The sequence below is a fragment of the Aegilops tauschii genome, chromosome 7, assembly GCF_002575655.3.
Source record: "Aegilops tauschii subsp. strangulata cultivar AL8/78 chromosome 7, Aet v6.0, whole genome shotgun sequence".
In the NCBI taxonomy this organism is placed as follows: Eukaryota; Viridiplantae; Streptophyta; class Magnoliopsida; order Poales; family Poaceae; genus Aegilops; species Aegilops tauschii.
The window spans coordinates 520191433-520768148 of NC_053041.3; the positions used below are offsets into that span (position 1 = coordinate 520191433).

Here is a 576716-nt window from a genome sequence, read left to right on the forward strand (position 1 = left end):
TACACGCACATCTTTCCTCCGTGCCGAGACATGGCACACCCTACTGCGCGGTTTCGGGATCCTCCCGGGTGGTGCACGCATATATTCTTCCTGACGTGGGACGCCCTAATGCGCGTTTTCGCCAAAGCAAGTAATTGAGTCGTCAAATCACGAAAGACCACCTTTCCCGCCGAGTACATCAATGAAGCACGGTGGCTAGCTAGCTGGGCTAGTTCGACCGATTAGCTAGGCCGCCGCCACATTTGTTTTTTCACCCCTTTTTATCTACTTGCTGGCAGGTAAATTTAAATATCCACCGCGGCGTTGCTCTGGTGTTTGGGTGCGGCAGGATTATTAATTTTTTGATTGACGGGAGCAGGCGCAGCAGGATTTTTAATTTTTTTATTGACGGGAGCAGGCGCGGCAGCAATTAGTCACGATGACTCCGCCTGTAAAACCCACTGCTCCCTGATGTGAGAAGTCGTCGACTGGTGCTTTACCATGGTGAGAACCAAAAGATTCCCCGCTCCTCGGCTGGCTCCCTCCGCCTTCCCGTAGATTGCATTGCTTTTCAGCCGTTTTGCCCCCTGCATCACCAACGCCGTGCGCCTCCAGAAGCAGAGGGACTTCGGTGGTGTTTAGGCGCCCTTTGCATGGGCATGTCCATGTCTCGGCGCAACATGACCGTTGGATCAAACTCAGACGATGCAGATCAGTCACTGTAGCACAAAGCGTGTGGGTGTGTTTGGTTGCATTCTCATCTCAATATAGTTTTTTCCTCTTCGTATATTTGTGTTAACCTACTAGTGTGGACTCATGCACCCTTCATGCACTCTGCCAAATACCCAAAAGTGGGTCAAGAAGGGAACTTTTGCTCCCATCCCGTGCACCCTTCATACACCCTGCCTAACACTATTCGTGCTTCATATGGTTCATGTTTCGTGGAGTACTGTAGCACCGTACTCTCCGTGCGTTGTAGACCTAGTTATGTTAACATTGATCTCACCATTCATTCTCGACCGGACAGTCGAAAAAGTGGTACTATGTTACTACATTACTGTTCATATAGTTGGCATGCGCACAACATCATTTGTTATTGTCATATCTTACTCCACTAGCAACAAGATTATGTAGTACTGATGTATGAACCACTGCACATGCCTAGTAGTAGGAGCACAGTGTATGTTCAAGTGGCTGCCGTGTTTCGCACTCCTCCGTCGTAAGAGTGGAAACGCTTGCTATAATCATTTTTTTTCTTCAGAAAAATAGTGGACATGATCTACCGTGTGGATCCTCCTCCAGCCATGCACTAAATTACTCACTTTCACCGACGTGTGGGACAACCAGCATCGGGGTCCACCAGCCATGCACTAAATTACTCCATAGTAGAGTGACGGTAGACTACCCCGATCGAAGCGCCGCAGTAATGCCCAATGAGCCGTCAAATCACAAAACCCCCTCCTTTCCAGCAGTAAGTTGGACGGACAAAGCAACCATCATTTCACTCTTCTCTCTCAGCTTCCTCTCTACCCAACTCGCTTCTCCCTCATCTTGTTCCTCATTTCTTCAAGAAAACCCCGACCTGCTTCTGCCATTGTTCTTCTCTCCCAAAGAAGGAAAGGTGAGTGCATCAATGGTGTTGATTCTGGCCAAGGCCCGGTCTTGCAACCCCGAGACTAATCCTATAACTCCCTCTCTGTTCTTCTTTTGGGTTTGTGATTATGGTTTATTTTCTTTTATTTCTATTTGACAGTTTCTTGATGGACGCTGGAGCACCGGCCGAAGTGATGTCTATGGCTCTGGCCAAAACCGTCGAGGCTCATGGTATGAAGAAGCGCAAGCACCCCGCCGAGACTACCACAGACAAGCTCAAAGCCATCACCCTGTCCAAGCCCCCCTCTCCGGGATCCCTCATTAAGCAAGTCCAGGTAATATCTCTTCTTGATGATCTTTTTCTCGATCTTGATCGTGTTTTTTCATCTAACACGCAGTACTAGTACTAGTAGTACAACTTTCTGGGTGATCTTGCATGTGATTTTTGTGTGCCAAATGATGGTTCTAAATTCCTCTTTTGACCAAAACATGTGAGAGGTTGACACTGATTTCTTATAGATTACTTTCAACTACTCCCTCTATCCCAAATTTCATGTCTTAGATTTGTCTAGATACGGATGTATCTAATACTAAAATGTGACTTGATACATCCGTATCTAGACAAATCTAAGACAAGAATTTTGGGACGGAGGGAGTACTTTATGAACATCAATGCTACCTTTGAAGAGGGTATATTTGCCTCGGTAAGTTGTGTTATGGATATTGCAAGTAATCCCTCCGCTCTCATGCCTTTGAAGACATGTTCTAGTATCTTTGTTCACTCATTTATGTGCGTATATGTAGTCATATGGAGTATAATATCGAAAATCATCTTATATTTCTGAACAGAGGTAGTAATAAAATATGGTTTCTGTTTGAATTAGAACCAGGTCCGCGGTGGAGATGAAGTTCTCAAAGTCATGTCATGTGAACTGGAAGACCTAAGGATGAGTTCTACTACTAAACTATCCAGCTGCTGTGTCCTTGGCGCCGCGTGTCCTGAACTAGTGTTTTCCTATAGCATTGTTGTCAGGCGTGTTCTCGAGGCTGTACTTGACCACAACAATTTCCTGGTTGTGCCTTCGATTACGAAGGGTGTGGTTCTTGTAAAGCTTCCCAACAAATCTGATGCGGCATGTCTTCATCGTCATGTTTATGAGTGGAAAGACCACTTTGTTAGGTTCTCCAAGGTTGACGAGATGGTGATGGTGCATGTAGACATCTCTCACGAAGTCCATGGCCTAGTCAGTTATGCGGGGTTCATCCCGTAGGTCAGTGGCAAGAAATAGTCTGCAGAGTTTAATTAGTGCAACTTTGCTTGTCTGTAGTAAGTACTATTGTTCAGTACTTGATTTGTGTTTGTGAACCATGTATTGTTTATTAGTACTACCGCTTTTGGTGTGTGGTCAGTCCTGAGAATGGTCTATGTTAATGTATGTCCACTCAATTCAGTCTGTATATTTTGAAGTATCCAGATCATCTTTTTTCTGAGGACAGTTTATCAATTATGGTTACACTCCAATATCTGTATGCATTGTAGGGTTTATCGCACCCACCAGGATTTCCAGTCCCATGGATGTTCGGTCCATATGATTTGTCACGACCTTTGGACTGTCCTGCTTGTGGGAGTAGGCGGGGCCCCTGCATGCCACCCGTAGTTGGACGATCAATCTTCTGTTTAGTACTTCAACATAGTGATTTCCTGGTAAGGATTCACTCGTGTCACATCAAGTAAATCTTATTGATTTACTGTCTAAATCTTATTGATTTAATGTCATGTTTTCTTTCTTTTCCTGCAATTTTACGATGCAGGTTTTGCCATGTGACATTCATACAGAATAAACCGTTTGGTTTGCTCTATGATGGCTATTTTTGCAGGTTTCACTTCCTATGTCGTGTAAGTAACGAAGGCACTGTCCATCACTTATAATCCTTGAAAAAATTGGATCAGTCTGTTGTCTGAGTACAAGCTGAATCCCTATGATGAACTATAGTTTGGTTTAACAAAAACGCCACAATTAGTCCTTCTCGCGTTTAAAAGAAATGAAGAAAAAAACTGGATCATGGTCACGGAGCCTAATCAAGTTAGAAAGCTGATCATAGCAGACCAGACACGATCGCCGCTGTCTCGCACATCCGTACCACCTTCAGCAACGGATCGAGCACCGGCAGTTGCTCTAGCACTAACAGCGGCAGCAGCTCAGTCTGATCCAACTGAGGATTGGACACCGACCGCGTCAGCGGATCAGGCTGATCTACCGGAGGATCGGGCATCGACACCGGCACCTGCTCCGACACCGGCACCAGCTCTACAAGGAGCACCATCTCCGGCAGCAGCAGCGGCTTCGGCACCTGCACCAACACTTGTACTTGCATCTGCTCTGGCCCGTGCAGCGGCAACCGAACGAGCAGTTGCACCGACAATAGACTGGGTTGCAGTTCGCACTTCATATACCAAAGTCCTTACAAAAGCCGACATGTCCACCTTCTTGGTAAGCATTGGCCGCCCAAGTGCTTCGTTCTTTTTTCTTTCCATGTTGTTTCGCATGATTCACTGTGTTGATCTAACTGTTTGTCTATGTCTTCTTGTTTGCAAACAGAGAATTCCTAGAGCAACGAGGGAGTCGTTCAACAACCCGGGCGACAGCGGCCAAGTTTCTCTTACCATGCGCAGCCTTGGTGTGAATGAACCTGCTCAATATACCGTAAGTACAAAGGATGGTCGCATGATGATTGATGCTAAAGGATGGTCAAGGTTCAAATCTAAATCATATCTTGTGGTAGGGGATGATCTCAAAATTGAAATTTCTCGGCAAGGAGAACTGGTCCAAATCAACTTTGAAATTCTCCAGTAGCAGCACGCAACTGCCAAACTGATCTATCCTCCGAGAGATTTTTGATGTAATAATCTGGCATGGTGAAACAAGTGTCCTGTGTGTATAAGCGACAGTATTATTTATCACATGGTATATCGTTGATAGAATTGCAACTCTCATTGCTAGTTAGGAACTGTCGTTCGATTTCATTCCAACAGCTGTCGTGCTTTATTCAATTTTGTGTATTCGCCTTGCGACAACATCTAAAACTAGTGCCGTACCGATCGCTTGCAATATGAAAAGCGCTGAGGTAGAACACATGGGCCCCCAAACATGCAGGGTGGGCCTGCGGCCCAAAGTCCAGAACCGTGAGCCTGTCTGAGTATTATATTCTCAGCTAAACCCCCATAATGCCCGTGCGTTGCACGTAACATCAAGATGCATTTGTATGAGTATTTTATCTTGTGAGAGAAAAGGATGAACGAGGGAAGGCCTTATTTGCAAATGTGGAGAGGTGTGTAGGTACCTTTTTGCACAATTGCCATAGTTTCCTTCCTATCCGTCAGATATAAATCAGACAGCCTATATTGCAGGATGGCAGGCACACCATCATCACCAACTCGTCTATACTGTGTTAAAAACAACTCTGTTTTTTACAATTATATATGTCATATATATTCCCCTTGATTTTTCTCATGTATAAAGTTGTGATATAAAATATTTGTATATTTCTTTACAGAGGGAGTATCTCTCTGTCAAAAATATATTTATGTGTAACTAGTTACTCCAGTCTTTCTACTTCCTTTCGCTGAAATGTGGGGCATCCGGCAACGGGGTCCATGTGCCATATGCACAAATTAGAGTGCTCAACTGCATGGTAGACACACCCCGATCGTAGCGCCGCAGTAATGCCCAATGAGCCGTCAAATCACAAACCCCCCCCCCCTTTCTAGCTTTAGCAGTAAGCCGTACGGACGAAGCGGCAATATTTCACTGGGCCTGAATCCCCTTCTCCCTCGTCTGCTTGTTCGGAGAAAACCCCCTCTCGGCGATTGCATAGGGTTTTCTCATGGAGAACTAGGTACGAATGCTTCATCCATCCCCGATAAATCCAAGTCCCTTGGTCGCGGGTAATCCTAGGATGGCAGCCGCCGCCGTTGATGCATTTTCTTCCTAATGAATCTAATGTGTTTCATTTGCAGTGCACAAAGTGCGAGGACTCTACAGGTTTCTGCGCCCTCTGCGAGACGCCACACTTGTTCCTTCTCATCCTAACACAGGATTTTAAAACGCGCACAGTATGTTCCTAGAATCCTCTTTTCAATCTGGGAGGGTGGGGGTTTTTTGAACATGCTGTCGACTAATTTGGAAATTTGGATTGCTATATTTGGATAAAAGGTACTACCAGTACGATGGTCAACACTGACATGAAGGAGGAAGTTATTTCTAGATTTGGATAGGGAATACATTGTGTTCTCATATTATTTTTCCTGCCGTGCATTATTTGCTCTGCCAAAACACATGTACTCAAGATGCTCGGCCTTGCCATAACTGAATACACCAGTTTAATGGTCACAGTGAAGACAAGCCATGGATATAAGTTCCGAGTTGGGTTCATGAACCAAGAAGATCGCTGCTTTTTTATGGCCGAACTTGGATAAACTTTCTCAAGTGTTACGGACTGATAGTTGGCGCATGAATGTTGATGGAAATAGCAGAACCTGGTCTCATCTTCACTGCGATCTTCCACCCCGATGTCGTTCCAATTGTTCATCCATGTTAGTTTTGTATCTGGTTCTTGCTTGTTGCCTCGATTACTTCTTAATCCACCTATTCTGTCTAACTAATCACAATTTAACTTTAGAAGTAGCAACGAATCTCTCACGAAGATGCTACTTCTAACTAATATTTTCTTATAATTGCTGGCACGTGTAGGTTTTTTCAGAGTTAAGCATGTTGCTCGTTTGTTATTCTGTAACAACTCGGCTGTTACTGATGGCACTGAAGTTGACTGGGACGGCATCCACAAGTTCCTACACTTTATTGATCATCTTGAGGTCATTTGTAACACCCCAGATGTAACTTTCCATATTTGTAACTCCAACTCTTGCCATTTTCGGCTATGTGTTATGATATTCCCTTCGTGGTCGGGTTTTGTCTTTTGTTTTGCATTTTTTTCATGTCATGCATTTCATATCATGTCATCATGTGCATCTCATTTGCATACGTGTTGCAATCCGACACTCCCACATGCACCGGCGCACCCCTCTTGTCTCTTTTCGTGAGCGGGTGTTAAACATTCTCGGAATGGACCGAGTCTTGCCAAGTGGCCTTGGTACACCACCGGTAGACCACCTGTCAAGTTTCGTTCCATTTGGAGGTCGTTTGATGCTCCAACGGTTAACCGGGTAACCACAAAGGCCTTTGGTGTGTTGCAACCAAACACCCCTCCAAACAGCCCAATAACCCATCTAAGCCCCCTCCAAGCTCTCGGTCGTTCGATCACGATCGTGTGGGCGAAAACCGCACTCCATTTGGAGTCTCCTAGCTCCCTCTACCTATAAATAGGTGATCCCTCCGGATTTTTCGCGCAGACGAAACCCTAGCCCGCTCCCTCTCCGCCGCCGGACGCGTCCGGTCCGCGCCGAACGAAGTCGCCGCCGCCTCCGCACCACTCACGCGCCGCCACCTGCACCGCCGCCACCCACCACCGCAAGGCTCGCCGAGCCCATCGCCGGCCCCGCGGGCCTGTACGCCGCCGCCCGCGCCCGAGCGCGCCTCCCGCGGGCCTCCCGTGCCCCGCCGCCCGAGCCAGAGCCCCGACGACCCCGCCGCCTGTTCCCCGCCGCCTCGCCCGGTGCGCCGCCGCGGACCCCGGCCCGCATCGTCGTCGGCCACCGCCGTCCTCGCCGCCCGCGCCTCCACGTCGCGCCGCCCTCGCCGCCGGATCTCCCCCGCGCCGGATCTGGTTTACCCCGACCCCGGTGACCTCCCCAAGCTCCTCTCCGGCCGCCACGCGCTCCAACTCCGGCGAGCCGCTCCTGCATCGGTTCGCGTGCCCACGAAACCCTAGATCGAGGTTGACTCTTTCCCCCCTCTGTTTTCTGCTAAGTCCCGAGTGTATCACTTTATGTGGCTCTGTTCATCATGGCATATCTCACAGCATACTGCTCTGTTTTGCATGCATAATATATCGAAATGTTCATCACGAGATGCCCTTAATTTTTTTCCATTGTGCCATGCTAGTTTGAGTTCATCTTGATGCCCAAATCTCTGGTGCAAGAGTGATATATGATGTTTACTGCTGTTACTGAACAGAACTTGATGTTTTGTTATTTTTGTTGCATTTGCTGTGTGCATCTTATGGGCATGAGCTCCACAGGTGTTTTGATCTATGCCATGCCATCTTTACGGAGGTGTATGCCATGTATTTTTGTGATCTATGTGGTGACTAGCACAAGCATGCAAACTAGGCTTCGTGATGTTTCTGTTTTCAGGGACTTTGGATTTTGCCAAGTCTTTTACCTGCTGTTATTTTGATGCCATGTATCCTTGTGTCTACAGCGAGATCCATGCTTCTTTTGAGTATGTTCATTAAGGATGTTTTGAACATATGGTTATGCTCTATGCATCCATACCTCTGTTTGCAATTATGGAGTGCCCTAGAATGTCTCAATCTTGCTCTACTTTTTCTATAAAATGTTCCTGGCAGATTGTTAACATGATATTCAATTTTGCCAAGGTTGTTGTAGTTGATCCATACATGCTATGAACTTGCTCTTGCCATGGTTAGCTTTATAAACATGCCATCTTGCTGTAGGTATGCTTTTTTTGTCATGCATTGCTTTGTGATGAGTGAATCGAGCTCACAAAGATGCCTTCATAATTCTGTTAAGGCCATGCTCTGTTTTCTGCTAAGTCTGGAACCTGTTAACGAAACTTGCTATGTTTACATGGGTACCATCATATCTTCTGGTTCTTTTTGGCTCATGGTCAGTAAGGGATTTTTGTTCTATGCATTTAGTAGATTCATGCCATGCCTTGTTTTGCTATGATAAGTTTCTGTAGCATGTTGATTGCTTGCTCTGAACATTGCTACCTGATGTTGTTTCAGCCATGTTCAGTATTTTCACTAAGTCTGTGAAGCTGTTATCTTTTGCACTTTTGACATGCTTGTTTGAGCCTGTTATTGTGTGAAGATGACCGAGCTCAAGTGGGAGTTCGACGAGGAACGTGGTCGTTACTATGTTTCGTTTCCTGATGATCAGTAGTGGAGCCCAGTTGGGACGATCGGGGATCTAGCATTTGGGGTTATCTTATTTTCATTTGGATTTGATCGTAGTCGGTCTATGTGTGGATTTTGGATGATGTATGAATTAATTTATGTATTGTGTGAAGTGGCGATTGTAAGCCAACTCTCGTTATCCCATTCTTGTTCATTACATGGGATTGTGTGAAGATGACCCTTCTTGCAACAATACCTACAATGCGGTTATGCCTCTAAGTCGTGCCTCGACACGTGGGAGATATAGCCGCATCGTGGGCATTACAAGTTGGTAATCAGAGCCATCCCCGACTTAGGAGCCCCCTGCTTGATCGAATCGCTGGCGTTGTTGAGTCTAGAACAAAAATGTTTTGAGTCTTAGGATTATATATATCGGAGAGTAGGATTCTTTTTACTCCTCAGTCCCTTCGTCGCTCTGGTGAGGCCTCCTGACGTAGAAGTTTTGACTCTTCTCTCCTCAAATTTCACTAAAATTGTTTTTAGGATCACGCAGGTATCTTGGAATCGTTCCGATGGTTTTGTGACGAGAACATTGTTCTTGGTGCCTCCTGACATTTAGGGGTTGTGGCAGTGCCCCGGGGAGTTGAGCTTCGAGGTGTTGTCGTCACAATTTTATCGTTGCAGTTCTGGAATACCTGAGTTTTGCCGACATCGAAAATCTCTTTTATGCAGTTGTTGGTGAGATCACCTCGACGCCACCCAGTACTGGGGCGGGAGTTCGGGAGTATTGCCATAACTCGTATAACGGATGCTATTCGAAGGTTGAGGTACACGATTTCCGAAGGTTTCTTGGTTATGTGTTGATGGATGGATACAGCTGGATCTAGGGATTGCTAGTTTGGGTGATATATTTTGTGTCCCCTGTATCCCCAACACCAGATTGCATAACCAGAAAGTTTCGGGAGTTTATAGGTGGGATTCAAGTAGCTCTTAGCATTTCTTCCCGCAGATATTTGGTTTGTGATTGGGTAATCCTTACCACTTATTTGTTCCAGTCGTACCTTGTTATTTTATTTATCAATCCTTTATCAAGTGGTTTCTCACCTTATGGAAGTGTGATGATTTACTATGGAATTCATTCGTTCATCCTCGTTCGAATGTTTATTGTGAAGACTATATGTTGCAATTTCTATCTGTTGATTCAACTTGTCTATTTGTCTATCAAAATGCTAACGGATGTCACCCTCTTCAGGATGGCTCCGCCAACGCGTCAGAATCCGGAACGCAATGAGGGGAGTCAGGCGAACCCTCCGCCACCACCTCCGCCTCCGGAGGCATGGCAAGCTATCATGGCAGCCACCAACGCCAATGCTCAGATGATTTTGCAACTCTTGCAAGAGCGCACCCAAGGGCAAGGCAACCAAGGAAATCAAGGCCAAGGCAACAATCAGCCTCACTTCGCTACCCTCAACCAGTTCCTCGCAAATCAGCCGAAGTCTTTTAGCTACTGTGCGGAGGCCACAGACGCCGATGATTGGCTCGTGGACATCAATAAGCATTTTGAATGTAGCAATGTCAGGCCTGAGGACTTTGTCAAGTTCGCTTCTTTTCAACTCAAGGATCAAGCTGCCGAGTGGTATCAACAATACAAAGATTCCAGAGGAAGTCGTGTGATTACCTGGGATGATTTCCGCCGAGACTTCAAAGCTCACCACATTCCACAAAGTGTTGTTGAGAGCAAGCGTGAGGAGTTCCGCAATCTCAAGCAAGGCAGCATGTCCGTGTATCAATACAATACCCAGTTTCAGAAACTCGCTCGCTTCGCTAAGCAAGACGTTCCTGATGAAAAGAGTATGATCTATCAATTCAGAGGTGGCCTTAGAGAAGATCTGCAATTACCTCTCGTGCTTTTTGAGCTGACCAAGTATGATGATTTCTACAATATGGCACTGAAGCAAGAGGCTGCTCAGCTCAAGTGTGAGGCTTCTAAGAAGAGAGTCAGGGACGCAGTTCAGTCTTCTTCTTCCTCACTAGTGGCTGCTAAGCAACAGAAGTTCTGGTTGCCTCCTCCTCCTCCGTTTCGTCAGCCTTTCTAGCAGAAGAACAAAGGTGGCCATGGATCTTCCCACCCACCCGACCCTGGCTATCACAACAAGTCTCAGAATCAAGCTCCAAAGTCGAATGCTCCTTATCATCGTCCACTCTCAGAGGTGACTTGCAACAAGTGTCAGCAGAAAGGTCACTATGCTAACAAGTGCTTCAACCAAAGGCGCCTTCCGCCTCCTCCTCCCGTGAGATCTTCCAGCAATGCAGTGGTCAAGCATAATCCCAAGTCTGCAAAGGTGAACATGATGAATGCAGCTCAAGCGGAGGAATCTACTGATGTGATAATGGGTAATCTCTCAGTTAATGATATTCCTGCAAAAGTTCTATTTGATTCTGGTGCATCGCTTTGTTTCATGTCAAGATCGTTCTTTGCAAAGAATGATTTTACTTGGTCTTACCTGGATAAACCATTGGGTGTTGTTTCTCCGGGGAAGTCAATGAGAGCCAACTCGATAGTTCCTGATGTCTCTATCAAGATGGGCGACTATAAATTTTTGTCTTCTCCAATTGTTCTTGGTGACTCGGATATTGATCTAATTCTCGGGGTGGACTGGCTTTCTAAGCACAAGGCTCAACTTGATTGTGCTGCCAGGGAAATTCAATTGACGCATTCTTCTGAGGATGTGATCATCTATGCCGCTCGTGATGAGACCATTTGGTTATTTTCTCTCAATGAGAAGGGCGAGCTAGATGCAATCTCTAAGATTCCAGTCGTTTGTGAGTACCAAGATGTCTTTCCAGAAGAGCTTCCGGGTATGCCTCCTCACCGGCCAGTCGAATTCGTTATCGATCTTGAGCCTGGCACGGAACCCGTTTGCAAGCGTCCATACAAGCTTGGACCCAAGGAGCTGAAAGAATTGAAGAAACAGCTGGATGAACAAGAGCGTCTGGGTTTGATCAGACCGAGTTCATCTCAGTGGGGTTGTGGCGTTCTTTTTGTCCAGAAGAAGGATGGCATGGACCGACTTTGTGTCGACTACCGTCCATTGAACAAGAAGACAATTAAGAACAAGTATCCACTTCCCAAAATCAATGAGCTATTCGAGCAACTTAAAGGTGCTAAAGTATTCTCCCAGCTTGACCTTCGTATGGGTTATCATCAGATTCGCATTCGTGAAGAAGATATTCCCAAGACAGCATTCAGAACAAGCTTTGGTTCTTACGAATATACTGTCATGTCTTTCGTCCTTGTCAATGCTCCTCCAACATTCTCTCGGATGATGAACTTCATCTTCAACCCCTATACCAATGAATTTGTCCTGGTGTATCTCGATGATATCTTGGTCTTCTCCAAGAATAAGAAGGATCATGCCAAACATTTGCGATTGGTGCTCGACAAGCTCAGAAAGTATCAATTCTATGCGAAGTTTTCCAAATGTGAGTTTTGGCTTGATGAAGTTCTTTACCTTGGTCATATCATCTTCGCCAAGGGCATCGCTGTTAATCCCGAGAAGGTGTCTGCAATTGTGAATTGGGAACCTCTCAGAATGTCAAGCAGCTCCGCAGTTTCCTTGGTCTTGCAAGCTATTGCCGAAGATTCGTTGAGAATTTCTCTAAGATTGCAAAGGCTCTTTCCAACCTCCTCCAGAAGCATGTGAAGTATGTCTGGACTCCTGAGTGTGACGTTGCTTTCAACACTCTCAAAGAGAAACTGGTCACGGCTCCTGTCTTAACTCCTCCTGACGAATCCAAGCCATTCGAAGTTTTCTGTGATGCTTCTCTTCAAGGTCTCGGTGCTGTGTTAATGCAAGAGAAGAAAGTTGTGGCCTATACCTCTCGTCAGTTGAAGCCCAACGAAAAGAACTACCCCACTCACGATCTTGAGTTGGCGGCAGTTGTCCATGCATTAATAACATGGAGACATCTCTTGTTGGGAAGAAAAGTGGACATATTCACCGATCACAAGAGTCTCAAGTACATCTTCACTCAACCAAACCTCAACCTCAGGCAAACTCGATGGGTCAAAATGATTCAAGAGTACAATCTGAGTATTGAATATACTCCGGGCAAGGCCAATGTCATTGCAGATGCTTTGAGTAGGAAGGCTTATTGCAATAGTTTAATCCTCAAGCCATTTCAACCGGATCTTTGCGAAGCTTTCCGCAAACTCAATCTCCAAGTTGTTCCTCAAGGCTTTCTTGCCAACCTCCTAGTCTCTCCTACTTTGGAAGATCAAATTCGTGAGGCACAACTCCTGGATACCATGGTGAAGAAGGTGAAACGTGGTATCGACAAGGGTATTTCCATATACAAGTGCTATCGCATTGATGACCGAGACACTTTATTCTTCGAGGACCGGATTGTGGCTCCTAAAGGTGATCTAAGGAAAGTCATTATGAACGAGGCGCACAATTCTCTTCTTTCCATTCATCCTGGAAGTACGAAGATGTACCATGACCTCAAGCAGTCGTATTGGTGGACTCGAATGAAGCGAGAAATCGCTTAATTCGTGAATGAATGTGATGTTTGTCGAAGGGTGAAAGCAGAACACCAACGACCAGCTGGTCTCCTCCAACCTCTTGCTGTTCCAGAATGGAAGTTTGATCATATCGAAATGGACTTCGTGACTGGATTTCCTAAGTCCAAGCGCGGAAATGATGCTATCTTCGTTGTCATCGACAAGCTTACTAAAGTGGCTCATTTCCTTCCAATCAAAGAATCGATCACAACAGCTCAGTTGGCAGAGCTATACACCTCCTGGATTGTCTCCTTGCACGGCATTCCACAATTGATTTCTTCAGATCATGGAAGCATCTTCACTTCTAAGTTCTGGGACTCTTTTCAGAAGGCCATGGGCACCAACATTCGCTTCAGCACAGCTTTCCATCCTCAAACTAGTGGCCAAGTCGAGCGAGTCAATCAAATCCTTGAAGATATGCTCAGGGCTTGTGTCATTTCCTTTGGCATGAAGTGGGAAGATTGTCTTCCATATGCCGAGTTCTCCTACAACAACAGCTTCCAAGCGAGTTCGGGCAAGGCCCCATTCGAAATTCTCTATGGCAGAAAGTGTTGTACTCCTCTCAATTGGTCAAAGACTCGTGAACGCCAACTTCTTGGCAATGACTTAATCACAGAGGCTGAAGAAATGTGTAAAGTCATCAGTGAAAATCTCAAAGCCACGCAATCGCGCCAGAAGAGTTACTATGATAGCAAGCACTGTGACTTGGCTTTCGAGATCGGAGACCATGTCTACCTCCACGTCTCTCCAATGAAAGGCACTCGTCGCTTCGGTATCAAAGGGAAGCTTGCCCCTAGATACGTGGGTCCTTTCAAGATCATTGGCAAAAGAGGCGACCTCGCCTATCAACTTGAGCTTCCCTCCAACTTCGGGAACGTGCACGATGTGTTCCATGTGTCACAGCTTCGCAAGTGCTTCAAGACTCCTGAGCACACCATCAACTTCGAATAGATTGATCTCCAAGAAGATCTGTCTTATCATGAGCACCCCGTTGCTATTCTTGAAGAAACTGAGCGCAAGACTCGCAACAAGTCAATCAAATTCCTGAAAGTGAAGTGGTCGCACCATTCCGACCGAGAAACCACCTGGGAGCGCGAGGAACACCTCCGTTCCGAATATCCGGAGTTCTTTCAGTCCTAGATCTCGGGACGAGATCCTCTCGTAGTGGTGGAGTGTTGTAACACCCCGGATGTAACTTTCCATATTTGTAACTCCAACTCTTGCCATTTTCGGCTATGTGTTATGATATTCCCTTCGTGGTCGGGTTTTGTCTTTCGTTTTGCATTTTGTTCATGTCATGCATTTTATATCATGTCATCATGTGCATCTCATTTGCATACGTGTTCGTCTCATGCATCCGAGCATTTTCCCCGTTGTCCGTTTTGCAATCCGACACTCCCACATGCACCGGCGCACCCCTCTTGTCTCTTTTCGTGAGCGGGTGTTAAACGTTCTCAGAATGGACCGAGTCTTGCCAACTAGCCTTGGTACACCACCGGTAGACCACCTCTCAAGTTTTGTTCCATTTGGAGGTCGTTTGATGCTCCAACTGTTAACCGGGTAACCGCAAAGGCCTTTGGTGTGTTGCAGCCAAACACCCCTCCAAACAGCCCAATAACCCATCTAAGCCCCCTCCATGCTCTCGGTCGTTCGATCACGATCATGTGGGCGAAAACCGCACTCCATTTGGAGTCTCCTAGCTCCCTCTACCTATAAATAGGAGATCCCTCCGGATTTTTCGCGCAAACGAACCCCTAGCCCGCTCCCACTCCGCCGCCGGACGCGTCTGCTCCATGACGGACGAAGCCGCCGCCGCCTCTGCACCACTCATGCGCCGCCACCTGTCACCACCGCCACCCACCACCGCGCGGCCCGCCGACCCATCGCCGGCCCCGCGGGCCCGTACGTCGCCGCCCGCGCCCGAGCGCGCCTCCCGCGGGCCTCCCGCGCCCCGCCGCCCGCGCCAGAGCCCCGACGACCCCGCCGCCTTTTCACCGCCGCCTCGCCCGGTGCGCCGCCGCGGACCCCGGCCCGCATCGTCGCCGGCCACCGCCGTCCTCGCCTCCCACGCCTCCACGCCGCGCCGCCCTTGCCGCCGGATCTCCCCCTCGCCGGATCTGGTTTCCCCCGACCCCGGCGACCTCCCCAAGCTCATCTCCGGCTGCCGCGCGCTCCAACTCCGGCGAGCTGCCGCTGCATCGGTTCGCATGCCCACGAAACCCTAGATCGAGGTTGACTCTTTCCCCCCTCTGTTTTCTGCCAAGTCCCGAGTGTATCACTTTATGTTGCTCTGTTCATCATGGCATATCTCACTGCATACTACTCCGTTTTGCATGCATGATATATCGTAATGTTCATCACGAGATGCTCTTAATTTTGTTCCATTGTGCCATGCTAGTTTGAGTTCATCTTAATGCACAAATCTCTGGTGCAAGAGCGATATATGATGTTTACTACTGTTACTTAACAGAACTTGATGTTTTGTTATTTTTGTTGCATTTGATGTGTGCATCTTATGGGCATGAGCTCCACAGGTGTTTTGATCTATGCCATGCCATCTTTACAGAGGTGTATGCCATGTATTTTCGTGATCTATGTGGTGACTAGCACAATCATGCAAACTAGGCTTCGTGATGTTTCTGTTTTCAGGGACTCTGGATTTTGCTAAGTCCTTTACTTGCTGTTATTTTGATGCCATGCATCCTTGTGTCTACAGCGAGATCCATGCTTCTTTTGAGTATGTTCAGTAAGGATGTTCTGAACATATGGTTATGCTCTATCCATCCATTCCTCTGTTTGCAATTATGGAGTGCCCTAGCATGTCTCAATATTGCTCTACATTTGCTAGAAAATGTTCCTGGCAGATTGTTAACCTGATACTCAATTTTGCCAAGGTTGTTGTAGTTGATCCATACATGCTATGAACTTGCTCTTGCCATGGTTAGTTTCATAAACATGTCATTTTGCTGTAGGTATGCTTGTTTTGTCATGCATTCCTTTGTGATGAGTGAATCGAGCTCACAAAGATGCCTTCATAATTCTGTTAATGTCATGCTCTGTTTTCTGCCAAGTCTGAAACCTGTTAATGAAACTTGCTATGTTTACATGGGTGCCATCATATCTTCTGATCCTTTTTGGCTCATGGTCAGTAAGGGACTTTTGTTCTATGCATTTAGTAGATCCATTCCATGCCTTGTTTTGCTATGATAAGTTCCTGTAGCATGTTGATTGCTTGCTCTGAACATTGCTACCTGATGCTGTTTCAGCCATGTTCAGTATTTTCACTAAGTCTGTGAAGCTGTTATCTTTTGCACTTTTGCCATGCTTGTTTGAGCCTGTTATTGTGTGAAGATGACCGAGCTCAAGTGGGAGTTCGACGAGGAACGTGGTCGTTACTATGTTTCGTTTCCTGATGATCAGTAGTGGAGCCCAGTTGGGACGATCGGGGATCTAGCATTTGGGGTTATCTTATTTTCATTTGGATTTGACCGTAGTCGGTCTATGTGTGGATTTTGGATGATGTATGAATTAATTTATGTATTGTGTGAAGTGGCGATTGTAAGCCAACTCTCGTTATCCCATTCTTGTTCATTACATGGGATTGTGTGAAGATGACCCTTCTTGCGACAATACCTACAATGCGGTTATGCCTCTAAATCGTGCCTCGACACGTGGGAGATATAGCCGCATCGTGGGCGTTACATCCTTGTCGGGTGTTTCAATGGTGGAAGGCCACGTGAGATATGTGTGCCACTGCTGCACTCGTTGAACAGGTCCAACTGTGTCGAGAAACTTATGGTACGAGCTTTTTCTGTTATATATGTTGTTCATAAACTATTGCTTATACACAGTTTTACAGCTGTGATCTTCTTGAAACAGAAACTGCCCAGTTCTATTGTTCCTATACAGATGCCTGACCGTGGTCGGGTCAGACTTGCGCTTGGTCACAACATGATGTTTATGTCAACCTACTCCATTCCGCTTGGAGGTGAAAAGATACTTATTCATGGGTGGTCTCAAATAATGAAGCCCCGTCCATCTTAGATAATAGGACAGAAGATTATGTTCCTACTTTTCCATGGCTCTAAAGCGAATATCCTGTTTATTGACCACATTGCAAGATGAAGCCGCTTTCAGAAGGTTGTGGATGCGCGGGGTGGCGCCTGGGCCTTGTCCTGGGGCTTGGCGGCCTCACCCTTGGTTAACTGTAGGCAAGGTAGCACTGTTCGAGGCGTGCTTTTTGTACGGTTGAACCTTTATAAGTACTCATACTGCTTTCAGCTATGGTTGTTAAGTGCCCCTGCTGGTTTCAGTTAAGGTTGTTAAGTACTCCTGCTGCTTTTACAGTCTGTCGTGTTTCTTCAGTCTTGTCTTCCTCCAGTTGCCAAAACCAAACCAGTGCCGGCGGGGCCGCCTGCTTCCGCCTCCCATGGCTGCCTGCGCCTCAGCGCACGCATCGCCGCCCCACCGTCTCCTAAATCGTTAACGCCGTCGTCCTCCGCATGCTTTGGTGCACTCGCCGCGGCGCCGCCCTCTCGCGTTGTCAATATGGTCAACAAACAATAGGAATCGGCAGAAGTACGTGGACAGGATTACAGTAGGGGCCCACCATGTCAGCGTATGGAAAAATAAATGCTTCCTCCTAGTGTTTTCCTGACATCTGGGACCCACGATATTGTGAGCGTATATAGTCAATAGACAAGAGAACGGCACAAGATCTGCTGACACCTGGGACGTAGCTGCTCGAGCAGTATTTTTTTTGTTATTGTTGAGACGGAGCAGGGTTTGAACTGGGTTGTGGCCTGTCTAGCCCAGGCTTATATTTTATGTTCACCATGTGACCAGCCCAGCTATTTTTTCTTTGTGAAAATGAGCCCAGTTTATTTTTTCTGAAGAATACCCAATCCAGGCCTACTTATTTTTCTACACCCTGATGGGCTGCAACTCTTTCAAGACGCCTGCAAATCTTGAAAGTAATATGAAATGGGTTGTAAATATAAAAACAGATGACAAATTGGCAATTACTTTATAATTTCTGAATTTTTTCACATTTTCAAATTCCTATTTCACTGGGCATAAACCTAATTTAAATATATCTTCAAAGTACTTTAAATCTGGCTCGACATTTCGGTATTAAAAATAGCATGGAACCCACAGAAATATGTGAAATTGGACCTGGCTAACCAAAAAAACGGACTGCAATAAATTGCATAAGAAGTCGCAATGAGCTATATATAAATTATTAAAAAAAAGAGGGAATGGTCTGACTTGTGGGCCTATTAAGTTGACGCGTATGCAAGATTTTTTTAGTTATCATATACGTCAACAAACGATTCTAGCAGACGTAACCGTTGGATGTCAATCCAACGGCCGTCGTGTTATTTTAATCTCTGATCTTCTTGCTCCAGCCGCCAAATCCAACGCTGGCGGGACCGCCTGCTCCCGCCTCCCGTGGCTGGCTGTGCTGTCGCGCAGGCCTCACCGCCCCCTACTGCTCCCATCGATGGCCAAGGCATCCCTCTACTCACCCACACCCCATGTTATTCTGCGGCGACGGCAGCCTCACACCACAGTCGAACCAGTGAACCCTCGTACTCCTCTCCGCGTGGGCATGCACTGCCGCGTGTTCCCCGGCTCCGTGTCGTCCCCTTCCTAGGCCTCGCCGTCGTCCACTGCCCTGGTGCTCTCGGCGCGGCGTGGTCAACGTGGTCAAGGAACGACTTCCATCGGAAGAGTACTGTATGTGGAGAGGCTGACAGCTGGGTCCACGGCGGCCGCAAGGAAGTGCCTCCTTATTACGCGCAAAATAATTATTCCTCCACCTGACAGCAGGGACCCATCGGACGGGCCATCGTATTTCGTCAAAAAACGTTTCCTCCCTGACTGTTGGGACCTACCAGCTACATCTTCGCACGCAAGGAAGTGCGTCCGGGCAAAAAACCGATTCGCCCCCCTGACTGTTGGGACCCACCAGCTACATCTTCGCACGCAAGGAAGTGCCTGACAGTCGGGACCCACCTGGTCGAAGCGTATGTAGCGTTGTCATTCTGGTCGCGAACGTGTATGTACATACTGGTCGATGTAGAGGCGCGCACGTGTCGTAGTAGAGGCGCGCACGTAGCATGTACACGTATGTACAGCGGCTAGTGTGCAAGAAAGAAAATACGGCCACGTACGTGCATACGGGTGGGGTCTCGAACGCCTACTCGCGCATACGTACGGCCAGGGCTCGTGTACATGGCTGGGTCGGAACGGAGAAACTGCATCGTCATCGTGTTCATGGGGAGGCAACGGAATGCGTCGTGTTCATCGGGAGGCAACGGAAAGCGTGGGGCCAACCGGCTTGGACGGAACAGCCGATGGAAACGAGGCCTGGCGTACCGCAGAACGGAGGAAACGGCCTTGTGTTCGACCGGCCACGTTTGAAACGGGATCCTGTTCATCGGGAGGGGTTTGGCGTACCGCAAAATGGAGGAAACGGACTTGTGTTGGACCTCCTACGGTCGAAACGGGGTTCTGTTGATCGGGAGGGGTGTGGCGTACTGCAAAATGGAGGAAACGGACTTGTGTTGGATCGCTATGGTCGCAATGGGGGTCCAATTCATCGGGAGGGGTGTGGCGTACCGCAAAACGGGACTCCACGGGATACTATTCATCTCCACCGTCGACCCCCTCCAGCCTCCACGGGCTACTGTTCATCCACCGTCGACCTCCTCCAGCCTCCACCTGCGACTGTTCATCCACGGGCTCCTGTTCATCCAGCCTCCACCGCGCGCTACTCCACCGGCTACTGTTCAACCAGCCCTCTCCACGGGCTCCTGTTCAACCACCCCTCCACGGGCTACTGTTCATCCAACCCTCCACCGTCTCCTGTTCATCCAGCCCTCCATGGGGTGGTCCTGTTCATCCAGCCCTCCACGGGGTCCTGTTCATCCAACCCCAACCGGCTCGATCGATCGGGGTCCTGTTCATCCAGAGGCAACACCACGGGGTCCTGTTCATCCACCCCCACCGGGAACTGTTCACCCAAACCCACCCCCCCCCCCAGCAACGCTCACTGTTCATTTAGAGGCAGCATCGATCGGCTTCAGTTAGCAGCAGTAGCGAAGGAATCGCTCGATCGGGTTCAGTTAACAGCCATCGATCGATCGCTCGGGTTCAGTAACGCGTATCCTGCAGTGCAATCGCTCGGGTTCAGTAGGCGAACGCCTCGCTCGGGTTCAGTTAGAGCCCAACACGTCGCACACACGTGCATACGTGTACGAGAGAAACGCGCATCTCTCGGCCCCGACCACCCACCGTAACCCGGAACACCCCGATATTTTCCTCGCCTTCGCTTCTACCACAGTTTTTTCCTTCATGGACGGCCCAAAGAATGTCATGCAGCTGCGTCTCCGGCCCGCCCAGGACAAAAAGCCCATTTTCTGTCATGATTTTTTGTCATAGAAGTAGGAGCCCACCACATCTATGATGATACCGGGTTTTGTCACAATTATCGTCATAGAAGTGTCATAAGTATGATAGAAAAAACTTTTGTTTGGCCCAAAATTTCATGGATGTGTCTTTTTTTTTGTACTGCGTCCCCGCGCCAGTCAGCAGGGTCACGGCGAAGAAGATAGGGGAGATCAAACCGCTCCTGAACCCTTGGGTTCCTTGTAATGATGTTATTAGTTGAGTTGTGAATGGTCTTGAACGAACCTGCCATGCTAGCCAAGGTGATGACGTCGCACCGATCAATGAGTTCCTCCACCGCGTCATCATTCAGATCGGGGCAAGAATAACGGGGTCGTTTCTGGCTTGTTCCCTCCATGGAGAAGACGATCAAACAATGTCGGAAGGAAGGGTGAAGGCAAATGGAGGAGGGAGGAAGAGCTAGCGTGCGACAGCAGTTCCAAATCGAGAGGGAAAGGCGAAGAGTCGGTGGGAGGTTGCCAAGGTACACGAAGAGGCGCCTGGGGAGCGAACGGTTGCCACAGAGGTCACACACTAACGACAAGGGCCGAGTGAACCGCATGCAATCCCATTGCACAACACACACGTCTTGTTAAGTTGAACCGTTTCTATACTCTTGTGTCAACGCAAACAGTTCATCCGAGTGAACCGCATGCCGTATATCCCACACACCTTGATCTGGCTGACCGTTTCTTTTGTGTTGCCTAATCACAAACAGTTCATCCGAGTGAAACGTATGTTGTATATCGCACACACCTTCATCTGGCTGCCCGTTTCTTTTGTGTTGCCTAACCACAAACAGTTCATCCGAGTGAACCGTATGTTGTGTATCGCACACGCCTTCATCTGGCTGCCTGTTTCTTTTGTTCCTCCTCATTGCAAATAGTTAATTGAACTGAACTGTATGCCCTTCATCGCACACGCAACTAAAACCTGAACCGTGTTTGATGCATCCATCATCGCAAATGTTTTATACATTTCTGACGGTTTTCATACAACACCGTTTGCGATTATGGCATCGCACACAGGTTCTCGAAGGTCTCTGATTGTAGTGTCGCGTTAGCAGCATCCTGCAGTAGTGATTTCTTGTTTCTAGGTGAAGCAAACATTCGGTGTATGTAGTGTTGTATCATTGGTTGATAGAATCTTAGAGAATACAAATCCTAACTTTAGCTCATCATTGGGTTCAACACTCTTATTAAAATCCTAACTTTAACTCCATCTTGGTGCTTTCACTGTGGCCTACTTGTGGGGCATTCACACTCATAAGATTGAGAACTAAGTCAGTAACGACCAGATTGACCAGGATAATCTGCCCCCCTTGCTTCTTGACGTCTACCACTACATACTAAAGGCTCTTGTTGATCAAGATGTGGACTCCATTTCAGTTTGTAGCCGTCCCCGTGTACCACATCTTGAAGTTGATATCCTCTGCCTCCTTCGTCTTTTGTCCCTTCCATTTGGTTTCTTGGACGATAGGATATCAACACCGCTTCATCCACTAACTCTTGTAACTTATCGGTCAGAGACCCTACGTTCAAGCTATATCTGGGGGTCCTACTAGGCTCAGGTAGTTTCCTTACCATTCATACTCCTCGAGTCAAATGCAAAGACTGTAGCTCATTTTTTACTACACTCGGTGGCCTGGCCCTTGCCCTTTAAACAACAAACCCGGGTTTTGATATGGCGTTACTAAGAGGCTTACACCCCAATGATGTTCTTCTGGATTTCACTCCATAAGAGTGGCTAAGTTTTGAGGTGGCTTGCTAGTCGTCTCACAACCCTCCTCTTTTACCCGGGCTTGGGACCGGCTACATGTAGACAAAACAGGCTTCGGATCGACTACGTTTAGACAACACGGACTTTGGACCATTGGGCTTCTATAGAATTGAAAATTCAGACTGTACATCTTTTACCCTTTTGATTTAGATATCAATTTTTCATAACATGCTAATGTGGCAGACATGATGACATTTTCTCCCTAGATATTTCTGCATTTGCTATTTGTATTAAGAGCAACGTTAAATTTAGGATGAGACATGAAAGATACACTTCCCAGATTGTTTACTAGAATTAAATTGCAACAAAAATCATTTGTAAGTCTTTGAGACAATTTAAGCCATGTTTGTAAATTTAGTATACGTTATGAATTTAAGAAGTTTTAATAAATTGGTAGTAGTAGGGGCTGTGTATGATTTTTTCCATGAGATGAATAGTGTATGATGGGCATATAGCGAAGGTGCACTAACAAAATCACACCTCATGTTATAATAGGTTTAGCACTGATTGGAGAATGATCTAATCTTGTGTTAGGCGAGCATCTACGGAGGCTTGGTCAATGGCTCTAATTGCACAAGACTCCTCGAGGTCAACTCCAAACTTCTTTTCGTCGACAATGGTATGGGTTGTCTGTGACTCATCGGAAGGGATATTATGCTTGCTAAGTGAATCTTGGAGGTCTTCTTCGAAAAAGAGAATATATTAATATCGCGGAGATAGCAATTACACCCGGCCTCTGCAACAACGCGATATCGTAAAGAGATTACGGATGCACACAGCAAAAAACAATGAGAAGAAGGGAAAAAATATCCCGCAACAATGATCAATTCCTCGTAGCTGCAGCACGAACCACCGCCTAGACAACACCCGAAGTCATAATTCTCCAAAAGCGACGCCTCCAAGAAGGAAACAGTGCAGAAGCACCATCATCGCCTGATCCTAGATCTTAGGATTTCACCCTGGAGAAGATCCGCGCTCTCAAAACAATGCCTTCAACAAGGTCACTGCCAGGCACAACCAATTAAGGCCAGACTTTGGGTTTGCACCCCGAAAAGTTAAGACCATGTACTCCGCTTGTGCTGCCACCCCCACTTGCCGATGTCGCTGCCACGAGTCATGAATCACCAATCAAAGTCCTCATCGCCGCGAAGACTTGATCCGCTATTATAAGACCTTAGACCTCAGCCACCATGACGTTCTCTGTCATTGTCTTCGCCATGGAAATCAAAATACCGACGTGTCTATACTGTCAACAGACAACAAAGTTTCGCGTCACACCCTCCTGAAGCCATTCAGGCTGAAATAGGGGCGCACACGACTGAATCCCACCCGATCCAGAAATCAATAAGCGTCAAGCACCCAATGAAGATCTCCAGCAGAGCATTCCGGAACTCGTTAATGGCCAGATCCATGAGGGTCGGCAACCGGCAGAACACCATCTTAGAGCAAAAAGAACCAAAGGACCACGTCACCCGCCGGCTCCCAACAGCAGGCCGGAGATCTCAGCGGGCACCACCGCCACCACCCGCACCACACGGAGATGAGTAGCTGAGCCGCACCAAGCCCCCCGAACCAGACATTGTGCCGCCCTCATGGCCACAGCGGCTGTCGTGGTCGCCGGAAAAATCCAAGGCCGCCGCCCCGGCACCCATCTCCGCCATAAGAACCATGTCGTCCAGGGCCGCCATGGAGCTCCAGCCGGAGATCCCGCAACGCGAGAGGGATGGGGCCCCCATCGCCATCAGTCGCACGCTGAGGATGAGGACTCGCCGTCAGCCTCGCGGCCTTAGACCGGAGGCGTCCTTCGGTGGCGGCCAGGAAGGAGGATCGGAGGAGGAAGGCGGTGGCGGCGCGCTCATGGGATCCGCTCGAGTCGCCCCTCCTGGGAGCGACGCAGGGGCGATCCCCTTTTTTAGCTGGGGCGATCCCCTTTTTTAGCCGGGACGTTCCTCCTCGCGTTTGGATGCGCTGCTGCCAATCTTGGAGGTCTAGTGCCCTCCTTTTGTCTTGATTCAAATGACGGTCGAATGTTGGTACATGTATATGGAGCACTATTTATAGGCTTGGAGTGATTTGCCATCTATGCATGGAGGATACCCTTAAGGCGATAGATAGGAAGGATGGTTGAAGTATGTTTTTGTCCACAACTCCATGGTGGGCTAAGAAAGAGTGGGTGATGCATGATCATGGTGGAATCCCAACTAACTCTCCACCTAATGTGCCTCTTTCTCTTGGGCATGGTTCCTTTGGCCTTCACTTTAGGTTTTCTCTTCTTTGACTTGTTGACCAAGGCTAGTTATTTGGACTTTAGTTGACTTGACTTTGACAAATTACTATGTGGTCACCATGTAGAAGTATGTGAAACCCCTTGATAGGAATTATCCCCATACCAATCGCTATACCAAATCATAGTTTTCATGAGATCGAGTGTTATTGTTGGCAATCGCTATATAAGGTCATATTTGTGTCTACAAATTTTGTGCTATAGTTGTTTCATCTGCAAAACAAATGAAATGTTTGCTTCAAAGATTTTTAACCTCGACATAGATGTGGACACACACTAATGGGGAGGTAAGAACATAGAAAAAATGACTCCAATGTAACTCCAAAATATCGTAATGCTGATTTGTGGCGGCTTTTGGTCTTTCTGTTGTTTGGCTATATATAATATGGTATATCACTGTTCAAGTAAGTACATGATCCTGACTCAACAAAAACTAAGTGTATTATCCACTTTTCTCCATTAGTTTGTGGTTTTTGGTGAATTGGTTTTGGTACCATATATACAACTGCATCCACCGTCCTGTTCTACCAAAAGGTAAACCTATGGAGAAAAGTGGGCAATACATTAACAACTCAACAACCAAGGCACACTATCACAATTCTTGGAAATTTTGTGGAAGATTTGGGATGCACAAAATGCCAAAGTTATATGATCGATAGATCTACCAATTAATGTAATCGTCTCAAACATTGTTAGGGTTATGACTATTTGGTATGTCCAGTTCAATGATTCGAATCAAAAGGTAGCCGCCAGACTTTGGCGTGACTACTTCCTGGCTCGACAACGCCCCCTTTTAACCGGCACTTTTCTTTTTTTGAATCTCAAATTCCTGTGGGGACCCTCTTCATCTTTCTGACCGTTAAGAAGAAGTCATTACAATACTGATGCGGATCCCCTAGTATACCGGATTCGCTCACGGAGTCCTCCAAGGCAAGCTAGCTAAATATAATTAATAGTTTTCTTAGAAAAAAATCTATACATAATTAATGGCAGGTCCCTTTCCTTGAGGAATATAGTGTTGGATTTGTACAACACTGCAGCTGGTGCAGCAGCAATATGTTGTGCAATAGCCTTTGCCTACATTACGCCTTCACTAGAGTTCAAGTACTATCAAGCATGCAGTGCTACCTTTGGTGCTTTTCTGTTCTCAAAGATATCACTACGGCTGTTCGGAAAGACGCCGGTTACTAGGTGAACGTCACCTAGTAACCACTTTCGACCTTAAATATTTATCACTTTTTTTTTAGAAATAGAGGCGTACCCCCGGCCTCTGCATCATAATGATGCATGCAGCCATCTTATTAAAAGTTCGCAGAGTAACATAAAGTCGTCAAAGTATTACAGCTCGCAAGTGGAGCGCAAAATAAAAATAAATCAAAGTTCATGCTGACAATCACAACCGGACTGGCAATAAGAAGGATAAGCTCCCTAGACTCCTGTCCTGTTATACGACCGCCATCCGAACCGGTTGAATATAGCCCGCGCTACCATCTCCCACTGGTTGCACCCAGTAACCAAAAACTCCCTGGATTCCATAGGAGTGAGTAAGGACCACGTACGGATCCAAGCGGTAGCTCTGAAGATGACATGTAAGAAAGTTAAATTGGGTTGTCTGTTAAATATCAAATCATTCCTGCAATTCCATATAGCCCACAAGAGCGCACATATTCCAATCCGAATACGAGCCGCCGTAGTATGTTCGACCCCAGTTAACCACATTCCAAACAACGATGCAATGTCAACTGGAGGGATAATGTAGAAGGCTATATGAATCGTTCTCCAAAGCAATTTGGCTAGTGGGCATTCAAGAAATAAATGTTGTATTGTTTCATCATGATCACAAAAGCAACATCGTGGACTACCTACCCATCGCCTCTTGATCAAGTTGTCCTTTCTAAGAATTACTTGTTTGTGGACAAACCACATAAAGATTTTAATGCGCAAAGGAACCTTAATCTTCCAAATATGCAACGATCTCGAGACTGGGCCAGAATTAATCAAATCCATATAGAAAGATTTTACCGTAAAAATCCCTTCTTAGCTAGTTTCCATTGCGTGGAGTCCGGTTGGTCGGAGAGTTGAACATCTATCAATCTCTGAACCAGGTGCATCCATGCATTCCATCGCTCACCAACTAGTGCTCGTCTGAATTGATTATTTAAGGGGATCGTATGTAAAGCTGTGCCTACGTAATCCTCCTTACGTTGCACATAGAATAATATAAAAGAAAAATCCATTCCATGAATATTCTGCATTTTAACTTTCTGGTTAGTATCTGTAATTTGCTTTCTTATTTTTATTAATGAAGACATCACCGTGTGAGGCCTGGTGTCATGTGTGAGGTGCAAAATTGAGGAAATTTTTGCACGCGCACAACAAAAAGTCCTTTGATAGATGGTGAGCCATAACCCCATGGGCCATAGCTGGGAATGGCTTTCCCCATCTCTCATAGGCGTCTTGATCATCATAATTCAGAACCGTTGTCTCTTTAAGCACAGCTCCTTGATGCCATCGCTGCAGCGAACAACCACACCACATATTATGGCACTCCTGCATTGCATATGTTACATGATTACAGATACGATCGATCACATGCATGTACGGATATCTACAGTGAAATAAATCGATCATTTTCATTCTAGTTTAGTGGAGATGAAGCAAGCAACCCAAGTGCCACACATACACAGCGCTAATTTGTGATCAGGCAATGACCGCTAAATCAAAATGTGCATATCTTATAATTATCTTACAACTATACAAGGAGAGTTCGGAAAATAGCGTATACTCCCTCCGTTCCTAAATATAAGTCTTTCTAGAGATTCAAAAGGAACAGAGGGAGTACATGGCTAAGATGAGGTCATTCGGTTATACACGTCAAAGGAAAGCTCCCCTCGGCATTGGCATTCCAAGATGCACACAACCAAAACCACAACCACGGATGAGATTATTGTATGACAGTGCATTGTTCCCACTTTTTCATATGATGACTACAAGATTTCATGTAGATCAAACCAAATAAATAATCGACTTTGGTTCTTTTTCGATCCCCATGCATCAATGCAAGGCGCGTACACATCAGTACTTTGGAGGTACACCGGCACATTTAATCATTTTCGGCCTTGCTATCAAGCAAGCTAGGCAATGCAGTGAATTGACAGGGAGATCCGAAGCATACGGGAACGGGGAGAGATGGACACAGAGAGATATAGAGTGCGGTACAGAGGGCGTGATATGCTTTGAAGTTGGCATTGGAAAACTACAGGCAAGTGGTCCTCCCAGTCCCATACAAAAAGAATCTTATGACCAACTTCACTGTTGCAGTGGCCCATGAACAATTGGACACCCGTACTGTTCCATCTGTTTCCACTAATTAATCTGTAACCCATCTCTAGTGTCCACACACTTTGCACGCACATACCACAAACTAGCGACATTATCCACATTGTTTCTAGATCGGTTGATGCCTTCTTCCCCTCCAAGACAATTCAATGCTTCTTAAAGGCCTTTCGCTGTCATTTTCTCTGTGGTATTGGATCTGTGGTTTCAGTAATTTGAGCTTCGGTGAAGTACTGTGTACTAACTACTAACTCACAGGCTTCAGTTAGTTAGTCGTTCGGCCTGCAAATTGGCAGGGAATGAATCAATCACAATCACCATCTTATTCTGAACAGCTGCGTGCCAAGATCAATGTATGTCCGTGCTGTGGTGGTGTCCTCGGTCACATGCGTGTCGCCAGAAGTGGATCATCCATCGATCTCCCATGGCCATGGATATACATGGTCAATAATTGAAATCCAGGACAATGCCATCGTCGGCACTGTCGCTGAGGCTGTTCCTCCAATATTGTACGTATTTTCTCCGCATGTCTCTCATGATCCCAGAAACGGCTTGCCTATCGAGTTACCTTTTCCAACCGGACCTATCGAGTTACCTATACCTCTAGCTAGCCTCTTCCCCACCTATCTTTCTCCGGTCGCCGTCACGCAGGGTTAGCTCCATCACTCATTCTCTTGGACCAACGCGGCGAAGACCGCCATGGATACGTCCAGGGAGGTCACTGTGAGCGCACAGGGAGGGAGGCTGCCGCCGCGCGAGCGCGTGTCGTCGGCTCGTCGCGGAGCGCATGCTGCACGCAGAGCAATTACTCGATGGATGGAGGACGGGAGGCGCGACAGAATGATGCGCTCCGGCCGCCTGCCCCGGATCTCGCCAGGCCGGCACTGTGCGTACGTTGCCCGGCCGGCCTCGGTGGCTCGCAGGACATTGTTCTCTGAACCCATCGCTGCTGCATGCATGCGCTGCGGGGTGCGGGGTCGCCGGCTGGGCTGCGCGCGCCACGACTGTGGGTGAACAGGGCGCGTGGTTGATTGAGTGCGTCGTCCCAGCTGGGTCGACGGCATGAACGCCGCGAGAGGGGGTGTCTAGCCAGCGTGCGAGCTGCCAAGCGATCGGGCCATCGGGCCATGGCCCTCTGATCGCCATGATGGACGGGGAATAGTGCGGATTAATTCCTCGAGAGCAAGCATGCATGCATGCTTCTGCATGTGCTTGCAGTACGTGGCATTTACGTGCATGGATCCCATCGATGCATGCATCCTGCTGCATGCCACTCACAGACTCACAGCTAGTCGATCACTGCAAAGCTGCCAAGTTCGGTTGATGTCTGGGATCGGCTCATATATCACGTGTGCCATTTCAGATAGTTGTCGCCTTGTTTTTGACGTAACGTAACGATGTACTGATGTATACAGTAACACAATGAAATTAGTCGCTGCACGTACGGTTGCTGTGAATTAGATCGAAGCAGACAGACAGACATGCTGGGGACTCAAATCACAAAGATGCTCATCTGATAAACCTAATCACGTCAAATTTCTATACGATCTTACTCTCCAACCCTCCCCCCCGGTAAAGAAATATAAGAGAGTTTAGATCACTAAGTAGTAATCTAAACACTCTTCTATTTGTTTACAGAGGGAGTAATTGTGTGGCCAAGCTCATCTTGGGTACGTGCCTTGATAGATGGAAGGTGTCAGGCCAGGTGTGCGGGTAACATGCAAATATTTGTCGTCTCGTCCGGTCGATCTAATCTACCGTTATTCCGGCGACGGAGGTAGAAGAGGAAAGGAGGCAACGATCAGTACCGGCAGGTGTGGAGCGTGGAAGAATTTTGCATGAAATGTATAATGTAGCTTTGCTAGCTGTGCCTCGGCCGGTGAGAGTTGTGTTGTCTCTGTCCGGCAATCTGAATCTGAGTTTTTTTTAGTGATATCTGAATCAGAATGGTTTATTTTTAGGGTGTGGCTAGGTCTCAGTCGACTGAGACTTAACCAAGTCTCAGTCAAGTGATATACTATAAAAAAGAAAAAAGAAAAAACTGAAAAGAGAATATTTGTATGAATCTACATGCAAAATCAAAGGACTATAACATCGACTGAGACATAACGAAGTCTCAGTCGACTGAGACTTAGCAAAACTGTTATTTTTAATATTACATTACATCACTGAAGAAGGCCCAAGAACTCAGGAAAGTGAGGAAATGCCATAGAGAAGCACAGCCACACGCAGTTACCCGCATGGGCTATGTATCTCGCCCACTGCAGGCGATCAGTAGATGGGCCAAACTGGTTATAGAACCTTCTCGCATTTTTCCCTTTTATCCATTTTTCTATGTTTCTTCAGCGGTTTTATTGGTAATTTTCTTCTTCCTTTTCCCTTTTATTTTTATTTTGTAACACATGTCAACTTTTTCAATACACATTATACATTTTCTTCTACACGTGGAACCTTTTTGATACGTGCTGAACGTTTTTCAAATACATGATGTACATTTAAAAAATACATGTTTTGAACTTTTTTTATTATGTGTTAAAAAATCAAATACACATTGATTTTTCTCCAATGGCACAAAAAATTTAATGACGCAGATGTATTTTCAACATTGTATAAACATTTTATTTATATCACGCACATATTTTCGAAACATTTGGGAACTTTTTTAAATGCCATAAACATTTATTTAAAGCTAGGAAACATTTTCATATTGATGCAAACTTTTTTTACATTGTATAGACTTTTTTTGAAAATGACACGAACATTTTTTTAACGTGGGAACATTTTCTAAATATCACAAGCATTTGTTTTGAATGATATGAACCCTTTTTTAAAAGATTCACAAACTTTTCTAAAAAAAGCGTGAACGTTTTCTAAATGTGTGATTAACATTTCTAAAAATATAAGTAAATTAATATTTTTTAACATGCATGACAAACCCAGGCTATACTATTGGCGATCGCACTATACACTCACGTGAGGTGAGGCTGATACCTGCATAGACTTGACCCATAGTTAACGGTCCTTTTTTCTTGAATTTTTATTTTCGTACTGTTCTTTAAAACCATGTTTTCATTATAATAAATAAATATATTTCATAAATTTGAAAAATTGAAGACATTTTATTGAAAAAGTGAATATGTTTTCAAATTTAATAACATTTTCGAAATTTCATGATTTTCAGTACTTCTTAGAAAAACGATTTTCTGAAAGTTTCAAACATTTTTGAAATTTGGTTTCTAAAAAATAGGATTTAAAAAATCCAAACAGTTCATGTAATTATGTGAAAAACTAAAAGGTAGAAAAAATCAAAATTTTCAAAACGTTATTGAGGTTTTTTTCAAAATTATGAACAATTTTGGATATTATTAAAAATCGGAAATTTAACGTTTTTGAAAAAATTTAAAAGATTTGTCAATATCTAAACATTTAAAAATCAAAAGAGAAAAGTTAGAATAAAAACAGTAAAAATGAACAACACAAAAATAATAGAAATACTAGGTCTAGAACCTTTTAGAAAGTTCCAAAAACCGAAAAACTAAAGTTAAATAGTAAATGGGCATGCCATACTTTTTTTGCACAACTCTTTTGGTTTTTATTTGTTAGAATGGGCACACCCATTGGTTGGCTTTCGTCGCTAGCCCTGTGTGAACTGGCGATGCGTCAAATAGGAAACGCCATAATCCCTTTCGTACACATATTCAAATACTGTCGACCCATCAAGTAAATTGGTCTAGCACAAGGTCAAAGTCGGCAAGCTTTGCGCAGGGCCTTTACACGAGGATGGGTGTGTGTGGCCTTTACACGAGGATGGGTGTGTGTGTCTATGTCTCGCTTCTAGTGAGATAGAGAAGAGCGCATTGCCTCAAGGCAACCTAAAATGGGCCGAGCCAACAAAATGTAGCATAATTTTTTAAGGTTTGGTTGTCATATGCAGTAGTTTCTATTGTTGTTGTCTATGTACATCTTAAATTAATTATATTTATAAAAAAACATGTGTGTATTTGTTAAAAAACATATTTACATCTCATTTTTGAGAAAAAAATAAGAATAACAAATGAAAAGGAAATGGAAATGAAAGTGCGATAACAAACAATAAATGAAAATATAAATGAAAAACGAAAACAAGTTCAACTAAAAGGAGGAAAAAATTAAATACAACTTAAAATGAAACTAGAAAACAAGAAACGGTAAAAACCCCAAAAATGTAGAAAATAGGAGAGAGAGAGAGAGAGAGAGAGAGAGAGAGAGAGAGAGAGAGAGAGAGAGGTGTAGCACCATGGAGCAGGCACTACTGTTGGGGCGCGGCTATACCTCACTTGACGCGAGTTGGAGGCTGGCCTCGCCTGAGGGAGCACCATACTAGCCCGGCCCAGCTCACAAGAGGCCATAGCCTCGTTTCTCTGGGGTTTTTTACGTTTTCCTTTTCTTTTTTGCTTTATTTATTTATTTTACTCTTTTTATACTTCTAAAATATTCTAAATATATATAATATAAAAAAGCACTCTACATAAAACATTTGGGAAATGTTGATCAAGCATTTGAAAATTGTTAAGAGTGTATAGATGAAAAGATATGCATCGTTTCCATGGGCATGAACACAAAGTTCAAGGTCGACTCCCACTTCTACAGTGCATAACCTTTCATTCACTTCTCGCTTTTGAAGAAGTTGTAGTGTTGAAATTTTATCTGACATAACACTAGTAGAGTGTGAACCATAGGAGTTCCCGGATTCACATAGATTAGGGAAGGCATTGGTTCCACCCATCAGGGCATCTTAGGAACATATACCACAAAAATCAGGAGTAAATAACACAAGCTCGATAGTAGATCATGGTTGACAAAAAGTAGAGGATACAATTTACCAAAGGTATTATGTATCAGGGGAAGAACTCAAGGCTTGAGAATAAGCAGCAATAGTCAGATAATAATCCACCAAAAAGGATCTGGCGGACCGCAAAGATTCTGATGTGAGTATCGATGTTCAACCAGAAGAAGAAAGAATGTGAAGGCATCAAATTACTGAATTATCTGAATAATTTGAGGCTTAAATACAATGGAATTATGATTTCCAAAGCGAGGGATCAGAAGAAGATGCTCTGACCAAAAGATATGTAAGTTGGATAGAATTAGAACGACAATCAATAAAGTTTGATTTGCCAAACACCAGCTCATGTCCGGAGTGACGTCGGGGCCGAAGGGAAGAGTTCTAATTGTGACTGATGATTGCGAGCATTCACAAACAAGTCGAATCAAATGCACAAATGACAATGACAAAGGATGCTAATGAATATTGCTAGACATATGGAGTAACCATAATGTAGGCAGGCAAGACTTTCCAGAGCAATAGGTTGTAGAGGATTCTCGGGAGATCGGATAGTATTTCAAAGTATCTTATGAATCATATGATGAACTAGTAATGAACAATTCCTCGAAAGGGTGAAGAATTATTCGTAGGGGTATTCATGCGCTAAGGAACTGTAAGGACGAGGCACACATGATTCTCGCAATAATAGAGAGAATTTTGGGGTATCATGTAATAACAAGATCAACGGGTAATGATTGTATAAATGGCAAGTGTACATAGTTATCCATAGGGGTTGACGGTGGAAGGGAATTGCAAGAGCGATGGTAAAATGTTATCGGGAGAACATCGGAGAATAGCTTCAAAGTCTTCTGGTGAAGCAGGCGATCATCTGGAATGAAAGGGCTCTCCGGGAGGAAATTACGAGAACCTAATGTTAGAGTTAGTAAAATCATTTAACACGAATAGAGGAGAGATCAGAGTCCCAGAGTAAAGGCGAGGAATAGAAGATCCTAATACCACCCAATTGGGATGTGGGCCCGTAAGCCACACAACAATGTTAGTAGAAGTTTTCCGAAGACTAGACTCAACTTCGGCCAATGAGTTGGAAAGGGGGGGGGGGTTCCTACAGGCAGTCGGCTCTGATACCAACTTGTGATGCCCCCGCTTGAATCATACACTAATCATACATGCAAATGTGTACGATCAAGATCAGAGACTCACGGGAAGATATCACAACACAACTCTAGACACATATTAAAGTCATACAATCTTTATATTATAAGCCAGGGGCCCCGAGGGCTCGAATACACCAACTCGAAAACAAACGAGTCAGTGGAAGCAACAATATCTTAGTACAGACCTAAGTTAAACAAGTTTGCCTTAAGAAGGCTAGCACAAAAGCAACACGATCGAAAAGGTAAGCCCTCCTACCTCGGAGCCTCCTAACTAATCCTAGTTGTCGGCGGCCTACATATAGTAGTAGGCACCCTCGGCGTAGTAGTAGTCGTCGGCGGTGGCATCTGGCTCCTGGGGTCCCTCATCTGATCGCAACAATCGGGTATGGGGAAAAAGAGGCAGCAAAGCAACCCTAAGTACTCATCCAAAGTACCAGCAAGGCTTACATTAAATCTAAACTAAATATGCATCAGTATCAAAGGAATGGGTTGTATCTGTGGACTAAACTGCAGAATGCCAGAAGAGAAGGGGAAAGCCTAGCTTATTGAAGACTAGCATCTGATATGTCTCCAACGTATCTATAATTTTTTATTGTTCCATCCTGTTATATTATCATTCTTGGATGTTTTAGAATCATTTTATAGCAACTTTATATCATTTTTTGGGACTAACCTATTGACATAGTGCCTAGTGCTAATTGCTGTTTTGCTTGTTTTTTACTTCGTAGAAAATCAATACCAAACGGAGTCCAAATGCAGCGAAACATTTTGGAGATTTTTTTGGACCATAAGACATCTAGTGGGCCAAAGAAGTACCCGAGGGGGGCTCCGAGGGGAGCACAACCCACCAGGGCCTGCCCAGGAGCCCAGGCGCGCCCAGGTGGGTTGTGCCCACCTCGGTGGCCTCCCGCACCACCTCTTCGCCCTATAAATTCCCAAAATATTCCAAAAACCCTAGGGGAGTCGACAGATCAGAAGTTCCGCCACCGCAAGCCACTGTAGCCACGAAAAAACAATCCAGACCCCGTTCCGGCACCCTGCCGGAGGGGGAAATCATCACCGGTGGCCATCTTCATCATCCCGACGGCCACCATGATGAGCAGGGAGTAGTCCACCCTCAGGGCTGAGGGTTGTACAGGTAGCTATGTGTTTAATCTCTCTCTCTCGTGTTCTTGATGGCACGATCTTGATGTATTGGGGGCTTTGTTAATATAGTTGGATCATATGGTGTTTTCCCCTCTCTATCTTGTTGTGATGAATTGAGTTTTCCCTTTGAGATTTCGTTCTTATCGGATTGAATACTTTTATGGATTTGATTGCACTTGATATATGTCTTGCATATGAATACCCGTGGTGACAATGGGGTATTATATAGATTCACTTGAGATATGTTTTGGCACTCAACTCGCGGGTTCCCGAGGTGACATTGGGGTAATCTATGCATAGGGGTTGATGCACATTCTCGTCTTTGTTTCTCCTATAGAAATATTGGGGCACTCTTTGATGTTCTTTGTGTTGGATTGAGTATTTTGAATCTGAAATTGTTTGATGTGTATCGTATAATTAACTGATGGATACTTGTGGTGGCATTGGAGTATCTAGGTGACATTAGAGTTGGTTGATGCGTATCATATGGTCTTATTTTAGTACGAACTCTTGTATAGATCGAACGGAAAGAATAACTTTGCGTTATTTTAGTACAAACTCTTGAATAGATCGAACAGAAAGAAAACTTTAAGGTGGTTTGTACTCTACAAACAATTTCTTCTTATGTTCTTCGTTAGATAAGAACTTTGGAGTGATTCACCACATGTTGAGGGATGGCTATATGATCCAATTAGATTAGCATTGTTGGGAGATTGCACTAGCAAAAGTACGGACCCTAGGCCTCATTTTCAAGCATTGCAATACCGTTTGTGCTCACTTTTGTTACTTGCTACCTTGCTGTTTTTTTATTGTTCCTATTACAAAAATCAATATCTACTATCATTACTACACTTGTATCACCATCTCTTCGCCGAACTAGTGCACCTATACAATTTACCATTGTATTTGGTGTGTTGGGGACACAAGAGACTCTTTGTGATTTGGTTGCAGGATTGTTTGAGAGAGGCCATCTTCATCCTACACCTCCCACAGATTGATAAACCTTAGGTCATCCACTTGAGGGAAAATTGCTACTATCCTAAAAAACTCTGCGCTTGGAGGCCGAACATGAGTCTACAAGAATAAAGTTGCGTAGTAGACATCAAGCTCTTTTCAGACGCCGTTGCCGGGGAGGTGAGTGCTTGAAGGTATATCTTTAGATCTTGCAATTGAATCTTTTAGTTTCTTGTTTTATCACTAGTTTGGTTTATCCAAGAAAACTAATAAAATGGAATTGAGGTGGCCTCATATTATTCATCTTTATAATGTCTTTTGTGAAAATGATGGAAAGGAAAATTGTGCTCAATTGATAGAAGAAGAATTCTATAAAATGTTTGACAAAAAATCTTTGAATGATGAGCATGATTGCAATGTTGTTAGTATGAATTCTATGAATATCCATGATGCTAATGATATGCAAAGCCATAAGCTTGGGGATGCTATGTTTGATGAAGATGATATTTTTAGTCCCCCAAGTTTTGGTGAGAAAATTTATTATGATGAAAGAATGCCTCCTATTTATGATGATTATATTGATGAAAGTGGGTTTGGAAGAGTGTCAACTCTAGATACTAATGATCCCACTATTTTGGAGGGTGTTGAATCTTATTGTAATAATTATGAAAGTGGATTTGGAGAGGTCATGACTTTATTTAGTAATAAATCCACTATTTCGGAAGAGGTTTCAATTGATTATGAAAACAAAGTTCCTATCTATGATGATTATGGTGATGCCATGTATGCTATATTGAATAATGATAAACATGAAACTTGTCATCATGATTTTAATTTTCTATCCCATGATAGTTATTTTGTTGAGTTTGCTCCTACTACTATTCATGAGAATAAATTTGCTTATGTGGAGAGTAATAAAATTTGTATGCTTATGAATCATGAAAAGAATGCTTTATGTGATAGCTATATTGTTGAATTACTTCATGATGCTACTGAAAATTATTATGTGAGAGGATCATATGTTTTTACATATTGCAATAATATCAAGTTTCCTCTCTATGTTTTGAAAATCTTGAAGTTTTGCTTGTTTTGCCTTCCTATACTAGTTGATTCTTGTTCCCATAAATTGTTTGCTCACAAAATCCCTATACAAAGGAAGTGGGTTAGACTTAAATGTTCTTGCCATGTGATTCATGATGCTCTTGCTATGTTTCATTTCTTTAATTTTATGTGAGCATCACTGAAATCATCATGCCTAGCTAAAAAAACATTAAAGAAAAGCGCTTGTTGGGAGACAACCCAACACTTTTACCTACTATTTTTGTGTGTTCGCATGATAAAGCTATTTTATTACTAATGTTTTATAGCTTTTATTTCAATAAAGTGCCAAGTAAAGCCTTTGGGATAGTGTGGATGATAGTTGACTTGATTCTGTGCAAATACAGAAACTTTTGCTTCTAGTAACGGAATTGTTTAAATTCACTGGAACGTGATAAAATTCTGAATTTTTTACAGATGATTGATATACAAATTTTCTACGTTATCCAAATTTTTCAGAATTTTCGGAGTAGTAGAAGTATGGCAGTTGTCTAGATCATTACACACTATTCTGTTTTTGACAGATTCTATTTTCAATGCATAGTTTGCTTGTTTTCTAGTTTCTATGGCTTATATTGCTCAATATAAATTGTGGAAATGATATGGTAAAGTAGGCATTGTGTGATAACAATTATGAATCTTGTCTTTGACAGTACCAAAAGTGAATGGTTTGCTCTTTGTCATACTAACCTATCTCACGAAGTTCCATTAAGTTTTGTGTGATTGAAGCTTTCAAGTTTTGGGTGAGATTTCGATATGAGGAGAATAAGGAGTGACAAGACACTAAGCTTGGGGATGCCCAAGGCACCCCCAAGTTAATATTAAAGGAAGATCCAAGCAACTAAGCTTGGGGATGCCCCGGAAGGCATCCCCTCTTTCGTCTTCAACATTATCAGTAACCTCACTTGGGACTATATTTTCATTCGTCACATGATATGAGTTTTGCTTGGAGCGTCATTTTATTTTGCTAGGATTTGCTTGCTGTTATTTATAATAATGTTTTGCATCTTTTATTTCAATAAAAGTGTCAAGGACAGCTTTCCACATGCTTATTTTGCAAGTATATGAGTTGCTGTTTTGAAACAGAAAGTTTATCGCTGTTGCAAAAATTCCCAAGAAAAGTCAGAAAGTGATAAAATGTTGATTTTTTTAAAAAATAAGCTATGATAAATTTTCTACAGTGTGGTCAATTTACAGAAATTTTGGAGTTACAGAAGTATGAATATTCTTGCATTCTTTACAGACTTTTCTGTTTAGACAGATTGCTGTTATGTTTGCATATGTTTGCTTGTTTAATGATTCTACTTGAGGATAGGAGTATTAAATATGCAGAGACATTTAGTATGCAATGTTAAATCATAATTTTAGTGATTTGCTACAGTAGAGAATGATAAGGCTTTTGCATTGATTTATACTAACTTATCTTGCAAGTTCTTGTTGAGTTTTGTGTGGATGAAGTTTTTAAGATTTAGGGAAACCATGATATAAAAGGAATTAAGGAGACACAAAATCTCAAGCTCGGGGATTCCCAAGGCATCCCAAGTTAATATTCCAAGAATTCTCAAGCATCTAAGCTTGGGGATGCCGCGGTAGGCATCCCACCTTTCTTCTTCAACAATTATCGGTTAGTATCGGTTGAGCCTAAGTTTTTGCTTCTTCACATGGGTTGTGCTATTCTTGGAATGTCATTTTATTTTGTTTTGCTTTCATTTTTAATAAAATACTTATATCTGAAATTTTTAAATAAGAGAGAGTCCTCAATTAGCTGCCCATTTACTTAACTACTCGCTTGATCTTCACTTATATCTTCTTTGAGTAGTTTGTCATTTTCTCTAGTGCTTCACTTATATCTTTTTGAGCACCGTGTGATTTAAATTTTTTGAAGAAATTTTCTCATGCTTCACTTATATTATTTTGGGAGAAGAAAATTGTATGCTCATGTTCTTCATTTAAATTTGCTTTAGCTTGTCAAAAGCAATTGCAACTTATGAAATTAGTCCCAAAGTGATAGATATTCAAGAGGGATATAATAAAACTTTCATGAAGATCATTGGAAAAAATAAACTTGATTCTTTGTAATAGTTTTGCGGTATGGAGATAATAATATGTGAGTCATGTTGGTGAGTAATTATGCTTTAGTAAGAATATTGGTGTTAAGGTTTGTGATTCCCTATGCAAGCACGAAAGTCAATAGTTATGCAATGAAATTATATCCTACTTGTGGTGCATTATTCGCTGTTAGTTATGCTTAATCCTCGCTTATGTGATTTTTCGTTTCTTGGTTGGTTGCTTCTCAATCTTTTTGCTAGCCCCCACTTGTACTAAGTAGAAATACTACTTGTGCATCCTAAATCATTAAACCCAGTTTTGCCATATGAGTCCACCATACCTACCTATATGCGGTAGTTCCATGCAGTTCTAAGCAAATTTGTATGTGCCATCTCTAATTTTTAATATGAATTTCCTTTTTGTGTGCTTGTACCGCTCATGAAGCGGCACGGGGTGGCCAATATTTTCCATGCTAGATGTGTTATTCTCAAGATGAGTGTTTATTCACTTGTAATTGCATGAGAGTATGGCGTTAATAGGGATGCCCAGTCCCGAAATGAAAAAGAAATTTACTTTATGTCGTCAAATAATAAATTCCTTGGAAAGTGTTGGTATGGACGGTACCCGTGGATACGACTAGCCGTGGAGTGTGAAAGAATGGTGAAAAAAGGAATTAACTTTATTTTCTATTTGGGAACCGCCTATGATATATCTAGCATCAAAAGTGTTGGGAATGACTCGGTCGTTTTTGTTGACGGGAAAAGTATGCCTCTCAAAAAAAATTATCTCTCAATTTAAGCTTTGAGCTCTGGCACCTCTACAAATCCCTACTTCCCTCTGCGAAGGGCCTATCTATTTACTTTATGCAAGTTTTTATTTCAGTCTCCATCTTCTCTTATAAAGCACCAACTAAGGGGCACTATGATCGTACTTGAGCATTGGATGTAGCTAATATGCGAGTGTGTTTCATGAATGGATCAATGATTGAGCATGATGGGCTAGGGATAACTTTCTTTAGTGTTGATATTTTGAAAGACATGGTTGCTTGTTGGTATGCTTGAGTATTGGAGTCTTCATGTCAAAACTAGACTATTGCTTTGAACCATATAAAAGTCCAAATGTCCATGCTACAAAACAAAAGAATATGTGATGAACATGTTAGGCAGCATTCCACATCAAAAATTCTGTTTTTATCATTTACCTACTCCAGGAAGAGTAGGGATTAAGCTTGGGGATGCTGATACGTCTCCAACGTATCTATAATTTATTATTATTCCATGCTGTTATATTATCATTCTTGGATGTTTTACAATCATTTTATAGCAACTTTATATCTTTTTTGGGACTAACCTATTGACATAGTTCCCAGTGCCAGTTGCTGTTTTTTGCTTGTTTTTTACTTCGCAGAAAATCAATACCGAATGGAGTCCAAATGCAATGAAACTTTTTGGAGATTTTTTTGTACCAGAAGACATCCAGTGGGCCAAAGAAGTAACAGAGTGGGCTCCGAGGGGAGCACAACCCACCAGGGCACGCATAGGAGCCCAGGCGCGCCCAGGTGGGTTGTGCCCACCTCGGTGGCCTCCCGCACCGCCTCTTCGCCCTATAAATTCCCAAATATTCCAAAAACCCTAGGGGAGTCGATAGATCAGAAGTTCCGCCGCCGCAAGCCTCTGTAGCCACGAAAAACCAATCTAGACCCCGTTCCGGCAACCTGCCGGAGAGGGAAATCATCACCGGTGGCCAACTTCATCATCCCGGCGGCCACCCTGATGAGAAGGGAGTAGTCCACCCTCGAGGCTGAGGGTTGTACCAGTAGCTATGTGTTTAATCTCTCTCTCTCTCTCGTGTTCTTGATATGGCACGATCTTGATGTATCGCTGGCTTTGTTAATATAGTTGGATCATATGGTGTTTTCCCCTCTCTACCTTGTTGTGATGAATTGAGTTTTTGCCTTTGAGATTTCGTTCTTATCAGATTGAATACTTTTATGGATTTGAGAACACTTGATGTACGTCTTGCTATGAATACCCATGGTGTCAATGGGGTATCATTTGATTCACTTGATATGTGTTTTGGCACTCAACTCGCGGATTCCCGAGGTGACATTGGGGTAATCTATGCATAGGGGTTGATGCACGTTCTCGTCTTTGTTTCTCTGGTAGAAAACTAGGGGCACTCTTTGAGGTTCTTTGTGTTGGACTGAGTATTATGAATCTGAAAATGTTTGATGTGTATCGTATAATTAACTCATGGATACTTGTGGTGACATTGGAATATCTAGGTGACATTAGAGTTGGTTGATGCATATCATATGGTGTTATTTTAGTACGAACTCTTGGATAGATCGAACATAAAAATTAACTTTGCGTTATTTTAGTACAAACTCTTGAATAGATCGAACGGAAAGAATAACTTTAAGGTGGTTTCGTACCCTACAAACAATTTCTTCTTATGTTCTCCGCTAGATAAGAACTTTGGAGTGATTCTTCATCACACGTTGAGGGATGGTTATATGATCCAGTTAGATTAGCATTGTTGAGAGATTGCACTAGCAAAAGTACGGACCTTAGGCCTCATTTTCAAGCATTGCAATACCGTTTGTGCTCACTTTTGTTACTTGCTACCTTGTTGTTTTTTAATTGTTCCTATCACAAAAAATCAATATCTACTATCATTACTACACTTGTATCACCATCTATTCGCCGAACTAGTGGACGTATACAATTTACCATTGTATTTGGTGTGTTGGGGACACAAGAGACTCTTTGTTATTTGGTTGCGAGATTGTTTGAGAGAGACCATCTTCATCCTACACCTCCCATAGATTGATAAACCTTAGGTCATCCACTTGAGGGAAAATTGCTACTGTCTTACAAAACTCTGCGCTTGGAGGCCCAACACGAGTCTACAAGAATAAAGTTGCATAGTAGACATCAACATCTTCAAGCATCTTGCAGCATTTAGAAGAGTACAAAATAGCATTTATAATTATCAAGAAGGTTGTAGCATTAACACCCAGAGATCCTTTATCGACTGCTTGCGAGAAAGCAATCCTGGAGCCATCATATCCAATCCACATCTCAGTATTCAGTTCTAGTTGTAAAGGTAGGGATACAACTCCAAGTCATCCTGTTACCATGGACACGACTATTCGAATAGATAAACTTCCCTGCCGGGGTGCACCACATTACCCAACATGCTCGATCACTCTGGCCGGACACACACTACTAGGAAAAGGCCTGTTAGTGGCGCACCTGTTTTGGCCATTAACGGCGCACTACAGGTGCGCCACTATCATCACGCCATTAGTAACTAATACTAATGGCGCACCCCTGGTGCGCCATTAGTATACCAGACAGTAGTGGCGCACCAGGCAGTGCGCCATTAGTATGTCCCTTGGTGCGCCATTAGTATGCCTCCCAGGGGGCCATTTTTACCTTGTGCTCTAGGTTACTAATGGCGCACTAACAGATAATGCGCCACTAGTATTTTTTACAGCAGTGCGCCACTAATGTGCTGTATGGTGCGCCACTAGTATGAATATTAGGAATTATTTTTTTCTTTTCTGATATTTGCACAGGTTACAAAATATATTACTGCACAGAATATAGATAGCAAAACATATAAACAGCAGATTCATCGAATACAATAGAAGATTAGTCTCCGAATACAATTCATCATATTAGCTAGTCTCCGAATTCAAAATACCGAACAAAGTTAGAACATTACAAGTCTCGAGACCGCGAGTAGCGAGTTTGTCTTCACATTACAAGTCGATATCGATCATCTAAACTACCATCACATAGAAGACAGCTACGGTCATCACGATGAGCATCATCGCGATGAAACTGGTCTTCATCCGGTTCCTCCTCTGCTCCCTCCTCTCTCCCGCTAGATAGCGCGCGTATCTTGTTGGGGATCGTAGCAGAATTTTAAAATTTTCTACGCATCACCAAGATACATCTATGGAGATTACTAGCAACAAGACGGAAGGAGTGCATCTACATACCCTTGTAGATCGCGAGCGGAAGCGTTCAAGTGAACGGGGTTGATGGAGTTGTACTCGTCGTGATCCAAATCACCGATGACCGAGCGCCGAACGGACGGCACCTCCGCGTTCAACACACGTACGGAGCGGCGACGTCTCCTCCTTCTTGATCCAGCAAGGGGGAAGGAGAGGTTGATGGAGATCCAGCAGCACGACGGCGTGGTGGTGGAAGTAGCGGGATCCCGGCAGGGCTTCGCCAAGCGCAAGCGGGAGGGAGAGGTGTTGCAGGGGGAGAGGGAGGCGCCAGGAGCTGTAGTACTGCTGCCCTCCCTCCCCCCCACTATTTAAAGGGGCCCTGGGGGGCACCGGCCCCCCTGGAGATCCCATCTGAGGGGGGCGGCGGCCAAGGGGGTGGCTTGCCCCCCAAGGCAAGTGGGGCGCCCCCCACCCGCAGGGTTTCCAACCCTAGGCGCAGGGGGAGGCCCAAGGGAGGGCGCCCCAGCCCACTAGGGGCTGGTTCCCTTCCCACTTTAGCCCATGGGGCCCTCCGGGATAGGTGGCCCCACCCGGTGGACCCCCGGGACCCTTCCGGTGGTCCCGGTACAATACCGGTAATCCCCGACACTTTCCCAGTGGCCGAAACTGGACTTCCTATATATAATTCTTCACCTCCGGACCATTCCGGAACTCCTCGTGACATCCGGGATCTCATCCGGGACTCCGAACAACTTTCGGGTTTCCGCATACTAATATCTCTACAACCCTAGCGTCACCGAACCTTAAGTGTGTAGACCCTACGGGTTCGGGAGACATGCAGACATGACCGAGGCGCCTCTCCGGTCAATAACCAACAGCGGGATCTGGATACCCATGTTGGCTCCCACATGTTCCACGATGATCTCATCGGATGAACCACGATGTCGAGGATTCAATCAATCCCGTATACAATTCCCTTTGTCAATCGGTATGTTACTTGCCCGAAATTCGATCGTCGGTATCCCAATACCTTGTTCAATCTCGTTACCGGCAAGTCTCTTTACTCGTACCATAATGCATGATCCCGTGGCTAACTCCTTAGTCACATTGAGCTCATTATGATGATGCATTACCGAGTGGGCCCAGAGATACCTCTCCGTCACACGGAGTGACAAATCCCAGTCTCGATCCGTGTCAACCCAACAGACACTTTGAGAGATACCTATAGTGTACCTTTATAGTCACCCAGTTATGTTGTGACGTTTGGTACACCCAAAGCACTCCTACGGTATCTGGGAGTTACACGATCTCATGGTCTAAGGAAAAGATACTTGACATTGGAAAAGCTCTAGCAAACGAACTACACGATCTTTGTGCTATGCTTAGGATTGGGTCTTGTCCATCACATCATTCTCCTAATGATGTGATCCCGTTATCAATGAGATCCAATGTCCATAGTCAGGAAACCATGACTATCTGTTGATCAACGAGCTAGTCAACTAGAGGCTTACTAGGGACACGTTGTGGTCTATGTATTCACACATGTATTGCGATTTCCGGATAACACAATTATAGCATGAACAATAGACAATTATCATGAACAAGGAAATATAATAATAACCATTTTATTATTGCCTCTAGGGCATATTTCCAACAGTCTCCCACTTGCACTAGAGTCAATAATCTAGTTACATTGTGATGAATCGAACACCCATAGAGTTCTGGTGTTGATCATGTTTTTCTCTAGGGAGAGGTTTAGTCAACGGATCTGCTACATTCTGGTCCGTATGTACTTTACAAATATCTATGTCTCCATTTTGAACACTTTCACGAATGGAGTTGAAGCGACGCTTGATATGCCTGGTCTTCCTGTGAAACCTGGGCTCCTTCGCAAGGGCAATAGCTCCAGTGTTGTCACAGAAGAGAGTCATCGGGCCCGACGCATTGGGAATCACCCCTAGGTCGGTAATGAACTCCTTCATCCAGATTGCTTCTTGCGCTGCCTCTGAGGCTGCCATGTACTCTGCTTCACATGTAGATCCCGCCACGACGCTTTGCTTGCAACTGCACCAGCTTACTGCCCCTCCATTCAAAATATACACGTATCCGGTTTGTGACTTCGAGTCATCCAGATCTGTGTCGAAGCTAGCGTCGACGTAACCCTTTACGACGAGCTCTTCGTCACCTCCATAAACGAGAAACATATCCTTAGTCCTTTTCAGGTACTTCAGGATATTCTTGACCGCTGTCCAGTGTTCCATGCCGGGATTACTTTGGTACCTACCTACCAAACTTACGGCAAGGTTTACATCAGGTCTGGTACACAGCATGGCATACATAATAGACCCTATGGCCGAGGCATAGGGGATGACACTCATCTTTTCTCTATCTTCTGCCGTGGTCGGGCATTGAGCCGTGCTCAATTGCACACCTTGCAATACAGGCAAGAACCCCTTCTTGGACTGATCCATATTGAACTTCTTCAATATCTTGTCAAGGTATGTACTCTGTGAAAGACCAATGAGGCGTCTTGATCTATCTCTATAGATCTTGATGCCTAATATATAAGCAGCTTCTCCAAGGTCCTTCATTGAAAAACACTTATTCAAATAGGCCTTTATACTTTCCAAGAATTCTATATCATTTCCCATCAATAGTATGTCATCCACATATAATATGAGAAATGCTACAGAGCTCCCACTCACTTTCTTGTAAACACAGGCTTCTCCATAAGTCTGTGTAAACCCAAACGCTTTGATCATCTCATCAAAACGAATGTTCCAACTCCGAGATGCTTGCAGCAGCCCATAGATGGAGCACTGGAGCTTGCATACCTTGTTAGCATTCTTAGGATCGACAAAACCTTCCGGCTGCATCATATACAATTCTTCCTTAAGGAAGCCGTTAAGGAATGCCGTTTTGACGTCCATCTGCCATATCTCATAATCATAGTATGCGGCAATTGCTAACATGATTCGGACGGACTTCAGCTTCGCTACGGGTGAGAAAGTCTCATCGTAGTCAACCCCTTGAACTTGCCGATAACCCTTAGCGACAAGTCGAGCCTTATGGATGGTCACATTACCATCCGCGTCTGTCTTCTTCTTAAAGATCCATTTGTTTTCTATGGCTCACCGATCATCGGGCAAGTCAGTCAAAGTCCATACTTCGTTTTCATACATGGATCCTATCTCGGATTTCATGGCTTCAAGCCATTTGTCGGAATCCGGGCCCGCCATCGCTTCTTCATAGTTCGAAGGTTCACCGTTGTCTAACAACATGATTTCCAGGACAGGGTTGCCGTACCACTCTGGTGCGGAACGTGTCCTTGTGGACCTACGAAGTTCAGCAGTAACTTGATCCGAAGCTTCATGATCATCATCATTAACTTCCTCCCCAGTCGGTGTAGGCACCACAGGAACATCTTCCCGCGCTGTGCTACTTTCCGGTTCGGAAGGGGTGACTATCACCTCATCAAGTTCCACTTTCCTCCCACTTATTTCTTTCGAGAGAAACTCTTTCTCTAGAAAGGACCCGTTCTTGGCAACGAAGATCTTGCCTTCGGATCTGAGGTAGAAGGTATACCCAATAGTTTCCTTAGGGTATCCTATGAAGACGCATTTTTCCGATTTGGGTTCGAGCTTTTCAGGTTGAAGTTTCTTGACATAAGCATCGCATCCCCAAACTTTTAGAAACGACAGCTTAGGTTTCTTCCCAAACCATAATTCATACGGTGTCATCTCAACGGATTTTGACGGAGCCCTATTTAAAGTGAATGCGGCAGTCTCTAAAGCATAGCCCCAAAATGAGAGCGGTAGATCGGTAAGAGACATCATAGATCGCACCATATCCAGTAGAGTGCGATTACGACGTTCGGACACACCATTTCGCTGAGGTGTTCCAGGCGGCGTGAGTTGTGAAACTATTCCACATTTCCTTAAGTGTGTGCCAAATTCGTGACTTAAATATTCTCCTCCACGATCTGATCATAGGAACTTTATTTTCCTGTCACGTTGATTCTCAACCTCACTCTGAAATTCCTTGAACTTTTCAAAGGTCTCAGACTTGTGTTTCATTAGGTACACATACCCATATCTACTCAAGTCATCAGTGAGAGTGAGAACATAACGATAGCCTCCGCGAGCCTCAACACTCATTGGACCGCACACATCGGTATGTATGATTTCCAATAAGTTGGTTGCTCGCTCCATTGTTCCGGAGAACGGAGTCTTGGTCATCTTGCCCATGAGGCATGGTTCGCATGTGTCAAATGATTCATAATCGAGAGACTCTAAAAGTCCATCTGCATGGAGCTTCTTCATGCGCTTGACACCAATGTGACCAAGGCGGCAATGCCATAAGTATGTGGGACTATCGTTATCAACTTTACATCTTTTGGTATTCACACTATGAATATGTGTAACATCACGTTCGAGATTCATTAAGAATAAACCATTGACCAGCGGGGCATGACCATAAAACATATCTCTCATATAAATAGAACAACCATTATTCTCGGATTTAAATGAGTAGCCATCTCGCATTAAACGAGATCCAGATACAATGTTCATGCTCAAAGCTGGCACTAAATAACAATTATTGAGGTTTAAAACTAATCCCGTAGGTAAATGTAGAGGCAGCGTGCCGACGGCGATCACATCGACCTTGGAACCATTCCCGACGCGCATCGTCATCTCGTCCTTCGCCAGTCTCCGCTTATTCCGCAGCTCCTGCTTTGAGTTACAAATATGAGCAACCGCACCGGTATCAAATACCCAGGAGCTACTACGAGTGCTAGTAAGGTACACATCAATTACATGTATATCACATATACCTTTGGTGTTGCCGGCCTTCTTGTCCGCTAAGTATTTGGGGCAGTTCTGCTTCCAGTGACCACTTCCCTTGCAATAAAAGCACTCAGTCTTAGGCTTGGGTCCATTCTTTGACTTCTTCCCGGCAACTCGCTTACCGGGCGCGGCAACTCCCTTGCCGTCCTTCTTGAAGTTCTTTTTACCCTTGCCTTTCTTGAACTTAGTGGTTTTATTCACCATCAACACTTGATGTTCCTTTTTGATTTCCACCTCCGCTGATTTCAGCATTGAATATACCTCGGGAATGGTCTTTTCCATCCCCTGCATATTGAAGTTCATCACAAAGCTCTTGTAGCTCGGTGGGAGCGACTGAAGGATTCTGTCAATGACCGCGTCATCCGGGAGATTAACTCCCAGCTGAGACAAGCGGTTGTGTAACCCAGACATTCTGAGTATGTGCTCACTGACAGAACTATTTTCCTCCATTTTACAACTGAAGAACTTGTCGGAGACTTCATATCTCTCGACCCGGGCATGAGCTTGGAAAACCATTTTCAGCTCTTCGAACATCTCATATGCTCCATGTTTCTCAAAACGCTTTTGGAGCCCCGGTTCTAAGCTGTAAAGCATGCCGCACTGAACGAGGGAGTAATCATCAGCACGTGATTGCAAGCGTTCATAACGTCTTGGTTCTCTGGGATGGGTGCTTCACCTAGCGGTGCTTCTAGGACATAATCTTTCTTGGCAGCTATGAGGATGATCCTCAGGTTCCGGACCCAGTCCATATAGTTGCTGCCATCATCTTTCAGCTTGGTTTTCTCTAGGAACGCGTTGAAGTTGAGGACAACGTGGGCCATTTGATCTACAAGACATATTGTAAAGATTTTAGACTAAGTTCATGATAATTAAGTTCAAATTATTCAATGAACTCCCACTCAGATAAACATCCCTCTAGTCATCTAAGTGAAACATGATCCGAGTTAACTAGGCCGTGTCCGATCATCACGTGAGACGGACTAGTCAAGATCGGTGAACATATCCATGTTGATCGTATCTTCTATACGACTCATGCTCGACCTTTCGGTCTTCCGTGTTCCAAGGCCATGTCTGTACATGCTAGGCTCGTCAAGTCAACCTAAGTGTATTGTGTGTGTTCCGAGGCCATGTCTGTACATGCTAGGCTCGTCAACACCCGTTGTATGCGAACGTTAGAATCTATCACACCCGATCATCATGTGGTGCTTCGAAACAACGAACCTTCGCAACGGTGCACAGTTAGGGGGAACACTTTCTTGAAATTATTATAAGGGATCATCTTACTTACTACCGTCGTTCTAAGCAAATAAGATGCAAAACATGATAAACATCACATGCAATCAAATAGTGACATGATATGGCCAATATCATTTTGCTCCTTTGATCTCCATCTTCGGGGCGCCATGATCATCTTCGTCACCGGCATGACACCATGATCTCCATCATCGTGTCTTCATGAAGTTGTCACGCCAACGATTACTTCTACTTCTATGGCTAACGCGTTTAGCAATAAAGTAAAGTAATTTACATGGCGTTATTCAATGACACGCAGGTCATACCAAATAATAAAGACAACTCTTATGGCTCCTGTCGGTTGTCATACTCATCGACATGCAAGTCGTGATTCCTATTACAAGAATATGATCAATCTCATACATCACATATATCATTCATCACATCTTCTGGCCATATCACATCACAAGGCACATGCTGCAAAAACAAGTTAGACGTCCTCTAATTGTTGTTGCAAGTTTTTACGTGGCTTCTATAGGTTTCTAGCAAGAACGTTTCTTACCTACGTAAAACCACAACGTGATATGCCAATTTCTATTTACCCTTCATAAGGACCCTTTTCATCGAATCTGTTCCTACTAAAGTGGGAGAGACAGACACCCGCTAGCCACCTTATGCAACTAGTGCATGTCAGTCGGTGGAACCTGTCTCACGTAAGCGTGCGTGTAAGGTCGGTCCGGGCTGCTTCATCCCACAATACCGCCGAAACAAGATAAGACTAGTAGTGGCAAGAAAAATTGACAACATCTACGCCCACAACTGCTTTGTGTTCTACTCGTGCATAGTAACTACGCATAGGCCTGGCTCATGATGCCACCGTTGGGGATCGTAGCAGAATTTTAAAATTTTCTACGCATCACCAAGATACATCTATGGAGTTTACTAGCAACGAGAGGGAAGGAGTGCATCTACATACCCTTGTTGATCGCGAGAGGAAGCGTTCAAGTGAACGGGGTTGATGGAGTCGTACTCGTCGTGATCCAAATCACCGATGACCGAGCGCCGAACGGACGGCACCTCCGCGTTCAACACACGTACGGAGCAGCGACGTCTCCTCCTTCTTGATCCAGCAAGGGGGAAGGAGAGGTTGATGGAGATCCAGCAGCACGACGGCGTGGTGGTGGAAGTAGCGGGATCTCGGCAGGGCTTCGCCAAGCGCAAGCGGGAGGGAGAGGTGTTGCAGGGGGAGAGGGAGGCGCCAGGAGCTGTAGTACTGCTGCCCTCCCTCCCCCCCACTATTTATAGGGGCCCTGGGGGCGCCGCCCCCCCTGGACATCCCATCTGAGGGGGGGCGGCGGCCAAGGGGGTGGATTGCCCCCCAAGGCAAGTGGGGCGCCCCCCACCCCCTGGGTTTCCAAACCTAGGCGCAGGGGGAGGCCCAAGGGGGGGCGCCCCAGCCCACTAGGGGCTGGTTCCCTTCCCACTTCAGCCCATGGGGACCTCCGGGATAGGTGGCCCCACCCGGTGGACCACCGGGACCCTTCCGGTGGTCCCGGTACAATACCGGTAACCCCCGAAACTTTCCCGGTGGCCGAAACTGGACTTCCTATATATAATTCTTCACCTCCGGACCATTCCGGAACTCCTTGTGACGTCCGGGATCTCATCTAGGACTCCGAACAACTTTTGGGTTTCCGCATACTAATATCTCTACAACCCTAGCGTCACCGAACATTAAGTGTGTAGACCCTACGGGTTCGGGAGACATGCAGACATGACCGAGACGCCTCTCCGGTCAATAACCAACAGCGGGATCTGGATACCCATGTTGGCTCCCACATGTTCCACGATGATCTCATCGGATGAACCACGATGTCGAGTATTCAATCAATCCTGTATACAATTCCCTTTGTCAATCGGTATGTTACTTGCCCGAGATTCGATCGTCGGTATCCCAATACCTTGTTCAATCTCGTTACCGGCAAGTCTTTAGTCGTACCATAATGCATGATCCCGTGGCTAACTCCTTAGTCACACTAAGCTCATTATGATGATGCATTACCGAGTGGGCCCAGAGATACCTCTCCGTCACACGGAGTGACAAATCCCAGTCTCGATCCGTGTCAACCCAACAGACACTTTCAGAGATACCTGTAGTGTACCTTTATAGTCACCCAGTTACGTTGTGACGTTTGGTACACCCAAAGCACTCCTACGGTATCCGGGAGTTACACGATCTCATGGTCTAAGGAAAAGATACTTGACATTGGAAAAGCTCTAGCAAACGAACTACACAATCTTTGTGCTATGCTTAGGATTGGGTTTTGTCCATCACATCATTCTCCTAATGATGTGATCCCGTTATCAATGAGATCCAATGTCCATAGTCAGGAAACCATGACTATCTGTTGATCAACGAGCTAGTCAACTAGAGGCTTACTAGGGACACGTTGTGGTCTATGTATTCACACATGTATTACGATTTCCGGATAACACAATTATAGCATGAACAATAGACAATTATCATGAACAAGGAAATATAATAATAACCATTTTATTATTGCCTCTAGGGCATATTTCCAACATATCTAGCTTCTGCCTCCGCCCTAGTGGTGTACCCTTTGTAACTGTTACCGCTGAAACGGTGAACCTGTCTCCGACACTCCTCCCAGTCGTCGTAGACTCCGGGAACCTTACCCTTGTACACGACATATGACGGCATCTCTATGCACTATCCAAACAAAACGTTAGTAGCAATTCACGGACAATACATAAGCAATATATAAGTATGCAACAAAAGGATCGGAAGAGAAAAGCAAGACATTAATAGCACGATTCATGGTCCTACTAATAAATAGCATCGATTACATATAAGTTGAGCGACTGTCCAAACCAAAGAGACATACAAGTTCATTAAAGTTTAATTACAACATGAGCTAATTGATATTTCAGAACTACATAGCATCACTACTTTCGACTCGACTCAGGGACCGGAGCATGGATGAAGCCGCCGCCTGTCGTGATGGTCATGAAATCGCGGGCGTTGTCAGCCTGCATTTGTAGCGTTGTTTCTATCTCACTATTGGACGGTTGATATCTGAGGTAGAACTGCCCCGAGGTACGAAGGACATCTTGATGGATGATTTCCGCAAACTCCGACTGGATGCGAAAGATTTCTTGTCTGATGTCCGCGTCCTGGATTGCCGACAAGCGTGCGGCCCAATCTTTGAGATTATTTGGTAGCAGAAGGTGATTATGGTCTCGTACGATCGCCCGCATGTGATGGAGGGCGTAGTAGGCATCCTTCTGACCGCCAGGCGGCTGCTTGACGCAGGGGAACGTCGTATTGTGGGTGAACACGTGCTTGCCGTACCTTTGAACTGGCCTGCTGAAGGTGCTTCCTGATCTGGCGTAGCCGGGGAGAACATCATCAAGAACTTTCTTGATATTTGTGTAGTCTTTCTTCGACTGACGGTCCGAGTCGAAATACGTGGCCATGGAATATTTCGGGCTTAAGAGGATGAGTGTGCAATGTGTGTCACTGCACAAAACACGAAATGTTAGAAAAAAAAGAACGATCGAAATCTAAGAAATCATATGTTACGGGGCGGTGAGGGGATGACTTACTCGGGAAAGTAAGGCACGAGGAAGTTATCCTTATCTGGGTTTGCCAGAATGACGCCTTTGAGGTATGAACTCACGACTTGCCGGTCCCCAGCGCTGCCCAAGATCTTGGCACGCATGTAGAAGGGGTCGACTATCACAATGTCCGGGGTCTTGTCTCTAATGATCCGCATCTCCATACTCAGCGAAAATAGCCGAACGAAGGTGTAGTGCAGCGGATGAAGGTTAAACATAGCGAAGATGTCATCAAACCGCAGGACGATCGTACCCCCGATGGTGTTATCCACAAAGCCCTTGCCCTTTGGCACCTTGGCCACGAAAACCGGGTATGCCACATAATTCTCGGAGAGACGCCGCTTCTCCAAAGAAAGAACACTGTCATGCGGACTCCACCTAGCACCGGTTGCGGCATTGAGCAGATTAGTCAGTAGCATCGGCCTACCCGCCACATGCACCATCCTCGAGATATCCTTAGGTGAAGGTGGACCGTCCTGAGCACGGATCGTACACGATGCCGGCTGGCTCGCACCCTTGATAGTCTTTCTTTTCTGTCCCTTCTTCTGCTGTAATGGGATCGAGTTCTGCTCAGAGACCGCCTTCTTGAGTGTGTTGGGGCAGATAATATTTCGCACCTCGGCTATCTGAGGCTCGGTGAAGGAGGCAGCTGGAGGCGTCTCCTGAGAACTGAATGCCAGACGACGCCTGTTGCAATTGGGTTTCTCCGCGGTACCAACTAGATCGTCTTTTACAGGGTTGGGTTCTTGAGAAGGATGCCCCAAGAATTCGTCACCGTACCCATGTTCGTTGAAGTACTTATCGACGTTGGTAAATGTACCGTCGTCGTCGTCGTCATCCGGATCCTGTTCCATATGCATGTCCGGATCCTGTGCCATATGCATGTCCGGCATGTCCGGTAGCGTTGCGGGGGTCTTGCCATGGCTTGGCGCCGGCACGACTGGCGGTGTTGTCTGTGGGGTGGTGTCCCTCACCCCCAAATGAATCTGGCTCTTCCGCCAAAGCATGGGCCAGCTTATGCAGGCGCTGAGGGTCATCACATCATCTTTGTCAGCCCCATGGGGTGGCATCGGATTACCGTGGAACACGCGGCTGCCCGGTTGAACGATTCTGCCCTTGGCAACATCGACCAACTCGTCGTTCACGAAGTAGAGGAGACTGCACGGAACGTCGGCGGCGCCCTGCGAAAACATGTAGGGCGTCAGGGATGCCCAGTCAAAGGCAAGGAGATGAAGTCATCGGCCGAGAGGCTTAATTAGTTACCGTGATGGCGTCGAGCTCGGCTAATGTCGAGCACCGCCAACGGCGGGCGTGCAATTGACGGAGGGGCCGCTTGCTGCCGAGGTGCCGGCCGGCGTATTCTTCCCACACCCGGGTGCATTAAGCTGCAATGTCGGTGCCGCCGCGGGAGACACCAATGCCACCTCCACCGGAGACACCAATGGCGCCGCCGCGGGAGACACCAATGCCGCCTCCGCTGGAGACACCAATGGCGCCGCCGACGCGTTGCGCGACTTGCTGCCTGTGAAGCTGGGAATCAGGGGTGACCCCTGTTGGCCGCCGGCCACCCACGCCTGCAGCCTAGAAACCAAGGTAGGTATAATGGCGGTGATCGTCGCTCCCAGTTGGTCTCGCACTTGCTCTTCGACCATCTCCGGAATCCGCGCCACTTGTGCCTTGAGTTGTTCAGCCTCGCGCTGCTGGCTTTCCGAGCTGGTCTTTCTCTCCTTTCGCCCAGCGGTATAGTATTCCGACCATTTCGTGGACAAGCCTTTGCCGGCCACACGACCAGCTGACGACGGCTTACTGAGCTCATCCTTGTTTTTCATTATGTTCAACGCCCTATTTAAAGGGGTGTCGAAAGGGGAGCTCTGAGACGACCCCGCGCTACTGCTTTCAGTGTCCTGCGGAAGGAACGTGAACCATTTAGAAATTTGGCTTCATTAACTAGAATGCAACCATATATGGAGCTAATTACGCGGGGGGTGTATTCCTTACCAGAACACGCTCAAGCGACTTGGTCTTCGGATCCGTGGTAAGCTCCATGGTTACCGGGTCAATCTTGTACCGGGCCCTGACATAGTTCTTGGTCTGCTTGTCACGGTATTTCTCCAAGCGGGGCGGTAGGCCTTGCTCGGCACGCTCCGCGTCCTCCTTGTCCCATATATGTTCCGCCACTCTGTAACCGTCGGGACCGAGTTTGTGGACCCCTAAGTTCAAGTCCCGCATATCTTCCCCCCACTGACTTGATTCCTCGGATGCGTTGCTCTCGCACTTGATCTTGAACTCCCGGTAGTCATCTTCGCTGATCGAAGGATTTTTCTCCTTGATCTTCTCATAACTATCACCTTTTTCAATCATACTCTTCACCGCGCCTCTCCAAGTAGCCAGGGCCTTGTTCATCTTCGTGAGGGCAGCACTGTTCACTTTATTCCCTGAGAGGCGTGTGTTTGCGAAGTCACCGGGGAACTTGTATCGTTCGTGCAGCTTCGTGAAGAGGAGGTTGCGCAAATTCCCTTGGTCACGATGCCTTAGGTTCTCGGTGTTGATCGAGACGGTGCTCCGGAGAATGCACCCGAGCTGTCCCGCGTACCCCTTGACTATTTCTTTGGGCGCCGTTGGATGCCCCTCGGAGGACACTTCAGTAAATTCCTCCTTGACGGTGCCGAGCACGTTCGGGCGCCAGTCCTTCCGTTGCCTCTTCGGTTGGCTGCCATCTGTGCGTGCGCCGCCATCATCAGTGGTGGCATCCTCGGCGGCACCATCAGTGGTGGCATCCCCGACGCCACTAGGGGTTGTGTAGTCGGGATCGGTGTCTTCCGCGGCGTCCTCATAGCGGTGAGGTTCTTCCTCCATCTCCTGGGACAGCTCCCAGAATGCCTTGCGTGAACCGCCGGCCTCATCGTTGCGCGCCATGTTTCGCTCTAAATAGGAAGAAAAATTGGTCAAAAGTTGGTTATTGTCAAGGAACTAGATCATGGTCTCATCATTTTGGGTTTATCGATGCTGAGGCACCCTAAATGCTAAGTTAAGTTTTCATCATTTTGGGTTTATCGATGCGGAGGCACCCTAGGTTGACTGATATATATGGGTACTCTAAATGGCAAATCGCATCGCTAGCACCGCCTACTCGAGTCCTAGGAAAAGAGCGTTGGTGCTTCCGATCATGCTACCCCCTCACAGCCAGAGAAACAGAGAGGTAGTTGATCCTACTTAATTAAGTACTAAGATACCCCGGCCCATGCATTAGTCGCAAGTACCCCATATGTCCTATTTTTAGCAAAGTCATGCTAAAATTCACGGAAAATTTCAGCATGACCTTTGCTGAAAATAGGACATATGGAGTACCCGAATTTGCCGGAACGGAAGTTAATTGACATTCCGGCAAACTCAAGGGCCTCTCGGGGTACCTGCAAAATCATCACGACACGATGGTCGAAGACAAAACCCAGCAAACTAGCACCACAATGTGCCTCTACTTTCATATGGATGAAAAGGCCACAGATCATATGGTCCTCTGCTTTCATATGGACAAAAATCAGCTCAACTTATGTGAGCTTCCATTCCAGATCTAATAGGTCACCCAGCAAAAAATCATCAATAGTTTAGCAAGTCTGTACCCTCAAGAATGAACATATAGCAATATCTGTTGTCCCCCCATAACATACAGAAATCAAAATCAGCTCAACTTAGATGAAAATTGCCTTTGGTGCATGGAATAGAACATAACGTAAGGACCCTAATTCGTATACAGTATTAGTGTGATGTATTCCAATGCAGGACAACAAATTATGCTATTATATGTTGACTGTGAGCAAACTACCTATTGAAGCAAAGGCAAATATCTCTGAAGTTTGAACTAAAGCACGGTTTCCTTGCTAATGATCCACAATCCCACACTACTGAATGGGTTTTTGCAGAACCAAAACAGACATCACAGGAGAGAAGTCCCAGTGGACAAGTCAAAATGGCATAAAAACATGACTGCATACATTAGGGCAGATGTGATTTTGGTACAACTACACTACTGCAGGCTGCATACATTCAGTCATTCTAAAATTTATTTTAGTCTACTCCTAAAATTCAGCACTAGCAGATCTTCAACACTCCAATTTCTTTTAGTTTTGACAGTTTATTTCCAGCTTCAAAATGAAAAATACACATCTTCAATACTGCAATTTTACAAACTGAAATTATGACAGTACATCACACTAAATAATGACAGTACAGTACATCACACTAGACATCCAGTTTTGTCATAAATAAGAACTCTGTCTAGACATGAATAAGAACTCTGTCTAGCATGGCCACTGACCTGTGGATGGCATCTAGACAACACACACACACACATACAGTTTACTGAATTAGAACCCACAAAGACACCTGGGCACTTTCTTTGTCAACTGAATTTTGACGGTAGTAAAAATGAAAATTTCAGACTTTACCCAATGCCACAATATAATCCATGATTCAGTACTGCACAACAATGAGTAAATCTTATTGAACTTTGAGACAGTACTAATTTCAGAGTTCAGAGTTCATGGGTGAATTTTGAGATAGTACAAATCTTACTAAAATGTTGGATTTGGGTCGCCTATGTGTCCTGGATGTACAATCATCTTTTTTTAAACTTAACAAGGTTCATGATTCAGAAATTCCAATGGTTCAGAACTTAAATGATTCAGAACATGATTTAAATTCCAATGGTTCAGAACTTAAATCCAGTAACAAGGGAGAGCAAAAACCTTTTCCTGCTGCTGGAGGAGAACGGAGAAGGCCGGTTGTTTGGTTGTAGAACGTGACCAAATCTCCAGGCCCGTGCTGCTGCAACTGCAACCGCAACTTCAATTTTTTAGCTTTACTCAAATTTTTAGTCAAACATTACAGTTTGGATCCTCGCCTTTGCTGGGTGGCGAAGGCGAGGATGGTTGCTCCTGCCGACGGTGGAAAGTAGAGAGCTTCTGCTGGCTCGAGGGAGGTGCGCCGGAGAGCGAGGTGGACAAGGTTGGCGGCGAGGTGGGGCCGGCGGCGGCGCTGGAACCCTAGCGCTGGCCCTGCTCGAGTTCGAGCCGAGCGAAGGAGGGTTGTTCGCCTGTTCGGTCGGAGCACCTCGTCGGAGCGGGCGCGGGGGTCGTCGGAGCGGGCACGAGGGTCATCGGAGCGGGTGTGGAGCGGGCGCGGGGGTCGTCGGAGCGGGTGTGGCGAGGGAGGGAAGGGGGGTCTGGCGAGGGAGAGGGAAGGGGGATCGGGCGAAGGGGTATCTAGTTAGAGAGGGGGGAAGGTTAGTAATGGCGCACCATCTAGGGGTGCGCCATAAAAACACTGATAGCAATGGCGCACCATCCTCTGGTGCGCCATTAGTAACTTTTTTTTCTGATAGCAATGGCGCACCCTCCTCTGGTGCGCCATTAGTAACTTTTTTTCTGATAGCAATGGCGCACCCTCCTCCGGTGCGCCATTAGTAATTTTTTTCATTATTTTTTGTTGCATCTAATAATTTGTTTTTTCATCAAATTTGTTATTTTCATGAGGACTAGACCAGAAGATATCATCAAATATCATCAAATTTGTTTTTTTTAAATATCATCAAATTTGTTTTTTTATTTTAATTGAAAATATCATCAAATTTTTTATTTGAAAATATCATCAAATTTGTTATTTAAAAATATCATCAATATTTTTTTTGGAATTTTAGTTGCATTCATTTGTGAATTGGTAAAACATTCATGAATATGAAAAAATATCATCAAATTTGAAAAAATATTCATGAATTCAAAAAGTGCCCATGAAATTTAAAAATATTCATGAGTTCAAAAAATATTAACAAATTCAATATTCATGAGGACTAGAACAGAAGAAATATCATTTCAAAATGTCGAAATACAATCGAGAAATGAAGACTACGATTTAAATACAATCGATCTTACCTAGCTATCTTTTCACAATCTTCTTGCCCTTCTTTTTCGCAAATGGAGTTCTTCTGTTGAACGGACGTCCTTTAGGTAGGGTGGTCCTGCTTCTTCTTGTGGTGTATAGCACTTCATCATCATCGTCATGTTCCATCTTCGGGTCGCCGTACTTGTCGAAGTCTTGCTCATTGGCGACTCCATCCATTCCAATGATCTTCCTTTTGCCTCTCCTCACGACAACACGACTGGGCTTTGACGGGTCGGTAATGAAGAAGCATTGGTCCACTTGGGAAGGCAGTACCCATGGCTCATATTTTTTGCGGTGACATTTGTGCCCGCGGTCTTGGATTTGGCTTCGGGTATAACCATGGTGGTGAAATACCGGTCTTCTTTTATGACGCTCTTGGCCCATCAGACACGGAACATCGGGACCTTCTCTCCAGTGTAGCTCAGCTCCCAGATCTCCTCGATCCTTCCGTAGTATCTATCCTTGTCGTTACCGGTGTAGGATTCCATCGTTACCCCGGAGTTCTGATAACCATCGCTCTTCATGTCCTTGTCCTCGGTGTAGAATGTGTAGCCGTTGATATCGTACGCCTCATAGGTCATCAGGTTGTGCTCGGCGCCCTGTGACAAGGCGAATATGAGTTTTTCTTCCGCGGAAGAATCCTCATGTAAGGGGTACGACAGAAGCTTCTCCTTGAACCAACGCGTGAAACATGAGTTGTGCTCTTTGATTATATCTCCGTCCGTCCTTTGTTGGCCTCGGTCATTGTACGTCTTCTCAATAAAGGTTTTGTGCTCTACCACCCAAGGATCGACCACGTCTATGTGTTGTAGCGCGACTAGGTTTGCTCTTTCAAAGTCGGCGAGTCGACCCTCGAAGTCGACATGCATTTCGCGGCGACCCCATCCAGTGAGCCTGCCGAGGTGCCTGTTGACGGGAAGACCAATGGGGTTCTCGATGCCTAGATAATTCGTGCAGTAGGAGATGCACTCTTCGGTCAAAAAGCCCCTGGCTATGCTTCCCTCTGGACGTGACATGTTGTGAACGTATCCTTTGATGACACCATTCATCCTTTCGAACGGCATCATGCTGTGCAGGAACGTCGGCCCGAGTTGGATGATATCCTCCATGATATGGACCAGCAGATGCACCATAACATCGAAGAATGCGGGCGGGAAGTACATCTCAAGCTCGCATAGTATCACCACGATCTCTTCCTGTAGCCTTCTGAGTTGCCTCACGCCAACCGACTTCCGAGAGATGACGTCGAAAAAAGTTGCATAGGCCAAATAGCGTTTCACGGACGTGCGCGTCCATGATCCCACGGATTGCAACTGGAAGTATCTGCGTCATCAGCACGTGACAGTCGTGAGACTTCATCCTGCTGAACTTCTGCTTCACTGAGTCTAGGTATCTGCTTATCTTCCCCGCGTAACCGTAAGGAAGTTTTACTCCTACGAGGCAGGTGAAAAACTGCTCGATCTCCTCCTGACTTAGAGTGAAGCACGCGGGAGGGTAGTCATTTCCGGTCTTCTTGGCCTTTTTGCCTTTGCGACGACTTTCCGTGTCCTACTTCGCCTCATCATCATTAGCGTGAAGCTCCTCCCTGATGCCCATTGATTTCAAGTCTGCCCTTGCTTTCGGCCCATCTTTGGTCCTCTCTGGCATGTTGAGCAGGGTACCAAGCAGACTCTCGCACACGTTCTTCGTGATATGCATGACATCAAGGCTGTGAGGCACACGGTGGATCTTCCAGTACGGCAAGTCCCAGAAAACAGACCTCGTTTTCCATACCTTCAGCAGCGGCTCTGGCGCCTTTCGCTTCTTTCCCGGCTCTGGCGCCTTTTGCTTCTTTCCCGGCAGTGGGCAATCTTTCCAATTTTTCAACAGCTCGTCTATTTCCTCGCCGCTCCTCGTACGCGGGCGTCTTCGGGGTTCGGTTTCACCATCGAATAGATCCTTGCGTTTTCTCCATGGGTCATCGTCGCGAAGCCACCTTCGATGTCCCATGAACACAGTTTTCGAAGACCCGGGATCTCTATCCAGCTGGCGGTACGTTGTGTCATCCATGCACCTGACGCATCCAGAAAATCCGTGGACAACCTGCCCCGCAAGATATCCGTAACCGAGATAGTCGTGCACCGTCGTGAGCAGTGCGGCTCTCATAGGGAAATATTCTTTCTCTGCGGCGTCCCACGTATTGGCTGGTGTTTTCCACAGCGTGTCTAGCTCCTCTTTCAGCGGCCCCAGATACAGATTGATGTTGTTCCCTGGTTGTTTCAGCCCTTCAATTAGCATACTCATGTGAATGTACTTCCTCTTCATGCACAACCAGGGGGGAAGGTTGTACATCCACACAAACACAGGCCAGGTGCTATGTGTGCTTCTCTGGCTGCCAAACGGATTGAGTCCATCGCTGCTCGCACCCAGCACGATGTTCATTGGATCGTCCCCAAATTCTGGGTGTTCGAAGTTCAACGCTTGCCACTGGCTCGCATCCTTAGGGTGACTCAGCGTCTTGTCTTTTTTATTTATCTCCGGATCATTTCCGTGATCTTCTCGCTTCTTCTCCTCCCTATCCGCGTGCCAACGCAGAAGCTTTGCTAGCTTAGGGTCCGCAAAATACCGCTGCAGACGAGGAGTGATCGGAAAGTACCACACCACTTTTGGATTAGCTTTCTTCCTCTTCTTGTATCGTGTGACGCCGCACACCGGACATATGGTAGACTCCGCGTGCTCGTCCCGATAAATGATGCAATTGTTCATGCACACATGGTATTTCACGTGCGGTAAATCCAGAGGACACACGATTTTCTTCGCCTCCTCGAAACTGGTCGGGCACTTGTTCCCCTTGGGAAGACGTTCGTGCCAGAATGACATGTTCTCATCGAAGCATGCGTCGGTCATTTTGTGTTTTACCTTCATCTCCAGAGCCATGAGCGTTACTTGTAGGCGGGTATCCTCGGGCCTGCATCCTTCATACAATGGAGTAACCGCGTCTATCTCCAGTTGATCCAGCTTGGCTTTCTCTCGGGCGGGAGCTCTTGCGTTATCCGTCTGCTTGAGAAGCAGCTCTTGAATATGAGGGTCCTGCACCCAGCCCATCGATGGTTCATCGTCGTCTGCTCCGGCATCTTCATCTTCATGATCATGCCCTTCGTCTTGATCTTCCTCATCATCATGTCCGGCATCTTCTACATGATGACTGTGTACAGCATCACCGTCGTGATCATGTCCTGGAGATTCTTCGTCTTCTCGCCCGCCCTCGCCGCGGTGGTTGTCTTGCTGCCCTTCCTCATTTCTTGCCCGGCCCCCTTGGACGACTTCATAGTCATCTTCATCACCTTGCCACCGATAGCCATCCATGAAACCACGCAAGAGCAGGTGGTCCCGCACCTGCCCGGAATCCGGGTCCGCAATAAGGCTCTTCTGCTTGCATCTTCGACATGGACATCTTATCTCCATCTCGTTCTTTTGAAGCATCTCGGCCTTCGCGGAGCTCAAAAACCTATTCACGACGCCTTCGGTCATCGTGCGGACCATGGTCGCCTGCGGGGTAGAGCAAAACGATATTTTAGAACCAAGAAAAAATTTGGCATGACTTTGCCTAAAAATAGGACAAAAAAGAATGCATAGTGCCAAATTCTCGCCGAAACGGAAATGAATCAACATTCCGGCAAAATATTGGCAACTATCGCATTTCAAATACCGGTACCTGCAAACACAAACATATATGCAACACCACAAACATATGCAACACCACAAACATACGTAGATCTAGCTAGGCCATAAAAAGTGCATGTGCACGTTGTTGGGGGGAGAAAAAAGTAGATCTACAACATAAAGAAAGCTTTCCCCTTACTTACCTATCAAAAAAAGGTAATTTAACCACTTAATTTGGGTGAATCTATGGTGCAAATGAGGTGAGGAGGAGGAGGCAGCCGAGACAAGCTTGGAGGAGGAGGTGGAGAGAATGAAGTGGGGAAAGTGAGTGTGGTAGGTGGCTGTCCAAAATATCTAGCTGGTCTCAGGTTACTAATGGCGCACCACCTAAACATGCGCCATTAGTAACCCTGGTTACTAATGGCGCACCAGTTAGGGGTGCGCCATTACTAGTTTTGCAAAAAACAATTGTCAGTAGTGGCGCACCGTGGCTGTGGTGCGCCATTACTAGTTTGAACTAGTAATGGCGCACTTCACCCAGGTGCGCCATTACTACTTTTGAAAAAAAAGTAAAAAAAATTGTCAGTAGTGGCGCACAGAGCGTGTGGTGCGCCATTACTAGTTAAAACTAGTAATGGCGCACTGTGCCCTGGTGTGCCATTAATAGTTTTGGGAAAATAAAAAAATTAAAATTTGCTAGTAATGGCGCACCGTGTGTCTGGTGCGCCATTAGTAATGAGGACACTAATGGTGCACCTGTATCTGGTGCGCCACTGCTATATAGCAGTGGCGCACCACATACATGGTGCGCCATTAATGTCCATATCAGCTATAGCCCTTTTCCTAGTAGTGACATTTTCCTGGGTCATGCCCGGCCTCGGAAGATCAACATGTCATAGCCCTACCTAGTCTCAACAGAGAGGCCAACATGCGGGTCTACATCCTAAGCGCGCAGGGGTCTTGGGACCATCGCCCTTTGCACTCCTGCATGTTGCGAGGGCGGCCGGTGTCAGTCCTGGCAACCTCCTTATACAAGGTAGGTTCTTACGGGGGCCACTCGGGCGCGCGGCTCAGTCGCTAACGTCTAGAGAGCTTCAGCTGATACATACGACGCCGAGTGCCCATATATGTTCCCGTGTGGTGGTTAGTGTGTATCGGCTAGTGGACAACTCAGATCAAATACCCAATCCGTTAGTGTCTTGGGAGCGCGCGGTAACGAGCAAAGACTCACGATCATGTGACCCCATCGCCCCGTCTCGTGGACTTACGGCAAGGGCCCGGAATGCCCGGCCATGCCACGTAGAAATCTTGCGGGTACCCTCCAGGTCAACTCGGCTACACATCAACTCGCTGGTACCTCTCAGGGTCGACCCGACTTCAACATGTTTCTGTGGTAAAGTCAAAGTAACCGTGTGTCCAAAACATCAAGGGGGAAACCCGAGGAATCGCCCTCGATGGATTCCAACTCGATGTAACTGTCAAGGTCGACTTGGAGGAATCACCCTCGATGGTCCACACTTGAGGGGTTGCACGACAGAGTCGTTATCGGGAGTGGTGAAGGAGGAATCGCCCTCCAAGACCATGACCTATTAGCTACACTACAGAGTTATAACATCAGAAGTGCTATACGAGGTATCACCCTCAGCACTCAATAGTAGCTCTGTAGAGTCGTACAACTAAGGGGGGTGTGATGTGACGTGTCGGGCCCTGGACGTCGATCACGTTGATCGAGTCATCAAACATAAAGCGGGGGAAACATGGACAAGGCGAGGGGCCACTGATGGAACACTAACCAACCTATACTAAATAGTTTAGGATAAGCAGGTAAGGTACAAGAGCAGGTTACAACAGCAGGCTATGCATCAGAATAGGAGCAATCAAGTACAGTAGCAAAATCTAATGCAAGCATCAGAGAGAATGGAATGGGAAATATCAGAATGATCAAGGGGGTTTTTCTTGCCTGCAAGCTCTGCTGAAAAGGAAGAAGGGTCATCGGTGACGTAGTCGATCCCAGGGGCATCGGCAGCAGTCATAGGGTCTATCGGAGAGGAAAGAGGAAGGAGAAACAAATAAATAACGGGCAAACAAATGTATGCAAAGCATTACACGGCAATACGCGGTGCTAGAGGTGACCTAACGCAATGCTACACGTTGCAGACGGAGCGGACAAATATCCGGGAATATTTTCTGGGCTCCCGGCATTTACCGGTCCGACGATCCGGAGGGGAAGGTTCCATGTTTGCGGTGCTGGAGGCATGTAATAGGTAAGTGGGTGGCGCAATCGGATTCATCATTTTTTCTGATTGATTTTCATATATAAATTATTTTTATCTAAGTTACGGTTTATTTTATATGATTTTACGAAGTTTAAACAATATTCTAGAATTTTTGGAATTAAATTAAATTCGAAATTAAAATAGAATACTTATGTCACCTAGTACTACTTTAGCCAGAGTCTATTACATGTGGGGCCAGAGGGGTGCTGACTCAGCAATCAACAATCAAAGTGTTGATTGTTGACTAGTCAAAACTGGGCAATGGGGCCCAGGTGTCATAGTGACATAATTTTATCAGAGTTTTCCTAGTTTAAATAATTAGGGGGGTCCACCAGTATGGTCACAGGGGAAATGACTTAGTCTAATTACACTAGGCCTAATGGCCTTGGGCCCACGGGTCAATGGGGGTTAGTGGGGAGGGTTAGGGCCTTGATCTAACAGGGCCGGCCTCTCTGGCGGAGAGCCAGCCAGCGAGTGAATAGCAAAAAACTACCACATTATGGGTCATCGTTCCGAAAAACTACCGCTTTTATAATATTTTCAAAAAGCTACCACAAAATTGTTCTGCTGTTCCAAGAAACTACCATGTCGCACTGATGACTACTTTGGTTAATTTTAAATGTTATTATGGCAGCTTGGGTCCACTCATCAGGTTGACCATTAGTTTGACCATTGACAGGTTATGACAGGTGGGGCCTAAGTATTTTTTTAGCAAACTGGTCCCAGAAACAAAATATAAAAGCAATCGAGTCCCTGATTTTTTTTAAAAGCAATCCCGTCCTCCGGGGGAGCTCGTCGCCGGAGCCGGCCAACACCACGTCGGTGAGCTTGTCAGGGCCGTCGAGCTCTGGCCGTGGCCGGCGGGAAGCAGCAGCCGCGGCGGGCTGGAACCACCCGAGCTCCCTGGCTGCTCCCTGCCCGTGCTCGAGCTCGCGGCCAGCGGTGGGGCGGCTGCTCGTGGCCAGCGGCGGGGCGGACCTAAGAAGGCGGCGGAGCGTCCATGGCGTGGTGGTGGTCGGCCCTGGCGGCGGAGGCCGTGGCTGCGCCGGCCGTGGTGGTGGCCGGCCCGAAGGCGCTCCCCATGGCGTGGTGGTGGCCGGACCAGGCGGCGGCGGCGGCCGTGGCTTCGCCGGCAGTGGCGCTCGGGATTTTGAGAGATAAGGGAGAGAGAGGGGGGAGAAGAGAGATAAGGGAGAGAGAGCACTTACATGTGGGACCCAGCTGTAAGTTAACGGTCAAACAAACAGTCAACAAACGGTCTGTTTAGTAGCGGGCCCGACCTGTCACAAACGGGATTAATTCTAAGTCAGATGGTCATTTGGGTTTTTTGGAACAGCAGAACAATTTTGTGGTAGCTTTTTAAAAAGATTAAAAAGGTAGTTTTTTGGAACGATGACCCGTAATGTGGTAGTTTTTTGCTATTCACTCCCAGCCAGCCGGGCACGCCCGCATGCATGCGCTCAGCGCGCAGAGGCTACGGCCAGGCAGCACGGGCGGCCGACGAGGAGGGGATATTGGGCGCGGCGGCGGCACTAGCGGCGGCAGAGGTGGCGGCTAGCGGCGGACGGAGCAGCGGGCTGGACGAGTGGTCGGGCGGAGCGGAGCGACCGAGTGAAGGCGGCGACGGGCAGCGGCACAGGCGGGCGTTGGGGGAAGCGTCGGCGAGCGACGGGGAGGTGCGGCGAGGCAGGGAGCGGGCTGGGTGGTAGGCAGCGGGGCAGCGAGGACGGCGCGTACAAGGGCGAGCGCGGAGGCACGGGCAACCAGTGGCGAGGGGGAGCATGCGCGGGGCGCGGGGGACGACTGGCGCGATGCGGGTGCAAGGGCGCGGGCGTGGTTAGGGGCATGCAGAGCGCGGGCCACGGGCAAGGGGCACGCGAGGGCGCGGCCGTAGCGCGAGGGGTGGGCACGGCAGCAGGTAGTCGAGCTCGTGGGGCTGCGGCAGACGGGCGCGGAAGGGCGTCTAGCGCGGCGGTTCGTGAGCAGAGGAAGAGCGGGGTCACGGGGACGGGGGAAGAGAGGTTTGCGGAGCTCATCGGGGAAGCCGGAGAAGAGGTCGGGGAAGCCAGAGGTTGCGGGGATGGGGCACATCGACGACAGTATTCGTGGTCGGAGCAGGATAAGACAACGACGATGGCGAGCTGCAGGGACGGTCCGGCTCATCCCAGTGCTCGGAGAGGACGACGACAAGTGCGGAGATCCTCTAGGACGTCCCTTGGCAGTGCGGGAGGGCTCCTGGGCACACTGTCGACGGCGGCGAGCTCGAGGAGGAAGAAATGGAGGGGGGAAGAGGGGAATGCGGTGCACGCTAGGGTTTCGTCAAGTGGGCTCGGGACATCTTATCCACGTCGTGGCACAGCCGGATGGTCGGCGTGTGGCCAGGCGCGGCCATGGTGCCGACGGATGCCTACCACGACCCCTGTGTGCTGTAGTAGGAGGTGGATGAAGGTGGGGGGTGGGCTGGCAAGGTGTAGTGGGCCAAAGCCCAGTGGGACAGGAGGTGGGCTGTTTCCCTTTTCTTTTCTCTTATTTTTGTTTTCATTTTATTTCAACTTCTTTTTTCTACTTAGTTTCTAAATCATTTTAGTTTTATTAAACACAAAACTTGCTCCAAAATTAGTATAGTAATTTAGGCTACTGGCACAAAAGTTTGGGGGCAAATGAAATATTTTTGGAGATTTCTACAATTTTGAAAAGGCATTTTAATAAATATTTGGCCCCCGTTTTAATTATTTTAGGTCACTTAAATACTTTATAAAAAGTTGATCTCACCATGACAATTACTCTTTGATTATCTGTAGTACAATGTTTTTATTTTGGTGTTTGAATAAATATTCTTTTTACTTTATTTTAAATTTGAGTTTGACTTGAATTTTGATCAAGTGAAAAATGGATTAGTTAAAAGGTGATGACATGGCACCATTAGAGGGAGATTACTGTAGCTTCACACTGGGGGTGTTACAGGAACGATCATGATGTGTAGGGGGACAATGAGCCAGCGACGGTGTATCGAGAAGAAGAGTGTGGCCGGCGGATTTCGCATGTTCGTGCAAGGACCTTTGCGGCTCCGCTAGGTTCTATGCCTGCAGGTTCAGCTGCGGGTTGTCACGATGAGATGACGCAGCGTGCGACGATGGAGGGAGGAGGATGGGGATGTTTAGGCTGGAGGATGGACACTATTACGGAGGGCGGGTTACATGTCGCATACTTGTCCGACTGATCTAGAGGGTGGGTGATGGTGATGTGCGTGGGGCGAGGGCCAAAAGGAGGAGTGGTGGTAGCGAAGATAAGGCAGCAGGGCGGGTAGCATGGGGCATCGACCCTCTAGCCTTGGGAGGGCAATGTTCCACTGGAGTTTTTCTTACGAAAGTAGGACTGGAGGATGTAGGACGTGGGTGCGAAACCTTTCATCCGCTTGCTGCATGGTCCGCCTCTTAGGGCTTAGATGTTTTAACAGGGCCTGGTCGTGTACGTTAAACGGGGTGTACCTAAGGAAGAAAATGTTTGCTATTTTATAAGTATTCTCTTTTATCAGTACTCCCTCCGTCATAGTGTCAAAAACGCTCTTATATTATGGGAAGTACTAGAGATAATTCAGCATCCCCATGTTGTCCCCTTGGCGACTAGGGTGGCTCCGCTGCCACCGTCGCTCCAGGCCCCCCACCTCGCCTCCCTTCCCTCGCCGCCGTCGGCCGGTGCCACACGGCAAATCCCTGATCAATGGTTGGCGGCGGCGGGATATTCTGCATGCCCTCCCCTACTCCTGCTTAGCCCCGCCCCTAGGAGGACCTCACCTCGCCGCACTCGACATGAGTTGCCTGCCGGTCGGGTTGCGGGACTCCTCACAGTGGGATGTTAGGTGCCTCGGCTTGCGCCCTAGGTGTTGTTGCCGACGGAAGTATGTGTCTCCGCTGCAGGCTCGGTCCATCGCTGGTGTGCACCCTCCTGGTGGCACTTCCGTTTGTGGTATGGCTAGATCCGGTGCCTCGGCGTGGATCTTGGTCCGCAACAGTTCGAATGCGCTCGGGCGCGAATCCACCCTCCGTCGTAAATCCGCCCATCCATGCTATGACCCACCGGGCCAACGTGATTGGGCAGGACTTTATTCGGTGACGTGCTGATGGTGTGCGTTGTCATCGGTGTTGGTACCACTCTGGACTGCGGAGGTGACTTTGAAGGAAATATGCCCTAGAGGCAATAATAAAGTATTATTTATTTCCTTATATCATGATAAATGTTTATTATTCATGCTAGAATTGTATTAACCGGAAACATAATACATGTGTGAATACATAGACAAACATAGTGTCACTAGTATGCCTCTACTTGACTAGCTCGTTAATCAAAGATGGTTATGTTTCCTAGCCATAGACATGAGTTGTCATTTGATTAACGGGATCACCTCATTAGGAGAATGACGTGATTGACTTGACCCATTCCGTTAGCTTAGCACCCGATCGTTTAGTATGTTGCTATTGCTTTCTTCATGACTTATACATGTTCCTATGACTATGAGATTATGCAACTCCCGTTTACCGGAGGAACACTTTGTGTGCTACCAAACGTCACAACGTAAATGGGTGATTATAAAGGTGCTCTACAGGTGTCTCCAAAGGTACTTGTTGGGTTGGCGTATTTCGAGATTAGGATTTGTCACTCCGATTGTCGGAGAGGTATCTCTGGGCCCACTCAGTAATGCACATCACTATAAGCCTTGCAAGCATTGTGACTAATGAGTTAGTTGCGGGATGATGTATTACGGAACGAGTAAAGAGACTTGCCGGTAACGAGATTGAACTAGGTATCGAGATACCGACGATCGAATCTCGGGCAAGTAACATACCGATGACAAAGGGAACAACGTATGTTGTTATGCGGTCAGACCGATAAAGATCTTCATAGAATATGTAGGAACCAATATGAGCATCCAGGTTCCGCTATTGGTTATTGACCGGAGAGGTGTCTCGGTCATGTCTACATAGTTCTCGAACCCGTAGGGTCCGCACGCTTAAAGTTACGATGACAGTTATATTATGAGTTTATATGTTTTGATGTACCGAAGGTTGTTCGGGGTCCCGGATGTGATCACGGACATGACGAGGAGTCTCGAAATGGTCGAGACATAAAGATTGATATATTGGACGACTATATTCGGACACCGGAAGTGTTCCGGAGAAGTTTCGGATTAAACCGGAGTGCCGGAGGGTTACCGGAACCCCCCGGGGAAGTATTGGGCCTTAGTGGGCCTAGAGGGGAGAGAGAGGGCAGCAACCAGGAGGTGGCGCGCCCCCTCCCAGGAGGAATCCTAGTTGGACTAGGAGAGGGGGGCGCAGCCCCCTTTCCCTCTCCCTCTCCCTCTCTTTCCTTCCCCCCTCTTTTCCTAGTTGGACTAGGAAAGGGGAGTCCTACTCCTACTAGGAGGAGGCTCCTCCCTCTCCTTGGCGCGCCGAGGGCAGCCGGCCTCCCCCTTGCTCCTTTATATATGGGGGCAGGGGGGCACCTCTAAACACACTTGATATACGATATTTTAGCCGTGTGTGGTGCCCCCCTCCACCATATTACACCTCGATAATACCATTGCGGAGCTTAGGCGAAGCCCTGCGTCGGTGGAACATCATCATCGTCACCACGCCGTCGTGCTGACGAAACTCTCCCTCAACACTCGGCTGGATCGGAGTTCGAGGGACGTCATCGAGCTGAACGTGTGCTGAACTCGGAGGTGCCGTGCGTTCGGTACTTGATCGGTCGGATCGTGAAGACGTACGACTACATCAACCGCGTTGTGATAACACTTCCGCTGTCGGTCTACGAGGGTACGTGGACAACACTCTCCCCTCTCGTTGCTATGCATCACCATGATCTTGCGTGTGCGTAGGAATTTTTTTGTAATTACTACGTTCCCCAACAGACTTCACCGCGGATTGTAGTGACCATTGAAAAGTCTTCATGAGGATTTTCCCTCTTCAGTGGTTGCCTTCGGTGGTGAGATGCAATCTATGGATGACGACTTGACGCAGGGGAATGGTTGTGCAGCGGCCGTGGTCACACATCGCATGTAGTTGTTCGGATCGAGGAAAAGTGGTGGAGACAACGCATGAGTGACTTCAATGATGGTGCTATTCGAGCACCCGGCCTCAGGCTCTGGGGTGAAAACCTAGGCATGACCTGAGTTGGTTATACGTGGCAATGACAATGTTGTTGCATCGTTACCTTGTTGAAGACATTTTTCGGATATGCTTAAAATGGTTCTTCAGGGTAAAAACCAAAAATCTGGCCATTGGTGGTTCGATCCAGTGACGACGACGCTTGAGAGTCGCTTTCTTCCTAAAGGCTTTGTTGTTGAAGAATCACGTCGTCTGTGTGATGTGATGAGAAAGTTGATGCGGATAAGGTCATTGTTGTAGTTGTCGTTTGATCCCTTCAGGTATTTTTTTTTTCTCGCATGGGAATAGCTTTGGTCTTATATGATTTTGCTATCTGCCAACTTATTTTTTTGTGTGGACGTTAGTGTTGGCTTTGTGCGTTCTAACAGCTTCTTGTGTTTTTTTAGCATCAGTCCAGACACAAGCGCTCATATGCACGCGCATACACTCATCCCTATGAACGCACACACGCACACCCTACCCCTATGAGCACCTCCGAAAGACTGAGCCGGCATATCATCTTGAGATTTACGAAGTTACCGTAGGCGCCTCGTCGTCGATTGAAACGTCTTCTCCCACTGAAAACGCATCGCCGGAAATCCTAAAATAAATCTAGGAATAATGCAAGCACCAGGATTTGAACCCTGGTGGGTTGGGGATACCACTGTCCACCTAACCATCTCAACCACAGGTTGGTTCGTAGCTTCTTGTGTTTGTATAGCATCAATCCATCTTTTGTTGAACGTCCTTGGATCTCTGTGTTACGGTTCGTACAAACTGCAAACCATTGTAGTTTTTTGTTTTGTTTGTGTCCTGTAATGGCTAAACGGGCTGCGTGCATGTTTTCCTCTTCTCTTCTGGGGCCACTTCTCTCTGGGCTTTCTAATACTCTTATCCCTTTTTGTTTTTCACGTATTTGAGTCGGATATATGAGCTTATTTTCGGGTTTTTCTATTTGACGCATTCTACGTCAAAGCGACGGGGCGCCGCACACGCGCGATCAAAGCGATGGACATGGATGGGCCAGCCCGTTTAGAAGCGAGGCGTGCGTTCCACCTACCTTCTGGAAGGTTCAAGGTGGGTTTCCCGGTTTTGGGTACCTTCTAGAAGGTTCCTGAACTGGTTTTCTTGTCTCTTTTTCGATTTCTTTTTCCTTTTTTCCCTCCTTTTTTTCTTTTTTCGTTTTTCGTTTTTCATTTCTCTTTTCTTTTTCTGTTTCTCCCTTTCTTTTCTTTGCTTTTTATTTTCCTTCTCAATTTTATTTTTATTTTTCAACAAATTTACCGTAATTTTAAAAAATGGTCGCATATAAAGTATTTGTTCACAAATTCTTAGATTTTTTGGAATTTCAAAATTTTTTACCATTTTCAAAATTTTGTTCACCAATTTTATAAATATTCATGTTTTCAAAGTTTGATCATAAATTGAAAAAAATATTTGGAAAGTTCAGAAAATGTTCCCAATTTCTCAAAAAATTCATGAATTTGAAAACTGTTCATGTTTGGAAAATTTGTTATGAAATTCAAAAACAAATCCCGGGATTTAAACAATGTCTGTAATTTTATTTTTTGTTCACAAAAGTTAAAAATGTTTTGGTATTTCAAATAATATTCTAGCTTTTCAAATTTGTTCACAAATTCAAAAACCGTTCTTGTTTTCAAATTTTGTTCGCAAATTTTAAAAATGTTCAGGGAATTGCGAAAAATGTTCGAGTTTTGAAATATTTGTTCATTAATTTGAGAAATGTTCTCATTTTCAGTTTTTGTTTCTAGTTTTTCATAAAATGTTTGCGCTGTTTAGAAAATTGTTCGTAATTTTGAAAAAAAATCTCGTTTGCAATTTCATTCCTTTTTTACAAGAAAATGGCTGAGAATCGCAAATAATATTCATGTTTTAATGAAATGTTAGTTATTTGAAAATTATGTTCACAATTTAAAAATGTTCTCATTTCACAAAATAATTACTTTTTGAAAACAATCATGTTCGAAATTTCAAAAACAAAGATAATGGTTGCATCTCATAGTTCATATACATCGCGCTGCAATTTTAGAGACAAATTCCCAGGAAGTATAGTGGCTAGCGACCTGTTTCCCTAGTAGGAGGTGCTTGTTTCGATCCCTCAGTGGGACTTTAGCTTTAATTTTTGGGCAATTTTAGCAAACGTTAAGTTTATCGCTGTCCTTTGCTTCTTTTAGTGTTCCAATGCACAGACCCCGCAAAAAAAAGTGTTCCGATGCACATGAAGCACGATAGCTAGTACGGATGGCACAGCGCGAACACTGTAACTCCACATATAAGATTTGTTTGAAGTCAAACTTTTAATGTTTGACCAACTTTATAGAAAAATATATTAACATTCATAATACGAAATTAATATCACAAAAATATGCGTTATGAATTGAATTTTCAAATTGTATAACTTTAGTATTGTAGATGTTAATGATCAAACTTTACAAAATTTGACCTCGGTCAAATCTTATATGCAGAGTAAAAAGGACCAAAGGGAGTACTACAATCCAAACAAAATCAAGGTATTCAACACCATTTTTTGCGCTGTTGCCAGGGAAATTTTACGGTACCGTTGGTAAGGTCACTTGAGTTCCTATTTTTAATTATTTTTTGTAAGTCACGGGTTCGAAACCCAGCGCTCGCGAGTTCATTTTTCACGCTTTTTAATCTCGTGAAAGCCAAATGAGCCGGCCCAGGTGTGCCACCCCTGTGCGAAACATCGACTCTTCGATGCAACGAGCGTCCCATAGGAGCTCTCCTTATTTTCCCAGGAAATCTTTGGACAGGGCATTACTAGCGGCAGCTCTTCTTTTCCTTCACATATCTCTTTTATTCTCATTTGCATTACTCTATTTTTGGAACTTTTTTTCATTTATTCTTTGTATGTCTTTGATTTTCCTTCGCTTTTGTATCTTTCTTATTTATTGTGCATGTACCATTTATCTTTTAGTTTGACTTCTTATTATATTATATTTTCAGTTTCTCCAACGCACTATTTGGGATGAATTTTGATCTTATAACACACACACACACACACACACACACACACACACACACACACACACACACACACACACACACACACGCACACGCATTTTTTAAATAATAAAATACTGGCTAATTTTTTGCTATGCAATGAATATTTCTTTTTGTAAATACAAGATTACCATTTTTTAGGTATACAACGAACATTTTCTAAATTACCCGCCGATCTTTTTTTGGAAATATATGATAAACATTTCATAAATACACGATAGATGTTGAACATTGTTACACAATGAACATATTTAAATATATGACGAATATTGTTTGAAGTATCAGAACATATTTTAGATACACAATGAACATTGTTAGAAAATACACGCTAAACTTCTTTTGTTATGTGATGATATTTTTAACAGGGAATGAATATCTTTTTAAACACATGGTGAAAAATTATAAATACACGAGATTAAATATTTTTAATGCATGATTTACATTTTGTAATACATGACGGATATTATTTAAAAACACGATGAATATTTTTTAAATACATGATGGATATTTTTCAAAAAGATGTTGAACATTTTGCAATAAATGTGAATATTGTTTAAATACCCAATTACCTTTTTTGTATGCACGATATTAAAAATAAGCGATGAACCTTTTAAAAGACACAACAACAAAAAAAAGAAATAGAAGAAAAAAATAGAACAAAAATGGAAAATATGATAGATGAAAAAATGTAAAATAGAAAAAGTATAGGCCCCCAAGACATACCCAAACCATCAGATTACTATTACGAGTATGTAAAACCATGTAAAAAACGGGCGGGCAAAACAGAAGGCATAAAACAACTACCCCTGCCCTTCGTACTAGCTGGCTGGCCCAGACTGGGTGCTCTGTAGGCAGGGGCGTAGTCAGGCCCAGGGCTGCCCAGGCCATGGCCCGGGGCATGGAGGATAAACACTACGTGTACTGTAGCTATAGTAGAGCACTATAGCTACAATACGTACTGTACTACCAAGGCTAGCTCGGGGCATATCCATATTCTGGCTACGATACTGTCTGTAGGCGAGGGAGACATATATCTCGTAATAGACGAGATATAGACTCTGCGTAGCATATGAGCTTCATTTCCCAAGAAACTTTTGGGCAGGGTGTTACTTGAGACCCTGAGTAGTACATGAGCTTCATTTCCCAAGATAGATAGTTACCATCGATTGGTACTTTTATCTTACAAAGATACAATACACATTGTGGATAGACTTTTCTTTTGGAATAGCTTAGTGATAGTATTCATTTGACCTGAGGTGAGGTTGGAACAAGAGTTTCATAAAAAGCCACCCTAAAACTGACCCACGACACGGTGCACAGTCATTTCACGCGGGGAAGGCAACAGAGTCCATTTTGAACAAAAATTAACATGGCTTTGTTAAGAACAAAACCACCCAAGACTGTTCGGCTTGGTGTTTCGGATATATTCATCAATGCCATAAACCTAAAAAGAAATTCATTACATTCAAGATTGATTAATGCCATAAAATGGAAGATAGTGATATACTTTTCATGTTATTGTTGGGAACGTAGCATGCAATTTCAAAAAAATTCTTACGATCACGCAAGATCTATCTGTTGGAAATATGCCCTAGAGGCAATAATGAAATGGTTATTATTGTATTTCCTTGTTCATGATAATTGTCTATTGTTCATGCTATAATTGTATTAACTGGAAACCGTAATACATGTGTGAATACATAGACCACAACATGTCCCTAGTAAGCCTCTAGTTGACTAGCTCGTTGATCAATAGATGGTTATGGTTTCCTGACCATGGACATTGGATGTGATTGATAACTGGATCACATCATTAGGAGAATAATGTGATGGACTAGACCCAATCCTAAGCATAGCACAAGATCGTGTAGTTCGTTTGCTAAGAGCTTTTCTAATGTCAAGTATCGTTTCCTTAGACCATGAGATTGTGCAACTCCCGGATACTGTAGGAATGCTTTGGGTGTACCAAACGTCACAACGTAACTGGGTGGCTATAAAGGTGCATTACAGGTATCTCCGAAAGTGTCTGTTGGGTTGGCACGAATCGAGACTGGGATTTGTCACTCCGTATGACGGAGAGGTATCTCTGGGCCCCACTCGGTAATGCATCATCATAATGAGCTCAATGTGACTAAGGAGTTAGCCACGGGATCATGCGTTACGGAACGAGTAAAGAGACTTGCCGGTAACGAGATTGAACGAGGTATTGGGATACCAATGATCGAATCTCGGGCAAGTAACATACCGATGGACAAAGGGAATTGTATACGGGATTGATTGAATCCACGACATCGTGGTTCATCCGATGAGATCATCGTGGAACATGTGGGAGCCAATATGGGTATCCAGATCCCGCTATTGGTTATTGGCCGGAGAGGTGTCTCGGTCATGTCTGCATGGTACCCGAACCTGTAGGGTCTACACACTTAAGGTTCGGTGACACTAGAGTTGTTATGGGAAATAGTATGTGCTTACCGAAGGTTGTTCGGAGTCCCGGATGAGATCCCGGACGTCACGAGGAGTTCCGGAATGGTCCGGAGACGAAGATTTATATATGGGAAGTCCTTATTCGGTCGCCGGAAGTGTTCGGGGGTATATCGGTATTGTACCGGGACCACCGAAAGGGTTCCGGGGGTCCACCTGCCCTGGAGGGCCCTATGGGCCGAATATAGAGGGGAACCAGCCCCTACGTGGGCTGGGCACCAAACCCCCCTAGGGACCATGCGCCTAGGGTTGGGGGGAAACCCTAAAGGGGCGCCCCCTTGGCTTTGGGGGCAAGCCTCCCCCCCTTGGCCGCCGCCCCCCCTCTAGATCCATCTGGAGGGGCCGGCCCCCCTCTCCCTTGCCCCTATATATAGTGAGGAGGTGGGAGGGCAGCCGTACCCCTGGCCTGGCGCAGCCCTCTCCTCCTCCAACTCCTCCTCCTCCTCCGTAGTGCTTAGCGAAGCTCTGCCGGAGAACCACGAGCTCCATTGCCACCATGCCGTCGTGCTCCTGGAGTTCTCCCTCAACTTCTCCTCTCCCCTTGCTGGATCAAGAAGGAGGAGACGTCCCCGGGCTGTACATGTGTTGAACGCGGAGGCGCCATCCGTTCGGCGCTAGATCGGATCTTCCGCGATTTGAATCGCCGCGAGTACGACTCCATCAACGGCATTCTTGTAACGCTTCCGCTTAGCGATCTTCAAGGGTATGAAGATGCACTCCCTCTCTCTCGTTGCTAGCATCTCCTAGATTGATCTTGGTGACACGTAGGAAAATTTTGAATTATTGCTACGTTCCCCAACAGTGGCATCATGAGCTAGGTCTATGCGTAGATTCTATGCACGAGTAGAACACAAAGTAGTTGTGGGTGATGATTTGTTCAATTTGCTTACCGTTACTAGTCTTATCTTGATTCGGCGGCATTGTGGGATGAAGCGGCCCGGACCGACCTTACACGTACTCTTACGTGAGACAGGTTCCACCGACTGACATGCACTTGATGTATAAGGTGGCTAGCGGGTGTCTGTCTCTCCCACTTTAGTCGGATCGGATTCGATGAAGAGGGTCCTTATGAAGGGTAAATAGCAATTGGCATATCACCGTTGTGGCTTTTGCGTAGGTAAGAAACGTTCTTGCTAGAAACCCATAGCAGCCACGTAAAACATGCAACAAAAATTAGAGGACGTCTAACTTGTTTTGCAGGGTATGCTATGTGATGTGATATGGCCAAAAGGATGTGATGAATTATATATATGTGATGTATGAGATTGATCATGTTCTTGTAATAGGAATCACGACTTGCATGTCGATGAGTATGACAACCGGCAGGAGCCATAGGAGTTGTCCTAATTTATTGTATGACCAGCGTGTCATTGAAAAACGCCATGTAATTACTTTACTTTATTGCTAACCGTTAGCCATAGTAGTAGAAGTAATAGTTGGCGAGACAACTTCATGAAGACACGATGATGGAGATCATGATGATGGAGATCATGGTGTCATGCCGGTGACGAAGGTGATCATGCCGCACCTCGAAGATGGAGATCAAAAGGTGCAAGATGATATTGGCCATATCATGTCACTTTATGATTTGCATGTGATGTTTGTCATGTTTACATCTTATTTGCTTAGAACGACGGTAGCATAAATAAGATGATCCCTCACTAAAATTTCAAGAGATGTGTTCCCACTAACTGTGAACCGTTGCGAAGGTTCGTTGTTTCGAAGCACCACGTGATGATCGGGTGTGATAGATTCTAACGTTAGCATACAACGGGTGTAGGCCAGATTTACACATGCGAAACACTTAGGTTGAATTGACGAGCCTAGCATGTACAGACATGGCCTCGGAACACAAGAGACCGAAAGGTCGAACATGAGTCGTATAGTAGATACGATCAATAGGGAGATGTTCACCGTTGATGACTAGTCCGTCTCACGTGATGATCGGACACGGTCTAGTCGATTCGGATCATGTATCACTTAGATGACTAGAGGGATGTCTATCTAAGTGGGAGTTCATTAAATAATCAGATGAACTTAATTATCATGAACATAGTCAAAAGGTCTTTGCAAATTATGTCATAGCTTACGCTTTGGTTCTACTGTTTAAGATATGTTCCTAGAGAAAATTTAGTTGAAAGTTGATAGTAGAAATTATGCAGACTGGGTCCGTAAACTGAGGATTATCCTCATTGCTGCACAGAAGGCTTATGTCCTTAATGCACCGCTCGGTGTGCTGAACCTCGAGCGTCGTCTGTAGATGTTGCGAAACATCTGACATACACGTTTTGATGACTACGTGATAGTTCAGTGCATAATGCTAACGGTTTAGAATTGAGGCGCCAAAGATGTTTTTGAAACGTCGCAGAACATATGAGATGTTCCAAAGACTGAAATTGGGATTTCAGACTAGTGCCCACGTCAAGAGGTATGAGACCTCTGACAAGTTTCTTAAGCCTGCAAACTAAGGGAGAAAAGCTCAATCGTTGAGCATGTGCTCAGATTGTCTAAGTACTACAATCGCTTGAATCGAGTGGGAGTTTATCTTCCAGATGAGATAGTGATGTTTCTCCATAGTCACTGCCACCAAGCTATTAGAGCTTCGTGATGAACTATAACATATCAGGGATAGACATGATGATCCTTGAGCAACTCGCGATGTTTGACACCACGAAAGTAGAAATCAAGTAGGAGCATCAATTGTTGATGGTTAGTAAAACTACTAGTTTCAAGAAGGGCAAGGGAAAGAAGGGATACTTCATGAAACGGCAAATCAGTTGCTGCTCTAGTGAAGAAACCCAAGGTTGAACCCAAACCCGAGACTAAGTGCTTCTGTAATGAGGGGAATGGTCACTGAAGCAGAACTACCCTAGATACTTGGTAGATGAGAAGGCAGGCAAGGTCGACAGAAGTCTATTGGATATACATTATATTAATGTGTACTTTACTAGTACTCCTAGTAGCACTAGGGTATTAGATACCGGTTCGGTTGCTAAGTGTTGGTAACTCAAAATAAAAGGCTACGGAATAAACGGAGACTAGCTAAAGGTGAGATGACGATATGTGTTGGAAGTGTTTCCAAGGTTGATGTAATCAAACATCGTACGCTCCCTCTACCATCGGGATTGGTATTAAACCTAAATAATTGTTATTTGGTGTTTGCGTTGAGCATAGACATGATTGGATTATGTTTATCGCAATACGGTTATTCATTTAAGGAGAATAATGGTTACTCTGTTTATTTGAATAATACCTTCAATGGTCTTGCAATTAAAATGAATGGTTTATTGAATCTCGATCGTAGTGATACACATGTTCATGCCAAAAGATATAAAATAGTAATGATAGTACCACATACTTGTGGCACTGCCATTTGAGTCATATTGGTATAAAACGCATGAAGAAGCTCCATGTTGATGGATCTTTGGACTCACTTGTTTTTGAAAAGATTGAGACATGCGAACCATGTCTATTGGTATATATGCATGAAGAAACTCCATACACTACAAAAAAATACACTTCCGTGATGATACGTGTTTGTCACAGTAGGTCGCGTTTTTTGTCATGCATGTACATCCATGACAAATTTATGACAGAATCAAGATAGTCATACCTGTGCTGTCGTAGAAGTGTTCCATGACATTACCAAAATTATCATCACGGAAGTGTCCACTTCCATGACGATAAATCGCGCGTCACAGAAGTGCTTTCGTCAAGGGTGACCGACACGTGGCATCCACCATAACGGAACGCCGTTAAGCTATCGGGTCGGGTTTTGGATCCGATAACCCGTTAACAACCCCGACCAATGGGGATTTTCCACGTGTAAAATCATCATTGGCTGGAGGAAACACGTGTCGGCTCATCGTTGGGACAGACGTCATCCACTCATTGGACAGAAGGCGCCTATGATACGTCGACACGTGGCACGGCCCAACAGAGGCCCATTCCTGTGAAAAGGCCGGCCTGTTTGACTTGGTCAAAAGGTGGCGGGCCGGCCCATGGAAAGCCTGTTAACGGCTTGTTCGCATATAGCCCATTTACAGCCCGCTAACCCAAGGCCCGTTACGCCCTATCCGAATTAGGCCCAGTAGCGTCATCTGGGCCATCCAATATGATTCCAGCCCATTTTCACTTCTGGCCCATGTATGGCCCATGACGTCTTTCGGCCCATAAGAGGCCCTATGTAACTCTTGGCTTATTAACGGCCCATGGTGAAACCGGCCCGTAATGAACAATGTATCACTTTACACCCATTAACGGCCCGTGGTGAAACTGGCCCGTAATGAACAGTGTATCACTTTATACCCATTAACGGCCCATTATTCAGTTGGGCCATTTCCAGCCCATGTTATCTTTCGGCCTTCTCAGAGCCCATTTATTCTTGGGCTCATATCCAGCATTCGTTTACTTACGGCCCGTTACTGTAATTTTCTGCTTGTGGGCCAAATTCAGCCCGTGGTTACAGTCGGCCCGTTTGTGGTCCGTTAATACATTGGGTCGTTTTCATAGCATCATCAAATATGGCCTATTAACGATGGCCCGTTATGGTCGGCCCATGAACGGACGATTCCAACTCTAGCCCGTTTACGGCCATAATGTGGTCTGTTTGGCCCATGTTTGGCCAATCGATCATACGGCCCGTATAAGGCCCATTGATGATACGGCCCGCAAAAGGCCCATTGTTTCTACGGCCCGTAGAAGGCCCATTGTTTCTACGGCCCGTAGAAGGCCCACTATTTCTACGGCCAGTAGGAGGCCCAGTGTCACTACAGTAAATATTAGCCCATGGTTATTGTGGCCTAGTTTTAAAAAATAGGTTATTGCAGCCACTAGCTAACCGCGGAAAAAGAACTGCAATGACTACAAGCAAACAAATAAACAAGACAACACGGAAATAAATAAGCAAGCAACTAACGCTAGGCTATCACGGCTATTACACATATAACATCCACTGGGCATCAAAGTTCGCCACCAGTGCAAATATAGGGAACAAAGCAGCATATCATATACACTGGTTGTCAAAGTTGGCGACCAGCGCAAATAAACGCCGCAGCAAAACAAATCCAGAACTGAAACCACTTCAGAAGATCTCAAGAAACAATATCCTGGGTACCCATAATGCTGGCAAGATGCTTAGCAAGCTTATTAACTTTCTCTTGTTTGGCACTGAAATCCTCCAGCGCTTGTTGTTGCACCAGAAAATATGCATCTGAATTCTGCAGGGACTTCCTCAGTCCTTCAGCTTCCTGTCGCAGCACATCTGATCGATGTCTTTCGACTTGAAGTTGAGACTCAAGAAGACAAACTGATTCAGGCAGCGAGTTCGAAGAGCTTGTGCCAGCAGTAGTGGCCAGTAACTCGAACACTACATCAAGACAGGACTTTTGGGTTCCCTCAATGTCGTCAAGATAGTTTTTATCAGCTTTCTTGGAGACCAACAGGGATGTCTCACTATCTTGAACCTTATCTGCATTACTTCCTTTACCATTGGATAACGCGGTACTGTTCTCCAATATTTTGTCCGCATTCTAAAAGAGAAACAAGCAGACACATCACATGTTTACCATGTTGTATATGAAACTCATTTTGGTAAATGAGTTCAGTAGTAAAGTGGACACGATAACAACATGAAACAAACATATATCTATGTACCATGGTCACTTTATGGTCTATATCATTCTAGTTTTTGTTGTCAAATCAAGATAGAGACACAGTTCAAATAATATTTGTTCAAGACAAAGCAGAATAGACAGAATATAAGTGTGGGTAACTATAGAGCAATAACAACACTTGTAATGTGCATGACATGAGAACATAACTGTTTATTCAATTGAAACTGAAATCAACATAGAGCAGGTTACAACAGCAAACCAGTTAAAGAAACAGGTTTAAAACATACCTGTTGCGCCATTGGAGTTTCAGTTTCATCCTTCAAATTTGAAAATAGTTGGTATGAGTAAATACAGTAATGCAAGAGCAAAGGAGTACGAACCATAGCTACAGAACCTGACCTGAGAACAAATGTTCTTCTCCTTTAAGAGTTGAGTTGGGATTCGGAGTGGTGGTCCTCGTGCTTTGGGCACTGCAGTTCCCTTACTAACTGCTCGTGTTTGGGTGCTCTGTGGTGGAGACGGTGCTCTGTCAACTGGAACTGGGTTACTATCTGCCGGGGTTGGGGTTAGAAGGGGTGTAGCTGGTTCTCTGTCCAACTGGGTAGGGGTACAATCTGCGAGAGTCTGGGTTATGTGTGGTGGATATGACTATATGATGACTGTAAACACTAAACATGATGAGATGATATAACTATATGATGTCTTTATTAAATGGGTTGCCATGACATAATTCAGATAGATGATGTGTATGTACTATGTAAACATGATGGCATGATATAATTCAAATATATGATTTATATAGTAAGCAAGTAAGCAGATGGCAATCCATATATGATGTAAAAACTAAGCAATGCAAGACAACATGCATGACATGGGTAATATAACCCTGCCAAGTTTGAGCATAGACCTCAGGGGGGAAATAGGACTGGTCATCAGTCTCTGAATCCTCCTCTGAGGAGCTCTCTATAACCAGCAAGATGTCAGCTTCAGCAGGTAGCATTGTCTGCTCTGAATACCTTGTTTTCACTCCAGATACTTCCATCACCGCTTCAAATGGCTGATGCACAGGAAGAGTAGTTGAATATACAAACGTTGTCGACAAATGGAACACGTAATACAAAAAATGATAGCATGATATAATTCACATACATGATGATTGGCTAAACAGCATGGCATTGCATAATTCACATATATAATGCCTTTGCAACAAGATAGCATTGTATAATTCACATATATAATGTCTTGCAACAAGATGGCAATGCATAATTCACATATATGGTAATTAGACACTGAACACGTGGCATTCACACAAAGCATGTCTAAACTAATCAAATGACATAGCAATGCGAGACACCATACGCACGATATGAGCAACATAACCCTGCCAAGTTAGAGCATACACCTGGGGGGGATAGGACTGGTCATCTGTCTCTAAATCCTCCTCTGAGGAGCTATCCGTAACCAGCGAGATATGCGCTTCGTCAGATAGCATAGTCTGCTCTGAAGACCTTGTTTTCACTCCAGAATTTTCCATCACCGTGTCAAATGGCCGATGCACACGAGGAGCAGTTGAATGTACTAACATTGTTGACAAATGTAATATGTAATGCAAAAAAGGATGGCCTGATATAATTTACATATAAGATGACTGGCTAAGCAGGATGGCATTGCAAACTTCACATATATGATGCCTGGCTAAACAAGATGGCGTTGCATAATTCACATAAACGATGAATAAACTAAACAGATGGCATTCGCATAAAGGACGTCTAAACGAAGCAGATGACATATTTGATGTATAAAGTAAGCAATGCAAGACACCATATGCATGATATAACCAACATCAGCATGCCAAGTTAGAGCAAAGACCTCAGGGGTAAATAGGAGTTGTCTTCTCCTTCTGAATCCCCCTCAGAACAGATATCTTCCTCTCGATTACAATCCGAAATGCGTGGAGGGGGGGCTGCCTTTGCGCCTACGATGGAGCGACGTCTGCATGAAATTTTATTGCCACGCAAGGCTCGTCTCTTTTGCTCTACATGTTCAGTTCCATTGTTTACAATAACTGTCATGTAGAGGAATAAAACATAGTGACATTATGTAAGGAGTGCATGCAGAAATCCAGAGTGATGGTAGCAACCTGTGGATAGACCCAAAACCAATAATAGCAGGCAGATAATGGCTTCAGTTAAAAAATACAGACAATGGCTTCTTTACTGTTTGTTTCCCACCCAACATGAAACTCATAGTAGACACCAGAGATTAACCAGATAGTAGATAGATACTATTGATAGCGGCCCCGATATGTACCCCACAACCATTTAAAAACTCAAGTTTGACCATTAGTTTGGAGCTGACTCAGAGTCTAATCGGTGAACAGGACGATAAAGTAGCATGTAATATTAAGCGATGCATAACGTAAGCAGACACGAAAGAGTGCGACCTCTCTTGCGGACCCGTGTAGTCCTCGAGGTCATCTGCTTGGTTGATGATGGTCATGCAGTTTTCATGGCTGCCAGCGGCGGGGACGAAGATCTGAGGCGGCGAAAGACAGTCTGGAGGCCGGATCCCTGCTGTGCTGGACCCTTCTGTCATTGGAGCAGCTGAGCTGGGGTGGACGACGACGCAGCAGGAGCGGGACAAACCACGCAAGGTTTTCTTTGACAACTATCTGTAAGAGAAGTAATTCTGTAAGGGCTCGTTTGAATTGGAGGATTCCAACAATGCAGGGATAGGAAATAGACAGAAATAGGATAGGAATGCACGTGCAAAACAGAGAATTTAAAAACACAGGATTTTTGCCAATCTAGGTGTTTGATTCACAACAATTGGAAGATCACAGGATGCCAAGAAGCATGGTGAGATTAAGTCAAATCACAAGAGAATGTACGGTTATAATGCTATTATGCTACTATCTCTTAGTCTTGTGCTTCATGAATAGGAATTTGAAAAGGAGGACAAGTGAAAATTAAAATTCCTACGTTTTTTCTTTCAAGGAGACTCTAAAGGAACAAATCCGTGTGCTCAGTGGACAATATATATAACATGTAGAGTAAAAAAGAGATGCAACAAGTGTACAACCTCTTTGGCGAAGCCATGTCGATCTCAGCGTGATTGGGTTGGCCGGTGAGGTTGCTCCGGCTGACTTTGCTGTCGGAGGAGGGGAAGAAGATCTTAGGCGTCTGGAGATGGAGCCTGAGGTACTGCTCCGCTGTGATGGAGGGTTTCGTCGTTGGAGCAGCTCCGGTGAGTTTTACGACGCCGAGGCTGAAGCAGGACAAGAGAGACAACGAACAATGTTAACCTGAGTGGAATTCTAATAGCATCTCCAATACATGACGTAAAATACAACCACAAAGTGCTAGATGTAAAATACATCAGCCGCTCATCTCTGAACTTAACTGTCGAAACTGAACTTAACTGTCGAAACTGAACTTAACTGTCGAAAGTGAATTTTGCTGTCGAAACTGAACGCACTAGCAAGGTGAGGCTACACGTCGGTCGACTGACTTTTTCATCTCTGGTCAGTCGATTTTGCAGCCGTTGGATACGAAATCAAGGGCCTGCGGTTCATCTTCAACATCCACCCCCCTGAGCCGCCAGCCACCACCGGCCAAACAGCAGCCCCCCGCCGCCCGCGGCCGGCGGTGCGCCGCCCCGCCCGCCCCGAAAACACTCCCCACCGCCGGTCCACCGCCGCCCCGGCCATCCCTCTAGGCCCCCCCGTGCCGAGCTTTTCCTCCGGCGATCCCCACGCCACCGCCGCGCCAAAGCCCCGCCACCGCCGGCGACCACCACCCCCATCCTGAACCCTAAGATAGATAGTGGGGTACCTCTCCGGCGAGCCCCCTTCCCCGCTGCGGCTGGTTCTTCCTTCACCCCGGCGAGCCCCCCCACCCCCTGAAAATCGACTGACCCAAAAGTCGATTCAGTCGACTGAAGTGTAGCTAAATCGGAGCAGCATCGCAAGCAAGAGCAAGAGCGAGAGCAGCAGCGCGAGCAAGAACAAGAGCAAGAGCAGACCAGGCAGGGGACCGAGAGCAAGAGCAGAGCAGCAGCGCGAGCAAGAGCTAAAGCAGCAGCAGCTCCTACTGATGTGGACGTCGCCGCCGAGGGAGCGACGCCGTGGAGGAGGTGGCCGGCGACGCCGCCGTGGATGGAGCCACGCCGTGTCGGCTCGAGACCGAGCGCCGGCAGCACCGTGAGATCGAATCAAGAAGAAAATGCGGCGATTAGTGTACAACCTCTTTGGTGGCGCCGATTAGGCCGCAGCTTCATCCGAGGAAACGGTCATGATGATGCTCTACCGGTGGTGCAGGTGAAGACGGCGGTGTGGGAATGGAGGTGGCGCGAAAGACGAGGGGAACGTCGGGGCAGCTCCTTGGAGGTGGAGGACGGGATGGCTGAGCCGGCGGGACGATGAGATCGACGACGGATCCTCATCCGGTACGGTGGATGAGGGACGTCGAGGTGTTGCTGTGGACGACGTCTTCGGGGAAAAGGCTCCGGCTGGGTGGCGGACGGAGCAGGGTGTGGGGTTTCGTCGCGGGTTTTCGCAGCCTCGGTGTACGAATGGGTGGGCGGATGGGATGGCAGTGGGGAACCATGGCTTAGAGACGCGCTTGTCCGAAATGTGGGGTAAGTTACGAAAGTACCCCCACCGATTTGAGGCGGTTCTTTCGGTTCAGGGGTACCACGGGCATTTCGCGTGTCGGGATTTCACATGAGGTGGGAGTTTTCGCGCGCGTTCTAATTTCGGAATAGCAAGGCGCGGGTTGAGATGGAGGGAGTTGTCGGAGCACAACGAGACAAAGATATATCTTAAATATTTCGGGCTAAAAGGCGCGGGTTGAAATTTCCAGACAAGCCTAATGTGTACTGTACCAAATCAATGCGCACTAGAAAGATAAGGGACAGAAAAAAAAATGAAAGAAACAAACGTATTCAATAAGCAAAAGGAGAGAGAGGGATTCGAACAACCACTCGTGATTATACTATAATCATAGTATGAGCAGTTTTTTGGAATTGTCAATATACTCGAAAAGTATAAATAGATCCAAAGCAAAGAGTTTTTCCAACTTTTCTGTTATGTTTTCATCTAGGATTAAATGTCATTCAAAACTTTGAATTAATTATGTTCAATTAAAATATTTCGCTACGTCTATAATGCATGCAACCTACTACTCAAATGAATGTTTTAGTGCATTCCAAACGTATATACTACCGTTTCAATATGAACTAAATTTGAATTTGTTTCTCTATTTGAATAAGATCTACAGTAATGATTGTTGTGAAGTCAAAGCATTTGAATTCGTTTATCTATTTTAATAAGATCTACAATCATCATTATTGTCAAGTTAAACCATCGTTTGTGTATTATCTTCACAGCACACCACATGATTAGTCTCGAGTTACATATGAACTATGTGTACTATATGAACTCGAACTAGATTTTTTGAATCCACTTTATTTTGATTTCAAATCACATTACGTTTCTAGCTCTAGCTAGATCTTCGTAATCTAAACCATGTCTCATATGTATAATGTGTTTATCACATTATGTATGGTGCCCCGCCCCCTACGCCTACAAGTATTTAGATGTGAGTTGCAAACACCACACATTACCACAAATTCAAATAAAATGTGAGAATGTTCGATATATAGTATTGTTTAGATTGTTCGATATTTAGTTGTAAGCTGCAAACGCCACACATTATCATAAATTCAAATAAAATGTGAGATTGTTTGATGTATAGTATGGTTTAGATTGTTCGGCATTTAGCTGTGAGTTGCAAACGCCATGCATTATCACATTATGGTATAACATGTGCACAACACGTGTATCACCGCTATATTCATGCATGCAATGTTTAAAACACTATGATCTCCTATTCAAATATATGAATCCGCTTTCATATCAAATTATGATCTTTGTTAGTCTCTTACACCCACACAATCCTCTAACCTTTGTAGCTACCACTAACTTTCTCTCGTGCATGCACACGCCCTCCTCGCCCTCCCCCTCCCTCGGCATTCTATCCACCGGGCACATTGATTTTTCTCTTTAGGTCGTTCTCCCAGAGTCTCCACAACTCCTTTCCGACACACACCGATCGATAAACCTCTCCAGCGATGCCTGCCTACAACATACACACACACCTTCAATCTCCTCCTTTATGTGTCCTTGCCTCGTGTCTCTCATGCGGTCAGACACACGTGTAAACTCTCGCCCCTCTTTTCATCGATCTCACAACCGCACACTCCTCCCCCTATCTAGCTAGTAGTTGGGCCTCTCGCACCACCTCCTAGCTCCATTCTCTCTGTCTATCCGTCTCGCTGGGCCTTATTTGCCTCTAACAAATGGACGTACACCGACCGATCTCTCGCTATACATATAGCTAGCTAGGTCCTTATAACTCGTTTTTACCCACACGTCAATCGATCTACCTCATTAGTTGTGTCTCTCCCTTCCTTCGACAAACAACAATTGATCTACCGATCTAGTTAGGTTTGCTTACCAAACACATGGTTCCCCTTCATCATCCATGGATGCGTCCCGACAGATCTATCACGCACAGGCACACACAGAAACACATCCCCACTCTTATTGATAACATTGCAGTTCCACCCTCAGTTTGTCTAGTAGGCCTCTCCCACCATCTTCGAGAAGCAACTCCATCACCCATCCAGCACTCTACCCCTCTCCCTCCCTCTCCCTCCCTCTCTCTCTCCTCTCTCTCTCTGTCCCATCATATTTCCCGTCCTTCAGTTATGTATGGATGTCGAGCGATCTCCCTCAAGACATAGCTGGGTCTCTCCTTCTCAGCACATATACGAGTCGTTCTACCTCTATAGTTAGGCCTCCGCCTACCCCTCCCCCCACCCCCTCCCTCCCACACACACACCGATACATCGAGCGCTCTAGTCATGTCTCCCTGCCACACACAAACTTGACATGTGCCCTCTAACGCTCCGGTAGGCCAGTCGCCCTATATCTTTGACTTGCACACACACACACAATTTTGATGGCTCTCTTCATCGATCTCGCACCCACCCACTTGATCCTCTCTTCGACTCTATCGATAGCTATGACCCCTCCCTCTCTTCTCGTGGATTGCCCGACCCTCTATGTATGATATGGATAGGCCTCCATTTCACACACATTGCATGCAAAATTTTGTTTGAGATGTCATCGACACATATTCCCACAAATAATTCACGAAATCAACCCCCACCCCACCCCCACCCCAAAACAAAAAACACTCACGAATGCGGTTTGTATCTCTCACACACACCCACGTAGGTGGGGGACGTGCACGAAGAGAAGAGGTGCATGCACGGCGCACGTACGCCCGTCTCTTTCCCAACCACACCCGCGCGGGTACACGGTGGAGCTCATTTCTGTACGAAAAAGGCAGCCCACGTGGTAATTTGGCACGTGTACTGGTTGTCCACTTGGTGGAGGGAGGATCGTCTACCACGGGTGAACAAACAAATTGCGACTTGACGTGTTATGTTAAAAAAAAGAGGCAAACCATGTGGGGCCTACCTTAGAGGCAAGGCTCTATACACTGGAGTACTTTTGATGTGTCCCGTCAACTCGCAGAACAAGGAGAAGCTTGCTTAGTACGCCGTCTCCCCCGCCCACGGGCGCGGTGGCTCGCAGGATGAGGTGAAGCTTGCTCCGCCTTACGCCCGCTCCCTCGCCCATGCGCGTGGTGGCTCGCAGGACGAGGAGAAAAATTTACTACTCCCTCCGTTTACTCCTCGTCCCTACTACCTTGGTTATAGAGATTATATCATATTGTTTGGAATATATATGTCCTTTAGTAGATTTCAATATGAACTACTAGTACATACTCCAAACACTGATGTATATAGATGTATTTTAGAGTGTAGATTCACTCATTTTGCTCCGTATGTAGCACTCTCCCTCGCCCCTCGACCCTCGCCCACGTGGTGGACGTGCAGCAATTCATTCGGTCTCATATAGCCAGAACGATATATACTGCACTACCATTATTGCTCGACTTCCCAAAGAGGCGAAGAGCCAATCGCAAGGTTAATATTTTGGAGATGCCAAGCGCAAGGTTATAGGAGAACGAGTAGTAGGTGCCGCATCATTTATAAATAAAGTTTTTTTTCTTTAATGGCACGTACGCAATATGATAGGTTCATATGGAGAGAAAAGGAAACCGCTCCACTATATACATAGTCAGGACGGGCCAGCCTACACGGTTGCTTGCTGGGGTTGCTCTCTTCACACTCTCTCGCACAAAACGACTGTGGCCACATCTCTAACATCCCAGCGGATCACGTCCGCTTGGGGAAGGGGTGGATGCTTAGTGTAGATGCGGTGGCCGTCGCCGACGGCGAAAACCCACTGTCGGCACGTCCCAATCAGGGGTCCCCACCGTTCTCTCTCACAAAGCCGGTGAGGTTGCCTTCGTCCCTTGCTCACTGCCGCGACGTGGGCAGTTTCCGCCTCCCGCCGCCCTCCTCAAGGTTGAGCTACGTCCCTCAGGTACAACTCCCTTTACAGCCGGCTTGCACCACTGCTCCAGCTGCCCACATCACTCCCTGTGGATATTTATCTACTTCTTTGCCCCGCACATCCTCTACTGGCTTCTACGTACTGTATTTGTGATGAGTTTATGTCTCATCAACTAGTCCCAGTAATCTTATTCTAATCACGCTTCTTCAATTTCTTTGCCACGGGGATGCTCATCTCGATTTTGGTGAAACTGCACAAAATGATCCGATGGTCAAAAGGTTGCAAACTTCATTTATTAGGAAGCTCAAACGTTGCCAGCAAATTGAAGCCTGATCAGGGTTCATGGTTCAAGGGCTAGGGACTGCATGGATCTTTTTTTCTTTAGCTGCCTCTGTTCCAAAATAAGTGTCAACTTTAGTAGTAGTACAACTTTGTACTAAAGTTTGCACAAAGTTGAGACACTTATTTTGGAACGGAGGGAGTACATATTTGCTATGATCTGTCAATCATTGAGATGCAATAGCATGCATGTTAGTCTCCTTTGTATTTGATGAAATGTTGCAACGGGCAACCTTGGACGCAAGATACATGTAACAGAAGCTGGAAGCTTCATAGCATTGTACAAATTTATCTCGCTGATAAATTACAGTACGTACTATACTAGTACTTCCTCCATTCCTAAATATAAGTCTTTGTAGAGATTTCACCATGAACCACATGCGGATGTATATAGATGCATTTTAAGTGTAGATTCATTCATTTTGTTCCGTATGTAGTGGAATCTCTACAAAGACTTATCTACTAGTAATAGCTAGCCCCCACTACTAGGAATTCTCTATCCTCTCCTTGAGCCACATCATCAAAATTGATGTAGCCGTTAGATGAAGTAAATCAGTCCATAATAGCCGTCTGATCTAGACGTTGAGAGGCTCCGCACTAAGCCACATGCAAGAATGCAGAAATACCGTGGCACATGCATGTGAGTGGGTTTTAAATCACATCAACATGTCTGCATGCAAGCATGCACCGGTAGCATGCATGTAAGTGAGCTTTTAAGTCCCATTAACATGTCAAAAAGAAAAATATAATCCCATTATGCAGTAGGAGTTGGCTGATCTTTTTTCCTTACGTGGGATGATCTAAATGATGATGGGAGTTTATTTAGTTTGGCTACGACATTTGTCATGCGGTTATAGAGTTTTTTTAGTTCTATGAAATCGATAATTTTGCGCTAAGAGATATACCGCTGTTCCGCGGCAACGCGCGGGGACTCATCTAGTAATATTTAGGAACGGAGGGAGTACTATGTAAAGAGTTAGGTGTCGCACGGTGATAGTGTGAGGTGGGCCATGTAATCACTGAGCCTGTGTGTTTTCACTACTCTTGCACGCCTCCGCTGTAAGAATGGAGAAAATTGTAATCTGGTAGTAGTACCTCCTTTCGCCGAAAGCGTGGGACATCCAGCAGTCCTACCACCTCAGTAATAAAGACCAATGAGCCATCAAATCACATAGACCCAGCAGTAAGTTGGACGGACGAAGCAATCATCACTCTTGCGCTAGTGAGAGGTCGCGTCCGCTCTGCCCGGGCATGAATGCGGCACGGATTCTTTGGAGCGGCGCTGACCGTTTCGGGCGGGAAGCGCGCGCGGGCGATGGAGGGGCTTTGGGTTGGCCAGGCTGGTCAGGAGCGGGCGTGGCAGCTATCCACATGTCCCTACTGGACACGCCCGGAAACGAGAGGATGCACCGACTCTCGCGGCTAAAATTGTACTACACTACACAACATCTCTCTGTAGGAGTAGGTCGATCTGTCGCTCTCTCTAACACACACATGTTGTTAAACACACACACACACACACACACACACGCACACGCACGCACCTTGGTCCCGTTGCACCTTCTAACGTGACTTATTACACCTAGACGGAGGGAGTAGTAAGTATACGAGATACGGTGGCACACTAACTTAAGTTGAATACAACTGCCCAAAATTTGTGTGCATGTTATAATAAGGATTCACTTAAAATGGTACGTGAGCGAACAGAGGGATCAATTGGACAGTGTTCCCGAGCAGTAGCGAGATGTGTGAGGTAAGATACACCGCTGGCGCTTTTAATTTTTCTTATTAATTTGTTTGTTTCACCCTCTGACTGGTGGGACCCAACGTACTACATGGAGAGAGGTAAGGTGACTAAGGCTGCATTATTTCTGCACCACTGTGGATAGTCTTACCACCAAAGCCACATGACACGATTATGATTGAAATCCCAATGACTCCCACACACACAAAAACACGGCATGCTTGTCACACGAATGCAGGAATGTATAAAAGGTTATTTCCCTCTCGTTGAACATAACGGGAGGGTTGTGTAGCTGGTTAGCCTGTTCGCTCATCAAACTTGTGGTCTCGGGTGGATTCTTTGACTGGTCAAAATGTTTTCTAGGGTTTGCACGCTTCACACTCTCTCTCCAGTATATATATACACGCTGGAGCCTCAACGCTTGTAGTTGCTCTCTTCACACTCTCTCGCCCTCACCCGCTGGAGCCTCAGCGCTTGTAGTTGCTCTCTTCACACTCTCTCGCCCTCTCCAGATCTAAACAAGACTTCGTTGGCCTCTCTCTCCCCTCACTGCTGCTCAAAGATCCGGCAGGATCCGTCCACCGTGAAGGGAAGGAGGCTTAACACTGTCGCCGTCGGCGAGGGACTACCGGCGCAGCTGTTCACTTTCCACCCAGCGGTGGCGCGGGAGGGCTCCGACCCCTTCTTCTTCGCCGCCGTCCCGTCGCCCACCGAACCACGCCCCAAGAACCTAAAGGTATAATTTACTTACTCCACATGCATTGCTCTAGCTGCATGTATACCATGAATCTAGGACGTGGTTCAAAGAGGAAAGGAGTGGGGGAAAGTAGTGGGAAAAGTTGTATATAGCATGAATCTAGGACGTGGTTCAAAGAAGAAATGAAGGGGGAAAGTTGTATAGCATGAATCTAGGACGTGGTTCAAAGAGGAAAGGAATGGGGGAAAGTAGCGGGGAAAGTTGTATCGCATAAATCTAGGACGTGGTTCAAAGAGGAAAGGAAGGGGCGAAAGTACTAGTTCAAAAAGGAAAGGAAGGGACAAGGCTGTAGAGTTTGAGCAGGACTAGATTTGCTGCACTCACATAGGGAAAGGTGTCTAAAGATAACAAAACTGGGACCAACACAAATATGCTCCTTGGTTGTTTGTTCTTTGTTGCAACAGACCGTGCATGACCACAGTACATCGGTAGATGCACATGGTGCTGGTGCGTCCACTGTCTCGTGCAACTCATTAGCTGTTGTTAATCTAAGGCCCTGTTTGGTTAAAAACTCCCTAGTCCCTACCTGCTTGGTTCCAGGGACTAAACATGGACTAGAGGTTATTAAATGACATGCTAAAAGACCATGTTACCCCTAGTAATGAACTAATAGAGACAAGGTGCGATGCATGGCAGGGGCAACTGTTGGAAAAAGTCCCAAAAAGACTCCCTCGGGGTCTTCTTTCTTTAGTCCCAAATGCCCACTTTTAGTCCCTAAAAGTCCCTCCTGTTTGGTTTAGATGGGACTGACACGGAGTTTTTTTAGTCCCTACACATAAATGTCCCTGTAAACAAAGACCCTCTAATAATGCCGCTGGAAAATTGATGCAATGCCACAGTTAAAAGCAAATTACATGTTTAACGAATTTTATTGTTAATATAATATCTATGTTAATATTAATCAATGCCACCGTTTGAGAAATGCTACTGTCTTGCTTTCTTTCCCATTTAGATAAGGTAGATGCTTCTTTTTGTTGGCTTCTGTGTCATCCACCGTTATTGACCACTAATTGTTTCCTTTGCACCTCTGTGTAAAAAGGGTTATCTACTTCACCTCGTTGCCATTGTGACCTTTTGTTGCACTGCACAAAACACTTTTGTTTTAAGAGTGTTTTGTGCAGTTCAACCAAAATGTCACACCGACAACGTTGCTTGATTGCTTGATCTTAGTGGAACTGCACAAGAGGAGATCTTACTTCCTATCCGTTAAGGCGAATTTGGTTCAGATCTTCTTCTTGTGAGTTGTTTGAATTCCGCATCATGAGAGGTCAGTACTAGCCTTCTTTCACATGATTCTGCAGTGTGCTTTCATATGTTGTGCTACTTGTACGATAATGTTGCTTGATTTTAGTGAACTGCACAAATGGAGACAAGACTTCCAATCTGTATGTGCACCGTAATATCCCATTGAGGTAAGATAAGGATATTTCACAACTGCTGGCCTGTATTTTGCCACTTTCATCAGAAAATTAAGTTTAGTACTATACTTGTGCTCCCTAATTGACATGCCAAATCTTACATTGAAGGCGAAGCTTGTCTGTTATTGAACCAAGTGATGAAGCGGAAGAACAAGCGGAATAAAAACAAAAATCAACTCCCGGTGCTATAATGAAGCACTGGAACTGTGATGACACAAGTAATGATATAGTTTTGCATCTTAATTTATTGCTATGGCTGGAACGAGCAATTGTTTTGCCACTGATTTGATGCCACTCTTAATGTAATATGTAATTATCTCTACTTATGCAAATAGGGATCTTCTTTGAAGATACCATATATTTTAGTGGAACTGCATAAGAAGATGTTGGAAACATTAAATTAATCGAGGAGTATATAGTAAGCATGGCCACCACCATAGATAGCAACAGATGGTTCTGGAAAAGTGCTTCATCTGTATGCTCTACACAATAAGCCTCCTGACAAAGGTTGGTACTCGCCCACTGATTTCATCCATATGATTGAGCTTTGTCATCTCTATTGGTGTTGTGCTACTGTTTAGATACTGTCATGAAAAAGTGGTATTGTCCTTGAGAAGTGCTTCATCTGTGCTGTTTTAAATATTTCCTTTCCTTTTTCTCAAGCAAACAGGGATGCTAGCATTTAGTAGTCCTCTTGTCTTTGCACAACAGGATCATCTTCCTCTGAAGAAGAATATGGAGTACGTGAAGTGACTAGTTCCGATTATGCCAGGATGAAGAAGCCCTGTCTATCTTCTCATCAGAAGGAGCAGTTGAAGGATGGTTACATTACTCCCCACAAGACCAAACTAACTTCAGCTCAGAAGGACTGACAAATCTCCCTTTTTTTGCTATGATGCGCGAGTACAATGTTGTTCTAGGATTCTTTCTGGTGAGTTCCATTTTTCTAAAAACATGGACCATGTATGTGCCTGTTGAAACTGTCATTCATAGTACAGTTTGCTTTATACTAATCACTTTTTTGTATTTGTGCAAACAGGGGTGCTCAGCTTGATTTCAATGGGAACTGCACAAAATGTTCATGAATACATCGAATCATTCATTTCCACCACAAGAAAGGAGGTGCCGATAAGTTCAAGGCGTTGCAACATATAAGGGCGAAATCATACAAGCTACGCGCGAATTTGGTTGATTTTGGTGGAACTGCACAAAAAGAACAGCTGGTTTATTTAGCACGAGGTGCCATGTCAATGTCCGAACTGATGGCAAACCCTGCCCATTCCACAATCATAGGCATTTGATATTTTGGAATGGGACAACCTTGTCAAATTTTGCTCATTGATTTTAGCAAGACATGCGTTTGATATTTTCGAATGGGACTCCCTTTGCTGTCAGCAGCGTCGATCAATTTTTTCTTTATTCTTTAGTTGTGAAGTAAATATTGCCTCTGACATGTGAGTAGCTGAGATGCATAATCATCGATTGTTTTGAATGTTCCCTATGAATTGCGAATTGCCAAGCCTGTGTGTTTGATTGCAATGTACAGAAACACTAAAAAGCTGCTCAAACTCTTTGTACTCCTTCTGTTCCTTTTTACTTCGCACATTGTGAAAGTGCATACTTTTTTGTATAAGATTGGTCAAAGTAGAGATACTTTGACTGTAGACAAAACTTGTATGCAGACTAGAAAGGACCGGAGGGAGTACATGTGAAACTGCTGCAAACGAGGTGATCACCCTGGGAATAATGCTAGTACGTATTGTTTTGCATGTTCATCCAATGCCAGTGATACAGGAATTCGAACTAATCGAAATAAATTCATTCATACACGGTCGGATTTCATATAAACATGCCAGATTTCATTACATTTCATACATTCTTCAACTAAAAAGGGGTGCGCTGGAGGTATAATTAATTAACCGAAGCTACCCACCTGTGTCCCGCTAAGCCGAACAGAAGCTTCAGTGACTTAACTGCAGGTGCAATTGCGTAACTGACATGTGGCCTGTTGGGCCCACGTGTCAGTCAGCCAACTGCACCAGCAGTTAAGTAGAAGCAGCGTTCTTCTCCAGCGCAGCTCTCCGACTCCACATCGCCGCCAAGAAGCTAACCGGCCGTCAATGGTCAACCCGCCTAGCTTGGCTTCAACCGGAGAGTAGCAGCGGTGGCCTTACTTGGACCCGAGCGGCGGCGACCTACCGTGTTCTACTCTTCCTCGTTTTCTGTGTGGCGCGGCCTCGTTGGCAGCGGGGCGGGGCCTCGGCGGAGCCGGCGATGTCCTCTGTCTTGTTGCCGGCGGGCGGCGCCTCAGCGGAGCGGTCGAAATCCTCCACCACGTTGCCGGCAGGGTGGGTCCTCGGCTGAGCCGGCGATGTCCTCTGCCTCGTAGTTGGCGGGGCGGGGCCTCAGCGGAGCCGGCGGTGTCCTCTGCCTCGTTGTTGGCGCCGCGGGGCCTTGGCGGAGCAGGGCCTCATCGATGCCAGCGGAGCGGGGACTTGTCGGAGCCGGCATTGTCCTCTGCCTTGTCCTCGGTCTCGCCAAATAGCGCCTCGCTCGCTTCATCGCCCTCTTTGCTAGCCTCTTTGTAGGCGGCCGCAGCCTCCGCCACCCACATGCGGTACCACCAGCGCTCGAAGCGGCCCTTGCGGGCGGAGCGGTACGAGTCGAGCAGCGCCTCCTGCTTCGCCCGCTCCGCGGCGATCTGCTCCTCCGCCTGCAGGTGCTCCTAGAGGAGATGGTGGTTGTAGGCGGCGTCAGCTTGCGCCTCCCGGAACTGCTCCTCACGCATCTGCCTCACCCTGTCCATATATTGGGCACGGGCCTCGCCGATGGTCATGGTGCAATGCACCGACGAGGATGGCGTGGAGGAGGGGGTTGGCGCCGGATCGTCGACTACCATGTTCTCCATTGGGACGTCGTCGTCCTCCGGCTGCCTGTCGGCAGCCGGTCGGCAGCAATGGCTGCCATCTCCTTGTGGCCCGTCGTCCGCCCGTCCCGAAAAGCGCTGGAGCGCGAGGAAGCCATGGTGGGCAGTAGTGGTGTGGACAGGAGAAAGGGAACGGATGCAGATGACTGCGGCTATGGCCGGCGCAGCAGTTTATATAGCAATGGTGGGTGGGCGAAGGGACGGACGTGTGGCGCCGGAGTAGCCGCCTTGGCAACCGCGTATCATTAATGTGGGCGGCAGATGGACAGACGGACGGTACTTGTGTCGTTTGAAGGCGGAGCAATCGCCTGCACCGGGAAGCAGGGTGGGTGGCACTGACTGTTTCGCGCGGAAAGTGTGCGCGGGCGAGGAGATGACTTTACTTGGAGAGGATGACAATGGGGACCCACCAGGTCCATAGCCTCACGTACGCAAGTGCCTCCTTATTATATATATATAACTATAATTTATTTTGCTTCCTCCTGCTTTCCTGACATCACGGTCCCACACCATTGTCAACCTATGTAGTAGTCAATAAACGAGAGAATTGCACAAGAAGCGGCCGTCAGCTGGGACCAAGCAGCTCGAGCAGTATTTGTTTTTTTGAGGTGTGAGCACTGCAGAGTTTTTCAATGTTTAGCCCAGATATTAATTTTTCTCCTCTGAACAACAACGAAAACATCGCTGCAGGTATTAACTGCGCGGGCCGTGGCCCATCTAGCCCAGGCCAGATATCCAGCCTAGATATAAATTTTTGTCAACCTGAAAATGGCTAGCCCAGCTATACTTTTTTTAGGAATACCCAGGCAAGGTCAAGTTGTTATTCTCCGCCCCGCTGGGCTGCAAATCTTTCCTAGGAGGGTTGCATTAGGCTTAACAAGAAAATGGGCTTTAAGAAATAATAAATGGGATGTAATTATAAAAACTGGGGAGTAACTATAAAAAATGCACCAAACACGTGATTACTTTATAAAATATTAATTTTGGATATTGAAATTTTTAATTTCATTAATTGTTGCGAGCGCAATGTTTTGTTGGATTTTTACGTAATATAAATTTATATTGAAATTGTATTTAATCTGACTAGAAATTTCGGGATAAAAATATTTCGGATCCCATCAAAATGTGGGAAATTTTATTGAATTCTGTTTTGAACGGTTGGTTGAAATGGGTTGTACTTTTAATAAACTGTAAATGGGCTGTAGTAAATTCCACTAGAATTCAAAAATGGGCTACACATTCTTACAAATCTCAAATGGGGTATAAGTTCTCTGCCACACACTTCTGGCCTTACTAAGTTGACGCGTCCCCTAAAAAAACAGAGTTGACGCGTATGCAAGGCTTTGTCAACTTATAGTCAACACACGGTTCTAGCAGCAGTGGCCGTTGGATGTCCATCCAATGGATGCCGTGCTTCTTCTTCAATCTCGGATATTCTAGCTTCACCCGCCCAAAAAATGATTCCTCCCCCTGACATCTGGGGTGCACCGTTTTGGAAGCTGACCTGTGGGCCTACTAAGTTGACATACCAAGGGCTTTGTCAACTTAGTCAATATAAACGATTCTAGCTGCAGTGACCGTACAATGTCCATCCAAAGGTCGTCGTGCTTCTTCAACCTCTGGTCTTCTTGCTCCAGCCGCCCAAAGCAGCGCCGGTCGTGCCGCCTGCTCCTGCCTCCCGTGGCCGGCTGTGCTGCCGCGGAGGCCTCACCGCCCCCTACTACTCCCACCGCTGGCCAGGCCATCCCTCCACTCACCCACACCCCCTGTTATTCTGCGGCGACGGTAGCGCAGCCGAACCAGTGAACCCTCGTACTCCTCTCCGCGTGTGCATCCACTTCCGCATCTTCCCCGGCTCCGCGTCGTCGCCTTCCTAGGCCTCGCCGTCGTCCACCGCCCTGGTGCTCTCGGTGCGGCGTGGTCAACATGGTCAAGGAACGACTTCCATCGGACGTGGACTGTACGTGGAGAGGCTAACAGCTGGGTCCACGGCAGCCGCAAGGAAGTGCCTCCTTATTACGCGGAAAATAATGATTCCTCCACCTGACAACGGGGACCCACCGGACGGGCCACCAGTATTTTGCGAAAAAATCGTTTCCCCCTGACTGCTGGGACCCACCGGACGGCCACCGTATTTGGCGAAAAAACGTTCCCCCCGCTGTCAGCTCGGACCCACCGGAAGTGCCTCCTTATTACGCACAAAAAAATGAATACTCCCACGGCTAGCTGGACCCACCTTGGTGGGAGGCTAACTTGTGGGCCTACTAAGTTGACGGGGACGAAGGGCTTTGTCAACTTAGGCAATATGAACGATTCTAGCTCCAGTGACCGTACGATGTCCATCCAACGACCGTAGTGCTTCTTCAACCTCTGGTCTTCTTGCTCCAGCCGCCCAAAGCAGCGCCGGTCGTGCCACATGCTCCTGCCTCCCGTGGCCGGCTGTGCTGCCGCGGAGGCCTCATCGCCCCCTACTATTCCCACCGCTGGCCAGGCCCTGCGACGACGACAGCCTCACACCGCAGCCGAACCAGTGAACCCTCGTACTCCTCTCCGCGCGGGCTTCCACTGCCGCGTCTTCCCCAGCTCCGCGTCGTCCCCTTCCTAGGCCTCGCCATCGTCCACCGCCGTGGTGCTCTCCGCGTGGTGTGGTCAATGTGGTCAAGGATCGACTTCCATCAGAAGAGTACTGTACGTGGAGAGGCTGACAGCTGGGTCCACGGCCACAGCCCAGTTTTTTTGTGATTTGCCAAGTAAGTCGCTTTGTCAGGCCTGTTGGGCTGCAAATCTTTCAAGACGAGGAGAGCTTTCATTCGGCTGGCCGAGAAAATGGCCCATCAGTAATGAGAAATGGGCTGTACATTTTTAAAACACATCAAACCGGCAATTAGTTTCAAATATCCTTTTTTTCATTTCATGATTTTAAATTACATTAATTTTTATGTGTGGAGAATTTGTTCGATTTTATATTGATATACATTTATTTTTAAAATCAGTTTGAATGTGAGTCGAAATTTCGGGATTAAAAACAGTTCGGACCGCACCGAAATATGCAAAATTTCGTATAATTTTTTAACCGTGGCCACAATATGGGCTGTAATGCTAACAAAAAGAATATGGGCTCCAAAAAAAACCTCAAGAATTAGCAAATGGGCTGTAAATTATTAGAAATAATGGCAGATGGGCTGTATGCTGTTTTCCACAGATTTGAGGCTTTCCTAAAAAAGGTTGACGCACAAGCACTGACTGTTGGATGTCCATCCAACGGCCGTCGTGCTTTTTCAATCTCTGCTCTTCCTGCTCCAGCCGCACAAACAAGCGCCGGCGGGACTGCCTGCTCCGTCCTCCCTGCGGTCGGCTGTGCTGCCGCGCAGGCCTCACCGCTCCACCGTACTCCCATCGCTGTCCTAGCCATCCATCTACTCACCCACACCTGCTGTTATTCTCCGGCGACTGCAGACGAACCAGTAAACCCTCGTACAGTCGTACTCCCCTCCGCGTGGGAAACAACTGCCGAGTCTTCCCTGCCTCCGTGTCGTCCCCTTCCTAGGCCTCACTGTCGTCCACCGCCGTGGTGCTCTCGGCGCGGCGTGGTCAATGTGGTCAACGACCGACTTCCATCGGAAGAGTACTGTGCGTGGAGACGCTGACAGCTGGGTCCACGGCCGCAGCAAGGAAGTGCCTCCTTATTACGCGCAAGATAATTATTCCTCCACCTGACAGCGGGGACCCACCGGACGGGCCACCGTATTTCGCGAAAAAAACGTTTCCCCCCTGACTGATGGGACCCACCAGCTACACCTTCGCACGCAAGGACGTGCGTCCGGGCAAAACAAAAAACAAAACGATTCGCCCCCCTGACTGTTGGGACCCACCAGCTACATCTTCGCACGCAAGGAAGTGCCTGACAGTCGGGACCCACCTGGTCGAAGCGTACGTAGCGTTGTCATTCTGGTCGTGAACGTGTACGTACATATATACTGGTGGATGTAGAGGCGCGCACGTGTCGTAGTAGAGGCGCGTACGTGTCGTAGTAGAGGCGCGCACGTAGCATGTACACGTACGTACAGCGGCCAGGGTGCAAGAAAGAAAATACAGCCACGTATGTGTACATACGGGCGGGGTCTCGAACGCCTACTCGCGCATACGTACGGCCAAGGCTCGTGTACATGGCTGGGTCGGAACGGAGAAACAACGTCGTCGTCGTGTTCATGGGGAGGCAACGGAATGCGTCGTGTTCATGGGGAGGCAACGGAATGCGTCGTGTTCATCGGGAGGCAACGGAACGCGTGGGAGCCAACTGGCTGGGTCAGAACGGAATGCGTGGTCGTGTTCATCGGGAGGGCTTGGACGGAACATGCGATGGAAACGAGGCCTGGCGTACAGCACAACGGAGGAAACGGACCTCCTACGTTCGGAACGGGGTCCTGTTGATCGGGAGGGGTCTGGCGTACCGCAAAACGGAGGAAACGGACCTCCTACGGTCGAAACGGGGGTCCTGTTGATCGGGAAGGGTGTGGCGTACCGCAAAACGGACGAAACGGACCTCCTACGGTCGAAACGGGGGTCCTGTTGATCGGGAGGGGTGTGGCGTACCGCAAAATGGACGAAACGGACCTCCTACGGTCAAAACGGGGGTCCTGTTCATCGGGAGGGGTGTGGCGTACCGCAAAACGGGACTCCACGGGATACTGTTCATCTCCACCGTCGACCTCCTCCAGCCTCGACGGGCTACCGTCGACCTCCTCCAGCCTCCACAGGCTCCGGTTCATCCAGCCTCCACCGCGCGCTACTCCACGGCTACTGTTCAACCACCCCTCCACGGGCACCCCGCCACCGTCTACTATTCATCGTGCCCTCCACACCACGGGGTCCTGTTCAACCACCCCTCCACGGGCACCCCTCCACCGTCTACTGTTCATCCAGCCCTCCACACCACGGGACCACCCCTCCACGGGCACCCCTCCATCGTCTAATGTTCATCCAGCCCTCCACCACACCACGGGGTCCTGTTCATCCAGAGGCAACGCCAGCGCTCACTGTTCATCCCCCCCCCCCCCCCCGCAAAGCTCACTGTTCATCCCAGAGGCAGCATCGATCGGCTTCAGTTAGCAGCAGTAGCGAACGAATCGCTCGATCGGGTTCAGTTAACAGCCATCGATCGATCGCTCGGGTTCAGTAACGCGTAGCCTGCAGTGCAATCGCTCGGGTTCAGTTAGAGCCCAACGCCTCGCTCGGGTTCAGTTAGAGCCAACGCCTCGCACACGCGCGTACGTGTACGAGAGAAACGTGCATCGCTCGGCCCCTGACCTCCCACCGTAACCGGGAACTCCCCGAAATTTCCTTCGCCCTCACTTCTACCACGGTTTTTTCCGTCATGGACGGCCCAAAGAATGTCATGCAGCTGCGTCTCCGGCCCGCCCAGGACGAAAAGCCCATTTTCTGTCATGATTTTTTGTCATAGAAGTAGGAGCCCACCACATCTATGATGATACCGGGTTTTGTCACAATTATCGTCATAGAAGTGTCATATGTATGACAGAAAAAATTCGTTCGGCCCAAAATGTCACGGATGTGTCTTTTTTTGTAGTGATACAGATGGATCGTTTGGACTCACTTGATTTTGAATCACTTGAGAAATGCAAATCATACCACATGGGCAAGATGACTGAAAGGCCTTGTTTTCAGTAAGATGGAACAAGAAAGCAACTTGTTGGAAGTAATACATTTTGATGTGTGCAGTCCAATGAGTGCTGAGGCACGCAGTGGATATCGTTATGTTCTTACTTCACAGATAATTTGAGTAGATGGTGAGTATATTTACTTGATGAAACACAAGTCTGAATTATTGAAAGGTTCCAGTAATTTCAGAGTGAAGTTGAAGATCGTCATGACAAGTGGATCAAATGTCTATGATATGATCATAGAGATGAATATCTGAGTTACGAGTTTGGCACACAATTAAGACATTGTGGAAATTGTTTCAGAACTAATACCGCCTGGGACACCATAGTGTGATGGTGTGTCCGAACATCATAACTGCACCCTATTGGATATGGTGCATACCATGATGTCTCTTATCGAATTACCACTATCGTTTATGGGTTAGGCATTAGAGACAACCGCATTCACTTTAAATAGGGCACCACGCAATTCCGTTGAGACGACACCGTATGAACTATGGTTTAGAGAAACCTAAGGTGTCATTTCTTGAAAGTTTGGGGCTGCGACGCTTATGTGGAAAAGTTTCAGGCTGGTAGGCTCGAACCCAAAGCGGATAAATGCATCTTCATAGGATACCCAAAACTGTTGGGTATACCTCCTATTTCAGATCTGGAAGCAAAAGTGATTGTTTCTAGAAACGGGTCCTTTCTCGAGGAAAAGTTTCTCTCGAAAGAATTGAGTGGGAGGATGGTGGAGACTTGATGAGGTTATTGAACCGTCACTTCAACTAGTGTGTAGCAGGGCACAAGAAGTTGTTCATGTGGCACCTACACCAATTGAAGTGGAAGCTTATGATAGTGATCATGAAACTTCGGATCAAGTCACTACCAAACCTCATAGGACGACAAGAATGCGTACTACTTCAGAGTGGTACGTAATCCTGTCTTGGAAGTCATGTTGCTAGACAACAATGAACCTACGAGCTATGGAGAAGCGATGGTGGGCCCAGATTCCAACGAATGGCTCGAGGCCATAAAATCCGAGAGAGGATCCATGTATAAAAACAAAGTATAGACTTTGGAAGAACTACTTGATGGTCGTAAGGCTGTTGGGTGCAGATGGATTTTAAAAGGAAGACAGACAATGATGGTAAGTGTCACCATTAAGAAAGCTCGACTTGTCATTAAGAAGTTTTCCGACAAGTTCAAGGAGTTGACTACGATGAGACTTTCTCACTCGTAGCGATGCTAAGAGTCTGTTGGAATTATATTAGCAGTTACTGCATTATTTATGAAATCTTACATATGGGATGTCAAAACATTGTTTCCTCGACGATTTTCTTGAGGAAAGGTTGTATGTGATACAACCAGAAGGTTTTGTCAATCCTGAAAGATGCTAACAAGTATGCAAAGCTCCAGCAATCCTTCTAAGGACTGGAGTAAGCATCTCGGAGTTGGAATGTACGCTTTGATGAGATGATCAAAGATTTTGGGTTTATACAAAGTTTATGAGAAACTTGTATTTCCAAAGAAGTGAGTGGGAGCACTATAGAATTTTTTATGAGTATATGTTGTTAACATATTGTTGATCAGAAATGATGTAGAATTTCTGGAAAGCATACAGGGTTATTTGAAAAGTGTTTTTCAATGGAAAACCTGGATTAAGCTACTTGAACATTGAGCATCAAGATCTATATGGATAGATCAAAAATGCTTAATAATACTTTCAAATGAATACATACCGTGACAAGATTTTGAAGGAGTTCAAAATAGGTCAGCAAAGAAGGAGTTCTTGGCTGTGTTACAAGGTGTGAGTATTGAGTAAGACTCAAGACCTGACCTCGGCAGAAGAGAGAGAAAGGACGAAGGTCGTCCCCTATGCTTTAGACGTAGGCTCTACAGTATGCTATGCTGTGTACCGCACCTGAAGTGTGCCTTGCCATGAGTTAGTCAAGGGGTACAATAGTGATCCAGGAATGGATCACATGACAGCGGTCGGACTTATCCTTAGTATCTAGTGGACTAAGGAATTTTCTCGATTATGGAGGTGGAAAAGGAGTTCGTCGTAAAGGGTTACGTCGATGCAAACTTTGACACTAATCCGGATGACTCTGAGTAGTAAACCGGATTCGTATAGTAGAGCAATTATTTGGAATAGCTCCAAGTAGCGCGTGGTAGCTGCATCTACAAGATGACATAGAGATTTGTAAAGCACACACGGATCTGAATGTTGCAGACCCGTTGACTAAAACCTCTCTCGTAAGCATAACATGATCAAACCCTAGAACTCATTGAGTGTTAATCACATGGTGATGTGAACTAGATTATTGACTCTAGTAAACTCTTGGGTGTTAGTCACATGGCGATGTGAACTTTGAGTGTTGATCACATGGTGATGTGAACTAGATTATTGACTCTAGTGCAAGTGGGAGACTGTTGGAAATATGCCCTAGAGGCAATAACAAAATGGTTATTATTGTATTTCCTTGTTCATGATAATTTTCTGTTGTTCATGCTATAATTGTATTAACTGGAAACCGTAATACATGTGTGAATACATAGACCACAACATGTCCCTAGTAAGCCTCTAGTTGACTAGCTCGTTGATCAATACATGGTTATGGTTTCCTGACCATGGACATTGGATGTCATTGATAACGGGATCACATCATTTGGAGAATGATGTGATGGACTAGACCCAATCCTAAGCATAGCACAAGATCGTGTAGTTCGTTTGCTAAGAGCTTTTTTAATGTCAAGTATCATTTCCTTAGACCATGATATTGTGCAACTCTCAGATACTGTAGGAATGCTTTGGGTGTACCAAACGTCACAACGTAACTGGGTGGCTATAAAGGTGCATTACAGGTATCTCCGAAAGTGTCTATTGGGTTGGCATGAATTGAGACTGGGATTTGTCACTCCGTATGACGGAGAGGTATCTCTGGGCCCACTCGGTAATGCATCATCATAATGAGCTCAATGTGACTAAGGAGTTAGCCACGGGATCATGCATTACGGAACGAGTAAAGTGACTTGCCGGTAACGAGATTGAACAAGGTATTGGGATACCGACGATCGAATCTCGGGCAAGTAACATACCGATGGACAAAGGGAATTGTATACGGGATTGATTGAATCCCCGACATCGTGGTTCATCCGATGAGATCATCGTGGAACATGTGGGAGCCAATATGGGTATCCAGATCCCGCTATTGGTTATTGGCCGGAGAGGTGTCTCGGTCATGTCTGCATGGTTCCCGAACCCGTAGGGTCTACACACTTAAGGTTCGGTGACACTAGAGTTGTTATGGGAAATAGTGTGTGCTTATCAAAGGTTGTTCGGAGTCCCGGATGAGATCCCGGACGTCACGAGGAGTTCCCGAATGGTCCAAAGACGAAGATTTTGTTGGAAATATGCCCTAGAGGCAATAATAAATGGTTATTATTATATTTCTCTGTTCATGATAATTGTCTATTGTTCATGCTATAATTGTGTTATCCGGAAATCGTAATACATGTGTGAATACATAGACCACAACGTGTCCCTAGTAAGCCTCTAGTTGACTAGCTTGTTGATCAACAGATAGTCATGGTTTCCTGACTATGGACATTGGATGTCATTGATAACGGGATCACATCATTAGGAGAATGATGTGATGGACAAGACCCAATCCTAAGCATAGCGTAAAGATCGTGTAGTTCGTTTGCTAGAGCTTTTCCAATGTCAAGTATCTTTTCCTTAGACCATGAGATCGTGCAACTCCCGGATGCCGTAGGAGTGCTTTGGGTGTGCCAAACGTCACAACGTAACTGGGTGACTATAAAGGTGCACTACGGGTATCTCCGAAAGTGTCTGTTGGGTTGGCACGGATCGAGACTGGGATTTGTCACTCCGTGTGACGGAGAGGTATCTCTGGGCCCACTCGGTAATGCATCATCATAATGAGCTCAATGTGACTAAGGAGTTAATCACGGGATCATGGATTGCGGTACGAGTAAAGAGACTTGCCGGTAACGAGATTGAACAAGGTATTGGGATACCGACGATCGAATCTCGGGCAAGTAACATACCGATTGACAAAGGAAATTGTATACGGGATTGATTGAATCCTCGACATCGTGGTTCATCCGATGAGATCATCGTGGAACATGTGGGAGCCAACATGGGTATCCATATCCCGCTGTTGGTTATTGACCGGAGAGGCTTCTCGGTCATGTCTGCATGTCTCCTGAACCCGTAGGGTCTACACACTTAAGGTTCGGTGACGCTAGGGTTGTAGAGATATGAGTATGCGGAAACCCGAAAGTTGTTCGGAGTCCCGGATGAGATCCCGGACGTCACGAGGAGTTCCGGAATGGTCCGGAGGTGAAGAATTATATATGGGAAGTCCAGTTTCGGCCACCGGGAAAGTTTTGGGGGTTATCGGTATTGTACCGGGACCACCGGAAGGGTCCCGGGGGTCCACCGGGTGGGGCCACCTATCCCGGAGGGCCCCATGGGCTGAAGTGGGAAGGGAACCAGCCCTTAGTGGGCTGGGGCGCCCCCCCTTGGGCCTCCCCCTGCGCCTAGGGTTGGAAACCCTCGGGGTGGGGGGCGCCCCACTTGGCTTGGGTGGGAAGCCACCCCCCTTCCCCCTTGGCCGCCGCCCCCCCCATGTAGATGGGTTCTAGGCCGGCGCCCCCCTCCTAGGGGGCCTATATATAGTGGGGGGGAGGGAGGGCAGCAACACCACAGCCCCTGGCGCCTCCCTCTCCCCCTGCAACACCTCTCCCTCTCGCAGAAGCTTGGCGAAGCCCTGCCGAGATCCCACTACATCCACCACCATGCCGTCGTGCTGCTGGATCTCCATCAACCTCTCCTTCCCCCTTGCTGGTTCAAGAAGAAGGAGACGTCGCTGCTCCGTACGTGTGTTGAACGCGGAGGTGCCGTCCGTTCGGCACTCGGTCATCGGTGATTTGGATCACGGCGAGTACGACTCCATCAACCCCGTTCATTGGAACGCTTCCGCTCGCGATCTACAAGGGTATGTAGATGCACTCCTTTCCCCTCGTTGCTAGTATACTCCATAGATGGATCTTGGTGATGCGTAGGAAATTTTAAAATTCTGCTACGATCCCCAACAGTGGCATCATGAGCCAGGCCTATGCGTAGTTACTATGCACGAGTAGAACACAAAGCAGTTGTGGGCGTAGATGTTGTCAATTTTTCTTGCCACTACTAGTCTTATCTTGTTTCGGCGGTATTGTGGGATGAAGCGGCCCGGACCGACCTTACACGTACGCTTACGTGAGACAGGTTCCACCGACTGACATGCACTAGTTGCATAAGGTGGCTAGCGGGTGTCTGTCTCTCCCACTTTAGTAGGAACGGATTCGATGAAAAGGGTCCTTATGAAGGGTAAATAGAAATTGGCATATCACATTGTGGTTTTACGTAGGTAAGAAACGTTCTTGCTAGAAACCTATAGAAGCCACGTAAAAACTTGCAACAACAATTAGAGGACGTCTAACTTGTTTTTGCAGCATGTGCCTTGTGATGTGATATGGCCAGAAGATGTGATGAATGATATATGTGATGTATGAGATTGATCATATTCTTGTAATAGGAATCATGACTTGCATGTCGATGAGTATGACAGCCGGCAGGAGCCATAGGAGTTGTCTTTATTTTTTGCATGACCTGCGTGTCATTGAATAACGCCATGTAAATTACTTTACTTTATTGCTAAACGCGTTAGCCATAGAAGTAGAAGTAATCGTTGGCGTGACAACTTCATGAAGACACGATGATGGAGATCATGGTGTCATGCCGGTGACGAAGATGATCATGGCGCCCCGAAGATGGAGATCAAAGGAGCAAAATGATATTGGCCATATCATGTCACTATTTGATTGCATGTGATGTTTATCATGTTTTGCATCTTATTTGCTTAGAACGACGGTAGTAAGTAAGATGATCCCTTATAATAATTTCAAGAAAGTGTTCCCCCTAACTGTGCACCGTTGCGAAGGTTCGTTGTTTCGAAGCACCACGTGATGATCGGGTGTGATAGATTCTAATGTTCGCATACGACGGGTGTTGACGAGCCTAGCATGTACAGACATGGCCTCGGAACACACGCAATACACTTAGGTTGACTTGACGAGCCTAGCATGTACAGACATGGCCTCAGAACACGGAGGACCGAAAGGTCGAGCATGAGTCGTATAGAAGATACGATCAACATGGAGATGTTCACCGATCTTGACTAGTCCGTCTCACGTGATGATTGGACACGGCCTAGTTAACTCGGATCATGTTTCACCTAGATGACTAGAGGGATGTCTATCTGAGTGGGAGTTCATTGAGTAATTTGATTAGATGAACTTAATTATCATGAACTTAGTCTAAAATCTTTACAATATGTCTTGTAGATCAAATGGCCCACGTTGTCCTCAACTTCAACACGTTCCTAGAGAAAACCAAGCTGAAAGATGATGGCAGCAACTATACGGACTGGGTCCGGAACCTGAGGATCATCCTCATAGCTGCCAAGAAAGATTATGTCCTAGAAGCACCGCTAGGTGAAGCACCAATCCCAGAGAACCAAGACGTTATGAACGCTTGGCAATCACGTGCTGATGATTACTCCCTCGTTCAGTGCGGCATGCTTTACAGCTTAGAACCGGGGTCTCCAAAAGCGTTTTGAGAAACATGGAGCATATGAGATGTTCGAAGAGCTGAAAATGGTTTTCCAAGCTCATGCCTGGGTCGAGAGATATGAAGTCTCCGACAAGTTCTTCAGCTGTAAAATGGAGGAAAATAGTTCTGTTAGTGAGCACATACTCAGAATGTCTGGGTTACACAACCGCTTGTCTCAGCTGGGAGTTAATCTCCCGGATGACGCGGTCATTGACAGAATCCTTCAGTCGCTTCCATCGAGCTACAAGAGCTTTGTGATGAACTTCAATATGCAGGGGATGGAAAAGACCATTCCTGAGGTATATTCAATGCTGAAATCAGCGGAGATGGAGATCAGAAAGGAACATCAAGTGTTGATGGTGAATAAAACCACTAAGTTCAAGAAGGGCAAGGGTAAGGAGAACTTCAAGAAGGACGGCAAGGGAGTTGCCGCGCCCGGTAAGCCAGTTGCCGGGAAGAAGTCAAGGAATGGACCCAAGCCTGAGACTGAGTGCTTTTATTGCAAGGGAAGTGGTCACTGGAAGCGGAACTGCCCCAAATACTTAGCGGACAAGAAGACCGGCAACACCAAAGGTATATGTGATATACATGTAATTGATGTGTACCTTACCAGTACTCGTAGTAGCTCCTGGGTATTTGATACCGGTGCGGTTGCTCATATTTGTAACTCAAAACAGGAACTGCGGAATAAGCGGAGACTGGCAAAGGACGAGGTGACGATGCGCGCCGGGAATGGTTCCAAGGTCGATGTGATCGCCATTGGCACGCTGCCTCTACATTTACCTACGGGATTAGTTTTAAACCTCAATAATTGTTATTTAGTGCCAGCTTTGAGCATGAACATTGTATCTGGATCTCGTTTAATTCGAGATGGCTACTCATTTAAATCCGAGAATAATGGTTGTTCTATTTATATGAGAGATATGTTTTATGGTCATGCCCCGCTGGTCAATGGTTTATTCTTGATGAATCTCGAACGTGATGTTACACATATTCATAGTGTGAATACCAAAAGATGTAAAGTTGATAACGATAGTCCCACATACTTGTGGCACTGCCGCCTTGGTCACATTGGTGTCAAACGCATGAAGAAGCTCCATGCAGATGGACTTTTGGAGTCTCTTGATTACGAATCATTTGACACATGCGAACCATGCCTCATGGGTAAGATGACCAAGTCTCCGTTCTCCGGAACAATGGAGCGAGCAACCAACTTATTGGAAATCATACATACCGATGTGTGCGGTCCAATGAGTGTTGAGGCTCGCGGAGGATATCGTTATGTTCTCACTCTCACTGATGACTTAAGTAGATATGGGTATGTCTACCTAATGAAACACAAGTCTGAAACCTTTGAAAAGTTCAAGGAATTTCAGAGTGAGGTTGAGAATCAACGTGACAGGAAAATAAAATTCTTACGATCAGATCGTGGTGGAGAATATTTAAGTCACGAATTTGGTACGCACTTAAGGAAATGTGGAATCGTTTCACAACTCACGCCGCCTGGAACGCCTCAGCGAAACGGTGTGTCCGAACGTCGTAATCGCACTCTATTGGATATGGTGCGATCTATGATGTCTCTTACCGATCTACCGCTCTCATTTTGGGGCTATGCTTTAGAGACTGCCGCATTCACTTTAAATAGGGCTCCGTCGAAATCCGTTGAGACGACACCGTATGAATTATGGTTTGGGAAGAAACCTAAGCTGTCGTTTCTAAAAGTTTGGGGATGCGATGCTTATGTCAAGAAACTTCAACCTGAAAAGCTCGAACCCAAGTCGGAAAAATGCGTCTTCATAGGATACCCTAAGGAAACCATTGGGTATACCTTCTACCTCAGATCCGAAGGCAAGATCTTTGTTGCCAAGAACGGGTCCTTTCTGGAGAAAGAGTTTCTCTCGAAAGAATTAAGTGGGAGGAAAGTGGAACTTGATGAGGTGATAGTCACCCCTTCCAAACCGGAAAGTAGCGCAGCGCGGGAAGATGTTCCTATGGTGCCTACACCGACTGGGGAGGAAGTTAATGATGATGATCATGAACCTACAGATCAAGTTACTACTGAACTTCGTAGGTCCACAAGGACACGTTCCGCACCAGAGTGGTACGGCAACCCTGTCCTGGAAATCATGTTGTTAGACAACGGTGAACCTTCGAACTATGAAGAAGCGATGGCGGGCCCGGATTCCAACAAATGGCTTGAAGCCATGCAATCCGAGATAGGATCCATGTATGAAAACGAAGTATGGACTTTGACTGACTTGCCCGATGATCGGTGAGCCATAGAAAACAAATGGATCTTTAAGAAGAAGACAGACGCGGATGGTAATGTGACCATCCATAAGGCTCGACTTGTCGCTAAGGGTTATCGGCAAGTTCAAGGGGTTGACTACGATGAGACTTTCTCACCCGTAGCGAAGCTGAAGTCCGTCCGAATCATGTTAGCAATTGCCGCATACTATGATTATGAGATATGGCAGATGGACGTCAAAACGGCATTCCTTAACGGCTTCCTTAAGGAAGAATTGTATATGATGCAGCCGGAAGGTTTTGTCGATCCTAAGAATGCTAACAAGGTATGCAAGCTCCAGTGCTCCATCTATGGGCTGGTGCAAGCATCTCGGAGTTGGAACATTCGTTTTGATGAGATGATCAAAGCGTTTGGGTTTACACAGACTTATGGAGAAGCCTGTGTTTACAAGAAAGTGAGTGGGAGCTCTGTAGCATTTCTCATATTATATGTGGATGACATACTATTGATGGGAAATGATATAGAATTCTTGGAAAGTATAAAGGCCTATTTGAATAAGTGTTTTTCAATGAAGGACCTTGGAGAAGCTGCTTATATATTAGGCATCAAGATCTATAGAGATAGATCAAGACGCCTCATTGGTCTTTCACAGAGTACATACCTTGACAAGATATTGAAGAAGTTCAATATGGATCAGTCCAAGAAGGGGTTCTTGCCTATATTGCAAGGTGTGCAATTGAGCACGGCTCAATGCCCGACCACGGCAGAAGATAGAGAAAAGATGAGTGTCATCCCCTATGCCTCGGCCATAGGGTCTATAATGTATGCCATGCTGTGTACCAGACCCGATGTAAACCTTGCCGTAAGTTTGGTAGGTAGGTACCAAAGTAATCCCGGCATGGAACACTGGACAGCGGTCAAGAATATCCTGAAGTACCTGAAAAGGACTAAGGATATATTTCTCGTTTATGGAGGTGACGAAGAGCTCGTCGTAAAGGGTTACGTCGATGCTAGCTTCGACACAGATCTGGATGACTCCAAGTCACAAACCGGATACGTGTATATTTTGAATGGAGGGGTAGTAAGCTGGTGCAGTTGCAAGCAAAGCGTCGTGGCGGGATCTACATGTGAAGCGGAGTACATGGCGGCCTCAGAGGTAGCACAAGAAGCAGTCTGGATAAAGGAGTTCATTACCGACCTAGGGGTGATTCCCAATGCGTCGGGCCCGATGACTCTCTTCTGTGACAACACTGGAGCTATTGCCCTTGCGAAGGAGCCCAGGTTTCACAGGAAGACCAGGCATATCAAGCGTCGCTTCAACTCCATTCGTGAAAGTGTTCAAAATGGAGACATAGATATTTGTAAAGTACATACGAACCTGAATGTAGCAGATCCGTTGACTAAACCTCTCCCTAGAGCAAAACATGATCAACACCAGAACGCAATGGGTGTTCAATTCATCACAATGTAACTAGATTATTGACTCTAGTGCAAGTGGGAGACTGTTGGAAATATGCCCTAGAGGCAATAATAAATGGTTATTATTATATTTCTTTGTTCATGATAATTGTCTATTGTTCATGCTATAATTGTGTTATCCGGAAATCGTAATACATGTGTGAATACATAGACCACATCGTGTCCCTAGTAAGCCTCTAGTTGACTAGCTCGTTGATCAATAGATAGTCATGGTTTCCTGACTATGGACATTGGATGTCATTGATAACGGGATCACATCATTAGGAGAATGATGTGATGGACAAGACCCAATCCTAAGCATAGCGTAAAGATCGTGTAGTTCGTTTGCTAGAGCTTTTCCAATGTCAAGTATCTTTTCCTTAGACCATGAGATCGTGCAACTCCTGGATTCCGTAGGAGTGCTTTGGGTGTGCCAAACGTCACAACGTAACTGGGTGACTATAAAGGTGCACTACGGGTATCTCCGAAAGTGTCTGTTGGGTTGGCACGGATCGAGACTGGGATTTGTCACTCCGTGTGACGGAGAGGTATCTCTGGGCCCACTCGGTAATGCATCATCATAATGAGCTCAATGTGACTAAGGAGTTAATCACGGGATCATGGATTGCGGTATGATTAAAGAGACTTGCCGGTAACGAGATTGAACAAGGTATTGGGATACCGACGATCGAATCTCGAGCAAGTAACATACCGATTGACAAAGGAAATTGTATACAGGATTGATTGAATCCTCGACATCGTGGTTCATCTGATGAGATCATCGTGGAACATGTGGGAGCCAACATGGGTATCCAGATCCCGCTGTTGGTTATTGACCGGAGAGGCTTCTCGGTCATGTCTGCATGTCTCCCGAACTCGTAGGGTCTACACACTTAAGGTTCGGTGATGCTAGGGTTGTAGAGATATGAGTATGCAGAAACCCGAAAGTTGTTCAGAGGCCCGGATGAGATCCCGGACGTCACGAGGAGTTCCGGAATGGTCCGGAGGTGAAGAATTATATATGGGAAGTCCAGTTTCGGCCACCGGGAAAGTTTCGGGGGTTATCGGTATTGTACCCGGACCACCGGAAGGGTCCCGGGGGTCCACCGGGTGGGGCCACCTATCCCGGAGGGCCCCATGGGCTGAAGTGGGAAGGGAACCAGCCCTTAGTGGGCTGGGGCGCCCCCCCTTGGGCCTCCCCCTGCGCCTAGGGTTGGAAACCCTAGGGGTGGGGGGCGCCCCACTTGGCTTGGGGGGGAAGCCACCCCCCTTCCCCCTTGGCCGCCGCCCCCCCCATGTAGATGGGTTCTAGGCCGGCGCCCCCCCCCTCCTAGGGGGCCTATATATAGTGGGGGGGAGGGAGGGCAGCAACACCACAGCCCCTGGCACCTCCCTCTCCCCCTGCAACACCTCTCCCTCTCGAAGAAGCTTGGCGAAGCCCTGCCGAGATCCCGCTACATCCACCACCACGCCGTCGTGCTGCTGGATCTCCATCAACCTCTCCTTCCCCCTTGCTAGATCAAGAAGGAGGAGATGTCGCTGCTCCGTACGTGTGTTGAACGCGGAGGTGTCGTCCGTTCGGCACTCGGTCATCGGTGATTTGGATCACGGCGAGTACGACTCCATCAACCCCGTTCATTGGAACGCTTCCGCTCGCGATCTACAAGGGTATGTAGATGCACTCCTTTACCCTCATTGCTAGTATACTCCATAGATGGATCTTGGTGATGCGTAGGAAATTTTAAAATTCTGCTACGATCCCCAACCGATTTATATATGGGAAGTCCTTATTCGGTCGCCGGAAGTGTTCGGGGGTATATCGGTATTGTACCGGGACCACCGAAAGGGTTCCGGGGTCCACCGGGAGGGTCCACCTGCCCCGGAGGGCCCTATGGGCCGAATATAGAGGGAACCAGCCCCTAGGTGGGCTGGGCGCCAAACCCCCCTAGGGCCCATGCGCCTAGGGTTGGGGGGAAACCCTAAAGGGGCGCCCCCTTGGCTTTGGGGGCAAGCCTCCCCCCTTGGCCGCCCCCCCTCTAGATCCATCTGGAGAGGGCCGGCCCCCCTCTCCCTTGCCCCTATATATAGTGAGGGGGTGGGAGGGCAGCCGTACCCCAGGCCTGGCGCAGCCCTCTCCTCCTCCAACTCCTCCTCCTCCTCCGTAGTGCTTAGCGAAGCTCTACCGGAGAACCTCGAGCTCCATTGCCACCATGCCGTCGTGCTGCTGGAGTTCTCCCTCAACTTCTCCTCTTCCCTTGCTGGATCAAGAAGGAGGAGACATCCCTGGGCTGTATGTGTGTTGAACGCGGAGGCGCCGTCCGTTAGGCACTAGATCAGATCTTCCGCGATTTGAATCGCCGCGAGTACGACTCCATCAACCGCGTTCTTGTAACGCTTCCGCTTAGCGATCTTCAAGGGTATGAAGATGCACTGTCTCTCTCTCGGTGCTAGCATCTCCTAGATTGATCTTGGTGACACGTAGGAAAATTTTGAATTATTGCTACGTTCCCCAACACTATCTAGGAGATGCATAGCAACGAGAGGTGAGAGTGTGTCCACGTACCCTCGTAGACCGAAAGCGGAAACGTTAGTTTAATGCGGTTGATGTAGTCGAACGTCTTCACGATCCAACCGATCAAGCGCCGAACGTACGGCACCTCCGAGTTCTGCACACGTTCAGCTCGATGACGTCCCTCGAACTCCTGATCCAGCAGAGGGCCCAGGGAGAGTTTCGTCAGCATGACGACGTGGTGACGGTGATGGTGATGTGATCCGCGCAGGGCTTTGCCTAAGCACTGCGTGAATATGACCGGAGGAGTAAACCGTGGAGAGAGACGCCGCACACGGCTTGGAACAATTGGTGTGTCTCCAAGGCGTGCCCTGCCCACGTATATAAAGGAGGGAGAGGAGGAGGCCGGCCACCAGGGGCGCGCCAAGAGAGGGGAGTCCTACTAGGACTCCAGTCCTAGTAGGATTCGCCCCCCTTTTTTCCTTCTTCCGGAAGGGGAAAGGGGGAAAGGAGAGGGAGAAGGAGAAGGAAAGGGGGGCGCCGCCCCCTTACCTAATCCAATTCGGCCTCCTCCCTTGTGGGGGGCGTGCCAACCCCTTTGTGGGCTGGTTAGCCTCCCTCCTATGGCCCATATCTTTCGCCAGGGGGTTCCGGTAACCCCTCCGGTACTCCGGTATGTACCCGATACACTCCGGAACCCTTCCGGTATCCGAATACTACCTTCCAATATATCAATCTTTACCTCTCGACCATTTCGAGACTCCTATTCATGTCTGTGATCTCATTCGGGACTCCAAACAACCTTCGGTCACGAAAACACATAACTCATATAATACAAATCGTCATCGAACGTTAAGCGTGCGAACCCTACGGGTTCGAGAACTATGTAGACATGACCGAGACACCTCTCCGGTCAATAACCAACAGCGGAACCTGGATGCTCATATTGGTTACCACATATTCTACGAAGATCTTTATCGGTCGAACTGTTATGAGAACATACGTTATTCCCTTTGTCATCGTTATGATACTTGCCCGAGATTCGATCGTCGGTATCCTCATACCTAGTTCAACCTCGTTACCGGCAAGTCTCTTCACTCGTTTCGTAATGCATCATTCCGTAACTAACTCATTATTCACATTGTTTGCAAGGCTTATTAGGATGTGCATTACCGAGAGGGCCGAGGGATACCTCTCCGATACTCGAAGTGACAAATCCTAATCTCGATCTATGCCAACCCAACAATACACCTTCGGAGATACCTGTAGAGCATCTTTATAATCACCCTTTTACGTTGTGACGTTTGATAGCACACAAGGTATTCCTCCGGTATTCGGGAGTTGCATAATCTCATAGTCAAAGGAATATGTATAAGTCATGAAGAAAGCAGTAGCAATAAAACTTAATGATCATTATGCTAAGCTAACGGATGGATCTTTTCCATCACATCATTCTCCTAATGATGTGATCCCGTTCATCAAATGACAACACATGTCTATGGTCAGAAAACTTAACCATCTTTGATTAACGAGCTAGTCTAGTAGAGGCATACTAGGGACACTTTGTTTTGTCTATGTATTCACACATGTATCAAGTTTCCAGTTAATACAATTCTAGCATGAATAATAGATATTTATCATGACATAAGGAAATATAAATAACAACTTTACTATTGCCTATAGGGCATATTTCCTTCAGTCTCCCACTTGCACTAGAGTCAATAATCTAGTTCACATCGTCATGTGATTTAACACCAATAGTTCATATCTTTATGTGATTAGTTCACATTGCCATGTGGCTAACACCAAAAGGGTTTACTAGAGTCAATAATCTAGTTCACATCGCTATGTGATTAACACCCAAAGAGTACTAAGGTGTGATCATGTTTTGCTTGTGAGAGAAGTTTAGTCAACGGGTCTGTCACATTCAGAGCCGTATGCATTTATCAAATTTTCTATGTCTGCAATGCTCTGCATGGAGCTACTCTAGCTAATTTCTCCCACTTTCAATATGTATCCAGATTGTGACTCAGAGACATCCGGATCGGTGTAAAAGCTTGCATCGACGTAACTCTTTATGACGAACTCTTTATCTCCTCCATAACCGAGAAATATTTCCTTAGTCCTCTTAGGTAACTAAGGATAACTTTGACCGATGTCCAGTGATCCACTCCTGGATCACTATCGTACCCCCTTGCCAAACTCATGGCAAGGTACACAATAGGTCTGGTACACAACATAGAATACTTTATAGAACCTATGGCTGAGGCATAGGGAATGCCTTTCATTCTCTTTTTCTATTTTCTGTCGTGGTCGGGTTTTGACTCTTGCTCATCTTTACACCTTGCAATACGGCAATAACTCCTTCTTTGACTGTTCCATTTTTGAACTACTTCAAAATCTTGTCAAGGTATGTAATTGAAAAATCTTATCAAACGTCTTGATCTATCTCTATAGATCTTGATGCCCAATATGTAAGCAGCTTCACTGAGGTCTTTCTTTGAAAAAACTTCTTTCAAGTACTCCTTTATGCATTCCAGAAAATTCTACATCATTTCCGATCAACAATCTGTCATTCACATATACTTATCAGAAAGGTTGTAGTGCTCCCACTCACTTTCTTGCAAATACAGGCTTCACCGCAAGTCTGTATAAAACTATATGCTTTGATCAACTCATCAAAGCGTATATTCCAACTCCGAGATGCTTGCACCAGTCCATAGATGGATCGCTGGAGCTTGCACATTTTGTTAGCACCATTAGGATTGACAAAACCTTCTGGTTGCATCATATACAACTCTTCTTTAATAAATCCATTAAGGAATGCAGTTTTGTTATCCATTTGCCAGATTTCATAATCATAAAATGCGGCAATTGCTAACATGATTCGGACAGACTTAAGCAGCACTACGAGTGAGAAAATCTCATCATAGTCAACACCTTGAACTTGTCGAAAACCTTTCGCGACAAGTCAAGCTTTGTAGATAGTAACACTACCATCAGTGTCCATCTTCCTTTTGAAGATCCATTTATTCACAATGGTTTGCCGATCATCGGGCAAGTCCACCAAAGTCCACACTTTGTTCTCATACATGGATCCCATCTCAGATTTCATGGCCTCAAGCCATTTTGCGGAATCTGGGCTCATCATCGCTTCCTCATAATTCGTATGTTTGTCATGGTCTAGTAACATGACTTCCAGAATAGGATTACCGTACCACTCTGGTGCGGAACGTGCTCTGGTTGACCTACGAGGTTCGGTAGTAACTTGATCTGAAGTTTCATGATCATCATCATTAGCTTCCTCACTAATTGGTGTAGGCATCACTGGAGCTGATTTCTGTGATGAACTACTTTCTAATTCAAGAGAAGGTATAATTACCTCATCAAGTTCTACTTTCCTCCCACTCACTTCTTTAGAGAGAAACTCCTTGTCTAGAAAGGATCCATTCTTAGCAACAAAGATCTTGGCTTCGGATCTATGATAGAAGGTGTACCCAACAGTCTCTTTTGGGTATCCTATGAAGACACACTTCTCCGATTTGGGTTCGAGCTTATCAGGCTGAAGCTTTTTCACATAAGCATCGCGACCCCAAACTTTAAGAAACGACAACTTAGGTTTCTTGCCAAACCACAGTTCATATGGTGTCGTCTCAACGGATTTAGATGGTGCCCTATTTAAAGTGAATGCAGTTGTCTCTAATGCATAACCCCAAAACGATAGTGGTAAATCGGTAAGAGACATCATAGATCGCACCATATCTAATAAAGTACAGTTACGACGTTCGGACACACCATTACGCTATGGTGTTCCAGGTGGCGTGAGTTGTGAAACTATTCCACATTGTTTTAAATAAAGGCCAAACTCGTAACTCAAATATTCGCCTCCGCGATCAGATTGTAGAAACTTTATTTTCTTGTTACGATGATTCTCCACTTCACTTTGAAATTATTTGAACTTTTCAAATGTTTCAGACTTGTGTTTCATTGAGTAGATATACCCATATCTGCTCAAATCATCTGTGAAGGTCAGAAAATAACGATACCCGCCGCGAGCCTCAACACTCATCGGACCGCATAAATCCATATGTATTATTTCCAATAAGTCAGTAGCTCGCTCCATTGTTCCGGAGAACGGAGTCTTAGTCATCTTGCCCATGAGCCATGGTTCGCAAGCATCAAATGATTCATAATCAAGTGATTCCAAAAGTCCATCTGCATGGAGTTTCTTCATGCGCTTTACACCAATATGACCTAAACAGCAGTGCCACAAATATGTTGCAGTATCATTATCAACTTTGCATCTTTTGGCATCAATATTATGAATATGTGTATCACCACAATCGATATTGAATAAACCATTTACCTTGGGTGTATGACCACAGAAGGTTTTATTCATGTAAAGAGAACAACAATTATTCTCTGACTTAAATGAATAACCGTATTGCAATAAACATGATCTAATCATATTCATGCTTAACGCAAACACAAAATAACATTTATTTTAGGTTCAACACTAATCCCGAAGGTAGAGGGAGTGTGCGATGGTGATTGTATCAACCTTGGAATCACTTCCAACACACATCGTCACCTCACCCTTAACTAGTCTCTGTTCATTCTGCAACTCCTATTTCGAGTTACTAATCATACCAACTGAACCGGTATCAAATACCCAGGGGCTACTACGAACACTAGTAAGGTACATATCAATAATCTATATATCAAATATACATTTGTTCACTTTGCCATCCTTCTTATCCGCCAAGTATTTGGGGTAATTCCGCTTCCAGTGACCATTTCCTTTGCAGTAGAAGCACTTAGTTTCAGGCTTAGGTCTAGCTTTGGGCTTCTTCATGGGAGTGGCAACTTGCTTGCCATTCTTCTTGAAGTTCCCTCTCTTTCCCTTGCCCTTTTTCTTGAAACTAGTGGTCTTATTAACCACCAACAATTTATGCTCATTCTTGATTTCTACCTTCGTTGATTTCAGCATCATGAAGAGCTCAGGAATCGTTTTCGTCATCCCTTGCATATTATAGTTCATCACGAAGTTCCAGTAACTTGGTGATAGTGACTAGAGAACTCTGTCAATCACTATCTTATCTGGAAGATTAACTCCCACTTGATTCAAGCGATTTGTAGTACTCAGTCATTCTAAGCACATGCTCACTGGCTGAGCTATTCTCCTCCATCTTGTAGGCAAAGTACTTGTCAAAAGGTCTTCTACCTCTTGACACGGGCATGAGTCTGAAATACCAATTTCAACTCTTGGAACATCTCATATGCTCTGTGGCGTTCAAAACGTCTTTGAAGCCCCGATTCTAAGCTGTAAAGCATGGTGCACTAAACTATCAAGTAGTCATCATATCGAGCTTGCCAAACGTTCATAACATTTGCATCTGCTCCTGCAATCGGTCTGTCACCTAGTGGTGCATTAATGACATAATTCTTTTGTGCAGCAATGAGGATAATCCTCAGATCACGGACCCGGTCCGCATCATTGCTACTAACATCTTTCAACTTATTTTTCTCTAGGAACATATCAAAAATAAACGGAGAGCTGCACCGCGAGATATTTATCTACAACATAATTTACAAATACTATCAGGACTAAGTTCATGATAAATTAAAGTTCAATTAATCATATTACTTAAGAACTCCCACTTAGATAGACATCCCTCGAGTCATCTAAATGATCATGTGATCCAAATCAACTAAACCATGTCCGATCATCACGTGAGATGGAGTAGTCTTCAATGGTGAACATCTCTATGTTGATCATATCTACTATATGATTCACGCTCGACCTTTCGGTCTCCAGTGTTCCGAGGCCATGTCTGTACATCCTAGGCTCGTCAAGTTTAACCCGAATATTCCCCACGTGCAAAACTGTCTTGCACCCGTTGTATGTGAACGTAGAGCTTATCACACCCGATCATCACGTGGTGTCACAGCACGAAGAACTGTCGCAACGGTGCATACTCAGGGAGAACACTTATACCTTGAAATTTTAGTAAGGGATCATCTTACAATGCTATCGCCGTACTAAGCAAAATAAGATGCATAAAAGATAAACATCACATGCAATCAAAATATGTGACATGATATGGCCATCATCATCTTGTGCCTTTGATCTCCATCTCCAAAGCACCGTCATGATCTCCATCGTCACCGGCTTGACACCTTGATCTCCATCGTAGCGTCGGGGTTGTCTCGCCAACTATTGCTTCTACAACTATCGCTAACGCATAGTGATAAAGTAAAGCAATTACATGGCGTGTGCATCTCATACAATAAAGCGACAACCATAAGGCTCCTGCCAGTTGCCGATAACTTTTACAAAACATGATCATCTCATACAACAATGTATATCACATCATGTCTTGACCATATCACATCACAACATGCCCTGCAAAAACAAGTTAGACGTCCTCTACTTTGTTGTTGCAAGTTTTACGTGGCTGCTACGGGCTTCTAGCAAGAACCGTTCTTACCTATGCATCAAAACCACAACAATTTTTCGTCAAGTGTGATGTTTTAACCTTCAACAAGGACCAGCCGTAGTCAAATTTGACTCAACTAAAGTTGGAGAAATAGACACCCGCCAACCACCTGTGTGCAAAAGCACGTCGGTAGAACCGGTCTAATGAACGTGGTCATGTAATGTTGGTCTGGGCCGCTTCATCCAACAATACCGCCGAATCAAAATAAGACGTTGGTGGTAAGCAGTATGACTATTATCGCCCACAACTCTTTGTGTTCTACTCGTGCATATCATCTACGCATAGACCTGGCTCGGATGCCACTGTTGGGAATGTAGCATGCAATTTCAAAAAAATTCATACGATCACGCAAGATCTATCTAGGAGATGCATAGCAACGAGAGGGGGAGAGTGTGTCCACGTACCCTCGTAGAACGAAAGCGGAAGCATTAGTTTAACGTGGTTGATGTAGTCGAACGCCTTCACGATCCAACCGATCAAGCGTTGAACGTACGGCACCTCCGAGTTCTGCACACGTTCAGCTCGATGACGTCCCTCGAACTCTTGATCCAGCAGAGGGCCGAGGGAGAGTTTGGTCAGCACGATGGCATGGTGACGGTGATGGTGATGTGATCCGCGCAGGGCTTCGCCTAAGCACTATGTGAATATGACCGAAGGAGTAAACCATGAAGAGAGACGCCACACATGGCTTGAAACAATTGGTGTGTCTCCAAGGGGTGCCCAGCCCACGTATATAAAGGTGGGAGAGGAGGGGGCCGGCCACCAGGGGTGCGCCAAGAGAGGGGAATCCTACTAGGACTCCAGTCCTAGTAGGATTCGCCCCCCTTTTTTCCTTCTTCCGGAAGGGGAAAGGGGGAAAGGAGAGGGAGTAGGAGAAGGAAAGGGGGGCGCCGCCCCCTTCCCTAATCCAATTCGACCTCCTCCCTTGTGGGGGGGTGCCAGCCCCTTGTGGGCTGGTTAGCCTCCCTCCTATGGCCCATATGGCCCATATCTTTCCCCAGGGGGTTCCGGTAACCCCTCTGGTACTCCGGTATGTACCCGATACACTCCGAAACCCTTCCGGTGTCCGAATACTATCTTCCAAAATATCAATCTTTACCTCTCGACCATTTCGGTCACCAAAACACATAACTCATATAATACAAATCGTCATCGAACGTTAAGCGTGCGGACCCTATGGGTTCGAGAACTATGCAGACATGACCGAGACACCTCTCCGGTGAATAACCAATAGCAGAACCTAGATGCTCATATTGGTTCCCAGATATTCTACGAAGATCTTTATCGGTCGAACCGTTATGGCAACATACGCTATTCCCTTTGTCATCAGTATGTTACTTGCCCGAGATTCGATCGTCGGTATCCTCATACCTGTTCAATCTCGTTACCGGCAAGTCTCTTTACTCGTTTCATAATCCATCATCCCGTAACTAACTCATTAGTCACATTGCTTGCAAGTCTTATTATGATGTGCATTACCGAGAGGGCCCAGAGATACTTCTCCGATACTCGGAGTGACAAATCCTAATCTCGATCTATGCCAACCCCACAAAACACCTTCAGAGATACCTGTAGAGCATCTTTATAATCACCCTTTTACATTGTGACGTTTGATAGCACACAAGGTATTCCTCCGGTATTCGGGAGTTGCATAATCTCATAGTCAAAGGAATATGTATAAGTCATGAAGAAAGCAGTAGCAATAAAACTTAATGATCATTATGCTAAGCTAACGGATGGGTCTTGTCCATCACATCATTCTCCTAATGATGTGATCATGTTCATCAAATGACAACACATGTCTATGGTCAGGAAACTTAACCATCTTTGATTAATGAGCTAGTCTAGTAGAGGCATACTAGGGACACTTTGTTTTGTCTATGTATTCACACATGTATCAAGTTTCCGGTTAATACAATTGTAGCATGAATAATAGATATTTATCATGACATAAGGAAATATAAATAACAACTTTATTATTTCCTCTAGGGCATATTTCCTTCAGTTATCACATAGGATTTGGTGAAAATAGATTAGATGGATCAAGATGGTTTTATCCATTGCTTCCACATCATTTGTTAATAATGGCATTGTTATACAAAGGTGATCCTAAAAGGGGTTTTATACAAGGTGACACCCTTTACACATTACTATTTGACAAGGCTACTGAATTACTCCAACTAGTAATCAATGATGCACGGAATAACTAGCTCCCTATTGGGAAATCCTTTGGATTGAGTTATCGTGTAATCCAATATGTCAATTACACTTCAATTGTCCTGCCTGCTAACCCCCAACAATTTATGAATTTAAAAAGCATACTATAAAAACTCAGTGATTCCACTTGGCCATAGGTTAACTATATAAATAATTTCGAGTACCCATTAACATTACCAATGATAGATCTAACGAGCATGCCAATATTTTGAATTAGAAGGAAAGTATGGCTTTCACATATCTTGGATTACCAAGGCTAGAGAGAGGTACCAACTTGTAAGGTTAGCATTTGTAAACTCTATTAGTACTTCGGCCCAAGGATCAGGATCTGCTTAATCATTTATCTTATTGTGGCAAACTTTGGTAATATTTATATGGTTTTCTTTTGTATGATCTCTATGTTTGCTTGTAATCCATCTCTCTTGTGTGAGTAATTTCCCTAGGCGTGGGAGACATAGGAGATTGGTGAAATTCATTTGTGCCTAATCCTATTGATGATATATTTTGTGGGACTACTATTGTGATAGATTACTAGGTTGGTTATCCACGGCGAGTGTAATGCTTGCTGTCCAATTTAAGGGCTCAAACAACAAGACCTAAATACCTACACGGGTAAGAACTTATTATCCAGTGAATCTGTGACCTCCAGAAGATAGGTGTTAGTGTCAATGAGGAGAGAAGATAATACAAGGAGAAAGGGAGGCCACGATGCTTAAAGTATTTGTCCATTCTAGTGACCTTAATTGTTGAGTTGATGATAACGGAACCCAACAGGAGGAGTCGCTATTCAAGAGTGACTTGCCTACAAAACATACACTGCAAAGGGTAATATCACATAAATAGACTTGCCTACAAAACATACAATGCAAAGGGTAATATCACATAAATAGATAAATTCACATTATGACTGCACCCAGCACTTGTTATTCACCATGAACTGAATCTCAAAGTGCTTAACCTCTCCATTGCTGAAAAATGCCATTTATTCTCCGTTCTTTAATTTTACATTGTTTACTTACAATCTTAATTTTAGCTCATTTATTTTACTCCGCGGTTACTCTTCCACCATTATAACCATAATTCTTGCAGATACCAAACTAGACAATTCACACGAGACTTGTGGCACTTCATGTGTGACTGAAATGCTCGTATAACACTCTCGTGTGATCTTTGTTAGAAATGATATTAAACTAGGATTATACTTCTAGGGAGTGCTTCAACCAGCCATGTGCACTTGCATGACATAGTTGCCTCAAGGGAATCAAATTTGTGGTTATATCTCAAGGAGAAGCACTTGAGCCTTTGCGTTGTTGGTTGAGCCTTGGTGGTTCTCCCACCTCCCCAGTGGTAATTATCTCCCCTACAAGGGAGTAACCATTGAGATGCATCTTTCTCTCCACTGTCTTCAGTTAACCCCAACCCTAGCTCGCTTACTTGTGTTCTTTCCTTTGGTCTACTGAACTTGCAAGCATCATATAGGTTGTCATCTCACCGTAGCATATTTAGGCACACACTTTATATTTCGCAAGGCCTAAATTTGCTAATAAGTGAAGAAAATTTTGTACTTGTACATATTCACCCCCTCTAGGTCCATATAGATCCTTTCAGGTGCATAATGACTATGACGCTAATCGACAATGTGAATGGTACATATAATTTAAGGTCATTTTACTAAACAAGATTTTACTCTGTCTTCCAAAAAAGGGATAGCGCATACATTAGTCAATGACAGAAGAAAACAATGGTAATATGGTCAAGAACGTGCACATATTTCGTCATTTTAAAGGCCTGACATTTTTGTCAATACTTCAACAACAAAAAATTAGTTCGCTGCATGTATTCTTCCAATTAAATTGAATAATTATGATCATGGTAACTCTATTTAAACAAAATAGGATGAGTCTTCTTCTCAAAGAAAAAACACAATCAATCTTCATAATTGTATATCTAAACAGATCGATGTTGATATCTCATAGTAACTACTTTTGACATTCATTTGTATCTAGATAATATCATCTATCCTATTTAAATTCAAGTGTAGATGTTTCAAATTTAGTCATGAAAGTACATGTTTCTGCCCAGTCAATAGGTAAATATTTATCCCAAGACATAGCATAGTCATAAGATATTTACCATTATTATAATGAAAAAAATGAAAACAAGTAGAACAGATTAAAGGTTTTACTCGTATTAACGCAATAGAGCTTATTTGGTCATCACTCAATGCAATATGACCTTTGATAAATATAATATTGTCATATTTGTGGTCGTTAATATAGATAGGAAATTAGTTGAATATGATATCCCCTAGGTAAGTACATAATAGTGATAGCAACGCAGGGCGACGTTTGGGCAGGGCAGATGACGTCGCTTCTTCGTCGGGTTGGTCTTCGGGCTTCGATCCTTCTCGAGTTCGTCCATCAGGACAGAATCGGCAGAGCTCCGGCGTAGATTCCTGCTGTCTCCTTGGGCGGTGAGGTTAGAGTTTCTCGTCTTATGTGTGCAGCGGCGAGTCCATGAGGGTGTATGTGTGAGACAACTCCCGGGTGCACAAATTTGATGTGCTCTAGATAAAAAAGTTAGACAATTATTTCTTTTTTTTTTGCGGATATTAGACAATTATTTCACCCCACATAATGTCCACCCCTTATGAACATGACTATATATGTGTGTGAAGTGTACATGGTTATTTAATTTTTTTTGAAAAACATGTAATGCCTGCTCTAGTGATGAAACTGAAATAAAACAAGTTAAGATAACAAAGTGCTTTGATCGTGGGCCATTCTGCTAGTCGGATGAAAAACTAAATATATTCACCCCCATGACATATTGTCCCTTTGAATAGATTTTAAATATATGATGAGCATTTTTCGAATGCACGTGAACATTCATAAACTACGTGATGGACCTTTTATAAAACACGACAGAAAAATAGAAAAAATAGATAAAAAAGAACAGAAAAAATGAAATAAGAAAAAGAAATGGAAAAGAATTAAAGCTATAGAAACGTAAAAAAAAAACCAAAAAGTATACTTAAGCAGTTTGTTGTTGTTCCCGAGTAAAACCATGGAGAAAAACAACGGGGGAAAGCAAAAGGCGGGAAAAAACAGCCCCTAGCCTCGTCATAACTAAGCCATATGGCTGTGTAGCCGAGGGAGCCATATATATGTCGCATTAGGAGAGATGTAGACTGTGTGTTTTACATGAGCTTCTTTTCCTAAGAAACCTTTGAGCAGGGTGTTACTCGAGGCAGCTCTCTTTTACTTTCTCCTTCACCTTTCTTTGTTTTTCTTATTATCATTTACTCTTTTTTGAAGCATCTTCATTTATGATTTTATGTCTTTGATTTCCTTTGTTTCTCTTTGTTGTTTTTTCCTATATTTTTTATTATCTGTACTTGTCCCATTTATGCTTTAGTTTTGTTTTTTCTTCTCCTTTTTATTTTCATTTCTCATGCCTATAACACCCTTATCTGGAATGAAATGTTGGGGAGGTGTTGGAGATGCTCTTATATCCCATGTACGAGATGGAGCTTTTTTTGAGAGAGAATACGCGATGGAGTTGGGGCTGAATTGTTAGACACAAGCAGCATGGAATCGAAGTAGTAAAGATGGTCCAGAAATAACCAGTGGACATCAACCCGTTTTAACCGCCAACGACAACCTGAAAATAGCAAATGAGCATGACTGGACAGAGATTTGGACAGGGATTTACGATAGCTGTCGTTTATTTCAGCCATTTCTGTCGGTGTTTCCTAATACTCTTATCCCCTTTTTGTTTTTCATGTATTTGAGCTTATTTTCCCAGGAAATGTTTGGACAAGGCGTTACGGCAGCTGCGTTTATTTTCCTTAACCTTGTTTTTCCCATTTCCAATTACTCCATTTTTCATTTAATCTTTGTATGTCTTTGAATTTTCTTCATTTTTATGTCTTTTATTATAAGTTGTGCTTGTAACATTTATCTTTTAGTTTTATTTCTTATTTTTCTACTTGTTTTCAATTTCCCATACACACTATTTGGGATGAATATTTATCTTATAACACACAAAAATTTCAAAAAAATAATAAATTCTGTATAATCTTTTTGCTATGTGATGAATAATTTTTAATACTCAATGAATATTTTTAAATTACATGACGATTTTTTTAATAACACAAGATAAATGTTTTTAATAACAGATGAACTTTTTGAAATATATTATAAACTTTTATGAAGACAAGATTAACATTTTTGAGATACATGATGAATAATTTATAAATTACCCGATGAGCTTTTTTGAAAATATACGATAAACTTTTCATAAGTGCATGATGAACTATTTATATAGATGTTGAACATTCTGAAATATACAAGGAACATATTTTAAATATATGAGTATTGTTTGAAGTACCGGCTCATTTTTAAAATACACAGTGAAGACAGTTAAGAAATTCACGCTAAACTTGTTTTGTTATGTGATGAATATTTTTAATATAGAATAAATATTTTTCAAATGCACGATGAACATTTAGGAATACAGAAGATAAAATATTTTTGATGCACGATTTACATTTTGTAGTACATGATGGATATTATTTAAATACATGTTGGATATTATTTAATTCATGATGAATAGTTTTCAAATAATGTTTAACATTTAGGAATACCTGTGAATATTGATTAAATACACGATTACCTTTTTTGTAGATGAACCTTTTTAAAAACACAACAACAAAAATATTTTCCTTTTTCTCTCTTTGTTGTTTTGTATCTTTTTTTTATTTATGATTGTCCCATTTATGTTTTAGTTTAGTTTTTTCTTCTCCTTTTTATTTTCATTTTCCAATTCCTACAACACCTTATTTGGGATGAAATATTGGGGAGGTGTTGTATCCCATGTACGAGATGGAGCTTTTTTTGAGAGAGAATACGAGATGGAGCTGGGCTTGAATTTTCACACACAAGCAACATGGAATCGAAGTAGTAAAGGTGATCCCAAAATAACCAGTGGACAGCAACCCGGTATAGCCGGCAACCACAACCTGAGAATAGCAAATGAGCATGCATGCCATGAGCATAGCGAATAATTAAACCGCACACTTGGCCCCCCCTGGACCGATGTGTACTTAAGGTTGGGCTCTCAAGCTCCTGGCCTGAAAGGATCAAGGATCGAGGAGGATTTCATAGCCAAAATGGCATTGAGGAACGTTGCGATGAGAGCCTTGTTGCTCCTGGCGGTGGTGAGCGTGGCATATGCCGCCAAAGGCAAGGAGAAGAAGAAGGAGAGCGCAGATGGTCCGGCGGCGTCCGGTCCGGGCGGGGAGTACGACATCACCAAGCTCGGCGCCAAGCCCGACGGCACAACGGACTGCACCGAGGTACGTACGTGCTGAAGGAGAGAGAATATAAGAATGATGATGGATCGATGGATCATGTGGTGGATTGCATTGCAATTGCATGCAGGCGGTGGAGGAGGCATGGGCTTCGGCATGCGGTAGCACCGGGAACCCGACCATCATCATCCCCAAGGGTGATTTCCTGACTGGAGCTCTGAATTTCACGGGGCCGTGCAAGGGCGACGGACTCACCATCAAGCTGGAAGGCAACCTGCTTGCTTCCAATGACCTGGCCAAGTTCAAGTCTAACTGGATCGAGATCATGCGCGTGAAGAAGCTCTCCATCACCGGCAAAGGCAACATCGACGGTCAGGGCAAGGCCGTCTGGACCAAAAACAGCTGCCAAAAGAACTACAACTGCAAGATATTGCCAAACGTACGTACGCGTGCATAACATTATACAGTAATAATTAATTGTAGATATGAGTATTCGTGCGCGCATTCTGCTTAGTATCAATGCAAGGAAATGCTATTCGTATGTACGTAAATGTGCATGCACATGTACCATGCAGTCGTTGGTGCTGGACTTCTGCGACGACGCGCTCATCGAAGGCATCTCCATCATCAATTCCAAGTTCTTCCACATGAACATCTTCCAATGCAAGGGCGTGACCGTCAAGGACGTGAAGGTGAGCGCGCCCGGGGACAGCCCCAACACCGACGGCATCCACATGGGCGACTCGTCCAATGTCAGCATCATCGACACCACCATCGGCGTTGGCGACGACTGCATCTCCATCGGCCCCGGCTCCACACAAGTCAACATCAGCGGCGTGACCTGCGGCCCAGGCCATGGCATCAGCATTGGCAGCCTCGGGAGGTACAAGGACGAGAAGGACGTGACCGACATCACCGTCAAGAACTGTGTGCTCAAGGGCTCCACGAACGGCCTTCGCATCAAGTCGTACGAGGACGCCAAGTCGCCCCTCGTAGCATCCAAGATCCACTACGAGAACATCGAGATGGACGACTCGGGCTACCCCATCATCATCGACCAGAAGTACTGCCCCAATAAACTTTGCACCTCCAAGGGCGAGGCCGACAGGGTCACCGTCAAGGACGTTACCTTCAAAAACATCACCGGCACCTCCTCGACCCCTGAGGCCGTCAGCCTGCTCTGCTCCGACAAGAAGCCCTGCGAAGGCGTCACAATGTCCGACGTCAAGATCGAGTACTCCGGCAAGAACAACAAGACCATGGCTGTCTGCACCCACGTCAAGGTCACCGCCACAGGAGTCGACAAGGCCAACACATGCGCCGCCTGACCTGTGAAGCGATAACAAGACCGCAAGAGTCACTCTCCTTCCATCTTGCGCGATATGATTTCTTTTCTCAGTACGTAGATTTTCGAATCCACGCCAGGAGATCGTCCTTTAGCTTTCTTCCTAGGTTGACCGCTTACCTTTATACCCCCTCCGTTCCAAAATAGATGACCCAACTTTATACACAAAGTTGGGTCATCTATTTTGGAACAGAGGGAGTATTTAGCTAACACAAATATATGTACGTGCCGGCTCAGAGCCACTTGATCCATAAACTTTTGACGATTTTGACTTTTATTTGTCTTTCGATTTTTGTGCCGCTAAAACTGGTCTATACCAACAAAGTTTTTTTTAATGATCTTGAGATTTATTGAGTATCTGGTTTTCACGTGTTGCAACTATTTAGCCTTTAGTTGCAGAGTCGCTACTCAAAAGTGTTCTACTCAAATTCAACAGTATGGCCTTATTGGCCTTCTCATTTTTTTGCGAAAAAAACTTCCGATCTATTTATCAACTGTCAAGGTAGTACAAAAAACATAAGAAGTAAAAGTTATATTCAGATCCGTAGACCACCTAGCGACGACTACAAGCACTGGAGCGAGCCGAAGGCACACCGCCGTCATCGCTCTTCTATCACTGGAGCTAGGCAAACCTTATCTATAATCTATAATACCTAAATAGTTCATCCCTACTATTTTATTTCTCTTGACATGCAACCTATCCACCTCATCAAACCTGCCACATCAGCATTCTTTCAGTGACTTACATATGGGACCAGCCACTACAGCACCCCTGCCACATAAGCTTCAATTTATTGCTAAGGACCCACCACAACCTGGCCTCTCTCTCCCTGGCTGAGCGCTACAGAGCCGCGGCGTGCGACCTCCCCATGCCATCTAGCTAAATTTTTTTAAATAATACATTTTTTTATTAAATTACAGAAATATTACGCTGAAAAAATATTTTTCAAAAATAATACACCGTCGGCCCGCTGCAAGCCGACTGAGCCTAGTCAGCCCACAGCAGGCCGACTGGTGGCCCATCTGCTTGCTGCTGGCCGATTGGGCTGTCGGCCACCAGATCAAGTCCAGTCGACCTACAGTTGGCCGACAGGGTCCAGTCGGCCTGCAGTTGGCCGATAGGCCTGCAGTGGGCCGACAAGGACTAATTGGCCTGTTGTGGGCCGACTGGTGCATGCCACCATTTTTTTTCCGAACGATCCCTGGTTTTTTTTTGTAAAACTATGACGTATTCCGCACAACCCTTTCCCGCCATATGTTCGCGCCAACTATTTCCCGCCACCCGTTTTTCGCCAACCCTTTCCCGCCATACCGCAGTCGTTCTTTCCCGCCATTTTCTCCTCTCTACCTATAAAACCCCCTTCAGACGGAGGTGGATAAGCATTGCAGTGTAGTGTAGTTGAGATGTCCCATTATCCTTTCGATCGTAGTTTTCACCCTGGGATGAGCAGGACTCTTCTGAGGCTAGCTACCGATTTCAGGATGGATAATAGGATAGTTCCATGGGACGAACTCACCGGTAGTGACACCATAATGAATGAGTTGGCTCACCAATTACGTAGGTCTGGGTGGCCTGAAAGGACCTATGAGGAGGTACGTAAAGAACTTCTTAGGTTGCATGACAGGTGGAAGAAGGTAGTGGTGCCGAAGAGTGAAACTTTCAGAAGGATTGCAGCAAATAATCCATGTTTATGGACTGAGGAGAGCGAGGACGAAGATGATATCTTCATGCCGCCGCTTCCGGGTTCTGCATCGTCGAAGGGCAAGAGTTCTTCATCATCGAAGGGCAAGGTTTCTGCATCGTCGAAGGGCAAGAGTTCTTCATCGTCGAAGGGCAAGAGTTCTGCATCGATCGAGGATGACGATGATGACTTCATATAGTTTTTATGCTGTATGTTGTGAGTTCAGTTACGTACCATTTAATTTAGATGTAGTTCTATCTAGTTGTTTGTAATGTCTCGTTGTATGAGTATTATGTTCTATCTAAATATGATCTTGTAGTTCGGATAACAGAGTACTAAAATAGAGTAGGCATATGTCTCGTACATAAGTACATAGTCATTTGTCTCATACATAGAATAGACATAAGTCTCACACAGAAATAGATGGTAATGTCTCTACTGATAGATAGAAGCGTCAGTGACGACGTCTGGCCTGGCGGGGAGGCGGATCTGGAAGCGGCGACCATCCCAACCTGTCGGGTGCCCTAATGTGACGAGGAGGAATCTCAGACTCTCCCTGGTCATACTGTGTATCCTGTGTGGGGCCTGGTGGAGGAGTCGAAAACATGTTCATCCACTGGGTGTGCTGCGACATCTGAGCCTGTATGTTCTCCTCGGGATGTTGATCACTCCCCCACGTATCATGTGATGCCGACATAGACGCCTGATATCCGTAGGCTCCTACGCGATGGAACGTTTCATCATGAAGAATGAGGTCGCGTCAATTAATATTGAAAACAATAAATATGAAGACACATATCTGCTGGCTATGACGTCTGCTCTGGCTCAAACACGAAACTGGACGAGGGACCGTGCTGCTGTGGCTGTGGAGATAACACGAAGCTCGACGAGGGACCGTGTTGCTGTGGCTGTGGAGAAAACACGAAGCTCGACGTGGGACCATAGTGCTGCGGGTGCCACGTAGAACTGCCAGGTTGGTCAGGACGGGATGGCCTGGTTGTCCGCTGATGTGCTAGACGTGGACGTGGTTGATGTCGGTGCATGGAGTGACGCGGCTGCTCCTGCTGGTGCTGAACAACATCGGTTCTCCGGGTGCACGTGATAGCCTCGTACACAGTCTGTATCTTATTCTGAATTCTTTCCAAGAAGGGCTGTAGCACTGGACGATGCTGAAGAAGAGGTCCAGACGATAGTGATCGTCCAAAGGTGGCCACGTCGTCGTAGAGTTCGCGTGTCAAGATAGCCTGCAAATTTCCATGACGATTAATAATGTCTGTCTCTTGCACGTCAAAGTATGTGACAACATTACGTAAAGAAAATATATCTTACCACGTACTGCCTAGAGCCCGAAGTATCATAGCTCGGGTACATATCCGACGGAGTAGGATCCGGTATCTCCTCTGGGTGGGAGTACTCAACAATACGTAACCGTGTTCCGGTCATGTAGCGCGCAAATAGAGATTGAATTCATCGAGATCGAAATTGTGATTCTCGTGCCATAGATTTGTGTTTGCTGTCTCCCATTCTATAACATACGGCTCTAGTCTAACTAGCCAGTCAGCAGTTGTCCTGGTCATGCCCTTCCTTGTCGTCCTAAAATTGTGGTGTGTGTTTAACACCTAAAGCTTCGAATGGAGTACTATGAAAGATAATGCAACATTGAAAAACTGGTTAATACCTGTGGATGTGTGCTGGCACCGGGTTCTCTATAGGGGGAGGTAGCTCCAACTGCAGAAGACCAAATTGCCTCATAACCCTCTGTTGTGCCATCTCCTCGACGAAGACATCGAAGATGATCTTAGATTTTGTCATCCAGTAATCTCGGTCCCTTGTGCATAGCACAGACATACCACCAGGGTATCTCGCTTGTATGGCTGCTTCCGTGTAGGGCTGCCAGATGACCCCGGTGTACGCATCGAACTGCTTGTTCAATGCTGTGTATACCTTCCTGGTCTGATCACTAGCAAAGCGTCTCTGCAGAGAAGAAAAGTTAGTAGCCGCTAGCATCGAACTATCTCTTGTGCAGAAAAAAGTTGCATTAAACTACAACACGGTGCATACCTCGCGACGTGTCCAACACAGACCGAAAGTAGGCATGTCGATGCCGTTAACATAAAACATGGCGTCTATAGGCTCATAAACACGTACATCTGGTCTCCCTATAGAGAACCTCTCCCACGACCACAGCTGTAGAAATAGAGGGCATCCAAGAAGGGTTGGCTTTCTCGATGTAAGCTGGCAACCGTTGCACATACCTCGGTATGTAGCCGCTAAGACCGCCGAACCCCAACTCCTCTGTCTGATCTGATCCGCCGTCTGAGCGCTTGCTATCTCGAGTGCCATAGAGATGTAGAGCGCGCTAATAGTGGTGACATGGTTCTCCGCGAACATCACCTTGCCGAAAAGCCACAGTAAGTAGGCCTCCAGGCTCCGAGTGATCTGTTCCGCAGCCAACGGCGCCCGGAAGTTCTGGATCTGCATTAAGCGAAGAGAAAGTTTTAGTAAGCCGCAATTATTTTCTATAAAACTGTATGCACGATAACTTGAAGATAATAGGTAGGGGAAATTACCCGAAAATTTAGCAACCACTCATACTTAGGTCCGTGATGCTCCCATACCGGATCCGGAGCATCCGGAAAAACACCATGAAAACGTTGTGTAAGAGCTCGCTCCCAACCAGCCGGTGCGTCCAACGGTCCTACGGCATGACCTGCCAACGGTAGTCCGAGCAAAAGTGACACGTCCTCCAGAGTAGGAGCCATCTCTCCCCATCTGAAGTGAAATGTGTGGGTCTCTGGCCTCCAACGGTCCACTAAGCAGCTCAGCAAAGACCCATCGATGGCGAGGCGTTTCTCACCGGGATAGACTCAACCAGACGCGCGAAAGGTAAAAGGCCGGCCCATTTCAACCTTCATCAGAGAACTTTTCAGTTAGTGTCTCCCATTTCAACCATTAATATGCATGTCAGTGTGCAAATTAATAAAGCACGTACCGCTGAAGCCATCCTGAGTGTATCTTCCAGTTCTCCTTAGGAGTGCGAGCGACCAGAGGCTCAAGCTTGCGCTCATACCATATCGCAGCACGATGACCCCTATCAATGTCCCCATTCAGCAACCACAATCCCGACATTCCTGCACATACAAAATTCAGAACATAGTGTCACACTTAATACAAATCTCCTCTCAAGCGCCGCATGCATACAAATTCAGAACATAGTGTCACACTTAATAAAAATTCAGAACATAGTGTCACACTTATTACAAATTCAGAACATAGTGCCACACTTAATAAAAATTCAGAACTTAGTGCCACACTTAATACAAATTCAGAACATAATGCCACACTTAATACAAATTCAGAACATAGTGCCACACTTAATACAAATTCAGAACATAGTGCCACACTTAATACAAATTCAGAACATAGTGCCACACTTAATACAAATTCAGAACATACTACTGCTAGCTTAGCTTCTTCCTCTCGCCCTTACTCCTCTACTGCCTCTACCTCCTCCTCTTCCCCGGTTGCCTCGTCCACGCCCAGTGACGAAAGTGGGACAATTAGTGTCCCTATGGCCAAATTCATTGCATAGAATGCATTGCCTAGTCGGACCTCCTGCTTCAGATTCATCCATATCATTTCGGATGCGCTGAGACTGCCGTCTGCCTCTACTTGTACGCATATGCTCTGGGTTTGGAATGTAGCGCCTTTCGGCGGGGTTGACGCTGTTGAAATTACCCATTGATCGAAAACCCATCAGCTCACCTGTCCAGGTATTGAGGACAGACTCTTTCAGAAAAAATGAAGACACAAACGATATTGTGTCCATTCCAAGCTGCCCGCAAGCAGCAAGTACATGTGAGCAAGGTAGGTGAAGCAATTTCGGTTTATTGCATGTGCACTCACACGTTGGCCAGGCTTCATTGCCAATTTTCACCTCATGCGTCCTCAACTCATTTGCACATCCGAATTTGTTGTTGGCTAAGCGGACCTCAAACCTTTTTTCTTGATTACCGATGGCGACTACAGTGTGTGACCTAGCTTTTTGCATCTTGTTGTCCATGTACTCCGTAACTCTTTCACAGTACCGTGTATTTGGGTTGTTCAAGATATGTTGCTCTGCTTTTTGACGTCTATCTCTGAAATACTTGACGGTGCCATAGAAAATACCCTCAACGATGGCTGTAAGTGGCAATGCCCGGTTTCCTCTGAGGACAAAGTTGTATGTTTCCGCGAGGTTCGTTGTCATGACACCGTACCTTGCTCCATGTGTGTCATGTAGCAAAGACCACCTCTCCAGAGGCTCATGCTCTATCCACTGCTCGAAGGTTTTAATCGACCTCCAGAGCCTTCTCCTAGTACCAGGTGGGTCAAAGCCTGGCAGGTCACATAGCCCAACAGGCTCCTCCTCCACGGCCGCTGTTCCTGTTGCCAACTGTGCAGCTACTGCTTCAACATGTGCCCTCACTGCTGCATCTCTTGCAGCTTTCCTGTCCCTCACGTGTCTCTGCGTGCACACATTAAGTCTGTCGCGTATCAAATTGTACTTCCATAACTGGTTCTGCTTGCAGAGTTTTTTGAATAGATTCATCAGGTTCTTATTTCTAAACTACAAGAAGAAATTAGCCCCCAGATGGCGCATGCACCAACGGCTCTGCAAGTCCTGCCATGGAACTTGTTCCTCAGGGCCTGGGTTTGTCAGTGTCCTTATCGCACTGAGTATACCTACATGCCTGTCATGAAGGATGCACACATTGGGCTTCTCCTTCACAACTGATATTTTCAACTGCCTGAAGAACCATGTCCAACTTGCAATGTTCTCACTCTCCACAAAAGCAAATGCCAGTGGGACGACTTGATTTTGGCCGTCTTGACCTATGGCTGTCAGGATCTGACCCTTGTACTTGCCTGTGAGAAAAGTACCGTCAACACATATCGCCGGTCGGCAATGCTTGAAAGCTTTGATGCATACACCGAAAGAGAAGAAGAGACGATGCAACACCCTCACAGTTGGGAACTCTGGCATGAACATGTCTTGGATATCGATATAGGTGCCTGGATTCCGCTGCTGCAGGGTGTGGAGGAGGTGGACAACAGAGTCATATGCATCAAAATAAGAACCAAATCTCCTCTCAAGCGCCGCATGCTTAGCCCTCCAAGCCTTGCCATAAGAAATTCTGTACTTGAACCTGGCGAAGACTTTTGTCTGGACTGCCTTCACTTCCATAGCTTTGCCCTGCACTATCTCATCGTAAAACAATCGAGCAATAAGCGTGGATGAAAGGTTGGCATGATCTTGAGGGATGCAGGGAATAAGACAAGTGTGATTAACTAAGTCACTTATCACCCAACTTGTGCCATACTTAGGGAGAAAGCCGTGCACCCTGGCAGGACAATCTGCGTTCTTGCATACCATTGTCAGGAATTTCTGACTGGACACCTGAGCTGTGAAAACCCTTTGCGTGGACATTGCCCAATTAATTATTGCATCCTTCAGGGCTTGCTTGTTCGCATACATAGCACCCGTCGCAATATTGTTCTGGTGATATTGCCAGGCTGAATCATGTCCATCATTCACGGTCATTGCAGATGATAAGTCATGATTCCACCATGCAGGATTCGGGACCTCCTCTGCATTTTCTTCTTCATCTGACTCGTCAGAATCATCGGCATGACCCCTTTCAACATCGGTGTCTTCTTCTTCCATCTGGTTCTGCATGTGCCCATCTACCTCGTCAGCGTCCACCTCGCCATTGTAATCACCATCGGCATTTCCTCCTTCTACCTGACTACTCTGCCCTGGTTCATAACCATAAGCATTTCCTCCTTCTACCTGACTGCTCTGTCCTTGTTCGTAACCATAAGCATTTCCTCCTTCTACCTGACTGCTCTGTCCTTCGTAGCCACCCTCGCCTTCATGTGCAGTGACCTCCTTCACGACGGGAAGCACTAAAGCAACAGGATTGCATCCCCTTCGTTCACAACCTTGTAACCACCGCACCCAATCGGAGTCTCCCTCTATATATTGGCCTCAAATAAAAGTAAATTATTGAACTTGACCGTGTCCACAATGCATGAACACCGACGGTGTGTGTTTCAGTATCAAGACCTAAACTTGCCGCAATCCATTCTTTCAACTGACTGACAGACCATGTTTGTGGTGCGCTCATTGGCACCTCTATGTGAGTAAATTCACTCAGATCTGCTCCCATCTCAGTTGTTTGGACAGTACCAGGACCGTAGTAAAATCTGAACTTCACTACATCGGACATCTCGACTCACCTATTTTTTTTTCAACAACGAAATACAAGTATTAAGCAACAACTTAATATCCCCACTAACAAATATTAGACATGTCTATATATTACCTAGCTATATATTACAGAATATTAACGGAGCAACTAATACAATTCACACACCTACAAGTATATTACGAATATTTGCCGTAGCAACTACAAATATTGACAGATTAATATATTTGACTGGACTGCCTATATTACGGACATTTTTTCGGAACTACTACAAATACTGACACTCCTAAATACTTGACATCCACATATAGTACGGATTATTACCGGAGCAACTACACATTTTTACACAACTAATTAGTTGACATCTAAATATATTTACGTATACTACGGGGCAAATAACAATAATCGCACACCTAATTTATTTCACATCGAAACATATTAACAAATACTACCGGAGCACCTACGAAAAATAAAATGTTTGCTGAAATATACCCTTGAAGCGTGCGTGCGAACGAAGAACGACGAACGGCGCCACCAAACTGCCGGTGCTCCGCCTCCAACGAAGAACGACGAACGACAGCTTCACCTCCACCACACTGCTCCAACTTCACCACCACCACACTGCCCCAACTTCACCACCACCACCTCCACCAAAATGCTCACCACGACCACCAGGAGCTACCCCATCAGTAGATCGAGACCTCTTTTGGCTGCCCTAACTGAGTTGAATCCATTCACGGTGCCAAAATCGCGAAAAACTTGCTCATTTAGGTGTATAAATTGGTGGCATTTTTGTGTAGAGAGAGGAGGAGGTAAGAGAAGAAGAAGAACAGAAGAAATGGGAGAAAGGGGAGGATAAGGACGCAGGGAGCAGCCGGCCAGCCGCGCGCGAGGTGGGGCAGCACCCTGTCGGCCAGCAGCTGGCCGATCGGCCCGCGGTAGGCCGACAGGGGCACGCCCGCGCCGACAGCTCCCTCCCTCCCCCTCGCGACGTGGCCAGCCCAATCAGAGGGCGACGCGTGCCAGGCGGGCCAGCAGTCGACCAGCAGCAAGCCGATCGGCCTGCTGTGGGCCGATTAGGTCCAGTCGGCCTGCAGCGGGCCGACGGTGTATTATTTTTGAAAATTATTTTTTCGGCGTAATATTTGTGTAATTTAATAAAAAATGTATTATTTAAAAAAAAATTAGCTGCCATCTAGCCATGTCATGATATTTTCCTAGAGCATCTGCGGCCTCTGGCCTCTTAAGCTTCTCCATCAAATCCCTGCCGGTTGATTTTCCTTGCTCATATTCGTCTTCTTCCCTCTAGCCTTTCCCCTTCCATGTCTTTTTCAATCCCCAATAAATTATCATATGGCTCCTCCACTTCTTATTCTTCCTATTACCAATCTCCCTTCACCTGTCGATTGGGCTACATATCTCAACCGATTGGCTTGCGTCCATGGCTAGAACTACAAGGTGTCACATCCCATGGGGATTTAGTTGGCGGCAAGGATCCATGGTCGTGTTGGACTGGTGGCAAAGGTAGCCGATTCACTAGGCATTGCTGTCGTCCGTTTCGTCGACATCACCGAGCAATCCACACCCTCGACGGCGCCACTATTGCACAACCGTTGATGGGGCCAGTTCGTCTACAAGCGGAGGTATAGATCGATGGGCGCCCTCTACTGGCACAACCATAGCATGCATCGTCCATGGTGTCGGGCAGCCTACAATCTCTGCTGCAGATCAATAGTTCATAGTTGTAGCGGCAGGAAAGGCAAGTAGAAGGTGCTTCTTTTTTACTTTCGGTCGTCCACTTCCTTCAGTTATTTGTTGGGCCTCCTCTCCCCCAATTAATCCTGCTTAGAACATTTTTGTGACTTAATTTAAGATCTCGGAATCTTCTATTCTATTGTTATTATGTAAATTCTGGGTGGGCAAATTAATTTCAGTTCCTAATGTTGTCGAGTACTATCAGTGGCAAATCTGTTTTCTGTCCTTGAAAAATTCTAATGGCGTGTTTATGGACCAGGCTCTGATCGTCGTTCATGCCTTTCAAAAAAATGTTGTCTAATTTTTGGGCCAGGCTTGGTTCGTTCATTGGTTTTTTTTTCTGTTCTTGTTTGCAGCCCACGCCTTCATGTTATGGTGTGCCACACTTCCCTCAAGTGCTTCTCCATGGAATCTGCAGGCAGAGATCTGGAGGAAGGTGCAGTAGTGAGCTGCACCTCTTTGTATTCTCTCACCCGTTTTCTTCCTCTGCCCCTGTCTCCACATCTTTTTCCAGGAGGGTGAAGGATCATGGCAGTTGGCATTTATTGGGTTGGTTTAGTGTGACGCCCGGATAATTAGGCTACAGTAATCCCATGTTAACGATGCCACGTCACCTCGGTTATTGTTGCTAGTCTCGCGTTAGTTCGAAACCGATTCAAATCAAATTCAAAATCAAGCAAACAATAAAAATTTCAAATATTAAAACTAAAATGTTTAATAAATAGTAGATAAATCAGAGGATATGATAAGATTGTAAACAACATTATTGAAATTTGATAAGTGACTTAAACAACCTCAACCGGTGGCTGAAAATATTATTTAATAACCTTTTTATTAATACAAAATAATTATGAAATGATATTTACCCCAAACTAGTTTTTAGTGGTAGGATATATTGTGCTGTGATTTGTGGGCCAGCTCTCATATTTTACAAAACTCATTTGGTGCCCAAACAATTAGCCAAAACAGAAAAAAAAATGAAAAGGAAAATAGAAAATAGAAAACAAAAAGAGAGAAAAGCAAACCCCTCCCCTCCCCTGGGCCGTTCGGCCCAACCGGGCCACCAGGCTAGCCCACCCCGCCTATAACCCCTCACTACCCCCGCCGGACTGCCTCCCCGTCGCCCGTTCGTCTACGTCCTCCTCCTCAACCCCCACTGCCCCGAACCCTACGCCCGCGGTGAGGACCCCGGTCCTCCTCTCTCCCCTGTCTCCGCTCGGGCCTCAACCGCCCGCTCGCCTGGCTCCACCGCGCGCGCGACGCACTCGCGCCCCTGCTCACCGCGGCCTCGCCCTGACCGGTGTGCCTCCGCACGCGCCAACGGCTGCGCCCTCCACCCCACCTGCCCTTGCCTCGACCGTGCCCACGCGACTCCCTCTGCTCGCTGCTGCCGCGCCCGAGCGCGCCCTCGCCATGGCCACGCATGACCGCGCACGGCCGCGCCCCTCACGCACGTCCCCGCTGCCGCGTCCGCCTGCCTCCTCTGTCACGCCGCCCGCGCCTGCGCCGCACACTGCTCGCCGCCCGCGCCGGCCTCGTCCTGCCCCAGACGGCGACGCCCTCCGCCCGGGCCGTCGCCCTGCCTTGCCTCGCCGTGCCCCCCTGTTCCTCCCTGTTGCAGCTACTTCTATTGCTGCTGGGCCGCCCCCTGCTCCTAGCTGCCGCAGCCGCAGCCTGGCCGAGCGCCCGCGCCCCTCGCGTGGCCATGCCCCCCTGCTCCCCTCGCCCCGCTCTACCGTGGCCTTGCTCCGCCGCGCGCGCGCTCCAGCGCCCCTGCCGCCGCCCCTTGCTCCCTGCGTTCAGCAACCGCCCGCCCTCGCGCCGCGCCGCTCCCCTCACCGCCTCGCCTCGCGCAGCTGCTGCTTCATGCGCGTGCCCGTTGCGCACGCACGCGCGCCGCCCTGCTCCAGCCCCGCGGCCTCCGCCGGCCGCCCCGCTGCATCCCGAAGCCGCGGCGCCGCCCGGGTCCGTCCCCTCGGGCACACGCCCGTTCGGGCGCCCGCACCCGTAACCGCCAGCCCACGCGCCCGGTAGGCCTCCCCTGGCCATAGACACGTGGGGCCCAGGCCTAGAACATTTAATAAAAAAAGATTTTTAAAATAAATAAATAATATATATATTAATTAAATTAATTAATTAACTTAATTAATCCTGATTAGATTAGCCTAATTAACTAGTTAACCTAATTAATTGTTGTTAATTAACTAACAGTGAATGACATGCGGGACCCACACGTCAGTTTGACTAAGTCAACACCCTGTTGACTGCTGACGTCATGCTGACATCATGATGACATCAGCAAACACTATTCTGGATAATGTTGATTTAAAATAATTAAATAAATTCTAAAAATGATTAAATCTTTAAAAATTAATATAAAGTAATCCGTAACTCGGATGGAAAAACTTTGTACATGAAAGTTGCTCAGAACGACGATACGAATCCGAATACATAGCCCATTCGTCCTCCACACATCCGTAGCATAGCAAACACGCAACTTTCCCCCTCCGGTTCATTTGTCCAAAAATGCGGAACACCAGGGATACTTTCCCGGATGTTTTCCCCCTTCGTCTGTATCACCTCCTACCGCGTTAGGGCACACCTAGCACCGCTCATTGTCATGTCATGCATCGGCATGCATATGTTTGCATTATGTTTATTGTTTCTTCCCCCTCTTGTCTCGCTAGACACCGAGACCGACGCCGCTGCTACCCAGTACGACTACGGTGTTGACGACCCCTCCTTCTCGGCTGAGCTTCCAGGCAAGCCCTCCCTGATCACCAGATATCGCCTATTCTCCTCTCTACTGCTTGCATTAGAGTAGTGTAGCATGTTAGAGCAACTCCAACGGGCCGACCCAAACGGACGGCGATTTCGTCCGCTTTTTGTCCGTTTGGGTCGGCTAGACGGACACGGATGTCCGCTTCCGCATTTGGTTCGGCGCGTGCGCCCAACGCTAGCCTGAACCCATTTTGACGGCGAAAAAAATGAATGCATGCATATTAAGAAAAGAAACAGCATTAATTAAACATTAAAGCCGGCCACGAAGGCCGGCGATAGTCCACGCGTCCACATTTGCATTTAAAAAAAATAAAAAACAGCCTAAACTACGAGGCGGTGCGCTGCCCTAGGCGTCATCGTCGTCGTCCTCGGAGTCCGTGAGGTCAATGAGCGTCGGCGCCGGCCCGGCCCTGGTGAACGATTTGTTCCAGAGCGCCGTCATGTCGGGCTGTGCCGGCGCAGGCAGTGCCGGCGCAGGGGGGTGTGCGACCGCCTGTGCAGCCGCGGCCTGGCGCGCCTCCTCCTCGGCCTCGCGCTGCTCCTCCTCGAGGTCGCGCTCGAGCATCTCGAGGTACTCGCCGTCACCGCGCTCCTCGGCCACCCTGATCGTGCGCCAGTGCTCGAGGTACGCCTGCTCTTGCGCCAGCGTCGCTCCCATCCAGACCGGCGGCGCGTGTACCCACTCGCGCACTAGTCCCGTCCAGGAGTAGTGCTCGATGGGGGATGGCTCCCGCTCCGGCTCCGGCTTGATGGGGGACGGCGGGGCCACCGTCGGCACCACGCTGTCGCCCGCCGCGGAGAGGGCAAGGTCCTGCGCCATTGCCGCCTCGTACCGAGCCTCCTCTTCCGCCTCCGCCGCTTCCGCCCTGCGCCGCTCGTCCTCCTCGCTCTCCCGGTAGATGGCCGCAAGGGCCGCCTGGTAGGCGTCCTCCGCCGCCTGGTCCTCCTCGCGGACGACGAACGCCGGTGGCGGCGACCTCCGGTCGACCTCGCGCACGCCCCGTCGCCTCGCCTCCTCGTGCTCGAATGCGAACCACCTCGCCCAGTTGGGCGAGTCGGTTGCGTAGGCGGGGTCGCGGCGCTGCTCCGGCGTCAGCAGCGCCTGCCGGCGCCGCACCTCCTCCGCGTGAGCACGAGCTGTCCGCGGCGCCGCCGGCACTGGGATCCTATCTGGATCCAGATGCCAGTCGTGCGGCAGCGTCACGTCGGGATACGGAAGAGGCTGGTGGTGCTGCCAGTGCCACTCCGCCTGGTGCACTGGCGTGTTCACGCGCTGCCTCTGACGGCGAGGCGCCGGCGTCGGCGGAGGCGGGAGGAACTCTGAGGGGAAAGGGGTGGCGGGGGACTTGCCCTTGGCCTTGCTGCCGCTGGCGCCGGAGAAGAGGCCCATCTCGCTGTGGTTGTGGTGGCTAGGGTTTGGCGACGAGGGAGCAGAGGTTGGCAGATGTGGACGGCGAGTTTGGATGAGGACGGCCCCGCCGCACGGTCGGCTTAAAAAAGGACGAGCGCCGTCGCTGACGCGTGGGCCCGTCGTCATAAATTAAGCTGACCGCGTGGGCAGCGGGTAGTTGGACGGCCGCCATGTGGGGACGCGGCGTATAGCGAGAAGGCGCGCGAAGCGTCCGTTCAGCGTCCGCGCCGACGCATTTGGGGCGCAAATTTGGGCCGCAAATGCGTCGGCGCGAACGCGACGAGGACGTGATTTGGGTTTGGGTCGGCACGTTGGGCCGGCACTTTTGTCCACGCCGACCCAAACGGACGCAGGCGGACGAAATGGGTCGGCCCTTTGGAGTTGCTCTTACTGCTTCCGGTTAATCCCATTCTGCTGCATAGCCTGTCATTGTTGCTACAATTGTTGATACCTTTACCTGCAATCCTACATGCTTAGTATAGGTTGCTAGTACTTCATCAGTGGCCCTACATTCTTGTCCGTCTGCCATGCTATACTATCGGGCCGTGATCACTCGAGAGGTGATCACGGGTATATACTTACATACATATTATACATGATACATGTGGTGACTAAAGTCGGGTCGGCTCGTAGAGTACCCGCAAGTGGTTTCGATGAGGGGGCTGAAAGGACAGGTGACTCCATCCCTGTAGAGGTGGGCCTGGGTTCCCGACGGCCCCCGACTGTTACTTTGTGGCGGCGACAGGGCAGGTTGAGACCGCCTAGGAGAGAGGTGGGCCTGGACCTGGTCGGCGTCCGCGGTTACTTCAAAATAACACGCTTAACGAGATCTTTGTATTTGATCTGAGTCTAGCCACTGGCCTATACGCACTAACCAACTACGCGGGAACAGTTATGGGCACTCGACGTCGTGGTATCAGCCGAAGCCTTCTTGACGTCAGCGACTGAGCGGCGCGCGCCAGATTGGACCGTAAGCCTGCGCTTGTATTAAGGGGGCTAGGTCTGCTTCCGGCCGCGTTCGCAACGTGCAGGTGTGCAATGGGCGATGGGCCCAGACCCCTGCGCGCATAGGATTTAGACCGACGTGCTGACCTCTCTGTTGTGCCTAGGTTGGGCTGGGACGTGTTGATCTTCCGACACCGGGCATGACCCAGGAAAGTGTGTCCGGCCAAAGGGGATCGAGCGTGTTGGGTAATGTGGTGCACCCCTGCAGGGAAGTTTATCTATTCGAATAGCCGTGATCTTCGGTAATAGGACGACCCGGAGTTGTACCTTGACCTTATGCAACTAGAACCGGATACTTAATAAAACACACCCTTCCAAATGCCAGATATAGCCTGGTGATCGCTCTCACACAGGGCGCCGAGGGGAGAATCGCCGGATAGGATTATGCTATGCGATGATACTTGGTGAACTTACCATCTACTCTCTTCTACATGCTGCAAGATGGAGGCTGCCAGAAGTGTAGGCTTCGACATGACTAGCTATCCCCCTCTTATTCTGGCATTCTGAAGTTCAGTCCACCGATATGGCCCCTTTACACATATACCCATGCATATGTAGTGTAGATCCTTGCTTGTGAGTACTTTGGATGAGTACTCACGGTTGCTTTGCTCCCCCTTTTCCCCCTTTTCCTTTCTTCCTGGTTGTCGCAACTAGATGCTGGAGCCCAGGAGCCAGACGCCACCGTCGACGACGACTCCTACTACACCGGAGTTGCCTACTACTACGTGCAGGTCGCTGACGACGACCAGGAGTAGTTTAGGAGGATCCCAGGCAGGAGGCATGCGCCTCTTTCGATCTGTATCCCAGTTTGTGCTAGCCATCTTATGGCAACTTGTTTAACTTATGTCTGTACTCAGATATTGTTGCTTTCGCTGACTCGTCTATGATCGAGCACTTGTATTCGAGCCCTCGAGGCCCCTGGCTTGTATTATGATGCTTGTATGACTTATTTATGTTTTTAGAGTTGTGTTGTGATATCTTCCCGTGAGTCTCTGATCTTGATCGTACACGTTTGTGTGCATGATTAGTGTACGATTGAATCGGGGGCGTCACAAGTTGGTATCGGAGCCGACTGCCTGTAGGAATCCCCCTTCCAAACTCCTTGGCCGAAGTTGAGTCTAGTCATTGCAAAACTTATACTAACATGGATGTGTGGCTTACGGGCCCACGTCGCCATTGGGTGGTATTAGGATCTTTTATTCCTCGTCTATACTCTAGGATTCTGATCTCTCTTCTACTCGGGTTAATTGATTTTACTAATTATAACTCTAGGTTCTCATTACCACTTCCTGCCGGTGAGCCCCTTCATTCCAGATGATCGACTGCTTCACCAGAAGGTTCCGAAGATGATATTCGATGTTTTCCCGAGACGCTTGTGCCCACCGCCTTTGCAAATTCCCTACCACTTTTTTTTCGTATGGATAACTGCATACACTTGCCTACATTCAATCCCATTGATCTTGTTATTACAAGATGCCCTGAACTGCTCTTCATTGTTCTGAGAATCCTTTGAGCTTACTGCGTTGCAGTTCTTGCCTCATGAATACCTCTATGGATAATTCCTCGCATTTACCGAGTATCCGCTCATCCCCAGTTGTTCATGTGTTTCACAAAAATTCTTTGAAATACTATTCGATTTTCTAAAAATCCTCAGCAACCTATTGCTCCTGGATTCCTTGCCTTCCTGCATTATGGTTAAATTCCATCTTTCTAGTAATCTCCGTTGACATCCTTGGTCACTATCATTTCGAGTCCCTTGACTCAATAGTTTGTGAATGCTCGCAATCCTCAATCGGATCCTAGAATTCATCGTTCTAGCTCAGATGTCATTTTGAACATGAGTTGGTTCTCAACCAATTAATTGCCATCGATTGTACCCCTAAGCCTACTCGACTTATCCATCCTTAATCATAGTTTTTGCCTCTGACCCCCTTGGTTTGGAAATCATAATTCTTTTGCTTTTGAGCTTTGAATTAGTCAGTTGTTTCTATAATCTGATCTCCTTGCATTCCTTCTTCCTCTGGTTAAGTACCGATGCTCACATCAGATCCCTTGAGGACCACCGGAACCTTTGTTGGGTTTTATCCGACAACGTCCTTCCTATTCAATCACTTTGGAAGTTCTTTCCCTGATACATAATGCCATTGGTAAATCCTATTCTCGGATTTGGCCGACCATGCTCTATTTTCGAGCTGGTGATAATTACTCTCGAAGCTTATGGTATATGTTTCTAAGATGCCCCGATGGGTTGAACCTATGCCTTCCTTAATCTGTGTTAACCCGAAAGTTTTCCAAGGTTCATACTCCTCTGGTAATTCACAAGGTAGATCTTCGCACTCAAATCATTTTTAGTAGAGCAGTGAATGAAAGGTTATGCATCAGAGAAGTGGGAGTCGACCTTGAACTTTGTGTTCATGCCCATGAACACGATGTAGATCTTATCATTAAAGCTTTTCTTAAATTAATTATTCCCTTGGTATAAGTTCATCTTATATTTGGGATCTGGCCTTTTGCAATCGTGGTTCCGACCATGTTCTCCTTTAAATACCATTTCTCGTGCAAGTTTAAGCACTTGTCTTCTGCAGAGCAATACCCTAGTCCAACCTCTACTTTGATCCGTCGTCGAGCATTACCCCCCTGGTATCTCGAGATTATAATGGAACTGCATAACTTCTTATGAGTTCTTCATCAAGTACTACATTCTCACTGATTCCAATTTTTCACAGGCTCTGGTTTATGAAACACTCAAAGACACCGATAACTGAACCGTGTCCGCACTACGGTTCAACAACTCTTAGTAATCTTATTTACATACGAGTTTGTACCCGATCACGCCATCCTAGCCTGTTTATCTATATCATTGTCGTGATGATTTTAACTATGCTACCTGGTCCTTCTCGGAGCACAATTTTTGATGATGAGCTTACCTTACGTCGATCTTCCTCGTCATATCGTTTCACCTCAAACAACAAGCTTGATTCCGAGTTGGTGTCGTATCTGTGGTTCCAATAATATTATGCTGCATCAGTCCTTTTACTTGATGTAGTCACTGTTCGATTGCTTCTTCGTGGAGCCTCTCGACAAAATTTGTCGTGATCATCATCAACATTTTGAATCTTTCCAGGATACCAATCGAATTCATGATGATAAGCACCACCCTCGCCCCTTGGTAATTTGAGTTACCATCGACAACATCCTTACCTTCCTTCCGTCACAAACTTATTCATGTTATGGATGCAACTTGCTACCCAGCTTGTAATATGTTCTACCTTGGACTATTACCATCTTTTATGTCAAGGATGTCATGCGAATTTCACCACCTCTTGAGAATTCTTGATACAAGTAATACTTATCACCATCACCATTCCTTCTTGGTCCTCGTGTTGTTTCTAATCGGAATACCGGCAATTGAACTTTGAGGTGTGAATTCCAAACTTCTAGCAACCTTATTGCTTTGAAGTGAATGGTCGATAGTTTCATTCTAATTCTTTTGTTCATTAAGTCACCATTCTAACATTGATCGTGCGACCAACCCATATTTCGGGTGCACCTTTCAGTCAATGTTTAATTGTGTATGCTTTCCTCGAGCACACACCATTATATCATTTGATCTGAGAAATGTTATCTCCTTGATCACATGATTGTGGAAACCCATCTTTTTGGAAATCTCGAGGAATGGTCGCCGAGCCATCAGCCACCTCCTCCTCCTCTCCTTGGCTTAATGATGAACTCTTGTTTCGGAACTCGCTTCCATAGTTCATTTCCCGAGAATCTTACAATGTCATCTTGTCAATTGGTGTTGCGCCTTTTCTTCTCATGCATCCCGAGTCTGAGGTATCCCGACACCAATTAGATCTGAACCTCGGTCAGATATGATGGTGAGAACATATTTCCCAGTGTTATAACATTGGTCTTTATATGACCCGGTAAGGTGATATCGTGCTTAGCACACCTGGCCGGAGGAACTATTGTTATAGTTTCCTTTTTAGCAAGGTTAACCATTCTTCCATGAGGAAATTGTAAGACTTATTCTATAAGTTGTCCCTGATGGATCCTTTGTGTATCCAAAGTCTGATCTTTGCTTGAAGACCATGCCAATGCTATCTCTAAGCATGACTGTGGTACTCAAACATCAACAAGAGCATTGGAAGCGCAATGCTAAGTTTTCTTTATCCTAACACCATTGTATGGGTAATGTCATGAAATTCCTCTCCCATTACCTAAATGGTTTTCTACTTTCTATCCTGACATGGATATCATGCTCTGCTTGTCCTTGGGAACCCGTGAAATAAGTGTTTAAACACATTTTCCTTTCCATGGTTCTATTTAATTTAATGATCACATTTTCCTTTCCATTGATTTCTTTAACCTTTCTTGTGATCTATATAATCTAAGCAGTAATAATTCACTGCTTATGTAAACACCTCGGTGTACAACTCTGTCAGTGAGACCCTGTTTCTACTGTTGATGACATTCCGGTAGCCACTGATGGACGAGAACTTTGCCTATTGGTCCGCCTCGTTTCAACGAGTAGGAAAATGGTTCTCTTCGTCCCTCGCCCTTAGTACCAACGTTGTTGCCGACATAATTGACATGCTACTCTCTGACATGCCTTGCTATCATGACCGTGCAAGATGTCACCGCTCCTACTTTTAACCCACATGATGGGCCCATACCCCACAGTTCCACAGGATTGAAACCTGAGTCTCCTGTTCACCCTGTTTCTAATGGTTATTCCTCATGCTTGGCTTCGTATTTAATTCACGTGCCACCTTCCTAGTGCTCTATTCTGGTATCAGACGCAATACTTACTCTCGCTGCTCTGAACCCCTTTCTCACTCTGGTTCAGACTTCGAGCAACTATCTATCCGCTTGGAACCTCTTATTGTACCTTCGTACCTTACTCTCGATGTATTTTATATGTTCAACTCAAGAGATAATCTTATGCTCATTCATGGGTTAACCCCAGATTGTTTCCCTCCTAAGCATTCTGTCGTAGCCGAGCTGCCCCTTACCTCTTCGTAATTACGTTGGAGTTCCCGAAGAAAAGGACGACTTCACCATGATGACCTGAAGCAGAGAAATGAAGGCGTCAATGTAATGGATCGACCTCTTCGAGAAGAGCAACCAAGATCGAGAAGGTCTGTTAGAATTTCGTAACTAGACCTCCCCCCTTCTCTACCTCTTAAATCTCGGGACAAGATTTCTTGTAGTGGAGGAGAATTGTGACGCCCGGATAATTAGGCTACAGTAATCCCACGTTAACGATGCCACGTCACCTCGGTTATTATTGCTAGTCTCGCGTTAGTTCGAAACCGATTCAAATTCAAATTCAAAATCAAGCAAACAATAAAAGTTTTCAAATATTAAAACTAAAATGTTCAATAAATAGTAGATAAATCAGAGGCTATGATAAAATTGTAAAAAAACATTATTCAAATTTGATAAGTGACTTAAACAACCTCAAACAGTGGCTGAAAACATTATTTAATAACCTTTTTATTAATACAAAATAATTATGAAATGATATTTACCCCAAACTAGTTTTTAGTGGTAGGATATATTGTGCTGTGATTTCTAGGCCAGCTCTCATATTTTACAAAACTCATTTGGTGCCCAAACAATTAGCCAAAACAGAAAAGAAAAATAAATAAATGAAAAGGAAAATACAAATAGAAAACAAAAAGAGAGAAAAGCAAACCCCCCCCCCCTCCCCTGGGCCGCTCGGCCCAACCGGGCCACCAGATGAAAAAACTTTGTACATGAAAGTTGCTCAGAACGACGAGACGAATCCGAATACATAGCCCTTTCGTCTGCCACACATCCCTAGCATAGCGAAAACGCAACTTTCCACCTCCGGTTCATTTGTCCAAAAATGCGAAACACCGGGGATACTTTCCCGGATGTTTTTTCCTCCTTCGCCGGTATCACCTCCTACCGCGTTAGGGCACACCTAGCACCGCTCGTTGTCATGTCATGCATCGGCATGCATATGTTTAGTATAGCATGCTACTGCTTCTCCTCTCTACTGCTTGCATTAGAGTAGTGTAGCATGCTACTGCTTCCGGTTAATCCCATTATGTTGCATAGCCTGTCATTGTTGCTACAATTGTTGATACCTTTACCTCCAATCCTACATGCTAAGTATAGGTTGCTAGTACTTCATCAGTGGCCCTACATTCTTGTCCGTCTGCCATGCTATACTATCGGGTCGTGATCACTCGGGAGGTGATCGCGGGTATATACTTACATACATATTATACATGATACATGTGGTGACTAAAGTCAGGTCGGCTTGTAGAGTACCCGCAAGTGGTTTCGATGAGGGGGCTGAAAGGACAGGTGGCTCCATCCCGGTAGAGGTGGGCCTGGGTTCCCAACGGCCCCCGACTGTTACTTTGTGGCGGAGCGACAGGGCAGGTTGAGACCGCATAGGAGAGAGGTGGGCATGGCCCTGGTCGGCGTCCGCGGTTACATCAAAATAACACGCTTAATGAGATCTTGGTATTTGATCTGAGTCTGGCCACTGGCCTATACGCACTAACCAACTACGCGGGAACAGTTATGGGCACTCGACGTCGTGGTATCAGCCGAAGCCTTCTTGACGTCAGCGACTGAGCGGCGCGCGCCAGATTGGACCATAAGCCTGCGCTTGTATTAAGGGGGCTAGGTCTGCTTCCGGCCGCGTTCGCAACGTGCAGGTGTGCAATGGGCGATGGGCCTAGACCCCTGCGTGCATAGGATTTAGACCGGCATGCTGACCTCTCTGTTGTGCCTAGGTGGGGCTGCGATGTGTTGATCTTCCGAGGCCGGGCATGACCCAGGAAAGTGTGTCCGGCCAAAGGGGATCGAGCGTGTTGGGTAATGTGGTGCACCCCTGTAGGGAAGTTTATCTATTCGAATAGCCGTGACCTTCGGTAACAGGACGACCCGGAGTTGTACCTTGACCTTATGACAACTAGAACCGGATACTTAATAAAACACACCCTTCCAAGTGCTAGATATAGCCTGGTGATCGCTCTCACACAGGGCGCCGAGGGGAGGATCGCCGGGTAGGATTATGCTATGCGATGATACTTGGTGAACTTACCATCTACTCTCTTCTACATGCTGCAAGATGGAGGCTGCCAGAAGCGTAGGCTTCGATAGGACTAGCTATCCCCCTCTTATTCTGGCATTCTGCAATTCAGTCCACCGATATGGCCCCTTTACACATATACCCATGCATATGTAGTGTAGATCCTTGCTTGCGAGTACTTTGGATGAGTACTCACGGTTGCTTTGCTCCCCCTTTCCCCCTTTTCCATTCTTCCTGGTTGTCACAACCAGATGCGGGAGCCCAGGAGCCAGACGCCACCGTCGACGACGACTCCTACTACACCGGAGGTGCCTACTACTACGTGCAGGTCGCTGACGACGACCAGGAGTAGTTTAGGAGGATCCCAGGCAGGAGGCCTGCGCCTCTTTCGATCTGTATCCCAGTTTGTGCTAGCCATCTTATGGCAACTTGTTTAACTTATGTCTGTACTCAGATATTGTTGCTTTCGCTGACTCGTCTATGATCGAGCACTTGTATTCGAGCCCTCGAGGCCCCTGGCTTGTATTATGATGCTTGTATGACTTATTTATGTTTTTAGAGTTGTGTTGTGATATCTTCCCGTGAGTCCCTGATCTTGATCGTACACGTTTGCGTGCATGATTAGTGTACGATTGAATCGGGGGCGTCACACTTAGATATGCTAAATTGTTTGATTACCATGGTCACAAAGGCATTTACATGTATCTATGCTTGGCCACAAAAGTCTTTCCTCTATATATGTTGTGTCGTTCAGCTTTCCTCTATTTCAATCTGTCGTCATAAAATTGTCCACTGACTGTCCGTATAGTTTCTGCTAATGTGATCCATGATGTTGCTACTTTGCATCAGTACATATTATTGGCTCCTTTTCCCAACCACACCAACATGTTACTACAATTATCCATCAAAAAGAAGGAGAGACTCTCCGAAAGTTCTTGCAGAGATTCAGCAGAGTCCACGGGAACATCCCAAATATCCATCCAGCAGCTGTGATAGCTCCCTTCCAATCCAATGTGCGCAACCGCAGGACTCGTTCCAAGATGAACGTGCGGTTTCCCAAGACTGTGAAGGAGCTTGACACCTTGGTGGACAAGTGTGCTCGGATGGAGGAAGGAAGGAAACTACCCGGAGAGGAGGATTGCATCAACGTCGACTCAGAGGATGATGACAAATCCACCAGTCAGAAGAAGAGCAAGAAGCGCAGCAAGAGGCACAAGGATAAGGCAGTGATGACTGTCGAAGGATCGGGCACACCTAGTACCGGCAAGAAGGCTAGAGCCAAAGCCCCCCGCAAGGGAAGCTGCCGTGTGCGCTGACTGCCGGGAAGCTGCGGCTGCCGAGAAGGCCGGGAAAGGCGATGGGCCGTACTGCAAGATTCATCGGACCAAGGGCCACTATCTTCAAGAGTGTCATCAGGTTGAGCAGCTTGTCAAGAGGCAGAGAGCAAAATATGAGAAGCGTGAAGGGAAAAAGGACAGAATACCACTGGCGGGAAGGGCCGAGGTGGTGAAGCAAATCGCCCCGTCAAACCCTTCCGAAACCAAGGAAAACCCGCCAAGGATCAAGAGAAGGAAGCTTGCAATGATGAGAGTGATGGAGGGGATGAAGAGGAAACTAGTGAGCAGGAGTTCCAGAAGGCCACTGATGCCCTGTGCATTGACGGAGGTGCATCCCTGCACTACTCTCACCGCCAACTCAAACGGTGGGCACGTAAGGTCAATATCATGGAGCCAGCAGCAGAGGCTCGGAAGCCGCTCAAATGGTCACACACGCCCACCATCTTCGACAAAGAGGACCATCCAGACTGTACCACTGTGGTAGGATGTTTGCCATTGTTGGTCTCTCCAACAATTCGCAACCTCAAGGTCACGAAGATGTTGGTTGACGGCAGGGCCGGGTTGTCACGCCCAATATGCGACCCTATCCTAAAGGAACTCGAAGGTCCCGCCAAGGATAGAACCGCATATTGACTCGCTTTTGCAAGGTGGATATCATTACATCGTACCATTACATAATAGTTGGGGATACATACCAAGGGCATAGAAATGCCACAAGAATACATCAAACATCATACATGAGACCAACATCCGACTACGGATGAATCACAAACAGAAACTCAAATGACATCCACCCTGCTAGCCTAGGTTGCCGACCAGGAACCTAACCCAAGATCGATGCTGAAGAAGAAGAACTCCAAAACAAGTAAACATCGCTCTCACGTCATGATCATCGCGTTACCTGTACCTGCAACTGTTGTTGTAGTAATCTATGAGCCACGAGGACTCAGCAATCCCATTACCATGGGTATCAAGACTAGCAAAGCTTAATGGGTATGGAAAGGATAAGTGGTGAGGTTGCAGCAAGCGACTAAACATTGTATGGTGGCTAACTTACGAGTACAAGAGTAAGATGAGAATCTACGCAAACGGTCGCAAACTAATAATGATCAAGAAGTGATCCTGAACTACTTATGTTCAAACATAACCCAACCGTGTTCTCCTCTCGAACTTCCCCAAAAAGAGACAATCACGGTTACGCACGCGGTTGGCGTATTTTAATTGAGTTACTTCAAGTCCTCTACAACCGGATATTAACAAATTCTCTGCCACATAACCGCGGGAACGGCTCTCGAAAGTTTAAACCCTGCAGGGGTGTCCCAACTTAGCCCATCACAAGCTCTCACGATCAACGAAGGATATTCCTTCTCCCGAAACAACCCGATCAGACTCGGAATCCTGGTTACAAGACATTTCAACAATGGTAAAACAAGTCCAGCAAGACCTCCCGATGCATCGACCTAGCCTGATAAGAGGTGCGCGGTCTCGTTCTCAGGGTACACCGGATGAGCGAAGCGTACAGGTATATACCAGATACCCCAAGTTGCCAAGGGGCGGCCCCGCACGGTGCTCTAGTTTGGACCAACACTCATGAGGAGCACTGGCCCGGGGTTGATTAAGTCCACGGGGTCCGGAAAGTCCCTATGCAAGTTTTAGTTGTTATTAGGCAAATGGAAAACCAATGTTGGGCCTTGCTGGAAGAGTTTTATTCAAAGCGAACTGTCAAGGGGGTCCCATAACCCCAACCGCGTAAGGAACGCAAAATCAAGGAACATAACACCGGTATGACGGAAACTAGGGCGGCAAGAGTGGAACAGAACACCTGGCATAAGGCCGAGCCTTCCACCCTTTACCAAGTATATAGATGCATTAATTAAATACGAGATATTGTGATATCCCATGATATCCATGTCCCAACATGGAACAACCTGCAACTGCACCTGCAAGTAGCAACGCTATAAGAGGGGCTGAGCAAAGCGGTAACATAGCCAAACAACGGTTTGCTAGGAAGGGTGAAAAGGTTAGAGGCTATCATGGCAATTTGGGAGGCTTGATAAACAAGTGGTGGGTAGCACAACATAGTGATAGCATCGAGACAACTAGCATGGCAAAGATAGTAGTGAGATCCAAGGTGACGGTCATCTTGCCTGAAATCCCTCTAGGAAGAAGACCGAATCCATGAAGTAGATGAAGCAACGTAGTCGAACGAATCCTCACAATCGCAGTGTTAACGGAACTATCGAGAAGAAGAAGCACCGGAAACAAGCAAACAAAATGGTAAACAACCATCACATAAACATAGCATGATGCACAATCAAGTATGATGCATGTACGGTTTAATGAGTCATGGCATGGCAAACTGCAACAAACAATACTACAAGTTAAGTGGAGCTCAATATGCAACGAGTTGCATTTTGACGAAACACCACATTCAAGTTATTTAGTTTGCTCTCGATTAGGAACAAGGAAAGATTAAATGTTGGTTAACATGGCAAGAGGTGAAGCATAATAAAACTACCTATCTAGGCAAGTTTATATGAGGCCGGAACAACAAACAACAATTCCGGAAAATCCTCATATGCATATTTCGAATTTGGTACTGTTGTGCCCTACACAATTTTAATGTTGTTAAACAGCAAAATAAAGTGCAGGAAGTTAATCTATGCATTTTTCTACCCCATTTACATATAAAGTTTATTTAAAACGGAGCTACGGTTATTTAGATATGAATTAAACCATTTTAGCATGTCATTTATGCGAATTAAATCAAACAACATGTTAAACATTTTAAACATGGATGAAAACAGCATATTATGAAACTAGATGAAATTCTAAGCATTTTGCATATATTGTTTGTTTAGTTTGGATGCATGCATATTTAGCTATAGACAATGTAAAACAGTGGCAATTCTGTAAATATGCAATGCACTGGAAATTAAACAAATCCACAGGCAGAAAAAAAAAACATGCACGGGCCCGAAGCATCAAGGTGCAGCGGCCCAGATGAGGATTCGGCCCAAGTGGCTGTGTGCAAAAGAAATGGAAAAGAGGGCAAAATTTGGGTGGGTCCTATATGACGCGCGTGAGCGTCCAGGAGCTGCACCTTCGCTGAAGCAACTCCCCACTTGGGCCGGCCCAGGTACGATTTCCTGTGCAGTTTCCCTTCGCTGCTTCTGCAGTTTTTTTTTTTTCAAATTTTCTTCTGCGGTTTTTTGCTTCCAGTTTTTCACTGTTTTGTCCGGTTTTCTGTTGTTTTGTTCGGTTTTTTTTAATTTTCTGTTTTGGTTCCTTTTTTGTTTCATTTTCTTCTATATTATTTTTTTTCTTTTTCTTTTTCTGTTCTGTTTCTTTTTCTGTTTTCTTCTTTTTATTTGCGTATTATATAAAACGTACACCGTGTATTACAAGAAATTTCGTTGTATCAAGAAAAATGTTCATTTTATATTATGCAAAATTGTTCACCTTTGCATATAAATATGTTCATCGTGTATTTCAAAAATGTTCATCGTATATTATGAAATTGTTCAACGTTTTTTTACTAAATGTTCAGTGCGTATTCAAAAATTGTACAACACATATATTCATGTTGTTCCAAAAATGTTCATCTTGTATTATTTAAAATGTTCAATGGATATAAAAAAATGTTCAGTATATATATTCTGGAACTTTTTATTTTGGTTTTGGTTTTTCAACGAATATACAAATGTTCACTATGTTTCTTAATTTTGTTCAGTGTTTATTACACAATGTTCAATGTGTATTCGTAAATTGTTCAACGTATTTTCACAAATGTTCAGTACGTGTCCGAAAATTGTTCAGCACGTATATTCATATTTTTTTTCAAAAATGTTCGTCGTATATTAAAATAAGTTCATCATGTATTATTTAAAATATTCAGCTTATTTTAAGAAAATTTTCAACGGATATTACAAAATATTTTATGTGTAACTTAAAAAAAAGATTCAACAGAGTATGGTAATTAAACCTTACCGCCTTGAATTAGCAGAGTTCATCACCGGTTCCGTCGGTTAGCAACGCTAGCTGTAGAAATGGAGGTCGTGAGTTCGAACTTCCGTGGGCACTTGAATTTTTGTTTATTTTTTACTTCTGAGCTCGTTTCCTCCTAATGGGCCGGCCCATGCGCTCTTCCTTCAGCGAATGCTCGACCATTTGCCGCCTGCGCGCGGCGAATAGGAGCTCTCAAAATTTGGGGCGCCTGGGGCTCGAACCCAGGACCTCCCGGATGCGAGCGCGTGTGGCTAACCAGCTGGGCTACTACTGTGATCTCGCTAGAGAAGGAGCACGACACCCTTTGAATAGATGACAAGGCCAAGCCCTGACCTTCCATGAACGCGCAGGAACCTTTGCCGGCGGCGAACTCGATCAAGACGGCGACTACAGAGGCTGTAGAGCACCGGCGGGCGTGCGGAAAAGGGACGTTGGTGCGCTGAGAGGAGATATCATGCAAAAGGCTCAGGTGTGCGGGAAGACTCGAGGTCGCCTTGGTCATGGCGGCGGCAAGACGAAGAAGGGTCACGGGCTCGCAATCGAGCGCAGCCGTGCACGTATGCAGATGCGTGTTCGTGGAGGTGTGGCAGTGAAGGTGCAGCAAGGGCAGCATGATCAATGAAGCCAGCGGGCATGTGTGGGAGCAGGAGCTTGCGGTCATGGCGGCGATGCATGGTGAGGCAGGAGCTACAGCGGCGGGCGTGCGGAATCATGTGTGGTGCGCGCGTGCAGCGGATGTGGCGTATATGCGTGGGGTGAGGCGAAAGCAGAGGCCGGGCTCGTGCGCGAGCACGGCTCGACGCGGGTGACGCAACTCGCGGCGGCAAGGCGAAGCAGAGGCGCGCCGCTGCTGCAGAGAGCGGTCAGACACGGGGCGATGCGTGCGCGAGGGGATCTAGAGCGGGGCTGGACGAGCATGATACAGCAACCCCAACAACTACAGAAAAACGTTGCAGACCTCGCCGGAGCACCGACAGCTAGATGAAGGCACGAAACTACCGACGCGTACAGGGATCGGTCGGCAACAGGAAGGAGCAGGGATGGGTCTGGGTATACCTAGGCCATGTTCGCTAGTCTGTCGGCTCCTCTATTTTCAGCTAAACCTACCCCTGCTCCGGGAGTGGAGTTCTAGAGTGGTGAGACTCCGAACAGGCCCCTAGTATACCTAGGACAAGAAGATGTGGCCGGGGACGCAACAGATCGACGGCGGGGAGGCGAAGATCTCCAGTGGACTTATGTCCGCGAAGCAGAGGAAGCAGGGGAGGAGGCCGTCGGCGTGGAACTTGGCGATCCGACTCGGGGAAGACGTCTGAACGGGCGTAGTCGACGTCGACGAAGAAGATGGACATGCTGGAGACGACTGTGGTGGCCTCCGACCAAGTAGGAGACGGCGAAGCTCTCGATGGTGCTCTCTGTTCTTGAAGAAGAAGAAGAAGAACCAGAGGAAGTAGAGGCCTTGTGGCGGCGGCAAGAGGGGGGAGAGGGAAACCCTAGGGCGCGGTCTTGGGGCTTTATAGGGGAGCGGGACGTGCTGGCCTCGACGTCCGTGAAGCAGAGCTCACGGCGTTGGCGCTCCTGAAGGCAGAGGAGGGAGACGGCGTTGTAGCGGAGCAGGTGGCCGTTCGGCTCGGCTGGGCCGGGGAAAGAAAGGCCCAGGTGGGCTGCGGGGAGTGAGTGCTGGTGGGCTGCGTTGTTGCCACTGCTGCTTCTCTTCTTCTCTTTTCTTCAGACAGAAAACAAGACAGAAAAGCACAGGAATAATGGAGAGGGTGGAGAGAGATATGAGAATATCCCTAGAGTCCAGAATTTGTGCAGAATTTTAATAAATTGACTTGGCAATTTTTAGAGGTATAAAAATAATCCAAGTTTGAATTAAATTCCAACTTGAGCCATTTTTGAACCCAAACAAAACAACTCCAAAATATATGAGATTTTACAGAGGGGTTAAAGGCAAGGTGCAGGATTCATAGGAAAAAAAGGAACATTTTTCTGGACAGAGAAATGTCACATGAAAATAAGTGTAATAAAGAAGAAAGGAGAAGTTTGGATGGGATAGAAACTTGAGTGAACTTGTCGAATGGTTGCTGGTATGTGCATGTTGCATGAATGAGGTGGAGATAAGAAGAAGAGGGGGTTTCACACAAGAAGACTTAAAGATGCAAACCAAGGCATGATGATCATGATGCAATGCAATAATAAATGACAAGAGGCACATCCAAAACATGTAGCATATAACAAGGTGGGATGAACATGGCAAACAAACAAAGATGGCACAATACAATATAATAAAATATGAACATGATGCAAGAAGCAAAATATGGCAATGGCATTCATCATGATCATGGCAACAACATGGGGAAAAGAGATAAGCCAAAACAATTATGACAAGGCAACAAACACAATAAACACACGACAACAACTAAAATAAAAGAAAGGCATCTGGAGCATCGGTCTCGGGGCGTCACACGGGTTGAATCTAATTTCCCCAAAGGTCATTAGCAAACTTCAAATAGCAGAGGAAGAGCTAAAGGTCACGGGCACATTTCAAGGAGTTAATCCCGGTAGGAGTCATCCTAAGGGAAAGATCACGTTGCCAGTGACATTTGGGGGAGAACTGAACTACCGGACTGAGAAGATTGTGTTTGATGTGGTCGACGTCCCCTTGCCGTACAATGGGATCCTTGGACGCCCAGCCCTGGCTAAATTAATGGAGGCATCCCACTATGCCTACAACACCTTGAAGATGCCTGGGCCGGTAGGAGTCATTTCCATCCCATCAGATGAGAAGGACGCAATCATTTGCGTGGATAAGATGTACCGGGACGCAGTCACGGCAGAGGCAGCGGCAGTAGCAGTTCCCGCCAAGGAGAATAGAGGAGAGAAGAAGGATAGCAGGAACACTAGCAAGGAATCCGGGAAGCGTACCTCTTCGGAGTACGCTGCGCCTGTTGATGACTTGCCGGAGAGTTCCAATCACAAGAGATCCAAGGTCGCTGCACCACAAGTGAAGAAGGTCCCGGCAGGGCTGGCTGGCGTTGATGGAACTTTCACTATCAGCGCCACCCTTGATTGATGACAAATAGGAAAGCGTACTCATTGCCTTCATGCGGGCGAATATCGATGTGTTTGCCTGGCAACCATCTGATATCCCCGGTGTTCCCAGGGAGGTAATCGAGCATCACTTTGATGTCTGCCCACATGCCCGACCTGTCAAGTAGAAAGTTCGGAAGCAAGCCTTGGAGAGGCAGCAGTTTATTGCTGAGGAGATTAAGAAGCTTGAGGCAGCTGGTTTGGTCAGAGGAGTGCTACATCCAACATGGTTAGCAAATCCAGTGGTTGTTCGCAAGGCTAACAGGAAATGGAGGCTTTGCATAGATTTCACAGATCTCAACAAGGCTTGCCCGAAGGACCCATTTCCCTTGTCGCACATCGATCAGATTGTGGATTCCACTTCAGGCTGTGATCTGCTCTCCTTTTTGGATGCATATCTGGATATCATCAAATCTTCATGTCCAAAGAAGACAAAGAGAAGACCTCGTTCATCACCCCATGTGGAATGTACTGTTTTATCTGCATGCCATTTGGATTAAAGAGTGCCGGGTCTACTTTTGCAAGGGCAGTCCAGATTGGTCTTGAGCCACAACTGCACAGAAACATTGAGGCTTATATGGATGATATTGTGGTCAAGACCAAGGACAGAGCAACCCTCATCCCGGATTTGGAGGAGACATTTGCTAATCTGCGCAAGACCAACTTGAAGCTCAACCCGGAGAAGTGTGTGTTTGGCGTTCCCTCCGGCAAGCTACTTGGGTTCTTTGTATCCCGTCGAGGGATCGAAGCCAACCCTAACAAGATCAAAGCTAGCGAGAAAATCCAGACGCCCAGGACAGTCAAGGATGTGAGGCGTCTGACAGGGTGCATTACCGCACTAAGCAGATTCATTTCCAAGTCTGCTGAGCGCGCCCTGCCATTCTTCAAAATCCTGAAGAAGGTAGGGCCCATGAAGTGGACCCCAGAAGCAGATGCAGCTTTGCAAGAGTTGAAGGCCTACTTGTCCTCTATGCCCACCTTGGTTGCCCCCAAACCACAAGAGCCGTTGCTGCTATACTTGGCGGCAACCAATCAAGTGGTTAGTGCAGCCTTAGTGGCACAACGGGAAGTGGAAGAAGCAGAAAGTGAGCAAGGCCAGGCAGAGCCAAATAAGGATCAGGACAGAAATGAGCACGACAGCGAGGGCGACCCCAAGGATGCGGCAAAGAAGAAAGTGGTGCAGTGCCCAGTGTACTTCATCAGTTCCCTGCTACAAGGAGCTAGATCGAGGTACTCCGGTGTGCAAGAATTTATCTTTGGTCTCATCATGGCCTCAAGGAAATTGCGCCACTACTTCCAAGCCCATGAGATCACGGTTGTCACTCGCTTCCTGTTGCAAAGGATACTCCGAAACCATGAGGCTACTGGCAGAATAGTGGAGTGGGCTTTCGAGTTATCTAGCTTCGGCCTGAAGTTTGAGAGCACATCAATAGTTCAAAGCAGGGCATTGGCAGAGTTTATTGCAGAATGGACGCCACCCCTGATGAGGAAGTGCTGGAAATAGTTATCCCCGGCAAGGAAGCGCCCCAAGAATGGATCATCTATTTCGATGGTGCCTTTCCCTACAAGGTGCAAGGGCTGGCATGCTTCTTGTTGCCCCCTCCGGGGAGCACTTGAAGTACGTCATCCAGATGCACTTTGCCCGGGAAGAGGCGATCAACAATACAACAGAGTATGAAGGGCTCCTTGCCGGGCTCAGGTTGCCGCAGAATTGGTAATCAAGAAGCTGACCATTCGAGGAGATTCACAGCTTGTGGTGAGACAAGTCAACAAGGATTACCAAAGTCCATTGATGGAGGCATACGTTGAGGAAGTGAGGAGATTGGAGGAGCGCTTTGACGGATTGCAAACAGAGCACGTACCCCGTGCGGAAAACAACATAGCTAATCATCTGTCAAAGTGTGCTGCATAGAAGCTTCCTGTGGAACCAGGAACTTTTGTTCCCCATCTTACTCAGCCCTCCATATCCCAAGCAACAATGGCCCAGAAAAGGAGAAAGAGCCTCCCAGGGCTCCTGGTAGGGACCCTGTCGGAAATAACTCCTCATCACTTGCCGGACCGCACCTTCCAACCGGGCCTATGGTCCCCGCGAATGAGGAACGTGCCCCCATAGTTGAGGAGGTGCCGCTAGTCCTTGTTGCCGAGCCCCAGGCTCCAACTTGGGCAAGGCACATAGTCCATTTCCTCCAAACCGAAGAACTTCCTGATGGCCAAGATGAAGCTGAAAGAGTAGCCCGGAGGGCCAGTATGTATCAGTTTGTCGATGACACTCTATACAGAAGGAGGCCCAATGGCGTGAAATTGAAGTGCATCTGTTGGGAAGAAGGAAAGGAACTACTGGCTGAGATACACAAAGGCATGTGCGGCTCCCACATTGGATCAAGGGCATTAGTTGGGAAAGCATTACGGCAAGGATTCTATTGGCCTACAGCGCTCCAAGATGCGGTTGAGCTAGTCACCAAATGTGAAGCCTGCCAGTTCCATTCCAAAAACATCCACCTGCCCGCACAAGCTCTTTAGACAATCCCTTTGTCATGGACGTTTTCGGTCTGGGGGCTCCATATCCTAGGCCCTTTCCCCCGAGCTGCTGGGGGCTTTGAATTCTTGTTCGTTGCTATTGACAATTTTACAAAGTGGCCGGAAGTAGCTGCCGTGAGAAAGGTCACTGCTCAATCAGCTATCAAGTTTTTGAAAGAATTGGTGTGCTGTTTTGGACTCCCATCAAGGATCATTACTGACAACGGCACCCAGTTCACGAGCCGCGCCTTCATGCAATATGTTCATGCCCTCAGAAGCAAGATCTCATTTGCCTCTGTCGCACATGCCAGAAGCAATGGGCAAGCTGAGAGGGCGAACGCTAAAGTGATGCGAGGAATCAAGACAAGAACCTTTGATACGCTGCAGAAGCACGGCAGGCGGTGGATCGATGAGCTGCCGGTAGTTCTCTGGTCCCTCAGAACGACACCAAATCGAGCTACCTGGCAGACTCCCTTCTCCCTAGTCTATGGGGCAGAAGCAGTTATCCCCACGGAACTCATTTACGTGGCACCTCGAATGCTTGCCTACGATGAAGTAGCGCAAGATCAGCACACGTGACGATGTTGTGCTACTCGAGGAGAACCGTCTCCGGGCTACTACTCGTGCTGCACGCTATCAGCAAGCCCTGCGTCGCTATCACAGCCGCAGGGTTCATGCCCGGTGTTTTGAGGAAGGTGACCTTGTCCTTAGGCACGTTCTGTCCGCCAAGGGTTCAAACAAGTTGACGCCGAAGTGGGAAGGCCCTTACCAGGTAGTTCGAGTCACCAGACCTGGCGCAGTCCGTTTGGAGAACGTAGATGGCATTCAATTGCAAAACTCATGGAATATTGAGCATCTCCGCAAGTTCTACCCATAAGGCGCCGCTGTCGGGCTCTGCCCGGCAGCCACCCTTTTGTACAGCCCTTGCCTCAGTTGCATTTAACCCCTTGTACAAAGCCAGATGCAGACCCTGAGCAACAGAGAAATAAACGAAGCGCTGGGGGCCCCCGACAAAGTTGCATGCATAAGCATTTCAAGAGCATTGCATAAGCATTTCATGGGCATTGCATATGCATATAGATAAGGTCGCATCTTTGCATCATTCCCATCTGCATAAAGCTACAGGTTCCTGTCGTGGGCTTGGCCTCTACCGGGAGTTGGGAAGATGGACCAGCACTGCGATCTCCGGCAAGCCAAACAGATAAGTTCTACCTCTTGTCCATAAGTGTTCTGTAAGCTGATAATTGTGCATGAGAAAACCTCGCCACTCTTTGAAACTTAGGTGCTCCCATCCCTGGACTCGAACGTTGCTTCAGCCAGAATGGTCGTAGAGGCCTTTGGTGAAAAGAGATTGGCGGGGGGGCTGGTCCCTTTATTTTTTGCTCGGTAGGCTCAGTTCTCCGGCAACAAATAAAAGGGTACCGACAGGATAGCCTGCCGGGGAAAACTCGTTTATTCAAAGTAAAGAGGCATTCCACCTCTGCATGGACATATACATGCACGAGTCCCCGACAAGGTTCATCTTTTTCATTAATATGCTGATCATACAAGTACAAACCTTACAGAACAGAGACATGGACTCGAGAGATTACATTATTTGAACTAAAATTTGGCAAGTGCCTACATATTTGAGATTGAAAAAAGATAAGTGTACCTTAATCTCCTCTTTTCGTTTTCCCTCCACCACGTATTGCGGTGGGAAGAGGAGAGGATGAAAAGGACACCCAAGCAGGAGCCCATCCCTGTCCCGCCGCGACCTGCCGGGCGCGGCCTGACAAGATCGGGAGTGGCGAGGCTGCGAAGGAGGGGCACGAAGAGCAGAGCGGCGGTCCCCTGGTCACCACCTCCAGGGCGAGCAAGAAGCCCGGGCTTAAGCGTCGATGGAGTCATCCACCAAAGCTCAGCCAGAAGACTGCTGGAGGGGAGGCGAAGGCACCAAGGGAACATCCCTCCCCGGCTATCACCCAAAGAGGCTGGTGATCATGGTGCCGGGGAGGGAGGGGAAGAGCGGAAAGACGAGGCGGAAGGTCGCCGGCCAGAGGTGAAGGCATCCACACCAATGTACTCTGACCTAACGCCCTGCCACCTGCTACCTCTTGAGCACTGCGTTGGTTCTCCCTTGAAGAGGAAAGGGTGATGCAGTAAAGTAGCGTAAGTATTTCCCTCAGTTTTTGAGAACCAAGGTATCAATCTAGTAGGAGATCACGCTCAAGTCCCACGCACCTACACAAACAAATAAGAACCTCGCAACCAACGCGATAAAGGGGTTGTCAATCCCTTCACGGTCACTTACGAGAGTGAGATCTGATAGATATGATAAGATAATATTTTTGATATTTTTATGATAAAGATGCAAAGTAAAATTAACGGCAATAAAAATAGCTAAGTGTTGGAAGATTAATATGATGGAAAATAGACCCCGGGGCCATAGGTTTCACTAGTGCTTCTCTCAAGAGCATAAGTATTACGGTGGGTAAATGAATTACTATCGAGCAATTGATAGAATTGAGCATAGAGTATATCTAGGTATGATCATGTATATAGGCATCACGTCCGCGACAAGTAGACCGAAACGATTCTGCATCTACTACTATTACTCCACACATCGACCGCTATCCAGCATGCATCTAGAGTATTAAGTTCATAAGAACAGAGTAATGCTTTAAGTAAGATTACATGATGTAGAGGGATAAACTCATGCAATATGATATAAACCCATCTTTTTCTCCTCGATGGCAACAATACAATACGTGCCTTGCTGCCCCTGCTGTCACTGGGAAAGGACACCGCAAGATTGAACCCAAAGCTAAGAACTTCTCCCATTGCAAGAAAGATCAATCTAGTAGGCCAAACCAAACTGATAATTCGAAGAGACTTGCAAAGATAACCAATCATACATAAAAGAATTCAGAGGAGATTAAAATATTGTTCATAGATAATCTTGATCATAAACCTACAATTCATCGGATCTCGACAAACACACCGCAAAAGAAGATTACATCGAATAGATCTCCAAGAAGATCGAGGAGAACTTTGTATTGAGATCCAAAGAGAGAGAAGAAGCCATCTAGCTAATAACTATGGACCCGAAGGTCTGAGGTAAACTACGCACACATCATCGGAGAGGCTATGGTGTTGATGTAGAAGCCCTCCGTGATCAATGCCCCCTCCGGTGGAGCGCCGGAAAAGGCCCCAAGATGGGATCTCACGGGTACAGAAGGTTGCGGCGGTGGAAATAGGGTTTTGGCTCCTGTTCTGATGTTTCCAGGGTATATGGGTATATATAGGAGGAAGAAGTACGTCGGTGGAGCAACATGGGCCCCATGAGGGTGGAGGGCGCGCCTGGGGGGGGGGGGGTAGGCGCTCCCCCCTGTCTCGTGCTCTCCTTGTTGATTGCTTTACGTGGACTCCAAGTCCTCTGGATCACGTTTGTTCCGAAAATCACGTTCCCGTTTGGACTTCGTTTGATATTCCTTTTCTGCGAAACACTGAAATAGGCAAAAAAACAGCAATTTGGGCCGGGCCTCCGGTTAATAGGTTAGTCCCACAAATAATATAAAAGTTTATAATAAAGCCCATTAAACATCCAAAAAAGAATATAATATAGCATGGAACAATAAAAAATAATAGATACGTTGTTGACGTATCAAGCATCCCCAAGCTTAATTCATGCTCGTCCTCGAGTAGGTAAATGATAAAAAACAGAATTTTTGATGTGGAATGCTACTTAGCATAATTTTCAATGTAATTCTCTTAATTGTGGTATGAATATTCAGATCCGAAAGATTCAAGACAAAAGTTTAATATTGACATAAAAATAATAATACTTCAAGCATACTAACTAAGCAATTATGTCTTCTCAAAATAACATGGCCAAAGAAAGTTATCCCTACAAAATCATATAGTCTGGCTATGCTCTATCTTCATCACACAAAGTATTTAATCATGCACAACCCCGATGACAAGCCAAGCAATTGTTTCATACTTTTGGTGTTCTCAAACTTTTTCAATCTTCACGCAATACATGAGCGTGAGCCATGGACATAGCACTTTATGTGGAATAGAATGGTGGTTGTGGAGAAGACAAAAAAGGAGAAGATAGTCTCACATCAACTAGGTGTGACACCCAAGTTTTTATTTGGTTTTTTTTCAAAAGATTTCTATTTGACTTGAGGGGAGTGATTTAAAATTTTCCTTTAAGAGAACTCTCACCCTCAAATAATTTTCCTTATGGCAAAAGTTTTATTTGGATTCACCCAAGATCTGCCTTTGGTCTTGGAAGTTCTTGCCTTTCATTTGGACTCAAGACAAAATGTTTTTCTTTTGGGGAAGATAACTTTTGAAAACCTTTTTGAATTTTGCACTATGGCTTTTGGAAAATCCTTTGCCACTTTCAACAATTCCTTCTTGCCATGGCATTAGTACAAATCCTCTCTCATAACCACTCCCTCACCTCTGGATCATGATTTGCATCAAATCCAGCAAGTTGAACCTCCCCATGTGATTATTTCCATTCGAATTATATTCAAACAAATTTCTGTCTTCTATTCTACCACTTGGAGATTTACAAAGGAACTCCATTTTCTGTTTTGATTTTTGCCCCCAAACCAACTCTCCTCCCTGGTCCTTTGTACCCTCAACCTAGAACCATGAAGATCCACTGGTCTTCAGTTCAAAATTTTCAAACTACACCTGCTGCAAGTTTGGACCAGATTTGTCAAATTTGGTGAAATTCATTTCAAACCTTCTCCAAAAATTCCAAGTAAAATCAGGCAGCCTCTGGGTGCATTAAGTGGTCATCTCACCAAGTTACAGCTCCAGAAAAATTTATCTCATAGCCAAAACCTTCTGTCGAACACCTGCAGTGCACTGTCTTTGTCAAAGTTCAGAAAGTTCAGAGATTCAGTCAGTGGCTGCTGTCGTTTTCTTCAGAGGAGGACGTCGATCTCGCCAGTGCCACCGCGTCGCCTTGCTCCTCGTCCCCGCCCCCTTGTTCCTGCACCGCACGAATGCCTGGCGTCTTGCGGGCGTCGGCGACGAGCAGCAGAAGGTGCGCCGCCCCGTGACCGACGCCGGCGGCGGCTTTGCGGACGCCGGCGGGAGACACGGCGCCGACGACGCCACCCAGCGCCGCCCAAACCACCGGAGCTCGCCGCGTGGCCTTCCACTCCCCCAAACGCGCTGCCGCTCTCGTCGTGAACCGCAGGGCGCGGAGCGCGCTCTCTGCCGCCGTTGAGCCCGTGCGGTCACCTCACCGTGGACCGACGCCATTACGCCAAGACCGACCCCGTTTAGCTGCAAAACGAATCCAGTAACCTCCACTGATGCTGCCCGGCCGCTCAAACCCCCTGCCAATCCACTGCTCTGCCGTAATCGCTCGCCGGAGATTCTCCGTTCACGGCCACCCCGCCGATCTGCCTATAAATAGAGGCCCCGAGCTTCAACTCGAGCACCCACCAGCCCTGCACTCCCCCTAGAGCACGCCTAGCCACTGGAAGAGCCCGAGGAGGTCTCCTTCCTCGACTCCGGCCGCCGCGACCCGCCACGGGATCCAGCCCGATTCGCCCCCGTGTGTGCTCCTCCACCTCCATTCTCTTGCCAGTAGCTTCACCATGCATCCCTCTTTCTGACCCGCACTTCAGTTTGAAGCTTGCAGCCCTCCACCGGAGTTCCCCATCCTCACCCGAGCCGCCGTCCGCCGGAGAAAGTGTCGCCGTCGACGTGGTGCTCCCCGTTGGACGAGTCCACCACCCACCGACGCGGAAGAGGACGCTGAAGCTCTTGGTACCCTCCGTTCCTCCTAACTCGCCGTGGTTCGACGCCGGCGTCCACCGCAGTCTTCGGGCGCCGGCGAGCTTTTCAAACCTGACATGTGGACCCCGCGTGTCAGCCTCTGTTATTTTATTCGCGAACCGTTTTCTGTTGGCGCCTTCGGGCAGAATACGTTTTCTCCTTTGCGCTTGCGCATTCCCAACCGAAGCGTTTTCTGTTTTCTCAGTTAAAACCCTGGAACTTTTCTGTTTCATTACAGATAAGTCCCTGGACAGAAACCTTTATAACTTTTTAATAAAAAGGTATTTTTGAGTGATTCTTTTTCTGACAATCTTCAAATTTTGTCTAGTTTTTTATGGGATTTATTTGAAAAATATTTGGAAAAGTTTCTGTGCATGTGTTGGTTTTCACGTTAGTACCCGTTTCGTGATTGCCGTAGGTTCCGGGAGAGGTGACGGAGCCGCAAACTTCGCCGAGCTAGACTCCGACTTCTCCGAACCAGGCAAGCATGTTTTGAACATTTGATATGACAGGTGTTTTACATGTTCACGTGAGAGTTTGTGCGTGGCAAATGAGTGTCGGTAAATACCTCGTTGCTTGTAAGGCAACGACCCGGTTGTTCCAAAGTTGCGATGACCTCTGATGAGAGGTGGCCTAATCATGTGGTGACATGAAGGGCAGCAAGGTGGTACTGTTGTAGCATACCAGCCTTGCGTCATCCGACTTTCTCCGACGTTAACGTGGTTGGAGCCGCGTTACCGTTCTTTCCCCTTTCCGTGCTACCACATGTCTCACTGCTAGGATGCGGTTTAGTAAGTTGGTAACCTCTTTCCGTGTACACACCAAACAGAGAGGCCGGGATGATGGTACCTTGGCCCAGGATTAAAACCAGTCATTCGGTCAGGGGGCATGGGTGTTTCCGGTTGGGACCGAGAGGGGGGGCACCCCCTTAAAGCGCGCGTATAGAAATTTGATCCCATGCTACGCGAGGTTGTAGCCTCCCCGTCTCAAGGTTTTTCTTGAATGTTGCCGAGGGTGATCCCTGGCTTCGGATGGTTAAATTGGGTGTGTACTGGTTAGACGTGTTTCTTCCAAAACACTGTAGACGGAATTAGTCCCCGTGACTACTGAAATCCGTTGGCTGTGGTTAAGTACAAACTCTGCAGAGTCAATTCTTTCCAAATTATCGTATCCATGATCAAGCAGTGTAAGTATTATATCCATATCTATCTATGTGAAAAACTTGTCCCCAGTGAACAAGCTCAAGTGGTAAATTCAGATTTATTGTTATTCCTGTGGATGGACTAACTTCATATTTGTCTCATGCTTGCGATAATTTATGTTCCCGACTATTGTATTAATGAGTTGTGATATAAGCCCTTTATGAGACGTCGCGCAGACGTCCGACTGTGGCGTGTACTCATTTCTCACTTTAAATATAAGCCCTTTATGTGATGTCGCTCAGACGTCCGACTGCGGCATGCACTGTCTTTATTTTCTGTTATAAGCCCTTTATGTGGTGTCGCCCCGACGCCCGACTGTGGCATTATTATTCCGCATTTTCCGCTCGAGGAGTCTTTCAGACACTCGTTTGGCACCCGCATTATTATTCCGCATTTTCTGCTCGAGGAGTCTTTCAGACACTCGTTTGGCACCCGCATTAATATTCCGCATTTTCCGCTCGAGGAGTCCTTCAGACACTCGTTTGGCACCCGCATTAATATTCCGCATTTTCCGCTCGAGGAGTCTTTCAGACACTCGTTTGGCACCAGTATTACTATTCTGCAGTTTCCGCTCGAGGCGTCATTCAGACCCTCGCCTGGCACCCAGTATTTATTACCGCTATGTCTAATCGCACCGGTTAACTTGTTCATATGCTTCATGTTTACATTTGTTATATCTTATGTCCGAACTGTCTTGCGAGTACTTTCATAGTACTCACCTGGCTTGTTGATTTGGCCAGATGTTGACGAAGGCGATCTCTTGGATGAAGAGTTTGATAGCGCGTCCGATGCCTAGAGGAGTCCCAGTCAGTCCTGCGCGATCCCGGACATTGGTCACTTGTATTGTATACGCTTCCGCCACCCGCAATAAGTCTCCTCGAGCCTCACTCCGACGCTCGAAGAGCTGTAGTCTTCTGGAATCATATCACTCGCTTCGCGGTGATATTTCCACCACCGTTGTTATCGTAAGTTAGTAGTTTGCCACCCTATCCGCCGCCTTGTTTTAGCGGCGTGCATGTAATAAATTGTTGGGCAGTCTCTGCTCAACCTTGTATTATATTTAGTACTCCTGGTATTTTTCTTCTGTGACCAAGATATTGTCTACCAGTGAGAAGGAATTCTTCCTCTGGTCCGTAAAAGGGATTGGTCTCTCAATAAATATTTTATTGAAAAACCGGTTGTGACAAGCTTGGTATCAGAGCCAGACTGACTGTAGGAAGCCACTAGGTGCGATCGCTAATCGGTTATTAGCGTCTTTTGTGCCTTTTCAGCATTTTTGCAATTGTAGCTATTTTCTGTTGGTCATCATAAATTTATGACATGACTACTTAGAAATTTTGCCTACTTTTGTAGATGGCTGGCAGCAGCTGTGAGAATCGAGTGTTCACCAACGTGCCCGAGGGGTTTGTCAAGCTCCTCGTCTCCATCACCAAGCTCGTGATCGGGCCAGCAGCTCGCCCGGAGTTCACGCTCTATCAGCACAAGCTCAGTGACGACGTGTCTATGCACCAAGCCGTGGTGCAGTTCAAGGGAGGACGTTCTGCTGCTCGTCACTTCCGTTTTACGGGAAGGGCCATGCCTACGGAGAGGCATGCCATGCAGATGGCTGCCCGCGAGGCGATAGCTCGCCTTCGGGACATCCTTCCTACGATGAAGACTCGTCGCTACCGCTACCTCCCATGCCATGTGCCTTACACCAGCCACTATGCGTTTGCCTGCCATCGGGGAGAACGAGATGAAGCCATCGAGATGGTTGTGGAGTATCTCAAGGCTCTGGAGGAGTCTTTCGACAACCTCGTAGATGATCTTGTGGCTGCCCGCATGGACTTAGTCCGGGGCGGTCCTGCCAGCAGGAAGGAGCTTCTCCACACGGCGCCGCCTCTGACATTCGTCTCGTCTTCAGCCTCGTATGCACCGGCCGTTTTGGCCACTGCTCGCCGTCTGCCTACCACTGAGGAGTTCGACCGAATCATCGCTCCTACTCCAGTCAGAGCCGCACCGCCTGCCGCACGTGCTCTACCACCAGTCGCCCCCGCACCATCACCGCCGCGCAGCGTCGCGCGCCAGGAGCCAGCTAGAGAGGAGGAGGTTGATTCTCCTGGACCGCTGAGCCTTGCCATCGGCAAGGGGAAGGAGATCTTCACCATCTCCGACTGAGAGCACCGAGTAGCCACGTGTTAGGCCTGCTTGTATGAGGTGTTGTTTTATCTGTACGCTAGTTTTTTTTAAATAACATGTCAGGATGTGTACGCGCATCCTGAGTGCTGTATCATGTGTTTGCTTTTCACATGTAAGTTTTATGTTAAGCACTTCTTCTCCGTGAAAAATCATTTGTGTTTCTTTGAAAACCTTGAAGCCTCTTTGATTATCGCCTTTGCAAGACTTTTCTTGTGCTACACAGTTTTTCTCATGGGTTTTGCAAATAATATCCCAGACTGGAAAAATGTCTCGCCCATGGACTCGCCCTATGCCCAATCAGCCAGAAGAGGTTTACGGAACGCAGACCAGCAACAATTTCACTCAGGGTCAGTCCAGCCAACCAGACAGCGAAGCAGCACCAAGAGATGATGAATCATGTCATCAATATGGGAAACCACCGTGAACCCTATCAACCACATTTCAAGTTATCTGAGTTACAGAAGACTCGCCCCTCAACTTTTGCTCACACCGATAGACCCCTGGAAGCCGATGATTGGCTTCGTGAGATTGAAAGGAAACTGATTATTGCTCAGTGCTCAGATCATGAGAAGGTGCTTTATGCACCACACTACCTTACTGGAGCAGCCGCAGCATGGTGGGAAAACTTCCTACACATGCATCCCAGGGAACACAACATCACCTGGGAAGAATTCAAGGAAGGCTTCCGTGGGGCACACATCCCCAGGAGCATCCTAAAGATCAAGAAGAGAGAGTTTGATGACCTAAAGCAAAGAGGCATGTCCGTCACAGAATACAACGGTCAGTTCACCCAGCTGTCTCGTTATGCCTACGACGAGCACATGACAGAAAACAAGAAGATGGAAAAATTCCTGGACGGCCTGGCACCAGCGTTAAGATGCCAACTGATCGTACACACCTTTCCGGATTTTAAGACGCTGGTGGACAAGGCCATCACCTTGGAGAATGAGCACCGTAGTCTAGAAGATATCTGTAAGCGGAAGAGGGACAAGACGACTCTTGCCCGCAGCAACCGAGGCAAGACTGAGGTCCCAAGGACAGACGCAAGGAGATCCACGACTACTGAGCCAAGGCCCGTCGGACAGTTTCATGCCAGGGACAAGGAGTTCACATACCGTCCAGGGGTCACCTGCTATGCTTGTGGTCAACAAGGGCATTATGCTAAACAGTGCCCGAAGCCGAGAGACTCGGCACCCAAGCCGAACAATGGTGGGAACAATCCAGCCCCCAAGCGCAACAACTTCAACCCCAGCAACAACCACAGGAAGGGTCACCTGAACCATGTGACCAGGGAAGAAGCGCAGAATGCCCCAGACATCATGCTCGGTACATTCCCTGTCAACATAGTACCTGCCATGGTTTTCTTTGATTCTGGAGCTTCCCATTCGTTCGTTTCGAAGAGTTTTGTTTCGCAACACGGTTTTCCGATACTTCCCTTGGAAAAATCTATGATCATCAAGTCCCCCGGAAATAAGCAAATCGCTCAAGGTTACTGCCAAGGAGTGGTCATTGAGTTCGAAGGACTACAATTCCACGCGAATCTCATCGTGTTGGAAAGTAAAGGACTGGATGTCATTTTAGGGATGGACTGGTTGACCACCAACAAAGGATTCATCGACTGTTTCAATCGGACAGTGATTCTCACTCACCATCACGGTAAGACTATAAGAGTTTCCGCTCAAGAAAGGCCACAATCCCAGAAATCAAAACTGAACAAAATGGACATTGCGGAACTGAGAAAAGTTCCAGTGGTATGCGAGTTCCCTGATGTGTTCCCGGAAGAACTACCAGGCATGCCACCAGACCGAGAGATAGAATTCAGCATTGAACTAGCACCTGGCACCGCCCCCATCTATAAAAAGCCGTATAGAATGGCACCCTCAGAATTGGTGGAGTTGAAGAAGCAGATAAAGGAATTGTTGGACAAAGGATTTATTCGAGCCAGCTCCTCACCTTGGGGTTCGCCTGTGTTGTTCGCCAAAAAGAAAGATGGGACACTGAGGCTGTGCATAGACTATCGAGCCCTCAATATGGTCACCATCAAAAACAAATATCCGATGCCACGAATAAATGATTTGTTTGACCAGCTCGCACAGGCCAAGGTATTCTCAAAAATTGATTTGAGATCGGGATATCACCAATTGAAGGTACGGACGGAAGATATTCCCAAGACAGCTTTCACTTCCAGATATGGGTTATACGAGTTTACAGTGATGCCTTTTGGACTAACGAACGCCCCCGCATATTTCGTCCACCTCATGAACAAAGTGTTCATGAAATTCATGGACAAATTTGTGGTGGTATTCATTGACGATATTCTGGTTTACTCAAGGACACCAGAAGAGCATGCTGAGCACCTCAGAATTGTTTTGGGAGAATTGAGGAAACATCAGTTGTACGCCAAATTTAGCAAATGCGAATTTTGGCTAAGACAAGTTGGTTTCTTGGGCCATATATTGAACCAAGAAGGCGTGGCCGTAGACCCAGAAAAAGTCAAGGCCATACTAGACTGGAAGCCACCCGCGAATGTTACAGATGTGCGGAGTTTCCTAGGGATGGCCGGATATTACAGGAGATTTATTGAAGGATTCTCCACTGTGGCAAAACCTATAACACAGTTACTCAAGAAGGACAAGAAATTTGTATGGACGGAAGCATGCGAGCAGAGCTTCCAAGAACTCAAGAAGAAACTGACAACCGCACCGGTCTTAACCGTACCAGACATACACAAGAGCTTTGAAGTGTATTGTGACGCGTCCCGAAAAGGTCTCGGATGTGTGCTAATGCAGGATGGCAAGGTTGTCGCATATGCCTCCAGGCAGCTGCGAAAACATGAGGAAAATTACCCAACACATGACCTGGAGCTAGCAGCAGTTATACATGCACTCAAGGAGTGGAGGCACTTTCTGTTGGGAAATCGCTGTGAAATATATACGGATCATAAGAGCCTCAAATATATTTTCACACAGCCAGAGCTGAATTTACGCCAACGACGCTGGTTGGAACTGGTCAAGGACTATGACGTCGGTATTCACTACCACCCAGGGAAAGCAAATGTAGTGGCCGATGCCCTTAGTCGAAACCCCAGCCTGGACAGTGACGGTCAGCAAAATTTGAGGCCTGAGTTTCAGCGAGAGTTCACTAGGCTCAACATGATGTTAGTCTCTGAGGGCACCGTATCGAACCTGGAGATAGAACCCACCCTAGTGGAACAAATCAAGAAGGCTCAACAGGGACATCCCAGTATCGAAGGCATAAAGAAGAAAATGAATCTTCGTAAGACTTCAGAATTCGTCACGGACAGTGAAGGAACATTATGGTACCGAGACAGACTTTGCGTACCTAACATTGAGGAACTCAAGCAACAGATCTTGACGGAAAGCCACACCGCCCCATACTCGATCCATCCTGGAGGAACCAAAATGTACAAGGACATCCAGGAAAGATTTTGGTGGCACGGTATGAAAAGAGATATAGCCACGTTCATAGCTTGTTGCGATTCATGTCAGCGCATCAAGGCCGAGCACCAAAAGCCAGCAGGGCTACTCCAGCCTAACAGGATACCGGAGTGGAAATGGGATGAAATCGGAATGGACTTCATTGTCGGATTACCCCGATCACAACGCGGAAATGACGCCATATGGGTCATCACAGACCGACTAACCAAGGTTGCTCATTTCATTCCCGTGAGGACTACCTACTCCACACAAAGACTGGCAAAACTTTATCTCTCCCGTATAGTTTGCTTGCACGGAGTCCCAAAGACTATAATATTAGACCGAGGCACCCAATTCGTCTCCAAATTTTGGGATCACCTACAACAAGCTCTGGGCACGCAACTGGCTTTCAGTACAGCATACCACCCTCAGACCGATGGACAAACGGAACGTGTAAACCAAATCCTAGATGATATGCTAAGAGCCTGTGTGCTCACCTATGGATCCAGTTGGGAAGAGAGTTTGCCGTATACCGAATTTGCTTACAACAACAGTTACCAAGCCAGCTTGCAAATGGCACCCTTTGAAGCGTTGTACGGACGAAGATGTCGTACCCCTCTGAATTGGTCAGAAACAGGTGACAGGCGTATCTTCGGCCCAGACATGCTTAAAGAGGCGGAGGAGAAAGTTAAACAAATCAGGGACAGACTCAAGACAGCACAGAGCCGACAAAAGAGCTACTATGATCAGAAGCACCGTGAGGTCAGCTTTGAACCTGGTGATTTCGTATACCTCCGAGTATCTCCTATGAGGGGTCTGCAACGGTTCAAAATTAAGGGGAAGCTAGCCCCAAGATTTATTGGACCATTTTGTGTAAGGCACGAAGAGGCACGGTGGCCTACCAACTAGACCTCCCCAAGGAGCTGTCAGACGTCCATGACGTGTTCCACGTCTCACAGTTAAGAAATGTGTGAGTAACCCAGAAAAACATGTACCTCATGAGGACATCGATATGCAACCAGATCTCACCTACAGAGAAAGGCCAGTAAAGATTTTAGAAGAGTCTGAACGGAGGACCCGTCAGAAAACGACAAGATTTTTCAGGGTTCAGTGGAGCAACCACACTAAGGATGAAGCTACATGGGAAAGGGAAGATTTCCTTCGAGCAGAGTATCCACATCTATTTGAGGATCAGCAGAAATCTTGAGGACGAGATTTTTCCTAAGGGGGTAGGTGTTGTGACACCCAAGTTTTTATTTGGTTTTTTTTCAAAAGATTTCTATTTGACTTGAGGGGAGTGATTTAAATTTTTCCTTTAAGAGAACTCTCACCCTCAAATAATTTTCCTTATGGAAAAAGTTTTATTTGGATTCACCCAAGATCTGCCTTTGGTCTTGGAAGTTCTTGCCTTTCATTTGGACTCAAGACAAAATGTTTTTCTTTTGGGGAAGATAACTTTTGAAAACCTTTTTGAATTTTGCACTATGGCTTTTGGAAAATCCTTTGCCACTTTCAACAATTCCTTCTTGCCATGGCATTAGTGCAAATCCTCTCTCCTAACCACTCCCTCACCTCTGGATCATGATTTGCATCAAATCCAGCAAGTTGAACCTACCCATGTGATTATTTCCATTCAAATTATATTCAAACAAATTTCTGTCTTCTATTCTACCACTTGGAGATTTACAAAGGAACTCCATTTTCTGTTTTGATTTTTGCCCCCAAACCAACTCTCCTCCCTGGTCCTTTGTACCCTCAACCTAGAACCATGAAGATCCACTGGTCTTCAGTTCAAAATTTTCAAACTACACCTGCTGCAAGTTTGGACCAGATTTGTCAAATTTGGTGAAATTCATTTCAAACCTTCTCCAAAAATTCCAAGTAAAATCAGGCAGCCTCTGGGTGCATTAAGTGGTCATCTCACCAAGTTACAGCTCCAGAAAAATTTATCTCATAGCCAAAACCTTCTGTCGAACACCTGCAGTGCACTGTCTTTGTCAAAGTTCAGAAAGTTCAGAGATTCAGTCAGTGGCTGCTGTCGTTTTCTTCAGAGGAGGACGTCGATCTCGCCAGTGCCACCGCGTCGCCTTGCTCCTCGTCCCCGCCCCCTTGTTCCTGCACCGCACGAATGCCTGGCGTCTTGCGGGCGTCGGCGACGAGCAGCAGAAGGTGCGCCGCCCCGTGACCGACGCCGGCGGCGGCTTTGCGGACGCCGGCGGGAGACACGGCGCCGACGACGCCACCCAGCGCCGCCCAAACCACCGGAGCTCGCCGCGTGGCCTTCCACTCCCCCAAACGCGCTGCCGCTCTCGTCGTGAACCGCAGGGCGCGGAGCGCGCTCTCTGCCGCCGTTGAGCCCGTGCGGTCACCTCACCGTGGACCGACGCCATTACGCCAAGACCGACCCCGTTTAGCTGCAAAACGAATCCAGTAACCTCCACTGATGCTGCCCGGCCGCTCAAACCCCCTGCCAATCCACTGCTCCGCCGTAATCGCTCGCCGGAGATTCTCAGTTCACGGCCACCCCGCCGATCTGCCTATAAATAGAGGCCCCGAGCTTCAACTCGAGCACCCACCAGCCCTGCACTCCCCCTAGAGCACGCCTAGCCACTGGAAGAGCCCGAGGAGGTCTCCTTCCTCGACTCCGGCCGCCGCGACCCGCCACGGGATCCAGCCCGATTCGCCCCCGTGTGTGCTCCTCCACCTCCATTCTCTTGCCAGTAGCTTCACCATGCATCCCTCTTTCTGACCCGCACTTCAGTTTGAAGCTTGCAGCCCTCCACCGGAGTTCCCCATCCTCACCCGAGCCGCCGTCCGCCGGAGAAAGTGTCGCCGTCGACGTGGTGCTCCCCGTTGGACGAGTCCACCACCCACCGACGCGGAAGAGGACGCTGAAGCTCTTGGTACCCTCCGTTCCTCCTAACTCGCCGTGGTTCGACGCCGGCGTCCACCGCAGTCTTCGGGCGCCGGCGAGCTTTTCAAACCTGACATGTGGACCCCGTGTGTCAGCCTCTGTTATTTTATTCGCGAACCGTTTTCTGTTGGCGCCTTCGGGCAGAATACGTTTTCTCCTTTGCGCTTGCGCATTCCCAACCGAAGCGTTTTCTGTTTTCTCAGTTAAAACCCTGGAACTTTTCTGTTTCATTACAGATAAGTCCCTGGACAGAAACCTTTATAACTTTTTAATAAAAAGGTATTTATGAGTGATTCTTTTTCTGACAATCTTCAAATTTTGTCTAGTTTTTTATGGGATTTATTTGAAAAATATTTGGAAAAGTTTCTGTGCATGTGTTGGTTTTCACGTTAGTACCCGTTTCGTGATTGCCGTAGGTTCCGGGAGAGGTGACGGAGCCGCGAACTTCGCCGAGCTAGACTCCGACTTCTCCGAACCAGGCAAGCATGTTTTGAACATTTGATATGACAGGTGTTTTACATGTTCACGTGAGAGTTTGTGCGTGGCAAATGAGTGTCGGTAAATACCTCGTTGCTTGTAAGGCAACGACCCGGTTGTTCCAAAGTTGCGATGACCTCTGATGAGAGGTGGCCTAATCATGTGGTGACATGAAGGGCAGCAAGGTGGTACTGTTGTAGCATACCAGCCTTGCGTCATCCGACTTTCTCCGACGTTAACGTGGTTGGAGCCGCGTTACCGTTCTTTCCCCTTTCCGTGCTACCACATGTCTCACTGCCAGGATGCGGTTTAGTAAGTTGGTAACCTCTTTCCGTGTACACACCAAACAGAGAGGCCGGGATGATGGTACCTTGGCCCAGGATTAAAACCAGTCATTCGGTCAGGGGGCATGGGTGTTTCCGGTTGGGACCGAGAGGGGGGGCACCCCCTTAAAGCGCGCGTATAGAAATTTGATCCCATGCTACGCGAGGTTGTAGCCTCCCCGTCTCAAGGTTTTTCTTGAATGTTGCCGAGGGTGATCCCTGGCTTCGGATGGTTAAATTGGGTGTGTACTGGTTAGACGTGTTTCTTCCAAAACACTGTAGACGGAATTAGTCCCCGTGACTACTGAAATCCGTTGGCTGTGGTTAAGTACAAACTCTGCAGAGTCAATTCTTTCCAAATTATCGTATCCATGATCAAGCAGTGTAAGTATTATATCCATATCTATCTATGTGAAAAACTTGTCCCCAGTGAACAAGCTCAAGTGGTAAATTCAGATTTATTGTTATTCCTGTGGATGGACTAACTTCATATTTGTCTCATGCTTGCGATAATTTATGTTCCCGACTATTGTATTAATGAGTTGTGATATAAGCCCTTTATGAGACGTCGCGCAGACGTCCGACTGTGGCGTGTACTCATTTCTCACTTTAAATATAAGCCCTTTATGTGATGTCGCTCAGACGTCCGACTGCGGCATGCACTGTCTTTATTTTCTGTTATAAGCCCTTTATGTGGTGTCGCCCCGACGCCCGACTGTGGCATTATTATTCCGCATTTTCCGCTCGAGGAGTCTTTCAGACACTCGTTTGGCACCCGCATTATTATTCCGCATTTTCTGCTCGAGGAGTCTTTCAGACACTCGTTTGGCACCCGCATTAATATTCCGCATTTTCCGCTCGAGGAGTCCTTCAGACACTCGTTTGGCACCCGCATTAATATTCCGCATTTTCCGCTCGAGGAGTCTTTCAGACACTCGTTTGGCACCAGTATTACTATTCTGCAGTTTCCGCTCGAGGCGTCATTCAGACCCTCACCTGGCACCCAGTATTTATTACCGCTATGTCTAATCGCACCGGTTAACTTGTTCATATGCTTCATGTTTACATTTGTTATATCTTATGTCCGAACTGTCTTGCGAGTACTTTCATAGTACTCACCTGGCTTGTTGATTTGGCCAGATGTTGACGAAGGCGATCTCTTGGATGAAGAGTTTGATAGCGCGTCCGATGCCTAGAGGAGTCCCAGTCAGTCCTGCGCGATCCCGGACATTGGTCACTTGTATTGTATACGCTTCCGCCACCCGCAATAGGTCTCCTCGAGCCTCACTCCGACGCTCGAAGAGCTGTAGTCTTCTGGAATCATATCACTCGCTTCGCGGTGATATTTCCACCACCGTTGTTATCGTAAGTTAGTAGTTTGCCACCCTATCCGCCGCCTTGTTTTAGCGGCGTGCATGTAATAAATTGTTGGGCAGTCTCTGCTCAACCTTGTATTATATTTAGTACTCCTGGTATTTTTCTTCTGTGACCAAGATATTGTCTACCAGTGAGAAGGAATTCTTCCTCTAGTCCGTAAAAGGGATTGGTCTCTCAATAAATATTTTATTCTTCCTCTGCTCTAGGACGTTCGATCAAGATCGTGTGGGCGAAAACCGCACCTCATTTGGAGTCTCCTAGCTCCCTCTACCTATAAATGAGTGGGCATCCCGAAAAACGAAATCTCAGATGAAACCCTAACCCTCTCCCTCCGCGCCGCACCGGACGCGTCCGCTCCGGCCAGACAACGTCCGCCGCGCGCCCGGCCAACCGGAGCGCGCCACGTCACTCCGCCGCCGCCCGGACCGCGCCGGCCCGCCGGGCCCGTGGCCGGCCCCCTCAACCCGCTCCTCCGCGCCTCCGCGCCCGCGCCGCGCCGCCGGGCGCCGCCGCCACCGGCCCGCCGCCCGCCGCCTCCTGCGGCCGCCGCCCGCCACCACCGCCGGCGAGGAGCTCCGCCGCCGGGCCCCTCCTCCGGCCCCTCGCCTCGCCGGCCCCTGCCTCACCTCCGGCCGGCCCGAGCAAACTCCTCACCTGAGATCCCGATCCGCACAGTACGCGTTGACTTCTCCCGACTTTTTTTCCTGAGTCCCAGAATTCCATCAGCAAGTGCCTGTGTTCGAGATGCGATAACTTTGTGCATGTAGCTCCGATTCGCGTGTATAATATGTCCAATTGTTCGTCTCGTGATGCTCTTCATTTTGTTAAATTGCATCATTTTCATTATAGGTCATCTTGATGCCCAAATCTTCGTTGGAAGAGGCTAGTTGCTGTTAATCTCTGGTTCTTATCAGAACTTGGAGATTTGTCATTTTTGTATCATTTATTCTGTGCATCTTTTGAGCATGAGCTCTACATGTGTTTTGAAGTATGCCATGCCATCTTTCCAGTGGTATAGTCCATGTATTTTTGTGATCTTTGTGGTGACTATCACAAGCATGCAAAGTAGGTCCCATAATAATTCTGATTTCAGGGACTGATTTCTCTGTCTTTGTCTGCTGTAATTTTGTTGTCATGTAAACTTGATGCTACAGAGAGATCCATGCATATTTTGGAGATGTTCATTAAGGATGTTTTGTAGCTATAGTTGTAATTGTTCCATTCCTGCAATTGTTTGCAATTTTAGAGTAACATAGCATGACTCAATCTTGCTCTACTTTTGCTATAAAATATTTCTGGCAGATTCTTAACATGACATGCATTTTTGCCAAGCTTATTGTAGTTGATCCATACATGCTATGCAATTGTTCTTGCCATGGATAGTTTCACAAACATGCCATCTTGCTGTAGGTATGCTTGGTTTGTCATGCATTGCAATGTAGTGAGTGCATCAAGCTCACAAAGAGGCCTACATATTAATATTTCTGCCATGCTCTGTTTTCTGCCAAGTCTGAAACCTGATAACGAAACTTGCTATGTTTACATGCTTGCCATCATATCTTCTGGTCCTTTTTGGCTTATGGTCAGTAAGGGACTTTTTTCACGTGCATTTAGTAGAACACTACCATGCCTTGTTTTGCTATGTTAAGTTCCTGTAGCATATATATTTCATGCTCTGAACATTGCTACCTGATGCTGTTTACTGCCATGTCCAGTTTTTCACCAAGTCTGTGAACCTGTAATCTTTTGCACTTTTGCCATGCTTGTTTGAGCTTGTTATGTTGTGAACTAGCAGTAGCTCAGTGTTCATCTTGTGTCAAGCATCTCCTGTAGATTATTTCCATGTGCTTTGTTGCTATGTTGGGGTGCTGTAGCTTTGCTACTTGTTGTATTTTAAGTGCTATCTTGCTGTTTATCGCAGATTAGTGTCATTCTTGTTTTGCTTGCCATTTGCAAACCGTGTATCCGATTCCGGTGATCTTTATATCGATTTCGACTGAAATCATCTCATCTTTCCAGTGGCATGCTTGGTTTGCCAAGTTACTGCCATGTTCATCATTTCCCTTCCGGAGCACGCATATGCATCGCATATCATAACCTGCATATCATACATGTCTTGCATCATGTTGCTTGCGCATTCCTCGTTGTTGATTGTGGTTCCATTTGCTTGTATTCTTGTCTTGGGTAGAGCCGGGAGACGAGTTCGCAAATGAGGAACCTGTCGAGTACGCTTACGAGGATCAAGCTTTCGACAACTCTGAGAATCTTGCAGGCAAGATGACCACCCCTCGAAATCACTTCTATCTTTGCTATGCTAGTTGTTCGCTCTATTGCCTTGCTCGCTACCTATCACTTGCTATATCTTGTCTCCTATTTTAGCCATGTCAGCCCCTAACCATCCTTTCCTAGCAAACCGTTGTTTGGCTAAGTTACTGCTTTTGCTCAGCCCCTCTTATAGCGTTACTAGTTGCAGGTGAAGTTGAAGTTTGTTCCATGTCGGAACATGGATATGTTGGGATATCACAATATCTCTTATTTAATTAATGCATCTATATATTTTGGTAAAGGGTGGAAGGCTCGGCCTTATGCCTGGTGATTTGTTCCACTTTTGCCGCCCTAGTTACTGTTATACCGGGATTATGTTCCTTGAGTTTGCGTTCCTTACGCGGTCGGGTGATTTATGGGACCCCCTTGACAGTTCGCCTTGAATAAAACTCCTCCAGCAAGGCCCAACTTTGGTTTTACTATTTTCCGCCTAAGCCTTTTCCCCCGGGTTTTCGCGAGCCCGAGGGTCATCTTATTTTAACCCCCCCGGGCCAGTGCTCCTTCGAGTGTTGGTCCGAACCGAGCAGCCTGCGGGGCCACCTCGGGGAAACTCGAGGTCTGGTTTTACTCGTAGCTTGACTTATCCGGTGTGCCCTGAGAACGAGATATGTGCAGCTCCTATCGGGATTTGTCGGCACATTCGGGCGGCTTTGCTGGTCTTGTTTTACCATTGTCGAGTTGTCTTGTAAACCGGGATTCCGAGACTGATCGGGTCTTTCCGGGAGAAGGTTTATCCTTCGTTGACCGTGAGAGCTTATGATGGGCTAAGTTGGGACACCCCTGCAGGGTATTATCTTTCGAAAGCCGTGCCCGCGGTTATGAGGCAGATGGGAATTTGTTAATGTCCGGTTGTAGATAACTTGTCACAGGACCTAATTAAAATACACCAAGTGCGTGTGTAGCCGTGATGGTCTCTTCTCGGCGGAGACCGGGAAGTGAACACGGTCTGTGTTATGTTTGACGTAAGTAGGTGTTCAGGACCTCTTCTTGGTCATTGCTAGATGACGTCCGTTCCTTTGCTTCTCTTCTCGCTCTCTTTTGCGCAAGTTAGCCACCATATATGTTTTTGCCGCTGCAGCTCCACCTCTTGCACCTCCTTGTCCTATAAGCTTAAATAGTCTTGATCTCGCGGGTGTGAGATTGCTGAGTCCCCGTGACTCACAGATACTTCCAACACCAGTTGCAGGTGTCGACGATGCCAGTGCAGATGATGGCGTCGATCTCAAGTGGGAGTTCGACGAGGAACGTGGTCGTTACTATGTGTCTTTTCTTGAGGATCAGTAGTGGAGCCCAGTTGGGACGATCGGGGATCTAGCATTTGGGGTTGTCTTATTTTCATCTGGATTTTGACCGTAGCCGGTCTACATGATTGTATTTTGGATGATGTATGATGATATTTATGTATTGTGTGAAGTGGCGATTGTAAGCCAACTCTTTATCCCATTCTTGTTCATTACATGGGATTGTGTGAAGATGACCCTTCTTGCGACAAAACCACTATGCGGTTATGCCTCTAAGTCGTGCCTCGACATGTGGGAGATATAGCCGCATCGTGGGCGCTACAAGTTGGTATCAGAGCCATCCCCGACTTAGGAGCCCCCTGCTTGATCGAATCGCTGGCGTTGTTGGGTCTAGAACAAAATGTTTTGAGTCTTAGGATTATATATATCGGAGAGTAGGATTCTTTTTACTCCTCAGTCCCTTCGTCGCTCTGGTGAGGTGTCCTGACGTAGAGTTTTGACTATTCTCTCCTCAAATTTTCACTAAAAAATTTTTTTAGGATCACGCGGGTATCTTGGAATCGTTCCGATCGATTTGTGACGAGAACATTGTTCTTGGTGCCTCCTGTCATTTAGGGGTTGTGGCAGTGTCCCGGGGAGTTGAGCTCCGAGGTGTTGTCGTCACAATTTTATCGTTGCAGTTCTGGAATACCTGAGTTTCGCCGACATCGAAATCTCTTTTATGCAGTTGTTGGTGAGATCACCTCGACGCCACCCAGTACTGGGGCGGGAGTTCGGGAGTATTGCCATAACTTGTATAACGGATGTTTTTCGAAGGTTGAGGTAAACGATTTCCGAAGGTTTTCTTGGTTATGTGTTGACGGATGGATACAGCTGGATCTAGGGATTGTTAGTTTGGGTGATATATTTTGTGTCCCCTGTATCCCCTACACCAGATTGCATAACCAGAAAGTTTCGGGAGTTTATAAGTGGGAATTCTAGTAGCCTTAGGATTTCTTTCCGACAGACGCATGATATGAGATTGGGGTTCGACGTCTAGTGGTCCGCCTGTATACGGTTGATTTTACAGTGGTCTCGTTGTGTCTTAAAGAGTCCATGGCTTTGCCGACTCGGGGACGCTTCGTATGTCATGTGCACAGCCTTGTACATGATGGTGCTGTACGATTGAGCCCGTGTGGGCCCCACCACAAAAACTTCGGACGAAATTTCTATCATATGTTTGTTCCGGCTTATTCTGCAAGCCAATACTTTGTTTTATTTTGTATTGTGGTATTCGAGTTCCCTTCGAATTCATATGTTCATTCCATATCTTTTTCAAGTGGCTTCTCAACTTATGGCAGTGTGATGATTTACTACGGAATTCATTCGTTCATCTTCGTGCGAATGCTTATTGTGAAGACTATATGTTGCAATCTCTGTCCGTTAATTCTACTTATCTTTTGTCTATCGAGATGCTAACGGATGTCACCCTCTTCAGGATGGCTCCGCCAACGCGTCAGAATCCGGATCGCAATGAAGGGAGTCAAGCGAACCCTCCGCCACCACCTCCACCTCCGGAGGCATGGCAAGCAATCATGGCAGCCACCAACGCCAATGCTCAGATGATTCTGCAACTCTTGCAAGAACGTACTCAAGGGCAAGGCAATCAAGGTCAAGGCAACAATCAGTTTCACTTTGCCACTCTCAACCAGTTTCTCTCAAATCAGCCCAAGTCTTTCAGCTACTGTGCCGAGGCCACGGATGCCGATGATTGGCTCGTGGACATCAACAAGCATTTTGAATGTAGCAATGTCAGGCATGAGGACTTTGTCAAGTTCGCTTCTTTCCAGCTCAAGGACCAAGCTGCTGATTGGTTTCAACAATACAAAGATTCCAGAGGAGGTCGTGTGATCACTTGGACTGACTTCTGTCGGGACTTCAAAGCGCACCACATTCCACAAAGTGTTGTTGAGAGCAAGCGTGAGGAGTTCCGCAATCTCAAGCAAGGAAACATGTCTGTGTATCAATACAACATTCAGTTTCAGAAACTTGCTCGCTTCGCTAAACAAGACGTTCCTGATGAGAAGAGCATGATCTATCACTTCAGAGGTGGCCTTAAAGAGGATCTACAATTAGCTCTCGTTCTTGTTGAGCCTACTCAGTTTGATCAATTCTACAATATGGCACTGAAGCAAGAGGCTGCTCAGCTCAAGTGTGAGGCTTCTAAGAAGAGAGTCAGAGACGCAGTTCAGTCTTCTTCTTCCTCACTTGTGACAGCTAAGCAACAGAAGTTCTGGTTGCCTCCTCCTCCTCCTCCGTTTCGTCAGCCTTACCAGCAGAAGAACAAAGGTGGCCATGGTTCTAACAACTCTTCCAACTCTGGCTATCAGAACAAGTCTCAGAATCAAGCTCCAAAGTCCAATGCTCCTTATCACCGTCCACTCTCAGAGGTGACTTGCAACAAATGTCAGCAGAAAGGCCACAATGCTAACAAGTGCTTCAACCAGAGGCGTCTTCCTCCTCCTCCTCCTGTCAGATCTTCCAGCAATGCAGTGGTCAAGCATAATCCAAAGTCTGCAAAGGTGAACATGATGAATGCAGCTCAAGCGGAGGAATCTACTGATGTGATAATGGGTAATCTCTCAGTTAACGATATTCCTGCAAAAGTTCTTTTTGATACTGGTGCATCCCTTTGTTTCATGTCAAGACCTTTTTTGCCAAGCATGAATTCACTTATTCTCATTTGAGTAAACCCATGGATGTCATTTCTCCGGGTAAACGTTTGAGTTCTAGTATGATGGTTCCGGATGTTTCCATCAAGATGGGCGACTATAGATTCCAGTCTTCTCCAATTGTTCTTGGTGACTCGGATATTGATCTTATTCTCGGGATGGACTGGCTTTCTAAGCACAAGGCTCAACTTGATTGTGCCGCCAGGGAAATTCAATTGACACACTCGTCTGAGGATGTGATTATTTTTGCCGCTCGTAATGAAACCATTCGGTTTTTCTCTCTCAATGAGAAGGGCGAATTGGATGCCATCTCTCAAATTCCAGTCGTTTGCGAGTATCAAGATGTCTTTCCAGAAGAGCTTACGGGTATGCCCCCGCACCGGCCAGTTGAGTTCGTTATCGAACTAGAGCCTGGTACTGTACCCGTTTGCAAGCGTCCATACAAGCTTGGACCAAACGAGCTGAAGGAATTGAAGAAGCAGCTCGATGAACAAGAACGTCTGGGTTTGATCAGACCGAGTTCTTCTCCATGGGGTTGTGGTGTTCTTTTTGTCAAGAAGAAGGATGGCACGGACCGACTTTGTGTCGACTACCGCCCATTGAACAAGAAGACAATCAAGAACAAGTATCCACTTCCCAACATCAATGAGCTATTTGAGCAACTCAAAGGTGCTAAAGTATTCTCGAAGCTTGACCTTCGTATGGGTTATCATCAGATTCGCATTCGTGAAGAAGATATTCCCAAGACAGCATTCAGAACGAGCTTTGGTTCTTATGAATATACTGTCGTGTCTTTCGGCCTTGTCAATGCTCCTCCAGTGTTCTCTCGGATGATGAATTTCATCTTCAACCCCTATACCAATGAATTCGTTCTTGTGTATCTCGATGATATCTTAGTCTTCTCCAAGAATAAGCAGGATCATGCCAAACATTTGCGATTGGTGCTCGACAAGCTCAGAGAGTATCAATTCTATGTGAAGTTCTCCAAATGTGAGTTTTGGCTCGATGAAGTTATTTTCCTTGGTCACATCATCTCTGCCAAAGGCATCGCTGTTAACCCCGAGAAGGTGTCCGCAGTTCTGGATTGGGAACCTCCTCAAAATGTCAAGCAGCTCCGCAGTTTTCTGGGTCTTGCAAGCTATTGCCGAAGATTCGTTGAGAATTTCTACAAGATTGCAAAGCCTCTTTCCAACCTCCTACAGAAGCATGTGAAGTATGTCTGGTCTCCTGAGTGTGACGTTGCTTTCAACACTCTCAAACAGAAACTAGTCACAGCTCCTGTCTTGACTCCTCCTGATGAATCCAAGCCGTATGAAGTTTTCTGTGATGCTTCTCTCCAAGGTCTCGGTGCTGTGTTAATGCAAGAGAAGAAAGTCGTGGCCTATACCTCTCGGCAGTTGAAGCCAACGAGAAGAACTACCCCACTCATGATCTTGAGTTGGCGGCAGTTTTCCATGCTTTGGTGACGTGGAGACATCTCTTGTTGGGAAGACAAGTGGACATTTTCACTGATCACAAGAGTCTCAAGTATATCTTCACTCAGCCCAACCTCAACCTCAGGCAGACTCGATGGGTCGAAATGATTCAAGAGTACAATCCGAGTATCGAATATACTCCAGGCAAAGCAAATGTCATTGCAGATGCTTTAAGCAGGAAAGCTTATTGCAACAGCTTAATCCTCAAGCCTTTCCAACCGGATCTTTGTGAAGCTTTCCGCAAGCTGAATCTCCAAGTTGTTCCTCAAGGCTTTCTTGCCAACCTCATAATATCTCCTACTTTGGAAGATCAAATTCGTGAGGCACAACTCCTTGATGCCATGGTGAAGAAGGTGAAACGTGGTATCGACAAGGGTCTTTCCAAATTCAAGTGCTATCGCATTGATGACAGAGACACTTTGTTCTTCGAGGACCGGATTGTGGTTCCGAAAGGTGATCTAAGGAAAGTCATAATGAACGAGGCGCACAATTCTCTCCTTTCCATTCATCCTGGAAGTACGAAGATGTATCATGACCTCAAGCAGTCGTATTGGTGGACTCGAATGAAGCGAGAAATTGCTCAATTCGTGAATGAATGTGATGTCTGCCGAAGAGTGAAAGCAGAACACCAACGACCAGCTGGTCTCCTCCAACCTCTCGCTATCCCTGAATGGAAGTTTGATCATATCGAAATGGACTTCGTGACTGGATTTCCCAAGTCCAAGCGCGGAAATGACGCTATCTTCGTCGTCATTGACAAGCTTTCTAAAGTGGCTCATTTCCTTCCTATCAAAGAATCCATCACAGCAGCTCAGCTGGCAGAGCTCTACACCTCCAAAATTGTCTCTTTGCACGGCATTCCACAATTGATTTCTTCCGATCGTGGAAGCATCTTCACCTCCAAGTTCTGGGACTCCTTCCAGAAGGCCATGGGCACAAACATTCGTTTTAGCGCAGCTTTTCACCCTCAAACTAGTGGCCAAGTCGAGCGAGTCAATCAAATTCTTGAAGATATGCTCAGGGCTTGTGTCATTTCCTTTGGCATGAAATGGGAAGATTGTCTTCCTTATGCTGAATTCTCCTACAACAACAGCTTCCAAGCGAGTTCGGGCAAGGCCCCATTCGAGATTCTCTATGGCAGAAAGTGCCGTACTCCTCTCAATTGGTCAGAGACTGGTGAACGCCAACTTCTTGGCAATGACTTAATCACTGAAGCTGAAGAAATGTGTAAAGTCATCCGTGATAATCTCAAAGCCGCGCAATCGCGCCAGAAAAGCTACTATGATAGTAAGCATCGTGATTTGGCTTTCGAGATCGGAGACCATGTCTACCTCTGCGTCTCTCCAATGAAAGGCACTCGTCACTTCGGTATCAAAGGGAAGCTTGCCCCTAGATACGTGGGTCCTTTCAAGATCATTGGCAAAAGAGGCGACCTCGCCTATCAACTTGAGCTTCCTTCCAACTTCGCAAACGTGCACGATGTGTTCCACGTGTCACAGCTCCGCAAGTGCTTCAAGACGCCTGAGCGCACTATCGACTTCGAAGAGATTGACCTTCAAGAAGATTTGTCTTATCATGAGCACCCCGTTGCTATTCTTGAAGAAACTGAGCGCAAGACTCGCAACAAGTCTATCAAATTCCTGAAAGTGAAGTGGTCGCGCCATTCCGACCGGGAAGCCACCTGGGAACGCGAGGACCATCTCCGTTCCGATTATCCGGAGTTCTTTCAGTCCTAAATCTCGGGACGAGATCCTCTCGTAGTGGTGGAGTGTTGTAACACCCCGCATGTAACTTGCCATATTTGTAACTCTGACTCTTGCCATTTCCGGCTATGTGATATGTTTTTCCCTCCGTTGTCGGGTTTTGTCTTTCGTTTTGTATTTTGTCATGTCATGCATTTTCATATCATGTCATCATGTGCATTGCATTCGCATACGTGTTCGTCTCATGCATCCGAGCATTTTCCCCGTTGTCCGTTTTCCAATCCGGCGCTCCTATCTTCCCCGGTGCACCCCTCTAGTTTTCTTTCGTGTGCGTGTGTCAAACTTTCTCGGAATGGACCGAGGCTTGTCAAGTGGTCTTAATATACCACCCGGAGACTACCGGTCAAGTTTCGTTCCATTCGGAGGTCGTTTGGTATTCCATCGGTTAACCGGGCCTCCGCAATGTCCATTTGATTGTCCAGCAAAAACCCCCTCCAAAACCAGCCCAAAGCCCACCAAACTCTCTTCCATGCTCTAGGTCGTTCGATCACGATCGTGTGGGCGAAAACCGCACCTCATTTGGAGTCTCCTAGCTCCCTCTACCTATAAATGAGTGGGCATCCCGAAAAACGAAATCTCAGACGAAACCATAACCCTCTCCCTCCGCGCCGCGCCGGACGCGTCTGCTCCGGCCGGACAACGTCCGCCGCGCGCCCGGCCAACCGGAGCGCGCCACGTCACTCCGCCGCCGCCCGGACCGCGCCGGCCCGCCGGGCCCGTGGCCGGCCCCCTCGGCCCGCTCCTCCGCGCCTCCGCGCCCGCGCCGCGCCGCAGGGCGCCGCCGGGCGCCGCCGCCACCGGCCCGCCGCCTCCTGCGGCCGCCGCCCGCCACCACCGCCGGCGAGGAGCTCCGCCGCCGGGCCCCTCCTCCGGCCGCCTCCGGCTCCTCGCCCCTCCTCCGGCCCCTCGCCTCGCCGGCCCCTGCCTCACCTCCGGCCGGCCCGAGCAAACTCCTCGCCTGAGATCCCGATCCGCACAGTACGCGTTGACTTCTCCCGACCTCGTTTTTTTTCCTAAGTCCCAGAATTCCATCAGCAAGTGCCTGTGTTCGAGATGCGATAACTTTGTGCATGTAGCTCCGATTCGCGTGTATAATATGTCAAATTGTTCGTCTCGTGATGCTCTTCATTTTGTTCAATTGCACCATTTTCATTATAGGTCATCTTGAAACCTGATAACGAAACTTGCTATGTTTACATGCTTGCCATCATATCTTCTGATCCTTTTTGGCTTATGGTCAGTAAGGGACTTTTTTCACGTGCATTTAGTAGAACACTACCATGCCTTGTTTTGCTATGTTAAGTTCCTGTAGCATATAGATTTCATGCTCTGAACATTGCTACCTGATGCTGTTTACTGCCATGTCCAGTTTTTCACCAAGTCTGTGAACCTGTAATCTTTTGCACTTTTGCCATGCTTGTTTGAGCTTGTTATGTTGTGAACTAGCAGTAGCTCAGTGTTCATCTTGTGTCAAGCATCTCCTGCAGATTATTGCCATGTGCTTTGTTGCTATGTTGGGGTGCTGTAGCTTTGCTACTTGTTGTATTTTAAGTGCTATCTTGCTGTTTATCGCAGATTAGTGTCATTCTTGTTTTGCTTGCCATTTGCAAACCGTGTATCCGATTCCGGTGATCTTTATATCGATTTCGACCGAAATCATCTCATCTTTCCAGTGGCATGCTTGGTTTGCCAAGTTACTGCCATGTTCATCATTTTCCTTCCGGAGCACGCATATGCATCGCATATCATAACCTGCATATCATACATGTCTTGCATCATGTTGCTTGTGCATTCCTCGTTGTTGATTGTGGTTCCATTTGCTTGTATTATTGTCTTGGGTAGAGCCGGGAGACGAGTTCGCGAACGAGGAACCTGTCGAGTACGCTTACGAGGATCAAGCTTTCGACAACTCTGAGAATCTTGCAGGCAAGATGACCACCCCTCGAAATCACTTCTATCTTTGCTATGCTAGTTGTTCGCTCTATTGCCTTGCTCGCTACCTATCACTTGCTATATCTTGTCTCCTATTTTAGCCATGTCAGCCCCTAACCATCCTTTCCTAGCAAACCGTTGTTTGGCTAAGTTACTGCTTTTGCTCAGCCCCTCTTATAGCGTTACTAGTTGCAGGTGAAGTTGAAGTTTGTTCCATGTCGGAACATGGATATGTTGGGATATCACAATATCTCTTATTTAATTAATGCATCTATATATTTTGGTAAAGGGTGGAAGGCTCGGCCTTATGCCTGGTGATTTGTTCCACTTTTGCCGCCCTAGTTACTGTTATACCGGGATTATGTTCCTTGAGTTTGCGTTCCTTACACGGTCGGGTGATTTATGGGACCCCCTTGACAGTTCGCCTTGAATAAAACTCCTCCAGCAAGGCCCAACTTTGGTTTTACTATTTTCCGCCTAAGCCTTTTCCCCCGGGTTTTCGCGAGCCCGAGGGTCATCTTATTTTAACCCCCCGGGCCAGTGCTCCTTCGAGTGTTGGTCCAAACCGAGCAGCCTGCGGGGCCACCTCGGGGAAACTCGAGGTCTGGTTTTACTCGTAGCTTGACTTATCCGGTGTGCCCTGAGAACGAGATATGTGCAGCTCCTATCGGGATTTGTCGGCACATTCGGGCGGCTTTGCTGGTCTTGTTTTACCATTGTCGAGTTGTCTTGTAAACCGGGATTCCGAGACTGATCGGGTCTTTCCGGGAGAAGGTTTATCCTTCGTTGACCGTGAGAGCTTATGATGGGCTAAGTTGGGACACCCCTGCAGGGTATTATCTTTCGAAAGCCGTGCCCGCGGTTATGAGGCAGATGGGAATTTGTTAATGTCCGGTTGTAGATAACTTGTCACAGGACCCAATTAAAATACACCAAGTGCGTGTGTAGCCGTGATGGTCTCTTCTCGGCGGAGACCGGGAAGTGAACACGGTCTGTGTTATGTTTGACGTAAGTAGGTGTTCAGGACCTCTTCTTGGTCATTGCTAGATGACGTCCGTTCCTTTGCTTCTCTTCTCGCTCTCTTTTGCGCAAGTTAGCCACCATATATGTTTTTGCCGCTGCAGCTCCACCTCTTGCACCTCCTTGTCCTATAAGCTTAAATAGTCTTGATCTCGCGGGTGTGAGATTGCTGAGTCCCCGTGACTCACAGATACTTCCAACACCAGTTGCAGGTGTCGACGATGCCAGTGCAGATGATGGCGTCGATCTCAAGTGGGAGTTCAACGAGGAACGTGGTCGTTACTATGTGTCTTTTCCTGAGGATCAGTAGTGGAGCCCAGTTGGGACGATCGGGGATCTAGGATTTGGGGTTGTCTTATTTTCATCTGGATTTTGACCGTAGCCGGTCTACATGATTGTATTTTGGATGATGTATGATGATATTTATGTATTATGTGAAGTGGCGATTGTAAGCCAACTCTTTATCCCATTCTTGTTCATTACATGGGATTGTGTGAAGATGACCCTTCTTGCGACAAAACCACTATGCGGTTATGCCTCTAAGTCGTGCCTCGACACGTGGGAGATATAGCCGCATCGTGGGTGCTACATGACATGTATGAAAGAATTATGAACGGTGGCTTTGCCGCAAATATGATGTCAACTACATGATCATGCAAAGCAATATGACAATGATGAAGCGTGTCATAGTAAACGAAACGGTGGCAAGTTGCATGGCAATATATCTCGGAATGGCTATGGAAATGCCATGATAGGTAGGTATGATGGCTGTTTTGAGGAAAGTATATGGTGGGTGTATGATACCGGCGAAAAGTGCGCGGTATTAGAGAGGCTAGCAATGGTGGAAGGAAGAGAGTGCGTATAATCCATGGACTCAACATTAGTCATAAAGAACTCATATACTTGTTGCAAAAATCTACAAGTTATCAAAGCAAAGTATTACGCGCATGCTCTGTAACGCCCACGATGCAGCTATATCTCTCACGTGTCGAGGCACGACTTAGAGGCATAACCGCATTGTGGTTTTGTCGCAAGAAGGGTCATCTTCACACAATCCCATGTAATGAACAAGAGTGGGATAAAGAGTTGGCTTACAATCGCCACTTCACACAATACATAAATGAATCCATACATCATTCAAGATACACACATAGGTCCGACTACGGAACCAAAATAAAAGAAGACAACCCAACTGCCAGATCCCCGATCGTCCCAACTGGGCACCACTACTGATCAATATGAAAAGAAACAACACAACGAACAAGATCTTCATCGAACTCCCACTTGAGCTCAGTTGCGTCACCTGCACTGGTATCATCGGCACCTGCAACTGTTTGGAAGTATCTGTGAGTCACGAGGACTCAGCAATCTCACACCCGCGAGATCAAGACTATTTAAGCTTATAGGAAGGAAAAAAGGTAGTGAGGTGGAGCTGCAGCAAGCACTAAGCATATATGGTGGCTAACATACGCAAAGGAGAGTGAGAAGAGAAGCAACGGAACGGTCGTGAACTAGCAATGATCAAGAAGTGATCCTGAACTCCTACTTACGTCAAACATAACCCAGAAACCGTGTTCACTTCCCGGACTCCGCCGAGAAGAGACCATCACGGCTACACACGCGGTTGATGCGTTTAAATTAAGGTCAAGTGTCAAGTTCTCTACAACCGGATATTAACAAATTCCCATCTGCCACATAACCGCGGGCACGGCTTTCGAAAGATAATACCCTGCAGGGGTGTCCCAACTTAGCCCATTATAAGCTCTCACGGTCAACGAAGGATATTCCTTCTCCCAGGAAGCCCGATCAGTCTCGGAATCCCGGTTTACAAGACATTTCGACAATGGTAAAACAAGACCAGCAAAGCCACCCGAATGTGCCGACAAATCCCGATAGGAGCTGCACATATCTCGTTCTCAGGGCACACCGGATGAGCCAGACGTCGGGTTGGCATAGACCCTGGCTGCCCAGGGGGCGCCGGGCATCGCTCGGTTTGGACCAGCACTCGAAGGAGAACTGGCCCGGGGGGTAAAAAAAGATGACCCTTGAGTCTGCAGAACCCAAGGGAAAAAGGCTTAGGTAGGCAAATGGTAAAACCAAGGTTGGGCCTTGCTGGAGGAGTTTTATTCAAAGCGAACTATTAAGGGGGTCCCATAAATCACCCAACCGCGTAAGGAACGCAAAATCAAGGAACATAATACCGGTATGACGGAAACTAGGGGCGGCAAGAGTGGAACAAAACACCAGGCATAGGGCCAAGCCTTCCACCCTTTACCAAGTATATAGATGCATTAATTAAGATAAGAGATATAGTGATATCCCAACATAAACATAATCCAACATGGAGCAATCTTCATCTTCACCTGCTACTAGCAACGCTATAAGAGGGGCTGAGCAAAAGCGGGAACATAGCCAAACAATGGTTTGCTAGGAAGGTGACAAAGGTTAGAGGTTCATGGCAATTTGGGAGGCTTGAAGAGCAAGTGAATAGGTAACGCGGCATAGCAATAGAGCGAACAACTAGCAAGCAAAGATAGAAGTGATTTCGAGGGTATGGTCATCTTGCCTGAGATTCCGCAAGGAAGAAGAACGAGTCCATGAAGAAGACAAACGGGCGAAGCCGAACGAATCCTCACAACTCCGGAACGAAGCCGAAGCTAACGGGAGAAGCAAACCGGAAAGAAACAAACAACATAGTAAACAACCACCACATACACATGACATGATGCAAAAACAAATATGATGCATGTCCGGTTTAATGAGGCATGGCATGGCAAAGTGCAACAAACAACACTACAAATTAAGTGGAGCTCATTATGCAACGAGTTGCATATTGACGAAACACCACGTTCGAGTTATTTAGTTCGCTCTTGGTTATGAACCCAACAATATTAGATGTTGTTAAACATGGCAAAAGGTGAAGCATAACAAAACTAACTATTTAGGCAAGTTAAATGAGGCCGGAAACAAACAACAACAATTCCGGAAAAACCTCAGATGCATATTATAGATTTGGTACTGTTCTGCCATAAACGCAATTTTAATGTTGTTAAACAGCAAAATGAAGTGCACCATGTTAAACTAGGCATTTTTCTACCCCATTTACATATAAAGTTTATTAATCCGAGCTACGGTTATTTAGTTATGAAATAAATCATTTTAACATATTATTCCTGCAAAATTAAACAAACAGCAGGTTTAAACATTTTTAACATGGTTGAAAGTGGCCAATTATGAAACTAGATGAAATTCTAAGCATTTTACATGTTTGAATTATTTTAATCCGATGCACGGTTAACGAGTTATTATATGCATGAAGTTCAAGGGTTTTTCTGTAAACTATAAACTCCTGGATAATGCTAAAATCGCAGCGCAGGAAAAAAAATAACACGGGCCGCATCTTGCTGGTCCGATAGTGTACAGGAGGGGGTACTGGAGGGGCTTCTCACCCATGGGCTTGGCCCGGTGAGGCAGAGGCGAACTGGGCCGGATCTGGAGAAGGCAAGGGGAGGCTGCTGGCCCAGGCGCGGAGGCCACGCGCGATTGCGGTCAACGGGGTGAGCGGGCGAGCTGTTCGCTTCTGAAGAACAGAAGCAGCAGCAGGCGGGACGAGGCGCTGGCTCAGGCGAGCGAAGCAGAGGCGCTAGACTTGACGGGCGGCGCAGATGGTCTCCGGCGAGGGCACCGGTGGCCGGGGACGGGGCCCAGGCGGCGGGATCCGGCCAGAACGGGCAAGGCCGGCGGAGGTGGCTCCTGCAAAAGAACGGCGGCGCAACATAAATCAGATAGAGGGCGAGAGAAGTGGAGGAAGGAGAAGAAGGGAACGGGCCTTGCTGGAGAGGAGGTCGGCGACGCGATGCAGGAGGCGGCTTGGTCTGGTGAGGCAGAGGAGTCGACGAGAAACTTGGGAAGGCTCGTCTCCTTCTGGAACGAGAGGATGCAGGGGCTCCAGGAGCGCGAGGCCCTTGCTCGGGAGGAGCTGGAGGCCCGCCGGCGGCTTGACTCGGATGACGCGGGGCTCTTCCGCCATGGGCTCCTGTGGGAGAGAGAGCGAGAGGGAACAGAGAGATGTGAGGCACGGGAAGAAGAAGGGAGGAATAGAAAGGGCAGGGTCACAGGGGCGGTCCGGTCCACGGGTCGCCGACGACGAGGTCGCGAGGTGGAGGAGTGCTCGGGCGCTGCTGCTTGCGATGAGGTTGAGGAGGAGGCAGGGCGAGGTGGTGGATGGGTTGGATTGGTGGCTAGATCGGGTGGATCGAGGGGATGCCTCGAGCGCTGGTTGGGTGAGAAGAGGATCTGGGAGGATCCTAAGGAAGACGAGACAGGAGGAGTGGCGGCGGTGGCTGGACAGGGGAGGATCCCTAGAAAATAGGTTTGGTTCAAATGGACTAGGGGTAGACTATATATGTATGGGAAAAGAGGGGAGTTTGGATCATCTGATCAAAATCCGACGGATGAGAATAAATAGGTAGGGAAGTCCAAATAACAAAATGGAGATGTTTTGTAGATGTTAGGGGATGATCCGGACCCAACGATAACAACAAACCGGGTCGGGTACGGGACAACTTTCGGACGCGCGGGAGGGGACTATGCACTGCGCAAGGAGGGGTTAGACGGTCACGGTCAAGAGGGAAGCGAAAAATACGATAGGTCTGAAACGGTCAACGCAGGCAAGGCGATCCGAGGGAAGGTGATGAAGGCAAAGGGAGAAACGTCAACGACGAGCGAATGCAAGTTTTAAAACATGACGGCAACGAAGTGCCGATGCAATGCAAATGATGCGATGATGAATGCAACACACAAATAAAACACACGGCGCACACGAAAACATGGAAGGCGTCTGGAGCGTCGGTCTCGGGGCGTTACATGCTCCTAGGGGCATAGATTGCTAGGAAAAGACCATCGCTCGTCCCCGACCGCCACTCATAAGGAAGACAATAAATAAATAAATCATGCTCCGACTTCATCACATAACGGTTCACCATACGTGCATGCTACGGGAATCACAAACTTTAACACAAGTATTTCTCAAATTCACAACTACTCAACTAGCATGACTCTAATATCACCATCTTCATATCTCAAAACAATTATCAAGCATCAAACTTCTCATAGTATTCAACACACTCATAAGAATTTTTTATTTTTTTACTAATCTTGGATGCCTATCATAATTAAAGCAAATTACCATGCTGTTTTGTAGGACTCTCAAAATAATATAAGTGAAGCATGAGAGAAAAATAGTTTGTATAAAAAATCCACCACCGTGCTCTAAAAGATATAAGTGAAGCACTAGAGCAAAAACTATATATCTCAAAAGATATAAGTGAGGCACATAGAGTATTCTAATAAATTCCGAATCATGTGTGTCTCTCTCAAAAGGTGTGTACAGCAAGGATGATTGTGGTAAACTAAAAGCAAAGACTCAAATCATACAAGACGCTCCAAGCAAAACACATATCATGTGGTGAATAAAAATATAGCTCCAAGTAAAGTTACCGATGGACGAAGACGAAAGAGGGGATGCCTTCCGGGGCATCCCCAAGCTTTGGCTTTTTGTGCCCTTAAATTATCTTGGGGTGACATGGGCATCCCCAAGCTTAGGCTCTTGCCACTCCTCGTTCCATAATCCATCAAATCTTTTACCCAAAACTTGAAAACTTCACAACACAAAACTTAACAGAAAATCTCGTGACCTCCGTTAGCGAAAGAAAACAAAACACCACTTCAAGGTACTGTATTGAACTGATTCTTTATTTATATTGGTGTTAAACCTACTGTATTCCAATTTCTCTAGGGTTTATAAATTCTTTTACTAGCCATAGACTCATCAAAATAAGCAAACAACACACGAAAAACAGAATTTGTCAAAAACAGAACAGTCTATAATAATCTGTAACTAACACAAACTTCTGGAACTCAGAAAAATATACCAAAATAGGACGACCTAGAAAATTTGTTTATTTATCTACTGCAATTGGAATCAGTATTTTATCACGTTCTGGTGATTTTTAACAATTGTTTCCGTGAACAGAAAGTTTCTGGAATTTTCAGCAAGATCAAATAACTATCATCCAAGAAGATCCTATAGGTTTAACTTGGCACAAACACTAATTAAAACATAAAAAAATCTAACCAGAGGATAGATCAAATATTTATTCCTAAACATAAGCAAAAAGCAAAAAAAAATTAAAAAAATTGGGTTGCCTCCCAACAAGTGCTATCGTTTAACGCCCCTAGCTAGGCATAAAAGCAAGGATAGATCTAGGTATTGCCATCTTTGGTAGGCAATCGATAAGTAGCTCTCATAATAGATTCATAATGTTATTTTATTTTCTTTCTAGGGAAGTGTTCCATGCCTTTCCTTAACGGAAATTGGAATCTAATATTCCCTTCCTTCATATCAATAATTGCACCAATCGTTCTAAGGAAAGGTCTACCAAGAATAATAGGACATGAAGGATTGCAATCTATATCAAGAACAATGAAATCTACGGGCACATAGTTCCTATTTGCAACAATAAGAACATCATTAATTCTTCTCATAGGTTTCTTAATAGTGGAATCCGCAAGGTGCATGTTTATAGAACAATCATCAAATTCACGGAAACCTAGCAAATCACACAAAGTTTTTGGAATCGTGGAAACACTAGCACCCAAATCACACAAAGCATAGCATTCATGATCTTTAATTTTAAATTTAATAGTAGGTTCCCACTCATCATAAATTTTTCTAGGGATAGAAACTTCCAATTCAAGCTTTTCTTCATAAGATTGCATTAAAGCATCAACGATATGTTTGGTAAAAGCCTTATTTTGACTATAAGCATGCGGAGAATTAAAGGTATCAATAACTTTTAGATCTTCATCTTTATTTTCATAGAAACTATAAGAACACTGCGTTGTCATATTGCAAAACCGTCTTCATATTGCAAAACAAAGATTTAATAGGAGACACATCAATAACTTTTATATCTTCATCTTTATTTTCATAGAAACTAGAAGAACACGCTTTCACCAAGCAATCTTTCTTAGCACGCATCCTAGCGGTTCTTTTTTTGCACTCATCAATGGAAATTCTCATGGCTTTGAGAGACTCATTGATATCATGCTTAGGTGGAATAGATCTAAGTTTCAAGGAATCAACATCAAGAGAAATTCTATCAACGTTCCTAGCCAATTCATCAACCTTAAGCAATTTTTATTCAAGCAAAGCATTGAAATTCTTTTGCGAATTCATAAACTCCTTAACACTAGTCTCAAATTCAGAGGGCATCTTATTAAAATTTCCATAAGAATTGTTGTAGGAATTACCATAATTATTAGAGGAATTACTAGGGAACGGCCTAGGATTAAAGTTTCCTCTATACGCGTTGTTGCCAAAATTATTCCTACCAACAAAATTCACATCCATAGATTCATTACTATTCTCAATCAAAGTAGACAAAGGCATATCATTAGGATCAGAAGAAACACTTTTAGTAGCAAATAATTTCATAAGTTCATCCATCTTTCCACTCAAAACATTAATTTCTTCTATCGCATGCACTTTTTTATTAGTAGATCTTTCGGTGTGCCATTGAGAATAATTAACCATAATATTATCTAGGAGTTTGGTAGCTTCTCCTAAAGTGATTTCCATAAAAGTGCCTCCCGCGGCCGAATCTAAAAGATTTCTAGAAGCAAAATTCAATCCGGCATAAAAAATTTGTATAATCATCCAAAGATTCAAACCATGTGTAGGGCAATTACGTATCATTAATTTCATCCTCTCCCAAGCTTGTGCAACATGTTCATGATCAAGTTGCTTAAAATTCATGATATCATTTCTAAGAGAGATGATTTTAGCGGGAGGAAAATACTTAGAGATGAAAGCATCTTTGCACTTATTCCATGAATCAATACTATTTTTAGGCAAAGACGAAAACCAAGCTTTAGCACGATCTCTAAGCAAAAAAGGAGATAGCTTAAATTTAACAATATCATTGTCCACATCTTTCTTCTTTTGCATATCACACAAATCAATGGAGCTATTCAGATGGGTAGCGGCATCTTCACTAGGAAGGCCGGCGAATTGATCTTTCATGACAAGATTCAACAAAGCAGCATTAATTTCACAAGATTCAGCATCAGTAAGAGGAGCAATCAGAGTGCTAAGAAAATCATTGTTGTTGGTATTGGTAAAGTCACACAATTTAGTATTGTCTTGAGCCATCGTGACAAGCAAGCAATCCAACACACGAGCAAACAAGAAGCAAGCGAAAAAAAGGGCGAACGGAAAAGAGAGGGCGAATAAAATGGCAAGGGTGAAGTGGGGGAGAGGAAAACGAGAGGCAAATGGCAAATAATGTAATGCGAGGGATAAGAGTTTGTGATGGGTACTTGGTATGTCTTGACTTGTGCGTAGACTCCCCGGCAACGGCGCCAAAAATCCTTCTTGCTACCTCTTGAGCACTGCGTTGGTTTTCCCTTGAAGAGGAAAGGGTGATGCAGTAAAGTAGTGTAAGTATTTCCCTCAGTTTTTGAGAACCAAGGTATCAATCCAGTAGGAGATCACGCTCAAGTCCCACGCACCTACACAAACAAATAAGAACCTCGCAACCAACGCGATAAAGGGGTTCTCAATCCCTTCACGGTCACTTACGAGAGTGAGATCTAATAGATATGATAAGATAATATTTTTGGTATTTTTATGATAAAGATGCAAAGTAAAATAAACGGCAATAAAAATAGCTAAGTGTTGGAAGATTAATATGATGGAAAATAGACCCGGGGGGCATAGGTTTCACTAGTGGCTTCTCCCAAGAGCATAAGTATTACGGTGGGTAAAAGAATTACTGTCGAGCAATTGATAGAATTGAGCATAGCTATGAGAATATCTAGGTATGATCATGTATATAGGCATCACGTCCGCGACAAGTAAACCGAAACGATTCTGCATCTACTACTATTACTCCACACATCGACCGCTATCCAGCATGCATCTAGAGTATTAAGTTCATAAGAACAGAGTAATGCTTTAAGTAAGATGACATGATGTAGAGGGATAAACTCATGCAATATAATATAAACCCCATCTTTTTATCCTCGATGGCAACAATACAATACGTGCCTTGCTGCCCTTCCTGTCACTAGGAAAGGACACCGCAAGATTGAACCCAAAGCTAAGCACTTCTCCCATTGCAAGAAAGATCAATCTAGTAGGCCAAACCAAACTTATAATTCGAAGAGACTTGCAAAGATAACCAATCATACATAAAAGAATTCAGAGGAGATTCAAATATTGTTCAGAGATAATCTTGATCATAAACCCACAATTCATCGGATCTCGACAAACACACCGCAAAAGATGATTACATCGAATAGATCTCCAAGAAGATCGAGGAGAACTTTGTATTGAGATCCAAAGAGAGAGAAGAAGCCATCTAGCTAATAACTATGGACCCGAAGGTCTGAGGTAAACTACTCACACATCATCGGAGAGGCTATGGTGTTGATGTAGAAGCCCTCCGTGATCAATGCCCCCTCCGGCGGAGCGCCGGAAAAGGCCCCAAGATGGGATCTCACGGGTACAGAAGGTTGCGGCGGTGGAAATAGGGTTTTGGCTCCTGTTATGATGTTTCCAGGGTATATGGGTATATATAGGAGGAAGAAGTACGTCGGTGGAGCAACATGGGCCCCATGAGGGTGGAGGGTGTGCCTGGGGGGGGGGGGGGGGGGGGGGGGTAGGCGCGCCCCCTGCCTTGTGCTCTCCTCGTTTATTGCTTCACGTGGACTCCAACTCCTCTGGATCACGTTTGTTCCAAAAATCACGTTCCCGAAGGTTTCATTCCGTTTGGACTCCGTTTGATATTCCTTTTCTGCAAAACACTGAAATAGGAAAAAAAAACAGCAATTTGGGCTGGGCCTCTGGTTAATAGGTTAGTCCCAAAAATAATATAAAAGTGTATAATAAAGCCCATTAAACATCCAAAACAGAATATAATATAGCATGGAACAATAAAAAAATTATAGATACGTTGGAGACATATCACCACCCGCCTTCTCCGTCTTCCCTCGTTTTCTCTCCATCACCGTTACTCCCGAGAAGCGCCAGGACTCCAGCCCGACGCCTTCCCCAAAGAGACGGCAAGCAACCAAGACGGCTAGGGGGCTCGAGGCGCGCCGCTCCCCACCTCGGCGGGCAGGAAGGCGCGCCTCTCGTCAATATCAGCCCCAGGGCCTCAGGAAGGGGCAGTGCTGGCATTACCAACAATCCCCAGCCCTACCTCCCGGGCGAGCACCGAAGACACCAAGAACCTGGTTGCCAAGCCAACAAGCAGGAGCAGCCCGGGGCTAAATGCCGTAATACCCAATGGGCAACCGACCGTGGCGGAAGGGGCAAGCATTTCCCCACAACGGGGAAGCTTGATATCTCCCACGCCACGGGCGGCTTGTCCACAACATCTTCTCGAAGCATGGACCAGACTCACTCCCCAAGCGCCAACACAAACATTTGGCGGCACCAACCCCCGGCTGGAGCCCGGGGCCTGGCCCCAGGCTCTTCTCTTCAACATAACCAGCAGGAGGCAGAAAACGGAGAAGAAGGGATGCAAAGATGGATGACTCCACTCTCCCCTCGCCCCTCCTTTATACGCGGGCCAGGGAGGGGAGCCGCTCCCTCAACAAGCGACCACCGCCCTCCTCCGCCCATTCAAGAAGACCGGGCCCTCGCCTTGATGCTCTCCTACACCACACGCCTCCGTTACCTACCCCGCGCGATGCATGCATCATACGTGGCTAAGGATAAGAGCATGCTGGGAAGAGTGAATTGGCAGTTTCTATCCCATGCGTTAAAGTCATTCACGGGCCATTACAAGGGTGGCCCCACCATGATTGTCTTTACACGGCGTGCGGGAAGACCGAAACTGGCCCGGGCTCAAGATTAATGAAGAAGCAAAGAAGACCTCAAGGGGGCTAGCCTCTTCCACACCCCTGCCTGTGCACTTATTAGGGCCTACCCCGACGATGCTCGGCAGCGCGTTCGGGGCAGGCCCAGGGGCTTCTGTCGGTACAACAAACCCTGGGTCCGTTGCCCAGACTGTGCACAAGCATGGGAGCAAGATTACAGCGCCAAGATCAGGCCAAAGTGCAAGAGACCAAGATCTTCAAAGGACCAACATGCAGATCAAGAGGACGAAGACCAAGCGAGAGAAGTAAGAAACCACCAGGAGAAAAGCCTCCCTTGCCGGGTAGGCGAGCCTGGCAAGGACGGGGTCGCCCCTGGAAGAAAACCTCCAAGACACCCCGGCAGGGCCTGCCGGGACTCGCGGAGGTGGAGCCACCTCACCAAACCACCTCACCACGACGCATGTCATCAATCAGTGCGGCGTCAAGCCGCAAAGTGACTAAGTGGCAGCCATTTGCCACATGGCAGCCTCTTTCTACAAGAAATACCTATAGACGACACCCGTCCTGCGACATGTCGAGCGGGCAGGCGCGAAGCTAGCAAAACAGCTCGGCAAGGCTTGCCGCGCAAGCAACGATGTGACGTCGAGCGGCGCATTTAATGCGCTCTGTCAGCCTGCAGAGCTAGGTATGTTAGCACTGTTTGCTATCTTATCAGTGCATAATAACTAATTTGCCACTTTGGTGACCCCTTAGTCTATAAAAGGAGGCCTGAGGCAACCTTAGAAGGGTTGGACCCTGTGTTAGCGAATCCACCCCCTCACATTTCAAACGCACGTAGCCGTTTCGCCTGAGGCAACCCTGCCGGGCAAACGTGCTACGACCACCACCATTTTCCACCATCAATCCACCAAAGCAGGAGTAGGGTTTTACGCCTCACGGCGGCCCGAACATGGGTAAAACTGCCCGTGTGATCTCTGCCGTGCTGCCCCGCGCTCTTCTGCTCTTTGTTCAACGTGTCGTCCACCCGCCGAACCAGCAAGGGACCTTTGGTCCCATAGGTGGCCGCGGTTTCCCGCGACAGCTCCTGACATTGATCATTCTGTTATACTCAATGATGAAGCCACTTTTGAGGTCTTAACCGGCATCGATTGGACGTCGCCTGACCTCCAGATGGCCAAAGAAGAAGAACCGGCGCAGGATGACCCGAAGTCGTCAACTTGCCATGAAGGAAACCAATGATGAACCAGGCGGCTCTCAGGCTAGGGTATAAGATCTCCTCTCCAGAAAACACTTGGCTTCAAACTTATGGGCTTATGACAACCTTGTAATAGAGTAGTCTTTTAAAACAAGGATCCTCCCTGTCATGCCATCATGCATGTTAACTGTTGAAATACCAGGTTTAATCGTTTATGATAGGCTTGATCTGATTGTTCATACGAGCCATAGCAGCACTCTTACTTGTGTGTAAAACTCTGCATGTCCTGCCAAAAGAGGTTAAACTCATGCCCTGGCGACTTAAACGTCAAAAACCAGGGCGGGTGACAACCCCGATAGTAGTAGCCTTTCATGGCTAAAAAATCATCATCTTAGCTTTGTTAAGTCAAAATTAACTAGCGACTCAACGTCCAAAACCAGGGCGGGTTGTAACCCTAAATATTCAAGCATGAGCCACAACACACTGGCAACTTAAAGTCAAAACCAAGGTGGGTTGTAACCCGAAATAGTCAACCATAACTATCATAACCCGGAACCAGGTGACTCAGAGATCTTAAAACCGAAACTTGAAAACATGAAAGCATCTAAAAATCCAAACAGAAAAATATGCAAACCTCAAAATTCACTAGGCCAACTTTTAAGGCATGGCCGAAAAATGTGGCTTATAAGCTTCATATTTGCTTTCAAGGCCGTAATAGCCGTTTGGCACTCAGGCCTCATGTTTGCTTTCAAGGCCGCAACAACCGTTTGGCGCTCAGGCCACATGATTGCTTTGAAGGCCGCATTGGTCGTTTGACGCTCAGGCCACATGATTGCTTTCAAGGCCGCAACAGCCATGGTTTTTCCTAGCTCACTATAAGCCAGCTCTCACGTGACACAAGATGCCATTTTAACCTTAACAAGTGTGGCACCCCGGCTCAGAGAAACCAGAACACCCCATATTCTAGCCCAGGGATCGAGGTGAAGTCTTCTGGAATACGGCACTGCTTAGCATAGAACAAATCAGCTCTCTATTACAACACGAATACAAATACAAGGTCTCCGATATTACAATGAATAACACCGCCACGACGATGCTATGCCAACCACAGTTGCTCTATGCAAGCATCATAACAACTCGAGGCAGCGGAACCTCTACTAGCAGCGGAACAATGTCGACGATGACGGACTCCAATCCGCAGGGACTCTGGCTGGAACGTTTATCCTAGCTCGCGAACACAGGAACCACACCAAACAAGCAAGCAATCTAGGCACGACCTGCAAACTGGCATGACACGCCAGGTCAGTACATTTAATGTACTTGATGTTGGAAATATGCCCTAGAGGCAATAATAAAATGGTTATTATTATATTTCCTTGTTCATGATAATTGTCTATTGTTCATGCTATAATTGTGTTATCCGGAAATCGTAATACATGTGTGAATACATAGACCACAACATGTCCCTAGTGAGCCTCTAGTTGACTAGCTCATTGATCAATAGATGGTTACGGTTTCCTGACCATGGACATTGGATGTCGTTGATAATGGGATCACATCATTAGGAGAATGATGTGATGGACAAGACCCAATCCTGAGCATAGCACAAGATCGTGTAGTTCGTCTGCTAAAGCTTTTCTAATGTCAAATATCATTTCCTTAGACCATGAGATTGTGCAACTCCCGGATACCATAGGAATGCTTTGGGTGTGCCAAACGTCACAACGTAACTGGGTGGCTATAAAGGTGCACTACGGGTATCTCCGAAAGTGTCTGTTGGGTTGACACGAATCGAGACTGGGATTTGTCACTTCGTGTGACAGAGAGGTATCTCTGGGCCCACTCGGTAAGACGTCATCATAATGAGCTCAGTGTGACCAAGGAGTTGATCACGGGATGATGTGTTGCGGAATGAGTAAAGAGACTTGCCGGTAACGAGATTGAACAAGGTATAGGGATACCGACGATCGAATCTCGGGCAAGTATCATACCGGTAGACAAAGGGAATTGTATACGGGATTGATTGAATCCTCGACATCGTGGTTCGTCCGATAAGATCATCGTGGAACATGTAGGAGCCAACATGGGTATCCAGATCCCTCTATTGGTTATTGACCAGAGAGATGTCTCGGTCATGACTGCATGCCTCCCGAACCCGTAGGGTCTACACACTTAAGGTTCGATGACGCTAGGGTTATAGGGAAAGTTTGTACGTGGTTACCGAATGTTGTTCGGAGTCCCAGATGAGATCCCGGACATCATGAGGAGTTCCGTAATAGTCCGGAGGTAAAGAATAATATATAGGAAGTGAGGTTTGGGCCACCAGAAGTGTTTCGGGCGTCACCGGTAATGTACCAGGACCACCGGAGGGTTCCGGGGGTCCACCGGGAGGGGCCACCAGCCCCGGAGGCTTGCATGGGCCAATAGTGGGAAGGGACCAGCCCCTGAGTTGGCTGGTGCGCCTCCCACCAAGGCCCAAGGCACAACAAAGAGGAGAGGGGGAAACCCTAGGCGCAGATGGGCCTAAGGCCCACCCTAGGGCGCGCCCCCCCTCTCTTCCCCTCTTGGCCGCCCCCTCCATCCCATCTAGGGCTGCCGCCCCCCTAGAGGTGGGAACCCTAGATGGGCCGCACCCTCCTCCCCTCCTCCTATATATAGTGGGGTTTTTGGGGCTGCCAAGGACACGAGTCTCTCTCTCTCTCGGCGCAGCCCTACCTCTCCACATCCTCGTCCTTCGTAGTGCTTGGCGAAGCCCTGCTGAAAACCACGCTGCTCCACCACCACCACGCCGTCGTACTGCTGCTGGAGTTGACTTCCCCAACCTCTCCCTCCTCCTTTCTGGATCAAGGCGCGGGAGACGTCACCAGGCTGCACGTGTGTTGAACGCAGAGGCGCCGTTGTTCGGCGCTTAGATCGGAATCGATCGCGATCTGAATCGCTGCGTGTACGACTCCTCCAACCGCGTTCTTGTAACGCTTCCGCATCGCGATCTTCAAGGGTATGAAGATGCACTCCCCTCTCTCTCGTTGCTAGTCTCTCCATAGATTGATCTTGGTGATGCGTAGAAATTTTTTAATTTTTGCAACGATCCCCAACAGTGGCATCATGAGCTAGGTCTATGCGTAGTTTCTATGCATGAGTAGAACACAAGTTGTTGTGGGCGTCGATTTTTTCAATTTACTTGCAGTTACTAGTCCTATCTTGATTTGGCGGCATCGTGGGATGAAGCGGCCCGGACCGACCTTACATGTACGCTTACGTGAGACAGGTTCCACCGACTGACATGCACTAGTTGCATAAGGTGTCTAGCGGGTGTCTGTCTCTCCCACTTTAGTCGGATCGGATTCGATGAAAAGGGTCCTTATGAAGGGTAAATAGAAATTGGCATATCACGTTGTGGTTTTGGCGTAGGTAAGAAACGTTCTTGCTAGAAACCTATAGCAGCCACGTAAAAACTTGCAAGAACAATTAGAGGATGTGTAACTTGTTCTTGCAGCATATGCCGTGTGATGTGATATGGCCAAAAGGATGTGATGAATGATATATGTGATGTATGAGATTGATCATGTTCTTGTAATAGGAATCACGACTTGCATGTCGATGAGTATGACAACCGGCAGGAGCCATAGGAGTTGTCTTAATTTATTTTATGACCTGCGTGTCACTGAAAACGCCATGTAGTTACTTTACTTTATTGCTAACCGTTAGCCATAGTAGTAGAAGTAACAGTTGGTGAGACAACTTCATGAAGACACGATGATGGAGATCATGATGATGGAGATCATGGTGTCATGCCGGTGACGATGATGATCATGGCGCCCCGAAGATGGAGATCAAAAGGAGCAAAATGATATTGGCCATATCATGTCACTATTTTATTGCATGTGATGTTTATCATGTTTTTACATCTTATTTGCTTAGAACGACGGTAGCTTAAATAAGATGATCCCTCGCATTAATTTCAAGAAAGTGTTCCCCCTAACTGTGCACCGTTGCTAAGGTTCGTTGTTCCGAAGCACCACGTGATGATCGGGTGTGATAGGTTCTAACGTTCGCATACAACGGGTGTAAGCCAGATTTACACATGCAATACACTTAGGTTGACTTGATGAGCCTAGCATGTATAGACATGGACTCGGAACACGGAAGATCGAAAGGGCAAACATGAGTCATATAGAAGATACGATCAACCTGAAGATGTTCACCGATGATGACTAGTCCGTCTCACGTGATGATCGGACACGGCCTAGTTGACTCAGATCATGTATCACTTAGATGACTAGAGGGATGTCTATCTGAGTGGGAGTTCATTAAATAATTTGATTAGATGAACTTAATTATCATGAACATAGTCTAAAAATCTTTGCAATATGTCTTGTAGATCAAATGGCCCACGCTAATGTGGCCCTCAACTTCAACGCATCTAGAGAAAACCAAGCTGAAAGACGATGGTAGCAACTATACGGACTGGGTCCGTAACTTGAGGATCATCCTCATAGCTGCCAAGAAAGCATATGTCCTTGATGCACCGCTAGGTGAAGCACCTGTTTTCCCAGCAACTCAAGACGTTATGAACGCTTGGCAGTCGCGTAGTGATGATTACTCCCTGGTTCAGTGCGGCATGCTTTACAGCTTTGAATCGGGGCTCCAAAAGCGTTTTGAGCAGCACGAAGCATATGAGATGTTCCAAGAGCTGAAAATGGTTCTCCAAGCTCATGCCCGAGTCGAGAGATATGAAGTCTCCGACAAGTTCTACTGTTGTAAGATGGAGGAGAATAGTTCTGTCAGCGAGCACATACTCAAAATGTCTGGGTTGCACAACCGCTTGTCTCGGCTGGGAGTTAATCTCCTGGATGACGCGGTCATTGACAGAATCCTTCAGTCGCTTCCACCTAGCTACAAGAGCTTTGTGATGAATTTCAATATGCAGGGGATGGAGAAAACCATTCCTGAGGTATATTCAATGCTGAAATCAGCGGAGGTGGAGATCAAAAAGGAACATCAAGTGTTGATGGTCAATAAAACCACTAGTTTCAAGAAAGGGAAGGGTAAGAAGAACTTCAAGAAGGACGGCAAGGGAGTTGCCGCGCCCGGTAAGCCAGTTGCCGGGAAGAAGCCAAAGCATGGACCCAAACCTGAGACTGAGTGCTTTTATTGCAAGGGAAACGGTCACTGGAAGCAGAACTGCCCCAAGTACTTAGCGGATAAGAAGGTCGGCAATACCAAAGGTATATATGATATACATGTTATTGATGTGTACCTTACCAGCACTCGTAGTAGCTCCTGGGTATTTGATACCGGTGCGGTTGCTCATATTTGTAACTCAAAATAGGAGCTGCGGAATAAGCGGAGACTGGCGAAGGACGAGGTGACGATGCGCGTCGGGAATGGTTCCAAGGTCGATGTGATTGCCGTCGGCACGCTACCTATAAATTTACCTACGGGTTTTAAACCTCAATAATTGTTATTTAGTGCCAGCTTTGAGCATGAACATTGTATCTGGATCTCGCTTAATGCGAGATGGCTACTCATTTAAATCTGAGAATAATGGTTGTTCTATTTATATGAGAGATATGTTTTATGGTCATGCCCCCCCTGGTCAATGGTTTATTCTTATTGAGAATCGAACGTGATGTTACACATATTCATAGTGTGAATGCCAAAAGATGTAAGGTTGATAATGATAGTCCCACATACTTGTGGCACTGTCGCCTTGGTCACATTGGTGTCAAACGCATGAAGAAACTCCATGCAGATGGACTTTTGGAGTCTCTTGATTATGAATCATTTGACACGTGCGAACCATGCCTCATGGGCAAAATGACCAAGACTCCGTTCTCCAGAACAATGGAGCGAGCAACCAACTTATTGGAAACCATACATACTGATGTGTGCGGTCCAATGAGCGTTGAGGCTCGCGGTGGTTATCGTTATGTTCTCACCCTCACTGATGACTTAAGTAGATATGGGTATGTCTACTTATTGAAACACAAGTCTGAGACCTTTGAAAAGTTCAAGGAATTTCAGAGTGAGGTTGAGAATCAACGTGACAGGAAAATAAAGTTCTTACGATCAGATCGTGGAGGGGAATATTTGAGTCACGAATTTGGCACACACTTAAGAAATGTGGAATTGCTTCACAACTCACGCCGCCTGGAACACCTCAGCGTAATGGTGTGTCCGAATGTTGTAATCGCACTCTATTAGATATGGTGCGATCTATGATGTCTCTTACCGATCTACCGCTATCATTTTGGGGTTATGCTTTAGAGACTGCCACATTCACTTTAAATAGGGCTCCGTCGAAATCCGTTGAGATGACACCGTATGAATTATGGTTTGGGAAGAAACCTAAGCTATTGTTTCTAACAGTTTGGAGATGCGATGCTTATGTCAAGAAACTTCAACATGAAAAGCTCGAACCCAAGTCGGAAAAATGCGTCTTCATAGGATACCCTAAGGAAACTATTGGGTATACCTTCTACCTCAGATCCGAAGGCAAGATCTTTGTTGCCAAGAATGGATCCTTTCTAGAGAAAGTGTTTCTCTCGAAAGAAGTAAGTGGGAGGAAAGTAGAACTTGATGAAGTACTGCCTCTTGAACCCGAAAGTAGCGCAGCTCAAGAAAATGTTTCTGTGGTGCCTGCGTCGACTAGAGAGGAAGTTAATGATGATGATCAAGGAACTTCGGATCAAGTTGCTACTGAACTTCGTAGGTCCACAAGGACACGTTCCACACCAGAATGGTATGGCAACCCTGTCCTAGAAATAATATTGTTAGACAACGGTGAACCTTTGAACTATGAAGAAGCGATGGCGGGCCCAGATTCCAACAAATGGCTTGAAGCCATGAAATCCGAGATAGGATCCATGTATGAAAACAAAGTATGGACTTTGACAGACTTGCCCGATGATCGGCGAGCCATAGAGAATAAATGGATCTTTAAGAAGAAGACAGACGCAGATGGTAATGTGACCATCTATAAGGCTCGGCTTGTCGCTAAGGGTTATCGACAAGTTCAAGGGGTTGACTACCCCTCCATCCCATCTAGGGCTACCGCCCCCTAGGGGTGGGAACCCTAGAGGGGGCGCACCCTCCTCCCCTCTTCCTATATATATTGGGGGTTTTGGGGCTGCCAAGGACACGAGTCTCTCTCTCTCTCTCTCTCTCTCTCTCTCTCTCTCTCTCTCTCTCTCTCTCTCTCTCTCTCTCTCTCTCTCGGCGCAGCCCTACCTCTCCACATCCTCGTCCTTCGTAGTGCTTGGCGAAGCCCTGCTAAAAACCACGCTGCTCCACCACCACCACGCCGTCGTGCTGCTGCTGCTGGAGTTGACTTCCCCAACCTCTCCCTCCTCCTTGCTAGATCAAGGCGCGGGAGACGTCACCGGGCTGCACGTGTGTTGAACGCGGAGGCGCAATTGTTCGGCGCTTAGATCAAAATCGACCGCGATCTGAATCGCTGCGTGTACGACTCCTCCAACCGCATTCTTGTAACGCTTCCGCATCGCGATTTTCAAGGGTATGAAGATGCACTCCCCTCTCTCTCGTTGCTAGTCTCTCCAAAGATTGATCTTGGTGATACGTAGAATTTTTTTAATTTCTGCAACGATCCCCTACACTTGCAAGCTCACAATTTACCAAAAGCAGTCAAGACAAACAACAACATGGCATTAACAGGTTAAAGCAATCATGAACATGATACATGGCATGCACAAACAGAACATGATATGGCTAGAATAGCATTAGCAGGGCATGAACATATGAACATGATGATACTACATGCAAAAGGTTAACATTCTCATGCACCAACTCACTCTTATTCGGCGGTTACCTCATAACCATCTCATGCATCAACTTATACCAACATCGGTATCCACGATACCTCCGTGATCATCTCGCGATCACATAAAATTCAACCAACTTCGGTATCCATGATACCTCCGTGATCCTCTCTCAATCACAACCAGTCTCTTTCTCATCATCGAATCGGGGTTATTATTAATCAAGTTATTATTATAGTCGGCTCATAGTGTGACCGACTACGAACTGGGCCCATATCCACGGGTGCGGCTATCGATAGATTAAACACACACTCTGCAGAGGTTAGCACACTATATGCACACCACGGAACCCATGGCCTCGCACTCCATTCGGGTGGACCAACGGCGTTCCGACAAAACCGATCTACTGGCATGACACTCTCCTGGCCACTCCGACAAACTCCCCTTTGGGATAAGTCATGGGTGGCCCCAATGTCAACTCATGACATCCGCCACCTACGTGGCCGGCCACCATCATGGCAAAACAAAAACGGTCCCAAACGGGGACAAGGTACCTTACAACAACAACGGGCACACAAGGTTTATGTCCGCCTACCTGATCAGGGTAGCGTGCGCCCATAACCTTCCCTCATTGGAGGCACCGGCGAGAGGCATGACAATAGACCCAGTTAGGACCCCCCCATAAGGCAAGTGTGGCTGCACTGGTCAGCTCGATTTGGTGGCACCTTGACTCAGCCAACAGTTGTTCAAGTTCATTATTATCCGGTTAAAATTCAATGCAATGAGGTGAGCCATAATAAAATAACATGATGCAACTACAATGCATGAGCATGATATCAACATAAGCATGGAGGTGCAACATCGTCATCAAACATAACAACAATGAAGCATTTAACCAAATGAGCATGGCATACTGACGAGTATGAGCATAGCATGACTACTAGCATCATAAATAAACACCATGCAAGAATATGACAATCATACTACTAAGTAAGCATGTAACCAACTAGATGCAAAGGGACATGCATACCAACGGTACTTGATAACAGACGACAAGCATGCATCAGGAAGAACACCACTGCTACCAGCATGTACTAATCCTACCAAGCATAACATGTGAACATGATACTAGCAAGTAGTAGAAGATAACAAGATGCATCAGAACATAGCATGAAGGTGAACATGAAACCATGAGCATAACCGAAACAATAGCAGTAGTAGCAAACAAGCAGGCAGATAACGGGCAAACTTTTATTAAATATTCAAGTAGAAACCATGGCTACTGCATGGCTATCATGCAAGTGGCTATTGAGGCTTGCTTGGGGGTGACAGAGACTCCGAGAAGAAGTGCGGTGAAGCCGTGGAACGAAACGCCGGACAGTTCTCTCTCAGAGGGGGCTGATTAGAAGCAAGGGCAAAATGGTCATTTTCACTATGAGACCACCTAGTGAAAATGTTACCAACAGAAAGATCTCGATGAGGCGAAGAAGTGGGTGTTGGTTTCACCTCAATCGGAGTTACAGTCGCGGAGATACGAGAGGTGGAAGATCAGGGACCTATCGGTGAATTTGTTTTCAGCAAATAGGCCCCTGGAGGAAAAACTGAAAGCGCCTTCGGGTGGAATACGTCCCCTGCACTGGAATGCGTATTTTAGACGCAGTCGAACCGGAGTACGCTTTCCGAAAGCGAAAGCGCACTCTTGACTGAAGCTACAACAGAATACGTTTTCAACAAATGAAAACAGATTTGAGAGGAATGCATCTCCACTTACTGGCCCGGGCCCGGGCTTAGAGCCACTTATGGGCGGGACCCAAGGGCGGGGGGAGGGGCCAGCGGGCTCATCTCCTTCCTCTCGCTCCTGTTCTCCCGTGAAATAGAGGAGGATCAGGGGAGGGAGGCGGCGAGGGGGGCAGCCAACTCCGGCCGAGCCGAGGCCACCGGCGGGTGCGCGGGAGCCAGCCGCACCCGTTGAGAGGAAAAACGGCCGCTGGGGAGGAGTGGGGAGGAGGGGAGGTCGCGGTGACGGGAGGCTACAGAGGCGGCGGTGGTCGAGACGGAGAGGCAGCTGAGAGGCGGAGGCGGCGACCAAACTGGGAAGGCACGGCTGCTCGGGCTCCGACGCGAAGAGGAGATGGTGGGGAGGTGCGACGGGGTGAGGAGGAGGTGGTGGCGAGGTCAGAGGGGCTCAGAGGGGCTTGGCTGCTCGATCTTGACAAACTCCGGCGAGCACCCGCGGTGGTCAGAGTAGGAAATGGCGAGGTGAGGCTGCTCCGGTGGCCAATGGAGGTGGGGAAGAGAGCGGTGAGGTACGGGAGAACCCCGGTGCAGCTTATATAGGCGCGGAGGAAGCTTCTAGAGCTCATGGGCGAGCTCAAGCTGGGATCTAATGTAGGACAGGAGCCGGACGCGTCACGGGCACAGCTGCCAGCGCTCGACGATAGCGTAACAGGAGGGGGCTCGGGCACGGGGCGATGCAGTCGATCACGAGGGAGCTCCTGGACAAGGTTGGACGTCGATACGACGAGGGAGCGGATGAGCGCAGCGGCCGGAACGAGCCAGAGCTTGCAATTAGCATGACGCAAGCACGATCGCCGCGTGGACTGGTGCAAGCGGCGCGTTCTGGCCGGGCCGACCATGTCACACGTGTAGCCCCTCAAGCTAGGTTACAAATGAGGTGATTAATCGATTAGGGGCACTGTGGTTAGGTGGTAATGATCCTCTGAAGTTTGTTGTATCAAATTTGATCAGGTCACTGTGATTCACAGGGAGATGCTAAGGGCCAAACATGATGTCTGGGGTGTTTAGAGTAGGAAGGACTATGAAATTTGGAGAGATTTGGACCAAGATTTAACATGGTTACTTAACAACTGCATAATCTGGTCCAGAATCAAGATCATGAAGGGGCACTCACATAGGTGCATGAAATGAGCTGAAAATGGGCATGGCTCAATGATTTGAAGATATGAAGATGCTGAAAAAGTTTCATGCCATTCGGATTAGCCAAACTAGCACTTGCTTCATATAGCATCTCTCTGGACAGAAACTTGGAAAATAGCACAGGGCAAATGGATTAATGAATTGAGCCAAAACTTGGTGGAGAGAGTTGACATGGATAGGAGAATGTCCTATTAAATTTTTAGCTTAAATGAATCAATATAAAATATGGTTGCTTCACAAACTGAAAATCTGACCAGAAACCAAGATTTGGAGCTGGGGTTACATAGATGAGTTACATGAGCTCAAATTTGGTGGAGAGTCATGATTTGAGCATATAAAGGACCTTGCACAATTTCAACTCATTTGGATGTGCCTAGCTTGCACTTCCTTCACACAGGCTTCCCTCAGACAGGAACTTTGAAAAATTGCTCAGGAATATTTACTAGGCAAATTGAGTAGAATTTTGGCATGGGGCAATGATATGGACAGGAAAAGATGTCCAAAAAGTTTGGGGTCAATCAAGCAAAGATAAATGACACTTCCTTCTCAAAAAGCCACTTTAGGGTGGCCGTTAAGCTATCGGGTTCCGGTTTGGATCCGATAACCCGTTAAAAGCCAGGACCAATGGGGATTTTCCACGTGTAAAATTCTCAATGGCCAGAGGAACCACGTGTCGGCTCACCGTTGGGACAGATGTCATCCATTCATGGGACCGAAGGCGCCTATGATTCGTCGACACGTGGCAGGGCCCAATAGAGGCCCATATAGGTTTAAAAGGCCGGCCCAATCAAAGGCCCGTAGTATTTACTCAGGTACTAGTGGGCTAGCCCAATAACGACCTGTTTAAACATGGCCCATTTACGACCCGAAGCCAGATCTGGCCCGTTAATTGTTTGCCGAATCCAATTACGGCCCAGTGACATTTCGGCATGTTAGAGGCCCGATGTAGACATGGGCCCATTTCAGCCCGGTGTGTCTTTCGGCCTGGGAATGGCCTGTGCTGCCCATGGGCCATATATGGTCCGATGTGATATCCGGCCCTCTAACGGCCCGTGATAAAGGTGGCAACAGTTCAGCCCAACGTGACATTCGGCCAGTTAAAGGCCTGTCGTATAATTCGGCCCGTTCATGCCTGTACTAAGCTTTCGGCCTCTTAAAGGCCCATGATATCAGTGGGCCAACTAAGGCCCGAGATATGTTTCGGCCTGGTAATGGCCCGTCATATAACTGGGCCAAAAAAGGCCCGGTCTACATTCCAACCGGCTGAAGGCCCGTCGACGATTAGTGAAAATTGTGGCCCAACATGCATTTCGGCCTGCTAAAGGCCCATGGTTTCTTCTTGGCCGTATCAGGCCAGCAGAATATTCAGCCTGTTAATGGCCCAAATCTACATGGGCCCAACTAAGCGCTGGGTCCACTAAAGGCCCAACTAAACTTTGGGCCGAATATAGGCCCGTGTAAGTTGTGGGCCTGGCGCAAAGTGTGAAGGCCCCAATGGCCTTTCAGGCCAAAGAAAGTTGCAGGCCGGCCCAATTGTGAGGCGAATGTTTCGGCCCGGTCGACTACATCAGATTTTTTTCAGATAGCGAATGATGGAAGTAACTAGTAGGAATTAAGAACGAACCTACTCTATACAATAAGAAATTATGGCATAGTAACTTCGAATAAACCTACACTATACAATAAAGGATTTATGGTATATTACATCCACTGGGCATCGAAGTTCGCCACTAGTGATCATAAAGCGCAACGAAGAAGCAGATTACAAAAACTGGGCACCATTGCAGCGTAACAAAATAATACTGAACCAAGACCACTTCCAAGACAGTTCAAGAAAGGTTAGCCTTTGCGCGGGAACTGCTGCGCAAGCTGCTGAGCAAGGCGGTGAGACCGGCCTAGCATGTCGGTCATAGCTTCCAGGTGTAGCTGTTTAGCAATGAGGTTCTCATTGGTGTTCTCTGCAATCTTTCTTGAGATAGGACTTCAAGTCGATGTTCAGTTACACAATGCCTTTATGCTAGAACTTGGGACTGAAGAAGTCGAACTGATTCAGACAATGAATTCTATGAGCTTGTCTGACTGCTAGTCTCAAGTAACATGAACACTGCATCAAGACAAGACTTTGGGGTTGTCTCGCTATCTTCAAGATGTTTTGCCTTCTTTGCTGCAATATATGTTGGGTTTGTCTCACAGCCTTCAGCAGACTTGTGCATGCTATCAGGCATATCACCCTGAAACAAGCAGAGAGATGACAGGTTTTGCACGTGTATAAACAAAAATGATAATTGTGCTGTCAATTCCATCCAATTTCAAACTAGAAAATAAAGAGTAAGTTCAAAATATCAATAGCATAATTTGGCATTGTTCATAATGCGGGGAGCTTCACCACACTAATGGATTACCATGTCAACATAACAAGCATAGATGAAGGGCAAAGACAATCATTGTATCTATTTTGGTTAATGTGCATGGCATGTTGTTCATATCATCAGCCACATCAGTAAGATAAAACAGGAGATGACAAGGTGCAAACGTGGGCTGCTTCACCACACACTGGATTATAGATCCACAAAAACAAGCATACATATAGGGAGTATTGAGTAATGTGCATGGTATGAATAAGGAATTTGGTTTTACAAGTAAAACTTGGAACTTTCGGTTGTTGCGAACATGCATTATGATAGAAACAACAGTTAACGATACGGAGTATGAGAAAATTAAACAGTAGTTGAGGATAAAGGCTTTAGAAGGACTGACTTACATTAACAGTTAACACTGGCTTTATAATGCCCTTCTCCATGTCAAGGGAAGGATAACTCAAGAATTTCAGCACATAATCTTCTTCATAAGCATTGCCTGTACTCTACATTTTGTGGAGAGTAATTATAGATATGATAATACTGGATGGGATAGAGGATAATGAAGATAAGATGCAGATTGATGCTACATAATCAACAACCAATCCCTGGAAGTACAAGTGTTACAGGACAAAATGTACTGACAAGAGCAATATGCTACACTTCTGCACTGGCATTGTCTGTGTATTCAACTTTTTGGTAAGATTAAATATAGATATGATATTTTTTAGTAAATGGTGGGTGAGGGAGATAAGATGCAGAATGCTACACAATGAACCAATCCCTCTTCCCATAATATAAGAGTGTTTTGAACACTGGTGTACTGTACAAAACGTTCATATATTATGGGACGAAGGGAGTAGCTGTTAATGTAAGTACAGTGATAGACGATGTTCAGTCCTTACAAGAGGACTACATAGCTAAACCTCTTCAAAAGCATTGGGTTGATTCTAAATTTATGTAAGAGTCCATACAGATCTTATAATGTCCACCAAATGGACGATAACGAGGCTAACATGTGTAGGGATGTTACATAATCAACCAGCTATGAAAGTAAGCATGGTCATACAGGGCAAGAGGTACTCACAAGAGCAATGCAGTGTGCAGTATATTTGCGAGATTCTGTGGTCCCATGAGAATGAATGTTCTTTTGCAAACAGTTTTCGTACAAGTGAGATGTTAAGGCACATGCAGAAATGTAGTTCAAATTGTGATGTGATATGATAGACGGTACCTTACGCTGCAGGTGAGACCAATGTGTAACAAGATTATTCCAGTCACTGTCTGATAAATGTAGCACCTGAGACTTTACAGAAATTTCGTTAAGAGGCTTGCCATCGAAGTGCGCTTGCCTCAGGTAGGAACGATACTTCATCAACGAGTGCTTGAAAAGCACAACCAACCCTTGCTCGTCTTGACAATCCAGTTTGGTCCTCGCCTATTTAAAAGAATGAAATCTTGTGTCTTCTGTCAGCAGAAACATATGTAGTAATTACCATGAATAACATTAGTACATTACTTACGCGTATAAGTTGCGGAGGAAGACTGGAAATTGTTCTGTGTCTGCGGTATAATCTTTCCATGAAAGAAAGATGCACACAAAGTTCCTGACAACAATATAAGCTTCGTCTTCTAAACTGGGAAGAAATGAAACAGGGGTCCTATTTGTTGCAACTGAGGCTCTCTCTTGTTCGAAAAAAGATTTGGCAACTATATTTGGTGTACTCTTTGCTGGAATGGGGTTTTTGCGTCGTAGAGCTGGTGGTATGTCAACTGGCATCATCATATTGTTTGCTGCAGTTGGGGTCTACTAAGTTGGGGCATCAGAGATGACCAGTGTAGTAGGGCTAGAGTCTGCTAGAGTTGGGGCCATGTTTTGTGGGTCAGGTGATATTGCAACTACACTTAATGGGCTATTTGATTTATCAGGTGTCACTACCTTTTCCAAATACTTTGCTCGTGCTCCTCCACGATCATCAATGGATAGGCAGGGCGTATTCACATACAGATGTGTAAAATAAGCTAATGGCAGTACAACAAAGTAGAAGCAATGCAAAGCATCAGTTGCAAGATATGTGCGACCAATATAACCTCGGAAAGTTAGAGCAACCACCTTAATGGGTGAATAAGATAGGGCATCTGCCTCTGACTCCTCCACTAGGGATCTACATTGACTTACACTACTAGGAAAATGCTACTAGTAGCGCGGGTACCCGCGCTAAGAGTATCGCGCTACAGCTAAAAGTTAGTAGTAGCGTGCCCACGCTACTACTAACATTTTAGTAGTAGCGCGGATGTCACCCGCGCTACTACTAACGAAATAGTAGTAGCGCGTCTATAGTACCACACGCTACTAGTATCCTAAATACTAGTAGCGCTCCATCCCCCCCCCCCCCCCCCCCCCCCCCCCCCCCCGGCTACTACTAACTAATTAGGAATTAAAAAAATAAAATTCATCAATTCCATTTTATGCATACAATTCTAACAACTAAAATAAGCCCAGATTTGTAATAAACCAGCAGCATTACACATTATTCCAAATCGAAGATTTATAGTAAACCAGAAGCATTAGAGCATATCCATACATCTACACTTATTGCCTAGTCACTTATTCCCAGCTAGTGCAAACACAGTTGAAGGAAACAAAAATGCATAAAAACACCAAACAGTGGCATTCTATCCTCCAAATGATTTGCTCCCTCTCCATCCTTGCAATCATCTTCTTCTCCCTTATGTGCTTCTCCCATTTATGAATCCAAGATTTCTGTAAAGAGCAAAGAACAAATAAAATTAAAGTTCAGCAGACATATATTTCCTTGCATGTTGTGATGTACAGTAGCTACGAGAATAAATATACGAAAACAAAAAAGTGAGTGATTTCTATTAACAAGAGATCGCCTATGTAATAGCTACAAAAAATGAAATTAATGTCTAGATAATATATATTGCCAACCACGCCTAGATGAACCATATATTGCCAGGTAATAGGACATACCTAATTTTCACATTAATTGCCTTTAGTTTTCTTCAAAACTAAATATACTTAAACTTAGATCATTTCATATAGATGTTCAAAGGATAATACGGCTAAAAGAATCCAATTTCTTTGTTTTTTTTGAAGTAGTTTAAAAGGAAAGCATTAACATATAATAGAAATGATTATCTACCATAGGGTGATGCTGGACAGCTAAAAAGCTCACAACCCTGGAAAGAAGAACGGCACGACAAAGGCACGCGTTCCCTTCTAGTGACTACCATTTCTCCCCTGCGGGTTTCCTTAAAAAAACTTCTACGGCTTCTTAACAACCACCAGGCAGTAAAATTGCCCTATGGATACATATTTTCCTACCATTTGGTAGACAATATGAAGATGATATATTGTGCATGTCCGGTGAGGCGAGGAGCCGGACATGCTACAAACTATGCATCGACAAACTACATTAATCTACATGCGGAAAAATAGGAAGAGAGTTAGGGCAAGCAAGTTGTTACGCACCTGTGAACAGTGTCATTGTTGTGGTTGATCGTGGTCTGTCTCTCTCTCTCTCCTGTGAATTTCATCGAGTAACTCAAGAAAATATGCTATTCTGCTGAATCTGCTATTCTGCTGCTGCTTACCCAAAATATGCTCGCAACTCGACAGCATCTAGAGTAGATCCCAGGCCTCAACCTGCCAAAAGCAACGACGACCACAGTTGAACCACGCATGCATCAATTCAACAGTACTAGCCTTTTACATTACAGTAAACATTGATTTTGGTTCATCACAAGACAAGATAGTGTGTGTTCATAAACGTTGATTTTGAACCTTTGTTTATTGAACCTGGGTTACTTGTTGCCAAAGCTTCACTGAAGAATGGTACACTAAAGAGCTGAAGCACAGCGCGGCTCACTTAAGTTCAGTTAGCAGATGGCCTGGATGGGATAAGTGAAGACTGATGGCTACGTCGCTACTGCCGGAGTTGATGCCATCAAACTGGAATTGCAGAATGATGGCCGTAATGCAAATACAGACACAGAATGCATGAACCTAGGTTACTTGCTGTCAAGAGAGACCACAACCAAAGCTTCACTGAAGAAAGGTGGTACTCTGAAGAACAGAAGCACATCGCGGCTGAGTTAAGTTCAGTTAGTGGATGGCCCAGATGGGATAAGTGAAGACCCGATGGTAGGGTTGCAAAAACAGAGGAGGGGCTACTCTGTTTCGGGCAACAACAATGCCTTTTAGTTTAGCATTTTTCAGGTACGTGACAAGACAAGATAGGTAGTTAGTGGACTTGCTCTTGCTCACCAACTCACCATAGTTTTTTGTTTTTTCTCGTGTCAGTTCATCACAGCTGTCTGCTCACAAAGAATTATGGACTTATCAACCGTTTTGTGGATAAGGAGGTTGTTAGATTTCAAAGAAGTAACACATACATAGTATAACATTATGCATAATGAATACTGAATCTATTTTTTTCTCATGTCTTTCTTTATTTTATTTTACGTCGATAGGACAGCACAAATCTTATAGGATGATTTTCCAAAACGAAAGCAGATCAACACGGACAAACAGCGGCCCATCAGACCACTTGCTGTGAACTATAAGAACATTATTTCACCTCCTCATATGGTACTACTAAACTCGCAATGAACATCGACACTGAATTAAGTTGTAGTCCCCCCTCAACAAGTGCGAGTTGTAATTAATTGACTGCAGCAGCATTGGTAGTCTCAACAAAATAAAACAGCAGCACTGGTAGCAACACTATCAACGCCATCCCTTCAAGCAGAATAAGTAGGAAAACATCGTGATCCCTTAAGGAGAACTTCCCATATCGTTCGTGTTCAACAACTAATTCTATGTGTTTCATTGGTAGTCAAATACTGTATTATATTTTTATTCTATCTGTATACACCAGGATAGCAGGGTTACCTTTGCTTCCTTAACAGGAATCTGCAAGGAAAGAAGTGAAGATGCTGCGTCTGCATTCAGTAAATGAGATAAAAGTTGAGACTCTTGATAGACAATATCCATTCTTACTTGTAATATTACAGATACAGAACTGACAAATGATCTTCATATTAAGCAGATACCACTTTCTAAGGTGCAAACATCTAAGGAAACTTAGTTGGTGCTAATCAATCATCCACAAACTACCTCCGTCCCTTAAAAAACAGTGAGAACAATGAAGCAGCGATTCTACAAACAAATGTGGATACTCAACTTCAGCAAGTCAATTCAGTTGTTAAATATACGTATGGCACAATCAAAAGAAATATGGGATCAGACTAAATCCACTTCAGAGAGAAAAGTTCATTGAATCTTGGCTCACCTCTGTTCTTCCTGTTGTCTATGCTTCTGCCCACCAGCAAACTGTGACATGGAGGACACATAGCAATGGCTTAGTACAAGCACCACATTAAGACTATATAACAAGTCCTATAATAATATCCTTATGACTAGTTTCTGCAGATGTAATAAACAGTTATTCAAAATGAATTGGATCATGCACTTCTGTTCTGAATTTAACACCACAGGGCACTTCGGACCCAGCAGCAAACACAACAGGTCTGCAGGCTGCAACAGCAACAACAACAAATCGTCACTTTAGAATTTCATTTCGTAGTGCAGACAGTACATCAGCCATCAGGTGTAATTTGGCATCGAATTTTCCTAGTGCAGACACTACATCAGCCATCAAATGTTAGTCCGTGCTCTGATAAGCCGATGAACACACTGAAAATGGCAGCGAGCTGAGCCCGTGGATGCGCCTGCTTACCAGGTCGCAGGTGGCGGGCTCGACATGGCCGCAGCCATAGCAGCAGGCGATGCCGGAGGGCGTCTTCTTGGCCAGGGCCCTTCGCTTCTCCTTGCGGCGGCGGCGCCTCTCGGCGTCCTCCTCCGGCGCACGCATGCGGGCGCCCGCCGCGGCCATGGCCGTGAGCTGCCGCCCCAGGTACACGTCGCCCCGCGTCGGCGCCGCGGGGCCGACCCCGTCTGCAGGGGCGATTTCACCGTCCGGCCACCTGGGCACGTGCCCGGGCTCGAGCGCTGCGGATTTTTCGAGTAGCCGGAGACACAATCGATGAATACGTACGATCTACGCGGAAAAATACAACAACTTAGTGAATTGGGCTAGTTTGGGCGTTGTTTTTGCCTTTTGGGCTTACTCACGCCAAACGAGGACGCCTAAGCCTCATCCATTAATTTCTTTACATGGGCCACGCTAGGTTAGTCAGACTCAGATCGATGTCGAGCCTGCGGCTGCATCGCTCGCCTCGCCTGTTTGGCTGCCTCGCACGCTGTTTGCCTTTACGCCGCGCCGCAAGACTGTGCCCTAGCAATTCCGGCGCCGTTGGAGGTGGTGGCCGGCGAGGTGGACTGGTGAAGCACCGATGACCGGCAAGACCGCAAGAGATGGTGCAAGACCGGGCCTCCAATTAGGCTACGATTCCACCAAGTAACGACCGGGATCTGAAGCGAAAGCGCAGGAGTCAAAGCGGCATCCCCTGTGGTGTGAATTCTCCTCCGACGGATGGTGGCTCGTCCTCATCATCGTCGGCACTTCAGCGAGCACTAGTCACGCGTGTAGCACCAGCAAATGCCCAACCTGCGCAAGGCCATGGCCAAGAGGCAGCAAACAGCCAACGGCGAGGGCCACCAATGGCAGCGGCAAACGACAACTAGGTGAGTTATCCGACTCCAATTATGTTTGTTCCACTACATAATTGAGCATATTATTTAGTGACACAAGTGTGTTGGTGGTTTGATAGACCAAAGTACACTTTAGTTTATAGCGTGCCCAGGCTTTGGGAATTCGCTAGCTCCGCCACTGCCCGTCTGCCGGAGGAGACGGCGAGGGGGACGGGGCGCTGGGGGAGGCGACGCGCGCGCGGGTGGAGAGGGAGAGGGAGGCGGTGGCGGACGGGTGGTGCTTGGTGGGGACGGCGGGCGCCGGCGCCGGGGACTTGGGAAAAAGGAGAGGAAGAGCTGGCGGAGTGTTCACGCAAGGCGGAGGGGAATTTGGGCTTTGGACTCCGCGAGCTATGTGTGTATACATGCGTTGGTGGTTATACAGTAGTAGCGCTGGGTTTATACCCCACACCGGCCTGTTGTGGAAGGCACGATGGACAACACATAGTAGTAGCGTGGGGTTTATACACCGCGCTACTATTATCAACTTACTAGTAGCATGGGTTTATACCCCGCGCTACTACTACTGCTTGTCCCGGCGGGCACGGTGGAGAGCACTTAGTAATAGAGTGGGTTTATAGCCCGTGCTACTACTATCAACTTAGTAGTAGCGTGGGTTATAAACCCACGCTACTACTAATTAGTAGTAGCGTAGGTTTTTACCCCTCGGTACTGCTAAGCATCTGTCTATAAGGTATTTCCTAGTAGTGTTAGGTCTCCCTCTAGCTCAGAATCACTGTTAGGATCATATTCTGAGCATGAATCTGTAGGTGGAGAGCGTTTGCATTGCATTGCATCCAGACTTGATTTCAGTCCCTGATGACCCACAAGTATAGGGGATCTATCGTAGTCCTTTCGACAAGTAAGAGTGTCGAACCCAACAAGGAGCAGAAGGAAATGACAAACGGTTTTCAGCAAGGTATTATCCGCAAGCACTGAAATTATCGGTAATAGATAGTTTTGTGATAAGGTAATTCGTAACGGGTAACAAGTAACAAAAGTAAACAAGGTGCAGCAAGGTGGCCCAATCCTTTTTGTAGCAAAGGACAAGCCTGGACAAACTCTTATATAAAGGAAAGCGCTCCCGAGGACACATGGGAATTATCGTCAAGCTAGTTTTCATCATGCTCATATGATTCGCGTTCGTTACTTTGATAATTTGATATGTGGGTGGACCGGTGCTTGGGTACTGCCCTTCCTTGGACAAGCATCCCACTTATGATTAACCCCTCTTGCAAGCATCCGCGACTACGAAAGAAGAGTTAAGGTAAACCTAACCATAGCATGAAACATGTGGATCCAAATCAGCCCCTTACGAAGCAACGCATAAACTAGGGTTTAAGCTTCTGTCACTCTAGCAACCCATCATCTACTTATTACTTCCCAATGTCTTCCCCTAGGCCCAAACAATGGTGAAGTGTCATGTAGTCGACGTTCACATAACACCACTAGAGGAAAGACAACATACATCTCATCAAAATATCGAACGAATACCAAATTCACATGACCACTTATAACAAGACTTCTCCCATGTCCTCAGGAACAAACGCAACTACTCAGAAATCATATTAATGTTCATAATCAGAGGGGTATTAATATGCATAAAGGATCTGAACATATGATCTTCCACCGAATAAACCAACTAGCATCAACTACAAGGAGTAATCAACACTACTAGCAACCCACAGGTACCAATCTGAGGTTTTGAGACAAAGATCGGATACAAGAGATGAACTAGGGTTTGAGAGGAGATGGTGCTGGTGAAGATGTTGATGGAGATTGACCCCCTCCCGATGAGAGGATCGATGGTGATGACGATGGTGATGATTTCCCCCTCCCGGAGGGATCTTTCCCCGGCAGAACAACTCCACCGGAGCCCTAGATTGGTTCCGCCTCGAGACGGCGGCGCTTCGTCCCGAAAGCTTCCTTCTTATTTTTTCAGGGCAAAAGACACCTTATATCAGAAGATGGGCATCGGGGGGCTGCCAGGTGGCCCACGAGGCAGGGCGCGCCCTCCACCCCCATGGACGGTGGGTGGCCCCCCTCTGGTGCTTTCTTCGCCCAATATTTTTAATATATTCCAAAACTGACTTTCGTGGAGTTTCAGGAATTTTGGAGTTGTGCAGAATATGTCTCTAATATTTTCTCCTTTTCCAGCCCAGAATTCTAGCTGCCGGCATTCCCCCTCTTTATGTAAACCTTGTAAAATAAGAGAGAAAAGGCATACGTATTGTGACATAATGTGTAATAACAGCCCATAACGCGGCAAATATCGATATAAAAGCATGATGCAAAATGGACGTATCAGTCCCTTAATGCCAAGTTTGACAGCCATGGCATTGTTCTGCTTTATTCTTTTATGCGCGCAAGCTCATAATCATTATGATGCTGTTCAATATCTAAGATTCATGAAAACATAAAAAGTAGTCAGATTATCTATGGAATGCATTGCGGATTCAACTAGAAGAGTGTCTCCCTATAAACCCCTATGCAAAGTTCACCCCCCAACCGTGTTGACCAGACCACACATAGAAATACAAACCTCTTATGTCTATATAACAGGCACACACATTTCAAAACTGAAGTAGGAACATTAGAATCATATCAAATTTGTATTTTAACAAATAAAGTAAGGAATTATGAGTGGCATAATGTTTAGCTTCAAGGGTGGAGTGCTGGTAGTGCGACACAAAGCAAGTAGGCAGATTGTATTCCATTTAAAAGATCGTAGTCTATGTAAAAGGTGGAAATGACACTTTTTTCTATACAATGCAGTGTTCGTTGCCCACACATGATGGAAGAGATCACATGGAGAAATACAATTCACTCATGTCTGCGGTTCCAGTATTTTGAAACAGGGTGGTCCACCCTAAAAGAATATTGACAACAAATATGACAAGGCAAGCATAGATGTAGTGAATCAATCATTACTTGTCAGCTTACTAGGACAAGTATGCAGAATTGTAACTGCAGTAAGAGACCGTCCAAAATCTGAATCAAGAAGTTGGTCTAGCACTTATTGTTTGCAACTAATCAACGTGAATAATTGGATATCATATCGAATGAGTAAGAAAGACAAGTAAAATTGTCAACAAACCTGGCCTGTAGTAGTAATCTAGGTCAATGTCACCACGACCAACAATCGAAAATGACTAGTGTCGGGGGGATGAAACCCGGGCAAGCAATAGAACCCGGATCCTTTCAAAAACGACGGGGCCAGCATCACCCCTCAAGCCAGCCGTGCTTGGCCGGGTCGCCCGACCCGGCCAAGCCCCCCGACCCGGCCAAACTCTCCAACCTGGTCGGACTCCTCGACTCGGCTCCAGCAACCAGCTCAAGACAACCGAACCCGGCACACCAAGACTTCTCCAACAAGCCAGCTCCACCCTTGGCGTGTTCCTCAACCCGGCCGCGGGTCAGCTCCCGTCCCATCCCAGCCGTACGATGGGACGAGTCTCCACCAACCGATGACCGAGGCAACAGTGCCCCGCCCATGCCTCTGGTCAGCCAGGGCATGGCAACAGTGCCCCACGTACCTGCTGACCAGGGCCGGCGTGGCAACAGTGCAACCACCGTCACCAATGACGCCAGCAAGTGGCGACCTGACGGAGCGCCACTGTAGCCGACTCAACCCGGCCACTCCCTGACGATCGACAAGACGGCCAACAGAGCCCCCGTATCCGGCGGGCCCCGCGCCCGGAGAACCCGGCGAGCCCTGGCCCCCGGGGGGTCCCAGCGCCGGCTTCCCAGACAATGACAACCCGGCCCCACGGCCTTGTAACATTACCATTGTACCCCTGGGGGGTTGACCTATAAACCCCCCGGAGCCCTCATGGAGACGGGCGATCGAACATAGAGAAACCAGAAACCACTCATCCACTCACGTAGCAAGCCACACCCGAGGAGAGGAGCAGCCTAAGCCTTGGCCTGCCTTCCTTCTTCCTCCATATAGCTTTAGGAGCAACTCTGTACTGTTACACATCAACTACTCTCGGCAGGACTTGGTGTATTATCTCTCCGGAGAGCCCCGAACCTGGGTATGTCTTGCGTCCCACGCTCGCTCATGCCGACCTTGCCTCTAGACCCCACCAGTGCCCTCGAGCTTCCTCCTATCTTCAGCCATCCCATGGCATCTACCGTGCGCCAACCATGACAGTTGGCGCCCACCATGGGGCAGCTCGAGGTCCTGGCCGGGAGCATGATTCAGACGGGGCTCTTCTCCGACTCCGACGAGGCCGTCATGCTGGCGGACGACATCATCGATGCACTTGCTGCCTCCTTCGCCGTGCTGCGCATCTCCGATGTGCCGGTGGCCGACGAGTACCCCAGCGAGGTACTTGACTTTTCCGACTCCCCCCTCTCCCTCGGCGGCAGCACTCCCACCGGGGCAATGGACCTCTGCATGGAGGTCTTCGTCACCGACACCGGCGCCTCTTCCTCGTCGAGCGCAGTGAGGAAGGCCGCTTAAGCCAAGGCCACGGCGGATCGGGCCGCCTCGCCCAACCCGCTGCGTGCCATGATGCAGAGCCTTCGCGTTCCCATCGACACCGACATCGACGCCTCCAATGTCGCCGAGGCACGGACTCGCTTCGAGGAGGATCGCCAGCGCCCGCTGGACCTCACCGAGACGCTCGCCGCCACGCAACGTCGCCTCAACTCCGGTCAGTTGGAGCGCAACGCCGCCTACGGCTTCACGCCTATCGCGGCTGAGCCAAGCCGGGTCACCGACGTGCGCGCCCGGGGTGGCGCGATCGGCCGTGCCTTCGGCGCCGTTCCTCCTGTCTACGAGACTCCCGTGAAGAACATGCCCGCCGCCCAGGCGGCCGCGGTCGGCCTAGATCAGCTCGCAGGCGAGGAACTAAAGGATCACCTCAAGCGGGTGAATGACCTCCTCGACACGGCCAAGGCGCAGTAGGACCGCCTCAACCAATTCGCCAAGCCGGCGGGATCCGGCTCCGCCCGCATTGGCGGACCCGCGCGACCACCAGAACACGGCGTCTTCACCACCCGGCGAGGCGCACTCCGGCCACACCCGAACCCTGTGCAACCCCGCCCCGATGACTGCTGGCGGCTTGGGCGACGAGCCGGTCCTGGAGGCTCGACGCCAGCTCGACCCTCTGCTCCAACCCGTCCGACGTCCGACTACGGCCGACCCGGCCCCCCGCGGCACAGTCACCGACCGGCTGGGCCCGCGCGCCATCGACGACACCGACGCCCGCCACCGCCTCGACCGACTCGCCCTCTCCCAGTAGCTGGAGGAGACCGGTCCGGTCAGGCCGGCATGCTTCGGACCACGCATCCGGGGCAAGCCCTTTACGAAAGGGTTCACGCTCCCCCGCGACACCCCCAAGTACAACGACACCGTGAAGCCGGAGGACTGGCTCACCGACTACGCCACCGCCATCAGCATCGCCGGCGGTAACCACCGTCTCGCAGTGCGCTACGCGCCGCTCATGCTCCAGGGGGTCGGCCCGCACCTGGTTGAACAGCCTGCCGGCCGGCAGCATCAACGCATGGGTCGACTTCGAACAGGCCTTTGTGCGCAACTTCACCAACACCTACAAGCGACCCGGCCGCCCCAGCCAGCTCGCCATGTGCGCGCAGGGACCGACGGAAACCGGCCACGAATACCTCGCACGCTGGACCGAGCTCCGGAACAGCTGCGAGGGCGTCCACGAAGTCCAGGCGATCCAGTACTTCGTCAACGGGTGCCGGGATGGCACCCTCCTCAAGCACAAGCTCTTGCGCTCCGAGCCGGCCACCATGGCCGCGCTCATGGTGACGGCGGACAAGTACGCCAACGCCGACTCCGCCATGAAGATCCAGGTGGCGCTGGATGAAGCCGGCAAAGCAAAGTCGCTTCCCCCTCCGAAGCCGGCCGACGAAGGAAGCCGGCAGCAGCACAACCAGCAGAACAACAAATGCAAGGCCGATCAGCCGGCCCAGCGCTACGACAACCGGCTCATCGCGGCCGCCGAGCAGGCACCCGCGACCGACCCGGCCGCCAAGCGCCGGCAGACCGGCAAGACGACGTGGCAACCCGCCATGAGCTTCGAGGAGATGCTCGACGCTCCCTGCAAGCACCACAGCGGCGCAAGACCGTCCACGCACACGCTTCGACAGTGCGCCATCACCAGGTGCATCATGAGGGGCGACATCCCGCCTCCTCCAGCCCCGGCTCCGGGAGCGGGGCAGCCGCCTCCGCCTCTGGCTGGCGGCGCGATGCGCGACGACATATACCTGGCCCAGAACGCAACCTACGTCATCTTCACCAGCCTCGGCGATGACAAACGCAGCCAACGCCTCCTCTGACAGGAGGTGAACACCGTTGTCTCGGCCAAGCCAGAGTACATGCACTGGTCGGAGCGCTCGGTCACCTGGACTTGGGAGGATCACCCGGCCGCCATGCCAAACCCGGGTGGTTACGCCCTCGTCCTCAATCCCACCATCGTCGCACCTCGGCGCACGTGCAAGTTCTCCCGGGTTCTCATCGACGGCAGCAGCAGCATCAACATCCTCTACCGCGACACCATGACCAAGCTCGGCCTCGAGGCCAAAGACCTGGAGCTGACCCGGACGATCTTCCACGACATCGTTCCCGGCCTCTCCAACTCTCCAATCGGCCGGGTCCTAATCGACGTCCTGTTCGGCGAGAGCAGCCACTTCCGACGCGAGCCAATCTGGTTCGAAGTGGTGGACCTGTCTAGCACGTACCACGCGCTCCTAGGCCGGCCCGCGCTCGCCAAGTTTATGGCGGTCCCCCACTACGCCTACCTGAGGATGAAGCTGCCGGGTTCGAAGGGCCTCATCACCATCACCGGCGACTACCGCAAGTCCCTGTAGTGCGCCCGAGATGGTACGAAACTGGCCGAGTCGCTGGTCATACCCGAGGAGCGGCGCCAGCTCGACCGGATCGTCGCCCTGAACGAGACATCGGCCGCGCCGATCCCGGCCGGAGAGCCGGCCAACGAGGCCTCGTTCAAGCCCTCCAAGGAGACCAAGAAAGTGAAGCTGAACCCGGAGGACCCCCGCTGCAGCAAGTACGTTGTCGTGGGCACCCGCCTCGAGAGCAAATAGGAAGGCGAGCTCGTTGACTTCCTCCGTGAGAATCGAGATATCTTCGCATGGACTCCAAAGGACATGCCGGGTATCCCGAGGAAGTACGCCGAGCACAAACTCCACGTCCGCAAGGACGCCAAGCCTGTCCGCCAACCCCTACGATGTTTCTCCGAAGAAAAGAGAAGAACCATCGGTGAAGAGGTCGCCAAGCTTTTGGCGGCCGGCTTCATCATGGAAGTGTTTCACCCCCAGTGGCTGGCCAACCCAGTCCTCGTCCTGAAAAAGAACCAGACCTGGCGCATGTGTATCGACTACACCAGCCTAAACAAGGCCTGCCCCAAGGATCCGTTCGCCCTCCCACGGATCGACCAAGTCATCGACTCCACTGCCGGGTGTGAGCTCCTGTCCTTCCTGGATGCTTACTCCTGCTATCACCAGATCAAGCTGGATCCGGCCGACGCCTTGAAGACGTCCTTCATCACGCCTTTCGGGGCGTATTGCTACATCACCATGTCGTTCGGCCCGAAGAACGCCGGCGCCACCTTCCAGCACTGCATGCAGAAATGCCTGCTGTCGCAACTCGACAGCAACATCCAAGTCTATGTGGACAACATCGTGGTGAAGACCAAGCAGCACCTCACGCTCCTCGACGACCTGAAGGAAACCTTCGCCAACCTGCGCGAGGTCAAGCTCAACCCGGAGAAGTGCGTTTTCGGCATCCCAGCCGGAAAGCTACTCGGCTTCCTCGTCTCGGAGCGCGGCATTAAGGCAAACCCGGAGAAGATCAAGGCCATCGAGCGCATGCGCAAGCGGGCTCGGCTGCGCGATGTCCAGAAATTCACCGACTGCTTGGCCTCGGTCAGCCGGTTTTGCAGCCGGCAGGGCGAGAGGGCCTTGCCCCTGTATCAACTGATGAAGAAGACGACGCCGTTCGAATGGAACGACCAGGCGGACGAGGCTTTCCGGGACCTCAAGCGCATGCTCTCCACCGCACCGGTCCTGGCCGCACCGGGCGAGAAGGAGCCGCTGTTGCTCTACATCGCCGCAACCTCGCGGTCGGTCAGCACGGTGATGGTGGTCGAGCGACCAGAGAAGGGCAAGATCCAAGCCGTCCAGCGTCCCGTCTACTACCTAAGCGAGGTGCTCTCCGCCTCCAAGCTATGGTCAGCACGGCCCCTCTCGGTGAAATCATCAGGTGTAGGGATGCCTCTGGCCGGATCGCCAAGTGGGCACTCAAGCTAGCCGGCCACACCATCCTCTACGAGCCCCGCACTACGATCAAGTCCCAAGCTCTGGCCGACTTCCTCGTTGACTGGACCGAGACCAAGTAACCGCCGCCGCCGCCGGACTCAACGCACTGGCGCATGCACTTCGATGGCTCGAAGATGTGCCTCGGCCTGGGGGCCGGCATCGTACTGTCCTCCCCGAAGGGCGACCGACTCAAGTACACGCTCCAGATCCACTTCGCCGCCTCCAACAACGTCGCCGAATACGAAGCCCTTGTGCATGGCCTCCGGTTTGCCAAGGAACTCGGCATCCGGCGCATCCCATGATACGGCGACTCGGACCTGGTGGTGCAGCAGTGCTCTGGCAAGTGGGACGCCCGCGACCCCAACATGGCGAGCTACCGCTTCCTCATTCAAAAACTGTCCAGATTCTTCGCGGGCTGCGAGTTCCTCCATGTCCCGCGCGCGGAAAATGAGGCGGCCGACACGCTCGCCAAGATTGCCTCGTCCTGGCAGTCCATCCCGTCCGGCGTCTCCCTCGGGCACCGACACAAGCCGCCCGTCAAGCCGTCTCCGGACTCCGAGTCCATCTATGTCCCGGACGATCCGGCCGCGCCTCAACCCGGCCCGGGGACTGCCGAACCCGGCCCGGGGACTGCTGAACCCGGCCCAGAGACTGCTCAACCCGGCTCGGGCGCCGCAGCCGTCGACCCGGCAGCCGTCATTCCCGACCAGGGGGCTGCTGAACCTGGCTCGGGGGCTGCCGCCCCAGAGCCCGCCATGGTGGCCGTCTTCACCGTGGTGACGGCGCCGTCATGGGCCATGCCCATCTCAGAGTTTCTGGAGAATGGGGCCCTCCCCATGCACGAGACTGAAGCCCGACAAGTGCAGCGCCGGGCGTCCGCCTATAGCATCATCAACAACGATCTCGTCAAGCGCAGCTCCACCGGCGTGTTCCAGCGCTGCGTCGAGCAAGACAAGGGCATTGAGATCCTCCTCGACATACACCAGGGTGAGTGCGGGCACCACGCCGCCTCGCGGTCCCTGGTGGCCAAGGCTTTCCGCCATGGTTTCTACTGGCCCACGGCCCTCAAATACGCCGAGTCACTCGTCCTCAAGTGCGAGGGATGCCAGCGCTTGAGCAAGCACAACCATCAGCCGGCGTCGGCACTCCGGTCCATCCCGATAGCCTGGCCCTTTGCGGTTTGGGGACTCAACATGGTAGGGCTCTTCAAGACCGCTCGAGGCGGCATGACGCATTTGCTGGTGGCGGTGGACAAGTTCACCAAATGGATCGAAGCAAGGCCAATCAAGAAGCTGGACGGGCCAATGGCCGTCTGATTCATCAAGGACATCGCGGTGCGCTACGGCATGCCGAACAGCATCATCCCGGAAAACGGCACCAACTTCGCCAAGGGGGCACTCATGCAGTACTGCTCCGTCTCTAGCATCCGCCTCGACCTGGCTTCCGTGGCACACCCGCAGTCCAACGGCCAGATCGAGCGGGCCAACGGCATCATCCTATCCGGCATCAAGACGCGGCTCGTCGAGCCGGTCATCCTTTCACCCGGCAGCTGGCTCGACGAGCTGCCGGTTGTCCTCTGGAGTCTCCGAACAATGCCAAATTGGTCGACCGGGTTCACCCCATTCTTCCTCGTCTACGGAGCAGAAGCCGTCATCCCGACCGACGTCGAGTTCGACTCGCCGCGCGTCATGATGTACACTGAAGCCGAAGCCAAAGAAGCCTGCGAAGACGGCGTCGACCTGCTTGAAGAAGCACGTCTCCTAGCGATCAGCCGCTCAACCATCTACCAGCAAGGCCTGAGGCACTACCACAGCAAGAAGATCAAGCCCCTTGCTTTTCGGGAGGGAGACCTCGTCCTCCGACTCGTCCAGGAGCAGACCGGCCAACACAAGCTCCCCCCCATGGGAGGGCCCCTTCATAGTCAGCAGTGCCTTGTGTGATTGCAACGCCTACTACCTTATCGACGCCTGCAAGTCAAACAAGTGCAAGAGGGACACCACCGGCGAAGAAACAACAAGGCCGTGGAACGGGGAACTCCTCCGCCCGTTTTACAGTTAGCCGTATGCACGTATGTATCGCTGCCTTTTGTAATCATATGAAAACTATGGTGCCCCTAAACGATGCTCGAGGGCTGCCCTTTTCGACCATGCTATTGTGTCTCCCGCATTTATGCATTATTTACCTCCATATCGAACCGGGCCGCCGGTCCGACTCGCTCGACCCGGGGGCTGGCCGGCTTGGTCACTACCCGCCGCCTTACTTAGCGGTTCCTAATGCGTCAGGGTCGCCGCGGCCTTCCGCTTCGCCCTAAGCCACAGAACCGGCTTCGGCTGTCGGCCGGCAAGCACGGAAGGCCAGAGCACCAGCAGGCCACGAACACTAAGTCAAGGACCGCCGGGTTACCCAACCCGGCCACACCGCTTTATGTTACCGCACGACCGGCTGCTCGCCAGCCGGCTTCGCCGGATTGCCGCTAGCCGGCCCAGTGGGTGTTTCGCTCACGCTCAACGTTTTGAACGCCTAACTACTGCGCGCTCCTCTCAAAGGCCAAACCCCTTGTCATGGACCGGAGCCTCAGCTGTCAGACTCGTGGGGGGAAGCCCAAAGGGGGAAAAGTCGCAAGAAAACAGCTCAACAAACGAAAAGCAGGAGTGCGTGCATCCACGAATTTCATACATACCGCCGGGTTGATCGACCCGGCCCCGTCACTTGTAACACCGCCGCACGACCGGCTGCCCGCCAACCGGCCTCGCCGGATTGCCGCCAGCCGGCCCAGTGGGTGCTTCGCTCGCTGTCACATCCTAGCTAGTTCATGCATTAGAGTGTTGCATCGTGTCTACTTTTCACAGAAACTTGAAATGGGGATGCCAGAAACCCCCAGCACCCCCCCTGAACACAACTAGGGTTTACTAAAATCCTTTTCAATGAACCTGAAATGCCCTCCATAAATGTTCACCATCTTTGGTCCTGGCTAAAACCCCTGCCAAAAATGGTTTCATATTTTTGGAGGCCATTCTGGATTTTTGCACCAAGCCATAAGTACTTGCATTTGGGCAATTTAAATCCTATAAATATTTTAAAATGCCCAAATAATCTTGAAGGTATTTTTAGGCTGTTGAGAATAATTTCAAATGTGCCTCTGAATATTTCTAGGATTTTCCTAAATGGAATAGTATTTCTACTATTTCAAAACACAGAACAGAAATAAATAAAAAGAAAAACAGAAAGCAGAGAGGGAATCCTACCCGGCAGCCCACTGGCCGGCCCAGCACTGTGCTGGCCCGTGCCAGTCAGCTGCTTGCTCCCGCCAGAGCAGGCACAGAGGTGACGCCGGCATGCGCGAGCTCGCCACGGCGCCACCTGCTTGCCGCCTCGCCCGTGGACGAGCTGGACGACCTCCACGTCGCGCCCCCGAGCCCCTGGACACCCCCATTCGCCCCCATCGCCTCTCCCTCGCTCTCTCTCGCCATGGCCGAAACAGCCGCTGCCACCTCGCCGGCGTAGCCGTAGCCACCGCCGTCCTCGCGCCGCCCCACCGTGTCCAGCAGCTCCGCCGTCGCCTTCTCCTTCGAGCAAGTCGAGCCCCGAGCGCTCGCTTGCCCCGAAGCCACTGCTTCGACCTCGCCTTCACCGCCCACCGCCGGAGATCCCCTTCGCCATCACCACCGCAGCAGTTCGTCCCCGATAGCGCCACCTAGCTCATCGCCTCTGCCGTGAGTTTCTGCCCCTTCCCCATCCTCTCATTCTCGCTGCCGCCCTTTGCGTCGACCGTAACCAGCAGCACTGCACACGCCGCCGCACGAGCTCGTCGCCGACGAGGCTCCGGCCATCCAACGGTCGCAACACCATGGCCGTTAGCTTCACTGCATCGCCAGGAGCCCGTAGCACCATCGCACGCCCCTCGCCGTGCTCTCTAGCGACGGGTTCGACTACACCCGTACCCCGGCAGCCGCACGGCTCGTCGCCGGCGTCGATTCCGGCGACCCCGAGCTCCACCTTCACCACCAACCAACGCGGGTTGCTCCCAGCTACGCGTAGGTGCTCTCCGCCGCCCATTTGGTCGCCGGAGGAGGAATCCCGCAGCCCCCGCCGCGTCTGGACGTCGCCGGCGGCTAAACGCCAGCGAGTCAGCGTGGTTTGACCACGGGTTTGACTCCCCAGAGTCACTGACAAGTGGGGCCCGCCTGCTAATTAACCTGGGTTAGATTTAAGTTAATCCCAATTAGTTAATTATCTAACAGTGACACTGACACTGACACAGGGGACCCACACGTCAGGTTTGACCTGGACGACCCCGTTGACCGCTGATGTCATCATGACACACTGCTGACGTAATAAGTAACTTAATTACTGGAATTATTCTTATACAGGAAATTCCAGAAATTATCACAAACTTCAAAAAATCATAGAAAATAATCTATAGCTCAGAATGAAAAGATTTATATATGAAAAATGATCAGAAAAATCCATTCTATCCATCTGTACTGGTTTCATGCATGTTTAAGCAAATTAACCTACTGTTTAATGCAGAACAAGATAAAGCACTAACATGGGCCATTTATGAACTTGGAATTTGAATCTTTGATTCAAAATAGTCCAAACCCATCTGGTCTTAGTTGCATTAGCCCAATACATCCATTTTGCCATGTCTCATGCATGCATCATATTGTTGCACTTGCTTGGTGTTGATTGTGCTTCGATGTGTTCATTGTGGTAGGTTCTGCCTCCGAGGATATTCACGAGTATCCAACTGAAGGGCAGTATCCCACCACCACTCCGTCAGGCAAGCAACCCATTGATCATTTCGATACAAACCCATCTTCTCGCTTCTGCTCTCATTTACTGCATTAAGACAACGCGATTAAAACTGCTATGTGTTGCGGTAGTTGAACCCACTTCCCTTTGCATGACCTGTCATTGCCACAGTAACTAGATGAAACCCACTAGCATGTGTAGGAGTTGATTGAGCCATGTTGTGTTCCTACAATGCTATGCTTGCTACGCTTAGAGTCGTGTTAGGTCTGGCTCATCAGGGTGATGAACTAGAGTGAAAGCGTGTGTCGGTAATGAGAGTGAGGTGTTGAATACGATTTGGTAAAGGTATCGATGGGAGGCCATGTAGGAGTACATGGTGGGTTGTTTCATTGAGACCGTCCCTAAGAACTGAGATCTGTATGCGTGATTTAAGATTCAGCTACTACCACGCATTGGGCCCGAAACCAATGGACCCCCTCGGCTTCTTAATCACCCTTGTCCTCTGTCCAGGAGTTGCATGTAGTTTCTGGTGTTTGTAGTAAGCTGGAGGCCGTGGACAGCGCGGACCAAGGGGTGGGCTGTGATGCGGTAGGCTCATGGCACGGTGTACCGAGTCGCCCGTTTGGTGTCCGGGAACCCTGCACACATCGTTTGGGGCCGTATGTGGAAACCTCGGCCGGACTCCCTGCGGATGCAACCTGAATAGGCGATAAACCTGGACTAGAGACTTGAGTGTTTGGGTAGGCTGTGGCCGACACCCACGTTGGGCTTCCGCTTGAAGGTTGCCGAGTACACGTCGTGTAGCGACGGTAAGTGGTGAGAGCGTGTGTGACGAAGTACACCCCTGCAGGGTATAAAACTATTCGAATAGCCGCGTCCGCGGTAAAGGACTACTTGGTCGCTTATGCAGTTCATAGACAAGTAAATGGATACTATTAAAAGCCTCAAGATAAGTGTGAGTACCGCGGATGGCCCTCTCGTGGGATGACGAGGGAGGATCCACGGTGGAGTATTGAGATGGTGATTAGTGGACTCATGTGCGAAAACTATTTCACAAGTGGTGTCTCATAGGATAGCTTAGCCAAGAGTCAAAGCTGGCTTGCTGCAATAACTCCACTACCTTTTTGAGAATGAACATGTATAGTAGGATCTGTTGTAAGACTTGCTGAGTACCTTTGTACTCATGTTGCTTCAATTACTGTTTTCAGACGACAACACCGCCCCTTCCGATGGGTTCTACGTAGAACTCGACGACGACGAGTGACTTGCCACCCAGGTGGTGATCTAGGCTTGTGAAGGGCCTACGTAGATAGACAGGCTTCGTCAAGCCTTCTTTCTTTCTAGTGTCTGTACCCAGACAAGTTGCTTCCGCATGTGTTTGTATGATTGTATGACTTGAGTGTCGGGTCATGTGACCCCTATCTGTATGAACAAGTTATGTAAGGCTCTCTGGAGCCCTTTAAATAAAGTACTTTGAGTTGTAGAGTTTTGTTGTGATGCCATGTTGTATTTGCACATATCGAGCATATTGTGTGTATGATTGAAATGCTTGGTATGTGTGGGATCCGACAATCTAGTTGTTTATCCTTGGCAGCCTCTCTTATGGGGAAATGTAGTCTAGTGCCTCCTTGAGCCATAGTAGTCCGCTACAGCCCGGTTCACCGGAGTCCTGCTAGCCCAGCACTACTGCTCTGGACACTTGACTGGCCGGCATGTGTTTCATATCGTTCCTGTGTCTGTCCCTTCGGGGAAATGTCACGCGGTGACATCCGGAGTCCTGCCTAGCCTGCTACAGCCCGGGTTCCCGGAGTCCTGTTAGCCCAGTGCTACAGCCCGGATTCACAAGCTGCTGACCGACACGTTCGATGTTGATTCATGTATGCCTGTCCCCATACGTTAGTGCCGCTTTGGGTTCACGACTAGCCATGTCGGCCCGGGTTCTCTGTCATATGGATGCTAGCGACATTGCCATATATGTGAGCCAAAAGGCGCAAACGGTCCCGGGCCATGGTAAGGCGACACCCATGGGAGTACCGTGCGTGAGGCCGCAATGTGATATGAGGTGTTACAGGCTAGATCGGTGTGACTTAGAATCGGGGTCCTGACAACGTTGGCATCAGAGCCGGATTGCCTGTAGGTGCGTTAAGCCAAACTGGTTGATGTCGAGTCTAGAAATGCTTTAGTTATATGTAGGGGAATTGATTGTGGGAGGGAACGTAAGGCGCTTTTACTCCTTTACCTTATGCCCTCTGATCTGAGTCATTCTCTTCTCATTCTACGTGGGTTAAGGACTAGGCTCTCTTCTCCCTATCAGGTTCATGTGTTACTAATCCGTAGTAACTTATAGGATTGTTGGTTCCATGCTTCGGTTCAGTTTCTACTACCTTAGTATGTTGTCGGTTGAACCAGAACCTTGATATGATGTTGTTGAGTGGTATTGAAAACTGTTGCGAATGTCTCAAATCTTTTTCCGAGCATTTACAACCGTTATGCTGTCCGAATTCTCCTAGAAATACTAATGCCTTGCATTATTCCGTGCTTTCAGATGGCCACCCGTTCCCAGAATCAAGTGGTTCGTCTGACCCGGTGCCTCGGCGTACCTGGTCACACGGCCATGCTGGTCCGAGTGATGGTTGAGACAGGCTATCGGTGGTATCCCGAGTATACCGTCGAGGAGCAGTTTCGAGACTTTAATCAAAGCCAATATTTTTGCACAGTCAGGATTTACCCCTCCTATCCTGGAGCTACTGAACCCCTCTATTGCTCTTATGGACTTGGGGTTACCATCGAGATGTCCGTGCAGGACGCAGCTTACTCGATGATGACTATCATGCGAGCCAGAACTGCCTTGCTTCAGAACACTGACTTCCGCTATATGCCAGCATCACTCCCTGGGGCACAGGGGTACTATCAGGCTACTTATTGTGATCCTACCCATGAGGATTCACTACTCCGCACCACCACCGAGATGCTTGAGGACAAGGACCGTGAGAAACGTGCCTTGTGAATGGAGCTCTTTAATGCCCGTTCTGATCACCGGGCCACTCTGACACGGTTTACACCTGCCGTGCAGGCCGGGTATATGGACATGAGGGACTTGTACCCCGTGCGGTCTGGTCTGCCAGTTTGTATGGAATGGCGTGATGTAGGAGGCATCACCCCTCCTCGTGGACCCCGTCTGCCACCGTTTGTTGGACCAAGGCCACACCCGAGTCCTTATGGACCGCAAGCTCCACAGGACCGACTGTTTCCAGATGATCATGTTCAGCTCCTAGGACATGGTTGTGACTTCTATGAAGATTACTACGGAGACGTCTGAGTTGGTAGTAGTTCCACTAGTATTGTAACAGTTGTATTCCCCACAGTCCTGCGTGTCTTGTGGGATACGACTTGGTGTGTATCACGTTCCGGAGGTGTAGAAAAATAATGTATAGGAGCTTGGAATGCCTCTGATGAGATGTATCATCTTTTCATCGTAGCTGTACTCTAGCCTGGGCTTGTACCAAACTATGTATGGTGTGTATGACCGTTGGTATATATATGTCAGTTTCTATATTACCATGTCATACTGATGATCATCTCTACATTCCGTGTTATCCATTACATTCCGCATTTCCCTGCCAAGATTTAGCCATCCTTGTCTAAACCGTTGTTTTGTTTCCCCTAGGATGGTTAACACCCGCAACAACCCTGCTGTCCAGGCGCAGGGTGAAGCCAATGCAGTTAGGGGGGAGAATCTACCTCAACCGCCTTCTCTGGCCGAAGTCATGCTGGAGGCAGAAAGAAACAAGCGTGAGACTAACCACTTGCTAAAGCGAATCGAGCAGAATACTGCACGTCATCAGAGGAACGACTTGGTGTCCATCAATGACTTTATCAAGTTGTACCCACCAAAGTTTAACCATTCCGTCGAGCCCCTCGATGCGGATGATTGGCTTCGCAGCATCACCCATAAGCTACGTTCTGCCAACGTAGCCGAAGCTGATAAGGTTACCTACGCTGCCTATCACCTTGAAGGCCCTGCTAGCCTCTGGTGGGAAAACTTTGAGGCTATGCGCCCAGCCGGCCAAATCACTACTTGGGCTGAATTCAGTGAGGCTTTCCGTGAGCATCATATTCCGGAGGGTCTCATAGATCGTAAGCGGGAAGAATTCTGCAACTTCACCCAAGGCAGACTGACCGTGGATGCATACAGCCGTGAGTTTGGAAATCTAGCACGTATGCTCCTGAAGAGGTATCCACCGACGCCAAGAAGCAGGCAAGGTTCCGCAAGGGACTTAGCCCCGAGCTTCGCCGTGATCTTCGTCTGCACGAGTGCACCTCTTTCCAGAAATTGGTCAAATATGCCATCAGTGTTGAGACAGGACAGACTGACTATGACGCTACACGCAAGCATTCTCGCAATTTTGGTTCCTCATCCGGCTCCGGATCTCAGAAGCGCCGGGTCTGGATTCCAAACACTGCTCTGCCGCCTAGGTTCACTCCGAGGCCATCCTTCGAGGCGCCTCGCCCCAACCAGCAGTATGCACCGCCCAAGGTCTATGGTGGCCCCGCTGCTAATGCTGCTCCACGCCCCAATGTTGTGACATGCTTCAAGTGTGGAGAAACAGGTCACTATTTGCGCGAGTGCCCTCGAAACAACCCCAATCAACCTGGACAGTCCGTTGGCCGCGGTAAGCCAGCAGGAAAGACTTACTACGCCAAGCCAGCCACCACTGCACGTGGCCATGTCAACTACGTTTCAGCTGAAGAAACTCATGAGGATCCCAACGTCGTCCTTGGTACGCTCCTTGTTAATTGCCATCCGGCAACTGTTCTTTTCGATACTGGAGCATCTCATTCATTTATCTCTGAGAGCTATGCTCGATTGCACAACACCACATTTTGTGACATGCCCACCTCCATGGTAATCCAAACCCCTGGTTCTAAATGGCAAACCTCTAGGATAAGCCATGGAAATGAAATTCTTGTCGACAGATTGGTCTTCCTAGCATCACTAATAGCTCTCAAGTCCTCGGACATAAACATCATCTTGGGTATGGACTGGATGTCAGCCCATTATGCTAAGATTGATTGCTCTACTAGAACTGTTCAACTCACCCATCCGTCGGGCAAGACAGTCAATGTTTTGACCCGAGTGTCTAAGCGTTAGCTTTACTCATTAAATGCCAACCCTCTTCCAGACCTTGAAGATGTTCTGGTAGTCCGCGACTTCCCGGATGTCTTTCCAGAAGAACTGCCAGGTATTCCACCTGACAGGGATGTCGAGTTCGTGATAGACCTTGTTCCAGGAACCGTCCCAATCTCTAGAAGACCTTATAAGATGGCACCCCTAGAGCTAGCCGAGCTTAAGAAACAACTCGATGAGTCCTTGAAAAAGGGTTTCATCCGTCCTAGTTCTTCTCCGTGGGCTTGCCCCGTCCTCTTCGTCAAGAAGAAGGATGGTACGGATCGGATGGTTGTAGATTACCGACCTGTCAACCTAGTCACTATCAAGAACAAGTATCCGCTCCCCAGGATCAACGACCTGTATGATCAGCTCGCTGGATCCTCAGTCTTCTCTAAAATGGATTTGAGGTTGAGCTACCATCAAATCAAAATCAAGAACGGGGACATTCCTAAAACGGCCTTTGTTACTCGTTATGGCCAATACGAGTATACCGTCATGTCTTTCGGTTTAACCAATGCTCCAGCCACCTTCTCGCGGTTAATGAACTCAATCTTCATGGAGTATTTGGATAAATTCGTCGTAGTATACCTCGATGATATACTCATCTACTCCAAGAATGAGGAAGAACATGCCGAGCATCTAAGGCTAGTATTGACGAAACTTCGAGACCATCGCCTTTATGCTAAATTCTCTAAGTGTGAATTCTGGTTGCCAAAAGTGACCTATCTAGGCCATGTAATCTCTGGTAAGGGTATTGCTGTCAATCCCGAGCGAGTTCAAGCCATCCTTGACTGGACTCCACCTGAATCGGTCAAGCAAGTTCGGAGTTTCCTTGGCTTAGCGAGCTACTGTCGCCGCTTCGTCGAGAATTTCTCCAAGGTTGCTAAACCTCTAACTGAACTCCTCAAGAAAGATAAAAAGTTCGAGTGGACCCCACAGTGCGAGTTCAGCTTTCAGGAACTGAAAAGACGCCTGACATCTGCCCCCGTACTCATACCACCAGATTTTTCTAAGGACTTTGTTATCTATTGCGACGCCTTGCGACAAGGACTAGGTTGCATACTCATGCAAGATCGTCACGTGATTGCCTACGCTTCCCGACAGTTGCGTCCACATGAGGATAATTATCCCACACATGATCTAGAGCTTGCAGCCATAGTCCATGCACTCAAAACATGGCGACATTACCTTCTCGGTAATCGTTGCGAGATTTTCACTGATCACCAAAGCCTCGGCCGTCAGACTTGCGGGGGGGAAGCCTGAGAGGGGAAGAGCGCAAGAAAAACGGCTCAAAAGACAAAAAGCAAGAGCGCAAACATTCACGGAATTTATACATCACTAGTTCAAATTCAAACAGGCCCAAGGCCAGAATTCACTACACCCGGATACCCCCAGTGGGTGGGTGGACTTGCTACCTAATAGAAATTTTTACTAAGTTAAAAACAGGCAGCCTCAGGCATCCCCCTCGGTGGCCTCCGGGTTCGCCGAGGTGCCGGTGTCTCCCTCCTCAGCGCCCGTGTCGCGGTAGATGTCCGTCTCCTCGGAGCTCCCCTCCGGGTCGTCTAGAAGCAGGCTGTAGTCGTCGGCAGGCACGACTCCGCCATCTTCCGCCCGCTCCGGCCGGAACTCGTCATGGAAGGCGAACCCGGCGATGTAGCTGGCCCGAGCAGCGATCCGGCCGGCCTCCGCCTGCAGCTGGCTCTCCGAGCCGGCTCGCTGGCCCATAAATGCGTCCAACGATAGGTCTAGATGCCAAGACATCGTGAACCTGAGCGCCATCTCAGCGTTAGCACGGGCAGCGGAAATGCGCCAGTCATGGAGCCGATCCGGCCCGGCCTCCAACCACCGCGCCAGCCGTGTGAAGCTGTTCGGCGCGACGGAACCCGGCCAGAGGGCCGTTGTCATCGCTGCGCCGGCCTTAGAGAGCCGCCCCATCTGCTCGCTCAAGACTCGCAGATGGGCCTCGGCGGCGGTCACGATCTCCGGGAAGGTCCAGGCCACCCGCGGGTCAGTCCTGGAGCCGACGACCCCCTGCGGGTCGCGCTAGAAACGGACTGCCTCCTCCGCCAGCTGGCGCATCTCCGGGAAGGCCCCTGCCAAGAAGAAGAGCAAGTCAGAAGAAAGTGACCAAGGACAAAAAGCCGGGGTCCTAGCCCGGCAAAACCCAAGGAAAGCACTTACTCGAGAAGGACTCTTCCATGTGCTGCGCTTCGAGCAACGTACCACGCCGCTCCAGGGCAAGGGTGCAATCGCGCTCCTGCAGTGTCTTCTCCAGATCGGCGACCTTGGCAAGGGCCGCCTTCAACTCGGCGTCCTTGTCATCGGCCGCCTTCTTGGCCTCCTCGCGGCGCCGGGTCTCCCCTTGTGGGTCTCCACCAACGCGGCCACCAGCGCCTTCAGGCGCTCCACCTCGGCCTGGAGCTGACCCTTGTCGTCGGCCAGCTGGCCGCGTTGCTGGTCCGCCTCTGCAAGGGCCTGCTGTGCCTCCAAAACCTTGGTGGCTTCCGCCTTGAGGCGCTCCACCTTGGCCTCAAGACGACCCTTGTCACCCGCCAGCTGCTCCCGCAGCCGGCTGGCTTCGTCGAGCGCCTGCCGGGCCCTCGTCGCCTCCGCCCTCGCCACATCGGTCCCAAGCAGGCCGGCGTCGGCAACGAGCCGGTCATAGTGGAAGCCAGCCCGGATCAGCCGGGTCCTCCAGGACAGCAACTCGGCTGCAGAAGGAAGATTCAGAAACAAAGTACTACTTTAAGATTCGACCCAACTGCTACGTAGTTGACCCGAATATCGGGGGCTACACCCAGTGGGTGCGCTGGCGCGCCCCTACTAAAAAAGAGCACACAAGGAAAGTACCTGCCGCGGCGCGAAGCTCCTCCTCCTTGGCGATGAGCTGCTCCTTGAGCCGCCGGTGCGTCAGTAGGAGCCGGTTGAAGACGCCGACCCGGTAGGAGTCGAGGTGCTGCAAAGAAGCAACGATCAATGCAAGACAACAGTTTAAGATTCGACCCAACTGCTACGCGGTTGGGCCGAATCTCGGGGGCTACACCACTGGGTGCGCTAGCGCGCCCCCACGAAAAAGAAGCAGCCAAAAGGAAAAAACAGAAAGCAAGGGAACTTACGAACACGGCGTGCTCCAGCTCCCGTGTCTGCTCCACCTCGGCCTGGGCGAAGGCTTGGATCCGGTCCATCCGCCCTCGCAGGCGCTGGGTCACGGCGTCCATCACCGCCTCCTCCTGGGTTAGAGGCCCAAAGAAGACCTTGCTGGCCCCACTCCACGTCGGCTGCGAACAGACGGCCCGGCGACCTCCTGGCCTGAGCACCAGGGAGTGTTCTCCGCTGACCGCCTCCCCCTCGGCCGGCGCCTCTCCTGTGCCCCCTCTGGCGCCAACGCCGGTTCGGCGGCCGGAGTGGCTTGCGGCTCCACCGTCCCCGCCCGCGGCGCCTCGCTCGTCGGGGCCTGAGGCGCTCCCTCGGCGCCGTCCGCAGCGCCTCCTCCGAGGCAGCGTCACCACCGCCTCCGTAGGCCCCCGCCCGCTCGACCGCGTCGGTCCGCGGCGGGGTGTCATCTCCAACAACCACGACCTCCCGGTCGAGGTCCATCACATCCGCACGGCCGCCTTGGCAGTGCTCCCCCTCCGACGATGGCACGAAGACCGTCGCCACCGTCCCCGCCGGCATCTCCGGCCATGCCGGCTCCTCGCCGGCTTGCACCCACATCGCCGCAGCGCTAACCCAGGCTTGGGTCAACGCCGCCTCCAACTCCGCCTCTGCCCAATTCCGGTCCCGCCAGCCCAGGGCTTCGGTGTCGGTCGGTTCCAGACCGAGACTCGGATCCACCCGCTCCTCCTCCTTGACCCGGTCGACAGTGCCAGCCCGGCTCCTCCGGAACGCGGCGTTCTCGTTGGACGCGGCATCCGCCGCCAGCGCCAACGAGATCGGCGACTTGAAGCACAAGACAGAATGAATACGCTAGAGCCAAGCAGAGCCGCTCGGCCACTCGGTTCAAGCAAGAAGAGAAGTCACCCCGGCACCACTGGAACGGCGGGCCTCGCCACCCGGTCCTGCGGAGCGCCGCGCCTCCTCTTGGCGGCCGGCTTCGCGCCCCCGGCCGGGTCCACCGCGCACTTCACGGCCGGGGCCCGCGGCGCGACATTGTCCTTCCCGTGCGGGCGGCTCGCCACCGGCGCCCCTTGAGACGACTCGGCTCCGGCCGCGCCGCCGCCTCCTCCACCTGGCGCCACTACAGCAGCAACACGCGTCATTTTCTCAAGGTCGTCCCACAACGGGCGACTCAAGAAGCGAAGACAAACTTATCCGCCCGGCGCCCTGCGCCCGCGTCGGCGATTGACCCCTCCCCTCCGCCGTGGGCCTCGGGCTCCTCTGAGCCAAAGCGCACCACCTACGTCCACGCCCGGTCATAAGGATGCCGGATGGCGTTCAGAATCACCTCTCGCGTCGTGTCAGGGCGAATGAGAAGATGGGCAGCAGCAAAGTACGAAGACCAAGGACTCACCATCGGTGTCGGGTTCGCGTGGCTGTACGGGGGTTTCCCGAACTCCTAGTTGTCTCGCAGGTTGGCCTTGGAGATGTCGTTGACCCGGCGCCCGACCTGGTCCGCCCCCAGCCGCAAGTTTGCCATGTGGTTGGGGTCCTGAAGGCCGGTCATCTGACCGATGAGGTGGCTGCGCTGCTGCAGTGGCAGCACGCGGTGGATGATGAAAGCGGTGATGAGGTCGGTGCCGGTGAGCCCTTCCCGCTCCTTCATCACCAACACCCGCTCGCACAGGTTGAGCACCTCCCGCGACGGATGCTTGGGGTAGTAGCCCCAATTCTTCTTCTCCCTCGGCAGCGAGTTGACGAAGGGCGGCAAGTTGATGTGGTCCACGCCGAGGTTGCTGACGTAGAAGAAGGAATTTTGCCATTTCTTGGCAAATCCTCCAGCGGCATCTTGGGGAAGTCAGCGCCCGACCGCTTGGACATGATGACGACCCCGCACTCGGACATCTCCCGGCCCTCGGCCCCTGCTGCTTCAAGGAGAAGAAGCGCACCCAGAGGTCGATCGAAGGCTCAACCCCCATGTACCCCTCGCAGAGGGTGACAAAGCCCGAAAGCTGCACGATGGTGCCGGCGCCAAGATGATGGGGCTAGAGCCCGAAGAAGTCTAGGAAGTCGCTGAAGAAAGTGCTCGCGGGAAGCCCGAGCCCGCGCTTGAAGTGCGGGAAGAAGACCACGCACTCCGTGCCCTCGGACCGCGGCTCCCGCTCGCCCTGCGGCAAGCGCACGACAACCTCCGACGCCCCCGGCATGTGCCTGGTGGTGTGAAGGTAGGCTATGTCGTCCAGGGTGACGGTCAAGCCCATCCACGAGCCCGACGGCAACGCCATTGACAAAGGTGCGGAAGAGAGAAGGAAGAGGATGACGACGAAGCTCTGCTCAAGGCGGCAGGCGTCGCGGCACGCGGCGGTCGCAAAGAGCAGAGGGAGCAAGAAGAAGGCAGGGGGCGCGAGCAAGAATGATTTCCGCCGCCGCCTCCTCGCCCCAATTTATAAGCCACGGTTTGAAACGTGGGGGAGTGGGATCATTTGCGCTAGCCTTTCCCACTTCCTCGCAATAACTGCGCACGTATGTACGCAATAACTACCTTGAGAATGGCAACCGACTTGCGGACGCCGCCATAAATCCGCGTGCCTGGGCCGAGGGCACGCGGCCGCGGGCCCCAGCGCGTCGCCCTGTCCCGTCGCGCGCGTGGCCTGTCAGGCCCCTTCGGCTTCCGGGCGCCACGTGGCGCCCGCGCGAAGTCCAAAAGATTGCCTCAAGATTCGACGGATTCTTCGGTTCCCCGCTCCTGCCAAGGTGCCGTGATCCGGCTTCCGGAAGCCGGCACACAGTGCGTGTTGCCGGACCCGGCGGTCACAAAATTCGCCTCCTCAAAGAGGGGAAACTGCGAAGGCCCTCCCATCCGAACACGCCGGACCTTCACAGCTTCGGGGACTACTGTCGGGGGGATGAACCCCGCGTAGGCAACGGAACCCGGATCCTTTCCAAAAACAACAGGGTCAGCATCGCCCCTCAAGCCGGCCCGTGCTTGGCTGGGTCGCCCGACCTGGCCAAGCCTCCCGACCCGGCCAAACTCTCCAACCCGGCCGGACTCCTCGACTCTGCTCCAGCAACCAGCTCAAGACAGCCGAACCCGGCACACCAAGACTTCTCCAACAAGCCAGCTCCACCCTTGGCGCATTCCTCAACCCGGCCGCGGGTCAGCTCCCGTCCCATCCCAGCCGTACGATGGGACCAGTCTCCACCAACCGATGACCGAGGCAATAGTGCCTCGCCCATGCCTCTGGTCAGCCAGGGCATAGCAAAAGTGCCCCACCTCCTCGACCAGGGCCAGCGTGGCAACAGTGCAACCACCGTCACCAGTCACGCCAGCAAGCAGTGACCTGACGGAGCGCCACAGTAGCCGACTCAACCCGGCCACTCCCTGGCGATCGACAAGACGACCAACAGTGCCCTCGTAGCCGGCGGGCCCCATGCCCAGAGAACCCTGGCCCCCGGCAGGTCCTGGCGCCGGCTTCCCGAACAATGACAACCCGGCCCCACGGCCTTGTAACATTACCATTGTACCCCTAGGGGGGTTGACCTATAAAACTCCCCCGGAGCCCTCATGCAGATGGGCGATCGAACACAGAGAAACCAGAAACCACTCATCCACTCACGTAGCAAGCCACAACCGAGGAGAGGGAGCAGCCTAAGCCTTGGCCTGCCTTCCTTCTTCCTCCATACAGCTCTAGGAGCAACTCTGTACTGTCACACATCAACTACTCTCGGCAGGACTAGGGGTGTTATCTCTCCGGAGAGCCCCGAACCTGGGTATGTCTTGCGTCCCACGCTCGCTCATGCCGACCTCGCGTCTGGAGCCCACCAGTGCCCTCGAGCCTCCTCCTATCTTCAGCCATCCCATGGCATCTGCCGTGCACCCACCATGACAACTAGTGTATGTTCCTAGGGCCAGAATTTTGAAACGCTGTGAACTTTACAGGTATGAAAGATTACTGAAATACATCTGAACCATTAAGTGTAGGTAGCACTTAGTACACAACAAACCCTAATGACAGTCCTGCCTAATGAGCAATGAATCAATTAGAAAATGGGTGATGAGGATTGGCTGCTGAGTGTTGAGGACGTATCTCAGAATAAATCGGGTTGGCTTAGTGGCTGCTGCACGCCTGAGCCCTGAACGGACTGGGAAGGTAGGCATGGCGGCGCGCCCGGGCAGTGGTGACGCTGGTGGGGGAGCGGCTCCTGACCTCCTGTTAGTCCGGCGTCTCCTCCTAGAGTCATGCCGTCCGGGGACGACAAGTCGCCGGCGAGGCAGGCGGCTGGGGGTGGGTAGAGATCGTAAGTGCAGCAGAATAGAGGGGAATCGGGGCCTGGGCCGACCCAAAATCCCAGGGTGGGCTGCGGCCCACCGTGGGCACCCTGTAGAGATACACACCCGAGCGGCGAACATGCATTTTCGAAACTAAATTAGCAACATTTAGCTGACCAATTAAATGACTCTTTTTTAATAATATCAGATTCGTATTTGAACAACTAAGCTTGTTTAGCTTGATGGGTGGAGCAGTGCTATTATGACATGAAGCACGTATGCTGATCGTATAGTGATCATAAAAGGGGGAAACCCTAAGCAATTTTTTTGAGCAAAAGAGGGTTTCCCCACCGATTCCTATTAAAAAAAACACAACGGAACCAACATGATAAATTAAACCCTAAGCATGATCAATTAAACCCCATTATGACTGTGCCATGGAAGATTTAAAGCTGCAAACCGCAGAAATGCTATTTAGCATTCATTGTTTGCTTCGAACTAAGAACTAAATTCTAAGAGCTGAAAAGAAAGTACAATAACCAAGTTACGATCTATTTTCTAGTTGAGATCAAAAAGTTGAGGAGATATGAAGTACCACCTTGCTTGCGGCGCCGTTGTCGGATGTGGGGTTTCGGCAAACCCTTAAGGTTCGAACACTGGGGTGCGCGCGAAGTCTTTCCCTCCTACCGATCTACGCCCTAGCTCGCTAAGATCTCGTGGACGAACTCGCAACACGGAAAGACACGAGGTTGATACTGGTTCCGGCCACCGTTGTGGTGTAATACCCTACTCCTGTGTGATGGTGGTGGATTGCCTCTTAGGCTGATGATGAACAGTACAAGGGAAGAACAACCTCCTGAGGTTGAGGTGTTCTTGTGCGTGCGAGCTTGTGCGCGTCTCTGGATCCGATGGCTACTACTGTGATGGCTAGACCTATTTATTGCTCCTGGCTCCCTCCCGGTGGCCCCCAGCGTGTCTCCATTGTTGGAACTGGTGCTGCCGTGCCAGGGTCGTCGATCGACGCTGCAACCTGATTCATCTGCAGCCCATGGTTAGCATAAGCCTGTTCCTGAGAGATTAGCGGTACCCTGTAGTTACCGTTGTCGGCGCGATCGTTGTGGTTCTCTGTTGGTTCTTGGAAGGCTTCGGCTCCTAGCGCCCCCTCTCCCCAATCTTCTCCAATGAATGAGCCGGGGTCGTCCTCCGGTGCGTACTCTTGGTCCATCATGCGGGGCACGTAGACTTCCGGGGCCGTCACCCCGAACACCTCGCCGTGGTGCCCCACGCTCCATGTCCCTCGGCCCAGGGTGGCGTCCTGAGGATGGTAGCATGGCATCCGGCTAGGACCATGGAGGGCGACGCTTGCACTCGTGCTTGTCGCGGGCGGCATGGGGGAGTCGGAGCCCCCTACGCCGCTGGCCGTGCTGATGTTGATGAAGCCCCCGGGCTTAGTTGATGGCGCGCGGATGAGGTGAAGTTCACCGCGCGGCCCTGCAGTGGCCTGAGGAGGAAGGCGATAGCAGAAGGGTGGTGCTCCCGACGCCGCTGCATCCAGCAGCTCGGCAACATGCTCCAGCAGCATATCCCGGCCGCTCTCCATCAGTCTCCATCACAGCAGCTCCCTTGCCACCGTGAGTGCTGCCCGCATGTTTGCTTGCTCCTGCCGTGAGTGCGGTGCCGTTGCCGCGGCATGGCTTGCCGCTCTTGCCGCGGTTCGTACTTGTCGCGGGGTGAGGGTGGACGACGCCTGGCCGCGCTGCCCCCGCCCTGTGGAGTTTGGCGGCGCTCGCGCCGCCTAGAGTGCGGGGTCCAGACCTTCATTGGCAGGCGGCGCTGCCTGGGCCGGCCAGGCTACCCAGCGATCGGAGCCGGCCCTTGAGTCGCCGGACATCGTGGCTGTGGAGCGTCGGCGAGCTGGTTGGTGGAGAAGAAGCTCCGGCGCACCCCTACCTGGCGCGCCAAATGTCGGATGTGGGGTTCCGGCAAACCCTTAAGGTTCGAACACTAGGGTGCGCGCGAAGTCTTTCCCTCCTACCGATCTACGCCCTAGCTCGCTAAGATCTCGCGGACGAACTCGCAACACGGAAAGACACGAGGTTGATACTGGTTCCGGCCACCGTTGTGGTGTAATACCCTACTCATGTGTGATGGTGGTGGATTGCCTCTTGGGCTGATGATGAACAGTACAAGGGAAGAACAACCTCCTGAGGTTGAGGTGTTCTTGTGCGTGCGAGCTTGTGCGCGTCTCTGGATCCGATGGCTACTACTGTGATGGCTAGACCTATTTATAGAGGCCCTGGTCTCTTCCCAAATATCGAGCAGGAAGGGAGCCAACAACGGCGGGCAAATTTGAAGGGGGACAGCTAGTACAAGCAATCCGGACAAAAGCGGTCTTCGCCTGCGAAAAGCTCTAGTGGTGACGCCGTCTTGGGCTCCACGATGACCTCCGTCTCGCCGTCCTCCTAGTCTTGGTCTCGTTGCCCCAATATAGCAAGCTTTGCCTGATGCCTCGGTACTCTTCGCCTGCGATGGCCTCCTTAGCACCAAAGAGGAAATAAGGACGCTGCATGCGCTAGCGCCCGTCTGGCGCCCGCCTGGCGCCGTTCATCATGGCTCACGTCACGAGAGCCTCGTGAGGTTTGCCCGCCTTGATATCGCCGCTCCTCGCGAGCCTGCCTGGCTAGGCCACTCCAGAGGAGGTCTTGCAGCGTCCGCCTCGCGAGGGTCTTGGATGCCTTGTTGATGAAGATGGGCCGTACGGCCTGCCGGCTTAGCCGCGCTGTGGGCCGCAGGAAGGCAAGTCTGGCAACCCCCGTTCCCAGAATGCCGACAGCCTTGTAGGCACCGGGGGTGCGATGGCTGTCGGTGGCGTTGAAGCAGATCTGCGACGGTAGACGGGTGCATCGAGGGATAAGTCCCGTTGCGGTGGACGAGAAGGTCGTGTGAGCGGCCCCAACAAAGAGGATGACGGCGCCGATGAAGTGAGAGGACGCGTGCAAGGCTCCTGGTCCGTCGCCGTGGATAAGAAATGTCCATCTCTAGCAGTGGACGACGCGGTCTTGGTAGGCACTCTGGCATGGTGGAGGACAGTGGCGATGGATGGGGTGGAGGACGGCGGCGATGGATGGGGTGGCGGACGGAGGAGGCTGGTGTGGTGATGGTGTTCTAGCGATGATTGGGAAAATGGAGGGAGAGGTACGGGGAACCATGTTTTTCGAACGCGCCTATCTGAAATATGGGAAAGTTACAAACTTAGCCCCCGTTTAAAATTTGGACGTCTCGTCGGTTGGGGATAGGACGATAATCTCGCATCTCGCCAATATTTGCCCAGAGCGATTTCGGGCGAGGAGAGGGTGTTTTGGCGCCCACGGTTGGCACCCACAGTGTATGAACGGGGCTGACAGGTAGGCGATTGTGTCACATCTGAGTGAAGTTACAAACCTGCCCCTATTGAAAATATTTGCCTACATCTATTTCGGCCGAGTCAAGTTTTTTTTGCTGCCCACCGTGTATGAATGGGGAAATGGAGGGAGAGACAGAGGTCTTTCGCATGAGCTTGAATCAAATGTGGTTTACCACCCATGTTTGGCGCCCACCGTGTCGGAATGGGCTCAAAGACGGTCGTGTCACGTCTAATGGAAGTTACTAACCTACCCCTATAGAGAGAAGTGGAAATCGGGCCGATTGATTGTCTGTGTAAGGGGTAGGCAGTAATTTCCATCTCCCAAACACTGGCTTCGGGCAGCCGACGTGGGAGTGGACATATTGCCGCTTCTTTCGAATTTTGGGACAATAAGCATCCACGTTTACCTTGGCAACTAAATTCGAATCCATTTTGTATTCATATACGAATCTTTAGAAATCATTCGATGTGTTTATATATCTTGAAAAGCACGACAAAGATGTATTCGACTGTCATATATGAATATGATTTACAAATGCCGATACTCGAATTCAGAAGCTAGAATCCAGTTTAAGGTGAATTTGAATATTTGAAACCACTCTATGTCCAACTCATGTGTCACACGCAGCATAATATGTACTCCCATTTAGATACGTACACAAGCGATGTATCAAGATTCAAATACCGAGTCAATCAACCAATAATGTACAAAAGTAACAGACATATAAACACGTATAGAGTATATGGATCAATAATATCAACTAGCATACATAAGCCAGGGCGCTGAACTTTTTTTGCTAGAAGAGCATCCTTTTTTAGCGAAGCTAGTACATCATCTTGGCCCTTTCCGATGCGTGCCACTTAAGGTCCATCTATACTACTATTATTGCTGAATGCACATTCAGCCCGTGGTGTATTTGTAGGTCTGGCACAACAATCAAAATGAAATGTCTCAGAGTCTTATCAATTAATACAGACTTGTGCTAAAAAAAATTACAAACCAAAAAACAAAAATAATTATTGCATGATCTCTAAAACAAATGGTTTGATCGATTACATGAACAAACAACACAAAGGTTATTCAACAATGGAAAGAACATTTCACCTATGATTTACCAAGTGGGAATTTAATTTCCTTTTTTCCTTCAGGACCTTAACAATGCGGTCAGTCTCATCTTGCTTCGTTTTGAAATCCACCAAATATTTAATGGTTGTCTTGAGTACTGCTTGTTATTGTGCTGTTTGCTTCCTCAACATGTCAACTTCATCTCTACGTGCAGAAGCAGAATCTCTTTCTACCAATAGTTTAGCCTCTAGAGCATCAACAGTTGGCAATTCATGATGCAGGATTGGGCCGGTGCCACTGCTGTGGGATGATACAACATCCATGGGGACCCCGCTCTTTGATCTTGGGCTAACCTGTTTTGCCATTAAAGTTCCGTTTGGACTCGGAAAAGTTAAAGTTAGCAAAACATCTCAACTGGGAGTTATAACAGCAAACCAGTTAAACAAACAAGGAATTAAAGAGTTTCAATTGGATGCTGAAAAGTAGTTATTAACATCATTGTAACCGGTTGCAGCTGCAAAGCAGTTAAACAAACAAGTTTTGCAAAAGGTTCCTGTTGTGGCATTGGAGTTTCTCTTGGATCCTGAAAAGTTGAGTAGCCAGTAACGTGATTAGAGCAACCGGTTGCAGCAGCAAAGCAGTTAAACAAACAAGTTTTGCAATAGGAACCTGCTATGGCATTGGAGTTTCTCTTGGATCCTAAAAAGTTGAGTAGTCAGTTACTTGATTAGAGCAACAAGTTACAGCCGAAAACCTGTTACAAAAATATATTTTTTAAAATGTACCTGCTGTGCAATTGGACTTCCAATTGGATCCTGAAAACTTGAAGTTGGTAAGATGATTATAGCAACAAGTTACAGCAGCAAACCAGGTAAACAAGGAAGTTTCTGAAAACATACCTGTTGTGCCAACGGAGTTTCAGTTGGATCCTGCAAACTTGAATGTTAGCAATCATAAATAAAGTGTTGCAAGAGCCATAAGAAACTAACATCAAACTAGTAAAACTAACCAGTTTTGGCAACGTATTTAATTGCACATGAACTAGTAAAACTAACAAGTTCTTGGCAACGTATTAAAGTAACAAGTCGGTACTGTTTACCAGCAACACAGACATCTGTAAATTTCTTTGATGTAAGCAAAATGATTCCAACACATATATAAGTTAAAAAGTCGGTGTCCCTCATATAAACCTAACAGTTGTCTATCTATGAACATGCAAACATTACTAGTGCTAAGAGAGATAATAGCAAACCATTTAAACAAATAGGGTATCAGAACGTAAATTACATGTGAATTCTACTGGAAGTACATATGACCAGCTATCTACGTGCTTAAGTAGCTATTTAATTTTAGGAAAAAAGGTAATTCTTAACAGTAAGTATCAAACACATAGATAGGCGCGATCTATAATAGGATTAACAGGCTATGGCATTATGTAATCAGTAGCAAACTAAATTAAGGCAAGCAACGTAATTGAACAATTTTGCAATAAGGGGCTATCTAAAATTCCGAGAAGCAGGTAACTAAACTTACGCTAGCTCTTTGTACAGGTACACTGCAACTTCTTTTTTCGATTGCAAGGTTCTACGAAGGAGTCCATGGCATCAATTGCTTGGTTACGCAGTCCCAATACTTCTTTCTTCCCACGCTGCATTCGTAAGTCGAATGGTAAATCTGATAAGACGGTGCGTCCTTGATAGTTATATGAGGACGAATTGTTAGACTAGTTGTAGCCACACAGATCACACTGTCTTTTACTGTATATTTCATGCGATTACATTTGGCATATCGAGATCTAAGCAATCTACAATAGGATTAAAAGACTGGCATCCTTCAGATTATTGGCGAGCTCAGTTCATACAAACAAGCAATTCAACCATTCTATGTGTAAATCAAAAGCGCCACTGTAATATTTTTCACTACCCCAATCATACATGCAAAAAGGGGCGACACCACCTTAGGGGCTTGTATGGGCGGCGCCTCGGGTGGCTGGAAAGTGTGCACCTAGTTTGAGTCATCTAGGTTGGCCCAGGCTAGTTTTGTTCGTCCCAACGCACGAGCAGGCAATGTAAAAAATGAAGAAAAACGTTTAAATTTGGATGGGCCAATAACGTAAGTGCAAGGCAGGCCCTATAGCAGGCTCGCGGCCCAAACGAGCACCTCCCATATCGATCGATAGCAGGAAAAATCCCAATTTGTTCGCTCCAGCCTCCAGTCTGGTTCGCTCCTAACCTAGCCGCCGCAGGACAGACCGACACAACACTTCCTCGCGCCCTCGTTGGAGGGCTGTCGCCGGGCGTCTGGCAAATGGAAGGACAAGAAGATGAAGATCAAACCCTGGGTGTAGCTTGCGTGGGAGGCAGCGGCGGCAGCACGGGCTTGGCATCGAGCTTGCGCAAACGGACAGTCGCAGCTTGCAAGAGCAGCATGCGCAACGAGCAGGTACATCATATCCCTGATTATATCTAATTCAATTGTTCAATTTCTGGCCAATAGTTAAACCTGACGGTGTTGTAAAACTGCTTGTATGTAGGGAATCTATGAGAAAATGAAACCAATTTCTGCTTATTTTATAACTCCCCCAATCAATACTGAACTGACTGAACCTGATGTATCTAATCAAGTTTCCGGTGCAAACATACAAGCTCATGCTGCTCTTGAGCCTGAAATTTCTAATGAACAGACTACTAATGAAGGATTTGATGCAAACATTTTACATGCTCCTGGTGATGAACATATAGTGTCTAATGAGGGATCTAATGCAAGAATTTTGCAAGCTCCCATTGAAGGATTTAGTGTCTAATGATGATCTGCTATGTTGAGAGAGACATAGAGATTTGCAGGCATTGATGACAAGCAAATTATAGTACATTTTCATGGCTTGAGGAAACATCGAGGCCATCTACCAGAAAGTCCCCGTATCATGACAAGGTAGCACATATACTTTTCTAATATGTTGTTTGAAACTATTGGCTTACTTGTGCAAGATAGATATATTGATATGCAGTTTGCGCACTGGTTATAGGTGCAATTACACTTCAATATTTTCAGCCAGCGAACGAATAATTCAAGCAGGTATAGACCATGCTAGTAGTCCTTGTACACCATGTTGCATTTTGTGTTTTTTGGTGCTTACATCATTTAGTGTTTTATAATATGAACTACTTTGGATCATTAGCTGGTTTTCTAAGTGCATGTAGCTTCACATTTCTCAAGTTATGTTGATTTCTGGAGTGCAAGTGCCTTCATATTTTTTAAGTTAAATTTTCGCCCCTGGTAACTTGAATTCGTGGATCCGCCACTGCACAAAAATCATACACGCAGGCCAGTAGGAATTAAATGAAATGCAGGGACTTACGCTAGCTCCTTGTACAGGCTCACTGCAGCTGTGCTTGCGCTTGGGATGTTCCATGTACAAGTCCATGTTACCACTTGCTTGGATGTGCAGGCCTTGTGCTCCTTGCATCCCCCTCTGCATTTTTGACACGTTGAATGGTTGATCAAATAAGAGTAATCGACCTTGCTATTGTATCGGAGGACAGATACTTACAAGGTTATACGGGTGTGCAGGATGTGTACCAGATCCCGTAGCGCCGTCATGCTTCGCTTAAAATGGTTTTGCTTGTTTCAGATGATATCTCCAGAAGAAATAAGAGTTAAAGTCAGAGTTGCATAGGCGTGTAAGCTAAGAGAGCAGTGAAAGGATATCCAAACATCGTAGGAATAGTGCACAAGGGAGTGATATGTGGATACCTAGTTCGGGCCGGCGTTTGGGCATGCTCGCCTAGCTAGAGTGCGGGTCACTTCAGAGCCGTTGTGGGTGATGCGCTGGCATTGGCTGGCCACGCATGGATGCATATCTTGAGTGGCAGCATAGCACTACGATGCGGTGGGCGAGACAGTTGGTGAAGCCCCAACGGCCTCGGGGGGCGGAGGTGCCACAATATGCTCGGTGAAGTAGCCCCGGTGAGGTGGGAGACGGCGTCGGTGAAGCAGACCTGATGCAGTGGAATACGGTGTCTGTGAGGCACGTCAGTTGCAGCGGCCGACGTTGCCGTTGGACCACCCGGTGCGGTGGACGAGGGCGTAGATGAGGTAGCTCCGATGCGGTGGTGAAGCGCGACCGTCGTCTTCGTTGTCTTCGTCCGGCACAGAGGTGGGGAAAGAGACAAGACGAGGGGCGATTCGAACTTTGCTTGGGTTGGCGGTGAATTAGGGATTTGAGCAATCTGGGCTCGGAAGGGGACGGTGGAGAAGGTAGATTTTGTAGGGCCGGAATTGGGGCCGCCAGATATTTCAATCCGAAATGTGGAAGCGCGAACTTATTTTGCCGTTGTCCTTTTGTTTTTTTGGGGGGGGGAGGGAGGGAGGGGTGGGTGGCTGGGTGCTAGCATCCATACGACACACGCGACCATCATGACATGACCCTGGTATGCCTGGTGCGCCTACATTTGAGAATGCAAACGAATCTTCTTTTATTTGCAATCAAATCTGTATGTATTACCATGCCCTTGTTTTCCTTGCAAATAATTAGTCATTCGAAACGAGATACTATAAATTAATTAATGAGGAGTTATTTTAATTAGAGTGTGTGTCACATAGAGATCTCCAATTCTAACATGGATTTCGCATTTCACGGTATCCATGCTAGTTTTTAATACAAATTCATATGTATATTATGAACACCATGGTAGTGAGAAAACTTTGGATGGATTCAAACATATGACCTACAAAATAGCATAACAATCGAGTCAATGCCAACTTTTCCGAACCTAGTATGGCACGAATTCAAAATAATTACCCATATGCATGGTCCTGAGTTCAAATCTTACAATGTACACTAAATTGAAACATCAATATTAAGTCTCGTACTATCTACATTCAAATGTTGTTTTTAATCCCCCCGGCACACATGCTACATCCTTCCTGTATCGGTCAATCTTCCTCTCCAAACCACCTTAGGAAGCTATCTATTTCCGACAAACGTTCATTCTTTCTCTCCATGATTTGATCTCTAACTCTCTCAACTACACAACCCCCTTTTTCTACTCTGTTACCAAATGTATCTACCTCACACACCTGCCATTGCACCCCATGCCGAGCTCTCTCTCTCTCTCTCTCTCTCTCTCTCTCTCTCGCTCCCTCCCACCCTCTCTCGCTAGATACATGCATTGCCTATCTAGCCCCCAACCTCTCATGCGCACGCACACACGTTGTCTATCTAGGTCACTCCCTCGAGACTGTCTCACTCTTTCTTCAGCATGGCGGGCCACACTCGCTCAATCTCGCTCTCTTTATCTGAGTCTCGATTAACCTCGCTTTCTTTCACACAAAAATGATATATCTCCCTGTTCGGGCCTCGATCGACACACTCTATACTCTCTCACGCAGATTGTCTATCTAGGTCAGTCCATCCAAGCTGCCCCCACTCTTTCGACCTCATGGTGGGCCACGCTCGCTTAATCTCTCTCTTTCTCTCTCTCTCTCTCTCTCCTTGTATGTCTCGATGGACCTCGCTCTTTCTCGGACACAAACGATATATCTCCATGCTTGTTTGAGCCCAATTCGACATATTCATATTGTATACTCTCTCACACACGTTGTCCATTAGGTCACTCTCTCCAACCCGTCTCACTCTTCCAATCGCACGACAACCCACACTCGCTCAATCTCTCTCCCTTTATATATGTAAACGATTGACCTTGCTTCCTCCCAAGCACAAAATATATCTACATGTCTGTGACTGGATCATCTCTCAAGCTCTATCTTACAGCCCTCACCCTTCCCAAAAGCTCAATCGGACAATATCTCTCTAGAGCATATATATCTTGTCAATGAATGTCGGACCACACTCACTTTATCTCTCTATCTATCTGTGTCTCGATTGACCTTGCTTTCTCACGCCGTATCTTCCACACATTGAAGCTACCTCTCCATCCCTCGCAAAGCCGGAGCTATTTACATTGCGAGGGGGACTCCAACCTTGGATTAATTTGTGTAAGAATTTATTCCCGTGGGTTTAGATTATATTTTCGCAGCATTCGGCCCACAACTACTCCAAACACAGTTGCAACCCCCGCACCTCCCCCAATTGATTTCCCTCTGGCTCGGTCATCGCTCTCTCGCACGTCCTTTCTCGCGTTCAACGTCGCACCATGGTATTTTTGCAAAAAACTCTGTTGTTCTCTTTAATTATTACAAGTAAGCTACAAAACTACGCACCGATAGTCCACCTGTAATGGAACACATTTCGACCCACAAATTAAAGTGCTACAAACTACACACCGAGGGGCCCACCTGTCATGAAACAAATTTGGACCCATATATAAATTAAAAATTAAAAAGGATGAGCATCGAACATGCAACCAGGGCCTTCAAGCCGCACGTCAATAGGCAACATACGTAGTACAAAAATGTTTGTTGTACCCCCCATTGTTCATATAATGTTTCTATATTAGCACAACCTATTTAATGGATAACATGTAATATTATTTTTAGTACATTAGTGGGACCGGCTCGTTAGCACGTACTATTCGCCTTCACTTACTGGTGGGTTCCATGTCTGCTCTCTCTGTCCTCCCCTTCTACGTTTAGACGCACGAGCAAACACGAAGAACTCGCGGGCAATGTTGCCGTTGACCATATCTGGACGCGTTCACAAGTTACGGCACCAGTTTCACGTACTAGTAGTATTAGTCAATGTGTACGTGCAATGCACGTTAATTTGGAAGTATATTAAGTGCATGCGGATATTAAGTAGGATATTATTTGCGTGTTATTATGTGATTAGCACTATTTTGGCATGAAATTAACTGCATGATAAACGTGTTGAGCGCTCGACATTGAAGCAGTCTAGGTCGTTGGATGAGAAGGAATACATGTGGCTTGATGATGTTTTATATTTAATTTGATACGGCTCTAGCAGAACATGCAACCGATCAAACCACAGATTTCATTCGGTCTGACTCCGACTTTACATTCATACGACGATCAATCTAAAATAAACGGAAATGATAAACGTTCAGATTCTAAGCATGGCAATCCGAACGTTCATGGAAAATTTGGATTACGCAGCGGCGGCAGGGGCGTCTTGCGGTGGGAAGCGGCTCCTCTGCCGTGATCTGTGTGTCATCGGGCCACTGACCGACGGCGACGGTGGCGTCTTGCGCCGTTGTTGGCGTACTCCTGGACATTGGCCCTAGCTTCAACGAAGGCCACAATGTTCCGAACTTCGGTCTCCAGGAGCGAGTCAACTAGCGGGAGGAGGCGACTGGCGTTGGTGCAAGGAAGTGGTCGACGGCGGCCATCTATGCCGCTGAGGGGGGCACTGGCACCCGCGTGGGGACAGGCGCTGGCCACGGCGCGGTGGAGACATTCTTGTGCACGGGCACCGGCACGGGCGCGCGCGTCAGTGCATGCGCAGGCGCATGCGTTGGCAGGTGCACGGGCACCGGCACGGGCGTGCGCGTCAGTGCATGCACAGGTGCTGCGCTAGCAGGTGCACGGGCACGTGAAAGTCGGTGGGGACCTCGTGGAACCCCGTGGCATCAAGCTCGGCGACAATGTGCGGTTCCCATCCCATCAATTGCACGGGGATGGGCGCTGGCGTAGTCGGGGCGACGGGAGCCGGAACGGGAGCGGGGACAGGCGCATCGTCTTCCTGCAAGGCCGGTTCAAGCTCGTCCCAAAGCTCCTTATGTTCTTGAGACTCTGGCTGGGTGTCTTCCTAAGGAAACTAGACGACTAAGGGTAGACCATCGTGATGCAGCATGGCGTACGGTTAGGTCAGGCTGGTTGGAGGTAGATGATAGGAGAACCAGAGAGGAAGAGAGAAGATTGTAGCGATACCGGATAGTGCGGGGTTGATTTTAAACTGCAGTGCCGGCGCCATTAAAAGTGGGGGCAATTGGGACGAAGGTGGGCAGTCTGCTCGCACGCCTCCCGGTCACCCGGCGTAGCGGTCTACTCGCACGCCTCCCGTTGACTCACAAGCTTGCTCAGACGGCACCTGCCGATGAGAAGCGGGACTTGTGGCGGCACGTGAACGCCCACGGTTTGAATAGTGAAAGCGTTCGCCGTAACGTGACAGGTCTGTCGGATCACTGGTTTCGCAGACCCTTGAGAAGTTCGAACACTGGGGTGCGTGCGAAGAACTCGCTCTCCCCAGTCTACCTGCTCGCTAATCTCATGGCCTAGCTCGACGAACCGAATGGAAAAGGGACACAACAGTTTACCCAGGTTCGGGCCACCTTGTGGTGTAAAACCCTACTCCTTTCTGGTGGATTGGCCTTGAGGGGCTAAGGATGAACTAGTCCAGTGGGAGAACAACCTGAGGAGGAGAGGTCTTCTTGTGCTCGATGAACTGGTGGGTGTGAGGATGATCTGAATGATCCATCCCCCACTACAGTGGTGGCTAGGTCCTATTTATAGTGGCCTTTGTCCTCTTCCCAAATGAAAGGCGGGAAGGGATCCCACAATGGCCAAATTTGAAGGGGGATAGCTAGTACATGCTATCCTGACAAAAGTAGTCTTCACCTGCAAAAAGCCTCTGGTGGTGACGCCGCGGTGGGCTCGGCGATGATCTCCGTCCTGCCGTCCTGGCGGTCTTGGTCTTGTTGCACCGGAATGGAAACCTTTGGCTGATTCCTTGGGACTCCGCGCCTGCGCTTGCTTCCTTACCACCAAAGAGGAATTTGGTACAATTCGCCCGCTGGCGCCTGCCTGGCCTTGGTCGTCATGGCAAACATCACCCGAACCTGACGAGGTGAGCCTTGCATAGAGATCTCTGCTCCTGTGGAGCCAGCCTGAGGAGGCCGCCCCTCGTGGAGGTCTTGGTGTCGTGCACCTCGCGAGGCTTGGCCCCTCGTGAGGGTCTTGGGTTGTTGATGTCGAAGCTGGGCCATACCAGGCCATCGATGGAGCCACACCGTGGGCCGCAGGTAGGCAAGTCTGGGTACCCCCGTTCCCAGAACACCGACAGTAGCCCCCGGGCCCAGCGCGCGCTCGAACTTACCTTCAAGGCAAAGCCAAAGGGCAAGGCGGAGCACCACGGGACCTAACCGCCTGTGGCCTTGGTCGACGCGTGGTGATGGACGGGACGTGGGCGTCTCCGCTTCCCCATGCTGCCTCGGCAACCGTTTGACTTGATAAAACCCCGCTGCATGCAGAGAAAACCATCATTGCGTGCGATCGTGGAGGCTGGCGGTTGGCCTTCTCCCGGCTATAAATGAAGAGAGGGGTGGAGCCCCCTTGCTCATCTCTATCTTCTCGCCGCCCGCTCCCTCTTCTTCCTCTTTGCCTTGCCATTTTGTTGTAGTTCTCATGGCGCCGGCGAGGAAGTTCTCCGCCGCCGAGAAGGGGAAGGCCCCCAAGGAGGGACCCAGCTCGCCGCCGCCCAAGAGAGGGCGAGGCCACCCCCGCAAGCACGCTGCGACCCCTGCGGTCGCTCCTCGGGGGCGCGTGCGCACTTCTTCGGAGGCTGGCGTCGCTTTGGGCGGCCGCGACGATGCTTCTCCTCGAGGCGGGGGTCGCCAAGGGCGAGGCAGCCCCTGCGAGGAGGGGAGGCGTGCCGTGGTTGCCCGGCCTCCTCGGCCGCGCTTCCACTCGGCGGATGTTCTTCCGGAGTTCGTCGTGTGGTCAGAGAGGCCCACCGGCACCTGGCTCCAGCTTCCACACTTCTTTGCCGGCGAGCTGCCGGCCACGGGGCTTGACGGCCTCTGGCTCCATTCTAATGGCTGTTGCAGTAAGGCCTCGTTGGCTGGGGTCGTGGTCTCCGCCGTAGGCAACATGGCCCTGACGCGCGGCTGGCAGGTGTTCACCCGCGCACGAGGTCTGGGCGGAAGGTGCACCCTCCACACCTCAAGTATGATGGCCTCGCGACCCTCTATGTGAAGGTGTTTGGGGAGGACGGCCATCGCGCAGGGTGCTGCCGAAGACGGTAGTGGCGACGATGAGCTTGGCCTTGACGACAGCCGCGACGATGCAGAGGGTGAGCTTGCCCTTGGCGACGACCGAGCCTCCTCCAGCAGCAGCGTCTCCTCCTCCGGCGAGAGCACGAGCAGCGGCTACGACCAGCCGCCACGCCACCGTGATCGCGTCGGGGAAGGCGGCGGGTCGTCTCGGCGCCGCGCTTTAGTGAAGCGGGAGGCAGGCTTGGACTGAGCCTTGGGGCCACCGGAGCCAGGCCTCGGGGGCTGCTGCGGTCGTGCTGGCCGCTTTTGTTTAACCTTTCCTTTCTCCTGCATTTTGAAAAAAGTAGAGGGCCCTGCTGGGGCGTATAATGAACCATGGTACTTATGCCATTATGTTATGTTTATTCTTCTGATGTTATGCTGCGATGTTCTTGTTCCGAGTAGGTGCGGTAGGATAACTTAGCTTGATATGCTCATGGTAGATTCAACCTTGCGAGGGTGCGCCCTTCAACATCTCCCGACTCAGGAGCCGTTGGCCTCGGGAACATCGAAAAGCTGTAGAGTTGTTAGAAAACTTGTCGAGTGTCTTGTTCTTCCTTACGCGAGCCCTCAGGCATGGGCTAGTCGTGTCTTAGTGCACCACGTCGTGCTACCCGGGGGGTACGGACTTAAGGGCGGGGGCGCATATCACGAGCTCATTTGAGGGTGCCTCGCGAAGACCGAGGAGGCCGAAGCTCTAGGGTGATAGGGCTTTGGCGAGGTGTGTTCGCGGTGCGGGCGAGCCCAACGCACGCACACACCGGCCCAGCCCTCACGCGAGGTGCGCGAGGAGGAGCGACGGGCAACTGCCGCTCTCCCTAAGCCAAGACAAAAAGGAGAACGAAGCAACAAAGAGAAAAACCAACTTGGCAATCGAGAAACGCTAGAACTCCAAATTCCATTGAAAAGTTGCAAACCAGCTACAGAAAGCAAGCAAAAGAACAGCCGCGTCCGGCACCTAGACTAGTCTTCTCACCAACGCGGAGCTAAGTGCTGCCACTAGGATGTGGGAGGGATCCCCCGAGGCCTGAGGGCGGAACTCTGGAGACTCCGGGGCGTGTACAGCCCCACTTATTATTACGTGAGAGTGTCATGAGCGGGACCTTCATAGGCACGGGGCCTTGCTTCATGGGTAGAACTTTTGGAGGTGCTGGATGTTACAGGCGCGCAGCGCCAGGCCTGGAGACACGGTCGATCATGAACGGGCCCTCCCACATGGGTGAGAGCTTATGCAGCCCCTCCCTAGAGAGCACCCGCTTCAGGAGGAGATCACCCACCTCGAGCGTCCTGGAGCGGATGCTGCAGCAGTGGTACCGCCGCAGCGCCTGCTGGTACCTTGCCGCTTGAAGCGAGGCGTGACGGTGGCGTTCCTCCCCTAGCACGAGGTCCATCCCCGCGTGGCATCCTAGCGTGCGTTGTCAAATGTCAAGACTCGCATGGAGCGATGCCTGACCTCGTTAGGGAGAACCGCTTTGGCTCTGTAGATAAGGAAGAATGGAGTCTCGCCTGTCGGCTTGGTCGTAGTGGTGCGGATGGACCACAACACGTACTGGAGCTTATCGAGCCAGCCCCTGCCGCAGGCTTCGAGCTTCTTCTTGAAGGTTCTTGTCTTGAGGCCTCTCAGGACCTCTGCATTGGCGTGCTTGGCTTGGCCGTTGCTCCTGGGGTGTGCCACTGAGGCATAGCATATCTGCGTTCCAAGGTTAGCACAATATGTTTTCAAGAGGTTGGTAGTGAACTGCGAGCCGTTGTCGGTGATGATACGATTAGGGACCCCGAACCGGCTCATGTGGCCCTTGATGAACTTGACTGCCGAGCCAGCTGGGATGGTGCGGACAGCCTCCACCTCCGCCCACTTGGTGAACTTGTCGATGGCGACGTATAGGTAGCGGTAGCCCTCGAGCGCTCTAGGGAATGTGCCCAAGATGTCCAGCCCCCAGACCGCGGAATGGTCTGGAGACCCTGAGATGGCTAGTGGATTTGTTTGGCATGGTACTGGCAGGCTTCATAGGACCTCACCAGCTCGGTGGCGTCGTTGAGTGCCATAGGCCAATAGAATCCGCTGCGGAACGCCTTGCCCAGGAGGGTGCGCGATGACGAGTGATGCCCGCAGTCCCCGCCGTGTGTGTCGGCTAACAGCTCGCATCCTTGCTCCCTGGAGATGCATCGCAGAGAAACATCGTTTGGCCATTTCCGATAAAGCTCACCATCATGGATGAAGTAGGCAGTGGCCTGCCGAGCCACGCGCTCTGCATCTTCCTCCTTCTCCGGCAGGGTCTCCTGAAGCAGGTACGCCTTGAACTCTTCGGTCCAGCACCCCTCCTGAAGCTCGAGCGCGAGGAGCAGACGCGCTCCCGAGGTCGGGCCACAAGCGGGGGCTCCTGAGAAGGGCGCTGGGGGGAGCTCCTCCTGAGGCGGTGTTGGCACCATGGCAGGAGGGGCTGCTGAAGGCTTGAAGAGCTGTTCCTCGAAGATGCCGGGCTCCTGAGGCAGATGCTTGGACGCCCTCTTGGCGATGTCATCGGCTTTCTTGTTCGTGCCGCGAGGCACATGTTGCAGTTCCAGGCCCCAGAATTGTTTCTCAATTTTGCGTACCTCCGCAAGGTATGCCTCCATGTGTTCGTCCTTCGGCTCGTATACTTTGTTGGAGAAGTTGACGAGGAGCTGAGAGTCGCCCTTGATGGTGAGGCTCTTCACTCCTAAGGCCGCCGCAGCCTTGAGACTGGCGATCAAGCCTTTGTATTCCGCGATGTTATTGGAGACCTTCTCGCCCTGCTGGAAGCAGAGCTGCACGGTGTAGTAGAGCTTGTCTCGGGTGGGCGAGATGAGCACGGCTCCAGCCCCCGCGCCCTGACGCGCGAAGGCGCCATCGAAGTACATGACCCAGCCGTCTGGTGCCTTGCTTCCTGGTGAGAGGGGTCGGTCCTCGCCTGCTTCTGGGTTGGGAACATCGGTCCATTCCGCCACGAAGTCGGCGAGGGCAGCACCCTTGATGACCCTGGTGGTGCTGAAATCTAACTAGAATGCCTGCAATTCGATGTTCCATTCAGCGGCTCTCCCCGCAGCGTTGGGGCTCCGGAGCACCCTCTCCAGTGGGTAAGCCAAGACGACTTTGATGGGGTGGCCTTGGAAGTAGTGGCACAGCTTGCGAGAGGCGACAAGGAGCATAAGCAATAGCTTTTGCGGCATGGGGTAGCGTGCCCACGCGTCACGCAGTACCATGCTAATGAAGTATACCGGGTGCTCAACGAGGGCAGGAGTGCTGGTGGGGTCTTGTACCTCCTGAGGCTGGAGGACCTCAGGAGCTTGGCCATCAGTTGGAGCAGCCAGAGCCTTAGGAAGACCATCCTGAGGAGCCTGGTCATCTGTTGATTCCTCCAAGGCCTCACGAGCTAGCGCCGTCCTGAGGCTGTGCCGCCTTGGTCGGGTGCACGGCGTCGCGTGGCTGGCCCCTGGCTTGGTGCTCCTCCCAGACAGCCACCAGCGCCGCGCTGGCAGAGTGGGGCGTAGCGGCCAGGTAAAGCACCAGGGGCTCAAGAGGATGCGGCGCCACCATCACCGGTGGACTGGTGAGGTATCTCTTGAGGTCTTGAAATGCCGCGTCAGCCTCCGGAGTCCACTCGAACGGCCCCTTCTTCTTCATCAACTTGAAGAACGGGAGGGCGCGTTCCCCCAGCTTGGAGATGAAGCGCCGAAGTGAGGTCACACAGCCCGCCAGTTTTTGCATTTCCTTGAGAGTTTGTGGCGGGATCATCCTTTCTATTGCCTTGACCTTCTCTGTGCGACACCAGGAAGCCCAGCAGCTTGCCGGAGCGGACGCCAAACACACCTTTCTCCGGGTTGAGCCGCAGATCCACCTTGTGCAGACTGGCAAATGTTTCTTCCAGGTCCTGGATGAGGGTCCTTGCCTCCCGAGACTTCACCACTATGTCATCGACGTAGGCCTCGGCGTTCCTCCCGAGCTGCCGGCCGAAAGCTATGTGCATGAGCCGCTGGAAGGTTGCTCCGGCGTTACGAAGCCTGAACGACATGCAGGTGTAGCAGTACACCCCGCATGGGGTCAAGAAGGCTGTCTTCTCGACGTCCTGCACCGCCATCTTGATCTGGTAACCTAAGAAGGCGTCCAGAAATCACAGCAGGTCGCACTCGGCGGGGGAGTCGACGATCTGATCAATGCACGGCAGCGGGAAGGGGTCTTGAGGGAAAGCCTTATTGAGGTTGGTGAAGTTGACGCACATGCATTCCTTCCCGCCTTTCTTGGGGACGACGACTGGGTACGCCAGCCATTCCGGGTACCGCACCTCCCGAATGACACCAGCATCTTGCAGCTTACAGGTCTCTTGGATGATGAACGACCGCTTCTCCGTGGGCTGCCGCCGCGCCCTCTACTTCACCGGGTGTATGTTAGGGCGCACCCTTAGGTGATGCTCGATTACCCTCCTTGGGACTTTAACCAGATCCTTGGGGTCCCATGCGAACCTCCCTTGTTTGTGCGCAAGAAGTCGACCAACGCCTTTTCTTGATCTGGAGCGAGGTTGGCACCTATGGTGAAGGTGGCACCTGATGCCCCATCCTCGTCAACCGGCACCTGCTTCATCTCGGCCTAATCTTGAGAGAACAACTGCTTCTTCTTTGCTGGCGCAGCCCCCGGGACCTTAGGCTTCTTTGGTATCTCCGGCCACAGTAAGGACGCCGTTGCTCCCCGGCATCTTCATGAGATTGTAGGCAGGATGAGTTGCTGCCATGAACTTGGCCAGGGCCGGGTATCCGAGGATGACATTGTACGGGAGGCCGATGCGGGCGATGTCGAAGTCGATAAGCTCGGTGCGGTAGTTGTCGAGGGTGCCGAAGGTGACGGGGAGGCGGATCTGCCCCAGGGGGCGGGTGGAACCGTCGACGACCGGGCGGAGCCGGCCTTGGGGCACGTGAAGCAAGCCAAAATCTTCTACTGAGAGCACGTTGAGGCCAGCTCCACCGTCGATGAGGGTCTTGGTGACTGCCACGTTGCAGATGGTGGGGGTGCAGAGCATCGGGAGCGGGCCGGCGCCCGCGGTGGTCGCGGGATGGTCCCTCGAGTCGAAGGTGAGGTTAGCCTTGGGCGCCGCGCATCCCGGAGGAGCTCCCTGCTACACATGGGCGGCACGCACCTGGAAGAAGAACTGCTTGATGTGGCGGTCCGAGGGCGGCGCCTGCAGCCACCAAGGAGGGCTGTGATGGCATGGGGTGCTGGTGCCGCGAAGCACGCGATGAAGAGGCCGTAGAGCTCCTCCCTGGACGCCATAGAGGACCCCGGCAAGTTGAGAAGCCAGGCGCATGGCGCGCTTGTCAGGGCCATGGGGAGCCAGTTCACCATGGCATTTTCGTCACCACCGGCCACCCAAACAGCCTCCTCGTATGCTTGGAGAAAGCCTGTCGGGTCCGCTGCGCCGTCATATCAGGGCGGCAGCTCCGCTGGAACTTGGGTGGCCAGTGCACCCGGCGCAGGGCGGGGGTAATTGCTCAGAGGCCCTCGGCTCCTCCGAAGGCGCGCGTCGATCCGGTCGATGGAGGAGTGCCGTCCATGAGAGCCGGTATCGGAGCACAGTAGGCGGAGCAGCGGATCTTCAACGCACCCCTACCTGGCGCGCCAATTTCAGATCACTGGTTCCGCAGACCCTTGAGAGGTTCAAACTCTGGGGTGCGTGCGAAGAACTCGCCCTCCCCAGTCTGCCTGCTCACTAATCTCACGGCCTAGCTCGACGAACCAAAAGGAAAAGGGACACGGCTGTTTACCCAGGTTCGGGCCACCTTGCGGTGTAAAACCCTACTCCTGCTTTGTGGTGGATTGGCCTCAAGGGGCTGATGATGAACTAGTACAATGGGAGAACAACCTCAAGAGGAGAGGTGTTCTTGTGCTGGATGAGCTGGTGGGTGTGAGGATGATCTGAATGACCCGTCCCCCACTACGGTGGTGGCTAGGTCCTATTTATAGTGGCCTTGGTCCTATTTACAAATGAAAGGCGGGAAGGGATCCCACAATGGCCAAATTCGAAGGGGGACAACTAGTACATGCTATCCTGACAAAAGTAGTCTTCACCTGCAAGAAGCCTCTGGTGGTGACGTCGCGGTGGGCTCGGCGATGACCTCCGTCCTGCCATCCTGGCGGTCTTGGTCTTGTTGCACCAGAATGGAAACCTTTGGCTGATTCCTCGGGACTCCGCGCCTGCTCTTGCCTCCTTAGCACCAAAGAGGAAACTGGTAGACTGTGCCTGCTGGCGCCCGCCTGGCCTTGGTCGTCATGGCTCACGTCACGCGAACCTCATGAGGTGAGCCTTGCATAGAGATCTATGCTCCTCGGGAGCCAGCCTGAGGAGGTCGCCCCTCGTGGAGGTCTTGGTGTTGTCCGCCTCGCGAGGCTTGGCCCCTCGCGAGGGTCTTTGGTTGTTGATGTCGAAGCTGGGCCGTACCAGGCCGTCTTTGGAGCCACGCCGTGGGCTGTAGGCAGGCAAGTCTGGGTACCCCCGTTCCCAGAACACCGACAAGGTGTTTGTTCGAAAATACCTTGGCTCTTCATTTGTGCAACTTCTCATAAGCAGCTTGTCTCAAATTGAAGAAACAAATCATAGAAATATTTGTGCCATATCACGAGACCATGCTCAGTTTCATGAATTTCCAGTCACTTTTGGATTTTCTGAAATTTAAAATCCAGGATTCGAAACAATATCATAACCTGCATCATGCAATAATTTTCAAGCGATACATCTTTCCTGTTGTATTTCTTAAGAAAGTATTTGGTCAAACATTTTGCTTAGTTAGACTTCAGACAAGTTATATATGCAGAGTAAAAGGATAATCCCTCCGTACCAGTGCATTGCCTGATATATTAACTCAAGTACTAGGCACGAACAAACGGGATCAATTATGTGCTCATCCTGGTGTAGTACTCCTATTAGTACTAGGCAATGGAGTTGACGGGTGACCTTGGGTCGCGGTGACCGAGGGAATTCAACCATGCTCGGCACGGTAGGTAACGTTGTCTAGTTACTAAAGAATCCCTCCATTGTTCATCGGTAGTCATTATGGACCGGGGACATGAGGGGAATTTCCTAGGGCTGGAATTCTGGCCACCAGATATTTCGACTCGAAACGCGGAGGCTCGACTGGTTGGGGTTGGCTAATGTGCATACCACGCACGCCACCAGAAGGACATGAGCCCGATTTTTTTGAGGATCAACATAGGCCAGGGTCTGGCTGGTACGCCGTTGGGTCCTACCATTGGATAATACAAAAGGAATCTTTTAAATTGCTGAACGTATCTATGTGTATTACAATGCCCGTATTTTCCTTGCAAATAGTAATCTCAACGTGGTAATTGATTTATGACGAGTTCTTGAATTAGAGTGAGTTTGTGATATAGTGATCTCAACGTGGATTTCACATTTCATGGTATCCCTAGTAAGTTTTTCATTGTAAATTCAAATTTAAAAGATGAACGGTATGGTGCTGAGAAAACTTTGTGTGTATCAAGCATATGACACACACACACACACACGAATACAACAACAATCCAGTAAGTATAGTGCATCTATTTTCCAAACCATGCATGTATGACACGAATTCAAAAATAATCCTTCTGTTCCTAAATATTTATCTTTCAGAGATTTCAACAAGTGACTACATACGGAGCAAAATGAGTGAATCTAAAAATGTCTATATACATCCGTATGTGGCAGTCCATTTGAAATCTCTAAAAAGACTAATATTTAGGAACGACGGGAGTAAAATGTAAGACATGCATGGTCCTCAATTCAATATTTAAAATGAACAGGAAACTGAAACATGAATATTAAGTCTAGTACTACATACATGCAAAAGTTGTGTTTAGGCGGAGCTATGTAGATTGTCGGGGTTAACCCCTCGACCTTAGATAAAATTGTGAAGCTCTGTTTAGGATTGTTTAGATTGTATTATTTGAACATTATATTTGTCCCCACCCTCCCAAACACCGATTGGTTGTGCACCCCCTCCTCCCCGGGAGAATATCATGTGCCCCCACACCTTATATGCTATATTCTGATACAAGTTGCTTGGAGCTTGTAGATCTGAGATATAGCAGCTCATAGGATGTCTTAATATTTTTACAGGAAACCTTAATGAGTTTGAGAATTACACACAATTTGTACAAAAACTACTCAGATGCCCTTGGATCCCATATCCAACGAGCTCGAAGCTCGTATCACCGTAGCATCTAAGATGAAGGAGGACCTCATATTCTCCTGTATGTAACAATATCATGTGCTACCACACCTTAGATGATTTGGTGATACAAGCTCTTCGGAGCCGTTGGATTTGTGATCCAACAACTCCTCGGTGCTTCGAATGGTTTTTTGCAGAAAAGCCCCCAAAGAGTTTGGCCACTGCTTACAAGCACAAAGACTCCTCAGATGCCATTAGATCTCAGATTGAACGACCTCAAAGCTCGTATCACCGTACCATCCAAACTGCGAGAGCACCTGATGTTTTATCGCACGGGAGAATATGAGGTGCTCCCGCACCTTAGATTCTATGGTGATACGAGTTCCCGGAGATCTAACGGCTCACAGTAGGAGGTTTGAATGTTTTTGCAATATATGCCTGAGAGAGTTTGGGAATTGCGTAGAAAGTACAAGTACTACGCATGTGGCATCTGATCACAGATCATACGACCTAGATGCTCATATCACCGTAGCGGCTGATTAAGCTAAGGGGAGCACCTAATATGAGCAACGGGGAGCCGTTGGATCCAAGATGTAGCGGCACACACGAGGCCTAAATGTTTTATTTGCAAAAAAAAAACCTTGGAGAGTATGGAAATTGCGCATAATTACAAAGACTACTCCCAAGCCATTGGATCTCAGTTCCAACGACGTAAAAACTCGTATCACCATAGCATCTAAGCTGCGGGGTGGATGTGATATTCTATGCTGCTATCATTTTTGTTCATAAACTTGAAAAATATGTGTAACTCATGCCGTTACTTGTATAACCGCGCAAAGTGTTTGTTCAAAAAAACCATCCTACACTGAAATATCGGAACAACACATGGGGGTCCCACTTGTCATTGATCAAATTTGGACCTAAAACTAACAAATCTGAAAGACGAGATTCAAACTGGCAACCTGGACTACAAAGCATAAGTCGATAGCCTGAAACAGCAATGGTTGTTGGCTTTCTCCCATAACTTGATTTTATACAGTATTACGTTGTGTAGAGTAGAGGGAGTGGCTCGTCAACACGTGTATGACCATTGACTCACTTGCTGGTGGGTCCCAAAGTCTGTGATCTCTCTCTCCTCACCATCGTCTAACCTTTAGACGCATGGGCACACACGAAGAGCGGCGCTAGCTTGCCGTGGTGTTATTATATCTAAAAAAAGCTAGGAAAATAGAAGAATCGCCTAGAACAAGAGATGTTGTGGCTGGTCGAGACGGAGCTAACCACACCTATCCTCCGTGCCACGTTAGCATGATGAAGCTGTGTGGCTAGTGGGGTGTTTTCGACCGACCGGCTAGGTCCCGAGGTTGAACCATAGGTAGTATGTCTGATACAGTATATTTTTACACGCACATTTTTCCTCCATGCCGAAATGTGGCACACCCTACCGCACGGTTTCAGGGTCCTCCCGGGTGATGCACGCATATATTCTTCCTTGCCGAGACGTGGGACGCCCTACCGCGCATTTTCTGGGTCCTCCTTGGTCGTAGTGCCGAAGCAACTAAATGAGTCGTCAAATCATGAAAGACCACCTTTCCCACCGAGTACATCTGTGAAGCATGGTGGCTAGCTAGTTGGGCTAGTGCGACCGACTAGCTAGGCCGCCGCCACATTTCTTTTTCACCCCTTTTTTTATCTCGTTTCCGGCAGGTAAATTTAAATATCCACCGCAACGTTGCTCTGGTCTTTGGGTGCGGCAGGCGCAAGAGGATTTTTTTATTTTTTGATTGACGGGAGCAGGCGCGGCAGGCTTTTTAATTTTTTGATTGACAAGAGCAGGCGCGGCAGCAATTAGTCATGATGACTCTGCCGGTAAAACCCACTGCTCCCTGATGTGAAAAGTCGTCGACTGGTGTTTTCCCATGGTGAAAACCAAAAGATTCAACCCGCTCCTTGGCTGGATCCCTCTGCCTTCCCGTAGATTGCATTGTCTTTCAGCTATTTCGCCCCCTTTGCTTCCTCTCCCCATTGCTTCTACCTGGTGCCATGGCGGCGCAGCAGATCACGGAGTCTGAGGTGAGGCGCCTAACACAGGAGCTCCAGGCCAAGGATGCAGAGCTCAGGGCCAAGGACATGGAGCTCCGTGAGCTCAAGGAGGAGAGGAGTGCCATGGTCCTCCTTTATCTACGGGAGGTCACGGAGCTTCAAAAGCGGCAGGCGTCCACCACAAAGATGGTCGAGGTGTCGGAGGCGTTGCTGCAGAAAGCGGGAGATACGATAGGCCGTCAGGGGAGCCGGCTGGAGCGCGAGCGGGCCGATCGTGACGAGGTCCAGGATCGCCTTAGCCAGTTGGTGGACCATGTTGCCACGCACATGTTGCGGCTGCGCGATGCCTACCGTTGTGCCAGCGCGACCATGCCGGCCGTCAAGCTAAACCCGTTCGACCATCCCGTCGACTTCAACGAGCTGCGACTTCCTAACCTTGTCTCCTTCTTCACCTATATCTCCGAGGAGCTGAGCCGTCTCCGCGCGATGGTGGGGGCGGAGGTAGACAAGGAGGGGTTGCGGGCTGCCCTCGCTGTTGCCGGGCGAATCCTCTCAGGGCTCCGTCACCGAAATCCATTCGTGCCATTGGACGCCGTCTTTGACGAGCTGGCTCCCATCGACCAGGAGCGGGCTCTGCGGGCGGTTGCACCCTGCATCACCAACGTCATGCGCCTCGAGAAGCAGAGGGACTTCGGTGGTGTTTAGGCGTCCTCTACATGGGCATGTCCATGTCTCAGCGCAACATGACCGTTGGATCAAACTCAGACGGTGCAGATCAGTCACTATAGCACAAAGCGTGTGGGTGTGTTTGGTTGCATTCTCATCTCAATATAGTTGTTCCCTCTTCGTGCATGCTCATCTCAGCACCCCTCTTCATGCATGCTCCTAGTGTATTTGTGTTAACCTACAAGTGTGGACTCATGCACCCTTCATGCACTCTGCCAAACACCCAAAAGTGGGTCGAGAAGGGAACTTTTGCTCCCATCCCATGCAACCTTCATACACCCTGCCTAACACTGATTCGTGCTTCATATGGTTCATGTTCCATGGAGTAGTGTAGCACTGTACTCTCTATGCACTGTAGACCTAGTTCTGTTAACATTGATCTCACCGTTCATTCTCGACCGGACAGTAAAAAAGGGGTACTATGTTACATTAATGTTCATATAGTTGACATGCACACAACATCATTTGTTATCGTCATATCTAACTACACTAGCAACAAGATTATGTAGTACTGACATATGAACCACTGCATATGCCGTAGTAGGAGCACTATGTAAGTTCAAGTGGCTGCCGTGTTTCGCACTCCTCCGTCGTAAGAGTGGAAACGCTTGCTGTAATCATTTTTTTCTTCAGAAAAACAGTGGACACGCTCTACCGTGCGGATCCTCCTCGATGGTCGTCGGGAACCTTGCTACTCACTTTCGCTGGCGTGTGGGACAGCCAGCATCGGGGTCCACTAGCCATGCACTAAATTACTCCGTAGTAGAGTGCCCAACTGCACGGTAGACTACCCCGATCGAAGCGCCGCAGTAATGCCCAATGAGCCGTCAAATCACAAAACCCCCTCTTTTCCAGCAGTAAGTTGGACGGATGAAGCAAACATCATTTCACTCTTCTCCCTCAGCTTCCTCTCTTGAAGAAAACCCCAACTCGCTTCTCCCTCATCTTGTTGCTCATTTCTTCAAGAAAACCCCAACCTGCTTCTGCCATTGTTCTTCTCTCCCAAAGAAGGAAAGGTGAGCACATCAATGGTCTTGATTCTTGCCAAGGCCTGGTCTTGCAATCCCGAGACTGATCCTATAACTCCCTCTCTATTCTTCTTTTGGGTTTGTGATTATGAATTTTTTCTTTTATTTCTATTTGACAGCTTCTTGATGGACGCTGGAGCACCGGCCGAAGTGATGTCTATGGCTTTGGCCAAAACCGTCGAGGCTCATGGTACAAAGAAGCGCAAGCACCCTGCCGAGACTACCGCAGACAAGCTCAAAGCCATCGCCCTGTCCAAGCCCCCCTCTCCGAGGTCCCTCATTAAGCAAGTCCATGTAATATCTCTTCTTGACGATCTTTTTCTTGATCTTGATCGTGTTTTTTCATCTAACACACGGTACTAGTACTAGTAGTACAACTTTCTGGGTGATCTTGCATGTGATTTTTGTGTGCCAAATGACGGTTCTAAATTCCTCTTTTGACCAAAACATGCAACAGGTGGACACAAATTTCTTATAGATTACTTTCAACTACTTTATGAACATCAATGCTACCTTTGAATAGAGTACATTTGCCTCAGTAACTTGTGTTATGGATATTGCAAGTAATCCCTCTGCTCTCATGCCTTTGAAGACATGTTCTAGTGTCTTTGTTCACTCATTTCTATGCGTATATGTAGTCATATATGGAGTAAAACATCGAAAATCATCTTATATTCTGAACGGAGGTAGTAATAAAATATTTGGTTTCTATTTGTATTAGAACCAGGTCCGCGGTGGAGATGAAGTTCTCAAAGTCATGCCGTGTGAACTGGAAGACCTGACGATGAGTTCTACTGCTAAACTATCAGCTGCTGTGTCCTTGTCGCCACATGTCCTGAACTAGTGTTTTCTTGTAGCATTGTTGTGAGGCGTGTTCTCGAGGCTGTACTTGACCACAACAATTTCCTGGTTGTGCCTTCGATTACGAAGAGTGTGGTTCTTGTAAAGCTTCCCGACAAATCTGACGCGGACTGTCTTCATCGTCATGTTTATGAGTGGAAATACCACTCTGTTAGGTTCTCCAAGGTTGACGAGATGGTGACGGTGCAGGTAGACATCTCTCACGAAGTCCATGGCCTAGTCAGTTATGCGGGGTTCATCCTGTAGGTCGGTGAGAAGAAATAGTCTGCAGAGTTCAATTAGTGCAACATTGCTTGTCTGTAGTAAGTACTATTGTTCAGTACTTGATTTGTGTGTGTGCACCCTGTATTGTTTAGTACTGCCGCTTTTGGTGTGTGGTTAGTCCTGAGAACAATCTATGTTAATGTCTGTCCACTCAATTCAGTCTGTATATTTTGAAGTATCCAGATCATATTTTTTGTGAGGACGGTTTATCAATTATGGTTACACTCCAATATCTGTATGCATTGCAGGCACTACAAAAAAAAGACACATCCGTGACATTTTGGGCCGAACAATTTTTTTTCCTGTCATACTTATGAAACTTCTATGACGATAATTGTGACGAAACCCGGTATCATCATAGATGTGGTGTGCTCCTACTTCTATGACAGAAAATGGGCTTTTTGTCCTGGGCGGGCCGGAGAGGTAGCTGCATGACATTCTTTGGGCCGTCCATGACGGAAAAACCGTGGTAGAAGTGAGGGCGAGGAAAATATCGGGGAGTTCCCAGTTACGGTGGGTGGTCGGGGGCCAAGCGATGCGCATTTCTCTTGTACACTTACGCATGTGGGTGCGAGGCGTTGGGCTCTAACTGAACCCGAGCGAGGCGTTCGCCTACTGAACCCGAGCGATTGCATAGCAGGCTACGCGTTGCTGAACCCGAGCGATCGATCGATGGCTGTTAACTGAACCCGATCGAGCGATTCCTTCGCTACTGCTGCTAACTGAAGCCGATCGAACCTGCTGCCTCTTGCTGAACAGTGAGCGTTGTTGGGGGATTGGATGAACAGTTCCCGGTGGGGGCCGGGTTTGATGAACAGGACCCCGTGGTAGTAGAGGCCGTTGCCGCTGGATGAATAGGACCCCGATCGATCGAGCTGGTGGAGGGCTGGGTGAACAGGACCCCGTGGAGGGCTGGATGAATAGGACCCCGTGGAGGGCTGGTTGAACAGTAGCCGGTGGAGGGCTGGATGAACAGTAGCCCGTGGAGGGGTGGTTGAACAGGACCCCGTCGAGAGGGCTGGTTGAACAGTAGCCGGTGGAGGAGTGCGCGGTGGAGGCTGGATGAACAGGAGCCCGTGGATGAACAGTCGTAGGTGGAGGTTGGAGGAGGTCAACGGTGGATCAACAGTAGCCCGTGGAGGCAGGAGGAGGTCGACGGTGGAGATGAACAGTATCCCGTGGAGTCCCGTTTGGCGGTACGCCACACCCCTCTCGATGAACAGGACCCCTGTTTCGACCATATCGCTCCAACACAAGTCCGTTTCCTCTGTTTTGCGGTATGCCACACCCCTCCCGATCAACATGACCCCGTTTCGACCGTAGGAGGTCAAAGAGAAGTCTGTTTCCTCCGTTTTGCGGTACGCCCCCTCCCGATGAACAGGATCCTGTTTCGACCATGGCCGGTCAAACACAAGGCCGTTTCCTTCATTCTGCGGTACACCAGGCCTCGTTTCCATCGGCTGTTCTGTCCAAGCCGGTTGGCTCTAGATGAACAACACGCGTTCCGTTGCCTCCCGATGAACACGACGCATTTCGGTGCCTCCCCATGAACATGACGACAACGCAGTTTCTACGTTTCGACCCAGCCATGTACACGAGCCCTGACCGTACGTATAAGTAAGTAGGCGTTCGAGACCCCGCCCATATGTACGTACATGGCCGTATTTACTTTCTAGCACCCTGGCCGCTGTATGTACGTGTACATGCTACGTGCGCGCCTCTACTACAACATGTGCGCACCTCTACTACGACACGTGCCCTTCCTTACACGGCCACGGTTCATCGCTGCAGCCTGCAGACAGACCGATCGTATGTATGTACACGCACGCGACCAGAATGACAACGCTACGTACGCTTCGCCCAGGTGTGTCCCGACTGTCAGGCACTTCCTTGCGTGCGAAGATGTAGCTGGTGGGTCCCAACAGTCAGGGGGGCAATCATTTTTTTGCCCGTAATATGGACGCACTTCCTTGCGTGCAAAGATGTAGCTGGTGGGTCCCAACTGTCAGGGGAAACATTTTTTTTGCGAAATAAGGTGGCCCGTCCGGTGGGTCCCTGCTGTCAGGTGGAGGAATCATTATTTTGCGCGTAATAAGGAGGCACTTCCTTGATGCGGCGTGGACCCAACTGTCAGCCTCTCCACGTAGAGTAATCTTCCGTGGAAGTCGTTCGTTGACCACATTGACCACGCCGCGCCGAGAGCACTAAGGCGGTGGACGACGGCGAGGCCTTGGAAGGGAACGACGCGGTGCCGGGGAAGATGCGGCAGTGCATGCCCACGCGGAGAGGAGTACGAGGGTTCACTGGTTCGGCTGCGGTGTGAGGCTGCCGTCGCCGCAGGGCCTGGCCAGCGGTGGGAGTAGTAGGGGGTAGTGAGGCCTCCGCGGCAGCACAGCCGGCCACGAGAGGTAAGAGTTTGGACGGCTGGAGCAAGAAAATCAGAGGTCGAAGAAGCAGGACGATCGTTGGATGTTAACAATCCAACGGTCATTGGGGATAGAATCGTTTGTTGACTAAGTTGACAAAGCCCTCCGTCCACGTCAACTTATTAGGCCCACAAGTTAGCCTCCAACTATGGTGGGTCCCAGCTAGTAGGGGGAGTATTCATTTTTTGTGCGTAATAAGGAGGCACTTCCTTGCGTGCGAAGATATAGCTGGTGGGTCCGAGTTGTCAGCAGGAGTATTCATTCTTTTTGGCGTAATAAGGAGGTACTTGCTTGCGTGCGGCCATGGACCATGTGGGTCCCAACTGTCAGCCTCTCCATGTACATCCCTCTTCTGATGTTGTCGTTCGTTGACAACGTTGACCACGCCGTGCCGAGAACACCAGCGCGATGGACGACGGCGATACCCAGGAAGGGAATGACTTGGAGGCGGCGAAGCCACAACAGTGGAGGGATGTGGGTGAGTAGAGGGATGCCTGGCCAGCGGTGGGAGTAGTAGGGGCAGTGAGGCCTGCGCGGCAGCACAGCCGACCACGGGAGGCGGGAGCAGGCGGTCCCGCCGGCGCTGGATTTGGCGGCTGGAGCAAGAAGATCAGAGATTGAAGAAACACGACGGCCGTTGGATTGACATCCAACGGTTACGGCTGCTAGAATCGTTTGTTGTCATATTTAATAGGCAAAAAAAATCTTGCATATGCGTCAACTTAATAGGCCCACAAGTCAGACCATTTCCTATTTTTTTAATAATTTATATATAGCTCATTGCAACTTCTTATGCAATTTATTGCAGTCTGTTTTTTTTGTTCGCCAGGGCCAGGGTTAAAAATTTAAACGAAATTTGGCATATTTTTGTGGGTTCCAAACTATTTTTCATACCGAAACGTCAAGCCAGATTTAAAGTACTTTGAAGATATATTTAAATTAGGTTAAAGCCCAGTGAAATTGGAATATGAAAATGTGAAAAAATTCAGAAATTATAAAGTGATTGCCAATTTGTCATCTATTTTTATATTTACAGCCCATTTCATATTACTTTCAAGATTTGGAGGCGTCTTGAAAGAGTTGCAGCCCATCAGGGTGTAGAAAAATAAGTAGGCATGGATTGGGTATTCTTCAGAAAAAAATAAACTGGGCTGGTCATGTGGTGAACATAAAATATAAGCCTGGGCTAGACTGGCCACAGCCCAGTTGAAACCCCGCTCCATCTCAACAATAACAAAAAAATACTGCTCGAGCAGCAACGTCCCAGGTGTCAGCCGATCTTGTGTTGTTCTCTTGTCTATTGACTATATACGCTGACAATGTTGTGGGTCCCAGATGTCAGGAAACCACTAGCAGGATGCATTTTCTTTTTCCATACGCTGACAATGGAGTATATATAACAAAAAAATGAGGAACTTCCTTGCGTCCGACCATGGACATGGTGGGCCCCTACTGTCATCCTCTCCACGTACAGTCCTCTGCCGATTCCTCTTGTTTGTTGACCATGTTGACAACGCGAGAGGGCGGCGCCAGGGCGAGCGCACCAAAGCGCGCGGAGGATGATGGCGAGGCCTTAGAGGTTGGTTTTAACGATTTAGGAGATGGTGGGGAGGCGATGCGTGAGCTGAGGCGCAGCCAGCCATGCGAGGCGGAAGCAGGCGGCCCCGCCGGCGCTGGTTTGGTTTTGCCGGCTGGAGGAAGACAGGACTGAAGAAACATGACAGACTGTAAAAGTAGCAGGAGTACTTAAAAACCTTAACTGAAACCAGCAAGGGCACTTAACAACCATAGCTGAAAGCAGTATGAGTACTTATACAGGTTCAACCAAACAAAGCACGCCTCGAACAGTGCTACTTTTCCTACAGTTAACCAAATGGTGAGGCTGCCAAGCCCCAGGACAAGGCCCAGGCGCCACCCCGCGCATCCACAACCTTCTGAAAGCGGCTTCATCTCGCAATGTGGTTAATAAACAGGATATTCGCTTTAGAGCCATGGAAAAGCAGGAACATAATCTTCTGTCCTATTCTCCAAGATGGACGGGCCTTTATTATTTGAGACCACCCATGAATAAGTATCTTTTCACCTCCAAGGGGAATGGCGTAGGTCGACATAAACAACATGTTGTGACCAAGCACAAGTCTGACCCGACCATGGTCAGGCATGTGTATAGGAACAATAGAACTGGGCAGTTTCTGTTTCAAGAAGATCACAGCTGTAAAACTGTGCATAAGCAAGAGTTTATGAACAACATATATAACAGAAAACAGCTCGTACTATAAGTTTCTCAACACAGTTGGACCTGTTCAACGACTGCAGCAGTGGCACACATATCCCATGTGGCCTTCCACCATTGAAATGCCCCACAAGGACCTCAAGACGATCAATAAAGTGTAGAACTTGTGGATGTCGTCCCAGTCAACTTCTGTGCCATCAGTAACAGCCATGTTCTTATAGAATAACAAACGAATATCCTGCTTAAATCTAAAAAAACCTACACGTGCCACCAATTATAAGAAAATATTAGTTAGAAGTAGCATCTTCGTGGGAGATTCGTTGCTACTTCTAAAGTTAAATTGTGATTAGTTAGACAGAATAGGTGGATTAAGAAGTAATCGAGGCAAGAAGCAAGAACCATATACAAAACTAACATGGATGAACAATTGGAATTACGTCGTGGTGGAAGATCGCAGTGAACATGAGACCAGGTTCTGCTATTTCCATCAACATTCGAGCGCCAACTTTCAGTCCGTAACACTTGAGAAAGTTTGTCCAAGTTCGGCCATAAAAAAGCAGCGATCTTCTTGGTTCATGAACCCAACTTGGAACTTATATCCATGGCTTGTCTTCACTGTGACCATTAAACTGGTGTATTCAGTTATGGCAAGGCCGAGCATCTTGAGTACATGTGTTCTGGCATATCAAGGAATGCACTGCAGGAAAAGTAATATGAGAACACAATGTATTCCCTATATCCAAATCTAGAAATAATTTACTCCTTCACGTCAGTGTTGACCATGGTACTGGTACCTTTTATCCAAATATAGCAATCGAAATTTCAAAATTAGTCGACAGCATGTTCAAAAAACCCCACCCCCCGGATAGAAAAGAGGATTCTAGGAACACACTGTGCGTGTTTTAAAATCATGTGTTAGGATGAGAAGGAACAAGTGTTGCGTCTCGCCGAGGGCGCAGAAACCTGTAGGGTCCTCGCACTTTGGGCACTGCAAATGAAACACACTAGATTCATTAGGAAGAAAAAATGCATCAACGGCGGCGGCTCCCATCCTAGGATTACCCGCAACCAAGGGACTTGGATTTATCGGGGATGGATGAAGAATTTGTACCAGGTTCTTCATGAGAAAACCCTATGCAATCTCCGAGCGGGTGTTTTCTCTGAACAAGCAGACGAGGGAGAAGGGGATTCAGGCCTAGTGAAGTATTGCCGCTTCGTTCGTCTAGCTTACTGCTAAAGCTGGAAAGGTGAGGTTTTTTGTGATTTGACGGGTCATTGGGCATTACCGCGGCGCTACGACCGGGGTGTGTCTACCGTGCAGTTGTGCACTCTAATTTGGTGCATATGGCACGTGGACCCCGTTGCCGGATGCCCCACATATCAGCGAAAGGAAGTGGAAAGATAGGAGTAACTAGTTACACATAAATATATTTTTGACAGAGAGATACTCCCTCTGTAAAGAAATATAAATATCTTTTATATCACAACCTTATACATAAGAAAAATCAAGGGGAATATATATAACATATATAATTGTAAAAACAGAGTTTTTTTAACACAGTATAGACGAGTTGGTGATGATGGTGTGCCAACCATCCTGCAATATAGGCCGTCCGATTTATATCTGACGGATCAGAAGGAAACTATGGCAATTTTGCAAAAAGGTACCCACACACCTCTCCACATTTGCAAATAAGGCCTTCCCTCATTCATCCTTTTCTCTCACAAGATAAAATACTCATACACATGCATCTTGACGTTACGTGCAACACACGGGCATTATGGGTGTTCAGCTGAGAAATACTCAGACAGGCTCACGGTTCTGGACTTTGGGCCACACACTACTAGGAAAAGGCCTACTAGTGGCGCACCAGTTTTGCCTACTAATGGCGCACTACTGGTGCGCCACTAGTACCACGCCACTAGTATTAAATACTAATGGTGCACCACTGGTGTGCCATTAGTATCTGGTATACTAATGGCGCATCACGCCGTGCGCCATTAGTATAGACCAACATGCGCCATTAGTGTGCCTCCCAGGGGGCGATATCTACACATGTGCTTTGCCATACTAATGGCGCACTGCGGGGTGATGCGCCATTAGTATCCTTTGGCATACTAATGGCGCACGTTGGGGTGATGGGCCATTAGTATGTATATTAGGGTTTTTTTTCTTTTATGTTGTTTGCACAGATTACAAAATATATTATTGGACAGAATATAGACAGCACCACACAGCAACAGCAGATTCATCGAATACAATAGAAGATTAGCCTCCGAATACAATTCATCATATTAGTCTCCGAATTCAAAAGACCGAACACAGATAGAACATTACAAGTCTCGAGACCGCGAGTAGCTTTGTCTTCACATTACAAGTCGATATCGATCATATAAACTACCATCACATAGAAGAGAGATGCGGTCATCACGATGAGCATCATCGCGATGAAACTGGTCTTCATCCGGTTCCTCCAACGCTCCCTCCTCTCTCCCGCTAGATAGCGCGCGTATCTAGATTCCTCCTCCGCCCTAGTGGTGTACCCTTTGTAACTGTTACCGCTGAAACGGTGAACCTGTCTCCGAAACTCCTCCCAGTCGTCGTAGACTCCGGGAACCATACCCTTGTACACGACATACGACGGCATCTCTATGCACTAGCCAAACAACAGACCATATATAAGCAATATATAAGTATGCAACAAAAGGATCGGAAGAGAAAAGCAAGACATTAATAGCACGATTCATGGTCCTACTAATAAATAGCATCGATTACATCTAAGTTGAACGACTGTCCAAACCAAAGAGACATACAAGTTCATTAAAGTTTAATTACAACATGAGCTAATCGATGTTTCAGAACTACACATAGCATCACTACTTTCGACTCGACTCATGGGACCGGAGCGTGGATGAAGCCACCGTCTGTCGTGATGTTCATGAAGTCGCGGGAGTTGTCAGCCTGCATTTGTAGCGTTGAGTCTATCTCACTGTTGGACGGTTGATATTTGAGGTAGAACTGCCCCGAGGTACGAAGGACATCTTGATGGATGATTTCTGCAAACTCCGACTGGATGTGAAAGAATTCTTGTCGGATGTCCGCGTCCTGGATTGCCGCCAAGCTTGCGGCCCAATCTTTGAGATTATTTGGTAGCAGAAGGTGATTATGGTCCCGTACGATCGCCCGCATGTGATGGAGGGCGTAGTAGGCATCCTTCTGACCGCCAGGCGGCTGCTTGACACAGGGGAACATCGTATTGTGGGTGAACATGTGCCTGCCGTACCTACGAGCTGGCCTCTTAAAGGTGCCTCCAGATGCGGCGTAGCCGGGGAGAGCATCATCAAGAACTTTCTTGATATTTGTGTAGTCTATCTTGGAGTCACAGTCCGGGTCGAAATACGTGGCCATGGAATATTTCGGGCTTATGAGGATGAGTGTGCAATGTGTGTCACTGCACAGAACACGGAATGTTAGAAAAAAAGAACGATCGAAATCTAAGAAATCATATGTTACGGGGCGGTTAGGGGATGACTTACTCGGGAAAGTAAGGCACGAGGAAGTTATCCTTATCTGGGTTTGCCAGAATGACGCCTTCGAGGTGTGAAATCGCGACTTGCCGGTCCCCAGCGCTGCCCAAGATCTTGGCACGCATGTAGAAGGGGTCGACTATCACAATGTCCGGGGTCTTGTCTCTAATGATCCGCATCTCCATACTCAGCGAAAACAGCCGAACGAAGGTGTAGTGCAGCGGATGAAGGTTAAACATAGCAAAGATGTCATCAAACCGCAGGACGATCGTACCCCCGATGGCGCTATCCACAAAGCCCTTGCCCTCTGGCACCTTGGCCACGAAAACCGGGTATGCCACATCATTCTCTCTGAGACGCCGCTTCTCCAAAGAAAGAACACTGTCATGCAGACTCGGCATAGCACCAGTTGCAGCATTGAGCATATTTGTCGGTAGCATCGCCCTACCCGCCACATGCACCCTCCTCGAGATATCCTTAGGTGAAGGTGGCCCGTCCTGAGCACGGATCGTACTCGGTGCCAGCTGGCTTGCACCGGCGCCCTTGTTAGTCTTTCGTTTCCGTCCCTTCTTCCTGATCTGCTGTAATGGGATCGAGTTCTGCTCACAGACCGCCTTCTTGAGCGTGTTGGGGCTGATAATATTTTGCACCTCAGCTATCTGAGGCTCGGTGAAGGCGGCAGCTGGAGGCGTCTCCTGAGAACTGAACGGCAGACGACGCCTGTTGCAATTGGGTTTCTCTGCCATACCAGCTAGATCGCGGTCGTCTTTTTCAGGGTTGGGTTCTTGAGAAGGTGGCCCGCAGAACTCGTCACCATACCCATGTTCGGCAAAGTACTTATCGACGTTGGAAAATGTACCGTCATCGTTGTCGTCGTCGTCCGGATCCTGTGCCATATGCATGTCCGGATCCTGTGCCATAGGAATGTCCGGCATGTCCGGTAGCGTTGCGGCGTTCTTGCCATGGCTTGGTGCTGGCACGACTGGCGGTCTTGTCTGTGGGGTGGTGTCCCCCGCCCCCAAACGAATCTGGCCCTTCGGCCAAAGCAGGGGCTAGCTTACGTAGGCGCTGAGGGTCATCACATCATCTTCGTCGGCCCCAGCGGGTCGAATCGGAGGTAACAACTCATCGCAGCCTGGCAGCACCCGAACCAGTTCAACCCTATACAAGGTGGGTGGCATCGGATTACCATGGAACACGCGGTTGCCCGGTTGAACGATTCTGCCCTTGGCGACATCGACCAACTCGCCGCCCACGAAGTGCAGGAGAGTGCAAGGAACGTCGACGGCGCCCTGCGAAAACATGTAGGGCGTCAGGGATGCCCAGTCAAAGGCAAGGAGATGAAGTCATCGGCCGAGAGGCTTAGTTACCATGATGCCGTCGAGCTCGGCTAATGTCGAGGCACCGCCAACGGCGGGCGTGCAACTGACGGAGGGGCCGCTTGCTGGCGAGGTGCCGGCCAGCGTACACCTGGGTGCATTAAGCTCCAATGCCCGTGCCGGCGCCGGAGACACGAATACCGCCTCCGCCGGAGACACCAATGGCGCCGTCTGCGCGTTGTGCGAGTTGCTGGCCATGAAGCTGGGAACCGGGGGAGGCCCCTGTTGGCCGCCCGCAATCCACGTCGTCAGCCCCTGAATCAAGGTAGGCACAATGGTGGTGAGCGTCGTTCCCAGTTGTTGTTGCACTTGCTCTTGGACAATCTCTGGAATCCGCGCCACTTGTGCCTTGAGTTCTTGAACCTCTCACGACTGACTTTCCGAGCTGGTCCTTTTCTCCTTTCGCCCACCAGCGGTATAGTATGACGACCATTTTGTGGACAAGCCTTTGCCGGCCACACGACTAGCTGACGACGGCTTACTGAGCTTATCATTGTTTTTCATTATGGTCAACGCCCTATTTAAAGGGGTGTCAAAAGGGGAGCTCTGAGACGCCCGCGCTACTGCTTTCAGCCTCCCGCGGAAGGAATGTGAACCATTTAGAAATTTGGCTTCATTAATTAGAATGCAACCATATGGAGCTAATTACGCGGGGGTGTATTCCTTACCAGAATAAGCTCAAGTGCCCTGGTCTTCGGATTCGTGGTAAGCTCCTTTGTTACCGGGTCCTGCTTGTACCGGGCCCTAACAAAGTTCCTGGTCTGCTTGTCATGGAATTTCTCAAAGCGGGGCGGTAGGCCTTGCTCGGCACGCTCCGCCTCCTCCTTGTCCCATATAGGCTCTGCCACTCTGTAACCGCCAGGACCGAGTTGGTGGACCCCTAAGTTCAACTGCCGCATTTCTTTCCCCCACTGACTTGATTCGGAGGTTGCGCTGCTCTCGCACTTGATCTTGAACTCCTTGTAGTCATCTTCGCTCATCAAAGGATATTTTGCCTTGATCTTCTCATAACTATCACCTTTTTCAATCATTGCCTTCACCGTGCTTCTCCAAGTAGACAGGGCCGTGCTCGTCCTCGTGAGGGCCGCACTGTTCACTTTATTCCATGAGAGGCGTGTGTTTGCAAATTCAGCGGGGAACTTGTATCGTTCGTGCAGCTTCGTGAAGAGGAGGCTGCGCAAATTCCCTCGGTCCTTATGCCTTAGGTTCTCGGTGTTGATCGAGACGGTGCTCCAGAGAATGCACCCAAGCTGAACCGAGTACCCCTTGACTACTTGTTTGGGCGCCGTTGGATGCCCGTCGGAGTTCACTTCAGTAAATTCCTCCTTTACGGTGCCGAGCACGCTCGGGCGCCGGTCCTTCCGTTGCCTCTTCGGTTGGCTGCCATCTGTGCATGCGCCGCCATCATCAGTGGTGGCATCCTCGGCGGCACCATCAGTGGTGTCATCCCCGACCCCACTAGGGGTTGTGTAGTCAGGATCGGTGTCTTCCGCGGCATCGTCCTCATAGCGGTGAGGTTCTTCCTCCAGCTCCTGGGACAGCTCCCAGAATTTCTTGCCGCCCGAACCGCCGACCTCATCGTTGTGGGCCATGTTTCGCTCTAAATAGGAAAAAAGTTTGGTCAAAAAGTTGGTTATTGTCAAGGAACAAGATCTCTAAGTTGACCAAATAACCTAATTCTCGAGGAATGTCGCCAAAAAGTTGGTTATTGTCAAGGAACCATTGAGAGATGTTTGTGATATTGCCTAGGTGTTTTGGGATGGAACCTGTTAGTGTGTTGTTGCTAGGTGTTGTGGGATGGAACCAGTAGCTTCCTTGCAACCCACAAAAGACAAAGGAAAAGGGGTGAAAAGGGGGAGATGGTTAGCTTTGATGAGCAGGCAGCATCTTCCTAACCCCCTTCTTCTTGTCAGCTCTCACTATCTCTCTCACACACATGGCAAGCAAGGGTGTCTGAGTGTGTGAAAAAATACTAAACTAATCCAACCACTAAAGCACTAGATCACTACTATTGGTTGATGTCAAGATACATGCTGATTAATTTTTGTTTCGGTTGAGAATCGGGCACCTTCTAGGTCAAGAAAATTGGGCATGACCTTTGCTAATTTTCTTGACCTAGGAGGGCCCCAATCTCAACCGAAACAGAAATTAATCAACATTTCAGGAGAAAGGGGTAACGAAGTGATGGGGCAAATGTGCCAGGCACCACAATGTGATCACAGAAACAAAGCAGCACCACTGGTGTTGGATTCACAGTGTAAATGATGGATGAAAAGGCCACAGACCATATGGTCCTCTGCTTTCATATGGACAAAATAAAAGTTCACATGAATGGCTACTTGACTGAATGGTGCCAGGTAAACAAACTCCCAAAGTCCACTAGCAGATCCAAGATCTAATTCTATTACACACAACATAGCAATTTAAGAGAATTAGAATAAGGATAGTAGGAAATGAAAAAGAATTATGCTCAAAGAACAATGGTAACAGCAAAATATTGAAACCTTTGGTAAGCATTATATTACAAAAAAACAAGATATGTAGTACTATACAATATCCATAACCAGAAAACAAGACATGCATAGTCTTAGGGAGAGTAAAATAGTCCTGCATTCTTGGCACTTGTCTGCTAGTGATTTGCCTCATCATCATATCATAAGTAAAATTCTTATTCTTATTCTTATTTACTCCTTGCATTTTCATTCTTCTTCTTACTGTCAAAATTTAGAGTAAATTCTAGCCTTATTTGTACTGCTTGTGCTTGTAGTAGTAAGATTCAAGAGTAGGAGATCACAAAAGTACAGTCCACAGGTTACTCCAAGTTTATGAATTTTCAGTAAATTTTCTGTAAGAAAAGAACTAAAAGAAAAGAAATCCTAGGGTTAAAAAATCTGGAGCAAGTCCTAGCAGAACCACAAAATGTTCATCTACTCCTAGGATGTCCTGTTCATAATTCTAGTTCATGTCCTAGGATGTGCTATTCATAATTCTTAATCCAAACAGTAGATACACAAGCACTGGATTTTACAAATGTCCAAACAGTGTCATATCTGAAATGTATGATGTTCAGTAGCAGGGATTCAGAGTCATTAGTTTTGAGTGTACATCGTGAAAAACTGTACATCTGATTATTTGGTCATTTTACTGCCCATTGTAAAAACATCTTAAACATCCTACAGGATGGTGTGAAGGAAATGATCACAAGATAGCACTGAATACTTCAACTTCCTCATCTGTCTGCAGTTAACTTCCAACTTGGTAACCCATTTGGATCGAGAAAACAAGCACACAGAGCATCACTAAGTGGCACTAGTAGTACTACGGATGCACTAGTACACATTTTCCTAGCATACAGTAGAGTAAGGAGAAGAAAAATAAATCTAGGCTTTCTATATGTGCCACTCAGACAGGATTTCAGATTGCACAACTTTCTATATGTTAAACTTGTTAATTCTTTTTCCTTCTCTTTTCACCAATGCACACATACAGAATGATCCATCCCTGTCTCGAACTAAAGTATACTGGAATGTGAGATTAGCATGACAGGGGAGTAACCAAAGTATGACATTAGATGGAACAAACTGAAGATTTGGTTCAGACTTTGGGCTTAAATCACAAGAAACTTTGACAATTACCTTGGATTCAGCAAAGAAACCATTCGTTGACATTCCAGGATTACAAACAACAAAATGCGTCACAAGAACACAGAGGGGGAAGAGGGGGAAGCGGCTCGGGTGCTCACTGGGGAGGTCGAGGGCGACTCGGGGTAGCCGGAGCTAGTCGAGGCGGCGGAATTCGGCGTCGAGCGGTGGCGATGGTGGCCGAGGCGGACGAAATTGGCGGGCGTCGAAGGGATGACTCGAGGGCGTCCGAGCTCGTCCGGGTCCTCGTAGTCAAAGAGGAAGACCTCCTCCTCGTCCTCCTCCTGGTCCTCCTCCTCCGGCTCGGGGCGCGGGGGAGCTGCAGTGGTGGGGGGCGCGGGGGCGCGGGGGCGGTGGTGCGGGGGAGCTGCAATGGCGGTGGCGCGGGGGCGGTGGCGCGGGGGAGCTGAAGTGGTGGGGGGCGCGGGGGCGGCGGGGGTGGAGTCCGGCGGGGGTCGGTTCGGCGGCGTCGTGTGGGTCGGGCAGCGCGCGGGTGGATCTGGTGAGGGAGAGGGACGAAGGGGATCTGGCAAGGGAGAGGGAGGAATTAGCTAGGGGGAAGCTTACTAATGGCGCACCCCGCAGCGGTGCGCCATTAGTATGTTTTTTTAGATAGCAATGGCGCATCCGCGATCGGTGCGCCATTAGTAATCTTTTTTTATATAGCAATGGCGCACCAGCCAGAGGTGCACCATTAGTAAACTTTTTTTATATAGCAATGGCGCACCAGCCAAAGGTGCGCCATAAGTAATTATTATTATTATTATTATTTTTTGTTGCATCTAATAATTTTTTAGAAAATGAATATGAATATGAAACAGTAATAATTTTTTATAAAAACAGTAATAATTTTTTTAAAATATCATCAAATTTGTTATTTGAAAATATTTATGAATATGAAAAAATATCATCAAATTTATTATTTGAAAATATCATCAAATTTGTTTTTTTTCCAATTTTAGTTGCATTCATTTGTGACGGTGGAGCGGGCCGGGGAGGGTGCGGGGGGTCGTCGGCGGCGGTGGAGCGGGGGAGGGTGCGGTGGGTCGTCGGCGGCGGTGGAGCGGGGGAGGGTGCGGTGGGTCATCGGCGGCGGTGGAGCGGGGGAGGGTGCGGGGGGTCGGCGGCGGCGGCCGGTGGAGCGGGGGAGAGGGTGCGGGGGGTGCTCGGCGGCGAGGGGGACCAGATCTGGCGAGGTGGGATAGCGATCGAGATGGAGCGGGATCGAGATCGAGTGTCCATGAAATTTAAAAATATTCAAGAGTTCAAAAAGTGCCCATGAAATACAATCGAGAAATGAAGGCTACAATTTAAATACAATCGATCTTAGTTAGCTATCTGTTCACAATCTTCTTGCCCTTATTTTTCTTAAATGGAGTTCTTCTCTTGAACGGACGTCCTTTAGGTAGGGTGGTCCTGCTTCTTCTTGTGGTGTGTGCTGGTACTTCATCGTCGTCGTCATGTTCCATCTTCGGGTCGCCGTACTTGTCGAAGTCTTGCTCATTGGCGACTCCGTCCATTCCGATGATCTTCCTTTTGCCTCTCCTCACGACAACACGACTGGGCTTTGACGGGTCGGTAATGAAGAAGCATTGGTCCACTTGGGAAGCCAGTACCCTTGGCTCATTTTTCGCGGTGACGTTCGCGCCCGCGGTCTTGGATTTGGCTTCGGGTATAACCATGGTGGTGAAATACCGGTCTTCTTTTATGACGCTCTTGGCCCATCTGACACGGAACATCGGGACCTTCTCTCCAGCGTAGCTCAGCTCCCAGATCTCCTCGATCCTTCCGTAGTATTTGTCCTTGTCGTTACCGGTGTAGGATTCCATCGTTACCCCGGAGTTCTGATAACCATCGCTCTTCATGTCCTTGTCATCGGTGTAGAATGTGTAGCCGTTGATATCGTACGCCTTATACGTCATCAGGTTGTGCTCGGCGCCCTGTGACAAGGTGAATATGAGTTGTTCTTCCGCGGAAGAATCCTCATGTAAAGGGTACGACAGAAGCTTCTGCTTGAACCAACGCGTGAAACATGAGTTGTGCTCTTTGATTATATCTCCGTCCGTCCTCTGTTGGCCTCGGTCATTGTACGTCTTCTCAATAAAGGTTTTGTGCTCTACTACCCAAGGATCGACCACGTCTATGTGTTGTAGCGCGACTAGGTTTGCTCTTTCAAAGTCGGCGAGTCGACCCTCGAAGTCGACATGCATTTCGCGGCGACCCTCACGGTGACCCCATCCAGCGAGCCTGCCGAGGTGCCTGTTGACGGGCAGACCAATGGGGTTCTCGATGCCTAGATAATTCGATGCACTCTTCGGTCAGAAAGCCCCTGGCTATGCTTCCCTCTGGACGTGACATGTTGCGAACGTATCCTTTGATGACACCATTCATCCTTTCGAACGGCATCATGCTGTGCAGGAACGTCGGCCCGAGTTGGATGATATCCTCCACGATATGGACCAGCAGATGCACCATAACGTCGCAGAATGCGGGCGGGAAGTACATCTCAAGCTCGCATAGTATCACCACGATCTCTTCCTGTAGCCTTCTGAGTTGCCTCACGCCAATCGACTTTCAAGAGATGACGTCGAAAAAGTTGCATAGGCCAAATAGCGTTTCACGGACGTGCGCGTCCATGATCCCACGGATTGCAACTGGAAGTATCTGCGTCATCAACACGTGACAGTCGTGAGACTTCATCCCGCTGAACTTCTGCTTCGCTGAGTCTAGGTATCTGCTTATCTTCCCCGCGTAACTGTAAGGAAGTTTTACTCCTACGAGGCAGGTGAAAAACTGATCGATCTCCTCCTGACTTAGAGTGAAGCACGCGGGAGGGAAGTCATTTCCGGTCTTCTTGGCCTTTTTGCCTTTGCAACGAATTTCCGTGTCCTGCTTCGCCTCATCATCATCATCATCATTAGCGTGAAGCTCCTCCCTGATGCCCATTGATTTCAAGTCTGCCCTTGCTTTCGGCCCATCTTTGGTCCTCTCTGGCATGTTGAGCACGGTACCAAGCAGACTCTCGCACACGTTCTTCATGATATGCATGACATCAAGGCTGTGAGGCACACGGTGGATCTTCCAGTACGGCAAGTCCTAGAAAACAGACCTCGTTTTCCATACCTTCCGCAGCGGCTCTGGCGCCTTTCGCTTCTTTCCCGGCTCTGGTGCCTTTTGCTTCTTTCCCGGCAGTGGGCAATCTTTCCAATTTTTCAACAGCTCGTTTATTTCCTCGCCGCTCCTCGTACGCGGGCGTCTTCGGGGTTCGGTTTCACCATCGAACAGATCCTTGCGTTTCCTCCACGGGTCATCGTCGTGAAGCCACCTTCGATATCCCATGAACACGGTTTTCGAAGACCCGGGATCTCTATCTAGCTGGCGATACGTTGTGTCATCCATGCACCTGACGCATCCAGAAAATCCGTGGACCACCTGCCCCGCGAGATATCCGTAACCGAGATAGTCGTGCACCGTCGTGAGCACTGCGGCTCTCATAGGGAAATATTCTTTCTCTGCGGCGTCCCACATATTGGCTGGCGTTTTCCACAGCGTGTCTAGCTCCTCTTTCAGCAGCCCTAGATACAGATTGATGTCGTTCCCTGGTTGTTTGGGCCCTTCAATTAGCATACTCATGTGAATGTACTTCCTCTTCATGCACAACCAGGGGGGAAGGTTGTACATCCACACAAACATAGGCCAGGTGCTATGTGTGCTTCTCTGGCTGCCAAACGGATTGACTCCATCGGTGCTCGCGCCCAGCACGATGTTCCTTGGATCCTTCCCAAATTCTGGGTGTTCGAAGTTCAACGCTTGCCACTGGCTCCCATCCTTAGGGTGACTCAGCATCTTGTCTTTTTTATTTATCTCCGGATCATTTGCGTCATCTTCTCGCTTCTTCTCCTCCCTATCGGCGTGCCAACGCAGGAGCTTTGCTACCTTAGGGTCCGCGAAATACCGCTGCAGAGGAGGAGTGATCGGAACGTACCACACCACTTTTCGAGGAGCTTTCTTCCTCTTCTTGTATCGAGTGACGCCGCACACCGGACATATGGTAGACTCCGCGTGCTCGTCCCGGTAAATGATGCAATTGTTCATGCACACATGGTATTTCACGTGCGGTAAATCCAGAGGACACACGATTTTCTTTGCCTCCTGGAAACTGTTCGGGCACTTGTTCCCCTTGGGAAGACGTTCGTGCCAGAATGACATGTTCTCGTCGAAGCATGCGTCGGTCATTTTGTGTTTTACCTTCATCGCCAGAGCCATGAGCGTTACTTTCAGGCGGGTATCCTCGGCCCTGCATCCTTCATACAATGGAGTAACCGCGTCTATCTCCAGTTGATCCAGCTTGGCTTTCTCTCGGGCGGCAGCTCTTGCGTTATCCGTCTGCTTGAGAAGCAGCTCTTGAATATGAGGGTCCTGCACCCAGCCCATCGATGGTCCATCGTCGTCTGCTCCGCCGCCATCTTCATCTTCATGATCATGCCCTTTGTCTGCTCCGGCATCTTCCTCATCATCATGTCCGGCATCTTCTACATGATGACTGTGTATAGCATCACCGCCGTGATCATGTCCTGGAGATTCTTCGTCTTCTCGCCCGCCCGAGCCGCGGTGGTTGTCTTGCTGCCCTTCCTCATTTCTTGCCCGGCCCCCATGGACGACTTCATAGTCATCTTCATCACCTTGCCACCGATAGCCGTCCAAGAAACCACGCAAGAGCAGGTGGTCCCGCACCAGCCCAGAATCTGGGTCCGCAATAAGGCTCTTCAGCTTGCATCTTCGACACGGACATCTTATCTCCGTCTCGTTCTTTTGAAGCATCTCGGCCTTCGCGGAGCTCAAAAACCTATTCACGATGCCTTCAGTCATCGTGCGGACCATGGTCGCCTGCGGGGTAGAGCAAAACGATATTTTAGAACCAAGAAAAAATTTGGCATGACTTTCCCTAAAAATAGGACCAAAAAGAATGCATAGTGCCAAAATTCTCGCCGAAACGGAAATGAATCAACATTCCGGCAAAATATTGGCAACTATCGCATTTCAAATACCGGTACCTGCAAACACAAACATATATGCAACACCACAAACATATGCAACACCACAAACATACATAGATCTAGCTAGGCCATAAAAAGTGCATGTGCACGTTGTTGGAGGGAGAACGACATAAAGATAGCTTCCCCCTTACTTACCTATCAAAAAAGGTAATTTAACCACTTAATTTGGATGAATTTATGGTGCAAATGAGGTGAGGAGCAGGAGGCAGCCGAGACAAGCTTGGAGGAGGAGGTGGAGAGAATGAAGTGGGGAAAGTTAGTGGGTAGGTGTGGCTGTCCAAAATATCTAGCTGGTCCCAGGTTACTAATGGCGCACCACCTACAAATGCGCCATTAGTAACCCTGGTTACTAATGGCGCACCAGCTGGTGGTGCGCCATTAGTAGTTTTGTAAAAAAAAATTATAGTAGTGGCGCACTATGAGGCTGGTGCGCCATTACTAGTTAGAACTAGTAATGGCGCACTGTGCCCTGGTGCGCCATTAGTATGTTTGGAAAAATAAAAAAAATTGGGTTACTAGTGGCGCACCGTGTGTTTGGTTCGCCATTAGTGTCTTTCATACTAATGGCGCACCAGCACATGGTGCGCCACTGCTATATAGTAGTGGCGCACCACATGTCTGGTGCGCCATCAGTAGCCATTTCATCTATAGCCCTTTTCCTAGTAGTGACAAGCCGATGGGCCTGCATGTTTGGGGGGCCCATGTGTTCTACCTCAGCACTTTTCATATTGCAAGCGGTCGGTACGATGCTGGTTTTAGATGCTGACGCAAGGCGAATACACAAAATTGAATAAATCATGACAGTTGTTGGAATGAAATCGAACGACAGTTCCTAACCAGCAATCAGAGTTGTAATTCTATCAACGATACTGTCGTACTACTTACACACACAAGACACTTGTTTCACCATGCCAGAGTATTACATCAAAATCTCTCGGAGGATAGATCAGTTCGGCAGTTGCGTGCTGCTACTGAAGAATTTCAAAGTTGATTTGGACCAGCTCTCCTTGCTGAGAAAGTTCGATTTTGACATCATCCCCTACCGCAAGATATGATTTAGATTTGAACCTTGACCATCCTTTAGCATTAATCATCATGCAACCATCCTTTGTACTTACGGTATATTGAGCAGGCTCATTCACACCAAGGCTGCGCATGGTAAGAGAAACATGGCCACGGTCGCCCAGATTGTTGAACGACTCCCTCGTTGCTCTAGGAACTCTCTGTTTGCAAACAACAAGACATACACAAACAGTTAGATCAACAGAGTGAATCATGTGAAACAACATGAAAAGAAAAAAAGAACGAAGCACTTGGGCGGCCAATGCTTACCAACAAGGTGGACATGTCAGTTTTTGTAAGGACTTTGGTATATGAAGTGCGAACTGCAGCCCAGTCTGTTGTCGGTGCAACTGCTGGTTCCGTTGCCGCTGCACGGGCCGGAGCAGATGCAAGTGCAACTGTTGGTGCAGGTGCCGAAGCCGTTGCTGGTGCCCGTGCCGGTGCGACTAGTAGTGCCGCTGCTGCTGCCGGAGATGGTGCTCCTTGTAGAGCTGGTGCCGATGTCGGAGCAGGTGCCGGTGTCGCTGCCCGATAATCCGGTAGATTAGCCTGATCCGCTGACGCGGTCGGTGCCCAATCCTCAGCTAGATCAGACTGAGCTGCTGCCGCTATCAGTGCTAGAGCAATTGCCGGTGCTCGATCTGTTGTTGCAGGTGGTACCAATGTGCGAGACAACAGCGATCGTGTCTGGTCTACTATGATAAGCTTTCTAACTTGACTAGGCTCCGTGACCGTGATCCAGTCTTTTTCTTCATTTCTTTTAAATGCGAGAAGGACTAATTGTGGCGTGTTTGTTAAACAAAACTGCATTTCATCACAGGGATTCAGCTTGTACTCAGACAACTGACTGGTCCATTTTTTAGTAATATAAGTGATGGACAGTGCCTTCGTTACTGACACGACATAAGAAGTGAAACCTGCAAAAATAGCCATCATAGAGCAAACCAAACGGTTTATTCTGTGATGAATGTGACATGGCAAAACCTGCATCGTAAAATTGCAGCAAAATAAAGAAAATATGACATTAAATCAATAAGATTTAGACAGTAAATCAATAAGATTTACTTGATGTGACACGAGTGAATCCTTACCAGGAAATCACTATGTTGAAGTACTAAATAGAAGATTGATCGTCCAACTACGCGTGGTATGCAGGGCCCCCGCCTACTCCCACAAGCAGGACAGTCCAAAGGTCGTGACAAATCGTATGGACCGAACATCCATGGGACTGGAAATCCTGGTGGGTGCGATAAACCCTGCAATGCATACAGATATTGGAGTGTAACCATAATTGATAAACCGTCCTCACAAAAAAGATGATATGGATACTTCAAAATATACAGACTAAATTGAGTGGACAGACATTGACATAGACTGTTCTCAGGACTCACCACACACCAAAAGCGGCAGTACTAAACAATACAGGGTGCACAAACACAAATCAAGTACTAAACAATAGTACTTACTACAGACAAGCAAAGTTGCACTAATTAAACTCTGCAGACTATTTCTTAGCACCGACCTATGGGATGAACCCCGCATAACTGACTAGGCCATGGACTTTGTGAGAGATGTCTACCGGCATCATCACCATCTCGTCAACCTTGGAGAACCTAACAGAGTGGTCTTTCCACTCATAAACATGACGATGAAGACAGGCCGCATCAGATTTGTCGGGAAGTTTTACAAGAACCACACCCTTCGTAATCGAAGGCACAGCCAGGAAATTGTTGTGGTCAAGTACAGCCTCGAGAACACGCCTGTCAACAATGCTACAGGAAAACACTAGTTCAGGACACGTGGCGACAAGGACACAACAGCTGGATTGTTTAGCAGTTGAACTCATCCTCAGGTCTTCCAGTTCACACGGCATGACTTTGAGAACTTCATCTCCACCGTGGACCTGGTTCTAATTCAAACCAAAACCAAATATTTTATTACTACCTCCGTTCAGAAATATAAGATGATTTTTGATATTTTACTCCATTTATGACTACATATACGCACAGAAATGAGTGAACAAAGACACTAGAACATGTCTTCAAAGGCAAGAGAGCAGAGGGATTACTTGCAATATCCATAACACAAGTTACTGAGGCAAATATACCCTCTTCAAAGGTAGCATTGATGTTCATAAAGTAGTTGAAAGTCATCTATAAGAAATCAGTGTCAACCTCTCGCATGTTTTGGTCAAAAGAGGAATTTAGAACCGTCATTTGGCACACAAAAATCACATGCAAGATCACCCAGAAAGTTGTAGTACTAGTACTAGTACTGCGTGTTAGATGAAAAAACACGATCAAGATCGAGAAAAAGATCGTCAAGAAGAGATATTACCTGGACTTGCTTAATGAGGGATCCCGGAGAGGGGGGCTTGGACAGGGCGATGGCTTTGAGCTTGTCTGCGGTAGTCTCAGCGGGGTGCTTGCGCTTCTTCGTAGCAAGAGCCTCGACGGTTTTGGCCAAAGCCATAGACATCACTTCGGCCAGTGCTCCAGCGTCCATCAAGAAAATGTCAAATAGAAATAAAAGAAAAGAAACCATAATCACAAACCCAAAAGAAGAACAGAGAGGGAGTTATAGGATCAGTCTTGGGGTTGCAAGACCGGGCCTTGGCCAGAATCAACACCATTCATGCACTCACCTTTCCTTCTTTGGGAGAGAAGAACAATGGCAGAAGCAGGTCGGGGTTTTCTTGAAGAAATGAGGAACAAGATGAGGGAGAAGCGAGTTGGGTAGAGAGGAAGCTGAGAGAGAAGAGTGAAATGATGGTTGCTTTGTCCGTCCAACTTACTGCTGGAAAGGAGGGTGTTTTGTGATTTGACGGCTCATTGGGCATTACTGCGGCGCTTCGATCGGGGTAGTCTACCGTGCAGTTGGGCACTCTACTACGGAGTAATTTAGTGCATGGCTGGTGGACCCCGATGCTGGCTGTCCCACACGTCGGCGAAAGTGAGTAGCAAGGTTCCCAACGACCGTCGAGGAGGATCCGCACGGTAGAGCGTGTCCATTGTTTTTCTGAAGAAAAAAATGATTAGAGCAAGCGTTTCCACTCTTATGACGGAGGAGTGCGAAACTCGGTAGGAACTTGAACATACATAGTGCTCCTACTACTAGGAATGTGTAGTGGTTCATACGTCGGTACACTACTAGGGAAAAGCCTATACATAGAATCTTACCAGCAGCGCGCTTTAAAATAAGGCGTTGCTGCTAACTAGCAGTAGCGCGCTCACACAAACCGCGCTGCTGAAACAAATGTATCAGTAGCGCGCCCGCTCTAAGACGCGCTGCTGCTATAATTGCCACGACGCCCCCGCGAGGCTAGTTCTAGCAGCAGCGCGCTAGTATGAAGAGCGCTACTGCTAGGGACCATAGTAGTAGCGCATTTACAGAATAACCGATACTAGTAAGTTTACTAAAAAATTTAGTCCCACCTCGCTTCGTGAAGAGAGTTTGTACCACCTTAAATATGTTACTTCTCAAACTTTCACAACCACTTGGTCTTCATTGAACTCTATGTGTAGAATTTGTGGCCGCAAAAAGAGTCTTCACCAGTTCCTAAACTGGTGAGGACTCATATTGACAAATCAGATTGTACACAAAAAGATCATTGGTGATCAATGAATTTTTGATGTCTATTTTTACATGCTGACACATAGCAGTAGCGCGCTCTTTGTGAAAGGCGCTACTGCTAGGTCGTTTAGCAGTAGCGCCTTTTGCTACAGCGCTACTGCTAAGCCATTCCATCTCCCCCCGCTCCGACCAATCCGATCCACTCACAAACACTCACACTCACTCGATCTCCCCCTCAACCCCCACGCCGGTCCTCCCCCGTCGCTCCTCCTCCGATCTGCGCCGCTGTCACATCCCTAGCTTCTCGTATTGCACTAGGCTAGCTTCATGTGTGCATCATGTTTGAATTTTGCAGAAAATTGAAATGGGGATTGCCTAAACCCTAGCATTAAAGGAATTCACTAGGTTCAACCAAAATATTTCCAGTAAATCCAAATGGCTTTTAAAAATGTTCATCATTTCTGGAAAATGCTGGAAACAATAACCAGAGGTGCTGCACATTTTTCCATGACATATTTGGGCTCTGGATTAAATCATACTCTATTTGCATTTGAGCATTTAAATGCTATTAAATATTTTAAATGCTCAAATAGTCATAAACTAAATTTTTTACTGTAGGATATATTCCCAACAGTGATCATGAGTAGTTTCATGATTTTAGGAAGTGTCTAAGTATTTTTAATAAAGCCCTAAAGACTACAGAATATTAGAAAACAGAAACAAATAAAAAAAGAGAGAAAGGAAACCTACCTGGCCTCACCTGTCGTAGCCCAGCTGGCCTGCCCACCTGACCGGCCCAGCCCAGCGCCGTGCCAGTCATCCCCCACCTCTGCCAGTAGGCAAAGGAGGGACACCGCGACGCCGCCCCGCGCGCCACGGCGTCTCCTGCTTGCCGCCCGCGCCTCTGGAGGATCTGGACGACGCCCATGTCGCCCGCTCAACCGCCCCGACACCTCATTCCCCCCTGCTTCTCTCTCTCGCCCTCTCCTCGCCATGGCCGAAGCAGCCGTCGCCGTCCCGCCGACGTAGTCGCGCCCACCGTGCTCCCCTCGCCTCCCCGACGTGTCCACGAGCATCGCCACGCTGCCCACGTTCCCTCCGTCGACTCACACCTCGCCGGAAGCCCTGCTCCATCGTCATGACGTCGTCTTCAACCTCTCGGTCGCCGAGATCGCCGGTGACTTTCCGTCATCACCAGCCCCTCCCCGAGCTCGACGAGGCCACCGCTCCACTCACGGAGAGCCTCTCCATCTAACCCCGCTCTCCGTTTCCTCCCCGGTACGCCGTAGACGCCGCTCCACGGACGTCCGAACGCGCCACCGCCGAGCTCGTCGCCGGCGCCACTCCGGCCACTCCCCGGCCGCGCCACCCCCCCGGTTGGATGTGGACCAGCGTCCGCATCCCGTAGCTGTGCTCCGCGCGCCAAACGGCGCCCCGTAGGGCAAACCCGTGGCTCGCCGCCGCGTCTGGCCTCGCCGGTGGCTAAACGTCGGCGAGTTGACCCCGTTTGACCCAGGCTAACCCCCTCCCCTGAGTCAATGACAAGTGGGGCCCGCCTGCTAATTAACCTGGATTAACTTTTAATTAATTCTTAATTAGTTAGTTAACTAACAGTGACACTGACGTGTGGACTCCACACGTCAGGTTTGACCTGGACGACCCCGCTGACTAGCTGACGTCACCCTGACGCAATGCTGACGCATTAATTTAATTACTTATTGTTATACAGGAAATTCCAGAAATTGCCCAAAACTTCTAAAAATCATAGAAAATAATCTATAACTCGGATGGAAAACATTTATATATGAAAAATGATCAGAAAAATCCAATCTATCCATCTGTACCATTTTCATGCAGGTTAGAACAACTTATGGCTGTTGTTTAGGCCAAATCATATAAATGGCATTTAAACCCTCACATATGGAGTTTGAATTCGAACCTAGGGTTCAAACCAACTCCATTTAACATGTTGCTGGTTGCATTAGCTCAAAACACAGCACATTGACATGTCATGATCATGCATCATATTGTGCATTGCATTGATTGTGTTTTCCTTCTCTGTTCCCGGTGTTGTCCCCTCTCAGTAGACGTTGTTCCGACGATGAGTTCGATGACACTGATGAAGAGCTATACTATCTTCGAAAGTGTTAGGCAAGCAAAACCCCCTTGTTCATTCTGATACAATCCCACTCTCTCGCTCCTGCTCTCTTTTACTGCATTAGGACAACAGCGTTTCAACTGTTACATGCTGCGGTAGTTGAACCCCTTTCCTCTGCATGACCTGTCATTGCCACAGTAAATAGATGAAACCCACTAGCATGAGTAGGAGTTGTTTGAGCCCTGATGTGCCTACTCATTCATGCTTGCTTGTCTTGCCTGCTATTGCTTAGAGTTGTGTCAGGTCTGATTCATCGGGAATGAATTGGAAAGTGGTGAACATGTCCTACTGTGTGAGAGCTAAGGGTGTGAACACGATTTGGTAAAGGTAGCGGTGAGAGGCCATGTAGGAGTACATGGTGGGTTGTCTCATTGAAGCCGTCCTCAGGAACTGAGTTCTGTGTTTGTGATCCATGAACAGTTACTACCACACATTGGGTTCCGGTAACTCGACCCCTCTCGGTTTATTAACCGCCTCGATCTCTGTCCAGGAGTTGCAACTAGTTTCTGGTGTTTGTAGGTTGTGTTAGTAGTCTACCAAGTGGCACCTGATACAGGTGGGCTTGGGACAGACTAGGCACACGTGGCCTGGTGTACCGAGTGGCACCCGGATGGTGGGCTCGGGAACCCTGCACACATCGTTTGGGGCCGTGAGCGACACCCCGGCCGAATCTCCTTGCGGATGGAACCCGAATAGGCGATAAACCTGGACTAGAGACTTGTGTGGTTAGTCAGGTCGTGGCCGACTCCCTCGCCAGGCTTCCGCTTGAAGGTTGCCGAGGTACACGACGTGTACATGGTGGTAAGTGGCGAGAGCGTGTGTGACGAAGTACACCCTTGCAGGGTTAATATGATCTATTCGAATAGCCGTGTCCGCGGTAAAGGACTTCTGGGTTGCATGTACAGTTCATAGACAAGTGAAAGTGGATACTCTAAAATGTGCAAGATAAGCGTGAGTGCTATGGATGGCGTTCTCGTAGGGAGACGGGAGCGGATCCATAGTGGTGTATTGATATGGTGAATATGTGGACTCGTGTGCGCCACCTCAAAAGAGTTACTTGCAGTCGTAGTTCAGGATAGCCACCGAGTCAAAGCTGGCTTGCTACAGTTAAACTCCACCACCCCCTTTGTTGATACCGATGCATATGTAGATAGTTCTGATGTAAGTCTTGCTGGGTACATTTGTACTCACATTTGCTTATTTTATGTTTTGCAGAGAGACGTCAGTCTCGCTAGTAGTTCCGTGTGGACTTCGACGTTTAGCTTTATACCTCAGCTACGATCTTGTGCCCTCGGCAGGATCTGGTAGATAGTCAGGCTTCTCAGCCTTTTTCATTTATAGATGTCTGTACTCAGACATGTTAAGCTTATGCATGTGCTTTGACTTGTATGCTTTGAATGTTGGGTCATGAGACCCATGTTTGTAATATCTGGCTCTTCGGAGCCTAATGAATTAATACTTGAGTCGTAGAGTTATGTTGTGATGCCATGTTGTATTTACACATATCGAGCATATTGTGTGTATGATTGAAATGCTTGGTATGTGTGGGATCCGACAATCTAGTTGTTTATCCTTGGTAGCCTCTCTCATGGGGAAATGTAGTCTTGTGCTTCCATGAGCCATAGTAGTCCGCTACAGCCCGGTTCACCGGAGTCCTGCTAGCCCAGCACTACTGCTCCGGACACTGACTGGCCGGCATGTGATTCACTTCGTTTCCTGTGTCTGTCCCTTCGGGGAAATGTCATGCGGTGACATCCGGAGTCCTGCCTAGCCTGCTACAGCCCGGTTCACCGGAGTCCTGTTAGCCCAGTGCTACAGCCCGGATTCGCACGCTGCTGACCGACATGCTCGATGTTGATTCATGTATGCCTGTCCCCGTAAGTTAGTGCCACTTTGGGTTCATGACTAGTCATGTCGGCCCGGGTCCTCTGTCATATGGATGCTAGCGACACTATCATATACGTGAGCCAAAAGACGCAAACGGTCCCGGGCCATGGTAAGGCGACACCCGTGGGAATACCGTGCGTGTGGCCGCAAAGTGATATGAGGTGTTACCGGCTAGATCGATGTGACTTGGAATCGGGGTCCTGACAGCTTTGGTATCAGAGCCTGACTGCCTGTAGGATTACCAAGCCAAACTGGTCGAAGTTGAGTCTAGAAATGCTTTAGTTATGTAAGGGAATTGATTGTGGAAGGGAACGTAAGGCTCTTTTTACTCCTTTACCTTATAGCCTTCTGATCTGAGTCATCCTCTTCTCTTCTACGGGGATTAAGAACTAGGCTTCTCATCTTTCTATCAGGATCACGTGTTACTAATCCGTACACTCGTAAGATTGTTGGTTCCAGGCCTCAGTTCAGTTTCTACTACTTTTAGTATGTTGTCAGCTGAACCAGAACCTTGATATTATGATGTTGTTGAGTGGTTATGCCACCATTTTGCAGGATGTCTCAAATATTTTTGAGCATTTACAGCCGTTATGCTGTCCGAGTCATCCCAGGTTTCTAAATAGTCTGATGCATTTGCAAATCCCTTCTTTCTGTTCCCGATGTTTCTTTGGGCTAGTTTAACCACACTAATCGGTGAGTTGAGGTACTCTGTTGCCTCGACATATATGGTGGTGCTATTATTATGACCCTAGGTGTCTTAGAGGATCACCTAGTAATCTAGCCATGTTTTGTGTTCCCAGTGTGATGATTCTGGCCATTATTCTCGAAAGCATCCCGTATGATGCTATTTAGTAGTAGGTATTCTACTCCTGGGTTCTTGACCCGAGATTCACTCTACTTACGTCGTGCAAATAGTGTTGCTCGTACCTTTAGGATATTATGAACCTTTGCGATAGTCCTCGAGGTCTGTGGTATATCGTTCTTCCAATACCATGAACCACTATGGCAGAAGTTCTTTGAACCAAAAGATCACAACCAGAGTGCTCTCGATGAGTTCTCCATTCTACATTGTGAATCTGCCAGTTCTACCTTTCTGCATGGGTTATCCGGAAGAAATGTTGAGCTTTTCTCGACATACTAATCTATGCATCCACAACTCAGAAAGATATATGCCCCTTCGAGTTGTCTCTCTTTAGTTGTATTTTGACCTCCGTCTATCAATTGATAGTCAGAAGTAGTTGTGCATTCGTGCTCATTGAAGCCTATTATTCTTGTGGTCCGTCAAGACATTCTATTCTGGATGGCTAGGAGAAACAAACTCCGGTACCTCGTCCATATCTAGGATTGGGTCAAAGTAGTTGTATTCCACAGATCAAAATGTCAATCCAACTTTTGTTCTGTTCTTCCATGGAGTATTACCCCCTTTATGTCAGGATTGCCATGAGAATTGCACCACCTCTTATGAATTCTTGATTTAGTGATACTCCTCGCCATCATCGTTCATTCCTCGGTCTTCGTGTTATTATAACCGGAATGCTGACAAGTGAACTGTGATGTGTGAAATCAATACTCCTAGCAACCCCGTTGCTTGGTAGTTAATGGACAACAATCTCATTCTTAGCGTGTTGGTTATTCAATCATCATCCTGAGATTGATCGTGTTACCTAGTCCATTTTTCCTGGTGCACTCTTCGGTCAACGAGTTAGGATTGTATCAATTCCTCGCTCTTTTTGATCATATCGTCTTGCCCTGAAAAGCAAGATTGTTCTCGAGCTTAGTAACATATCGGTGGTTCGTGATTTTTCGAATATCTTCTCGGAAGTGCTACCAGGTTGTCACCTGACCGCTATGTTTAGTTCGTGATCAAGTTGGTTTCCTGTAAACCACCCCTTCTCCAAGAATCTGTGTTGGATATCCCTGAGCTGGTTGGTTAAGCCAAACAACAACTTGGAGAGTTGGAGATAAAAGCTTGCCTGGCTTAGTTCATTTTAAGGGATATCTGTCGGGTGGTTGGTGCGACATATGCCAACGGATGGCTTATCATTGTGGGTGCCAATAAGACATCGCCGGTGCCTGGAAACGGGATGAGGCGAAGACATGCACGCCGGCGGATCTTACCCAGGTTCGGGGCTCTCCGAGGAGATAACACCCCTAGTCCTGCTCTGCGGGTCTCCGCATGATCACTAGATCAGGAAAAGGTAGCTACAATCGCTCCTAGAACTGTTGGGTTCAAGGGAGAAGAAGAACAAGGCTAGCTCTTGCTTCTCTCTCTCTATGGTGTGTGTGCTGTGTTCAGAAGCTAACCCTTTGCATGGGTGCCCCGGGGGGTTTATATAGGCCTACCCCCCGGGGTACAATTGTAATCCGGTTGGGCTCTAGTCCCAGCCGTCAGTGTCTACGCTCGCCAGCTTCTTCGCCGGCTGTTGGGGCCCGCCGACTGGTGGGTCCCGCCGGCTGCCGGCCTCTTGGCTGACAGGCCGGCCCCACCGCCTAGGGTCTTGTCGGCGGCTCCTTACTGTAGCCTCACCTCTGATGACGAGGGCTTTGTCGAGGTAAGCATGGCTACAGTGTGCCGCCTCGAGGGCTCTCACTGTAGCCTTACCTCGTCTTGTCTCCTTAATGGGGCTCCTGCTTCGAGGAAGGGAGTAGCCGGCTTCTGGGGGCCGGCTACACCCCTGGCCGACTGGGGGAGGCCGGGCCGCCTTTGCGCCTCTCTCTGGCAAAAGGGGCCCGCCGCCCGCGGGCCGTACAGGAGTCGGTCGTGGATGACGTTGAGGCTGGCATGGCTACAGTGCCGAGCTGAACGGGAGACGGCCATCCCGTACGGCCTCCTGTGGCCATGCCTGCCTCGGGCCTCGGGGGTAGTGGGCCGTGCTGTGGCCACACCCCGTCTTGTCACCGTTATGTGGGTGTAGCTTTGGTGGTTGTGGTCTCGGCCGGCTTCTTGGAGTCGACGTTCTTCTTGGCCGGCTTCCTGGAGTCGGCCACCCCGCGGATATCCTCGGGGGTGGTTGCTGAGGCTCGGCCGCCTCCCGTCAGTCGGCTTCGGGGGTAGCCGGCCAGGGGAGGTGGTCCAATCCTTGGAGTGCTTGGAGGCCCAAAGGCCTGATAATTTTTCCAGAAGAACCAGGGGCAGTCGGTTAGGCTACACGTGGCCATTTACTCCGACAATATCTTTTTGTGAGTGTGTTGAAGAAAGATGATATCTTCATTGATCGATCCTCGTGATCAATTGTCGGATCTATTGTCTTGTCCAAACATTGATTTGAGTGTGGGCTATCCTTAAATCAAATCAGAGCCAACAATATTCGTAATGTTGTCTTACTCGTGGTGGTTTCCTCGAGCATACACCATTATATTCTTTGGGTCTGACCAATGCTATCATCTTGTTCACCTAATTGTGGAATTCCACTTATATGGAAGCCTGGATGGATTGTTGTTGAGCCCATTGACAACATTTTCATCTTCTGCATGACTCGTGTTGAACATCCAGCTAGTATTGGAAACTTTATAAGCATTATCTTCGTGTTCCGTTCATGAAGCATATGTTGGATGAAAGAAGTGACTTACTCTAATTCATGTGCATTAGATGCAAGTTGCCGCCGTGAGTTCGAGAAAGATTGTTTTTGTTTCCTCTGGTACCATCCCAAGTCAGTTATGCACGTGCGAAGTATGCTATGGTTTGATAGGCTCGCTACCTCCATTCTATATGTATCCCTAGCACACCAAGCCACTGACTGATTTGCTCAAGGAGAAGAAGTTCCTTCTTAAGAGCATGCCTTATGCAAGGACTTCGATATCCTCGATGATGGTTCCCAATCAGAACCCGGTAGTGTTTTGTTGTAAGACTACTAAGTGGTCATGCTTGTCTTGGACAGCATGTTCTCATGTATGTAGCAGAACCAGCTCGTGTTTTAGATCTTGCTATCGTAGTTCATTCCCAAGAATCTCGCAACATCATCTCATCGATTTGTGTTGCAAACTTTCTTTTCCAGACGTGTTGTCTGAAATATTCCGTTACTAACCGGATCTGAATCTTAGGCAGATATGATGGTTGGAACTTTTCCAAGATCTATGATGTAGGTCCTGACAAGGTTGATGTTGGCCGACACACCTAGCCGGAAGATCTATTATAGTAGCTTCTTGATTAAGCAATTTGACCATCTTCTCCATGAGGTTTTCGTATGATCTATACTAACAGTTGATCCTTATGGATGTTTGCGCCCCCGAAGTCAGACCTTTATTTGATGTTCCAGATACCGAATGATATTGAGTTAAGCTGGTACATCAAGGAGAACGTTAGAAGCAGAGTGCTAAATGTCTCTCGGTCGATCATCCAGATTTGCTTCTTTGGCATTGCTAAGGAAAAATCTGAGAAAGTGTTGTCCTCCTTTGCACCTGCATCCTCCATCACCGTTCATCATGGTAGTATGATGTGTTGCCAGGATCCTCGGCACGGATGTTGGTAAAACCTTGATGAATATGGAAATGCTCAAGTTCTTGAAAGCACGCTCAGTCACTAGGTTATATCCCTGGTATCAACTCGAATGTGCCTTCCATTTGCCGAGTTGTTCTATAACCATAGTTTCCTTTCCAAATTGAGTGTGCCATTCTTTTCAATTCTTTCAAACGATCATTTGTAAATTGCCTTACGCTGGTATGAAGAGTTTCAATGATCTCTGAATCAAAAGTAATTCTTTTGCCACTTAAGGGAATATTCTATGAGCCACCCTCCCTAAGGTGTCCCGCTATGGAATGATGGCAGACAACTCCTCGTTATCTTGAAACCATGCACCACCTTATTCAGCATGGAATTGTGCTTATCAACTTGAATCTTCATTCTCTGTTTCACTTCTTCCCTCTGGATGTATGTTCCGTGTCTTGGCTCGAGAGATGTTCAACATCTCATTCCGTGAGTTGATCGTGAGTTGCTCGATCTTTAAGAAGATCGATTCCTATAGAGTTTCTTCTGTCGTCATCATGTTGGATGAAGATCCCGAAAGCAAAGACGACAAGATCAATTTGAAGCAATGAATTAACATCTTCGATGAGGGCATTTGGATCGAGAAGATTGTGTTAGCTTTTGTGTCCCCTTTTCCTCTTACCCTATGCTTGAATCTCGGGACGAAATTCTTATTTAGTGGGGGCGAGTTGTCACATCCCTAGCTTCTCGTATTGCACTAGGCTAGCTTCATGTGTGCATCATGTTTTGAATTTTGCAGAAAATTGAAATGGGGATTGCCTAAACCCTAGCATTAAAAGAATTCACTAGGTTCAACCAAAATATTTCCAGTAAATCCAAATGGCTTTTAAAAATGTTCATCATTTCTGGAAAATGCTGGAAACAATAACCAGAGGTGCTGCACATTTTTCCATGACATATTTGGGCTCTGGATTAAATCATACTCTATTTGCATTTGGGCATTTAAATGCTATTAAATATTTTAAATGCTCAAATAGTCATAAACTAAAATGTTTACTGTAGGATATATTCCCAACAGTGATCATGAGTAGTTTCATGATTTTAGGAAGTGTCTAAGTATTTTTAATAAAGCCCTAAAGACTACAGAATATTAGAAAACAGAAACAAATAAAAAAAAGAGAGAAAGGAAACCTACCTGGCCTCACCTGTCGCAGCCTAGCTGGCCAGCCCAACTGACCGGCCCAGCCCAGCGCCGTGCCAGTCATCCCCCACCTCTGCCAGTAGGCAGAGGAGGGACACCGCGACGTCGCCGCGCGCGCCACGGCGTCTCCTGCTTGCCGCCCGCGCCTCTGGAGGATCTGGACGACGCCCATGTCGCCCGCTCGACCGCCCCGACATCTCATTCCCCCCTGCTTCTCTCTCTCGCCCTCTCCTCGCCATGGCCGAAGCAGCCGTCGCCGTCCCGCCGACGTAGTCGCGCCCACTGTGCTCGCCTCGGCTCCCCGACGTGTCCACGAGCATCGCCACGCTGCCCACGTTCCCTCCGTCGACTCACACCTCGCTGGAAGCCCTGCTCCATCGTCACGAAGTCGTCTTCAACCTCTCGGTCGCCGAGATCGCCGGTGACTTTCCGTCGTCACCAGCCCCTCCCCGAGCTCGACGAGGCCACCGCTGCACTCACGGTGAGCCTCTCCATCTAACCCCGCTCTCCGTTTCCTCCCAGGTACGCCGTAGACGCCGCTCCACGGACGTCCGAACGCGCCACCGCTGAGCTCTTCGCCGGCGCCACTCCGGCCACTCCCCGGCCGCGCCACCCCCACGGTTGGATGCGGACGAGCGTCCGCATCCCGTAGCTGTGCTCCGCGCGCCAAACGGTGCCCCGTAGGGTAAACCCGTGGCTCGCCGCCGCGTCTGGCCTCGCCGGCGGCTAAACGCCGGCGAGTTGACCCCGTTTGACCCAGGCTGACCCCCTCCCCTGAGTCAATGACAAGTGGGGCACGCCTGCTAATTAACCTGGATTAACTTTTAATTAATTCAAAATTAGTTAGTTAACTAACAGTGACACTGACATGTGGACCCCACACGTCAGGTTTGACCTGGACGACCCCGCTGACTAGCTGACATCACCCTGACGCAATGCTGACGCATTAATTTAATTACTGGAATTATTGTTATACAGGAAATTCCAGAAATTGCCCAAAACTTCTAAAAATCATAGAAAATAACCTATAACTCAGATGAAAAACATTTATATATGAAAAATGATCAAAAAAATTCCAATCTACCCATCTGTACCATTTTCATGCATGTTAGAACAACTTATGGCTGTTGTTTAGGCCAAATCATATAAATGGCATTTAAACCCTCACATATGGAGTTTGAATTTGAACCTAGGGTTCAAACCAACTCCATTTAACATGTTGCTAGTTGCATTAGCTCAAAACACAGCACATTGACATGTCATGATCATGCATCATATTGTGCATTGCATTGATCGTGTTTTCCTTCTCTGTTGCCGGTGTTGTCCCCTCTCAGTAGACGTTGTTCCGACGATGAGTTCGATGACACTGATGAAGAGCTATACTATCTTCGGAAGTGTCAAGCAAGCAAAACCCCCTTGTTCATTCCAATACAATCCCACTCTCTCGCTCCTGCTCTCTTTTACTGCATTAGGACAACAACGTTTCAACTGTTACATGCTGCGGCTTTGGTCAGGTGCGCCGCCTTGGCCGAAAACTCCCGAGTCGGAGGGCGGGAGCTCGCCAGTGCATGCACCGGGCCGCGGGCCGGCCACTTGCCGTGTGCGAACCACGTGGCCTCTCTCGGCCAGAAAGCCTGCCAGCCCACGCGCGCGACGGGACGTCGCTGCAGGGCGGGGGCCCGCCACGTCCACGCCCGGGCCCAGGCGCGGATTCTCTACAGCCCGAAACCGCCCGCACGTCTCCTTGCGACAGTTCCGGCTCGCCTTTAGGGCGTATAATCGCGAGGCGTGGGGGGAGTGGGTGCAGTTAATCCCACGTCTCCCCCCACGTCCGGCCTCCCCGGCCTTACCTCGTGAGGCTATAAGTAGGGGGAGAGGGAGAGCGGCAGGCTCTCGCACGCTCCTCCTCCTTCCACCGTCTTCTTTCTCTCGCTGTTTCTTGCAACAGCGCCTCGCCGCCGCGCTCTTCCACCACACATTCCTCCGCCGCCGCGCTCGTTTTCACCATGCCTCCCGCCGCGGAGTAGTACGGCGGGGATTGGGACGGCTCCAACGTCCACAAGCATCACGTTGAGTTCCTTCGCCAGACGCGGCGGCTGCCCGGCGCGGACAAGGTGGAGGTTCGTCTCGCGCCGGCGAGGGAAATTACGCCCGAGCCGCGGGAGGGCGAGCGGGTGGTCTTCCCTCGCATTTCTTGCGCGGCATCGGCCTGCCAGTGAGCGCCTTCTTCCGCTCCTGGCTCGATTTCTACCAGCTCCAGCCGCACCACCTCACCCCAAACGCCGTGGTGCTGCTGTCAGACTTCGTCACCCTGTGCGAGGGCTACCTCGGCGTCCTCCCTACCCTTGAGCTCTGGGGGGAGTTCTTCCAGTCCAAGCTGGGCACGCGCATGCAGGGCATGCCGGCTCAGACTGGCGCCTTCATCGCGTCGCGGAGGTCGGTCGCCGACAACCCCTTCCCCGTCATCACGCTGATCCAATCGGTGAAGAAGTGGCAAAAGTCGTACTTCTATGTGCGGAACATCGCCCCACGGGGCGAATACATCAACTTGCCGGCTTACGTAGCCGGCCCACCGGCGGGCAGGCGGCCCCAGTGGTCCTTCCGTGCCGTGACTCTGACGCCGGCCGGGTCCGCAGCCGTCGCCCGAGTGCGAGTGCTGACCCAGTCGGAGGGCTTGACGGGGCCCGACCTGCTGGCCGCCTTCGTCACGCGCCGGGTACTTCCGCTCCAGAGCCGTCCTCATCTGATCTGTCAGATGAGCGGCCAGCTCGATCCGAGCCGGATGTGCACCAAGGACATGCCGCACGTGGAGGTCGCCTATATGGTGAACTACCTCGCGAACTGCAAATTCTCCGAAGAGTGGCAGTTCGGCAAGGAGCCATACAGCCGAGCCAATCAACCACCCACAGTATGCTCTCCTTGTCTCTTCTTTTTCTCCTAACTTTGTTGCCGAGTTCCTCTTGGCCGACTCTAACTTAGTCGGCTTGTTTTTCGACAGAGCCCTCTTCTTCGGCCGGCCGGCGGGTCAGACGCGGAGCGTCGATTCGTCCCCGACCGGACGGAACACGATCTGGAGGACCCCGACTTGGGGGCGGCCGCTATGGACGACAACATCGAGCCGGGTGATGGCCCAGCCGGCGGCGAAGCAGGCGGCTCCGGGCACGGAGTCACCTTCGACGACTGGCCGGACGACGATGAGGCCGAAGTCGCCCCGCGCCGCCGGCCGGCATCTGGACGCGGCGCGGGTTCCTCCGCTGCACCGCCTGCTCGGGGCGGAGGGCAGAAGCGTCGCGCCGCCCAGGGTTTGTGCGGCAGTCGGACGAAGAAACCCAGGGGCGGGGCGGCAGCAACCAGGCGGGAGGAGGCGGCCGCGAAAGCGGCTCGCTTCCGCAAGACGGTGAAGCAACCGCAGACCGTGTCGGCGTAAGTTCACATTCTTTCGTATACTCTTTTTTCTTTCTTTTCTCTGGTGGTTCCTAAACACTTGTCTTTTTCTCCAAACGATCAGAGCTCCGTTGTCGCTTGAATGGGCGGCTGCCGCCTCCGTCGTCGAGTCGCCGAGGGGGTGTGGGAGCACCACCCGCCGCGTGGACCCCCGTGCCGACCTTCAGGAAGCGACAGAACAGAACGCGCGGGAGGCGCGGGAGGAGCAGGAGGCGCGGGAGGCGGAGGCACGGAAGGCGGCCGCTGCCCAGGTGGCACAGGAGGAGGAGGCGGCGAAGGCGCTCGCCGATGCCGCAGCCAAGGCCCAGGGCGGAGGCTGCAGCTGCGGCGGCAGCGGAGGAGGTCTTGATGGTCACCCCGCTGCGCGTCGCGGCGCCTGGGGCCATGGAGCCCTCGCCGGAAGGGGCCAGCGCCGACCAGCCAGACTGGAGAGGGACGACGATGTCGTCTTCCTAGAGAGGGCGCCGGTGCCGACCCCGCCAACTGGGGCGGCTCAAGGCGGCCGGCCTGATCTGCCGCCTGCACAGTCGGTGGGGGGCGAGCCGGCCGCGAGGACTGAGATGACGGTCCGGATGCCGCCGAGCCGGCGCGCGGGGAAGGCTGCGTCGGAGCCACAGAAGGCCGCATCGGAGCCGCAGCCGGCCGTGGGCTTCAGCTCGTCAGCCCGGGATGCGGAGGTGGCCAGCGCTACCTCGGGATGGACGCCAGGCGGAGGGACGGCCGTGATGAACGTGGCTGCGCAGGACGTCCGGCTCCGGCTCCAGGGCCAGGCTACGGCGCTGAGGCAGTTCACCGACGAGTTCCTTGTGGCGCGGGCGGCCATCCGGGTTAGTCTTCCCATCTTGCTTCTTCTTGATCTTGATTTCTTCTTGATCTTGATTTCTTCTTGATCTTGATTTCTTCCGTGGGGGCGCGTCAGCGCACCCACTGGGTGTAGTCCCCGAGTTCCGAGTCGGCTGCTGAGCAGGCGGCTTGGAACTTCCTAGTGGATTTGTCTTTGCTATTCTTGTTCTTACTTCGATCTTCTGTCTATCTTGCAGGACTACCACAATCTTCGTGCGGCCGCCTTCAATTCCCAGGCTCGGGAGCGGACCCAGAAGACCGCCGACCTTACTGAGAGCCGAGGTACGTGCTTTGTTATTTATCTCATGTGGGGGCGCGTCAGCGCACCCACTGGCTGTAGTCCCCGAGATTCGGGCCGACTGCTGAGCAGTCGGGTCGGATCTTCCTTGACGACTTCCTCTTACTGTTCTTTCTTTTTCTGCTGTCTCTGCAGCGGCCAACGCCGGTCTGAGGGCAAAGCTGGGGGAGTCTCAGACTGCCCTTCGTGCCAGGGATGCCGAGCTTGCCGCCTTGGTGCAGGAACGCGACCGCCTGGCCAAGAAGTTGTCCGGCCAGGAAGAAGGCCACAAGGAGGCTCTGAAGGTGGTGCAGGACCGCGAAGCTGCCCTCCAGGCCGAGTACGAGACGGAGGCGGCTGGCTGGGCTGAGGCCAGGCAAACTCTGATCTCTGAATATGGTCAGATCGAAGATCTGGTTGACGGTAAGCCGCCTACCTCTTCGTCCTTTCTTGCCATCTGCCACTTTTGGCTCGTTTTCTGACTTGGTGCTCTTTTCTTCTTTTCTTGCGCAGAATATTTCCCTGGCTATTCTACCACCGCCAACCAGACCATCGAGGCCCGCCGCCAGGCGCGGAGGCAGGCTGGCTTCGAGATTTCGCCAACCGCCGGCCGTTCGCTGGAGGAGCAGCTCTTGGCGATTCAGGCCCGCATCCAGCCGGCTCACCGACTGCTCCGCCAGCTTCAGCGTGCTGGGGCCCATGTCTTGGCCACCCTCTGGCCCGGCCAAGTGGTTCCTCGCACCCCCAGTTGGACTGCCGACTGGCTGGAGGTGGCAGTCGGCCGCTTCGAAGCCTGGAAGGCCTCGGCGGCTCGCTCCGGCGCCAGGCGGGCGCTGGAGTTCGTCAAGGCCTGGTATCCCGGCCTGAGCCTGGATCAGCTGGCTACCTGGCGGTAGCAAGCCGACACGGAGCTGGAGCCGGCGCAGCCGGCTATCATCCGGCGGGCTTCGGCGATCGCCGACTACACCGACACCAGCGTCTTCGCCCCCGAGGTAGATGACAACGGTGTCGCCCAGCCGGAGGAGTGGTTCGGGCTGAACCCGGCGGACGGTGAAGACTCGGCGGAGGAGATTGACTCCAGCGACGAGGGCGAAGAGGAGGAGGAGGAAGGTGAAGACGCCGAGCCGGCTGGTGGAGCAGCCGACCAGCCTCAGCCTGACCGCGCCTCCAGCACCACGTCACGCGCGAGTGCGTCGCCTGCCACTGGTGGTGGCCAGGCCGAGACCCGTTAGGCGGCCACTCCTTCAGCCCGCGAGGCCGTCTCCACCGACCAGCTCGGCTTCCACGCTGCGCCCTAGTCTGCCATCTTTTGTTTTCCTGTTTTGTTACTTTTGGAACAATACTCTTGTTAAGTCTGCACAATTCCACCCACTGGGGGTGTATTCGAACTTATGTCCGTAGCCAGCCTGTTTGGGGCTTTATATGTATATATAACTTATGCATGCATTTGGCTTTTCCTAGTACTTTCTTTCTATCCTTCTGCTGTTTCCTTTGCCGCCCTCCCTTGGTTGCCGCCTCCCCAGTCAGACAGTTGCTCTGCAATCTGTAGCTGGAGGAGTGCTTGGCCAATGGGGGGGGGAAAGTACTCTAGCTTTGCTGGACTAAAGCTAAGTGTTGAGGAAGCCGGCCAGCCGGCTGTTCTGACAGCTGGCAGGCATGTTTGGAGGCCGTCTTTTTGCTATATAGGTTCGTTGTTCCTTAGCCATTTTTTGTGTGGGCATCCTTTCTGCCTTGCCTATTGCTAGTCGGACAGTCGGTACTTCGAGCTGCGACTTTCAACAAGAGAGGACTCGGGAGCCGGCACACTACTTTTGTGACTTCAGGTAGAACTTTTAATATAGCTCAAGGCGGCCAGTCCCCGGGCCGACTAGTCGAACCCGGTGCTAGACAAGAAATCAAATGTAATAATACATTCATGGATATGACACCTGTCATTCATAGATAAACAAAGGCAGTCCCCGAGCACTGTTCGGGGGGCCTGTTGGTTTGCACTTAATACAAAAGGGTAGCATGATACATACTGCTTTCAACTGTAAAATCGTCTCAGGAGGTTTGCGTTCCATGGTCGCTCCGACTCCTTGCCGGAGTCGTCTCTCTTGCGTGCTCTTGGTTTTTGCGCGTCGATCAAGTAGTAGGAGTCGTTGCCTAGTGCCTTGCTGATGACGAAGAGGCCTTCCCAAGGGGCTGAGAGCTTGTGCTGGCCGGCTGTTCGCTGGATCAGCCGGAGCACAAGGTCGCCCTCTTGGAAGGATCTTGGCTTGACCTTGCGGTTGTAGTAGCGGCGCAGCCCTTGCTGGTAGATGGCGGACCGGCTGAGTGCTAACAGCCGGCCTTCTTCCAGTAGGTCCACGCCGTCTTCTCTTGCTTCTTTGGCCTCCTCCTCCGTGTACATGGTGATCCGAGGCGAGTCGAACTCGATGTCTGTTGGGATGACAGCCTCGGCACCGTAGACGAGGAAAAATGGAGTAAAGCCGGTTGACTTGTTGTGTGTAGTGCGCAGACTCTAGAGGACAGCCGGCAGCTCATCGAGCCAGCAGCCGGCCGATCGCTCTAGTGGTACAACCAGTCGGGGCTTGATGCCGGAGAGGATGAGTCCATTTGCTCGCTCGACCTGGTCGTTTGACTGCGGGTGGGCAACGGACGCTAGGTCCAGTCGGATGCCCTGCGTCGCGCAGAAACGTGCCAGTGCTCCTTTGGCGAAGTTCTTGCCGTTGTCGGTGATGATGCTGTGCGGCACGCCGTACTGAGTAGTGATGTCAGTGATAAATGTTAAAGCAGTCGGCCCGTTCAGCTTCTTGATTGGCTTTGCTTCGATCCACTTTGTGAACTTGTCCACAGCAACAAGTAGATGTGTCAGGCCGCCGCGGGCTGTCTTGAAAGGGCCCACCATGTCCAGTCCCCAGACGGCAAAAGGCCAGGTGAGGGGAATGGTCTTGAGTGCAGAAGCTGGCAGGTGTTGCTTGGAACTAAAAACTTGGCATCCTCTGCAGCTCTTGACTATTTCTTTAGCATCCTCCAAGGCAGTCGGCCAGAAGAAACCATGGCGGAAAGCCTTGGCCACAAGTGATCTTGAGGCTGCGTGGTGGCCGCATTCGCCTTGGTGGATGTCCTTGAGGATTGCCACTCCTTTTTCTGGCTCAACACAACGCTGGAAGACTCCAGTGACGCTGCGCTTCACAAGCTCTCTGTTGATTATTGCATATGCTGCGGCTCGTCATTGCACTAGTCTTGCTGAGATCTCATCAGTCGGCAGCTCTCTGCTGACTAGGAACTTGAGGATGGGCTGGGCCCATGACGGAGCTGTGACTTCTTCTTCTGTTAATGTAGCCGCCATGACTCGGGTGGGTGGGTTGGGTGGCGTGGAATTGGAGTCGGCCACCGCTTCTTGTGTCGTTGCAGTCCCCGGGCCGACTGCTGCAGTCCCCGGGCCGGGTTCTGAAGTCCCTGGGCCGGGTGCGACTACGGCAGTCCCCGGGCCAGTTGTCGAAGTCCCCGTGCCGCCTGTGGGGTTTCTCCAGTCGGATCCGGCTGTATCTGGCGCAGGCGGTATGAAGATGGAGTCCGACTCTAGAGACGGCTTGATGGACGACTTGAGGAGGCGCTGGAGGGAGACGCCAGTCGGTATGGCTTGTGGGGTGGAGCCGATCCGTGCTAGGGCATCTGCTTGGTCGTTGTCGGCCCTTGGCACGTGAAGGAACTCGCACCCTTCAAAGTATCCGCTGATCTGCTGGACGAGGAATCGATAGCTCGTCATGTTCGCGTCCTTGGCGTCCCAGTCGCCAGACGACTGCTGGACCACCAAGTCTGAGTCGCCGTAACACAGGATCTGGCGTATGCCGAGCTCTTTGGCTAGCCGGAGCCCATGTACGAGCGCCTCGTACTCGGCCACGTTGTTGGAGGCGGCGAAGTGGATCTGCAGCGTGTACTTGAGCTTGTCGCCTTTGGGATAGGTGAGGACGATGCCGGCTCCCAAGCCGGTGCGCATCTTGGACCCGTCAAAGTGCATCCGCCAATGGGGAGAATCGGGAGCCGGCGGTAGGTACTGGGTCTCGGCCCAGTCGACGAGGAAGTCGGCCAATGCTTGGGACTTGATGGTTGTGCGGGGTTGGTAGAAGATCGTGTAGGGCGCCAGTGCGATGGCCCATTTAGCCACCCGGCCGGATGCATCCAGGCTGCCTATGATCTCGGCGAGCGGGGCGGTGCACACGACCGTGATGGGGTGCTCTTGAAAGTAGGGCTTCAGTTTCTTGGCAGCGAAGTATACCCCATAGCACATCTTCTGGTAGTGCGGGTAGTTTTGCTTTGAGCTGGATAGCACTTCGCTGAGATAGTGCACCGGCCTCTGGACTAGCTAGGCTCGGCCTTCTTCCGGGCGCTGGACCACAACAACAGTGCTGACGACTCGGCTAGTCACGGCGATGTAGAGGAGCATGGGCTCCTTTTCAGTCGGCGCTGCCAGGACAGGCGGAGTGGTCAGCATTTTCTTCAACTCATGGAAGGCTTGGTTGGCTTGGTCGTTCCACTCGAAGTGAGTGGACTTCTTCATGAGTCGGTACAGGGGGAGAGCCTTCCCTCCTAGTCGGCTGATAAAACGATTCAGGGAGGCTAAGCAGCCAGTGAACTTCTGCACATCTCGCAGTTTGGTGGGGATCTCCATCCTCTCGATGGCCTTGATCTTGATAGGGTTGCATTCGATGCCGCGTTCGGTGACTAGGAAGCCTAGCAGCTGGCCGGCTGGTACTGTGAACACACACTTCTCGGGGTTGAGCTTGATTTGGAATCGGCGCAAGTTGGCGAATGTTTCTTTCAGGTCTTCCAGCAAGGTGCCGCGCTTCTCTGTCTTCACCACAATGTCGTCTACATAGACGTGGGCATTTCTGCCGAGTTGTTTCAAGAGGCATTTCTGCATGCAACGCTGAAAAGTGGCACCGGCATTCCTCAAGCCGAATGTCATTGTCAGGTAGCAGAAAGCTCCAAAGGGTGTGATGAAGGCAGTCTTCAGGCGGTCAGCTGGGTCCAACTTGATCTGATGGTACCCTGAGTACGCATCCAAAAAACTTAACAGCTCGCATCCGGCTGTGGAGTCTATCACTTGGTCAATCCGTGGCAGAGCAAACGGATCCTTTGGGCAGGCCTTGTTTAGGCTGGTGTAGTCTATACACATACGCCACTTGTTATTCTTCTTCAGAACCAGAACTGGGTTGGCAAGCCATTCTGGAAAGAACACTTCCATGATAAAGCCAGCGGCAAGGAGCCGGGCTATCTCTTCTCCCACAATTCTTCGCTTCTCTTCTGACAGTCGGTGGAGGGGTTGCTTGACCGGCTTCGCATCAGCTCGGACATGTAGCTTGTGCTCGGCGAAATCCTTCCGACACCCGGCATGTCCTTTGGGGACCATGCAAAAATGTCTCGATTCTCACGGAGGAAGTCGACGAGCTCGCCTTCCTATTTACTGTCCAAGTTCGCCCCAATGACAGCGAACCTCTCCGGGTTCTCCGGGTCCAGAGGTATCTTCTTCGTCTCTTTGGCAGGCTGGAAGAAGCCCTGCGCATCACAATGTTTGGGGTTGGGGGACAGGGCCTGCTGCTTGCCGGCCAAGGCCACAACCCGTTCCAGCATCTTCTTCTCTCCTGCCACCACGAGGGACTCGGCCAGCCGGCTGCTGGCCATGGCGCACTCGATGGACTTCTTGTAGTCGCCGGCTACCGTGGTGATCCCCTTCGAGCTCGGCATCTTCATCTTCAGGTAGGCGTAGTGGGGCACAGCCATGAACTTGGCCAGAGCAGGTCGGCCAAGCAGAGCATGATAGGGGCTCTCCAAATACACTACCTTGAACCAGATTGCTTCTCGGTGAAAATGATCTTTGTCTCCGAAGAGAACATCCATTTTGATCTTGCCGATTGGGGAGCAAGACAGGCCGGGGACGATACCATGGAAGACGGTGCGGCTCGGCATGAGCTGCTTCGCTTTGATGTTCAGCTTCTCCATGGTATCGCGGTACAGTATGTTGATACTGCTTCCGCCGTCTATCAGGACGCGGGAAAATCTGGTAGCTCGCCTCTCCGTCGCGAGGGTGACATCCAAGACTATCGCATAGGAGCCAGGAGAGGGCATCACCTCTGGGTGGTCGGCCTGGCTCCAGCTGATTGGCTTTTCTGACCAGTGCATGAACTCGGGGGCGCTAGAGGCGACTGCATTAACTTCTTGATGCTGTCGGTGCCGACTGCGCTTGTCGTCGGCTTGACTCGTGAAGACGATGTAGGCGGCGTGCTCTTCAGGGAATTCGTCTTGGATAGCGCCGACTGCCGGCCGAGCCGCCGGCTGCTGGGGGGCTGGAGGCGGCGGGCCGGGAGGCGGAGGCGGCAATATCCCCTCGCCCTTGGTGATGCGGGTGAGCCAATGGCATTTCCGGGTTGTGTGGTTGGACAGCTTCGCGCCGCTGTGGAATTTGCAGGGGGCATCAAGAGCTTGCTCGTAGGAGAAAGCTGGCTGCCAAGCCGGCCTGCCACCCTTCTTCTTGGGAGCAGGCCGTTCTTCAGGCTGCTCATCTTCAACGGTGGCCACCTGCCGACTGGCGGAAGTCGGCATGGGGGCCTTGCGCTTGTGGTCGTTCTGGTAGGGGCGCCGATTAGGGTCGCCAGCCGGCGTCTTAGGAGCCAGAGCAATCACCTTCCCCGAGGCGTCTACTCGGAGCTCGGTCTTCATTGAGGAGTCGGCCATGGCGTACTTGTCCGCGGTGACCAGCAACTCATCGAGGGTAGCCGGCTCGTCGCAGAGGAGTCGGTGCTTGAGGAGTGTGCCCTCTCGGCACCCGGCGGTGAAGTACTCGATGGCCTGGACCTCATGCATCCCCTCGTAGGAGTTGCGGAGCTCGGCCCACCGCGTGAGGTAGTCGCGGGTCGACTCGTTGGGCCCTTGGACGCAGAGGGAGAGCTGGCGAGGCTTGGGAGGCCGCTTGTAGGTGCTGGTGAAGTTGCGGACGAAGACTTCTGTGAAGTCCAGCCAGCTGTTGATGCTATAGGGCTTGAGGCTGTTGAGCCATGTGCGCGCCGTGCCTTGCAGCATGAGGGGGACGTACTTCACGGCGATGCGCCGATTGCCGTTGGCTATGCTGACGTCCGTGGAGTAGTCGATGAGCCAATCTTCCGGCTTCATTGAGCCGTTGTACTTGGGCGTGTCTCTGGGGAGCGAGAACCCTTTGGGGAAGGGCTCGTCGCGGATGCGGGGGCCAAAGCATGGCGGGCCGACATCGTCTTCTTCTTCTAACGCCAAGGATCGAGCAAGGCGGTCGATCCGGTGGCGGGCGTCGTTCTCGCTGACTCCTTCTCGGCGGCCGAGTAGGTCGCCAAGAGTCGGGTGCGTGATAGGCGGCGGAGTGAGACCTCTTTCTCTTCGAGGCGGGGGAGGAGGCAGATTTCCTTGGTGTTCCACCGCTCGAGGGCGGCCCTCTGCGTCGCGCTCGATGGTGATGTGAGTCCGGCTGCGGCTGGCAGCCGGCTCCTTGTCTTTCTTCTGGCGCGCCGCTTGCAGTCGGCGAGCGGGACGTCGTGGCGTGCTCCCGGCGCGGGGGTTGACTATCAGCTCGGGCGCCGGCTTCGTGCCGTTCTGCAGCCGCGTCGAGCAGCTGCTGGATCCGTCTCGTCATGTAGGGGAGCTCATCGGCTCCCAACCCATTGAGCTCTTCTGCGGCCGCCTGAGCGGCTCGCACATTCTCGAGCGGGGTGGCGTAGACGGGGCGATCCGCCCCCAGCATGCTGGCGACGGCCGCGCCGCGCTTCTGGACGAAGCTGGCTCGGCTCGAGCCGCTAGGCGGCGGCGTACCGAAAGCGGCACGGTCGACTTCGCGCTGGTGGGCCTCGGTGAGGCGTCTCATGGAGGCTATCTTCTGGCCCTCCGCGATGAGGGCGAGGCGGCGTGCCTCCAGGGTCTCGGCGTCGGCATCGGCCGGGATGGGGACAGAGAGGTCGTGCATCGCCGCTTGCAGGGCGTCGTGGGCATTCTCGCCCGAGTTGGCGACGTGGCTGATGACCAGCACTTCGGTGACAGCGCTGCTGCCGCTGTCAGCTTGAGGGAAAGGATCGTCGAAGACCACCACGTCGGAGGGGTAAGCGTCGAGCGATGCCGTGTCGGAGTCGACAAGCATCGGGTCGGTGGAGCCGACCGACTCCATGTCTGCAGCAGGCTCGCTAGAGACGTGAAGCTGGGCGAGGAGGCTGACGAGGCGGCTCTCGGGGTAGTCCGTGCCTGCGTCGGACGCAGGCTCGTCGGAGATGCGAGTCTCGCCGAGCAGATCGGCGAGGCAGCTCGCTGCGCAGGCGTCGTCGACGCCCTGCAGCGCGTCGAGGCAAACGCCATCGGGCGCAGCAGGCTGGCCGCCCTCGCGGGGGAGGAAGAGGGTTCCCGTCCAGAACAGGTCTCCGGACGACGGTGCACCTGGCCCCACGGTGGGCGCCGAATGTCGGGTGGTTGGTGTGACATATGCCAACGGATGGCTTGTCATTGTGGGTGCCAATAAGACATCGCCGGTGCCTGGAAACGGGATGAGGCGAAGACATGCACGCCGGCGGATCTTACCCAGGTTCGGGGCTCTCCGAGGAGATAACACCCCTAGTCCTGCTCTGCGGGGTCTCTGCATGATCACTAGATCAGGAAAAGGTAGCTACAATCGCTCCTAGAGCTGTTGGGTTCAAGGGAGAAGAAGAACAAGGCTAGCTCTTGCTTCTCTCTCTCTATGGTGTGTGTGCTGTGTTCAGAAGCTAACCCTTTGCATGGGTGCCCCGGGGGGTTTATATAGGCCTACCCCCCGGGGGTACAATTGTAATCCAGCTGGGCTCTGGTCCCAGCCGTCAGTGTCTACGCTCGCCGGCTTCTCCGCCGGCTATTGGGGCCCGCCGACTGGGGGGTCCCGCCGGCTGCCGGCCTCTTGGCCGACAGGCCGGCCCCACCGCCTAGGGTCTTGTCGGCGGCTGCTTACTGTAGCCTCGCCTCTGATGACGAGGGCTCTCACTGTAGCCTTACCTCGTCTTGTCTCCTTAATGGGGCTCCTGCTTCGAGGAAGGGAGTAGCCGGCTTCTGGGGGCCGGCTACACCCCTGGCCGACTGGGGGAGGCCGGGCCCGCTTTGCGCCTCTCTCTGGCAAAAGGGGCCCGCCGCCCGCGGGCCGTACAGGAGTCGGTCGTGGATGACGTTGAGGCTGGCATGGCTACAGTGCCGAGCCGAACGGGAGACGGCCATCCCGTACGGCCTCCTGTGGCCATGCCTGCCTCGGGCCTCGGGGGTAGTGGGCCGCGCTGTGGCCACACCCCGTCTTGTCACCGTTATGTGGGTGTAGCTTTGGTGGTTGTGGTCTCGGCCGGCTTCTTGGAGTCGGCGTTCTTCTTGGCCGGCTTCCTAGAGTCGGCCACCCCGCGGATATCCTGGGGGGTGGTTGCTGAGGCTGGGCCGCCTCCCGTCAGTCGGCTTCGGGGGTAGCCGGCCAGGGGAGGTGGTCCAATGCTTGGAGGCCCAAAGGCCTGATAATTTTTTCAGAAGAACCAGGGGCAGTCGGTTAGGCTACCCGTGGCCATTTACTCCGACAATATCTTTTTGTGAGTGTGTTGAAGAAAGATGATATCTTCATTGATTGATCCTCGTGATCAATTGTCGGATATATTGTCTTGTCCAAACATTGATTTGAGTGTGGGCTATCCTTAAATCAAATCAGAGCCAACGATATTCGTAATGTTGTCTTACTCATGGTGGTTTCCTCGAGCATACACCATTATATTCTTTGGGTCTGACCAATGCTATCATCTTGTTCACCTAATTGTGGAATTCCACTTATATGGAAGCCTGGATGGATTGTTGTTGAGCCCATTGACAACCTTTCATCTTCTCCATGACTCGTGTTGAACATCCAGCTAGTATTGGAAACTTTATAAGCATTATCTTCGTGTTCCGTTCATGAAGCATATGTTGGATGAAAGAAGTGACTTACTCTAATTCATGTGCATTAGATGCAATTTGCCGCCGTGAGTTCGAGAAAGATTGTTTTTGTTTCCTCTGGTACCATCCCAAGTCAGTTATGCACGTGCGAAGTATGCTATGGTTTGATAGGCTCGCTACCTCCATTCTATATGTATCCCTAGCACACCAAGCCACTAACTGATTTGCTCAAGGAGAAGAAGTTCCTTCTTAAGAGCATGCCTTATGCAAGGACTTCGATATCCTCAATGATGGTTCCCAATCAGAACCCGGTAGTGTTTTGTTGTAAGACTACTACGTGGTCATGCTTGTCTTGGACAGCGTGTTCTCATGTATGTAGCAGAACCAGCTCGTGTTTTAGAGCTTGCTATCATAGTTCATTCCCGAGAATCTCGCAACATCATCTCATCGATTTGTGTTGCAAACTTTCTTTTCCAGACGTGTTGTCTGAAATATTCCGTTACCAACCGGATCTGAATCTCAGGCAGATATGATGGTTGGAACTTTTCCAAGATCTATGATGTAGGTCCCGACAAGGTTGATGTTGGCCGACACACCTAGCCGGAAGATCTATTATAGTAGCTTCTTGATTAAGCAATTTGACCATCTTCTCCATGAGGTTTTCGTATGAGCTATACTAACAGTTGATCCTTATGGATGTTTGCGCCCCCGAAGTCAGACCTTTATTTGATGTTCCAGATACCGAATGATATTGAGTTAAGCTGGTACATCAAGGAGAACTTTAGAAGCGGAGTGCTAAATGTCTCTCGGTCGATCATCCAGATTTGCTTCTTTGGCATTGCTAAGGAAACATCTGAGAAAGTGTTGTCCTCCTTTGCACCTGCATCCTCCATCACCGTTCATCATGGTAGTATGATGTGTTGCCAGGATCCTCGGCACGGATGTTGGTAAAACCTTGATGAATATGGAAATGCTCAAGTTCTTGAAAGCACGCTCAGTCACTAGGTTATATCCTTGGTATCAACTGGAATGTGCCTTCCATTTGCCGAGTTGTTCTATAACCATAGTTTGCTTTCCAAATTGAGTGTGCCATTCTTTTCAATTCTTTCAAACGATCATTTGTAAATTGCCTTAGGATGGTATGAAGAGTTTCAATGATCTCTGAATCAAAAGTAATTCTTTTGCCACTTAAGGGAATATTTCTATGAGCCACCCTCCCTAAGGTGTCCCGCTATGGAATGATGGCAGACAACTCCTCGTTATCTTGAAACCATGCACCGTCTTATTCAGCGTGGAATTGTGCTTATCAACTTGAATCTTCATTCTCTATTTCACTTCTTCCCTCTGGATGTATGTTCCGTGTCTTGGCTCGAGAGATGTTCAACATCTCATTCCGTGAGTTGATCGCGAGTTGCTCGATCTTTAAGAAGATCGATTCCTATAGAGTTTCTTCTGTCGTCATCATGTTGGATGAAGATCCTGAAAGCAAAGACGACAAGATCAATTTGAAGCAATGAATTAACATCTTCGATGAGGGCATTTGGATCGAGAAGATTGTGTTAGCTTTTGTGTCCCCTTTTCCTCTTACCCTACGCTTGAATCTCGGGACGAGATTCTTATTTAGTGGGGGCGAGTTGTCACATCCCTAGCTTCTCGTATTGCACTAGGCTAGCTTCATGTGTGCATCATGTTTGAATTTTGCAGAAAATTGAAATGGGGATTGCCTAAATCCTAGCATTAAAGGAATTCACTAGGTTCAACCAAAATATTTCCAGTAAATCCAAATGGCTTTTAAAAATGTTCATCATTTCTGGAAAATGCTGGAAACAATAACCAGAGGTGCTGCACATTTTTCCATGACATATTTGGGCTCTGGATTAAATCATACTCTATTTGCATTTGGGAATTTAAATGCTATTAAATATTTTAAATGCTCAAATAGTCATAAACCAAAATGTTTACTGTAGGATATATTCCCAACAGTGATCATGAGTAGTTTCATGATTTTAGGAAGTGTCTAAGTATTTTTAATAAAGCCCTAAAGACTACAGAATATTAGAAAACAGAAACAAATAAAAAAAAGAGAGAAAGGAAACCTACCTGGCCTCACCTGTCGCAGCCCGGCTGGCCAGCCCACCTGACCGGCCCAGCCCAGCGCCGTGCCCGTCATCCCCCACCTCTGCCAGTAGGCAGAGGAGGGACACCGCGACGCCGCCGCGCGCGCCACGGCGTCTCCTGCTTGCCGCCCGCGCCTCTGGAGGATCTGGACGACGCCCATGTCGCCCGCTCGACCACCCCGACATCTCATTCCCCCCTGCTTCTCTCTCTCGCCCTCTCCTCCCCATGGCCGAAGCAGCCGTCGCCGTCCCGCCGACGTAGTCGCGCCCACCGTGCTCCCCTCGCCTCCCCGACGTGTCCACGAGCATCGCCATGCTGCCCACGTTCCCTCCGTCGACTCACACCTCGCCGGAAGCCCTGCTCCATCGTCACGACGTCGTCTTCAACCTCTCGGTCGCCGAGATCGCCGGTGACTTTCCGTCGTCACCAGCCCCTCCCCGAGCTCGACGAGGCCACCGCTGCACTCATGGTGAGCCTCTCCATCTAACCCCGCTCTCCGTTTCCTCCCCGGTACGCCGTAGACGCCGCTCCATTGACGTCCGAACGCGCCACCGCCGAGCTCGTCGCCGGCGCCACTCCGGCCACTCCCCAGCTGCGCCACCCCCACGGTTGGATGCGGACGAGCGTCCGCATCCCGTAGCTGTGCTTCGTGTGCCAAACGGCGCCCCGTAGGGCAAACCCGTGGCTCGCCGCCGCGTCTGGCCTCGCCGGCGGCTAAACGCCGGCGAGTTGACCCCGTTTGACCCAGGCTGACCCCCTCCCCTGAGTCAATGACAAGTGGGGCCCGCCTGCTAATTAACCTGGATTAACTTTTAATTAATTCTAAATTAGTTAGTTATCTATCCATCTGTACCATTTTCATGCATGTTAGAACAACTTATGGCTGCTGTTTAGGCCAAATCATATAAATGGCATTTAAACCCTCACATATGGAGTTTGAATTTGAACCTAGGGTCCAAACCAACTCCATTTAACATGTTGCTAGTTGCATTAGCTCAAAACACAACACATTGACATGTCATGATCATGTATCATATTGTGCATTGCATTGATCGTGTTTTCCTTCTCTGTTGCCGGTGTTGTCCCCTCTCAGTAGACGTTGTTCCGACGATGAGTTCGATGACACTGATGAAGAGCTATACTATCTTCGGAAGTGTCAAGCAAGAAAAAACCCCTTGTTCATTCCGATACAATCCCACTCTCTCGCTCCTGCTCTCTTTTATTGCATTAGGACAACAGCGTTTCAACTGTTACATGCTGCGGTAGTTGAACCCCTTTCCTCTGCATGACCTGTCATTGCCACAGTAAATAGATGAAACCCACTAGCATGAGTAGGAGTTGTTTGAGCCCTGATGTGCCTACTCATTCATGCTTGCTTGTCTTTCCTGCTATTGCTTAGAGTTGTGTCAGGTCTGATTCATCGGGAATGAATTGGAAAGTGGTGAACATGTCCTACTGTGTGAGAGCTAAGGGTGTGAACACAATTTGGTAAAGGTAGCGGCGAGAGGCCATGTAGGAGTCCATGGTGGGTTGTCTCATTGAAGCCGTCCTCAGGAACTGAGTTCTGTGTTTGTGATCCATGAACAGTTACTACCACACATTGGGTTCTGGTAACTCGACCCCTCTCGGCTTATTAACCGCCTCGATCTCTGTCCAGGAGTTGCAACTTGTTTCTGGTGTTTGTAGGTTGTGTTAGTAGTCTACCAAGTGGCACCCGGTACAGGTGGGCTTGGGACAGACTAGGCACACGTGGCCTGGTGTACCGAGTGGCACCCGGGTGGTGGGCTCGGGAACCCTGCACACATCGTTTGGGGCCGTGAGCGACACCCCGGCCGGATCTCCTTGTGGATGGAACCTGAATAGGCGATAAACCTGGACTAGAGACTTGTGTGGTTAGTCAGGTCGTGGCCGACTCCCTCGCCAGGCTTCCGCTTGAAGGTTGCCGAGGTACACGACGTGTACATGGTGGTAAGTGGCGAGAGCGTGTGTGACCAAGTACACCCCTGCAGGGTTAATATGATCTATTCGAATAGCCGTGTCCGCGGTAAAGGACTTCTGGGTTGCCTGTACAGTTCATAGACAAGTGAAAGTGGATACTCTAAAATGCGCAAGATAAGCGTGAGTGCTATGGATGGCGTTCTCGTAGGGAGACGGGAGCGGATCCATAGTGGTGTATTGATATGGTGAATATGTGGACTCGTGTGCACCACCTCAAAAGAGTTACTTGCAGTCGTAGTTCAGGATAGCCACCGAGTCAAAGCTGGCTTGCTGCAGTTAAACTCCACCACCCCCTTTGTTGATACCGATGCATATGTAGATAGTTCTGATGTAAGTCTTGCTGGGTACATTTGTACTCACGTTTGCTTATTTTATGTTTTTTAGAGAGACGTCAGTCTCGCTAGTAGTTCCGTGTGGACTTCGACGTTTAGCTTGATACCTCAGCTACGATCTTGTGCCCTCGGCAGGATCTGGTAGATAGTCAGGCTTCTCAGCCTTTTTCATTTATAGATGTCTGTACTCAGACATGTTAAGCTTATGCATGTGCTTTGACTTGTATGCTTTGAATGTTGGGTCATGAGACCCATGTTTGTAATATCTGGCTCTTCGGAGCCTAATGAATTAATACTTGAGTCGTAGAGTTATGTTGTGATGCCATGTTGTATTTACACATATCGAGCATATTGTGTGTATGATTGAAATGCTTGGTATGTGTGGGATCCGACAATCTAGTTGTTTATCCTTGGTAGCCTCTCTTATGGGGAAATGTAGTCTTGTGCTTCCATGAGCCATAGTAGTCCGCTACAGCCCGGTTCACCGGAGTCCTGCTAGCCCAGCACTACTGCTCCGGACACTGACTGGCCAGCATGTGATTCACTTCATTTCTTGTGTCTGTCCCTTCGGGGAAATGTCACGCGGTGACATCCGGAGTCTTGCCTAGCCTGCTACAGCCCGGTTCACCGGAGTCCTGTTAGCCCAGTGCTACAGCCCGGATTCGCACGCTGCTGACCGACATGCTCGATGTTGATTCATGTATGCCTGTCCCCGTAAGTTAGTGCCACTTTGGGTTCACGACTAGTCATGTCGGCCCGGGTTCTCTGTCATATGGATGCTAGCGACACTATCATATACTTGAGCCAAAAGACGCAAACGGTCATGGGCCATGGTAAGGCGACACCCGTGGGAATACCGTGCGTGAGGCTGCAAAGTGATATGAGGTGTTACCAGCTAGATCGATGTGACTTGGAATCGGGGTCCTGACAGCCGCCACCACCTCCTCCTTGCTGGACTCGGTACCGGCCTCCTCCTCCGTCCTCCCTCTAGTCGCCGCTGGCCGGCCCCTCCTCGCTCCGCCTTCCTCCTCCGTCCTCCCTCCACTCGACGCGGGCTAGCCCCTCCTCGCTCCGTCTTCCTCCTTCGTCCTACTCTCTTCTCCCTCCTCAAGTCACCCCTCCTTCTCCCTCCTCCCTCCTCCATCCACAACCCCTCCTCCCTGCTACACTTTGATTTAGTAGGCTAGTTGATTTAGTTGATTTAGAACATTTTGATTTAGTTGATTAAGTATGTAGTTGATTTAGTTGATTTAGAACATCTTGATTTAGTTGATTTAGTAGGCTAGTTGATTTAGTAGGCTAGTTGATTTAGTTGATTTAGAACATTTTGGTTTAGTTGATTTAGTATGCTAGTGGATTTAGTAGGCTAGTTGATTTAGTTGATTTAATATGCACCATTTTATTGTTATTTTTTCTGTACATGGATAGGTAGATGCATGCTTTTGTTTTTTTGTAATAAGTTATTTTTTGGCAACAAGTAGGTGCCAATTTAGTTAAATTTGCCACTTGTTTTTTAATCAATTATCTTAGGCAATAGGGGCAAACTGAGATGAAATGTCTTGGTAGGTGGTACCCTTATTTAGTAGATATTTGTGAAAAGTTTTTTCGGCAATAGGTGCCACCGAAATGCTTTGTCCATAAAATTGCTTCTCGCGGAAGAACCAAAAATATCACATGCTACTATTTTTCTTTCCTGTGAAGTGAATCGTTAATCCTTTGCTCATATTGCTTTAGGAAAATGCCGCCACCACCACCACCACTATGTCGACTGTCCAAGTCGAGGTGCACCAGCAGCCTTGCAACTGGCAAGCTGTTCGGCATCTACTTCCAGCCGAGTTTTCGTCATGCGGCGGTAAGAAATTAGATGAAATGTAACAACTATTTTATTTTTAGTGTTGGCATTACTGCATTCTGTCATTTTGCTTTTTTACACATATCGTCCCATGCAATGTGAGGTTGAAATTCAACAAGCTGACAGGAGACACTGTACCATTTGAGGCTCCTGGGGGCCGTACACTATGGAGGTCAAGAAAGGAAGCAATATGTCGCAGATTGGAGGAGATGGATGGGCCCGTTTCCTTGCCCACATGCGTCTTACTGGTGGTGACTTGATCAGCCTCTCCTTCAGAGCAGAAAGACCCAAGCTGGCTGTCATTTATCTCAACCTGGTGGAAGATGACGAAGATGATGAAGATAATGAGGACCCACTCGATGAAGATGATGAGAACCCACTTCATGAAGCCATCATAGCTCAAAGAATGAGGCTGAGCGAGGAGGAGGTGTGCAACCTATGGGACATAATTCCGCCACGTGATGACTTTGTCGGGGTGCCATTCGTGACCCGCCTGACAAGTACCATGGTCGATCGGCATGAAATGGTATGTTATACATACTGCGTGTAGTAATTTGATGATATATATATATATATATATATATATATATATATATATATATGGTTTATTGTTATAGTTACAAATGCAAATTATTCGATGATATGCTTAGTGCATCCGATGATATGCTTAGTGTAGGGTCCAATGATATGCTTTGTGGAATCTAGCCGATGATATGCTTTAGTGTAGAGTCTGATCACATGCTCTTATTAGTGTAGAATCCAAGGAACTATTAATAGTGTAGATAATCCATATATACTTATTAGTAGAATTCATGATTATTTAGTACAAATGCGCAGTACTGTGTCTTTTGATAGTGTAGAAATCTAGACTTAATAGAAATATATTTGCAAGAGTATGTGCGAGGCTATTTATTAATTGATATGTTTTTCTTATTCAGAAATTGCCAAAGAACCTATCCGTGAGTTGTGGTATCGAGCCTGATGAAGAAGGCTCAACTGGACCACGCCTTACCGCAAGGGGCTCCCTCACCACCTGTACTTACCGCATGGACACAGACGGTCGCACACACTTAAACTCGGTTGGGTGGAAGAGATTCCTCGTTGGCAAGAATCTTCGTGTTGGACAGGCCATCCTAATTACTATCAGGAACACCCACCGCCCAGGCTTGACGATGATGATCGTCGTCGATATCATCTAGAACTACATATGTGTGTGTGTGGCTATATCATCTAGAACTACATATGATGAGCGTCGTCGATATCATGTAGAACTACATATGATGATCGTCGTCAATATTATCTAGAACTACATATGATGATCATCATCGATATCACCTTGTACTGCTTGAGGATGCATGTTGAGTATATATGAAATTATTATCTAGTACTCCCTCCGTTCCAAATTACTCGTTGTGGTTTTAGTTCAAATTTGAACTAAAACCAGGACGAGTAATTTGGAACCGAGGGAGTACTACCTAGTACCTATAATGCTTTATGAAATTGATATCTAGTAGTACCTAGTATCTGGAAATTGTTGTTTATTGAAGCTGAAACGGGGTAGGAAGCCAGGGGAAATGATGAAAGATATAGCAGTAGCGCGGGGCAAGGAAATCGCTACAGCTAATTAATAGTAGCGCGTTCCGAAAATGCGGTGCTGATACAGTCCATAGTAGTAGCGCGTGTACAGACCGCGCTACTACTAACAGTTAGTTGTAGCGCCTTATTGGTAGTGCGGCTGCCCGCGCTGCTGATAGCCTCAAAACCCGCGCTACTACTAGGGTTTTCCCTAGTAGTGGTACTACATAATCTTGTTGCTAGTGTAGTAAGATATGACGATAACAAATGATGTTGTGTGCATGTCAAATATATGAACAGTAATGTAACATAGTACCGCTTTTTCGACTATCCTGTAGGGAATGAACGGTGAGATCAATGTTAACAGAACTAGGTCTACAGCGCACGGAGAGTACGGTGCTACAGTACTCCACGAAACATGAACCATATGAAGCATGACTTAGTGTTAGGCAGGGTGTATGAAGGGTGCACGGGATGGGAGCAAAAGTTCCCTTCTTGACCCACTTGTGGGTGTTTGGCAGAGTGCGTGAAGGGTGCATGAGTCCACACTAGTAGGTTGACACAAATACACGACGAGGGAACAACTATATTGAGATGAGAATGCAAGCAAACACACCCACACGCTTTGTGCTACAGTGACTGATCTGCACCGTCTGAGTTTGAACCAACGATCATGTTGCGCCGAGACATGGACATGCCCATGCAGAGGACGCCTAAACACCACCGAAGTCCCTCTGCTTCTCGAGGCGCACGGCGTTGGTGATGCAGGGTGCAACCACCCGCAGAGCCCGCTCCCGGTCGACGGGAGCCAGCTCGTCAAAGACGGCGTCCAATGGCATGAATGGATTCCGGTGACGGAGCCCTGAGAGGATTCGCCTCGCAACGGCAATGGCAGCCCGCAACCCCTCCTTGTCCAGCTCCGCCCCCACCATCGCGCGGAGACAGCTCAGCTCCTCAGAGATATAGGTGAAGAAGGAGACCAGGTCAGGAAGCCGCAGCTCGTTGAAGTCGACGGGGTGGTTGAACGGGTTTAGCTCGACGGCCGGCATGGTCGCGCTGGCACGACGGTAGGCATCACGCAGCCGCAACACGTGTGTGGCAACTTGGTCCACCAAGTAGCTGAGGTGATCCTGGACCTTGTCACGATCGGCCCACTCGCGCTCCAGCCGGCTCCCCTAACGGCCTATCGTATCTCCCGCTTTCTACAGCAACGCCGCCGACACCTTGAGCATCTTTGTGGTGGACGCCTGCTGCTTTTGAAGCTCTGTGAACTCCTGCACATAACGGAGGAGCATGGCACTCCTCTCCTCCTTGAGCTCACGGAGCTCCACGTCCTTGGCCCTGAGCTCCGCATCCTTGGCCTGGAGCTCCTATGTCAGGCGCCTCACCTCAGACTCCGTGATCTGCTGCGCCGCCATGGCACCAGGTAGAAGCAATGTTGAGAGGAAGCAAAGGGGGCGAAACAGCTGAAAGGCAATGCAATCTACGGGAAGGCGGAGGGAGCCAGCCGAGGAGCAGGGAATCTTTTGGTTTTGACCATGGGAAAACACCAGTCGACGACTTCTCACATCAGGGAGGAGTGGGTTTTACAGGCGGAGCATAATGACTAATTGCTGTCGCGCTTGCTCCCGTTAATCAAAAAATTAAAAATCCTGTCGCGCCTGCCGCACCCAAAGACTAGAGCAAAGCCACGGTGGATATTTAAATTTACCTGCCGGCAAGGAGATTAAAAAATGGGGTGAAAAAACAAATGTGTCGGCGGCCTAGCTAATCGGTCGCACTAGCCCAACTAGCTAGCCACCGTGCTTCACTGATGTACTCGGCGGGAAAGGTGGTCTTTCGTGAGTTGACGACTCATATACTTGCTTTGGCGCTACGACCGAGGAGGACCCAGAAAACGTGCGGTAGGGCATCCCACATCTTGGCAAGGAAGAATATATGCGTGCACCACCCGGGAGGACCCCAAAAAACGCGCGGTAGGGTGTGCCACGTCTCGGCACGGAGGAAAAATGTGCGTGTAAAAATATACCGTATCAGACATAGTAGTACCTATGGTTCGACCTCGGGACCCAGCCAGTCGGTCGAAAACGCCCCACTAGCCACACAGCTTCATCATCCTAACATGGCACGGAGGATAGGTGTGGTTAGCTCCATCTCGACCAGCCAGAACGTCTCTCGTTCTAGGCGATTTTTCTATTTTCCAAGCTTTTTTAGTTATAATAACACCACGGCAAGCTAGTGCCGCTCTTCGTGTGTACCCGCATGTCTAAAGGTTAGACGATGGAGAGGAGAGAGAGATCCCAGACCTGGGACCCACCAGTAAGCGAGTCAACGGTCATGCACGTGTTGACGAGGGACTCCCTCTACTCTACTCAACATAATACTGAATAAAATCAAGTTATGGGACAAAGCCAACAACCGTTGTTGTTTCAGGCTATCGACTTACACTTTGTAGTCTAGGTGGCCATTTCGAATCTCGTCTTTCAGATTTGTTAGTTTTAGGTCCAAGTTTGATCAATGACAAGTGGGACCCCCGTGTGTTGTCCCGATATTTCAGTGTAAGATGGTTTTTTTTGAACAAACACTTTGCGCGGTTAGACAAGTAACGGCACGAGTTACACGTATTTTGCAAGTTTACGAACAAAAATGACAGCGTCATAGAATATCAGATCCACCCTGCAGCTTAGATGCTATGGTGATACGAGTTTTTACATCGTTGGAACTGAGATCCAATGGCTTGGGAGTAGTCTTTGTAATTATGCGCAATTTCCAAACTCTCCAAGGTTTTTTTGCAAATGAAACATTCAGGCCGCGTGTGTGCCGCTGCATCTTGGATCCAACGGCTCCCCGTTGCTCATATTAGGTTGTCCCCGTAGCTTAATTAGCCGCTACGGTGATACGAGCATCTAGGTCGTATGATCTGTGATCAGATGCCACATGCGTAGTACTTCTACTCTCTGCGCAATTCCCAAACTCTCTCAGGCGTATATTGCAAAAACATTCAAACCTCCTACTGTGAGCCGTCAGATCTCCGTGAACTCGTATCACCATAGAATCTATGGTGCAGGAGCACCTCATATTCTCCCGTGCGAGAAAACATCAGGTGCTCTCGCAGCTTGGATGGTACGGTGATACGAGCTTCAAGGTCGTTTGATCTGAGATCCAATGGCATCTGAGGAGTCTTTGTGCTTGTAAGCAGTGGCCGAACTCTCTGGGGGCTTTTCTGCGAGAAAACATTCAAACCACCGAGGAGTTTTTGGGTCACAAACCCAACGGCTCCGAAGAGCTTGTATCACCAAAGCATCTAAGGTGTGGTAGCACATGATATTCTTACATACATGAGAATATGATGTTCTCCTTCATCTTAGATGCTACGGTGATACGAGCTTCGAGGTCGTTGGATATGGGATCGAAGGGCATCTGAGTAGTTTTTGTACAAACTGTGTGCAATTCTCAAACTCGTTAAGGTTTCCTGTAAAATATTAAGACATCTTGTGAGCTGCTATATCTCAAATCAACAAGCCCCAAGCAACTCGTATCAGCATATAGCATCTAAGGTGTGGGGGCACATGATATTCTCCTGGGGAGGAGAGGGGTGCACAACCAATCGGTGTTTGGGACGGTGGGGACAAATATAATCTAAACAATCCTAAACAGAGCTTCACAATTTTATCTAGGGTCGAGGGGTTAACACCCGACAATCTACATAGCTCCGCCTAAACACAACATTTGCATGTACTGTGGTACTAGACTTACTATTCATGTTTCAGTTTCCTGTTCATTTTAAATATTGAATTGAGGACCATGCATGTCTTACAGTTTACTCCCTTCGTTCCTAAATATAAGTCTTTTTAGATATTTCAAATGGATTGCCACATACTGATGTATATAGACATATTTTAGAGTGTAGATTCACTCATTTTTCTCCGTATGTAGTCACTTGTTGAAATCTCTAAAAGACTAAAATTTAGGAACAAAAGGCGTATTTTTGAATTCGTGTCATACATGCATGGTTTGGAAAAATAGATGCACTATACTTATTGGATTGCTGTTGTGTTCGTGTATGTGTGTGTGGTCGTATGCTTGATACATACAAAGTTTTCTCACCACCATACCGTTCATCGCTTAAATTTGAATTTGCAATGAAAAATTTACTGGGGATGCCATGAAATGTGAAATCCACGTTGAGATCACTATATCACAAACTCACTCCAATTCAAGAACTCATCATAAATCAATTACCACATTGAGATTACTATTTGCATGGAAAATACGGGCATTGTAATACACATAGATTCGTTCGGCAATTTAAAAGATTCCTTTCGTATTCTTTTTTTTGAGGGATCCTTTCGTATTCTTTTTTTTGAGGGATCCTTTCATATTCTCGAATGGTAGGACCCAATGGCGTACCAGCCAGACCTTGGCTTGTGTTGATCCTAAAAAAAGGGCTCGTGTCCTTCTGGTGGCATGCGTGGTACGCACATTAGCCAACCCCAACCAGTCGAGCCTCCGCGTTTCGAGTCGAAATATCTGGCGGCCAGAATTCCAGCCCTAGGAAATTCCCCTTATGTCCCCGGTCCATAATGACTACCAATGAACAACGGAGGGATGCTTTAGTAACTAGACAACGTTACCTACCGTGTCGAGCACAGTTCAATTCCCTCAGTCGCATCTACCCAAGGTCACCCGTCATTTGCATTGCCTGGTACTACTACGTACTACACCAGGATGAGCACATAATTGAGCCCGTTTGTTCGTGCCTACTAGTACTTGAGTTAAAATATCAGGCAATGCACTGGCACAGAGGGATTATCCTTTTGCTCTGGATATATAACTTGTCTGAAGTATAACCAAGCAAAATGTTTGACCAAATCCTTTCTTAAGAAATACAACAGGAAAGATGTATCGCTTGAAAATTTATTGCATGATGCAGGTTATGATATTGTTTCGAATCCTGGATTTTAAATTTTAGAAAATCCAAAAGCGACTGGAAATTCATGAAACTGAGCATGGTCACGTGATATGGTGCAAATATTCCTACATAATTTTTTTCTTCAATTTGAGACAAGATGCTTATGAGAAGTTGCACAAATGAAGAGCCAAGGTATTTTGGAACAAAGACCTGTCACGTTAAGGCGAACACTTTCACTATTGAAACCGTGGGCGTTTATGTGCCGCCACGAGTCCCGCTTCTCATCAGCAGGTGCCATCCGTGCAAGCGTGTCAGTCGATGGGAGGCGTGCGAGCAGACCGCTGCGCCGGCAGACAGGGAGGCGTGCGAGCAGACCACTGCGTAGGCTCACCGGGAGGCGAGCCCTTAGACCAGGCTCCACCGCCCACCTTCGTCCCAACAGCTCCCACTTTTAATGTCGCCGGTGCCGCAATTTAAAATCAACCCCGCACTAACCGGTATTGCTACAATCTTCTCTCTTCCCCTCCGATTCTCCTGTAGTCTACCTCCAACCAGCCTGACCTAACCGTACGCCATGCCGCATCACGATGGTCTGTCCTTACTCTTCCAGTTTCCTGAGGAAGACACCCAGCTGGAATCTCAAGAACATAAGGCGATTTGGGATGAGCTTGAACCGGCCTTGCGGGAAGATGCCGCGCCTTTCCCCGCTTCCGTTCCGGCTCCCGTCGCCGCGACAGCGCCAGCGCCCATCCCCGTGGCATCGTTGGGCTGGGAGCCGCACATTGTCGCCGAGCTTGATGCCACAGGGCTCCATGAGGTCCCCGTCGACTTTCACGTTCCCGTGCACCTGCCAGCGCATGCGCGTGCAGTGACGCGCACGCCCGTGCCGGTGCCCGTGCACCTGCCAGCGCATGTGCCTGCACGTGCACTGACGTGCGTTCCCCTGACAGTGCCCGTGCACACGAATGTCTCCGTCACGCCGTTGCCAGCGCCTGTCCCCGCGCGGGTGCTAGTGCCCCCCTCAGTGGCATGGATGGCCGTCGTCGACCGCTTCCTTGCACCAATGACAGTCGCCTCCTCCCGCCAGTTGACTCGCTCCGGGAGAGCAAAGTCCAGAACATTGTGGCCTTCCTTGAAGTTAGGGCCAACGTCCAGGAGTATGCCAACAACGGCGCAAGACGCCGCCGTCGCCATCGATCAGTGGCCCGACGACACAAAGAGCACGACGGAGGAGCCGCTTCCCACTGCAAGACGCCCCCTCCGCTGCCGCGTAATCTAAATTTGCCATGAAAAACATTCGGATTGCCATGCTTAAAATCCGAACGTCTATCATTTCCATTTCTTTTAGATCGATCGTCGTATGAATGTAAAGTCGGAGTCAGTCTGAATGAAATCTATGGTTTGATCGACTGAATGTTCTGCTAGAGCCGTATCAAATTAAATATAAAACGTCATCAAGCCACATGTATTCCTTCTCATCCAACGACCTAGACTGCTTCAACGTCGAACGCTCAACACGTTTAGCATGCAGTTAATTTCATGCCAAAAATAGTGCTAATCACATAATAACACGCAAATAATATCCTACTTAATATCCGCATGCACTTAATATACTTCGAAATTAACGTGCATTGCACGTACACATTGACTAGTACTACTAGTACGTGAAACTGGTGTCCTAACTTGTGAACGTGTCTAGATATGGTCAACAGCAACATCGCCCGCGAGTTCTTCGTGTTTGCCTGTGCGTCTAAACACAGAAGGGGAGGAGAGAGAGCACACATGGAACCCACTAGTAAGTGAAGGCGAATAGTACATGCGAACGAGTCGGTCCCACTAATGTACTAAAAATAATATTACATGTTATCCATTAAATAGGTTGTGGTAATATGAAAGCATTATATGAAAAAACATTGTTGTTCTACGTATGTTTCCTATTGACGTGCGGCTTGAAGGCCCTGGTCGCATGTTCGATCCTCGTCCTTTACTTTTTAATTTCTATATGGGTCCAAATTTGTTTCATGACAGGTGGGCCCTAAGGGAGGCCTGGACTAGGGGGTGCTCGGGCATCCGGCCTGTTGGACATGGGGGACTGATGGGCTGCAAAGATACAAGATCGAAGACTTTCTCCTGTGTCCGGATAGGACTCTCCTTGGCGTGGAAGGCAAGCTTGGCGACCAAATATGAAGATTCCCTTCTCTATAACCGACTTTGTACAACACTAGTCCCCTCCGGTGTCTATATAAACCGGAGGGCTTAGTCCGGAAAGAGACATAGTCATACAGGCTAGACTTCTAGGGTTTTAGCCATTACGATCTCGTGGTAGATCAACTCTTTTAATACTCATATTCATAAAGATCAATCAAGCAGGAAGTAGGGTATTACCTCTGTAGAGAGGGCCCGAACCTGGGTAAACATTGTGTCCGCCGTCTCCTGTTACCATCGACCTTAGACACACAGTTCGGGACCCCCCACCCGAGATCCGCCGGTTTTGACACCGACATTGGTGCTTTCATTGAGAGTTCCACTGTGTCGTCCTCAAACGGTTGATGGCTCCTTCAATCGTCAACAACAATGCTATCCCAGGGGAAGCCTTCCTCCCTGGACATATCTTCTTGTTTGGCGGCTTCACACTGCGGGCCAACTCGTCTGGCCATCTGGAGCAGATCGACAGCTACGCCCCTGGCCATCAGGTCAGATTTGGGAGCTTGAACTACGTCATGGATATCCGCAGAGACCTGACCTTCGACGGATTCGAGGCCGCGACAGTCGCTCCCCATCGCCACGATGAACATGACTTAAATCTATCATCGAGCCATACTCAGGAAATTGCACCTGTAGCCGCTCTGGCCTTAGATCCGGAGCAGATCGTGCCATCCGAGGACGGGAAGCTCAACCCCGCCACGGAGGCCGCAGACTCCGCGGCGTTGGAGCCGCACACAGACCTGACCTCGGGTGATGTCTGTGTCACCGGGACCTCGGACTCGTTTCCGGCCATAAGTTCTGAGCCATGTACATCCGCGTATGTCAAGCAGGATCCGTCACCGATCGCAGAATTCAGCACCATGGACATCTTCCGGCACTTGCCTTTAGGTGATGTGTTGAACTCGTTAAAGAATCTATCCTTAGCGGGGGACTCTCAGCCGAATTATATCCGATTTGAACTGGAGGCTGATGATGGAGAATTTCTTTTCCCACCCACCGCCCACTTCATAGCCACTGTCGAAGACCTAACCGGCATGCTTGACTATGACTCCGAAGACATCGACGGTATGGACGACGATGCCGGAGAAGAGGAGGCCCAAAACCCGTCGTTCACCGGATGATGGACGGCCACTTCCTCATATGACGTATACATGGTGGATGCACCAAAACATAATAGCGGCGACGACAAGGAGAACCCAGCGAAGGATGACCCTCCTAAGACTCAACCAAAGCACTGTTGTCAGCGGCGCCGCTCTAAATCGCGCCGCAGCAAGGACAGCAACACCGGCACAGGAGCCGATAACACTCCGGATGGTGCCGAAGACACAGAAGACCCCGACGAACAAACTGTCGAACAAGACAATCGGGAAGATGGGCAAGTCAGCCCTAATGAATAGGCCATAGAAGAAGACTCGGAGGACGGTAGCTATCATCCGCTCTCCGAGGAGGAGGTGAGCCTCGGCAACGAAGATTTCATCATGCGTGAGGAACCTCTCGAGCAAGAGCGCTTTAAGCTTCAGCTAATAGCCACTGCGAGGAGCCTGAAAAAGAAGCAGCAGCAGCTTCGAGCTGCTGAAGACTTGCTCAATGACAGATGGACCGATGTCCTCGCGGCCAAGGAATACGGCCTTAATCGCCCAGCCAAAAGTTACGCGAAGCGCATATTGCTACCTCAGTTCGATGACGAGGCGCCAGAGCCCGCACCAGCATCGCGCAATGCGGTTGACCGACCACCACGCGGTCGGGATAAAACGGCGACTCGAGCCGAAAACCAGACTGTCCCACCTCACCGTAAAGGGAGGGATAAGACAGCTTGGGGTTATACATATGACCTTCGTCAAGACCTGGACAGTAGAGCAGGACATACAAGATCGATCTATGGATCGCGAGGAAGTGCCCTGACACGCGAGGACGGCTATCTATTCGGACATGACAAACCTAGTCATGCCCGGGCCGAAAACCGCAGATGGACTCCATCGGAGCTACTTCGCGATGCGGTCCAACATAGAGGCGCCGCACACCCTCTTTGCTTCACTGACGAAGTAATGGATCATGAATTCCCAGAAGGGTTCAAACCCGTAAACATCGAATCATACGATGGAACAACCGATCCCGCGGTATGGATCGAGGATTTTATTCTCCACATCCACATGGCCCGCGGGGATTATCTTCACGCCATCAAATACCTCCCACTAAAACTCAAAGGGCCAGCTCAGCACTGGCTAAACAGTCTGCCTGGAAATTCTATTGGCAGTTGGGAGGACTTGGAAGAAGCTTTCCTTGACAACTTCCAAGGTTCATATGTCCGGCCACCAGATGCCGATGACTTAAGTCACATAGTCCAACCGCCTGGAGAGTCAGCCAGGAAATTCTGGACTAGGTTCCTAACTAAAAAGAACCAGATCGTCGACTGTCCGGATGCCGAAGCCCTAGCGGCCTTTAAACATAGCATCCGTGATGAATGGCTCGCCCGCCACCTCGGCGAGGAAAAGCCGAAATCCATGGCAGCCCTGACGGCACTCATGACCCGCTTCTGTGCGGGTGAGGATAGTTGGCTGGCCCGTAGCAAAAACACAGCAAGTGAAATAGGCACCTCCGAGGGCAAAAATAGCAACGACAAGCTCTGACGCAAAAAACACAAACGCCGAAGCAATGGCGACAACACCGATGACACGACAGTCAACGCCAGATTCAGTGGCTCCAAGTCCGGTCAGCGGACGAAACCATATGAAAGAAACAATCAGGAACCATCCAGCTTGGACCACATACTCGATCGTCCGTGCCAAATCCATGGCACCCCTGACAAACCAGCCAATCATACCAACAGAGATTGTTGGGTTTTTAAACAGGCCGGCAAGTTAAATGCCGAGAACAAAGAAAAGGGATTGCAAAGCGAGGACGATGACGAGGAGCCCCGGCAACCGAACACAGGGGGACAGAAGAAATTCCCCCCAGGTCAAAACGGTGAACATGATATATGCTACACACATCCCCAAGAGGGAGCACAAGCGCACGCTCAGGGACGTCTATGCGATAGAGCCAGTCGCCCCAAAATTTAATCCATGGTCATCATGCCCGATCACTTTTGAACGACGGGATCATCCGACCAGTATCCGTCATGGCGGTTCAGCCGCATTAGTCCTTGACCCAATAATTGACGGATTCCACCTGACGCGAGTCCTTATTGACGGCGGTAGCAGCCTGAACCTGCTCTATCAGGATACAGTGCGCAAAATGGGCATTAACCCATCACGGATCAAGCCCACAAAGACTACCTTCAAAGGAGTCATACTAGGTGTAGAGGCCCGCTGCACGGGCTCAATTACGCTAGAGGTTGTCTTCGGATCTCCAGACAACTTCCGAAGCGAAGAGTTGATCTTCGATATCGTCCCTTTTCGCAGTGGATACCACACACTGCTTGGACGAACCGCATTTGCTCGGTTCAACGTGGTGCCACACTATGCTTATCTCAACCTCAAGATGCCCGGTCCACACAGCGTCATAAGAGTCAACGAAAAAACGGAATGCTCCCTTCGTACAGAAGAGCACACCGCTGCCTTAGCAGCAGAAGTACAGAGCGACCTTCTCAAGCAGAACCTTAATTCGGCTGCCGAGCCCCTGGACACCGTTAAGAGGGTCCAGACTATTCTGCAGCAGGACAGCTCGGCTCGTCAGGAGCTCGACTAGCAATTTGGCCTCCGTCCCAGTCCCGATCAAGTGGTGGCATTGGTACCGCGCGTACATAACTACGCACTCAAAATACCATGGGCACAGATGGAGGCATACCTACCTTGTGATCCACAATACGGCTTGACCGCTCCCGAACACATTTACTTTCACTGTTTCCTTTGTCCTTTTCAGGTTCCTTTTCTATAGGCCTTCCCTGATGGCTTGATCGCAGTTCCTTTCGAAGGACAAATACACCAAGACGGCAGTCAGCCTGGACGTAGAGGGGAATTTTTAGGTGGTCTCTTTAATGACCACTATACCTGTTTTCAGGGCCCACACACAGCTCTCCCTTGGTGACGGCATGTTAAATAGCCTGTTGCTTATCGCACTATTTGTATCAATGCGCCTCGACGTATTAATCAAATTATAATGGAAACAGTTTGCGGCCCAAATTTTAGGGCCCCTGCTTTATGCTTTTTCTCCTTCTCTGTTTTCCTCTTTTTTATTATTAATAAGCTTATCAGATAGCACCCGTACACTATGGTACGTTTCAATTTGCCAGGGGCTTCATAGCGCCCCGCACTATGGCAACAAATTTTGAACACTTTTACAGTATAGTTCGGCACCCCGAATTTAGCATTATATGCATTGGCTCCGAATCATGTCTTTGGTCATAGTTGGGTTGCCCGGCTCCTGTGCTTGCTACCTTACGTTCCGCTATATCGGCTAAGGTAGTAAATGGAGAACTACTGCGATTGTGCCCTGGTTTACCCGATGGAGCACCTCAGTAGAGAAGCCGAAAACTGACTGTCATGATACCGCGAGAGCCGGTCAGCTCTTCGGAGGTCTCAAATCGTTGGAGATTTTTTTCGCATTACGCGAGGGATCGGTACTTTCCCGATCAGGTGTTTACATCATCCTAGTTCGGATACTAGGGGCTGCACCTATATTTTTATTGTCAAACTCCTATGGCTAAGTGAGGGTGTTCAAGCCGTATAGTCTGATTGCCTGGTTCGTTGCGCTAAACACCTCCTTCAGGGACCGAACAATTGGATCAAGAGTGTTTAGATTCCATCCCGAACACCCCCGTACTACCTACATGGGGGCAGAAGCTGACGACTGGCCAACCCTCAGATATTATAACACACGGCCGCACATGAGGTAAAAGCTTTTATAAAAACAAACATTATATTACATAACAACTTTGTTTCATCATACATGGTAGCGATAACATGAATGTATTTATTCAAAGATAATGTCTTTTGCACATTGTGTCGCTACACTGCGAGACCCCTCCAGGACGTCTTCAAAATATCGCTCTGGCGTGCGGTACTCCTTGCCCTCAGGCGGCCCTTCGGTCACAAGCTTGACGGCGTCCATCTTCGCCCACCAGACGTTGACGCTGGCGAAGGCCATGCGTGCGCCCTCGATGCAAACCGACCGCTTGATGACGTCCAGTCGAGGACAGGTGTTCACCAGCCGCTTCACGAGTCCGAAGTAACTGCCGGGTATAGCTTTGGCAGGCCACAGCCGGATTATTAAATCCTTCATGGCCAGTTCGGCCATCCTATGCAGCTCGACTAGCTGTTTCAGCTGATCGGTGAAGGGCATTGGATGTTCTGGCACAAGATATTGTGACCAGAACAACTTCTCCGTTGAGCTCCCCTCTTCGGCCCGGAAGAACTCCGCAGCGTCTGACACACTGCACGGCAGGTCCGCAAACGCCCCTGGAGAACTCCGAATCCGGGTTAGCAAGACATACTTTTTCTTCACATACTTGCTTTGCATACTAAATGCCTTCCCCGCCGCGATCTTCTTGGCCTCCTGGATCTCCTGGAGGGTGGTCTGGGCCTCCACCCAGGCCTCTTTAGTGCTTTGGTGAGCCTTGGCGAGTTCGGCCTCTCGAGCCGACACATCGCACTCCAGGGCCTCGCATCTCTTCACAGCGTCTTGGAGCTCTTGCTGGACCTCGTTGACCCGAGCTTTGAGCTTCTTACGGGGGGCTTGCTCCTTGGCAACTTTCTCCTCGGCTTCGGCCAGGGCCTTTTTAAGGGCCTCGACCTCGGTCGTCGCTCCTTGTCGGGTGGTTGGTGCGACATATGCCAAGGGATGGCTTATCATTGTGGGAGCCAATAAAACGTCGCCGGTGCCTGGAAACGGGATGAGGCAAAGACATGCACGCCGGCGGATCTTACCCAGGTTCGGGGCTCTCCGAGGAGATAACACCCCTAGTCCTGCTCTGCGGGGTCTCCGCATGATCACTAGATCGATGAAAGGTAGCTACAATCGCTCCTAGAGCTGTTGAGATCAAGGGAGAAGAAGAACACGGCTAGCTCTTGCTTCTCTCTATCTATGGTGTGTGTGTGTGTGTGCTATGCTTAGAAGCAAACTACGCTCAGAGGCCAACCCTTTGCATGGGTGCTCCGGGGGGTTTATATAGGCCTACCCCCCGGGCGTACAATGGTAATCCGGCTGGCCTCTGGTCCCAGTCGTTAGTGTCTACGCTCGCCGGCTTCTCCGCCGGCTGCTGGGTCTCGCCGGCTGGTGGGTCCCGCCGGCTGCCGGCTACTTGGTCGACAGGCCGGCCCCACCGCCTAGGGTCTTGTTGGCGGCTGCTTACTGTAGCCGCGCCTCTGATGACGAGGGCTTTGTCGAGGTAAGCGTGGCTACAGTGGGCCGCCTCGGGGGCTCTCACTATAGCCTTACCTCGTCTTGTCTCCTTAATGGGGATCCTGCTTCGAGGAAGGGAGTAGCCGGCTTCTTGAGGCCGGCTACGCTCTTGGCCGACTGGGAAAGGCCGGGCCGCCTTCACGCCTCTCTCTGGCTGAAGGGGCCCAGCCGCCCGCGGGCCGTACGGGAGTCGGTCGTGGGTGACGTCGAGGCCAGCATGGCTACAGTGCCGAGCCGCACGGGAGACGGCCGTCCCGTATGGCCTCCTGTAGCCATGCCCGCCTCGGGCTTTGGGGGAAGTGGGCCACACTGTGGCCACACCCCGTCGTGTCGCCGTTATGTGGGAACAGCTTTGGTGGTTATGGTCTCGGCCGGCTCCTAGGAGTCGGCGTCCTTCTTGGCCGGTTTCTTGGAGTCGGCCATCCCGTAGTCGTCCTGGGGAGGAGTTGGTGAGGCTGGGTCGCCTTCCGGGAGTCGGCTTCAGAGGTAGCCGGCCAGGGAAGGCGGCCCAATGCTCGGAGTGCTTGGAGGCCCGAAGGCCTGATTATTTTTTCAGAAGAACCAGGGGCAGTCGGTCAGGCTACTCGTGGCCATTTACTCCGACAGTAGTCCCCGAAGCTGATTGGGCTTCGAGGTGGAGTGGGGTTTGAGAAGCGCGATCAGCTTCCTATCGTGACAAGCCGGCAGTTGGGAGCCGGCCTTGGTCAGGCGCGCTGCCTGAGTCGAAATCTTCTGGAGTCGGAGGGCGGGAGCCCGCTGGCACGTGCACCGGGCCGCGGGCCGGCCACGGGCCGTCGGCGAACCACGTGGCCGGAAAGCCTGCCAGCCCACGCGCGTGACGGGACGTTGCCGCAGGGAGGGGGCCCGCCACGTCCGCGCCCCGGCCCATGCGCGGATCCTTTGTATCCCGAAACCGCCCGCACGTTCCGTGCGGCAGTTTCGGCTCGCATTTAAGCGCAATAATCGCGAGACGTGGGGGGAGTGGGCGTAGTTAATCCCACGTCCCCCGCCCCCACGTCCGGCCTCTTCGGCCTCGTGAGGCTATAAGTAGGGGGAGGTGGAGGGCGGCAGGCCCTCGCACGCTCCTCCTACTTCCACCGTCTTCTTCCTCTTGCCAGTTCTTGCGACAGCGCCTCGCCGCCGCGCTCTTCCACCGCACGCTCCTCCGCCGCCGTGCTAGCTTTCGCCATGCCTCCCACCGTAGAGCGGCTTGGCGGGGATTGGGACGGCTCCAACGTCCATGATGACCACGTCAACTTCCTCCGCGACATGCGGCGGCTGCCCAGCGCGGACAAAGTGGAGGTCCGCCTCGCGCCGGAGAAGGAAACCTCGCCGAGGCCGCAGGAGGGCGAGCGGGTGGTCTTCCGCTCGGACTTCTTGCGCGGCTTCGGCCTGCCAGTGAGCGCCTTCTTCCGCTCCTGGCTCGACTTCTATCAGCTCGAGCCGCACCATCTCACCCCCAACGCGGTGGTGCTGCTGTCCGCCTTCGTCACCCTGTGCGAGGGCTATCTCGGCGTCCTCCCCACCCTTGAGCTCTGGGGGGAGTTCTTCCAGTCGAAGCTGGGCACGCGCAGTAAGGGCGTGCCGGCTCATACTGGAGCCTTCATCGCGTCGCGGAGATCGGCTGCCGACAACCCCTTCCCCGTCATCACGCTGATCCAATCGGTGAAGAAGTGGCAGAAGTCGTACTTCTACATGCGGAACATCGCTCCACGAGGCGACTACATCAACCTGCCGGCTTACGTAGCCGGCCCACCGGCGGGCAGGCTGCCCCAGTGGTTCTTCCGGGCTGTGACGCTGTCGCCGGCGGGAAACGCCGCCATCGCCCGACTGCGGGTGATGGTCCAGTCGAAGGGCCCGACGGGGCCCGACCTTCTGGCCGCGTTCGTCACGCGCCGGGTTCTTCCGCTCCAGAGCCGGCCTCATCTGATCTGTCAGATGAGCGGCCAGCTCGATCCGAGCCGAATGTGCACAAGGGAGATGCCGCGCCATGAGGTCGCCTACATGGTGAACTATCTTGCGAACTACGAACTCGCCGAAGCGTGGCAGTTCGGCAACGAGCCGTATAGCCGAGCCAATCCGCCGCCTACGGTATGCTCTCCCTGTGTCTTTTTCTCTCTCTTCGTTGCCGAGTTCCTCTGAGCCGACTCTAACTTAGTCGGCTTGTTCTTCGACAGAACCCTCTGCTTCGGCCGGCCGGCGGGTCAGACGCGGAGCGCCGCTTCATCCCCGACCGGACCGAACATGACCTGGAGGACCCCGACCTGGGGGCGGTCCATATGGACGACGACGTCGAGCCGGGTGGAGGCCAAGCCGGCGGCGAAACAGGCGGCTCCGAGTTCACTGCCACCTTTGACGACTGGCCGGACGAGGATGAAGCCGAAGCCGTCCCGCGCCGCCGGCCGGCATCTGGACGCGGCGCGGGCTCCTCCGCCGCGCAGCCTGCTCTAGGTGGAGGTCAGAAGCGTCGCAATGCCCAGGGCTTGTTCGGCAGCCGAACGAAGAAACCCAGAGGCGGGGCGGCAGCCACCAGGCGGGAGGAGGCGGCCGTGAAGGCGGCTCGTTTCCGCTAGGTGGTGAAGCAACCGCAGACCGTGTCGGCGTAAGTCCGAATCTTTCTTTGTGTACTCTCTTTCTTTCTTTTCTTTGGTGGTTCTTGAACTCTCGTCTTTTTCTTCAACGATCAGAGCTCCGTTGTCACTTGAGCGGGCGGCTGCCGGCTCCGTCGTCGAGTCGCCAAGGGGCTCTGGGAGCACCACCCACTGCGTGGACCCCCGCGCCGACCTCCAGGAGGCGACGGAAAGGAACGCGCGGGAGGCGCGGGAGGAGCAGGAGGCACGGAAGGCGGCCGCCGCCCAGGCGGCACGGGAGGAGGAGGCGGCGAAGGCACTCGCCGAGGCCGCAGCCAGGGCCCAGGCAGAGGATGAGGCCGCGACGGCGGCGGGGGAAGTTTTGATGGTCACCCCGCTGCGCGTCATGGCGCCTGAGGACATGGCGCCTTCGCCAGGGGGAGCCAGCGGCGACCAGCCGGGGCTGGGGGGAAGCGGCGACGACGTCATCATCTTGGAGAAGGCGCCAGAGCCGACCCGCCAACTGGGGCGGCCCAAGGCGGCCAGCCTGATCCGCCGCCTGCACAGTCGGCGGAGGGCGAGCCGTCCGCGGGGGCTGAGGTGGCTGTCCGGGTGCCGCCGAGCCGGCGCGCGGGGAAGGCCCCGTCGGAGCCACAGAAGGCCGCGTCGGAGCCACAGCCGGCCATGGGCTCCAGCTCGTCGGCCCGAGACGTGGAGGCGGCCAGCGCTACCTCGGGGTGGACGCCAGGCGGAGGGACAGCCGTAGTGAACGTGGCTGCACAAGACGTCCGGACCCGGCTCCAAAGCCAAGCCGCGGCGCTGAGGCAGTTCACCGACGAGTTCCTCGCAACGCGGGCGGCCATCCGGGTTAGTACTCCCGTCTTGATTTTTTTCTTGATCTTGATTTTCTTCCGTGGGGGCGCGTCAGCGCACCCACTGGGTGTAGTCCCCGAGTTCCGAGTCGGCTGCTGAGCAGGCGGCTTGGAACTTCTTGGAGGTTTTGTCTTTGCTGTTTTTGTTCTCACTTCGGTCTTCTGTCCATCTTGCAGGACTACCACAACCTTCGAGCGGCCGCCTTCAACTCCTAGGCTCGGGAGTTGACTCAGAAGACCGCCGACCTTACTGAGAGCCGAGGTACGTGACTTGATCTTTATCTCATGTGGGGGCGCGTCAGCGCACCCACTGGGTGTAGTCCCCGAGATTTGGGCCGACTGCTGAGCAGTCGGGTCGGATCTTCCTGGACGATTTCTTACTGTTCTTCTTCTTCTTCCGACTTTGCAGCGGCCAACGCCAGTCTGAGGGCACAGCTGGGGGAGTCCCAGACTGCTCTTCGTGCCAAGGATGCCGAGCTCGCCGCCTTGGTGCAGGAGCGCGACCGCCTGGTCAAGAAGCTGGCCGACCAGGAGGAAGGCCACAAGGCGGTGCTGAAGGCTGCGCAGGATCGCGAAGCCACTCTCCAGGCCGAGTTCGAGACGGAGGCGGCTGGCTGGGCTGAGGCCAGGCAGACTCTAGTCTCTGGCTACGGCCAGATCGAAGATCTGGTTGACGGTAAGCCGCCTACCTCTCCGTCCTTTCTTGCCGTCTGCCACTTTGGCTTGCTTTCTGATTTTGGTGTTCTTCTCTTCCTTTCTTCTTCTTTGCGCAGAGTATTTCCCTGGCTATTCGACTGCCGCCAACCAGACCATCGTGGCCCGTCGCCAGGCGCGGAGGCAAGCCGGCTTTGAAATCTCGCCAACCGCCGGCCGCTCGCTGGAGGAACAGCTCCTGGCGATCCAGGCTCGCATCCAGCCGGCTCACCGGCTACTCCGCCGGCTTCAGCGTGCCGGGGCGCAGGTCTTGGCCGCCCTCTGGCCCGGCTAAGCGGTCCCTCGCACCCCCAGTCGGACCGCCGACTGGCTGGAGGTGGAAGTCGGCCGCTTCGAGGCTTGGAAGGCCTCGGCGGCTCGCTCCGGCGCCAGGCGGGCGCTGGAGTTCGTCAAGGCCTGGTATCCCGGCCTGAACCTGGACCAGCTGGCTAGCTGGCGGCAGCAAGCCGACACGGAGCTGGAGCCGGCGCGGCCGGCCATCATTCGGCGGGCTTCGGCGATCGCCGACTATACCGACTCCAGCGTCTTCGCCCCCGAGGTGGACGACAATGAAGTTGCCCAGCCGGAAGAGTGGTTCGGGCTGGACCCGGCGTATGGTGAGGACTCGGCAGAGGAGATCGACTCCAGCGACGAGGGCGAAGAGGAGGAGGAGGAGGGTGAAGACGCCGAGCCGGCTGGTGGAGTAGCCGGCCAGCCTCAGTCTAACCGCGCCTCCAGCACTACGTCGCGCGCCTCCACGCCTCCTGCCGCAGGTGGTGGTCAAGCCGGGGCCCGCTAGTCGGCGACTCCTTCAACCGGCGAGGCTGCCTTCACCGACCAGCTCGGCCTCCATGTCGCGCCCTAGTCGGCCGTCTTTTGCTTTTCCTGTCTTGTTACTCTTTAGAACAATGTTTGGTTAAATTCGCACAATTCCACCCACTGGGTGTATTCGAACTTATGTCTGTTGCCGGCCTGTTGGCGGCTTTATGTATATATATGACTTATGCATTTGGCCTTTCCTTGTACTTTTTGCTTTTTGTCCTTCTGCTTTTTCCTTTGCCGCCCTCCCTTGGTTGCCGCCTCCCCAGTCAAACAGTTGCTCTGCAATCTGTAGCCGGGGGAGTGCCTGGCCGATTGGGGAGGGGGAAGTACTTTAGCTCTACTGGACTAAAGCTAAGTTTTTTAGGAAGCCGGCCAGCCGGCTGCTCTGGTAGCCGGCAGGCATGTTTGGAGGCCGTCTCTTTGCTATATAGGTTCGTTGTTCCTTTGCCGTTTTTCGTGTGGGCATCCTTTCTGTCTTTCCTCTTGCTAGTCGGACAGTCAGTTCTTTGAGCTGCGACTTTCAACAAGAGAGGACTCGGGAGCCGGCGCACTACTTTTCTGACTTTAGGAAAAACTTTCGATATAGCTCAAGGCGGCCAGTCCCCGGGCCGATTAGTTGAACCCGGTGCCGGACAAAAATTCAAAATGTAATGATACATTCATGGATATGACACTCGTCATTCATAGATAAATAAAAGGCAGTCCCCGAGTACTGTTCGGGGGGCCTGTTGGTTTGTACTTAATACAAAAGGGGAGCGTGATACATACTGCTTTTCAGCTGTAAAATCGTCTTAGGAGGTTTGCGTTCCATGGTCGCTCCGACTCCTTGCCGGAGTCGTCTCTCTTGCGTGCTCTTGGTTTTTGCGCGTCGATCAAGTAGTAGGAGTCGTTGCCGAGTGCCTTGCTGACGACAAAGGGGCCTTCCCAAGGGGCCGAGAGCTTGTGCTGGCCGGCTGTTCGCTGGATCAGCCGGAGCACAAGGTCGCCCTCTTGGAAGGATCTTGGCTTGACCTTGCGGTTGTAGTAGCGGCGCAGCCCATGCTGGTAGATGGCGGACCGGCTGAGTGCTAACAGCCGGCCTTCTTCCAGTAGGTCGACGCCGTCTTCTCTTGCTTCTTTGGCTTCCTCCTCCGTGTACATGGTGATCCGAGGCGAGTCGAACTCGATGTCTGTTGGGATGACAGCCTCGGCACCGTACACGAGGAAGAATGGAGTGAAGCCGGTTGACTTGTTGGGTGTAGTGCGCAGACTCCAGAGGACAGCCGGCAGCTCTTCGAGCCAGCAGCCGGCCGATCGCTCCAGTGGTACAACCAATCAGGGCTTGATGCCGGAGAGGATGAGTCCATTTGCTCGCTCGACCTGGCCGTTTGACTGCGGGTGGGCAACGGACGCTAAGTCCAGTCGGATGCCCTGCGTTGCGCAGAAACGTGCCAGTGCTCCTTTGGCAAGTTCGTGCCGTTGTCGGTGATGATGCTGTGCGGCATGCCGTACCGAGTAGTGATGTCGGTGATGAATGTTACGGCAGTCGGCCCATTGAGCTTCTTGATTGGCTTTGCTTCAATCCACTATGTGAACTTATCCACAGCAACAAGTAGATGTGTCAGGCCACCGCGGGCTGTCTTGAAAGGGCCCACCATGTCCAGTCCCCAGACGGCAAAAGGCCAAGTAAGGGGAATGGTCTTGAGGGCAGAAGCCGGCAGGTGTTGCTTGGAACTAAAAACTTGACATCCTCTGCAGCTCTTGACTATTTCTTTAGCATCCTCCAAGGCAGTCGGCCAGAAGAAACCATGGCGGAAAGCCTTGGCCACAAGGGATCTTGAGGCTGCGTGGTGGCCGCATTCGCCTTGGTGGATGTCTTTGAGGATTGCCACTCCTTTTTCTGGCTCGACACAACGCTGGAAGACTCCAGTGACGCTGCGCTTCACAAGCTCTCTGTTGATTATTGTGTATGCTGCGGCTCGTCGTTGCACTAGTCTTGCTGAGATCTCGTCAGCCGGCAGCTCTCTGCTGACTAGGAACTTGAGGATGGGCTGGGCCCATGAGGGAGCTATGACTTCTTCTTCTGTTAATGTGGCCACCATGACTCGGGTGCGTGGGTTGGGTGAGTCGGCCACCGCTTCTTGTGTCGTTGCAGTCCCCGGGCCAACTGCTGCGGTCCCCAAGCCGGGTTCTGAAGTCCCCGGGCCGGGTGCGACTACGGCAGTCCCCGGGCCAGTCGTCGAAGTCCCCGTGCCGCCTGCGGGATTTCTCCAGTCGGATCCGGCTGTTTCTGGCGCAGGCGGTACGAAGATGGAATCCGACTCTGGAGACGGCTTGATGGACGGCTTGAGGAGGCGCTGGAGGGAGACGCCAGTCGGTATGGCTTGTCGGGTGGAGCCGATCCGTGCTAGGGCATCTGCTTGGTCGTTGTCGGCCCTTGGCACGTGAAGGAACTCGCACCCTTCGAAGTATCCGCTTATCTACTGGACGAGGAAACAATAGCTCGCCATGTTCGCGTCCTTGGCGTCCCAATCGCCAGATGATTGCTGGACCACCAAGTCTGAGTCGCCGTAGCACAGGATCCGGCGTATGCCAAGCTCTTTGGCTAGCCGGAGCCCGTGTACGAGCGCCTCGTACTCGGCCACGTTGTTGGAGGCGGCGAAGTGGATCTGCAGCGTGTACTTGAGCTTGTCGCCTTTGGGAGAGGTGAGGACGATGCCGGCTCCCAAGCCGGTGCGCATCTTGGACCCGTCAAAGTGCATCCGCCAATGGGTAGAGTCGGGAGCCGGCGGTAAGTACTGGGTCTCGGCCCAGTCAACGAGGAAGTCGGCCAATGCTTGCGACTTGATGGCGGTGCGGGGTTGATAGAAAATCGTGTAGGGCGCCAACGCAATGGCCCATTTGGCCACCCGGCCGGATGCATCCCGGCTGCCTATGATCTCGGCGAGCGGGGCAGTGCACACGACCGTGATGGGGTGCTCTTGGAAGTAGGGCTTCAGTTTCTTGGCAGCGAAGTACACCCCATAGCACATCTTTTGGTAGTGCGGGTAGTTTTGCTTTGAGCTGGACAGTACTTCACTGAGATAGTACACCGGCCTCTGGACCAGTTGGGCTCGGCCTTCCTCCGGGCGCTGGACCACAACAACAGTGCTGACGACTCGGCTAGTCGCGGTGATGTAGAGGAGCATGGGCTCCTTCTCAGTCGGCGCTGCCAGGACAGGCGGAGTGGTCAACATTTTCTTCAACTCATGGAAGGCTTGGTCGGCTTGATCATTCCACTCGAAGTGAGTGGACTTCTTCATGAGTCGGTACAGGGGGAGAGCCTTTTCTCCTAGTCGGCTGATAAAACGATTCAGGGAGGCTAAGCAGCCAGTGAACTTCTGCACATCCCGCAGCTTGGTGGGAATCTCCATCCTCTCGATGGCCTTGATCTTGACGGGGTTGCACTCAATGCCGCGTTCGGAGACCAGGAAGCTTAGCAGCTGGCCGGCTGGCACTCCGAACACGCACTTCTCGGGATTGAGCTTGATTTGGAATCGGCGCAAGTTGGCAAACGTTTCTTTCAGGTCTTCCAGCAAGGTACCGCGCTTCTCTGTCTTCACCACAATGTCGTCTAGGTAGATGTGGGCATTTCTGCCGAGTTGTTTCAAGAGACATTTCTGCATGCAACGCTGAAAAGTGGCACCGGCATTTCTCAAGCCGAATGTCATTGTCAGGTAGCAGAAAGCTCCAAAGGGTGTGATGAAGGCAGTCTTCAGGCGGTCGGCCGGGTCCAACTTGATCTGATGATAACCTGAGTATGCATCCAAAAAACTTAACAGCTCGCATCCGGCTGTGGAGTCTATCACTTGGTCAATCCGTGGCAGAGCAAATGGATCCTTTGGGCAGGCCTAGTTCAGACTAGTGTAGTCTATACACATACGCCACTTGTTATTCTTCTTCAGAACCAGAACTGGGTTGGCAAGCCATTCTGGAAAGAACACTTCCATGATAAAGCCGGCTGCAAGGAGCCGGGCTATCTCTTCTCCCACAATTCTTCGTTTCTCTTCTGACAGTCGGCGGAGGGGCTGCTTGACCGGCTTCGCATCATCTCGGACATGTAGCTTGTGCTCGGCGAAATCCTTCGGGACACCCGGCATGTCCTTTGGGGACCATGCAAAGATGTCTCGATTCTCACGGAGGAAGTCGACGAGCTCGCCTTCCTATTTACTGTCCAAGTTCGCCCCAATGACAGCGAACCTCTCCGGGTTCTCCGGGTCCAGAGGTATCTTCTTCGTCTCTTTGGCAGGCTGGAAGGAGCCCTGCGCATCACAATCATTGGGGTTGGGGGACAAGGCCGGCTGCTTGCCGGCCATGGCCACAACCCGTTCCAACATCTTCTTCTCTTCTGCCACCACGAGGGACTCGGCCAGCCGGCTACTGGCCATGGCACACTCGGTGGACTTCTTGTAGTCGCCGGCTACCGTGATGATCCCCTTCGAGCTCGGCATCTTCATCTTCAGGGAGGCGTAATGGGGCACAGCCATGAACTTGGCCAGAGCAGGTCGGCCAAGCAGTGCATGATAGGGGCTCTCCAAATCCACTATCTCGAACCATATTGCTTCTCGGCGGAAATGATCTTTGTCTCCGAAGAGAACATCCATTTTGATCTTGCCGATTGGGGAGCAAGATAGGCCGGGGACGATACCATGGAAGACGGTGCGGCTCGGCATGAGCTGCTTCGCTTTGATGTTCAGCTTCTCCATGGTATCGCGGTACAGTATGTTGATACTGCTTCCGCCGTCTATCAGGATGCGGGAAAACCTGGCAGCTTGCCTCTCCGTTGCGAGGGTGACATCCAAGACCATTGCATAGGAGCCAGGCGAAGGCATCACCTCTGGGTGGTCAGCCTGGCTCCAGCTGATTGGCTTTTCTGACCAATGCATGAACTCGGGAGTGCTAGTGGCGACTGCATTCACTTCTTGGTGCTGCCGGCGTCACCTGCGCTTGTCGTCGGCTTAACTTGCGAAGACAACGTAGGCGGCGTGCTCTTCGAGGAATTCGTCTTGGATGGCGCCGACTGCCGGCCGAGCCGCCGGCTGCTGGGGAGCTGGAGGCGGCGGGCCGGGAGGCGGAGGCGGCAGCATTCCCTCGACCTTGGTGATGCGGGTGAGCCAGTGGCATTTCCGAGTTGTGTGGTTGGACGGCTTCGCGCCGCTGTGGAACTTGCAGGGGGCATCGAGTGCTTGTTCGTAGGAGAAAGACGGCTGCCAAATCGGCCTTCCACCCTTCTTCTTGGGAGCGGGCCGTTCTTCAGGCTGCTCGTCTTCAACTGTGGCCACCTGCCGACTGGAGGAAGTTGGCATGGGGCCCTTGCGCTTGTGGTCGTTCTGGTAGGGGCACCGATTAGGGTCGCCAGCCGGCGTCTTTGGAGCCGGAGCAAGTACTTACCCCGAGGCGTCCACTCGGAGCTCGGTCTTCATTGAGGAGTCGGCCGTGGCGTATTTGTCGGCGATGACCAGCAATTCATCGAGGGTAGCCGGTTCGTCGCAGAGGAGTCGGTGCTTGAGGAGGGTGCCCTCTCGGCACCCGGCGGTGAAGTACTCGATGGCCTGAACCTCGTGCACTCCCTCGCAGGAGTTGCGGAGCTCGGCCCATCGCGTGAGGTAGTCGCGGGTCGACTCGTTGGGCCCCTGGACGCAGAGGGAGAGCTGGCGAGGCTTGGGAGGCCGCTTGTAGGTGCTGGTGAAGTTGCGGACGAAGACTTCGGTGAAGTCCAGCCAACTGTTGATGCTGTAGGGCTTGAGGCTGTTGAGCCATGTGCGCGCCGTGCCTTGCAGCATGAGGGGGACGTACTTCACGGCGACGCGCCGATTGCCGTTGGCTATGCTGACGGCCGTGGAGTAGTCGATGAGCCAATCTTCCGGCTTCACCGAGCCGTTGTACTTGGGCGTGTCTCTGGGGAGCGAGAACCCTTTGGGAAAGGGCTCGTCGCGGATGCGGGGGCCAAAGCATGGCGGGCCGACATCCTCTTCTTCTTCTAACGCCAAAGATCGAGCAAGGCGGTCGATCCTGTGCCGGGCGTCGTTCTCGCCGACTCCTTCTCGGCGGCCGAGTCGGTCGCCAAGAGTCGGGTGTGTAATAGGCGGCGGAGTGAGGCATTTTTCTCTTCGAGGCGGGGGAGGAGGCAGATTTCCTTGGTGCTCTACAGCTCGAGGGCGGCCATCCGTGTCGCGCTCGATGGTGATGCGAGTCCGGCTGCGGCTGGCAGCCGGCTCCTTGTCTTTCTTCTGGCGCGCGCCGCTCGCAGTCGGCGAGCGGGATGTCGCAGCGTGCTCCCGGCGCGGGGGATGACTATCAGCACGGGCGCCGGCTTCGTGCCGTTCTGCAGCCGTGTCGAGCAGCTGTTGGATCCGTCTCGTCATGTAGGGGAGCTCATCCACTCCCAGCCCATTGAGATCTTCTGCAGCCGCCTGAGCGGCTCGCAGATTCTCGAGCGGGGTGGCGTAGACGGCGCGATCTGCGCCCAGCATGCTGGCGACGGCTGCGCCGCGCTTCTGGACGAAGCCGGCTCGGCTCGGGCCGCTAGGCGGCGGCGTGCCGAAGGCGGCGCGGTCGACTTCGCGCTGGTGGGCCTCGGTGAGGCGTCTCATCGAGGCTATCTTCTGGCCCTCCGCGATGAGGGCAAGGCGGCGTGCCTCCAGGGTCTCGGCGTCGGTGTCGGCCGGGATGGGGACGGAGAGGTCGTGCATTGCCGCTTGCTGAGCGTCGCGGGCATTCTCGCCCGAGTTGGAGACGTGGCTGATGACCAGCACTTCGGTGACAGCGCTGCTGCCGCTGTCGGCTCGAGGGAGGGGGTCGTCGAAGACCACCACGTCGGAGGGTTAGGCGTCAAGCGACGCGGTGTCAGAGTCGATGAGCATCGGGTCGGTGGAGCCGTCCGACTCCATGTCCGTAGCAGGCTCGCTGGAGACGTGAAGTTGGTTGAGGAGGCTGACGAGGCGGTTCTCGGGGTAGTCGGTGCCTGCATCGGACGCAGGCTCGTCGGAGATGCGAGTCTTGCCGAGCAGATCGGCGAGGCGGCTCGCTGCGCAGGCGTCGTCGACGCCTTGCAGCGCGTCGAGGCAAACGCCATCGGGGGCAGCAGGCTGGCTGCGCTCGCGGGGGAGGAAGAGGGTTCCCGTCCAGAACAGGTCTCCGGACGACGGTGCACCTGGCCCCACGGTGGGCGCCAAATGTCGGGTGGTTGGTGCGACATATGCCAAGGGATGGCTTGTCATTGTGGGAGCCAATAAAACGTCGCCCGTGCCTGGAAACGGGATGAGGCGAAGACATGCACGCCGGCGGATCTTACCCAGGTTCGGGGCTCTCCGAGGAGATAACACCCCTAGTCCTGCTCTGCGGGGTCTCCGCATGATCACTAGATCGATGAAAGGTAGCTACAATCGCTCCTAGAGCTGTTGAGATCAAGGGAGAAGAAGAACACGGTTAGCTCTTGCTTCTCTCTATCTATGGTGTGTGTGTGTGCTATGCTTAGAAGCAAACTACGCTCAGAGGCCAACCCTTTGCATGGGTGCTCCGGGGGGTTTATATAGGCCTACCCCCCGGGGGTACAATGGTAATCCGGCTGGGCTCTGGTCCCAGCCGTCAGTGTCTACGCTCGCCGGCTTCTCCGCCAGCTGCTGGGTCCCGCCGGCTGCCGGCTACTTGGTCGACAGGCCGGCCCCACCGCCTAGGGTCTTGTCGGCGGCTACTTACTGTAGCCGCGCCTCTGATGACGAGGGCTTTGTCGAGGTAAGCGTGGCTATAGTGGGCCGCCTCGGGGGCTCTCACTGTAGCCTTACCTCGTCTTGTCTCCTTAATGGGGCTCCTGCTTCGAGGAAGGGAGTAGCCGGCTTCTGGAGGCCGGCTACGCTCTTGGCCGACTGGGAAAGGCCGGGCCGCCTTCACGCCTCTCTCTGGCTGAAGGGGCCCAGCCGCCCGCGGGCCGTACGGGAGTCGGTCGTGGGTGACGTCGAGGCCCGCATGGCTACAGTGCCGAGCCGCACGGGAGACGGCCGTCCCGTACGGCCTCCTGTAGCCATGCCCGCCTCGGGCTTTGGGGGAAGTGGGCCGCACTGTGGCCACACCCCGTCGTGTCGCCGTTATGTGGGAACAGCTTTGGTGGTTATGGTCTCGGCCGGCTCCTAGGAGTCGGCGTCCTTCTTGGCCGGCTTCTTGGAGTCGGCCACCCCGTAGTCGTCTTGGGGAGGAGTTGGTGAGGCTGGGTCGCCTTCCGGGAGTCGGCTTCAGAGGTAGCCGGCCAGGGAAGGCGGCCCAACGCTCGGAGTGCTTGGAGGCCCGAAGGCCTGATAATTTTGTCAGAAGAACCAGGGGCAGTCGGTTAGGCTACCCGTGGCCATTTACTCCGACACTCCTGCACATAACATAATGCTATGATCAATACACATCATTTATTCTTTCCGAATATATAGCAAGTCATTGCATACCTTGCTGGTCTGCCAGCTGCTTCCTCGCTTCGCCGAGCTCCTCCTCGGCCCGCTCCAGCCTCTACCTTAGTCCGGAGACTTCGGCAGCTTGTGAGGTCGTGGCCAGCAACGACGCCTGTCATTCACATACGACACATTTAGTTAGTTTCCTGCCAAATTTAATTGATCCTCTGTCCGGATTTTACTTTCCGAACACTGGACAGTGTCTCAGGGGCTACTGTCTATATTGGGACTTTTTCTTTTGCATCGCTTACCTCAAAGCTGGTCAACAGGCTGCTGGAGGCTTCGGTCAGTCCGCTCTTGATGGACAGAACTCTCTTAATTACCGTACCCATGAGGATACGGTGTTCATCCACAATGGAAGCGCCTCGTAGCGGTTCCAGCAGATTATCCAGTGCCTCTGGGTGGACAGAGGTCACCGGCGGGACAGGCACACCTCCTTCTCTCGAAGGAGGCTGCTCGCCGGATTCCGGAGCCGTATAGGTCTCCGGAACCGTCTCCTGCTGGGGGCCGAACTGAAGATGGACCCCATCACCAGTTTCCATGGGAATTTTCTTCCCCATGTGTCCGGCGGCCGAGGTTTCGCCCTCTGGCGCCACCCGGACAGCCTCCTGAACCTCTCCCTGGCTGGAAACGGTCCTTTGGGACATCACCTTGTGGTCGTCCTTGGCCTGGGGAGAGTAAGCGGCTGGCGGCGACTCGCTCGGCATCGCCTTTGATTCCAACGAACCACCTGATGAGGATCGCTGGGGGGCTGTCGTGGGCCGGACTGCAATAGCACAGCTAAACATATTAATACCATGAGAAGGAGAAGCCGGATATATGGACGTACGCGGGTCTTTTGGTGCTTATGATGCGGCCAGGGGCTTGCTTCGGGGGGGTCGCTCCGGGCTGCTGTCGACGTCCCACGTGGAGTTATCCGCAAGGGGCCCCTTCCCCCTCTTGGGCGCCCCCACCTCCATATTTGTGGAGGCCGCCCTTTTCTTCCTTCCCCCGTCGGGGGGAGAGTGGCTTTCTTCCTCCTCCTCGTCGTCGCCTTCGGCGGCGGAGGAGTGATCCTCGTCGTCTTCGGACGTCACGTCCGAAGTACCCTTGCAGCGAGGGCCGCCTTCGATCCCCTTGGCCTTCTTCTTGGCCTTCTTCTCTGGCGCCTTGTAGGGCGTCGGAACCAGCATCTTAACCAAGAGCGGGATGACTGGCTCTTTGAGCAGCGGAGCCGAACTCCGAATCCGCTCTGCTTTCTTTGTCCATACCCGAAAAGAAAAAATATAGTAAAGTTTTGATACCCTCCTTGAACAGGCAAATAAAGGATGTGCCTTGAGACGTGAAAGCCTTACCTCACTGGCAGGATGGGCAAGATCGTGCCCGCGGTCCGAGTCTATGGCCGGCGGCTTCTCATTGCCCTTAAAAAGCAACTTCCAGGCATCTTCGTGAGTAGTTCCCAAGAGCCTCTCGAGGGTCTGGTGCTTCACCAGATCGTATTCCCATAAAGGGCAGGTTCGGTTTTGGCAGGGGAGGATCCGGCGAACCAGCATCACGTGGATCACGTCGACGAGCTTAATGTTTTTGTCCACCATGCTTTGGATGCGTGTTTGCAGCACTAACAACTCATCCGACGAGGACCAATTTGGGCTCTTCTCCATCTAGGAGGTAAGCCGTAGTGGAGCTCCGGGCTTGAATGCGGAAGCAGCGGCCCAGGTGGCGTCGCGGGGCTCTGTGATATAGAACCACAACTTCTGCCACTCCTTGACAGTCTCCACAAATGTACCTTTGGGCCATGTGACATTGGGCAGTTTGCTCACCATGGGGCCATCCACCACCTTCGGCTTCACGTTGAAGATCTTGAGCCATAGTCCGAAGTTGGGTTGGATGCAGAGGAAGGCCTCACACATGACAATGAATGCCGAGATGTTGAGGAAGGAGTTCGGGGCTAGATCATGGAAATCTAGCCCGTAATAGAACATAAGGCCCCGAACGAACAGGTCGAGAGGAAACCATAACCCGCCAACAAAATGGGGGTTGAACACCACCGTCTCATTGGGCTTCGGAATGGGGACGATTTGCCCCTTGGCCAGAAGACGATGGGTGATCTCTTTCGCCAGGTACCCGGCCGCCCGAAGCCCAGTGATGTCCTTCTCCTTGACGGAGGAGGCCATCCATTTTCCTTGCCCTCCAGATCCGGACATAGTTAAGTGCTTTCTTGGGGAGGAAAAGGCAAGAACTTGGGCGCTGGAGCTCGAGAGTGGAAGGGCAGAGAAGGAGAGAAGGCATGGGTGAAAAAAGGGAATCCTTAACCCCTTATAAAGGCAGTGAATATCAAGCGCATCCCCACTCACCTTGAAACTCGCCTATTCCCAAGGGTTGTGCAAACGGCACGGTTGGATTACCCATGCCCGTATTGATGAGAATCCCGCAATAAGGGGACACGATCTCTGCTTCGACAAGATGTGCCAATGGAAACTGCATCTCGAAACGTGGAATGGCAGACGAAAACGGTTCGAGATAATGACCGGGAAGGCGTGATGTCATCTTGCGAAAAGTTGTCAGTGGATGGGACTCGTGAAATATTATACTCTCTACGGCTGTGTGTGTGGTACTTGTGTTGCAGATCCGGACACGCTTGTTGTGTCCGAAGACAATCTTGGAGTATTCGGAAAGGAGAACCCGCCTTGCAATGCCGAAGACAATCTGCGCGCCAGACACCTCGTCATTGAAGCCTGGTTCAGGGGCTACTGAGGGAGTCTTGGACTAAGTGGTCCTCGGGCATCCGGACTGTTGGACATGGGCCGGACTGATGGGCTGCGAAGATACAAGATCGAAGACTTTCTCCCATGTCCGGATAGTACTCTCCTTGGCGTGGAAGGCAAGCTTGGCGACCAAATATGAAGATTCCTTTTTCTGTAACCGACTTTGTACAACCCTACTCCCCTCCGGTGTCTATATAAACCGGAGGGCTTAGTCCGGAAAGAGATATAGTCATACAGGCTAGACTTCTAGGGTTTTAGCCATTACGATCTCGTGGTAGATCAACTCTTGTAATACTCATATTCATCAATATCAATCAAGCAGGAAGTAGGGTATTACCTCCATAGAGAGGGCCCGAACCTGGGTAAACATTGTGTCCCCCGTCTCCTGTTACCATCAACTTTAGACGCACAGTTCGGGACCCCCTACCCGAGATCCGCCGGTTTTGACACTGACAGGCCCCTCGGTGTGTAGTTTGTAGCACTTTAATTTGTGGGTCAAAATTTGTTCCATTCCAGGTGGACTATCGGTGTGTAGTTTTGTAGCTTATTTGTAATAATTAAAGAGAACAACATGGGTTTTTGCAATAATACCATGGTGCGACGTTGAAGGCGAGAGAGCGATGACCGAGCTAGAGGGAAGTCAATTGGGGGAGGTGCGGGGTTGCAACGGTGTTTGGAGTAGTGGTGGGCCGAATGCTACGAAAATCTAATCTAAACCCACCGGAATAAATGCCTACACAAATTAATCCAAGGGTGGAGTCCTGATACGTCTCCAACGTATCTATATTTTTTGATTGTTCCATGCTATTATATTATCTGTTTTGGATGTTTATGGGCTTTATTAAACACTTTTATATTATTTTTGGGACTAACCTATTAACCCAGAGCCCAGTGCCAGTTCCTATTTTTCCCTTGTTTCAGTGTTTCGAAGAAAAGGAATATCAAACGGAGTCGAAACGGAATGAAACCTTCTAGAGAAGTTATTTTTGGAAGGAAAGCAACCCGGGAGACTTGGAGTGCACGTCAGGAAAGCAACGAGGGAGGCACGAGGCAGGGGGGTGCGCCCACCCCCTGGGCGCGCCCTCCACCCTCATGGGCCCCTCATGGCTCCCCTGACGTATTTCTTCCGCCTATATATATCCATATACCCTAAAACGATTGGGGAACAGAATAGATCGGGAGTTCCGCCGCCGCAAGCCTCTGTAGCCACCAAAAACCAATCGGGACCCTGTTCCGGCACCCTGCCGGAGGGGGGAACCTTCACCGGTGGCCATCTTCATCATCCCGGCGCTCTCCATGACGAGGAGGGAGTAGTTCACCCTCGGGGCTGAGGGTATGTACTAGTAGCTATGTGTTTGATCTCTCTCTCTCGTGTTCTTGACTTGGCACAATCTTGATGTATCGCGAGCTTTGCTATTATAGTTGGATCTTATGTTGCTTCTCCCCCTCTACTCGCTTGTAATGGATTAAGTTTCCCCTTTGAAGTAATCTTATCAGATTGAGTCTTTAATGATTTGAGAACACTTGATGTATTTCTTGTCGTGTGTATCTATGGTGACACTGGGATATCACGTGATTCACTTGATGTATGTTTTGGTGATCAACTTGCGGGTTCCGCCCATGAACCTATGCATAGGGTTTGGCACACGTTTTCGTCTTGACTCTCCGGTAGAAACTTTGGGGCGCTCTTTGAGGTTCTATGTGTTGGTTGAATAGATGAATCTGAGATTGTGTGATGCATATCGGATAATCATACCCACGGATACTTGAGGTGACTTTGGAGTATCTAGGTGACATTAGGGTTTTGGTTGATGTGTGTCTTGAGGTGTTATTTTACTACGAACTCTAGGGCTGTTTGTGACACTTATAGGAATAGCCCAATGGATTGATCGAAAAGAATAACTTTGAGGTGGTTTCGTACCCTACCATAATCTCTTCGTTTGTTCTCCGCTATTAGTGACTTTGGAGTGACTCTTTGTAACTCCCACGATGCGGCTATATCTCCCACGTGTCGAGGCACGACTTAGAGGCATAACCGCATTGTGGTTTTGTCGCAAGAAGGGTCATCTTCACACAATCCCATGTAATGAACAAGAATGGGATAAAGCGTTGGCTTACAATCGCCACTTCACACAATACATAAATAAATCATACATCAATCAGAGTACACACATAGGTCCGACTACGGAACCAAGATAAAAGAAGACAACCCCAAATGCTAGATCCCCGATCGTCCCAACTGGGCTCCACTACTGATCATCAGGAAACGAAACATTGTAACGACCAAGGTCCTCGTCGAACTCCCACTTGAGCTCGGTTGCGTCACCTGCACTAGTATCGTCGGCACCTGCAACTGTTTTGGTAGAATCTGTGAGTCACGAGGACTCAGCAATCTCACACCCACGAGATCAAGACTATTTAAGCTTATGGGTAGGAGAAGGTAGTGAGGTGGAGCTGCAGCAAGCACTAAGCATATATGGTGACTAACATACGCAAACAAGAGCGAGAAGAGGAGCAACGGAACGGTCGTCAACTAGTAATGATCAATAAGTGATCCTGAACTCCTACTTACGTCAAACATAACCCAAAAACCGTGTTCTCTTCCCAGACTCCGCCGAAAAGAGACCATCACGGCTACACACGCGGTTGATGCGTTTTAATTAATTCAAGTGTCAAATTCTCTACAACTGGACATTAAAAAATTCCCATCTGCCACATAACCGCGGGCACGACTTTCGAAAGATAATACCCTGCAGGGGTGTCCCAACTTAGCCCATTATAAGATCTCACGGTCAACGAAGGATATTCCTTCTCCCGGGAAGACCCGATCAGTCTCGGAATCCCGGTTTACAAGACATTTCGACAATGGTAAAACAAGACCAACAAAGCCGCCTGATCTGCCGACAAATCCCGATAGGAGCTACACATATCTGGTTCTCAGGGCACACCGGATGAGCAAGACGTCGGGTTGGCATAGACCCTGGTTGCCCAGGGGGCGCCGGACATCGCTTGGTTTGGACCAGCACTCGAAGGAGCACTGGCCCGGGGGGTAAATAAAGATGACCCTTGAGTCTGCAGAGCCCAAGGGAAAAAGGCTTAGGTGGCAAATGTTAAAACCAAGGCTGGGCCTTGCTGGAGGAGTTTTATTCAAAGCGAACTGTAAAGGGGGTCCCAACCGCGTAAGGAACGCAAAATCAAGGAACATAACACCGGTATGACGGAAACTAGGGCGGCAAGAGTGGAACAAAACACCAGGCATAAGGCCGAGCCTTCCACCCTTTACCAAGTATATAGATGCATTAATTAAATAAGAGATATTGTGATATCCCAACATATCCATGTTCCATCATGGAACAAACTTAATCTTCACCTGCAACTAGCAACGCTATAAGAGGGGCTGAGCAAAAGCGGTAACATAGCCAAGCAACGGTTTGCTAGGAAGGGTGAAAAGGTTAGAGGCTGACATGGCAATAAGGGAGGCATGATATAGCAAGTGGTAGGTAGCACAGCATAGCAATAGAGCGAACAACTAGCAAGCAAAGATAGAAGTGATTTCGAGGGTATGGTCATCTTCCTTGAGATCCCGCTAGGAAGAAGATCGAATCCATGAAGAAGACAAACAGACGGAGTCGAACGAATCCTCACAACTGCGGAACGAAACCGAAGCTAACGAGAGAAGCAACCCGGAAAGAAACAAACAACATAGTAAACAATCATCACATAAACATGGCATGATGCACAAACAATTATGATGCATGTCCGGTTTAAAGAGGCATGGCATGGCAAAGTGCACAAACAATACTAAAAATTAAGTGGAGTTCAATATGCAACGAGTTGCATATTGACGAAACACCACATTCAAGTTATTTAGTTCGCTCTTGTTTATGTACCCAACAATATTAAATGTTATTAAAGATGGCAAGGGGTGAATCATAATAAAACTACCTATCTAGGCAATTTAAATGAGGCCGGAAACAACAAACAACAAATCCGGAAAATCCCCATGTGCATATTTTAGATTTGGTACTGTTCCGCCATAAACACAATTTTAATGTTGTTAAACAGCAAAATAAAGTGCACCATATTAAACTAGGCATTTTTCCACCCCATTTACATATAAAGTTTATTAAATTTGGAGCTACGGTTAATTAGTTATGAAATAAATCATTTTAGCATGGCATTTGAGCAAATTTAATCAAACAGCAATTTAAACATTTTAAACATGGATGAAAGTTGCATAATGTGAAACTAGACATAATTCTAAGCATTTTACATATTAAAATCATTTTAAACCGATGCACCATTTGTGAGTTATTAAATGCATGATCTAGAGGGACTTTTCTGTAAAACATGTAAATCACAGGATAATTGATAAAATCGCAGGCAGGAAAAAAAAACTACATCGGGCCAAATCTGACTGGCCCAACATGCACAGAAGAGGGGCTGGGCGCTGCTCACCATGGGCCATGGCCCAGTCGGTGGAGGAGGGAGGCCTGCAAGGGCACGCTGGAGCGCGGTGCGGGAGGTTGGGCCAGGAGGCGCGGACGAGGCCGCGTCCCACGCAGCAGGACGACGTGTCCACGGCGCAGCGAGCGGGCGGTCAACGCGGGGTTGACCCGATGGCTGGCGCTGGTCTCGCTCGATGCAGAGGAAGCAGACAGGGGGACTTGGCGCTGGCGTCTCCCGGCGACGGCCGGCAGCGAGCGGAGCTTGGCAAGGCGGCAACCGAGGCGACGAACTGGAGGACGTGCTCGGGCGGCTCGGCGGCTTGGCGAGGGGAGAGGTCAACGCGGGCGTGCGTCTCCTCGTTGGATGCAGGGTGAAACAGAAGGGCGGAACGGGCATCCCGCTTGCTCTTTCGCTCGAAGCGAACGAAGGCAGAGGCGTGGCTCTCGTCGGGAAGAAGCAGGACGGCGGGGACCCGAGGGCGCAGTGCGTCCAGGTCCGCGGCGGAGCAGGCTGCGTGGTGCGGATCCGGGTACAGAAGTGGCGGACGTGGCTAACGAACTCCCTGGCGGGCTAGTTCTTACAGGCCGACGACGGCACGGGGACTAGAGAGAGAACCAGGGGAAACAGGGTGAGGAGGAGGAGAGGGACGGCCTTGGGACTTGACGGTTCAGGGAATTGGCGAGGTGGAGGGAGGCAGACACGGCATGGAGGAGCTCCTCTCCCGTTGGGCTCGTGCGCGCGGGACGAAGCAGAGGAGGCGGCGCCATGGAGCTTGGCGAGCTCCTGCTCGTTCCTGTGAAGGAGAGAGAGATGGCCACCGTGAGAGAGAGAGGGGGAAATCACAGGAGGGGGAGGAGAGATCGCGGGGCTGTCGGGGCACTCATCTCCGGTGATGTTCCGGTCGCCAGTGTCGACCGGCCGACGAGGCGGGGTCGAGGGTGATGGGGAGCTGCGGGAGGAGCTTGGGCAAAGGCAGGGGATCGAACCCCTCTCGATCTAGATCAAGGAGGGAGCGTGAGGCGCGGCTACAGCTTGCGGTGGAGATCGAGCAGAGGCAGAGGCTGGTGGATTGGATCGGGGGGGGAAGAGGCTGGTGATTGGCTCGCTGGCGATCTCGAGGGGAAAACGAAGAGGAGACAAGGTGGAGGTTTTTGCGGCGGCAGGGAGGAAATAATTGATGGGACGGCTAGTCTAGGGTTTGGACTGTTATAAATAGCACATGGGTTTTTGGTTAGGGGCTAATTTGGTCCATCCGATCGCAATCGGACGATCAAGAATAAATAGGTAGGGAGAGTCCAACAAAGAAAACGGTGATGTTTTACAGATGTAGGAGATGATCTGAATGCAACGGTGATGACTGAGCGAGTCGGGTTCGGGACAGGTTCCGGACGCGCGCGAGAAGGGGTTTTCTGCATTGTGCAGAGAGGCTCAGACGGTCGAACAACAAAAGAACGGTTGGTCTCGAAGGGACAACGAAGGCAACAGGGAGAAGCGGGAACTACGAACGGACCACGAGTTTAAGAAAACATGCGGATGCAATGCGTATGATGTGATGATGAATGCAACAAACAAATAAATACACGCGACGATAACGAAAAACGAGGAAGGCATCTGGAGCGTCGGTCTCGGGGCATTACACTCTTTGTTGCATGTTGAGGGATGGTTATATGATCCAATTATGTTATTATTGTTGAGAGAACTTGCACTAGTGAAAGTATGAACCCGAGGCCTTGTTTCCTAGTATTGCAATACCGTTTGTGCTCACTTTTACCACTTGCTACCTTGCTGTTTTTATATTTTCAGATTACAAAAACCTATATCTACCATCCATATTGCACTTGTATCACCATCTCTTCGCCGAACTAGTGCACCTATACAACTTACCGTTATATTGGGTGTGTTGGGGACACAAGAGACTCTTTGCTATTTGGTTGCAGGGTTGTTTGAGAGAGACCATCTTCATCCTACGCCTCCCACGGATTGATAAACCTTAGGTCATCCACTTGAGGGAAATTTGCTACTGTCCTACAAATCTCTGCACGTGGAGGCCCAACAACGTCTACAAGAAGAAGGTTGCGTAGTAGACATCAAGCTCTTTTCTGGCGCCGTTGCCGGGGAGGCTAGGTAAGCGGCACTCACACCCCGTCAACAAAGCTCTTTTCTAGCGCCGTTGCCGGGGAGGTGAGTGCTTGAAGGTATATCTATAGATCTTGTAATCGAATCTTTTAGTTTATAGTTTTATCACTAGTTTAGTCTATAAAAGAAAATTACAAAAAAATGTAATTGAGTTTGCCTCATATGCTTCATCTTTTTAATGTCTTTCGTGAAAATGATGGGAAGGAAAATTGTGCTCAAGTACTAGAAAAAGAATTACATAGCATGCTTGGCATAAAATATGTGAATGATGAGCATGATTGCAATGTTGTTAGTATGAATTCTTTGAACATCCGTGATGCTAATGATATGCAAAGCCACAAGCTTGGGGAAGCTATGTTTGATGAAGATGATATTTTTTGTCCCCCAAGTTTTGATGAGCAAATTTATTATGATGAAAGCATGCCTCCTATTTATGATGATTATTTTGACGACATGTATGCTATAAAGAATAAAGATAACCATGAAACTTGTCATCATGATTTTAATTTTCAATTGGATTATGCTTCACATGATAGTTATTTTGTTGAGTTTGCTCCCACTACTATTCATGAGAAGAAGTTTGCTTATGTGGAGAGTAGTAAAATTTCTATGCAAGTAGATCATGAAAAGAATGATTTAGGTGCTGGTTATATTGTTGAATTCATTCATGATGCTACTGAAAGTTATTATGAGAGAGGAATGTATGCTTGTAGGAATTGCAATAATATCGAGTTTCCTCTCTATGTGCTTAAAGTTTTGAAGTTATGCTTGTTTTACCTTCCTATGCAAGTTGATTCTTGTTTCCATAAGTTTTTTGCTCACAAAATCCCTATGCATAGGAAGTGGGTTAGACTTAAATGTGCTAGTCATATTCTTCATGATGCTCGCTTTGTGTTTCAGTTCTTATCTTTTATGTGAGCATCATTGAAATCATCATGCCTAGCTAGGGGCGTTAAATGTTAGCGCTTGTTGGGAGGCAACCCAATTTTATTTTAGTTTCTTGCCTTTTGGTTCTGTTTAGGAATAAATAATCCATCTAGCTTCTGTTTAAATGTGGTTTTGTGTTTTAATTAGTGTTTGTGCCAAGTAGAACCTTTGGGAAGACTTGGGTGAAGTCTTTATGATCATGCTGTAAAAAACAGCAACTTTAGCGCTCACGAGATTTGCTTCAACTTTTTACTGCAGAGTGTTATTTAGTTGATTCTTCCTGCAGATGATTACTAGACAAATTCCTCAGGTCCACCAATTTATTTTAGAATTTTTGGAGTTCCAGAAGTATACATTTGATACAGATTACTACAGACTGTTCTGTTTTTGACAGATTCTGTTTTTCTTGTGTTGTTTGCTTATTTTGATGACTCTATGGCTAGTAAAATAGTTTATAAACCATAGAGAAGTTGGAATAAAGTAGGTTTAACACCAATATAAATTAAGAATGAGTTCATTACAGTACCTTGAAGTGGTGTTTTGTTTTCTTTCGCTAACGGAGCTTACGAGTTTTCTGTTAAGTTTTGTGTTGTGAAGTTTTCAAGTTTTGGGTAAAGATTCGATGGACTATGGAATAAGGAGTGGCAAGAGCCTAAGATTGGGGATTCCCAAGTCATCCCAAGGTAATATTCAAGGACAACCAAAATCCTAAGCTTGGGGATGCCCTGGAAGGCATCCGCTCTTTCGTCTTTGTTCATCGGTAACTTTACTTGGAGCTATATTTTTATTCACCACATGATATGTGTTTTGCTTGGAGCGTCATTTTATTTTCTTTAGCCTTGCTTGCTGTTTGAATAAAATACCAAGATCTGAAATCCTTAAATGTTAGAGAGTCTTCACATAGTTACATAATTATTCAACTACTCATTGATCTTCACTTATATCTTTCGGAGTAGTTTGTTGTTTGCTCTAGTGCTTCACTTATATCTTTTAGAGCACAATGGTGGTTTTATTTTGAAGAAATGATCTCTCGTGCTTCACTTATATTATTTTGGGAGTCCTAAACAGCATGGTAATTTTCTTTGGTTATGAATTTAGTCCTAATATGATGGGCATCCAAGATGGGTATAATAAAAACTTTCATATAAAGTGCATTGAATACTAAGAGAAGTTTGATACTTGATAATTGTTTTGAGATATGAAGATGGTGATATTAGAGTCATGCTAGTTGAGTAGTTGTGAATTTGAGAAATACTTGTGTTAACGTTTGTGATTCCCGTAGCATGCACGTATGGTGAACCGTTATGTGATGAAGTCGTAGCATGATTTATTTATTGATTGTCTTCCTTATGAGTGGCGGTCGGGGACGAGCGATGGTCTTTTCCTACCAATCTACCCCCCTAGGAGCATGCGCATAGTACTTTGTTTCGATAACTAATAGGTTTTTGCAATAAGTATGTGAGTTCTTTATGACTAATGTTGAGTCCATGGATTATACGCACTCTCACCCTTCCACCATTGCTAGCCTCTCTTAATATCGCACACCTTTCGCCGGTATCATACACCCACCATATATCTTCCTCAAAACAGCCACCATACCTACCTATTATGGCATTTCCATAGCCATTCCGAGATATATTGCCATGCAACTTACCACCGTTCCATTTATTATGACACGCTCCATCATTGTCATATTGCTTTGCATGATCATGTAGTTGACATTGTATTTGTGGCAAAGCCACCTTTCATAATTCTTTCATACATGTCAATCATGACTCATTGCATATCCCGGTACCCCGCCGGAGGCATTCATATAGAGTCATATTTTGTTCTAAGTATCGAGTTGTAATTCTTGAGTTGTAAGTAAATAAAAGTGTGATGATCATCATTATTAGAGCATTGTCCCAGTGAGGAAAGGATGATGGAGACTATGATTCCCCCACAAGTCGGGATGAGACTCCGGACAAAAAAGAAAAAAAAGAAAAAAAGAAAAAAAGAGGCCATAAAAAAAGAGAAAGGCCCAAATAAAAAAGATAAAAATGAGAGAAAAAGAGAGAAGGGGCAATGCTACTATCCTTTTACCACACTTGTGCTTCAAAGTAGCACCATGATCTTCATGATAGAGAATCTCCTATGTTGTCACTTTCATATACTAGTGGGAATATTTCATTATAGAACTTGGCTTGTATATTCCAATGATGGGCTTCCTCAAAATGCCCTAGGTCTTCGTGAGCAAGCGAGTTGGATGCACACCCACTTAGTTTCTTTTTGAGCTTTCATACACTTATAGCTCTAGTGCATCCGTTGCATGGCAATCCCTACTCACTCACATTGATATCTATTGATGGGCATCTCCATAGCCCGTTGATACGCCTAGTTGATGTGAGACTATCTTCTCCTTTTTGTCTTCTCCACAACCACCATTCTATTCCACCTATAGTGCTATGTCCATGGCTCACGCTCATGTATTGCGTGAAGATTGAAAAAGTTTGAGAACATCAAAAGTATGAAACAATTGCTTGGCTTGTCATCGGGGTTGTGCATGATTTAAATATTTTGTGTGATGAAGGTAGAGCATAGCCAGACTATATGATTTTGTAGGGATAACTTTCTTTGGCCATGTTATTTTGAGAAGACATGATTGCTTTGTTAGTATGCTTGAAGTATTATTGTTCTCATGTCAATATTAAACTTTTGTCTTGAATCTTATGGATTTGAATATTCTTGCCAAATTAAAGAAGATTACATGGATCTGAATATTCTTGCCACATCAAAAATTCTGTTTTTATCATTTACCTACTTGAGGACGAGCAGGAATTAAGCTTGGGGATGCTGATACGTCTCCAACGTATCTATAATTTTTGATTGTTCCATGCTATTATATTATCTGTTTTGGATGTTTATGGGCTTTATTAAACACTTTTATATTATTTTTGGGACAAACCTATTAACCCAGAGCCCAGTGCCAGTTCCTGTTTTTTCCCTTGTTTTAGTGTTTCGAAGAAATGGAATATCAAATGGAGTCGAAACGGAATGAAACCTTCTGGAGAAGTTATTTTTGGAAGGAAAGCAACCCGGGAGACTTGGAGTGCACGTCAGGAAAGCAACGAGGGAGGCACGAGGGAGGGGGGGCGCGCCCTCCACCCTCGTGGGCCCCTCGTGGCTCCCCTGGCGTATTTCTTCCACCTATATATATCCATATACCCTAAAACGACTGGGGAACAGAATAGATCGGGAGTTCCGCCGCCGCAAGCCTCTGTAGCCACCAAAAACAAATCGGGACCCTGTTCCGGCACCCTGTCGGAGGGGGGAACCTTCACCGGTGGCCATCTTCATCATCCCGGCGCTCTGCCTGACGAGGAGGGAGTAGTTCACCCTCGGGGCTGAGGGTATGTACCAGTAGCTATGTGTTTGATCTTTCTCTCTCTCTCTCGTGTTCTTGACTTGGCACGATCTTGATGTATCGCGAGCTTTGCTATTATAGTTGGATCTTATGTTGCTTCTCCCCCTCTACTCTCTTGTAATGGATTGAGTTTCCCCTTTGAACTAATCTTATCGGATTGAGTCTTTAATGATTTGAGAACACTTGATGTATGTCTTGCCGTGCATATCTGTGGTGACAATGGGATATCACGTGATTCACTTGATGTATGTTTTGGTGATCAACTTGCGGGTTCCTCCCATGAACCTATGCATAGGGGTTGGCACACGTTTTCGTCTTGACTCTCCAGTAGAAACTTTGGGGCACTCTTTGAGGTTCTATGTGTTGGTTGAATAGATGAATCTGACATTGTGTGATGCATATCGTATAATCATACCCACGGATACTTGAGGTGACTTTGGAGTATCTAGGTGACAATAGGGTTTTGGTTGATGTGTGTCTTGAGGTCTTATTTTACTACGAACTCTAGGGCTGTTTGTGACACTTATAGGAATAGCCCAATGGATTGATCGGAAAGAATAACTTTGAGGTGGTTTCGTACCCTACCATAATCTCTTCGTTTGTTCTCCGCTATTAGTGACTTTGGAGTGACTCTTTGTTGCATGTTGAGGGATGGTTATATGATCCAATTATGTTATTATTGTTGACAGAACTTGCACTAGTGAAAGTATGAACCCTAGGCCTTGTTTCCTAGCATTGCAAAACCGTTTGTGCTCACTTTTACCACTTGCTACCTTGCTGTTTTTATATTTTCAGATTACAAAAACCTATATCTACTTACCATCCATATTTCACTTGTATCACCATCTCTTCGCCGAACTAGTGCACCTATACAACTTACCGTTGTATTGGGTGTGTTGGGGACACAAGAGACTCTTTGCTATTTGGTTGCAGGGTTTTTTGAGAGAGACCGTCTTCATCCTACGCCTCCCACGGATTGATAAACCTTAGGTCATCCACTTGAGTGAAATTTGCTACTGTCCTACAAACCTCTGCACTTGGAGGTCCAACAACGTCTACAAGAAGAAGGTTGCGTAGTAGACATCAAGTCCCCCTTGCAATGTAAGTAGCTCCGGCTTTGCGAGGGATGGAGAGATAGCTTCAATGTGTGGAAGATAAGGTGTGAGAAAGCGAGGTCAATTGAGAGACATATAGATAGAGAGACAAAGTGAGTGTGGTCCGACATTCATTGAAAAGATATATATGCTCTGGAGAGATATTGTCTGATTGAGCTTTTGGGAAGGGTGAGGGCTGTAAGAGAGAGCTTGAGAGATGATCCAGTCACAGACATGTAGATATATTTTGTGCATGGGAGGAAGAAAGGTCAATCGATTACATACATAAAGTGATAGAGATTGAGCGAGTGTGGGTCGTGCGATCGAAAGAGTGAGACGGGGTGGAGAGAGTGACCTAGATAGACAATGTGCGTGAGAGAGTATACAATATGAATATGTCGAATTGGGCTCAAACATGGAGATATATCGTTTGTGTTCGAGAAAGAGCGAGGTCAATCGAGACATACAAAGAGAGAGAGAGATAGGGAGGGAGAGAGAGATTGAGCGAGCGTGGCCCACCATGAGGTCGAAAGAGCGGGGGCCGCTTGGATAGACTGACCTAGATAGACAATCTGCGTGAGAGAGTATAGAGTGTGTCGATCGAGGCCCGAACAGGGAGATATATCATTTGTGTGTGAAAGAAAACGAGGTTAATCGAGACTCAGATAAAGAGAGTGAGATTGAGCAAGTGTGGCCGGCCGTGTGGAAGAAAGAGTGAGACAGTCTTGAGGGAGTGACCTAGATAGACAACGTGCGTGCGTGCGCACGAGAGGTTGGGGGGCTAGATAGGCAATGCATGTACCTAGCGAGAGAGGGTGGGAGAGAGAGAGCTCGGCATGGGGTGCAATGGAGGGTGTGTGAGGTAAATACATTTGGTAACAGAGCTTAAAAAGGGGGTTGTGTAGTTGAGAGAGTTAGAGATTGAAACATTGTGAGAAAGAATGAATGTGTGTCGGAAACCGATAGCTTCCTAAGGTGGTTAGGAGAGGAAGATTCACAGATACAGGAAGTATGTAGCATGTGTGCCGAGGGGGGGGCTAAAACAACATTTGAATGTAGATAGTACGAGACTTAATATCGATGTTTCAATTTGGTGTACATTGTAAGATTTGAACTGAGGACCATGCATATGGGTAACTATTTCGAATTCATGCCATACTAGGTTTGGAAAAGTTGACATTGACTCGATTGTTGTGCTATTTATTAGGTCATATGTTTGAATCCATCCAAAGTTTTATCACTACTATGGTGTTCAACATATACATATGAATTTGTATTAAAAAAGTAGCGTGGATACCGTGAAATGCGAAATCCACGTTAGAATTGGAGATCGCTATGTGACACACTCTCTAATTCAAATAACTAATTATGTGACACACACTCTAATCCATGTTAGCGTGGATACCATGGATACTGTTTCGATTTTTTTTCAAATAACTCCTCATTCATTAATTTATAGTATCTCGTTTCAAATGACTAATTATTTGCAAGAAAAACACGGGCATGGTAATACATACAGATTTGTTTGAAAATGAAAGAAGATTCATTTGCATTCTCAAATGTAGGCGCACCAGGCTAACCAGGGTCGTGTCACAGTGGTCGCGTGTGTCGTACGGATGCTTAGCACCCAGCAACCCACCCCCTCCGTCCCTCCCCCTCCCCCCAAAAAAACAAAGACAAAATAAGTTCGCGCTTCCACGTTTCGGATTGAATTATCTGGCGGCCCCAAGTAAAATCTCCCTTCTCCACCGTCCCCCTTCGCGCCCAGATTGCTCAAATCCCTAATTCGCCGCCAACCAAAGCAAAGTTCGAATCACCCCACGTCTCGTCTCTTTCCCCACCTCTGTGCTGGACGACGACGATGAAGATGACGGTCGCACTTCACCACCGCACCAGAGGTACCTCATCTACGCCCTCGTCCACCGCACCGGGTGGTCCACCGACAACGTCGGCCGCCGCAACTGACGTGCCTCACAGACACCGACTTACACCGCATCAGGTGCGCTTCACCGACACCGTCTCCCACCTCATCGGGGCTACTTCACTGACCACATCGTCGCACCTCCGCCCCCCGAGGCCATTGGGGCTTCACCAACGGTCTCGTTCACCGCATCGTAGCGCTCCCCTGCCACTCAAGATCTGCATCCATGCGCGGCCAGCCAATGCCAGCGCATCACCCTCAACGGATCTGAAGTGACCTGCACTCTAGCTAGGCGAGCATGCCCAAACGCCGACCCAAACTAGGTATCCACACATCACTCCCTTGTGCACTGTTCAGACGATGTTTGGATATCCTTTCACTGCTCTCTTAGCTTACACACCTATGCAACTCTGACTTTAACTCTTATTTCTTCTGGAGATGTCATCTGAAACAAGCAAAACCATTTTTAGCGAAGCATGACGGCGCTACGGGATCTGGTACACATCCTGCACACCCGTATAACCTTGTAAGTATATGTCCTCCGGTACAACAGCAAGGTCGATTCCTCTTATTTGATCAACCATTCACCGTGTCAAAAATGCAGAGGGGGATGCAAGGAGCACAAGGCCTACACATCCAAGCAAGTAGTAAAATGGACTGGTACATGGAACATCCCAAGCGCAAGCAGAGCTGCAGTGAGCCTGTACAACGAGCTAGCATGTATGATTTGTGTGCAGTGGCGGATCCACAAATTCAAGTTACCAGGGGCGAACATTGAACTTAAAAAATATGAAGGCACTAGCACTCCGGAAATCAACATAACTTGAGAAATGTGAAGCTACATGCACTTTGAAAACCAGCTAATGATCCAAAGTAGTTCAGATTATAAAACACTAAATGATGTAAGCACGAAAAAACACAAAATGCAACATGGTGTACAAGGACTACTAACATGGTATGTACCTGCTTGAATTATTCGTTCACTGGCTGAAAATATTGAAGTGTAATTGCACCTATAACCAGTGCGCAAACTGCATATCAACATATCTATCCTGCACAAGTATGCCAATAGTTTCAAACAACATATTAGAAAAGTATTTATGCTACGTTGTCATGATACGTGGACTTTTTGGTAGATGGCCTCGACGTTTCCTCAAGCCATGAAAATGTACTATAATTTGCTTGCCATCAATGCCTGCAAATCTCTATGTCTCTCTCAACATAGAAGATCATCATTAGACACTAAATCCTTCAATGGGAGCTTGCAAAATGCTTGCATTACATCCCTCATTAGACACTATATGTTCATAACCAGGAGCATGTAAAATGTTTGCATCAAATCCTTCATTAGCAGTCTATTCATTAGACACTTCAGGCTCAAGAACAACATGAGCTTGTATGTTTGCACTGGAAACTTGATTAGATACATCAGATTTAGTCAGTTCAGTATTGACTGGGGGAGTTATAAAATAAGCAGAAATTGGTTTCATTTTCTCATAGATTCCCTACATACAAGCAGTTTTACAACACTGTTAGGTTTAACTATTGGCCAGAAAGTGAACAGTTGAATTAGATATAATCAGGGATGTGATGTACCTGCTCGTTGCACATGCTGCTCTTGCAAGCTGCGACTGTCCATTTGCGCAAGATCGATGCCATGCCCGTGCTGCTACCGCTGCCTCCCATACAGGCTACACCCAGGGTTGGATCTTCATCTTCTTTTCCTTCCATTCGCTTGAAGCCCGGCGACCGCCCTCCAACGAGGGCGCGAGGAAGTGCTGTGTCGGCTGTCCAGCGGCGGCTAGGTTAGGAGCGAACCAGACTGGAGGCTGGAGCGAATGAATTGGGATTTTTCCTGCTGTCGATCGATATGGGAGGCGCTCATTTGGGCCGCGACCCTGCTATAGGGCATGTCTTGCACTTACGTTATTGGCCCATGAAAATTGAAACGTTTTTCTTCATTTTTTACATTGCCTGCTCATGTGTTGGGACGAACAAAACTAGCCTGGGCCAACCTGGATGACTCAAACTAGGTGCACACTTTCCAGCCACCCGAGGCGGCCGCCCATACCAGCCCCTATGGTGGCGTCGCCCCTTTTTGCATGTATGATTGGGGTAGTGAAAAATATTCCAGTGGCACTTTTGATTTACTCACAGAATGGTTGAATTGCTTATTTCTATGAACTGAGTTCGCCAATAATGTGAAGGATGCCAGTCTTTTCATCCTATTGTAGATTGCTTAGATCTCGATATGTCAAATGCAATCGCATGAAATATACGGTAAAAGCCAGTGTGATGTGTGTGGCTACAACTAGTCTGACTACACGTCCTCATATAACATATCAAGGACGCACCATCTTACCAGATTAACCATTCGACTTACCAATGCAGTGTGGGAAGAAAGAAGTATTAGGACTGCATATCCAAGTAATTGATGCCATGGACTCCTTCGTAGAACCTTGTAAGCAAAAAAGAAGTTGTAGTGTGCATGTACAAAGAGCTAGCGTAAGTTCAGTTACCTGCTTCTCGGAATTTTAGTTAGCCATTTATTGCAAAATTGTTCAATTATGTTGCTTGGCTTAATTTAGTTTGCTACTAATTACATAATGCCATAGCCTGTTAATCCTATTATAGACTGCGCCTATCTATGTGTTCGATACTTACTGTTAAGAATTACCTGTTTGCCTGAACTTAAATAGCTACTTAAGCACGTAGATAGCTGGTCATATGTACTTCTAGGGTGCAGTAGAATTCATGTGTAATTTACGTTCTGATACACTGTTTGTTTAAATGTTTTGCTGTTATCACTTGTTGCACTAGTAATGATTGCATGTTCATAGATAGACAACTGCCAGGTTTATATGAGGGACACCGTCTTTTTAACTTATATATGTGTTGGAATCATTTTGCCTACATCAAAGAAATTTACAGATGTCTGTGTTGCTGGTAAACGGTACCGACTTGTTACTTTAATATGTTGCCAAGAACTTGTTAGTTTTACTAGTTCATATGTAATTAAATATGTTGCCAAAACTGGTTAGTTTTACTAGTTTGATGTTAGTTTCTTATGGCTCTTGCAAAACTTTATTTATTGATTGTTAACATTCAAGTTTGCAAGATCCAACTGAAACTCCGTTGGCACAACATGTATGTTTTCAGAAACTTCCTTGTTTACCTGGTTTGCTGCTGTAACTTGTTGTTGTAATCATCTTACCAACTTCAAGTTTTCAGGATCCAATTAGAAGTCCAATGCCACAACAGGTACATTTTCAAAAATATATTTGTGTAACAGGTTTGCTGCTGTAACTTGTTGCTCTAATCAAGTTACTAACTACTCAACTTTTCAGGATCCTAGAGAAACTCCTATGCCACAACAGGTTCCTTTTGCAAAACTTGTTTGTTTAATTGCTTTGCTGCTGCAACCGGTTGCTCTAATCACGTTACTGGCTACTCAACTTTTCAGGATCCAAGAGAAACTCCAATGCCACAACAAGTACCTTTTGCAAAACTTGTTTGTTTAACTGCTTGATAATCCCCAAGTGCAGGGAATCATCGTAGCAATTTCCAAAGGTAGAAGTGATAAGTATGGAGTGTCGAACCCACAAGGAGCTAAAGATAATATCAATATTCTCTCAAGCCCTATCTGCCACTTATACGACTCTACGTACGCCGAACGTTTGCTTCCAACTAGAAACGAGAAATAAAACTACGTTGTGGGTATGAAGGGGATAACTTTGCATGGTATCAGAGAGCTAAAATATAAAAGTAGGTGTTGTTATCATAAAGTTAGAATATATTACTAAATATTATAAATAGCAAGTGTGGAATAATGGTGGATCGGTGTGCGGAATTGTCCTAGGCAATTGTTAACAAGACCGGTAATCACTATTGCAGTTTTATATGTGGGAGAGGCATAAGATAACATACCTTCTCTACTTGGATCATATGCACATATGATTGGAACTCTAGCAAGCATCCGCAACTACTAAAGATCATTAAGGTAAAACCCAACCATAGCATTAAAGCATCAAGTCCTCTTTTATCCCATACGCAACAACCCCCTTACTCGGGTTTGTGTTTCAGTCACTCACGCAACCCACTATAACCGAATCATATACGTATTGCAACACCCTACAGCGGGAATCCCTCACGCTTGCGCGACACGGAGGGCACCATAGGACAGCACCAAAGTAAAACATACAACTCATACCAATCTAGATCATCAATCAACCCAAAGACAAAAGATATCTACTCAAAACATCACAGGAGGGCAACACATCATTGGATCATAATATGTGGCATAAAGCACCATGTTCAAGTAGGGATTACAGCGGGATGCGGGAGAGTGGACCGCATAAAATAGATGAGGATGGTGATGATGATGGTGATGTTGATGAAGATGCTCACTGCGGCGATGATTCCCCTCCCGATGGCACTCTGGCGCCACCGAGAGAGAGGAGGAGAGGTTCTCCCCCCTTGTGCTTCCTCCTCCATGGCCTCCCCCTTGGATGGGGAGAGGTTCTCCCTCTGGTCCTTGGCCTTCATGGTGATGATGGCCCCTCCGGGATCCTCCTCCATGGCCTCCGGTGATCATGGCCCCCTCCGGCAGGGTGCCAGAGGGGGCCAAGATTGATTTCTCATGGCTACAGAGGCTTGCGGCGGCGGACTCCCGATCTAGGTTAATTTTTCGAGGTTTCTGTATTTATAGGAATTTTTGGCGTCGGTCTCACGTCAAGGAGGTGCCCGATCTGTCCACGAGGCAGGCCCACGTGCCCGGGGGGTGGGCGTGCCCCCACCCTCGTGGGCAGCCCGGGACTCATCTGGCCCAACTCCGATGCTCCGTGGTCTTCTTTTGGTCCATAAAAAATCATCAAAAATTGGCACATCAATTGGAGTCCATTTGGTATTCATTTTCTGCAAAACTCAAAAACAAGGAGAAAACAGAAAACTGGCACTGGGCTCTAGGTTAATAGGTTAGTCCCAAAAATCATGTAAAATAGCATATAAATGCTTATAAAACATCTAAGATGGACAATATAATAGCATGAATACTTCATAAATTATAGATACGTTGGAGACGTATCAGCATCCCAAGCTTAATTCCTGCTCGTCCTCGAGTAGGTAAATGATAAAAGAAATAATTTATGAAGTGTGAATGCTAGCAGGTGCAGAAGTTTGATCAATGATAATTTCAATCACCTTTTCTAGCATCATTATATGTCATAACAGTAGCTCATCTCATAAAACTTTTCATGATCAAGTAACAAGCTATTCACATGTTAAAGTATAGATCATAAACTTTCTTGAAACTAGCAAACTATATTCTATGTCATCAAACAATTGCAATTCATCTTATTTTGAGGAAAGGTCTATGTCAGAGCTTTGATTTAGCAAAATCCACATACTCAACTCTCATTTAGTCTTTCACAATTGCTAACACTCACGTGATATTTATGGGTTCAAAGTTTTAATCGGACACAGAGAAAGATAGGGGCTTATAGTTTCGCCTCCCAACCTTTTACCTCAAGGGTAATGTCAACAATAATAGTTCATGATGCCTTACATCCAATTGGATATATATATCCGAATCTTTCTAACACAATGTGCTTGCCAAAGGATAAAATGTAAAAAGGAAAGGTGAAAAATCACCATGAATCTTGCATAAGGGTAAGAGATAAAAGTAAAAGATAGGCCCTTCGCAGAGGAAAGCAGAGGTTGCCATGCACTTTCATGGTTGGATGCACAAAATCTTAATGTGAAAGAACATCACTTTATATTGCCACTTGTGATATGGACCTTTATTATGCAGTCTGTCGCTTTTATTTCTTCCACATCACAAGATCGTATAAAGCTTATTTCCTCCACACTAATCAATCATACATATTTAGAGAGCAATTTTTATTGCTTGCACCGATGACAACTTACTTGAAGGATCTTACTCAATCCATAGGTAGGTATGGTGGACTCTCATGGCAAAACCAGGTTTAAGGGTATTTGGAAGCACAAGTAGTATCTCTACTTAGTGCAAAGAATTTGGCTAGCATGAGGGGGAAAGGCAAGCTCAACGTGTTGGGCGATCCATGACAATATACTTTATTTCACATATAAGAAAACATAACCCATTACGTTGTCTTCCTTGTCCAACATCAACCTTTTAGCATGTCATATTTTAATGAGTGCTCACAATTACAAAAGATGTCCAAGATAGTATATTCATATGTGAAATCTCTCTTCCTTCAATATTCTTTCATGAATTGTTCAAGTGACCAATTCTACATTTGCTAGCTTTTAATAAGTTTACTACCTATATTTATTGTGTGTGAAGTCATTACTCCCCATATTATAAGCATATGAAACATATATAAATTCAGATTTACGACATTCAATTCCTTCAACCATTTTTTCATAGGATATACGTGAAGCACATGAGTAAATGACAAACTACTCCAGAGGATATGAGTGAAGAACACTGAGTAGTCAATTAATTAACTAGGCATGGGAGGATTCTTTTTATTCAATATTTCAGATCCAATGATTTTATTCAAACAGCAAGTAAAATTGAAAATACGCTCCAAGCAAAACACATATCATGTGACGAATAAAAATATAGCTCCGAGTAAGCTATACCGATAGTTTTGAAGACGAAAGAGGGGATGCCTTCCGGGGCATCCCCAAGCTTAGGTACTTGAGTCTTCCTTGAATATTACCTTGGGTGCCTTGGGCATCCCCAAGCTTAGGGCCTTTCCACTCCTTATTATCCTCATATAGATATCTCACCCAAAGCTTGAAAACTTCAATCACACAAAACTTAACAAAACTTCGTGAGATAGGTTAGTATGATAAAGAGTAAACCATCCACTTTGGTACTGTATAAGACAAGGTTCATAAATTTTCCCACACAATGTCTACTGTACCATATCATTTCTACAATTTATATTGAGACATATAAGCCATAGAAACTAGAAAACAAGCAAACTATGCAATGAAAACAGAATCTGTCAGAAACAGAACAGTCTGTAATGATCTGAACATAAACCATACTTATGCTACTCCAAAAATTATGAAATAAATTGGTGGACGTGAGGAATTTGTCTATTAATCTTCTGCAAAAAGAATCAACTAACAAAAGCTCTTCTGTAAAAAATGACAGCTAATCTCGTGAGCACAAAGTTTCTGTTTTTTACAGCAAGATCACATTAACTTTCACCCAAGTCTTCCCAAAGGTCTTACTTGGCACTTTATTGAAACAAAAGCTATAAAACATGATTACTAAAGTAGCTTAATCATGTAAACACACAAAAACAGTAAGGGTAAATATTGGGTTGTCTCCCAACAAGCGCTTTTCTTTGGTGCCTTTTAGCTAGGCATGATGATTTCAATGATGCTCACATAAAAGAAAAGAATTGAAACATAAAGAGAGCATCATGAAGAATATGACTAGCACATTTAAACATAACCCACTTCCTATGCCTAGGGATTTTGTGAGCACACCATTTATAAGAACAACAATCAACTAGCATAGGAAGGCAAAACAAGTATAACTTCAAAACTTTAAGCACTTTGAGAGGAAACTTGATATTATTGCAACTCCTACAAGCATGTATTCCTCCCTCATAATAATTTTCAGTAGCATCATGGATAGCAACATTGTTCTCATACTCAATTGGAACCTCTTCCGAAATAGTGGAATCATTACTAGCTAAAGTTGACACTCTTCCAAATCCACTTCCATAAATATCACACTAAGATTCAACACCCTCCAAAATAGTGGGATCACTAATTCCTAAAGTTGACACTCTTCCAAACCCACTTTAAATGATAGTATTATTCATACTCCAAAAGATATAAGTGAAGTTCATGGAGCATTCTACAATTAATATAGACTAACCAATATCCAAGCTCAAAATATGTAAGTGAAGCACACGAAGCATTCTATAAAACCATACTCAAAAGATTTAAGTGAAGCACAAAGAGCAATTCTATAAGATCATACTTAAAAGATATAAGTGAAGCACACGAAGTATTCCATAAATCAATGCAGGGCTATCTCATTCTAGCATGGTTCTTAAAGGAAAAACAAAAACACAAAGGACACAAACCATGTGAACAGAACAAAAAACCGAGGTATACCGATATTTGTTGAAGAAGAAAGATGGGATGCCAACCGGGGCATCCCCAAGCTTAGATGCTTGAGTATCCTTTGAAATATTTACTTGTGGTGCCTTGGGCATCCCCAAGCTTGAACTCTTGCCTCTCTTTATTCTTCTCACATTGATAGCTCCTCGACCTTCAGACACTTCATCCACATAGAACTTTAACAAAAACTTGTGAGATCCATTAGTGTAATAAAGCAAATCACTACCTTTAGGGTACTGTAATGAACTCATTCTTTATTTAAATTTGTGTTAAACCTACTGTATTCCAACTTCCCTATGGTTCATACCCCCGATACTAGCCATAGATTCATCGAAATAAGCAAACAACACACGCAAAACAGAATCTGTTAAAAAACAGAACAGTCTGTAGTAATCTGGAAGTTTAGTAAACTTATGTAACTCCTAAAATTATGAAATAAATTTGACAATTTGAAAAATTTGTACAGAAGTAATGTGCAAAAAGTTTCAGATCCATTTTACTTTCCAGTAAGAAATGTAAAATCACGCGCTACAGCCAAAGTTTCTGTTTTTGTTCTGCACATAGTAAACAAGCAATCTAATCATCCTAAAACAAAAGCTTGGCACATTATTTTTATAATGCAATGGATATATACAAGGGGATAATTATTTACAGACAAACTTCCATGAAAAATTCTACATTGTTTCCGTGAGCATGAACACAAGTGCTCAAGGTCGACCCTCACTTCTTCAATGCATAACTTTCCAATCACTTCTCTTTTTGAAAAACTTTTTAGGCATGAGAGGCAAGTAATTTTTTTTTGTATTTTCATTCTTTTAAATTTTTTTGTATGTTTCACCCACAACTAAACAGAAACAAAAAGGAAAAACAAAATCTACTTATTGAAGAAAGCAAACAAGCATACACAAGAATATCAACCCCACGCTATTGCTCCCCGGCAACGGCGCCAGAAAAGAGCTTGATAATCCCCAAGTGCAGGGAATCATCGTAGCAATTTCCAAAGGTGGAAGTGATAAGTATGGAGTGTCGAACCCACAAGGAGCTAAAGATAAGATCAATATTCTCTCAAGCCCTATCTGCCACTGACACGACTCTACGTACGCCGAACGTTTGCTTCCAACTAGAAACAAGAAATAAAACTACGTTGTGGGTATGAAGAGGATAACTTTGCATGGTATCGGAGAGATAAAATATAAAAGTAGGTGTTGTTATCATAAAGTTCGAATATATTACTAAATATTATAAATAGCGAGTGTCGAATAATGGTGGATCGGTGTGCGGAATTGTCCTGGGCAATTGTTAACAAGACCGGTAATCACTATTGCAGTTTCATATGAGGGAGAGGCATAAGCTAACATACTTTCTCTACTTGGATCATATGCACTTGTGATTGGAACTCTATCAAGCATCCGCAACTACTAAAGATCATTAAGGTAAAACCCAACCATAGCATTAAAGCATCAAGTCCTCTTTTATCCCATACGCAACAACCCCCTTACTCGGGTTTGTGTTTCACTCACTCATGCAACCCACTATAAGCGAATCATAAACGTATTGCAACACCCTACAGCGGGAATCCCTCATGCTTGCGCGACACGGAGGGCACCATAGGACAGTACCAAAGTAAAACATACAACTCATACCAATCTAGATCATCAATCAACCCAAAGACAAAAGATATCTACTCAAAACATCATAGGATGGCAACACATCATTGGATCATAATATGTGGCATAAAGCACCATGTTCAAGTAGGGATTACAGCGGGATGCGGGAGAGTGGACCGTGTAAAATAGATGATGATGGTGATGTTGATGAAGACGATCACCACGGCGATGATTCCCCTCCCGATGGCACTCCGACGCCACCGAGAGAGAGCAGGAGAGGTTCTCCCCCTTGTGCTTCCTCCTCCATGGCCTCCCCCTTGCATGGGGAGAGGTTCTCCCTCTGGTCCTTGGCCTTCATGGTGATGATGGACCCTCCGGGATCCTCCTCCATGGCCTCCGGTGATGATGGCCCCCTCCGGCATGGTGCCAGAGAGGGCCTAGATTGATTTCTCGTGGCTACAGAGGCTTGCGGCGGCGGAACTCCCGATCTAGGTTAATTTGCCGAGGTTTCTGTATTTATAGGAATTTTTGGCATCGGTCTCACGTCACGGAGGTGCCCGAGCTGTCCACGAGGCAGGCCCACGCGCCCAGGGGGGTGGGCGCGCCCCCCACCCTCGTGGGCAGCCTGGGACTCTTCTGGCCCAACTCCGATGCTCCGTGGTCTTCTTTTGGTCCATAAAAAATCATCAAAAATTGGCACGTCAATTGGACTCCGTTTGGTATTCCTTTTCTGCAAAACTCAAAAACAAGGAGAAAACTGGCACTGGGCTCTAGGTTAATAGGTTAGTCCCAAAAATCATGTAAAATAGCATATAAATGCTTATAAAACATCTAAGATGGATAATATAATAGCATGAATACTTCATAAATTATAGATACGTTGGAGACGTATCACTGCTTTGCTCCTGCAACAACCGGTTACAATGATGTTAATAACTACTTTTCAGCATCCAATTGAAACTCTTTAATTCCTTGTTTGTTTAACTAGTTTGCTGTTATAACTCCCAGTTGAGATGTTTTGCTAACTTCAACTTTTCGGAATCCAATCGGAACTTTAATGGCAAAACAGGTTAGCTAAAGATCAAAGAGCGAGGTCCCCATGGATGTTGTATCATCCCACAGCAGTGGCACCGGCCCAATCGTGCATCATGAATTGCCAACTGCTGATGCTCTAGAGGCTAAACTAGTGGTAGAAAGAGATTCTGCTTCTGCACTTAGAGATGAAGTTGACATGTTGAGGAAGCAAACAGACAATCACAAGCAGTACTCAAGACAACCATTAAATATTTGGTGGATTTCAATACGAAGCAAGCTAAGACTCACTGCATTGTTAAGGTCCTGAAGGAAAAAAGGAAATTAAATTCCCACTTGGTAAATCATAGGTGAAATGTTCTTTCCATCGTTGAATAACCTTTGTGTTGTTTTTTCATGTGATCGATCAAACCATTTGTTTTAGAGATCATGTAATAATTGTTTTTTGGTTTGTAATTTTATTTGAGCACAAGTCTGTATTAATTGATAAGACTCGGAGACATTTCATTTTGATTGATGTGCCAGACCTACAAATATGCCAATCGGGCTGAATGTGCATCCAACAATGATAGTAGTATAGATGGACCATAAGTGGCATGCATCGGAAAGGGCCAAGATGTTGTACTAGCTTCGCTAAGAAAAAGGATGCTCTTCTAGCAAAAAAAATACAGTGGGCCCTGGCTTATGTATGTTTTTTTGACCTTGTTATAGATTTTTTTTGACCTTGATGGCTTATGTATGTTAGTTGATATTACTGATCCATATCTATAAGTGTTTATATGTCTGTTAGTTTTGAACATTCTTGGTTGATTGACTCATATTTGAATCTTGATACATCGCTTGTGTACATATATAAATGGGAGTACACATTATGTTGCGTGTGACATTTGAGTTGGACATAAAGTGTTCCAAATATTCGAATTCACTTTAAACTGAATTCTAGCTTCTGAATTCGAGTATCGGCATTTGTAAATCATATTCATATATGACAGTGGAATACATATTTTTCATGCTTTTGAAGATATATAAAAACACATAGAATGATTTATAAAGATTCGTATAGGAATACAAAATGGATTCGAATTTAGTTGCCAGGGTAAACGTGGATGCTTATTGTCCCAAAATTCGAAAGAAGCGGCACAATGTCCACTCCCACGTCGGCTGCCCGAAGCCAAGTGTTTGGGAGATGGCTGCGCACGGATGCAGATCTTGAGTTGCAACGGAGCGCTACGATGCGGTGGACGAGACCGTTGGTGAAGCCCCAGCAGCCTCGGGGGGCGGAGGCGTGACGATGTTCTCGGTGAAGTAGCCCCGGTGAGCTGGGACACAGCATCGGTGAAGCGCACCTGATGCGGTGGAAGTCGGTGTCTGTGAGGCACGTCGGTTGCGGAGGCTGACGTTGTCGATGGACCATCCGGTGCGGTGGACGAGGGCGTAGATGAGGTAGCTCCGGTGCGGTGGTGAAGCGCGACCGTCATCTTCATCGTCGTCGTCCGACACAGAGGTGGGGAAAGAGACGAGACGAGGGGCGATTTGAACTTTGCTTGGGTTGGCGGCGAATTAGGGATTTGAGCAATGTGGGCGCGCAACGGGACGGTTGAGAAGGGAGATTTTGCAGGGCTGGAATTGGGGCCGCCAGATATTTCAATCCGAAACATGGAAGCGTGAACTTATTTTGGTGCTAAGCGTCCGTCCGACACACGCGACCACCACGACACGACCCTGGTCTGCCTGGTGTGCCTACATTTGAGAATGCAAACGAATCTTCTTTCATTTGCAAACGAATCTGTATATATTACCATGCCCGTGTTTTCTTTGCAATAATTAGTCATTCCAAACGAGATACTATAAATTAATTAATGAGGAGTTATTTGAAAAAAAATCAAAACGGTTTCCACGGTATCCAGGATAACGTGGATTAGAGTGTGTGTCACATAATTAGTTATTTGAATTAGAGTGTGTGTCACATAGCGATCTCCAATTCTAACGTGGATTTCGCATTTCACTGTATCCACGCTACTTTTTTAATACAAATTCATATGTATCTGATGAACACCATGGTAGTGAAAAAACTTTTGGATGGATTCAAACATATGACCTACAAAATAGCACAACAAATTGAGTCAATGTCAACTTTTCGAAACCTAGTATGGCACGAATTCGAAATAATTACTCATATGCATGGTCCTCAGTTCAAATCTTACAATGTACACCGCATTGAAACGTCGATATTAAGTCTCGTACTATCTACATTCAAATGTTGTTTTTAGCCCCCGCCCCCAGCACACACGCTACATACTTCCTATATCGGTCAATCTTCCTCTCCTAACCACCTTAGGAAGCTATCCGTTTCCAACACACATCCATTCTTTCTCTCCATGTTTCGATCTCTAACTCTCTCTACTACACAACCCCCTTTTCCACTCTGTTATGAAATCTATTTACCTCACACACCCGCCATTGCACCCCATGCTGAGCTCTCTCTCTCTCCCTCTCCCTCTCCCTCTCACCCTCTCACGCTAAATACATGCATTGCCTATCTAGCCCCCAACCTCTCGTGCGCACGCACGCACGTTGTCTATCTAGGTCACTCCCTCGAGACTGTCTCACTCTTTCTTCCGCACGGCGGGCCACACTCGCTCAATCTCGCTCTCTTTATCTGAGTCTTGCTTAACCTCGTTTTCTTTCACACACAAATGATATATCTCCTTGTTCGGGCCTCGATCGACACACTCTATACTCTCTCATGTAGATTGTCTATCTAGGTCAGTCCATCAAAACCGCCCCCACTCTTTGGACCTCATGGTGGGCCACACACACACACTCTCTCTCCCCTTCTCTCTCCCTCTCTCTCTCTCTCTTTGTATGTCTCGATTGATGAAAGTGCAACTATCCCTGGGTGGTTTTGGTAATTCCTATCAACATATAGCTCATTGAGCTAATGCTATTTCAAGAGAATTTTTTTAGGAAAGATCAATGATTGGCATGCCATGGATGAGAAAAGTGGTCCCCTCAAAATGCGAAGGACAAAAGATTGGCTCAAGCTCAAAGCACAAGACTCTACATTTTCATTTTAGTGACCCAAGATCACATTGAGTCCATAGGGAAAGACAATACTATCAAGAGGGGGTGAGGTGTTGCTTAATGAGTTTCTTGCTCAAAGTGCTTAGTGATATGCTCCAAAACCCTCAACTACATTCTCACATCCACATATGTCCCAAAGCAAAAGTCAAACTCGGCCCCACCGAAACTGTCTATCCGGCACCACCGAGTTCAGTTGACATAGCCACTGCAAGAAACCCTAGTCTTTTCGGTCTCACCGATAGGGATCTCGGTCTCACCGAGATGGGATTGCAATCACTCTGTTTCCCTTCGTAACGTTTCGGTCAAACCGAGATGAGTGATCGGTCCCACCGAGATTGCAATGCAAACCCTCTGTTTCCCTTTCGTAATGTATCAGTCTAACCGAGATGAGCGAATCGGTCCCACCGAGTTTGCCTGACCAACTCTCTGTTTGTCTATTACCAAAATCGGTCTCACCGAGTTTGTGTAATTGGTCTCACCGAGATTACGTTACGCCCTAACCCTAACAAAATCGGTCCCACCGAGTTGACATGTCGGTCCCACCGAAATTCCTAACGGTCACATTATGAACTAAATCGGTCCGACCGAGTTTCATGATTCGGTCCCACCGAGTTTGGTGATTTGTGTGTAACGGTTAGATTTTGTGTGGAGGCTATAAATACACCTCCAACCACTCTTCATTCATGGAGAGAGCCATCAGAACATGCCTACACTTCCAACATACATTTTCGGAGAGAGAGAGAGAACCACCTACACTTGTGTTGAGGTCAAGATATTCCATTCCAACCACATAAATCTTGATCTCTAGCCTTCCCCAAGTTGCTTTCCACTCAAATCATCTTTCCACCAAATCCAATCCGATGAGAGAGAGTTGAGTGTTGGGGAGACTACCATTTGAAGCACAAGAGCAAGGAGTTAATCATCAACACACCATTTGTTACTTCTTGGAGAGTGGTGTCTCCTAGATTGGCTAGGTGTCACTTGGGGGCCTCCGTCAAGATTGTGGAGTTGAACCAAGGAGTTTTTAAGGGCAAGGAGATCACCTACTTCGTGAAGATCTACCCGAGTGAGGCAAGTCCTTTGTGGGCGACGGCCATGGTGGGATATACAAGGTTGCATCTTCGTGGACCCTTCATGGGTGGAGCCCTCCGTGGACTCGCGCAACCGTTACCCTTCGTGGGTTGAAGTCTCCATCAATGTGGATGTACAATAGCACCACCTATCGGAACCACGGATAAAAAATCTCCGTGTCAACATTGCGTTTGCTGCCTCAAGCTCCTCCCTTTACCTTCATATGCAATTGTTTTACTTTCCGCTGCTACACTCGCTATGTGTAGGTTGATTGCTTGACTCGTGCTAAGTTGCTAAAATCTGCCAAGAACTAAAATTGGGAAAAGGCTAGATTTTTAATTGGTCAAGTAGTCTAATCACCCCCCTCTAGACATACTTTCGATCCTACAAGTGGTATCAGAGCTTTGGTCTCCATTTGCTTTGATTTCCATGGCTTTTGGTGGTCATAGCCTTGGTTTCACAACCTAGGAGAGTATGGCGTCTAGCGAGGGAAATTACCACCGTAGAGGTCCTTACTTTGATGGTACAAATTTTGCTAGTTGGAAGCATAAGATGAAAATGCATATTCTTGGACATAACCCCGCCGTTTGGGCTATTCTGTGTATTGGCTTGCAAGGTGAATTCTTCGATGGGAGTGAACCAAACCGTGAAGGTACCGCGGAAGAGTTGAAGATGTTACAATACAATGCTCTAGCTTGTGATATTCTCTTCAACGGATTGTGCCCCGAAGAATTCAACAAAATCAGCCGTCTTGAGAATGCAAAGGAAATTTGGGATACTTTGATTGATATGCACGAAGGTACCGACTCTGTGATGGAATCCAAATAGGATGTGCTCCAAAGTTAGCTTGACAAGTTCAAAATGAAGGATGGTGAAGGCGTCGCTGAAATGTACTCTAGGCTTGCTCTCATCACAAATGAGATTGCCGGCTTAGGAAGTGAAGAGATGACCGATAAATTCATCATCAAGAAGATCCTAAGAGCCTTGGATGGAAAATATGATACCGTGTGCACATTGATCCAAATGATGCCCAATTACAAAGATCTCAAGCCAACGGAAGTTATTGGAAGAATTGTTGCTCATGAGATATCACTCAAGGATAAGGAAGAGCTTCACAACAAGTCAAGTGGTGCTTACAAAGCCTCGTGTGATGCTCCCACATCATCAAGTGAGAACCAAACCTTCAATGAGGAATTGAGTCTAATGGTGAAGAACTTCAACAAGTTCTACTAGAGTAGAAGCAAGGAAAGAAGTTCCAAGTCAAGGTCCTACAATGACAAACGATCTTCTAGTCGTGAGCGTAATTGCTACAATTGTGGAAGACCCGGAAACTATTCCAATGAGTGTACGACTCCCTACAAAAGAAGAGAAGATTCTCCCAAAAGAAGGAGTAGAAGAGAAGAATCCCCATCAAGAGAAAAAAGGAGTAGAGATGATCGTTAAGAACGAAGATCCTCTCGGAGAAGCAAGGATTCGGAAAGGAAGGACAAGTCATCAAGGAGATACACAGAAAGAAGACATCAAGCTCATGTTGGCGAATGGGTATCCGGCTCTGACTCCGACAATCACTCCGAAAGAAGTTATCACTCCGACTCCGAATATACTCAAGATGAAGGTGTTGCCGGACTAGCACTTGTGACAACCAACTCCTACGACATATTTGAATCACCAAATGAAGGAATTGGGAGATGCTTCATGGCTAAAGGTCCAAAGGTAACACACCCCGAGTATGTTGATTTCAATAGTGATGAAGATGATTTGCTAGGAGATGATGATTTACTTGTTGACAACTCTAGTTATGAAAACTATGATGAATGTGCTATTAATCATGCTAATCAAGATAAAACGAATGATGATGATAAGAAGGAGATTGAGCGTCTAACTAAAGAACTAAACACTCTTAAGTTAGCTCATGAAACTACCTTGGAAGATCATCGAGAACTTTTAAAGACTCATGAGAAGCAATGCTTTGAAAAGCTCAACCTTGAGCAAGAGCATCAGTTTTTAAAGGCGACCAATGATGATCTTCGCAAGAAAAGTTCTTCTTACATTGCCATGTGTTTACTCTTGTCTACTTACATGACACAAGTTAAATCTAGCAACAAGAACAAGAAAGATTCTTCATCTAGTAGTAACAACGATCATGCTAAATTCAATGTTGTTGCTTCTAGTAGTTCCCTTGATTCCACTAATGATTCTCTTAGCCAAGTTACACTTGAGCAAGAAAATAGCTTATTGAAGGGAATTATAGAGAAAGGTGTTTACAAGAGCCTTGCCGGAAGTAAGCAATTTGAGGAAATTGTACGCAAGCAAGGAAGACACCGGAAGAATCAAGGTGTTGGTTTTGAACGAAAGTTCAATGACAATGGAGTTGAGTGGGAAGAAGATCAATACCCCAAGACGAAGTTTGTTCCTCAACAAGAGAAGTATGATCCTACTTCTTTCAAAGGAACACAAGCTCAAGATGATCTTCTGCCACAAGACCACAAGCAAAAAGGCAAGGACAAGCTTCAAGAGGAAATTGATGCATTTGAAGAAGGACCTAAGGCCTTGGTCAAGTGGATTCCCAAGACTACATCAAGTTCTACTTCATCAAGTATGACTACAACTCCAAGGATTCCCATCAAGATGGTGTGGATCCCGAAGAAGAAGAACTAGAGAGTTCTTGAGGGTGACTCCGCCAACATACTCCACTCTTATCATTTTGGCAATGACAAGTGCAAAAAACTTCCACATCTTGCACTAGTCCAAGGAGTCACAAACCCTCTTGTTGGTAAGACAAGGGACAAGGTAACCTAATGCTTTCATGGACATCATCTTGTGTATACATCACTCTATGTCTATGGATATCCTTGCTTGTTCCTTGTGGGACTAACCCGTGTAGGTATTGAAAGTGCAACTCATTCCAATGGATCGCTCCGAATGATCTACATCAACTTTGAGCATCCACATCTTCAACACCTACATGAAGTCGTCATCGACAAAACCCAAGGTTAGTTCATCCCTCTTAGGGGGGTATCACATCTAGGCGGAGCTTTACTCTAATCAATTGAGCTAAAGCAACTCTAATGGTGTGAGCACAACAATGCTTTATGTAAAAGTGGTAACCCCACTTGTGCTTAAACGATGAGTATGACAAATGATCAAATGTTCTCATTTGACTCCTAAGTCAATATACTCATATATAGATGACCTAGTCATTGCCAATTGCTTGATAGATGCTAGAGTGTTTGTGCATGCTTTGTCGCATATTTCATTTGCCATTTTAATTGTGTGAGCATGTTGGATGCATATCTTGCTCATTCAAGGACATCCATTTGTTGCTTTGATTGTTTGGCTTTTTCTCTTTTGCCAAATGGATGGACAAGAATGCCTAAGAACTCCCTCTAGCTATCTATGATTTTCTCGTCTCAAACTCTATTCATGCTACATCACAAAGTTTGATCAAGTCAGGTTCGAACCACTCTGTGTGAGGAGCACTCGGAGTCCCCGATTCGTCATAGACTTAAACTTCCAAAACCTCTTTGTGCATTTCGGTCTGACCGATTCATCCTTCGGTCCTACCGAGATCACTAAGTTGATCTAGGTTTTCAATCTCGGTGCAACCGATTAGAACCTTTCGGTCACACCGAGTTGCAGTAACTGCCTGCAGTTTTGCATCTCGGTGCTACCGAGCTGTTCCACTCGGTCACACCGACAGGGTCAAGTTATATATATCGACGGGTCAAAATTTGGAAATTTTTCCGAAACCCTTCACCCGCGTGTAACCTGCTCTGCCTCTTCGGGTCTCCGGATCGTCTTCTCGCCGACAGCGACCTCCCGCTGCTGGTCTCCGCCGCCGACAACGGCAATGTGCTCCACCATTGCCGCCGTATCAAACACTCGCCACTCTAGGGTAAGTGTTCGACCCCTTGTGCTATCTTTTTCACTCCGATTCCTAGCACAAGGACAATGCCATGTTTCTTTCCACGATTGAGATTGTTCCATCCAGTAAAAACTTCCTTAGGTCTAGATTGATTCGAAAATTTTAGGGTTAGCTCTCCGCGGAACTCATCTCTGACCGACCGAACTGTAGAAATCGGTCTCACCGATTCGGCCTTGGCCATTGCACATGCGGTTTTCGGTCTGACCAAAACGTGCAAATCGGTGTGACCTAGTTCAGGATTCTGTGAAACCCTAGCAATCTCGGTGCCACCGGACAGTGACTCGGCCCTACAGAGTTCAGTAGTTTAGGTTCCAAGTGTTGCTTCGGTATCACCTAATTTGTCAATTCGGTAGCTCCGAGATCACTTCTGTAGAAAACTAAAACTAAGCTTTTTGACTCAATTCTTTTGCAAAACCTCTGTACTTTGTGATGCTCATCTACTCTACCTCATCTACAACCTATTCACAGGGTCTGCTGACAGTTTGCCTGAAAGATGTCTGATCAAAGTGATAGTCAGAACAAGTCTGAAGAGCAGGTGTAGATGTGTGAGGGCACTAGTCCCTCAAGGAGCTATGATGAGGGCAGCAGGAGCACACCTAGTAATTTTCCCAAGGCAGCTACCAGGACAAGGAAGAAGAAAACCTCAGATTCTGAAGATGAAGATTATGTGGCTGTTGAGGATGAGGCCACTTCAAGAAAGAAAGTGTTGAAGAAGGAATATAGCACTGCTGCTGCAACAAAGCCTGGAATGAAAACAAAGGCTCCAGCAAGAAGAGTTCCAATGTCAAAAGCCAGAGCCTCTACTACTGAAGCTTCCAAGCCAAAGAAAGTTGCCACAGGTGAAACTATGAAGTTCACCATTGAATCAGAAGAAGCAGTAGGTGATGGTAAGCAGAAGAAGTGGCAAGAACCACTACTGCCAGAGTTCTTGGCAAGCCCTCAATGAGAATTGATTCTGAAGAAGAACAAGAACAGGAGGGTGCTGCACCAGCACCCAAAGCTCAGAAGCACATGGGAGATGCAATCAGATCAGGGGTTTCTCCATCTAAGCCCAAAGCTGCTCCCAAGGCTGCTGCTCCAGCTCCAAAGCCTAAACACAAGAGAAGCACTAGAAACATTCCTGCTGAGGAGAAAAACAAGGCCCAGTGCCCGAGGCTGCTAAAGAAGAGGAAGATGCCTCACTTGTTTTGAGAAAGCTCAAGCCCAAGATCCCTGACCACAATGATGCACATCCAGTTGCAGAAAACATGAAGATCAGGAAGGATGCAGGACTGAGGTTATGGAGATAGTCTGATCCATATGCTATCAGGTGGAGAACTGCTGTTGACTACAAGTTTCACACTAAGGAACAGCAAGACTTTTATGAGACAGTTTTGCTTGACAAGAAGCCCATTGTGTGTGACATGAGATGGGTTGACTGGGAGTACATCAAGAAGAATGAAGATCACTATCCTGGAGTATATGACAGCTTCAAAGCATGTGGAGTTGATACATTTGTTGCCCAGAAGCTCACCAAGTGGAATGATGAGCTGATCATGCAGTTTTACTCCACTGCCCACTTCTATCGAGATGGAAAGATAGTTTGGATGTCTGAAGGTACAAGGTACCAATCCACTGTTGAAGAATGGGCTCAGTTGATTAATGCTCCCGAAGAAAATGAGGATGACTTGGATGTTTATGCTGAGAAGAAGAAAGACCACAACACTATGGCACACACGTACAGAGAGATCCCAGATGATGCTTTGGAGAATCACAAGTTTGTATCTGTCCACTTCTTGTTATCTGGTCTGCCTACCATAAATTGGATCCTAAGGCACACTTTGCTACCCAAGTCAGGTGATCACAAGATGATCAGAGGACATGCTATCAACTTGCTACATTTGTTTGATGTGCCTCAACAGTTCAAAGTCATGAGTCTGATCATGGAAACAATCAAAAGGACAGCAGCTGATCAGAAGAGAAGTTGTGGGTATGCCCCGTACATTCAGGTGCTCATCAACTCAAAGATGGGCACATGCACATATCTGTTGGATAAGGAGCATCTAGTCATATATCCTGAGTTTGAAGACAACACTCTTGTCATGACTGACAATGAACCACCATCAGCTCAAGCACATGAGAAGAGAGAGAAGGCAAGGGCAGAGAAAGCTGCAAAGATTCCAACTGTTGAAGAGGCATCTCAAGTTTTCCTAAAGAGCAAGCAAGATCAGTTAACATATCTAATCCAATCCACCTTGAGGATTGAGAAGGGCTTGGCCACCCTGGCTCAAAACCAGGAGAGCTTGGAGAGGATTATAGAAACCAAATTCTATGATCTTGATCTAAAGGTAACTGAGATCAAAACTGCAGTTGAGCAGCTTCAGGAGGAAGCAGGGGAGAAGAAGGGCAAGTCTACTACAGATGCTTTTGCTAGAGTGCCCAGGGGACAGAGATCTGCTGCAGTGCCAGTCACAGATACTCGAGCTACAGCATCAGCTCCAGCAGCTAGAGCTCCAATGCCACCGCTAGCAGCCACTCCACTAGATCCATCTACATCATTTGAAGCCTTCGTCCTTGGAGTTCTCTCAACACCACCTCCCGTAGATCAAGCCTGAGAGTCGTTTAGCACTATGCATTTTTGAACTTTTAGTAACTTGTTGCCAAAGGGGGAGAAAAATGTATAGATCATAGGCTTCGAGAGAGAGTGTTGCTTTTTATCTCTCTTGCTATTTTGGTTGAAACTTTTTATTGTGTGCTTGTGAGATACTCGTTTGATCATGTGTTTTGTCATATGCAACCCTGAATGCTTGTTGGATGATATTATCTCTTATATCCTTATATGAGCATTCACTTGCTTGGTGATGAGTGCATGCTTTTAATTTCTATCATTTTGAGCGCTCCACCAAGATGTATGTGACATGGAAGAGTAACCCATGATCCTAATCGATTGTGCATTTGCATTCAAAAGCAAATTTTAAGTAATGCACAAATTTAGGGGGAGCTCTTGCTCATCACATACTTCTCAAAGCGACGATGTTTTTCAATCTTATTATCATTTGTCGAAGCTTTGATCTATATGTTGTCATCAATTACCAAAAAGGGGGAGATTGAAAGTGCAACTATCCCTGGGTGGTTTTGGTAATTCCTAACAACATATAGCTCATTGAGCTAATGCTATTTCAAGATAAACATTTCAGGAAAGCTCAATGATTGGCATGTTGGGGAACGTAGCAGAAATTCAAAATTTTCTACGCATCACCAAGATCAATCTATGGAGTACTCTAGCAACGAGGGAAGGGGAGTGGAACTACATACCCTTGTAGATCGCGATGCGGAAGCGTTGCAAGAACGCGGATGAAGGAGTCGTACTCGCAGCGATTCAGATCGCTGTTGATTCCGATCTAAGCACCAAAGAACGGTGCCTCCGCGTTCAACACACGTGCAGCCCGGTGACGTCTCCCACGCCTTGATCCAGCAAGGAGAGAGGGAGAGGTTGGGGAAGACTCCATCCAGCAGCAGCACGACGGCGTGGTGGTGATGGAGGAGCGTGGCAATCCCGCAGGGCTTTGCCAAGCACCACGGGAGAGGAGGAGGAGGGAGAGGGGTAGGGCTGCGCCGATAGAGAGACGTTCTCATGTCTTGGGCAGCCCCAAACCTCAACTATATATAGGGGGGAAGGGGCTGCGCCCACTCTAGGGTTCCCACCCCAAGGGGTGGCGGCCAGCCCTAGATCCCATCCAAGGGGTGCGGCCAAGGGCAGGAGAGGGGGGGCGCCACTAGGGTGGGCCTTAAGGCCCATCTGGACCTAGGGTTTGCCCCCTCCCACTCTCCCATGCGCCTTGTGCCTTGGTGGGGGGGGGGGCGCACCAGCCCACCTGGGGCTGGTCCCCTCCCACACTTGGCCCACGCAGCCATCTGGGGCTGGTGGCCCCACATGGTGGACCCCCGGGACCCTCCCGGTGGTCCCGGTACATTACCGATAACACCCGAAACTTTTCCGGTGACCAAAACAGGACTTCCCATATATAAATCTTTACCTCCGGACCATTCCGGAACTCCTCGTGATGTCTGGGATCTCATCCAGGACTCCGAACAACATTTGGTAACCACCTACATACTTTCCCTATAACCCTAGCGTCATCGAACCTTAAGTGTGTAGACCCTACGGGTTCGGGAACCATGCAGACATGACCGAGACGATCTCTGGTCAATAACCAACAGCGGGATCTGGATACCCATGTTGGCTCCCACATGTTCCACGATGATCTCATCGGATGAACCACGATGTCGGGGATTCAATCAATCCCGTATACAATTCCCTTTGTCTATCGGTATGCTACTTGCCCGAGATGCGACCAATGATGATCTTCGCAAGAAAAGTTCTTCTTACATTGCCATGTGTTTACTCTTGTCTACTTACATGCCACAAGTTAAATCTAGCAACAAGAACAAGAAAGATTCTTCATCTAGTAGTAACAACGATCATGCTAAATTCAATGTTGTTGCTTCTAGTAGTTCTCTTGATTCCACTAATGATTCTCTTAGCCAAGTTACACTTGAGCAAGAAAATAGCTTATTGAAGGGAATTATAGAGAAAGGTGTTTACATGAGCCTTGCTGGAAGTAAGCAATTTGAGGAAATTGTACGCAAGCAAGGAAGACACCGGAAGAATCAAGGTGTTGGTTTTGAACGAAAGTTCAATGACAATGGAGTTGAGTGGGAAGAAGATCAATACCCCAAGACGAAGTTTGTTCCTCAACAAGAGAAGTATGATCCTACTTCTTTCAAAGGAACACAAGCTCAAGATGATCTTCTGCCACAAGACCACAAGCAAAATGGCAAGGACAAGCTTCAAGAGGAAATTGATGCATTTGAAGAAGGACCTAAGGCCTTGGTCAAGTGGATTCCCAAGACTACATCAAGTTCTACTTCATCAAGTACGACTACAACTCCAAGGATTCCCATCAAGATGGTGTGGATCCCGAAGAAGAAGAACTAGAGAGTTCTTGAGGGTGACTCCGCCAACATACTCCACTCTTATCATTTTGGCAATGACAAGTGCAAAAAACTTCCACATCTTGCACTAGTCCAAGGAGTCACAAACCCTCTTGTTGGTAAGACAAGGGACAAGGTAACCTAATGCTTTCATGGACATCATCTTGTGTATACATCACTCTATGTCTATGGATATCCTTGCTTGTTCCTTGTGGGACTAACCCGTGTAGGTATTGAAAGTGCAACTCATTCCAATGGATCGCTCCGAATGATCTACATCAACTTTGAGCATCCACATCTTCAACACCTACATGAAGTCGTCATCGACAAAACCCAAGGTTAGTTCATCCCTCTTAGGGGGGTATCACATCTAGGGGGAGCTTTACTCTAATCAATTGAGCTAAAGCAACTCTAATGGTGTGAGCACAACAATGCTTTATGTAAAACAACAATGCTTTATGTAAAAGTGGTAACCCCGCTTGTGCTTAAACGATGAGTATGACCAATGATCAAATGTTCTCATTTGACTCCTAAGTCAATATACTCATATATAGATGACCTAGTCATTGCCAATTGGTTGATAGATGCTAGAGTGTTTGTGCATGCTTTGTCACATATTTCATTTGCCATTTTAATTGTGTGAGCATGTTGGATGCATATCTTGCTCATCCAAGGACATCCATTTGTTGCTTTGATTGTTTGGCTTTTTCTCTTTTGCCAAATGGATGGACAAGAATGCCTAAGAACTCCCTCTAGCTATCTATGATTTTCTCGTCTCAAACTCTATTCATGCTACATCACAAAGTTTGATCAAGTCAGATTCGAACCACTCTGTGTGAGGAGCACTCGGAGTCCCCGATTCGTCATAGACTTAAACTTCCAAAACCTCTTTGTGCATTTCGGTCTGACCGATTCATCCTTCGGTCCTACCGAGATCACTAAGTTGATCTAGGTTTTCAATCTCGATGCAACCGATTAGAACCTTTCGGTCACACCGAGTTGCAGTAACTGCCTGCAGTTTTGCATCTCGGTGCTACCGAGCTGTTCCACTCGGTCACACCGACAGGGTCAAGTTATATATATCGACGGGTCAAAATTTGGAAATTTTTCCGAAACCCTTCACCCGCGTGTAACCTGCTCTGCCTCTTCGGGTCTCCGGATCGTCTTCTCGCCGACAGCGACCTCCCGCTGCTGGTCTCCGCCGCCGTCAACGGCAATCTGCTCCACCGTTGCCGCCGTAAAGAACACTCGCCAGTCTAGGGTAAGTGTTCGACCCCTTGTGCTATCTTTTTCCCTCTGATTCCTAGCACAAGGACAATGCCATGTTTCTTTCCACGATTGAGATTGTTCCATCCAGCAAAAACTTCCTAAGGTCTAGATTGATTCAAAAATTTTAGGGTTAGCTCTCCGCGGAACTCATCTCGGACCGACCGAACTGTAGAAATCGGTCTCACCGATTCGGCCTTGGCCATTGCACATGCGGTTTTCGGTCTGACCAAAACGTGCAAATCGGTGTGACCTAGTTCAGGATTCTGTGAAACCCTAGCAATCTCGGTGCCACCGGACAGTGACTCAGCCCTACCGAGTTCAATAGTTTAGGTTCCAAGTGTTGCTTCGGTATCACCTAATTTGTCAATTCGGTAGCTCCGAGATCACTTCTGTAGAAAACTAAAACTAAGCTTTTTGACTCAATTCTTTTGCAAAACCTCTGTTCTTTGTGATGCTCATCTACTCTACCTCATCTACAACCTATTCACAGGGTCTGCTGACAGTTTGCCTGGAAGATGTCTGATCAAAGTGATAGTCAGAACAAGTCTGAAGAGCAGGTGTAGATGAGTGAGGGCACTAGTCCCTCAAGGAGCTATGATGAGGGGAGCAGGAGCACACCTAGTAATTTGCCCAAGGCAGCTACCAGGACAAGGAAGAAGAAAACCTCAGATTCTGAAGATGAAGATTATGTGGCTGTTGAGGATGAGGCCACTTCAAGAAAGAAAGTGCTGAAGAAGGAATATAGCACTACTGCTGCAACACAGCCTGGAATGAAAACAAAGGCTCCAGCAAGAAGAGTTCCAATGTCAAAAGCCAGAGCCTCTACTACTGAAGCTTCCAAGCCAAAGAAAGTTGCCACAGGTGAAACTACGAAGTTCACCATTGAATCAGAAGAAGCAGTAGGTGATGGTAAGCAGAAGAAGAGGCAAGAACCACTACTGCCAGAGTTCTTGGCAAGCCCTCAATGAGAATTGATTCTGAAGAAGAACAAGAACAGGAGGGTGCTGCACCAGCACCCAAAGCTCAGAAGCTCATGGGAGATGCAATCAGATCAGGGGTTTCTCCATCTAAGCCCAAAGCTGCTCCCAAGGCTGCTGCTCCAGCTCCAAAGCCTAAACACAAGAGAAGCACTAGAAACATTCCTGCTGAGGAGAAAAACAAGGCCCATTGCCCGAGGCTGCTAAAGAAGAGGAAGATGCCTCACTTGTTTTGAGAAAGCTCAAGCCCAAGATCCCTGACCACAATGATGCACATCCAGTTGCAGAAAACATGAAGATCAGGAAGGATGCAGGACTGAGGTTATGGAGACAGTCTGATCCATATGCTATCAGGTGGAGAACTGCTGTTGACTACAAGTTTTACACTAAGGAACAGCAAGACTTTTATGAGACAGTTTTGCTTGACAAGAAGCCCATTGTGTGTGACATGAGATGGGTTGACTGGGAGTACGTCAAGAAGAATGAAGATCACTATCCTGGAGTATATGACAGCTTCAAAGCATGTGGAGTTGATACATTTGTTGCCCAGAAGCTCACCAAGTGGAATGATGAGCTGATCATGCAGTTTTACTCCACTGCCCACTTCTATCGAGATGGAAAGATAGTTTGGATGTCTGAAGGTACAAGGTACCAATCCACTGTTGAAGAATGGGCTCAGTTGATTAATGCTCCCGAAGAAAATGAGGATGACTTGGATGTTTATGCTGAGAAGAAGAAAGACCACAACACTATGGCACACACGTACAGAGAGATCCCAGATGATGCTTTGGAGAATCACAAGTTTGTATCTGTCCACTTCTTGTTATCTGGTCTGCCTACCATAAATTGGATCCTAAGGCACATTTTGCTACCCAAGTCAGGTGATCACAAGATGATCAGAGGACATGCTATCAACTTGCTACATTTGTTTGATGTGCCTCAACAGTTCAAAGTCATGAGTCTGATCATGGAAACAATCAAAAGGACAGCAGCTGATCAGAAGAGAAGTTGTGGGTATGCCCCGTACATTCAGGTGCTCATCAACTCAAAGATGGGCACATGCACATATCTGTTGGATAAGGAGCATCTAGTCATATATCCTGAGTTTGAAGACAACACTCTTGTCATGACTGACAATGAACCATCATCAGCTCAAGCACATGAGAAGAGAGAGAAGGCAAGGGCAGAGAAAGCTGCAAAGATGCCAACTGTTGAAGAGGCATCTCAAGTTTTCCTGAAGAGCAAGCAAGATCAGTTAGCATATCTAATCCAATCCACCTTGAGGATTGAGAAGGGCTTGGCCACCCTGGCTCAAAACCAGGAGAGCTTGGAGAGGATTATAGAAACCAAATTCTATGATCTTGATCTGAAGGTAACTGAGATCAAAACTGCAGTTGAGCAGCTTCAGGAGGAAGCAGAGGAGAAGAAGGGCAAGTCTACTACAGATGCTTTTGCTAGAGTGCCCAGGGGACAGAGATCTGCTGCAGTGCTAGTCACAGATACTCGAGCTACAGCATCAGCTCCAGCAGCTATAGCTCCAGTGCAACCTCCAGCAGCCACTCCACCAGCTCCAGCTACATCATCTGAAGCCTTCGTCCTTGGAGTTCTCTCAACACCACCTCCCGAAGATCAAGCCTGAGAGTCGTTTAACACTATGCATTTTTGAACTTTTTGGTAACTTGTTGCCAAAGGGGGAGAAAAATGTATAGATCATAGGTTTCGAGAGAGAGTGTTGCTTTTTATCTCTCTTGCTATTTTGGTTGAAACTTTTTATTGTGTGCTTGTGAGATACTCGTTTGATCATGTGTTTTATCATATGCAACCCTGAATGCTTGTTGGATGATATTATCTCTTATATCCTTATATGAGCATTCACTTGCTTGGTGATGAGTGCATGCTTTTAATTTCTATCATTTTGAGCGCTCCACCAAGATGTATGTGACATGGAAGAGTAACCCATGATCCTAATCGATTGTGCATTTGCATTCAAAAGCAAATTTTAAATAATGCACAAATTTAGGGGGAGCTCTTGCTTATCACATACTTCTCAAAGCGACGATGTTTTTCAATCTTATTATCATTTGTCGAAGCTTTGATTTATATGTTGTCATCAATTACCAAAAAGGGGGAGATTGAAAGTGCAACTATCCCTGGGTGGTTTTGGTAATTCCTAAAAACATATAGCTCATTGAGCTAATGCTATTTCAAGATAAACATTTCAGGAAAGCTCAATGATTGGCATGTTGGGGAACGTAGCAGAAATTCAAAATTTTCTACGCATCACCAAGATCAATCTATGGAGTACTCTAGCAACGAGGGAAGGGGAGTGGAACTACATACCCTTGTAGATCGCGATGCAGAAGCGTTGCAAGAATGTGGATGAAGGAGTCGTACTCGTAGCGATTCAGATCGCGGTTGATTCCGATCTAAGCACCGAAGAACGGTGCCTCCGCGTTCAACACACGTGCAGCCCAGTGACGTCTCCCACGCCTTGATCCAGCAAGGAGAGAGGGAGAGGTTGGGGAAGATTCCATCCAGCAGCATCACGACGGCGTGGTGGTGATGGAGGAGCGTGGCAATCCCGCAGGGCTTCGCCAAGCACCGCGGGAGAGGAGGAGGAGGGAGAGGGGTAGGGCTGCGCCGAAAGAGAGACGTTCTCATGTCTTGGGCAGCCCCAAACCTCAACTATATATAGGGGGGAAGGGGCTGCGCCCACTCTAGGGTTCCCACCCCAAGGGGTGGAGGCCAGCCCTAGATCCCATCCAAGGGGTGCGGCCAAGGGGAGGAGAGGGGGGCGCCACTAGGGTGGGCCTTAAGGCCCATCTGGACCTAGGGTTTGCCCCCTCCCACTCTCCCATGTGCCTTGTGCCTTGGTGGGGGGCGCACCAGCCCACCTGGGGCTGGTCCCCTCCCACACTTGGCCCACGCAGCCATCTGGGGCTGGTGGCCCCACTTGGTGGACCCCCGGGACCCTCCCGGTGGTCCCGGTACATTACCGATAACACCCGAAACTTTTCCGGTGACCAAAACAGGACTTCCCATATATAAATCTTTACCTCTGGACTATTCCGGAACTCCTCGTGATGTCCGGGATCTCATCCGGGACTCCGAACAACATTTGGTAACCACGTACATAATTTCCCTATAACCCTAGCGTCATCGAACCTTATGTGTGAAGACCCTACGGGTTCGGGAACCATGCAGACATGACCGAGACGTTCTCCGGTCAATAACCAACAGCGGGATCTGGATACCCATGTTGGCTCCCACATGTTCCATGATGATCTCATCGGATGAACCACGATGTCGGGGATTCAATCAATCCCGTATACAATTCCCTTTGTCTATCGGTATGCTACTTGCCCGAGATTCGATCGTCGGTATCCCGATACCTTGTTCAATCTCGTTACCGGCAAGTCTCTTTACTCGTTCTGTAACTCACATCATCCCGTGATCAACTCATTGATCACATTGTGCACATTATGATGATGTCCTACCGAGTGGGCCCATAGATACCTCTCCGTTTACACGGAGTGACAAATCCCAGTCTTGATTCGTGCCAACCCAACAGACACTTTCGGAGATACATGTAGTGCACCTTTATAGCCAGCCAGTTACGTTGTGACGTTTGGTACACCCAAAGCATTCCTACGGTATCCAGGAGTTGCACAATCTCATGGTCTAAGGAAATGATACTTGACATTAGAAAAGCTCTGAGCAAATGAACTACACGATCTTGTGCTAGGCTTAGGATTGGGTCTTGTCCATCACATCATTCTCCTAATGATGTGATCCCGTTATCAACGACATCCAATGTCCATGGTCAGGAAACCGTAACCATCTATTGATCAACGAGCTAGTCAACTAGAGGCTTACTAGGGACATGGTGTTGTCTATGTATCCACACATGTATCTGAGTTTCCTATCAATACAATTCTAGCATGGATAATAAACGATTATCATGAACAAGGAAATATAATAATAACCTATTTATTATTGCCTCTAGGGCATATTTCCAACAGTCTCCCAGTTGCACTAGAGTCAATAATCTAGTCCACATCACCATGTGATTAACACTCACAGGTCACATCACCATGTGACCAACATCCAAAGAGTTTACTAGAGTCATCAATCTAGTTCACATCTCTATGTGATTAACACTCAATGAGTTCTGGTTTGATCATGTTATGCTTGTGAGAGAGGTTATTTAGTCAACGGGTCTGAACCTTTCAGATCCGTGTGTGCTTTACGAATATCTATGTCATCTTGTGGATGCTACCACGCGCTATTTGGAGCCATTTCAAATAATTGCTCTACTATACGAATCCGGTTTACTACTCAGAGTCATCCGGATTAGTGTCAAAGTTCGCATCGACGTAACCCTTTATGACGAACTCCTTTTCACCTCCATAATCGAGAAAATTCCTTAGTCCACTAGATACTAAGGATAAGTTCGACCGCTGTCATGTGATCCATTCCCGGATCACTATTGTACCCCTTGACCAACTCATGGCAAGGCACACTTCATGTGCGGTACACAGCATAGCATACTGTAGAGCCTACGTCTAAAGCATAGGGGACGACCTTCGTCCTTTCTCTCTCTTCTGCTCTGGTCTGGTCTTGAGTCTTACTCAATACTCACACCTTGTAACACAGCCAAGAACTCCTTCTTTGCTGATCTATTTTGAACTCTTTCAAAATCATGTCAAGGTGTGCGTTCTTTGAAAGTATCATCGGTTGTGTTGATCTATCTCTATAGATCTCGATGCCCAATATGTAAGCAGCTTTATCTAGGTATTCCTTTGAAAAACTCCTTTCAAACAACCCTGGATGCTTTCCAGAAATTTTGTAGCGCTCAACAATATGTCATTCACATATACTTATCAGAAATGTTGTAGCGCTCCCACTCACTTCTTTGGAAATACAAGTTTCTCATAAACTTTGTATAACCCAAAATCTTTGATCACTCCATCAAAGCGTATATTCTGACTCCGAGATGCTTGCTCTAGTCCATGGAAGGATTGCTGGAGCTAGCATACCTTTTAGCATCCTTAGGATCGACAAAACCTTTCTGATTGTATCACATACAACCTTTCCTTACAAAAACTGGTAAGGAAACTTGTTTTGACATCCATCTGCCAGATTTCATAAATGCAGCTAATGCTAACATGATTCCGACGGACTTAAGCATCGCTACGGATGAGAAAATCTCATCATAGTCAACTCCTTGAACTTGTGAAAATACTCTTTGCCACAAGTCAAGCTTCATAGATGGTAACATTACCGTCCACGTCCGTCTTCTTCTCCATTTATCTCGGATTTCATGGCTTCTAACCATTTGTCGGAATATGGGCCCACCATCGCTTCTCCATAGCTCGTAGGTTCAGTATTGTCTAACAACATGATATCTAAGACAGGATTACCGTACCACTCAGGAGTAGTACATATCCTTGTCGACCTACGAGGTTTGGTAGTGACTTGATCCGAAGTTTCATGATCACTCCCATAAGCTTCCACTTCAATTGGTGTAGGTGCCACAGGAACAACTTCCTGTGCCCTGCTACACACTAGTTGAAGTGACGGTTCAATAACCTTATCAAGTCTCCACCATCCTCCCACTCAATTCTTTCGAGAGAAACTTTTCCTCGAGAAAGGACTCGTTTCCAGAAGCAATTACTTTTGCTTCCAGATCTGAAATAGGAGGTATACCCAACTGTTTTGGGTATTCTATGAAGATGCATTTATCCGCTTTGGGTTCGAGCGTATCAGCCTGAAACTTTTTCACATAAGCATCGCAGCCCCAAACTTTGAAGAAACGACAACTTAGGTTTCTCTAAACGGTGTCGTCTCAACGGAATTGCGTGGTGCCCCTTTTAAAGTGAATGCGGTTGTCTCTAATGCCTAACCCATAAACGATAGTGGTAATTCGATAAGAGACATCATGGTATGCACCATATCCAATAGGGTGTAGTTATGATGTTCGGACACACCATCACACTATGGTGTTCCAGGCGGTATTAATTGTGAAATACTTTCCACAATGTCTTAATTGTGTGCCAAACTCGTAACTCAGATTCTCATCTCTATGATCATATCACATACATTTTATCCTCTTGTCACGACGACCTTCAACTTCACTCTGAAATTACTTGAACCTTTCAATAATTCAGACTTGTGTTTCATCAAGTAAATACACTCAGCATCTACTCAAATCATCTGTGAAGTAAGAACATAATGATATCCACTGCATGCCTCAGCACTCATTGGACTGCATACATCAAAATGTATTACTTCCAATAAGTTGCTCTTTTGTTCATCTTACGGAAAACGAGGCTTTTCAGTCATCTTGCACATGTGGTATGATTTGCATGTCTCAAGTGATTCAAAATCAAGTGAGTCCAAACGATCCATCTGCATGGAGTTTCTTCATGTGTTTTATACCAATATGACTCACGTGGCAGTGCCACAAGTATGTGGTACTATCATTACTATCTTATATCTTTTGGCATGAACATGTGTATCACAACGATCGAGATTCATTTTAGGTGCAAGACCATTGAAGGTATTATTCAAATAAACAGAGTAACCATTATTCTCCTTAAATGAATAACCGTATTACGATAAACATAATCCAATCATGTTCAACGCAAACACCAAATCTCGATAGTAGAGGGAGCATGCGATGCTTGATCACATCAACCTTGGAAACACTTCCAACACATATCGTCATCTCACCTTTAGCTAGTCTCCGTTTATTCCGCAGCTTTTATTTCGTGTTACTAACACTTAGCAACCGAACTGGTATCTAATACCCTGGTGCTGCTAGGAGTACTAGTAAAGTACACATTCATATAATGTATATCCAATATACTTCTGTCGACCTTGCCTGCCTTCTCATCTACCAAGTATCTAGGGTAGTTCCGCTTCAGTGACCGTTCCCCTCGTAACAGAAGCACTTAGTCTCGGGTTTGGGTTCAACCTTGGGATTCTTCACTACAGCAGCAAATGATTTGCTGTTTCATGAAGTATCCCTTTTGCCCTTGCCCTTCTAGAAACTAGTGGTTTTACTAACCATCAACAATTGATGCTCCTTCTTGATTTCTACTTTCGCGGTGTCAAACATCGCGAGTTGCTCAAGGATCATCATCTATCCTTGATATTTATAGTTCATCACGAAGCTCTTAATAGCTTGGTGGCAGTGATTATGGAGAACCATCACTATCTCATCTTGAAGATTAACTCCCACTCGATTCAAGTGATTGTAGTACTCAGACAATCTGAGCACATGCTCAACGATTAAGCTTTTCTCCCTTAGTTTGCAGGTTTAAGAAACTTGTCAGAGGTCTCATACCTCTTGACGTGGGCACTAGTCTGAAATCCCAATTTCAGTCTTCGGAACATCTCATATGTTCTGCGATGTTTAAAAACCGTCTTTGGTGCCACAATTCTAAACCGTTAGCATTACGCACTGAACTATCACTTAGTTATCAAAACGTGTATGTCAGATGTTCCGCAACATCTACAGACGACGCTGAGGTTCAGCACACCGAGCGGTGCATTAAGGACATAAGCCTTCTGTGCAGCAATGAGGACAATCCTCAGTTTACGGACCCAGTCCGCATAATTGCTACTACCAACTTTCAACTAAATTTTCTCTAGGAACATATCTTAAACAGTAGAACTAAAGCGCATGACATAATTTGCAGAAGACCTTTTGACTATGTTCATGATAATGAAGTTCATCTGATTATTTAATGAACTCCCACTCAGATAGACATCCCTCTAGTCATCTAAGTGATACATGATCCGAGTCAAACTAGGCTGTGTCCGACCATCACGTGAGACGGACTAGTCATCATCGGTGAACATCTCCATGTTGATAGTATCTACTATACGACTCATGTTCGACCTTTCGGTCTCTTGTGTTCCGAGGCCATGTCTGTACATGCTAGGCTCGTCAAGTCAACCTAAGTGTTTCGCATGTGTTCCGAGGCCATGTCTGTACATGCTAGGCTCGTCAACACCCGTTGTATTCGAACGTTAGAATCTGTCACACCCGATCATCACGTGGTGCTTCAAAACAACGAACCTTCGCAACGGTGCATAGTTAGGGGGAACACGTCTCTTGAAATTTTAGTGAGGGATCATCTTATTTACTACCGTCGTTCTAAGCAAATAAGATGCATAACATGATAAACATCACATGCAATCAAATAGTGACATGATATGGCCAATATCATTTTGCTCCTTTGATCTCCATCTTCGGGGCACCATGATCATCTTTGTCACCGGCATGACACCATGATCTCCATCATCATGATCTCCATCATTGTGTCTTCATGAAGTTGTCACGCCAACGATTACTTCTACTTCTATGGCTAACGCGCTTAGCAATAAAGTAAAGTAATTTACATGGCGTTATTCAATGACACGCAAGTCATACAAAAAATAAAGACAACTCCTATGGCTCCTGCCGGTTGTCATACTCATCGACATGCAAGTCGTGATTCCTATTACAAGAATATGATCAATCTCATACATCACATATATCATTCATCACATCTTCTGGCCATATCACATCACATAGCACATGCTGCAAAAACAAGTTAGACGTCCTCTAATTGTTGTTGCAAGTTTTTACGTGGCTTGTATAGGTTTCTAGCAAGAACATTTCTTACCTACGTAAAACCACAACGTGATATGCCAATTTCTATTTACCCTTCATAAGGACCCTTTTCATCGAATCCGTTCCGACTAAAGTGGGAGAGACAGACACCCGCTAGCCACCTTATGCAACTAGTGCATGTCAGTCGGCGGAACCTGTCTCACGTAAGCGTACGTGTAAGGTCGGTCCGGGCCGCTTCATCCCACAATGCCGCCGAAACAAGATAAGACTAGTAACGGCAAGTAAATTGACAACATCGACGCCCACAACTACTTTGTGTTCTACTCGTGCATAGAAACTACGCATAGACCTAGCTCATGATGCCACTGTTGGGGAACGTAGCAGAAATTCAAAATTTTCTACGCATCACCAAGATCAATCTATGGAGTACTCTAGCAACGAGGGAAGGGGAGTGGAACTACATACCCTTGTAGATCGCGATGCGGAAGCGTTGCAAGAACGCGGATGAAGGAGTCGTACTCGTAGCGATTTAGATCGTGGTTGATTCCGATCTAAGCACCAAAGAACGGTGCCTCCGCGTTCAACACACGTGCAGCCCGGTGACGTCTCCCACGCCTTGATCCAGCAAGGAGAGAGGGAGAGGTTGGGGAAGACTCCATCCAGCAGCAGCACGACGGCGAGGTGGTGATGGAGGAGCGTGGCAATCCCGCAGGGCTTCGCCAAGCACCGCGGGAGAGGAGGAGGAGGGAGAGGGGTAGGGCTGCGCCGAAAGAGAGACGTTCTCATGTCTTGGGCAGCCCCAAACCTCAACTATATATAGGGGGGAAGGGGCTGCGCCCACTCTAGGGTTCCCACCCCAAGGGGTGGCGGCCAGCCCTAGATCCCATCCAAGGGGTGCGGCCAAGGGGAGGAGAGGGGGGCGCCACTAGGGTGGGCCTTAAGGCCCATCTGGACCTAGGGTTTGCCCCCTCCCACTCTCCCATGCGCCTTGTGCCTTGGTGGGGGGGCGCACCAGCCCACCTGGGGCTGGTCCCCTCCCACACTTGGCCCACGCAGCCATCTGGGGCTGGTGGCCCCACTTGGTGGACCCCCGGGACCCTCCCGGTGGTCCCGGTACATTACCGATAACACCCGAAACTTTTCCGGTGACCAAAACAGGACTTCCCATATATAAATCTTTACCTCCGGACCATTCCGAAACTCCTCGTGACGTCTGGGATCTCATCCGGGACTCCGAACAACATTCGGTAACCACGTACATACTTTCCCTATAACCCTAGCGTCATCGAACCTTAAGTGTGTAGACCCTACGGGTTCGGGAACCATGCAGACATGACCGAGACGTTCTCCGGTCAGTAACCAACAGCGGGATCTGGATACCCATGTTGGCTCCCACATGTTCCACGATGATCTCATCGGATGAACCACGATGTCGGGGATTCAATCAATCCCGTATACAAATCCCTTTGTCTATCGATATGCTACTTGCCCGACATTCGATCGTCGGTATCCCGATACCTTGTTCAATCTCGTCACCGGCAAGTCTCTTTACTCGTTCCGTAACTCACATCATCCCGTGATCAACTCCTTGATCACATTGTGCACATTATGATGATGTCCTACCGAGTGGGCCCAGAGATACCTCTCCGTTTACACGGAGTGACAAATCACAGTCTCGATTCGTGCCAACCCAACAGACACTTTCGGAGATACCTCTAGTGCACCTTTATAGCCACCCAGTTACGTTGTGACGTTTGGTACACCCAAAGCATTCCTACGGTATCCGGGAGTTGCACAATCTCATGGTCTAAGGAAATGATACTTGACATTAGAAAAGCTCTGAGCAAATAAACTACACGATCTTGTGCTAGGCTTAGGATTGGGTCTTGTCCATCACATCATTCTCCTAATGATGTGATCCCGTTATCAACGACATCCGATGTCCATGGTCGGGAAACCGTAACCATCTATTGATCAACGAGCAAGTCAACTAGAGGCTTACTAGGGACATGGTGTTGTCTATGTATCCACACATGTATCTGAGTTTCCTATCAATACAATTCTAGCATGGATAATAAACGATTATCATGAATAAGGAAATATAATAATAACCTATTTATTATTGCCTCTAGGGCATATTTGCAACATGGCATGGCATGGATGAGAAAAGTGGACCCCTCAAAATGCTAAGGACAAAAGATTGGCTCAAGCTCAAAGCACAAGACTCTATATTTTCATTTTAGTGATCCAAGATCACATTGAGTCCATAGGAAAATCCAATACTATCAAGAGGGGGTGAGGTGTAGCTTAATGAGTTTCTTGCTCAAAGTGCTTAGTGATATGCTCCAAAAACCCTCAACTACTTTCTCACATCCACATATGTCCCAAACCAAAAGTCAAACTCGGCCCCACCGAAACTGTCTATCCGGCACCACCGAGTTCAGTTGACATAGCCACTGCCAGAAACCCTAGTCTTTTCGGTCTCACCGATAGGGATCTCGGTCTCACCGAGATGGGATTGCAATCACTATGTTTCCCTTCGTAATGTTTCGGTCAAACCGAGATTGCAATGCAAACTCTCTGTTTCCCTTTTGCAACATTTCGGTCTAACCGAGATGAGCGAATCGGTCCCACCGAGTTTGCCTGACCAACTCTCTGTTTGTCTATTACCAAAATCTGTCTCACCGAGTTTGTTTAATCGGTCTCACCGAGATTATGTTATGCCCTAACCCTAACGAAATCGGTCCCACCGAGTTGACATGTCGGTCCCACCGAAATTCCTAACGGTCACATTATGAACTAAATCGGTCTGACTGAGTTTCATGATTCGGTCCCACAGAGTTTGGTGATTTGTTTGTAACGGTTATATTTTGTGTGGAGGCTATAAATACCCCTCCACCCACCTTCATTCGTGGAGGGAGCCATCAGAACATGCCTACACTCCCAACATACATTTTTTGAGAGAGAACCACCTACACTTGTGTTGAGGTCAAGATATTCCATTCCAACCACATAAATCTTGATCTCTAGCCTTCCCCAAGTTGCTTTCCACTCAAATAATCTTTCCACCAAATCCAATCCCATGAGAGAGAGTTGAGTGTTGGGGAGACTATCATTTGAAGCACAAGAGCAAGGAGTTCATCATCAACACACCATTTGTTATTTCTTGGAGAGTGGTGTCTCCTAGATTGGCTAGGTGTCACTTGGGAGCCTCCGTGAAGATTGTGGAGTTGAACCAAGGAGTTTGTAAGGGCAAGGAGATTGCCTACTTCATGAAGATCTACCTGAGTGAGGCAAGTCCTTCGTGGGTGACGGCCATGGTGGGATATACAAGGTTGCTTCTTCGTGGACCCTTCGTGGGTGGAGCCCTCCGTGGACTCGTGCAACCGTTACCCTTCGTGGGTTGAAGTCTCCATCAACGTGGATGTACGATAGCACCACCTATCGGAACCACGGATAAAAAATCTCCGTGTCAACATTGCGTTTGCTCCCTCAAGCTCCTCCCTTTAGCTTCATATGCAATTGTTTTACTTTCCGCTGCTACACTCTTAGAATTGCATGTGTAGGTTGATTGCTAGACTCATGCTAAGTTGCTAAAATCTGCCAAGAAATAAATTGGGAAAAGGCTAGATTTTTAATTGGTCAAGTAGTCTAATCACCCCCCCTCTAGACATACTTTCGATCCTACAATTGACCTCGCTCTTTCTCGGACAAAAATGATATATCACCATGTTTGAGCCCAATTCGACTTATTCACATTGTATACTCTCTCGCGCACATTGTCTATCTAGGTCACTCGCTCCAACCCGTCTCACTCTTTCGATCGCACGACGACCCTATGTGATCGATTGACCTTGCTTCCTCCCACGCACAAAATATATCTACACGTCTGTGACTGGATCATCTCTCAAGCTCTATCTTACAGCCCTCACCCTTGCCAAAAGCTCAATCGGACAATATCTCTCCAGAGCATATATATTTGTTCAATGAATGTCGGACCACACTGACTTTGGCTCTCTATCTATATGTCTCTCGATTGACCTCGCTTTCTCACGCCGCATCTTCCACACATTGAAGCTACCTCTCCATCCCTCGCAAACCCGGAGCTATTTACATTGCGAGGGGCACTCCAACCTTCGATTAATTTGTGTAGGCATTTATTCCGGTCGGTTTAGATTATATTTTCGTAGCATTCGGCCCACAACTACTCGAAACACCGTTGCAACCCCCGCAACTCCCCTAGTTGATTTCGCTCTGGCTCGGTCATTGCTCTCTTGCACGTCCTTTCTCGCCTTCAATGTCGCACCATGGTATTATTGCCAAAAACTCTGTTGTTCTCTTTAATTATTATAAATAAGCTACAAAACTACACACCGATAGTCCACTTGGAATGGAACAAATTTTGACCCACAAATTAAAGTGCTACAAACTACACACTGAGGGGCCCACATGTCATGAAACAAATTCGGACCCATATACAAATTAAAAAATAAAGGACGAGGATCGAACATGCAACCAGGGCCTTCAAGCTACACGTCAATAGGCAACATACGTAGAACAGCAATGTTTGTTGTACCTCCCTTTGTTCACAAAATGTTTTATATTACCACAGCCTATTTAATTGATAACATGTAATATTATTTTTAGTACTATTCGCCTTCACTTACTAGTGGGTTCCATGTGTGCTCTCTCTCTCTCTCCTCCCCTTCCGCGTTTAGATGCATGGGCAAACACGAAGAACTCGCGGGCGATGTTGCCGTTGACCATATCTGGACGCGTTCACAAGTTATGGCACCAGCTTCACGTGCTAGCAGCACTAGTTAGTGTGTACGTGCAATGCACGTTAATTTGGAAGTATATTAATTGCATGCGAATATTAAGTAGGATATTATTTGCGTGTTATTATGTGATTAGCACTATTTTTGGCATGAAATTAACTGCACGCTAAACGTGTTGAGCGCTCGACATTGAAGCAGTCTAGGTCATTGGATGACAAGGAATACATGTGGCTTGATGACGTTTTATATTTAATTTGACACGGCTCTAGCACAACATTCAATCGATCAAACCATAGATTTCGTTCAGTCTAACTCCGACTTTAAATTATACGACGATCGATCTAAAATAAATGGAAATGATAAACGTTCGGATTTTAAGCATGGCAATCCAAATGTTTTTCATGGCAAATTTAGATTACGCGGCGGCGGCGTCGTCTTGCAGTGGGGAGCGGCTCCTCTGCCGTGCTCTGTGTGTCTTCGGGCCACTGACCGACGGCGACGGCGTCGCCTTGCGCCATTGTTGGCATACTCCTGGACGTTGGCCTAGCTTCAAGGAAGGCCAAAATATTCTGGACTTCGGAGCGAGTCAACTGCCGGGAGGAGGCGACTGGCGTTGGTGAAAGGAAGCGGTCGACGGCGGCCATCCATGCCGCTGAGGCGGGCACTGGCACCCGCGCGGGGACATGCGCTGTCAACGGCGTGGCGGAGAGATTCGTGTGCACGGGCACCGGCACGGGCGCGCTCGTTAGTGCACGCGCAGGCGCATGCGCTGGCAGGTGCACGGGCACCGGCACGGGCGTGCGCGTCAGTGCACGCATAGGCGCATGCGCTGGCAGGTGCACGGGTGCGTGAAAGTCGGCGGGGACCTCGTGGAACCCCGTGGCATCAAGCTCGGCAACAATGTGCGGCTCCCAGCCCATCAATGCCACGGGGATGGGTGTTGGTGCAGTCGGGGCGACGGGAGCCGGAACGGGAGCGGGGACAGGCGCGGCGTCTTCCCGCAAGGCCAGTTCAAGCTTGTCCCAAAGCGCCTTACGTTCTTGAGACTCCGGCTGGGTGTCTTCCTCGGGAAACTGGAAGACTAAGGGCAGACCATCATGATGCGGCATGGTGTACGTTTAGGTCAGGCTGGTTGGAGGTAGAGGACAGGAGAATCGGATAGGAAGAGAGAAGATTGTAGCAATACCGGGTAGTGCGGGGTTGATTTTAAACTGCGGCGCCGGCGACATTAAAAGTGGGAGCAGTTGGAACGAATGTGGGCGGCGGAGCCTGGTCAAAGGGCTCGCCTCCCGGTGAGCCTGCACAGCGGTCTGCTCGCACGCCTCCCTGTCAGTCTGCTCGCGCGCCTCCCATCGACTCACACGCTTGCTCGGACGGCACCTGCTGATGAGAAGCGGGACTCGTGGTAGCACATAAACGCCCATGGTTTCAATAGTGAAAGCGTTCGCCTTAACATTGTCGGATGTGGGGTTTCGGCAAACCCTTAAGGTTCAAACACTGGGGTGCGCGCGAAGTCTTTCCCTCCTACCGATCTACACCCTAGCTCGCTAAGATCTCGCGGACGAACTCGACGAATTCACAACACAAAGAGACACGGGACTTATACTGGTTCGGGCCACCGTTGTGGTGTAATACCCTACTCCAGTGTGGTGGTGGTTGATTGCCTCTTGGGCTGATGATGAACAGTACAGAGGGAAGAACAGCCTCCTGAGGTTGAGGTGTTCTTATGCTTGGTGACTTAGCGGGTGAGAGCTGGGTGAGCTGCTCGATGCCCCTATAGTGGTGGCTAGCTCTACTTATACAGGCCCTGGTCCTCTTCCCAAATATTGAGCGGGAAGGGAGCCAACAACGGCGGGCAAATTTGATGGGGGACAGCTAGTACAAGCTATCCTGACAAAAGCGGTCTTCGCCTGCAAAAGGCTCTGGTGGTGACGCCGTCTTGGGCTCCACGATGACCTCCGTCTTGCCGTCCTTCTGGTCTTGGTCTCGTTGCACCGATATAGCAACCTTTGCCTGATGCCTCGGTACTCCTCGCCTGCGCTGGCCTCCTTAGCACCAAAGAGGAAACAAGGACGCTGTGCGCGCTGGCGCCCGCCTGGTGCCGATCGTCAAGGCTCACATCACGAGAGCCTCGTGAGGTTTTCCCCGCCTTGATATCTCCGCTCCTCGTGAGCCTGCCTGACTAGGCCACTCCTGAGGAGGTCTTGCGTCATCCCCCTCGCGAGGCTTGGCCCCTCGCGAGGGTCTTGGATGCCTTTATGATGAAGATGGGTCGTACGGCCTGCTGGCTTAGCCACGCCATGGGCCGTAGGCAGGCAAGTCTGGGGACCCCCATTCCCAGAACGCCGACAGTAGCCCCCGGGCCCAAGGTGCGCTTGGGCTTGGCTTCGCGGCGAAGCCAAGGGTCAAGTACGGAGCACCGCGGGCCCCAAAAGCCTGGGGCCTCGATTGACGCATGGCGGTTGATTGGACGTGGGTGTCTCCGCTTCCCCATGCTGCCTCGGCAACTGCTTGACCTGACAAAAGGCTGGCGTGGGCAGCACTTGCCTTCATTGCTTCTTCCTCGCCTTGCTCCAGATCCCCTTTCTTGCTCCTCGCCACCGCTACCTCCAGATCTGCTCCAATCTCATCCTGCATCCGCAATCCATGGCGCCACACAAGGTCAAGACTTCCTCAGCACCGGCTTGGTATGAGCCGGCCCTCGAGGCGCCCACCGTCACGGTGAAGAGCCTCGCCTCTGTGCGCCTGCTGACGGCGGGCGAGGGCAATGAGTGGGGGGAGACCGAGCTCCGGCTTGCCTCCGACGTGCCGGAGCCTGAGGAAAGCACCGTCTTCGCCTTCTTCTCGTGCAGTGTCGCAGTCGGGTTGGTTCCTCCCTTCTCTGATTTCTTTTATGAAGTCCTCGACCACTACGGGCTGCAGGCGTTGCATCTTCATCCCAACTCTGTCCTCCTCCTGTCCATCTTTGCCTACTACTGTGAGGCGTACCTGGGCGTGATGCCGTCCGTGGCGCTCCTGCGCCATTTCTTCTTCCTCCGTGTCAGCGAGGCGCACGTCATCGGATGCGCTAATTTCGTCGCATGCGGCAAGGCCAACTCGATCTCGAGCACCGGGAAGAGGGCCGACAACATTCGATCTGAATGGGTCATGATGGATGCCAAGCGTGCCGATCCGCGCCTGGTGTTGCCAACGGCGGCGCCCTCTTCCAAGGGGGGGGGGGTGGCCCAAGGCAGAGCTTGCCGATGAGCGGGCATCGCTAGTTTAGTAGGACTCTGAAAATAATATAAGTGAAGCATGAGAGAACAATAGTTTCTATAAAACAAATCCACCGCCGTGCTCTAAAAGATATAAGTGAAGCACTAGAGCAAAAACTATATAGCTCAAAAGATATAAGTGAAGCACATAGAGTATTCTAACAATTTCCGAATCAAGTGTGTCTCTCTCAAAAGGTGTGTACAGCAAGGATGATTGTGGCAAACTAACAAATAAAGACTCGAATAATACAAGACGCTCCAAGCAAAACACATATCATGTGGTGAATAAAAATATAGCTCCAAGTAAATTTACCGACGAATGACGACGAAAGAGGGGATGCCTTCCGGGGCGTCCCCAAGCTTTGGCTTTCAGGTGTCCTTAGATTATCTTGGGGTGCCATGGGCATCCCCAAGCTTAGGCTCTTGCCACTCCTTGTTCCATACTCCATCAAATCTTTACCCAAAACCTGAAAACTTCACAACACAAAACTTAACAGAAAATCTCGTGAGCTCCGTTAGCAAAATAAAAAAAACACCACTTCAAGGTTCTGTAATGAACTCATTATTTATTTATATTGGTGTTAAACCTACTGTATTCCAAATTCTCTATGGCTTATAAACTATTTTACTAGCCATAGATTCATCAAAATAAGCAAACAACACACGAAAACAGAATCTGTCAAAAACACAACAGTCTGTAGTAATCTGTAACTAACGCAAACTTCTGGAACTCAAAAAATTCTACCAAAATAGGAAGACCTAGACAATTTGTTTATTGATCTTCTGCAATTAGAATCAATATTTTATCACGTTCTGGTAATTTTTAAAAATTGTTTTTGTGAACAGAAAGTTTCTGGAATTTTCAGCAAGATCAAATAACTATCATCCAAGAAGATCCTATAGGTTTAACTTGGCACAAACACTAATTAAAACATAAAAAATTCTAACCAGAGGCTAGATCAAATATTTATTCCTAAGCAGAAGCAAAAAGCAAAAAAATAAAAATAAAATTGGGTTGCCTCCCAACAAGCGCTATCGTTTAACGCCCCTAGCTAGGCATAAAAGCAAGGATAGGTCTAGGTATTGCCATCTTTGGTTTTAGGGAAGAAAAGGGCAAACTTGTTATCTATGGAATTAATCTTTCTATTTTGATAAACCACGTGGCTATTAATGGTAGAAGAAATATTAAGCACGTTGCGGAAATTTGTATCTAAGCTAGCTTTTATCTCTTTAATAGATTCGTTTTGGTAGGAGAGCAAAAGAGAGGTAGATTCAACTTTCTCATTCATGGGGTGCCCAAATATGGTTTTCATCTTTTCATAAGTATCTACGGCATCCCCTTCAAGTAAGCCTTCTTCAAATATAGAATCTAAGACATGCTTAAACGAAGAAGGTAGGGCAACGTAAAAGCTCTTCAAGTAAATTTCAATTTGGTACTGGGGCACATAGTTAGCCCGTATCCTTAACAGCCTATCCCAAGCATCTTTCAAAGATTCATCAAGTAAATAATGAAAAATTCTTGAATCATCTTCATCAAAATTATTAGGACTCTCATTGACAACTCCGGTAGGTTTTTCCATAGCATTATTTATGAGTTTAGATAGAATAGAAGGATCGTCCAAAGTACTAAAACTCGGGAGAGAACCCCCAACTCTTTTTGGTTCCGACATGGCGAAAGAAAGGCGAGCGGAAAAGAGAGGGCGAATAAAACGGTAAGGGTGAAGTGGGGGAGATGAAAACAAGAGGCAAATGGCAAATAATGTAATGCGAGGGATAAGGGTTTGTGATGGGTACTTGGTATGTCTCGACTTGACTTGACTTGGCGCGAATCTCCCGGCAACGGCGCCAGAAATCCTTCTTGCTACCTCTTGAGCACTGCGTTGGTTTTTCCCTTGAAGTGGAAAGGGTGATGCAGTAAACTAGCGTAAGTATTTCCCTTAGTTTTTGAGAACCAAGGTATCAATCCAGTAGGAGACCACACTCAAGTCCCTCGCACCTACACAAACAAATAAGAACCTCGCAACCAACGCGAAAAAGGGGTTGTCAATCCCTTCACGGTCACTTACGAGAGTGAGATCTGATAGATATGATAAGATAATATTTTTGGTATTTTTATGATAAAGAGAAATAAAGATGCAAAGTAAAATAAAAGGTAATGGAAATAGCTAAGTGTTGGAAGATTAATATGATGGAAAATAGACCCGGGGGCCATAGGTTTCACTAGTGGCTTCTCTCAAGAGCATAAGTATTACGGTGGGTGAACAAATTACTGTCGAGCAATTGATAGTATTCAACATAGTTATGAGAATATCTAGGTATGATCATGTATATAGGCATCACATCCGTGACAAGTAGACCGACTCCTGCTTGCATCTGCTACTATTACTCCACACACCGACCGCTATCCAGCATGCATCTAGAGTATTAAGTTCATAAGAACGGAGTAACACTTTAAGCAAGATGACATGATGTAGAGGGATAAACTCATGAAATATGATATAAACCCCATCTTGTTATCCTCGATGCCAACAATACAATACGTGCCTTGCTGCCCCTGCTGTCACTGGGAAAGGACACCGCAAGATTGAACCCAAAGCTAAGCACTTCTCCCATTGCAAGAAAGATCAATCTAGTAGGCCAAACCAAACTGATAATTTCGAAGAGACTTGCAAAGATAACTAATCATACATAAAAGAATTCAGAGAAGATTCAAATATTGTTCATAGGTAAACTTGATCATAAACCCACAATTCATCGGCCCCGACAAACACACCGCAAAAGAAGATTACATCGAATAGATCTCCACGAGAATCGTGGAGAACTTTGTATTGAGATCCAAAGAGAGAGAAGAAGCCATCTAGCTAATAACTATGGACCCGAAGGTCTGAGGTCGACTACTCACACATCATCGGAGAGGCTATGGTGTTGATGTAGAAGCCCTCCGTGATCAATGCCCCCTCCGGCACGACGACGGAAAAGGCACCAAGATGGGATCTCACGGGTACAGAAGTTTGCAGCGGTGGAATTAGGTTTTCGTGGATGCTTCTGTTGGTTTGGAGGTACGTAGGTATATATAGAAGGAAGAAGTACGTCGGTGGAGCAACGTGGGCCCCACGAGGGTGGAGGGCGCGCCTGGGGGGGTAGGCGCGCCCCCTGCCTCGTGCTCTGCTCATTGCTTTCTTCGCATAGACTCCAAGTCCTCTGGATCATGTTTTCTCCGAAAATCACGTTCCCGAAGGTTTCATTCCGTTTGGACTCCGTTTGATATTCTTTTTCTACGAAACACTGAAATAGGCAAAAAAACAGCAATTCGGGCTGGGCCTCCGGTTAATAGGTTAGTCCCAAAAATAATATAAAACTATATAATAAAGCCCATTAAACATCGAAAACAGAATATAATATAGCATGGAACAATCAAAAATTATAGATACGTTGGAGACGTATCACTAGGTCAGAACGGAATGCGTCATCGTGGTCATCGGGAGGGCTTGGATGGAACAGCCGATGGAAACGAGTCCTAGCGTACCATAGAACGGAGGAAATGGCCTTGTGTTTGACCGGCCACGTTCGAAACGGGATCCTGTTCATTGGGAGGGGTCTGGCGTACCGCAAAACGGAGGAAATGGACCTCCTACGGTCGAAACAGGGGTCCTGTTGATCCGGAGGGGTGTGGCGTACCGCAAAACGGAGGAAACGGACTTGTGTTGGAGCGCTACGGTCGAAACAGGGGTCCTGTTCATCGGGAGGGGTGTGGCGTACCGCAGAACGGGACTCCACGGGATACTGTTCATCTCCACCGTCGACCCCCTCTAGCCTCCACGGGCTACTATTCATCCACCGTCGACCTCCTCCAGCCTCCACCGGCGACTATTCATCCACGGGGTCCTGTTCATCCAGCCTCCACCGCACGCTACTCCACCGGCTACTATTCAACCAGCCCTCTCCACGGGCTCCTGTGCAACCCCCCCTCCACGGGCTACTGTTCATCCAGCCCTCCACCGTCTACTGTTCATCCTGCCCTCCACGGGCTGGTCCTGTTCATCCAGCCCTCCACGGGGTCCTTTTCATCCAGCCCCAACCGGCTCGATCGATCGGGGTCCTGTTCATCCAGAGGCAACACCACGGGGTCCTGTTCATCCAGAGGCAACACCACGGGGTCCTGTTCATCCACCCCCACCGGGAACTGTTCATCCAAACCCCCTAGCAACGCTCACTATTCATCCAGAGGCAACACCACGGGGTCATGTTCATCCACCCCCACCGGGAACTGATCATCCAAACCCCCCCATCAACGCTCACTGTTCATCCAGAGGCAGCATCGATCGGCTTCAGTTAGCAGCAGTAGCGAAGGAATCGCTCGATCGGGTTCAATTAATAGCCATCGAACGATCGCTCGGGTTCAGCAACGCGTAGCCTGCAGTGCAATCGCTCGGGTTCACTTAGAGCCCAACACCTCGCTTGGGTTCAGTTAGAGCCCAACGCCTCGCACCCACGCGCGTGCGTGTACGAGAGAAACGCGCATCGCTCGGCCCCGACCACCCACCGTAACCGGGAAGACCCCGATATTTTCCTCGCCCTCGCTTCTACCACGGGTTTTTCCGTCATGGACGGCCCAAAGAATGTCATGCAGCTGCGTCTCCGGCCCGCCCAGGACGAAAAGCCCATTTTCTGTCATGATTTTTTGTCATAGAAGTAGGACCCCACCACATCTATGATGATACCATGTTTTGTCACAATTATTGTCATAGAAGGGTCATAAGTATGACAGAAAAAAATTTCGTTCGGCCCAAAATGTCACGGATGTGTCTTTTTTTTGTAGTGATGGTAGATGCGCCAAAAAATAATAGCGGCGATGACAAGAAAAACCCAGCGAAGGAGGACCCTCCTAAGACAAAACCAAAGCGCCGGCGTAGGCGGCGCCGCTCTAAATCGCGCCGCAGTAGAGACAGCAACACCGGCACAGGAGAGGACAACACTCCAGATGGTGCCGAAGACACAGGAGAACCCAATGAACAAACTGCCGAACAAGACAATCGGGAAGATGGGCAAGTCAGCCCTGACGAATAGGCCGTAGAAGAAGACTTGGAGGACGCTAGTTATCATCCGCTCTCCGAGGAGGAGGTGAGCCTCGGCAACGAAGACTTCATCGTGCCTGAGGAACCTCTCGAGCAGGAGCGCTTTAAGCTTCAGCTAATAGCCACTACGAGGAGCATGAAAAAGAAGCAGCAGCAGCTTCAAGCTCATCAAGACCTGCTCAATGATAGATGGACCGATGTCCTGGCAGCCGAGGAATACGGCCTTAAACGCCCAGCTAAAAGTTATCCGAAGCGCAAGTTGCTACCTCAGTTCGATGACGAGGCGCCAGAGCCCGCACCAGCATCATGCAATGTGGTTGATCGGCCACCACGCGGTTGGGATAAAATGGCAACTCGAGCCGAAAACCAGACTGTGCCACCTCGCCGTAAAGGCAGGGATATGACAGCTCGGGGCTATACATATGACCTTCGTCAAGACCTGGACAGTAGAGCAGGACATACACGATCGATCTACGGATCGCGAGGACGTGCCTTGACACGCGAGGATGGCTATCTATTCAAACATGACAAACCTAGTCACGCCCGAGCCGAAAACCGCAGACGGGCTCCATCGGAGCTACGTTGCGATGCGGCCTGATATAGAGGCGCCGCACACCCTGTTTGCTTCACTGACGAAGTAATGGATCATGAATTCCTAGAAGGGTTCAAACCCGTAAACATCGAATCATACGATGGAACAACCGATCCCGCGGTATGGATCGAGGATTTTATTCTCCACATCCACATGGGCCGCGGGGATGATCTTCACGCCATCAAATACCTCCCACTAGAACTCAAAGGGCCAGCTCGGCACTGGCAAAACAGTCTGCCTGAAAATTCCATTGGCAGCTGGGAGGACTTGGAAGAAGCTTTCCTTGACAACTTCCAAGGTACTTATGTCCGGACACCAGACGCCGATGACTTAAGTCACATAGTCCAAGAACCTGGAGAGTCAGCCAGGAAATTCTAGACTAGGTTCCTAACTAAAAAGAACCAGATCATCGACTGGCCTGATGCCGAAGCCCTAGCGTCCTTTAAACATAGCATCAGTGACGAATGGATCGCCCGCCACCTCGGCCAGGAAAAGCCAAAAATCCATGGCAGCCCTCACGGCACTCATGACCCGCTTCTGTGTGGGGGAGGATAGTTGGCTGGCCCGTAGCAAAAATACAACAAGTGACACGGGCACCTCCGAGGCCAAAAATAGCAACGGCAAGCTCCGACGCAGGAGACACAAATGCCGAAGTAACGTTAACAACACCGATGACACGACAATCAATGCCGGATTCAGTGGTTCCATGTCCGGTCAGCGGAAGAAGCCATATAAAAGAAACAACCAGGGACCATAGAGCTTGGATCGCATACTCGATCGTCCGTGCCAAATCCATGGCACCCCTAATAAACTAGCCAATCATACCAACAGAGATTGTTGGGTTTTTAAACAGGCCGGCAAGTTAAATGCCGAGAACAAAGAAAAGGGATCGCAAAGCGAGGACGATGACGAGGAGCCCCGGTAACCGAGCACAGGGGGACAAAAGAAGTCCCCCCTAGGTCAAATCAGTGAACATGATATATGCTACACACATCCCCATGAGGAAGCGCAAGCGCGCGCTCAGGGGCGTCTATGCGATTGAGCCAGTCGCCCCAAAATTTAATCCATGGTCGTCTGGCCCAATTACTTTTGATCGACGGGATCATCTGACCAGTATCCGTCATGGCAGTTCAGCCGCATTGGTCCTTAACCCAATAATTGATGGATTCCACCTGATGCGAGTCCTTATGGATGGCGGCAGCAGCCTGAACATGCTCTATCAGGATACAGGGCACAAAATGGGCATTAACCCATCACAGATCAAGCCCACAAAGACCACCTTCAAAGGAGTAATACCAGGAGTAGAGGCCCGCTGCACAGGCTCAATTACGCTAGAGGTTGTCTTCGGATCTCCGGACAACTTCCAAAGCGAAGAGTTAATCTTTGATATCGTTCCTTTTCACAGCAGCTATCACGCACTGCTCGGACGAACCGCATTTGCTCAATTGAATGCGGTGCCTCATTATGCTTACCACAAGCTCAAGATGCCCGGGCCACGGGGCGTCATAGCAGTTAATGGAAACATGGAACGCTCCGTCCGTACAGAAGAGCACACCGATACCTTAGCAGCAGAAGTACAGAGCGGCCTTCTCAAGCAGAACCTTAACTCGGATGTGAAGCGTCCGGACACCGTTATGAGGGTCCGGACCATCCTGTAGCAGGATAGCTCGGCTCATCAAGAGCTCGACTAGCAACTCGGCCTCTGTCCTAGCCCCAATCAAGTGATGGCATTCGTACCGCGCATACATAACTACGCACTCAAAATACCATGGGCATAGACGGAGGCATACCTACCTTGTGATCCATAGTACGGCTCGACCGCTCCCGGACACATATACTTTCACTGTTTATCTTTCCCCTTTTCAGGTCCCTTTTCCACAGGCTTTACCTGATGGCTTGATAACCGGTCCTGTCAAAGGATAAACACACCAAGCTGGCAAGAAGCACAACCGTACCGGGAAATTTCTAGGTGTCTTCTTTAACGATCACTCTACCTGTTTTCAGGACCCACACGCAGCTCTCCCTTGGTCATGGCATGTCAAATAGCCTGTTGCTTATCTCACTATTTGTATTAATGCGCTTTGACGTATTAATAAAATTGCAATGGAAACAATTTTACTGCCCAAATTTTAGGGCCCCAGATAATTACCTTTTGCTCCTTGTTTATTTTCCTTTTTCTATTGACAACCTTATCAGTTAGCACCCGTACACTCTGGTACATTTCATATTTTCCAGGGGCTTTATAGCACCCTGCACTACGACAACAAAGTCCGAACACTTTTTACTGTATAGTTCGGCACCCTGAATTTAGCACTATATGCATTAGCTCCGAATCATGTCTTTGGTCAATAGTTGGGTTGCCCGGCTCCTGTGCTTACTACCTTACATTCCGCTATATCGGCTAGGGTAGTAAAGGGAGAACTACTGCGATTGTGCCCTGGTTCATCCGGATGAGCACCTCAGTAGAGAAAGCGGAAAACTGACTATCATGATACGGCAAGAGCCAGTCAGCTCTTCGGAGGTTTCAAATAGCTAGAGGTTTTTTCCGCATTACGCGGTGAATCGGTCTTTATCCGATCAGGTGTTTACAGAATCCCCCAGTTCGGACTTCCGAATACCAGCGGTTGCGCCTAAAATTTTATTGTCAAACTCCTATGGCTAAGTGAGGGTGATAAAGCATTATAGTCCGGTTGCCTTGTTCGTTGCGCTAAACACCTCCTTCAAGGACCAAATAATTGGATCAAGAGTGTTTAGATTCCATCCCGAACACCCCCGTATTACCTACGTGGGGGCTAAAGCCAACGACTGGCCAACTCTCAGATTTAATAAAAATGGCCGCACAGGAGGTAAAAATCTAACACAAAGCATTATATTACATAAATTATCTTTGTTTCATAATACAGGGCGAGAGAAAATATGAATGTATTCATTCAAAGATCACGCCTTTCCCACAATGCTCTGCAACAATGCGGGACCCCTCCAAGACGTCTCCAAAGTATCGCTCGGGGGTGAGGTGCTCCTTGCCCTCAGGCGGCCCCTCGGTCGCTAACTTGACGGCGTCCATCTTCACCCACCACACCTTGACATAGACGAAGGCCAGACGTGCGCCCTCGATGCAGACGGACCGCTTGACAATGTCGAGCCGAGGACATGCATCGACCATCCGCTTCACAAGGCCGAAGTAACTACTGGGTCTAACTTCGACTGGCCACAACCGGATTATTAAATCCTTCATGGCCAGTTCGGCCACCCTGTGCAGCTCGACCAACTATTTTAGCTGATCGCTGAAGGGGACCGGATGTTCTAGCGCAAGATATTGTGACCAGAACAGATTATCCGTGGAGTTCCCTTCTTCGGCTCCGAAGAACTCCGTGGCGTCGGACACACTGCGTGGCAGATCAGCAAAAGCCCCTGGAGAATTCCGAATCCGGGTTAGTAAAAGATACTTCCTCTTCACATTCTTGCTTTGCATACTAAATGCCTTACCCGCTGCGATCTTCCTGGCCTCCTGGATCTCCTGGAGGGCGACCTGGGCCTCATTCCGGGCCGTCTCTGCGCTCTGACGAGCCTTGGCGAGTTCGGTCTCTTCAGTCGACGCATCGCGCCCCAAGGTATCGCACTTCCTTACCGCGTCTTGGAGCTCTTGCTGGACCTCATTGACCCGAGCCTTGAGCTTCTTATGGGTGGCCTGCTCCTTGACAGCCTTCCCCTCGGCTTTGGCCAAGGCCTTTTTGAGGGCCTCGACCTCGGTCGTTGCTCCTATACGTACCATGAAACTTCGGTCAATATACATTATTTTACTCTTTCCGAATATATAACTGGTTATTATATACCTTGTTTTTCTTGGAGCTGCCTCCTCACCTGGCCGAGCTCCTCCTCGGCCTGCTCCAGTCTCTGCTTCAGTCCGGAGACTTCGACAGTATGCGAGGCCGCGGCCAACAGCGATGCCTGCATATTCATTTCAGACATATTTAGTTAGTTTCCTGCAATAAGGGGTTGATCCTCTGTCCGGCTTTTTCTTTCCGAACACCGGACAGTGTCTCAGGGGCTACTGTCTGTATTGGGATCTTCTCTTTTCCCGTCGCTTACCTCAAAACCTGTCAGCAGGCTACTGCAGGCTTCGGTTATTCCGCTCTTGGCGGACTGAACCCTTTCAATTACCATGCCCATAAGAACACGGTGCTCATCCACAATGGAAGCGCCTCGCAGCGCTTCCAGCAGATTATCCGGTGCCCCTGGTTGGACAGGGGATCACGTGTGGAATAGGCATACCCCCTTCTTTCGAAGGAGGTTGCATGCTGGATTCAGGAGCCGTATCGGTCTCCGGAATCGAGTTCGGCTGAGGGCCGAACTAAATATGGCCCTCATCACCAGTCTCCATGGGGATTGGCTCCCCCTGATGTCCGGCGACGGAGACATCGCCTTCTGGCGCCTCCTGCACCTCGCCCCGGCCTGGGAAAGTCCTTCGGGACAGCACCTCTGCGTCGTCCTTGGCCTTGGGGGAGTGAGCGGTCAGCGGCGACTTGCTGGCCATCGTCTTTGAATCCAACGAACCTCGTGACAAGGATCGCTGGGAGCTGTCGTGGGCCGGACTGCAATAGCATAACTAATCATGTCAATACAATGAAGAGGAGAGGCTAGATCTATGCGTATGTGTGAGTCTTAGCACTTACGATGCAGCCTGAGGCTTAGTGCGGGGGCATCGCTCCGGACTGCTGTCAACATCCCACGCAGAGTTATCCATGAGGGAGCCCTTCCCCTTCTTGGACGTTACCACCTCCAGGTTCGTGGAGGCCGCCCTCTTCTTCTTTCCCTCATCAGGGGGAGGGTTGTTCTCCTCCTCCTCCTCCTCCTCGTCCTCAGCGGCGGAGGAAAGGGTCACTTCGTCATCAGACGTCACGTCCAAAGCACCCTTGCGACGGGGGCCACCTTTGGCCCCCTTGGCCTTCTTTTCCGGCAGCCTATAGGGTGCCGGAACCAGCATCTTCGCCAGGAGCGGGATGACTGGCTCTTCGGGCAGCAGAGCCGAACTAAGAATCCGCTCTACTCTTTCCGTCCACACCTGAAAAAATACAGCAAAGGTTAGGCATCCTCCTTGAACAAACAAGTAGAAGGTACGCCTTAAGAACTTACCTCATTGGCGGGATGGGTGTGATCGTGCCCACGACCCGAATCTATGACCGGCGGCTTCTCGTTGCCCTTGAAGAGCAACTTCCAGGCATCTACGTGAGTAGTTCCGAAGAGCCTCCCAGGGCCTGGTGCTTCTCCGGATCAAATTCCCATAAAGGAAAGCTTCGGCGTTGGCAGGGGAGAATCCGGCGAACCAGCATCACCTGGATCACGTCGATGAGCTTGATGTTTTTATCCACCATGCTCTAAATGCACGTTTGCAGCGCTATCAGCTCGTCTGACGCAGACTAGTTGGGCCCTTCTTCGTCTAGGAGGTGAGCCGCATTGGAGCTCCGGCCTTAAATTCGGGAGCCGCCGCCCAAGTGGCGCCGCGTGGCTCTGTGATGTAGAACCACTGCTTCTTCCACTCCTTGACAGTCTCCACGAAAGTGCCTGTGGGCCAAGTGACGTTGGGCATCTTGCTCACCATGGCGCCTCCGCACTCCGCGTGCTGACCATCCACCACCTTCGGCTTCACGTTGAAGACCTTGAGCCATAGGCCGAAGTGGGGATGGATGTGGAGGAAGGCCTCGCACACGACAATGAATGCCGAGATGTTGAGGAAGGAGTTCGGAGCTAGATCATGGAAATCTAGCCCGTAATAGTACATCAGTCCGTGGACGAAGGGGTGAAGTGGAAACCCCAATCCACGGATGATGTGAGGGAGGAAAACTACCCTCTCAGTAGGCTTCGTCGTGGGGATGACTTGCCCCTTGGAGGGCAGACGGTGGGCGATTCCTTTCGCCAGGTACCCGGCCGCCCGAAGCTGGGTGATGTCCTTCTCCTTGACAGAGGAGACCATCCACTTGCCTTGGCCTCTAGATCCGGACATGATTGAGTGCTTCCTTGAGATGGAGAAGATGGGAACTTGGGCACTGGAGCTCGAGAATGGAAGAGCAGGCGTGGGTGAAGAAAGGGGATTCTTATCTCCTTATAAAGGCAGTGAATATTGAACGCCTCCCCACTCGCCTTAAAACTCGCCTATTCCCAAGGGCTGTGTAAACGACACGGTTGGATTACCCACACCCGTATTGATGAGAATCCCGCAATAAGGGGACACGATCTCTGCTTTGACAAGACGTGCCATGGGAAACCGCATCTCGAAATGCGGAACGGCAGATGAAAACGGTTTCAAATAATGACCGGGCGGATGTGATATATCTTGCGAAAAGTTGTCAGTAGATGGCACTCGTGAAATATTATACTCTCTGCAGATGTGTGTGTGGTACTTGTGTTGCAGATCCAGACACGTTCGTTGCGTCCGAACACTATCTTAGAGTATTCGGAAGGAGGAACCCGCCTTGCAATGCCGAAGAAAATCTGCGCGCCGGACACCTCGTCATTGAAGCCTGGTTCAGGGGCTACTGAGGGAGTCCTGGAATAAGGGGTCCTCGGACGTCCGTCCTGTTAGTCGTGGGCCGGACTAATGGGCTGTGAAGATACAAAGACCGAAGACTCTACCCGTGTCTGGATGGGACTCTCCTTGGCGTGGAAGGCAAGCTTGACGATCAAATATATAGATTCCTTTCTCTGTAACCGGCCTTGTCTAACCCTAGATCCTCCCGGTGTCTATATAAAACCGGAGGACTTAGTCTGGAGGAGGGAGACTCAGAGCCATAGTCATACAGGCTAGACTTTTAGGGTTTAGTCATTACGATCTCGTGGTAGATCAACTCTTGTAATACTCATATTCATCAAGATCAATCAAGCAGGAAGTAGGGTATTACCTCCATAGAGAGGGCCCGAACCTGGGTAAACATTGTGTCCCCTGTCTCCTGTTACCATCGAACTTAGACGCACAGTTCGGGACCCCCTACCCGAGATCCGCCGGTTTTGACACCGACCCCACCCTGTTTCAAAATACTGGAATGGTAGACATGAGTGAATAGTATTTCTCTGTGTGATCTCCTCCATCATGTGTGCGCAACGAACACTGCATTGTATAGAAAGAAAGTGTCATTTCCAGCTTATACATAGACTACAGTCTTTTACATGGAATACAATCTGCCTACTTGCTATGTGTCGCACTACCAGCACTCCACCCTTGAAGCTAAACATTATGCCACTCATAATTCCTTAGTTTATTTGTTCAAATACGAATTTGATATGATTCTAATGTTCCTACTTCAGTTTTGAAATGTGTGTCTGCCTGTTATAGAGACATAAGAGGTTTGTATTTCTGTGTGGTCTGGTCAGCACGGTTGGGGGTGAACTTTGCATATGCAGGGGTTTATAGGGAGACACTCTTTGAGTTGAATCTGCAATGCATTCCATAGATAATCTGACTACTTTTTATGTTTTCATGAATCTCAGATTCTGAACAGCATCATAATGATTATGTGCTTGCGTGCATTAAAAGAATAAAGCAGAACAATGCCATGGCTGTCAAACTTGGCATTAAGGGACTGAAATCAAGTCTGGATGCAATGCAATGCAATGCAAACGCTCTCCACCTATAGATTCATGCTCGGAATATGATTCTAACAGTGATTCTGAGCTAGAGGGAGACCCAAGTCAATGTAGCTCCCTAGTGGAGGAGTCAGAGGTAGATGCCCTATCTTATTCACCCATCAAGGTGCTTGCTCTAACTTTCCAAGGTTGCAATTGATGCTTTGCAGTGCTTCTACTTTGTTGTACTGCCATTAGCTTAGTTTACACATCGTGTATGTGAATACTCCCTGCCTATCCATTTTCAGTACATATTCCATCTATCATCATACCATATTTATCCATTCAAATGTTGTTCTTGTGTATCAGACGTTCAAAACGAAGAGGGCGATTGCTGATCACGGAGGAGCACGAGCAAAGTATTTGGAAAAGGTAGTGACACCTGATAAATCAAATAGCCCATTAGGTGTAGTTGCAATATCACCTGACCCACAAAACATCCCAACTCTAGCACACTCTAGCCCTACTACACTGGTCATTTCTGATGCTCCAACTCAGCAGACCCCAACTGCAGCAAATAGTATGATGATGCCAGTTGACATAGCACCAGCTCTATGACGCAAAACCCCCATTCCAACAAAGAGTACACCAAATCCAGTTGCCAAATCCCTTTTCGAACCAGAGAGAGCCCCAATTGCAGCAAATAGGACCCCTGTTCCATTTCTTCCCAGTTTAGAAGACGAAGCTTATATTGTTGTCACGAACTTTGTGCGCATCTTTCCTTCATGGAAAGATTATACCGTAGACACAGAAAAATTTCTAGTCTTCCTCCGCAACTTACGCGTAAGTAATGTACTAATGTTATTCATGGTAATTACTGCATATGTTTCTGCTGACAGAACACACAAGATTTCATTCTTTTAAATAGGCGAGGACCAAACTGGATTGTCAAGACGAGCAAGGGTTGGTTGCGCTTTTCAAGCACTCATTGAAGAAGTATCGTTCCTACCTAAGGCAAGCGCATTTCGATGGCAAGCCTCTAAACGAAATTTCTGTAAAGTCTCCGGTGCTACATTTATCATACGGTGACTGGAATAAGTTACACATTGGTCTCGTCTGCAGCGTAAGGTACTGTCTATGATATCACATCACAATTTGAACTACATTTCTGCATTTGCCTTAACGTCTCACTTGTATGAAAACTGTTAGCAGAAGAACACTCATTCTCAAGGGACCATAGAATCTCACAACTATACTGCACACTGCATTGCTCTTGTGAGTACCTCTTGCCTTGTATGACCATACTTACTTTCATAGTTGTTTTATTATGTAGCATCACTGCACATGTTAGCCTCGTTATCGTCCATTTGGTGGACATTATAAGATCCGTATGGACTCCTACATAAATTTAGAATCAACCCAATGCTTTTGAAGAGGTTTAGCTCTGCAGTCCTCTTGTAAGGACTGAACGTCATCTATCACTGTACTTACATTAACAGCTACTCCCTCCGTCCCATAATATAAGAACGTTTTGTTCAGTACACCAGTGTTCAAAACACTCTTGTATTATGGGAAGAGGGATTGGTTCATTGTGTAGCATTCTGCATCTTATCTCCCTCGCCCACCATTTACTAAAAAATATCAGATCTATATTTAATCTTACCAAAAAGTTGAATACACAGACAATGCCAGTGCAGAGGTGTAGCCCATTGCTCTTGTCAGTACATTTTGTCCTGTAACGCTTATACTTCCAGGGATTGATAGTTGATTATGTAGCATTAATATGCATCTTATCTTCATTATCCTCTATCCCTTCCACTATTATCATATCTATAATTACTCTCTACAAAATATAGAGTACATGCAATGCTTATGAAGAAGATTTTGTGCTGAAATTCTTTAGTTATCCTTCCCTTGACATGGATAAGGGCATTATAAAGCCGGTGTTAACTGTTAATGTAAGTCAGTCCTTCTAATGCCTTTATCCTCAACTGCGGTTTCATTTGCTCATACTCCCTATCGTTTACTGCTATTTAGTTTGTTGTTTCTATCAAAATGCATGTTTGCAAGAACCGTAAGTTCCAAGTTTTACTTGTAAAACCAAATTCCTTATTCATACCATGCACATTACTCAATACTCCCTATATGTATGCTTGTTTCTGTGGATCTATAATCCAGTGTGTGGTGAAGCAGCCCACATTTGCACCTTGTCATCTCCTGTTTTATCTTACTGATGTGGCTAATGATATGAAAACCATGCCATGCACATTAACCAAAATAGATACAATGGTTGTCTTTGCCCTTCATCTATGCTTTTTTTGTTGACATGGTAATCCAGTAGTGTGGTGAAGCTCCCCGCATTATGAACAATGCCAAATTATGCTATTGATATTTTGACCTTACTCTATATTTTCTAATTCGAAATTGGATGGAATTGACAACACAGTTATCATCTTTGTTTATACACATGCAAAACATGTCATCTCTTTGCTTGTTTCAGGGTGATATGCCTGATGGCATGCACAAGTCTGCTGAAGGCTGTGAGACAAACCCAACATATATTGCAGCAAAGAAGGCAAAACATCTTGAAGATAGCGAGACAACCCCAAATTCTTGTCTTGATGCAGTGTTCAAGTTACTTGAGACTAGCAGTCAGACAAGCTCACAAAATTCGCTGTCTGAATCAGTTCGACTTCTTCAGTCCCAAGTTCTCGAAGAAAGGCATTCTGCAACTCAACTTCGACTTGAAGTCCTATCTCTAAGAAAGATTGCGGAGAATACCAATGAGACCCTCATTTCTAAATAGCTACACCTGGAGCTATGACCGACATGCTAGGCCGGTCTCACAACCTGGCTCAGCAGCTTGCGCAGCAGTTCCTGCGCAAGGCTAACCTTCCTTGAACTGTGTCGGATCGGTTTAGTATTATTTTGTTACGCTGCAATGGTGCCCATTTTTTGTAATCTGCTTCTTCTTTGCGCTTTATGATCACTGGTGGCGAACTTTGATGCCCAGTGGATGTAATATACCATAAATCCTTTATTGTATAGTGTCGGTTTATTGTAAGTTACTATGCCGTAATTTCTTTATTGTATAGAGTAGGTTTGTTCTTAATTCCTACTAGTTACTGCCATCACTCGCTATCTGAAAAAGAATCTGATGTAGTTGACCGGGCCGAAACATTTGCCTCTAATGGGCCTGGTTTTTAGCGGGCCACAATTGGGCCGGCCTGCATCTTTCTTGGGCCCGAATGGCCATTGGGGCCTTCACACTTTGCGCCAGGCACACAACTTACTCCGGCCTATATTCGGCCCAAATTTTAGTTGGGCCTTTTGTGGACCCAGCGCTTAGTTTGGCCCATGTAGTGTTGGGCCATTAATAGGCTGATATTCCGCTGGCCTGTTATGGCCCCGAAGAAACCTTGGGCCTTTAGCAGGCCGAAATGCATGTTGGGCCTCAATTTTCACTAAGTCGTCGACGGGCCTTCAGCAGGCTGAAATGTAGACCGGGCCTTTTTTGGCCCAATTATATGACGGGCCGTTACTACGCTGAAACATATCTTGGGGCATAGTTGGCGCACTGATATCATGGGCCTTTAACAGGACGAGAGCTTAGTACATGCATCAATAGGCCGAATTATACGACAGGCCTTTAACAGGCCCAAAGTCACGTTGTGCTGAACTGTTGCCACCTTTATCATGGGCCGTTAGTGGGCCGGATGTTGCGTTGGACCATATATGGCCCATGGGCAGCACGGGCCATTCGCAGGCCGAAAGACACACCAGGCTGAAATGGGCCCATGTCTACATGGGGCCTCTAACAGGCCGAAAGTCACTGGTCCGTAATTGGGCCCAAATATTCGGCGAAAAATTAACGGGCCAGATCTGGCTTCGGGCCGTAAATGGGCCTTTATTAAACATGCTATTATTGGGCTGGCCCACTAGTACCTGAGTCAGTACTATGGGCCTTTGACATGCCCAACCTTTTTAACCTATATGGGCCTCTGTTGGGCCCTACCACTTGTCAACGTATCATAGGCGCGTCCTGTCCAATGAATGGATGACATCTGTCCCAACGATGAGCCAACACGTGTTTCCTCCGGCCAATGAGAATTTTACACGTGGAAAATCCTCATTGGTCCGGGCTGTTAGGTGGTTAGCGGATTCAAAACCGGACCCGATAGCTTAACGGCGACCCGTTACGGTGGATGCCATGTGTCGGTCACCCTTGACGAAAGCACTTCCATGACGCGGCATTTATCGTCATGGAAGTGGACACTTCCGTGATGATAATTTTGGTAATGTCATGGAACACTTCTACGACAACACAGGTATGACTATCTTGATTCTGTCATAAAATCGTCATGGATGTACATGCATGACAGAAAATGTGACCTACTGTGACAAACACGTATCATCACGGAAGTGTATTTTTTTGTAGTGCAAGATGGTGGTTTGATCCACACTTATTCAGGTACTGTATATTATCATCAACACTTTTGTAATCATAAGCTGCATTTTTCATTTGTGTGTGTAAGTTTTATATCATCAACACTTTTGTAATCATAAGCTGTATTTTTTTCATTTGTGTGCATTAGTTTTATATAATCTTGGAGTACGCTTTTTTTACTAATATTATGTTCTATGCTCAATCAAGAGTTTGTCCATGGGTACCCTATCAATAGTGCTGGATTCTGTCAAGACCTTACATATCTGTTCGTGGTGTTTTGATCTGAACATGATTATCGGCTTGTTGCGATGCTTTCCATGTCTAGAGAATTTGTATATAGAGGTGATGATACCAAGCACATTGATATACATTACTAGAACTAACCGTTCAGCTGTACTATTGTTTTTAGACATTAATTTTTTTCAGTCTTAATGTCTATTTAGGCTAAAGGACATGGACAAAAAGGTATAACCAATCGGTGGCATAAGAAGCACCGGGATTTTCACTTCTCATGACATTCATTTGAGGACAATAACGCTGGAAGGACATGCATCCAACCATGCAAACACTGGCTTTTTCACATTCTTCCTATTGAATGCGAGAGTACTATTGTCCATGCGGATTATGTTTTTTAACAAAAACTTTCTCACGGATGGACACGTTGAACAGCATAAAAAGAAGTTTCAGGTCGACAAAAGGGCTTCTGGACGTGCTCAGCTTCTATTTACAACAACTTGTCTTCATGTACCAGTAGATTTTTGGTCTAGGATCTTGATTTTATGGATTAGAACGATCCATTTGATTGTGACTGCCAAAAACTTTGGTTGAGTTAGTTGTTATTGTCCTGTTCAATCTGGATTTTGTGTAAACCTGATGAACAATTAATCATCATGCTTTTGTACCTTCTGTAAGCTGGGGTTAGATATTATTGCTGCCCTTTTCAACTAGACTTTGACCCATTCGTTCATACAAACCGGAGCTTCTATCAAGAAGCCTCATGGTTCCGAGAGGGAACTTGGTCACATGATCTGTGTGTGAAACGACATACGGTGTATCTTCTCACCTTGATTTATTTTACACAGGCAACATGCAACTGTGCTAAACATATGAAATTATTCAGGGATCGTTTCGCCTTTTTATACATTAATTTTCCTAGGTATTTTTAACAAATAGCCACCACGTTATTATCGCAAAGGGTCGTATTAGTCCAACCGTGGGTGTTCAATTAACCATTTACTACGCGCGCAACTGTTTGATTAGACGGGATGACTGTGAGCAGTCCGCCGTGCATGTTGCGAGCGCTTCAATTTATTGCTGGTTTTCGACTTCTGTTTCAGCCGCCTCGGGAAGGTACGTAGGATAGTCCATCGTTCTCATCTACAAACACCGCGCCGAGGATCGCCTGCTGCAAGATGGAGGATGAGCCAGCCGACAAGCGGGGGCAGGTCGAGCCAGAACCGCAAGAGCCTCCGGCGAACGTGGACTTCATCAGCAGCCTCCCCGACAAGATGTTGGTAACCATCATATCCCACCTCCCCATCAAATATGGCGTGTGGACGACTGTCCTCTCGCGGCGGTGGTGCCCCCTCTGGCACACCACCCCCTGGACATCATCGTCGACCACGAGTTCTGCAGCGGGGAGCAGCAACGCCTGGACGCATTGTCCCATGTCCTGCCAAGCACCCTGGGTCGGTCAGACGCCTTGCTATAGGCAGGCTCAGTACCCACAACAAGACCGAACCCAGGTTTCACTACTAGTTCCTATCCCCAGCCCTGGATCGGCTCGAGGAGTTCAGCCTTCATGCTAGATGTCCTTGCTCGTTGCCGTCGTCCGTGCTCCGCCTCGCGCCCACGCTGCACCCCGCTACATTCAGTCGGTGCATTTTCCCCCGGATCGATGCCCACGCGCACTCTTCATCTCCCTAAACTTAAGCACCTCGAGCTCATTGCCCTCCGCACCTCGAAGGAGGATTTGGAGTGCCTGCTCGTCGGCTGTACAACGCTCGAGTACCTTCGTCTTCATTCGATGGATGGGTTCAGTAGCCTCCACATCACCTCGACGAATGTCCGTGTGATTTATGTGCATTGTTTGCGCCGCCCAATGCTGTCAGTTGAGGTGTTTTACGATATTTTCATTGAGAATGCGCCTTTCCTCGAGACATTGTATGTACTTGATAAATTAAGTCCAGTAAGAATCAGGGTCATTCATGCACCAAAATTGACAGTGGTGGGCTATTCGTGTGCTGGATTCAATGAACTTGTTACTGCATCATTTTCCATTCAGGTACAACAGTCTTCTTCTTCTTATATATTATTGGACAACACATTTTATCTAATTGTTGTTGATCTATATGTTCGCCTGTCATCTAGAAAATGATTCCCACAAAATTGACCCGGCCTCTGCTCACAGTGAAGATCTTGGCACTACAATCAGTCGGCCCCGATCTGGATGAAGTTGTTAGATTACTTAGATGCTTTCCTTGCACGGAGAAGCTATACATCAAGGTGATGCTCGTTTCCTGTTAATTGTTAACCACAACGGAGCTCAATTTTTGTTACTTTTACCCATGATTACAATCACAAATGTAGAATGATTTCTAAAGGAAATTTGGAGGATTTCAATACATATGTTTTTTGAGATGCTAGTGTTGTACGCGTTTTACTCATTTGCCCGACATGCTTTCGTGATAAAAGTTTATCATGAAAGATTGAAGGTGGCATTTAACTCTTTTCATCTATTTTAGAAATCCTACAAATCAAAGAGGCCCAAAGTGTTCAAATCTGCAGCTGTGCACTAATATGTTGTCTTCGTTTGCAGATACTAGCAGGTACGAAAGTAGAAAATGTTGGGGAATATAACAATCCCATTGAATTCCTTGATCTTCATCTCACAGAAATTACTTTTAACGAGTACCGAGGCACCACACAAGAAATTAAATTCGCCGGGTTCTTTGTTGAGAAAGCAAGGTTACTCAAGGTAATGAGGTTTGCCCTATATTTACTGCGCAGAAGTCAATGGATTGCAAAAGGGCGCAGGCGTCTACAGCTAAATGGAAAGGCTCTACACAAGCTGAATTTCAGTTTGTAACTTCATATGACAGATTATTCGGAAGTCACTGTATTGAGCCGCTATATGTTTTCTCCGTGGCTGATCCTTTTGCAGAAATAATGCATGAAAAGGATCATGAAGAAGATGAATTTTATGTGTCTGAATAGTTTGAACATTGTAATCTTTGAATTTGGGCCTTGTAATGCTGGAATTTGAACTTTGCAATATTTATGGTATTTTTTATATAACGTAATTGGATGTTTAATTTGGTCTTGCAATCATGTCCTGGTAAGTATATATATGTTGTTGTTCTGTACATAGAGCATAGATGTTGTGCAGACAGAGCACATCACAACACACACGGACCACACTAGGTAACCCATTGGTGATTAATTCATCAATTACAAACGGTTATATACCAACAATCCTTTGCCCACAACACACACGGCTTATTCCATCACAAACAACTCGGATGGATCAACTGTATGCCACGTATCGCACACGCAACTCTAATTTGATTCGTGCTTGATGTCTCCGCCATCGCTCGCACAGTTCGTCTTATTTGCCACGTATCACTGTGTCGGCCTCTACTCGCGTCCCTCGGTGAGCTCTGCTCGCCATTAGGCGCCGCAGCGCGCTGTGCTCGCATACCTCCACGCGCTCGGCTAGTGGACAGCTTTTCCTTGCGTGTTCAACTGTTATATGCATATATATGGTTGCTCGCCATTGAGGCGCCGCGGAGTGCTCTGCTCGCGTCCCTTCGTGTGTGCTCTGCCAGCGGTTGGGGCCTGCGCACGATCACGTTGGGGGCCCATATGCATGTGGTTGCGTCGCGCGCGTCGCCACGATACAGTTACATGCGGCATGATGGAGTTACGTGCTGCAAATTAGAACTGCCATCCGGGCGTGCAGATATTCTCGTCCGTCCGACTTCCCCATTAATTCTCACGACCATTATAATCTAAATATCTTCAACCTTTCGATCTCGCCCCACAACACAACAGGCACACCCACGACCACACATAGAGAGATGATATCTAGCGGCGCTCCAATGGAGTTTGGCGAGCATAAAGTCGAGACCCACGCGAGGGAGACGGATCTCTCAGTGGTGTACACAATCGACCCGGCCGTGGTTGAGGACTACATCAACACAGTGGAGCAGTTGCTTGCTAGAGACAAGTACAAGGTGGTCAGCATCGACCTCTAGTACACCGCCGGTCTTCCCGGCAAGGATCTAAAGGTTGCTGTCGCCCAGTTGTGCGTGCGCCATCATGTCCTCATCTACCACTAATGCATGGCCACATAGCCTTGCGACAGTTTCGCCAGTTTTGTCAACAGCACCGACTACAAGTTCGCTACGGTGGAAACCACCAACGATGTAAAAGTGCTCAGGGTTACATGCTTGGCCTGCAAGAACCTTGTCGAAATCCATGAGCACTACAGGGTCTAGGGCAGCACGAAGAAGGACTCCCTGGTTGAACTCGCCTCGGCCATCATCAACCCCTACTATGTAAAGATGAAGCATGATGCCAAGAGAACAAGTCCTGTATCCTGGCACAGGGCCTGGATGCGGCAGCTGGATGAACTTCACCTCAAGTTCGCGGCCAAGAGCGTGTACACATGCTACGAGATGCACAGGCGGAACGTTGACATGAGGAAGTGCCTCGTTACCGAAATCGACGAGGTCGGACCGAGCCACAAGCATAGAAGTAGTGGCAAGCGTCACAAGAAGTAGATGATGATCAGATGATCATTTATCCAAGTTAATTATGCATGTAATATATAGTTGACTTTGGTGTGTGGAAATGTCATGTGTGTAGTAGCCACCTATGTAATTATGCATGTAATAGTTTACTTTGGTGTGTGCAAATGTCATGTGTGTAGTAGCCACCTATGTAATTGGATGTTTAATTTGGTTATGCAACCATGTCCCTATAAGTGTGTATATATATGTTGTTGTTCTGTATGCAATCCCAACGCACAACACACACGTCTTATTAGCAACAATCGTGTGTGTTATTATCGGTCTTCGCACACATTTCTGGTTAGAGAACTGTTTGTCGCATATCACACACATCTTGTTAAATTGAACCGTCTCTGTTATCTTGGCTCAACGCAAACAGTTCAACCGAATGAATTGTTTGCCCTCTATCACACACACCTTGATCTGGCTGACCATTTTTTTGTTCCGCCTAATCACAAACAATTCATCCGAGTGAACTGTATTTGCTGTATATCGCACACACCTTCATTTGGCTGCCCATTTCTGTTGTTCTGCCTCATCACAAACAGTTCGTTGTACTGAACCGTATGCCCCGCATCACACACGCAACTAAAATCCAAACCATGTTTGATGTATCTTCCATCACAAACGTTTTGCATCTTTTTTATGGGTTTTCTACATCACTGTTTGCGATTATTACATCGCACACAGTTTCATCGAAGGGTCTCTGATTGTAGTGTCGCGTTAGCAGCATCCTGCAGTAGTGTATGTTTACTCCCCCAAGTTTTGATGAGAAAATTTATTATGATGATAGCATGCCTCCTATTTATGATGATTATAATGATGAAAGTGGGTTTGAAGAGTGTTAACTCTAGGAAGTAATGATCCCACTATTTTGGAGGGTGTTGAATCTTATTGTAATAATTATGAAAGTGGATTTGGAGAGGTCATAACTTTGTTTAGTGATTAATCCACTATTTTGAAAGAGGTTTCAATTGACTATGATAAAAAAGTTCCTATCTATGATGATTATGGTGATGACATGTATGCTATAAAGAATAATGATAACCATGAAACTTGTCATCATGATTTTTATTTTCAATTCGATAAAGCCAATCAAGTATCCCATGATAGTTAATTTGTTGAATTTTCTCCCACTATTATGAATGAGAAGAAAGTTTCTTGTGTGGAGAGTAATAAATTCTTTATGCATGTGGATCATGAAAAGAATGCTTTATGTGATAGTTATATTGTTGAATTCATTCATGAAGCCACTGAAAATCATTATGAGAGAGGAACATATGCTTTTACATATCTTAATAATATAAAGTTTCCTCTCTATGTGTTGAAAGTTTTGAAGTATTGCTTGTTTTTCCTTCCTAGGCTAGTTGATTCTTGGTCCCATAAATTGTTTGCTCACAAAATCCCTATGCATAGAAAGTGGGTTAGATTTAAATGTGCTAGTCATATGCTTCATGATGCTCTCTTTGTGTTTCAATTCTTATCTTTTATGCGAGCATCATTGAAATCGTCATGCCTAGTGAGGGAGTCCTGGATTAAGGTGTCCTCGGGCGTCCGGACTGTATGACGTGGGCCGGACTGATGGGCTATGAAGAGACGAGACCAAAGACTCTCTCACGTATCCGGATGGGACTCTCCTTGGTGTGGAAGGCAAGCTTGGCGTCTGGATATGAAGATTCCTTTCTCTGTAACCGACTTTGTACAACCCTAGTCCCCTCCGGTGTCTATATAAACCGGAGGGCTTAGTTCGTAGAGGCAATCATCATCATAGTCATACAGGCTAGACTTATAGGGTTTTAGCCATTAAGATCTTGTGGTAGATCAACTCTTGTAATACTCATATTCATCAAGATCAATCAAGCAGCAAGTAGGGTATTACCTCCATAGAGAGGGCCCGAACCTGGGTAAACATCGTGTCCCCTGTCTCCTATTACCATCATCCTTAGACGCACAGTTCGGGACCCCCTACCCGAGATCCGCCGGTTTTGACACCGACATTGGTGCTTTCATTGAGAGTTCTGCTGCGTCGTCTCCAAAAGATTCAATGGCCCCGTCAATCATCTACAATAGTGCTGTCCAGGGGGAAGACTACCTCCCCGGACATATCTTCGTATTCGGCGGCTTCGCACTGCAGGCCAACTCGCTTGGCCATCTGGAGAAGATCGACAGCTACGCCCCTGGCCATCAGGTCAGATTTGGAAGCTTGAACTACGTCGGTGATATCCGCGGAGACTTGATCTTTTATGGATTCACGCCCACGGCAGCCGCTCCCTGCCACCGCGATGAACATGACTTAAATCTGTCATCAGACCACACCCAGGAGATAGCGCCTGTAACCACTCTGGCCCTAGATCCGGAACAGATCGCACCATCCGAGAACGGGAAGCTCAATCCCGCCACGAAAGCCGCAGACTCAGCGGCGTTGGAGCCGCAGACAGACCCAACCTCGGGTGGAATCTGCACCCCCGGAACCTCGGACTCGTTTCCGGCTACAGGTTCCGAACCACGTGCAACCGCATACGTCGAGCTTGATTAGACATCGATCGTCGAATTCAGCTCTGTGGACATCTTTCGGCACTCACCTTTAGGCGATATGCTAAACTCATTAAAAACCCTCTCCTTAGCAGGGGACTCAGAGCCGAATTATATCCGGTTTGAGCGGGGGGCTGATGACGGGGAATTTTGCTTCCCACCCACCTCCCACTTAATAGCCATTGTTGAAGTCTTAACCGACATGCTTGATTACAGCTGACATCGACGATATGGACAACGATGCCGGAGAGGAGCAGGCCGAAAACACGCCATTTACCGGACGTTGGACGGCCACCTCCTCATACGACGTATACATGGTGGATGCACCCAAAGAGAATAGCGGCGATGACAAGGAAGATCCAGTTGAGGATGAACCTCCTGAGATACAACCAAAGTGCCGACGTCAGTGGCGCCGCTCTAAATCACGCCGCAGAAAAGACAGCAACACCGGCATAGGACACGATAACACTCCGGACGGTGCCGAAGATAGAGAAGACCCCGACGAGAAAACTGCCGAATAGGATGATCGGGAAGATGGGCAAGTTAGCCCCGATGAACAGGCCATAAATGAAGACTCGGAGGACAGAAATTATCTACCACCCTCCGAGGATGAGGCGAGCCTCGGTGACGAAGACTTCATCGTACCTGAGGAACCTCTCGAGCAGGAGCGCTTTAAGCGCCCGCTAATCGCCACTACAAGGAGCCTGAAAAAGAGGCAACAACAGCTTCAAGCTGATCAGGATCGGCTCAATGACAGGTGGACTAATGTCCTGGCAGCCGAAGAATACGGCCCCGAGCGCCCAACCAAAAGTTACCCGAAGCGCAAATTGTTACCCCAATTCGATGACGAGGCGTTGGAGCCCGTACCATTAGCGCATAATGCAGCTGACCGACCACCACGTGGCCGGGATAAAACAGCACCTCAAGCCGAACACCAGTCTGTCCCACCTCACCGTAAGGGAAGAGATAAAATGGCTCGGGGTTATAGATATGACCTGCGGCAGGACCTAAAGAACATAACAGGTCAGACCAGATTGATATACGAATCACCGGGGCGTGCCCTGATGTGCGACGATGGCCATTCGGCCGAACATGATAAACATAACCACACCCAGGCCGAAATCACAGACAAACTACATCCGAGCTACGCCGCGACTTGGCCCGATACAGAGGCGCCGCACACCCCCTCTTCTTCACTGATGAAGTAATGGAGCATGAATTTCCAGAAGGGTTTAAACCCATCAATATCAAATCATATGATGGAACAACGGATCCCGCGCTATGGATTGAAGATTTTCTTCTCCATATCCACATGGCCCGTGGTGATGATCTCCACGCCATCAAATATGTCCCACTAAAATTAAAGGGACCAGTGCAGCACTGGCTAAACAGCCTTCCAGAGAACTCCGTTGGCAGCTGGGAAGACTTGGAAGACGCCTTTCGCGATAACTTCCAAGGTACATATGTCCGGCCACCAGATGCCTATGACTTAAGTCACATCATCCAGTAGCCCGGAGAGTTAGCCAGGATACTCTGGATTAGGTTCTTAATTAAAAAGAACCAAATTGTCAATTGTCCGGACGCCGAAGCCCTCGCGGCCTTCAAACATAGCGTCCGAGATGAGTGGCTCGCCCGCCACCTCGGTCAAGAAAAACCAAAATCCATGGCAGCCCTCACCACTCTAATGAACCGCTTTTGCGCTGGAGAAGACAGCTGGCTCGCTCGTAGAAGCAACAGCGCCAGCGATCCGGGCACTTCCGAAGTCCGAGATGGCAATGGCAAGCCACGACGCAATAAACACAAGCGTCACAACGAAAGAACGCAAGACACGGCGGTCAACGCCGGATTCAGCAGCTCCAAACCCGGTCAACGGAAAAAGCCATTCAAGGCAAATAGAGACGGACCACCCAATCTAGACAGGATACTGGATCGGCCCTGCCAGATTCATGGCACCCCCGACAAACCAGCTACTCACACTAACAGAAGCTGCTGGGTCTTGAAACAAGCTGGCAAGCTTAATGCCGAACACAAGGGGAAGGGGCCGAGTAGTGACTGCGATGGCGAAGAGACTCGCCAGCCGAATACCGGGGTTCAGAAGCAATTTCCCCCTGAAGTGAAAACCGTAAACATGGTATACGTGACGCACACCCCTATAGGGGAGAGTATGCGCGCACTACGGGACGCATAAGACATAGAGCCGGTCCCCCCAAAATTCAGCCATATCCATCCCGAAGGTTCAGCAGCTTTGATCATCGATCCAATTACCGATGGGTTCCATCTCAAGGAAGTCCTTATGGATGGCGGTAGTAACCTTCATTTACTCTACCAAGACACTATCCGCAAAATGGGCATCGATCCTTCAAGAATCAAGCCCACCACAACTACCCTCAAGGGAGCAGTACCCGGCGTAGAAGCTCACTGCACGGGCTCCATCACATTGGAAGTCGTTTTCGGTTCGCCGAACAACTTCCGAAGCGAAGGCTTGACCTTTGATATTGTCCCGTTCCGCGGTAGCTACCATGCACTTCTGGGGCATACCGCTTTTGCTCATTTTAATGCGGTCCCACTCTACGCCCGCGCAAAACTTAAGATGCCCGGTCCACGCGGCGTCATAACAATTAATGGAAATATGAAACACTCCCTCCGTACAGAGGATCATACTACGGCTATTACAGTCGAAGTACAAAACGGCCTCATCAAGCCGCATATCTCATCGGCCATTAAGCCGCCGGTCTCCATTAAATGGAACCGGTCAATTTCAGAGCTGGATTAGCAGTTCAGCCTCCATCGTTCGCCACGTATACCTGCAAAGTTTGTACCGCGTATACATAATTATGTACTTAAAATACCCTGGTCATCGGCAGAGGCACAATACGGACAGGCCTACAGGCACTCCCATAGCCTTCTTTTCTTTTCTAACTATTTTTTTATCTTTTATCACAGGTGGCTCAAAGACTGGTCATCTCACGGACTCTTCCGAGTTCGCCTTCGTACACTTACCCAAAGGCTATTCTTGTTAAGGAGTCCTTTCACTGAGGCAAGGTGGCGCACACGTGCGACAGGAAGTCCAAATAATTTTGTGTAGAACGCACTCTCTATTTCGAGCCTGTAAAGTGCCTTCTCCCTTAACCTTCGACCACCGACATGTCAAATGGCCTGGGTTGTGTCATTATTCTCTGTAAAATGGCAATTGATATATCAATCAGGTTCAGGTGAACATAATCCGCATTCAGTATTCACTTTTTCTAAAGAACTGAATTTTGCTTCTTCGGTTGTTTCACACACGCACCTCGGCACAAATTTCCAGGGGCTCGATATGGGAACAAATGAGTTGCCGACAAGTCCGAACAGCTTTATAGCACACTTCGGCGTCACGAGTTTGGCCTTATATGCACCAGATCTGAATCATGTCTTTGGTCAATAGTTGGGTTGCCCGGCTCCTATGCTTACTACCTTACGTTCCGCTCTATCAGCTAGGGTAGTAAAGGGAGAACTACTGCGATTGTGTCCTGATTTATCCGGATGAGCACCTCAGTAGAGAAAGCCGAAAACTGACTATCATGATGTGGCGAGAGCTGGTCAACCACTCGATGACTCATTGGAATCTTCGCGATTCCTTCCGTATTACACGAAGGACCGTCCTTTTGGTCACCCATGTAACACACCATATTCGGACAATCGCGTACATACCAGGGGCTATATCGTAGACCCACCATCAAACTCCTATGGCTAAGTGAAAGTGTTAAAGCCCTATAGTCCGATTGCCTAGTTTGCCGCATTGACACCTCCTTCACGGACCAAGATGTTGGGTCAAGAGTGATCAATTTCCGAACACCCCCGTATTATATGCGAGGGGGGGGGGGGCGAAGCCGACGACTGGTAAACTTTCAGACTATACAAAAAACGGCCGCACAGGAGGAATTAAAACTTTTCAGGCAAAATATAAAAAACATAGCCTCAATATATCATAAATATTGTTTTTACAATTTTGATACATTCACTCGAACATCATATCCTTCGAGCACTGACCCTCTATCAAGCGGGCACCCTCTAGGACATCTTCAAAATAGTGCTCTGGCGCATGATGGTCCTTGCCCTCGGGTGGACTCTCCACTGCAATATCGATGGCCTTCACCTTCGCCCAGTACATCTTGACGCGGGCAAAGGCCATCCGTGCACCATCAATGCACGTCGACCACTTCACGGCATTGATACGCGGCACCGCATCAACAAGTCGCTGCACCAAACCGAAGTAACTATTCAGAATTGGCTCGGCCAGCCACAGCCGGACCATGATGCCTTCATGGCAGATCCGGACATCTAGTGGAGCACGGCCCACTAGGCCATCTGTTCGTTCAGCAACAGCGGACGCTTTGGCATGCTAAATTGCGACCAGACAAGTTTTTCCGTTGCAAGTCCTTCTTGCGCTTGGAAAAACTGCGTCGCATCAGAGGCACTCTTCGGCAAGTCCAAAAATGCGTCAGGAGAACTCCACATTTGATTAAGCGGGGCATACTTCGGATCTCCGAATTTAGTTTGTAATAAGAAGGGCTTACCGGCCGCGATCGCCCTAGCTTGCCGGATCTCCTCCCGAGCCGCTCTAGACTCGGACTGGGCCTCTCTCGCCTCTCGTAAGGCCTTGTCGAGATCGGCCGTTTTGGCTTTGTTATCCTTTTCAAGGGATTTGCATCGGACAGTGGCATCCTCCAGCTCGTGCGCCATAATGGATATTCTCTCCTCGCACTGGCGCCGAGCAACCTGTTCGACATTTAGCTCAACAGCTGCCTTCGTGGCAGCTACATCGCTCATCCTGACTTGCTCCTTGGCCCGGGCAAGCTCAGCCCGAAGGGTCTCAACCGCGGCCGCGCTATCTACAGTTACGCATAGCTCAGTATACAATTCTCAGCGTTATGCTCATCTTATCATACTTATGTATACTGACTGCCCCAAAAAACATACCTTGCGCCTCGTCGAGCCGCTTATTAATAAGCATGATGTCATCATCCGCAGCATCAAGTTTTTGCTTCGGACATACAACCTCTGTAGCCTGGGCAGTCAGTATGTATGTCATAGCCTGTGTTAAATTAATCGGATTATTTCCTGAGCATATCTTTTTTGATCTCTGATCGCCTCCCTTTGGGTGACCAATCAGAGTCTCAGGGACTACTATCTATACACCGGTGCATTTTGCGTACAAAGCACAATTGAAAATATTACAGTACGTACCTCGAAGCCTCTTAGCAGGCCCATGAAGGCTTCATCCAATCCGCTTTTCGCGGACAGAATCCTTTCAGCCACCGTACTCATTAACGTACGATGTTTCTCCGAGACGGACGCATGTTGCAACATGCCTATCATTGTATCCGGCGCCTCCGGATTCCAGGGAGCGGCTGTGGGAGTGCGGACTCCCTTCGGAGGGGCATGTTTACTCGACTCTATAGTCGTCCCCGGCTGTAAACCGGATAGTCCGAGGCCTTTATGGTTGATCCCCATTGGGCCGCACACACCGGACCCTGGGCAACCAAAGTTTCACCTTCGGGCATTGTCTTCATTGTCCCCCGCACCACTTGTTGATCGGGAAGGATCCTCGAGGACGACACCTCGAAGTCGTCCGCCCTATTGGGCAAGGGAGCCTGTGGAGGCGTCCCGCTTTCCATCATCTCCGGAAGCAGATCCCCCGAGGAGGAGGACTGTTGAGGAAGACTACGCGCCGGACTGCAAATATATATATTAAATGTTATCCTTGTAGCCTAAAAGGAACGGGATATACTTATGACACCCTTGTTCACTTACGACCCGGCTGAAGGCTTGTCCTAGCAGAAGAACTGCGCGACAGCACCGTCTTCCGAGCCTGAACCACCCGAAAGGGACATCCTCCCTCGCTTGGGAGCCTTTACCTCCAAATCTTCGGAGGCGCTCCTTTTCTTACCATGGGGAGAAAGGATATCAGCTTCTCTTTCTCTTTTTTCTTCAAAAGAGGGAGCCCTAACTTCCTCGGACATAGTGTCTGGTGAGCCCTTAGAATGGAGGCCACCTTTGGCCTTCTTGCTCTCCTCATTACCCTCTTTCACCGACACCTGGTACAGTGCCGGGACCAACATCCTTGCTAGCACGGGACTAGCTGAGTCTTTGGAAAGAGGGGCCAAACACCTAATTCGCTCCTCCTTCTTTATCTAGCCCTGGAAGAAGATGGTTTTCTCAGTATCTTATTATGGGATATTTAACTAAGTTGTGTTCAGGAGTCGACTGCTTACCGAGGTATCCGGATGGTTGCAGTCCAGGGAGATGTCCTCTGTAGTATCCGGCCACTGTTTTCGTGTCCCGAAGAATAATTTCCACAATCCTTTGTGCGTCGTGCCAAAGAAGTGCTGAAGGGTTCAGGGTCCTTCCGGATTGAACTCCCACATGCGGAGAGGCCGTCGCTGGCACGGTAGGACCCGGCGGACTAGCATTACTTGGATTACATTGATATGTCCGGTGTCCTTTTCAATGAGGCTCTGGATGCGGCTTTGTAGAGTTTGCACTTCATCAATTGATCCCCAGTCCAGCTCCTTATTAACCCGTGATGCAAGCCGTAAAGGAGGGCCAGATCGGAACGCAGGTGCAGCTGCCCACTTGGTGCCACGGGGTTCAGTGATGTAAAACCACTCCCGTTGCCATAGGTTGGGAGTTTCCGTGAAAGAGCCTTTTGGCCAAGGCATATCGGTGAGTTTGCTCACCGTAGCACCACCGCACTCCGCTTGCTTCCCCTCGACTACCTTCGGCTTCACGTTTAAAGTCTTGAGCCATAAGCCGAAGTGGGGGGAATGCGGAGAAAGGCCTCGCACGTGATGATAAACGACGAGATATGAAGGAAGGAGTCTGGAGCTATATCATGAAAATCTAGCTCGTAATAGAACATAAGCCCTCGAACGAAGGGATGGAGAGCGAACCCTAGCCCCCGAGGAAATGGGAGATGAATACGACCCTCTCACCGGATCTGGGAGTAGGAATAACCTTCCCTTGAGCAGGGAGCCTATGGGGGATTTCCGCGGTCAGGTATCTTGCCGCCCGGAGCTTCGCAATATCCTCCTCTGTGATAGAAGAAGCCACCCACCGACCTTGAGGGCTGGGTCCAGACATGACTGGGAAGCTCGAAGCAATTAAATTGAACCTTGGGTGATGGAACTCAAGGTTGGAAAGGTTGAGGAAAGGGTTGGCGCAGAGGAGAAGGACGGGTTCTAGCCCCTTTATAAAAGCGATTAATATCGAACGGCTCCTCCTAAAAGCCTTAAAACCTGCCTACTCCTAAGGACTCATGCCAACCGAACGGTTGGGTTACCCACGCCCGTATTGATGAGAATCCCGCAATAAGGAGACATGATCTCTGCTTCGACAAGATGTGCCAATAAAACCACGTCTCGAAACATGGAGCGACATGCCAAAACCAGTTCGAAATAATAACCAGGCAGGGACGTGATGATACGCTACAAAAATTTGTCAGCAGATTGGACTCATGAAATATTATACTCTCTGCGGTGGTGTGTGGTATTTTGTTTTGCAGCGCCGGACACGATTCTTGTGTTCGAAGACTATTGGAGTATTCGGAGAAGGAACCCGCCTTGCAATGCTGAAGACAATCTGCATGCTGGACACCTCGCCATTGAAGCCTGGTTCAGGGGCTACTGAAGGAGTCCTGGATTAAGGGGTCCTCGGGCGTCCGGACTGTATGACGTGGGCCGGCCTGATGGGCTGTGAAGATACGAGACCGAAGAATCTCTCCCGTGTCCGGATGGGACTCTCCTTGGTGTGGAAGGCAAGCTTGGCGTCTGGATATGAAGATTCCTTTCTCTGTAACCGACTTTGTACAACCCTAGTGTCCTCCGTTGTCTATATAAAGGCTAGACTTCTAGGGTTTTAGCCATTATGATCTCGTGGTAGATCAACTCTTGTAATACTCATATTCATCAAGATCAATAAAGCAGGAAGTAGGGTATTACCTACATAGAGAGGGCCCAACCTCGGTAAACATCGTCTCCCCTGTCTCCTATTACCATCAACCTTAGACGCACAGTTCGGGACCCCCTACCCGAGTTCCACCGGTTTTGACACCGACACCTAGCTAAAAAGGCATTAAACAAAATCCCTTGTTGGAAGACAACCCAACACTATTACCTACTGTTTTTGTGTATTCACATGATTAATCTAGTGTAGTAATCATGTTTATAGCTTTGTTCAATAAAGTGCCAAGTAAAGACTTTGGGATAGTGTGGATGATAGTTGACTTGATTCTGTACAAAAACAGAAACTTTTGCTTCCACTAACAAAATTGTTTAAATTCACTAAAATGCGATAAAATTCTGAATTTTTAACGCACGATTTATATACAAATTTTCTACGTTGTCCTAATTTTTCAGAATTTTTGAACTTACATAAATATTGTCATTGTTCAGATCATTACAGACTGATCTCTTTTTGACAGATACTGTTCTCAATGCATAGTTTGCTTATTTTCTAGTTTCTGTGGCTTATATTGCTCAATAATAAATTGTGGAAATAATAAGGTACAATAGGCATTTTATGAGAACAATTATGAATCTTGTCTTTGACAGTACCAAAGTGAATGATTTGTTTTATCATACTAACCTATCTCATGAAGTTCCGTTAAGTTTTGTGTGATTGAAGTTCTCAAGTTTTGGGTGAGATAACAATATGAGGAGAACAAGGAGTGACAGGAACCTAAGCTTGTGGATGCCCAAGGAACCCCCAAGGTAATATTCAAGCAACTAATCTTGGGGATTCCCCGGAAGGCATTCCCTCTTTCGTCTTAAACATTATCGGTAACCTCACTTGGAGCTATATTTTCATTCGCCACGTGATATGAGTTTTGCTTGGAGCATCATTTTATTTTGGTAGGATTTGCTTGTTGTTATTTAGAGTAATGTTTTGCATCTTTCTTTTTAATAAAAAAGTCAAGTATAGCCTTTACCATGCTTATTTTGGATGTCCATTTATTCCTGTTTCTAAAACAAAAAAATTTCTATCATTGTCTGAATTGTTAAAAATTTGCAGAACATGATAAAATTGTGAATTTTTTCCACATTATGCAACAAAAAAATTTCTACAGTGTGGTATTTTTTGGAAATTGTTGGAGGTAAAGAAGTATGAATCTTCTTGCATTCTTTGCAGACTATCCTGTTTAGACATATTGCTGTTATGTTTGCATTGTTTGCACATGTTTGCTTGTTTAATGGTTCTATTTGAGGATAGGAGTATTAAATATGCAGAGGAGTTTAGTATGCAATGTTAAATAATAATTTTAGTGATTTGCTATAGAATAGAATGATAAAGGTATTGCATTGATTTATACTAACTTATCTCACGAGTTCTTGTTGAGTTTTGTGTGGATAAAGTTTTTAAGATTTAGGGAAACCATGATATAAAAGGAATTAAGGAGACATAAAAGCTCAAGCTTGGGGATGCCCAAGGCATCCCAAGATAATATTCCCCGGTAGGCATCCCACCTTTCTTCATCAACAATTATCGGTTAGCCTCGGTTGAGCCGAAGTTTTTGCTTCTTAACGTGATATGTGCTATCCTTGGAATGTCATTTTATTTTGCTTGTATTTTTAATAAAATACTTAGATCAGAATGTTTTTAAATGGGAGAGAGTACTCACATAGCTACCTGTTTACTTAACTACTCACTTGATCTTCACTTATATCTTTTTGGAGTAGTTTGCCGAACACTCTCATGCTTCACTTATATTATTTCGAGAGTTTGTAATAGTTATGAAAATTTGCACAAGTTATGAAATTGGTCCTAATATGATGAATATCCAAGAAGGATATAATAAAAACTTTCATATAGATCATTGGATATGATAAGTTTGATTCCTTGCAATAGTTTTGCGATATGGAGATAGTAATATGTGAGTCATGTTGGTGAGTAATTATGCTTTAGTAAGAATATTGGTGTTAAGGTTTGTGATTCCGTATGCGAGCACATAATGTAAATAGTTATGCAATGAAGTTACATCCTACTTGAGGTGCATAATTCGGTGTTAGTTATGTTTAATGCTCGTTTATGATCATTTTCGTTTCTTAGTCGGTTGCTTCTCAATTTATTTGCTAGCCTTTCCTTGTACTAAGCGGGAATACTGCTTGTGCATCCAAACTCCTTAAATGAAGTTGTGCCAAATGAGTCCACCATACCTACCTATATGCGGTATTTCCATGTCATTCCAAGTAAATTTGTATGTGCCAACTCTAATTTTAAAAATGAATTTTTGTGTGCCCGTACCGCTCATGAAGCGGCAGGGGGTGGCCAATATTTTCCATGCTAGATGTGTTATTCTCAAGATGGGTGTTTATTCACTTGTCATTGCACGAGACTGTGGCTGGTAATAGGGATGCCTTGTCCCGAAATGAAATGAAAATTACTTTGTGTTGCCAAATAATAAATTCCTTGGAAAGTGTTGGTATGGAAGGCAGTGGTGGATACGGCTAGCCATGGATTGTGAAAGACCGGTGGAAAAAGGAATAAACTTTAATTTATGTTTGGGAACCGCCTATCGTGTATCTAGCATGGTATTGGGAATTCTCGGTTGTTTTCGTTGACAGGAAAAGCATGCCTCTCAAAACAATTTTATCTCTCAATCTAAGCTCTGAGCTCTGGCACCTCTACAAATCTTTGCTTCCCTCTGCGAAGGGCCTATCTATTTACTTTATGCAGATTTTATTTTTATTTGAGTCTCCATCTTCTCTTATAAAGCACCAATTAGGGAACACTATTGTCATACTTGTGCATTGGATGTAGCTAATATTTGAGTGTGTTTCATGAATGGATCATTGATTGATCATAATGGGCCAAGGATAGCTTTCTTTAGTGTTGATATTTTGAAAGACATGGTTGGTTGTTGATATGCTTGAGTATTGATGTCCTCATGTCAAATTATAGACTATTGCTGTGAACCATTCAAGTCCAAATGTCCATGCTATAAAAGAAAAGAGTATATGAGGAATATGATAGGTAGCATTCCACATCAAAAATTCCGTTATCAACTGCTACTTTATCACGATGAGTTTTATGAGAAAGAGTTGTTGTTATGATGCTTGGAAAAGTGATTGAAATTATCATTGATCAAACTTATGCACTATGCTAGCATTCACACTTCAAAAGTTATTTCTTTTACCATTTACCTACTAGAGGACGAGTAGGAATTAAGCTTGGGGTTGCTGATACGTCTCCAACGTATCTATAATTTATGAAGTATTCATGCCATGTTTACAACAATTCTATATGGTTTTGGTAGAATGGAAACAACCCGGACTGACGCTGTTTTCAGTAGAACTACCGTGGTGTTGTTTTTAAAAATAAAAGTTATCCAAATGCAACGAAACTTTTGACGATTCTTTTTGGAACAAAATAGGCACTAGAAGCTTCATGGGAGGACCAGAAGGTGAAGGAGGTGGCCACCACCCACCAGGGCACGCCAGGGGCCTTTCCCGTGTGCTGGTGGGTGGTGGGCCCCTCGAAGCCCATCTTCACATGAAACCGACGCCAGAAATCATATAAATATAGAAACCCCCAGAAATAACCCTAGATCAGAAGCTCCGCCAACGCAAGCCTCTATAGACTCGAAAAACCAATCTAGAGCCTGTTCCGGCACTCTGTTGGAGGGGGAAATCATCATCGGAGGCCATCTTCATCATCCCGGCAACCACCATGATGACGAGGGAGTAATCCACCCTCGGCCTGAGGGTTTGTACCAGTAGCTACGTGTTTAATCTCTCTCTCTCATGTTCTTGATTTGGCACGACCCTTATGTATCGCGAGCTTTGCTAATATAGTTGGATCATATGGTGTTTCTCCCTCTCTATCTTGTTGTGATGAATTGAATTTTCTCTTTGAGATTTCGTTATTATCGGATTGAATACTTTTATGGGTTTGAGACCACTTGATGTATGTCTTGCTATGAATAACCGTGGTGACAATAGGGTATCATATTGATTCACTTGATATATGTTTTGGCACTAAACTCGCGGATTCCTGAGGTGGCATTGGGGTAATCTATGCATAGGCGTTGATGCACATTTTCGTCCTTGTTTCTCTGGTAGAAATCTCGGGGCACTCTTTGAGGTTCGTTGTGCTGGATTGAGTATTATGAATCTGAAATTGTTTGATGCATATTGTATAATCAACTCACGGATACTCACGGTGACATTGGAGTATCTAGTAGACATTAGAGGTGGTTGATGGGTATCATATGGTGTTATTTTAGTACGAACTCTTGGATATATCGATCGAAAAGGGTAACTTGGTGTTATTTTAGTATGAACTCTTGGATAGATCGATCGAAAAGGATAACTTTTGAGGTGGTTTCGTACCCTACAAACGATTTCTTCTTATGTTCTCCGCTAGATAGGAACTTTGGAGTGATTCTTCGTCGCACGTTGAGGGATGGTTATAAGATCCAATTATATTAGCATTGTGAGAGATTGCACTAGTGAAAGTATGAACCCTAGGCCTCATTTTCAAGCATTGCAATACCTTTTGGGCTCACTATTGTTACTTCGTACCTTGCTGTTTTTTATTGTTCCTATTACAAAAAATCAATATCTACTATCATTACTACACTTGTATCACTATCTCTTCGCCAAACTAGTGCACCTATACAATTCACCATTGTATTTGGTGTGTCGGGGGCACAAGAGGATCTTTGTTATTTGGTTGCAGGGTTGTTTGAGAGAGACCATCTTCATCCGACGCCTCCCACGGATTGATAAACCTTAGGTCATCCACTTGAGGGAAAATTGCTAGTGTCCTACAAAACTCTGCGCTTGGAGGCCCAACACGAGTCTACAAGAATAAGTTGTGTAGTAGACATCAAGAGGCCACAGGCTGGGTTGCTAAGTGGGCAATCGAGTTTGGACCACATCATCTGAAATATGTACCTCAGACAATTATTAAATCTCAAGCATTGGTGGATTTCATCAACGATTGGACTGAACTTCAAGTCCCAGAGGATAAGCCACACAACACATATTGGACGATTCACTTTGATGGTTCTAGACAACTGGAAGGCTCGGGGGCTGGAGTCGTCATACCTTCCCCATGAGGTGACAAATTTTGTTTTGTTCTGAGGATCATGTTTCCCTGTACTAATAATGCAGCTGAGTATGACGCCCTCCTCCATGTCCTTCGTATGGCTAAGGAGATGAATCTCAGCCGGGTCAGGTGCTTGGGTGATTCTTATCTGGTCGCTCAACATGTTTCAGAAAAGTGGGATCCTAACAATCCCCTCACGGCGGCTTATCGGCAAGCAGTGACTAACATTGCAGGACACTTTAAAGGTTATCAGGTTGATCATATAGATCGGCGGCACAATGAGGCGGCTGATGCCTTGACACGCCTAGGTTCCCAACGCAAGCCGGTCCCTCCGAGTGTGCTCCTTGATGTTCTTCATAATCCTTCTGCCAAGCTGACTTCAGAGGAAGATCTCGCTATTCCTGACCCAGGGGCACAGTTGGTGTCTACTCTTCATGTTATCCATATTGTGCGGTCCCTTATATGACATATCTAACTTTAGGCGAGCTCCCTGAAGATGAACTCATTCACTACAAGAGATCCGTCCTACTATGATGAACCCAAGAATGTCATGGAATATCCAAAAACGTCACAAAATACACCTTGGTGACATTTTATGTGCGTCACGAGCATCGTCACGGAATCCCCGTCACAGATTCCTCCTAGTGACAGCGCGTGCTGTAAACGTCACTGAAACTGGGAGCTTCAGTGATGTTTTCTACAACGTCATCGGCTTGGTATTTCTGTGACGTCTGATAAATGTCACATGTTAGATGAAAATATGCCATAGTCTACCATATTCAATGACAGACCAACGTCACTGACTTGATGCCATGTCACCATAGGACATACTATCCCACTGCCGCAAGCGCTAGAATTTTTTCACAATTATATATGATATTGATTAAACTAGCATCACAAATTTCGTCATTCATTAATATGACATCATTAGGTTATATTAAATTTTATTTCAAATTTTAATTACAATGAATTATCGTATCCAAATTTCCAAATGAATAGCACAATATGTGTTTAATTCACATCAAATCACATCATATAACTAAGTTAGAGCCACATCACATTATAATTGTAATATAAGGCAAATCAAATTGTAAATTCAATCATCTTAGTCAAATCATCCTCTAAATTGAAAATGATAGTAAAAAAATAACATGATTCACAAGTTTAGCACTCACAACAATATACAAGTTGCGAAGTCATATTCAGATAACTAAAAGACCACAAAAGTGTTGCCGAACTGCCTTCATACACCATCAGGTTTGGATTGGGACTACTAAGTTGCTAGAGCCCTTAAGAGACACCTATCAATGTATCCATTTTTTTTCTTATTTCCCAAGGCTTTCACTCTTGTCTTGTTGGCTCTTCTTCCCAGCTTGCAATTCTTGTTGCTTCCTCTCCATCTCTTCAAGTGCTCTCTCTTGTGCTTCAAGTCTCACAATTAACTCCCTTCCAGTGCATATAAATTAACAAAACAAAATAGCATTGCATATTCATTAGATGAAAACAAACAAGACAACAAGGTAGAAGAGCACCACTAAGAAGCTTACAATATAATTATGAATCTAAAATAGAAAAATACTTTATTAAATGTATAGGCAGGCATGCAAACGGGCCAATAAAACAATAAACCTACAAATAAGTCATAATGGTTAAAGAACATGCAAAACCAAGAGCTTGAGTTATAATGGTTAAAAAACATGTAATCAATCCATCCCTTAGCTTAGCATACGCCTCACCAAGCATTTATGTTCCACAAAGAATGCCCTCCTTTTCCCTCTAACTCTCCGAAACTAGTGGCAAGAATGTAGTACCTGAGGCTGTAAAAGATGTGCAAAAGATGATAGGGTGGAACTAAATGAATTACCAAAATACAAACAACCATATGGTATAAACACTAACTAAATGAATTCTACTTAAACTTATGCATATGTACTTTCCAAAAGCACAGATGAATGAAATAAAGTAGCTAACTGAGAAAGCAAATACAGGTTTGTCTTTAGATTTGTGGTATTCAGAGAATAAACAAAATATATTGTGTAAAATAGTATTGTAAACAAGAAGCACTATTAATAGGCATTTCACATAATATCGTATTAAAAGAAAATTAAGATTTCAACGCACTAGGGTCTAATAAATGTCCCCGACAGCATGCAAAATGAAGCCAGCAAGCCTAGAAAACAAGATCTCAGAAAATTCATAAGAAGAATGAAGCAAAAGTTAAGATTACTATAGATGATACACAATTGCTTTACTTGAAAGTTTAGTTACAAAAACAAGCCAATAATGATAACAAAGATTTACTAGTACATTATCAAGCTACTTACTCGGTCAAGCAATTAATTTGATGGCAATGTGATAAGCAAGTAATATAAGAAACAAGGTCTCCTTACAAATGAGAGCATCTCCGAGTACAATGCTTGGATCAAATCCCATCCACACACTCCTCCACTTCTGCCTGCTAAAACAGATTTCATCTAATTAGACTATCACACACATAACTAAGTGGTACAAACACTGCATTCACATATATGTTCTGTGTTCGCAAAAAATTTGCCTACCATATCCCCTATAGGCTGTGCTACTCATGTTTGCTGTACTGGTGTTAACTGAAAAAAATAAAATTCTAGCTGTTGCATATTTCAGTTGAAGAAACATCAATTGCTATCTAAGTGTTGATAAGCTGCAGGTGCTAATGTTAGTCTTAATCTCCCAAGGACACAGACTAATAGATGCATAGGGAAACACGTCCAAACTACACCAAGAAACATATTGGTCACCTTGGGTTCAGTCTCCTCATCAATGATGCCAGCTTTGAACTTGAGAAATCCCACATGGGCTGAACATGTCCACCCCCTGCACAACGAGAAAGCGTCATTGATTCCTGCTCAAACATTTCAATGAAGAGAATGAGAGGAGGAGCACTGCAAAATGCCTGCGACCGTGGCCTCGTGAAACAGAGAAGGGCGGCATGGTCCCGAGGAAGATGCAGCAAACGTGGAAGAGGAGCGCCACCGTGGCTGGCTCCAGCCAGAACCCGCCCAGCTGTACATGAAGCGGAAGAACTGTAGCAAGAGGTCAGCGTGGTTGGCGGCAGCGGCGGCGGAGATCAAGCCATGGACAAGCAGCACCGAGAGCGTCGAGAAGAGGAGGCGCACGGAGTTCGCCAGGTGGGTCGGCGGCTTGCGTCACGAGATCATGTGTAGAATTTGTTGGGGATATTACTACTGGGCGTAAACCGGCCAGGAGAGGCCGAGTTATCCCCATAATGGTTCACTGTACCTGAAGCCCATGAAGATAGACGGTGGTGCTTTATGAAGGCCCAGGGCCCAAAGACGGTTTAAGGTCTATAGACGCAGACCGACACTGATATGTAAACTTGTGTTGTAAGATAGAAAGAGCAGAGACCGAGATGGACACGTTTATGAGCCAGCCTCGGGACCCTGTAAACCGACGGGCGTCAACCCATGTATATAAGGGGACGACCAGATGGCGGTTTAGGGACAACAAACAACAACTCGAGAGCCAGGCATAGCGAATTCGCTCCCTGGTCATCGAAACCCTAGCAATTCCACAATAACTGGATTAGGCCTTTACCTTCACCGCAAGGGGCCGAACCAGTATAAACTCTCTGCGTCCTTTGTCCGCGTTAACCCCTTTAAACTAACCCGTCGCGGTGGCTCCACGACTAAGTCCTTTCTTTAGGGTATCTGCCGTGACAAAACCACGACAGTTGGCGCCCACCGTGGGGCCATCGCATGATGGTTTCGAGTGCTTAGAGGGCAGCTTCGAAGGACTCAAGGGATACGCTGTGGGCCGGATGACCAAGAGTCGTCATGGCAAGCTCTACATCGACGACGCAGGCTGGGGCCCCGAGGCCGGCTCAATCGAGTACAGGTACCGGGTCCCCTTCGGCGGCATACACGTTTTCATTGGCAAGATTGGCGAACCGGGCCCTGAGCCAGACATCTGCACCAACATGGCCGAGAGGGCTCAGCGTGCGAGATCTGCCCGGGTTAAGCCTGTCAGGAAGCGTGCCTTCATGGGAGTCATCGACGGAGTGGAATCCGAGGATAGATCGGAATCTGGTGGTGAAACCGTCGTTTATTCCGGCGACGAGTCATCGACCGGAGAGACCGAGTCATTGTACTGGTTGCAAGATGGCCGGATAGGGGGCTGTTCCGATGGTGACAGTACGCCGGACCCCTTTGATCCGCCAAATCGGGTTGCGATCTTCATGGCCGGTACACAGCCAGCGCTCCACTCTTCGACCGCACCGGCGATGATTTCTGGGTCAGTAGCAGCGACAGCGGCCGGGGCAGTAGGCCCCGTGCGACCAACGGCTTAGGTTTTATCTGATTTACTTGACGCTTTGGCAACACTGATGGTGGAGGTTAATCTGGAGAATCAAGAGCAGCATAATGCGGAAATCACGAAGGTGAAAGATCAGATAACCCAGGCCAAGGCCGACCTGGCAGCTGAGGATACCAGGATGGCTGCGGAACGGGCCGCATTGGATGCACAGGCTTACCGGCTTATGTTGGATGAGAGTGCGTCCAACGATGTCATGAGGAGAAGGTACCGGTCTCACCTGCCGCCAGTTTATGAGGCCAGGAACCTCTTTAATACCCCAGGAGAAGGGACCAGTAATCCGCCAGTGGTAAACCGGACGGAGGCACCTGGAACAGGAGCGCCGGTTCAGCCGCGTCCAACAGATCCGCCTCGTCAGAACAACGTCCCATCACAACACATCCCAACACCGCCGGGTCACTACTCTAACCCGATGGATAACATTGTCGCTGCCGCTTCATGACTGGCGGCTCTCCCGATCGAAGGCGAGTCCCTAGTAGCGGTCGAGATGCGATGGGCTACGGAGCTCCTTCAGACAGCTTTGACGCAGCAGCAGGCTTATTCATATAGTCGCGAAAGGATCCATTCTACTCCCCGCCCAAGCCGGAGCTACAGCAGGCATATTGTGACACCCAAAATTTTATTTGGCTTTTTCAAAACTTTTCCTTGATTTGAGGGAGGTGATTTAAAATTTTCTTCTAAAAGAACTCTCCCTCTCAAAATATTTTCTTTTATGACTACTGCTTCATTTTCGGATTCACTCAAAACTTGATTTTGTTCTTGGAGGTTTTCCTCTTTTATTTGGACTCAAACCAAAATCTTTTTCTCTTGGAAAAATGTCCTTTGAAAATTTCTTTAAAAAGGCCCTATAGCTTTTGGAATGATCTTTTTTCACTTTCAAAAATTCCTCTTGCCATGACCCAAGGGTAAATTCCCTCCCATAAGCCTTTCCTCATCTTTGGATCATGATATGCTTCAAATCCAGCAAGTTGAACCTCTCCATATAATTATTTCCATTTATTTCTTATCAAAAACAATTTCTGCCTTATATCTTGATCCTTGGAGGTTTACAAGGGAACTACTCTTTCTGCTTTGATTTTTGCCCCCAAACCATTTTCCCTTCCTAGTCCTTTGAACCCTCAACCAAGATCCATGAAGATCCACTGGTCTCCAGTTCAAAATTTTCAAACTATACTTGCTGCAAGTTTGGACCAGATTTGCCAAATCTGATGAAATTCATTCAAATCCTTCTCCAAAAATTCTGAGAAAAATCAGGCAGCCTCTGGGTGCATTGAGAGGTCACCTCACCAAGTCCCAGCTCCAGGAAAAATTTTCTTCATAACAAATCATTTCATCGAATACCTGCTGGACACTGTTTCTCTAAGGTTTAGTCAAGTTCAGTTAACAGTGTCTGAACTACTGTCGTTTCTTCAGTGTCCGTAGTCGATCTCGCCAGTGCCTCGGCGTCGCCGTGTTCCCTGTCCCCTCCCCCTTGTCCTCTGCATCGCACGAGCGCCTGGATGCTTGCGGGCGTCGGCGACGAGCAGGAGGAGGTGCGCCGCCCCGTGACCGATGCCAGCGGCGGCTTTGCGGCCGCCAGGAAGAAGCACAACGTAGACGGCGCTGACCAACGCCGCCCAAGCCACCGGAGGCCGCCGCGTGGTCTTCCACTCCCCCGTGCGCGCTGCCACCCTCGTCGTGAACCGCTAGGCGCGGAGCACGCTCTCTGCCGCCGCCGTGCCAGTACGGCGACCCTGATGAAGACCGACGCCATTACGCCATGCCCGACCGAGTTTAGCAGTGGAACGGGACCAGTAACTCTCACTGGTGCTGCGTGGCCACCTAAACCCTCTGCCAAGCCACTGCCTCGCCGTAATCGCTCGCCGGAGATTCTCCGTTCACGGCCACCCCCTCGAGCCGCCTATAAATAGAGGCCCCGAGCTCCAGCTAGTACCCACACCACCTCTGCACTCCACCAAGACCCCGCCTAGCCACTAGAAGAGCCCCGAGGGAGTCTTCTTCCTCAACTCCGGCCGCCGCGACCCGCCACGGGATCCAGCGCGATTCGCTCCCGTGCGTGCACCTCTGCCTCCCATCTCTTGCCAGTAGCTCTCTAGTGCATCCCTCCTTCTGACCCGCGCTTCAATTCGAAGGTTGCAGCACACCACCGGAGTTCCCCACCATCGCCCGAGCCGCCGTCCGCCGGAGAAAGTGTCGCCGTCGACGTGGTGCTCTCCGATGCCCAAGTCCACCACCCACCGACGCGGAAGGACACGCTGATACTCTTGGTACACTCCAATCTCCCTGATTCGCCGTGGTTCGACGCCGGCGACCACCGCAGCCTTCGGGCGCCGGCGAGGTTTTTCAAACCTGACATGTGGACCCCCCACGTCAGCCTCTCTTCTTTCACCCCCGAAGCGTTTTCTGTTGGCACCTTCGGGCAGAATACGTTTTCTCTATGGGCTGGCGCGTTTCTATTCGAACCGTTTTCTGTTTTCTCAGTTTAGCCCCTGGAACTTTTCTGTTTCATTACAGATGAGTCCCTGGACAGAAACCGTTATAACTTTTTAATAAAACGTAATTTTTCAGTGATTCTTTTTCTAACAGTCTTATAATTTTGTCTAGTTTTTTATGGGATTTATTTGAAAAAAAATTGGAACAGCTTTTCGGCACGCGTTGGTTTTCACGTTAGTATGCATTTTCCGCTTTACCGTAGGTTCCGGGAGAGGTGACGGAGCCGTGAACTTCGCCGAGCTAGACTCCGACTTCTCCGAACCAGGCAAGCATGTTTGAACCTTTGATATGATAGGTGTTTTACATGTTTGCGTGAAGGGTTGCGCATGGCATATGAGCATCGGTGAGTATCTCGTTGCGTGTAAGGCAACTATCCGTGTGCTCCAAGGTTACTGTGATCTCTGATGAGAGATGGCCTAGTCATGTGGTGACATGAAAGGCAGTGAGGTGGTATTGTTGTAGCATGCCAGCCTCACGTTGTCCGATAAACTCCGACGTTAACGTGGACTGAGTCACGTTATCGTTCTTCCCTTTTCCGTGCCACCACATGTTTTTTGCCAAGAATACGGTTTAGTAAGTTGGTAACCTCTTTCCATGTACACACCAAATAGAGGCGCCGGGATGAGGGTTCCATGGCCCTGGATTAAAGCCAGTCATCCGGTCAGGGGGCATGGGTGTTTCCAGTTGGGACCGAGAGGGGGGCACCGCTTAGAGCGCGCGTATTGAAATTTGATCCCATGCTACGCGAGGTTGTAGCCTCCCCGTCTCAAGGTTTTTCTTGAACGATGCCGAGGGTGATTCCTGGCTTCGGAATGTTGAATGGGTGTGTACTGGTTAGACGTGTTTCTTCCAAAACACCATAAACGGAACTAGTCCCCGTGACTACTGAAATCCGTTGGCTGTGGTTAAAGTACAAACTCTGCATAGTCAAATCCTTCCGAGTCATCATATCCATGGTCAAGTAACGTGATCAGCGTATCCATGTCTATGTCATAACCTCGTTGTATTTTTTTTTCCGGTAAGCGAGCGTGAGTAGTAAACTTGGCTGAACGTTATTCCTGTGGATGGACTAACCCTGTTGTTTATCTCATGCCTGATTATTCTCTTGATATGATTTAAAATTCATGAGCTACTAAGTTATGAATATAAGCCCTTTATGTGATGTCGCTCAGACGTCCGACTGTGGCATGTTTGTCTTTTACTTTCAATATAAGCCCTTTATGTGATGTCGCTCAGACGTCCGACTGTGGCATGTTTGTCCTTTACTTTCAATATAAGCCCTTTATGTGATGTCGCTCAGACGTCCGACTGTGGCATGTTTGTCTTTTACTTTCAATATAAGCCCTTTATGTGATGTCGCTCAGACGTCCGACTGTGGCACGCACTGCATTTTATTTTCTATTATAAGCCCTTTATGTGGTGGCGCCTTGACGCCCGACTGCGGCATTGTTATTCTTGCATTTTTCCTCTCGAGGAGTCATTCAGACCCTCGTTTGGCACCCAGTATATTATTTTGGGATTTCGGGAGGACTACCGCCCGACTTCTCTTTATTTTTCCCGTGCATGATTATTCCATTGTTTGAGTGCACTTGTTATTTCTGTTCATATGCATCATGTCTACATTTGTTATATCTTATGTCCGAACTGTCTTGCGAGTACTTTCATAGTACTCACCTGGCTTGTTGATTTGGCCAGATGTTGACGAAGGCGATTTCATGGATGAAGAGTTTGATAGTGAGTCCGACGCCTAGAGGAGTCCCAGTCAGCCCCGTGCGATCCTGGATATTGATCACTTGTATTATATACGGTTCCGCCACCCGCAATAAGTCTCCTCGAGCTTCACCCCGACGCTCGAAGAGCTGTAGTTTTCAGGAGTCATATCACCCGCTTCGCGGTGATATTTTCACCACCGTTGTTATCGTGAGTTAGTAGTTATGCCACCCTATCCGCCGTTGTGTTTTATCGGCGTACATGTAATAAATTGTTGAGCAGTCTCCGCTCAACCTTGTATTATATTCAGTACTCCTGGTATTTTTCTTCTGTGGCCAAGATATTGTCTACCAGTGAGAAGGAATTCTTCTTTACTGGTCCGTAAAAGGGATTGGTCTCTCAATAAATATTTTATTGAAAAACCGGTCGTGACGGTATCAGAGCCAGGCTGACTGTAGGAAGCCACTAGGTGCGATCGCTAATCGGTTATTAGCGTCTTTTGTGCTTTTTCAACATTTTGCAATTGTAGCTATTTTCTGTTGGTCATCATAAATTTATGTGTTGACTACTCAGAATTTTTGCCTACTTTTGTAGATGGCTGGCAGCAACTGCGAGACTCGAGTGTTCACGAACTTGCCCGAGGAGTTTTTCAAACTCCTCGTCTCCATCACCAAGCTCGCGATCGGGCCAGCGACTCGTCCGGAGTTCACGCTTTACCAGCACAAGCTCAGCGACGACGTGTCTATGCACCAAGCCGTGGTGCAATTCAAGGGAGGACGTTCTGCATCTCGCCACTTCCGTTTTGTGGGAAGGGCCATGCCTACGGAGAGGCATGCCATGCAGATGGCCGCCCGGGAGGCGATAGCTCGCCTTCGGGACATCCTTCCTATGATGAAGACTCGTCGCTACCGCTACCTCCCATGCCATGTGCCATACACTTGCCACTATGCATTCGCCTGCCATCGGGGAGAGCGAGATGAAGCCATCGAGATGGTTGTGGAGTTTCTCAAGGCTCTGGAGGAGTCTTTCGACAACCTCGTGGACGATCTTGTGGCTGCCCGGATGGACTTAGTTCGGGGCGGTCCTGCCTGCAGGAAGGAGCTTCTTCACATGGCACCACCACTGACATTCTTCTCGTCTTCAGCATCTTATGCACCGGCCATTTTAGCCACTGCTCGCCGTCTGCCTACCACTGAGGAGTTCGACCGAGTCATCGCTCCTACTCCAGTCAGAGCTGCACCGCCTGCCACACCCACACTACCGCCTGTCGCACCCGCGCCATCACCGCAGCGCAGTGCTACGCACCAGGAGCCTGCTAGAGAGGAGGTGGAGGTTGAATCTCCTGCACCGCTGAGTCTTGCCCTCGGCAAGGGAAAGGACATCGTCACCATCTCCGACTGAGAGCGTCGAGTAGCCGCGCGTTATGTCTGCTTGTATGATGTGTTTTATCTGTACGCTAGTTTGTATTAGTGTGTTCGCTGCTTTCCGGAGGAGTGTGCTAGTCTAAATAACATGTCATGATTGTGTACGCACATCCTGAGTGCTGTATCGTGCGTTTACTTTTCGCGTGTAAGATTTGTGTTAAGCGTTTCTTCTCCGTGCGAAATTGTTTATGTTTTTTTGTCGAAAAATCTTGAGGTCTTTTAAATTTTTGCCTTTGCAAGATTTTCCTTGTGCCACACAGTTCTTCTCATGAGTTTTGCAAAATAATACCCCCAGACTGGAAAAATGTCTCGCCCGTGGACTTGCTCCATGCCCAATCAGCTAGAAGGAGTTTATGGGACACAAACTAGCAACAACTTCACTCAGAGACAGTCCAGTCAACAGGACAGCGAAGCCGCCTTGTCTCAAGTATGCCGTCTCTTCGAACAAAGCCAGCAACAGCACCAAGAGATGATGACGCACGTCATCAATATGGGAAACCACCGTGAGCCGTACCAGCCACACTCCAAGTTATCTGAGTTACAGAAGACTCGCCCTTCAACGTTTGCTCACACTGATAGGCCGCTGGAAGCCGATGATTGGCTTCGTGACATCGAAAGGAAGCTGATTATTGCTCAGTGTTCAGATAATGAGAACGTGCTTTATGCACCACACTACCTTACTCGAGCAGCTGCAGCATGGTGGGAAAACTTCCTACACATGCATCCCAGTGAACACAACATCACCTGGGAAGAGTTCAAGGAAGGCTTTCGTGGGGCACACATCCCCAGGAGCATCATAAAAATCAAGAAGAGAGAATTTGACGACCTCAAGCAAAGAGGCATGTCAGTGACAGAATACAACGGTCAGTTTACCCAGCTATCTCGTTATGCCTACGACGAGCACATGACAGAGAACAAGAAGATGGAAAAATTCCTGGACGGCCTGACACCGGCACTAAGATGCCAACTGGTTGTACACACTTTCCCGGATTTTAAAACTCTGGTTGACAAGGCCATTACCTTGGAGAATGAGCGCCGTAGTCTGGAAGATATCCGTAAGCGAAAGAGGGACAAGACGACTCTTGCTCGCAACAACCGAAGCAAGACTGAGGTTCCAAGGACAGAAGCAAGGAAATCCACGACTACTGATCTAAGGCCAGTCAGACAGTTTCATGCCAGGGACAAGGAGTTCACGTACCATCCAGGGGTCACATGCTATGCTTGTGGTGAAGAAGGGCACTATGCTAAACAGTGCCCAAAGCCAAGGAACTCGGCCCCCAAGCCAAACAATGGTGGGAATAATCCAGCCCCCAAGCGCAACAATTTCAATCCCAACAACAACCACAGGAAGGGTCACCTGAACCATGTGACCAAGGAAGAAGCGCAGAATGCCCCAGACATCGTGCTCGGTACGTTCCCTGTCAACACAGTACCTGCCACGGTTTTGTTTGATTCTGGAGCTTCCCATTCGTTCGTTTCGAAGAATTTTGTTTTGCAACATGGTTTTCCCATACTTCCCTTGGAAAAGTCTATGGTCATCAAGTCCGCCAGAAATAAGCAAATCGCTCAGAGTTACTACCAAGGAGTGATCATTGAGTTCGAAGGACTATAGTTCCAAGCTAATCTCATCGTGTTGGAAAATAAAGGACTGGATGTCATCTTAGGGATGGACTGGTTGACCACCAACAAAGGATTTATTGATTGTTTCAATCGGACTGTGATCCTCACCCATCATCAAGGCAAGACAATTAAGGTTACAACTCAAGAGAGACCCCGGTCACGGCGACCAAAATTGAACAAAGTGGACATTTCAGAACTAAGAAAAGTTCCAGTGGTATGTGAGTTTCCTGACGTATTTCCTGAAGAACTACCAGGCATGCCACCAGACCGAGAGGTAGAGTTCAGCATTGAACTAGCACCTGGCACCGCTCCCATCTATAAGAAGCCTTATAGAATGGCACCCTCAGAATTGGTAGAATTGAAGGAGTAGATAAAGGAATTACTGGACAAAGGTTTTATTCGAGCCAGCTCCTCACCTTGGGGTTCGCCAGTATTATTCGCCAAGAAAAAGGATGGGACACTAAGATTGTGTATAGACTATCGAGCTCTCAATATGGTCACCATCAAAAACAAATATCCAATGCCGCGGATAAATGATTTGTTTGATCAACTCGCGCAAGCCAAGGTGTTCTCAAAAATTGATTTGAGATCAGGATATCATCAATTGAAAGTACGGGCAGAAGATATCCCTAAAACAGGGTTCACCTCCAGATACGGATTATATGAGTTCACAGTGATGCCTTTTGGTCTAACGAACGCCCCCGCATATTTCGTCCACCTCATGAACAAAGTGTTTATGAAATTCATGGACAAATTTGTTGTGGTGTTCATTGACGATATTCTGGTTTACTCAAGGACACCGGGAGAGCACGCTGAGCATCTCAGAATTGTTTTGGGAGAATTAAGGAAACATCAGTTGTACGCCAAATTTAGCAAGTGTGAGTTTTGGCTAAGGCAAGTTGGTTTCCTAGGCCACATATTAAACCAAGAAGGCGTGGCCGTAGACCCAGAAAAAGTCAAAGCCATACTTGACTGGAAGCCACCCGCCAACGTGACAGATGTGCGGAGTTTCCTTGGAATGGCCGGATATTACAGAAGATTTATTGAAGGATTCTCCACTGTGTCGAAACCAATGACCCAATTGCTCAAGAAAGACAAAAAGTTTGTATGGACGGAAGCATGCGAGAGAAGCTTCCAAGAGCTTAAGAAGAAGCTAACAACCGCACCGGTCTTAACCGTGCTAGACATACACAAGAGTTTTGAAGTATATTGTGACGCATCCCAGAAGGGTCTCGGATGTGTGCTGATGCAGGATGGAAAAGTTGTCGCGTATGCCTCCAGGCAACTGCGGAAACATGAGGAAAATTACCCAACACATGACTTGGAGCTAGCAGCAGTCATGCACTCAAGGAGTGGAGGCACTTTCTGTTGGGAAATCGCTGTGAAATATATACGGACCATAAGAGCCTTAAATATATTTTCACGCAACCAGAGCTAAACTTACGCCAACGACGCTGGTTGGAATTGGTCAAGGACTATGATGTCAGTATTCACTACCATCCAGGGAAAGCAAATGTAGTGGCTGATGCCCTTAGTCGGAACCCTAGCCCGGATGACGACAGTCCACGAAACTTGAGGCCTGAGTTTCAGCAAGAGTTCACTAGACTCAACATGGTGTTAGTCTCTGAAGGCACCGTATCAAATCTAGAGATACAGCCCACCCTAGTCGGACAAATTAAGAAGGCTCAACAGGGACATCCCTGCATCGAGGGCATAAAGAGGAAAATGGACCTTGGCAAGGCTGCAGAGTTCGTCACAGACAATGAAGGAATATTATGGTACGGAGACAGACTTTGCGTACCTAACATTGAGGAACTCAAGCAACAAATCCTAACCGAAAGCCACACCGCTCCATACTCGATCCACCCTGGAGGAACCAAAATGTACAAAGACATTCAGGAAAGATTTTGGTGGCACGGTATGAAAAGAGATATAGCCGCATTTATTGCTTGTTGCGATTCATGTCAGCGCATCAAGGCCAAACATCAAAAGCCAGCAGGGCTACTCCAGCCAAACAGGATACCGGTGTGGAAATGGGATGAAATAGGAATGGACTTCATCGTTGGACTACCTCGATCACAACGCGGAAATGACGCCATATGGGTCATTACAGACCGACTAACCAAGGTTGCTCACTTCATTCCCGTGAAGACTACCTACTCCACACAAAGGCTGGCCAAGCTTTGTCTCTCCCGTATAGTTTGTTTGCACGGAGTCCCAAAGACTATAATATCCAACCGAGGCACCCAATTTGTCTCCAAATTTTGGGATCACCTGCAACAAGCTCTGGGCATGCAACTAGCTTTCAGTACAGCGTACCACCCTCAGACTGATGGACAAACGGAATGTGTGAACCAAATCCTAGAGGACATGCTGAGAGCCTATGTGCTCACCTATGGATCCAGTTGGGAAGAGAGTTTGCCGTATGCCGAGTTTGCTTACAACAACAGTTACCAAGCCAGCTTACAGATGGCACCTTTTGAAGCATTGTACGGACGGAGGTGTCGTACCCCACTGAATTGGTCAGAAACAGGTGACAGCCGTATCTTCGGCCCAGACATGCTTAAAGAGGCCGAGGAGAAAGTTAAGCAGATCAGGGACAGACTCAAGATAGCGCAAAGCCGACAAAAGAGCTACTACGATCAAAAACATCGTGAGGTCAGCTTTGAACCCGGTGATTCCGTATACCTACGAGTGTCTCCTATGAGGGGCCTGCAACGGTTCAAAATTAAGGGGAAGCTAGCGCCGAGATTTATCGGACAATTCTGTATAGAGGCACGAAGAGGCACAGTGGCCTACAAACTAGACTTACCCAAGGAGCTGTCAGACGTCCATGACGTGTTCCATGTCTCACAATTGAGAAAATGTGTAAGTAACTCGGAGAAGCATGTATCTCATGAAAGCATTGATATACAACCAGACCTCACCTACAGAGAGAGGCCAGTAAAGATTTTGGAAGAGTCTGAAAGGAGGACCCGTCAGAAAACAACAAATTTTTTCAAAGTTCAGTGGAGCAACCACACTGAGGATGAAGCTACATGGGAAAGGGAAGATTTTCTCCAAGCAGAGTATCCATACCTATTTGAGGATCAGCTGAAATCTCGAGGACGAGATTTTTCCTAAGGGGGTAGGTGTTGTGACACCCAAAATTTTATTTGGCTTTTTCAAAACTTTTCCTTGATTTGAGGGAGGTGATTTAAATTTTTCTTCTAAAATAACTCTCCCTCTCAAAATATTTTCTTTTATGACTAGTGCTTCATTTTCGGATTCACTCAAAACTTGGTTTTGGTCTTGGAGGTTTTCCTCTTTTATTTGGACTCAAACCAAAATGTTTTTCTCTTGGAAAAATGTCCTTTGAAAATTTCTTTAAAAAGGCCCTATAGCTTTTGGAATGATCTTTTTTCACTTTCAAAAATTCCTCTTGCCATGACCCAAGGGTAAATTCCCTCCCATAAGCCTTTCCTCATCTTTGGATCATGATATGCTTCAAATCCAGCAAGTTGAACCTCTCCATATAATTATTTCCATTTATTTCTTATCAAAAACAATTTCTGCCTTATATCTTGATCCTTGGAGGTTTACAAAGGAACTACTCTTTCTGCTTTGATTTTTGCCCCCAAACCATTTTCCCTTCCTAGTCCTTTGAACCCTCAACCAAGATCCATGAAGATCCACTGGTCTCCAGTTCAAAATTTTCAAACTATACTTGCTGCAAGTTTGGACCAGATTTCCCAAATTTGATGAAATTCATTCAAATCCTTCTCCAAAAATTCTGAGAAAAATCAGGCAGCCTCTGGGTGCATTGAGAGGTCACCTCACCAAGTCCCAGCTCCAGGAAAATTTTTCTTCATACCAAATCATTTCATCGAACACCTGCTGGACACTGTTTCTCTAAGGTTTAGTCAAGTTCAGTTAACAGTGTCTGAACTACTGTCGTTTCTTCAGTGTCCGTAGTCGATCTCGCCAGTGCCTCGGCGTCGCCGTGTTCCCTGTCCCCTCCCCCTTGTCCTCTGCATCGCACGAGCGCCTGGATGCTTGCGGGCGTCGGCGACAAGCAGGAGGAGGTGCGCCGCCCCGTGACCGACGCCAGCGGTGGCTTTGCGGCCGCCAGGAAGAAGCACAGCGTAGACGGCGCTGACCAGTGCCGCCCAAGCCACCGGAGGCTGCCGCGTGGTCTTCCACTCCCCCGTGCGCGCTGCCACCCTCGTCGTGAACCGCTAGGCGCGGAGCGCGCTCTCTGCCGCCGCCGTGCCAGTACGGCGACCCCGACGAAGACCCACGCCATTACGCCATGCCCGACCGAGTTTAGCAGTGGAACGGGACCAGTAACTCTCAACTGTGCTGCCTGGCCACCTAAACCCTCTGCCAAGCCACTGCCTCGCCATAATCACCCGCCGGAGATTCTCCGTTCACGGCCACCCCCTCGAGCCGCCTATAAATAGAGACCCCGAGCTCCAGCTAGTACCCACACCACCTCTGCACTCCACCAAGACCCCGCCTAGCCACTGGAAGAGCCCCGAGGGAGTCTTCTTCCTCAACTCCGGCCGCCGCGACCCGCCACGGGATCCAGCGCGATTCGCTCCCCTGCGTGCACCTCTGCCTCCCATCTCTTGCCAGTGGCTCTCTAGTGCATCCCTCCTTCTGACCCGCGCTTCAATTCGAAGGTTGGAGCACACCACCGGAGTTCCCCACCATCGCCCGAGCCGCCGTCCGCCGGAGAAAGTGTCGCCGTCGACGTGGTGCTCTCCGACGCCCAAGTCCACCACCCACCGACGCGGAAGGACACGCTGATACTCTTGGTACACTCCGATCTCCCTGACTCGCCGTGGTTCGACGCCGGCGACCACCGCAGCCTTCGGGCGCCGGCGAGGTTTTTCAAACCTGACATGTGGACCCCCCACGTCAGCCTCTCTTCTTTCACCCCCGAAGCGTTTTCTCTTGGCGCCTTCGGGCAGAGTACGTTTTCTCTGTGGGCTGGCGCATTTCTATTCGAACCGTTTTCTGTTTTCTTAGTTTAGCCCCTGGAACTTTTCTGTTTCATTACAGATGAGTCCCTGGACAGAAACCGTTATAACTTTTTAATAAAAAGTGATTTTTGAGTGATTCTTTTTCTGACAGTCTTATAATTTTCTCTAGTTTTTTATGGGATTTATTTGAAAAAAAAAATTGGAACAGCTTTTCGGCACGCGTTAGTTTTCACGTTAGTATGCATTTTCCGCTTTACCGTAGGTTCCGGGAGAGGTGACGGAGCCGCGAACTTCGCCGAGCTAGACCCCGACTTCTCCGAACCAGGCAAGCATGTTTGAACCTTTGATATGATAGGTGTTTTGCATGTTTGCATGAAGGGTTGCGCATGGCATATGAGCATCGGTGAGTATCTCTTTGCGTGTAAGGCAACTATCCGTGTGCTCCAAGGTTACTGTGATCTCTGATGAGAGATGGCCTAGTCATGTGGTGACATGAAAGGCAGTGAGGTGGTATTGTTGTAGCATGCCAGCCTCACGTTGTCCGGTAAACTCCGACGTTAACGTGGACTGAGTCACGTTATCGTTCTTCCCTTTTCCGTGCCGCCACATGTTTTCTACCAAGAATACGGTTTAGTAAGTTGGTAACCTCTTTCCGTGTACACACCAAATAGAGGGGCCGGGATGAGGGTTCCATGGCCCTGGATTAAAGCCTGTCATCCGGTCAGGGGGCATGGGTGTTTCCGGTTGGGACCGAGAGGGGGGCACCCCTTAGAGCGCGCGTATAGAAATTTGATCCCATGCTACGCGAGGTTGTAGCCTCCCCGTCTCAAGGTTTTTCTTGAATGTTGCCGAGGGTGATTCCTGGCTTCGGAATGTTAAATGGGTGTGTACTGGTTAGACGTGTTTCTTCCAAAACACCATAAACGGAACTAGTCCCCGTGACTACTGAAATCCGTTGGCTGTGGTTAAAGTACAAACTCTGCAGAGTCAAATCCTTCCGAGTCATCGTATCCATGGTCAAGTAACGTGATCAGCGTATCCATGTCTATGTCATAACCTCGTTGTATATTTTTTTCCGGTAAGCGAGCATGAGTAGTAAACTTGGCTGAACGTTATTCCTGTGGATGGACTAACCCTGTTGTTTATCTCATGCCTGATTATTCTCTTGATATGATTTAAAATTCATGAGCTACTAAGTTATGAATATAAGCCCTTTATGTGATGTCGCTCAGACGTCCGACTGTGGCATGTTTGTCTTTTACTTTCAATATAAGCCCTTTATGTGATGTCGCTCAGACGTCCGACTGTGGCATGTTTGTCTTTTACTTTCAATATAAGCCCTTTATGTGATGTCGCTCAGACGTCCTACTGTGGCATGTTTGTCTTTTACTTTCAATATAAGCCCTTTATGTGATGTCGCTCAGACGTCCGACTGTGGCATGCACTGCCTTTTATTTTCTATTATAAGCCCTTTATGTGGTGTCGCCTTGACGCCCGACTGCGGCATTGTTATTCTTGCATTTTTCCTCTCGAGGAGTCATTCAGACCCTCGTTTGGCACCCAGTATATTATTTTGGGATTTCGGGAGGACTACCGCCCGACTTCTCTTTATTTTTCCCGTGCATGATTATTCCGTTGTTTGAGTGCACTTGTTATTTCTGTTCATATGCATCATGTCTACATTTGTTATATCTTATGTCCGACTGTCTTGCGAGTACTTTCATAGTACTCACCTGGCTTGTTGATTTGGCCAGATGTTGACGAAGGCGATCTCATGGATGAAGAGTTTGATAGTGAGTCCGACGCCTAGAGGAGTCCCAGTCAGCCCCGTGCGATCCTGGATATTGGTCACTTGTATTATATACGCTTCCGCCACCCGCAATAAGTCTCCTCGAGCTTCACCCCAACGCTCGAAGAGCTGTAGTTTTCAGGAGTCATATCACCCGCTTCGCGGTGATATTTTCACCATCGTTGTTATCATGAGTTAGTAGTTATGCCACCCTATCCGCCGTTGTGTTTTATCGGCGTACATGTAATAAATTGTTGAGCAGTCTCCGCTCAACCTTGTATTATATTCAGTACTCCTGGTATTTTTCTTCTGTGACCAAGATATTGTCTACCAGTGAGAAGGAATTCTTCTTTACTGGTCCGCAAAAGGGATTGGTCTCTCAATAAATATTTTATTGAAAAACCGGTCGTGACACATATCGATGAACCGGCCGTGTCAAGCAGTGCGCGAAACCGTAATCCAACCCGTCGCCATAACCCGGCGGGCGGCGGTGGTGATGCTCAAGATGTGGTGGATCGTGCTAGGGCACGTCGAGAGGCCGAGTTAGCGGCGCAGCATGAAGCCCGCCAACTTACTCCGGTTCGTCCAACCACGTCGGTGGAACCAGGGGTTACTTCCACCTCTTTGGGAGTACCGTGTCTCGTCCCAGCGCTGCGCAACGCGCGCCTGCCCAAGGATTTCAAGGGCCCACGTAAAGTGCTGAATTACACCGCCGATTTATCCCCCGAGTCATGGGTTGAAAGCTATGAGATGGCAATGGAGATGCTGGATGTGTACGATGCGGCGTGTGGTAAATACTTCACCATGATGCTGGAGGGGACAACCCACACTTGGCTGAAGAACTTGCCAGTTACATCTATTGGGTCATGGGCCGAATTAAAGGCCCGGTTTATCCAGAATTTCAAGGATACATGCAAGCAGCCGATGTCAATTGTGGACTTAGCTGCTTGTGTCCAGGAGGAAGGAGAATCAACAACCCGTTGGGTGCGCCGGGTTTCGGAGATTTTGCATTCATCGGACCGCATCAACGCTGATACATCAGTTTTAACATTGGAAGGCAATTGCCGGTTTGCACCTCTGAACTTGAAGTTGGGACGGCTCAAACGTCATTGTAATGACATGGGAACGCTTATGGTAGCTCTGGTAAACTACGCCGACTCTAAGAGTACCAAGGACCCCGAGTCTGACGATGATAAGACAGGGAAGGGAAAGAAGAGCGGCAACACCAAGGGGCAGCAGCATAACCCGGTGGGTCATGGAAAGAACGGTAAGCGTAAAGCGGATAACATCTTAGAATTTGTGGCTAACACCAACACACAGGACAAAGGCCAGCGGCGTAAGGGTAAACCGCCCCAGCGTGGCGGAGGACCAAGTCCTAATCCGAAGCGCCTGTCTTATCTGTTAAACCAGCCTTGCCCAAAGCACGGGACGCAGGACAACCGTCCACGCACCTCTGGAAAGATTGTTATATCATGCAGGAGTTCAAAAATTCCGACTTTTTTGGTATGATCATGGATCGGGCGGCGCTTTAGGCCCTGGATCTCATTGGCCGGGTTACGGTGGAGGCAGTTCAGGTTTTCATGGTAATTAGAGCGGACATAGCAATCAGGGAAGTCAAGGTAGTTATAATCATCAGGGAAATCAGCAGCAACAGCAGCAGTCGGGTTACCAGAGCAACCCGAAGCAGTTGAACAGTGGACATTATCATGTCTTCACCACTAGCCTGTGCAAGCGCGATTAGAAGCTTCATAAAAGGGCAGTGAATTCCGTTGAACCGGCGGTGCCCCGTTACTTACGCTGGTCTGAGCAGCCGATCGTGTGGAGTAGGGAGGATCATCCGCCCCGGGTTGATAATCCGGGTCATCTGGCATTGGTGGTGGTGCCTCAGGTAGGCGGATATAAGTTCACCAAGGTACTCATGGATGGAGGGAGTAGTATCAATATCCTTTATTACGAAACTTTCCGTCGCATGGGGTTAACAGATAAGAATCTTAAACCGTCCAACACGGTCTTCCATGTTGTGGTGCCTGGTAAATCGGCGTATCCCGTTGGTAAGATAGCTCTGGAGGTTGCTTTTGGTGATGAGCATGATTCAAGGTCGGAGACCTTGACCTTCGAGGTGGTGAAATTAAAAGCCCGTATCATGCCTTGTTTGGACGGCCAGCTTATGCCAAGTTAATGGCAAGGCCCTATTATGTATATCTGCAGCTCAAGATGTCGGGTCATAAGGGTACCATCACGGTTCATGGAAGCCGTAAGATCGCCTTGGAATGTGAAGAAGGTGATGCAGCATATGCTGAGTCGGTTTGTGCAACAGAGGAGTTGAAGTTCTAAAAGGACAATGTTGATCCAGCGGATATGACTTCTTTGAAAAAGCCAACTACAGAGCATGATCCGGCCTTGAAGTTTAAAATGGCTGATGAGACTAAGCTGGTTGATTTTGTTCCAGGCGAATCATCCAAGCAGTTTAGCATCAGCGCTAACTTGGATCCAAAATAGGAAAGCGCGCTCATCGAGTTCATCTGTGAGAATCGGGACATCTTTGCGTGGAAGCCTTCTGACATGCCAGGTGTACCAAGAGAACTCGCTGAGCACACTCTCAATGTCGATCCTAAGTATAAACCGGTCAAGCAATTTCTTCGCCGGTTCAATGAAGAAAGACGCAAGGCTATTGGTGAGGAAGTAGCCAGGCTCTTGGCGGCTGGGTTCATTGTTAAAGTATTTCACCCTGAATGGTTGGCTAATCTGGTGCTGGTGCTAAAGAAGAACGGCACTTGGCGTATGTGTGTGGACTACACAGATTTGAACAAGGCTTGTCCGGCAGATCCTTTTGCTCTCCCTCGTATTGATCAAATCATTGATGCTACGGCGGGTTGTGAGCGTTTGAGCTTTTTGGATGCGTATTTTGGTTACCATCAGATCAAAATGGCAGTTAAGGAGCAGGAGAAGACCGCGTTTATAACTCCTTTTAGAGCCTTTCTGCTATGTGTCTATGCCTTTTGGGCTCAAGAGTGCCCAGGTTACTTATCAGCGCTATGTGCAGAATTGTTTTCATGATCAGACCGGCCACAATCTTCATGCTTATGTGGATGATATTGTGGTAAAATCCAGAAAGAAGGAGACCTTGATAGATGACTTGAAGGAGACCTTTCATAACCTCCGGGTTTATAAAGTGATGCTTAATCCAGCCAAGTGTGTTTTCAGTGTACCCGCAGGCAAACTCATGGGATTTCTGGTGTCTAACAGGGGCATTGAAGCTAATCCGGAGAAAATCAAGGCTATAACTTCGTTGGCTAAACCGAAGTGTATCAATGATGTTCAACGCCTGGCAGGCCGGATTGCCTCCTTGAGCCGGTTTATCAGTCGCCTTGGTGAGAAGGCCATCCTTTTATATCAGATGCTGACGAAAACGGATGACTTCGTCTGGAGTGATGCCGCTAATGAAGCATTTGAGGACTTAAAGCGGCAGCTGGCTAATCTACAGGTTCTTGCTGCTCCTGTTGATAAAGATCCATTGTTGCTATATGTGGCAGCTAACGCCTGGGCTGTTAGCGTGGCTATTGTTGTGGAGCGCAAGGAGGCTGGAAAGGAGTATCCGGTTCAACGGCCGGTTTATTATATCAGTGAGGTACTTATTGAGTCCAAGCAAAGGTACCCACATTGGCAGAAGCTGGTGTATGGAGTTTTTATGGCAAGCTGGAAGCTTAAGCAATATTTCCAAGGTCATCCCATCACTGTGGTTAGCTCTGCTCCTTTGGGGGATATAATCCAAAACAGGGAAGCAACTGGCCGGATTGCTAAGTGGGCTATTGAGCTTGGGCCTCACGGGTTAAAATATATGCCCCGGACGGCGATCAAATCTCACGCACTTGTGGATTTCATCCATGACTGGACAGAATTACAGGCGCCAGAAGAGAAGCTGGATCATACTCATTGGACTATTCATTTTGATGGTCCAGGCAATTGGAGGGCTCGGGGGCTGGAGTCGTATTAACTTCCCCACGAGGTGATAAGTTTTGTTATGTTCTCCATTTAATGTTCCCTTGCACTAACAATGCAGCTGAATATGAGGCTTTACTCCATGGTCTTCGAATGGCTAAAGAGATGAATCTAAGCCGAGTTAAGTGCTTCGGTGACTCGGATCTGGTGGCTCAACGGGTGTCTGGTACTTGGGACTCCAAGGACCCACTCATGGCAGCATATCGTCGAGAGGTGGATATTGTTGCAGATCACTTCAAAGGTTATCAGGTTGATCATGTGGACCGGCAGAAGAATGAAGCGGCGGACGCTTTAAGCCGCTTGGGTTCCCAACGTAAACCAGTTCCGCCCAATGTCTTCCTGGATGTGCTGCATAATCCGTCCGTCAACCTCCCTGACGAAGAGGATTTGGTTGTTCCTGATCCGGAGACTCAGTTGGTGGCGGCTCTTCATGTTATCCCGGATTGGACGGTTCCACATTTGGTGTATATGAACTGGGGCGAGTTACCAGAGGATGAAACTTCGGCCAGGCAGATAATCCGGCGGTCCAAGTCCATGACTATTATCAATGGAGAGTTACATCATTGCAGTGTGACAGGGGCGTTTCAACGTTGTGTATCTCCTGAAGAAGGCCGTGAAATTTCGCGTGAGATCCACGAAGGAGATTGTGGTCACCACGCCGGTTCAAAGTCCCTGGTAGCAAAAGCTTTTCGTCATGGCTTCTATTGGCTGACGGCTCATGCTGATGCGGAAGACTTGGTGAAAAAATGCGACGGCTGTCATAAGTTCTCATGTCGAGCCCATGTTCCGGCCCAGGAATTGAGGATGATTCCAATCACTTGGCCGTTTGGAACTTGGGGGCTGGACATGGTTGGGCCCTTTAAGAGATCCAAGGACAAGAAGACCCACCTTTTGGTGGCGGTTGATAAGTTTACTAAGTTGGTGGAGGCAGAGCCAGTTAGTAAGTGTGATGCAGCTACGGTGGTTCAATTCATCAAGAAGGTCATTTTCCGGTTTGGTTTTCCACACAGCATTATAACTGATAATGGTACCAATCTGTCCAAAGGTGCTATGAAGGAGTTCTGTCCACGTGAGCACATCCGGCTTGACGTATCAGTGGCTCACCCCCAGTCTAATGGTCAAGCAGAGAGAGCCAATCAAGAGATCTTGAGAGGCATCAAGCCCCGGCTTATGGTTCCTTTGCAATGGACGCCGGGTTGTTGGGTGGAGGACTTACCTTCTGTGTTATGGAGCATCAATACCATGCCCAATAGATCCACGAGTTATACACCTTTTTCATGGTTTATGGAGCGAAGGCAATTCTCCCTAGTGACATCCGTCATGACTCGCCTCGTGTGGCGGCGTATGTTGAAGCTGACAATGAGAAGGCACGACAGGAAGCACTTGACCTGTTGGACGAGGAGCGTGACATTGCGGCGGCCCGTTCGGCGATTTATCAGCAAGATCTACGTCGTTATCACAGCCGCCGGGTTAAAACCAGAACTTTTCAAGAAGGCGATCTGGTGCTCCAACTCATCCAGGATCAGACAGATATGCACAAGTTATCCCCGCCTTGGGAAAGACCCTTTGTGGTCAGCAAGAATTTGCATAACGGGTCATACTACCTTATAGATGTTCGAGAGCACAATGACTCACGTAAATCGGAGGAGGAGATCCACCGACCATGGAATATCACTCATCATCGGCCCTACTATACCTGAGCCATAGGCTCTGCTTATGTACATAGTTATGAGAATGTATATATTATGATAAATATAATAAACCGGAGCCTCAGCTAAAGCGGGGTATCTGTTGTTTTTTCTTACATCATGTGTGGTTACATGCGGGCTTCTATTTTATAAAGCGGCATCCGGTTTACCCCTTGATTCAGCTTGTAAAAGCTTTATATAAAAGTCACTTGGGGGCTTGGTCGTATTCGAACCATAGCTGCACCTCTTGATTGGCGCAAGGCCACCAGAAAAATCACTTGGGGGCTTGGTCGTATTCGAACCATAGTCACACCTCTTGATCAGCTCAAAGCCAAATTATTTCGGGGCCAAAGAGAGTGTTGCAAAAGAACAACTCAAACATAGGCACCACTGAGCACAGCTCAAAATATTGCTTGGGGATTCTTTGCTATCGCAATGAACAAAGAATCTACACTTGTAATAGGCTATCAAGCCACGGCTTGGAAGCCTGGTGTATGCACCTAAAACCCCGGGTTAGCCTGCATTTTTTAAGTAAGTCACCCGTCCAGGTAAACCTGGTATGACCCGCCAAACTTCGACAAGTCAATCTAATAAGACCCTGAACTTGTCAAAGTTAAAATGACGATTGGTTAAGATTGAGGACCATCTTAAAAGGCTTTGTGAAATGGTTTAACTCAGTGGCCTGGCAGCCCATGAAAAGCCTCGAATTTGGCGCCTGGCAGCCCGTGAAAAGCCTCGACTACAATTTTTTTCGTATGCTTTTATTTGCAAAGTTTTTTCTCTTTTGATGACATTTATAATGTTCTGATAAAATGGCGTTCATTAAACCCGGCTTGGCTTTCAACTACAAGTTGTTAGTATCTGATCAATCATAATCCAGAGATTATTAACCCGGTCCGATTTTGACTACAAGTCGCCAAAATTGAATATGAATAAACCGGTGTTTATCATAACCCGGAACGGTTTTATCATAAACCGGAACAATATGACAGAAGATTAGGGTTATTACCCTCATTACAAAAGTTGGTCAGCCAACATTATGACTCAAGGTCACAAGTATCAATTATTTTCATATTTCATTATCCTTTTATAGCCTTGGTTAGAAACCCTGGCCATATATCTGGGCATCATGACCCGTCCGGCAGTAAACTGCCAGGACACTATTAACTTTTTGTGCAGGAATAGCATGAATAAATCGCTACGGATTATGAATATCAAATGTCTTAAGCATAGCCGATTAACAAGCGTCAGTCATAAATAAATATGCACGATGACATAGCAGACCTAGTATTTTAACTAGCCTATTACAAGGCGTTTCAGTGCCCAAAAGGATAATTGTTTCTCGACAAGCATTGCAGCACGTGGAAGGCTAAACCGGCCACCGGATCATGATTCCTCACCAGCTTGACTTGACACTTGCGGATCACCTTGCACCGATTCATCATCTTCCTCACTACCCAGTGGTTGGAAGTCAATGGTTGCCCAGTCGATCCCAGTTAGGGCTTGGAATACAGCTGCATCGCTTATAAGGGTGGACGGTTCAATGTCAGGGGCATAGGTGTGCTTACGGATTGGCGGGATAAGATTTTGCGCTTCAGGGGTTGGTGCAGCAACCTGTTTGTTTTTGTCGTCATAACTCACCTGGTAATATGAGAGATCAGCCTCTTCAGCCAGTTGACAAGCCAGTGGACGTACTTCCCGGTTTATGGCTCGGAGGTCATCATTGCCAAATTCTGATCCGTCTTCTTTTAAGCTGGGATAGCCTTTATCCACTTCCACCGGATCAAAGTCAGGCACCCATGCTTTTGCCCGGGTTAGTGCGGTCAGAGCACCTACCCTTGCAGCAGACCTCTTTAGCTCTTCTACCCAGGCAGGCAGCATAGACAACCTTTCTAAGGTTTCCTTGATTAAAGTGGGGGAGGCTTGTTGTGTGATGCGGTACAGATGATCCGTTGTGCGCCGGTGCATAACTTCTCTATAAGAGTATAGGCAGCCTTCAGCTTTTTCTGTACGTCAGAGCCCAGATGACTAATGCGAGTCCCTGCATATTTACAACCATCAGTAAACCGGCAAAGTATGGGAAGATTTGTTGAAAGTGTGAAGCCAGGATGTTTACCAAACACAGCAGCCGTCATGGCATGTATCTGCCGCTTTACGCCAGTCAGCTCATCTACTACCGGTTTAATAGCTGCTTCTGCATCTTCGGCTCTTTTTTGCAAAGCAGATTTTTCTGTGTCCCAATCCGCCCGCTCCTTATTGAAACTCTCCTTCAGCTTTTCCATAGCGGCTAAAGCGCTAGTCAACTCATCCTTGGCCTTGGAGGTTTCGGCTTGCTGAGACTTGATGTTTTCTTGCAGATCGGCAGTTTGAGTTTCCTTTTTGCTCAGTTCAGCCTACAAGAGACAGATATATCATGAGTTGACGGTACATATTTGAAGTACCAAGCACATAACAAGTTATGCACCTGATACTTGGGGGCTAATGCATATTTGCTTGTTCTCAGAAATTTCTACAAGTCCCAAGCACAATACAAGTATTACTCTTGGCACTTGGGGGCTAATGTATGTTTGCTCAAAGTAACATTATGGGTATCCTTCTAAAAGTTCCGGTTCATCTTTATAAGTTAAACCGGACCTTGGGGACTACACTTGCGAAAATTACAGTATTATAAAAGTACCGGTTCATCTTAAAAAGATAACCCGGCCCTTGGAGGCTAAAAATGCAAAGTCAAGATATTACAAAGTACCAGTTTAGACGAGTATCATAAACCGACACTTGGGGGCTACTGGAGTTTGATATTTGAATTGGACATAAGAGAGAAGCAGTTATGTGGTTACCTCATATCGCTCCTTCACCAGATTTACCAAACCAGCTTCATACTCATGACTTGTATACAGACGGTTCAAGAAGCCAGAATGAATGTCTTGAGCGCTGAGGTGGGCATAGCTAGATAAATCGGCATTCCACTTGCCTTTGCCGATAGCAGAAAGCTCGTCCTTGGTAGTATGCTTTGATAAAGCGACAGGATTGCGAGGAGTGGTGTGGACAATGCCAGTAATCATAATATCATCTTCTTCACCATCAGCGGCCTTCACAGGAGTCGATGGTTTGTCGGCGGCTTCAGCTGGACTTGCCGGTTTATCAGTGTCGCGGACTGGACTAGTCGGTTTATCGGACTGACTCATTGGATCAATTTCCACTTGATCAGCAACAAAGTCATGATCCTGTGGCGGCGGGTCATTAAGTATGGCGTCAGCGTTGGTATCTTCCAGATCTGGAGTCTTCTCCGGTTCAACAGCTGTATGGTCGTCAGCCGCTTTATTTAACCGGGCCTTCTTACTGGGTCTAGGTTTAGCACTGAGAAGAACAGATATAAAAGATCAGTATAGTATGCAAAAATAACACATCAAGGATAAAATCAAAGGCATAGCTCACCCAGGAACTGTCTTGAGGGCTGGAAGCTGTGTGGCCATTGACTCGCCAGAGGATGAGTGAGGCGTGCCCTGATAATTTGAATCAGACGGATTAAGAGGCTGACGGAAACAACCCGCCTTGGGACAAGAAGTGTCAGGAATGTAAGAGACCTCTGATTGATGTTTCCGGACTGGAGAATTTGGTAAACCGGCTGAGGTGACTACCTGTCCACTATGCCGGGTTGTGCGGCGAGTTTTGTGTTGCTGCGTCTTCAAAAGAAAGTTTGGGTCCAAGTGAGCAAGGGGGTGAGAAAATTTTACTTTCCGGTTTGCTCGACGGATTTTCGGTGTTGGCAGAGGATCAGAACCGGAGGAAAGGATAATTACCTCTACATCATCAGCTTGGCTGCCTTCGGCATCGTCCTGATAAGGGTCATTGTCAATGAGATGTATGAAAAATGAACCAAGAGAGTCAAGTTCTACCTCTGAGTCCGGATTAGCCAAATCGGCATCAGCATTTGGCTCGGAAGACGCAGTGCTCCTCTTCTTGGCAGGTTTTTTAACAACCTTGGTCTTCAGGTGAAGTGGCTTAGCCGGTTTATCTTGTGGTTTTGCCGGTTTATCCTATGGTTTTTTCTTCCAGAACGGATTATCACCCTGTCCAAGATGGACAAAATTTTGAGAGAATATTTAAAGAAGCAAGTTAGAACAAAAAAGTTATGTGATCCTTACAGTTGGCGGTTTGTTAGAAACACAGAAAGGACTTAATCCGGTCTGGCTACAGACAACCTCCGGTTCATTCAACATCTTCTTCACAGCCTCGGTAACTTCAACATCTGTAAGCTGAATATCAATGTGTCGTTGAGGGTCCTTTAAACTCCCGGTGTGTTCACACATTAAACCGGGGTGCCGACTTAAGGGCAGTATGGTCCAAGTTATCCAACAACGAGCAAAGTCAACACCTGTTAAACCGTTTGCCATAAAGGCTCTAAGCTTTGAAAGTTGTGGAGCATAGTTGGACCTCTCCTTTGCAGTTAGTCTCTGAGGAAAGGGATGTGTATTGCTAAGACGGTGAGGGTGGTAACCCGGCAAAGGATTTTCGTCAGTTGGAGATGTGTCTTTGCAATAAAACCAGGTTTGGTTCCACTCCTTAGGGTGACTGTGAAGCTTGGCGTTAGGGAAGATGACATCCTTCCTCTTTCGAATCGCCATTCCGCCGAGTTCAGTGTTGGGTCCATCTGTGAACTCTGTGCGACGGTTTAAATAAAAGAAATCCCTAAACAATTCAACTGTGGGTTCCTCTTGAAGATAAGCCTCGCAAAAGACTTGGAAATTGCAGACGTTGGACACAGAGTTTGGACCGATGTCTTGAGGGTGGAGCTGAAAACTGGCAAGCACATCTCGGAAAAACTTTGAACCGGGAGGGCTAAAACCTCGACCCAGATGGTCAACAAAAACAACTACTTCTCCGTCTTTTGGTTCAGGAGGATTTTCCGGACTAGGGGCCCTCCAGTGGATGACCTCTTTCTTGGCTAAAGCGCCAGTTGCGACACATCTGTCTAATTGTTCTTCAGTGACCCGGGAAGGAACCCAGTTGCACCCATAGACTTGTTTGGCCATTTCAATGGAAAGCTGAAACATGGTTATTGCCGGTTTATGGTTTATGATGGACAAGTATAAAGCGGTGCAAGAGCAAAAGAAGACATAAATATGTACATATTGTTAAACCGGAATCAGACATGGGAGATGTGCAAAGATAAAGTAGCTTGGCGGTTCAACATGGGACTAATGGTACCTGTCGGGTCGTCGTTTTTCTATGAGATTAAACCGCCTATTCTAGTATTGAAGATACAGATTTAAGATGCATAAGTGAAGGAAAAACAAGTTTCATAGCTTGGCATAGTAATTTTAGATCTCCAGTGCGTTGGAAAATCAAAATATATTCTGACCTAAAGCGCAGGTGCTTAAGCAGTTTAATGCTTCTAGATGAGTTTTTTTACCCAAAGCAGCCGTTCTAGTGAGGAAAAAGGAGTTTTAATTGCAAAGGCACTGGAAAATATCAGATCTAACTCGCTATTTGTACTACTGAAGAGGAACAAGGAAGAACAGCTCCAAGAACTACGAAGAACTCCGATAAGTACAAACCCTAATGATAAGATCTAGGGGAGAAGATTTACAAATGTCAAAAGAACAACGGAGAGGCGCCACGGCTTTCTGGTACGACCAGGTTGATGCAGCGGCCGTTGTTGAGGCAGATGCAAAGATTGACGGCGGCGGCAGAGCTCGAAGGTTCGGTCGGCGCGAGGAAGAAAACGATGCAAAGAGGCACGGGGGGGAGATGGAAAGACCCCCTGGTCCTATTTATAAAGGAAAAGGATAAGTGACATGCACGAGAATCGAAGAGCCCAAAAGTTAGATATACGACAGAGCTGTCGCCTCGATTGTCGGAGGCTCATTAAGGAAGGTGAGCTATATGCAATTTTTAATAGCAGGTGACGTCATGACGGTTTATCACAATTCTGGAAGATGACATCATGGCGGTTTACAAGATTTCTATGAAGATGATGATGTGTTGAAGATTGACATGAACCAGTTCAAATCAATCTGGGGCGTAATGTTGGGGATATTACTATTGGGCGTAAACCGGCCAGGAGAGGCCGGGTTATCCCCATAATGGTTCACTATACCTGAAGCCCATGAAGACAGACGGTGGTGCTTTATGAAGGCCCAGGGCCCAAAGACGGTTTAAGGTCTATAGACGTAAACCGACACTGATATGTAAACTTGTGTTGTAAGATAGAAAGAGCAGAGACCGAGCCGGACCCGTTTATGAGCCGGCCTCGGGACCCTGTAAACCGACGGCCGTCAACCCATGTATATAAGGGGACGACCCGACGGCGGTTTAGGGACAACAAACAACAACTCGAGAGCCAGGCATAGCGAATTCGCTCCCTGGTCATCGAAACCCTAGCAATTCTACAACAACTGGATTAGGCCTTTACCTTCACCGCAAGGGGCCGAACCAGTATAAACTCTCTGCGTCCTTTGTCCGCGTTAACCCCTTTAAGCTAACCCGTCGCGATGGATCCACGACTAAGTCCTTTTTTTAGGACATCTGCCATGACAAAACAACGACAGAATTGTCTTGGGCAGGGGCTGCTCCTCCCGGGCACAACTGCCTGCCGCATCGGCGGCGCCTCTTCCACCACCGTCGCTGCAGCGGCTTCCACCGAGGTCTTGATGGCGGCAGTGGCGGTGGTTGTTGCATCGATGATGGGGGCGGCGGAGGTGCACGGTAGTGGGAGCCGAGCGCGGGGGCTATTGGAGAGGAGCGGTGGAGGGCTGCGAAGATTGGATCTTATCGGGATGGAGAAAGGAAGAGGACGACGTGAGATGAGATAGTGATTAGGGTGGATCGGTGTGTGGTTAAATGGGATTCGTTCCGAAAGTTTTGCCACCCCGCCTAGTTAACTTAAAATTTTCATTCTTGGCGCACAAGAGAGCAAATGGATTGCGGGTTTGACACGTACTGTACCGTGTATGTGTAATTTTTTTGCGGGTGTAGAATCTGTTCTGATAATAAATAAATAAAGTGAAAGGTATGAGGGGTGCCTTTCTTTTCAGAAAAACATAACGTACAATGTACTGTACGTGTATAATCTGATCCAAATATTAGGAAACATTGGATTATTTTACTCCTCTACATGTGGGTTAGACATAAATACAAATGTCCGTAACTAAGTTGCTGATGTTGCCTGACAAAAAAAATCATGATGTAGGCCGTATATAGTCCTACGACATGATAAAGATACGTTCGCACAGTCTAGATCAATGTGTGAACTCTACACCCACCCCCCCCCCCCCCCGCGCAAGAAAAAAGAAAACCCTTTAGGTAAGACCATCCTAGAGGTTGTGATTTCAAGCTCCTCCTACTGAACTAATTCCGACCCAATCTCTTTTTTGAAGGACGAGACAACTAGGCCACTATACTGCCCTATCCATGAGCTCACGAACACCACTAATGAGCTTTTTCGGCCAGTACTTATTTTGTATTAGACTAAGAAAATAATTACATCACTCAATATACTGGGAAGAAATTATCATCGGTCCTATGTGTGGGCCACATAGAGAAACAATGAAGCATGGGTCCCATAGAAAATCCTCCTACCGAATTCTTCCCGTCCAAGCTCTTATTTCCCTCTTTGAGATGGAACGAAATAATTGCAGCAGCATATTCATCTTCTCATGACACAACCAATAAGTTTCTTTTTCTGACCACTACTTATTTACTGGATTGAAAATAATAATAGCATCACCCAGTAACCTATGAAGAAACTACGGTGAGTCCAACTACAAACGTTGACACATGGGTCCCATAAAAGACACTGGTGTGTGGATTGTACTAATCAATAACCCGTGAAGTCGCTATGGCAGGTCCCACGACTAGCAGGTACATGACAGAAAATGATCACATATTCGTAATAATCGGTGACTCTAGCAGGTTCGTCATGAAAATTACCAAAACGTCATACAAATTAGCAGCTAGGTGGTGCTTAGCGGCCCAAGGGATTCAATGACGTTAACCGTCACTGATTCATGGTAATAAGTGACACGACCTCCAAACTGTCACATATTAGATACGTATGTGACGTTGTCAACCATCGTCATGAGGATTTTCATCATTGTATCTCATTTTTCTTGTAGTCATTGCTCGTCGAATCGTCAGGCAGTCGAAGTCTATGACTATTGTCAATGGTGAGCTGCACAGGAGAAGCATTACGGGTGTCTTTCAGTGTTGTGTTTCCCCTGAACAGGCGCGAGAAATCCTCAATGAGATTCACTCTGGTGATTGCGTTCATCCTGCCGGTTCAAGGTTCCTAGTGGAGAAAGCTTTTCGGCACGGTTTTTACTAGCTCACGGCTCACTCAGATGCTGAGGATATCATTCACAAGTGCCATGGATGCCAAAAGTTTGCACGTCAGGCTCATGTGCCGGATCAAGAGCTTCGGATGATCCCCATCACTTGGCCTTTTGCGGTTTGGGGGCTTATATGGTTGGTCTGTTCAAACCATCCAAGGACAAGAAGACCCACCCTTTGGTCCCTGTTGATAAGTTCACCAAATGGGTGAAAGTAGAGACAATCAACAATCGTCATGCAGCAACAATGGTCAAGTTCCTGAAAATGCTGATTTTACGCTTCGGTTACCCACATAACATCATCACTGATAATGGCACTAACTTGTCCAAAGGAGCCATGAAGCTGTTTTGTCAAAGGGAACACATCCTGCTCAACGTAGCCTTAGTTGCGCACCCTCGGTCCAATGGCCAAGCAGAACATGCTAACCAGGAGATTTTATGAGGCATCAAGCCAAGACTCATGGTTCCTCTCGAGCGCACTCCAGGTTGTTGGGTTGAGGAACTCTCGTCGGTCCTTTGGAGTATACTGACTACCCCCAATCGATCAACAGGCTATACGCCTTTCTTCATGGTCTATGGTGCAGAGACCATGTTACCAAGCGACATCTGTCATGATTCCCCTAGAGTTATAGCCTATGTGGAAGCAGATAATGAACAAGCTTATCAAGACTATCTTGATGCCTTGGAGGAAGAGAACGTGACTTTGCCGCAACACGATCTGCGATTTATCAGCAAGACCTACGTTGCTATCATAGCCGTTAGAGTTCACAGTCGTACTCTCCAGGAGGGTGACTTAGTGCTTTGTCTGATACAAGAACAAAAAGGTATGGATAAGCTTTCACCTCCATGGGAAGGGCCCTTTGTCATCAGCAATAATCTCAACAATGGGTCATATTACCTAATTGACATACGTGAACACAATAAGTCACGTACTTCTGAGGAGGAGACCAACAGGCCCTGGAATATTGCTCATCTTCGGCCTTATTATATATACTTAGAGCCACTGGCTCCAGCTTACTGTACATACCTATGTGTGTGTGTCTACATATATCTTTTTATGATCAATATAATAAAGCTGGCATCCCTGAAAACTTGGGGCCTCTGCTGTTTCGTCTCAAAATTGTGTATGAGTATTTGTTTATTGATCATAAGTCTCTTGGGGGCTTCCAACTCATCGAGTTTAGGTATTAACATTCATCTTGACCCGACATATGCCATTATGAATCTTGGTTAAATCTGCATGTTTGCTCGATGCTACTCTGCCAAGGTGACATGGCGTACTCTTGACAGTCAATCAATGTTGACCATGAACTTGTCAAGGTTAAAACGCCGGCTTAAGTCACGTGAGAGCCAGCTTACAGAAAGCTAGGATAAACCATGGGCTATCACGCTAGCTTCATTGAAGCAAGACCTAAGCCTCGAAAGCCGGTCTTTTCTGTCACGCCTTGGAAGCCGGCTTAAAATTTATGCAATATCTTTACAATTACATATCTATGTCTTTGTATTATTTTTTCCAGGAACTGCTTTTGACCTCTAACCATCTCGATCAAGAGCCGCCGGGTCATAGACACACCGGCTTGTACTGGTCAGATTTCAACATATTTCGGATATTCATTTCAAACACCGGCTCATCTATGAGGGACGAGGAATACTACAAGTATAACAATAATTGGCGGGTTAGCAAACATCGCACAGGCTCAATTTCTTTTGCAAAATATCTCCAGAGTATCAAGTGCACGATGGCACCACAGATAAGAAAAGTATTTTCACTACTCCTATTACAAGCCTCATCAGGCTGGATATCAAGTAAGTTTTTAAAAGATGGCTACTCATTCAAGCTGGCCTGAGAGCTCTCCGGGATGTCTCCATGTTGGCCTTCTGCACCAGTTGCTTCTGGGTCATCCTATGCCGGCTCGTCTTGCCGGTCTAGAGGTCCCTTGGCATCCACTGAATGGTGGACAAAGCTTGGAAGATTGAGTCATCAATGATTATAGCAGACGAGTCGACGTCAGGAGCAAAAGTTTGCTTACGACGAGGAGGAGTCAGCACAACAGGCTTGAACTCGGGCGGGTTGATGCGCTTGTTTTCCTTCGTATAGCCGGCTTGGTACTTTGTTAAATCCAGCTCTTCTGACATTTGAGTTGCCGCTCCTTCACACAACGCACAAAGTCTTCTTAAGAAAATTCAGTACAATTAACCTTGAATTGTGGAAACCCACCCACTATCTTAGTTGGGTCCATCTCAGGAAGGAAAGCTTTTGCTCGAGCAAGATCCATGCCGGTCCCAGCATGAGCCACCGATTTTATGAACTCCCAGATCCGTTGACGAATTGTCGACGAGTCATTAAGCATATCTTTAATATGTAGAGGGGGTGTTCCAGCGCCTTTCACTGCTATTATTGCGTAAGCACCACCCGTGTATAATTGCTGCACATAAGTATAAATCGCTTTCAACTTCACCAAAGGCAGTTGGATAGCATTGTTGTTCTTCCTACCTATACAAGAGAAGATGAGTATCAACAATCCGGCTAAACACTCGACCCGGATTTTGATTACGATCATATTACTACTTACCAAAGATGGCAAGTGTCATGTTGATTATATGACGCTTCAGGGTGTCCAGTTCTTGGGTCACCGGCTCAAGTTGGCCTTAAACTTCCTCCACACGCTTCAGCAATGCTGTTCTTTCTTCCTCATGGGCGGATTTCAAGGTTTGCAAGTTCTCCTTGGCAAGAGTAAAAGATTCTTGCAAATATGAGGAAGATGATTCTGCCCTTTCACGAAGTTTTGGCTCCGGTTTCAATTGCTTTTGCAAGTTGTCAGCTTTTGACTCGGCCAGATCCAACATATCCTATCATCACAGATACAAACTTAGTTCTATGTTTCTACAGTCCGAGCTGGCGAGGTCGCATGACCTGACACTTGGGGGCTACAGTGCAGATTTTTATCTATATTTTCAAGGCAAGTCTCATGAAGCTGCAAGCAGACCCCATGACACTTGGGGGCCAATGCAAGTTACTTTTTCAACTCTATACAATGAAAGACCCAGCTATCTCATGGAGACGAGCCGGTCCTTGGGGGCTACAAGTCTCTTTTTCTCCAAAGTATTGATTAAGTGGTCTTTTGAAGAACCAGCTTGTCATTTCTATGATGACCTGGTACTTGGGGGTACGGCCTGCTTTCAAATTTGATCCTTATTTTCTAAAGTGCCAGCCTAGTGCTATTTACTGAGCCGACCCTTGGGGGCTATAACAGTATGCATGATAAAGGAAAGGGAGTACTTCATACCTCATATTTGCGCTTGAGCGCATTGACCATGTTCGTTTCAGTGTCCCAGCCCTCAAACAGCTGGTTCAAGTATTCTTGATGCAATTGTTGGTGCTGAGCTTGTCAAGATTTAGGAGCTCTAGTTTAGCTTTCCCTTTCTAGAACATGGCCGGCTCATACTTGGCCACAATATTTGGCCAAGGCTTTCGACGCCTCTGGAGCCTTATGGGCCTCTCAAGTGATGGTCACTTCTGCATCATCTGCTGGGTGTGATGAGATAATATTTTCTACCCTCATAGGACTAGAGGCACGAGCAGGACTTGGCGAGTTACCAGTATGAGCCAGGACCATTTGGATTTGCTCATGAATGTTGGCTCGCTTGTCAAATTGCATCGGTTCATTTTCATGAACCGGCTCAACCCTTTGGTCCGAGTTATCCTCGCTCGCAGTTTCAGTTTGGATCTTCGGAGTCATCATTGGAGGTACTTGAGTCTTGAGGTGTCGGGGAAACGACACCTATGGGATCACAAGAATCCCCACTACGGTTGCCGGGGCCCAGGGTTGCAAGAAGAGCAGGATCAGTAGCCAGCACGAGGATCGTTTACCCAGGTTCGGGCCGCGAGGATGCGTAAAACCCTAGTCCTGCTTTGGTGGGTGTATTTCAGAGAGTTCTCGAGCTCTCGAACTAGCTGTGGTGAGTGTGTGGTTCGAAAGAGTCGAATCCTTCTCCAGTATGCCATGGGCCTCCTTTTATAGTCGAAAGGGGCTGCCACAGTGGCACACAGGAGGTGGAAAGGCGCACAGTGCTATGAGCTTATCGCTCGTATCACAGGACAAGACGCATTTAATGCGTAGATTAGGTGTCCCCTTGCTTTATCGGGGACGGGGGCGAGGCCCGTCCCGTTCGTCGCCGCTCCTTCTCGCTTCGACACGCGCCCTGGCCAGTGAGGCATGCGGTGCCATGTAGGCAGGCAGGCAGCTGGGGTGGCGCGATGGTGGAGCCTTCACGAAGATCTGCATGCTGCCACGCAGGCGATTGACGAGTTGGCCCGGGAGCTGCATGTTGCCACGCAGGTGCCTGCTCAGCTGGTTGAGCTGGCCGCTGCATGTTGCCACGTGTTGGGGAACGTAGCAGAAATTCAAAATTTTCCTACGTGTCACCAAGATCAATCTAGGATATGCTAGCAACGAGAGGGGAGGAGTGCATCTACATACCCTTGTAGATCGCGAGCGGAAGCGTTCAAGAGAACGGAGTTGATGGAGTCGTACTCGTCGTGATCCAAATCACCGATGATCCTAGCGCCGAACGGACGGCACCTCCGCATCCAACACACGTACGGAGCGGGGACGTCTCCTCCTTCTTGATCCAGCAAGGGGGGAGGAGAAGTTGATGGAGATCCAACAGCACGACGGCGTGGTGGTGGAAGTAGCGGGATCCCGGCAGGGCTTCGCCAAGCGCAAGCGGGGAGGAAGAGGTGTCATGGGAGAGAGAGAGGCGCCAGGGCTTGGGGTGCTGCTCCCATGCGCCTCCCCACTATATATAGGGGTGGAGGGGGCTGGTTTCTTGCCCTCCAAGTCCATTGGGGCGTTGGCAAAGGTGGGGGAAAGAAATCCCATCATTTCCCTTCCCCACCGATTGTTATCCCCCTTTTTTAGGGATCTTGATCTTATCCTTCGGGATATGATCTTATTCCTTCTAAGGTGGGATCTTGGTGCGCCTTGACCAGGGGTGTGGGGCCTTGCCCCCACTACCCACGTTCATGTGGGTCCCCCCATGCAGGGGGGCCCCACTTCGGAACCTTCTAGAACCTTCCCGGTACAATACCGAAAAATCCCGAACATTTTCCGGTGGCCAAAATAGGACTTCCCATATATAAATCTTTACCTCCGGACCATTCCGGAACTCCTCGTGACGTCCGGGGTCTCATCCGGGACTCCGAACAACTTTTGGTTAACCGCATACTAATATCTCTACAACTCTAGCGTCACCGAACCTTAAGTGTGTAGACCCTACGGGTTCAGGAGACATGCAGACATGACCGAGACGACTCTCCGGTCAATAACCAACAGCGGGATCTGGATATCCCTGTTGGCTAGATACCCATGTTGGCTCCCAAATGTTCCACGATGATCTCATCGGATGAACCACGAAGTCGTGGATTCAATCAATCCCGTATACAATTCCCTTTGTCAATCGGTACGTTACTTGCCCGAGATTCGATCGTCGGTATCCCAATACCTTGTTCAATCTCGTTACCGGCAAGTCACTTTACTCGTACCGTAACGCATGATCCCGTGGCTAACTCCTTAGTCACATTGAGCTCATTATGATGATGCATTACCGAGTGGGCCCAGAGATACCTCTCCGTCATACGGAGTGACAAATCCCAGTCTCGATTCGTGCCAACCCAACAGACACTTTAGGAGATACCTGTAGTGCACCTTTATAGCCACCCAGTTACGTTGTGACATTTGCTACACCCAAAGCATTCCTACGGTATCCGGGAGTTGCACAATCTCATGGTCTAAGGAAATGATACTTGACATTAGAAAAGCTCTAGCAAACGAACTACACGATCTTGTGCTATGCTTAGGATTGGGTCTTGTCCATCACATCATTCTCCTAATGATGTGATCCCGTTATCAATGACATCCAATGTCCATGGTCAGGAAACCATAACCATCTATTGATCTACGAGCTAGTCAACTAGAGGCTTACTAGGGACATGTTGTGGTCTATGTATTCACACATGTATTACGGTTTCCAGTTAATACAATTATAGCATGAACAACAGACAATTATCATGAACAAGGAAATACAATAATAACCATTTTATTATTGCCTCTAGGGCATATTTCCAACAGTCTCCCACTTGCACTAGAGTCAATAATCTAGTTCACATCACCATGTGATTAACCCTGAACGTTCACATCGCCATGTGACTAATACCCAAGAGTTTATTAGAGTCAATAATCTAGTTCACATCACCATGTGATTAACACTCAATGAGTTCTAGGGTTCGATCATGTTATGCTTACGAGAGAGGTTTTAGTCAACGGGTCTGCAACATTCAGATCCGTGTGTGCTTTACAAATCTCCATGTCATCTTGTAGATGCAGCCACCACGCGCTACTTGGAGCTATTCCAAATAACTGCTCTACTATACGAATCTGATTCACTACTCAGAGTCATCCGGATTAGTGTCAAAGTTTGCATCGACGTAACCCTTTACGACGAACCCCCTTTCCACCTCCATAATCGAGAAAATTCCTTAGTCCACTAGATACTAAGGATAAGTTCGACCGCTGTCATGTGATCCCTTCCTGGATCACTATTGTACCCCTTGACTAACTCATGGCAAGGCACACTTCAAGTGCCGTACACAGCATAGCATATTGTAGAGCCTACGTCTAAAGCATAGGGGACGACCTTCGTCCTTTCTCTTTCTTCTGCCGTGGTCAGGTCTTGAGTCTTACTCAATACTCACACCTTGTAACACAGCCAAGAACTCCTTCTTTGCTGATCTATTTTGAACTCCTTCAAAATCTTGTCACGGTATGTATTCATTTGAAAGTACTATTAAGCGTTTTTGATCTATCCTTATAGATCTTGATGCTCAATGTTCAAGTAGCTTAATCCAGGTTTTCCATTAAAAACACTTTTCAAATAACCCTGGATGCTTTCCAGAAATTCTACATCATTTCTGATCAACAATATGTTAACAACATATACTCATCAAAAATTCTATAGTGCTCCCACTCACTTCTTTGGAAATACAAGTTTCTCATGAACCTTGTATAAACCCAAAATCTTTGATCATCTCATCAAAGCGTTCATTCCAACTCCGAGATGCTTACTCCAATCCTTAGAAGGATTGTTGGAGCTTTGCATACTTGTTAGCATCTTTCAGGATTGACAAAACCTTCTGGTTGTATCACATACAACCTTTCCTCAAGAAAATCGTCGAGGAAACAATGTTTTGACATCCTATCTGCAAGATTTCATAAATAATGCAGTAACTGCTAATATAATTCTAACAGACTCTTAGCATCGCTACGAGTGAGAAAGTCTCATCGCAGTCAACTCCTTGAACTTGCCGGAAAACATCTTAACGACAAGTCGAGCTTTCTTAATGGTGACACTTACCATCATTGTCTATCTTCCCTTTAAAATCCATCTGTACCCAACAGCCTTACGACCATCAAGTAGTTCTTTCAAAGTCTATACTTTGTTTTCATACATGGATCCTCTCGAATTTTATGGCCTCAAGCCATTCGTCGGAATCTGGGCCCACCATCGCTTCTCCATAGCTCGTAGGTTCATTGTTGTCTAGCAACATGACTTCCAAGATAGGATTACGTACCACTCTGAAGTAGTACGCATCCTTGTCGTCCTATGAGGTTTGGTAGTGACTTGATCTGAAGTTTCATGATCACTATCATAAGCTTCCACTTCAATTGGTGTAGGTGCCACCGGAACAACTTCCTGTGCCCTGCTACACATTAGTTGAAGTGATGGTTCAATGATCTCATCAAGTCTCCACCATCCTCCCACTCAATTCTTTCGAGAGAAACTTTTCCTCGAGAAAGGACCCGTTTCTAGAAACAATCACTTTTGCTTCCAGATCTGAAATAGGAGGTATACCCAACTGTTTTGGGTATTCTATGAAGATGCATTTATCCGCTTTGGGTTCGAGCTTAGCAGCCTGAAACTTTTTCACATAAGCGTCGCAGCCCCATACTTTTAAGAAACGACAGCTTAGGTTTCTCTAAACCATAGTTCATACGGTGTCGTCTCAATGGAATTGCGTGGTGCCCTATTTAAAGTGAATGCGGTTGTCTCTAATGCGTAACCCATAAACGATAGTGTAATTCGATAAGAGACATCACGGTATGCACCATATCCAACAGGGTGCAGTTATGATGTTCGGACACACCATCACACTATGGTGTTCCAGGCGGTATTAGTTGTGAAACAATTTCCACAATTTCTTAATTGTGTGCCAAACTCGTAACTCAGATATTCATCTCTATGATCATATCACAGACAGTTTATCCTCTTGTCACGACGATCTTCAACTTCACTCTGAAATTACTTGAACCTTTCAATAATTCAGACTTGTGTTTCATCAACTAAATATACTCAGCATCTACTCAAATCATCTATGAAGCAAGAACATAACGATATCCACTGCATGCCTCAGCACTCATTGGACTGCACACATCAAAATGGATTACTTCCAACAAGTTGCTTTCTTGTTCCATCTTACTGAAAACGAGGCCTTTCAGTCATCTTGCCCATGTGGTATGATTTGCATGTCTCAAGTGATTCAAAATCAAGTGAGTCCAAACGATCCATCTGTATGGACTTTCTTCATGCATATATACTAATAGACATGGTTCGCATGTCTCAATCTTTTCAAAAACGAGTGAGTCCAAAGATCCATCAACATGGAGCTTCTTCATGCGTTTTATACCAATATGACTCAAGTGGCAGTGCCACAAGTATGTGGTACTATCATTATTATCTTATATCTTTTGGCATGAACATGTGTATCACTACGATCGAGATTCAATAAACCATTCATTTTAGGTGCAAGACCATTGAAGGTATTATTCAAATAGATAGAGTAACCATTATTCTCCTTTAATGAATAACTGTATTGCGATAAACATAATCCAATCATGTCTATGCTCAACGCAAACACCAAATAACAATTATTCAGGTTTAACCCCAATCTCGATGGTAGGAGCATGCGATGCTTGATCACATCAACCTTGGAAACACTTCCAACACATATCTTCATCTCACCTTTAGCTAGTCTCCGTTTATTTCGCAACTTTTATTTCGAGTTACTAACACTTAGCAACCGAACCGGTATCTAATACCCTGGTGCTACTAGGAGTACTAGTAAAGTACACATTAATACAATGTATATCCAATATACTTCTGTCGACCTTGCCAGCCTTCTCATCTATGAAGTATCTAGGGTAGTTCTGCTTCAGTGACCGTTCCCCTCATTTCAGAAGCACTTAGTCTCGGGTTTGGGTTCAACCTTGGGTTTCTTCACTAGAGCAGCAACTGATTTGCCGTTTCATGAAGTATCCCTTCTTGCCCTTGCCCTTCTAGAAACTAGTGGTTTTACTAACCATCAAAAATTGATGCTCCTACTTGATTTCTACTTTCGCGGTGTCAAACATGGCGAGTTGCTCAAGGATCATCATGTCTATCCCTGATATGTTATAGTTCATCACGAAGCTCTAATAGCTTGGTGGCAGTGACTATGGAGAACCATCACTATCTCACCTGGAAGATTAACTCCCACTCGATTCAAGTGATTGTAGTACTCAGACAATCTGAGCACATGCTCAACGATTGAGCTTTTCTCCCTTAGTTTGCAGGCTTAAGAAACTTGTCAGAGGTCTCATACCTCTTGACGTGGGCACTAGTCTGAAAGCCCAATTTCAGTCTTTGGAACATCTCATATGTTCTGCGACGTTTCAAAACCGTCTTTGGTGCCACAATTTTAAACCGTTCAACATTACGCACTGAACTATCACGTAGTCATCAAAACGTGTATGTTAGATGTTCGCAACATCCACAAATGACGCTCGAGGTTCAGCACACCGAGCAGTGCATTAAGGACATAAGCCTTCTGTGCAGCAATGAGGACAATCCTCAGTTTACGGACCCAGTCCGCATAATTGCTACTATCAACTTTCAACTAAATTTTCTCTAGGAACATATCTTAGTCGAACTAAAGCGTAAGCTACGACATTATTTGCAAAGACCTTTTCACTATGTTCATGATAATTAAGTTCATCTGATTATTTAATGAAATCCCACTTAGATAGACATCCCTCTAGTCATCTAAGTGATACATGATCCGAATCGACTAGGCCGTGTCAGATCATCACGTGAGACGGACTAGTCATCATCGGTGAACATCTCCATGTTGATCGTACCTACTCTACGACTCATGTTCGACCTTTTGGTCTCTTGTGTTCCGAGGCCATGTCTGTACATGCTAGGCTCGTCAAGTCAACCTAAGTGTTTTGCTTGTGTTCCGAGGCCATGTCTGTACATGGTAGGCTCGTCAACACCCGTTGTATGCAAATGTTAGAATCTATCACACCCGATCATCACGTGGTGCTTCGAAACAACGAACCTTCGCAACGGTGCACAGTTTGGGGGAACACATCTCTTGAAACTTTAGTGAGGGATCATCTTATTTATGCTACCATCGTTCTAAGAAAATAAGATGTAAACATGACAAACATCACATGCAAATCATAAAGTGACATGATATGGCCAATATCATCTTGCGCCTTTTGATCTCCATCTTCGAGGCGCGGCATGATCACCTTCGTCACCGGCATGACACCATGATCTCCATCATCATGATCTCCATCATCATGTCTTCATGAAGTTCTCTCGCCAACTATTACTTCTACTACTATGGCTTACGGTTAGCAATAAAGTAAAGTAATTACATGGCGTTTTTCATTGACACGCAGGTCATACAATAAATTAAGACAACTCCTATGGCTCCTGCCGGTTGTCATACTCATCGATATGCAAGTCGTGATTCCTATTACAAGAACATGATCAATCTCATACATCACATATATCATTCATCACATCCTTTTGGCCATATCACATCACATAGCATACCCTGCAAAAACAAGTTAGACGTCCTCTAATTGTTGTTGCATGTTTTACGTGGCTGCTATGGGTTTCTAGCAAGAACGTTTCTTACCTACGCAAAAGCCACAACGGTGATATGCCAATTGCTATTTACCCTTCATGAGGACCCTTTTCATCGAATCCGATCCGACTAAAGTGGGAGAGACAGACACCCGCTAGCCACCTTATGCATCAAGTGCATGTCAGTCGGTGGAACCTGTCTCACGTAAGAGTACGTGTAAGGTCGGTCCGGGCTGCTTCATCCCACAATGCCGCCGAATCAAGATAAGACTAGTAACGGTAAGCAAATTGAACAAATCGTCGCCCACAACTACTTTGTGTTCTACTCATGCATAGAATGTATGCATAAACTCCCACAATGATGCCACTGTTGGGGAACGTAGCAGAAATTCAAAATTTTCCTACGTGTCACCAGGATCAATCTAGGAGATGCTAGCAACGATAGGGGAGGAGTGCATCTACATACCCTTGTAGATCGCAAGCGGAAGCGTTCAAGAGAACAGGGTTGATGGAGTCGTACTCGTCGTGATCCAAATCACCGATGAACCTAGCGCCGAACGGACGGCACCTCCGCGTTCAACACACGTACGGAGCGGGGACGTCTCCTCCTTCTTGATCCAGCAAGGGGAGGAGAAGTTGATGGAGATCCAGTAGCACGACGGCATGGTGGTGGAAGTAGCGGGATCCCGGCAGGGCTTCGCCAAGCGCAAGCGGGGAGGAAGAGGTGTCACGGGAGGGAGGGAGGCCCCAGGGCTTGGGGTGCTGCTCCCATGCGCCTCCCCACTATATATAGGGGTGGAGGGGGCTGGTTTCTTGCCCTCCAAGTCCATTGGGGCGTTGGCAAAGGTGGGGGAAAGAAATCCCATCATTTCCCTTCCCCACCGATTGTTATCCCCCTTTTTTAGGGATCTTGATCTTATCCCTTCGGGATATGATCTTATTCCTTCTAAGGTGGGATCTTGGTGCGCCTTGACCAGGGGTGTGGGGCCTTGCCCCCACTACCCACGTTCATGTGGGTCCCCCCATGCAGGTGGGCCCCACTTCGGAACCTTCTAGAACCTTCCCGGTACAATATCGAAAAATCCCGAACATTTTTCGGTGGCCAAAATAGGACTTCCCATATATAAATATTTACCTCCGGACCATTCCGGAACTCCTCGTGACGTCCGGGATCTCATCCGGGACTCCGAACAACTTTTAGTGAACCGCATACTACTATCTCTACAACTTAGCGTCACCGAACCTTAAGTGTGTAGACCCTACGTGTTCGGGAGACATGCAGACATGACCGAGACGACTCTCCGGTCAATAACCAACAGCGGGATCTGGATACCCATGTTGGCTCCCACATGTTCCACGATGATCTCATCGGATGAACCACGATGTCAAGGATTCAATCAATCCCGTATACAATTCCCTTTGTCAATCGGTACGTTACTTGCCCGAGATTCGATCGTCGGTATCCCAATACCTTGTTCAATCTCGTTACCGGCAAGTCACTTTACTCGTACCGTAACGCATGATCCCGTGGCTAACTCCTTAGTCACATTGAGCTCATTGTGATGATGCATTACCGAGTGGGCCCAGAGATACCTCTCCGTCATACGGAGTGACAAATCCCAGTCTCGATTCATGCCAACCCAACAGACACTTCCGGAGATACCTGTAGTGCACCTTTATAGCCACCCGGTTACGTTGTGACGTTTGGTACACCCAAAGCATTCCTACGGTATCCGGGAGTTTCACAATCTCATGGTCTAAGGAAATGATACTTGACATTAGAAAAGCTCTAGCAAATGAACTACACGATCTTGTGCTATGCTTAGGATTGGGTCTTGTCCATCACATCATTCTCCTAATGATGTGATCCCGTTATCAATGACATCCAATGTCCATGGTCAGGAAACCATAACCATCTATTGATCAACGAGCTAGTCAACTAGAGGCTTACTAGGGCCATGTTGTGGTCTATGTATTCACACATGTATTACGGTTTCCAGTTAATACAATTATAGCATGAACAACGGACAATTATCATGAACAAGGAAATACAATAATAACCTTTTTATTATTGCCTCTAGGGCATATTTCCAACACCACACAGGTGCCTGCTCAGCTGGTTGAGCTGGCAGCTGCATGCGAACGACGGAGGTATCCTTGTTGGCGCGGGCCTGGCGGTGGCCCTGCTGGCGTCCTTGGCGAGGGCCTTGCCGGGTGGCCCGGCAAGGGTCTTGCTGTGTGGCCCGGCAAGGGCCTTGCCGCGGCACGCTGTCGTCCCCGGCAAGGACCTTGCCGAGGGTCTGGTGGCCTTCCTCGGCAAGGATCTAGCCGAGGATCGTCGTCTTCTAATCCTCATCTGATCTTGAATATGTCTTCACAAAGATTTGCATGCCACCACAGAGGTGCCTTCCCGAGCCCTGGCCCCACGTGGATGATGGCGTTGGGGACCGTGGGCTCAAGGGTGGCTCGCTCTGTTGGTGTGGGGCAAGCTGCCCCGGCAAGGGTCTTGCCGGGGCTGCTGAGGCTGCCCCGGCAAGGGTCTTGCCGGGGGAACCTGCTTCGTCCCTCTGCTCTTTGTGGTCTTGGCCTTGGCGTTGCTCTGATTATCTTGGGCTTCGGTCTTACCTTGGCTCACCTCCCCTGTTCTGCATGGTGTGACCGCGGGCGCGGCTCCGACTGCCCGTGCACAGGGAAAGGGGTACAAAAGTGCGCCCCTCTTTTTGTACACCGACAGGAGCCCCCGGGCCTGGGCCACACATAAGCGCGACACGTTGTCGAGCCAGACCCAAAACAGTGCGCGGGCAGGCTGGGCGGTTTTTACCGCGGTAAAACTTTTCGCGCGCTGCGCTTCCCATGACCCACGCGCGCGGCGCGGTGTGGAGGAGTGTGCGTGACGTGGGCGGCATGAGTGGGGCGGTTTCTGCACGCATGCGTCACATCGCAGTAAAGAGGCGACTCGCGCCTTGCCCCTAAAAAGAGGGAGGCGTGGAGGCGCGGCTCATTTACTGAATGGGGCCGGGTCGCGGTCTTCAAGGCGTCCACACCCCACGATCACGGGGTGGGGAGAGGTCGCTTCACCCGTCCCCTCGGTTCTGCATGCCCGCCACGCGTCCTTCATGAGCCTGGGGTGGCAAGCGGTGGAGGCGGGAAACCAGGCCGTCGCTGGTTGGGGCAGTGGGTCAGTCCCATTTCTCTGCACCTCCGGTGGCTGAATTGGTCGAGCGCGGCGGCCGAGCCCCGACCCCGCGCCTTTACAAGGAGGGGAAGGGGGGATGGCGTCTCGCACTCTCCTGTCATCTATCTCCTCTCGCTTCTGCTTCTTCCTTCCACTTGTCATGGCGAAAGGGAATCCTGGTCCGTTGACGGTGGCGGGGAGGGTCGCCGCTCGACAGCGCGTCCCCCTCTTCCTGAGCCCGCGGTGGTAGAGCCGGCCGCGAGGGGAAGGGGGAGGGGGCGAGGCCGTGGGCGAGGCCGGGGCAGAGGTCGTAGTGGTCGGGGAACAGGAGGACGGGGCGGCGCGCCGGCTTCGCCCCCGCCAATGTTGCCTTTTCCGATAGAAGGCCATGTTGGAGACCAACCCCGTGAATTCTTCATCAGGCTGCGCCGGCCTCCGCGTCACCGTCTTCGTCTTCCCGCCCCGTTCGCTCGGGAGATGGAGCGTGACCCGCCCCAATCCCTCAGATTGCACATGAGGGGCTGTGGGAATGGGGGCACGCGGGTCGACGTCGACTTCCCGGCTCCTCGGGTGATGTACCTCCGCCGCGGATGGAGGACGTTCGCCCGCATCCATAGCCTGACGGCGGGGCTTGTCCTCTACTTCAAATTAATGGAGGATGGCCTGCTCTCCGTCAAGGTCTTCGGAGACTTCGGGACTCGCCTGAAGTGCTACGCGGAGAGCTCCTCCGTCGGAGATTCCAACGATGGAAGCTCTTCCTCGAGCGAAAGTGATGAGGAGGACAGTGGGGCAGATGACGGGGACGAGTCCGACTAGGCATCAGACGCCCCGCGCCTGGGCGGGTGCGGCAGCAGCAGCATCTGCACCTGGCCGCTCCTATGGCAGAGTTTTGCCGGGGGTGGGGCCAGCTCCTTGAACTTCTCGGGGCCGTCTCCTTGGGCGGCTGGCATCGGGAGGCTGCGGAAGAGGAAAAGGGCGGGCGGCAAGGCTGTCAACTCCGAGTACGCGGGCACCGACGCCTTCATCACATATTGCCGGTCCTGCCGCCTCGTCTTCCAGCTCCTTTCCCGGCACCGTCATCACCGGCCCACCCGTGGGCGGCCACCGAGGTGTTCTCTTGGTGATTTCTGCTGCTCGTAGCTCGCCTAGGCGCCCCTTTTGCCCTCTCGCCTGCTTGACCTGCCTCCTGAGGAGAGGGACAAGAAAGGGATTACGGGCATCTTATCTCTTTTTTAGTTTGTAAGCCTGCAGGCCTTTGTTAAATTTAGAACTTGTAATCCCCTTGCTGATGTTTTTCATTCCGTATGAACTGTACCCGTATGGGATGTTTTTAATGAAAAAGGTATGCTTGCCGGGTTTTTCGTTCGTGGGTAGACCCCGCGACAAGGAGCGAATCCTTGTTATTATTTAAGATAAATGTTTTTCACCCGGCAACAGGCCTTGCCGTCCCCCTCACTTCACTCGACCATTCTCGCGGTCTTGGCGGAGGGAGGGATGAAGTTGGCTTCAGGCTCCTCGTTCTACCTCCTTGCCGCCGTGGCTACAACCAAATCCAGACCTAGGAGATAATCCTTAGGTATAGGAAAAAGGAGAGCACGGTAGCCTGGAGATAAAACGAGGTTTCACATGCCCCAGTTCCGTTCCGAAATGCACGACAGAGGATGAAAGAGTTATCTGGATCTGCAGCCCCCGGCAACCTCATCTTGCCGCGGTTGGATCCTTGTGCTTGCAGCCCCCGGCAACTCTGGTTTTCCGAGGTCAGGGCGCCGGTCCATTTCCTTTCTTCCAAGTAGCTCAGCAGAAGTGCTCACGTGCCCTGCGAACCAAAGGAGGACAGAAAAGAACAGATAGACGCGCACTCGACCTCTAAGGCAGGGGTTAGTCGCTACTGAGCACTATCAACCCTAACCAAGGAAGAGTCTCGACCTAGCATGCAAGCTATGACTTAGGGCGCCAGCGCTTCATTTATTTATGCTCAGGGTCTGCGCCTGGCTTTGTACGAAGGGTTACATGCCTTGCCGGCAAAGCTTGTACAAAAGGTGGCTTGCCGGGAGGCCCGGCAAGCCGCGCCTTACGGGTAAAACCTGCGTAGATGCTCGATGTTCCAGGAGTTGCTCACTGGGACAACATCTTCGGTCTCCAGGCGGACAGCGCCGGGCCTGGTGACTCGTATTACCCGATAAGGGCCTTCCCACTTCGGCGTCAACTTGTTGGAATTCTTGGCCGACTAAACGCGCCGAAGAACAAGGTCGCCTTCCTCAAAGCTTCGGGCATGAACCTTGCGGCTATGGTAGCGGCGCAAGGCTTGCTGGTAGCGTGCTGCTCTCACAGCCCCCGAAGACGATCTTCCTCAAGGAGCGTCGTGTCATCTTGGCGCAACTGCTCTTGCTCAAGCTCATCATAAGCAAGCACTCGAGGTGACCCATATATGAGTTCCGTGGGGAGAACTGCTTCTGCCCCGTAGACCAGGGAAAAAGGTGTCTGGCTGGTGGCTCGATTTGGCATCGTCCTGATCGACCAAAGAACCGCCGGCAATTCATCAATCCAGCACCTTCGGCTCTTGCGCGGCTTGTCAAAAGTCTTTGCTGTTAGGCCTCGCAACACTTCAGCATTTGCCCTCTCCACTTGGCCGTTGCTCCGTGGGTGTGCCACGGAAGCAAAACAGACCTTGCTGCCGAGGTCTTGGATGTATTGCATGAAGGTGTGGCTTGTGAACTGCGTGCCGTTGTCGGTGATGACTCTGTTTGGCACACCAAAACGGCAGACCAGTCCCTAGAAAAACTTGACAGCTGATTGAGCAGTCACCTTTCTCACTGCTTCCACCTCCGGCCACTTTGTGAACTTGTCGATTGCAACGTACAAGTACTCAAAGCCCCCGACAGCGCGGGGGAAAGGGCCCAGTATATCGAGCCCCCAGACCGAGAATGGCCAGGAGAGAGGGATTGTTTGAAGGGCTTGGGCTGGTTGATGAAGCTTCTTTGAATGGAACTGACACGCTTCACACTTGGTTACTAGTGCCGTCGCATCCTGGAGGGCGGTGGGCCAAAAGAAACCTTGCCGGAACGCCTTTCCGGCAAGGGCCCTCGACCCTATGTGGGAGCCACATATGCCTCTATGTATATCCGCCAACGGATCCAGTCCTTCCCCCCGAGGGATGCACTTCAATTTCACGCCGTTCGGCCTCCTCCTGTACAGGACGTCGTCGACGAACTGGTACAGGGCGGACCAACGGGCTACTTTCTCTGCTTCTTCCTGATCCTCAGGAAGTTCACCTGTTTGGAGGAATCGGACAGTATGTTGTGCCCACGCCGGAGCCTGGGGCTCGACGCCAAGGACCAAAAGCATTTCCTCAGCCATGGGCGCGGCTGTCTCCATGGCCAGGGCTTGACGCCCTGCCGGAGCCAGTTGCCCTTTGGCGAGCTCAGCATCCGCGGTAGCACCCTTGCCGGCAGCTCCAGGGGGCTCGGTAGAAAAGTACTTGCCGGGACCTGACTTCCTCCGCTTGTTCTACCCCGTTGATGGTTCAACGGATGGTTGAGTTAAGCGGAGCAAAAAGCTACTTGGTTCCACAGGTAGCTTGAATGCAGCACGCTTTGACAGGTAATCGGTGGTGTCGTTCTCCATTCGGGGGACATGCTCCGCTTGGATACCGTCAAAGCGCTCCTCCAGCTTCCTCACTTCAACTACGTAAGCTTCCATCAATGGGCTCTAGTAATCCTTGTTGACCTGCCTGACAACGAGCTGCGAGTCGCCCCTGACAATGAGCTTCTTAACCCCGAGGTCTGCCGCGATCCTGAGACCGGCAAGAAATCCCTCGTACTCAGCAGTGTTGTTGGTGGACATCTCCCGGGGAAAGTGCATCTGGATCACGTACTTGAGGTGCTCTCCGGTGGGTGCGACGAGCAGCACACCGGCACCGGCGCCTTGTAGTGAGAAAGCCCCATCAAAGTACATGATCCAGTCGCGGTCTGCTTCCTTTCTGGGGAGAGTGGTCTCCTGGATTTCTTCGTCGGGCGTTGAGGTCCATTCTGCAATGAACTCCTCCAAGACTCTGCTCTGAATTGTCGAGGTACTTTCAAACTTCAAACTGAAACTTGATAACTCCAAGGCCCACTCCACAATCCTTCCGGTTGCATCTGGGTTATGCAGTATCCGTTGCAACGGGAGGCGGCTGACGAGAGTGATCTCATGGCTTGGAAGTAATGACGCAGCTTCCTCGCGGCCATAAGGAGGCCGAAGAGCAATTTCTGCACACCGGAGTACCTCGATCTAGCTCCCTGCAAGAGGGAGCTGACAAAGTAAACACGCTGCTGCATCATGTTCTTCTTTTGCACCACCTCACTTAACTGCGTGGGCACTGCCTCGGTGGCATCAGACTCTGCCGAGGGCCTCGCCTTGCCGGCACCAGGCCACGCCGGGGGAATCTTGGGCTTGCCATCCGCTGGTTCTGCCGCCGTCACTGCCTCCTCGTTGACCTCCCTCTGTGCCACCAGCGCGGCGCTGACCACTTGATTCGTCGCCGCCAGATACAGCAGCAACAGCTCTTGTGGTTGAGGCGCAACCAGTATTGGCGTGGAGGAAAGGTATTTCTTCAGATCCTACAATGCTGCCTCGGCTTCTGGGGTCCACTCCATTGGGCCTGCCTTCTTCAAGATTTTGAAGGAAGGAAGGGCGCGCTCGGCGGACTTGGAGACGAATCGGCTCATGGCGGCAACGCAGCCGATGAGCCGACGCACATCCTTGATCCGCTTGGGCGCCTCAATCTGCTCAATAGCCTTGATTTTGTCTGGGTTTGCCTCGATCCCGCGTTGCGACACAAAGAACCCGAGAAGCTTGCCAGATGGAACGCCGAAGACACACTTCTCAGGGTTCATCTTGCGCAGGTTGGCAAATGTCTCTTCCAGATCTTGCACAAGAGTTGGCCCGTCCTTGGTTTTGACCACTATGTCATCCATGCATGCGTCCATATTTCTATGGAGCTGAGGTTCAAAACCAATTTGGACTGCTCTTGCAAATGTTGAGCCAGCACTCGTCAACCCGAAAGGCATCCGTAAAAAGCAATACATACCACATGGGTGATGAATGCTGTCTTTTCTTCATCCTCTCTTGTCATGAAGATCTGGTGGTAGCCCGAGTAGGCGTCGAGGAATGATAACAGATCACACCCGGCTGTGGGGTTGACAATCTGGTCGATGCGCGGCAACAGGAAGGGGTCCTTAGGACAAGCCTTATTGATATCTGTGTAATCAATACACAGCCGCCATTTCCCATTCGCCTTGCGCACCACTACCGGATTGGCCAACCACGTCGGGTGGAGCACTCCTCTCACCAAACCTGCCGCTTCCAACTTCCTGATCTCCTCTGTGATGAAATCTTGTGACACCCAAAATTTCATTTGGATTTTTCAAAAATTTTACTTGACTTGAGGGAGGTGATTTAAAAATTTTCTTCAAAAGAACCCTCCCTTTCAAAAAATTTTTTATGGCAAGAGTTTTATTTGGATTCACCCAAGACTTGTTTTTGGTCTTGGAGGTTCTTGCTTTTTATTTTGGACTCAAGCCAAAATGCTTTTCACTTGGGAAAAATGTCTTTTGAAAATTTCTTTGAAAATACTCTATAGCTTTTGGAATAATCCTTTGCCACTTTCAACAAATCTCCCTTGCCATGACCTTAGTGCAAATCCACTCTCATAAACCTTTCCTTATCTTCGGATCATGATTTACTTCAAATCCAGCAAGTTGGACCTCTCCATATTTTTATTTTCCACTTATTTCTTATCAAAACAATTTCTACCTTATATCTTGATCATTGGAGGTTTACAAAGGAACTACTCTTTCTGCTTTGATTTTTGCCCCCAAACCTTTTTCCCTTCCTAGTCCTTTGAACCCTCAACCAAGATCCATGAAGATCCACTGGTCTCCAGTTCAAATTTTTCAAACTATACTTGCTGCAAGTTTGGACCAGATTTGCCAAATTTGATGAAATTCATTCAAATCCTTCTCCAAAAATTCTGAGTAAAATCAGGCAGCCTCTAGGTGCATTGCGTGGTCACGTCACCAAGCCCCAGCTCCAGGAAAAATTTTCTTCATACCCAATCATTTCATCGAACACCTTCAGAGCACTGTCAATATCAGGTTCAGTCAAATTCAGTTAGCAGTGGCTGAATCACTGTCGTTTTCTTCAGTGTCTGTTGTCGATCTCGCCAGTGCCCGGCGTCGCCGTGTTTCCTGTCCCCTCCCCCTTGTCCTCTGCACCGCACGAGCGCCTGGATGCTTGCGGGCGCCGGCGACGAGCTGGAGGAGGTGCGCCGCCCCGTGACCGACGCCAGCGGCGGCTTTGCGGCCGCTAGAGAGAGGCGCAGCGCAGACGGCGCCACCCAGCGCCGCCCAAGCCACCGGAGAGCGCCGCATGGTCTTCCACTCCCCAGTGCGCGCTGCCACCCTCGTCGTGAACCGCTGGGCGCGGAGCACGCTCTCTGCCGCCGTCGTGCCCGTGCGGCCACCCCACCATGGACCGGCGCCATTACGCCAAGACCGACCAGGATTAGCGGGGGAACGGCACCAGTACACCTCACTGATGCTGCCTGGCCACCTAAACTCCTTGCCAAGCCGCTGCCTCGCCGTAATTGCTCGCCGGAGCAACCCCGTTCACGGCCACCCCTCGAGACGCCTATAAATAGAGGCCCCGAGCTCCAGCTAGTACCCACACCACCTCTACACTCCACCAAGACCCTGCCTAGCCACTGGAAGAGCCCCGAGGAAGTCTCCTTCCTCAACTCCGGCCGCCGCGACCTGCCACGGGATCCAGCTCGATTCACTCCCGTGCGTGCACCTCTGCCTCCCATCTCTTGCCAGTAGCTCTCTAGTGCATCCCTCCTTCTGACCCGCGCTTCAATTCGAAGTTTGCAGCACACCACCGGAGTTCCCCACCATCGCCCGAGCCGCCGTCCGCCGGAGAAAGTGTTGCCATCGACGTGGTGCTCCCCGACGCCCAAGTCCACCACCCACCGACGCGGAAGGACACGCTGATACTCTTGGTACACTCCGATCTCCCTGACTCGCCGTGGTTCGACGCCGGCGACCACCGCAGCCTTCGGGCGCCGGCGAGGTCTTTCAAACCTGACATGTGGACCCCCCACGTCAGCCTCTCTTTCTTTCCCCGCGAACCGTTTTTTGTTGGCGCCTTCGGGCAGAGTACGTTTTCTCTGTGGGCTTGCGCGTTTCTATTCGAACCGTTTTCTGTTTTCTCAGTTAAACCCCTGGAACTTTTTTGTTTCATTCCAGATGAGTCCCTGGACAGAAACCCTTATAACTTTTTAATAAAAAGTGATTTTTGAGTGATTCTTTTTCTGACGGTCTTAAAATTTTGTCTAGTTTGTTATGGGATTTATTTGAAAAAAAATTGGAACAACTTTTATGCACGCGTTGGTTTTCACGTTAGTATGCTTTTTCGCTATACCGTAGGTTCCGGAAGAGGTGCGGAGCCGCGAACTTTGCCGAGCTAGACTCCGACTTCTCCGAACCAGGCAAGCATGTCTGAACCTTTGATATGATAGGTGTTTGCATGATTGCGTGAAAGGTTGTGCATGGCATACGAGTATCGGTGAGCACCTCGTTGCATGTGAGGCAACTACCCGTGTGTTCCAAAGTTGCGGTGATCTCTGATGAGAGATGGCCTAGTCATGTGGTGACATGAAGGGCAGTAAGGTGCTACTGTTGTAGCATGCCAGCCTTACGTCATCCGTTAAATTCCCACGTTAACGTGGACGGAGTCACGTTATCGTTCTTCCCCCTTCCGTGCTACCACATGTTTTCTGCCAGAATGCGGTTTAGTAAGTTGGTAACCTCTTTCCGTGTACACACCAAACAGAGGGGCCGGGATGATGGTTCCATGGCCCTGGATTAAAGCCAGTCATCCGGTCAGGGGGCATGGGTGTTTCCGGTTGGGACCGAGAGGGGGGCACCCCTTAGAGCGCGCATATAGAAATTTTGATCCCATGCTACGCGAGGTTGTAGCCTCCCCGTCTCAAGGTTTTTCTTGAACGTTGCCGAGGGTGATTCCTGGCTTCGGAATGTTGAATGGGTGTGTACTGGTTAGACGTGTTTCTTCCAAAACACCGTAGACGGAACTAGTCCCCGTGACTACTGAAATCCGTTGGTTGTGGTTAAAGTACAAACTCTGTAGAGTCAAATCCTTTCGAGTCATCGTATCCATGGTCAAGTATCGTGATCAGTGTATCCATATCTATGTCAAGTCCTCGTGGTTTGTTCTTCTTTCCGGTAAGTGAGCATGAGTAGTAGACTTAGCTGAACGTTACTCCTGTGGACGGACTAACCCTGTTGTTTATCTCATGCCTGATTATTCTCTGGATATGATTTAAAGTCTTGAGCTAATAAGATGTTAAGTTATGAAGCCCTTTATGTGATGTCGCTCAGACGTCCGACTGTGGCATGTTTATCTTTTATTCCCAATATAAGCCCTTTATGTGATGTCGCTCAGACGTCCGACTGTGGCATATTGATTATTTACTTTTGATATAAGCCCTTTATGTGATGTCGCTCAGACGTCCGACTGTGGCATGCACTATCTTTTATTTCCTTTATAAGCCCTTTATGTGGTGTCGCCCTGACGCCCGACTGCGGCATTATTATTCTTGCAGTTTCCTCTCGAGGAGTCATTCAGACCCTCATTTGGCACCCAGTATTTATTTTGGGATTTCGGGAGGACTACCGCCCGACTTCTCTGTTATTTTCCCATGCATTATTATCCCTATGTTTGAACGCACTTGTTAATCTGTTCATATGCTTCATGTTCACATTTGTTATATCTTATGTCCGAACTGTCTTGCGAGTACTTTCATAGTACTCACCTGGCTTGTTGATTTGGCCAGATGTTGACGAAGGCGATCTCTTGGATGAAGAGTTTGATAGTGCGTCCGACGCCTAGAGGAGTCCTAGTCAGTCCTGTGCGATCCCGGATTTTGGTCACTTGTATTATATACGCTTCCGCCACCCGCAATAAGTCTCCTCGAGCCTCACTCCGATGCTCGAAGAGCTGTAGTTTTCAGGAGTCATATCACCCACTTCGCGGTGATATTTCCACCACCGTTGTTATCGTGACTTAGTAGTCATGCCACCCTATCCGCCATTATGTTTTATCGGCGTTCATGTAATAAATTGTTGAGCAGTCTTCGCTCAACCTTGTATTATATTCAGTACTCCTGGTATTTTTTTTTCTGTGACCAAGATATTGTCTACCAGTGAGAAGGAATTCTTCTTTACTGGTCCGTAAAAGGGATTGGTCTCTCAATAAATATTTTATTGAAAAACCGGTCGTGACAAATCCTGCCTCTCTAGAGCCTGCTTTTTGACCTTCTGCTTGACGGGCCGCGCATGGGGGCAGACAGCTAGGTGGTGCTCAATCACCTCCTTGGGAACACCGGGGATGTCAGATGCTTCCCACGCAAACACGTCGACATTCGCCCGCAGGAAGGTGATGAGCGCGCCTTCCTATTTGCTGCCGAGGGTGGAGCCTATGGTGAAGGCCCCTCCCGTGCCATCCTCCCTGGCGGACACCTTCTTGGTCTGCGGTGGCTCAGCTCTGGATCTCTTGCTCTTGCCGGTAGAGCTCTCTGGCACGTCCTCGACGGTAGTGTAGCAGTCCAAAGAGGCGTGCTTGCCGGAGTGGGTGCGAGGGGTCTTGCCGGGCTTCCTCTTCCCTTCCGGGCCTTCAGCGGCAGGAGCAGGTGCCTTGACGGCAGCTGCTGCAACTGCTTCCCGGTAGAGTTGGTCGACGCAGATCAGCGCGTCCTTCTTGTCGAAGGGGACAGAGATGATGGTCAATGGCTCGGGCATCTTTAGCATGTTGTAGGCGTAGTGTGATGCCGCCATAAACTTGGCTAGCGCCGGGCGGCCGGGGATCCCGTTTTAGGGCAAGGGGATCTTGGCCACGTCGAAGATGATCCTCTCCGTCCTGTGGTTCAACTCTCCTCCAGACGTCACGGGCAGTGTGACCTTCCCGTTCGGCTGGCTCCTCCCCGGATTGACCCCTTGAAACGTGTCCGTTTCCTCGAGGTCTCCATCAGGGATTTGCAATCTTTTGATCACGATAGGCGAGATCAGGTTCAGGCCGGCCCCGCCGTCAACCAACATCTTGTTCACCCTGAGGTTGCGTATCATTGGTGAGACCAACAATGGCAAACACCCGACGGCGGTAGTGCGGTTAGGGTGGTCCTCGGCGTCAAAGATGAGGGGCGTGCTGGACCACTTCAGCGGCTTCTAAGCGTCGAACAACGGCTCCGCTGCTGTAATCTCACGCGCCCACTGCTTGAGCTGGCGGTGAGATATGCAGCGAGGCGCCGCCATCGATGCACATGGCCTGCGTAGCCTTCTGGAACCCTTGCTCACTAGACTCGTCGTCCTCATCGTGATCATTGTCTTCTTTTTTCTTGTCACGGCACCAGGCGGGCCTCTCTTGTTGGTTGTCCTTGCCGAGGCAGCTTCCTTGGCTACCACGCTTCTTGCCGGATCCCTCAGCACCGTCCTGGTCCTTCTCCTTGTCCTGCCTCTCGTACTCAGCTTTTTGCTTCTCAGCAAGCAGCTTGACTTGTCGGCAGTTCTGGAGGTCGTGGCCCTTGGTGCGATGGATCTTGCAGTATTACTTAACGGAGCTTCCTCGCTTGTCGGTAGCCGCCAAGGCCCGGCAGGTGGTGCACCCGGCAATCTCCTTGCCGTGGGCGTCTGCCTTGACCTTCTTGCCGGCACCGGTGTCGTCAAATCCCTCAACGGCAAGCATGGCCTTGCCTTTGCGTTTCCTGTTGCGACGCTGGCCCTTCTTCATCGGGGTGGCGGCGTCTTCATCGGTAGAGTCGGTTTCCGCGCCGGCGTCTTCGCCGGGGTACTTCCTTCCCTCTTCAGCCTAGGAGCACCTATCGGCCAGAACGTAGAGCTCGGCCACATCCTTAACCTTGGTCATCGCCAGCTCTTCGCGCATCTTGCGGTTGCGCATGTTCTGGTGGAACGCGCTGATCACAGCGGCGGGATGAACGTCGGGGATGTTGTACTGCACCCGGCTGAATCTCTGGATGTACTTGCACAGGGTTTCCCCTTCCTTCTGGGGAATGATATGCAGATCACTGGCCTAGCCATAAGCTTGGTGGCCTCCTGTGAAGGCGCCAACGAACTCATGGCACAGATCCGACCAAGAAGAAATGGAATCCACCGGCAGGTGCATCAACCAAGATATCACATTGGGCTTCAGCGCCAGCGGGAAATAGTTGGCAAGCACCTTGTCGTCGCGAGCTCCAGCAGCCTGCATTGCGATGGTGTAGATGCTGAGGAACTCGGACAGATGGGTCTTGCCAGTGTACTTCTCGCCGACGTCGGGCTTGAACGTGCGGTGGGATGGCCACTGGAACTGCCGCAACTCACGGGTAAAGGCCGGGCAGCCCACCTCATAAGGTAGGCCGCCGGGGCCCCCCGGTGCCGGGTGGTCCATAGCGGGTCCCGCCCGCTTGTCCGACTGGCGGCGCGTTTCGCGCCGGCACTCGACGGTGGTTCGAGCGTCTTCGCGAGCTCGTTCCCGAAGGACCTGGCGCTGGTCATGGAGGGTCCGCGGGTCGGACGATGCTATGGAGATGTTATCACAAGCGTCGTCACGACGGGCCGACGCCCACGGCGGCTGGCGAGGAGGAGGAGAGTGCACCGTGGCTGCAGCTCCCCCGGTCCTCCCAGCGCCAGCATGTGGTGGCTCAGTGGAGCGCCGACCCGAGGGCCCTGCCGGTCACAGATCGTCTTTGTTGGCGATGGCGACGAGGCTCCGGATGGTGGCCCTCCAGTCGTCGAGCTTCTCCGCAGCAGGAGGGAAGTCGAGGAGCAGCTGCGCGCGCGCCAAAGCTTCCGCTGGCGTGGGCGGCGGCGACAGTTGCGTGGTTCGCGGCGCGCTTCAACTTCTAACTATGTTAGAAGGAGCTCCGTTATCACCGAGCGACTGCGTGCCATTTTCGCCAGCACTTCGGCGAGCGTGCTGAACCCCTTCATCTTGCGGATGACGCACGGGGCTCTTCCCACGGCGGTGCCTAGGGTCACCAACGTGGTGACACTACTCGGTGCGCACACCATGGGAAGAGCGCACAGTGGTCGCCGCTGTGGGCGTCTTGGAGGAGGCTGCGCCGCCCGGAGGTGGGACAACGACACCCCTGGAGGCCCCCGGGCCGCCTGCGGGGGGCCCAGCTCCATCTTTGGATCTGGCGACGTGTGGCCGGTCGTCTGGCGCGCGAACTACGCCGCTCGCCGGGCTCTGACTGCCAGGGCGATGCTGGTGCTCGCGGACCGCGGCCCGGGTCCTGTCCGCGACCGGTCCACTGCTCGTCCGCACTGGCACGGGTCGTTCGGCTCCCAACGAGCCGATCGCCGTGACCAGCTTCTTCTTAGGAGCCATGGCGACGAAGAACTGCTAGGCTAAACTACTAGACCAGATTCTCACAATTGCGCCCCCTACCTGGCGCACCAAAGATGTCGGGGAAACGACACCTATGGGATCCCAAGAATCCCTACTACGGTTGCCGGGGCGCAGGGTTGCAAGAAGAGCAGGATCAGTAGCCAGCACGAGGATCGTTTACCCAGGTTCGGGCCACGAGGATGCGTAAAACCCTAGTCCTGCTTTGGTGGGTGTATTTCAGAGAGTTCTTGACCTCTCGAACTAGCTGTGGTGAGTGCGTGGTTCGAAAGAGCCGAATCCTTCTCTAGTATGCCATGGGCCTCCTTTTATAGTCGAAAGGGGCTGCCACAGTGGCACACAGGAGGTGGAAAGGCGCACAGTGCTATGAGCTTATCGCTCGTATTATAGGACAAGACACATTTAATGCGTAGCTTAGGTGTCCCCTTGCTTTATCGGGGACGGGAGCGAGGCCCGTCCCGTTTGTCGCCGCTCCTTCTTGCTTCGACATGCGCCCTGGCCAGTGAGGCATGCGGTGCCATGTAGGCAGGCAGGCAGCTGGGGTGGCGCGGTGGTGGAGCCTTCACGAAGATCTGCATGCCGTCACGCAGGCGCTTGACGACTTGGCCCGGGAGCTGCATGTTGCCACGCAGGTGCCTGCTCAGCTGGTTGAGCTGGCAGCTGCATGCGAACGATGGCAGAAACTTGGTTGGCGCGGGCCTGGCGGCGGCCCTGCTGGCGTCCTTGGCGAGGGCCTTGCCGGGTGGCCGGGCAAGGGTCTTGCCGTGTGGCCCGGCAAGGGTCTTGCCGCGGCACGCTGTCGTCCCCGGCAAGGACCTTGCCGAGGGTCTGGTGGCCTTCCTCTGCAAGGATCTTGCCGAGGGTCGTCGTCTTCTAATCCTCATCTGATCTTGAATATGTCTTCACCAAGATCTGCATGCCACCACAGAGGTGCCTTCCCGAGCCCTGGCCCCACGTGGATGGTGGCGTTGGGGACCGTGGGCTCAAGGGTGGCTTGCTCTGTTGGTGTGGGGCGAGCTGCCCCGGCAAGGGTCTTGACGGGGCTGCTGAGGCTGCCCCGGCAAGGGTCTTACCGGGGGAAGCTGCTTCGTCCCTCTGCTCTTTGTGGTCTTGGCCTTGGCGTTGCTCTGATTATCTTGGGCTTTGGTCTTACCTTGGCTCACCTCCCCTGTTCTGCTTGGTGTGACCGCGGGCACGGCTCCGACTGCCTGTGCACAGGTAAAGGGGTACAAAAGTGCGCCCCTCTTTTTGTACACCGACATGAGGTTTGCTGTGGCGGAAGATGACCCTCCACCTTTCTTTTTTGAAATAGCTTTGGCTCTGAAGTCATAAGACCAACATCTAGTTATGATGGCAAGGAAAATAATGTTGCGACAGATGCTCACCCAAGCTTGATCATGAGAGCCGGGAGTTGTCAGGCGGTCGACTCTCCAGAGGAGGGCGGTGATTCCTAATAATTTGAATCAGAAGGATTAAGTGGTTGACTAATAAGGCCGGCTTGTGGACAAGAGGAAGTTGGACCATGAGGCACCTCAACTCGTTTTCTTTGAGTGGCCGGCTCATCAGATATGTCGGTGCTTAATTCTCCAGAGCTGTTCGGGGTCTTCCTTTTTGATGCGCCGGTCTATTGATTTTTCTTCAAAAGAAAATTTGGATCTAAATGAGTATCTGTATGTGAAAATGGTACCTTCCTAATGGCTTGTCTCGTTCTCTTCAGGACCAAAGTTTTTGAGTTGGATGAGATTGAAATTACCTCAACGTTGCCCGCTCGACTGATTTCCGTATGACCCTGAGAAGAGGGAGCATCAGCAAGTTCAATAAAAATGTGACCAAGTGAGTCGAGCTCTACCTCCGACTCATCTCCAGCAGCTGCCTCGTTAGCATCGACCGGCTCATTTTCCTGCTCAACTGGAGGAAGAGGAGGAGACTTCCGAGTTTCCTTCTTCCAAAACCTGGAGTCCGCCTACATATATGAAAAGTCGAAGATTAAGCTTAAGATAGAAAATAAGTCACAGACATAATGAGTAAAAAGTACAAATACACTTACTTGAGGCACAGGGTTGGTCAGGTAGAAGGGAGCTAACCTGGTTTTGTTACATTTTTCTTGGGGCTCTCCCAACAGTTTTTTTGTGGCTTTATTAACTTCATCTTCAGACAATTTGGCTTGGCTGAAGCGTTGCACATCAGTCGGGTCATCGGTATAGTTACACATCAAGTCGCCCCTCAAGCTAAGGGGCTAGATTGGCCAGCTTATCCAACACCGGGTCAGATCGACCCCGGTGAGGCCATTAGCAGCCAAGGCCCTTAATTTGGAGTAGAAAGGGGCAACCTGTTTTTGCTCTTCCTCTGACAGCCAACCCAGAAAGGCGACTGTAGCGTTGAATCGGTCCTGTCTATAACTCGGCAAGGGATTTTCACCTTGAGGAGCGGTATTTCTACCATAAAACCAAGTCCTATTCGAGCCCTTGGGATAACACGCCAGCTTGGCTTTAGGAAAAGCACTGTTATTCCTCCTTTGAATAGAAATTCCACCAAGTTCTATACTGGGACCGTCTTTGAACTTAGTCTGGTGGTTGATATAAAAGAATTCCCCGAAGAGAAGGATAGTTGGCTTCGTCTGGAGATATACTTCACAAAAAAATTGGAACTGACACAGATTGGTAATTGAAATTGGACCAAGATCCTAGAGCCGGAGGTTGAAAAAATTAAGCACATCACGGAAGAATTTTGACCCGAACGGACAAAAACCCCTTTGTAGATGATCCACAAAGATGACAACCTCTCCTTGTTGAGGTTGGGGGGGACTCTCTTCTTTGGGCACACGCTAACCGATATCTCCTTGAGCCGACAGGAGGCCTTGACCCACGAGGTCATTCAACATGAGGGTTGAAACATGGGACCTAATCCAACCAACAGCTTTGTCGGTCTTAGCCATGATGATTCAGATAAGGTGGTGGCTGCAAAGCGCAAATGATAAAAATAAGCCGGCAAATTATGTTCACGCGTGGTAAGCCGGCAAGATATTCAAAGAATAAGCCGTCGAAATAGTAAGACGGTCATGGTTACTTAAACTATGATTCGGATTTGAGCAAGCTATGGACAACACGGATAAGCCGGCAAAGCAATGAGCCGATGTCAGCCATTTAATGACATTCTAGTTTTGTACTAAGTGTTGAGCCAACTACAAACAAGAATCCAACGAGGCAACTATGTTTGCGGATATAAAAATACTTCGAAAACAAAGTTTGAAGACCTAAGTACGGGTAGATACGAGAGCTCGTTGTAGGATTGAAAGTAAGTCTAGAGGGGGGGTGATTAGACTACCTGACCAAATAAAAATCTAGCCTTTTCCCAATTTGAAGTCTTGGCAGATTTTAGCAACTTATCACAAGTCAAGCAATCAACCTATAGAGTATAGCAGCGGAATGTAAATCATTGCATATGAAGGTAAATGGGAGGAGTTTGGAGGGAGCAAACGCAATGTAGACACGGAGATTTTTGGCGTGGTTTCGATAGGTGGTGCTATCGTACATCCACGTTGATGGAGACTTCAACCCACGAAGGGTAACGGCTGCGCGAGTCCACGGAGGGATCCACCCACGAAGGGTCCATGAAGAAGAAACCTTGTCTATCCCACCATGGCCATCGCCCACGAAGGACTTGCCTCACTAGGGTAGATCTCACGAAGTAGGCAATCTCCTTGCCCATACAAACTCCTTGGTTCAACTCCACAATCTTGATGGAGGCTCCCAAGTGACACCTAACCAATCTAGGAGACACCACTCTCCAAAAGGTAATAGATGGTGTGTTGATGATGAACTCCTTGCTCTTGTGCTTCAAATGATAGTCTCCCCAACACTCAACTCTCTCTCACTGATTTGGATTTGGTGGAAAGATGATTTGAGTGGAAAGCAACTCGGGGAAGGCTAGAGATCAAGATTCTTGTGGTAGGGTTGGAATATCTTGGTCTCAACACTGAGTAGGTGGTTCTCTCTCAGAAAATGAATGCTGGAAGTGTAGGCACATTCTGATGGCTCTCTCCGTGAATGGAGGACGGGTGGAGGGGTATATATAGCCTCCGCACGAATCTAACCGTTAAACACAATTTACCGAACTCGGTGAGACCGAATACTCAAACTCGGTCAGACCGATTTAGTTCAAAATGTGAACGTTAGGATTTTCGGTGGGACCGATGATACGTCTCCAGCGTATCTATAATTTTTGATTGTTCCATGCTATTATATTATCAATCTTGGATGTTTTATAATCATTTTATAGTCATTTTATGTCATTTTTTTGTACTAACCTATTGACATAGTGCCAAGTGCCAGTTGTTGTTTTCTGCATGTTTTTTACATCGCAGGAAATCATTATCAGATGTAGTCCAAATGCAAAAAAACTTCACGGAGATTTTTTGGACTAGAAGGAACATAATGGGCCCTGGCTGCGCCTGGGGGGGTGCTCTGAGGGGGGCACAACCCACCAGGGCGCGCCAGGAGGCCCAGGCGTGCCCTGGTGGGTTGTGCCAACCTCGGGTGCCCCCCGGACCGCCTCTATGCTCTATAAATACCCCAATATTCCCAAAACCCTAGGGGAGTTGACAAAATATTCATCTAGCCGCCGCAGAGTCCAGAACCACCAGTTCCAATCTAGACACCATCTCGGATGGGGTTCACCACCTCCATTGGTGCCTCTCCGATGATGCGTGAGTAATTCTTTGTAGACCTTCGGGTCCGTAGTTAGTAGCTAGATGGCTTCATCTCTCTCTCTCTCTCTGAATTCTCAATACAAGGTCTCTTGGAGATCCATATGATGTAACACTTTTGCGGTGTGTTTGTTGGGATCGATGAACTTTGAGTTTATGACCAAATCTATCTTTCTATATCCATGAAGTATTTGAGTTTCTTTGATCTATTTTTATGCATGATCTCTTATAGCCTCGTATTTCTTCTCTGATATTTGGGTTTTTTTGGCCAACTTGATCAATTTATGGGAAGAGGTGCTTTGTAGTGGGTTCGATCTTACGGTGCTTGATCCCAGTGACAGAAAGGGAACTGACACATATGTATCGTTGCTACTAAGGATAAAACGATGGGGTCTATCTCTACATAGATAGATCTTGTCTACATCATGTCATCGTTCTTATTGCATTACTCCGTTTTTTCATGAACTTAATACACTAGATGCATGTTCGATAGCGGTCGATGTGTGGAGTAATAGTAGTAGATGGAGGCAGGAGTCGGTCTACTAATCTTGGATGTGATGCCTATATAATGATCATTGCCTAGATATTGTCATGAGTATTCGAAGTTCTATCAATTGCCCAGTAATTTGTTCACCCACCGTTTGCTATTTTTCTCGAGAGAAGCCACTAGTGAAAACTACGGCTCCCGGGTCCCTTTTTCAGATAATTGCCTTTGCGATCTACTTTTTCCTTCCATTTATTTTCAGATCTATTAAACAAAAAATACAAAAAAACTTTGCTGCATTTTATTTCTATTTATTTTATTTGTCGTTCGATCTATCAATCTACTACAATTTGTCTCACGTCGGTTTGCCTATCTTGAGGCGTCGTACCTGTGACACCCAAAATTTTATTTGGCTTTTTCAAAACTTTTATTTGTTTTGAGGGATGTTATTTAAAATTTTCTCAAGTACTCTCCCTCTCAAAATATTTTCTTTTATGACAAGTGCTTTGTTTTGGATTCACCCAAGACTTGATTTTAGTCTTGGAGGTTTTTCCATCTTATGTGAACTCAAACCCAAATGTTTTTCATTTGGAAAATTTCTTTTGAAAATCCTTTAAAATAGCCCTATGACATTTGGAGTGATCTTTTCCCCCTTTTCAAAATCTCTTCTTGCCATGACATGAGTGGAAATCCTCTCCCAAAAGCCTTTCCCCATCTTTGGATCATAATATGCTTCAAACCCAGCAAGTTGAACCTCTCCATGTATTTGTTTCCATTTATTTCTTCTCAAAAATATTTTCTGCCCTCTATTCTAGCTCTTGGAGATTTACAAAGGAGCTACCCTTTCTACTTTGAATTCGGCCTCCAAACATGTTTCCCTGGCTAGTCCTTAGAGCCCTCAACCAAGATCCATGAAGATCCACTAGTCTCCAGTTCAAAATTTTCAAATTGTACTTGCTGCAAGTTTGGACCTTATTTGCCAAATTTGATGAAATTCATTTGAATTCTCCTCCTAAAAATCTGAGAAAATTCAGGCAGCCTCTGGATGCATTGAGAGGTCACCTCACCAAGTCCCAACTCCAGAATTTTTTTTCTTCATGCCAAATCATTTCGTCGAACACCTGCAGTGCACTGTTGTTGTCAATGTTCAGAGTTCAGTTAAACAGTTTCAGTGAGCACTGTCGTTCTCTTCAGAACTCCTTCTCGATCTCGCCAGTACCGTGGTGGCGCCTTGCTCCCTGTTCTCTCCTTCTTATCCCTGCGCCGCACGAGCTCCTGGAGACTTGCGGGCGTCGGCGACGAGCAGGAGGAGGTGCGCCACCCGTGAGCGACGGCAGCAGCGGCTTTGCGGCTGCCAGAGAGAGGCGCAGCGTGGACGGCGCCGCCCAGCGCCGCCCAAGCCACCCGAGGCCGCCGCATGGCCATCCACTCCCCCGTGCGCGCTGCCACCCTTCGTCGTGAACTGCTAGGCGCGGAGCGCGCTCTCTGACGCCGCGGTGCCCGTACGGCCGCCCCGTTGAGGATCGGCGCATTCCGCCTAGCCCGACCGAGGTTTAGCAGTGGAACGGCACCAGTGATCCTCCCTGATGTTGCCTGGCCACTTAAACTCCCTGCCCAACCACTGCCTCGCCGTAATCGCTCGCCGGAGATATCCCGTTCACGGCCACCCCCTCGGATCGCCTATAAAAGGAGGCCCCGAGCTCGAACTCGAACTCACACCACCCCTCCGCACCACCAATACCACGCCAAGCCACTGGTAGAGCGACGAGGGAGCCTTCTACCCCAACTCCGGCCGCCTCGACCCGCCACGGGACCCAGCTCGATTCGCTCCCGTGCATGCACCTCTACCCCTCATCTCTTGCCAGTAGTTTCCTTATGCATCCATTCTCCTGACCCGCGCTCCAATTTGGAGTTTGCAGCACCCACCGGAGTTCTCCACCATCGCCCGAACCACCGTCCGCCGGAGAAAGTGTCGCCGTCGACGTGATGTTCTCCGTCGGCCAAGTCCACCACCCACCGACGCGGAAGAACACACTGAACCTCTTGGTACCCTCCGATCTCCCTGCCTCGCCGTGGTTCGACGCCGGCGACCACAGCAGCCTTCAGGCGCCGGCGAAGTTTTAAACCTGACGGGTGGACCCCCCCGTCAGCCTCTCTTCTTCCTCCCCCTTGAACCGTTTTCTGTTGGCGCCTTCGGGCAAATGCGTTTTCCCTTTGGACTGGCGCATTTCTTTCCGAACCGTTTTCTGTTTTCTTAGTTAAGTCCCTGGTTCTTTTCTGTTTCATCACAGATTAGTCCCTAGACTAAAACCTTTATAACTTTTTAATAAAAGATGATTTTTGATTGATTCTTTTTCTGTCAGTCTTGTATTTTTGTCTAGTTTTTTATAGTATTTATTTGGAAGATTTTTGGAACAATTTTTATGCACGCGATGATTTTTACGTTAGTGTACGTTTTCGCTATACCGTAGGTTCCGGAGGAGGTGACGGAGCCACGAACTTCGCCGAGCTAGACTACGACTTCTCCGAAGCAGGCAAGCATGTTTGAACCTTTGATATGATAGGTGTTGTGCATGTTTGCTTGAATGGTTGTGCATGGCATATGAGCGTCGGTGAGTATCTCGTTGCATGCAAGGCAACTGAGCGTGTGTTCCGAAGTTATCGTGATCTTTGATGAGAGATGACCTGATCATGTGGTGACATGAAAGGTAGTGAGGTGGTATTGTTGTAGCATGCCAGCCTTACGTCATCCGTTAAACTCCGACGTTAACGTGGACTGAGTCACGTTACCGTTCTTCCCCTTTTGTGCTGCCACATGTTTTCTGCAAAGAATACGGTTTAGTAAGTTGTTAACCTCTTTCCTTGTACACACCAAATAGAGGGGCCGGGATGAGGGTTCCATGGCCCTGGATTAAAGCCAGTCATCCGGTCAGGGGGCATGGGTGTTTCCGTTTGGGACCGAGAGGGGGGCACCCCTTAGAGCGCGCGTATATAAATTTGGTCCCATGCTACGCGAGGTTGTAGCCTCCCCATCTCAAGGTTTTTCTTGAACGTTGCCGAGGGTGATTCCTGGCATTGGAATGTTGAATGGGTGTGTACTGGTTAGATGTGTTTCTCCTAAAACACCGTAAACGGAACTAGTCCCCGTGACTACTGAAATCCGTTGGCTGTGGTTGTAGTACAAACTCTGCAGAGTCAAATCCTTCCGAGTCATCGTGTCCGTGATCAAGGACCATGGCCAGTATATCCATATCTATGTCATTCCTTGTGGTAAATCCCCGGTGAACAAGCTTAAGTGGTACACCCGTTTGAATTGTTATTCCTGTGGATGGACTAACCTTTATTTTATCTCGTACTTGAATATTCCTGCGAACTGAATTAAATTCATGAGCTACTGAATTATTGAGTTGTGAAATATAAGCCCTTTATGTGATGTCGCTCAGACGTCCGACTGTGGCACTCTTGTCCTTTTACTTTTGATATAAGCCCTTTATGTGATGTCGCTCAGTCGTCCGACTGTGGCACTCTTGTCCTTTTACTTTTGATATAAGCCCTTTATGTGATGTCGCTCAGACGTCCGACTGTGGCATATCCGTTATTTACTTTTGATATAAGCCCTTTATGTGATGTCGCTCAGACGTCCGACTGTGGCACTCTTGTCCTTTTACTTTTGATATAAGCCCTTTATGTGATGTCGCTCAGACGTCTGACTGTGGCATATCCGTTATTTACTTTTGATATAAGCCCTTTATGTGATGTCGCTCAGACGTCCGACTGTGGCACTCTTGTCCTTTTACTTTTGATATAAGCCCTTTATGTGATGTCGCTCAGACGTCTGACTGTGGCATATCCGTTATTTACATTTGATATAAGCCCTTTATGTGATGTCGCTCAGACATCCGACTGTGGCACTCTTGTCATTTATTTTAAATATAAGCCCTTTATGTGATGTCACTTCAGACGTCCGACTGTGGCACGCACTGTCTTTTATATTCTATTATAAGCCCTTTATGTGGTGTCGCCTTGACGCTCGACTGCGGCATTGTTATTTCATTTTTACCCTTCCGAGGAGTCCTTCAGACACTCGATTGGCCCTCAGTATTACTTTGGGATTTCGGGAGGACTACCGCCCGACTTCCCTTTTATTTTGCATGCATTGCTATCCCATTGTCTGAGTGCGTTGTTAATCTGTTCATATGCATCATGTTTACATTTGTTATATCTTATGTCCGAACTGTCTTGCGAGTACTTTCATAGTACTCACCTGGCTTGTTGATTTGGCCAGATGTTGACGAAGGCGATCTCATGGATGAAGAGTTTGATAGCGAGTCCGACGCCTAGAGGAGTCCCAGTCAGTCCCGTGCGATCCTGGATATTGGTTACTTGTATTATATTCGCTTTCGCCACCCACAATAAGTATCCTCGAGCCTCACTCCGACGCTCGAAGAGCTGTTCGATTCAGGAGTCATGTCACCCACTTCACTGTGATATTTCCACCACCGCTTTTATCGTGAGTCTGTAGTTATGCCACCCTATCCGCCTTTATGTGTAATATCGGCGTGTTTGTAATAAATTGTTGAGCAGGTCTCCGCTCAACCTTGTATTATATATAGTACTCCTGGTTTTTCTTCTGTGATCAAGACATTGTCTACCAGTGAGGAGGAATTCTTCTCTACTGGTCCGTAAAAGGGATTGTTTTCTCAATAAATATTTTTATTGAAAAACCGGTCGTGACAGTACCCCGGAAGGGATTGACAACCCATTTAACACGTCGGGTTGCGAGGATTTTTTATCTGTGTGCAGGAGTTGTTTACGTTGTGTTGCTTGGTTCTCCTACTGGTTCGATAACCTTGGTTTCATATCTGAGGGAAATACCTACCGCCGCTGTGCTGCATCATCCCTTCCTATTTGGGGAAATACCAACGCAGCTTCAAGCGACATCAAAAGGAATTTCTACCGCCATTGCTGGGGAGGATCTTCAACATATACCAGGTTCCTATTCACAAATATCATCTCCTCGCAATTTACATTATTTTCCATTTGCCTCTCATTTTCCTCTCCCCCACTTCACAAAAATTTGTCATTTTATTCGCCCTCTTTTTCATTCGCCTTTTTCTCATCAGATCTTTTGCTTGTGTTGCCATGTGCCTTCTATATGCTTGCATCTTCGCTTGATAAAAATCTATTAATATGGATCCCCATCCACTTGCTAATCTTTTTAAAAGATCCAATCATGATGAACCAATTGCTAGTGAGTTGAGTGCACTAGATTATCTTTATGAAGTTTTGCTTGAGATTCGCGAATCTGAAAATTGTGATGAAGAAATTTATGAAGTGATTCATGATAGCTCCTTGAATGAAAAGCATGATTGCAATAATTTTACTATAAATTATATTAATGTCAATTGTGCTAATAATATGCAAAACCCCAAGCTTGGGGATGATTGTTTTGTTATGTCTGCTACTTATTCCAATGATCATGATTGGGGTGATAATGTTTCTTATGATCTTGAAAATTTATTTAAGCCTCATGATGAATATGTTTGCGATAATATTGAAAGTGGGTTTGAAAGAGTGGCAACTTTAGCTAAAAAGAATCCCACATATTTGGAGAGTGTTCAATTATGAAATTTTTGATGAAAGTGGGTTTGGAAAGGTCATGACATTATTTGATGATCCCACTATTTTTGAAGAGTGTCAACTTTGCATGCATGTGGATCATAAAGAGAAAATTTTATATGACAGTTATATTATTGAATTTGATTATGATCTTGTATATAATTATTATGCGAGAGGAAAATATGGTTGTAGAAATTTTCATGTTATTAAATTTCCTCTCGTTGTGTTGAGATTGTCAATGTTTCATTCCTCTCCTTTGCTTATGCTAGATATTTCTTGTCTTGATAATTTATTTGCTTATAAAATTCCTATGCATAGGAAGTATGTTAGACTTAAATGTGTTTGTCACATGTTTCATGATGCTCTCTTTGTGTTTCAATTATTATCTTTTGTGTGAGCATCGTTGAAATCTTATGCCTAGCTAGGGGCGTAAAATGATAGCGCTTGTTGGGAGGCAACCCAATGAATAAAATTTATTTTTGCTTTTTGATTTCTGTTCTTGAGTGTTAGAAAAATTATGCTACTGTTATGATTGTGTTTTTTTGTTTTAATTAGTGTTTGTGCCAAGTAGAACCAATAGGATCTTCTTGGGCGATAGTTGTTTGATCTTGCTGAAAAAAACAGAAACCTTTGCGCTCACGAAAACAATTATCATTTTTTACCAGAAAGTGCTTTTGCCCTGATTCTTTTTGCAGAAGATCAATATACAAATTACCCAGGTCGTTCTAGTTTTTCAGAATTTTTGGAGTTCCAGAAGTTTTCTAAATAGTCAAATTGCTACAGACTGTTCTGTTTTGACAGATTCTGTTTTATTTGCGTTGTGTGCTTATTTTGATGGCTCTATGGTTTTCTTTTATGAGTTTTTGCCATAGAAAAGTTGGAATACAGTAGATATAATGCAAAAACAAAATATGAATTGGTTTGGTACAGTACTTTTAGTAGTGATTTGCTTTGCGCTCACGAAGATTTTGTTGAGTCTTGTGTGATTGAAGTTTTCAAGTTTTGCGTTATCTTACGATGGATGAATGAAGGATAGAAGAGCCTAAGCTTGGGGATGCCCCGGCATCCCAAGCTATTATCCAAAAATGAGCAACCAACTAAGCTTGGGGATGCCCCCGAGTGGCATCCCCTCTTTCTTCTAACGACCATCGGTATTTTACTCGAAGCTATATTTTTATTCGTCACATGATATGTGTTTTTCTTGGAGTGTCTTGTATGACATGAGTCTTTGCTTGTTTTATTTTGTCTTTTAAGTCTTGATCCCTTGCTGGACACACCTATTTGAGAGAGCCAAAATTGTGTCATGAATTGTTAGAATTACTCTCTATGCTTCACTTAAATTTCTTATGAGCTATGGACTTGCTCTAGTACTTCACTTATATTTTTTTAGCACGGTGTGGTTTATTATTTTTGAAGAAATTCTCCCTTTCTTCACTTAAATTATTTTGAGAGAAAGAAAGAAAAATTATGCTCATCATCTTCACTTATATTTGTTTGAGCTTATGAAAAGCAACACATGAAAATTAGTCCCAAAGTGATAGATATCCAAGAAGGATATAATAGAAACTTTCATGAAGATCATTGGACAAAATAAACTTGATTTCTAGTAATAGTATTGAGATAGGTTGATGTGATATGTGAGTTATGTTGATGATTAATTATGCTTTAGTAAGAATATTGGTGTTAAGGTTTGTGATTCCCTATGCAAGCACGAAAGTCAATAGTCATGCAATGAAATTATATCCTACATGTGGTGCATTATTTGGTGTTAATTATACTTAATGCTTGCTTACGAGATTATTCGTTTCTTGGTTGGTTGTTTCTCAATCTTTTGTTAGCCTTCATTTTGCACTAAGTATGATCTTTACTTGTGCATCCAAAATCCTTTAAACCAGTTTCGCCACATGAGTCCACTATATCTACCTATATGTGGTATTCTTTTGCAGTTCTAAGCAAATTTGCATGAGCCATCTCTAATTTTCAAAATAAACTTCTCTTTTGTGTGTTCGTTTCGCTCGCGGAGCGGTGCGGGGTGGCTAATATTTTCCATGCTGGATTTGTTATTCTCACGATGAGTGTTTATTCACTTGTCATTGCACGAGAGTAAGGCAGAGGTTTTAGGGATGCCCATTCCCGAAATGAAAAAATGAATTTACTTTATGTTGTCAAATAATAAATTCCTTGGAAAGTGTTGGTGTGGAGGGCAACCATGGATACGGCTAGCCATGGAAAGTGAAAGTATGGTGGAAAAAGGAATAAACTTTATTTTCTGTTTGGGAACCGCCTATGATATATCTATCATGGAAAGTGTTGGGAACTCTAAGTAATTTTCGTTGGTGGGATGGATACACCTCCCAAAATGTTTTTTTATCTCTAAATTTTTCGCTTTGAGCTCTAGCACCTCTACAAATCCCTACTTCCCTCTGCGAAGGGCCTTTCTTTTACTTTATGCAATTTTTATTTTGAATTTGAGTCTCCATCTTCTCTTATAAAAGCACCAACTAGGAGGCAATATGATCATACTTAAGTATTGGGTGTAGCTAATATGCGAGTGTGTTCCATGAATGGATCAATGGTTGAGCATGATGGGCTAGGGATAACTTATTTTAGTGTTGGTATTTTGAAAGACATGGTTGCTTGTTGATATGTTTCAGTATTTAAATTATCCTGTCAAAACAAGACTATTGCTTTGAATCACATAAAAGTCCAATTGTCCATGCTATAAAGAAAACAATATGATATGACATGATAGGCAGCATTCCACATCAAAAATTATGTTTTATCAGTTACCTACTCAAGGACGAGCAGGAGTTAAGCTTGGGGATGCTGATACGTCTCCAATGTACCTATAATATTTGATTGTTCCATGCTGTTATATTATCAATCTTGGACGTTTTATAATCATTTTATAGTCATTTTATATCATTTTTTGGTACTAACCTATTGACATAGTGCCACGTGCCAGTTGTTGTTTCTGCATGTTTTTTACATTGCAGGAAATCAATATCAGACGGAGTCCAAATGCAACGAAACTTCGCGGAGATTTTTTTGGACTAGAAGGAACATAATGGGCCCTGCCTGCACCTGGGGGGTGCCCGGAGGGGGGCACAACCCACCAGGGCGCGCCAGGAGGCCCAGGCGCGCCCTGGTGGGTTGTGCCCACCTCGGGTGCCCCCCGGACCGCCTCTTTGCTCTATAAATACTCCAATATTCCCAAAACCCTAGGGGAGTTGACGAAATATTCATCCAGCCGCCGCAGAGTCCAGAACCACCAGATCCAATTTAGACACCATCTCGGATGGGGTTCACCTCCTCCATTGGTGCCTCTCTGATGATGCGTGAGTAGTTCTTTGTAGACCTTCGGGTCCGTAATTAGTAGCTAGATGGCTTCATGTCTCTCTCTGGATTCTCAATACAATGGTCTCTTGGAGATCCATACGATGTAATTCTTTTGCGGTGTGTTTGTTGGGATCGATGAACTTTGAGTTTATGATCAGATCTATCTTTCTATATCCATGAAAGTATTTGAGTTTCTTTGATATCTTTTATGCATGATCTCTTAGAGCCTCATATTTCTTCTCCGATATTTGGGTTTTGTTTGGCGAACTTGATCTATTTATCTTGCAATGGGAAGGGATGCTTTGTAGTGGGTTCGATCTTACGGTGCTTGATCCCAGTGACAGAAAGGGAACCGACACGTATGTATCGTTGCTACTAAGGATAAAACGATGGGGTCTATCTCTACATAGATAGATCTTGTCTACATCATGTCATCGTTCTTATTGCATTACTCCATTTTTCCATGAACTTAATACACTAGATGCATGATGGATAGCGGTCGATGTGTGGAGTAATAGTAGTAGATGCAGGCAGGAGTCGGTCTACTAATCTTGGACGTGATGCCTATATAATGATCATTGCCTGGATATCGTCATGAGTATTTGAAGTTCTATCAATTTCCCAACAGTAATCTGTTCACCCACCGTTTGTTATTTTTCTTGAGAGAAGCCACTAGTGAAACCTGCGGCTCCCAGGTCTCTTTGTCATATATTTGCCTTTGCGATCTACTTTTTCCTTGCATTTATTTTCAGATCTATTAAATCAAAAATACAAAAATACTTTGCTGCATTTTATTTCTATGTATTTTATTTCGATTTCTATCTATCAATCTACTACAATTTATCTCACGTTTGTTTGCCTATCTTGAGGCGCCATACCCCGGAAGGGATTGACAACCACTTTAACACGTCGGGTTGCGAGGATTTGTTATCTGTGTGCAGGGGCTGTTTATGTTGTGTTGCTTGGTTCTCCTACTGGTTCGATAACCTTGGTTTCATATCTGATGGAAATACCTACCGCCGCTGTGCTGCATCATCCCTTCCTCTTTGGGGAAATACCGACATAGCTTCAAGCGACATCAACCGACATGCCAACTCCGTGGAACAAATTTCATTAGGGTTAGGGCATAACGTAATCTCGGGGAGACCAACCACATAAACTCGGTGAGACCGATTTCTATAATAGGCAAATAGAGAGTTGGTCAGGCAAACTCGGTGGGACCGATCGCTCATTTCAGTGAGACCGAAATGTTAGAAAAGGAAACAGAGAGTTTGCATTATGAACTCGGTGGGACCGATCGCTCATCTCGGTTAGACCGAAACGTTACGAAGGGAAATAGAGAGTTAGCAATCCCATCTCGGTGAGACCGAGATCCCTATCGGTGAGACCGAACTGATTAGGGTTTCTGGCTATGGCTATGTCAAATGAACTTGGTGGCCCCGGATAGATCAAATTGGTGGGGCCGAGTTTGACTTTTGGTTTGGGACATATGTGGATATGAGAAAGTGGTTGAGGGCTTTTGGAGCATATCACTAAGCATTTTGAGCAAGCAAGCCATTAAGCAACACCTCATCCCCTTTTAATAGTATTGGCTTTTCCTATGGACTTAATGTGATCTCGGATCACTAAAATGAAAAAGTAGAGTCTTGAGCTTGAGCCAATATGTGTCCTTAGCATTTTGAGGGGTCCACATCTCTAGTCCATGCCATGCCAATCATTGAACTTTCTGAAATGATCATCTTGAAAGAGCATTAGTTCAATGAGCTATATTTTGTTAGGAATTACCAAAACCACCCAGGGATTAGTTGCACTTTCAATCTCCCCCTTTTTGGTAATTGATGACAACATATAGATCAAAGCTTCGACAAATGATAATAAGATTGAAATATATCATCGCTTTGAGAAGTGTGTGATAAGCAAGACCTCCCCCTAAATTTGTGCATTATTTAAAATTTGCTTTAGAATGCAAATGCACAATCGATTATGATCATGGGTTACTCTTCCATGTCACATACATCTTGGTGGAGCGCTCAAAATGATAGAATATGAAATATGCACTCATAACCAAAGCAAAGTGAATGCTCATATATGAGAGATAAATAATAGCCTCATTCAAGCACAAGCATTAAAGTATGATATGATCAAACACATGACCAAACAAGTATCTCACACACACACACACAAAGTATCGTCATGCAAGCAAACAAATAACTAGCAAAAGAGATAGCAAAAAGAAGCAAGCTCTCTCTCGTGAAGCCTATGATCTATAAACTTTCTCCACCTTTGGCAAAAAGTTACCAAAAAGCTCGAAAATGCATAGGGCTATGCGTCTCTCTAGGCTTGATCTTCGGGAGGTGGCGTTGAGAGGACTCCAAGGACGAATGCATCTGTTGAAGTTGTTGGCGCTGGTGGAGTGGCAACTGGAGGAGCTACTGATGCTGTGGCTGCAGGCGCTGATGTAGTAGCTCTTGTATCTGTCAGAGGCACTGCTGTGGATCTCTGTGCCCTTGGCACTCTCTGAAAGGCATATCTGGTAGCTTTCCCTTTCTTCTCCTCAGCTTCTTCCTGGAGCTGCTCAACAGCTGTCTGCATCTCTGTCACCTTCAAGTCAAGATCATAGAACTTCGTTTGAATGATCCTCTCCAGGCTCTCTTGGTTCTGAGTCAGGGTGGCCAATCCTTTCTCAATCCTCAAGGTGGCTTGAATCAGATATCCAAGTTGATCTTGCTTAGAATTGAGGTACACTTGTGAAGCCTCTTCAACACTTGGCATCTTGGCTGCCTTCTCAGCTTTTGCTTTCTTCCTCTTCTCTTGAGCCTCTACAGATGTGGGATCCTCATCATTCATGACAACTGTATTGTCCTCAAAGATAGGCCTCAAGGGAAGATGTTCCTTGTCCAATAAGCATGTGTCTGTGCCCATCTTGGAGTTGATGAGCATCTGGATGTGTGGAGCATTCACACATCATCTTTTCTGGTTTGCAGCTGTCCTCTTGATTGTCTCAACAATCAGACTCGTCACTTTGAACTTATGGGGCACATCAAACAACTGCAGCAAATTTATGGAATGGCTTCTGATCATCCTGTGATCTCCTGATTTGGGTAACAAGGTGTGCCTCAAGATGGTGTTAATGGATAATAGATAATACAAAGAGCCTAGCTTATGATTCTCCAAGGCTTTGTCAGGAATCTCCTTATACATGTTGGCCATGGAGTTGTGATCTTTCTTCCTCTTGGCATAGACATCTATGTCATCGTCATGCTCTGCAGGGGCATTGATCAGCTTGGCCCATTCTGCAACTATTGATTGGTACCTTGCACCTTCAGACATCCCAACAATCCTTCCATCAGGATAGAAATGAGCTATAGAGTAGAATTGCATAATGAGCTCATCATTCCACTTGGTGAGTTTCGGCCGAAATCACAGTTCTGACCTTCACAGCGATCTTTGTCACAAAATGAACTCGACATAATAATATCTCACGATCTGACCCTTTTAGAAATGCCACAGGCCGCGGCATTTCCGCTCCACATAGAAACGCCGAGCTGTCTTGCGTTGCTGCTCCACATGTAAACGCCGAGGTATCTCGCGTTGCTTCTCCACAAAGAAACGCTAACCTCTTTGGCGTTTCTAGCCCATGTGAAAACGCCATTGGCTTTGGCGCTCCAGGTGTGGTAGTACTCCACAGCTCGATCGGCAAGAGCATGTACTAATTAGCGCAGACTACAACTCTCTCCGGTGCAGTTTCTGTTGGATGGGCTTCGTATTCACGCATGAAAATATGGTATCTGGCTAGCTATGAGTGTGTCATGTACGAGTACTTTCTTGTGCTATATGAAATGGACTCGATGGACTCTTGCATGCGGCACCGTATCCATACACACATCTCTGTCATGACGGGCGTTCTGTACTAGCTCCTGCAGCTAGCTTGCTTTCATCATCAGTACTATACAATATAGGAATAGATAGCTCTAGCTAGCTATCTGATTCCTTGTACAGTATGATTCACGAGGCTGGGCACGCTAGAAAGTAGAGTAGTGGTAGTCTACACCGATCGGTGTGTACAGTACTGCTGCCACGTTCTTCCATGTACTACCGCATATGAAACGCCAAAGGAGATGGCGTTTCCATATAGGTTAGAAACGCCAAAGCGGTTGGCGTTTCCATGTGGAGGAGCAACGCTAGATACCTCGGCATTTACATGTGGAGCAGCACCGCAAGACAGCTCGGCGTTTCTATGTGGAGCGGAAACGCCGCGGCCTGTGGTGTTTCTAAAAAGGTCAGATCGTGAAATACTTTTATGTTGAGTTCAGTTCATGACAAAGATTATCGAGAAGGTCAGAACTATGATTTCGGCTGTGAGTTTCTGACCCACAAAAGTGTCTACTCCACATACTCTGGAACTTTCATGCACTCCTGGGAAGTGGTCTTCATTGTTGTCGATGTACTTCCAGTCTGCCCACTTCATATCACAGACAATAGGCTTCTTATCTAGCAGAGTAGTCTCATAGAAGTCCTGCTGCTCCTTGGTGTGAAACCTATAATCCACAACAGTCCTTCTCCTCACAACATATGGATCTGATTCTCTCCATAATCTGAGACCTGCATCTTTTCTAATTTTCATATTTTCTGCCACTGGATGATTGCCATCATGGTCAGGGATCTTGGGCTTTAATTAGCTTCCAAAGCACATGGGCTTCAACATCTTCTTCTTCTTCAATCTCAGGCACTGGGGCCTTGTTCTTTTCAGCAGCTGGTATGTTTCTTATGCTCCTCTTTGGTGCAGTCTTGGGGGCTAGAGCAGAAGCTTTGGGGGATGTCTTGGGATTAGAAGGTGCAGCCCCAGACTTGATGTCATCCCCCATTAGCTTTCGAGCTTTAGGTGCTGGTGCAGCATGCTCTTCTTCTTCGTCTTCCTCATCAGAAGAGTGCTTCTCAAATTCTGCCATGGGATCTACTTTCTTGCACCATCTCCCTCTCTTTCTTTCCTTCTTCTTCTTGCCCTCACTAGCAGCCTCTCCACCAGTTGATTTGGAAGTTTCAAGAGTGGAGGCTCGGGCCTTTGACATGGGCACCCTCTTTGCAGGAGCCTTCTTGTTCAAACCAGGCTTTGTAGATGTAGCTGTGCCAAATTCCTTCTTGACAACCTTCTTCTTGGAGCCGACCTCCTCCTCAGTAGCTACATAGTCTTCATCTTCAGAATCAGAATTTTTCTTCCTCCTATTCCTAGTAGCAGCCTTAGGCAAGTTGCTAGGAGTACTTCTGCTGCCTTCATCATAACTGCCAGAGGGACTAGTGCCCTCACTCAGATTTACCTGCTCTTCAGACCTGTTTTGGCTATGAATCTGATCTAACATGTCTGATACTGCAAACTGACAGCTGACCCTGTGAATAGTTATAGATGAGATAGAGTGGATGAGCATCACAAAGTGTAGAGGTTTTGCAAAACAAATGAGTCAAAAACTTAGTTTTATTTTTCCACAGAAAGCATTCCGGAGCTACTGATTTGTTAAACTCGGTGACACCGAAGCAACTTTGGAGTCTAAACTAGTGAAATCGGTCAGACCGAGACACAGTTCGGTGACTCCGAGATTGCTAGGGTTTCACTGAGAGTTGAACTCGGTCACACCGATTTGCAAGTTTTGGTCAGACCGAAAGTTACAAGTGCAATGGCCTAGGCCAAATCGGTGAGACTGATCTCTACAACTCGGTCGATCCGAGATGAGTTTGGCAGAAACCTAACCCTAAATTTTTGAATCAAAACTAATATGGAGGAAGTTTTTATTGGATAGATTGATCTCATACGTGGTATGAAACATGGCATTGACTTTGTGCTAAGAATCGGAGATAAGGATTGCACAAAGGTTCAAACTCATACCCTAGCTCGGTGATGAGCTTGCTACGGCGGCAACGGCGGTGTAGATTTCCGTTGACGGCGACGGAGACCAGCGGCGGGAGGTCGCTGGAGACGAGAGGACGATCCGGAGACCCGAGTCGGCAGAGCAGGATACGCGCGGGCGAATAGGTTTCGGAGAAATTTCCGAAATTTGACCCGTCGGTATATATATCCTGACCCTGTCGGTGTGACCGAGTGGAACAACTCGGTGGCACCTAGATGCGGAATCGCAAGCGGTTACTGCAAGTCGGTGTGACCGAATGGTTCTAATCGGTTGCACCGAGATTGAAAACCTCGATCAACCTAGTGAATCGGTATGACCGAAAGGATGAATCGGTCAGACCGAAATGCACAGAGAGGTTTTGGAAGTTTAAGTCTATGACGAATCGATGACTGCGAGTGCTCCTAACCCAGAGGGTTCGAATCTGACTTGATCAAACTTTGTGATGTAGCATGAATAGAGTTTGACACGAGAAAAGCATAGATAGCTAGAGGAAGTTCTTAGGCATTCTTGTCCATCCATTTGGCAAAAGAAGAAGATCCAAACAATCAAAGCAACAAATGGATGTCCTCGAATGAAAAAAATATGCAAGCAACATGCTCACACAATAAAATGGCAAATGAAATATGTGGCAAAGCATGCCCAAACACTCTAGCATCTATCAAGCAATTGGCGATGACTAGGTCATCTATATATGAGTATATTGATTTAGGAGTCAAATGAGAACATTTGATCATAGGTCATACTCATCGTTTAAGAACAAGTGGGGTTACCACTTTTACATAAAGCATTGTTGTGTTCACACCATTAGATTTGCTTTAGCTCAATTCTTAGAGTAAAGCTCCCCCTAGATTTGATATCCCCCCTAAGAGGGATGAACTAACCTTGGGTTTTGTCGATGATGACTTCATGTAGATGTTGAAGATGTGGATGCTCAATGTTGATGTAGATCATTTGGAGCAATCCATTGGTGTGAGTTGCACTTTCAATACCTACACGGGTTAGTCCCGCAAGGAACAAACAAGGATATCCATAGACATAGAGTGAAGTTCGCACAAGATGATGTCCATGAAAGCATTAGGTTACCTTATCCCATGTCTTACCAACAAGAGGGTTTGTGACTCCTTGAACTAGTGCAACATGTGAAAGTTGTTTGCACTTGTTCTCGCCAAAATGATATGAGTGAAGTATGTTGGCGGAGTCACCCTCAAGAACTCTCTAGTTCTTCTTCTTTGGGATCCACATCAACTTGATGGGAATCCTTGGAGTTGTAGTCGTACTTGATGAAGTAGAACTTGATGTAGTCTTGGGAACCCACTTGACCAAGGCCTTGGGAGCTTCTTCAAATGCATCAATCCCTTTTTAAGCTTGTCCTTGCCTTTTTGCTTGTGGTCTTGTGGTGGAAGACCATCTTGAGCTTGTGTCCCCTTGAAAGAAGTAGGATCATACTTCTCTTGTTGAGGAACAAACTTCGTCTTGGGGTATTGATCTTCTTCCCTCTCAACTCCATTGGCATTGAACTTTCATTCAGAACCAACACCTTGATTCTTCTGGTGCCTTCCTTGCTTGCGTACAATTTCCTCAAATTGCTTACTTCCATCAAGGCTCTTGTAAACACCTTTCTCTATAATTCCCTTCAATAAGCTATTTTCTTGCTCAAGTGTAACTTGGATAATAGAATCATTAGTGGAATCAAGAGAACTACTGGAAGCAACAACATTCGATTTAACATGATTATTGTCACTACTAGAAGAAGAATCTTTCTTGTTCTTGTTGCTAGATTTTACTTGTGGCATGTAAGTAGACAAGAGAAAATGCTTGGCAATGTAAGAAGAACTTTTCTTACGATGATCATCATTGATTGCTTTTAAGAACCCATGCTCTTGCTCAAGGTTGAGCTTTTCAAAGCGTAGCTTCTCATGAGTCTTCAAAAGCTCTCGATGATCTTCCAAGGTAGTTTCATGAGATAACTTAAGAGCGTTTAGTTCTTTAGTCAGATGCTCAATCTCCTTCTTATCATCGTCATTCGTTTTATCTTGATTAGCATGATTAATAGCAAGTTTCATCATATTTTTCATCACTAGAGTTGTCAACAAGTAAATCATCATCACCTAGTAAATCATCTTCATCACTATTGAAATCAACATACTCGGGGTGTGATACCTTTGGGCCTTTAGCCATGAAGCATCTACCAATTCCTTCATTTGGTGAGTCAAATATGTCATAGGAGTTTGTTGAGACAAGTGCTAGACCGGCAACACCTTCATCTTGAGTATATTCAGAGTCGGAGTGATAACTTCTCTCGGAGTGATGGTCGGAGTCGGAGCCGGATACCCATTCACCAACGTGAGCTTGATGTCTTCTTCTGCGAGAGGTTCTTCGTTCATAATGATCATCTCTACTCCTTCTCTCTCTTGGAGGTGATTCTTCTCTTCTAATTCTCCTTTTAGGTGAGTCTTCTCTTCTTTTGTAGGGAGCCGGACACTCATTGGAGTAGTGTCCGGGTCTTCCACAATTGTAGCAATTACGCTGATGACTAGAAGATCTTTTGTCATTGTAGGACCTTGACTTGGAACTTCTTTCCTTGCTTCTACTCTTGTAGAACTTGTTGAAATTCTTCACCATTAGGCTCAATTCCTCATTGAAGGCTTGTTTCTCAGTTGATGATGTAGGAGCACCACTTGACTTGTTGTGAAGCTCTTCTTTATCCTTGAGTGACATCTCATGAGCAACAATGCTTCCAATGACTTCCATTGGCTTGAGATCTTTGTAATTGGGCATCATTTGGATCAATGTGCACACGGTATCATATTTTCCATCCATGGCTCTTAGGATCTTCTTGATGATGAATCTGTCGGTCATCTCTTCACTTCCTAAGCCGACAATCTCATTTGTGATGAGAGCAAGCCTAGAGTACATTTCAGCGACACCTTCACCATCCTTCATTTTGAACTTGTCAAGCTGACTTTGAAGCACATCTAATTTGGATTCCTTGACGGAGTCGGTAACTTCATGCATATCCATCAAAGTATCCCAAATTTCCTTTGCATTCTTAAGACGGCTGATTTTGTTGAATTCTTCAGGGCACAATCTGTTAAAGAGGATACCGCAAGCTTGAGTGTTGTATTGCAGCTTCTTCAACTCTTCCACAGTAGCTTCATGGTTCGGTTCACTCCCATCAAAGAACTCACCTTGCAAGCCAATACACACAATAGCCCAAACGTCGGGGTTATGTCCAAGAATATGCATTTTCATCTTATGCTTCCAACTAGCAAAATTAGTACCATCAAAGTAAGGACCTCTACGGTGGTAATTTCCCTCGCTAGACGACATACTCTCCTAGGTTGTGAAACCAAGGCTATGATCACCAAAGCTATGGAAATCAAGGAAAATGGAGACCAAAGCTCTGATACCACTTGTAGGATCGAAAGTATGTCTAGAGGGGGGTGATTAGACTACTTGACCAAATAAAAATCTAGCCTTTTCCCAATTTTAAGTCTTAGCAGATTTTAGCAACTTATCACAAGTCAAGCAATCAACCTACACATGTAATTGTAAGAGTATAGCAGCGGAATGTAAATCATTGCATATGAAGGTAAAGGAGAGGAGTTTGGCGTGGTAGACACGGAGATTTTTGGCATGGTTCCGATAGGTGGTGCTATGGTACGTCCACGTTGATGGAGACTTCAACCCACGAAGGGTAATGGCTGCGCGAGTCCACGGAGGGGTCCACCCACGAAGGGTCCATGAAGAAGCAACCTTGTCTATCCCACCATGGCCATCGCCCACGAAGGACTTGCCTCACTAGGGTAGATATCACAAAGTAGGCGATCTCCTTGCCCGTACAAACTCCTTGGTTCAACTCCACAATCTTGACAGAGGCTCCCAAGTGACACCTAACCAATCTAGGAGACACCACTCTCCAAAAGGTAATAGATGGTGTGTTGATGATGAACTCCTTGCTCTTGTGCTTCAAATGATAGTCTCCCCAACACTCAACTCTCTCACAGATTTGGATTTTGTGGAAAGATGATTTGAGTGGAAAGCAACTTGGGGAAGGCCAGAGATCAAGATTCTTGTGGTAGGATTGTAATATCTTGGTCTCAACACATGAGTAGGTGGTTCTCTCTCAGAAAATGAATGCTGGAAGTGTAGGCACGTTCTGATGGCTCTCTCCACGAATGGAGGAAGGGTGGAGGGGTATATATAGCCTCCACATGAAATCCAACCGTTACACACAATTTACCGAACTCGGTGAGACTGAATACTCAAACTCGGTCAGACCGATTTAGTTCAAAATGTGAACGTTAGGATTTTCAGTGGGACCGATTTCATTATTGTTAGGCCATAACGTAATCTCGGTGAGACCGATCACATAAACTTGATGAGACCGATTTCTGTAATCGGCAAAAAGAGAGTTGGTCAGGCAAACTCGGTGGGATCGATTGCTCATTTCAGTGAGGCCGAAACATTACGAAAAGGAAACAGAGAGTTTGCATTGCAAACTCGGTGGGACCGATCGCTCATCTCGGTTAGACCGAAACGTTACGAAGGGAAACCGAGAGTTAGCAATCCCATCTCGGTGAGACCGAGATCCCTATCGGTGAGACCGAACTGATTAGGGTTTCTGGCTATGGCTATGTCAAATGAACTCGGTGGCGCCGGATAGATCAAATCGGTGGGGCCGAGTTTGACTTTTGGTTTGGGATATATGTGGATATGAGAAAGTGGTTGAGGGATTTTGGAGCATATCACTAAGCATTTTGAGCAAGCAAGCCATTAAGCAATACCTCATCACCTTTTAATAGTATTGGCTTTTCCTATGGTCTCAATGTGATCTTCGATCACTAAAATGAAAAATTAGAGTCTTGAGCTTGAGCCAATATGTGTCCTTAGCATTTTGAGGGGTCCACATCTCTAGTCCATGCCATGCCAATCATTGAACTTTCTGAAACGATCATCTTGAAAGAGCATTAGTTCAATGAGCTATATGTTGTTAGGAATTACCAAAAACACCCAGGGATTAGTTGCACTTTCACTCATTTATCAATGGGGTCTGTTAAAAGGCATTACAGAGATCCTAGATGGGAAACACGGCGTTACAACGATGGCTAAAGAACCTAATCAAATCATTCACGTGGATTTAGATATATAGATGGGGAATGGTGATGAACACAGACGAGCCATTGATGAACTATACAGAGGAGCAGTGGAGCATTCACAGATTTGAAGAGCGTGACTTTGCACGCCGGAGCATGGCAGGTGTGGCCGAAATGACGGTAGGCGAACTCCAGCGGCGTTTGGTGCGGCGGCGAGGTTGCTGTCAATCTAGCTGAAAAGCTCAAAGAAGCACGATGGGGATTTGGTCGCAAAAGGCACAGTCGCGAGGAAGAAGACGAGCGAGGAGATGGAAGAGGGATAAAAAATGGGCCCCGAGACCTTTTGGGCGTATTTATAAGGCAGTGAGAATATGGAAGGGCAGGTGCGAAAAAAGGGTGGCACAGTAAATTTTGGCATGGAAAAGCACCTTGATTTCCGCACCTGTCAGATCCACTCAAAGATCCGTTGTGACATCGCGCATAAGATACAGGAAATGAAGACATGCCATCATCCAACGGAAAATTCAAAATGCTAAGTATGAAGACGCCACGAGCCGGCAAATTATATGTGACCGGGTAGAAGACAGGACACGAAGTTTAACGTTAATGAATCCATGTTAAACTAGGGGCTAATGTTGGGGATATACCCCACAGTATGACCCGACCATCCTATGGGGCTCTTCATCAGGCTAGCTATGTGGGCCGTAATTCAAAGCCCAGGAGGCGCCGAAAAGGGGAGGTCGGCTCATGAGCCAGTATCTGGTAAGCCGACCGAACAAGGAAGCTATCAGGAATTTCCCTTACTTGAAGGATAAGATAAGCAGGAAATAGATCAGGACATGGGTCATAGCACGACCCGTGCTCTATTGTAACCTCGGGGCCTGAACCTATATATAGAAGGGAGCCCTTGAGGCAGAAAGGACTAAGTTACAAGCTCTCGAATACTAGGTTAGCCAAGTCGCACCCTTATAATCGAGATCTCAAGCAATAATCAATCAAGCAGGAAGTAGGCTATTACCTCTGCCGTGAGGGGCCAAACCTGGGTAATATCTGTGTCTCTCGATTCCGATCAACCCTTGCTACTACCTAGCTGCTATGGTCTCACGACTAAGACCTTTCACAAGCACATCTGCCGTGACTAAACCATGACAGTTTTACCGTTTTCTTTAGTTTGTTTGTTTCTCTCTTGTTTTTTCCTCTCTCTAATTTTCTTTGTTTTCTCATCAGTTTCTTTGTTTCTTTATCAGTTTCAACTATTTTTTTCTTCTTCTTTTCCTTTTTTTGGTCTTTCTTGGTTTTCATTTTTTTGGTTTCTTTCTTAGTTTCTTCTTTTTCTTCACATTTCATTGATTTTCTTGATTCTTTCTCGATTTCACTATTTTCATTCTTGTGCACTGATTTTTTTTCTTATTTCTTGGGTTTCTTTTTTCAATTTTTTTGTTTCTTTCTTGGCTTTATTTGCTTTCTCTCCTTTCTTTGTTTCCTTTCTTTTTATGGTTTTCTCAATTTTTAACACGCATTCAACATTTTTCGTATACATCAGATACATTTTTATATACATGTTTAACATTTTTTTTAAATCTTATATTTTTTATGCCTACTTTTTCCTATGTACATTCTTCATTTTTGGTGTATATCTACTTTTTTGAATACATATTTAACAATTCTCAAGTATAGGTTTAGCATTTTATAATATACGGTCAACATTTTTTCTTTCACATTTTTAACATTTTTCAAATGCTTGATTAAAATTTTCCAAATACGATATTAACATGTTTTGAATACATGATTAACTTTTTTTCTATATAGTGTTAGTTTGAATGCTTGATTAATATTTTGCAAATACAACATGAACATATGTTTAATACAGGGTCAACGTTTTTCTATGCAAATTTAACATTTTTTAAATGCTTGATTACCATTTTTAAACTCTTGTTCAATTTTTTTTCAAATATTTGAATTTTTTTTCATAAAACGTTTTTTGTATTCATGAGAAATATTTTCTCGAAAGCTTCTCTTAAAAATAATTACACCCCTCGTTATAATTTCATCTTGTATCTGTGGTTTGGTCATTTGCAATCGTGGTTCCGACCATATTGTTCTTCGTTGATCCCATTTCTCGGACAAGTTAAAGTACTTGTCTTCTGCAGATCAATACACCTGTCCAACCTCTATTCTGTTGTACTTCTGGTATTACCCTCTGGTATCTCAAAAATATCACGGAATTATGTAACTTCTTATGAATTCTTCATCAACTATTATTTCCCATCGAGTCCAATTTTCCCCAGGTGTTGAGTTGTTAGACACTCAAGGACACCGATAACTGAATCGAGTCTGCACTATGATTCAACAACTCCTATTGATCTTTAGTGCTTACGAGTTTGTACTCGATCATGTCATTCACGGCCGATTGTCTACATCATCATCGTCATGCTAAAGCTTGACCGTGCTACCTATGTCCTTCATCCCCGGGAACATAATTCCAACAGTACACTAAGCTTACATTGAGCTTTCAACATCATGTTGGTTGTCTTGAAAGGAAATTTCGATTCAGAGCTTGCAATCTTATCTGTTGTTCTGTTGACCTTTAGCTTCAGCATTCCATCTGCTTTGACCATCTTACTAATCGATTACACCTAAAAGAAACCTCTCAAAAAATTGTGTCGTGGTCATCATCAACATTTTAACTTCTTCCAGGATATCAGTCGAATCATGATGAGAATTGCCATCCTTGTCCCCTCGATGAATTGTGCTAACATCGACAATATTCTTGCTTTCCCTCCAACACAAAAGTGGTTCTTGCTTTGTGTTGTACCTTGAGTTCCTTACTATCCAACTTATGTTATGTTCTACCAAGGAGTATTACCGTCTTTTATGTTAGGGATGTTGTGAGAATTGCTCCGCCTCTTAAGAATTCATGATAAAATAATATTTCTCACCATCTCCGTTCATTTCTTGGTCCCTGTGTTGTTGGTAACCGGAATACCGACCATTGAGCTATGATGTGTGAATTCAAAACTTCTAGCAACCCTATTGTTTTGAAGAGAATGGTCATTAGTTTCGTTCCAAGTATTTTTGTTATTGAATCGCCATTCTATCATTAATCATGCTACTTGGTCCATATTTCTAGGTGCATTTTCGTTCAAAGTTTAATTGTGGATGTTCTCCTCGAACATAATTCATTATATACTTTGGTGTGTCCAATGCTATCACCTTGTTCATTGAATTTTAAACATCCATGTTTATGGAAATCTCGGTGAATTGTTGCTGAGCCCATCGGCCACATCCTCATCTTTTCCTTGCTGAAATTGTATGACTTATTTTATAAGTTGTTTACAATGGATCCTTTGAGTATCCAAAGTCTGACCTTTACCTGATGACCATGTCAATGCTATCCCGAAACATGACTGTGGTACTCAAACATCAACAAGAACATTGGAAGCATAATTCTAAATGTTTCTTGATCAAATATCCAAACACCATTGTATGGATAACATCATGAGCTTCCTCGCCCCTTTTCTCTAGATGGTTATCTACTTGCAACCCTATCAGGATTATCCCGCTCAGCTTGCTCTTGGAGGGAGATACACCTAATACTCGTGTATACACATTTTCCTTTCCATTGTTCTGTTTAGTCTGATAATTACATTTTCCTTTCCATTGTTTTGCTTAACCTTTCTAGAGATCTATAAGAAATACGCAGTAATATTTCCCTGCTTATGTAAACACCTCGGTGTACAACCCTGTCAAGTATAACCCTGTTACTGTTGTTGATGACATTCTAGTAACCACCGATGGATGAGAACTTTGCCTATTGGTCCGCCTCATTCAACTAGCAGGAAAATGGTTCTCTTCATCCCTCGAACTTGGTACCAACATTGTTGCCAACATAACTGACATGCTATCCTCTGACACGCCTTGCTATCATGACCATGCAAGATGTCAACGCCCTTCCTACTTTTAACCCACATGGTGGCCCCATACCCCACAGTTCCACAGGATTGAAACCTGACGCTCCTGTATGAAAATCACGAGTCACCTTCCTAGAGATGATCCACTCTAGTATCTAACGCAATATTTATTTTTGTTGGTCTGAACCCCCTTTCACCTTCTGATTAGGCATCGAACGATTGCCTGCCCGCTCGAAACTCCTCATGTTACCTTCTTACTTTGCTCTCGATATTTTCTTAAGTTTCAATTCGAGAGTTACTTCCTGCCACCTTCCCTGATGTTATCTACCAGATAAGTAACCTTGTAGAGGTCCATTCTTCCAAAGTTACCCCTTATCCTTTTCGTAATACGCTGAAGATTCTGAAGAAAGGATGGCGATTTCATTATGATGCCCTTATATAGAAAATTGAAGACATCAACGTAATGGATCAACCTCTTCGATAAGAGCAACAAGAACGAGAAGATTCATTCGAATTTTGTAACCAGACCTTTTCCCCCTACTCCACGTCTTAAAATCTCGGGACAAGATTTCTTGTAGGGGAGCAGATTTGTAACACCCCTAGTGTCAAGCTACAGTAATCTCCCCCTAATGGTGCCATGTCATCACCTTTTCACTAATCAGTTTGTCACTTGATCAAAATTCAAATCAAACTCAAATTTAAAATAAAGTAAAAATAAAATTTATTCAAACAGCAAAATAAAAATGTTCATTGTACTACAAATAATCAAAGAGTAATTATCATGGTGAGATCAAATTTTTATAAAGTATTTAAGTGACCTAAAATAGTTAAAACAAGGGCCAAATATTTATTCAAATGCCTTTTCAAAATTGTAGAAATCTCCAAACTTATATACGCTGGACCCCTTTGATAATTAACATCACAAAAAGGCAAGGATGGACCACGGGTAGCAGCCTAGCTGCGGCCACGGCTGGGGCACCGCTGGAAGTGGACGTCCACGGAAGCAGATCATAAGGACACCCATGGGCAAACATATTCCAAGGTTGTCAAAACCGATATTGACTACCAAAGCTGCCAAAGCTAAGTATTAAATTGGTTTGTGTCTTCTATGCTAGTACAATTTTCCTTCCTACGTAAAACTTTGGTACTAGTTGTAGCACTATAATTATTAATTGGTTTGCTCAAGTGCTACGTGAATCTCTCGGCTCTCTCAACAGCTTCATTGCTAACTCGGACGGAGTCCCGACTTGCGTCGATGTCTGCACGCCACCGCTCCGTCGTGCCATCAAATTGACCTCCGTTAAGGCCACATCCCTTTAATAAGTTGTTTTGCGTAAATTAATTATGCCAAAAATATTTTTTAATATATTTGTTATTATTTTGGGACTGCACTATTTTACGTGTGCAGGTAATTGACTTCGACTGTGTCACGGGGCCGCCTTGGCACGCCAACATTGTCGTCCCGCCTCCGTTGATCGAATTGTCCCGCCTCCAAGTACTACTAGTACGAACCGAACACAACCCCACGTGATGGTTGTCAAAATCAACATGGAGTACTACTTTTGTAGTAATTGGAGCACGCCTCCCAAGAGTACATCATCACTTCAACTCTTCATCAAATTCGATCGGTGTTGTGTGCTTTGGTTTAGGCCGGCCACTGCCAGGTGCTATCTCTCCAAATTACTTTTAATGCATAATATTTTTTCTTGGGAATTATTGCTTTGGCCAGTGTTATTTTCTCTACACAGGTTAGCTAATTTGTGGCCACAATGATATCACCCCGCGAATTCATGTTTCATCATGCTGCCACTACGCTACATCTGCGTCGTTATTCCGGCCACCCTGAATCTAGCGAAGGAGGACTAGCACGTCTGCGTACAGTCCGCGCAGAGCAGCGCCCATAGCTAACACGAATTCAGCTATGCGGCAACCCACAGGGAGATCAATCCTTCTTTTTCGTTATTAAGATAAGAGTACTATATTACTGCTTGCTACTACCTGCGTGAGATGCTATACCTCTACACCGTATCTATTTGGATCTAACGTCTGATTGCTAGCTGATTGCCTCACAAATCCTCGGGTGCTATTCTTCCTAATAATTACATGTAGTACAAATTATTTGTGCCATTATGTTTTTTGTTAGGTTTGTACTGCTGTATGTATATAGACTGCAGTACGGCCTATGTTCGCGTCCGCTACTTGGCGGTACATCGGATCCGGACTCAATCTGACCAACAAGCGATCCAGCCGAAGAGATAGTGCGGAAGCAGTACCCTAATAGGGACTTGGCTCCATGGCAGCACACAAACAGGGATATTTAATTATTTTCCCTTTTTAATTCAGCTCTTCGTTGGCCACTGGCAGTTCCTAGTGATCCTTTTCGAAAAGTGCATAGACCTAGAGTATTTCTAACCTAATTAAATACTTGTTTTGCAAGCACGGTCCTTGTAATCTAATCTACAAACACTACTTCATGTATTGATGAATGCTAGCAGTCCAGCTAGCACTACTTCCGACAACGATCAAAGTTTGACCGATGTTTCTTTATTTGCTTCGTTCCTCCACGATCATCACCATCCAGGTTTTATTTTTCTTAGCTATTCGTTTAGCACATAAATTATTATACAGAGAATATTTTCTGTTCTTTTGTGCTGCATTACTTTTGCAGAGAAATTTTTCCGACCCTCGTACATGCCGTCGGTCTGGCTAGTATCTCGTTGTCACCTCGGCATGTCGACCAATGTCAATATTGACCTCACGCCAGATAATCAACCTTGACTATGTCACGCCCCCACCTCGGCAATCCGACGTCATCGTCCAGCCTGCGCTGATCACGCCAGACCAATCTCAGCGCAGTCACAGGGAGATTTGATTTTTATTTTCTCTATTATTTAATTAAGTGTGGAGGCCGTCTACACTTTTACTAATGGTCTCACTTTCACGTGCTTCCCTGATGCAATTAGCACTACTAGTTGCTTCACGTCCATCAAGATTGGATTGATGGAAGAAGCAGCTTACGTGGTACCTTTCATATGAAGTTGTATGAGTACTTTGGGACGGCTCTTTCACAAGAATTGCTACATGCGGATCAGGCCGACAACCACCGCGCCGACCGACACCTCTACACAATGAGTTCTGATCATACCGGGCCGATGTTGTCATGCCACACATGGCAACCTGCATTGACATCTCTGGGCTACCACTTCGTTGAACTGATCTTAGCGCCCAGGCCAAACTTTCCTGATTAATTATGCAAAAAATTTCTTTCTCAATTATTATTGTTTCTTGCTCGCACTGTTTTATGTGTGCAGGTAATGAATTTCGACTGCGTCACGTGGTCACTTCGGTGGCTGATGTCATCATCCCGCCTCCGATGACCAAATTACTGCGAGCTTCACCTCGCCACAGTGTCCGTGTTGTGTCGCCACTTCGGAGTGCCGAGCTCCCTGCTCAGCCACCTCGGGGACCAGCCTAGGGGATGGGACCTTGTCCTACACCAAGCTTGCATCGCGTCATCAATGTCGAACACATTAACCAACTAAGTCGCTTTCATGCTCAAAGTTTTAAATTTTTAATTTGTGTTCGGTTCGACCATGCTCACATATATTGTTTGTTAAAAGAAACTCCTTTTGCTCATGTTAACTAGAGGCTCTTTAAATTTATATGAGCCGTTTTGTAGTAAATGTGTTTTCTTCTTGGTCGTTGCAAAGTCTTTTTCTACCACTCCTTTTTCGACTCGAGTGTACGGTCAATGGCCGGATAGCCTGGCTTCACTCTAAAGTCGCTCGAGTCTAGATCGCTAAACTGACCTCGGAGAAGCACTCCGCCTTCGGGATAAGGAGGTTGAAGCCGATGCTGACCTACATGCAGTTTAGAGATCGGATGTGTCATGTTAAAGCACGACAGAAGCACAAAAAACTTTAAGACCAATTGTTGGATTGGCACCAAAAACTTGATTTAGTTCGGGCGTAAAGTTTTTACTGAAGTTTTTTTGGTTTTCCAAGCCTATGGCACTTTTAACCTATTTATGTGTTTCCAGCATAAGTCTCGCAGTGCAACGCCGGACACCTTTAGAGATTCGGCAATATAAACGCGGAGCTGCGACTAGAGCTGAACCCGCCAAAAGCCTAGGTACTCTGAGGAGTCCTCGGCAAAACATTCTCGGATATTGCTTTATATGCATCGGTTTCGAATTGTGTCTTCGGTCAATAGTTGGGTTGTCCGACTCCTATGCTTGCCTCCTTGAAGGAAATATGCCATAGAGGCAATAATAAAGTTGTTATTTATATTTCCTTATATCATGATAAATGTTTATTATTCATGCTAGAATTGTATTAACCGAAAACTTAGTACATGTGTGAATACATAGACAAAGAGAGTGTCACTAGTATGCCTCTACTTGACTAGCTCGTTGAATCAAAGATGGTTAAGTTTCCTAGCCATAGACATGAGTTATCATTTGATTAACGGGATCACAACATTAGAGAATGATGTGATTGACTTGACCCATTCCGTTAGCTTAGCATTTGATCGTTTAGTATATTGATATTGCTTTCTTCATGACTTATACATGTTCCTATGACTATGAGATTATGCAACTCCCGAGTACCGGAGGAACACTTTGTGTGCTACCAAACACCACAACATAACTGGGTGATTATAAAGGTGCTCTACAGGTGTCTCCGATGGTGTTTTTTAGTTGGCATAGATCAAGATTAGGATTTGTCACTCTGATTGTCGGAAAGCTATCTCTGGGCCCTCTTGGTAATGCACATCACTATAAGCCTTGCAAGCAATGTGACTAATGAGTTAGTTGCGGGATGATGCATTACGGAACGAGTAAAGAGACTTGCCGGTAACGAGATTAAACTAGGTATTGACATACCGACGATCGAATCTTGGGCAAGTAACATACCGATGACAAAGGGAACAACGTATGTTGTTATGCGGTTTGACCGATAAAGATCTTCGTAGAATATGTAGGAACCAATATGAGCATCCAGGTTCCGCTATTGGTTATTGACCGGAGATGAGTCGCGGTCATGTCTACATAGTTCTCGAACCCGTAGGGTCCGCACGCTTAACGTTCAGTGACGATCGGTATTATGAGTTTATGTGTTTTGATGTACCGAAGGTAGTTAGGAGTCCCAGATGTGATCACGGACATGATGAGGAGTCTCAAAATGGTCGAGACATAAAGATTGATATATTGGACGGCTATATTCAGACACTGGAAGTGTTCCGAGTGATTTCGGAGAAAATCAGAGTGCTGGAGGGGTTACCGGAACCCCCCGGGGAAGTATTGGGCCTTAGTGGGATTTAGGGCAGAGAGAGGGCAGCAGCCCAGGAGGTGCTGCGCCCCCTCCCACGGGGAGTTTGAATTGTACTAGGGGAGGGGGGCGCGGCCCCTCTTTCCCTCTCCATGTCCCTCTCTTTCCTTCCCCCATCCCCCTTCCTAGTAGGACTAGGAAAGGATGAATCCTACTCCTACTAGGAGGAGGATTCCTCCTCTCCTTGGGGCACACCAAGGCCGGCCGGCCTCCCCCCTTGCTACTTTATATACGGGGGTGGGGGGGCACCCTAGGACACACAAGTTGATTGTTCTAAGCCGTGTGCGGTGCCCCCCTCCACCATAAGCCACCTCGGTCATATCATAGCGGTGCTTAGGCGAAGCCCTGCGTCGGTAGCTTCATCAACACCGTCATCACGCCGTCATGCTGACGGAACTCTCCCTCAGAGCTCTACTGGATCGTGATTTCGTGGGACATCCCCGAGCTAAGCGTGTGCAGATCGCGGAGGTGTCATACGTTCGGTACTAGGATTGGTCGATCGTGAAGACGTACGACTACATCAACCACGTTGTCATAACGCTTCCGCTTACGGTCTACGAGGGTACGTGGATGACACTCTCCCCTCTCGTTGCTATGCATCACCATGATCTTGCGTGTGCGTATGATTTTTCTTTGAAATTACTACGTTCCCCAACAGTGGCATCCGAGCCAGGTTTATGCGTAGATGTTATATGCACGAGTAGAACACAAGTGAGTTGTGGGCGATACAAGTCATACTGCTTACTAGCATGTCATACTTTGATTCGGCAGTATTGTTGGATGAAGCGGCCCGAACCGACATTACGCGTATGCTTATGCGAGACTGGTTCTACCGACGTGCTTCGCACACAGGTGGCTGGCGGGTGTCAGTTTCTCCAACTTTAGTTGAATCTAGTGTGGCTACGCCCGGTCCTGGTGAAGGTTAAAACAACACATACTTGACGAAATATCGTTGTGGTTTTGATGCGTAGGTAAGAACGGTTCTTACTCAGCCCGTAGCAGCCACGTAAAACTTGCAACAACAAAGTAGAGGACGTCTAACTTGTTTTTGCAGGGCATGTTGTGATGTGATATGGTCAAGACATGATGCTAAATTTTATTATATGAGATGATCATGTTTTTTAATAGAGTTCTCGGCAACTGGCAAGAGCCATATGGTTGTCGCTTTATTGTATGAAATGCAATCGCCATGTAATTGCTTTGCTTTATCACTAAGCGGCAGCGATAGTCGTAGAAGCAATAGTTAGCGAGACGACAACGATGCTACGATGGAGATCAAGGTGTCACACCAGTGACGATGGTGATCATGACGGTGCTTTGGAGATGGAGATCAAAGGCACAAGATGATCATGGCCACATCATATCACTTATATTGATTGCATGTGATGTTTATCTTTTATGCATCTTATTTTGCTTAGATCGACAGTAGCATTATAACATGATCTCTCACTAAATTTCAAGGTATAAGTGTTCTCCCTGAGTATGCACCGTTGCGAAAGTTCGTCGTGCCGAGACACCACGTGATGATCGGGTGAGATAAGCTCTACCTTCACATACAACGGGTGCTAGCCAGTTTTGCACACGCAGGATACTAAGGTTAAACTTGACGAGCCTAGCATATGCAGATATGGCCTCGGAACACTGAGACCGAAAGGTCGAATGTGAATCATATAGTAGATATGATCAACATAGTGATGTTCACCATTGAAAACTACTTCATCTCACATGATGATCGGACATGGTTTAGTTGATATGGATCACGTGATCACCTAGATGATTAGAGGGATGTCTATCTAAGTGGGAGTTCTTTAGTGAAATGATTAATTGAACTTTGATTTATCATGAACTTAGTACCTTGTAGTATTTTGCATGTCTATATTGTTGTAGATAGATGGCCCACGCTGTTGTTCTGTTGAAATTTAATGTGTTCCTTGAGAAAGCAAAGTTGAAAGATGATGGTAACAATTACACGGACTGGGTCCATAACTTCAGGATTATCATCATTGCTGCATAGAAGAATTACGTTCTGGAAGCACCGCTAGGTGCCAAACCCGCTGCAGGAGCAACACCAGATATTATGAACGTCTGGCAGAGCAAAGCTGATGACTACTCGATAGTTCAGTGTGCCATGCTTTACGGCTTAGAACCGGGACTTCAACGACGTTTTGAATGTCATGGAGCATATGAAATTTTCCAGGAGTTGAAGTTAATATTTCAAGCAAATGCCTGGATTGAGAGATATGAAGTCTCCAATAAGTTCTACCATTGCAACATGGAGGAGAATAGTTCTGTCAGTGAGCACATACTCAAAATGTCTGGGTATAACAATCACTTAATTCAACTGGGAGTTAATCTTCCGGATGATAGTGTCATTGACAGAATTCTTCAATTACTGCCACCAAGCTACAAGAGCTTCGTGATGAACTATAATATGCAAGGGATGGATAAGACAATTCCTGAGCTCTTCGCGATGCTAAAGGCTGCGGAGGTAGAAATCAAGAAGGAGCATCAAGTGTTGATGGTCAACAAGACCACCAGTTTCAAGAAAAAGGGTAAAGGGAAGAAGGGGAACTTCAAGAAGAACATCAAGAAAGTAGTTGCTCAAGTGAAGAAGCCCATGTCTTGACCTAAGCCTGAGACTGAGTGCTTCTACTGCAAAGTGACTGGTCACTGGAAGCGGAACTGCCCCAAGTATTTGGCGGATAAGAAGGATGGCAAGGTGAACAAAGGTATATGTGATATACATGTTATTGATGTGTACCTTACTAATGCTCCTAGTAGCACCTGGGTATTTGATACTGGTTCTGTTGCTAATATTTGCAACTCGAAACAGGGACTACGGATTAAGCGAAGATTGGCTAAGGACGAGGTGACGATGCCCGTGGTAAATGGTTCCAAAGTCGATGTGATCGCGGTCGGCACGCTACCTCTATATCTACCTTTGGGATTAGTTTTAGACCTAAATAATTGTTATTTGGTGCCAGCGTTGAGCATGAACATTATATCTGGATCTTGTTTGATGCGAGACGGTTATTCATTTAAATCTGAGAATAATGGTTGTTCTATTTATATGAGCAATATCTTTTATGGTCATGCACCCATGAAGAGTGGTCTATTTTTCATGAATCTCGATAGTAGTGATACACATATTCATAATATTGAAGCCAAAAGATGCAGAGTTGATAATGATAGTGCAACTTATTTGTGGCACTGCCGTTTGGGTCATATTGGTGTAAAGCGCATGAAGAAACTGCATTCTGATGGACTTTTAGAATCACTTGATTATGAATCACTTGGTACTTGCGAACCATGCCTCATGGGCAAGATGACTAAAACGCCGTTCTCCGGAACAATGGAGCGAGCAACAGATTTGTTGGAAATCATACATACTGATGTATGTGGTCCAATGAATGCTGAGGCTCGCGGCGGGTATCGTTATTTTCTCACCTTCAGAGATGATTTGAGCAGACATGGGTATATCTACTTAATGAAACATAAGTCTGAAACATTTGAAAAGTTCAAAGAATTTCAGAGTGAAGTGGAAAATCATCGTAACAAGAAAATAAAGTTTCTGCGATCTGATCGTGGAGGAGAATATTTGAGTTACGAGTTTGGTCTTCATTTGCAACAATGCGGAATAGTTTCGCAACTCACGCCACCCGGAACACCACAGCGTAATGGTGTGTTTGAACGTATTAATCCTACTTTACTAGATATGGTGCGATCTATGATGTCTCTTACTAATTTACCGCTATCATTTTGGGGTTATGCTTTAGAGACGGCTGCATTCACGTTAAATAGGGCACCATCTAAATCCGTTGAGACGACGCCTTATGAACTGTGGTTTGGCAAGAAACCAAAGTTGTCGTTTCTTAAAGTTTGGGCCTGCGATGCTTATGTGAAAAAGCTTCAACCTGATAAGCTCGAACCCAAATCGGAGAAATGTGTCTTCATAGGATACCCAAAAGAGACTGTTGGGTACACCTTTTTTCACAGATCCGAAGGCAAGCCATTCGTTGCTAAGAATGGATTCTTTCTAGAGAAGGAGTTTCTCTCGAAAGAAGTGAGTGGGAGGAAAGTAGAACTTGATGAGGTAACTGTACCTGCTCCCTTATTGGAAAGTAGTTCATCACAGAAATTTGTTCTTGTGACTCCTACACCAATTAGTGAGGAATCTAATGATGATGTTCGTGTAACTTCAGATCAAGTTGCTACCGAACCTCGTAGGTCAACCAGAGTGAGATCCGCACCAGAATGGTACGGTAATCCTGTTCTGGAGGTCATGTTACTTGACCATGACGAACCTACGAACTATGTGGAAGCAATGATGAGCCAGATTCTACAAAATGGCTTGAGGCCATGAAATCTGAGATGGGATCCATGTATGAGAACAAAGTGTGGACTTTGGTTGACTTGCCCGATGATCAAAAAGCCATCGAGAATAAATGGATCTTCAAGAAGAAGACTGACGCTGATGGTAATGTTACTGTCTACAAAGCTCAACTTGTTGTGAACGGTTTTCGACAAGTTCAAGGAGTTGACTACGATGAGACCTTCTCACCCGTAGCGATGCTTAAGTCCGTCTGAATCATGTTAGCAATTGCCGCATTTTATGATTATGAAATTTGGCAAATGGATGTAAAGACTGCATTCCTGAATGGATTTCTGGAAGAAGAGTTGTATATGATGCAACCTGAAGGTTTTATCGATCCAAAGGGTGCTAACAAAGTGTGCAAGCTCCAGTGATCCATCTATGGACTGGTGCAAGCATCTCGGAGTTGGAATAAACGTTTTAATAGTGTGATCAAAGCATATGGTTTTATACAGACTTTTGGAGAAGCCTGTATTTACAAGAAAGTGAGTGGGAGCTCTGTAGCATTTCTAATATTACATGTGGATGACATATTGTTGATTGGAAATGATATAGAATTTCTGGATAGCATAAAAGGATACTTGAATATGAGTTTTTCAATGAAAGACCTCGGTGAAGCTGCTTACATATTTGAGCATCAAGATCTATAGAGATAGATAAGAACGCTTGGTAAGTTTTTTCAATGAGTACATACCTTGACAAATTTTTGAAGTACTTCAAAATGGAACAGTCAAAGAAGCAGTTCTTGCCTATGTTGTAAGGTGTGAAGTTGAGTAAGACTCAAAGCCTGACCACGACAGAAGATAGGAAGAGAATGAAAGTCATTCCCTATGCCTCAACCATAGGTTCTATAAAAGTATGCCATGCTGTGTACCAGACCTATTGTATACCCTGCACTGTGTTTGGCAAGGGAGCACAATAGTGATCTAGGAGTAGATCACTCGACAGCGGTCAAAATTATCCTTAGTGGAATAAGGATATGTTTCTCGATTATGGAGGTGACAAAAGGTTCGTCGTAAAGGGTTACGTTGATGCAAGCTTTGACACCGATCTGGATGACTCTAAGTCACAATCCAGATACATATTGAAAGTGGGAGCAATTAGCTAGAGTATCTCTGTGCAGAGCATTGTAGACATAGAAATTTGCAAAATACATATGGATCTGAATGTGGCAGTCCCGTTGACTAAACTTCTCTCACAAGCAAAACATGAACACACCTTAGTAATATTTGGGTGTTAATCACATGGCGATGTGAACTAAGATTACTGACTCTAGTAAACCCTTTGAGTGTTGGTCACATGGCGATGTGAACTATGGGTGTTAATCACATGGTGATGTGAACTATTGGTGTTAAATCACATGGCGATGTGAACTAGATTATTGACTCTAGTGCAAGTGGGAGACTGAAGGAAATATGCCCTAGAGGCAATAATAAAGTTGTTATTTATATGTCCTTATATCATGATAAATGTTTATTATTCATGCCAGAATTGTATTAACCAGAAACTTAGTACATGTTTGAATACATAGACAAACAGAGTGTCACTAGTATGCCTCTACTTGACTAGCTCGTTGAATCAAAGATGGTTAAGTGTCTGAGCCATAGACATGAGTTGTGTTGGGGATATAACTACTAGTGTAACCCGCCCAGGAGCGGCCGGGTTACGCTATATTGATTCATCATATGAAGCCCAATATCAAGCTTGAAGATGGCGGTTCAGTTAAGGGCCCAAAGCCCATAGGCGACTTATGGCCGGTGGTGATAAACCGTCATAATGACGTGACTTGTATTGTAAGGCAAGATTAACTAGTAACCGAGCCGGACACTGTTTATGACCGCCCGGGACTTTGTAGGCTGCGGGGCGTGAACCCGTGTATATAAGGGGACGACCCGGCGGCGGCTTAGGGCAAGTAACATCAAATCGAGAGCTAGGCATAGCGGATTCGCTCCCTGGTCATCGAAACCCTAGCAATTCCACCTCAACTGGATTAGGCTTTTACCTTCACCGCAAGGGGCCAAACTAGTATAATCCTCGTGTCCTTTGTCCTGCTTTAACCCCTTTATGCTTCCTAGTTGCGATGGCTCCACGTTTAAGTCCTTTCACAAGGACATCTGCCGTGACAATTCCACGACAGTTGGCGCCCACCGTGGGGCCAGCACACGGTGGATTTGAGTTCTTGAAGGGCAGCTTTGAAGGGCTCAATGGATACGCTGTGGGCCGGATGACCAAGAGTCGTCGCGGCAAGCTCTACATCGATGACGCCGGCTGGGGCCCCGACGCCGACTCAATTGAGTACGGGTACCGGGTCGCCTTTGGCCGAATCCACGTCTTCATCGGCCGGATTGGTGAGCCGGGCCCTGAGCTAGACATCTGTACCGACATCATCAAGATGGCTCAGCGTGCGAGACCCGCCCGGGCTCAGCCCGCCATGAAGCGTGCCTTCGTGGGTTGCATCCACGGAGGGGAATTTTCTGAAGGATCCGTGGATGGTGGTGAGACGGCCGTCTACTCTGATGCTGAGTCGTCCACTGGTGAGACAGATTCATTATACCAATTACAAGACGGTGGGCTTGGGGGCTTTTCCGATGGCAGCAGTATTCCGGACCCCTTTGAGCCGCCGAGCAGAGTAGGGATCTTCATGGCTGGTATTCAACCCGGTCAAAACTCTACGGCTGCGGCAGCAATAACTTCCGGGTCAGGAGTAGCCGGGGTAGGAGGCCCTGTGCGCCCGCCGGCTCATGTGCTGATTGATCTCATGGACAAATTGATGGCCCTGTTAACCGCCACAGTTATTCTGGTGAATCAGGCTGAGCATGATGCAGAGGTGACATGGGTACGTGAGGAGATAGCCCGAGCCAAAGAAGCCCTAGCAGCTGAGGACACCAGATTGGCCGCGGAACGGGCGGCTTTGGATGCTCGAGCTCAGCAAATCCAGTCAGAGGCTTTCCAGCTTACGATGAATCTGAACGCGTCTAATGAGGTGATGAGGAGGACGCACCAGAAGGCTCAGTCCCGTCTGCCTCCGGTTTATGATCCTCGGAATCTCTTCTGCACACTTGGAGCCGGCCCTAGTAACCCACCGGAGGCAAACCGGTTTATAACACCCGGAGCGGGGGCGCCGAATCAGCCCCGAGTGATGGAACCTCCTCACATGAATACTGCCCCGCCTAGCTACATACCAACACCACCGGGTCATTTTTCCAACCCTTTGGAGAACCTGATCGCTGCGTCGGCGCGTTTGGCGGCTCTTCCAGTGGATGGAGACTCTCCAACAGCAGTTGAGACACGAAGGGTCAGAGAACTTCTTCAGACGGCTCTGGCACAGCAGGAGGCTTATTCTTATAGTCGAGACAGGATTCATTCGACTCCTTGCCCAAGCCGGAGCCCGAGTTACAGCAGACATATGGATTCGGAGGCCTTGTCAAGCAACGCCCAGCGCCGTAACCAGCCAGGTGGGCATAATCTGGTACAGGACAGGATACGTCGAGAGGATGAGCGGGCGGCTCACCAAACCTTCCCATATTATCCAACAACCTCTATAGAGGCAGGCATGGCTATGAGAACCGGCGACGTTCCTTGTTTAGTGCCGGCTCTGCGAAATGAGCGTTTGCCCAAAGATTTCAAGGGACCTCGAAAGGTGCCAAATTACACAGCTTATTTACAGCCTGGGGCGTGGATTGAAAGCTATGAGATGGCCATGGAGCTGTTAGAGGTCAGTGACGCAGCGATGGCCAAGTATTTCACTATGATGCTGGATGGAACGGCCCGCACTTGGTTAAAGGGACTGCCCCCTAATTCCATTGAGTCCTGGGCCGAGATAAAGACCCGGTTTATTCAGAACTTCAAGGACACATGCAAGCAGCCCATGTCAATTGTAGATTTAACTAATTGTAAGCAAGAGGAAGGTGAGTCCACGACCCATTGGGTGCGCCGGGTCAAGGAGATAATACATTCATCTGATAAGATGGATGCCGGCTCTACGGTCTTAATGTTGGAGAAAAATTGCCGATTTGAACCACTAAAACAGAAGCTGGGGTGGCTCAAGCGTGATTGTAATGACATGGGCCGGGTGATGGCGGCTCTAGTCAAATATGCCGACTCTCATAGTACCAAGGATCCCGCGTCTAATGAAGAGAAGACAGGGAAGGGAAAGAAGAATGGCAATGGAAAGGGTCATCAGCATAACCCGGCGAGTAAGGGAGGTAATAAACGTAAGGCTGACGGTAACCCGGAGTTCGTGGTTAACACCAATCCACAGGGCAATAATAAATAACGCAAGGGGAGGTCGCCCCCTCAGTCTGGCGGGTCAGGTCCTACTCTTGAGCAATTGCTCGATGAGCCCTGTCTAAGACACGGCACTCGGGAAAGACCAGCCACTCACCTATGGAAAGATTGCGCGATCATGAAGGCTTTAAAAAACTCTAACATGTTCGACGACAACCATGGGCCTGGCGGTGGCTCAGGTGGAGGCGGTTTCCATGGCTCGGGCGGCGGCTCAAGTTCCGGCTTTCAAGGAAATCAAGGTGGTTATAATCAACAGCCTGGTCAGGGAGGTCAGCAGCAGCAGCAATCGGGTTATCAGAGCAATCCAAAGCAGGTGAATAGTGGACAATATCATGTGTTCACTACAAGTTTGTGCAAACGAGACCAGAAGCTTCACAAGAGGGCTGTAAATTCGGTTGAGCCGGCAGTCCCTCGTTATTTGAGGTGGTCAGAACAGCCCATTGTATGGAGCAGGGAGGATCACCTGCCCCGGGTTGATAATCCAGGTCAGTTGGCTTTGGTGGTGGTACCTCAAGTTGGTGGATATAAATTCACTAAAGTACTCACGGATGGAGGCAGCAGCATCAACATCCTCTATTATGAGACCTTCCATCGTATGGGGCTGACTGATAAGAATCTTAAGACATCCAACACTGTTTTCCATGGAGTGGTACCTGGTAAGTCGGCATACCCAGTGGGTAAGATTGAACTGGAGGTAGCCTTCGGTGATGAGCATGATTCTAGGGCTGAGAAATTAACCTTTGAAGTAGTCAAGATCAAGAGTCCATATCATGCTCTATTTGGACGGCCGGCTTATGCCAAGTTCATGGCGCGGCTGTGTTATGTTTACTTGCAGCTCAAGATGCCGGGTCACAAAGGCACCATCACGGTACATGGGAGTCGGAAGATAGCCCTAGAATGTGAGGAAGGTGACGATGCTTATGCTGAATCTGTCTGTGCAGCCGAGGAGTTGAAGTTTTCTAAGGATAATGTTTACCCGGCAGACATGACATCTCTGAAGAAACCAACCACGGAACACGAGCCGGTGATGAAATTTTAGTCGGCCGATGACACCAAGCTTGTTGATTTTGTTCTAGGCGACTCATCTAAGCAATTCAGTACCAGTGCCAATCTGGATCCCAAATAGGAAAGCGCGCTCATCGAGTTCGTCCGTGAGAACCGGGACATCTTTGCATGGAAACCTTCTGACATGCCGGGTGTACCGAGAGAACTCGCTGAGCACACTCTCAATATTGATCCAAAGTTTTAGCCGGTCAGGCAGTTTCTTCGGCGGTTTAACGAGGAGAGGCGCAAAGCTATCGGTGAGGAGGTGGCCCGGCTCTTGGCGGCCGGGTTTATTGTTGAAGTTTTTCACCCGGAGTGGTTAGCTAACCCGGTGCTTGTACTTAAAAAGAACGGCACGTGGCGTATGTGTGTGGATTACACGGACTTAAACAAGGCTTGTCCGGCTGATCCTTTCGCTCTCCCTGTAACACCCCAAAAAAATTATTTGGTTTTATTAATTCTCTTTTTGTGGGAAGGGGGTTATTTAAATTTTTACAAAAAAAAACCTCTCCTTCTCAAAACCTTTAAGGTAAGTATTTTATGTTTCTTTCTCAACTTTTACTTTGGTCTTGAGGGCTTTTCATTTTGTGTTGACTCAACACAGCTACTTTCTTTGGGAAAGTTTTTGAAATCCTTTCTTTTAAAAATAACCCTATGACTTATGGGTTGATCCTTTCCCTTTCAAAAAAATTATCTCTTGCCATGACCTAGGTTGTAATCTCCCTCCCAAGAGCCATCTTCCCACTTTGTGTCAAGTCAAGCTTCAAATCCAGCAAGTTAAACTCCCCCTTGAATTTATTTCCATTTATTTTAAATCAAAAATCTTTTCTATCTTCTATTTTGGCCCTTAGAGATTTACAAAGGAACCACTAGAATTCCTTTGAATTTTGATTCCAAACAAGTTTCCCTGGCTAGTCCTTAGAACCCTCAACCAAGATCCATGAACATCCACTAGTCCACAGTTCAAAATTTTCAAAATTTGCTTGCTGCAAGTTTGGACCAGATTTGTCATATTTGGTGAAATTCACTATTTTTCTTCTCCAAAATTTCTGAGAAAAATCATGAGTCCTCCAGATGCATCAAGAGACCTCTCCACCAAAGATCAGCTCCAGAAAAATTTACCACATGCCAGAATCATTCCATCGAATAGGTGGCATGCACTGTTTCTATGCAGGTTCAGTGTTCAGTGTTCAGTTCAGTCACCGGTGACGTTTTCTTCAGAACCGCGGCATCCATCTCGCCAGTACTCGCGCTGGCCTCTTACTCCCTACCCCTCCTCCTTGTCCACCGCGCCGCACGGTTGCCTGGACGGGCGCGAGCGTCGGCGGTGAGCTGGCAGGAGGAACACCGCCCTCGTGAGCGGCGGCAGCAGCACTCACTATGGCTGCCAGAGAGGCGCAGCAAAGGACGGCGCCGTCCAGCACCGCCCACACCACCAGGAGCCTCCGCGTGGCCGTCCTCTCCTCTGGACGCACTGCAGCACCGTCGCGTGGCCTGAGTGGCGCAGAGCACGCCCACTGTCGCCGACGAGCCCGTGAGGCCGTTCCATCGAGGGCTGGAGTATCGCCCAAGTCCGACTGAGATTAACTGAGAAACGGAGTCAGTGAACCAATCCGCTGCTGCCCCGCCCCCTAAACCTCTCATCCGACCACTGCCTCGCCGTAATCCGCACCGGAGAAATCACGTTCACGGCAACCGCCTCGGATCGGCTACAAAAGGAGGCCCCGAGCTCGATCTCGACCAAGCACCATCACTCCACCTCACCAGAACCACGCCCAGCCACTGGGGAGACCTCGGGGAGGCCTTCTTCCCCGACTCCCGCCGCCCCGACCCGCTTCGGGATCCGGGAAGATTTGCTCAAGTGCGTGCACCCCCGCCTCCCAAACCATGCCAGTAGCCTCCTAGTGCAACCACTTCTCTAACCCGCACCCTAATTTGAAGGTTGCAGCTCCCGTCGGAGAGTATCATCCTCGCCCGAACCACCGTCCGCCGGAGTTGAGGCCACCGTCGACGTGGTGCTCGCCGACGACCAAGTCCACCACCCACCGACGCGGAAGGACACCGTGAACCCGTAGGTACCCTCCTATCCCCCTGCCTCGCCGTGGATCAACGCCGGCGACCACCGCGAGCCTCGGCGCCGGCGAGCTCTATTTCAAAGTTTAAACCTGACGGGTGGGACCCCCTCGTCAGCCTATTCTCTTCTGTTTTGAAACGTTTTCTGAAAACGCCTTCGCGCAAAGTACGGTTTCCTTCTGGGCTGGTGTATTTCCAACCGAAACGCTTTCTGCTTTTTCAAACTAGCCCCTGGGTCTTTTCTGTTTCATCACAGATTAGTCCTTGGACTAAGACCTTTATATCTTTTAAACAAAAGATGCTTTTTAGTTGATTCTTTTTTTGTCAGTTTTATATTTTTGTCTAGTTTTTTATAATATTTATTTGAAAAATATTTGGAACAACTTTTATGCACACTTGGTATTTACGTTAGTACGCGTTCTCTTTATATCGTAGATACCGGAGGAGGTGACTGAGCCGCGAACTTCGCCGAGCTAGACTCCGACTACTCCGAACCAGGCAAGCACGTTTGAACCTTTGATATGATAAGTGTTTTGCATGTTTGCTTGAATAGTTAGTTCATGGCACGTTTATAAGAGCGTTAGTGAGTGTTATATTGCATGCAAGGCAACTACCAGTATGTTTCGAAACTTGATGTGATCTTTTGATGGGTGATAACACAATCATGTGGTGACATGAAAGGTGTTAAGATGGTATTGTTGAAGCATGCCAGTCTTATGTCAATCGTTAAGCCCCCGTGTTAATGTGGAACAAGCCACGTTACCGTCCGTTCCCTTTTTTGCTACCACATGTTTTCTGCAAAGAATACGGTTTAGTAAGCTGCAAACCTCTTTCCTCGTACACACCAAAGAGAGGGGCCGGGATGAGGGTTCCATGGCCCTGGATTAAAGCCAGTCATCCGGTCAGGGGGCATGGGTGTTTCCGGTTGGGACCGAGAGGGGGGCACCCCTTAGAGCGCGCGATATAAATTTGATCCCATGCTACGCGAGGTTGTAGCCTCCCCGTCTTAGGTTTTTCTTGAACGTTGCCTAGGGTGATTCCTGGCAGCGGAACGTGGAATGGGTGTGTACTGGTTAGATGTGTTTCTCCTAAAATACCGTAAACGGAACTAGTCCCTTGTGACTACTGAAATCCGTTGGCTGTGGTTAAAAGTACAAACTCTGCAGAGTCAAAACCCATCCGAGTAACCATGTCCATTGTCAAGGATCTTGGTCAACATATCCATGTCAGTATCAGTATCAGTCTCAACGTCTGTCTCAGCGTCAGTCTCTGTGTCAGCCTTAGTGAAAATCTCCGGGGAACAAACATGAGTGGTAAACCAGGTTGAATGTTATTCCTGTGGATGGACTAACCAGTTTATTATTACGTACATGTGTACTTCCTTGAGATGATTTAAATTCATGAGCTACTTGAATTCGAATAATGAAATATAAGCCCTTTATATGATGTCGCTCAGACGTCCGACTGTGGCACCCTTGTTATTTACTTTTGATATAAGCCCTTTATGTGATGTCGCTCAGACGTCCGACTGTGGCACCCTTGTTATTTACTTTTGATATAAGCCCTTTATGTGATGTCGCTCAGACATCCGACTGTGGCACTCTTGTTATTTACTTTTGATATAAGCCCTTTATGTGATGTCGCACCGACGTCCGACTGTGGCACGCACTGTCATTTACATTCCAATATAAGCCCTTTATGTGGTGTCGCCCTGACGCCCGACTGTGGCATTGTTAATTTATTTCTACCCTTCGAGGCGTCGCTTCAGACACCCGATCGGTTTTCAGTTATTTCATTGGGATTTCAGGAGGACTACCGCCTGACTTCCTTTTTCTTTATCATGCAGTGCAATTTTATTATCTGACTGCGCATTACTAATCTGCTCATGTGCATCATGTTTGCATTTGTTATATCTTATGTCCAAACTGTCTTGCGAGTACTTTCATAGTACTCACCTGGCTTGTTGATTTCGCCAGATGTTGACGAAGGCGATCTTATGGATGAAGAGTTCGATAGCGAGTCCAACGCCTAGAGGAGTCCCAGTCAGTCCCGTGCGATCCTGGAATTGGTCACCTGTATTATATACGCTTCCGCTATTCAAAATAAACGTCATCGAGCCTCACTCCGGCGCTCGATGAGTTGTAAGATTTAGGAGTCATGTCACCCACTTCACTGTGACATATCCACTACCACTTGTATTACGAGTCAGTAGTTATGCCACCTTACCCCTTGTGCCATATCCGCCTTTATGTATAATATCGGCATGCTTGTAATAAATTGTTGAGCAGTCTCAGCTCAACCCTGGATAATATTTTAGTAAATTCTGGATTTCTGTATCAAGGATTTGTCTACCAGTAAGAAGGATTCTTCTATACTGGTCCGATAAAAGGGTCGGTTTCTCAATAAATGTTCTATTGGAAAACCGGTCCTGACACTCCCCCAGATAGATCAGATCATTGATGCTGCGGCGGGTTGTGTGCATTTGAGTTTCTTGGATGCTTATTCTGGTTATCATCAGATCAAGAGGGCAGTTAAGGACCAGGAGAAGACGACTTTCATCACTCTGTTTGGAGCCTTCTGTTATGTGTCTATGCCTTTTGGGCTTAAAGTGCCCAGGCGACTTATCAACGATGTGTGCAGAACTGTCTCCATAATCAGATTGGGCGTAATGTTCATGCTTATGTGGATGATATTGTGGTGAAGTCCAGAGAGAAGGAGACCTTGATAGACGATCTGAAGGAAACCTTTGATAATCTCCGGGTCTACAAATGATGCTTAACCCGTCCAAATGTGTGTTTGGCGTGCCAGCAGGCAAGCTTTTGGGTTTTTTAGTTTCTAACAGAGGCATTGAGGCTAACCCGGAGAAGATCAAGGCAATCACCTCTTTGGCTAACCCAGCGTGCGTCAATGATGTTCAGCGACTCGCGGGTCATATCACTGCTTTAAGCCGGTTCATAAGCCGGTTAGGTGAGAAGGCTATACCACTTTATCAGATGATGAAGAAAACAGACAACTTTGTCTGGAGTGATGCCGCTAATGCTGCCTTCGAAGATTTGAAGAGACAGTTATCTGAGCCGCCGGTCCTTGCCGCTCCTATTGATAAGGAACCCTTATTGCTATATGTGGCTGCTAACACGCGTGCTGTCAGTGTTGCGATTCTGGTGGAGCGCAAGGAGGCTGGCAAGGAGCATCCGGTTCGACGGCCGGTTTATTACATCAGTGAGGTGCTTATTGAGTCTAAGCAATGATATCCACATTGGCAGAAGCTCGTTTATGGGGTGTTCATGGCGAGCCAGAAGCTTAAGCAATACTTCTAGGGTCACCCCATCACATTGGTAAGCTCTGCTCCCTTGGGAGACATCATCCAGAATAGAGAGGCCACATGACGAGTCGCCAAGTGGGCCATTGAGTTTGGGCCTCATGGCTTAAAGAATTAAGTCTCAAGCACTGGTGGACTTCATCAACGATTGGACAGAGCTGCAGACGCCTAAAGAAAAGCCGGACAACACATATTGGACTATTCACTTTGATGGGTCCAGGCAATTGGAGGGCTCGGGGGCTGGAGTTGTTTTAGCTTCCCCTCGAGGTGACAAATTTTGTTATGTGCTCCGGTTGATGTTTCCCTGTACTAACAATGCAGCTGAGTATGAGGCTTTGCTACATGGTATTCGGATGGCTAAGGAGATGAACTTAAGCCGGGTAAGATGCTTTGGCGACTCAGATTTGGTAGCTCAAGAAGTATCAGGCAAGTGGGATTCCAAGGATCCTCTCATGGCGGCTTATCGTCGTGAAGTTGATACAATTGTTGGACACTTCAGGGGTTACTAGGTGGAACACATTGATCGCAGAAAGAACGAGGCAGCTGATGCTTTAAGCCGGCTGGGGTCTCAGCGTAAGCCGGTGCCACCTAACACTTTCTTGGATGTTTTGCATAACCCTTCTGTCAAGTTACCTACAGAGGAAGACTTAGCTGTCCCAGACCCAGAAGCGCAATTGGTGGTGGCTATTCATGTCATCCCAGATTGGACAGTGCCATATTTGGCTTACATGACCCGGGGCGAATTGCCTGAGAACGAAACTTTGGCTAGGCAGATAACCCCGCGGTCTAAGTCAATGACGATTGTCAATGGAGAGTTACATCATCGCAGTGTTACTGGGGCGTTTCAACGTTCTGTTTCTCCTGAGGAGGGTCAGGAAATTCTTCGTGAGATTCATGAAGGTGATTGTGGCTATCATGTCAGGTCAAAATCCCTTGTGGCCAAGGCTTTTCTTCATGGATTTTATTGGCTGACGGCTCATGCCGACGCGGAAGATTTGGTCAGCAAATGTGACGGTTGTCAGAAGTTCTCACGACGGGCTCATGTGCCAGCTCAAGAATTAAGAATGATTCCTATTACGTGGCCGTTTGCAGTCTGGGGGCTTGATATGGTTGGGCCTTTCAAAAGGTCCAAAGATAAAAAGACACACCTTCTGGTGGCGGTTGATAAGTTCACGAAGTGGGTTGAGGCAGAGCCGGTCAGTAAGTGTGATGCAGCCACAGCGGTTCAATTCATGAAGAAGGTGATCTTTCATGTTGGTTTTCCACACAGCATCATAACTGACAATGGTACTAATCTGTCCAAGGGTGCCATGGAAGAGTTCTGTCAACGCGAGCATATCCGGCTCGACATTTCATCAGTGGCTCACCCTCAATCCAATGGTCAAGCTGAAAGGGCCAATCAAGAGATCTTGAAAGGCATAAAACCCCGGCTCATGGTCCCTTTACAGCGGACGCCGGGTTGTTGGGTGTAGGAGTTGCCTTCTGTGATTTGGAGCATCAATACTACGCCTAACAGATCTACGGGTTATACGCCTTTCTTCATGGTTTACGAAGCAGAGGCGGTTCTACCGAGTGACATCCGTCATGACTCGCCCCGACTGGCGGCTTATGTTGAAGATAATAATGAACAAGCTCGTCAGGATGCACTTGACTTATTGGATGAGAAGCGTGACTTAGCAGCTGCCCGCTCGACGATTTACCAGCAGGACCTGCGCCGTTATCACAGCCGCCGGGTTAAGTCCAGAACCTTTCAAGAAGGTGACTTAGGGCTCCGGCTCATCCAAGATCAGTCCGATATGCACAAGCTATCCCCACCTTGGGAAGGACCCTTTGTGTTCAGCAAGAACCTGAACAACGGGTCATATTACCTCATCGATGTTCAAGAGCACAAAGACTCACGTAAATCGGAGGAGGAGACCCGCCGACCATGGAATATTGCTCATCTTCGGCCTTACTACACTTGAGCCACCGACTCTCATGATGTACATATTATAAAATGTATATATTATGATAAGTAATAAAGCAGGACCTCTGTCCTTTTCATCCTCAATGATCATATGTTCTTATTATTTTAATCATAAATGACCAATTGGGGGCTGATCGAATTCGAATCCAGCTTAACTCTCTTGGTCCGGCTCATGATCGTATTCGAATCTAGCCGTTACACCTCATGATCACTAGGGGGCTTCCTGTTCAAACATAGGTCGTATTCGAACCAAAGAGAACATAGTTGTCGATACCCTTTTGATTGGCACACTGCCAAACCTACTAGGGGGGTTTGTTGGGGAACATAGTAATTTCATAAAATTTCCTACGCACACGCAAGATCATGGTGATGCATAGCAACGAGAGGGGAGAGTGTTGTCCACGTACCCTCGTAGACCGAAAGCGGAAGCGTTAGCACAACGCGGTTGATGTAGTCGTACGTCTTCACGATCCGACCGATCAAGTACCGAACGCACGGCACCTCCGAGTTCAGCACACGTTCAACCTGATGACGTCCCTCGAACTCCGATCCAGCCGAGTGTTGAGGGAGAGTTTCGTCAGCACGACGGCGTGGTGACGATGACGATGTTCTACCGACGCAGGGCTTCGCCTAAGCACCGCTACAGTATTATCGAGGTGGACTATGGTGGAGGGAGGCACCGAACACGGCTAAAAGATCAAACGATCAATTGTTGTGTCTAGGGTGCCTCCCTGCCCCGTATATAAAGGAGCAAAGGGGGGAGGTGCGGCCGGCCAGGAGGAGGCGCGCCAGGAGGAGTCCTACTCCCACCCTTCCTTGTTGGACTAGGAGAGGAGAGGGAAGGAGAGAGGGGGAAAGGAAAGGGAGGGCGCCGCCCCCCTCCTTGTCCAATTCGGACTTGGGGGGGGGGGGGGAGGAGTGCGGCTGCCCCTTGTCCGCCTCTCCTCTTCCACCAATTGGACCCACGAGGCCCAATAGCCTCCGGGGGGGTTCCGGTAACCCCCCCGGTACTCCGGTATATATCTGATAACCCCCGGAACCATTCTGGTGTCCGAATATAGTCATCCAGTATATCAATCTTCATGTCTCGACCATTTCGAGACTCCTCGTCATGTCCGTGATCACATCCGGGACTCCGAACAACCTTCGGTACATCAAAACATATAAAGTCATAATATAACTGTCATCGAAACGTTAAGCGTGCGGACCCTACGGGTTCGAGAACTATGTAGACATGACCGAGACACGTCTCCGGTCAATAACCAATAGAGGAACGTGGATGCTCATATTGGCTCCCACATATTCTACGAAGATCTTTATCGGTCAGACCGCATAACAACATACGTTGTTCCCTTTGTCATCGGTATGTTACTTGCCCGAGATTCGATCGTTGGTATCTCAATACCTAGTTCAATCTCGTTACCGGCATGTCTCTTTACTCGTTCTGTAATACATCATCCCACAACTAACTCATTAGTTGCAATGCTTGCAACGTTAAGTGATGTGCATTACCGAGAGGGCCCAGAGATACCTCTCCGACAATCGGAGTGACAAATCCTAATCTCGCAATACGCAAACCCAACAAGTACCTTTAGAGACACCTGTAGAGCACCTTTATAATCACCCAGTTACATTGTGATGTTTGTTAGCACACAAAGTGTTCCTCCAGTAAACGGGAGTTGCATAATCTCATAGTCATAGGAACATGTATAAGTCATGAAGAAAGCAATAGCAACATACTAAACGATCGAGTGCTAAGCTAACGGAATGGGTCAAGTCAATCACATCATTCTCCTAATGATGCCTTAATCAAATGACAACTCATGTCTATGGCTAGGAAACTTAACCATCTTTGATCAACGAGCTAGTCAAGTAGAGGCATACTAGTGACACTCTGTTTGTCTATGTATTCACACAAGTATTATGTTTCCGGTTAATACAATTCTAGCATGAATAATAAACATTTATCATGATATAAGGAAATAAATAATAACTTTATTATTGCCCCTAGGGCATATTTCCTTCAGTCTACCACTTGCACTAGAGTCAATAATCTAGATTACACAGTAATGATTCTAACACCCATGGAGCCTTGGTGCTGATCATCTTTTGCTCGTGGAAGAGGCTTAGTCAACGGGTCTGCAACATACAGATCCGTATGTATCTTGCAAATTTCTATGTCTCCCACCTGGACTAAATCTCGGATGGAATTGAAGCGTCTCTTGATGTGCTTGGTTCTCTTGTGAAATCTAGATTCCTTCGCCAAGGCAATTGCACCAGTATTGTCACAAAAGATTTTCATTGGACCCGATGCACTAGGTATGACACCTAGATCGGATATGAACTCCTTCATCCAGACTCCTTCATTTGCTGCTTCCGAAGCAGCTATGTACTCCGCTTCACATGTAGATCCCGCCACGACGCTTTGTTTAGAACTGCACCAACTGACAGCTCCACCGTTCAATGTAAACACGTATCCGGTTTGCGATTTAGAATTGTCCGGATCAGTGTCAAAGCTTGCATCAACGTAACCATTTAAGATGAGCTCTTTGTCACCTCCATAAACGAGAAACATATCCTTAGTCCTTTTCAGGTATTTCAGGATGTTCTTGACCGCTGTCCAGTGATCCACTCCTGGATTACTTTGGTACCTCCCTGCTAAACTTATAGCAAGGCACACATCAGGTCTGGTACACAGCATTGCATACATGATAGAGCCTATGGCTGAAGCATAGGGAACATCTTTCATCTTCTCTCTATCTTCTAGAGTGGTCGGGCATTGAGTCTTACTCAACTTCACACCTTGTAACACAGGCAAGAACCCTTTCTTTGCTTGATCCATTTTGAACTTCTTCAAAACTTTGTCAAGGTATGTGCTTTGTGAAAGTCCAATTAAGCGTCTTGATCTATCTCTATAGATCTTGATGCCCAATATATACGCGGCTTCACCGAGGTCTTTTATTGAAAAACTCTTATTCAAGTATCCCTTTATGCTATTAAGAAATTCTATATCATTTCCAATCAGCAATATGTCATCCACATATAATATTACAAATGCTACAGAGCTCCCACTCACTTTCTTGTAAATACAGGCATGTCCAAAAGTCTGTACAAAACCAAATGCTTTGATCACACTATCAAAGCGTTTATTCCAACTCCGAGAGGCTTGCACCAGTCCATAAATGGATCACTGGAGCTTGCACACTTTGTTAGCTCCCTTTGGATCGACAAAACTTTCCGGTTGCATCATATACAACTCTTCTTCCAGAAATCCATTCAGGAATGAAGTTTTGACATCCATTTGCCAAATTTCATAATCATAAAATGCGGCAATTGCTAACATGATTTGGTCAGACTTAAGCATCGCTAGGGGTGACAAGGTCTCATCGTAGTTAATCCCTTGAACTTGTCGAAAACCTTTTGCAAAAAGTTGAGCTTTATAGACAGTAACATTACCGTCAGCGTCAGTCTTCTTCTTGAAGATCCCTTTATTCTCAATGGCTTGCCGATCATCGGGCAAGTCAACCAAAGTCCACACTTTGTTCTCATACATGGATCCCATCTCAGATTTCATGGCCTCAAGCCATTTTGCGGAATCTGGGCTCACCATCGCTTCTTCATAGTTCGTAGGTTCGTCATGGTCTAGTAACATAACCTCCAGAACAGGATTACCGTACCACTCTGGTGTGGATCTTACTCTGCTTGACCTACGAGCTTCAGTAACAACTTGATCTGAAGTTCCATGATCACCATCATTAACTTCCTCACTAGTTGGTGTTGGCATCGCAGAAACCGGTTTCTGCGATGAACTACTTTCCAATAAGGGAGCAGGTACAATTACCTCATCAAGTTCTACTTTCCTCCCACTCACTTCTTTCGAGAGAAACTCCTTCTCCAGAAAGATTCCGAATTTAGCAAAAAAGTCTTGCCTTCGGATCTGTGATAGAAGGTGTACCCAACAGTCTCCTTTGGGTATCCTATGAAGACACATTTCTCCGATTTTGGTTCGAGCTTATCAGGTTGAAGTTTTTTCACATAAACATTGCAGCCCCAAACTTTAAGAAACGACAACTTTGGTTTCTTGCCAAACCACAGTTCATAAGGCGTCGTTTCAACGGATTTTGATGGCCCTATTTAACGTGAATGCGGCCGTCTCTAAAGCATAACCCCAAAACGATAGCGGTAAATCAGTAAGAGACATCATAGATCGCACCATATCTAGTAGAGTACGATTACGACGTTTGGACACACCATTACGCTGTGGTGTTCCGGATGGCGTGAGTTGCGAAACTATTCCGCATTGTTTCAAATGAAGACCAAACTCATAACTCAAATATTCTCCTCCATGATCAAATCGTAGAAACTTTATTTTCTTGTTACGATGATTTTCAACTTCACTCTGAAATTCTTTGAACTTTTCAAATGTTTCAGACTTATGTTTCGTTAAGTAGATATACCCATATCTGCTTAAATCATCTGTGAAGGTGAGAAAATAAAGATATCCGCCACGAGCCTCAACATTCATCGGACACATACATCTGTATGTATGATTTCCAACAAATCTGTAACTCTCTCCATAGTTCCGGAGAACGGCGTTTTAGTCATCTTGCCCATGAGGCACTGTTCGCAAGTACCAAGTGATTCATAATCAAGTGGTTCCAAAAGTCCATTAGTATGGAGTTTCTTCATGCGCTTTACACCGATATGACCTAAACGGCAGTGCCACAAATAAGTTGCACTATCATTATCAACTCTGCATCTTTTGGCTTCAATACTATGAATATGTGTATCACTACTATCGAGATTCAACAAAAATAGACCACTCTTCAAGGGTGCATGACCATAAAAGATATTATTCATATAAATAGAACAACCATTATTCTCTGATTTAAATGAATAATGGTCTCGCATCAAACAAGATCCAGATATAATGTTCATGCTTAACGCTGGCACCAAATAACAATTATTTAGGTCTAAAACTAATCCCGAAGGTAGATGTAGAGGTAGCGTGCCGACCGCGATTACATCGACTTTGGAACCATTTCCCACGCGCATTGTCACCTCGTCCTTAGCCAATCTTCGCTTAATCCGTAGCCCCTGTTTCGAGTTGCAAATATTAGCAACAGAACCAGTATCAAATACCCAGGTGCTACTGTGAGCATTAGTAAGGTACACATCAATAACATGTATATCACATATACCTTTGTTCACCTTGCCATCCTTCTTATCCGCCAAATACTTGGGGCAGTTCCACTTCCAGTGACCACTCTGCTTGCAGTAGAAGCACTCAGTCTCAGGCTTAGGTCCAGACTTGGGTTTCTTCTCCTGAATAGCAACTTGCTTGCTGTTCTTCTTGAAGTTCCCCTTCTTCTTCCCTTTGCCCTTTTTCTTGAAACTGGTGGTCTTATTGACCATCAACACTTGATGCTCCTTTTTGATTTCTACCTCCATAGCCTTTAGCATTGCGAAGAGCTCGGGAATCGTCTTATCCATCCCTTGCATGTTATAGTTCATCACGAAGCTCTTGTAGCTTGGTGGCAGTGATTGGAGAATTCTGTCAATGACGCTATCATCCGGAAGATTAACTCCGAGTTGAATCAAGTGACTGCAGTACCCAGACATCTTGAATATATGCTCACTGACATAACTATTCTCCTCCATCTTGCAGCTGTAGAACTTATTGGAGACTTCATATCTCTCAATCCGGGCATTTGCTTGAAATATTAACTTCATCTCCTGGAACATCTCATATGCTCTATGACGTTCAAACATGGTTGAAGTCCCGGTTCTAAGCCGTAAAGCATGGCACACTGAACTATCGAGTAGTCATCAACACGTGACTGCCAGGCATTCACAATGTGTGCAGTTGCTGGCGCAGGTGGTACACCTAGCGGTGCTTCCAGGACGTAATTCTTCTGTGCAGCAATGAGGATAATACTCAACTTACGGACCCAGTCCGTGTAATTGCTACCATCATCTTTCAACTTTTCTTTCTCAAGGAATGCATTAAAATTCAACGGAAAAACAGCACGGGCCATCTATCTACAATCAACATAGACAACCAAGATACTATCGGGTACTAAGTTCATGATAAATTTAAGTTCAATTAATCATATTACTTAAGAACACCCACTTAGATAGACATCCCTCTAATCATGTAAGTGATCACGTGATCCATATCAACTAAACCATGTCCGATCATCACATGAGATGGAGTAGTTTCAACGGTGAACATCACTATGTTGATCATATCTACTATATGATTCACGCTCGACCTTTCAGTCTCCGTGTTCCGAGGCCATATCTGTTATATGCTAGGCTCGTCAAGCTTAACCTGAGTATTCCGCGCATGCAACTATTTTGCACCCGTTGTATTTGAATGTAGAGCCTATCACACCCGATCATCACGTGGTGTCTCAGCACGAAGAACTTTTGCAACGGTGCATACTCAGGGAGAACACTTATACTTTGATAATTTAGTGAGGGATCATCTTATAATGCTACCGTCAATCAAAGCAAGATAAGATGCATAAAAGATAAACATAACATGCAATCAATATAAGTGATATGATATGGCCATCATCATCTTGTGCTTGTGATCTCCATCTCCGAAGCACCGTCATGATCACCATCGTCACCGGCGCGACACCTTGATCGTAGCATCGTTGTCGTCTCGCCAATCTTATGCTTCTACGACTATCGCTACCGCTTAGTGATAAAGTAAAGCATTACAGGGCGATTGCATTGCATACAATAAAGCGACAACCATATGGCTCCTGCCAGTTGCCGATAACTTGGTTACAAAACATGATCATCTCATACAATAAAATTTAGCATCATGTCATGACCATATCACATCACAACATGCCCTGCAAAAACAAGTTAGACGTCCTCTACTTTGTTGTTGCAAATTTTACGTGGCTGCTACGGGCTTAGCAAGAACCGTTCTTACCTACGCATCAAAACCACAACGATAGTTTGTCAAGTTGGTGTTGTTTTACCCTTCGCAAGGACCGGGCATAGCCACACTCAATTCAACTAAAGTTGGAGAAACAGACACCCGCCAGCCACCTGTGTGCAAAGCACGTCGGTAGAACCAGTCTCGCGTAAGCGTACGCGTAATGTCGGTCCGGGCCGCTTCATCCAACAATACCGCCGAACCAAAGTATGACAAGCTGGTAAGCAGTATGACTTATATCTCCCACAACTCACTTGTGTTCTACTCGTGCATATAACATCAACGCGTAAAAATAGGCT

General features: G+C 47.9%; 2 protein-coding genes across 2 annotated transcripts; one reads left to right on the plus strand and one right to left on the minus strand.

Annotated features, from left to right (window-relative positions):
* Nucleotides 1–130100: 130100 nt before the first annotated feature.
* On the plus strand, nt 130101–131729 carry LOC109733957 (exopolygalacturonase-like). The gene is made up of 3 exons (XM_020293170.2): nt 130101–130396; nt 130482–130790; nt 130927–131729. The coding sequence occupies exons 1-3, from the start codon at nt 130211–130213 to the stop codon at nt 131677–131679; spliced, it is 1248 nt and encodes a 415-aa protein (XP_020148759.1). The 5' UTR covers nt 130101–130210; the 3' UTR covers nt 131680–131729.
* A 90653-nt stretch (nt 131730–222382) lies between these two features.
* LOC109752368 (uncharacterized) lies at nt 222383–226014 on the minus strand. Its single transcript, XM_073504967.1, has 5 exons — nt 225705–226014; nt 225258–225298; nt 224858–224907; nt 223436–223609; nt 222383–222703 (listed from the first exon to the last, which is right to left on the minus strand). The coding sequence occupies exons 1-3, from the start codon at nt 225858–225860 to the stop codon at nt 224868–224870; spliced, it is 237 nt and encodes a 78-aa protein (XP_073361068.1). The 5' UTR covers nt 225861–226014; the 3' UTR covers nt 222383–222703; nt 223436–223609; nt 224858–224867.
* Nucleotides 226015–576716: the final 350702 nt, after the last annotated feature.

Coding starts and splice junctions, on each gene's coding strand:
- LOC109733957 (XM_020293170.2), top strand. CDS start 130,211: ATGGCATTGAGGAACGTTGCGATGAGAGCCTTGTTGCTCCTGGCGGTG. Junction 130,397..130,481: donor GCACAACGGACTGCACCGAG/GTACGTACGTGC, acceptor AATTGCATGCAG/GCGGTGGAGGAGGCATGGGC. Junction 130,791..130,926: donor ACTGCAAGATATTGCCAAAC/GTACGTACGCGT, acceptor TGTACCATGCAG/TCGTTGGTGCTGGACTTCTG.
- LOC109752368 (XM_073504967.1), bottom strand. CDS start 225,860: ATGGCCGCGGCGGGCGCCCGCATGCGTGCGCCGGAGGAGGACGCCGAG. Junction 225,299..225,704: donor AGCCCGCCACCTGCGACCTG/GTAAGCAGGCGC, acceptor TCCATGTCACAG/TTTGCTGGTGGGCAGAAGCA. Junction 224,908..225,257: donor AGACAACAGGAAGAACAGAG/GTGAGCCAAGAT, acceptor TACTGAATGCAG/ACGCAGCATCTTCACTTCTT.